The 575,710-nt window shown below is 41.2% G+C and overlaps 3 protein-coding genes and 1 pseudogene across 5 annotated transcripts; 2 read left to right on the forward strand and 2 right to left on the reverse strand.

The window, feature by feature from the left end:
• Positions 1-39,649: 39,649 nt before the first annotated feature.
• Positions 39,650-51,540, forward strand: LOC126249068 (neural Wiskott-Aldrich syndrome protein-like). The gene is made up of 3 exons (XM_049950720.1): positions 39,650-39,969; positions 44,492-44,794; positions 51,192-51,540. Exons 1-3 carry the CDS (start codon positions 39,650-39,652, stop codon positions 51,538-51,540), a joined length of 972 nt encoding a protein of 323 aa, XP_049806677.1.
• A 13,418-nt stretch (positions 51,541-64,958) lies between these two features.
• Positions 64,959-287,813, forward strand: LOC126248010 (dynamin-binding protein-like). Of its 2 annotated transcripts, none has more exons than XM_049948593.1 (22): positions 64,959-65,210; positions 76,623-76,800; positions 77,307-77,425; positions 82,474-82,610; positions 94,488-95,761; positions 102,236-102,370; positions 121,646-121,701; positions 123,857-124,004; positions 124,116-124,266; positions 139,936-140,104; positions 151,455-151,625; positions 181,960-182,109; positions 182,901-183,006; positions 184,208-184,338; positions 192,624-192,854; positions 205,592-205,744; positions 211,497-211,679; positions 212,740-212,931; positions 245,245-245,440; positions 245,659-245,930; positions 256,390-256,440; positions 285,274-287,813. In XM_049948593.1, exons 1-22 carry the CDS (start codon positions 65,121-65,123, stop codon positions 285,466-285,468), a joined length of 4,488 nt encoding a protein of 1,495 aa, XP_049804550.1. In that variant the 5' UTR covers positions 64,959-65,120; the 3' UTR covers positions 285,469-287,813. The 2 variants fall into 2 exon arrangements, with proteins under 2 accessions (XP_049804550.1, XP_049804549.1); XM_049948592.1 differs by having other exon boundaries at positions 256,387-256,440; positions 285,274-287,812.
• A 12,755-nt stretch (positions 287,814-300,568) lies between these two features.
• LOC126248011 (uncharacterized) lies at positions 300,569-380,392 on the reverse strand. Of its 2 annotated transcripts, none has more exons than XM_049948594.1 (8): positions 380,173-380,392; positions 379,660-380,031; positions 364,306-364,581; positions 341,332-341,420; positions 341,083-341,239; positions 324,875-324,942; positions 310,994-311,063; positions 300,569-301,022 (listed from the first exon to the last, which is right to left on the reverse strand). In XM_049948594.1, exons 1-8 carry the CDS (start codon positions 380,248-380,250, stop codon positions 300,954-300,956), a joined length of 1,179 nt encoding a protein of 392 aa, XP_049804551.1. In that variant the 5' UTR covers positions 380,251-380,392; the 3' UTR covers positions 300,569-300,953. The 2 variants fall into 2 exon arrangements, with proteins under 2 accessions (XP_049804551.1, XP_049804552.1); XM_049948595.1 differs by having other exon boundaries at positions 380,145-380,392.
• On the reverse strand, positions 340,669-340,785 carry LOC126250360 (5S ribosomal RNA; annotated as a pseudogene).
• Positions 380,393-575,710: the final 195,318 nt, after the last annotated feature.

A 575,710-nucleotide genomic window follows, 5' to 3' on the forward strand; every position in this document is an offset into this window, starting at 1 on the left:
GTTGGAACAGCAAGTTCCCTTGCCGGTCTAGGAATGGTAGAACGATGGGTTCGATGACGGTTTGGATGTACCGTGCACTATTCAGTGTCCCCTCGACGATCACCAGTGGTGTACGGCCAGTGTAGGAGATCGCTCCCCACACCATGATGCCGGGTGTTGGCCCTGTGTGCCTCGGTCGTATGCAGTCCTGATTGTGGCGCTCACCTGCACGGCGCCAAACACGCATACGACCATCATTGGCACCAAGGCAGAAGCGACTCTCATCGCTGAAGACGACAGTCTCCATTCGTCCCTCCATTCACGCAAGTCGCGACACCACCGACACCACTGGAGGCGGGCTGCACGATGTTGGGGCGTGAGCGGAAGACGGCCTAACGGTGTGCGGGACCGTAGCCCAGCTTCATGGAGACGGTTGCGAATGGTCCTCGCCGATACCCCAGGAGCAACAGTGTCCCTAATTTGCTGGGAAGTGGCGGTGCGGTCCCCTACGGCACTGCGTAGGATCCTACGGTCTTGGCGTGCATCCCTGCGTCGCTGCGGTCCGGTCCCAGGTCGACGGGCACGTGCACCTTCCGCCGACCACTGGCGACAACATCGATGTACTGTGGAGACCTCACGCCCCACGTGTTGAGCAATTCGGCGGTACGTCCACCCGGCCTCCCGCATGCCCACTATACGCCCTCGCTCAAAGTCCGTCAACTGCACATACGGTTGACGTCCACGCTGTCGCGGCATGCTACCAGTGTTAAAGACTGCGATGGAGCTCCGTATTCCACGGCAAACTGGCTGACAGTGACGGCGGCGGTGCACAAATGCTGCGCAGCTAGCGCCATTCGACGGCCAACACCGCGGTTCCTGGTGTGTCCGCTGTGCCGTGCGTGTGATCATTGCTTGTACAGCCCTCTCGCAGTGTCCGGAGCAAGTATGGTGGGTCTGACACACCGTTGTCAATGTGTTCTTTTTTCCATTTCCAGGAGTGTATTGCTGTAATATTTGCAATACTTGAGAAAGTGATGGATCAGAGTACTTTAAGATCTGTTCCCGTATTCTACTATCTGCGACACTGAATGTTATTGCATCAATAATCATTAAATCACTGTACACCAGTTCGTAGAGTTCGATAAAGCTTCCGGGTTAGGACGGTTTGGCTCACGGCTTCCCCTGGATGGGTGAATAGTGGCTCAAATGGCTCTGAGCACTATGGGACTCAACTGGTGAGGTCATTAGTCCCCTAGAACTTAGAACGAGTTAAACCTAACTAACCTAAGGACATCACAAACATCCATGCCCGAGGCAGGATTCGAACCTGCGACCGTAGCGGTCTTGCGGTTCCAGACTGCAGCGCCTTTAACCGCACGGCCACTTCGGCCGGCGGGTGAATAGTGAAGTAATATCCAGTTTGCGTTGAGTCGCCTTCGGGACCGAGTGTGTCGCGTGTGTACTCTGTGGAAATTTGAGAAGATTCAGTATAACGAGTGTTTGCGCTGGGAGTGTTAATAGCGTTCGAACTCCCAGCACTGAGGTCCTCCACGGCCGGCGGGCCTCTCTCTGGTTGACACGCTCTTCCGTGGCTGCGGTCCTGGGTCGCGTTTACAGCGGTAGTGTCCTCCGTTGGCGCTGTACTGCGGCACGGGTCCTGTGGGCATCCGGAAGCTGAGTATGTGGCATGTGAGAATGTTTTCAACAATCTCACTCATCCAGCCGTGAATGGAGCTTGTTTCTCAATATGGCGCAGTGGTATGTGTTCAAATGGCTCTGACCACTATGGGACTTAACTTCTGAGGTCATCAGTCCCCTACAACTTACAACTACTTAAACCTAACTAACCTAAGGACATCACACACATCCATGCCCGAGGCAGGACTCGAACCTACGACCGTAGCGGTCGCGGCGGTACCAGGTCGTAGCGCCTAGAACCGCTCGGCCAGGTATGTGTTCTTGTTACTATCCTATCACGCTCTAGACCCTTTCCGCCCTCCTTCTTCGTTCTGGTGTAGCTGAGGGAACCAGTCAACTTACGAATTCTATAGTACTTTTAAAAATGGATATACACTTAGCAGACCTGTAGTGGTCGGGGACGCTGTAACCGTGACGGTATAAATTTACGCCGAAATTTGAAATTCCGATTATAATATCTGGGCTCAAATAAAAGCATATGTTGTGGGCCGAAAGAAAACCTTTACGTTGCGAGACACAGAGGGGCTGGTAAATGAGGCTGTCACAAGAATAACACCAGAAAATTGGAAGAACGTCGTGAACTACGTGTGGTCAAACATAGAAGAAGGTGTAAGAGAAGAATCCATTCATAATATTGTAATTTCTTTATCAGACGATGAGGACAGAAGCAGCGAAGATATAACGAAGCGCTATAGTCTGGAGCCGAGCGACCGCTCCGGTCGCAGGTTCGAATCCTGCCTCGGGCATGGATGTGTGTGGTGTCCTTAGGTTAGTTAGGTTTAATTAGTTCTGAGTTCTAGGCGACTGGTGACCTCAGAAGTTAAGTCGCGTAGTGCTCAGAGCCGTTTGAACCAGATAACGAAGACTATGTGGTCGTGACGAGAGATGGCCAGTCAGATGACGATGATCTTGGGCTTTCCGTTCTCCCACACGAAAAATAAAGATTACGTCCTTATTTGATACTTTACACGTAACTTTTATGCAATTTGCTGCACCTGGTTAATGCAGAAAATCTGATTGTGTGTAATTTTTATTTCGGCTGGCACCATAGTCATGGTAATTTTTTTAAATGATGTTACCGCCGTTTGATGGTAACAATGTTTATGTTATTGTTATACGATCCAGAGTTCGGCCATAGGCCATTTTTAAGTACAGTAACTTATTTATATGTCAAAAAATATCAGACTGGTATGAAATACAGAGAAATCTGAACTGTATAACAATAAAATAAAAATTGTTGCAGTCAAATGGCTGCAACATCATTAAAGAAAATATTTGTGTGTGTGTTTGTGTATGGTGACAAACATTGGTAGCGCATGTGAAAAAATATTCCATCAAGGAACAAATCGGTCAGCAGAATGCTGCTCCTACAGGAATGCTGCAATGAATGACGCACCATTGTTAGGTTCTGATGGGGCCGAGTGTTGCCGCGGGCCGAAGGGTGGAACTGGAAGCTGTCATCCCGCTCCCCACGCCGATGGCTCGCTGACAGCTGTCAGAGCTCTTCTCTCAACGTATGTAGTATAGCCCTCGACACTCAACTAGAGAAGTTTACATCAGTGCCACCAGGTAGTAACACAATGCAGCGAACTTTTATCTCCGTTCGCTCGGCATAAATCCTGCTAGGTGATGGCACACTCCTCAGATATGCTAATTCACCCACTATATACCGTAGTAAAATTAGATCGGACGTCAGTATGTGTTAAAATCGTACTGACAGTAAACCTATTTTGTGTGTTTCTGAATGAGTTATAGAATATTAAGATATGAATTTTATCATACAGTAATCCATTTGAGGCGCTGAGAATCATAAGGGTCTGAAGCACATCACTATCGATTGTGAGATTCTAGCATTTATTCATGCTTCTGAAATCTGTTGATCTTAAGGTGGGTCAGATTTATCTGTGCTGTAGGCCCACACTGTATACAGGGTGGTCCATTGATAGTCACCGGACCAAATATCCACGAAATAAGCGTCAAACGGAAAAACTACAAAGAACGAAACTCGTCTAGCTTGAAGGGGGAAACCACATGGCGCTATGGTTGGCCCGCTAGATAGCGCTGCCATAGGTCAAACGGATATCAACTGCGTTTTTTAAAAAATAGGAACCCCCATTTTTTATTACATATTTGTGTAGTACGTAAAGAAATATGAATGTTTTAGTTGGACCACTTTTTTCGCTTTTTGGTAGATGGCGCTGTAATAGTCACAAGCGTATAAGTATGTGGTATCACGTAACATTCCGACAGTGCGGACGTTATTTGCTTCGTGATACATTACCCGTGTTAAAATGAACCGTTTACCAATTGCGGAAAAGGTCGATATCGTGTTGATGTATGGCTATTGTGATCAAAATCCCCAACGGGTGTTTGCTATGAATGCTGCTCGGTATCCTGGATGACATCATCCAAGTGTCCGGACCGTTCGCCGGATAGTTACGTTATTTAACCCTTTCAGACTCTCTGGCTACAATTGTGTACATCAACTTTTACAGTCTGTTAGCTGCAACAACAGTATTTATTCGCTACGCGAACCTGAGCTACGCACTTGTAAAAGTTCAACCTTTTCATCGAGCGCAAGTGCTGCCAACCGTTGGGCATCACTATAAAAATATCAGCAAGTCAATGTAGCAGTGCGCAGCAACTGGTGACCACCAGAATACACAGTTCGCTATATTTCAGTGTATAATTGAATATTGTTGTTGTTATTTTGCATGGAAATTATTGAATGATCATTTTACTATTTATTACAATAGCGAATATTTCATAATTTGTTGTTTTAGTCCTTAAGCTGAAGCCAAGTGTACAAAGTACGTTTTGGAAACGGGTACATATTTTTGTATAAATCTTGCTCCTAGAATCACTAAAAAATCACCCAAGACCAATACCACATAAAGAAAAATTTTTGTTGCTCCAGAAAAATTTTGGGTTTGAAACGGTTAAGGAAACAGGAAGTGTTCAGTCACATGTGAAACGGTAACCACGACCTGCAACAAATTATGATGCCCAAGTAGGTGTTTTAGCTGATGTCGCGGCTAATCCCCATATCAGTAGCAGACAAATTGCGCGATAATCGGGAATCTCAAAAACGTCAGTGTTGAGAATGCTACATCAACATCGATTGCACCCGTACCATATTTCTATGCACCAGGAATTGCATGGCAACGACTTTGAACGTCGTGTACAGTTCTGTCACTGGGCACAAGAGAAATTACGGGACGATTACAGATTTTTTGCACGCGTTCTATTTAGCGACTAAGCGTCAATCACCAACAGCGGTAACGTAAGCCGGCATAATATGCACTATTGGGCAACGAAAAATCCACGATGGCTGCGACAAGTGGAACATCAGCGACCTTGGCGGGTTAATGTATGGTGCGGTATTATGGGACGAAGGATAATTGGTCCCCATTTTATCGATGGCAATCTAAATGGTGCAATGTGTGATGATATCCTACGTAATGTTCTACCGTCGTTACTACAAGATGGTTGGTTGGTTGTGTTGGGGAAGGAGACCAGACAGCGAGGTCATCGGTCTCATCGGATTAGGGAAGGACAGGGAAGGAAGTCGGCCGTGCCCTTTGAAAGGAACCATCCCGGCATTTGCCTGCAGCGATTTAGGGAAATCACGGAAAACCTAAATCAGGATGGCCGGACGCGGGATTGAACCGTCGTCCTCCCGAATGCGAGTCTAGTGTCTAACCACTGCGCCACCTCGCTCCGTACTACAAGATGTTTCACTGCATGACAGAATGGCGATGTACTTCCAACATGATGGATGTCCGGCACATAGCTCGTGTGCAGTTGAAGCGGTATTGAATAGCATATTTCATGAGAGGTGGATTGGCCGCCGAAGCACCATACCATGTCCCGCACGTTCACCGGATCTGACGTCCCCGGATTTCTTTCTGTGGGGAAAGTTGAAGGATATTTGCTATCGTGATCCACCGACAACGCCTGACAACATGCGTCAGCGCATTGTCAATGCATGTGCGAACATTACGGAAGGCGAACTACTCGCTGTTGAGAAGAATGTCGTTACACGTATTGCCAAATCCATTGAGGTTGATGGACATCATTTTGAGCATTTATTGCATTAAATTGGTATTTACAGGTAATCACGCTGTAACAGCATGCGTTCTCAGAAATGATAAGTTCACGAAGGTACATGTATCACATTGGAACAACCGAAATAAAATGTTCAAACGTACCTACGTTCTGTATTTTAATTTAAAAAACCTACCTGTTACCAACTGTTCGTCTAAAATTGTGAGCCATATGTTTGTGACTATTACAGCGCCATCTATCACAAAGCGAAAAAAGTGGTCCAACTAAAACATTCATATTTCTTTACGTACTACACGAATATGTAATAAAAAATGGGAGTTCCTATTTTAAAAAAACGCAGTTGATATCCGTTTGACCTATGGCAGCGCCATCTAGCGGGCCAAGTATAGCGCCATCTGGTTTCCCCCTTCAAGCTAGACAAGTTTCGTTCTTTGTAGTTTTTTTCGTTTGACGCTTATTTCGTGAGATATTTGGCCCTGTCACGATCAGTGGACCACCCTGTATATGAAAATTCACGAAAAGCTGTATCACTGATTTCTCTTGTATTTACTTAAATGTGGGATCGACTGCAGTGTGCTTTAGGCCCTTATGAGTCTCAGCGTCTCATTTGTATTCTAGACAAACGGCCAATTTAGTAGACATTACTACTTGAGTTTAATCATTTTCAAAAACAGCACTTTCTGTTTGGAGTTGGTTGTTCACTGTGCAGGAATCGGCTTTCGTGTGCAGTGTAAACATGAACTATGTTGATTCTATTTTGAATGCTAACAGAAAAGTAAAGCTGTGAGGGTGGGTCCCGAGTTGTGCTTGGGTAGCTCAGTCGGTAGAGACTTGTCCGCGATGGGCAAAGGTTCCGAGTTAGAGTCTCGGTCCGGCACACAGCTTCAATTTGCTAGGAAGTTTTATATCTGTGCACACTCCGCTGCAGATTGAAAAGTAAATTACCAGGAAAAGTTCGCCGAAAAGGAACTAGGGCCTCCGAGAACAGCTCCTTTGATTGAGAGAGTGATGAAATCAAATAAGCGTGACTACAAGCAAACATTTAACAAGGAGAATCTGCGCCAAAAAAGGCGAAGACTATTCCTTCGGCGGGAAAGGTTATGGCGAGTGTCTTTTGGGATTCGCAAGGGATAACCCTGATCGACTATCTGGAAAAGGGTAAAACTATTACAGGGGCATATTATTCATCATTACTGGACCGTTGAAAACCGAGCTGCAAGAAAAACGCCGGCAACTGGACCACAAAAAAGTCCTTTTCCATCACGACAATGCACCAGCACACACCTCAGCAGCTTTGCTCGCAAAATTAATGGAAATAGGATTCCAACTCGTTTCACAGCCCCCCTATTCTCCAGACTTGGCTCCCTGGGACTACTATTTGTTCCCCAATTTGAAGAAATGGCTGGCGCGACAAAGATTTTATTCAATCGAGGAGGTGATTGGAGCAACTAATAGGTGTTTTGCAGACATGGACAATTCCTATTATTTGGAAGGGATCAACAAATTAGAACAGCGTATAAATCTAAAAGGAGACTATGTTGAGAAATAAAAGAGGTTTACCCCAAAAAGGTAAATAGTTTTTATTTTTGCACGGACTTTTCAAACGCCGCTCGTATGCTCCCCCACGGTATTTATTGCTAACTAACGCTCTGAGTTAACAAAGTTACTGAAAGAGGTTAAGTTGCATGAAATCTCGGAACTAATTCTGTGAAATCGGCACAGTAGCTTGACTGTGATGGTCACCGTGACAGTTTGTTTGCAACCAACACTCAAAGATCCTACGGAGCTGAGAAAGTGCTGATAAATGAGCCAGTGGCAGCTGTCTTACAACTGAACACTAATTGTATGTTAACTTGTATGTTAACCGGGGGCCTCGAAACGACAGAGCGGCTCCATCCCCGCCGTAGCCGCAGTGGCCCTCAACCCCATGACGACTGCCGCGCCCGCATCTCGTGGTCGTGCGGTAGCGTTCTCGCTTCCCACGCCCGGGTTCCCGGGTTCGATTCCCGGCGGGGTCAGGGATTTTCTCTGCCTGGTGATGGCTGGGTGTTGTGTGCTGTCCTTAGGTTAGTTAGGTTTAAGTAGTTCTAAGTTCTAGGGGACTTATGACCACAGCAGTTGAGTCCCATAGTGCTCAGAGCCATTTGAACCATTTTTTGAACGACTGCCGCAGTCCACTTCACCCCTCCGCCGCCCCACACCGCACCCAGGGTTATTGTGCGGTTCGGCCCCCGGTGGACCCCCCAGGGAACGTCTCACACCAGACGAGTGTAACCCCTATGTTTGCGTGGGAGAGTAATGGTGGTGTACGCGTACGTGGAGAACTTGTTTGCGCAGCAATCGCCGACATAGTGTTGCTGAGGCGGAATAAGGGGAACCAGCCCGCATTTGCCGAGGCAGATGGAAAACCGCCTAAAAGCCATCCACAGACTGGCCGGTTCACCGGACCTCGACACAAATCCGCCGGGTGGATTCGTGCCGGGGACCGGCGCTCCTTCCCGCCCGGAAAGCCGTGCGTTAGACCGCACGGCCAACCGGGCGGGCGAACACCAATACTTTCGAGTTCCCTAATACTCTGGAGGTGCAAGCGATGCTTATCATAATCTTCACTGGAATATGAGCAGAATGGAGACACAGCCACTCCAATAATTAGGAATGCAGCTGGAATTTACCCTCCTCGTCTCTCGTTCCACGTCATGGGCATGACTCTCCTCATACAATAACGACTATATGTTCAGTTGTTCCTATTATTGCTGATGTTTAAGAATATTACACCAAAAAAATAAACAAAAACCGAAAAAATTTGGACTCTGAAATTACAACGCAGGTAACCACTCAGACATGGAACAGAATACGGAACAGACATGGAATAGAATCCACAAAACATAGATAGGAAGTTGAAATAAATACATGCGCTATTTATTCACGCCAGCAATAATATATAGACTACCGTAGTTTTAAATGTACCTCGTTAATGATTCATTAAACCACAAGAAATTTCCTGTCTGATTGCTTCCCAGAATGTCCTATATTACTCAGATCCTGGTAAGATAAGACAGTTTATTCAAAACCTCACGTGTAAGAGAGAAATCTGAAATCTATCTGAACCTGAGACCCAGTGCTGAATTTGAGCTTGCGCAACGGGTTTACTAACGCTTTGATTGATTGGCCCTAGCAAAGAATCTGACAGTGCAGAGCTGACATAATATTATCATTTAAAGGAACTGGTTATGATAATGAACTCAAGACTTACATAACACTGTAGTTTATTAACAAAAACATATTAATATTTGCGGTATCGGCCGCCATGCGATCGGTCGCACTTTAAAATACGTGTCCCGCCAGTCACGCAGCCGCGTGGATGCGTTTGATTTCTTCGGATTAGACATACAGGACAATATGCATGCCATTGACACAAAAGTTTCCCGTACAGCAATGCCACAGCTCTGTGACAAGTATCAACATTTGTTCGACGGTACTCGGGGATGTGCAAAGATTGTCACGCCCAGATTACACTGAAAGCTAATGCGCAACCCAAATTTTACCGCGCACGCTCTGTGCCGCATGCATTACGCGACGACGTCACGACTGAAATTCGGATACTGGAATCTGTTGGTGTCTTAAAACCTATGGCAGAAAGTGAGTGGGCATCACACTTAGTCGTGATTCGTAAACCAAATGGTAAGATTCGTCATTATACGGATTTCAAGCGAACGGTAAATTCACAGTCATTGATTCGTTCCATCTCGCGCATCTTCAGGAAATTTTGGATTACCTAGCGGGAGGAGAGTTCTTCTCAAAAATTGATCATGCAGACGCCTATCTACTGGACCAAGACACAAAGAAAATTTTTGTTGTGAATACTCATGTTGGTTTTTTTGAATATCAACGCCAACCTTTCGGAAGTGCTTCCGCACCTGCGTTGATTCAAAAACGTCTCGAACAAGTAACGTCCAGTTTGCCTTTTTGTTTTAATTATAAAAAAAAATATTCAAATGTGTGTGAAATCTTATGGGACTTAACTGCTAAGGTCATCAGTCCCTAAGCTTACACACTACTTAACCTAAATTATCGTAAGGACAAACACACACACCCATGCCCGAGGAAGGACTCGAAACTCCGCCGGGACCAGCCGCCCAGTCCATGACTGCAGCGCCTAAGACCGCTCGGCTAATCCCGCGCGGCTTTTAATTATCTTGACGACATAATCGTCTCCTGGCAAACATCGTAACAACACCTTAAAAATTTGGACTGTCTTTTTCCGGTTTTCACTAAGGCGGACAACGAATGTAATTTGCAGAAATGTTCTTTTGTCATAACAACGAGTGAACACTTCGGACATATCGTCGACGCCAATGGCGTCCGTCCTCGACAAAACATTGCAAGCAATTCAGAACTTGACTTCTAAGAATTTACGTGAATTGCAAGCTGTTCTCAGAAAACTGACTTCTTACATAAAGCTCATTCCTAATGCGGCGCAAATTGTCTCGTCTCTGAAGACGTAAGAATGTTCTTTTCCATTGGACAAAAGACTGCGACCAAGCTTCTCAAAGACTGAAAAATGCATTGCTTCGTCAACCTTTGCCTTATGCGTCACGATCCTCTCGAACCACTTGTGCTTCCTGTAGATGCCTCGTCCCACGGCATCGGGACGGTTTTATCCCACAAAAGTGGAACTAGAATGCCCATCGCATTTTCTTCGGAAACTTTGAACAGACTCAGATTAATTATAGTCAGCTGGAGAATGAAGCCCTGGTTATAGTGAATGGTGTTACAAAATTTCATCGTTACCTCTATGGCAGAAAATTTTTCTTGGTCCCGACCGTAAGCCATTGACTGCCTCGTTTCATCCGTTGAAACAAGTTCCCGATCTCACTGCACAAAAGCTTCAACGTTTGTCGCTATTCTTGTTAATTCTCTGTGTGATATTCTGCATCGCCAGACGGCACAACACACTAACGCCGACACATTGTCTCGTTTACCTGTCAGCATAGATGCAGCATTCGACGCCTCGGTATCTTATTGTTTATACACTCCTGGAAATGGAAAAAAGAACACATTGACACCGGTGTGTCAGACCCACCATACTTGCTCCGGACACTGCGAGAGGGCTGTACAAGCAATGATCACACGCACGGCACAGCGGACACACCAGGAACCGCGGTGTTGGCCGTCGAATGGCGCTAGCTGCGCAGCATTTGTGCACCGCCGCCGTCAGTGTCAGCCAGTTTGCCGTGGCATACGGAGCTCCATCGCAGTCTTTAACACTGGTAGCATGCCGCGACAGCGTGGACGTGAACCGTATGTGCAGTTGACGGACTTTGAGCGAGGGCGTATAGTGGGCATGCGGGAGGCCGGGTGGACGTACCGCCGAATTGCTCGACACGTGGAGCGTGAGGTCTCCACAGTACATCGATGTTGTCGCCAGTGGTCGGCGGAAGGTGCACGTGCCCGTCGACCTGGGACCGGACCGCAGCGACGCAGGGATGCACGCCAAGACCGTAGGATCCTACGCAGTGCCGTAGGGGACCGCACCGCCACTTCCCAGCAAATTAGGGACACTGTTGCTCCTGGGGTATCGGCGAGGACCATTCGCAACCGTCTCCATGAAGCTGGGCTACGGTCCCGCACACCGTTAGGCCGTCTTCCGCTCACGCCCCAACATCGTGCAGCCCGCCTCCAGTGGTGTCGCGACAAGCGTGAATGGAGGGACGAATGGAGACGTGTCGTCTTCAGCGATGAGAGTCGCTTCTGCCTTGGTGCCAATGATGGTCGTATGCGTGTTTGGCGCCGTGCAGATGAGCGCCACAATCAGGACTGCATATGACCGAGGCACACAGGGCCAACACCCGGCATCATGGTGTGGGGAGCGATCTCCTACACTGGCCGTACACCACTGGTGATAGTCAAGGGGACACTGAATAGTGCACGGTACATCCAAACCGTCATCGAACCCATCGTTCTACCATTCCTAGACCGGCAAGGGAACTTGCTGTTCCAACAGGACAATGCACGTCCGCATGTATCCCGTGCCACCCAACGTGCTCTAGAAGGTGTAAGTCAACTACCCTGGCCAGCAAGATCTCCGGATCTGTCCCCCATTGAGCATGTTTGGGACTGGATGAAGCGTCGTCTCACGCGGTCTGCACGTCCAGCACGAACGCTGGTCCAACTGAGGCGCCAGGTGGAAATGGCATGGCAAGCCGTTCCACAGGACTACATCCAGCATCTCTACGATCGTCTCCATGGGAGAATAGCAGCCTGCATTGCTGCGAAAGGTGGATATACACTGTACTAGTGCCGACATTGTGCATGCTCTGTTGCCTGTGTCTATGTGCCTGTGGTTCTGTCAGTGTGATCATGTGATGTATCTGACCCCAGGAATGTGTCAATAAAGTTTCCCCTTCCTGGGACAATGAATTCACGGTGTTCTTATTTCAATTTCCAGGAGTGTATATTGATTCTTTTGATTCGCAGGGACTGGATTATTTGGCCACTGATTTACGGTGGATCGCACAAGCCATGGAGCACGATCATTCACTAAGATTGCTAAAAGGTTACGTTCGCAATGGTTGGCCGCGCTTTCAGAAATGTATTCCCGACCCTTTCGTGCGAAGATATTTTGCGCACCGCTACAGTTTATCTCTTCTGAATGATGTGATTCTGATTCACAAGCCTAACAAACAGATAAGTATGTTAATTCGCACCCCGTTGCAACAGCAGGTGTTAAGTCTTCTACATAAAGGTCATTGGGGAACAGTTCGCACTAAGCATCTGGCGCGCCAACATTGTACGTGACTTGGTTTAGATAAGCAAATAGAACGTGTGACGGCACACTGTCGCATATGTAAACACAATGAGGCCGCCTCGCGCCAAGAATTTTTCTCCTGGCCACATTCCATGGCAACGCCTCCATACTGAATTTGCTGACCCTTTTTGTCAGTCCCGTTGGTTGATTATCGTCGATGTCTATAGGAAATACCCTTTTCTTATTTCAATGTTTTCGGTGATTGCCACCAGCACTATCAAGACGCTCGATTATGTATTTTCTCTCAAAGGCGTGCCACAAACAATTGTTTCTCACAGTGAACCTCCTTTTTTTCAATCACAGTGAACCTCCTTTTTTTCAACGGAATCTGCACAATTTTGCAAACAAAGTGGAATATAGCATATCAGGACAGTACCACTCTCGCCAGAGTCTCACGGTGAGGCTGAACTGCACTGCACTATCACAACGAGCGAACCAAAGCCTGATCTCTAGAATTTCTGCTCCAAGGCTCTGAGCACTATGGGACTTAACTTCTAAGGTCATCAGTCCTCTAGAACTTAAAACTACTTAAACCTAACTAACCTAAGGATATCACACACATCCATGCCCGATGCAGGATTCTAACCTGCGACCGTAGCGGTCGCGCGGTTCCAGACTGAAGCGCCTAGAACCGCTCGGGCACCCCGGCCGGCTTCTGCTCCTTCTCTCTCTTGTTGTGGAGTGGGCCCTTTCTGTACAAAATTCTGGCTGGCTGTTGTTATGGTTATGGTAGTCTTTCAGTTTTCCCTCTGCGATGGGTGATTACAGAAATGATTTTCCTTTCTGGTAAACCATTGAAATGATTTCCTCTCCTGTGTGCTCTGTTCTTATTATGGCTCCTCTTATTATTGCAGCATAGTGGAGGTCCGCTGAAGTTTTTGTGCTCTTTCCTTCATCATCTCACCCTGTGCTCATGAACAGAAAACTCTAGTTCACCCACTGTGTTCTTGAATGCTTCAATGTCCTCATTGCAGCGACCTTCTAGTACCTGTTGGTAATTTGTCAGTAGCTTCATATAGCAACACCGAATAATTTTATCTAGGCTACAAGGAATGTCTAGGTATTGGTTCTTCCTAACCATCACTTCGAAAAATTTCACTGGACTCTTGCACCCTGATGCTATTAAATCCTTGCCTATTATCATCTTGTGCTTACCGCGTTCATTCATTTCTTGCGACCAGTAATTCATGAGGAAAGTGTCTCCAAATTCACGATATGAGGTAAAAGTCACAGCTGTTTGCTCATTCTTTCCGTTGTTGCTCCTGCAAGGTGTACACAGATAAACTCTAATTTATATGCCAAAGGTCAAGAAGGTGATAATAACAAATCAAACTGTACCATCCAAGTTTTAGGGTAAGGCGTATTCCCATTATCTTTATAGTTTTGGAACTTCCAAGGCTGATATGAAGCGTTTGTAATCAAATGCTTTTTCCTCTCTTCCACACAACTAAACAGCTATTACCAATGTTCTTCACATCTATTCTCATCGGGACTCTGCATGAAAGCTTTCACAGTTGCTGTGTCCTGAATTGGATTCACTACCTCTGACTGTGTGACCTGCTCAGTGGTATGCAGCTGTGGATTTCACTGGAGTCCATTTCTGTTGTTACTACTAGCGGTCCCATCCTTCAAAGTTTGCTGTGAACTTTATCTGCCTCCTCATTTTTCCTCTACTGTCGTTATCGTGTTACACTTGTTCTGGAACTCAAGAGGCCCCTGCACTTATCGGTGTTCTGCTAAAGATACTGGGTTAGTAACCTCTGAACCTATACACTCTTTTCGGTTTTCCTCGTCTACTATCTCATGCTTTTGAACTTCTAAGTGATGTGTGGCTTCTTCTATCTGCTTGTCGATCTGTCCTTCAGTCCCCTCCATCCACTCCTCGATCTTGTTTACTCACTTCTTTACTTTTTCCTGCCTCTCATGCAACTTTGTTTGATCTTGTTGCAGACCTATAACCTGACTGTGTACTTGCCCTTCATGTATGGTTCTATCGTTTAACTTTTCCATCTCTTCTCACAATTCAGTCGATTGTTTTCTCCTCTTGGTGATTGATTTTTTTGCTACTTTCTTGGCTTCTTGGGCCTCTTTCAGTGCTCATCCTGTCATTAACCTAGACTTCTCTGCTTCGTCCTTCAGTTCTTTCTTAGCTGATTGTATTTATACATTTACATCTAGAAGGATACTCCGCATATCATACTGAAGTGTCTGGCGGAGATTCATCGTACCACCTTCACAATAATTCTGGATTATTTTACTCTCGAACAGCGCGTGGAAAAAATGAACACCTATATCTTTCTGTGCGAGCTCTGATTTCCTTTACTTTATTATGATGATCGTTTCCCCCTTTGTAGGTCAGCGTCAACAAAATATTTTCTCATTCGGAGGAGAAAGTTGGTGAATGAAATTTCGTGAGAAGATGGAGAAAGTTGGTGAATGAAATTTCGTGAGAAGATTCTGCCACAACGAAAAACGCCTTTGTTTTAATGATTTCCACCCCAAATCCTGTATCAGTCAGTGAAACTTTCTCTCCTATTTCGCGATAATCCCAAACACGCTGCTTTTCTTTGAACTTTCCTGATCATATCTGGTGAGGATCCCAGACTGCACAGCAGTACTCCAAAAGAGAACGGACAAGTGTAGTGTAGGCAGTCTATTTAGTAGATCAGTTACATTTTCTAAGTGTTCTGCCAATAAGACACAGTCTTTGGTTTGCCTTCCACACAACATTTTCTTTGTTTTCTTTCCAATTTAAATTGTTCATAATTGTAATTCCTAGGTATTTAGTTGAGTTTATGGCACATAGATTTGACTGACTTATTGTGTAAGCGAAGTTTAACGGATTTCTTTTAGCCAGTGGTGGCTGCTGTATAAGAGCACAAAAGCATGTGAACACCCTACCTTTCGACACCTTACGGATTTATTGATTATTTTTCTTTGAATGTTGTTATATGTATCAACGACACAGCACTTAAATCTACCGAGCTACTTCTCCTCTAGATTCTGTGAAACATGGCATCAGTGTCGTGAGCACACCTTCAGTTGTGCACGTTTTAAGGAGTTTTTGCCCGTGGACAACTTGCGTGACATAATTGCATTACGGGCCAAATACATACGGATTTGATAAATAAAGTTCATGGTTCATGATATGCACAACTACACTCCGTACGGCAAGGGAAGAGCTCAGACAGTTGACGCGGCCTTGGCGCACGTGTTCCGCACATCCATGACGGCCAATAAGATCGTGAGCTTTTGCTTACATTACCGTGGCAACGCCCCAGGGTTGCCATAGTGTTGGGCGACCGGTGCCTTCAGTCAGTTGCACCACGTGCTACGTTCAGGTTTGTGCGTATACGTGTGTATTCCGCTACTTCTGTGAGTTTCCTGTCATGTGTATAAGTGGAAAAGTGTGCATAAGTGTGTATAAGGGGAAAATGGTTGCTGTAGTGCAGAGAAGAGGGCTTTTGGGAAAGAACCTACACTGAAATCCCAAGCACGCGAATTTATATACAGATTGCGTGTTTACTTTGAAAGGGAAAGGGGCAAAGGTGAGCCTTTGATATCAGTGAGTAAAGTGGTTGACAGAGTGGCAGAAGCATTGAACATCTCTACAGCGACAGTGAAGAGAGTCACAAACGATAAAACGGCTGCCAATTCAACTGCGAGCCCTGTTATTGTGACACCTGCAAAGCCAAGGAAGAGATCGTGTCATGTGATTGAAACAGACAACTTTGACGAAAGTGCTATACGAGTATTACAGCAGGAAGGAGTATCCGACACTTAAAAAGTTGATGGCATCACTGTCGGACAGTGGTTTGTTCACAGGCAGAATGACAAGCCTCTCCATTGTTTTGAGAAAAGTTGGCTTCCATTGGAAAAAGTTCTCAGGACGAAAGGTGTTAATGGATGCGGAGACATCATAGCATAGAGATATCGTTTCCTGCGTGAGTTGCTATCAGTGAATCCGGAAAATGTAATACGGATTGACGAAACATGGGTCAACGTGCGTCATGCACGTTCCATCGCATGGACAGACGACACACGCCACGGAACTATGAGCGTGCCAACTGGTAAGGGAGGGCGACTAATTATTGTTCATGTTGGCTCTATGAACGGGTTTGTGCCCAGTGCTATGATGATGTTTCAGTCAAAAACACTGTCGACTAACATGAGGAGATGAATGCAGATACATTCAAAGATTGGTTCGTTATTCGTTTGCTACCAAGCGTCAGTTCTGGTAGTGTTTTTGTAATGGCAATGCGCCGTACCATTCTGTACATTTAAATAAGGCACCAACAGCTGCTGCAAGGAGAGACGAATTAGTCAGCTGGCTGAAAGACAGTAAAACAGGCTTTCAACAGAATATGCGGTAAGTGGAACTTCTGGAATTAGTGAAACGATACAAGCCACAGAAGATGCATTATGTCATTGATATATTAGTAGAGAACCACAGCCACAAAGTCATACGTCTTCCATCGTACCACTACCATTACAACGCAGTTCCGACCGTGATGTCAAATAATAACTGGTTTGGATTATTTAACGAAATTTCTCGTCAAAAACTACTGTGCAGTGTCCATCATTTTTTATTTGAAGTATTTAAACTGTGTGAAGCAAATTGTTTAAACGCCATATTAACGATTTAATTAATATTTCCTGTGTCACATCTTCTGAAGCGCCATTGTGGCATCTTCAAGATGTGATATTCCTCACCAGATTTAATAACTCCTGAAGCAATTCGTAAAGTGCACCTTAAGAAAAGTGCACAGGAAGGCTGGGGCAGTTTAGAGTCCATGGCAGAATGAAATATCTCACGCTAGTTCCTATGTCATCTGCAGAGCAAACTACAGCTCTCTCTCCCTCTCTCTCTCTCTCTCTCTCTATCTCTCTCTCTCTCTATCTTTGTATGCAACGATCTTTTTTTAAAAGTGCATTTCGAGTCACCCAGCTACTACTTTTGTGAAATCGTCAATTTGTGTGTGTGAGATAGCTACCGCATCTGCCTTACATCCCTCGTTTGTGAGCAGGGTAAGTGAAGCCGCTATTCCTGCAGCAGCTAAGGGGTAGGAGGTAGGGGAACTCACGGTTGCGACGGCCTTGGCAGACGGAATGCGTCTAATGGAATTTCAGGCTGTTGCGGAGGAATTTGACCATCGCCTCGGACAAGGGTTACAAAGACTGACCTGGAGGCGGGTTGCGAGGTGGTGACCGACGCTGACCCGATCGGAGCTCCCCGACACCTGACCGAGACCACAGAAATATGTTCTCAGTCAGAGGGCGTGAAGACGGGGTGGCTATTGATTAACTTGCGGTCCTTCCTCGAAACAAGGGAGCGGAGAACACTTTGATGCCTAACAGGTTCGTATGGCTCGTGAGTAAGGGGGGAGAGGGGTTGGGACTGTCGGGAAGGATGAACGGGTGAGGGTTGTCCAGGTGCGGGTGTCACCCTTTACTAGAGGACGTGGCGACCTTCTGCGGCACAGACTGCACGCTGCGCTCATTTGGGAGCGACAGGCACGCATGTAGGGTGGCCTCTGGCACCGCCTCAGCAAGAGGGGGTGTCGCAGTGTGCATCCCTTCGTCTGACGCATGTAAGACGCAATTTTGGGACGCGGGGTGGCGTGCTCTTGCCACCAGCCAAGCGACCAACCACATCGCCATCCACGGCAAAGGCTTCCCACCTTTCTTCAAAATAGGCCGCCGAGGTTGCGATATCAGCCCCCATTCGGTAAAATACGCGCGCCGCCAGTCGTGCCGACGCGTTTCCTACAGCCGCTACCACAGCATCAGTGCCAGGCACGAACGATTACGCCGCTGCCAATGATATCCGAGCATCCATCCTCTCTCCGGGTCTACTTAAGCTCAAACATCGATGCAGAGGCCCATTTTGTGTGTTTGCCATTTCATAACATTTACAGACTTTCATAGCAGTCGTAGCTAGTCACCTAGGGGCATAGTCGTTGTATTGAAGACTGATTGAATTATAAATTATTGTCTGTATATATTTTATTGTAAAAGTAAGATAATTGGTAAATCCTATAATTAACCGGTGAACATAAGATTGACCATCGAGCAGACTGTGATGGTAAGTCTTAGCCTTCAGCAGTTTATTCTAGGATTTACCAATCATCTTACTTTTACTGTAACATAGACACTGAAGAGTCAAAGAAACTGGTACACCTCCCTCATATCGTGTAGGGCCCCCGGGAGATACCTTTGATTTGTTTGGGCTTGGGCCAGCCAGAGTGGCCGAGCGGTTCTAGGCGCTACAGTCTGGAACCGCGCGACCGCTACTGTCGCAGGTTCGAATCCTGCCTCGGGCATGGATGTGTGTAATGTCCTTAGGTTAGTTAGGTTTAAGTAGTTCTAAGTTCTAGGGGACTGATGATCTCAGAAGTTAAGTCCCATAGTGCTCAGAGCCATTTCTTTGTTTGGGCTTGGCATCCACGACATTGTACTTTCAGTGTCTGTTTTTGCACCAAAAGCGAGCGTCGCTAGCTTGTTCAAAGAATTTCCTGTACTGTTTTCAGAAGGAATGAGACAAGCTAATAACTTTGGTTCAAATGGCTCTGAGCACTATGGGACTCAACTGCTGTGGTCATCAGTCCCCTAGAACTTAGAACTACTTAAACCTAACTAACCTAAGGACATCACACACAGCCATGCCCGAGGCCGGATTCGAACCTGCGACCGTAGCAGTCGCACGGTTCCGGACTGCGCGCCTAGAACCGCGAGACCACCGCGGCCGGCCGCTAATAACTTTGTAGAGCATGTTACATTGAAAGACAATGCACAGTCCAAGTTTTTCCAGCCCCCCCCCCACCCCCAGTTCCAATTTATTTAAGAGATGAATTAGCCAGTGAATTGAAAGAATAGCAAGATAATGGTGTAATTGCTCCCATTCAAGCTAGTCAATGGCAAGTCTTCTCGTTTTGTTGCCTAAGCCTTCTGGCTGCATTCGCATTTGTGTTGACTTCAAGTCTACAGTCAACCCACAGACAATAGTTGGCACTTATCCGTTACTTCGCCCTGAGGAACTAATAGACTTTTCTAAAATAGGATTTCGCATGATACCTACTTGCAAATTCCATTGGATGAATAGTCCAGAGAGCGTTTGTTGTAAATACACACTTGGGAGGACTGTTCAAGTATTTGCGTTTCCGCATTCGCCATTTTTCTACGTTACTTGGAACAGCTGACTGCAAAAGTACCATTTTGTTTAAACTTCTTGACGATATTGTCGTCTCAGGTGGTACACAGAGGAACTCATTGCTAGTTTGTGTATTCTTTTTCGAGTGTTGTCAGAAGTAGGACTCAAGTGTAGTCTCGAAAAGTGTGACTTTTTTAACTTAGGTCATGTGGGTATGCACCCCCTCCAGTATCATTTGCTTGCAATCACATGTAGGGTAATCTGAACCATCAATTTGAATACTATTAAACTCATATATAACTGAGCCTGTTTTCGATGAATCCAGCCATCATCAATATTTATATTAATTTCAATATCTTTATTAGTTATATTCAAATTATTTATACTACTCTCATTTACTGAAAAAAATAGAATTAATAGCTCTCAAACTCGTTCAGTTATAAAGATTACAATTTATGAAGATTAACATAATTAATTCTAAATTATCTGCTATATCAGCACCATTAATACCTAACAAATTATAAATTAGGTTTAAAAGAAACAACAATATTAGTTTCTTGATGAAAATATTTATCTGTTCCTACAAACATTTCATCATCTGAATTAAAATGTATTTTTTAATGCAAGTGGTAAAATTTGTGGTACATTATTAGTAACAGATTTCTCCTTAACTTCTACAATATAGTCTTTTATATGCATTCTCCACAAAAACTTTAGTAAAATTTTCATGTTTTTAATATATATATTAGGTTTTTAGAATCAATAAATTTTTCTATACTTTTTAAATTACATTGACTAATAGGTATTATTTTTGTTTCTACATGACAGTATAATATTTTTTGAAGTAATATTTCATGTTAAAAAAATTATATAAAAACCAACTATTGCAACCATTCTGTAACTACCACATTACGGAAAAGTTTTTTTTAAACTGATGTATTATTTTTAATTGAAATAAGGATCTCACTTAATGCTGATAAGAAATATTTACTTGAACGAAAACTGATTGGGAACCAAAAATAACAATTCCAGAGAAGAAATCATCAAACAAGGATGGCAAGTTCTTGCCAAATTCTATTAAATGTTCTGTAATAGGACCAAGTGGATGTAGTGAAATAATTACAATGACTGATATTATATTTTAGCTTCAGAATGGCTAAATTAGAATAAAATTAATTATTTGTGTATTTATTCTAAAATTTTAGATTAAACAAAATTTCATAAAATTATGAAAGATGGTAAAAATACTTTATTCTCTTCATTGACAATAATGATGAAATTATACCATTAGATGAATGCAGAGCTAATTCAATTATTTAATTTCATAACTTTGTTTCTGAAAATATTCTTAAGTGATATGTTACTAGAATGTGTACACAAAAGAATAGATTGTTTTTATTTAACATAAAGATTTTCAAAAACACCACAACAATTACATAGGAGTAAGGTAAATTTTTCAACATTTTTGACAAGGTGAAATAAGTTTAAAACATGTATACTATGAGTTTTTGATGGCGCAGATTTGAAAATTGAGAATTTAAAGAAATGTGTAATAAATGCCAAAATAAAGATAAATTTGGGTTTATTACAATTAAGATGGCAATAAATATTAATGAAGGTAAATGTAGACTAAAATTAAAGATTTTTTAACAATAGGAAACGTAAAACGAACAAACATAACATCTAAACACAAAAAATGTAAAAACATAGTGTTAAAAAGTATATTATAAATATTTTTATCTTTTTTAAATATTTACACAATATGACCATGAAGTTGTTATAAAAGCTAGACAATAAACAAAGAGAAAAGAAGGATTAAATGTAGGATTTAAAAAATTTAGGAAGCAATGTAGAATAGTATATGAAAAATATAAAAAACATGATCAACCTGTTATTGATGCCCTACAAATAGATAAAGAAGGAATTCAAGCCTTAGGTGAAAATGTATTAACATCTATACAAAGGAAATAGGGAGCTTGAAAAACAAAGGGTTCCTTATATTCATCATAAATATTTAGAAGAAACTGGTGATATATCACTATTAAACAATATGATTATACATTAAGTAAATCAGCAATACAGGATGCATTGAATAAATGTGAAGCAGATGATAAAAAAGCAAAAAGTTAAAAGAGGAAGAACAAAATCTTAAAAAATAAACATAACTGGAATAATGCAGGAACTAATCAAACCATAGTGAAGTTCAAGTGTTTGGTTTAAGGCTTGTTGGTACACTTAAATTTTTGGGTAAATTATCAGTTAAATGTGATGAAGATAAATTAATACACTCCTGGAAATTGAAATAAGAACACCGTGAATTCATTGTCCCAGGAAGGGGAAACTTTATTGACACATTCCTGGGGTCAGATACATCACATGATCACACTGACAGAACCACAGGCACATAGACACAGGCAACAGAGCATGCACAATGTCGGCACTAGTACAGGGTATATCCACCTTTCGCAGCAATGCAGGCTGCTATTCTCCCATGGAGACAATCGTAGAGATGCTGGATGTAGTCCTGTGGAACGGCTTGCCATGCCATTTCCACCTGGCGCCTCAGTTGGACCAGCGTTCGTGCTGGACGTGCAGACCGCGTGAGACGACGCTTCATCCAGTCCCAAACATGCTCAATGGGGGACAGATCTGGAGATCTTGCTGGCCAGGGTAGTTGACTTACACCTTCTAGAGCACGTTGGGTGGCACGGGATACATGCGGACATGCATTGTCCTGTTGGAACAGCAAGTTCCCTTGCCGGTCTAGGAATGGTAGAACGATGGGTTCGATGACGGTTTGGATGTACCGTGCACTATTCAGTGTCCCCTCGACGATCACCAGTGGTGTATGGCCAGTGTAGGAGATCGCTCCCCACACCATGATGCCGGGTGTTGGCCCTGTGTGCCTCGGTCGTATGCAGTCCTGATTGTGGCGCTCACCTGCACGGCGCCAAACACGCATACGACCATCATTGGCACCAAGGCAGAAGCGACTCTCATCGTTGAAGACGACACGTCTCCATTCGTCCCTCCATTCACACCTGTCGCGACACCACTGGAGGCGGGCTGCACGATGTTGGGGCGTGAGCAGAAGACGGCCTAACGGTGTGCGGGACCGTAGCCCAGCTTCATGGAGACGGTTGCGAATGGTCCTCGCCGATACCCCAGGAGCAACAGTGTCCCTAATTTGCTGGGAAGTGGCGGTGCGGTCCCCTACGGCACTGCGTAGGATCCTACGGTCTTGGCGTGCATCCGTGCGTCGCTGCGGTCCGGTCCCAGGTCGACGGGCACGTGCACCTTCCGCCGACCACTGGCGACAACATCGATGTACTGTGGAGACCTCACGCCCCACGTGTTGAGCAATTCGGCGGTACGTCCACCCGGCCTCCCGCATGCCCACTATACGCCCTCGCTCAAAGTCCGTCAACTGCACATACGGGTCACGTCCACGCTGTCGCGGCATGCTACCAGTGTTAAAGACTGCGATGGAGCTCCGTATGCCACGGCAAACTGGCTGACACTGACGGCGGCGGTGCACAAATGCTGCGCAGCTAGCGCCATTCGACGGCCAACACCGCGGTTCCTGGTGTGTCCGCTGTGCCGTGCGTGTGATCATTGCTTGTACAGCCCTCTCGCAGTGTCCGGAGCAAGTATGGTGGGTCTGACACACCGGTGTCAATGTGTTCTTTTTTCCATTTCCAGGAGTGTAGTTAATGGAAAGGGGACAGAAGGTTTAATGAACTAAAAGGTAGATTACTATCCACATTATTGGTACAAAATTTATTACTACAAATTATCAAAACCTCCAGATATATTATTTCTTTTGGGAGCATTATACTCTGAAAAGAATACAAGTAAAATAAAATCAAGTAGAGGTATTAGATATAATAATTTGATAAGAGAAATTGTTGATGACTATTTCCCAAAATTATCAACAGAGTCACACTCGTGTGTAGATAAAAACACTGGTGAAAGAAAAATAAAATAAAATACAGGAAAATCAACTGAATGTACACTGAGGAGCCAATGAAACTGGTTTGCCTACCTAATATCATGCAGCGAGTACGCTGAATTACCGCAACACAATGTGCCATGCACTCAACTAATGTCTGAAGTCGTGCTTTAAGGAATTTACACCATGAATCCTGCAGGGCTGATCATAAATTCCTAAGAGTATGAGGGGTAGAACTTTCCTCTGAGCAGCACACTGCAAGGCATCACAGATATGCTCAATAATGTTCATGACTGGTGAGTTTTTGGGCCAGCAGAACTGTTTAAACTCAGAAGAGTGTTCCTGGAGCCACTCTGTAGCAATTCTGGATGTGTGGAGTGTCGCATTGTCCTGTCAGAATTGCTGAACTCCGCCAGAATGCACAATGGACATGAATGGATGCAGATGATAAGGCAGATCATTAACAGCTGCGCCAGACACTTGGTGTCTTATATAGGTGTTGCTGGTAGTATTCTGCCTGTTTACATATGTCTGTACTTGTATACGTATGCCTGTACATCTGTTTTTGGCGCTTCATTGTATATGAATGATTGAAGTTAAAATTTTAATTGATATATTAACTATTGTTTATTGAGAAAATTAGCTCAAAATGAAAATTATTGTAACGAAAAAGTTGAAATAACAAAAGTGTTAACAAAAAATTTAATGATTTTTATTATTAATAATTCAAAATGTATAACTTTTTAATAAGGTTTTTTAATACTTTACCTTATATATGGAAATCAGAAAAATGTGGAAAAGAATTAGCAACTTATTTATAGTAATTCTGCTCCAGGACAAAATTAGAAAGCAGACTGGCTAGGGATGATCAAGGAATAAATAAATTAGGTGAACCTTTTAAATACTTGATGTTCTTATAGGGACAATAAAGAATCAAAGCACGATATGATGCAGATAAAGAACGTCAAGAAATCTCAAAAAGAAATTATATATTCGAAATATTCGTCATCAGTTGAAAAATTAGCAGAAAAAAACATTATAGGGCTAATGTTTGGTAATAGGATATTATGTGTGGACCTCAATGAAAATGGTTGGTGGTTATAAATTTTTTAAATTAGATTACTTTATAATTTTTTTACAATTTTTAATTAATATACATTTTATTAAATCATTATAAATTTTTAATCTACATAAATACATAACATTAGTAACAAATATCCTTTGCTGCAAAAACTAAATCCAAAGCAATTAAAATTAAACTAAATAAGGAGCAATTAAATATTATTGATAATTTTTAACAGATGCTCAGAAGGAAAGAGAGAGAAAAAATTGGCAGAAATTTTCTTATGACAATAAGTATACGGTTTGTAAAAAAATTATTAAACATTTACTGAAAAGAATCATGAAGGACGATTTTTTCGTTGGCTGCATTAACATAGTTAGCTGCTGCTGGTTCATTAGCTGACAGTGCAGCTGCTGTTGAAAATACAATAATAAATAAGAAAAAAAGCTGGTACAGAATTGGGAAAAAAGACATAATTTAGCATTACAGAAGAAAGGATCTTCAGTAAAAAATGCGAACAAAAAATTTCCAAAAAATAATAAAAAGCATAGTAGGCCTTTATCAGACTTCGATATAGGATATCTTGCTAAGCAAATACAAATTAAACATTTTACAGGGTTTTTATTATTGCAAATTACCTAAGAAATAAAAAAATTGAATGTGGCACAAATAATTTAGATATTTCTTATACATACATTTCTTATACAATTTCCTAATTGCAAAATTAAAAGATATAAATAAAACAGTTCCAGTAGATGCAAAATAAATTTATCTGGTGAAATTTAATCTTATATGAATGGATAAACCTAATCATATAGTCTGTTGGTAAACTGTAGAGCGAGCTAGCGAGTCCCCGCTCTGCCTACCCTGCTACGTCACAGGGCGCTTCTACAGGCTGCAGTAGTGTTTTAAATCTGTGGCGACGCCATGTACAGATACGTCCCGGCTGCGTTTATTTTTAGACAAATGCGTTAAAACCATAATGAATACAAAAGACGATAGCTTCTTCGAAACAAAACATTATAGAGTAAATAATATTAACATAAGAACGGAAGTCAGGATTCTACTAACATAGAACCGAATGCCTACTCATGTTAATGTATGTTCCCCTATTCGTTAGATGAACCAGAAATAGTGCAATAAATCTGTAGAATTTGAGGCTTGTTCTTACTGTTTTTCTACTAAAAGGTAGAAGTTTTCTTTGAAGGGCTGCATTGAAACTTGCAGCACGAAGAGTGTTTAAAAAGTAACCAGAAGTTTATAATTTCATGTGTTGTATTAGTTCGATTTGCACTACTTCGTAAATATGTCTGAAAAGTATCTGTACAATGTTATGCATATTGGGTATTTACTCTGCTGTCAGCTGTCAATGTGTTTTGGTAGCATCAGCTATTATTTGTTTTGTATAAAAACAGATCAGAGGATCTGTAAGAAATTTTGTTATAAGAATGGAATAAAGTGTATCAAATTTTCAGAAATGTTAAATATTGCTTTTGGTGAGTCTCTTATGAGTAAACCAAGAGCATACAAATGGTATGAATCGGGAATTGGAAAAAGCACCAGCATGAGTGTATGGCATGTAATGGGAAATATTTTGAAGAGGATAACATTGTTGTAGATTAACAAGTAAAGTTCTTAGCAAAATATAAAAATTAATATGTGAACGCAACTCGTATGTCAAGCTTTTTACATAGAAGTCCACAATCGGTATATATGTTTCGAAACGAATTTCAGCAGTGTTTGGAATAGCTATTGCACGCATGTTTTAAGCAATATGTCTTAGAATCATGTGAATAGTAACCTAGATAGAGTTTTAGTGACAGAATACATTCAAATGCTGCTGTTCTATAAGCATCAAAGGTTTTACGTGATTGAATCATGTTCTACTAGCGAAAAGTTAATTGATTTTACCGTGAAATTCTCAAGTTATTCTTCATTTTGTACAACTAGTGATAAAGATGTTTATTGCTTTGGACCACGTTTGTATTTATCTTCGAAAACTGTTTAACACTTCTTCTACCATGTAGTACATTTCTACCAAAAGAAACTTTACAGTGAATGAGCAGAGTCAGGTTAGTTTTCATTCGCGGCGATTCCAGTAAACCATGTGCCCTATTGTGGCGAGGCTGACGTTTGCAGAAGCTGTAGCCCTTTGATTGGGACTGGAAATACTGACCAACAGTTCTTTTTGTGTCGCCTCCTTAACACACGCTGTAACAACGTTAGAGACGATCGAACGCTCGTTACTCTGCAAATACCTCCTCTTCTTCGTATTCTGCACATTTACTTGCAATGCAGGGCGATTATCCATCACTTCCGGATATTAAAGTATATCAGTGAGTACACAAAGTCAACTGACTGACACTGGCAACTAAGATCCCACGAACAGAAACGACGTATATCACTGCACGCTGATCTACACCGCTAGACAGGTAACGGGCAACTGATTTTGGGTGACCCTATAGGCCAGTGGCAGGGTTCTTCCGGAAAGGCCACTTCCCCCACCAAAAGCGCTGCTCGCTCTTGAGTTTACAGACAGACTATATCTGGTGTTTAAAATGTAACAAATTTACTGACTCACATCATCATAATAGAACAAGAACAAAAAATGGAAGACAAGGAACAGAAGGTATTTGCACATTTTGTAAAAGTAAAAAAGTAAATTTCTGAAAACCTTTTGTACCTGCTGGGATGGAGCCTGATAATAACTATCAAGAAATAGTTAATGAATTATATAAAACAATGAGAATAAGTTTTAAAAGAAGAAACATTATTTCTTTTGGTATAGATGATTTCTAGCAAGCAGATTTAGTACAAATGGATTCTGAAAATAAGTAATTGTTGAGAACATTTCTCTTGGAGAATAGTGGTTTTATTACTATTTAAAAACGAACATAAACACTCACAACAGCAAGAAACTTCTTCTTTATGTAGGGTAGTGTACCCGTCTGTTTTAGACATCATCAAACCTCACACAATGATGGTAGATGGTGGCTATCAACGGAGCAAGCACTAAGAATCCATGAATGCATACTGCAGCTGAAGATGGTCTAAAACAGACCAAAATCTGTAACCTCATAAAAAAGACGTTTCTTGTGGCTGAGACAGTTCACATTCATTTTTAAGGATTCTGGGAACTTGAAAGTTATCTCAAAAATAAAAGATGGATATAAATATTTGTTAATTATATTTGGTGCTTTTTTAAAATTTACTTGAGCTCTCCTGGTTAAAGATAAAAGTGGTAAAAATATTTCATAAGCTTTTAAAAACATTTTAAAACTAATATCCCGAACATACACTCCTGGAAATTGAAATAAGAACACCGTGAATTCATTGTCCCAGGAAGGGGAAACTTTATTGATACATTCCTGGGGTCAGATACATCACATGATCACACTGACAGAACCACAGGCACATAGACACAGGCAACAGAGCATGCACAATGTCGGCACTAGTACAGTGTATATCCACCTTTCGCAGCAATGCAGGCTGCTATTCTCCCATGGAGACGATCGTAGAGATGCTGGATGTAGTCCTGTGGAACGGCTTGCCATGCCATTTCCACCTGGCGCCTCAGTTGGACCAGCGTTCGTGCTGGACGTGCAGACCGCGTGAGACGACGCTTCATCCAGTCCCAAACATGCTCAATGGGGGACAGATCCGGAGATCTTGCTGGCCAGGGTAGTTGACTTACACCTTCTAGAGCACGTTGGGTGGCACGGGATACATGCTGACGTGCATTGTCCTGTTGGAACAGCAAGTTCCCTTGCCGGTCTAGGAATGGTAGAACGATGGGTTCGATGACGGTTTGGATGTACCGTGCACTATTCAGTGTCCCCTCGACGATCACCAGTGGTGTACGGCCAGTGTAGGAGATCGCTCCCCACACCATGATGCCGGGTGTTGGCCCTGTGCGCCTCGGTCGTATGCAGTCCTGATTGTGGCGCTCACCTGCACGGCGCCAAACACGCATACGACCATCATTGGCACCAAGGCAGAAGCGACTCTCATCGCTGAAGACGACACGTCTCCATTCGTCCCTCCATTCACACCTGTCGCGACACCACTGGAGGCGGGCTGCACGATGTTGGGGCGTGAGCGGAAGACGGCCTAACGGTGTGCGGGACCGTAGCCCAGCTTCATGGAGACGGTTGCGAATGGTCCTCGCCGATACCCCAGGAGCAACAGTGTCCCTAATTTGCTGGGAAGTGGCGGTGCGGTCCCCTACGGCACTGCGTAGGATCCTACGGTCTTGGCGTGCATCCGTGCGTCGCTGCGGTCCGGTCCCAGGTCGACGGGCACGTGCACCTTCCGCCGACCACTGGCGACAACATCGATGTACTGTGGAGACCTCACGCCCCACGTGTTGAGCAATTCGGCGGTACGTCCACCCGGCCTCCCGCATGCCCACTATACGCCCTCGCTCAAAGTCCGTCAACTGCACACACGGTTCACGTCCACGCTGTCGCGGCATGGTACCAGTGTTAAAGACTGCGATGGAGCTCCGTATGCCACGGCAAACTGGCTGACACTGACGGCGGCGGTGCACAAATGCTGCGCAGCTAGCGCCATTCGACGGCCAACACCGCGGTTCCTGGTGTGTCCGCTGTGCCGTGCGTGTGATCATTGCTTGTACAGCCCTCTCGCAGTGTCCGGAGCAAGTATGGTGGGTCTGACACACCGGTGTCAATGTGTTCTTTTTTCCATTTCCAGGAGTGTATTTATGAACAGATAATGGTAAAGAATTTTATAATAAAGAATTTCAAAACTCATTAAAAATATAAACTATTCATCACTAAACATTATTTGGAATTAAAGGCTTCAGTTGTTGAAAGTTTCAATAGAATATTTAAAGAAATAATTTGAAAAACTTGAACTTGAAGGTAATTATAAATGGGTTACTTTAGGTAAAAAAAGTAGTTGATGGATATAATTGTTATGTCTAGGAATCCTGCATACTCGTTTTGCTAGACAAACAGTAAAAAAATTCGTATTAATGAGGTTTATTACAATAAGACAAGATATAATTACTTAACTTTGATAGATGTGTCACAAGCAAAGCCCAACAAAGAAAATAATCAGTCTTTGTCAGAATAGACAAACACAAGACTGTTCTACATAGAGGTAGCTAAGTGGCTAACGTTGAAGCTGCTATCGAAGTGGACTGCCACCAGTTGGCACGGCGCTTATGTCGTCTTCACCTAGGGACCGCTGCTTTCGCATTGTCTTCCTGGAGGGAAGTCGGTCAGTATGCAATTGACTGACCTCTTCTCAAAGTTATCTCTTCTCTAATGCTCCCGACTGGAGAGCCGGCCAAGAATTTACGCCATCACATTCCTCCCCCCAAAGCGACAGATCATCGTCGTACATGGAGCATGACAACGGGTGGTGTGGTGGTGGGGGGGGGGGGCGGGGGGGGGGAGGGAAGGCAGGATTATGGACGCTCTGATAGACCGGATACTGTGGCTGCAGGGAACGTCATACTTCCAGTCATACCCCTTGATCTGACCTTCACTCAGGTGGAATCGTTCCCTGGAAAACACCAGAACGGTATGCATACACTGCCTGAGGCCCATACAGAGATGTAGATGGTGACGGCAGCTGCGGCGTGGACGGGTACAGCTCCATCGGTAGGACGAGAGGAGGCGGAGGAGGCGAAGGCTCCGTCTCCATGGGGTCGACTCACTGTGTGGTGATGTGGTAATGACACCCTCCGGCACCTGCTGTGGCAATACTGTCCTCGGTATCTGTGAATCTGGGGGAAGAGATACAGAAGGATCACCATGCACATGACAGTGGCGAATTTGACAGTGATGTCGGCGCTGCAATCCGTCTGAGCCTGAAATGAGATACATACATGCGCCAAGTCTACGAAAGATCTCGCCTCACGACCTCCGTCTGCTGAAACTAAAAACCCCGAAAAACACAATATCAAGGGGGGCGAAGCCATAGTTAATTGTTTGGCACCAGATGCTGAGGAGGGTGGAGCAGGTAGAGCAGTGTCCGATGGCGGCAGCCATGAAGCAACTCTGGGGTCATGGTAAATCTCGTGGATGCGAACGATAGGAGGTGAGAAACAGTTGCAATGCTTGATCTGTGGTGTGTGCGTTGCAAAGTTCGTTCATGCTGCTTGAAGGTTCTGACAAAACGTTCTGCAGACCACAGAAAAGATCAGTTTGGATTATAAAGAAATGTAGGAACACGTGAACCAGTACTGACCCTATGACGTATCTTAGAAAATAGGTTACATTTATAGCATTTGTAGACTTAGAGAAAGCTTTTGACAGTGTTGACTGGAATACTCTCTTTGAACTTCTGAAAGTAGCAGGGGTAAAATACAAGGAGCAAAAGGCTGTTTACAACTTGTACAGAAACCAGACGGCAGTAATAAGAGTTGAGGAACATGAAAGGGAAGCAGTGGTTGAGAAGGGGTGAGACAGGATTGTAGCATATCAACAATGTTATTCAATTTGCACATTGAAGAAGCAGTAAAGCAAACCAAAGAATAATTTGGAGTAGGGAGAAAAAATAAAACTTTGAGGTTTGCTTTAATTCTGTCAGAGACAGCAAAGAACTTGGAAGAGCAGTTGAATGAAATGGAAAGTGTTTTGAAAACAGGATATAAGATGAACATCAACAAAAGCAAACAAGGACAATGGAATGTAGTCAAATTAAGTCAAGTGATGCTAAGCGAATGAGATTTGGAAACATGATATTTAAAGTACTAAATGAGTTTTTCTATTTGGGCAGGAAATAACTAATTATGCCCAAAGTAGAGAGGATATAAAATGTAGACCTGCAATGGCAAGGAAGGGATTTCTGAAGAAGAGAAATCTGCTAGCGTGGAATGTAGACTTAAGTGTTAGGAAGTCCTTTTTAAAGGTATTTCTCTTCAGTGTAGCCATGTATGGAAGCGAAACATTGACAATAAACGGTTTAGATAAAAAGAGAGTAGAAGCTTTCAAAATGTCGTGCTACAGAAGAATGCTGAAGATTAGAAGGGTCTATCATGTAAGTAATCAGGAAGTACTGAATAGGATTTGGGAGACAAAGAATTTGTGGCACAACTTGACGAAAAGAAGGGATTTATTGATAGGACACATTCTGAGACATCAAGGAACCACAATTTTAGCAGTTGAGGGGAGTGTCAGGGATAAAAGTCATAGAGGGAGACCAAAAGATGAATGCAGAAAGCAGACACAGAAAGATGTAGATTACAGTAGTTATTCAGAGATGAAGAAGCTCGGACAGAAAAGAGTAGCATGGAGAGCCACATCAAACCAGTCTTCAGACTGAAGGCACAACAATCAAAAACTTAGAAAGGTAGTCTGGAATTTTTAAAATTTTTCATTTGTACCTTTTTGGAATTTGAAGAATGTTTATCAAGGCTTGACACCATAAATTTTAATGTATCAAAAAATTTGTTGTTTTTTTCTAGAACTAATATATCTATTTTGATTTTTTGCTATTAAGTCTATCTCTTTTTCTCATAATGCACTTCTTTTATAAATAAATGGGACTCATATCCTGTTAGGTTTTGTTAAGAAAGTGGCACAAAGGTTAGTTTCTTTAATTGCAAATTATAATCATTACACAATGGATATATAATTTTTCCTGTTAAATGGTCGTGATGAACAATTTTTTTTATTATTTTTTGTATAATGTTTTCTACACAAAGGACAAATTTTTTGATGTATTATCTCTTGACTGTTCTTCAGAGTTAAAGGGTTCAGGTCTTTCTTCCGAATAAATGTTTCCTATTTCTTCAACTTCTTCATCCACACGTTCAACAATTTTTCCGGAAATTTGATCGTATATACACCACAGGATTTGCTGTAGTGTAAATTTATATATTTTATGTAATTACAAACACTGCTTGATTCACGTTTTTGATATTTTATAGTACAAGGTTGATTATTTAATTTGAATTCAGTTTGATTTATTTTTTCATAGTTAAGTTTATATAAATTTTTGTCCACAGATACCATTAAATAATTCATTATTTTTTCTGGTAGTTCAATGTGAGATGAATCTCTTAATGAAACAAATCTATCAATTGTTAACTGTATTCCAACAACTCTACTTAATTGCCATCGCAATCCACACATTTGAAAATTAGACAATTATGTTAAAATATTTTGTTTCCTTTTCTTAAATTTTTAGATATATTTTTTCATAGTAATCTTATAATTTTGAGTCCTATGCTCAGTTTCCACAATTTCGTTACTGGGCTGCATTCTGTACTCACATTAACGTAAGAATTTATTTTTTAATAATCATTACAGAATTTTAAATTTTCTTTCACTATTTTAATAACTTTTGGTTTTGATGCATTTAAGATATGATTAGGCACAATTAAGTTTATATTATTTTACAAAGTTATAGTTTGTAAATTCTTTTTTAAATGCTTCATTAACTAAATAATGATTAACTGTTTTTCTATATTTTTGTTTTCACAAATATAAAGGGTGCGTCAAAAAAATGTATACACACTTTGAAGCGTCATAGAAAATTTATTTCCCGTTCCACAGTGTTAATTTTCTGGAAATGGAAAGCTTAAAGTCCAATTGGAAAAATAAATGTACTTTGCAAATGTGATTAATGTTCAAACTGGTGGCCTTCAGCATCAATACATTTCTGAGTATGAGCCACCACTGATTCCGTACGTCGTACCAAAGTATCCAGTGACATTTCTGCACACACCATCTGAATCTCATTCCAAAGTGTGTCGAGGTTACGTGGTTTACGTTTGTACACCTCATCTTTTACTGTGCCCCACAAGAAGAAATCCAGCAGTGTGAGGTCTGGAGAGCATGGAGGAAACTCGATTGGTCCCCTGCATCCTATCCACTGGCCTGGCACATTGTGATCCAGGTATGCTCGTACGTCCCTATGATAGTATGGTGGGGCGTCATTTTGTTGGAAATAAAATTCATCATTACTGTATAATGCACGAATGGCAGGAAATATAGAGTCAGCAAGCATTGTTAGGCACATTTCTCCAGTAACAGTACCTACAAAGCGGAAAGGCCCAATGAGTCCCCTTGCAGACAAACCACACCACACATTTACACCAGGCAAATTCACAGCCTTTTCAACTGAAATGTGAGGATTATCTTCAGCCCAGTACACACAATTGTGCCTATTGACAGTTCCATTGAGTCTGAATTGGGCTTCATCCGATCAAATTATGCTACCCATAAATCCTGGTTCACGTCACACCATCTCCTGAACCCATTCAAAAAATTCAAACCTTCGATCTGGATCGTCGTCACTTAGCTTTTGCACCAGCCTTTGAATGTACACACGAAACTTGCCTTTCTTCAGAATGCATAGCACACTACCAGCACTTCCATTACTCTCACGTGCCACTTGCCTTGAAGATTTTTGAGGCGAACGCTGAAACAGTTCCAAGAGCACAGTTGTGGAATCATCACTTGTAGCTGTACGAGGTCGTCCTTATCGACCTTTATGCACATCACACACTGTTCCATGACTTTCGAATTTGCCCCGTAGACGTGTAATTGTTAACCTTGAAGGTGGTTCTGTACCATACTCACTTCTCCACTGTCTTCAACCAGTACCACTTTATTATCTGTTTCTGTGCTTCAAAGCTCAAACACATGTCCGCCATGTTGCAGTTACTTCCTTGTCACTGCTGCCACCTGTTGAAGAAACATAACATTACTTTCTCACAGATATTTAACTTTGTAGAACGGGAAATGAATTGTCTATGACAGTTCAAAGTCTGTATACATTTTTTTATGCACCCTGTATATCAGTAGAAAAAGGAAGTATTTCTATTAATTGATTAGCGTCATCATTTTCAAAATTTTCATAACTATTTTCAATATTAGAATAAGTTAATTTTTTCCAATATCTTCTTTCGATTAGATTCTGATTGATGATGATATGTTTAATTGTAAAATTAAATAATTCATCTCTTCTTTATTAATAATATCCTCTTAAATTATTTCTTTGATGATAGTCACAAAGATGAACCCCCTGTGAAGCTGTTTAATTCCTCATGCATTTATAAGTAAAAATTAATAGATTTAGCCACTTTATCGAAGGTCAAAAGTATGTAGTGGTATCCCTCAGACGATAGGAGAGGGCCGGCCGTTGTGGCCGAGCGGTTCTAGGCGCTTCAGTCTGGAACTGCGCGACCGCTACGGTCGCAGGTTCGAGTCCTGCCTCGGGCATGGATGTGTGTGCTATGCTTAGGTTAGTTAGGTGTAAGTAGTTCTAAGTTCTAGGGGACTGATGACCCATAGTGCTCAGAGCCATTTGAACCATTTTTAGTAGGAGAGGGCCGAGAATGTTGAAATGGACGTGACGTGGTTGCCCTTTTGGTACCTCAAACTTGTCTCTTTTGGGATGGATATGTATGGCCAAAAACACCTTTCACCAAGGGACAGCCAGTACAATCGGGTGCAGGCAACCCACATGGAGATTACACATGTTGTCAGGGTAGTCGAGCCTAGTGGATGGTGAGGAACCACTGTAAGGTTCATAGCCATATCCTGTTGTAGTGCCTGTATTCCTGCATCCTCTGCCTGCAGTCAGTCTAACTCTTTGAAGTCCAAAGGAGAAGTAATCGCTGCCACTCTGGACAGGTAATCCACGATTGCATTGTCCACTCTCCTAATGTGTCATAAGTGCAGGATTGCTAATCGCATTCACCAGGGGTTTGTGGTCATTAAATATGGTGACTTCAGGACCCTTGATATCATCATATGAGTATTTAACTGCCTCATAAACTGTGAGCAGTTCGCAATCAATGTAGATCACTTTCACTGCAAATCTGACAGATACTTGGAAAAAAATTGTAATGGCAGATTGGAATCACCTACATGTTGCTGCAGGATTGTACCTATCAAAGAATCGCTCACATCCTTGGTGATGGAGATAGATGCACCCAGAATTGGGTGTTTGAATTTAAGTGTTAGCTAAGGCAACTTTCAATGCCTCTAATGACTGGATCGTGCTGTCTGATCTCTGCACCCAACATTTACCAGATGTTTCCTTCCCAGCCAATGCATCTGTGAGGGCGGCCTTGGGAAGAAGTTGCCAACAGTGCCGAGGAATCGGCATAATTCCAGAAAAGTGGACCGGCTAGCGAGGTTGCAAATAAAGTACACCCGATCTCCTGGTGGTTGAATGCCATTTGCGTCCACTGAATGCCCGAGAAAAGTGATGGACTCAGTTCAGTTGAGATTTGTCATGGTTGACCTACATACCATTGTTTAGTAACGCCATGTTGACTTGTTGCAGGTAGATTTCACGTTCCTTGATCAAAGAGGAAGATATTAAAATATCGTCTACGTAAGCATAGCAATTCGGCATCTTGAATAAGACTGAGTCGATGAATTGTTGCCTCGTCTGAGCCACATTTTTTAGGTCATATGGAGTGAAAGAAAACTCAAACAGGTCAAACAGAGTAATGAGTGCAGGCTTAGCAATGTCATCCGAGAACATAGGGATCTGCAGACATGCTGTAGGGTAATCAAGGACCTTGAAAACATGTGCACAATTAAGAAGTTGTGCAAAATCATGAATGTGGGTTCAAAAATGGTTCAAATGGCTCTGAGCACTATGGGACTTAACATCTGAGGTCATCAGTCCCCTAGAACTTAGAACTACTTAAACCTAACTAACCTAAGGACATCACACACATCCATGCCCGAGGCAGGATTCGAACCTGCGACCGTTGCGGTCGCGCGGTTCCAGACTGAAGGGCCTAGAACCGCTCGGCCACACTGGCCGGCCATGAATGTGGGGGATTGGGCAGTTGTCAACGATAGTGTGAGTGTTAAGGCACCTGCAGTCACCACACAGCTGAAAATCACTATCTTCCTTAAATATCAAGTGTACTGGGAAGACGAGTCTGAAGAGCATTCGATGCCATCCTGAAAGAGCTCTTGGACCACAGTTTCCACATGATAAAGGGTTTATGGTTGGCTCAAAATGGTTCAAATGGCTCTGAGCACTATGGGACTCAACTTCTGAGGTCATTAGTCCCCTAGAACTTAGAACTAGTTAAACCTAACTAACCTAAGGACATCACAAACATCCATGCCCGAGGCAGGATTCGAACCTGCGACCGTAGCTATCTTGTGGTTCCAGACTGCAGCGCCTTTAACCGCACGGCCACTTCGGCCGGCAAAGGGTTTATGGGGTTGCAGACAATGTGCCTTGTGACAAGATCCTATGGCACCTTCCATTCGTTATTGTGTCTACTTTATCGTCACATAACAGTAGGGGTGGGGGATGGGGTAGCTTTCCTGAAGATAACGCCGCCACGAGTCACTAACCTGAGATATTGAGAGCTGCAGGTCGGGCTGGTGTGGAACAGTTGCCAAGGTAAGTTCCACATTGGATGATGGCTGTGAAGATTTGAGGTGATGGAGTACGTGTGTACCAGTTCTTCTGAAGCAGCATCTATTAAGTGTTGTCTCTCCATTCCACACGTGGTGGGTATCAGCCTTGGAGTGTTCAGCAGTGAGGTCGACAGGCGAGGAGGCCAGGTTTGCGAATACACAGGTTCACTCAGAGAGAGTCGGTCGGTGTAGCCAGCACATGCAAGTCAAGTGTTCGTGTATGGTGAAATAAATACATTGTTCACAGTTTGGGGTAAAGGCTGAAAAATCATAGGAAGTTAGTACCGAGGACAGGGTCATCAATGTCGATAACGTGTCAGGTCCATTTAAAACCCGCCAGGAACCAGTTTGATTCGTTGTTCGACTGTGTCGTGTATTGGGATGTTAGTCTTGTTCACTGGACATAAGGCGAGTTTTGCTGGTAAGGTGTATGCGGTGGTGATGGACATTGGTATGATGCTTGTCCACTAAAACCTGGTGCTGGGATGAGGTGTCCTTTACAAATAATCATCCAAGTGAGAATGTAGAGCATTGTGTGGCGCCCAGCTTTGTCTTGTTGTGTCTGAACTGGCCCGCGTGAGTCATTTGGGTATGTGGAGGGTGGTCTGCAGTTCCTCGCCACGTATCTAGATGTGCAGTGAAACCAGGAAAGCGGGTTGGCTGGGTGTGGCGTGCGTTGAGTGCTGGCTACACCAGCTGCTGTAGCCCGTTGAAGTTGCACAGAGCGGTCGAGTGATGCATCAGGGAAAGGCGGAAGGGCTTAGGTAATGGGTGGAGAGAGATATTGGCATTTCCCACGAGGTGGCTGCAGGTCACGTGGGCAAGTTGCACCTACTCTGGCCCAACCTCTGCCACTCAGTGGCGGAAGAAAGGAATCACTGTTGCCACCCTGAAAATCTTCGGCGCAATCATTGTTGGAATCATATGATGATGTAAGATAATGTTGTATGCCTCGTCAGCCAGCCATAATTTAACATTCAAGGCGTCAGCTGCATGCGATAAAAGTTCTGATTGTAGCTCCTGTAGCAGCTTCACCGACCAAAGTGTGTAAAGGCAAGGTCCAGCATGTACTCGGGTCCCACCAGTGCACGCAGAAGACACCACAGTTTTAATGGAGATCTGTTTTTCAAATGTTCATCATGGATTATGTGGTGAATGGCATCTACAATCTGCAAGGGGGGAGGGGGGGGGCATCAGAGGCGTTCAATGATGATGGCTGTGGCAGTGTAGTATTTACAAAATGTTGGTGGACACATGAGAAGATCCCTAATTAAGGTCTGTGTAGTCCTTTAAGTGACTAATCATGCATATGAATTGCACGTCATCATCTGTGATTCCAAGGACATCCAAAATGCTGTTCACAAGTACAAATCATGTTATCGACCTATCTTTCTGTAGATGGGCAATTTTGGGAACTGGTCAGCTCATTTATGTTGTGGGATGATTGGTAGAAGTGAAGAATGGGTCGATGTGAGACGAGGAGAAGGGGCTTCCAATGCAGTGAAGGCAAAATTTCGATTGAGATAGCTCGATGTAGTGCTGTCCTGCTGTGGAACGTTGTCTGAGTTCCGTGTAGAGGCGACGAAACGATCCCACGACACGTTATCTGTGTGTGGGCGATTGGCATAGAAGGTACGACCATGGTCGCTGAGCCGCGATGCGGAACTAGTTTGAGAAACGAAAAGGACTGTTGCGAAACCCCATGTGGCACTAACAGGGGTACATTTTCAGTTTGATACTGGTAGTATGGATCCGCCGTGTTAGTGTGAGAAACATTCATGAAACGTTGAGGTGAAGGCTCGAATTTTGTGAACGGAATGACGTTGTTTGGAGCAGCTGACATGGTTCTATACACGGTGTGCTTGGGTATGCTCGTATGTGTCATCTTGTATGGTTCCCACCACTGCGGCCATGGGAGGTTATGTCGACTGCATGTTGTACACAACTGACCGGATGAACTGAATCACTTGCGAACGTATCATTAGACGTAATCAGCTGTTGTGCTTCTCAATCGAAATGTTTGGAGGCTAATGAAGACACTGGGTTGACTGCACAAAATGTTCCATGCTGACTGTCCAGGGTCAGTGTTGACCTATTGTGGTATCGATAGCTACGATGCCACGACGTAAATACAAGTTCTAAAGTTGGCACTACGACAGACACCGACGCCAGCGCACTCTAGCCGGGGCGGGAGAGCTCTACGAGATCCGCTCCAGATTCTGCCCATTTGATCAAGGGCTAACGGCCGGGATACTTCGCTTCAGCTTCGCACCTACGTACTAAGTTATGTGTACCTCTGTAAATATTCGTGCACCAGTAAACCACTTTTACTCACTCGCAGTACCTTTTCCTGCTCCTACTCACTTCCTTCATTCGGCCAACCTTTCAGTTTTCTGGAGCAGACCCACGCCTCGCCTTCCAGGCGGGATACAAAAAGTGGCGACGATCAGGTATTTAAAAAATTTTTTTCCTCTCCTATCATTTGCGTTTTTGCTCGGTACTGCTTTCTTTTCGTGCTAGCCTCAGTATAAGACTTTTATTTGTGTAAACCATGGCTTCGCCACAGGAACAGGCTTCGCTGTCCGCTCTTGTACGTTTTCAGGCTCACCAAATGACGCAGCTGCTTGCTGCCATAAATGGACTGGTCACACCACAAACTGCAACTACTTCGGCGCCTCCGACGCCACCACCTGTACCGACGCCGTCGCCGACGGCGCCGCCATTTCGTGCCTTCAATCCTGACGTTGAACGCTGGCCAGAATACATCGCACAGCTCGAGGCACACTTTGCAGCATACAACATACCAGGTACAGAGCGGCTTGCCTTTTTCATTGCCAACGCGGGTGTTGTGTTGTACCGTGTGCTCGTCAAGTTGTTTCCCACCACCCGCCCAGAAACTAAAACTTACGAAGTGATTGATGCTTTGAACTCCCACTTCCGTGACAGTATAAATGTGGTAGCTGCACGATACAAATTCTTTCGCCTCCGGAGTGGCCCTACTCACAAGGGAACCTCTCCATCGCACCCCCCTCAGATTTAGTTATAAGTTGGCACAGTGGACAGGCCTTGAAAAACTAAACACAGATCAATCGAGAAAACAGGAAGAAGTTTTGTGGAACTATGAAAAAATAAAAAGCAAAATATACTGAGTAGTCCATGTGCAAGACGCGTGAGCAGCTGCCGAACGAGAGGTCCTTGGTTCAAGTCTTCCCTCCAGTGAAAAGTTCAATTTTTTATTTTCAGACAATTATTATCTGTCCGTCCGATGGGATCACTTTTTTTTGGGGTGTGATTATCACATCCACAACAAAACCTAAATCGGGCAAGGTAGAAGAATTTTTTCACCCATTCGCCAAGTGCACAAGTTAGGTGGGTCGACAACATATTCCTGTTATGTGACGCACATGCCGTCACCAGTGTCGAATAGAATACATCAGACGTGTTTTCCTGTGGAGGAATCTGTTGACCTATGACCTTGTGATCAAATGTTTTCGGTTCCCATTGGAGGGGCACGTCCTTTCGTCTACTAATCGCACGGTTTTGCGGTGCGGTCGCAAAACACACTAAACTTATTACAGTGAACAGACGTCAATGAACGAACGGACAGATCATAACTTTGCGAAAATAAAAAAAAAGTAAACTTTTCACTCGAGGGAAGACTTGAACCAAGGACCTCTCGTTCCACAGCTGCTCACGCTAACCACGGGACCACGGCGCTCCTGAGCTCACATTAGCCTTGATGTTGCCTATCTTTCACATGGACTACTCAGTTTGTATATTTTGCTTATCTTTTTCATAGTTCCACACAACTTCTTCCTGTTTTCTCGATTGATCTGCGTTCAGTTTTTCAAGATCTACCCACTGTGCCAACTTATAACTAAATCTGGGGGGGGGGGGTGCGATGGGGAGGTTCCCTTGTTGGTTAGCGGACCTTCAGGGGCTCACTTCGTATTGTGACTTTAATTGCTCGTGTGGACGCTCATATGTGTATATAATGATTAGACGCTAATGCGTAGAATGTGGCGGATCACCGCATCCGCGAGCAAATCTTCAGATTTAAAAACCCGTCTTTGCAGGAAGCAGTGGACTTGCTAGACAGACAAAGGCGCGGCACAACACGTGCCCTGCCACCCAGCCCCAGCACGGCCAGCCACGCCGCACCGCTCGCGCGCACATAAACACATTTCAAGTCAAGCACCTACTCTGAAACTGAAATCATGTCCGAACTGCTTTCGTGCCCACCCATGGGACAGTTGCCCATCCTGTCAAGCACAGTGTTATTTTTGTAATAAGAAAGGACATGTGCAAGCTGTGTGTAGTAAGCGAAACTCTAATTCACAACATGTCTCCCGTTCGCCTGACTCGCGTGGGCGTCACCGCAACGGCGACCTCCATGCTCATGTTTCACATCAGGCTATGGACGTTAATGCCATTTATTCAAAGCCTTCTGCTTCACGTGCTTCTACAGCTCGTCGTGTGCATCAAGTTTTGCCAGACACTTCCTCACGCATTCAGCGCGATGCGAGAAAAGTTTTTGTGACTTTGCACATTTGTGGACGTTAGTTTCGCATGCAGCTGGACACTGGTGCGTCCGTTTCTTTACTGAACAAATCTACGTATGACTTGCTTGGTTCCCCCCCGCTTCGTCGTTCACATTCCACACTGACTGCATTTACTGCACAGGAAATCTCAGTGCTCGGCGTGTGTAGTTTTTCAGGCCACGTATGGTGCAACGACCCGTACAGTGTCTTTCCATGTGCTCCACTCGAGTGATGTTACGAACATTTTTGGCTTGGACGCATTTGAACTTTTTGGCCTCGCAATTCAAGACAATGTACTTTGCATCAACGCTAGTGACCGTGCAGACAGTGTTGCCGCACTATGCGATGATTTTGCTGAACTGTTTTTCTGATGGCCTTTGTTGTGCCGTAGACTTTGCAGCGTATGTTGTAGTTAAAGACAATGGCATGCCTATTTTCCGGCGCGCACGCCTGGTACCGCACGCATTGCGCGACGCCGTGGCTGCTGAACTTGCGCATTCGCAGGACGGTGGTGTCATTGACGCTGTTTCTGCTTCGTCAGGAGCTTTGCCTATTGTGTGTGTGAAGAAACCAAACGGTCGTCTCCGTATTTGTGCTGACTTTAAATCTACAGTAAATCCCCAGACAGTAGTAGCCACATTTCCCTTACCGCGTCCTGAAGATATTTTTGATAAGCTTGGTGCGAGAAAATTCTTCTCCACGATTGACTTACGGGACGCATACTTTCAGATTCCGCTCGACGAACAGTCGCAGCGCTATTTTGTGATCAACACCCACCTTGGATTGTTCAAGTTTCGCCGCCTTCCGTTCGGTTGTGCTTCGGCTCCTGTTATTTTTGTCTTATTTGCAGCAGTTGTGTGCCACTGTCCCCGGTTGTTCCAATTATCTGGACGATATAGTTGTATCAGGTAGCACACCTGACGAACATTTGCAGAATTTGCGTGCTTTATTTACTGTACTTTTGCAGGCAGGACTAAAGTGTAACAGAGACAAGTGCAAATTTTTCAAACTGAGTCAGTATTTAGGACATATGATTAACGGACAGGGTATCCACCCCTCGCCGTCACATCTCAGTGCGATCAGAGACCTGCCAGCGCCCAGGAACTTGAAAGAACTTCACTCTGTGTTGGGCAAAATCACTTATATTAGATTTATACCAAATGCAGCGCAGATTGCAGCGCCTTTGCATCGCCTTCAGCGTAAGAACGTTTCTTTTGTTTGGTCTTCGGAATGTGACGCTTCTTCCCACAAGCTCAAATCTGCTTTCCTGAGTGATCGCTGTTTGATTCCTTTCGATCCCCCCAAACCAGTGGTTTTGGCTGTCGATGCATCTTCTCACGGAATCGGAGCGGATCTCTCGCACCGCTTTCATTCTGTCGATCGCCCGATCACTTTTGCGTCTAAGTTGCTCAATTCTGCCCAGCAGAACTATTCTCAAATCGAGAAAGAAGCCTTAGCTATTGTCTATGGAGTGACAAAGTTTCATGATTGGTCGCAAGTTCTATTTGGTAACCGACCATAAGCCTTGACGTCTTTGTTCCACCAGTCAAAGCCAGTTCCAGCCCGTACTGCACAAAAGTTGCAACGTTGGTCTTTGTTTTTGTCTAACTACAATTACGAAATCTTGTTTCGGCCTACGGCTCAGCATGGCAATGCTGATGCTTTGTATCGGCTGCCAATCGATCCTGACGAAATGTTTGATTCTTCCGAATTGTCATGCATGTTCATTGATTTGCAGGATAAGGAATTAGCTGATGGTGTTCCAGTGCATTTCCTCGACAGCTGCCGATGCTTCTTTGCAGATTCTTTTGCGGTATCTTCATACTCAATGGCCTCAATCTCGTACCCAGATTTGTGATCCACTTGTTCGTCATTTTGCGCAACGTCACAACTTGTCTGTACACCACGGTGTTATCTTGTTACGAACTGACAATGATCAGTCTTGTGTGGTTGTACCTCGTTCGTTGCAGTCGGAAATGCTCCAATTACTGCACGCTGGTCATTGGGGTATGGTGTTGACGAAGCAATTAGTGCGTAGTCACTGCACTTGGGTCGGCATCGATAAACATATTGAGAATTTGCTTGCTAACTGTCGTCCTTCCGCGGAGCATCAATCTGCTCCCCGCCAACGCTTCTTTGCCTGGCCAACTCCTACTGCACCTTGGCAGCGCGTTCATATTGATTACGTGGGTCCTTTCTGGGACACCCGCTGGTTGATAGTTATTGATGCGTACAGCAACTTCCCTTTTGTTGTCCCTATGTCTTCTGCTACATCTACCAGCACTATTCGGGCTTTGACGTCTATTTTTTGCCTTGAGGGCCTTCTTGAAGTTATTGTCTCTGACAATGGCCCCCAATTCGTGTCCTCAGAGTTTGCAGCGTTCTGTACTGCTAATGGCATTCGCCATCTGACCTCAGCCCCGTTCCACCCCAGTCAAACGGTGAGGCTGAATGCTTTGTGCGTACATTTAAGTCGCAGATGAGCAAGTTGTGCGCCACGCACTCTCGCGAGCGCGCGCTATGGACCTTCCTTGCTTCATATCGCTCCCAGCCGCGCGGCACCCGTTCCCCAGCGGAATAGTTACATGGCCGCGACCATCGGTCGCTCCGGCAGCTTTTGCACCTGCCGCCGCGCGCTGCTGCTGCTTCGCATCGTTCTGGCTTGGCGCCGCACGATTTGGTGTTCTATCGCGTTTTCTCTGGCAGGCAGCGCTGGGAGCAGGGGCGCATTCTTCGCCGGCTTGGCGGCGCCTTATTTCTCATTTCTGGTCCCTCCGGCACTGTCATGCGACACTGGAACCAGATTCGTTTGCGCCGTCCTCTGTTTTCTGCCGCTGGTTGTTTTCCGGCAGAATTGGAGGCTTCGCGGCTTCCGTCGCCTCAGCCCACGACTCCACCGACGGCGACCCGCCGAGAGCGCGCCTGCCGTCGCCGCCGCCGATCCAGTCCCCTGCACCTGACGGACGCCTCTCGCCGCCGCCACAGCCCCACCTACGGCCGCTGCTACCGCCGCCGCCGCCGCCGCGTTCCTCCGCGGTGCCGGAACCGATGGACGCTGAGGCTGCCTTCACGCCGCCGCCACCACCGCCATCGCCCATGGAGATCGTTGGTCCGCCTCCTCATCCGAGCATACCCAGTGGCGATGCGCGGCTTGGGCAGGTTTTCCACGGGACGTTTTCCTCGCAGCTCGCGAGCAATTCGGGGTCGCGGGTGAACAGCGCGCCCCGACAGTTCCGCTGCCCACCCCCTCAGCTGCGCCGCCCCTAAGTCCCTCCACCCGCCGTCGGAAGCCATACTCAACGACGGTGCGTTGTTTCAGGGGGGATGGATGTGGTATCGATAGCTACGATGCCACGACGTGAATACAAGTTCTAAAGTTGCCACTACGACGGTCAACGACGACAGTACACTCTAGCCGGAGTGGGAGAGCTCTACGAGCACCGTTCCAGATTCTGCCCATTTGATAAAGGGCAGACGGCCGGGATACTTCGCTTCAGCTTCGCACCTACATACTAAGTTATGTATGCCTCTGTAAATATTCGTGCACCAATAAACCACTTTTACTCACTCGCAGTACCAACGTGTATTACCTCTTCCTGCTCCTACTCACTTCCTTCGTTCAACCTTTCAGCCCACACCTCGTGGTCGTGCGGTAGCGTTTTCGCTTCCCACGCCCGGGTTCCCGGGTTCGATTCCCGGCGGGGTCAGGGATTTTCTCTGCCTCGTGATGGCTGGGTGTTGTGTGACGTCCTTAGGTTAGTTAGGTTTAAGTAGTTCTAAGTTCTAGGGGACTGATGACCATAGCTGTTAAGTCCCATAGTGCTCAGAGCCATTTGAACCAACCTTTCAGCTTTCAGGAGCAAACCCACGCACCGCCTTCCAGGTGGGATACAAAACCTATGTTGCACGATAACCACACATAGTGTAAATACGTGCAATAAACTTGACTCAGGGTCTTCACTGTGGAAATTCACTATCCTAACAGTAAAAGAACAGGAATACTCCAACACTTGATTACAACCGACTTAATTCACCGAACTACAGGGTGCACATAAAGTCCAGGACACTTACAATTACTTATTGCATAAGAACTACACATTGTACAGGTGTCATACATATTGCATTTTGAAGAGAAACTCTGAAAGTTTTTTTTTTACAAACATTCGATATGCGAACCATGAGTGGCCCAGCAGACGTCAATATGGTAATCGAATTCTTGCCATACCCATCCCAGCATGGCATTGTCGACTGTGGCAGTCGTTTCCTGTATTCTCTCCCGGAGATCTGCTACATCATGTTGTAGAGGCGGTACATACACCAGATCTTTAATGTGGCCCCACAGAAAAATGTCACACGGAGTGAGATCTGGTGATTGGGGAGGCCATTTCATGAAACAGCTGTCCCCTTCTGTAGCACGGCCGATCCATCGATGCGGCAGCTCCGTGTTCAGGTACCCACGAACTTCAAGATGAAAATGGGGTGGAGCCCAATCCTGCTGAATGATGGAGAGTTAGATTGCATTTGAGGCATCAGCCATTGCTGCAACATGCCCAAGTAGGAATATCCAGTGACAGTGCTCTCGGCGAAGTGCACTCGCACCGGAACTCTCCATGTTTGCGACTAGTGCTGACTATTGGCAGATTAACAAACTACGCTGTGGCGGTATACATGACAAAACTCTTTCAGGGTTTCTCTTCAAAATGACATGTATATCTGTACAATGTTTGGGTCTTGTGCAATAAATAATTGAAAGTGTTCCCGTACTTTATGTACACCCTATATGTCGTTAACACCAGGAAACATCAGGCACGTTGTTCATGTAGACTAGATCAACACAGTTCACCAATCGACCATCACTTCGTTGCTATCGATAGTAGCCACACGTGTTTGGTAACCATGGCTTCATACTAAGCTAAAGTATGTCCTCATATTCTAGCTAAACTGCTAAACTCCAGCAGCTATTGGAGCTATAACAAAAATTTGAGTGCCATTTATGCTTAAGCCAGGGAGCACTATTACAGTATTGGAAACTGTAATTATAGTATCTAAAATACTGAGATTGCCCTGCATTCAGGTTAAATCATACATTAATCTACATTAAACTATATTTAACAGGAAAGGACATTATCAAAAAACAGTAACCTCCTCAATTGCTAGATATTGTACCAACAAGCACGAGCTTGTATTAAATGGAATCACATTCAGAGAGGTACATTAAAAATGGGAAGAACAAATGCAATCAATTCCTTGGCAACAGCAAATTTAATTTTAAACATAGATCTAAAATTAACAAAGTATCAGTTTGCCAGAACAGTAGGCAGAAACATGTCATTAAGTTCGTAGATATGTTAGGCTTATCAGAAATCGTCCTGTCAGGTGTCCTGCCCATCAGAAGAGCTAAAATATTCGGCAACTTCTTGTCCAATTTCTGTACATTTCTTGGAAGATTTTCGTGGCCCAGGCCTCAAAGGCAGAAATGATTTGTTCTGGTTGCCTTGCTGCCAGTATCAGAAACCAAATTTCCATGTTCATTCTCTTCATGCAGTATTTCCCTTGTGTGTACAGGTATCTCAAACATTGGTTTCGATGTAGTAAATTGTGCAGATATGTGCATGCTTGCACAACAGCTACACATTTGTCAACATTACGTAACATTCGCTTTCGTGAGAATCCGGAAATCAGAAGACGTGATGCCAAATGTATTTACGGCTACCGCCCTCCCTCTGCTCAGCCTGCAGTTGACTACGTGTTCATTCCAACGCTGTGCAGGGTCACAGAACAAGGGAATTATCCAATCTGACATGTCGAAACCTGTCTTTAATTTTTTTATATGGGATGAATGCATTGAAAGAAACATAATATAAAAATTTAGCTTCTACGACTCACTGCAAGCATTATTTAAAAAAAAATGTTGAAAATTGCCAAATTCGTAGCTCGAGAGGCACCTAGAAGAATGTATACTCTGGCCGCAGCTGCCGACAGTCAGTGTACGAGTATGCACAATACGGCAGGTGCATAGCCTTGGCTGACAGAAAATTGATAAACAGAGAAAACGCCACTACGGGATCGTAATTTGTAAAGTAAACTTTAGTTTCTGTTGATAGTTTCTCTGACACAGTCTTTCGCAGATACTTTTCGCTTAAATTTTCAACTCATTTAATATCCATAATCGCTAGCAGTTGCCTTTGCGATACAGCTAAGTGTTAAAATGGAGATAAAACTGAATTAATTTTCTTTGTGTTCTCTTCGTATATGCTGGCTAACAGCATTTGCCTTTGCGCAGATTCCACAGTTGCGCCCTAACGTGGAGTCCAGTTAATGTTTTCAACCTTGCAAAGATGAAATATCAAGAAAGCGGTAAGCAGTCGAAATCATCTTTTTATTCTGAAGACCTACATTTGATTATTTATTAGTTAATTTCTTGGACGTTCATTCTAATGTTGACATTTAGTTAGATGTTGTGGAAACATTAGAAGCAATAGGAAATAACTGACGATTCTATGACCTGTTGTTCGAATGATGATTGTTGTGCTAATTAAGGTCCCGAACACAAACACAGTACCTTCCTAGCCCGAAGAAAATATGTACGGTAATAACTTTCAGTGTCGAAGAAAAACCTGTTAATTTTTTGGTTAAATGAAGGAGGGAGGAAACACTTGAGGTTAAGCAATGTGCAAAGCCGGTTCCATTTCTTAAACTCTGAGATTGAATTTATAAATGGAACAAAGATTTACACAAAGTACGAAACATATGCCAAAATGAAACTCGCAAAACTTTGAAAGAAAAACCACTCGAAATCTTTAGGACTGCTCGTGAGAGTCGCCATATCGTTATCCATGGAGATCTAGGTGACTGTGCCCTCTGAATTGTGAGTGAGATTAACATTACAGATTTCCACGTTTATTCGACCTAGTTAAAAAGATTCGGGAAATTACACAGAAAAGTAAGTCGGAAAATAACGAAGTTTATTTCAAGTAAACTTGTAAATGAAAGGTTATTAACACGTAACACTACAGAAAAATCCGTAGCTGTGGTGAACACGAAGCTTCTTGTTATCCCCTAAACTGCTGTGTATGAAGCCAATCAGTCAGGTTTCGTGCAAGAACTGCATGCAAAGCGCTTTCTATCATTTCGGGCATAAGAAAGACAAAGCCGCTTGTGCAGTTAGTGAATGCCAGGACACGTTTGTATATGACAATACTAGTGAGAAGTTATCAGTGGATTACTGTTTCCTCAGCTCTATACCTGTCTTCAGGGACCTCAAAGGAAATTATAGCCAAAAATGAAAACAAGGACTGTTTAGCTGCAAAATCTTGTAATCGACATAGCAAAACCTCGGAAAATGTGAGAGAATAATTTGCAATATTACATCCAAAACGTCTTCTTACCTGTTACAGCAAATAATTAACTTCATTTTTTGGACTCTTGGTCTGGGCTTAACATCATGTCTGTTTTTAGGAGGACGAGGAAAAAGTACAGCCTCTCGATGAAGAAATTTTTCGACACTATGAAACATTTTTCAGAAGATTGTTGGTGAATATGATTTCTGGTAGCTCTTTGTCGTTTTAGGTTTACCACCGGAATTGTATTGTTAAACTTCAGTCGTTTGTGCAATGTCAGTTTGCATCACCATATTTTACGAAATTGATCTTATATGCCTAGTACGCAACACTACGTGCAGACCAACAGCCACAGTCATTTCTTACTCCATCCCAATTCTGTCTAAATAAAACTATTACTTATTGGGACGTGCCTAAACGCTTTAATTATTCTTTTATCACCTGTGCCGGGTGTAAACAAAATGTTTGTTTTCGTCATCCACAGACACTTCGAATTTTTGTGATGAGTACTGGAAATAATCAACGAACTGTTTCATTGTTAGTAAGATACGCATTATACAAAAATTATCATAAGAAGTGTGATACAGAAATTATAATAAAATATTTCATGTCAACATATTACGGTAGAAGTCGTCTGTATTGTAGCATCATATACTGCCTTGCTTTTCTTTCCTCTGCTCGTCACTTGTGTAACAGTTACATCTACAACACTTTATCTGACGATATGAACTGCAAGATGTTCAAAAAGCTAAGGGGCTGAGACATTTTTGATATCATTCTTGAGTTTCTCCCGGCGTATTTGATAATCAAAATGTCCACGGGTGTACTGCCGGTCTACAGTGTCCAACGGGCACAATATTTCGGCGATCATACATGTCGCCATCATCAGGTGAACTGACGGACTGAGCTCCTGTGAACGTGCCGGCACGGAGATCCGTACACTATGGCTGCTCAGGTGGAACTGGGTTCGGTCGCGGCGGCGGCGGATTTAAATACCCTCCGCCCGCGGCGCGCTCACTCCGCCGTCCGCGCCCCGCGCCACGGTCGCGCGGTGTAACAGATTGCGACGGCGTCTGAGATGACGTCGGTGTAATGGCTCCGTCCGCCGTGGTCGTCACAACTATACATTTGCTCGATTTACTCTTGATTAACCCAATCGCTGGTTCCCAAGCCTTGCTAAGATTATAGCCACAGTCACGATTTATGAGGTCGTCATTGGTGCGAATTTCGATGGCCTCTCTAACAACGCTGTCCCAGTATCTCGACGTCTGTACCAGAATCCTCGTGCGTTCATACTCCATAGCGTGATTTTCCGACAAACAATGTTCAGCGACCGCCGACTTGCTCGGATACATCAGTCGAGTGTGCCTCTGGTGTTCACGGCATCGATCCTCGACGGTACGCATCGTCTGACCAATACACGACTTGCCACATTGACACGGAATCTGGTACACGCCGGCCTTCCTCAAACCGAGGTCATCTTTGGCGCTCCCCACCAGTGCACGAGTTTTATTCGGAGGACAAAACACCGTTCCGACCCGGTGTTTCTTCAAAATGCGGGCGATCTTTCCAGAGAGTGCGCCTGTATATGGGATAAACGCAGTGCCTACCTCCTCCCTCGTGATTTCATCCATATCCACAGGTTGTGCTGTAGTGGTTGGGCGGAGAGCACGTTGAATCTGCCACTCTGAGTACCCATTTTTTCGAAATACAGTTCTCAGATGTTCCAATTCCTGGAGTAGACTCTCTGCGTCAGAGATAGTGCGCGCCCTATGTACTAGAGTTTTAAGTACCCCATTCCTCTGTGAAGGGTGGTGGCAGCTGTCTGCGTGCAAATACAGATCAGTGTGCGTTGTCTTCCGAAACACCCCATGACCTAGGGTGCCGTCAGGCCTTCTCTTGACCAAGACGTCAAGGGTTAATCAAGAGTAAATCGAGCAAATGTATAGTTGTAACGACCACGGCGGACGGAGCCATCACACCGACGTCATCTCAGACGCCGTCGCAATCTGTTACACCGCGCGACCGTGGCGCGGGGCGCGGACGGCGGAGTGAGCGCGCCGCGGGCGGAGGGTATTTAAATCCGCCGCCGCCGCGACCGAACGCTGCAAAGTGTGCAGTGCTACAGGTGCCAACAGTTGGGGCATGTGGCGGGTGTCTGCCGGAATGCAGTCGCGTGTTTAAAATGCGCGGCGGCACACGACACCCGCAGCTGCCCCAAACCACGTGGAGCGGCCAGCAGATGCGCGAACTGCGGCGGTCCACACGCCGCCAACTCGCGCAGCTGCAGCTACCGCCGGCAGCACACCACAGCAAGCTCTGAGGTGCCTGCTGCCAAGTCGGCCGCACTGCCTCCCCGCTCCGGCGAGGGACGCGCGCCTTGCCGCGTCGAAGCGGCAACCGACCAAGCGCTGGCCGACCTACATGCAGCCATCGCGGCCGAAAGGGCCGCAACAAGGGACGAGTTGGTGGCTGTCCACCGACAGCTTCAACAGCTGCGGGAGGAGCTGCGGCTTCTCAAGAAGGCGCCGCCTGTGCCAGCTCCCCCCGCCCCTGTGTAGCAGCCATCGCGGGTGGATGCCGCCACCCAGACGTCCACCCCGACGTCCACCGACTCGCCTCCTGCAGCAATGCAGGCGGCGTCTCGCATGGAAGTGGACGTCGGGACGCCTGCACCGTCTTCTAGCCTGGAGACGGATGCAGAAGAAGAACAAACTGATGACGACTTGCCGCCCGCTTCTTCGCACGATGAAGAAGAAGCGGCAACCGACGAAGGACTGCCCCTCCCGCTCCCTGACGAGCGGAGCGTGCAGCCCTTCCTGAAGAAGATCGTGGCGTCGCTGAAGGACGGGACGTACCCTCACGGGGACAACCCGTACCCCTTCACGCCGACGCACACGAAGCCACCTCTTCCGCACGCACCGTGCGACCTTCGCCACTCGCGTGGCATATTGCGCGGGGCGATAACACGGAAGGAGATCGTACTGCTGAACAGCCGACCCATCTTCACCCCTTCGGACTGGGACCACATCGTTGAAGCGACCGACAAGTGGGTGAGGGAGGAGTTTCGCTCCGGCAGGCGCCAGCCTGCCCCAGAAGACCAAGCAGCAGCCGACTACTTCGCTAGACTACAGTCAGCGAGGTAGCCAGAGGCCCATTCAAACGAGAGGCCACCCTTACACCACCAGAGCAGACAACGGAGGAATAGCAGCACTGCTGCTTAGCCTCCCCCTACTCCAGACAGAGGATGTCTGAGATTTAGCGAGTTCGAGTTCGAGACCGAACCCAGTTCCATTTGAGCAGCCATAGTGTACGGATCTCCGTGCCGGCACGTTCACAGGAGCTCAGTCCGTCAGTTCACCTGATGATGGCGACATGTATGATCGCCGAAATATTGTGCCCGTTGGACACTGTAGACCGGCAGTACACCCGTGGATATTTTGATTTTTGATATCGTTTAAGTGTTTAAAGTTTGCGTGTGTGCACCTTAGACTTCGCGAAACGGGGCGCTACGTTTTCTAATTATTCGCCTATCTCGGGCCATAGAGGATGGACTGTACAAACCGCTCTTATAAGCGGTTCTTCGTGTGGCAAAAAATGAGCATCTTTAACATTAAAAAAATACTTGCAGCTAAAATGTTGACAGTGCATTACTTTCGGCGTATTCTTAGCGCATAAAAAATTTCAGGTTACATTTCTACATGTCGAATTGGACCATACCCTTGTTACTCCAGCCACATTTACACCTAGAATCGTTGCAAACCTGGGGGAGAGACAAATCAATAAGTTTACATATTTTGCACATTTTCAATCAATAATCTCATATAGAATAATGTTCTCAGGTTATCACCTTCAAGAAAGAAAGACTTCATTGCTCAAACATGTTCTGTAAGAATAATATGTGGTACTCACACACGATCACTGCTTCACAGTATACTTATTCCCTCATGAAGTTTGTTGAAAATAATCCACAGCAGTTCAAAAGGAACAATGATGTACATAATTACAATACCAGAGGGTAAAAAGGAATTCATTATTCCATATTAATGTTGCCTTTAGCACAGAAAGGGGTATTGTATTGTATGGAACTGGGGACCTAGAAATGACGGAGAGGTTTCGTCCCCGCCGTAGCCCACAGTGGTTCACAACCCTACAACAGGCTACGCAGTCCACTCACCACGCCGCCGCCCCACACCGAACCCAGGGTTATTGTGCGGTTCGGCCCCCAATGGACTCCCCCGATAACGTCTCACACCAGCCGAGTGTAACCCCAATGTTTGCGTGATAGAGTAGTTATGGTGTACGCGTACGTGGAGAAAGTGTTTGCAAAGCAATCGCCAACATAGTTTAACTGAGGCGGAATAAGGGGAATCAACCCGCATTTGCGGAGGTAGATGGAAAACCGCCTTAAAAACCATACTCAGACTGGCTGGCTGCTTTACCATTCGTTTAAAACGCGTGCGGCAGGACGGTCTTGTAGTTGCCCCGGCCTGACTTGCTTCTTGTGACGTAGCTGGGTCGGGAGAGTGAGGACTTGCCTTCTCACTCTTCAGTTAACCAACAGTTGTCAGACAGTGTGGTCGAAAACAGTCTGAAATGCTTGTTTATTTGTTTATTTATATAATTTTTTTGCATAGAGTCAACAAAAATGATGACTATTGCAAACGTCAGTGTTGTTTACATAATTATGAAGATGTTAAAATACAAACAAAACAAATAGTTGATATAAATTAGCAAGTCTATAAAACAAGCATGCAATGGGAATGTGGTGTCACAGAAGTAGGTATTCAACTAAAATATTTCTAATTTCTAATACAAAGTATAAGATCACGTGTTTTCAGCTTAGAATTCAGACAGAGAGTACAAACATTTCTTTGCCATCATAGGCTCATAAGTCTTTTGGAAATTTGTTAAACCAAATTTGACCACTGATGTATGGGCTGCAATCTGTTATTTTCAACTAATTTAGGAAAGGATATATTGTTCCATAGTAAACAGTTTGAATAGTAGAGTTTGTAACTATTTTTGCAAGATGACTGAGTAGATATAATCCGCTACTAATCTTTCCACACACAAAGTCAATATGCTTTGACCACCGCAAGTATTTGTCTAAGTATAGGCCCAAGAATTTGCAGCTATTAGGGTCTGCTGCCTCAATTCCATATATATTATTTATAGAGGTATGATGAGAGTTAACAGTCTTGAATGATAATAATTGTGATTTATTAACATTGACCTTTAGCTCTTGTTCTTGAAAATACTTAATTATAGTTATTACTCCATCTGTTGCAGAAGATGTACGTTCACAGGTATTTTTGCCAAGAAACAACATAGATGTGTCATCTGCTTAGCTCACTATTATGGAGTTTTGTGGCTGGGTGACATCATTCACATAGACTAAAACGAGAAAGGGACCAAGAATAGATCCCTGGGGGACTCCTTGTTTGAAGGTTTCATTAGAAGACTGGGCGATTGCAACTCGGTCATTAATTTGGTATGTTAGCTTTGTGCACTGCTTCTGGTTTGTCAAGTAGTAAGTTAGCAGCAGTATTGCTGAATCTTTTAAGCCATATGCCTGGAGTTTCTTTATTAATAGATTATGTTTAACTGAACCAAATGCCTTGATAAGATCAAGGAATATGGCTGTTGTCAAATTTCCTTCATCTAGTGCACTATATATATAATGTAAAAATTCAGAGATTGCTGTGATGGTGCTGTGGTTTTTCCTGAAATCATGTTGTCTTTCAGTGAGTAGGTTATTTGTTGTGAAGTAGTCACCGAGTTGTGAAAGCAAATCATATTCAAAGATTTTATTAAATGTGGGGATTAATGATATTGGTCTAAAGTTTTCAACATGTTTTTTAGATCCTTTCTTATATACTGGTTTTACTACACTCATTTTAATGAGTAAGGGTAGGTGTTTTCCTTAATACAGCAGTTAATGAGATTCGTAATAGGTTTAACTAATTCTTTGTGGCACTTTTTAACTAGGGAACTAGATATCTCATCCCATCCAGCTGGGTCTTTGATGTGCAGATTCTTCGATTTATTTCATGTTCACTCACAGTTCTGACTTCAAAGTTTGTACGTAGGAGCAGTGTGCGATTTGTGCTTTTACCAGTGGGGGGATGTCTTATGGGGTTAGTATAATTATATATGTTACTAGCTTGGACCGTGGCGCTACCCATGGTTAAACAGTTATTTATAAATAGATGTTAATGCCGAAACTCACTATTCACGCTTATGCACTATCAGAAAAGCCATCCGTTGTTATATCTTTAAAAGTACATTATAGGTAAAGCTTATTTACAAAATCATCTACATACAGATATACGAGGGGAATTCAAAAAGTAAAGGCACATTTGTGAAAAGCTGTACTTATTCTGATGATAGAAAACTGAAACATGCGTTATTTTTCTACGTAATCTCCCTGCAGTTCAATGGAGTTTTCCCGACGTTTTACGAGTTTTTTTTATTTAATCAGAAAATACGTTTATCGGTTGCATCTGTAACCAGTTTTGCACCGCAGCAATGACGTCTTCATCAATTTCAAATCTTCTTCCCTGTAGTGCTTCCGTTAAGGGTCCAAACATGTGAAAATCGCTTGCAGCCAGGTCTGGACTGTATGGTGGATGTTCCAGAACCTTGAATCTCAACTCCTTTATTGCGTCGGCTGTCCGTTTGGCAGAATGTGGGCGAGCGTTATCTTGTTGCAGGATGACACCTCTTCACAGTTTTCCACGACGTTTGGATCTGATTGCAGGTTTTAGTTTCGTACACAACACATCACATCCACCATACAATACAGACCTGGCTCTAAAGCCTCGTTTACGCTGGGGTGACGTCTTGCAACATTGTGGCATGCTACGGAAATATGGCGAGCGTCGTCTTGTCATTTAGTTCTAAATGTTTTGAACTGCTTAATTACTACATAACACTTTTTCAAAATTAATAAGCAAACATATTAACAGTATTAATAGTAAACTTTCAGTGTTCAGCTACACAAATTTAAATTATATCTAAAGTTTTACTGCAGTGCTTGGTAAATAAACATCCCAGGTTGGGATGCATAAACTAAAACCAGAGAAGGGGATGGTCTGATGCAGAGGGGGGGAAGTCCCCCCCCCCCCCCCTGCAAATCGCACACTGCATAGGGGTGAGCAAATGTTTATCTTGCTGTTTTGGTCAACAGGTTGAGTTGGAATGCTACATGGAGTGATAAAATATTTATTAAAAAGGTCACAGGTTGTTCTTGGATCTTCTATTAATTTTCTCTCATGCAATAAGCTTATTTCTTTTGTATTCACATTTGATGTCGCTTTCAGGTATTGACTGACGAGCTTCCAAGATGCTTTACTCACATTGTCAGATTAAATGACTGTATCACTGTGCACCTTTTTCCTGAAATTCGAAAGCTCTGCCTTAAACATATTCTTGGCTTTACAATACTTTTCCTTAAGGATGATATCCTCTTTTGATTTATAAAGAAAGAAGAGGTCATGAACATCCAGCTTAAGTTTAATCAAACTACTTGGTAGTTTCAGCTTTGGTTTCTTTCTATGTATTAGAGTCCTTTTTACACCATTAAATGAGCAACATGTCTCAAAATCGTTTTATAGAATTGATCCCATTTCTTGTTTGAGCCTTTTACCTTATAAACACAGTTCCATTCCTCCTGGGCTAGTTAATGTTTAAGGCGATTTACATTGTGATTGTTCAAGATTCGTTTCTGTTCAGTGACATTTGTTGCTTCTGCTGTGTTTACACCTGTGTACTCAACAGACTGTCAATAGTGGTCAGAGTAGTGAACTTCTATATCTCTGTGACTAACACTGTTAGTAGCAAGTTTACTGATTATTACATAATGTATCTTGCTGGAAGTGTAGTTTGTCAGTCTTGTATCAGTGTCTATTATGTTTACAAGGTTATACAGGGTGTTACAAAAAGGTACGGCCAAACTTTCAGGAAACATCCCTCACACGAAAGAAAGAAAATATGTTATGTGGACATGTGTCCAGAAACGCTTACTTTCCATGTTAGAGCTCATTTTATTACTTCTCTTCAAATCACATTACTCATAGAATGGAAACACACAGCAACAGAACGTACCAGCGTGACTTCAAACACTTTGTTACAGGAAATGTTCAAAATGTCCTCCGTTAGCGAGGATACATGCATCCACCCTCCGTCGCATGGAATCCCTGATGCGCTGATGCAGCCCTGGAGAATGGCGTATTGTATCACAGCCGTCCACAATACGAGCACGAAGAGTCTCTACATTGGGTACCGGGGTTGCGTAGACAAGAGCTTTCAAATGCCCCCATAAACGAAAGTCAAGAGGGTTGAGGTCAGGAGAGCGTGGAGGCCATGGAATTAGTCCGCCTCTACCAATCCATCGGTCACCGAATCTGTTGTCGAGCAGCGTACGAACACTTCGACTGAAATGTGCAGGAGCTCCATCGTGCATGAACCACATGTTGTGTCGTACTTGTAAAGGAACATGTTCTAGCAGCACAGGTAGAGTATCCCGTATGAAATCATGGCGGTGAATCGAGGAAGTACAGTACATACTGACGAAATTAAAATGAGCTCTAATATGGAAATTAAGCATTTCCGGACACATGTCCACATAACATCTTTTCTTTATTTGTGTGTGAGGAATGTTTCCTGAAAGTTTGGCCGTACCTTTTTGTAACACCCTGTATAAATTCAGTATATCTGTTAGCCTCAAGCTAGGCATGTCGTGAGAGTTTGCATTAATATTCAAATCCCCAAGTATAGTAAGATTACCTGGGCCACTTAAACTAATTACTGGTCTGAAACTATTAAACAAGTGAGACACATCTGCATTTGGCGGGTGACAAATTCCTATTACTTTGTGCTTTGTATAATTACTACCCTCTCCCTTCAATTTAAGAGTAATTCCAGTAATTTCTGAATTTCTTTTACTACTGGGCTTATCCAGGAATGACATTTTACTAGTAATTAGTGGTTCTTGGACAACCTTTATGTAGATGTCTACAGTAGCTGTTAGCGAGAATATAACCCTCTAATTTACAAAATTTTAATTCCTCAGCTTTAAGACCACATTTAGCAATCACAATGACATGGGGGCCATGTTCTGTCACAAAAACTTGTAGAACGTCTAGTTTATTTCTGGGGTACTGAATATTGATGTGTATTAGTTTCAGGGCGTTTCCTATCTGCTACACTACTATATTGTTCCGTCCAGCTTCGCTCTCGCGAAAAACCTTGTCTTCAGTAACAAGCACATTATTCCTTTCGTTCCATACTAGTTCTTTGGCTGGGGCGTGAGACTGAGGGCTAATTTGTTCATTTACTAGGTGTGCTAATTTCGATCTTCCCTTTTTGTCCATGTGAAGACCGTGGGTTGTACCTACCAAACATGCTTACAGCAACTAATTTAACATTAGAGAACTTTGTACAAAATCTTTTTAAATCGTGTCTCTTGCTATAATTAATTACAGTAACATTTGTGCTGATTAGAAGAAGTAATAGTCTTAGATAATTCTTTAACATTGTGATTGCATTATTGCAGTGTATGTCGTTAGATCCAGCACAAATCACAACTGAATCATTTCCAACGTGTTTATTACTTACAAAAGGTTCAAAAATGGTTCAAATGGCTATGAGCACTATGTCCCCTAGAACTTAGAACTATTTAATCCTAACTAACCTAAGGACATCACACACATCCATGCCCGAGGCAGGATTCGAACCTGCGACCGCAGCGGTCGCGCGGTTCCAGACTGTAGCGCTTAGAACCGCTCGGCCATCCCGGCCGGCGACAGGTCCAGTAACGTCCTTGAAATGTGCACCAGGTTTTACGATGCCCGTGCTGCACTAGTGTCAGTCGAGGGAAAGGGAAATTTTATCAAAATTCAATGAAGGCGCGGTTGAGCGATGAAATCTGGGGCCGCTGGCAGAGTGCGGTTAACAGTCGACAGCCAGCGGGCCAGGCAAGGTAAACATGGCACTCGCGGGCGCAGAGCTGCGACGGCGGTATTGCATGCACGATTTGTTTTGAGTGGAGCAACAATGCGGCAGGAAACTGCAGCGTTGCTTTAAGTTATTGCGATGTATGAGGCACTAGGCCAGAGCCAAGAGTGGCGATTTGTAAGTGGCTGACGTGTGGAAATTTATCCCTGCCATAGTTTCTGTCTCTCTCTGACACTACGTCAGAAGCGAGGGAGAAACCAATAAATAGACGGGCAATTTTAGCTTGAGACAGAGTGTGCCAGGTCAGTTGAGCATTGGGACACACCTGTGCTGGTCTATGCTTATAGGGGCCAGTCTGGCAGCAATGTTATAAGTATTGTGCAAAAACTTGTACTTTGTTTCTATGTACTTGTTCGGGCTATATTCCGCCTCCGGGGACACAACACCGGGGCAGGACGGAATGGCAGCCTGGAACTTGGAGATTGCACGGAGGACAGTAACAGCGGTCTGCAGCGGGTCCAGCAGGGGCTCGGTTCCACTCGAGTCTACGGGTCACGTTCGCTTTCCACCTGGCGTACCGGGCTCCGGGCGAGTTCGTACCCTGCGGAAGGCGCAGTAGCGCAGCGACAGTGACGGTGGCGGGTGTTGCCATCTGGCAAGCACTACTATCGGCAATTTGCGGCACCGCGTCCAGGAAGGTTCGGGTTCGAGTCCTGTCCTATCCTAGGAGCAGCGGCGGCCCGAAGGCCACGCGTGACCAGTACACCCACCTTCGTCCCACGGTCGGACAGAGCAGGCTAAATGGGGTGGAGGGTGGCGAGGTCCAGGGACTGTATGTAGCAGTCTTCAGAATCGCAGGCAGCAGAGCGGCGCCAGTCGCAACGCCCGGCGACCGGGAGAGGGCGGCCGACGTCCATTGGCGGGCGACGTTGATGATGGCAGCAGCAGCGTTGGCATACCAGGAGTTGATGAGCCGGCTGGACTCGCGTGACAGCACACGGCGGCACACCGACATTATGCTTCACCCATCGAGTACTGTAAATCAGGTCAATAAACGAATGTTACCGAATACCGCTGTATCACTCTGCACTACCCCTCGACGCTCTTGAACTCATGACAAAATACGGCGCGTTGGTCCCTGCTTCAGCTCTGCCAACTCGGGTTCGACTCACTGACCCCGCAACACCCATTACATTGTGTGTCGGATTTATTTTCTGTAATTCTTGGGCTAGTCCCTTACTGTGGCTATCACCAAAGATTTCTATTTTACTTCTGATCACTTTATTTAATTTACAATCACTAATTACACTAGGCACTTCACTTACGTTTCTTAAACGAGAATGTGCATGTGGCTTGGGAGCAATTTGGTTATTTGCAAAGTGAGTTTGTTTGCCATTTTGGGCGTAGTTATTAAATAGGTCGGCGAATTTGTTCATGTGCACTGGCATTGAGGAGGAAGCACCGGTTTTCACATCTTTTCACATTGTCTTACCTCGCCATTGCTGCGCAGACCATTCAGAAGTACCGATACTGTTAGAGAGGCCTAAATTTTCTGCTTTCACAATACAAGGATTTATTTCGTATTTCGCGTGCAGTTTTTTCACTTCATCCTGCAAGAGTCCAATAGTTGCAACATACGAAAGGTTTTCCTTTTTGATGCCTTCGATCGTCCTTGCTGGCTCAAAAGTTCACGTTTCTTGAGCATTAACGGATGCTGCTGTTTGTTTACAGTCTACACAGTTCCACGTGGTCGCGTAGTTATCGTCACTTCTCACTGAGGGGTCAATCTTTCCGCAGCGAAAATGAAATTTTAATTACACTGAAGACCGACGAAGCCACTTTTCACAATTTTCGCGCACTTTTTGCAATATTGACACGTCATAACATTATTTTCGAGGACCTCTACATTCAGAACTTCCGCAGCTGACGCCATCTTGAATGGGTGCTTGGTTTCCCAAAGCCGAACAAGAGAGCGATACACAAATTGGGCGTGGACGGCAATAAGGATCGAACCTGAACCAAAAGCTGAGTAGTTTCGTGCGCTGTCATTCTCGCTGAGACAACAACTGATACTAATTATATCTACCTGGCCGCTTGAATTTGCACGCTTGTCTGACTTCAATGCTACACTACTGGCCATTAAAATTGCTACACCAAGAAGAAACGCAGATGATGAATGGGTATTCATTGGACAAATATATTATACTACAACTGACATGTCATTACATTTTCACGCAATTTGCGTGCATAGATCCTGAGAAATCTGTACCCAGAACAACCGCCTCTGGCCGTAATAACGGCCTTGATACGCCTGGGCATTGAGTCAACAGAGCTTGGATGGCGTGTACAGGTACAGCTGCCCATGCAGGTTCAACACGATACCACAGTTCTTCAAGAGTAGTGACTGGCGTATTGTGACAAGTCAGTTGCTCGGCCACCATTGACCAGACGTTTTCAATTGGTGAGAGATCTGGAGACTGTGCTGGCCAGGGCAGCAGTCGAACATTTTCTATATCCAGAAAGGCCCATACAGGACCTGCAACATGCGGTCGTGCATTATCCTGCTGAAATGTAGGGTTTCAGAGGGATCGAATGAAACGTAGAGCCACGGGTCGTAACACATCTGAAATGTAACGTCCACTGTTCAACGTGTCGTCAATGCGAACAAGAGGTGACCGAGACGTGTAACCAATGGCATCCCATACCATCACGCCGGGTGATACCCCAGTATGACGATGACGAATACATGCTTCCAATGTGCGTTCACCGCGATGTCGCCAAACACGGATGCGACCATCATGATGCTGTAAACAGAACCTGGATTCATCCGAAAAAATGACGTTTTGCCATTCGTGCACCCAGGTTCGTTGTTGAGTACACCATCGCAGGCTCTCCTGTCTGTGATGCAGCGTCAAGGGTAACCGCAGCCATGGTCTCCGAGCTGGTAGTCCATGCTGCTGCAAACGTCGTCGAACTGTTCGTGCAGATGGTTGTTGTCTTGCAGACGTCCCCATGGGTTGACTCAGGGATCGAGACGTGCTGCACGATCCGTTACAGCCATGCGGATAAGATGCCTGTCATCTCGACTGATAGTGATACGAGGCCGTTGGGATCCAGCACGGCGTTCCGTATTACCCTCCTGAACCCACCGATTCCATATTCTGCTAACAGTCATTGGATCTCGACCAACGCGAGCAGCAATGTCGCGATACGTTAAACCGCAATCGCGATAGGCTACAATCCGACCTTTATCAAAGTCGGAAACGTGATGGTACGCATTTCTCCTCCTTACACGAGGCATCGCAACAACGTTTCACCAGGCAACGCCGGTCAATTGCTGTTTGTGTATGAGAAATCTGTTGGAAACTTTCCTCATGTCAGCACGTTGTAGGTGTCGCCACCGGCGCCCACCTTGTGTGAATGCTCTGAAAAGCTAATCATTTGCATATCACAGCATCTTCTCCCTGTCGGTTAAATTTCGCGTCTGTAGCACGTCATCTTCGTGGTGCAGCAATTTTAATGGCCAGTAGTGAATTAACTCGGAAACTACGCAGCGTGTCGAATTTTTTTCGTGACAATTACTTCCCAGCACAACCTAACCTGCAACACCCTTACAAGGCTTTCAGACTGTTTTTGAGCACCATATGCAGTTCCGGCCACGATACTAAACTTTGATGTTCAGAAAGGATTATTTTACATGGCGAGCGTGCAGTTTTTGGCGAAGTAAGCAAAATGGAATAGGAAAGTGAGAATTTGAATGTCCCAACTTGTACTTAAACGTGAAACGCGTGAAAGTAGTGCACTTAATACTGAATTACAGCTCCAGCTTTCCTTGCAGCATTAGTCCAAAACTTTTCGTTGGCTTCTACTTTAATGAAAAAGAAAATTTAAACGGAGAACATTATGTACTGATGACCTACATAATCTGAAGAAAGGATAGTATTTACACTCAAGTTACTAGAAACCGGAGAGTTTGTATTTACTTTAGTGATTATTTCGCGTCTCAGCAGCTGCTATATATCAGACAGTTACTAATTTCTGTAGTGATATATGTTAAGCTCTTCATGAATTTTGTTTAAGTATATAAAGGAAGATGTCAATAAAATATGATTACTGAAATACGTTCGACATGTCAAATAGACTAATTGCTAAAATCTGCTATATAGTTCATTAGAGGAGAGAGAGCGTGATCCCAAGCCATTCTTGTTTATTATAGAAAATCTCTGACAACAGTGGTACATCGGCCATATAATTGCAGATACCATGTACGTAAGCAACGATAATGATCAAGTCTTTCGTATATATTTAATTTTAATGAGCGTAATGAATACATATTCGCACTTGTATAATTTCAAGGAAATTAACTGTGCTTTTCCTTTTTAACAAAAAAATTACAAAGCTTGTGTTTATTCACTTCGCTCCCACCTGACGCAAGCATCTAATAAATTTATTGTCTTCCTCGCGCGCCCAGTACGACCTTCGATTGCTTCGGCAGTTTTATAATAATCATATTTCTTTTCGTTCGGCATTTGTGCTGTGGTTCATTTGAATCCCAGAAGCAAATATGATGTCTATAATACCGCTCATCTTTCGGAACTTTACATTCACTTCGGACCACTCCGCCGCTCACGCAAGTCGTGTCACCGACGAACGTAGACAAAATAGTAAACGAAATCCTTCCGTTCTACGCGCAGAGAACGCGAGTTTCCTTTCGTGGTTCGCTAAACTCACACGTATCAGTCATTTTAGAATTCGGTGTGCACGCAAAGACGTCAAATACCACACTGAACAAATTGCGTGAGTCAGAGTTGTAATGATTTTCAGTCTACACGCTACGAATTGTCTGTGTCCACAGATTCGAACAACGTTGCCCAAACCACTAGTTCCAACTTCCACGTTTGCGCACATCTTACATCTACCCAAGTTTCCGGTCCAGTTGCAAGTTAGTCCATATGCTACAATCTGCGTAGATGTAATGTGCTCAGACAGATCGTTACATATGGATCGGTCTTTAATCAGGCCCTGCACGTGAACTACAATAAATCAACAAACACTGTCCTAGAATAACTATATATTTCCTTTAAGTAAAAAAAAATATTGTCCTAGAAAAATTATTTATTCAGTCTAATAACGCTTCATGAGGAGAAGAGTCGGATCGTTAAACTGATTATGTGAGGCAGGCACTACGTCGAATCTTCGAAGGGATTGTGTAGGGCACTACACTACAAAATTATTTTTTTCTGTATTTCCTTCGTATCTGCGAGGAGGCTACTATACATTGAACATAGCCTTCGACTGTGCTAGTAGCAAATCGATCGTTTTAGTTAATAACAATGTTTTCGAATATGTAAAACATTAAGGAAACTGCAATAAGCAATTAAACGTTCCTTATTCGTTACGGAGTAATTCAGCAAAGATGCAGTCAAGAACAAGTATGTTATGAAATAAAGATTTGCAACAACAATTCTTAATGTAACCTGCAAATATGGAATATAATCTCTTAACATCATAGTAGAATGCACGCTATAGGGAGAAGTTAAAATTCGTATTCCATTTGTAGTTAGCGCGCTGTGTTCAGGAGTTTGCGCTATTTAATCACTACCCATAAAATGGGCAGAATGGTCCTAGCTTCAATGTACACAATTATCAACTATCGTGAATGTTCATTAGAGCATAAAGAGATATATCTCTCTCTCTTTGTTAGTGCGGTTAAAAGTTGAATTCTGTGACTGCATGTTCTAGACGGGAGACAGGTGCCTGCTTCAAGCAAGGTTCTTTACATCCGAGATCACTGGTTACATCTTGCTATTAAAACTGATGAACTCAAAGCCAGAAAATATATAAATAGCTTGTTTCAATCCATAGCAGGAGAAAATAAAGCAGAAATATCTTTTCGATTTTATAGAAATAGAAAGCATCGTACCACTGTTTTCGCGTTGCAATAAACGTCAATTTTTGACAATTTTGCTCATCGTCGTAATGTTGGCATTATGACAGTCCTAAATAGCAAATGAAAACAACAAGCAATGGTTGAGGTGTGAGGTTATGCAATGTGATTATATACTTCGCGTGACGGTGGTGTTGATGGATAGTTTTGACAGCATTGTCAGTGCCCAAAGTTTATAGGGATTTGTTGTCTACGCTAGCAGAGTGGCATACTGTTTTGAAATGAGCTGACAACATGGAAAAGGGGACAGTCGCAAAGGTGATAAATGACTTTCTCACGACGACTGCAGGAGAACTTTCACTGTGTAAAGGAGACATTGTGCAGGTAATTATAGGTCACAGACAGATGTACTTTACGAACTTCGCCACTTTTAGCAGAGGCGACTGCTTTGGCAGATCAAAAGTGTTCATAATTATAGACTGTTTCTGAATGTTAATAATGTTTTTCGTTTAAAGTTAACCATGGAAGACTATAGTGAGACAGAACAGCATGCACTGGCTTCATTTATGGGCTGTGTTAGACTTTTACAAACAAATGATTTCATTCACAGATGTATATTATTAACTTTTGTACATATGACAGAAGCATAAAAGCCTCATGCTGGGAGCAAGGAAATTGAGATTCTTTATTGATTGTAAAATATATATAGTATATGAATGCAATATTGAAATTTGAACTGTCATACTAAAATTAATACTGTAAAATAAAATAATACGGGGGTCAGTACTAGAACAAATTGCTATTAATAAGTCAACCTTGTTCACTGGCCACGGTCAGACAGATTGCATCACATCATAGAGACTATATATCAAAACCACTTCTAAAACTAAGAGAACAGACAAGACGCATTACACAGCACTGACATTCTAAACAGTGGTTATAAACAATTTTTAAATGATGGGAGCGGCAATGACCATGCAAGCTTGCATGGTCATTGCTGCTCCCATCATTTAAAAAAAATTTACAAAAGATTTTTAAATTTCAACTACCGCTCTCACCAGATGACTGTGTATTGGATGTGAATGGTGGGGAGTGGCTACAGGGCAATGTTCAACGTTACCATGTTATAAATAGCATGTATTGCCTGAGGATGCACCGATATGTGGTGTGGAACCGGACGCAGATTTAATAAAAATCATTGATACAGCCAGTGCGGAATTTTCTTAGGAAAAATTATTGATTTGGTTTTTATTTGGTGCTGTTGACAGAACAAATGGAAGTCATCACTTAAAAATGTATCAACTGCATTGTGTGGTTATGATTGGTAGAGCAGGCATGATTGCTTTGAGCCTGTAGGCCATTTTTTGCAGGCGGACGTGGTAGAATCTTGTATCCACCACTGTGGTTCATAGTGATTGGTTGTTTAACGATTTCATTCACCTGTCATTCTGTACTCTTGATTGTAAGTGGCTTCTTAACAAGCATGCAGAGCTTTGGGAACTGTATGGCCTTGCCACATTAATTTTGACATTTATAACCCACTAATTTGTACAGTATCTGAATCATATGTGATACATATGCTGTCTTGGGTACATATTAAAATATCTTCCCCTTACTGTCCCACCATGTCATGCTATGAACATCACTGCCATGAGTGATATTGAGAATCATGCTTTATTATGACTGTGACTCCCCACCGACTTGTCGATATTGTCTAATAAAAAGTAAAGTTAAAATTAGGCTTGTTTGTTGTAGTCTCCCTCCGCCCACGCCCCATAAAATCTCAGTTATGGTGACAGACTGATCTGTAGTATAGCACAATGTCTAGGATAGATTGGAAGGTAACAGTTTGGTAGTAAGTTGTGATAGCTAACAAATGGGGGCATTACAGAAGTGTTGTATTCCATTCATCTGCTTTGACCCATGACATCATCAAGATGACTACTTCCAGCATGTACAATATGGTGACCATTATGTCACTACATCCACAGGCAAACAAATATAAAAATGATGACAGAATATTTCACTGCAGCAATAAAATGAAACTAATGGGACAACTGCGGGAAGTAGGGTCTTTAAGATGGGGACAGACTATACACATGACAATATGAAAAACAGCACCATCCCAAAACAAATATTTCCCACAAAACAAACACACAAAATTCTCAACATATGGCATAACATGACAAACATGAAAAGACTGCCTATTGGCTTCTGTCTCGGGTTCTTCGGCCGACGTTCATCTAATGATTTTTCTGACGTTTCGCCAGCACGAGTGGCTGGCATTGTCAAAGCTTCACCCTCCATTGCCGGTGGTGAACTGGGCACCGGCAATGGAGGGTGAAGCTTTGACAATGCCAGCCACTCGTGCTGGCGAAACGTCAGAAAAATCATTAGATGAACGTCGGCCGAAGAACCCGAGACAGAAGCCAATAGGCAGTTTGTCAACAAGTGGCCACGAAAGCCTCAACAATTTTGTAAACATGAAAAGCACAGGAATTTTACATTTCACGTGACATATATAGCTCAAACACAACCTTTGATATCAAGAAACCGACACATGCAAGTCCAATATGTGGTATCGAGAAATTCTCGTAATCTATATAGCTCAAACAAAGCCAACGTCCAAACAACCCCAACCTCTTAACCCCGCTTTTAACCAACCCCAACCCACCTAATACCACTCCTAAACACAACACACGCAAAGAAATTAAAAGAACAAAAGAAAATGAATCCTCAAAGATGTAAAGATGAACAATAACAAGAATAATATGTAAGTAAAACAATCTTCCCGGTGGCCAACCAAGTTCTCTTGAACGAGGTCCCTGTCGGATAGATCACTAAATATTTTCATGGCTACACAGCCACATATATAGGTCCCCGGTCCAAGAAGATGGGACTAATCAACTTCATGCTTTCATTACACGCGACATTTCACATAATTGGCAATCAAGCTGAACTACTGTAAAAACCTTATGGTTGTTGTCATGTCATTGCCTATCACAACCCTAAATGAATAACTATTAAATTTTTCTATCATATCGATCTCTAACAAAAAAACAAGAAAAAACTATTACATTTTGGTCTGTAAAAAACATACAGCACTAATCATACTGTCACAAACACATATGCACAAACCCCCATAACAGTAGGCCTAAATCATCTAACTCGTTAGTGACACAGCTCGCTTTTCCAACTACAGAAATACAGAAGCGTCCGATCCCGCCCGTCTGCTTTGACCAATGACGTCACAAATATGGCGGAAACGACCATAAACCACAATTCCAATATGGCGCATATAAAGTCGTTACGTACACATTATGAGGACGAAAATACATTGGAAAACAAACACACACACGTTCCACAAAAAGCCTAATGACGCTAACGGGACAAGCGCGGGAAATAGGTGGTTTTTGGGTGGGGACAAACTAAATATAAACAAATTTAGACACCCACCCCCATACAAAACCACGAAAAAAACAGGCATTACAAAACTCCCCAAATACCCCTAAACACAATATCATCTGGAATCGGATACTTCCTTTGGCCTATATAGCTCAAGAGCAGCTCCCGATCCCATAAATTGGGATCGAACACTTCCCTTTACCGCGCCATCGTGACGTCACATACCACAACAGCCTTACGTAACGGGTCAAAGCCAACGGGTGGGATCGGACGCTTCGGTCGACCCCCAACTACTTCACAGAATGATTACACAAAGTCAAATGACCCAATAACACAAACATCTTCAAATGTGAACATCCACCATGGGGCCACACCACCAAATACGACAATGCTCCATCTGAAAACGTGACCCGACTTGGAAACAGTGTGCCACAGTGGCACAACACAACACACTTACGTCGGGGGTTAAAGCAGATGGGTGGAATCTGATGCTTCCTTTGACCCCAAATGTTAATGTGGGATAAGGATTTTAACTGATGGACCTATGCTAAGTCTGAAGATATGCATTCACTCTGTATTTAATGTGGTTTTTTCTATCAATAACAAACTGCAAGATAATTTCAGAAAAGCTGTATTATACAGCAAACAAATATTATATGAGTAAGGTGGTGTATATAATGTAAATATATAGCATATCAACTACAAAATACACAGAGTGTGGGGCAGTGTGTAACTCTTACAAAAATTATAATCAATAGAGCACCTCAGCCTCTCTTTTGCCTCCTCCTGTCACGCACTGACGCCCAGTGAGCTATTGTCCCATCTGATGTTATTTGTCAACCTGATAATGATTTAGGATCAGAACTACACTCCTGGAAATTGAAATAAGAACACCGTGAATTCATTGTCCCAGGAAGGGGAAACTTTATTGACACATTCCTGGGGTCAGATACATCACATGATCACACTGACAGAACCACAGGCACATAGACACAGGCAACAGAGCATGCACAATGTCGGCACTAGTACAGTGTATATCCACCTTTCGCAGCAATGCAGGCTGCTATTCTCCCATGGGGACGATCGTAGAGATGCTGGATGTAGTCCTGTGGAACGGCTTGCCATGCCATTTCCACCTGGCGCCTCAGTTGGACCAGCGTTCGTGCTGGACGTGCAGACCGCGTGAGACGACGCTTCATCCAGTCCCAAACATGCTCAATGGGGGACAGATCCGGAGATCTTGCTGGCCAGGGTAGTTGACTTACACCTTCTAGAGCACATTGGGTGGCACGGGATACATGCGGACGTGCATTGTCCTGTTGGAACAGCAAGTTCCCTTGCCGGTCTAGGAATGGTAGAACGATGGGTTCGATGACGGTTTGGATGTACCGTGCACTATTCAGTGTCCCCTCGACGATCACCAGTGGTGTATGGCCAGTGTAGGAGATCGCTCCCCACACCATGATGCCGGGTGTTGGCCCTGTGTGCCTCGGTCGTATGCAGTCCTGATTGTGGCGCTCACCTGCACGGCGCCAAACACGCATACGACCATCATTGGCACCAAGGCAGAAGCGACTCTCATCGCTGAAGACGACACGTCTCCATTCGTCCCTCCATTCACGCCTGTCGCGACACCACTGGAGGCGGGCTGCACGATGTTGGGGCGTGAGCGGAAGACGGCCTAACGGGGTGCGGGACCGTAGCCCAGCTTCATGGAGACGGTTGCGAATGGTCCTCGCCGATACCCCAGGAGCAACAGTGTCCCTAATTTGCTGGGAAGTGGCGGTGCGGTCCCCTACGGCACTGCGTAGGATCCTACGGTCTTGGCGTGCATCCGTGCGTCGCTGCGGTCCGGTCCCAGGTCGACGGGCACGTGCACCTTCCGCCGACCACTGGCGACAACATCGATGTACTGTGGAGACCTCACGCCCCACGTGTTGAGCAATTCGGCGGTACGTCCACCCGGCCTCCCGCATGCCCACTATACGCCCTCGCTCAAAGTCCGTCAACTGCACATACGGTTCACGTCCACGCTGTCGCGGCATGCTACCAGTGTTAAAGACTGCGATGGAGCTCCGTATGCCACGGCAAACTAGCTGACACTGACGGCGGCGGTGCACAAATGCTGCGCAGCTAGCGCCATTTGACGGCCAACACCGCAGTTCCTGGTGTGTCCGCTGTGCCGTGCGTGTGATCATTGCTTGTACAGCCCTCTCGCAGTGTCCGGAGCAAGTATGGTGGGTCTGACACACCGGTGTCAATGTGTTCTTTTTTCCATTTCCAGGAGTGTATTTGAAAATAATAAAAATTATTAATATAACTGCTTTTAGGGGTCTTAAGACATCTTTTCGGAACCCATTTTGTAAAATGAAGAAATCGCATGACATTTGCCTAATCCACAATCTTTTATTTTGTACATGATTGGTTTCAGAACACTTAAAATTCCATTATCTGGTATATAAAATAAAATCACTTGACCATCTGAGGTCAGCATCATCCCATTATTGTCATAGAACAAAGAAACCATGTCAAAAGGACCACAGATTTCTTAAAAATGGTTCCCCCGTCCTGTGCTGTGCAACCGGGAACACAAACATAACACTGTGTAATGATTATGTAGTTTTCCTGGTTGCACAGCACGGTAGAATAGTTTTTATGGAATTTGTGATCCTTTTATCCCTTTGATGAAAAATCTTTGTTCCATGACAACAGTGGGGTGAGGATGACCGCAGATGGTTAAGTGATTTTATTTTTTACACAAGATGGTGGAATCTTAAATTTCCAATACTGGTTGTGTACACAATAAAAGATTGTGGCTTAAGCACCTGATGTGCAGGTTCACCATATTACAAAATGGACTTATGCAGTTGTTGCTGCCCCATAAGAACAACTTTTTTTTCTGAATCATTTAAGAGCTGTGGAACACTGCCTGCAGAAAATGTTTTGAGCACTTGCTTTTAATTACTAAACTAAAACTTGATGTAGAAAATTAATTTTAAAGTAAGTTGATGTAAGTTTGTTGCCAGCTGGAGGCAACCATAAAGTCCAGTTAGATGCCATATGAGCAACAACTTGTAATTTGCAGCTTTTATAAAAGCAATATCTTACACTGTAGAGCCTGCGGAAACAGTAAGACAAAACAAAAAGTTCCTCCTGTCCCCGTTCTTGTAATGCCTACAGTTGAACAGTAACACATTCACACATTCCCTGCAAACATCTAGTTGTATTTATTCGTATGACTAGAATCTCAGCCCCCCCCCCCCCTCTCTCTCTCTCTCTCTCTCTCTCTCTCTCTCTCTCTCTCTCTCTCTCTACTTCTGCAGGCCTTGTATGTACACAAAATATTTAAATATTTGTGACTCAGTATCAATGAAGCTTCTCCTCCTCAACATAATTCACAATAAACATTTAAGAATACTTTACTGGTGCAATTGCATGAATATAACCCAAAGAAATCCTGATCATTTGTAAAGGTGTTAGTGGCACAAAGTTAGTGTCCAGTCACTCATGGGTGAGTCAGGAATTGAAACTGAGACTAGCAAAGCTAAAGCAGAAATGCTTAACTCTATTTTCAAATGTTCCTTTACTGCAGAAAATCCAGGAGTATTGCCACAATTTAATTCTTGTACCACTGAAAAGATGAGTGAAATAGATATTAGTGTCAATGGAATTGAGAACAGGTGAAATTGTTAAAATTGAACAAAGTCCCAGGGCATCATGGAATCTCTATAAGACTGTATACTGAATTCGTGGCGGAGTTAGCCCCTCTGCTAACTATAATGTATCCTAGATCCCTCGAACATAAAAACTGTGCCTAATAGCTGGAAGAAAGCAAAGGTTATACCTGTCTACAACAAGGGAAACAGATGTGTCCACAAAACTATTTTCCAGTATCCTTGGTTCTGTCTGCAGCTCGTGGTCTTGTGGTAGCGTTCTCGCTTTCTGCGCACGGCGTCCCGCGTTCGAATCCCAGCAGGGTCAGAGATTTTTTGTGCCTCGAGATGACTGGGTGTTGTTGTGTCATCATCATCATCATCATCATCGATCCCCGTTATGATCGGAGGAAGGCAATGGCAAACCACCTCCACTAGGACCTTGCCTAGAACAGTGGTGTGTGTCTCCTGCATCGTCCCCTACACTCCTCGGAGTATGGGTCCTCATCATCATCATCATCATCATCATCATCATCATCCTTATCCTTGGTATTGATTTGTTGTAGAGAACATTTTTGTAGCTCAAACATAATAAGGTATCATGAACAGTAAGACTTCCTCCATGCCAACCAGCATGAATTTCAAAAACAAAGATAATTTGAAACCCAACTCACACTGTTCTCACATGACATTTTGAAAGCCATGGATCAAGGCTATTAGGAAGATGCAGTATTTCTTGATGTGTGAAGAGCATTTGAGTCATTAGCACACTTAAGCTTATTATCAAAAGTATGATCATATAGTATAAGACATAATATCTGAATGGATTGAGAATTTTGTGTTAGGGAGAATGCAGTATGTTAGCTCAGATGATGAGTCATCGACAGATGTAGAAGTAACTTCAGGTGTGCCCCAGTGAAGTATGTTGGGTCCCTTGCTGTTGTATATTAATGATCTTGCAGACAATATTAATAGTAACCTCAGACTTTTAAGAGATGATGCAGTTATCTACAAAGAAGTATAGTCTGAACGACCTTGACAAGATTTCAAAGCTGTGCAATGATTGGCAACTTGCTTCAAATGATCAAAAACATAAAATTGTGCTCTTCACAAAAAAAAAAAAAAAAAAAAAAAAAAAAAAAAAAAAAAAAAAAAAAAAAAACTGCGTAGCATCCTATGAATATAATATTAGTCAGTCACAGTTGAGATCTGTAAACTCACACAAATACTTGGGTGTAACACTTAGTGGCGATGAAGAGGAATGATCACATAGGCTCAGTCATGGGTAAACCAAGAAGCAGACTTCAGTTTCCTTGTAGAATACTAGGGAAATGCAATCAATTTACAAAGGAGATTGCTTATAAATCACTCATGTGACTCATCCTAGAATATTGCTCAAGTACTTGGGACCCATGCCAAATAGGACTAGCAGGGGTATTGAACCATATACAGAGAAGGGCAGCATGAATGGTCACAGGTTTGTTTGACCTGTGGGAGAGTGTCACTGAGATGTTGAAAGAACTGAATTGGCAGACTCTTGAAGATAGAAGAAAACTATCCCAAGAAAGTCTGTTGACAAAATTTCAAGAACTAGCCTCAAATGATGACTCTAAGAATGTAATGCAACCCCATGCATGTCACTCCCACAGGGATCGTGAGGAGAAGATCATATTAATTACAGCACACACAGAGGCACTTAAACAATCATTTTTCCCATGCTCCATACATGAATAGAACGCGGAAAAGCTCCAATGACTGGTACAGTGGAACATACCCTCTGTCAAGCACTTCACAAGTGTAGCTGGAGATATATCAAAGCCAGAAAAACAAAGGAGAGGCCTTTGTCTTGACAAACCAAAGCATGTACTGTAAGCGATTGATGATGTTACTTAGGTGGAGAGAATTCTGAGCAATATACTCTTGAGCTCGAATCAAATATATTTCTGAATGTATGTTCCATCTCTAATTACGTCATGGTCTTCCTTTTTATTTCTGTAAGTTTCTTGTGTCCCGTATAATTTTTTGATGAGTATCCACTATTTATTGGTTAAACTCATATAGAGTTCTTCCAGGAAATAAATCATCCACATCTACAATTAATTTATGTATTCTGTCGTAACTGGGTTTGAGGTTGAAGCCTCATTATGAATATGGGGCAACATATGGTATGATTTCATCAAAAATATGTAATTTTGGTATTCCTTTCCAATTTTTGTGGACTGTTTACAATTGTTAAGGCTATGTTATTATTATTATTATTATTATTTCTTTACTTTCTCAGACGTTAAGTCTGGTTGAGAATGGAATATGACGCGGACCTTGATCAAGCGTCACTTCCTATTAACTGTACGGTATGTGTTATATTGCATTTAGGAACTTTCGGGTAATTGAACATGTATCAATAATTACGGATTTCTGTAGTTGTATATATGTGTTTGGATGTAGCTGTATTGCATTGATGTACTGGTGGATATTGTGTGGTATGACTCCTGTAGTTGATACTATAATTGGTATGATGTCAACTTTATCCTGATGCCACATGTCTTTGACTTCCTCAGCCAGTTGGATGTATTTTTCAATTTTTTCTCCTGTTTTCTTTTGTATATTTGTTGTATTGGGTATGGATATTTCGATTAGTTGTGTCAATTTCTTCTTTTTATTGGTGAGTATGATGTCAGGTTTGTTATGTGGCATTGTTTTATCTGTTATAATGGTTCTGTTCCAGTATAATTTGTATTCATCATTCTCCAGTACATTTTGTGGTGCATACTTGTATGTAGGGACTTGTTGTTTTAAGAGTTTATGTTGTAAGGCAAGCTGTTGATGTATTATTTTTGCGACATTGTCATGTCTTCTGGGGTATTCTGTATTTGCTAGTATTGTACATCCGCTTGTGATGTGATCTACTGTTTCTATTTGTTGTTTACAAAGTCTGCATTTATCTGTTGTGGTATTGGGATCTTTAATAATATGCTTGCTGTAATACCTGGTGTTTATTGTTTGATCCTGTATTGCAATCATGAACCCTTCTGTCTCACTGTATATATTGCCTTTTCTTAGCCATGTGTTGGATGCGTCTTGATCGATGTGTGGCTGTGTTAGATGATACGGGTGCTTGCCATGAAGTGTTTTCTTTTTCCAATTTACTTTCTTCGTATCTGTTGATGTTATGTGGTCTAAAGGGTTGTAGAGGTGGTTATGAAATTGTAGTGGTGTAGCCGATGTATTTATATGAGTGATTGCTTTGTGTATTTTGCTAGTTTCTGCTCGTTCTATAAAGAATTTTCTTAAATTGTCTACCTGTCCATAATGTAGGTTTTTTATATCGATAAATCCCCTTCCTCCTTCCTTTCTGCTTAATGTGAATCTTTCTGTTGCTGAATGTATGTGATGTATTCTATATTTGTGGCATTGTGATCGTGTAAGTGTATTGAGTGCTTCTAGGTCTGTGTTACTCCATTTCACTACTCCAAATGAGTAGGTCAGTATTGGTATGGCATAAGTATTTATAGCTTTGGTCTTGTTTCTTGCTGTCAATTCTGTTTTCAGTATTTTTGTTAGTCTTTGTCTATATTTTTCTTTTAGTTCTTCTTTAATATTTGTATTATCTATTCCTATTTTTTGTCTGTATCCTAGATATTTATAGGCATCCGTTTTTTCCATCGCTTCTATGCAGTCGCTGTGGTTATCCAACATGTAGTCTTCTTGTTTAGTGTGTTTTCCCTTGACTATGCTATTTTTCTTACATTTGTCTGTTCCAAAAGCCATACTTATATCATTGCTGAATACTTCTGTTATCTTTAGTAATTGGTTGAGTTGTTGATTTGTTGCTGCCAGTAGTTTTAGATCATCCATGTATAGCAAATGTGTGATTTTGTGTGGGTATGTTCCAGTAATATTGTATCCATAATTTGTATTATTTAGCATGTTGGATAGTGGGTTCAGAGCAAGGCAGAACCAGAAAGGACTTAATGAGTCTCCTTGGTATATTCCATGCTTAATCTGTATTGGCTGTGATGTGATATTATCTGAATTTGTTTGGATATTAAGTGTGGTTTTCCAGTTTTTCATTACTATGTTTAGGAACTGTATCAATTTAAGATCTACTTTGTATATTTCCAATATTTGTAGTAACCATGAGTGGGGTACACTACCAAAAGCTTTTTGGTAATCAATGTATGCGTAGTGTAGCGACCTTTGTTTAGTTTTAGCTTGATATGTCACCTCTGCATCTATTATAAGTTGCTCTTTACATCCTCGTGCTCCTTTGCAACAGCCTTTTTGTTATTATTATTATTATTATTATTATTATTCTGAGGAGGCTATAGCTTTGAAGTTCATCATGACAGAATAAATGAATAAAGAATTTAACTGTGGCTGTGGACGCTTTGTTTTGTAAAATAATATCATCAGTGGCAAAGATGTCTGCAGTCTGAAGAACCTGAGCTTGTGTTTAGCTGCCACTTGACAGTGAAATCTTAAACTTTTTTTTCCCAGATAGCAGTGGAACTGTTACTTTAGTGGCTATGAATCTTCACATAAAATACGCCACATAAAATAATGGAGATCATGAAAAATTCAATCTGATTGTGTGAGATCATTATATTTACAGTGTCTCCATTCTTTGTTGTTCTGTTATGTAGTCCCCCCCCCCCCCCCCCTCTCCATCACATTTGTGTTTTGGTATACACTTCAGTGTGCAATAAATGCATTTGAATGTAGCTTATGTAATTTACAGATTCTGGAGAAAATAGATCGTCACTGGTGTAGTGGTATTGTTAATGGTGCATGTGGAAAAGTACCATTGAACTACTTGATAGAAGTGGACCCACCTGATCTGCAAAATGATTATGAACTCTTTGCCACAATTGCTGATTTTCCTGGACAACAACCTGGTGATCTTTCATTCAGGAAAGGTTGGTTCATTTTCATTCTAGAGAAAGTGATTTATATTTTCTATGTATGTGTGTCACATTCTGAGTAATATGAAAACAAATCACTTTGTGTTGCATCTGTGTTTAATTTATGTAATAAACTAATGCTAAATAATCTTCCCTTCTCTCACTACTCTGTGCCTGCCCCCCCCCCCCCCTCTCTCTCTCTCTTTTCCTCTTCCTTTCTTTTCTTTTTCTTTTTTTAAAAAAATCAGTGTCCAGTCCACCTATATGCAATAATGTAAATCTTTCATTCAATTCAGAACGTGCTGACTGACAATGGAAAAAAAGCAATAGATTGATACTAGTATCAGTTTTACTTGTTGAATTCTGTTCCGTTCCTGGTCTTAATATTTTTGAAGGTAACTTTGTTACGATTTTTGTGAAATAATTGTGTCTAAGATTTTAATAAAACATTCAGCATATTCAGTGGATATTGTAAACAAAGAGGGAAAATTGAGGAGAAATGTGGTTTTTTAATTTTTCAGGTGAGCTGATTATTGGCATAAAAAAGATTGATGATAATTGGTGGGAGGGAAGTATTGGAAGTAGGAAGGGTATGTTCCCTACAACATACACATGGAAGCTGGACTCATCTTACATAAAGGTATTTCTACTATTGATTCCACACAGAATTTAATTAAAATACTACTTACTTAGTTTACAGTTATTAGTCTACCCTTAAAAGTATGGTATATTGTTGGGGAAAGAGAGAAAAAGTAGCAGAAGTGAAAGATATTATGTTCCTTTATCGCTGGAGTCATGAAAGATGGCGGTAGAGTTTATGCTTGTTCTGCACACCCATATATCGCACATTCTCCAACACCCAATGAATGTTCAGCAGTGCTCCGAGTTCTCTGCTGTTAATATTGTAGCCAATGTGAGCATTAAACATAATCATAACAAATTATTTAGTGAATTTTTATTCCGTTTGTTGAGAGTTGTCACCTCTGAATGTGATGGTACACAACACATTCCATTTCTTCAAGCACAAAACACGTGTATGTGTGTACTGCAACTGTCACTTGGAGGAACTCTGCAGTACCCATCCGTGCTTCGACCTGAAAGAACTGCCATTGTTCGTGAATCAGACTATGATAGTGCTACTTTGATTTTTAGACTTTTGCTTAAGCGAATGATATCGTAAATTTCAATACTTCTAGCCCATATGTATTATGTTTCACTGAAATTAACTAGGTCTCTTAAGACAAAAAATTGTAGCATTCTGGTTGGAGTGAAATTTTGAATTTAATTAGTTAAGATATTTTTATTTCTGTATCAGTATTAAATTAATGCTAATGTTTATTTTATATGAGTTCTTCATAAGACCTGACTTAGGTTTGAAACTTACACCCTTCTAGAGGACACAGTCAGAATTGGCATGAGGAATCCAGAATTCAGGATTGGGGGCTGATAATGGCCACCAGCGCCCCATTACTGTAGAACCTGTGTTCACTACAGTAACCACCATTAAGTGTGATGCATTAAAAATATGGTAGTCCTGGCTTAACCATGTGCATTGTGGATGGACCACTTTTATAAACTAAGACCTATATGAACAAGATAGTGTAGGTGGCAAGTTGTCCTTGTGAAGTTTCATCTAAACAGAAATTGTAAGCAGTATCTACACCTATGTACACTATCTTATCAAAAGTATCTAGACACCTATTAGTGAACATTAATATGGGGTGTGTCCACCCTTCACCCTTATTACAGCTTGAACTCTGCTGAGGACACTTCCAGTGAGGTGTCTGAATATCTGTGGATGCCATCTTGTAGGATTGACTACAGAAATGTTTGGCGTGTGAGGAGCTGCTTTACCGTTCAATACTCCATGCCTCCTTTCATACTGATGGATCTGCCTGTCATGATACTTACTGCTCAGTTCTGTATTACATAGGGGCACCGCAATACTTTTGATCAGATAGTGTATACACTCCAAAAACCACTGTAAAGAGCATAGCAGAGGGTACATTGTACCATTGTCATCAGATTTCCCCCCCCCCCTTTTTCTGATTGCATAATGAGCAAAAGAAAATGACTGTCTATATGCTTCTGGATGCACTGTGATTTCTCTTATGTTATTCCTATCGAGTTCACTAAATTTACTCAACAAGGATTCATGAGACCTAAGTAGTCTTCCTTCCAAAGATTCCCATTTCACATCAATGGCTCTGAGCACTATGGGACTTAACTGCTGTGGTCATCAGTCCATTTCACATCCTTGGACATTTTTGTTGCAACTGAAGTATACTATACAGACCTGGCACAGTACTAATCTCTGAATTTTCTCGATGTGTGTTGCCCTTCCTACTTGACAAGGATTCCAAACAGTGGCACAGTACTATAGATTTGGCCACACTAACTGTGTTTACAATTCCTTCTTCACATAAATTTCATTTTTCCAATACCATTTGAACAAATATAAGCCTTCCAGTTGCCTTCCCTAATACTTATTTTACATGATTGTGCCATTTCATATCACTTCTTGGTATTGACCCTAAAATTAATATTGATCCCAAAATTAGTGGTGAACATCTGGAGTATGTCACATTTATGAGTACAATACATACTCGATATGTTCGCCTCTAATTTAGTAATCTAATACTATGGGATTCATTCTGTGTTATAGGCATTGTCTTACATTTAGCCAAATTTAATAGAGGTATCATTCATTACACCAAATGGAAATTTTGTACAAGCCTTCCCCTACATTCATCCAGTGACAGCAGTCTCCTTTAGATAACAGCATCAACAGTGAACAATATCGTTTATATATGGTGATAACATTGGAGACCCTACTACTCTTCCTTGGGGTCCACATGGTGATACTTCTGTTTCAGTCCAGCATTTCCTGTGTAATGTACTGGGTTATATTAGTCAAATATTGCTCCATCCTATTACACATGTGCAAAGATACTCTTTATGATCATATCTTGGTTTGTAGATAACAGTGTAGTAGAGTGTCAAAAGTTAGTCAGAAATCTGGGAAGGTGGAATCAACCTGTTCACCTTCGTCTCGTTTTTGCAATCTGTCATGTATCAGTAAAGCAAGCTGTGTTTCACACAAGTGGCTTTTCCTGAATCCATCTTGATTTTTAAGGGAATTTTATTTTTGCTCCAAGAATGCAAAAATGTTGACCCCATCTGGAACCTATAAGTGCTCAGTGACCCTACTTATTTACATTGGTGAAAGAGGCCACAGCATTTAGTTGCAGTGTGTATGTATTGTAGCAGATTTAGATTTTGATCCTTGAGTGTGAGTGACTGTCTTAAATGCAGCAGATAAAGTTAATACATTTCAGCTGTTATTTGGCATAGTCCTTCTTCTGCTAAACATGTCAAGAATTCAGACAGTCAGTTTATCTGCTGCATTGAAGGTGGTCACTCAGTGATTGAATTCTAGATCTGCTACAAAAAATGTAAGATGTGACTGACTGCTGTGCCTTCTTCCATCAGTCAATATTGGCCTGAAATTCTGTGCCTGTGATCTTTTCCCCTTTTTGTAAATGACAGTGACCTGCACTCTTTTTCCAGTCGCACAGGAATATTTGCAGCACAACAGAGTCCCAATAAATGTGAGCAATGAAGAAGTCAGTTATGCAGCTTGTTCTGAAAAATCTATGTTAAGCTTGTTCTGGAAAATCTAATTGGAATTCAGTCAAGGCCTGCTACCTTGTTTGGTTCGAGTAGTCTTAATTATTTTTCAGTAGTGGGGGTGGTAACATCAGTCTGTCTCATTTGTGACTTTTTTGGTGGTCAAATGTCGGTATGGTAGTATCCTCTTGCATGAACACATTTTCAAATTAAAAATTCATATTTGTGCTTCTGGGGAGATTTGGACAGATTCATTGACTTTACGTATGACCAGAACTTCCTAGAATTTTCAGATAGATCTATTACCAGGCTCAAAAATTATTGTTGACTTTATACAGTGCCTGTCTTACAGATACGAATTGTTGTTAACTTTTTTCTGTAGATTCCCTGGAGTTGCTGTAGTAGCTAGAGCGTAGTAACCTCTTTTTTTAGTAAACTTTCTTTTTTTCTCAGAATGGTATTGATAGTGACTATCAGTTTGACCAAATACTAATACTCTCATAGCTTTATTGATGATTCCTTTGATGACCACTGTTCTTGTAAAGCATCATGGTCTCTGATGCCTCTCTCATTGGTGACATTCTTGAAGAGATCGGGTCTGATTTTAGCTAGGAGATGTAGAATTTGTCTTTTGCACATAGATTGTCAGACTAATTGTTTAAGGCAACATTTTTCAGTATTAACTTGTAAGACTTTCTTAACTTCAGATAATGTTTGCATAGTTTTCCTAGTTGATAGTGGGCAACTTAGTCACCACCTACTTCTACCATGTGCTTGTTTGTTGTATTTCTGTGCTATTTAGTTTGGGCTATCTTTGAATAACTCTTGTAACTGATATGTCTGAATCTCATGGTCAACAGAAGCATCCAGTTACTAACCAAAGCCTGGTGATCTTGCCTAATTTTGTCCCCGTCAGTTTGCAGTCAGATTAATTCTGGACCGTGCTAGACCTAATGCTTCTGCTCATCACTATAAACTCTCCTTCTCCTGGAAAGTCACACCTGTCTTTCTGATATATGTTCCACATTTGCTTTCTAGGAGAGACTTGAGCTCTGTGACTGTACTGCAAATAACAGGTAACAATTCATGTATGAAAATGTGTCCTGGTTATCAGATGGTAGGAAGGTAGATGTGAAGATTTTCCTTCTATTATATTTAAAAACCTTTAGAACAAATTGTTGGATTTACAAAAACCCATAAATCTCTATGAAATGTCACGTTTTTGGAGGAAAACTTACAATCTACCAAGTAGGTATTACTCTGAACTCAAAAGCTCTTATATATTGAGGTGTGATAATGAACCACACAGTTCACTCACTTTTAACAAGACAATTTTATCCTGCCATGACCTAATACTCTTAAGCACACTGAGATCGCCAAAACAATGGGCAAAAGAAGGAATAACTGAGGTCAAAAGAATTGTGCACAGTCTTTGTGATAAACTATGACAACTTCTTCCTTTATGTTCACTTTCAATCTCAACAAGCATAGTAAGGCTGGCTTAACCTGTCTTAAGGTGGAATCTTGGTTACATCTCAGTTCTTACTTCATGCTTTAAGTTTCATAAGTGTGACCAGGTGGCTGCGGGGGGGGGGGGGGGGGGAGGGGGGGGGACTCCAGTGGGTGGAGCAATTGACTCCAGCCCTGGAGGTCTCAGGTTCAAACCTGGATAGTATGAGACATTTTCCTTGTTCCAGTCTCTGCAGGGCAGCCCCAGGTCCAGTCAGCCTGCTGTCAAATGAGTAGCAGGGATCTTTCCCTGGGAAAAAAGGCAACCAAGGCAATACACCCACAACCCTCCCCCTACTAGTGCCATGGCAAAAAAAGCCTGTACTCTACCTACAGTCAGGTCAATAGCTGGGTTACGGGCTTGCACAGTGTAAAGTGAATTAAAGAGCTGAAATGTGTGTGTGTGTGTGTGTGTGTGTGTGTGTGTGTGTGTGTGTGTGTGTGAGCGTGCGCGCACGTGTGTGTGTGTGTGTGCATCAGGTAAAACATATCCATATTTTATATAAGTTGTTGTTATGAATATTTCAGAAGCTGTCACTTTTTTTCTAGGTGAAATGCAAACCTAAAGTTTTAAATATGACAGCAAAAGTGAAGATGAGTATGAAAGCTCAGCTAGAGGAGGAGATAGATTTGTACGAAGGAGAAATATTGACCGTTACTGAAGTTATTGATAAGGATTGGTATAGGTAAGTATAAAATTAAAATACTCAGTAATTCCCAGATGAGAATATATCACACTGTTTAGTGTAATTATGGTAGAAATGAGAATATGGAGCCATGTTCTTGGTTTTCCATGATGTGTCCAAACCTCTAAAGGGAAAATGTTAATATACCTTTACAGCTAAGCTGGTACATAGTCAATTTGCAACCTTGCCACCTCTTTGCCAAGGTATTATTTTCCTGAATACTCGATTCAAAACTGAACACACACAGAGGGAAATAAAATAATGTAGATTAGGAAAGAGCGATTGAATATATTTATGGCATAGATAAATCATATGTTTTGTAGAACAAAATGTAACAGCATAGAAATATTCATCTTTACAATATTGAGACTTAACAGATTAGTGGGACTCGAAAACCCATGTGGAACTGTAGCATCCACAGTTTTTAAAAGTTTCCACTTTGGGAGAAAGCAAGAAGTAGGAAATTAAAAAAAAAAGGGGGGGGGGGGGCTTGGAGCATATGTGCCAGGTAAAAGGAAAAGAAATCACAAGGCACAACTGGAAGCTCTAAATCGGTGGAAAAAATGAGTCTGTAGAATTGTGAAAATATATGGGAGTAAGAAGGAAAGAGTTAGTCTGTTTTTGGATCAGTGGGATAGGAAGGTATTTGCTAGAATGAATGTCTCATTAATGTCTTCTTGCAAACCTATGGCTGCTCTCGCTGAGTCATGCTGGGTTGTATGTGAGAGGCCTCGGTGGTTGTTAGTAGGGGGCTTCAGTTCCCCCTGGATAGTTGGCGGTGTCGGAGAGATCTATGTCTGGGACAGGTGCTGCCAAAGGATAACCTGTAATAGTTCACCACTGTTGTAAACAGGTTCTGCAGTAGTTATCACCCTACCTTCAGTTTTTATAGTTGGGGATGTGGCTGTGAGCACTCACTGGTGTGCTGACATGGCAGCAACTGTTTCTGTTGCCAAATCAGTTGATTTCCCACAGCCTTGACCATGAGGACTTTCTGATCTGGCCTTTGCTTCCAAAGCTGGCATACTGGATGTCTATAACTTTGTCCCTGCCTTGAAACATGGCTACATGGCTAGAGGTTTGTGTGTGTGTGTGTGTGTGTGTGTGTGTGTGTGTCATGATGCTGAAGTAGGATGCTGCTTGCCATTCCAGTTGCAGAACTCTGATAATGTGATGGACCTAAGTGTGGCTTGTTGATAACCACACTGCAAGGACTATAGAATACATTTTTGTTAGGGCTCTGATTACAGTTGTGGCTGTTGTTAATACCATATAGACCACAAAAGGGAAATTAGATAAGACATCTACAACTGTAAGCCAGTTATTTCCCAGAAATGGTCTAGTGGTGCCACTAACCTGCCTGGATAGTCATGTTAGCATACTGCTTTTGGGATTCAGGGAGACGCACTGACTCCTGATCGAATTTGCGCAGCAGATTAACAATGAGGGCTGTTGTCCTGGCCAGCCTAGATTTGGTTTTGAGGCAGTTTCCCACACCTGACTAGATGAAGACAGGGCTGGTATTCACATCCCACCTTAGTTATACGATTCACAGACATTTAGCAAACATAATCACAATTTCGTAGTGGATAACATTAGATACAGACACATGGGGTTCAAAAATTCTGTCCCTTGGAGGGGGGAGGAGAAGGGGAAGGGGTGGAGGAAGGAAGGACATCTGGCCACCCTCTACCAGTAACATTGCCAAATCCAAAGATAACATGCCAACCCCCTTGAGGGCATGGGACAAGGCCAGGAAGAAGAAGAAGGAGAAGATCTAATGACATAACTGTGTAGCTGTTCCAATGCTTGTTGCTGCTTCATTCTAAGAGGAAAATACACTCCTGGAAATTGAAATAAGAACACCGTGAATTCATTGTCCCAGGAAGGGGAAACTTTATTGACACATTCCTGGGGTCAGATACATCACATGATCACACTGACAGAACCACAGGCACATAGACACAGGCAACAGAGCATGCACAATGTCGGCACTAGTACAGTGTATATCCACCTTTCGCAGCAATGCAGGCTGCTATTCTCCCATGGAGACGATCGTAGAGATGCTGGATGTAGTCCTGTGGAACGGCTTGCCATGCCATTTCCACCTGGCGCCTCAGTTGGACCAGCGTTCGTGCTGGACGTGCAGACCGCGTGAGACGACGCTTCATCCAGTCCCAAACATGCTCAATGGGGGACAGATCCGGAGATCTTGCTGGCCAGGGTAGTTGACTTACACCTTCTAGAGCACATTGGGTGGCACGGGATACATGCGGACGTGCATTGTCCTGTTGGAACAGCAAGTTCCCTTGCCGGTCTAGGAATGGTAGAACGATGGGTTCGATGACGGTTTGGATGTACCGTGCACTATTCAGTGTCCCCTCGACGATCACCAGTGGTGTACGGCCAGTGTAGGAGATCGCTCCCCACACCATGATGCCGGGTGTTGGCCCTGTGTGCCTCGGTCGTATGCAGTCCTGATTGTGGCGCTCACCTGCACGGCGCCAAACACGCATACGACCATCATTGGCACCAAGGCAGAAGCGACTCTCATCGCTGAAGACGACACGTCTCCATTCGTCCCTCCATTCACGCCTGTCGCGACACCACTGGAGGCGGGCTGCACGATGTTGGGGCGTGAGCGGAAGACGGCCTAACGGGGTGCGGGACCGTAGCCCAGCTTCATGGAGACGGTTGCGAATGGTCCTCGCCGATACCCCAGGAGCAATAGTGTCCCTAATTTGCTGGGAAGTGGCGGTGCGGTCCCCTACGGCACTGCGTAGGATCCTACGGTCTTGGCGTGCATCCGTGCGTCGCTGCGGTCCGGTCCCAGGTCGACGGGCACGTGCACCTTCCGCCGACCACTGGCGACAACATCGATGTACTGTGGAGACCTCACGCCCCACGTGTTGAGCAATTCGGCGGTACGTCCACCCGGCCTCCCGCATGCCCACTATACGCCCTCGCTCAAAGTCCGTCAACTGCACATACGGGTCACGTCCACGCTGTCGCGGCATGCTACCAGTGTTAAAGACTGCGATGGAGCTCCGTATGCCACGGCAAACTGGCTGACACTGACGGCGGCGGTGCACAAATGCTGCGCAGCTAGCGCCATTCGACGGCCAACACCGCGGTTCCTGGTGTGTCCGCTGTGCCGTGCGTGTGATCATTGCTTGTACAGCCCTCTCGCAGTGTCCGGAGCAAGTATGGTGGGTCTGACACACCGGTGTCAATGTGTTCTTTTTTCCATTTCCAGGAGTGTAATTGGAGTGGGGCTTCAATTGTAAATGTAAGATGATCCCTATGTTAATCTATTACACAATATAAAAGCTTTGACGTCAGCAGTGAGATTTTTACGTGTGAATGTAAGGTGACACTCTATATTTTGAATGAGGAATTTGGGGAAAAATCTCATCTTTTTATCGGGTAAAATGGTGTGTTGTCCATTATGTGTGATGCTAATACTAGGAAAGTTATAATCTTCCTCACTTCCATTTATGTTGCTGTTAGGACTATGTACCTGGGAATTTCTTATTGGCATAATTAACTACCTTCTATGAGCTGGAAGCATAGGTGGAGAGTCTAGTTGAAAATACTTCCGATGTTGTTGAGAGAAACAGATGCACCAGCGACCAGATTAAAACTTACTGTTATATAAGATGTTACTAAAGAATAAACTGCAACCAGACACACTTTTTGAATGAATGATTTATTTCATTGCTCTAAAATGGCTGTACCAAAGCATTAGATGGTACAGTAGTGGTATATTTCTACAGCTGTGATATATGTACTGCTGTTTTTGTCCGTGCGTCAGTTTTGAAATTCTTAAACGCCACATGATTAATAACAACAACATGATGATAATTTAAACCCTCCAATCCCCCATAAGCAGCCTTCCAATCAAAATCAATATTCATGCAAAGTATGATTCATGTCCAGCTGGTATGGAGGCTTGAGTCTCACAATTTACTAGCCACTGCACAGTGTGGATTTCAAATGTGCCATTCTGCAGTTGGCCAGCTCATAACTTTGTCCACCCGTGTCATGAATGGTTTCCTGTGGAAATACCAGACTGTGGCCATGTTTTTCGATAGGAGGAAGCCTACGACACCTGCTGGAGGACTAGTATCCTCTGTACTCTCTACATGTGAGGTTTCCGTGGCCGCATGCCCCATTTCCTTCAGGAATTTTTAAAAGATCGAGTTTTCAAGGTACGTGTGGGTTCTGCCTTGTCGGACACTTTTATTCAGGAAAATGGCGAGCCTCAGGGTTCCATTGTGAGCGTCATCCTATTTGTTATCACCATTAACCCTATAATGGCCTGTATCTCACCGGGCATCTTCGGCTCCCTTTTCGTTAACGATTTTGCGACCTATTGCAGTTGTTCATGGATTTGTCTCCTTCAGCAGCATCTTCAGCAATGTCTCGTTCATTTTTACTCAAGGAGCATTGACAATGGCTTTCGCTTTTCCACTGACAAAACCATTTGTATGAATTTCTGGTGGTGCAATTCGTTTCTTCTGCCATGTTTACATCTTGGGCCTACTGCTCTTCTGTCTGTTGAAACTACAGAATTCCTGTGGCTCATACTCAATTTGAAACTTTCTCGGTCTTCCCATGTGCTTTACCTGGCCGCCTGCTGTAAGCGGGCCCTCAGTGGTACTTCCAGGGGAGCAGATTGGACCACCCTTCTCCATTTGTATCAGTCCCTTGTCCATTCGAAACTAGACTGAGGAAGTTCCGTTTATGCGTCTGTATCTCCGCCCCTCTTACGCCATCTCAATGCTATCCTCTATTGTGGCATCTGTTTGGCCACTGGCGCCTTTTACACTAGCTCAGTTGATAGTCTGTATGCAGAACCTGCCGAACTATCACTGTGTCACCACTGTGACTTTCTCCTCGGCAAATACATATGCCATTTGTCTGCTATGCCTGGCCACTCGTCCTACGCCCCCTTCTTCGATGACTCATTTGATCACCAGTATGGGGCACATCCCTCTTCTGTTACCTCCTGGCGGCTGAACTTCGTGCTGCCTGCCTTTTCCTACATCTACATAGATACTCCACAAGCCACCAAAAGGTGTGTGACGGAGGGTACCCTGTATCACTACTTGTCATTTCCCCTCCTGTTCCACTCGCAAATAGAGCGAGGGAAAAATGACTGTCTCTATGCCTCTGTATGAGCGGTAATTTCTTGTATCTTATCTTCGCGGTCCTCAAGTGTGATGTATGTTGGCGGCAGTAGAATCGTTCGACAGTCAGTTTCAAATGCCAGTTCTCTAAATTTTCTTAATAGTGTTTCCCAAAAAGAACACCGCCTTCCGTCCAGGAATTCCCATTTGAGTTCCCAAAGCATCTCTCATAACACGTACATGTTGTTCGAACCTACCAGTAACGAGTCTAGCCTCTGAATTGCTTCGATGTCTTCCTTCAATCCCACCTGTTACTGGTCCCGTACACTCAAGCAGTACTCGAGAATAGATTGCTCCAGCATCCTATATGCAGTCTCCTTCACAGGTGAACCACTCTTTCCTAAAATTCTACCAATAAACCAGAGTTGACATTATCCTTCCCTACCACAATTTTCACATGCTCGTTTCACCTCATATCGCTGTGCAGCGTTATGCCTAGATATGTAAATGACTTGACTGTGTCAAGCTGAACACTAGTAATACTGTATCCAAACATTACAGGTTTGTTATTCCTACTCATCTGCATTTCCACATTTAGGGCTAGCTGCCATTCATCACACCAACTGGAAATTTTGTCGAAGTCGTCTTGTATCTTCCAACAGTTACTCAACTTCGACATCTTACTGTACACCATGGCATCATCAGCAGACAACTGCCCATCCTGTCTGCCAAATCATTCATGTATATAGAGAACAACAATGGTCCAATCACACTTTCCTTGTTCACACCTGATGATACCCTTGTCTGATGAACACTTGCTGTTGAAAACACCACACTGGGTTTTATTATTTAAGAAGTGTTCGAGCCACTCACATAGCTGAGGACTTATTTCATATGCTTGTATCTTTGTCAACAGCCTGCAAGTGGGCACCATGTTAAATGCTTTCCAGAAATCTGGAAATATGGGATATGCCTGTTGCCCTGCACCCATAGTTCTCAGTATATATGTGAGAAAAGGGCAAGCTGAGTTTCATATGAACAATGCTTTCTAAAGCTACGCTGATTCATGGACAGAAGCTGCTTAGCCTCAAGAAAGTTTATTATATTTGAACTCAGAATGTGTTCAAGGATTCTGCAGCAAACAGAAGTTACGGATATTGGTCTGTAATTTTGTGTCCATTTTTTTTACCTTTCTTATATACTGGAGTCACGTGCACTTTTTTCCAGTCACTTGGGACTTTATGCTGGGTGAGAAATTCATGATAAATGCAAGGTACCTAAAGGGCCAGTGTTGTAGAGTACTCTTTGTAAAATCGAACTGGGATTCCATCCGGACCTGTTGATTTATTTGTTTTCAAATCTCTAAGTTGCTTTTCTATGCCAGGTAGGCTTATTTCTATGTCGTCCATATGGGGGTCTGGCCAATGGTCAAATGGCAGTATGTTTGTATGTTTCTCCTGTGTGAACGATTTCTTGAATGTAAAATTTAAAACTTATCTTTCATTTTGCTATCTTCAACTGCCACACCAGACTGGTCAGCAAGGGACTGAATGGAAGCCTTCGACCCACTTAGCGATTTTACATATGACCAGAATTGTCTTGCGTTCTCTGCCAGACCTTTGGCTAAAGTGTGACGGTGGTAGTTACTGCATGCTTCATGTGTAGATGTTTTCACAGATGGACGAATCTCTGTTTGCTTGTCATCATTTGCGAATCCCCTTTTGAACTTCGAGCGCAACAGCCTCTGCTTCCTCAGCATCTTACAAATTTCGTTATTAAACCATGGTAGGTCTTTCCTATCCTCTAGCCACTAACTAGGCACGTAACTCTCCAGACCATGATTTACAGTCTCCTTAAACTTTGCCCATAATTCCTCTACATACTAAGTGATGCCAATTAACTGTCTAAGTAAGATGTTAATAACTGCTTATCTGCTCTGTCTAGCAGAAACAGTCTCCTAGCCTTCTTGAGTGATTTATTAAGTTTCGTAATCATAGTTGCTATGATGACATCATGATCGCTAATCCCCATTTCTACACTGATTGTTGTCGATAAGGTCCAGCCTATTTGTAGCTACAAGGTCTAAGATATTTCAGCTGCGTGGGGGCTGCCGAGTTAGCTGCTCAAGGCAATTTTCAGAAGACATTTTCAAAAGTATTTCGCATGACTGTCTGCCTGTACCCCCTTGCAATGAATCCATAGACATCCCAGTCTATACTTGGTAGGTTGAAGTTACCTCCAACTAGTATTGCATGATCTGAGTATTTATACACTATTTACCATAGACTTTCTTTGAATGACTCTAGAACTGCCACAGCAGAATCGGGTGGCCGGTAAAAACATCCACCAATTAATTTAGTTTCACATACACCTGTTATATGCGACCAAACGACTTCACTGTTACACTCAACTTCGACCTCAGTAGAGAGAATATTTTTGTCAACTGCAATGAACACTCCCCCTCCTATGGCCTCTAATCTGTCTTCCCGATATACGTTCCAAGACTCGCTAAATATCTCAGAGCTTTCCACATTGGGTTTTAGCCAGCTATCAGTCCCAAGGGTAATTTGAGCATGAGAACTTTCCAGGAGGGCAGCAAATTCGGCAACTTTATTACGAATACTTGGACAGTTTACTTATAAAATTGTGACAGTTGAAGAGTATTTATTCTGAATGCTGTTTGACTTCCCTTGCTGTGAATTGACTGGCAAGTATTCAGCAGAGCACCTCAAACTACTGCCTAGTGTGAAAAACCCTCATGTGCACTCCACAAGTACTTTGCTACCCGAGTAGCTGCTTCCTTTGTGTAGTGCACCCCTGACCTATCAAGGCAAGTCCTGCAAACTTCCACATGATAACGCAGGTCAGAAATCTGCAGCCAAGACCATCACAGGGTTGGTGAAGCATTTGGTTGAGACTCTCCACTCGGCTTCAAACCAAAAGACCTGATCAACTCTGGGAATGATGATGCAGATTGCGAGCTTTGCTTGTATCCTGCGGGTGAGGCCAGCAGCCTTTACTACTACCTCCGCCAGCCCCCTGTAAGAACTGAGGATTGCCTCAGAACCCATGCAACAGGCATCATTGGTGCTGACATGAGCCACAACTTGCAGACAATTGCACCATGCACACTTGGTAGTTGCCGGCAATGCCGCCTTCACATCTCGGATGAGGCCCCCTGATCGACATAACTAATGCACTTTGGCTTTCTTTCCAGCCCTAAATGCTATCTGCCTAAGGGGCTCCATAATGCGCCTAACATTGGAGCTCCCAACAACCATTAAACCCCTTGCCCTGTGCGCCTGCTCGTACCCTGCTGAAGGAGCGGCCACCTGTCCACTCACAAGGTGAATGGGCGAGCCCAGGTGGGCAGTCTCCACCATTGGCCCTCCACCTCGAGCGACATGAAAACCTGAACATGCCTCACTCACCCTGCTGTGAGAGCTGATCCACCGCATCGGGTGCACTAGGAGGTGCCTCAAAAGCAGAGCCTGTGGGCAAAACATGTGGCACCTGCGGTGTGTCCCATGTGACACACCAGGTTCACCACCACTGCTACACGCCGAGGCAGCAGCCTGAAGGTGACTGACTATAGCCACCGGCACAGCCAGCTCCTCATGAACTGCAGCCAGCTCCTCCTGCATCTGCACACAGCATGTTCATGTACTACCTATCCTAGCCAGACTAACTGAAAAAGTGAACTATAAAAGCAGACAATCCTTGCGTCATGCTACTCTTCTGACGTGTCACCAATGGATGCTGATGCATTAAAGAGCTATGTCGCTGGCTGTTAAGTGAGCAGCAATTGCGCTAAAGACTGAATGAATTTACATTTACAAAAACACAAGATTAACCCTCTTAAACAGAGAAACACACACAAAATTTAAGAAATATACTATGTGGAAAACACAGAAAAGGATAAAGACTTAACCTGCCACTCTGTAGATGCACTCGTATCACAGCCAAGAGCGGGAGCCTTCTGATGGGTATGAACACTTCACCACCTTGGTTTTGTTCTGTGGCCTGTGTTCACATTGACCTTCATTTGCTTTCTAAGCACACTACTCCATCCTCTCTGACTGACCATAGTGTCCGGTGCACCTTCGTCATTGGCACTGACGTTTTTCAGCATCAGCTTTTGGAACACTGCTCAGTATTTGCAGCAGGCCTATACACCCTGTATCCGGCCACGCAATACATCTGGCGACACAGGCTTTTCAATTGTGTCATCTGCTCTGACACTCTGTGCCCTTCAGAGCCTCCGTGTGCTGTACACCATCCATCCCTTAGTGCAACGAGTCCAGGAAAGTTGTCACTTGCACACTCTTGTTGGAGCTACTGTGATGTTTATGTGGGTTCCTGGTCACATCAGTCTGACAGGAAATGAGGCCATTGACGCTGCTGCCAAGGCTGCAGTCCTCGTACTTCAGCCCGCTAGTTCTTCCATTCCCTCTGATGATCTCTGTGTTGCCTTCTGTCAGCAGGTGTTGTCTCTTTGGCATCACCACTGGTCCTCCCTTCATGGGAACAAGCTCTGGGTTATTGAGCCTCTCCCAGCGGCTTGGACAACCTCCTCTCGGCCCTCTCACCGTAAGATCATTTTAGCTAGGTTGCTTATCAGACACTGTCTTTTTAGCCATCGTCGTTTGTTAAGTGGTGCTCCCTCACCACTTTGTGCTCAACCTTTGATGGTCTGCCATTTACTGATGGAATTCCCTTTTTCTAACCTCTTATATTCTTGTTTGTATTTGCTGTCGTAAGTTATGAGCCGTTTTAGTGAATGACGTGCGGGCTGTCAACCACGTTTTACTTTAGATCCGCCGTAGCAATATGGCGAAGGACATTTAATCCTTAGTTCAGGACCTCCATTTCTCTGTTGTGTATTTTATGGACCTTTCTTCAGGTCCTTGTTTTTAGCTGTCTTTCCTTCCATCGGTCAGGCTTAACGTGTAGTCATTTTTAACTTCTTTTTTTCCTTCATGTTCTAAGGTTCTGGCATGGGCATGTATGGCACTAGTTGTTCTTGCACCCTAAAAACAAAAACAAACCTAAATAATGAATCTTCTTTCCCTCCTCTATGTGTTCTTTAATAATATCTGATGGAATGGCAACATCCCTTTCCACCATGAGTTTTAACACCATGGCCCCTTGACTGTTACCAGAAACAACAAAAGCAAAAATCCAAACCCAACTGCAAGTTTACCAGCATGATATTTAGTCTGATCAAAACAAGACTAATCAACTTCTGCAATCACCCCCCAGAATCGTGCCCCTATTATTACTGCAATTACAGCACTACAAACCTCCACACAAAAAGAAAACCAGTCATTTACAGACTTGGTACTGACACTCAAGTCATGAGATGTAAACCATAAACTCTGCAGTAAACAAAATGAATAACACAAATATAAAATTTTATCAAACAATGTACCTTTTCTAATTGATCATCACAAGTGATTGCACTGGCAATGCCTTACGGCAGGTCCTGTCGTGGGAGAAGCCTCGTCAGAGAGGTCCACCACGTGGGTGTCTAGGGAAGTTATTCCAGTGGTGGTTTCCTGTTTCCTTCCACTTGTGATGATGAAATGATAATGAGGACAACACAACACCCAGTCCCTGAGCGGAGAAAATCTCCGACCCAGCCAGGAATTGAACCCGGGCCCCTTGGCGTGACAGACTACCGTGCTGACCACTCAGCTATCAGGGCGGACAATGCCACATAAACACATCCCTAGTTATAGTGGTGGTCACAGGTGATAGTCCATTAAATAGCTGCATTTACCTCGCCTCGCCTTTCCCCAATGAGCCTATGTCATTTCAAAAGAATATATTAATTGTCTTTTGTTACTACATAAATTCAACAGAGAAACAATATTAATTGAGATTAGAACCCAACATTTTCCTCTTTCTCTGAATGTGTTTATGAGGTAGGGGAACAGGCATGACAAACTCCACCAATAATAGGAACAGTCTCCACAATGACAGTAATTCCTAACAAATACCATATGCCAATATATACAAAACTAACACATATGACAAATCAGATATCAACTAACCACAAAAATCAGACACCTCCACTGTGGCACGTACTAGAACTAGATATAATGTAAACAAACACCACAATGACAGTTATAACTGAAAGAAACAGACAGAAACATCATGCATGCTGTCTGTGAGACATATGGTGTCACACTTGAGGTAATGTACTAATTTCTCATGACATTTAGTAGACCAAAATTTTGAAATGCTCTAGCACAAACAAAATAAACAAAAGCTCATCAGAAAGAAGAGGTCACTTATAACACACAAATTGCAACACTTAATCATGAGTAATCAGTATGACATATTTCTTCTTTGTGTTTAATACAAAAGAAACTTCAGAGGGAAAAAGAACAAGTAATTCATAACTATCAGTCTGGGATAGAAACACTGAGCAGATTGGAAACAAAAATGTAAATGGGGCACGGTCTATAATTACATCTTGCTATTCTGTGTTTTTGCGTTTAGTTGAATTAAAAGTTTCTCTCAATTATTGTAGTGCAAACCCTCATCTTTCCTTTTAATGTCTATGAGCTTTTATGAAAATAATGTTTGGTTCTGAAAGACAAACATTCATTGTTTATTAGTAAATGTTTCTGTTATCCTATTACAGTTTTCTGATGATACTGTTGTCATTTTACCTGTAAGATTTGAAGTCTCAAAGATTTTATTCATTCATACTATGTATTTTTTTATTTCATTTTAGGGGTTGCTGCGGGGACAGAATTGGAATTTTTCCCGCAGCTTACGTCACTTTACTACAAGACTCCACTGATGTGATGGATGGTGAACATACAAACATTCAGAACCAATCCCTTATTGTTAATAGTGCCACATTTAACTGCACGGATATTAGAAAACCAGCTGTTAACACTCTTGGAGGGCAATCATCAAATGAAGGATCACAGAATGAATATGTAACTAGCACAGAACGTGTCAAAGCAGACCTAGACAACTTGGATGTGATGAACATTTTAGATGACGATTACTTTAGGAAAAATATGCCATCTGTCTTTACCAGCAACAGTGCTCCAGTTACTCATATGTATAGTTCAGAGGTGTCATCAACACGTGATGTTCAACACATGGAAGTTGATATTTGTCCTTATGGTGTAACACTGTACCCCTTTTATGCCCAATTTGACAATGAACTAAGTTTTCATGAAGGTGAAATAGTGAGTCTTGTCAGACATGTGAGCAAAGATTGGATAGAAGGAAAAATTGATGGTAGAAAGGGGATATTTCCATCCAGTTATGTGAATATCATTGTAGATTGTCAGCCCCAGTCTGAATTTTCAGTGAGTAATGACAGAAGTGTACTTCATGACGTTGAAAATGTGGAAGTGAGGAAGAAACATGACATACTTCCACCAAATTCATTTGCTGTGGTATTGTTTAATTTTGATGCACAGATGGATAGTGATCTGACTGTAAAGCAAGGTGAAGTTGTTTGTGTTCTTCAGCAACCTAATCAAGACTGGTGTGAAGTAAAAAATTGTTATGGAAGTTCAGGCCTTTGCCCACGTACTTATTTAGCGTCATACACAGTGCCAAATAAATTCACAGATGGCAGTAATCGTAGATTGTCAGTTGCAGGTGATGCTGGCTTCAGAAAAAACTTAACTGATGTGCCATTTCCTGACAAAACAGACTTAAATAAGAGAAGAACACTTGAAAGTTTTGGTTATCATGATAAGTGGAAGAATAACAGCATTGATGATCTAATTTCCAAAAATCTGGAAACTCTTCAAAATTCATACACATGGAGTTCAAAAATGAATTATAGTAATAGAAGTGTTGCAGATTCTGAGTGCCCTATAACTGAGAATATTGCAGTAGCTCAGGATGAGGCCGTAAGGCACAGTCCAGTGTATTTAGCTGAAGAACCATCAGAAACGCAAACTACCTTGCTCCAAGAGCAAAGTGATTCTCGATTTGATGCAAGAAGAAGAGAAGTTACTTGGAACACGTACAATGATGGTGAGTTCTGATAATGTTTGTTACATTATTTATATTTACTGGTTGTGGCATTATGCAGTACTAACATAATTTATGTGAAAAAGTTGCACAAAATTGCCCTTTAAAACGATCTTGCAGTGTTACTCAAATTGGCTTTTCCCTGAAGTTAACTAGATGCAATGAGAATGTCTTTCTGAATATTATGTTTTTAGACAAGTGATTTATTATGAAACATTCAAAAACCTTTGCCTACAGTGTGCTTACCAATATTTTTGATTATACGGAAAAGGGCACTAACATTTGCCTTTGGTTTCTCAATATAAGTAAAAGATAAAAGGGGTAACATGTTTTCAGAACCCATAAATCATGTGAACAGATAAAGCCATAGATCTGGCTGAGAGCTCAGCATCAGCAACAAAAATTACTTCAGCAAAAATTTGCATATGATGTATATAAACTCCCAAATGAAAAATTATTGATTATTAGAGAGAGCACTTCACAACGACACAATCAGTTATGTTTATTTGGTTGATAATGTGGTAAAAGACCAGCTTTGACAAATACTGTCTGTAATATTATGTAAAATCTAGATTTCAAAGTAGCTAAAGTAACAACCCAAAAGAAGACGTATGTGTTTATTTCATTAATAAAAAGGAAGGAAGAGTATAGTTTAATGCCCCATGGTCATTAGATACAGAGCACAAGCTCAGGTTATGAAAGGATGGGGAAGGGAATCGGCCCACCACTCTTAAAGTTACCATCCTGGCATTTGCGTGGAGTGGTAAAGTTTATGATTATTTGTGTAACTATTTCTTGTTTTCTGGAGGTGTATTTGTATGTAGTAATAAGGTTTGGTTGTACACCTTGCACCTGTAGTAAACCAGAGTCAAAGCTCACTCCAGTGTGTTCATTCTTTCCTTGACTGACTTTGGTACCACCAAAAGCGACCGTCAGTCTTCACACATTCTTTCACAGAATGATGCTATTAGATGAACCATTAGAGATAACGATGAACCTTTTGTAATACAAATGGTCACCCATAAATACTTATGGTTCAGAAAAAGACCATAGTCATGAGGTAAGTGTAACCTCTGTGATTGAGTAGGCAACAGTTAAGCAAACAGTTGATTAACCAGAAGTGTATTTTTAAAATCAGTTCATCATGGATCATGGTGACCATTTGCCATCTGCCCAACCTGTACCTAGAAGCTAAACAGCTTGTAGTGAAAAATATTTGTCACTTGTCGGTGGTCAGTCTTTGTGCATCAGCAGTATCCTTTAGGTAGCCACCACTAGACCCTTCAAAAAAGAGCAGTTTCAACCGCTGCCCATCTGTAATAGAGCTGCTGATCAGTATACACAAGCAAATGTGGAGGTGATGCTACTGAAATGAAATGATCATATGGCATTGATGGCCTGGAGTCCCCACCAGGAAAGTTTGGCTGCCGAGTGGCAAGTCTTTTCAATTGATGCCAGTTGGCCAACTTGTGTGTAAATGATGATGAAATTATGATGACAACTTAACGCCGGCCGCAGTGGCCGAGCAGTTCTAGGCACTTCAGTCCAGAACTGCGTGACTGCTACGGTCGCAGGCTTGAATCCTGCCTCGGGCATGGATGTGTGTGATGTCCTTAGGTTAGTTAGGTTTAAGTAGTTCTAAGTTCTAGGGGACTGATGACCTCAGATGTTAAGTCCCATAGTGCTCAGAGCCATTTGAACCATTTGACAACTTAACTGTGAGCAGAGAAAATCTCTCACCCAGCTGGGAATCGAACCCAGGCCTGCTGCATGGCAGTCGGATACACTGACCATTTAGCTAAGGGGACAGATAGTGATACTAGTGAAGCAGACCCACAGAGTTTACAAACCCAGGGTCAGAGTGGGCTAGATCTACACAATGCTGAGCCAAGGTTACCCCAGATTCTCAACTCATTCCAATTCATATCAGGAAATGGCTAGCCCACAGAAAACTTTAGGGATTAACACTGTGCAGTCAGTCCATCGAGCTGCATGAAAATTTAATGATGCTTATCTTGACAGAATGTTTTGATGTAGACATGAAATACTAATGCTCCATACTTTCAAAATACAACCAGAGTTGTCAATGCAGGCAGAACAGATGACCAACATTTAAGGTTTAATTTGTTTGAGGGACAAACTATGCATACAGATCAGGTCATTGCATAGAGATTTATTGAGAAGTGGTTACATGACAATCATCTTGGTGTAGAATGTTGAACTGCATGTGTACATAAAGGTTCCAAATAATAATCTGCTCTTGTTGATATACAAGTCTTGTTACTGATAAAGCTTCATTGAGTATTGACAGAAGGATTTATATACTCCACTTTCTTCATTAAGGTTATTGACAATCGCACAGGATTTAAAATACATCAAAAACAATGTCTTCTTTACTGACTGGCAACGTTGAAGGAATGGTAAGTTTGGTTGTGTAGAATCTTGCCCAGTATGTATTTAATTTAACAATATGTGATGATGCAACTGTAGTTAATGATAGTCAAATAATGATGTATAAATAGTATAATCACGACTGGTTTTAAACAGTTATAAGCCAATCTCCAGGTGTACAAGAATAGTGAGGCATGTGGCGACTGCACAGTTTGAACAATAGGCTGGGGGCAGGTGAACGCTGCACATGAAGGCAAGATACGGAATTCATGTATCTCTGCTTTATGTGTGCTGCCCGCAGCCTAGTGTTATCAGTGTGTGGCAGCCACACACCTCATGGTTCTTGTACATCTGAAGATGAGCTTACAATTGCCTGAAACCTGTTGTGACTCTGAACCAGCGAAACTATTTACAACTGAATCGGTTGGTGAAGTTCAGTTGTGGCTTTCCTCCTAACCAAAGCTTATACACTATGTGATCAAAGGTATCCGGACACCCCCAAAAACATACATTTTTCGTATTAGGTGCATTGCGCTGCCACCTATTGCCAGGTACTCCATATCAGCAACCTCAGAAGTCATTAGACATTGTGAGAGAGCAGAATGGGGCGCTCTGCGGAACTCGTGAACTTCGAACGTGATCTGGTAATTGGGTGTCACATGTCTGTACATGAGATTTCCACACTCCTAAACATTCCTAGGTCCATTGTTTCCAATGTGACAGTGAAGTGGAAATTTGAAGGGACACGTACAGCACAAAATTGTGCGGGCTGACCTTGTCTGTTGACTGACAGAGAACGCTGACAGTTGAAGAGGGTCATAGTGTGTAACAGGCAGACATCTATACAGACCATCACACAGGAATTCCAAAATGCATCAGGATCCACTGCAAGTACTATGACAGTTAGGTGGGATGTGAGAAAACTTGGATTTTATGGTCGAGCGGCTGCTCGTAAGCCACACGTCACGCCGGTAAATGCCAAACGACACCTCTCTTTGGTTTAGGAGCGTAAAGATTCGATGATTGAACAGTGGATAAATGTTGTGTGGAGTGATGAATCACAGTACACAATGTGGCAATACGATGGCAGGGTGTTGGTATGGTGAATGCTCGGTGAACGTCATCTGCCAGCGTGTGTAGTGCCAACAGTAAAATTTGGAGGCGGTGGTGCTATGGTGAGTTCATTGTTTTTCATGAAGGGGGCTAGCACCCCTTGTTGTTTTGCATAGCACTATCACAGCACCAGCCTACATTGATGTTTGAAGCTGCTCCTTGCTTCCCACTGTTGAAGAGGAATTTGGGGATGGTGATTGCATCTTTTAACATGATCAAGCACCTGTTCATAATGTACGGCCTGTGGCAGAGTGGTTACACAACAATAGCATCCCTGTAATGGACTGGCCTGCACAGAGTCAGGACCTGAATCCTATAGAACACCTTTCGGATGTTTTGGAATGCTGACTTCGTGCCAGGCCTCACCGACCAGCATTGATACCTCTCCTCAGTACAGCACTCCATGAAGAATGGGTTGCCATTCCCCAAGAAACCTTCCAGCACCTGATTGAACAAATGCCTGCAAGAGTGGGAGCTGTCATTAAGGCTAAAGGTGGGCCAACACTATATTGAATTCCAGCATTACCGATGGAGGGCACCACATACTTGTAAGTCATTTTCAGCCAGGTGTCCGGACACTTTTGATCACATAGTGTATAATTAATGTGTTCCATGTATGCAAGTACTGAGCCAAGTGAACTCGTGTGTACTCTCTGAAAACTTATTGTGATTGATAGCAGTGGTGATATATCTAAGAAGTTCTTATTAATTGATAATCTTAGTAAGAGGAGTCCACAATACAAAAGTGTAGGTGTTTGTAGCACAAATACCAACCAATTCTTCATTTAATAACGTTTTGTTTATCTCTTTCATTCTTTTTAGTTTTCAAAGGAGGACATTTCAGTACAAAATGTGGTGAGTTAAAAAAAAGGTGTAGCCTTTCTTTTTATTCTTGGTGTATCATGGTGTCAATTTCGGTTCTATTTTTGTTTATAATTTTACAGTTGCACCCTTATGGTTTCTCTCTATTTTTCACTGTTTCTTAATTCACTTCATTTGCTAATGCTGCTCTTTAATACATCTTTTTTTATTCCCTTTTACTTTCTGTGGTGTTTTTTTTCCCTTCATAAAATCTTTTACAGTTTCTCACATTCCTGTCTTTATTTTCTAATTGCTCCCCCATGTTTCTTGTTATTTGCAGTCCAGTTGGTATAAATTTTTTCACTTTGTTTTCAGTTTTACTTATTTGTTAATTTCATTTTATTAATCACAATTCCAATCTTCTTCTTCTTCTTCTTCTTCTTCTTCAGTGCTTTAGTGTTTCATTTGCGTAGCATATTGTGAGATCTGTTTTATCTCTGGCTGAACTGAACTACCTGGGCCAGTTCTCAGATCTCGTGTTATTTTGCAGTACCACATGCTGTTTAGAATTTTATTGTCTTATGTTTCATATCCAAGTCTTAATACCAATTACTTTTATCTGAAAGATATAAACAAGTCATGTACAATACTGGCCCTGCACTGTCTTAGAAAGGTGCACAGTTGTAAACATCACTCCCCTGCAGTAGAAGGGCCTCACAACAGTCCTAAGATTGAAGCATTGATTTCATGACCCTTATTTTTATATTATTCATGAAATTTGAGTATGTGTTGTTCTTTTTCATGTGTTGTTCTTTGTCTTGTGTTTCTTTCTGTTTATGGCCAAATGCAGCAATAATGACATCTCTAATTTTGTGTGTGTGTTTCTAAAATCAGTATTCCAACTTTCACCCCTTATTTCACATCAACATTTTTGATGGATTCTCTGATGTGGGAGCAGTGGTAACAAAGCATTTATTGTGTATAGTTTTCAGTCTAGATTGCAAGCAATTAATATTTTACAACCCCAGGGATCAGGCTTGACCCTTTCTGTCGGTGGTTTTGAGACCTTTAAACACAGGGGTACAATATGGACTTTATTGGGTGTCAGGGTGACCAACTTACTGCTTTCACTGTACTGTACATAGTCCACACGACCACTATCAGAAATACGATCTTGTATCAGTTGGGCAGGTTGCCATTTGGAAGTGTGGAAAATGGTAAGGTGTTTACAATATTAAATCACCTGTTCTTATGGTCATTTTGTTTTCGTTTAGCTATTCTTTCTTTATAGGTATGGAACTTCATTTGAACCTGGGGTGGAGTTAGAGCTTTCTTTGGTTTCCTAACAGAAATTTGTGTGAATGCCAAGAGAACAATGTTGTTTTCAGTAGCTTGTAAGATGTTGAAGTTCATAAGTTTTTGACCAGCTTTTCTACCTGAAGGCTTCTGCTCTTATTACCTGATCAACTAAGCACCATTTTGTGCTAAGTCGAAAAGAGGCAAATTATTATTTAATTATTTATTTACATCAGCAAGACAATGTTAATTTTAGAGTTTGTTACCAACTTTCTTATATGACAATGTGATTTTCTTCAGGAAAAATATTTATTCATCTCACTACAGAAAATATGTAAAATGGATATAAAATCTCAACATAGTTAAAGGGCGACCGTAAATCAGATAAGACACTAGTCTGTAACTTGAAGTATTTTTCTGTTGTACCACGTTAGGTTAACACTTTATTTGATATAATCTGTTGTAGACGAAACTGCAGTATCCAGAAGGAGCTGTCACTTTGCAGCAGAGTGTGCACTGATTTGAAACTTTCTGGTAGATTAAAACTGTGCCAGATCAGGACTCAAACCTGGGACCTTTGCCTTTTATTGGCAAGTGCTCTGTAGACTGAGCTATCCGAGTGTGACTCGTGACCCAGTGGTTTGCGGTTTGTGCTCCGATAGCTAAGTCTGTAAAGCACTTACCCACAAAAGGCAAAGGTTCCAGGTTCAAGTACTGGTCTGGCAAACAGTTTTAATCGTACAGGAAGTTTTAAAACTACAGTCCTTTGTAATGTGTATATAATTTTGCATGTTCTTTCATTAGGACAGTATCTTTTTTTTGTTCCTTACTGATTTCTAAATCTCAATTCTAATATTTGCTATTTGTATTAAACAGTAAACAATGAGTGCCATGTATCACCTGTGCTGAAGAGGCAAGCTTCTGACAGAGTGCCCCACAGGCCAGCTCCACCAGTGCCACTGCCTGGCCACAAACCTGTCCATCGTTCAATAAGAAAACCAAACAAGAAAAGTAAGACACCTTTTCAATATCGTATTTAATTTCTTTGACTGGAAGTTCACTATTAACAGAAATGTGCAGCGACTTGGTTATATGCTGCCTGACAAACAAGTGAAGCACTCTGAAGAACTGATTGGATGTCAGTATGGCTTTGTGTACACACACACACACACACACACACACACACACACACACACACACACACACACACACACACACACACCATTGGAGGGTATGTAAATAATTAGAGGTTAAATTCTCTGTTACAGACTGAATGGTCACCAGAGGGCATTAGTGTTGTGTCTTGAGTGTCATTACCAGGCCTGATAGGGTATATAAGGGGGTGTGAACAGCATCAGATGTTGAGTGATCACTGTGAAGGATATGGAGATGCCATGTACTCACGTGAGATGGCATTACCAGCACTTGACAAAGTTTGAATGGGGCGTCAGTATATGTCACCATTTACTCAGCTGGTAGAATTGTGCAATATCCAGATTTGTGATGGATTTGGACATGACAGTGGCCCAGTGTTGGACTGCATGGGAGTGTGATGGCAGGCATACTCGTCATCAAGGTCCCAGTCGACTGTGTCTGACCGCCACTAGGAAAGAACACCGTATTGTGCACTGAGAACATTGTAAACACTTCACATCTGTGCCTTCCATATGTTATCTCACACCATTGATTGGAGACTAGCAGCAGCCAGACTGTGGAATTATTGTCCTGTGTGTAGGCTACCGTTAACTTATATGCCTGTGTTTGGATTGGTGCCGTGACTGGGAAGCATATACTAATGATGAGTGGTATTGTGTTCAGCACTGAATTGTGTATCTATATTACCCCGGGTGAGCATCATTGGTGAGAATGGCAGTGACCCGGGGAGAGATCCCGTGCTTCCAATGTTTTGTAGACACACAGTGTGAGGAACCATCGGGTATGACTTCAGGTTGTGGCTGGTGGTGATTGAGGGAACTCTGATGGCACAACAGTACACTGTGGACATCTTGTGTCCTTGTGTGTTACCTCTGTGGCTAGCAAGATGCCCAGAACTGTTTCCAGTAGAAGATATGTGGGATCAGCTGGGTGTCAACTCTGTCCCAGTGCCAGTATCCAGGTAATTGAGGACCAGTTGCAACAGTTGTTGACCAGCTTGCCTCAGGAAGGCTACAACAGCATTATGACACCCTTCCCAAATGAATCATTGCATGCATCCAGGCCAGAGGGCATGCAACGTCATATTGATAAGTGTGGTCACACTGCCAACTTCTTTTTAAATTTTACTCAGTTTTGTAATAAGTGAAATAACATTACATACTCTCTCAAACCATTCCATGAAATTTCATTTCGTTTCTTCCTTGCCTTCTGGGTGCTTCACATTTTTGTCGGGCAGTTCATAACATCTCGATATTGATTGCTTTTGTTCAGGATGACAATTATTGAACTATATAAAGAAAATGTAAATTAGTTACAAACTATCATATGCACACACTTTATTCAACATGTAAACATCACTACAGATATTCTGATTTGGGTACAACACGTTCAATATGTCTGCCATTATTGGCGATGATGTAGTGCAGACAAATAGCGAAATTCTGCATGACGGGCTGAATGTCAGAAGACTGATGCTGTCGATATTTTCACGATTGGCTGTTTTCAGCTCAGTGATGGTTTTGGGGTTATTACTGTACACCTTGTCTTCAACATAGCCCCCTAAAAAGGAGTTGCGTGTGTTCAGATCCGGAGAATATGGTGGCTAATCGAGGCCCATGCTCGTGGCCTCTTGGTACCCCAGAGCCATAATGGGGCCCCCAAAGTGCTCCTCCAGGACGTCAAACATTCTCCTGCTTTGATGGGATCAAGCTCCGTCGTGCACGAACCACATCTTGTCGAAATCAGTGTCACTTTGGATAATGGGAATGAAATCATCTTCCAAAACCTTCACGTACCATTCGGTAGTCACTGTGCCATCAAGAAATATCACGCCAATTATTCTGTGAGTGGACATTGCACACCACACAGTCACCCGTTGAGGGTGAAGAGAATTCTCAATCACAAAATGTGGATTCTCAGTCCCCCAAATGTGCCAGTTTTGCTTATTGATGAACCCATCCAAATGAAAGTGGGCTTTGTTGCTAAACCAAACAGTACATGCACATACTAATTCCCATCATGCCCCATGGCCAACCGTGCAGTTTTAATGTTCTAACTCAAACTGTTCAGAAGCTATGATTTTATTTCATATTGTTCAATAATTGTCACCCTGTATGAATACCTGTAAGGATCACAGTACACTATGAAAAAAAGTCCCTTATTTGAGTCATTACTTATAAATTTGGTCTGTACAGTTTGTTCCCTTCAATTTTTTGTAAATTACTCATTGTAGTCTCAGGTTGCCTCCTTCGTAATGAAACTGAATTTTGTAAGTTATGTTTTAGTCTAATGTAGCTATTGTACAAATGTGTTATCAGAATGGAATTTGTGCTGTATGGAGTGTACACTGTTATGAAAATTATTGACAATTTAAAGTGTGTGCTTTTGTGAAGTTTGTAAGATCAGAGAAAAGTTCTGTCACATAGAAACTATGAGACAGATCACAATTTGCATCTGGATTGCTCATTTGGTAAGAATGTTGTCTGCAAATAGGCAAGGATGCAGTTTCAAGTCCAAAACAGGCACTCGCTTTTGATTTCCAAACATTTGTTGTTGCATGACAAATGTGCTTGTGTTGTTGTACCTAATTGTTGTAACACAGACTAGGGGCTTGAGAGGTATTCTGTTTATCAAAAAAAAAAAAAAATTGTCACCACCTAGATTCATCTCTGCTGTTCTCAGACTGTTTTTAACATTTCATAGATGGTGTTTTCATAATACACTTTTTGTAGAGCTGCAGATTTATATGGATGAAAAATATATTGTGTGGTATGGAAGAGCACCTTTATTGCTCAAGGTAGAAATGAATGTCGACTCAAAGTCCAGGAGACAATAGGAACCACACATATGCTAGATAAATCTAGGAGAAGCACACAACTGAGTCATTTGATCAGGTGAATATGCTGTAGATCATCCAGAAATTTGTCTCTCTTGACTATCAAAAAGTCATTTGGTAGGTTTCAGAACAGTCAGCATTGTAAAAAAGCAAATTTTATTATGCTGGTATAAGCAAGTAACTTTCTCTAACCTGCAAATGGTAGTGAACTGAGTGAAAAAAAATTGCCTGGGTGGTGTTAAATACTGAACATCTCTGGGATCTGTCTTCACTGGCTGAGTTTGGTGACTCCGAGGTTCCCAATCTGAGGACTGGGTAGAACCACCTGTCCTCTATAACTGTAAACCATGGAATTATTTCCAGTTGAGTCCCGTAGTGCTCAGAGCCATGGAATTATTTCAGTGACTGTTAAAATGTTGTGTGTTACAGAAAATTTAGAATCTTAAATTAACTTTCCAGGTCACAAAGATTATTCAAACTCCATAAAAACAAAACAAAAAAGGCTTCATTACCATAAGCTATACTATATTGCTGAGGGAGTGGATGTTGGTTGTGGAAAAACAGTTTGTATGAGCTGCCAGAGAAGACCACCACCCACAAAGTTAAGAGGACTGGATCTAGCTTTAAAGTCCCTAAAAGAAAAATTGAGTAACAGAACACATGGTGTGATACAGAATATGTTCATCCTCATAAACAGAGTGGAAGACAGTTTGAGGAATTGTCCATTTTATATGTGATACAATTTTAAACATTGCATGTCATGACACACAAGAAGTTTACATTATTGTGTTAAAAGAAGAATGGCATGGTGAAAATGTGATCAATGTGCGTGACATAATCAAGCTTGTGAATGTAATACTAGAGAAGATTGCTTTATGTTTTTGAGTTGTGCAGTGTACCCCTTGATAATGTCCACATGGATGAAATTGCAATAGTGAGTTATACAAATAAAATAATTTACTGTGGAAGGCAACTGTGATATCATTTGCAAAATTTTACATAACTATGAACCTCACGTACGAAAAGTTAATGAAATTTTACAGTTTCAGTTATCAAAGGACTTAGTCATTTCATAATTGAATGCATTGCTTCATCCTTAGCTGTTTTAAGCACTGATTAAAACTGTATTTTATTGCCATGTGTTTTGCTGTAAGTAATGCTCTGACTTTCTCTCTCCTTTAGTTCAAATAATAATCATAATTAATCATTCCTATAGAAAGGAGATGTGCATCTTGTAGGATTAGTAGCATACATGCACTCATTCTCATCAGACTACAGAATCACCCTAATTTTTCCTGTGTCTGACAGTGTGTGTTGTCTGCTCATACTGGGGCAGGGCCAGAAGGATATGGTGTGACAGTCTTTGTAACTAATAGAAACGCCCCTTCTGGTGCTCCTTTGTTACAGATTTTGAAGCATTGTTCCTACAGTCCACATTCCATACAGGAAAATTGTATTCTCTTTCTGTGTACAGTACCACTGCAAGAGACTTTATACTATTTTTCCCATATTGCTATTATAACACTTGCTCTGTCCATTCCTCTTCCTTGATGATGCAGATGTACAAAGTGTGCTATGAGGTTCATCATTGACCTACTCCAGGGGCCATGCAGTAGAGAGCCTTATGATGCTTCAGGAGCCGTGTCCCTCAACACTGAGTCACATCCATCTCAGTATTGTTACAGGGTCATCCTCAACCATAGACTCCAGCCTTTGCCATTCTGCTTGGTTGTAAGTTGCTAAGGACCTTCATTCCAGTGATCACTTCCTGTCCTATATCCCTCTACCAGATGGTGTAGTATATGAAAGAAAGATTGACAATCAGGAAAGTGGTCTGGACTTTGTATTGCCAGCTTGCTGTTCTTGAACATACAGATAACTTCCAGGACTGGGTGGACACATCGAAGTGTGATGCACCATGCTGCAGATTGATTCATCTCAGAGTCCTCAGGTCACTTATGAGGCAGCATATTCCTTGCTAGAACTAAAGAGTGCTGCTCCACAAGCTAGTTCAGTTGTGTGACTCGGAGACAGTTTAAATGCTGACCCACTGGAGGAAACCTTGCAACCTTTTGAACTGCGAAGGCAAAAAGCACAGTGAATGATCAAAGAGAGCAGCGAAAAGTTCTGTTGCGTGTTCCTTGACTCTATCAGCTGTTCAATTTATTTTTTTACAAGTATAAAAAAACAATCAAGTGCATTTCTGGTAAATATAATCAGCCATGTATAACAGCCGTACTGATAGATTGGTATCTCCAAACATCATCTGGAGAAAGGTAAGTTACATTTAAGACCCAACAATGCGAGTCCTACAACTGCCCCTTCTCCTAGTGGGCACTGGATTCAGCAACATCTAGGGCTTGTGATACTGCATCTATACCTCAAACCAGGGAAGAATCAAACAAGCCCTAGTAGTTTCAGAAGGATGATCATAACAAGCTGTGTAGAAAAAGCCACGAATGGTCCACCACCTAGTGTGGTTATTATAGACAAGGAAACTTCCCAGGCGATCTCAGTGCAGGTTCTCTAGGTAGTGATACCCTGTTGACAATCTGATGCTGCTCAGGGCCCTATACAAGAGGCTCTCCCACAGAAATTACGTTATATATAAAAAGGCCTGTGATGCTACTGGGGTCCACAGTGTTCTAGGACCTGTGAAGGCACTGCTAATTGTAAGTGTTATTTTTTTCTCTTCTTTTCACTTTATACATATCTTTATTTTTTATTTTTTGGGTATGCAATAATTTTAATTTTATGAAAAACTGTGTATTTAAAAATGTAATGTGTAAAAGGAAACAGCAATAAGAACAGGGAGATTGAGAGCCATATCAGTACTGAGAGACTTCAATAGTGAAAGACAGTGCGGGTGTGAGTGCTCATGTATGCAGTAACAGGTCAGGTTCCTATTGGATAGAAACATATGCCAGATACTGCTAAACATTTATGTTCTAAAAATGGCATGGTCATAATATTGACATACGCATTGTGAAAAGATAGTATTAAACGGTTTTGCATAGTACGAATCTTGTGCAGTACTGTAAACTGAATTGACAATGCACATTTGAGTGAGCAGTAATTTTTGTCTGTTGGACTGAATTGGTGTCTGTGGCGTGACTTGCAGAAACTAATGTGTTCAAAGATTTTTTTGTTTGCAACTTAATGAGGTTTCACACACATTAAATCATTAACAGTTCCTATAAAAACAGCTAAGAATGTCCCCACACTTGAAAGTTATTTGTCACACTGTGAATTTGCGAATATGGCACATGTGGCAATGCGGAAAAACTGTAACTAGGTGATCTGTGAGCTGAGCTCAATATTGCACTCTTTCAAAACCAATGTATTTAACTGTGAAAATGTATATTTACATATAAAACCTTCAATTTGCATAGTAACATTTGCTTGTGACCAGCCTGCGCCCAAATGAATGCGACAGAGGAATAATATAACTGCCAAGTGGATCGTGCGCCAGATGACAGACTGTAAGCGTTGCATTTTACCACAGATGGGCCTACTATGATTTTGTTGCTGGCACCACCTAGCTACTGACAACATTGCACTTCACTTCTCTCACACATGTAAGCAACATACACTGCCAAAAACATCTCTCTCCATAGATACTTGGAAAGCAGTGTAATCATCTTAATGTAATTTCATTTATGATGAACTTCATGAAATGAGTGTTTCTTTGAGTAGACATAGTTTTATAGTGTGTGGATTCAGAGTTTCATGTTGTCATTTGCTGCCATACTATTATTTCCCTACCACTACTGTTTGCTTACTTTGCCTCTTTTTTTATATTTTGGTTGCTATGGTATGTGTCTTCACATTTATCTTTTGGGGGATGTGCTTAGATGTATGTCTGGGTGAGCAGTGACTCTTTTATGTTGTATTTGGTAAAATGTGTTAGCTGTCGCATCTACCATTAGTTTACAACCTCCAACCAGTCAGGATAAGGCAGATTATATCTCATTGAGCAAGCTATAAATACAGTGGAAATTTGAAATTTTGCAGCTGTACAATGACAGGAACCTATATTTACATTCTGGAACTCTGAGTTTGGTTTACTAAATTCTTCCAGGTCTAAAATCATTAAATTTTATTTCTTTACATTTGTGAGAGAAATATTTAGGCACATTTGTGGTCAAAATTTGATAGTTAAATCTTTTCAGAGTTGGCTCTGTTACATATGGTGACCATAACAGGACAGTAGTCTATTCAGTGCTGGCTTGTTGAAATCTTGCATTGTTTTGGTTCTAATTTTGTACTTTAGTGGGTGGTATACTTTATTTTTGTCTGTTTTGGATCAGAAATATCACAACTACAGAGGATGAACATGCGGCAAGTTTCCAAAAATGGGGAAGAAAACAACTGCGAGAAAAAGAAATGGACCCTATTATGAGAACTATGCAAAAAGGGCTAGTTATTAAATCAGAAGTAGGTATTAAAAAAGAAATAGTCCAAAAAGGGGAGCAGAAGGTATGTTTGAATTACTATTAATGAAATGGAGTGAGGGGAGAAGAAAGCAGCAAAAACTGTTAGAGAATCACAAAAAGAAGTGGGCAGAAAGATAGAACAAAAATGGAAAGAATTTAAACAGGACGGGGGAACTGAGTTAGAAAAATATCTGAGATGAAGTTGGAGGTAAATAAAGATTTTTGGAAATTAATAAACAAAGTTTCTCAAATAGTCAAAGAAGTTAAACTTGAAATACCTGTAAAACAAGGAAAATTATAGAAATGCCATAAATAAAAAGGTAGGGTGCTTGGATAAAAACATTAAAGCCCAAGCTGTTGAGTGTAAGCCGGCCGAAGTGGCCGTGCGGTTCTGGCGCTGCAGTCTGGAACCGCGAGACCGCTACGGCCGCAGGTTCGAATCCTGCCTCGGGCATGGATGTGTGTGATGTCCTTAGGTTAGTTAGGTTTAACTAGTTCTAAGTTCTAGGGGACTAATGACCTCAGCAGTTGAGTCCCATAGTGCTCAGAGCCATTTGAACCATTTTGTTGAGTGTAAACAGGGAAAGCTGAAATAAACAGTTATTGTGCTCAGTTTTTCCAGGAATGAAGTTTCAAGAATGAGGCAGAAGTGGAAGAAATTAAAGAAACCACTTCTGAGACTGAGAAAAGGGTGAATGACTTAGAAAAGACAATTCAACATAAAAATTTTATACAGCACCACCTTTGTTAGTTCAAGTAAGAGATGCTGTAGCTTTAGTAATTTACATTGCCGGAAAAAAATGCAATTGTAAGATAGATCAAAATCATGGAACAGAATTTTAAAACACAACAGTTTGTTTTAACTGTAATCAGGGGTGGTGGAAGCATTGTAAATAAAATTTATTTCGAGTTCATTACCACCACTGGTTATTTCCTCTGAACAATATTGTAACTATGTAATTGACTAAAGAAAAGTTGTAAAACTGAAAATATATTAATAAGCAGAAGACACCAAATCAACCACTTTCTGAGCATCAACCACAATAACATATGAAATTAAATAGCTTCAACTAACAAAAGTATAAAATTACAACAGCAATGCATGATGCTTCTCATTGCATTTACATGTCTTATAAATAAATAATAAATCATTTACAATAAACACCTCAAGGGTGATTCCTTGAACCCAAATTTATGTGATTGCAAAACCAAGATAATTAAGTTCAGTTAAACTCATCAGAAAGATTGTAAAAATAAGTCATGACAATAAAACAGTATCAAATGAACAAATAAAAGCAACAGTTAATGGTAAGCACAGTAACGAAAGTAAGCTTTTCAATAGGCAAATGCAAAATAGTAGTTTAATTAAAGAAAGCAATCCTAGGTGAGATTACAAAATTACAGTCAATGACTGCAGAGAAATAGAAGTCATCATTAACTTTTACATTTCACATCACAATCCACTGTAACTTGACCAAGGCACGTGATCAGCTGGGATGGCTGTACACATCCTACTACATAACTTGCATGTGAAACAGCTGAATATAGTCTAGCTCTAGTATCAGAACAGCAAGCAGTGCGGAAGTCACTGCGAGAACAATTATGTTAAGTAAAATAGTGGGCCAGTGGAATGCTGTAAAATAGGTGGCAACGCTGTCTAGTGGTATGTTGCTGCTCCTGTGTCATAACCTAATCTGAGAACTTGAACAATTCATTGTTGTTACTGTCAGGAAGAACTGGTAGGATGTATACTGAGAGGGAACTTAAATTCTGGACTCAATAACAGGAATGGTTCAATAGTAGCATTCAGAGTTTCTTTCAGTTGCATGTAGAACCAAAGTTCAGGTCCCAGGATGTCACAATGGGATGTATCGAATAGAAGTCTGCTATTAGGTTGGGGCATAATTTTGTAGCATTTTTCCGCAAGTTTAATAAACACAACAGATACATGTAACAGAGACTTTAGTCCTCAGTAATATATTCTCCTTCACTATTTTCTGCAGTCTGCCAATGCTGGGGTAACATTACGGTTATGCGGCTGTAGAAATTTTGTGGTTTTGAGGCAAAGAGTCATGTTTTGGAGCACATTTTCATCTGAAAAGAAAATTCCTTGAAGATTCGCTAGAGAGTTGAAAAGATGAAAATCTCTGGGTGCAAGATCAGGTGATTAAGGTGGGTGTGGAATGACTTCTCAATCCAGCTCCTGTATAGAGTTTTCTGTCAGTCTAGTAGAATGGCGGCAGACATTATTGTGGAGTAGCATCACTTCACGCATTCTTCCCAGTCGTTCACGGATTGCGTCTGCAAGGTGTCTCAGGTGTTAACATTAAATGTCAGCAGTGATTGTTACACTGCAGGGAAGCAATTCATACTACGCCACACCGTGCTGTTCCACCAGATGCATAACATTATCTGTTGTGGAAGTGCACAGGGTCTTTGTACAGGGAGTTGCTGCATTGTTTGGGCTCAATCATCCCTTTCTTTTCCTTATGTTAGCATAAAGACACCATTCCTTATCACCAGTAAAGATACATGATAAGAAGGGGTGGTGTTGTTCATGACCCAATTGATGACCACCAAGAGAGTTCATCACGTTTACCAGTTCTCAATTACACTGACATCGATCATTGCGGATTAATGCATTTGAACGATCTTCATTAAATCTCAAAGGTCTTCCAGAACATGGAGAGTCACTAATGTCAAAATGTTCCTCCTTAAGATGCGAAAAGCATTTTCTTCTTGTGCTCTGCTCAATGTCATACATGACACAAATGTTTTTGGCTGCCTCCACAGCTGCCAATGGCTCAATATAATGGCTCAAAATACAACTGACAGCGACGTTGCTAGCATCACACAACAACAACAAGATAAAAGTTAGTGCAAAATCCAGATAAGCAAAGACTGATAAACTTGTAAGAATTTTTTCAGTTTTAACTTGTCACTCTCTCAGTTTTCTGTCCAGACGAGAGGAGTTCCCTTCTTCAGTAATTTTGTGAAAGGTTTCAGGGTGGCTCCATAGTTCTCTATGAAACAACGATAGTAATTTCTTAAACTGGGAAATGATCTGCAATTTTTAATGTTCCTCAGTGCTGGAAAATTGTACACGGTGTCCTATAATCACGAGTCTGTAGTGCACCTGCAGTTGCGCTATACTGCAAATTTCTAATTTCAAATTTAGATTAGCACCACTTACACAAGTTAGTATGTGTCTTAGTCATGTTGCATACTTTCTCATCATACTTGCAAAGATAATTATGTCATCTTGGTGTACTAGACACATGTTTGGCTTTAAACTTTGTAAAAGTAAATCCGAAAATGTTGAAATGTAGCAGGAGTGTTCAGGAGGCCAAAGGACATCTGTAGGTATTTATAATGCCCAGAGGGCTGTCTTTTCCTGATCTTTGGTAACAATAAGAATTTGATAGCAGCTGAAAAGAATATCTTAAAATGGTGACGAATTTGCGTTTGCCGAGGTGATCCAAAGTGTCATCAGTCTTTTGAAGGGGATAAGTACCTGTTTCTGAGACCTTATTTACTGCTCTCATATTTACACAATTGTGATAAGCCTTTTTTCCATTACTGGTTTTCTTGGGGACTAACATTGTGGGTGAAGCCCAGGGACTGAAAGAATGTTGAATAACAAAAAACAGAACATATGCAAGTACTCAGAACTAAAGTGCACAATAGCACTTAACAGTTTACAGAGACAAGTTCAAGTCTGATGATTAGTTCTGGTAAGTGGAATGGCTTTACAGTTGTAATGAAATACCTGTGGATGTAAATGAAAGAATATCTGATGGCTCCAGATGTGTATATACCCTCAGAGAGATGTTTTCTAGAACCAAGTCACATTATGCAAATATGTCGATTGTTATACACCTCATTGTCCTCTACGGTTCAGAAAGCTGGACACCCGCTAAAAGGAAGGCACAAGAGTACCTAACATTTGAAAGGAAGACAGTGAGAAGATAATATTTTTGAAATTTTTGAAAACATAGTTAGCGGTCTTAAAATTTGTTAAAATTAAAATTTAAAACAGTCTTGATTGCAATCTTGTTAAAATATTTTTTTATTAGAGTGAGTGACTGCTGTTGACTCTTTCATAGAGTCATCTTCAGACTCTGTAAAGATATATTGCCAAAGTAGTGTAGACATTATAATAAGCATATAAAAATATATATCAAATATACGAAAAAGCTAAACAGTAACAAATTATACCCAGAGCGGTGGATGGACGCTACCAGATGAGTTTCGTCGACACTTGTGTAACTGCTGACTGTGCATGGAGGGAACGGGTATTAATAGGGCTGGACACACCCACCGTTCTGAGTATAACGTCATAAGTAGCCAATCAGAAAACATGTTCATGATTAGATAACTTAATACATAACTATGAAGGAACAGTTACAGTTGGAATACATCATAATGTCAATTATTGATCATTATTCATTAATGAATACAAATTATACTATTAAAATGGTTCATTGGTATGAAATAAGGCTTAGAGTATGCTACCCTCTAAACTCAGAACTACAGTCTGCACCAAAGATTGTCATTGCCCCAGCGTTTACATGGATAATTGAGGGTTATGATGGAAATGGCGTCCTGTTCCACTGTGGACGTTAGTAGTGCTGTCAAAGATTGTACTAGGGGGAGATATGTCGTATGTTACAGTTATGTGCCACAGAAATTTGGTTAATTTTGCTCTCTTTTGATGTCAGCACAATGAAAATAACTGTACTATGGTGGAACCACACTAATATTTCTGTAATAACAGCGGAACGATGTTACTAATGTGCATCGATAGTTGCCGTAGAAACGGCATCCTAGCCCGGTGAGGCAGGCATCAGATGATCAGAGATTATTGTGCACTGCGAAAGATATCTCGAGGGTTGACACTTCAACCACGAAAACAGTGTTTGGATAGATATATCAGCAGTTGTTATAGAAATAGCATCTTATTCTCACTGTGACAATCTACAGTGTTACAGCACCATAGATTGTTGCAGTGAGAATAACCGTAACATACGATGTATCTCCCCATAGTACAATCTTTGACAGCACCACTAATGTCCACAGCGGAACCTGATGCCATTCCCATGGTAACCCTCTATTATCCACGTAAACGCTGGGGCAACGACAATCTTTGGTGGAGATCTATAGTTCTGAGTTTAGAGGGCAGCATACTCTAAGCCTTATTTCATACCAATGAACCATTTTAATAGTATTATATTCATTGGCGAATAATGATCAATAATTGACATTATGATGTATTCCAACTGTAACTGTTCCTTTATAGTTATGTATTAAGTTATCTAATCGTGAACATGTTTTCCGATTGGCTACTTATGATGTCATACTCAGAACGGTGGGTGTGTCCAGCCCTATTAATACCCGTTCCCTCCATGCACAGTCAGCAGTTACACGAGTGTCAAGGGTCGACGAAACTCGTCTGGCAGTGTCCATCCACTGCTCTGGGTATAATTTGTTACTATTTATCTGATTTTTATATATTTGTTATATATATTTTTTACATGCTTATTATAATGTCTACACTACTTTGGCAATGGATCTTTACAGTCTGAAGATGACTCTATGAAAGAGTCGAAACCGGTCACTCACTCCAATAAAAAAATATTTTAACAAGATTGCGATCAAGACTGTTTTAAATTTTAATTTTAACAGTGAGAAGAATCTGGGGCCCGGTAAGAGGTGGAAATAAGTGGAGAGCAAGAGAGAATAATGAAATCTATGAGAGATCATGCACCAGCCCAACATTTTACAATATCAAAAGAGCAAACGACACCAATGAGCAGCTTATTTAATCGATATGCCAGAGACCTGACTGTCTCAGCAAGCTGTCATTGCCTGCATTACAACAAAAATACCCCTGGACAGGCTAAGAAACAAATGGCAAGATGATGTATACAATTTGGAGAAAACAGCAAAAGACAGAATGCAGTGCAGACCACGTGTTGATGCAGCGCATGGTCTACAGGGTTGGTGACTGGATATGTAAGAAAGATTGGTAACCTATTTGATTAGCCGAGCGATGCCGTAAAGATGGAAAATTAGTGCTCTCATGTCTAATCTTTTGAAGTAGGCATGTGCAGGTGCCAAATACTCAGGGGCATTGTGACATGAGCATTTCCAGCAAATGCAGTGCTCTTTGGCAGTGACTGCACACCTATTGGAGTTTACCCTGGTGGAAGACTGGATGAATGCATGGCCTCTCTTAGTGTGGTTTGCAAAGCACACTTCCCCTCAACACCCACCTCTGGTGGATCTGTCCTGTGAACAAATATACACAGGGAGCTTTTCCTTCTCTGATTAGTACTTCATTCCTTACATTACACCGAGCGAGGTGGCGCAGTGGTTAGCACACTGGACACGCATTCGGGAGGATGGCAGTTCAATCCTGCGTCCGGCCATGCCGATTTAGGTTTTCCACGATTTCCCTAGATCACTTTGGCAAATGCTGGGATGGTTCCTTTGAAAGGGCACGGCCAATTTCATTCCCCATCCTTCCCTAATCCGAGCTTGTGTTCCGTCTCTAAGGACCTCGTAGTTGATGGGTTTAAACACTAATCTCCTCCTCCTCCTCACATTACTTCCCCTAGTACATGTGTAAGACATGAAACAGTTCTTATTCAATCAGTAAAGTGCTCTAAATCCTCTCTGCAATTTTGGCATATGGTGAAAAGTTTGTCCCTATAGTAGCTAATGCTATGCTTTATCTCCAGATCTATCCACTATCCTTTTTGCAAGGATGTCAAATGCCACGGTATTTCTCAGCCCTTCCACAGAATTTACACAAGCACAAGCCTTTCCTTGCAACTTCAGGTTGGCAACTTCTGTCAAATCTTCGTCACCCAATGCGGACAGTTTCCTTGCTCCCATTAAAATTTATATGTAAGTGTGGATTCTTTCATGTGTTTTATCCACAAAAGTGGGAACCAGTGAATCCGCTAGAACAGCAATCACAGGCCTGGACAGAATTGTGTATGGAAATCCCAGAAATACGGAAGCAAATCTAACTGCAGGTACAGTGCCGTTTTCCGGTTGAATTTGCAAATGCCCGTTTATGGCGTCTTCGGAGGTCTTCGTACTCTACCTGGAGTTGCTCCAGCCTCGCTTGCATTTCTCGATCCATCTCCAGATTTTCCTGTGACCTGGTGGTCGGCATCCCTTTAAGGTACACACATCGAAACAAACAAAAAGTCTTCAGCAGCAGCTCTCAGTGATATCTCTACCAGCATCAAACTCCAGCGGTGTCTTCTCCCAAACGACCAAACTGACATCTTGCATCTGTCAGTTGACGAACAGCACGGAACTGTCGAGCTGTGGTGTGGTGGCACACAGTGTCAGGATGGCAGTGAGTTATTGTACCCACGAGCTGGCTTGTGCAGAGGCAGTAGAGGAGATGGTCGAGGTCACGAGGTGTCGCGCAGCAGCAGCACCGATGGCTGCAGCTCTGGGTAGACTGCAATGGCCAGCTCGGATGGACTGTGCTGAGCACTTGGCCATTACATCACAGTACAAAGCTGAACGATAGTTTCACACATTCCCTCACGGCTTAGTAATTTGTATGCGGCGCATCAAAGCTGAAAACAAAACAAATTCAGCATCCCGATTCTGAAACCAGTTTGTACTCTCCTTCAGGGATGAAGCCAGGAATGTAAAGCAGTGTGGGCTTGTAATTAATATAAGGTACTAAAGTTTACTCATGAGGAGTACACGGTGGGGGTTGCCAGGGGGACAAGAAGGTAACTCCGATAACCCTAGACCCACCTCGGAGGACGAGGGAAAATGTAAAGGTAAAGAAACTGAGCCATTTAGTGTCTGCTGTAGGAGGCAACTGGAAACAGAAGAGAGAGACGTTTTTGATCCTGCAGTGTGGTTCGATTGCCAGGGCAGCTTTGGTGATGACGATTTGCCCTGTTCTGGTGTGAGCTTGTCGATTGTTGTCGTATCATCTGGAAGGTGACGGATGAAAAGGCAACCTCTTTGTAAAGTTTAAATAATAAAGATTACTCGTGTCTGGGGCCTGGTTGTGCCTCCAAGGTACAGTGCTTAATATGTACAAATTTTGATATGCTAACTTTTCATTGATTGTATTTTATACTTAGGAAAGAGAACACACACTAGTTCATCTCCTGATCTGCCCTCAATTGTAGCAGAGAATTAAACAAATGTTGTACAATGATTAAGAATCTGTGAAATGTCCGAGCAGCTCCCCAAATTATAAGGGAGGAGTTTTTAATGTCTGGTGAAGGTTGCTGGCTCATGTGGCTGTAAGTGACGAAGCAGCCAAACGTTCTTAAGTCATTTTAGCATTAATTCTTCTTTCTGTCCTCATTTCAAGATGATTTTAGAATAATGACTGTTTGTGAGACCTGAGACCTGGCATCATATGTTGAAGGAGCTGAAGTGATCTAGATTTCCTTTTTTTCCTAAAGCCAACAAAGTTATCATTCATTTTTGTGTGCCTGCCAGTGCCTTAACACTTCTGCTGTTTGGTGAGTGTTCTTCATTGCTTATAAAGTACTTACATTCTGCCAGAAATTTCCATACCACAGTACATAAAGTAAGCTGCAATGACTATGACTGGTATTACGTTAGCCAGAAAGGATGCTCTTTTTTAACGCAATTTAGGGAGCACACATCTTCCCAGAATAAGACAGCTTTGGGGGTGCATGTCACTGCAGAAAAGCATTCTTTACAACAGATAAACAACAATATGGAAGTATTGCACACAACACTGAAGGATAGGTTGCCTCATGAATTCTCCCAAGCTAATACTCAAAGAGAGTTCAAGCAGAACTGTTACTGTAGTATGTTTGATCTACTTTAAGTAGTGCAAATTTAGTGTTTTAATATCATTAACATGCCGATAGACAATAAAATCCCTATCTTGAAATTCTACACGGGAGACGGTCAACACAGACTGACCATCTTCTTTCCCCATAGCCTACTGCAAACGTGCTTCATCATCAGCTGTGCTAAGCACAGCTGCATACATGTGGTGCCTTAGCCACGGTGGATGACTTTTGGCATTTATCACTAATTTTAATGTTAGATTCAGGCACTGTCCCTATCAGTTTACATTTATACAAAATATAGATATTGCATTTCTTGATTTACCCTTTGTTTTAAATAGCTACAGCCTGATAACGAGTTCTGTTCTTATGTAATCTTGACACAGTTTTTGTGAATTTTATATTTATATTGGGATTACCAGTTTTATGTATGTTTTTATACTGGTTTTCATAACTTTATAAGTGTCATCAAAATGTTAGTTCCTTCTGTCTCTGCTTCTCAGAATTGTAACTGTGTGTCCTTGTGTGGTACCTGTCAGCTATAACTGGCAAATTGTGGTGGTGGTGTGTAAGAACACACAGTGATTAAACTCCTACGGGTTTTGTATGCTAACATTCATGCTCCGACAAACTTTTGGTAATTGACAAGTTACTCCAAGTAACAATGTTACGGTGGTTAACACTTTATTTAGGTACCAGTTACAGTGTAAGCAAGGTAGGTTTTTACTGTTTTCAATGTTTTAATGCTTTATAAAAATTACATTTTTTTTAAAGTTGAAAGGAGTTTTACACATTAACTGAAAGTCCATTTTTTTGTTTGTTTCTATAGACTTTGTGGTGGATGCTAATCAACCAAAACCAATTATTATCTAGTTATTATTGTTTTATATTATGATCGAGACCATTAAAATTTATAATAAATAGTCAACAATGTAGGAAAAGACAGACTGATACTTACCATAAAGGAGACACATCAATTTGCAGACTGCCACAATTAAAGACACTTACATAAAGCTTTCGGCCACCGCTTTCAGCAGTAAAAGAGAGACACACCATTCGCACACACAAGAAAGCACACCTCGTGCACACACAACCACCAACTCCAGCATCTTGAGCCCAGGTATCCTAGTCCCTGCACATTCCACCAGACAGCGTTCATCTCCCTCTCCACCCGTACACCACCCCTTCCCCTTCCCTGATGTGACATTCTGGCCCAAGATGCTGGAGTTGGTAGCTGTGTGTGCATGAGGTGTGCTTGCTTGTGTGTGTGAATGGTGTGTGTCTCTCTTTTACTGCTGAAGGTGGTGGTCAAAAGCTTTATGTAAGTGTCTTTTAATTGTGCCTGTCTCCTTTATGGTAAGTGGCAATCTGTCTTTTCCTACATTTTTGAGATATTCCTACTGCAGTTTCCATTGTTTGATGATAAATAGTCGCTGTGTTTAAAATTGCTACAGCTTACGGAATAGTGCGAATTCACAACACACACACACACACACACACACACACACACACACACACACACACAGAGAGAGAGAGAGAGAGAGAGAGAGAGAGAGAGAGAGTTAGATTGGGATAGAGTAAGTGAAATTTTACCTGAGTTAATATTTTATGCCTTTTTAGTTTTATACATTTTAACCACATTCATCTTGGACTGTTTTAATGAGGACACCAAGAGTCATGCCACTGAGTGCTCAACACTCTCTCTCTCTCTCTCTCTCTCTCTCTCTCTCACACACACACACACACCTGCACCTGCTGGAGATGCAACACATTATTGAAATGAATGAGACTAATCATAGGGCATAATTACATGTCTCAGTAAATTCTCAAACTGGAATAGTTACATTTATTTGGACTGGGATTCAAACCTGGTATCTTTGCCTTTAGTAAGCTCTACCAACTGAGCTCTCCAAGCATGACTCCTGACCCTCCCTCACAGCTTTACTTCCATCAGTACCTCATCTCCTACGTTCCAAGGCAAAGGTCCCAGGTTTGAGTTTTCCTTGAGACATGATTATTCTTATATCATCTATTCCTTCCCTATAATTTGTCAGGTAAAAGAGCCCCTTGATTTAAAACCTTCCTTCAGCTTTAGTTCATGTGTACTAATGTGCTACTAACACAGTTTGAAATTGGAATGTAGGTACATTCCAAAATTTAGGCCCAATGTCTAATTACTGTGACTCCTTGCTTAGAATTTGTGAGTCTGGTGAACTGATTAATGTCACTTGTATCTTTATGTTGTCTTTTCCTGCCAGCTTTTGATGCTTCTTAATTCTCTGTGTTATTGTAAAAATAAGCACACTGACCATTCAGTGGTCTTGCTTTGTCAGGGGTAAAATGTTTTTCTTCTTTTCTCAGTCTTGATTTGTGGTTGGTTTTTCAGCACTTTGTAGTATGTTTCTGTTGCTACTGACATACATGATCTAATCACATTGTATTTGTTTATTGCTCTTCACTGTATTTAGTTAAATACTTGGTAGTATTTCCTTTTACATCTACCACTTCCTCAGTTGTGAGAATCAATTTGCCTTTTATGCAAATCCTGTTTCGGTGATGAATAAGACAGTTATGTTAGCCATGTGTTTTACATAATGTATTTTATGCATAATCAGCATTAACTTCGTGTGACCCTTTGACATGCCTGTGCTGCATTGAATTCTTTTTATATACTACGGGCTGTTTTTGGTGAATTTACATTCACATTTTAATTTTACAGCTGTATGTGTTGTAAGAGTGCTCCAACAACAGCCTGTGGGATAATAAACCAGGAACAGATCCAATGCAACACAGTTGTGAGAGAAGTTCACAATAAATAAATAAATAAATGCCACTGTGAATCCTTCGGGTCTTTGGGTTGAGGGGTGTGGGGTGGGGTGGGGGTGGGGTGGTTCTCTAGCTAAATTTAAGTCTTTTATATAAATCATAGAGATGGACAGTACATAGAAGTAAAAGCTCAGTCAGTGATATCCAGAATGTATGAGAACAGTGTAATATTTCTTGCAAATATCTTTTAAATGCATATTTATTTGTTTTTCAGGTGTCCATCTTGGTAAACTGGGATCTCTCATCAGTGCAAAAGAAAAACAATTACATGTAAGGATAAACTATACTGTATCAGTAAATGCAAAAGTTTTTCGTAGATTTCAATTTGTTGCTTTCATGAAGGTGTGCGCCACTGATATTTTCTATGTATTCTTACATGGTTTGTATAATGCCTATTGCTGACATAGTGATTTTGAGTTTAATGTATGATTTAAAAGGTTGATAAGTGTAAAAAGTTTAAGTAACTGAGTCACAGAATTTTCATTAATTGTACCTGTGTTAATTGAATTGTTTTGTGGTTTAAGATTAACTCTATTATGCTGTCTGGTTTAGTGTCCTCATCATTGCATTTAATTTTAGTGATGGTGGTGTGTTTGCATATACACAGATCATGCAGGTTTGCAGTGTATGAAGCACCTTTTGATGCTCATTTTGTTGATATGTGGTCTAATACAAAGTCCACTTCCTTTCAATGAGTCTAACTTACTGGGCAACGGGAAAAGCCAAAGTAGAACACCAAGAATTGATATAGAGCACAAGAGATGTGTGAGGCTGGTGATTCCAATTGATGATACCACTGTTGAGCCATGGACACTGTTAACAGCCTGTAGATTCTGATGTGGACTCTAAATTGAATATCAAAGGGAGCAGCTTTGTCGTGTATACATGCATTTGGTGACAGTGGCAGTGCTGCTTCTGTCACGTGTGTTAGTGAGAATCAGAGTTTCCACAGCTCACATCAGTTTGTTATATTTCTGGATGTCAAGCTAACTGAATTTTCTGGAAGAACTTCATTAACACTATAGTGATTAGAAGATGAAGTAGTGGGAAATAGATCATTCATGTTAAAGACAATATGGCACCTAGCTCTTGTTTCCATTGATAGTCAAGGGAAAACTGTCATTTTTTTTCCATATCTACAGATGAAACTACATTCTGTCTACCAGTTTTTATTGCAGGTGCAGCTCATATTTTACACTTTTTGTAAAAAAAAATATTATAACTTTTCTAAGACTAGCCTCTGCTTTGTTTCCATTCTGTATACAAATGAAATTGTGAAAACTGGACTCGGTAGGATAAGGGAAGGAGTGCCCTTGCGCCCTCAAAATTGGCAAATCCATAAAAATGAAACCATCAACTTTGCAAAATATTACTTCTGCATGACAAATTCACTCATTACCCAATGTAGGCAGTTCTTTTACTTCAGTCTCCTTAACTGAATGCATTCCCATGTTGCAGATCAGTAGGGTGACATGACAGATCATGATCCCGAGGTAGGTGGAGGGGGGCATGGTGAGCTGAGCTGTTCCCATTTAGAACACAAGCTGGACCACCCCAATAGTCTCATTTTTATGAGAAGTTAACAGTTGTAGTCAGGAAAGGCATTCATCATCAACTTGTTTATGGAAGAAATTTATGGACTCTGGTATCACTCCCGTGAACCAACTGGAAGCAAACTGCACTGTACCAAATAAACATTACAGGCTTTCTTCTACAATTTGTGGGTGTGTAAATTGTTTGACAAAGTGCCACACTATCTGCACAAGAAGTAATGATTTATTTGGAAAAAGCATGAGGTCCGACACGATAGCTGGGAACTGCCTACCAAAATTAGAAGTTTCATGTCAGTAATGAAGGTAACTACAAGAACACTGCTTCTTGCCCATCCTGTAATCAAGATGGAAAAATAAAAAGTTCAACCAGCCTATTTGCTGCATTCCTCACTTGCTCATGTCATCATTTGCTAACTGAGTGCTTAGTAATTTGTATCTAATCTTCTACAGACAGAACATTTGGCATAATAAGCCAAAATTGTGTTGATTGAATTAATTTTCGTATGTCAACTGACAGATTCAAACATCATTGAGTGAGGTGTAAGTTTATCCATCATGTATGTAAGCCAGGTCTTCAGAAGAAGGGTAACTACCTTTGTTGCAGTTTACATGTTTATAAATGGAATTTTCATAAATTATTGAATATGTTAGCTGATTCAATTTTTTTATGTACTTTGTGGGAGGTTTCAGATGAAGTATATTATTAAATGTGGATTAATTATGTTATGTTAGGTTGAGTAACATTTTAGGCAGCAAGTTGTTTACTGCCACTTTATCATATTTTAGTGTAGTATTCTATTTTATTGTGCTTTCAGTTTACTTAGGAGTCACTGAAGTCTTACATTAAGCAATTTGATCTTTCTTCTTCTTAGGAAATAAAGAAAGAAAAAAAGGAAATTGAAAACAAGCTCAGCAACAATCCACACGAGAATGAAGACAGTGTGCAAGAAATGAAATACAGGATAAGAGAGTGTGAAGAAAAGATTCTCTTCATTGAAGCTGATTTAAATCGTATACAAGGTGAAGTAGTTACTGTGTGGTGGTGCGAAACTTATAAATGCTCTTTGCATAAACTTCCATACACTCTGAGATTAAAACAGCACAATATTTCTGTACTTCTATTTTTTGCAGGAAATGTGTCACAAAATAGTGTGGATGATTTGAGCAAACAAGACTGTGTGCTGCAGCAGAAACCACCTAGTGATGTAAACTCCAGTGGCCAGGAAATTAATACTAACCTTGAAGTTATGCAGACTACTACTGTTACAGAAGAGGACCTAAGGTTACATTCAGAAACTTTTGTTTTTTTAAAGTAGTTCTTCTGATTGACAGTTTCCTGCCCAGTGTAAAAGGAGTATTGCTAATACAGTTTGACATTTCTCATACAACATTGTATTTCATTTAAGGCGGTCAGGTACCTTCACAAAATTGCTTTTTCAAAATTATTTTTTTCTTATGCTCCAAATGATAGAAATATTTTGCTCAAAAAATTATTACAATAGCTCTAATAGTTTCAGAGTTATCAATTAAATACTAAAGCAATACCCTCTGATCTGTTCCTTGAAAGCCATGCTCCCTGAGAGTAACTTTTAATTTTCCCTGAGACTAATGTAGCATTTTGCAATATTTATCATATTGTTTATATACAGTTTCAAAATTAAATTTGTCATACTTGTAATGATCAGTCCAGAAGTTAAATTTCTCCTGATTGCAGTCATCTTTTGTGAAGTAAATTAAACATTTGATTGTGATTTTTAAACAGATCATGTGTTAACTTTATTCTAAGCATTTTATGAATGATCATGGGGAAGAAGAAAGTATGCTATAAGGTGAAGAAATTGCCTTTAAATGGGAATCAATATAAGAATATACACTCAGCCAAAGAAATCTATGAAAATAACAACAATGTAAGGGTTTCAAAACAAATAACTTCAACAAGTGACAGTTCTAACAGACATGCGTCGGACATTACTGATGCTCCAGGCAATGTTATTGTCTGCATAAACATAATGTCTGCTGAAATTACAGATGCCTCCACTGCATATTTGGTGGACATATAAATTTTAATACAAAAAATGTGTCAGGGCTAGGTTGCAAAATTGTTATAACATGTGCTAACTGTGCAATGTAAGCTCATTTTATAACTGCCCAATGTCAGAGAAAACTATAAATGTCTACACTATTAATAGAAGGGCGGAGTATGGAATGAAATGTGTAGGACGGGTCTGACAAATCTCAAAATATTTTGTGGTACAATGAATATGAGACCCAAAGTTAGGAAAACTACATATAACCTTATCAGTAGTTAAATCAACATTGTGTCAAAGAGTATGAAGAAATTAATGTGCCAGTAAAGCTGCAGCAGAATAAATTAGATTCTACAAAAGCACCAAGTTAGGTTTCATGTGGTGATACGTGGCTTGCAAGGGGACATTCATCATTATATGGGGTATCCACAGTAGTAGCAAGGAAATCGTGGAATGTTTTGAATACCAAAGTGTCCATTTCTTATTGTAAGGATAGCAAAGGGTGGAAATATAATAAAAAGAATATGACTCATTGACTCATGCAGAATGGAGGGAAAGTTGTGATCCAAATGGTTCAGTTAATCCTAGGGGTACAGCAGGTACTATGGGAATTGAAGGACGAAGAAAACTTTTCTGCAATCAGAGATTAGACTTGTATTGTATTTGTTGTGACTCGCTGATCATTCAAAGCGCCGCCATGCAATTACGCGCGTCCTCTACGCGCGGCGCTGTCTGCCAGCCATGCAGCAGCTGCGCCACCTAAGCGGCCAGCCGAGCAGCGGCCGCTAGACTGGGACTCAGTGCTCATTCGAATGCTAACGTGTACACATGTCTTGCTTGTCAACTTACTCTGTGACTTATGTGTGTTGTGTCGTTCTGAAATATATTTGTTAAACTTGACGTTATAACAATTGGCAACGAGGTAGTGGATTTTTCCTTTTCACCGTTGACCCACAGGGTTCCATGGCTACTGTCGAGCAACTATTGCAAAATCTCCTTGAACAGCAAACGCTTCTAACAGCGGTGATTTGCGATTTCGTCGCGGCGTCAAATGCGGGGCGTTTCTCGTCGTTTGCTGTACCTCCTTTTCCTCCTTACGGCGAGACGGCGGAAGTCTGGTCTGATTATGAAAAACGTCTTCGACAGCACTTCTTGGCATTTCATGTCACGGACGAACAACAACCATGTAAGTCTCTGTTCATTTCCGGGATTTCACCTCAAATGTATCGGTTGTTGTCGCAGTTGGCTCCTTTGAAGGATCCTGCATCTTTGTCCTTTGCTGAAATGTGCTCACTTCTGTCTGTCTGTTTTCAAAAGCAAATGCATGTGGTAGCCTCTCGTGTTGCCTTTTATCGTCGTCAAAAACAGCCGCATCAATCCTATCATGCTTGGGCTGCTGAACTTCACGGCCTCAGACGAAAGTGTCAATTTGTTACTGACGTTCACAAAGAATCCTATGCCGATTCCACGGTACGGGATGCTATTATCCGGTCGGCGCCCGACAAAGAAGTTCGGCAACGTGCCCTTCAGTTGGCGAATCCGACTCTAGATGAAGTTCTCTCCATTGCGTAGTCTTTTGAAATTTCTTGCGCCGCTGGGGCGCAAATAGAGGCATGGGGTGATGTCGGGGAAATACAACCTCTGTGCGCTGTTGATGACGCGTGCGGCGCGTCCCCGCCGGCCGACGTGGCCGCAGTGCGCTCCCACACGCAGACTCGGCCTAGCCGTAAACAACCCGCTAAGAAACTGTAGCAAAACCCCCGGCAACTTCCTTCATGTCCGCGGTGTTTTACGAAACATTCACGTGAGGATTGTCCCCAACGTTGGGCTGTGTGTCACAATTGCAAAAAGAAAGGTCATGTGTTTTCCGTTTGCAAATCCGACCACATACATGATGTTCATGAACATGACGCTGATTCTGATTCTGTGTTGTCTGTCAATTGCACTTCTTCCCTTTCAGGGAAGTTATTCCTCACTGTCCAAATTCTTGGTCGAGATGTTCGCATGCAAGTGGATACCGGTTATGATGCCACTATAATTAATTCTCAGACGTATCTTCAGTTGGGTTCTCCACTCCTGTCACCTGTCACTCGGCAATTACGGACGTACAATAAACAGAAGATTTCTCTCTTGGGACAGTTTAATGCTGAGGTATCTTAAAAATCTGTCGTTCGCACTGTTCCCATATTTGTGGTCGACCAGAGCAACGCAGAAAATCTTTTTGGTTTCGATGCCTTTCGCGTTTTTGGGTTCTCCATAGATGACTCTGTCAATATTGTCTCTGATGCTATTAAGTATGCTCAACTGGATTCCTTGTTGACGACATTTTCGTCCCTTTTTTTCTCCTGGGTTAGGCCGTGCAAACGACTTTGAAGCTCATATCACGCTCAAACCCACTGCTTGGTCTAAGTTTTTTCTGGCTCGGCCCATTCCTGTGGCCCTTCGTGATCGGGTAAAACGAGAGTTGGATCGTCTCACTACTTCAGGGGTCTTGCTTCCTGTCACTTCCAGTGAGTGGTCCTCTCCTGTCGTTGTCATTGCTAAGCCAAATGGTGATATTCGTCTCTGTGGCGGTTTCAAGGCCACTGTAAATGCTCAATGCCTCATCGACACTTACCCTATGCCCCGTCCTGAAGAACTGTTCACTAACTTGCTGGAGGCCAGTATTTTTCTAAAATTGACCTGTCAAAAGCTTATCATCAACTTCCTCTCGACACTGCTTCCCGGCAGTTTCTGGTCCTTAACACATCTTTCGGCCTCTATCAATACAAACGCTTGCCATTTGGAGTTGCTAGTGCCCCTGCTCTCTTTCAGCGATTCTTGGAACAATTATTGCTCCCTGTCCCTGGGTGTATCAATTACATGGACGGCATTGTTGTCACTGGCTCCACCACTGAAGAACATCTTCAAAATCTCCACACACTTTTTCATGTCTTACAGACTGCCGGTCTTAAGTGTAATCTTCAGAAATCACAATTTTTTTAAGCATCTATCACGTACTTGGGGTTTCAACTCTCTCGGGATGGTATTCGTCCACTTCAGCAAACTGTCGCTGCGATCGATGCCCTTCCTCGCCCTACATCTGTTAAGGAACCGCAGGCCTTCTTGGGGAAAATAGCATACTATCACAAGTTTTACCGTCTGCGGGTTCGGTGGCTCAGCCGTTGCATCGCCTGTTGCATAAAAATGTGCCTTTTCACTGGTCCGCGTCATGCGATGCAGCTTTCCAGAAATTGAAGACTATGCTGAAACAGGCCCCGTGCCTGGCTACTTATCGACCTGGCCAACATCTTGTTCTTGCCACAGACACCTCTCATTACGGAGTCGGTACAGTCCTTGCGCACCATTTTTCTGACTGTTCGGAACAACCCATTGCTTATGCCTCCAAAACGCTCATGGATGCCCAACAAAAGTATTCTCAGATTGAAAAAGAAGGTTTGGCCATTATTTATGCTCTTCATAAGTTTGGTGTTTTTCTCTATGGCTCAAAATTTCATCTCGTTACGGATCACAAACCACTTGTTTCCTTGTTTCATCCATCAACGTCACTTCCCGACAAGGCTGCACACCGCCTCCAGCGTTGGGCTCTTTACTTGTCTCGTTTCAATTATGAGATTCATTTCCGGCCAACGGCTCAACATGCAAATGCTGATGCTCTGTCTCACCTTCCCATGGGTCCTGATCAGGCATTCGATAGGGACGAACTTTTGTGTTTCCATCTGGATGTTGCCGAGCAGCGGGTTGTGGACGGGTTCCCCATCACTGGGGACAGGCTGGCGGCTGCTACGAGTTCTGACCCTACCCTCTCCCGGGTTTTATGCTGTATTCAGAAGGGTGGGCCAGATCGCCCGTCCGCTAAGACTTCTGATCCGTTGCGAAACTACTACGCTTTGCACTACCGCCTCACGGCTAGGGATGGTGTTATCCTCCTCTCCACTGACAATCCTTTGCCGTGTGTTGTGGTACCTGCGTCTTTGCGTGCTTCGGTCTTGCGCCTCCTTCACCAAGGGCACTGGGGTGTGTCTCGCACAAAATCTCTGGCGCGCCGTCATGTGTACTGGCCTGGCATCGACTCTGAAATAGCACACATGGTCGCTGCCTGCGGCCCTTGTGCATCACAGGCCGCTGCCTCGAAGTCATCTTTGTCACCGTGGCCTTCACCTGAGAAGCCCTGGTAGCGCATTCGTGCTGACTTTGCGGAACCCTTTTTAGGTACTTATTGGCTCCTCGTAATTGACGCCTACTCTAACTTTCCTTTCATTGTCCGTTGCACGTCGCCTACCACCGCGGCAACCACCAGTGCTCTCGCCTGCATTTTTTCTTTGGACGGCCTCCCCTCTACTTTTGTTACTGATAATGGTCCGCAATTTGCCTCTTCCGAATTTGCGGATTTTTGTGCTCGTCACGGCGTTATGCATGTCACGGCCCTGCCGTTCCATCCACAATCCAGCGGTGAGGCTGAACGACTTGTCCGCACATTTAAGGCTCAGATGCGGAAACTTCTGACTTCTTCTGCTGCTGGTGATGCGCTTCTCCAGTTTCTGGCATCTTACCGTTTCACCCCCATGGGCGACCACAGCCCGGCTGAGCTCTTACATGGCCGACAGCCCCGCATGCTACTTCATCTTCTGCAGCCTCCCACCTCACGGCCACGGGTGCCTTCCCTTGGCTGGTTCGCCGCCGCCGACCTCGTCTGGGTATGGGGATATGGCAGGCGGCCAAAATGGAGCCCGGGCCACATCTTAAGACACCGTGGCAGACGCCTGTATGAAATCCAGATAGACATGGGTGTTGCAGTGCGTCATTTGGACCAGCTTTGGCCTCGTGTGCCAGCAACGCCTGTTCCGAATGCCGTTACACCACTTTTGGACCTACCTGACGCTCGGGATCTTGGCATCTCTCAATACTCACAACGCAGCCCTCTCACCATCATCGCGATGCCAGCACCAGAACGGACGCCACCAGGAGACGTGCCCATGCAGGAACCGGATGACCATCCTCTGTCAGAGCAAATCTACTTGCCTCCTCCTCCAACGGATGCCGACACATCTCCTGTCATATCAACTGGACTTGCCGCAACAGGCAGATTGGTGCATGGGGCCCCAGCAGATTCAACCCCTACGTCTCCTGTCATCTCGACCCGTTATCATTGGGGACACTTCCGTCCGTACGGGAAGCCTCCTCCTCGAGACTTTACGGCGAGTCAAACAACGCCTATGGACGTTAGCCATCTACAGGACACCTCCATTAAGACCAGTGCAACAATTTCGAAGGGGGGAAAAGTGTTGTGACTCGCCGATCATTCAAAGCGCCGCCGCGCAATTATGCGCGTCCTCTACGTGCGGCGCTGTCTGCCAGCCATGCAGCAGCTGCGCCACCTAAGCGGCTGCTAGACTGGGACTCAGTGCTCATTCGAATGCTAACGTGTACCCATGTCTTGCTTGTCAACTTACTCTGTGACTTATATGTGTTGTGTCGTTCTGAAATATATTTGTTAAACTTGACGTTATAACAGTATTGTATGGTATGGATCTGGGGACCTAGAGACGACGGAGAGGCTTCATCGCCATCATAGCCCTCAGTGGTTCACAATCCCACAACAGGCTACAGTAGTCCACTCACGCCACTGCCGCGCCACACCGAACCCAGGGTTATTGTGCAGTTGGACCCCCTCCCCCTCCGGGAACATCTCGCTCCAGATGAGTGTAGCCCCAGAAGTTTGGGTGGTAGAGTAATTATGGTGTACGCGTACGTGGAGACACCATTTGCGCAGTAATCACCAACATAGTGTAACTGTTGCGGAATAAGGGGAACCAGCCTGCATTCACTGAGGCAGATGGAAAACCGCCTTAAAAACCATCCACAGACTGGCCGGCACACCGACCCTTGACACTAATTGGCCGGGCGCATACGACCCGGGGACCGGCACACCTATCTGCCCGGAAAGCAGTGCGTTAGACCGCATGGCTAACCGGCTGGGCGAGATTAGACTTAGTGCACAGTATGTTAATTACATTGGTGATGGTGATCTGGTAAGATCCTTCAAGGCTGTTTCAGAATTAAAGCCATATGAACTTAATAACCCTATCACTAAATCTCTGTATGGTAAAAAGAGATTGACAAATGCTGCCATAAATACAGTAACCTCCTATTATGGAAATGCAATTAGAGAAACTTCTTTGTTATTAACATAACAGCAGCTATATGGTATCGCAAATGCTCTTCTGATTCCAACCTGATGCATAATTTTTGCCCCAAGGGAAATGAATCATGTTATCCATACCAATGTGCAGTCTCTGAAGAAACAGTTAATAGATGTAGGCACAAAAAATACTTTACCATCTGTTTAAAAACTTGGTTGCCAAAGAACTCTTAAAAGATGTGTTGAATCTAATACATGAAATATTAATGAATCACGGAACAGCAAAACTTGGAAAGTTTGTCACAATACTTGATTTTGCGGAAAAATTATTATTAAAATTGCAGCAAATGATACAGTACTTACATTCAATGAAGGCATGAAAGGTAGGCTGGAAGTAATTAAGCAATTAGGAATTGAGCCTAGAAATGGTTCAAATGGCTCTGAGCACTATGGGACTTAACATCTGAGGTCATCAGTCCCCTAGAACTTAGAACTACTTAGACCTAACTAACCTAAGGACATCACACACATCCATGCCCGAGGCAGGATTCGAACCTGTGACCGTAGCAGAAGCGCCTAGAATTGCATGGCCACCGCGGCTGGCTGTGCCCAGAAAGTTTTATAAATTTGCACTGGATGATATGGGTATAGTGCAAGTAAAGTCAACAGAGAAAGAAAGCTACAAACGAGTAAAGAAGCAGTAAAAAGAAAGAGCAAGCTCAGATTAGAGAAGACAGGCCACCAGTCATCATTAGAAAACAAACGTTCGAAAAATGCATTAGCAACATTGAACACTCACTTCCCACATTTCATGTTTTCTTGATCATTTTCACTCATAACTCAAAAACTAAATAACATAAAGCTTTGACTAAAGCTTTTTGACTATATGTAGCCCTATAATATCGACATGATGAAGCAAAATCAGGTCAGTGTATTGAATAGCTCCTCCATTAAACATATATTACTATGTTCAAAAAGTTTAAAAAAGTGAAGTCATAATTTGAAACCTAATTAAAACTGTTATTTATTGTGGTGTGTAACTAAAATATCTCTGTTTTGTAAATATGTATTTTGCCAATAAAGTAAACTAAACACAACATTAAAGAGCTTAAAACTACTCCAGATATGAGGGAAATGCTGTAGTATTACTGTTGAACAGCTGCCATTTTGAAACAATTTAAAAGGTAGTAAAAATAGTTTCTTTATGATAGATTATTTTTATTTTCATCCTGTGTAAGAAGACGAGTTGTTTGAATGTGTCTACTTTTATTCTTGTAAGTTTACTGTTGTAGGAGAAGAAAATTGTTGAATGATGTCAAATTTTTGCTGTTATAAGCTGTATCTGCCCCCCTTAGTATAGTTCTTGTGTTTTTCTCATATCATTTGTGCTTCAATATTACATAGTTTACTCATGCATATGATGTTCAGGATTTTTTGTGGGATCTCTGTGGCTGTTTTTTCTTGTAAGGGAAGTATTGCGGCAGAGAGTCCCAGAGTGACATAAACGGTGTGTAATGAAGAGAAATCAGAAAAGATTTGCAGAGAAAATGGGAAGAGACAAGTAAATAAAAACTTATAAGGAAAAGATCAAAAAATAAAATTACCTTGTATGAAAATCTGTATGGTAACAAAGGCAGAGGAAGTTTTAAGGTGCTCTAATGTTGTTTCTTGGTGGAGGGGTGGGCAAGGTGGTCCTCTTAAGATTCTTATCTCATTTCCTGGCCATCTTCTAGACATGTCTTTCAATTTAATTTATTGTTAAGCTGTATGATGTTCAGAAGACCAGATATTGTGGAGACTTTATGGGAAGACCACTATGAAAGTCTTAAGAAAGTAATGCAAATTCTTTAAGTTATTAAAAATTATCTTTAAATCTTTTTCATGTGTGAAGCAATGCAGCCTCTCAAAGCTCTTTGTGAAAATCTTGAAGATTTTTCATGAATACTTCTTATGAATACAGCTGCTAATAAGGACCCAGAATAATGCTTAGCGAAAGTCTCTTTCCAGTGCATTAAACTTTCACATTAACCCAGATTTAGACTCAAGTATGAGTGAAAAAATATCTGGACTTTGGGCTCCTCAAGAAATGCTTGTATTCTGACTGAATAGTTGGTACAGTGGCACAAGAGTCCTTGCAGACTTTCCTGTGGTCATCTCATTTTGATGCTTTCAAGATGCAAAGGAAGGTGTGATATAGCATAGCAGTCTGCAATCACTCATCTACCTTTTTTTAATCAAGTGTGATTATTAATCTGTGTCCACACTGACTATTTGTTCTAGTTCAGAATAAGTGCACAATTTGATTCATTTTTGAGCATTGTAGATGTGATCCTTACAAAATACCAAGTCCTTTGTGCTTACTCAGGACTGATGTTTATAAGTCAATACAGCCTCTTCTGGGGACCCAAATGATGATGCAGATAGTTTCATTTGCTTTAAAGAAATTGCATGGTGGCCCCATTCGGGTTAATTGAAGCACCAAGGTAATGGTAAATAATACACAAATCCCAAACTTAAATTTTTGTAGGTGCCAATTCACTCCAAAATTGACTTGTAAATTGAATAATAATAATAATAATAATAATAATAATAATAATAATAATAATTATTATTATTATTATTATTATTATTATTATTATTTGAATAATAATAATAATAATAATAATAATAATAATAATAATAATTATTATTATTATTATTATTATTATTTGGTGGTCTATGCAAGAATGGTCTAATGTCTGTATTTGTGTCTTTGTATTCTATATATGTTAGCTGAAATTTTTCTTCTATATCTAACATCTGTGTCACTTCGTGTTCTATTTGTGCTTGTTCTGGTGGCTGTCTTAAGATTTCGTTTTCCTCTGATTGTTTAATTGGTGTGTGTTGTTCTTTGTTTGTTTGCTCTGGGATGTTTGAGTCGATTACTGTATTTTCTTCTTCTTCTGATTGCACATTATTTTGTTCCAGTATTTGTTGTACTTGTTGTTTGATGTTTTCTAATTCTGACTGGGGTATCCTGTTATTTTTGATTATTACACGGATCTGATCAGCTAGTTGTTGTTCTGTTAAAAATTTTAATTCTGGGTATCTGGTAATAAATGTTGTGTATACTTGTGATCTGTATCCAGTTGTGTTGGTTCCTAGGTTTGTTGCTTGGTAATAACAGAACATGAGGTGTCGATCAACTTCATCTGACCATCTCATCCTCTGTCTTTGTTTTCCTTCTAGGGTGGTTGCAGGAAGCATATCCTGCAAAACACCTCTATTTGGATTTAAATCATTTTCCAGTTGGCTAGCAGTGTCGTTACCATTGTGGGCGGGCATAGGGTTCAAGCGTCGTCCCCGACCATGACGGCGCTTGTCCGAGGCTTCTTTAGTTCTGTCCTGAACCAACTAATCACACTAAAAGGGGGGTTAGACCTATCAGTGGTTTGTTCTTTTCATCGCCTTTTACGACTGGCAGAACATACCGGAGGCCTATTCTTTTCCCGGGCCTCCACGGGGAAATAACCCACAAGTCGAAACAACAATAAAAACTATCAACACAATCATACACAACCAAATAAATGAAAACACAACTATGGAAGAGTTACAACTACTGGTTTATATAGGAGCACTCACTACACTAAATATACACACTAGTCAGAGATCAGAACCAACCAACACACAGAAGAAACCCACAAAACCAGCATGGCAACACAGGCTACAGATCAAAATAGAAAAACTGAGAAAAGACATCGGACAGCTAACACAATTTATAAGAAATGAAATCTCGGAAAAAAAAAGGAAAAAGGTTAGGTAAAATCTCACAACAAGAAGCGACAGAGCAATTAGACGAAAAGAAGCAGAAATTACAAGCATTAGCCAAACGACTCAGAAGATACAAAAAAAGTGAAAATAGAAGGAAACAAAACCAAACATTCAACACAAACCAAAAGAAATTTTACCAGACAATAGATGACACACACATTAAAATAAACAATCCACCAAACATAACAGACATGGAACACTTCTGGAGCAACATATGGTCAAACCCGGTACAACAGAACAGGCATGCACGGTGGATACAAGCAGAAACAGACACATACAAGATGATACCACAAATGCCTGAAGTGATAATTTTGCAACATGAAGTCACCCAAGCAATTAATTCTACTCACAATTGGAAAGCCCCTGGAAATGATAAAATAGCAAATTTCTGGTTAAAGAAGTTCACCTCAACACATTCACATCTAACTAAATTATTTAACAGTTACATTGCAGACCCATACACATTCCCTGATACACTTACACATGGAATAACTTATCTGAAACCTAAAGATCAAGCAGACACAGCAAACCCAGCTAAATATCGCCCCATAACATGCCTACCAACAATATACAAAATATTAACTTCAGTCATTAAACAGAAATTAATGACACATACAACACAGAACAAAATTATAAATGAAGAACAAAAAGGCTGTTGCAAAGGAGCACGAGGATGTAAAGAGCAACTGATAATAGATGCAGAGGTGACATATCAAGCTAAAACTAAACAAAGGTCGCTACACTACGCATACACTGATTACCAAAAAGCTTTTGATAGTGTACCCCACTCATGGTTACTACAAATATTGGAAATATACAAAGTAGATCCTAAATTGATACAGTTCTTAAACATAGTAATGAAAAATTGGAAAACCACACTTAATATCCAAACAAATTCAAATAATATCACATCACAGCCAATACAGATTAAGCGTGGAATATACCAAGGAGACTCATTAAGTCCTTTCTGGTTCTGCCTTGCTCTGAACCCACTATCCAACATGCTAAATAATACAAATTATGGATACAATATTACTGGAACATACCCACACAAAATCACACATTTGCTATACATGGATGATCTAAAACTACTGGCAGCAACAACTCGACCAATTACTAAAGATAACAGAAGTATTCAGCAATGATATAAGTATGGCTTTTGGAACAGACAAATGTAAGAAAAATAGCATAGTCAAGGGAAAACACACTAAACAAGAAGATTACATATTGGATAACCACAGCGACTGCATAGAAGCGATGGAAAAAACGGATGCCTATAAATATCTAGGATACAGACAAAAAATAGGAATAGATAATACAAATATTAAAGAAGAACTAAAAGAAAAATATAGACAAAGACTAACAAAAATACTGAAAACAGAATTGACAGTAAGAAACAAGACAAAAGCTATAAATACTTATGCCATACCAATATTGACCTACTCATTTGGAGTAGTGAAATGGAGTAACACAGACCTAGAAGCACTCAATACACTTACACAATCACAATGCCACAAATATAGACTACATCACATACATTCAGCAACAGAAAGATTCACATTAAGCAGAAAGGAAGGAGGAAGGGGATTTATCGACATAAAAAACCTACATTATGGACAGGTAGACAATTTAAGAAAATTCTTTCTAGAACGAGCAGAAACTAGCAAAATACACAAGGCAATCACTCATATAAATACATCGGCTACACCACTGCAATTTCATAACCACTTCTACAACCCTTTAGATCACATAACATCAACAGATACGAAGAAAGTAAATTGGAAAAAGAAAACACTTCATGGCAAGCATCCGTATCATCTAACACAGCCACACATCGATCAAGACGCATCCAACACATGGCTAAGAAAAGGCAATATATACAGTGAGACAGAAGGATTCATGATTGCAATACAGGATCAAACAATAAACACCAGGTATTACAGCAAGCATATTATTAAAGATCCCAATACCACAACAGATAAATGCAGAATTTGTAAACAACAAATAGAAACAGTAGATCACATCACAAGCGGATGTACAATACTAGCAAATACAGAATACCCCAGAAGACATGACAATGTCGCAAAAATAATACATCAACAGCTTGCCTTACAACATTAACTTTTAAAACAACAAGTTCCTACATACAAGTATGCACCACAATATGTACTGGAGAATGATGAATACAAATTATACTGGAACAGAACCATTATAACAGATAAAACAACGCCACATAACAAACCTGACATCATACTCACCAATAAAAAGAAGAAATTAACACAACTAATCGAAATATCCATACCCAATACAACAAATATACAAAAGAAAACAGGAGAAAAAATTGAAAAATACATCCAACTGGCTGAGGAAGTCAAGGACATGTGGCATCAGGATAAAGTTGACATTATACCAATTATACTATCAACTACAGAAGTCATACCACACAATATCCACCAGTACTTCAATGCAATACAGCTACATCCAAACATATATATACAACTACAGAAATCCATAATTATTGATACATGTTCAATTACCCGAAAGTTCCTAAATGCAATATAACACATACCGTACAGTTAATAGGAAGTGACGCTTGATCAAGGTCCGCGTCACTTTCCATTCTTAACCAGACTTAACGTCTGAGAAAGTAAAGAAATAATAATAATAATAACAGGCATGAGGCACAGGGATAGAATGACTCATTATTATTGAAAGTAGTGCAAGAATGATGACAAAGTAAAACACTTTGAAGAAAGAGAGAAAATCTTGAAACTGACTGCTTAGCTTTTGTTGTTTTAGCAGTCTTAGCAAAGAAACAGGAAATGCATCGAAAAAGACAAAACTGTATCGAAGCAGTAGGGGGGGGGGGGGGGGGGAACTGAAATACAAATTTAGTATGAAAAAACTGTATAGATGACTAGTATTAAAGATGCCCCCAAATAGGTGGAATCAAAATATGGAAAAATAAAGCAAGTTTCAGAATTCAAATACTTGAGAGAAATAATCCAGGCAATGCTCTGGACAAAGCAACCAACATAAAGAGAGCCACAAACAATCATAATGTTATTCCACTTAACAAAGAATGTATACAAAAAATTCTTATCTATTAATACAAGACTGAGGCATTCCCATGTGGTGATTAAAACCAGGTATCTGTACACCCCAGGATGCCTCACCATAAAGAGAGCCAAACAGTTAAATAATGTAGAGAAGAAATAAAGATAGAAAGAAAGAAGAATAGTTAGAAAATTTTTGGATTCCAAAGTCTGTTGCTTTCCAGTGTTGTGCCTGATCGTGACAGAATATTATGTGGAACACTATAGTGGAAACCTTTTCAGTACTACCAGTACTTACCAATTCTCTGAAGCTGCAACATTTTTTGTATTTGAAAATGGTATTGCATATTTGTCTTGCAACAGAAATGGAAACTAGTGATTTTCAAAACTTTCCGAATGACTTGCATAAAAGCCTTTACTGTATAACCTATGATTCACAGTAGATGAATTTTGGCAGAAGTAGACAGCATATATTTTAAGAGTTTTTTTTAAAATCATGATGCTCATTTAGTGGGCCCAAATCACATGCACATATTTGAATTACAGGTGTGATGTTTGAATTTGTCACTACACTGATTGCTACAAAGCTCCAGCTAAGTATATTGTAAGACGAAACAGCATTCAGATTATTTTTGAAATATTGCAAGAGAATTTAGAAGCAAGCACTGATGGACATTACTTGTGGGGTTACAAAACTTGAACAAGTGCAGCTTACTAGCCTTTAGCCTGCATGTTGAAATCAGGGGTTACAAAAGTACTGCTGACTATTTGCTTGACAAGATCTGCCATTGTTGAATTGGTATCAGAACAATAATGACAGATGAAGTTTACTTATGTATTACTGAATAGTTGTTTGGGAAACAGTGCCAGTCTGACTGGGCATGTCTTCTCTAGTTTCCTAAACATTCTACAAATGAGAATGAACCACTAATTTGTGGTGCCATTCCATAAGAAAATGAGATTATGAATTCGCTGCTGGGAGTTACAACCGTTCAGAATGTACACATTCATGCTATCTATGTAAGGTTCACATGATCATACCTCATTCTAACTGGTTAGACACATCAGAAGCACGGTGCTTTTCACGTTACCTGTTGTTGTCAGAACCACACATGGAGGTTATTGAATATGATTAGTCATATATAAACCAGAAAGCATTATAAACTGTCTGTTACAGAAATATGGACTAATTATTTGCAGGATTATAGGTTGTGAAACTTGACAATATTCTATTGTTTGTGTCATTTATTATGAATTCGCTGCTGGGAGTTACAACCGTTCAGAATGTACAAATTCATGCTATCTATGTAAGGTTCACATGATCATACCTCATTCTAACTGGTTAGACACATCAGAAGCACGGTGCTTTTCACGTTACCTGTTGTTGTCAGAACCACACATGGAGGTTATTGAATATGATTAGTCATATATAAACCAGAAAGCATTATAAACTGTCTGTTACAGAAATATGGACTAATTATTTGCAGGATTATAGGTTGTGAAACTTGACAATATTCTATTGTTTGTGTCATTTAGTATTTTAGTGTTTGTAATTGTTACTGTTCTCTGTAGACTTGTATTTTTTATGTTAGGGGACATTAAAATTGACTATTGATAAATGAATAGTTTCTACTTTCCCTTTATTTAGCAGATGTCTCGTGTCTTTTGTTTATAAATGACCATTTCACTGCACTTATATAGTATTATTTGTTGTAAGGTCACTTAACAAACTGATACTACAAAAAGTAAAGTTAAAGATCTAAGAATTTTAATTGAAAATGCACAGTTCTACTGTAGTGTGAAAGTGAAAAAATTTAAACAGTCTGATTGCATGCCATGAACACTAACTATCTAATACAGCTTTAGGCCCTACCTTGCATGTTCAGTCGTCAATGAAATTTAATTTTGAATTCTAGGAAGAAGAAACAGGAACAGAGACAAAATGTAATATCAGAACTTGTCTTCACAGAGAAAGAATTTGTCCGTGACCTGAAAATTACCTATGAAACTTTCAATCTGCACAACCCAGAATTTCTTGAGAACAGGGGCATTAATGTTGAAATTGTTTTTGGGAACATACTGGATGTAAGTAACTTCTCGGTTCTGTGTAACATAAAACCTACACTTTTATAAGATGAATTTTGAATATTGCCAGCCATCTATTACTTAACCGTGTGTGGCTATATTTTATTTTGTTGTGCTCACAGTGTATTGTGTTAGCTTTATATCATATATAACTCTAGGAAAGGCCAAAAATTAATTAAAAAATGAAAAAGAATTGAAAGTTTCCCAAACTACTTTTGTATTGAGCAAACCGTGGATAATTGTTTCTTTTGCATTCAATGGATAGTCAAAAAACTGTGTTGAACAAATCAGCAAAATTGAGTACTCCTGTTACCTGTAGGTAATGAATGGAATTGCTTTTGGTAAGATAAATAGTGTTAATCCTTCTAGGTATATGCCACTGCTGATGATGGGGTTAATTCTTACAACAGTTGGTCAAGTTGACATCGAGTCTAAAATTGAGAAACGTAGAAAATCATCAGATTCTAAAACTGCATTAAAGCTACATAGATGGGGGGGGGGGGGGCGAAGTATGTATATTTGTATGTAGGTATTTGTAGCAATGAGAGAGGATATGAAATGATTGTGGGGAAAATACCAAGCCAAAACGGTAGGGGAACCTAACATGAGTAGGAGCTGATGAATTGAGAATGTCAGATGCAGGCAGCTGTATTGGAGTGGAAGAGTAACTTGAAGCTCTGTATCTAATCTGTCATTGAATTTAATGCAGTTAAAATGTGCGTAACTTTTTATCCTGTTGGGGGAACTCCATTAACAGAATGAGTAAAATTGCTACTCTTATTTTTCCACCTTCATTATGGTTGACCAGATAACTTCATGCACGTAAAAGCCAGTTGTAACAAGACTGGGATAGCACTGAGACAGGTAGCACTTAATGAAGGCATGGTAAATACTAAAAGTGCACCAAAAGTAATATTGTGGCTTGTAAAGGTGTTTAGAACACTATGTGCAGTTACGTAAAAGAGAAAAAGTTGTAGGCAACTGAGAGAAAATAATGGTGAGAGTCAACTTTGATCTAATTATATTGCTTTGGTAATGCTCTTCTGGAGTTGTGTTTTTCATTTTGTAAGCTATTTTCAAATCATGTGCTGAAACCACCATTTCACCCACCAGTCCAGTAATATGTACAAGGCGTATTTTTTAAGTACCATTTTGAAATTAAAAAAAGATGTGCTAAGATATCTCAATAATTTTATTTTTACATGAAAGCCTGTACCTTAATTACGCACTGACGCCATTATAGTCTGATTCTTCCTTGTTTACGTTGTGTACTGAGTGTTTAAGATGCCTCTGATAATCGTGAGTCCCGCCGACTGTGAAGTACAGACTGTTATAAGATTTCATAGTGCTAAAGGACTAAAAGTAATCGATATTCATCATGAGATCTGTGCAGTTTACGAAGAAAACATTATGAGTGATGGAATGGTAAGAAAGTGGGTGAGATCATTTAAAAGATGGCCACACAAATGTGCTTGATGAACAAAGGAGTGGGCACCTTCGGTCGTTAATGAAGGTTTGGTGCAGAAAGTGGACAATAAGGTGAGAGAAAACAGATGCTTTAAGATTTACTCCTTGTGGGATGACTTTCCTAATGTTTCTCGTAGTGTTTTGTATGGGGTTGTGACGGAGCACTTGAATTACCAAAAATTGTGCGCAAGTTCGGTACTGAAAATGTTGATGGATGTGCACAAATCCACACGTTTAGACAGTGCATCAACTTTCCTTGAGCGGTACCACAATGACTGTGACGATTTCTTAAGCCAAATTGTTATGGGCAATGGCCGGCCGCGGTGGTCTCGCGGTTCTAGGCGCGCAGTCCAGAACCGTGCAACTGCTACGGTCGCAGGTTCGAATCCTGCCTCGGGCATGGATGTGTGTGATGTCCTTAGGTTAGTTAGGTTTAAGTATTTCTAAGTTCTAGGGGACTGATGACCACAGCAGTTGAGTCCCATAGTGCTCAGAGCCATTTGAACCATTTGTTATGGGCAATGAAACATGGGTGGCCTACATCACACCAGAATCAAAGCAACAGTCCATGGAAGTTGAGCAAGGGCATCGTTTTGCTGCAAGACCATGCCCGTCCGCATGTGGCGAATCAGACCAAAGATCTCCACATCTCTTCGATCGGAAACTCTAGATCATCCTCCATACAGCCATACAGCCCTGATCTTGCGCCCAGTGACTACAATCTCTTCCTGCCCTTTAAGAAACACCTGGGCGGTCAGCGTCTTCAAGACGACGACGAAGTCAAAACAGTGGTGATGCAGTGGTTAGCAAGTCAGGCGGCAGACTTCTACGAAGAGGGTATTCAAAACCAGGTACAACGTTATGACAAGTGCCTCAATATTGATGGAAATTATGTAGAAAACTAGATTAAGATAGAGGCTTTCATGTAAAAATAAAATTGTTGAGATATCTTAGCACATCTTTTTTTAATTTCAAAATGGTACTTACTTAAAAAACACGCCTTGTAAGACACTTGATGGCGTAATAGCTGTTGGGGTTACTAAAAGGAGCTTAGATCACTTGATGCACAAAATGTTGCATGGTATGTCAGTCATGATGAACAGAAGTGAAGAGTTCCAGTGCCAAAGATACTTTTCTCATTTTATTTAGAATAATGAATTTGATTGTGTGTGAAAATGTAATGAAAGATGGAGATAGTAAATGTTTTCCCTATGGTGTAAATGTTTTGTGTTATCAATTTTATTCTGTTTTGTTGAGTCATAATAAGCCTAATTATCCAAAATAATTTCATTCAAGATGTGTTACTGTTGTTGTTGGAGATTTTATCTCTTGTTGTTCACGAGAGCATGTGGGTCAACAAGATTTTTAATAACCCACCTCAACATTTTTTCCCATGAACAGGTAAACAATAAATACTGCCATAATTTAATTGGAAGGGGAGGTCATGTCCCATGGCCAGCACCATTGCTGGATTTCACCCTGTGTATTTTATCTTGTGCAATTATACGAAGTCAGTGGTGTCTGCCGTATAAGCTTGCTGATAGTGTTGTAGATGTCTGTCTCTTTGTAAAACAGACAGCCGGGATATTTGAGAGAGTATGGCAAACTTTCATGTCCATTGTAATACTTGCATTAAGAATAACTACCATCACTTTGAACAGCTAATATAGGCTTAAGTTTTTGTACAAAAAAGGGGGCAGAGAGAGAGAGAGAGAGAGAGAGAGAGAGAGAGAGAGAGAGAGAGAGAGAGTTTTTTTTATACAATGTTCTTTTAAAGCCAAGTTGAAAAACCACCATGCAAAACTTCAGTGCCCTTTAGCTGACTTTATTAGACAATGAAGAAAATGCAGAAAGTGACCAAAAATGTGGACATACTGAAAACCCAACGCATTACCCTACATAATGTGATATAGGAAAACTGTTGACATTCTCATCTTGGAATGTATAAATGGATAAGTACATATCCTGTTTGGTTTTCAGGGAAAATTTATACCATTCTTCCTGCAAAATAGTGTCAAGTGGAGGCAGATAGTGATCATGCACCCTTCTCTCCAAAGTAAGCCACAAAGCCTCAATAATACTGAGATCTGGTGACTGTGGTGGCCAGGGGAGATGCAAAAATGTATCCCCGTGCTGACATGCTCATAAAACCAGTCCCGGAACATACTAGCTTTGTGCACTGGGGCCCTGTCTTCTTGGAACACACCACTACCACCATTCGGAACAAACATTGTATCATAGGTGGACTTTGTCAGCCAAAAGGTCACATAATCAATGGTAGTAATGTGACCTTGCAGAGTAACCATGGAATACTCGATATGGCTGCTCGTATCATCACTAAACCTGTGCCGTGTTCCCCCCTTGGGATGTGAACTCACCCAGAGCTTGGAAACTGTATGGAACAAGGCTCATCTGACCAAATGACATTCTTCTTTTGCTCTGTAATCCAGGTTTTATGGCTTTGGCACCACATTTTTGTGTTATTGGCTTGCCTTGCAGTTCCTTGCTTGAGGAACTCACTTCATGTTGTTTTGGTACTGACAGGATTTGCAAGAGTGACATCAGTTCTACTGTGACTTTTGCAGCTGTTGTCCTCCTATTTTTCATCACAGTTCTCTTCTGTGATTGTCTGTCTGTGACTCTGCACACACTTTTACCTACGTTGTGACTTAACAAATGATATTTTTCTGCTTCCTCTGTATGTGATATAAATCTTCAGCATTTTACCTCTTGGAACACCAAACACTTCAACTTCTTTGGCTACAGGAGCACCCACCATATGGGGACCAACCGTTTGCCCATGTTCTAATTCACTTAGTTCCGATGTCATACACTCACAGCTACATGGAACACAGTTCTGACCATGACTGAAACTTGCAATGTATTGAGGGCACTGCACAGGTTCCCTTTGTGGTCAAATATAATAGCACAACCTGCAGGCTTGACTAACATTTGCCTTTATGTTCAAGCATGCATTTTCGCAGTGTTCACGTATTTTTGTCCCACCCATGTATTCTGTCCAGGTATTGCGAAATAAAGATGGCACCACAACATGCAAGATGTTCATTTTAACTGAATACATTGAGGTATCTCAAAAACTACACATTGGATAAAAAAAAAAGTTATACAGTGAAACGCCGCTTTTACACTTTTCAAGGGACTTCAAAATAATGGTGTAAAAGGGGGGGGGGGGGGGGAATGTAAAATGTGGGAAATAACGTGTTAAGCTGTAAAAGTTACATATAGGATACCCCCTTTCATTTTCGCAATTTATGTATGATGTATGAATATAACAGGCATCAAAAGGCTTCTCAGGGACTTGTTTATTTTCTGATAAAGGTCTATTATCTAATAAAAACCACTGATGTAACTGGAACTGATAATTATCTGGGAAGTCGGAACGTTTGACTCAATTTCATACATCATAATTGATGTTTTTGAAAGCCTGCACTGTCATTCATTATTTAAATAATTAAATACTACACTAGTTATGTACTTTTTCATGCTTAGCATAGTGCATTTTGAGAATTTTTTCTCATTGTCGAGTGCAAATATATGCATTAGTATTTTGCGTGTGAATGTGTGTTGTTCTGCGTCTCTTGCACTCTAGTCATCTTTTTGAAGTTATCAGGTACTGTGCCTCCTCAGTCATGTGTAAAACCACACACATGCAAACTATCACTCACATTGTTTGTTTGTGTAAAATCACAAAAAATACATATGTAAATACTGCACTTGACAACGAGAATAAATTCTCGAAACAAGTTTTGCACAGCTTGAAGGGGGAGGGGGGTGGGGGGAGTAAATGGCACCGTTTTTAAACTAAAAACATTTGAGCAATGCAACGTGAATGATGGTGTCGACTAGCACTACAGATGGCCTAACGCTGAAACATGCTAAATCTGGTTCAATAAAGGTGTCACAATGATCACAGCAATTACGAAACTGCATTTGTGCAGTAGAGAGAGTTGGCAAATGGTTGTGATTGGTCATGGTAACTTTATTCGAATGAGCCTAGTTACTCCCATCAGCCACCATGCCAATTAGAGCTTGGCAGAAGCGGGAATACGGCACGAACTGTTCCAACTTTTACACTTTACCGGTTTAGATCCTCTGAGTAGAGTGCCCTGGTATCAAGAAACTTAACCACATACTATTTGTATAATATTTGTAAACACTACTGGATGGCCAACATCATTTCTGTGTCATTTTTTTCTCCACAAACATTTTTTTGTAATGCGTGAATCGCAGGAAAATATTAAATGTGTTGACGCAAAATCGGGTGCAAATTAACACTATGGACATAGGAAATTTGATGGAAATGATAAAAAAAAGTCGTAAACAGTGGGAAAACATAAAAGTGGGGTTATACTGTAATTCCAATTTGTTTGTCTCTGGGGGACAACCAACGATAGCATACTCAACCTCCCACCCCACCCTGTGCATGGGTGGCATGCGGGGGGCAGAGGGGAGGAACTTTGAAATCTTCAATGGTAACCCCCCTTTTTTTATTGCAGATTTTTTTCGCCACTGATTGGAGGAATAGAAATGGGTACTTAATCATAATTTACGACATGCTACTCAGTGGCCCAGGAATATCCAATGCCACATGGGATCCCACCTCCATGCTGCGAGGATAGGACAGGCTAATATTTCACAACTTCTAACTGGAAACTGCATTCGCAATGTTGTAGTCCTCCGACATATCGAACAGGGGACTACTTGACGTGCACTGTGGCCGTGTAGCAAACTGAGACATATCAAACAGGTAGTACACTGTGTTATGAGCTCATGTACCGTGCAGACATAGAACAGATAGAATCTCTAAACAATGCAATACTTGCACAGTGTTTATCTCCTTCACACCTTCATACCATTCTGAGAACAGATGTGCATGTGGGTGATGAATGTTGCAACCACAGAAGAAAAAAATGAAATGATACTGATTTATGGAGAATGTAGGAGAAATGTCAAGGCCTTGTATGCCGAGCATTCTCCAGAGAAAGATCACTCCCATTCGTTCTTTTACAAGGTTGTGAACGCCTTTATATCTGATGGCCACGTACAGACCGGCAAAAGAAATTGAGCAAATGTGTTACAGGAGAAGCTAATGAAATGCTGTACTAGCAGCAGTGCACTACAACCCATGGATAAGCACCTGGCAACCAAGCCACGAGTCCAGTATGTCCGTAGATAGTATTGTTACAATACCGCATTGTCATAAGCATCATTCATACCACGTGTCACTGCATCAAGAAGTTCATGGCACTGATTTCCATAACCGGATAGTGTTTTGTGTGTAGGCACATCAACAAATGCAAACGACCCACATGTTCTTTGCCAAGGTACTATTTTCTGATGAATCTACATTCACAAACCATGGCAGAGTTAACTGATATAACATGCAGTACTGGAATGTAGACAATCCCCACGGGTTACAGCAAGTTGACCATCAGTGTCCTTGGTCGGTTAACATATAGTGTGGCATCACTGGGGAACAAACTCATTGGTCTGTATTTTGTTGACGGCACATTAAATGTATGCAAATATTAAACATTTTTTGAACAGGAACTACTGGTACTAATGCAGGATGTCAACAATGTATGTGGTTTCAGAATGACGGTTGCCCAACACATTATGCAGTTGTGATTAAAGCAGTTTTCTTGTGGCGTATAATGTAACTTTTCTACTTGGGACCACATGTAACAAAATCACTGGTAAAGTTGAATGGATAACTCTGGGTATAAAAATTTCTAGTGCTAGGAAGAGGCAACTACATAATGAACTGAAATATAATGAAATATACTGAATATGTTAGACGTTATAAAGCTACCTTCAAAAAAGTTGGGAAAGCAGCCAAACAAATGGAAAACAATAAGTTCATTTCACAACATAAAGTAAAACAAAGGCAGTGTGATCTGTTGTCAAATGAGAGTTAGGTGTTAGAATTAATAGAAATGGAAATATCTAGGATTAAAGTAAATGATAGCTTTATTGTAAACCCAGCTCAAATATTGGAGTGTTTAAATGAATTCTTCATAAATGTGGCAAAGTCAGATGTTGATATAGTAGAGTATCAGAGTAAAGTTAACCCCTTTGAACTCCAACAAGGAGCTGAGTATCTCACAGATTTTAAAAAAATCACAATAAAGCATGTGGAAAATATTATATTATCATTAAAAAATAAAAACTCAGCTGGGTGGGACAGGATACTGACTAAAGTGCTTAAAGCAGTCTATCACATAATAGCACCTCCACTAATTAAAATAATTAATAATTTTTTTGAACAGGGATGCTTTCCTGATGTGCTGAAGTATGGTGAAGTCAGACCTCTGTTCAAGAAAGGGTCGAGGGAAGACATGGGAAACTATCATCCTATTTCTATTCTTCCAATCTTGTCGAAAGTGTTTGAAAAAGTAGCTGCAATTCTATTGTAAAAAATGATATTATTATAAATAATCAATTGGCATTCCAACCAGGAAAAACACCCTGGATGTAGTAAATAACTTTATTGAAAAGATATGCAAAGCACTGGACCAGAGGAGTATAGTTGCTGGTTTTTTCGACTCTGTAAACCATCCCTTGCTTATCTACAAATTAGATAAATATGGGATTAAGGGCAATACTCTCAAACGACTTACATTGTACCTGCAGAACAGGAAACAAAGGATAACTATCACTTCAAATGTGGTGAATTATTTTTCGAAGTGGAGTACTGTATCACAAGGTGTTCCTCAAGGCTCCATTTTGGGGCCAATCTTGTTCCTATTCTATGTAAATGACTTACCTACAAATATCAATTCCCCATCAGTTCTGTTTGCAGACGATACTTCTGTTTTAATTGAAGATGGTGATGCAGAAAAAATTCCAAGCTTCATTGTGAGCACACTGGATACCCTAGAAAACTGGATTCAGTTAAATGGGTTGAAACTGAACATTGCAAAAACCCATATGGTAAATTTCCAAACCAAACACTCAAAATGTGCAGAGCTTAAAATATGACATGATTATCAACTTATTGTGATGACTGGGTGTTGTGTGCTCTCCTTAGGTTAGTTAGGTTTAAGTAGTTCTAAGTTCTAGGGGACTGATGACCATAGATGTTAAGTCCCATAGTGCTCAGAGCCATTTGCACCATTTGATAATCAACTTATGGAAGAAGTTGACACTGTCAAATTCCTAGGACTAAATGTGGACAAGAACTTGAAATGGAACAAACATATTGACTCCTTATCTAATAAACTAAGCAGTTTTGCATTTGCAATGCAAATACTTGAAAATTCTACCGACATGAGAACACGAAAAAGAGCATCCAATAGTTATTTTCCATCTGTCATTAGGTATGGTATAATTTTCTGGGGAAGTTCAAGTAGAGTATGTCTTATAATGAAACTTCAGAAAAAACTTATCAGATACATGTGTACTGCACAGAAAACAGAATCTTGTTGCCCATTATTTCGACAACTGCAAATCCTAACTGTACCCTCCATATACATTTATGAAATTATTATATTCCTACACAGCAGGCAAAAATTATCTGAGGAAAATAATTTTAACCACATATACAAAACAAGAAATAAAAATAATTTTATGCTTCCCACACACAAATTGAAATTATATGAACGAGCACAACAGTATATGGGGATGACAATATATAACAAATTAATGGGCAAAAATATATTTAATGTTAAGCCAGAAATCCTAAAAATAAGGCTACGTCAGATACTGGGGGAGAAATGATACTTCTTGATAGAAGAATTTTTAGAAGATGACATAATTTGAACTAGGGTAATTTAGTATTAGATTTTTAGATACTACTATTATTATTATTGTTGTTATTATTGTCTCTGCCTTTTGTGTATATAACACAAAATTGTATTATTATTATTATTATTATTATTATTATTATTATGCTGTATGTAAACATCAGCTTTCTATGTTTACAGTAAATTTTACCAAACTTTTGACGTGTTCCCTGTTCCTGAATCAAATTATTTTGATTATGTATGTTATGAAACCAATAAACCACAATTCACAATTTAAAAAAAATTGAAACATAAGAGGTATTAGACCATTTTACACTTGTTGGTGAATCACCAGAACTGGCCCTATTAATTGGCCTGTGGGGTATTTAAAAGAAAAGGTGGACCAGCAAGTGCCAACAGGCCATTAAGACATGGTCGACTGCATCAGAAAGGCCTGTGCTGACATCCCCGCAGATATGCTTCTGTCCTGTGTATGGTCATTTGGAAAGCGAGTCACTAAGGGTATTGAAGTTGGTGGTACTACATTTGAACACTTACCCTAATTGGAAATGTAGAGTAGCGTTTACCTCGAGCCGTGCCCACAGTGGTACTGTTGTGACTGACAATTTGCAATTTTTCACAAACACTACTTTTATTCATGTAAGTTCACAAGGTCGATGACTGAACATACCAACAAAAGGTAATAATAATGAAAAAAATCTCCTGATTGAGTCAAACAAAAGCTCACTTCTAATTTTCCACAAAGGTTCGTGGTAAACCAACCCCCCCCCCCCCCCCCCACACACACACACACACACTAGTAAAGTCCAATTCCGAGACGAAGATGTAATCTTAAACGGTCGCAGTACATGAGGTCAACATCCGGTGTGAACTGAACTTCAGGCCTGGTTCTAGGCCCTAAATAGCTGTCTCCAGCGAATCAGGTTTTGGTGTAGTGATACTTCCTGTAGGCCGTGGCTCGGTCTCCCCCTGCAGGAAGTAGTGCTCTGAATTTCTGTTTCAATTATCTTTTTTTTACCATGGTGCTTTTGGGTACGCTTTAGGCATAGACAACCTCATCCTCTGTGGTGTTATGTGGGTTGCAGGCCCTCAGGGGCTACTTTGACTCCGGTATAACAAGTAGGTTAAGTCATCCATGTTCAATATGTCAGGAATACAACCTTGCGAATGGGATTTCCAATTAGAAGTTAAGAAATAATGGCCTGCCCTACCCTCACAGCGTGGAGGTGAGGGTCTCATGTGCCACTGGATATTCAAGGACCATAGAGTAGCATAATTTAAATTACAATTGTGTATCCATTTCTGTTCCTCTGATTACAGCGCAACCTGTGGTGAAGAAAATGCTTTAGACAAAACATATGTAGGTTTTGCAATAGAATCATAATCTGCAATAAAAAGTGGGAGTTCCCATTGAAGATTTCAAAGTTTCCTCCACCACTCATGCACGGGGTGGAGTGGGGGGGGGGGAGGGGGGGGGCGGCGCAACTATGATATCATTGGGTTTCCTCACTTTGAGACCTAAAAATTAGAATAACAACTTTTTTTGATCCAGTGTGTAGTTTTTGAAGTATTTCAATGCCTTCAGCTAAAATGAACACTCTGAAGACAAGAAAAGTTTCAGTGGTAATATACGCAAGGACACACTTTTCCTTGGGATTGAAAGCAGTCTTTTATACCAGTATTCATATTTGTATCCTACAACCAATTCTAATGGTCACATTTGCAAAGATCATAGCATTTATATTATAGTGTGCTTCTAATGTTTTAAGATGGTTATGGTGATGAACAGATGTGGGTTATAATGATTAAGGGCAACAGAGGAGAAGAGCCCCTTGTTCAATGGATTATTTTGTTTGACTTGTTGCCTTCTTATGTTTTTTAAATACAATATCATGTATGCTTTATTGAGTATTAAGCTGCTGCTTCAATCATTCCAGCATCTTTCTTGTTATTTATTCTTTTATTCTTTCTTTGTTTCTGTGTTTTCCCCCCCACCAGTTGTTAGCTGATAGAAATGATTTTGTGGCCTTGTTTATTTAATTACTCTAATATTTCCTAGCATACATTTGTTAACATTGTGGGATAAATAAGTGTGTTTTTATTCAACAACTGTGTAGGTAATGCATCTGGCTGAAGACTTGCTGGACAAACTTCAGCTGGCAATGAAGGGTAAAAATGATGATGAGCAGTGTGTTGGCCCATGCTTTTTAGAGCTCGCTGAAAGAATGAAGACAGTGTATGGTCAGTACTGCATGAACCATGATGAAGCCCTTCTGTTACTAGAAAAGGTGAGCAGTTTATGTTTGTTGTATTTAAAACAAAATTTTTTTACTGTTGTCATGGAAACTATCTCCTAGAAGAGCACTGTGGAAATATATCAGTTTGTCATATTAGTAGAATCTGAATGATCAGTTACTTTCTGTTAAGTCTTGTTAATGCAGAACTGATTAAAATATACCTTACCTCCAATAAAGATGATAATGGATAGAGTTGGGTTATGCCTGTACGTTGATGTTTTGTAAGTATTTTTGTTTCCATTTAGACAAATTCTGATATTTTTCCAGTTACATCTGGTACATGTACATCACAATTATGGATAAATACACTGAGAAATAATTTTATCACCAACAGATAGGACCCATTTCTTCTCATTATTAAGTTTCATCTACTGTTAAAGAAATATCACATACACATCCAGAGAGCTAGTTGTTTGCTGCAAACAGGACAAATGATTTAGAAATCATAGTGCATCCAGAACATTTTATCACCACGTGAATAGTAGAAGAAAGAGAGGAATTTTTTTTGCCTCCCTCACAAATAGTTTCAGATTGATAAGGCAGTACAGAAATTTGCATTGTCATGTGTAGTAGTAGAAGTCCCTTAGGAACATTCGGTTTGTAAAAGTGTGAATAGGACTTAACATTCTCATTATGTGAATTTAGTCTGATATTGATTTGTTTTATTGCCAGGTTTATAAAGCTGTGTGAGTGTTAATTCCCCACACTTAACACTTTAGTGACCAAGCCCGAGTGTATCACAGGCAACAGCATTGTGTTCAAAATACCACACTCGAGTATAGTGGTATGGAATAATCTTCTGGGCAGTTCACCACTGTTGAAAACAGTCTTTGCAAGTCAGAAAAAGGTTGTCTGAATTTTGTGTGGAGTGTCTCCAAGAACCTATGTCATAATTTGTTTAAGCAAATAGGGATAGTAACCACTCCATCACATCTGTTTTCAATCATGACATTCATGCTTCACAATCCTTCTCAATATGAAACAAATGAATCAAACCATCATTACAACACAAGAAGGGAACACGACACACTGTGACCTTAAAAAATTGTCTCTGGTTCAAAAAGGCATAAAATTCACATGTACAAAAATCTGCAACGGATTTCCAATTAATATTAAGTGTCTACAACATAATAATATACTATTTAAAGCTAAGCTAAAGGAATTCTTGCTTGAAAAAAGTTTCTATTCTCTAGATGAATACTTTAGCAGAGGTGGAAAAGATTATTTCCCATGTGTTTCTGTGTATTCAGGCATTACTGTATCTTGCTGCTATAATTACATTAATTTGTTTTCTCAGCCACAGCCTTCATCAGTAAAAGAGAGACACACCATTCACACACAAGCAAGCACACCTTACGCACACACAGCAGCCAACTCCAGCATCTCGAGCTGGCATGTAACATCATGTGGGATGCAAGCAGCAATCTGTAGGGGGCGGGGAAGGTGAAGGGATGGTGTACGAGTGGGCAGAGAGACAAACACTGTCTGGTGGAGTGTGCAGGTATTAGAATGCGAAAAGGTGCAGTGTCAGGAGGTTGTGGGGCAGGTAGGTGAGGGAAAAAGGAGCAAAACAGGATAGAAGGAGGGATAGATGTGCGGATGCATTGGCAGAGGGCTGGACATAAACAACAGGGTGGGAGGTGAAAATGAGGAGGAGATGATAGTACAGAGAGGGTGTAAACTGTTGGGTGGAGAGTGTGGGGACAGTATGTTACTGTAGGTTGAAGCCGGGATAATTACGGGAGCGGAGACTGTGTTGAGAGGATAGCTTCCACCTGCGCAGTTCAGAAAAGCTGATGGTGGAGGAGAGGATCCAGATGGCTCAGGTAGTGAACCAGCCATTGAAATCAAGTTTGTTGTGGTCAGCTGCATGTTGTGCCACAGGGTGGGCTTCTTTGCTCTTGGATTGAGTTTGGCAGTGACCCTTCATGCTGGTGGACAGCTGGTTGGTAGACATACCAATATAAAAAGCTGTGAAATGATTGCAGCAGATCTGGTAAATGACATATTTGGTTTCACAGGTGGCCCGGCCTCTGATGGAGCACAATAAACCTGTGACAGGACAGTAATAGGAAGTGCTGGGTGGGTGGATTGGGCATGTTTTGCACCTGGGTCTTCCACAAGGATATTGTCGCAGAAGAAGCTGAGTAGCACAATCACCATGGTGCCATGCCTGGACCCAAGGATCTTGTAGTGGAATGTATACCACTGCATACCACTGAAGAGTAACTTGGTCATCCCAGCCTCTGTCGTCTCATTTAAGAATGGATTCGATGAATTGTGGATAGTTAACTATTGCCGAGAACCGCAGATCCTTCCGAGATGCATGTGCGTAGCAAATGCTGAGCTGTTAATTGCCAGACAGCTGAGCGTAATAGAAACCTCCCATGCCGAGTCTGTGGGCGATATTGGCACTACCACTACGAGACGAGATCTTCTAGCTCGATTATCACCAGAGCTCACTAAGAAACAACAGAAGCAGCTACTTGCCTTCTTCAAGAGTTCTCTGATTGCTTCAACCCACAGGTGAAGAGCAAATTAGAGAAATTGACGGTGAAGCACCGGATTAGCACTGCAGACCATCAACCAATAAGCCAGAGAGCATACCTTGTGTTAGCAATGGAACGTCAAATAATTCGCGACTAGGTAGAGAAAATGATGAAGAATGACATCATTCAGCCTTCGCAGAGCCCACGGTCGTCACCTGTGGTTCTCGTCAGGAAGAAGAATGGCAGTTGGCGCTTTTGTGTTGATACAGGAAGCTTAATAAGATAACTAAAAAGGATGTTAACCCCCTTCCACAAATTGATAATACACTAGATTGTCTGAAGGGGGCTAAGTTTTTCTCAACCATGGACATGTACTAAGGATACTGGCAAATCGAAGTAGATGAGGCTGATCGTGAGAAAACTGCATTCATCACGCCTGAGGGCCTGTATGAGTTTAAGGTAATGCTGTTTGGTTTGTGTAATGCACCAGCAACTTTTGAACGGATGATGGATAATCTTCTAAGTCACCTAAAGTGGACGATGTGTCTTTGTTATTTAGATGACATTATAGTGTTCTCAGAGACATTTGATGAACATGTAAAAAGACTGAGGGCTGTTCTTAAGCATCTCCAACAAGGTGGACTGAAACTTAATCCAAGAAAGCACCTCTTTGGAGCAAAGGAAATCAAAATACTTGGACACCTCATGTCAAACGAAGGTGTGTGGCCAGACCCAGAAAATGTGAGATCTATAATGGAATTTCGTATTCCTAAAAGTATTAGAGATGTGAGGAGCTCCCTCAGATTATGTTCTTATTACCGTCGTTTAATCAAAGACTTTTGTATCAAAGCCAGGCCACTCCAAAGGTTGTTAAAAGCCGATGCTAATTTTATCTGGGGTGGTGCTCAACAAGATTCTTTCGACGTACTGCAAAAGGCTCAGACGACTGACCCTGTACTTGGTCTGTATGATGAGAGAGCACCTATAGAACTACACACAGATGCCAGTGGGTATGGGATCGGTGCTGCTCTGGTGGAAATTTCAGATGGAAAAGAGAAGGTTATAGCCTATGCTTCTAGGACACTTACAAAAGCCGAGAGAAACTACTCAACTACAGAAAGAGAATGTCTTGCTGTGATCTGGGCCATGTGCAAATTTCGACAGTATCTCTAAGGAAGGCTATTCAAAGTTGTTACAGACAATCATTCAATTTGTTGGTTGACAGGTCTTAAGGATCCAACAGGACAACTCACCAGGTGTGCACTACATCTTCATGAGTATGAAATTACCATAATGTACAAAAGTGGAAGAAAACACCAAGATGCCCCCTGTCTCTCAAGAAACCTTGTGCAAGACCATCAAGACTTTGATGAAGATAGTGACTGTCTCGCTGCACTCCAGGATCCCTCTGCTGAGCAGGAGGAGGACGCCAAGATATCTCAAATTATGCTTGCCTTAAATCGGTCAGAGGATGTGAAAGGACAATTTAAGGTAGTTAATGGATTACTGTGCAAGAAAAACTTTGATCCTTTTGGAAAGACGTGGCTACCCGTGATTCCTAAACACATGCGCTTAAATGTTCATCAGAAATTCCATGACACATCTGAGAATTTATTAAGATGTACGGTAGGATCCACAAGAGATTTTTCTGGCCAGGTTTATTTAGGACTGTCCGTCACTGTATGTCGCACTGTTGAGAGTGCCAGAGGAGAAAGGCAGTTCCTCAGAAATCACCTGGCCGACTCATACCAATTCCACCATCTGAAACGCCTTTCCAGCGTGTTGGGTTGACCTCCTCGGACGATTTCCAATGTCTGCTAGTGGTAATAGATGGATTATTGTTTGCACTGATTTTCTGACACGCTATGTCATTACAAAAACCATGAAAACAGCCAAAGCATTCGAGGTCATCAAATTCATCGTGGAGGACATTGTATTAAAACACCGTGCCCCAAGGTCATTAATTATGGATCAAGGGAAAGTTTTTCATTTGAATCTTGTGACAGAGGTAAACCGTCGATGCAGCATTACTCAATTACTCATCACATGAAGACTGCCTACCATCCACAAACTAACGGGCTTACTGAATGCCTCAATAAGACCTTGGCCGACATGCTATCAGTGTTCGTCAGTGTTGAGCAGAGCAACTGGGATGAGGTGCTACCCTTCGTGACGTTTGCCTACAGCACAGGCCAAACAAGACATCACGGGATTTACCCCATTTTTCCTGGTGCATTGATGTGAGGCGACTAAGACGATGGACACTGCTTTTCCATTACATCCTGATGACATGAACGATGACTACATCGGCCAGGTGTTAACCAGAGCTGAGGAAGCTCGGCATTTAGATCAACTCCACACGCTGCAGGCTCAAGAAAACGATGCCGTAGTGGCATGTTTTTTTTCTGTAAGTATTCTATGAGTGACACAGTCGAAGGCCTTAGAGAGGTTACAAAATATGCCAGCAGGCCATGTTTTCTTGTCAGGGCATTCCAGAACATTATTGATAAATGAAAATATAGCTTTGGTTGTGCAGATACTTTCCTCTGAATCCAAACTGGTTTTTACTAATTCTTGCAAAGTTGGCAGTGACAGTCCTGGCTCATATTAATTTTTTTAGGACTTCTTTAGAAATTGTAGTAGTAGTAGTAGTAGTAGTAGTAGTAGTAGTAGTAGTAGTAGTAGAAGAAGAAGGGGGGGGGAGGAGAGAAAGAGAGAGAGAGAGAGAGAGAGAGGGGAGGGGGGGGGAATAGTTTGTAACATTCGAGGCATCATTTTTGTTGTTGAGGATCTTTAAAATGGCATATTTCATCCTGTTGGGGAAGATACCGTGTTTGAGAGAGCCATTGAATATATGAGCTAGGACTTTACTGAACTGATTACTTCAAGCTTTTAGCAATTTGCTGGAAATATTGTCGGTACCAGTCAAATTTTTACTTCTTAAAGAAGTTATGTTTTTTCTTACTTCCTGTACTGTTATACCTATCTCCTCTAAAGAATTTGGGGAATTATCTTTCAGTGTTCTTATGACATGTTATAAGGAGGCATTATGTTGTGTTTTTTTCAGCAGCACTTACAGTGCTCATTAAAATGTTTTGCCACATTCTTGTTCTTGTACCTGTCTACCTCCATTGTTGCGAACAATGTTTTGGGTCATATTGGGGCAGTTGCACCTCTAATCACTTCCCATACAGTTTTGATTTTTTTACTAGATTTATTAATTTTGGAGCTTAGATATAAACTTTTTGACTTTTGAATAACTTCACTTAATATTTTGCAATGTTTTTGTAGTGAATTAATTGGTTGGGATTGTCTGAATTTTTTGATGCAATTTACAGTTCTCATTTCTTTTCACATGAAATCTTAATACCAGTGGTTATCCAGGGATTTTTGGTGAGTTTCTGGGCTTTGGTCTTACATATCCTTTTTGGGAAGCTACTTACAAACGTTAGTGTCACTTCATTACTGAAAAGATTGTACTTGGAACTGACATTATCTAAATTATACACAGATCTCTGGTCTAAGTCTTGGAGATGTGATGTAAAAATTTGGATAGTTTCATCATTAATTATCCTAGCTATTTTCCAGTGGGGCCACTTTCATTCTTGTGGCTATATGCATTGTTAATAGTGAGTCTTTGTTCATCATGGTCAGAGAGACCATTCAGGACTTGTCTGGTAGTTGTATCACCTATTATGGTCTGATTTATGAATATATTATCAATTAGTGTGCTTGTAAATGATGTTATTCTAGTAGAGAAACTAACTACAGAAGCAAGATTATATTTGGACATCAAATTTTCTAGGTCTTCTCTGTCTCTGGAACGTGTTAAGTTTGGTCTGAAATTCCCAAGCACTGCCACATGTCTTCTCTATTCGAATATGTATATTAGGAGAGCATTTAACTGCTTGAAAAAGAGACTAGAGTTCACTGAAGGTGCTGTGTATGCTGCTACTACTGATGTATGAGAATTATTTAAAGGCAATTCCGTCTCGCACACTTCCTGATGTCATTTTAAACAATAATTCTGCACATCAATTGCTCTACATATGACATTGTTTTTAACATAGATGGCAACACCACCTTTTTCTTTATGTTTTGTTCAGAATTATATTGCTAAGTAATAATTATTTATCACAAGTTTCTCTATACTAAAATTACTATCGTGCTAACTGAAGCACAGAACATGGGCATAGTCTACACTTTGTGGCTCATGGACATTGACTATAATTTCATTGATCTTACTGCAGATGTGTCTAATGTTTTGGTGATAAATTTCAAGTTTTTGTTATGCAGAAGCAGTTATACAGTTTGCCCTAAAAAATAAGTTTGAGTTGAAGGTATGGGCAAGGTATTATTCACCACCCATTTTTCCAAGTTGGTCTGTTTCCACACACTGAAAGATTGCGAAGAAGCAATTTTATCTTGATATTTTTTTCCATCAGCAAATTGTCCAGTGCAGTCTGTCTACACTCATTCCTCGAGTTTTGTTGTGTTATGGTGCACAAATATGATTGTCCTGAGCTCTCGTTGTTCCTTGTATTTGTAATGATGTCACAAAATACTGTATCCCCCACAGACAATGCCTGAATTTGTTTTTACATAATTATATCAAAAAGTTGTTAATGTGGCACTAATATGCCATTTTGAGTATGTTCCAACATTCTTTCAGAAATGATCATGATTCCCTTTCTGCACCATGCAACACGTTGCTTCCATAAATAACCCCCTGGTCTTCGTCCCTGCATGTCTTACATTGACAAAGTGATTTATGGAGCAACTTTGAATTACATTCTAACTTTAAACAGGTGTATTAGTAAATTTCATATACTCAAAACACATTATGCAGTTCTCCTTAGTATTTACATTCTATTTTCCTCCCTGATCTGAAGATGTCCATACAAGGATGGAACCAGTCTCGTTTTATTAAAATTTCATAAGATGATCAATGTTGAGAATAAAATAGTTTTTACATATTGTTTTAGATGATGAAACAAAAAAGACAATTAAGTGAGCTCACTACACATGTAATTTATGTCTTTGCACAACTACACTCCTGGAAATTGAAATAAGAACACCGTGAATTCATTGTCCCAGGAAGGGGAAACTTTATTGACACATTCCTGGGGTCAGATACATCACATGATCACACTGACAGAACCACAGGCACATAGACACAGGCAACAGAGCATGCACAATGTCGGCACTAGTACAGTGTATATCCACCTTTCGCAGCAATGCAGGCTGCTATTCTCCCATGGAGACGATTGTAGAGATGCTGGATGTAGTCCTGTGGAACGGCTTGCCATGCCATTTCCACCTGGCGCCTCAGTTGGACCAGCGTTCGTGCTGGACGTGCAGACCGCGTGAGACGACGCTTCATCCAGTCCCAAACATGCTCAATGGGGGACAGATCCGGAGATCTTGCTGGCCAGGGTAGTTGACTTACACCTTCTAGAGCACGTTGGGTGGCACGGGATACATGCGGACGTGCATTGTCCTGTTGGAACAGCAAGTTCCCTTGCCGGTCTAGGAATGGTAGACCGATGGGTTCGATGACGGTTTGGATGTACCGTGCACTATTCAGTGTCCCCTCGACGATCACCAGTGGTGTACGGCCAGTGTAGGAGATCGCTCCCCACACCATGATGCCGGGTGTTGGCCCTGTGTGCCTCGGTCGTGTGCAGTCCTGATTGTGGCGCTCACCTGCACGGCACCAAACACGCATACGACCATCATTGGCACCAAGGCAGAAGCGACTCTCATCGCTGAAGACGACACGTCTCCATTCGTCCCTCCATTCACGCCTGTCGCGACACCACTGGAGGCGGGCTGCACGATGTTGGGGTGTGAGCGGAAGACGGCCTAACGGTGTGCGGGACCGTTGCCCAGCTTCATGGAGACGGTTGCGAATGGTCCTCGCCGATACTCCAGGAGCAACAGTGTCCCTAATTTGCTGGGAAGTGGCGGTGCGGTCCCCTACGGCACTGCGTAGGATCCTATGGTCTTGGCGTGCATCGGTGCGTCGCTGCGGTCCGGTCCCAGGTCGACGGGCACGTGCACCTTCCGCCGACCACTGGCGACAACATCGATGTACTGTGGAGACCTCACGCCCCACGTGTTGAGCAATTCGGCGGTACGTCCACCCGGCCTCCCGCATGCCCACTATACACCCTCGCTCAAAGTCCGTCAACTGCACATACGGTTCACGTCCACGCTGTCGCGGCATGCTACCAGTGTTAAAGACTGCGATGGAGCTCCGTATGCCACGGCAAACTGGCTGACACTGACGGCGGCGGTGCACAAATGCTGCGCAGCTAGCGCCATTCGACGGCCAACACCGCGGTTCCTGGTGTGTCCGCTGTGCCGTGCGTGTGATTATTGCTTGTACAGCCCTCTCGCAGTGTCCGGAGCAAGTATGGTGGGTCTGACACACCGGTGTCAATGTGTTCTTTTTTCCATTTCCAGGAGTGTATTTATGTACAGTAATTCCTGATATTAGTCATAATATATAGACACAAAAATCCAGTGAGGGAGTTTAATTTATAATATGTTGATTTATGTCATTTTTGTAAGCTAGCATACAACTCCAAGACTTGAGTCATACCAGGCCTGAGGCGACTGAAAAAGTTTTGCAGGGTTCTTAACATTTAAAACCTTCCTTCACATCAATGTAGTGTGGACTGATGCATTGTGCATTGTGATGGATACAAGCATTGTCCATTTCTGGGTGGACACAAACGTTTTTTTGTTTTGATTGTACAGCTACCTGGACATAGAAAGCTATGTTTACTGTTTGTCTGCTCTGAACAGACTCGGTTAATGAGTTCAGCATAGTAAAAAAAAAAGTTTTTTTACTTTTGATTTGTTCATTCACTTCTGTTGAGTTGCAGCAGAACTGGAGTGTGTCTCTCAGAACTCTGCCTTCCCTCATTTCAGTTTTTATCATCAATTTTTACTAACTGAAGAAAATTGTGTTTGTTTATGTAATGTGTGTTCAGTTTGCATGAAAACTCAGATATGCATGTTCTTCTAGTTAGTAGTTGAAACTTTGGAAAAAAGCATTTCACAATTATTTTTCAGGTGCAGATGTTCAGATATAATGCAACACACAATAGTCACAGGCAGTTCAACAGTAGTAACAATCGTCCTCAAATTGATCAAATTACACTTCTTTTACTTGTCATATTCATAGGACCAATGTCTATTTTGAGATGTATGCAGACTGTTGTTAGTCTTCAATTTGTTTTCATCTATTCTTGAAGACATTATACCAGTGCAAAACTAGAGCAAATGGGAGATCTTACTTTTTTCAGGGCTTGGTATAACATTTCATATGTTTATGTGGCAATTATTCCAAATTACATGTAAGACATCAAGTAACACCGGTAAATAGTGCATTGCAATTTCACACTGAAATAGCCCATTATTTAAATAGCGATCTTCACTGTGAGAAAACTTTGAGATTACTCTAGTTTCACAGCATGCTTCACATCCCTCAGCACTTGTCCAAACCAATAAATTTGTCCACCAAATTCCTGGTGATCAAAATAAAATACATTGTCATTGCTTGTTTAACACATGGCGTGTCTCATTGTATGTTGTCCTCCCAAAGATTTTTGAGAAGACTTATGACAATATTGCTATTAACTTCTCATTTAATATTGCTCAGCCTTTCTTTGTTTGCAGGAAAGATGGTACATGCATGCAAAGATTCAGCTTATTGCCCTTCAGAAAAATCATGTCCCAAGGTTATTTATTTATGACAATACAGATAGAGGTGTCTCATACTGTGGGTGTGGGCAGCCTGTGGGACATGATTTTCAGCATCCACTGTGCATTGAATGTCTGAAAGTCAAAAGTCATTCTTTAAAGTATTCCTTTAAGATGAGGAAAAAGAAATAATTGGCAAGGGCAAGGTTTAGTGAATAGAAACTGATACACAGTTATGATTGTATGGGTCATTATCATGCAACAGACACAAAGATCCATTTGCCAATAGTGTGGGTCCACATGTCTGATTTTCAGGAGGTGATAAAATGTGTTAACGTAGATGACTGCATACAGTGGTTTGCATTTTGGTAGTTATTGTTTATGAATGATCGCTTCAGCATGAAAGAAGGTAATCAACAGTGTCTTGTATTTCTGGGTTTAGGTGACTCTTACTCTGCACTTCTATACGGAACCTCTTCCATTCTGTAATGTACCTCAGGCACCACAACTTGTTGCTCACAACGATTTTTACAAGGAAGATAGGGCCATTATCCACTGTGTGAGGAAAGGTTCTGCACATCCAGCATTCGAATGTCAGTTGCAGATCTGCACTAAATGTCATGGATGGAAGCTTTTGTGTCACTGATTCACTTTGTGCAACCCCCCCTCCCGCTGCACACACACATTGCAGTATGTAATATTTCTGTCTCATTTTCCCTGGTTTGAGGCACAATTTCATGTTCCTAGAGTGTTACATTTCAACCTTAACACTAACAGAGTTGCAGTACATCTTACTTCCAAAAATCAGAAACTGAAACTATATTGTACATCTAGATGACCATATGGCCTTACAAAGGATGACTGACTGACTGTGACTGACTGACTGACTGACTGACCTGGAACCTGTTATGCACTGAAGGGACAAATAAACTGGTATAGACATATGTATTCAAATACAGAGATACGTAAACAGGCAGAATACAGTGCTGCAGTCAGCAACGCCTATATAAGACAACAAGTGTCTTGCACAGTTTGTTCGATCGGTTACTGCTGCTACAATGGCAGGTTATCCAGATTTAAGTGAGTTTGAATGTGGTGTTGTAGTTGGCGCATAAGTGGTGGGACACAGCGTTTCTGAGGTAGCGATGAAGTGGGGATTTTCCTGATTGACCATTTCATGAGTGTACCGTGAATATCAGGAATCCGGTAAAACATCAAATCTCAGACATTGCTGCGGCCAGGAAAAGATCCTGCAAGAATGCAACCAATGATGACTGAAGAGAATTGTTTGACGTGGCAGAAGTGCAACCCTTCCACAAATTGCTGAACATTTCAATGCTGGCCCATCAACAAGTGTCAGTGTGCGAACCATTCAATGAAACCTCATTGATATTGGCTTTCGGAGCCGAAGGCCCATTTGTGTAACCTTGATGACTGTAAGACACAAAGCTTTACGCCTCGCCCAGACCTGTCAACACCGACATTGGACTGTTGTTGACTGGAAACATGTTGCCTGATCGGACGCATCTTGTTTCAGATTGTATTAAGCGGATGGACATGTACAGGTATGGAGACAACCTAATTATCCATGAACCCTGCATGTCAGAAGGGTACTGTTCAAGCTGGTGGAGGCTCTGTAATGGTGTGGGACACCGCTGCTGTCACATTGTTGTCCTTGAGGGACGTCGGTCAGTGTGCGATTGGCTGACCTCCTTTCACAGCTTTCTCTTCTCTGTCGTTTGTGACTGGCATGCCAGCACTGACTTTGTGCCATAACATTCCTCCCCCCCCCCCCTCCTCCCCCAAAGTGATGGACTGTCGTCGTGTATGAGCACAACAACAGGGGAGGAAGGCAGGAGTGTGGATGCTCTGATAGACCGGAAGCCGTGGCTGCAGGGGACGTCAGACTTCCAGTCATACGCCGCCATGTGGACTTCACTCTGGTGTAAACATCCAGCAGAAAATGCCCAGAAGGGTATGCATTCACATCCTGAGGCACATACCGAGATGTAGAAGCCATGGCCGCTGTGGTGTGGCTGGGTCCAGCTCCATCGGTAGGATGAGAGGATACAGAGGAAGCGAAGACTCCGTCTCCATGTTATCATCCCATGGCATCATGATGACACCCTCTGGTGGCTGCTTTGGCCACGCTGTCCTCAGGATCCGTGAATCTGGGGGAAGAGATAGAGAAGGATCACTGTGCACATGACAGTGACAAATTTGATTGTGATCTCGGCGCTGCAATCCGTCTGGGCCTGAAATGAGATACATGCATGTGCCAAGTTGACGAAGGATCTCGCCTTGCGCCCACCATCTGCTGCCACTAAAAACCCTGAAAAACACAATATCATGTGGCGCAAAGCGATACTTGTGGCCTTTCTTCGTCGCTGGATGTGGAGGAGAATGGAGCAGGTGGAGCAGTGTCCTAAGGCGGCGGTGGTAAAGCAATGCGGTTGGCAATAGTCCATCTCATGGATGCGAACAATATGAAGTGACAAACAGGTGCAATGCTTGATCCCTGGTGTGTGCAATGTGAAGTTTGGCCATCTGCTGCTTGAAGGTTCTGACAAAACGTTCTGCTTTGCCATTTGACTGGGGATGGAACGGAGCACAAGTTAGGTGCTGTATGCCATTGCACTCACAGATTGTTTCAGATTCATTTGACATGAACTGAGGGCCGTTGTCTGACATTATGACTTCAGGTAAACCTTTGAGGCAAAAAAACAGAGGACAACACCTGAACTGTGCTAAGTGGCGTTGTCGAGTTCATTGGCACAGCAAAAGGAAACGTGCCGTAAGAGTCTACCACAATTAACCAACAAATGTTCCAAAAAGGACCCACAAAGTCTGTGCACATGTTGCCATGGTGATTGCGACTTAGGCCAAGCAGAGAATTTCTGTGGCGGAATGGACTGATTTTCCACTCATGCATGACAGTGTGACATCATCTGTTCTATTTGGGTGTCCATGCCCTACCAGTTACAGTGTTGGCGCGCTAACGGTTTTATACTAACAATCCCCAAGTGTCCTTGGTGAAGTAAGTGCAACACTACTTTTTGCAAAGCTTTGGGGATCAACACACGTGACTGTCCACTGTCATTTTGAACAAGAATCACACCTTGCTGTATAGCGAGGCTATGCCAATGTGCAAAGTATCAGTGCACTACAGAGTTCTTCATGCTAAGCAATGAGTAAGTCCAAGATGTGCGAAAGTATTTTAGCAAAATGTTTAGATCTGAATCAGCTTCTGTGGCCTGTGGGATTTTCCTATAGTTCAGAGGAAAGGATTGAAGCAATTCAGAATCGTGAGCATCAATGTGACAAGAAGTCTGTATCAGGGCCAGTCAGAAGATGTGAAAGTGCGTTCACATTACCATATTGAGCTGTCAGACGATATACAATCTCGTATTGGTATTGAGACAACAGCAAAGCCCATCTTTGCAATTTTTGGGCAGTTCGTACAGGAATCGTCTTCATCGACTGAAACGAGGACTGCAATGGCTTGTGAACCATTACTAAATAGAATTTTCTGCCATGCAAATAGTGGTGGAATTTGGTGACACCATACTTAATAGCCAATGCCTCTTTCTCTATTTGTGAATAGTTACACTGAGCTTTGGACAACACTTTTGATGTGGAAGCAGTAGGGCTGTCTTTATCACCAAATCTGTGCAAAAGCACTGCACTGATTCCGAAAGAGGTAGCGTCAACTTGCAACACAACTGGTTTGTCATGATCAAAGTGAACCAAGCATTGGTTCAATGCATCTGTAAGTATTTGAAAAGCTTCTTGGCACTCATCTACCCAAACAAAGGGAACGTTCTTGCGACACAAGTGATGCAATGGAGCTGCAATTTGTGCAGCATTTGGTATGAGTATAATAGTTCATTTTTCCATAAGACCGACTGCAATTCTGTGACATTGCAAGGAACTGGCAGGTCACATATGGCTAGTAAATGTGGCTGAAGAGGATGTACATCTTGACTATTTATGACATGACCAAGATACTCCAACTCAGGTTTAAGAAAATCACCCTTGTCCAAACTACACTTTAGTACTGCATTAGATAACACACAAAACAAAGCACACAAATTTGAAATGTGTTCTTCAGGTGTACGACCTGCTATGACAATATCGTCCAAATAATCTGAACAGTTCGGTACTTGAGCAGTCAGCTGTTCCAAATACCATCAGAAAATGGCAGGTGCAGAAGCACTGCTGAAAGGCAAGCACAAATGTTTAAACAAGCCCAAATCAGTGTTCACAACACACACAGTTTGAGATTCTTCATCTAATGGTATTTGAAGATATGTGTCGCACAAACCAGTTTTTGAAAAGTAGTGACTAGTGCCTAATCTGTCCATGAGATCCTCTGGGCTTGGCAATGGATAAGTATAAATCACAGTTTGTGGGTTGATTGTAGATTTAGTCAACACAGAGGCGAATGCGACCTGAAGGTTTGGGGAGCAAAACCAGTGGACTTAACCGTTGACTAGCTAGTATGGGCACAATAGCTCCACTATCTTTCAATTCTTTATGTTCAGCAGCTACTTTGTCCCATAATGCAATGGGAACAGTTCTGGCCCGGCAAAATTTTGTTTGAGCATTGTCTTTCAGCATAAGATGTGCAACAAAATTTTTAGCCTTGCTTAAACCTTCAGAAAAGAGTTTAGGGAATTCTTTCAGCAAGCTAGCTACACTCTCTTTGGCACTGAATGCAGTCACTAACAACAAATTGTGCTGAATTTGAAAGCCAGACAAATAAAATGAATCAAATATGTTCTACAGTCACGGATTGTAGCATGGTGAAAGTCACAGTTCGCATATGTGAGCGATATATGGCAGGCAAAATACATTTTCCAAGAACAGGAATGTCTTGGCCATTATAGCCATCAGGTGCTTGCTAGTTTTAGACAGGCATGGGGAGCCTAACAGTTCATATGTGTTACTATTCAGCAGTGTAACAATGGCAACTGAGATTTCACACGTCTTCCAGCTAGATGCAAATGAACAAAAGTTTGTCAGACTGGCATAGCACTGAGGAAACATTTTGCTTGCTAGTTTTGCTAATGCCTGCAGCGGGCTTTGAATACACTGCATTGATTACATGGGCCTTGTGACTAGATTTTTGTGAGTGGTCAGAATTGTTATGTTTGTTCCGTTGCAAACATACGGATTGTACGTGACTGTTCTTGCCACAAGCGTGACACTGTGCTTGTCTGGACGGGCAGTCTTGGCGTTAATGCCGTGAATAACACCTAGGACATGACTTAATTGTATTCACTGATGGAGGTGCCTGTTTAGAGAACTGTTTATGTGGCTTTGGGCGTGCGTGCTGTTGCTGCTTACTGGGCCAGTTGTGAGCAAAGGATGACTCAACCTGACAAATTGGTGGCTCCTCAAATTTATTGGCCATACAGCATCTGAATCATACGGATTTAGAATTTGCACTACATGATAAAATGATGAATCTGACTGTTTCAAAATCTGTTCTCTAAGTTTGACATCAGTTACATTGTACACAATCACATCACACAACATACCTTCTGAATATAAAGAACCGCAAGCACATTTGAATTTGCATTATGTCATCATACCACTCAAATCTGTTACCCACTCATAATAAGTTTGTTCTGACCTTCTCTTCCAATGAAAGAATTGGTACCTAGCTGCCACCATATTCACTTGTTGGTCATAATAGTTAGTTAGAGAACCTACAACCAGAACATAGGAAAGTTCACTCAGAGTGGCATTTGGGAACAATTTCTGAATGAGACAGAAGATTGCGCTTCCTACTGTTGACAAAAAGTAATGTAGTTTCACAGTAACTGATACTTTGTGAGCAATGATGTGGGCTTCGGACTGTTGCAACCACTCAAGCCATTCCTCTTCTTTTTTGCTAAACTGGCGAAAAGGTGGTATGGCACTTGGAGTTACAGTTGTTGCATGTTGGTCGGGTGGTCGCATTGCATTTGTTGCTTGGTTGTCCAATAACTGCTATACTGTGTTTAGAAGGGTTGCAATCTTCTGCGTCTGAAACTGAAACATCTGTGTTAGCTGCACTGCATCTATCACTTGCAGTTCAGGTGCCTGAGCAGCGTGTGTGAGAGGTGGGTTGCACATTTTGGAGTAGACAATACAAGCAATATAAGAGACACTGTTAAAACATGTAAACACACCCTTGCAAAGAAAAGACAAGGTTGAATTAAGGTGCCAGCAAAACACACAAGCCCATGACAAAACAAAACAGAGACAATCTGTGGCCACTGTTTCTCTGGGTTCGAAACTTTCATAACAGGTTGTTGCTATGTTATTCCTCCTGTATCGTCAATGTCATGTTATTTGTACATCTCGTTGCCATGTTGTTGTGGCTAGGAATCCTGCATACTCAGTTCGCTGGACAATCAATCAAACAACTCATATTAATGAGTTTTATTACAACAAGACAAGTACAAATACTTAACTTAGATCTGAGAATTCTTCTTGTCCTTTATACATGATCATCAACAAGTGAAATTACACAGATGTGCCAGAAGCAAGAGTCTGTCAACTGAACTGCAGTGACTGCTGATCTCTAACTGTGCTACAGAGAGAATGCTAATGAAGTGGCTACGATGCGTTGCCTAATGAAGGGGCTAACGTTGAAGCTGCTATTGAAGTGGCTACCACCAGGCGGGCGTTGCGCTTATGTTGTCTTCACCTAGGGTCCGCTGCTGTCACGTTGTCGTCCTGGAGGGAGGTCAGTCAGCATGCGCATGGCTGACCTCTTTTCATGGCCTTCTCTTCTCTGTCATTCCCAGCTGGCATTCTGGCGCTGACTTTACACTGTAACATCAAGAATGAGAAAAAGAATAACACAGACTGAAAATGAGGTAAGAGGTGGTATGCCATGAGTTACAGTCACAAATACGAATAAATAACACCACCTTTTCAGAACATAAAGCTTAAAATTGCTCATCAGATCAACAATTTCATTCCAAAGTGGTTCCCTAAAATAACAGAAAACCACATATAGAGTGGTACAAAATAGGTTTTAGAAATTATTTGTGTACTGTGGTTTAATTGTAGGCCATAAATGATTCTCCTCATGATATAGTTGTATTGCAGCTCTGAAAATTCTATAGCTCACTCACCAATATCTCAGTTCACATTTTAGACTGGAATTAGTAACATTGGAATAGTGCGTGTTGTTCGTAGAGGCATTTTACACAAATCCTGACTGCATCAGTGTGGTGAGACATGCATTCAAGAGCACACTGCGCCAAGAACAGCCCCACCCGAAATGACCACTGCTCAGTGAGATTACAGTAGAGAATGGAAGTAAAATTGTGATGAAAAAATTTAAGCGTCCTCCAATACAGATTTTGTATAATGTTTTCCCTGTTTTTTTTTTTTTTTTTTTTTTTTTTTTTAACAGGTTGATAAATTGTTTTGAAAAGACCAGACCCCCACATTATTCCAGGAATGGTCATTCAGGATGACCATCCTCGGTTTTAGCACTGGGGGATGTGGAACTAGTGCAAACCTTATTCAATGAGGAGCCCACTGCATCAACAAGACATGCAGTCCAGCAACTCAAGTTTTCACAACAGTCTCTCCAGAGGATAATGAAAAGGAAACTTTATCTTTTCCCTAACAAAATTCAATGGTACCAATCTTTGAAGGACAGGGATATGGAGCTTTGATACTCTTTCGGAAATGAGATGATTCAGGCCTTTGAAAATGGGACAGTTGATACAGGTCAGATCTGTTGTAGTGGTGAGGAATGCTTCCATCTCCATGGGTACATCAACAAATAGAACTGGCACCACTGGGCTGTTGCAAGCCACATCTTCAAACTGCTACTCTATATCATCAACAAAAAGCCACTATTTGGTGCACAACCAGTACACAGTGTATTATTGTGTCCATTTTTATTGATGGACCTGTCACAGAAGACAAATACAGACAGGTATTGGAACATAAATTTGTACCAGCTGCACAACACAACCAAATGCTCCAAAACTAATGGTTTATGCAGGATGGAACACAGCCAAGCTGTAAAGCAGATGTGTCAGATTTCTTGTAGAGTCAAGGATCAGATCATTGTCCAGGACACCTTAGCATTCACTAGAGTGGCCCCCTTATAGTCCTGATCTCAACTTATGTAAATATTTTTAATGGGGTTACATGAATGACAATCTTCAAAGATGCAGCTGCAACACTCAGAGATATTGGTTCTGCAGTGTCAAAAAAGATTGATTGCAGTCTAAAATAATGTTCTTCAGTGAGTCATCACAGAATTTAGTTCGAGGCTCTACTCACACATTGCTGCAGAAGGAAAGCCCTTTGAAGACCTTCTGTATTGAATTTCAGATTGTCTGCTATAGCATAAATACAATAATAAAAATCTGTCACCCCATGTTTTGTTATAGTAGAGAAAAACTTACTGAGACCTATTTTATGCCCCTTGTATGCACCAGAAAGCAGGAATTAAGCAGTTATGTACAGCACACATGGCAGGAGATATGGGGGACAAATTAAGAGAAGATGGAACATCGGATATAAAAAGCCCACAAGAGCATGGAAATATTTTGCCAAGGCAACTAGGAACTGATGACAGGAAATGTAGGCATGGAAAGCATAATGATGTACATCTAGAAACAGTTTTTCACCTCTTTGCACTCCAAGAAAATTATCATATTTGTAAGAGGGAAACAAAACAGAAACAGTAAATGTTAAGAAGTGTATGGCAGACAATATATTTTCAAAATTATTAGAGCATACAGTATAACATCAAATGTAATGCTGGAGTGTACTCTTCTGTCCTGCATTCATCCTCTCTTTCTTTCCTCTCCCATGCCAAACCTCTTATTTTTCCTATCTCATAACCCATTACGGAGAAAATTCTTCACCAATTGCTTTGAATTTTGACACAACATTGCATTCAAATAACAATGTGTGTTTTTTTATACAGGGTGGTCCATTGATCATGACTGGGCTAAATATCTCACGAAATAAGCGTCAAAAGAAAAAACTACAAAGAATGAAACTTGTCTAGCTTTAAGGGGGAAACTAGATGGCGCTATGCTTGGCCCACTAGATGGCACTGCCATAGGTCAAATGGATATCAACTGTGTTTTTTTTAAATAGGAACCCCCATTTTTTATTACACATTCATGTAGTACGTAAATAAATATGAATGTTTTAGTTGGACCACTTTTTTCGCTTCGTGATAGATGGCGCTGTAATAGTCACAAACATATGGTTCACAATTTTAGACGAACAGTTGGTAACAAGTAGGTTTTTTAAATTAAAATACAGAACATAGGTATGTTTGAACATTTTATTTCGGTTGTTCCAATGTGATACATTTACCTTTGTGAACTTATCATTTCTGAGAACGCATGCTGTTACAGCGTGATTACCTGTAAATACCACATTAATGTCCGTCAACCTCAATGCATTTGGCAATACATGCAACGACATTCCTCTCAACAGCGAGTAGTTCGCCTTTCGTAGTGTTCGCACATGTATTGACCATGCGCTGACGCATGTTGTCAGGCATTGTCGGTGGATCACGATAGCAAATATCCTTCAACTTTACCCACAGAAAGAAATCTGGGGACGTCAGATCCGGTGAACGTGCGGGCCATGGTATGGTGCTTCAACGACCAATTCACGTGTCATGAAATATGCTGTTCAATACCACTTCAACCACACGCGAGCTATGTGCAGGACAGCCATCATGTTGGAAGTACATCGCCATTCTGTCATGCAGTGAAACATCTTGTAGTAACATTGGTAGAACGTTACGTAGGAAATCAGCATACATTGCACCATTTAGATTGCCGTCGATAAAATGGGGGCCAATTATCCTTCCTCCCATAATGCCTCACCATACATTAACCCGCCAAGGTAATTGATGTTCCACTTGTTGCAACCATCGTGGATTTTCCGTTGCCCAATAGTCCATATTATGCCGGTTTATGTTACCGCTGTTGGTGAATGACGCTTCATCGCTAGATATAACCCATGCAAAAAATCTGTCATCATCCCATAATTTTTCTTGCGCCCAGTGACAGAACTGTACACGACATTCAAAGTCGTCGCCATGCAATTCCTGGTGGATAGAAATATGGTACAGGTGCAATCGATGCTTATGTAGCATTTTCAACACCGACGTTTTTGAGATTCCCGATTCTCGCGCAATTTGTCTGCTACTGATGTGCGGATTAGCCACAACAGCAGCTAAAACACCTACTTGGGCATCATCATTTGTTGGAGGTTGTGGTTGACATTTCACATGTGGCTGAACACTTCCTGTTTCCTTAAATAACGTAACTATCCGGCGAATGGTCCAAACACTTGGATGATGTCATCCAGAATACAGAGCAGCAAACATAGCACACGCCCGTTGGGCATTTTGATCACAATAGCCATACATCAACACGATATCGACCTTTTCTGCAATTGGTAAATGGTCCATTTTAACACGGGTAATGTATCACGAAGCAAATACCATCTGCACTGGCGGAATGTTACGTGATGACCATGTACTTATACGTTTGTGACTATTACAGTGCCATCTATCACAAAGCAAAAAAAGCGGTTCAACTAAAACATTCATATTTCTTTATGTGCTACACGAATATGTAATAAAAATGGGGGTTCCTATTTAAAAAAAAAAAACTCATTTGATATCCGTTTGACCTATGGCAGCGCCATCTAGCGGGCCAACCATAGTGCCATCTGGTTTCCCCCTTCAAGCTAGACTAATTTTGTTCTTTGCAGTTTTTTCGTTTGATGCTTATTTCTTGAGATATTTGGCCCGGTCAGTATCAATGGACCACCCTGTATACTTACTATATACACACAAATCATGTTTTTGTGTGATACTCTAAAGAATATTCATATGGATACAGGTTATATATTTTTTAAACAACAATGTATGGGTTTTCTGTTAAAACCTTGCAAGAAAGAGGCTACTGTGCTTTTCAGTGGTTTGAATTAGTGTGGTTTTGTTTTCTTTCTCACAACTCTGATTGTTGGGTATTTAAACCATTAGAAAAATTGTTTCTCCCATACATATTCTTCCTCATTAAATATATTTTTAAACAGAAACTGTGTATACAGCAATGTGCCATTTTGTTTTCTTCATTGCAGTCTGTTTTCACAGAAAACAGAAAATTTGTATTTGTGGCTTATCAGCTTATGATTACAATACTGCTACAGAGTCTGAATTGGCAATAATAATAAACAAGGCTCAAGATCAGAGGGAGGGCGAGGAGTAGATAAACAGAGAGGGGGGAGGGAGGAAATGGACATAGAGAGGGGGGAAGGAGGAGATGAACAGAGATTTAATTACAGTAAATTTTTTTGTCATAAATGTGTATCTGATAAGAAATGAAAATCTAATTTGAAGACTCTCCTGGTGTTACACATGTCAGATACATGCTATACAAACATTTAGAAGAAACATTCTCAAACTTGAACATGATGTTTACTGTAGACACAGACAGATGTGGTATCTGAGTTCCATCCTGGCAGGAGAGGTGGTGTCAAGAAGGTCATACAACCGCCAGTTACCACTTATATTCCCACAACTCATATAATAATGCTGATACCATAGAGAAATGGGAAAAAATGAAGAAACCTTAGTGTAACAGTGTCCCCCCCCCCCCCCCCCCCTCCCAGCAGATGAAGTTACACACACTTAAATTATATGTCTAACACCAGGAGATGTTACAAATAAGATTTTCATTTCTTATCAATTATGACAAAAAATTTACATGAATTACATAATGCAGTGTTACCAACATCCTTGATATGTGAAATCATATGCTTCCCAAAGATAGTGCACTGCATGCCATTTGTGATGTGTTCTCTGTACCCTAGGACTGAAGCAATTATGTCAGCCATACTACTTACACATTCAAAGAATGTTGTGCAGAACAAGCATCATCACATACAAAGAAATTGCTCATATCAGCAAATTGTCTCGAGAATTCTAGATAGATGAAAACTGACTGTTTACTTACCTCTGTGATTTGCAAAATATATCTTGCAAAGGCTTTGAGCTGTATTTTCACATAAATAATGACTTCTAAAGCCACCTGTATTTTTGGGGAGATTTTCTTTGTCAGGGCTCATCATGTCTGAACGTGTGGTTTGTTTCTGGACCCTGAGAGAGATATTGCTCTACAATGTTCTATATATGTTATTTATTCTGTCTTATTACTGGAACTGACTTGTGTTCTTTCGTGCTATCTTGGTACTGGAAGATTCATGATGAATGCAGACTGATAATGAGGAGTATCCTCATTTGCAATTGATTTAGGTTCCTAAATTACTAAAAGTACTTATCTGCCTGTATTATTACTCTACAGCATGACCCTAACTGAAAGATCTATTGAACAGTTTCAATAACTTTAAGCTTTGCAAAGTCACTTTAATCATGAAAGTATTTTTTTGCTGGTACATATTGGCAAAAACATCATGTTTCATGCATTACCTATTCTCTATTGATATTGTTTCCTCTCACTCATCACAACCTAAGATAATGTGCATTGTGTTCTTCACTCACGCTTAAGCAAATTATCAGTACCAATAACTATTAATGCAATTAGTTATTACAAATATTTTTCTTCCCATTGATCTGTCATTAATTTGCTATTGTTTCCCTCTGTTGTTGACTGTTGACCTGGGAGTCTTTTCCCTTACTGATTGCTGTATGTGCACAGTTCAGTTGTGTTGACCTGTAACAGAACTCTGAAAACTTGTTGTTTCCCATTGCCAATGCCAGAAGTTGTATAGTGATTGATTGATTGAATTGAAATGAGGGAAAATTTTGGGTACTATTTATAAAAATGTTCAGTATGGCCAAAATCAGAAGCAATATTTTTAAAACTACTGCTGTACCAAGACACTCTGTAAGCACACCATAAGGAAATCTACGTCTACATCTACATCCATACTCCGCAAGCCACCTGACGGTGTGTGGCGGAGGGTACTTTGAGTACCTCTATCGGTTCCCCCTTCTATTCCAGTCTTGTATTGTTCGTAGAAAGAAAGATTGTCGGTATGCCTCTGTGTGGGCTATAATCTCTCTGATTTTATCCTCATGGTCTCTTCGCGAGATATACGTAGGAGGGAGCAATATACTGCTTGACTCCTCGGTGAAGGTATGGTCTCGAAACTTCAACAAAAGCCCGTACCGAGCTACTGAGCGTCTCTCCTGCAGAGTCTTCCACTGGAGTTTATCTATCATCTCCGTAACGCTTTCATGATTACTAAATGATCCTGTAACGAAGTGCACTGCTCTTCATTGGATCTTCTCTCTCTCTTCAATCAACCCTATCTGGTACGGATCCCACACTAGTGAGCAATATTCAAGCAGTGGGCGAACAAGTGTCCTTTAACCTAGTTCCTTTGTTTTCAGATTGCATTTCCTTAGGATTCTTCCAATGAATCTCAGTCTGGCATCTGCTTTACCGACGATCAACTTTGTATGATCATTCCATTTTAAATCACTTCTAATGCGTACTCCCAGATAATTTATGGAATTAACTGCTTCCAGTTGCTGACCTGCTACATTGTAGCTAAATGATAAAGGATCTTTCTTTCTATGTATTCGCAGCACATTACACTTGTCTACATTGAGATTCAATTGCCATTCCCTGCACCAAGCATCAATTTGTTGCAGATCCTCCTGCATTTCCATTGTTACAACCTCTCGATATACTACAGCATCATCCGCAAAAAACCTCAGTGAACTTCCGATGTCATCCACAAGGTCATTTATGTATATTGTGAATAGCAACGGTCCCACGACACTCCCCTGTGGCACACCCGAAATCACTCTTACTTCGGAATACTTCTTTCCATTGAGAATGACATGCTGCATTATGTTATCTAGGAACTCTTCAATCCAATCACACAGTTTGTCTGATAGTCCATATGCTCTTACTTTGTTCATTAAATGACTGTGGGGAACTGTATCGAATGCCTTGCAGAAGTCAAGAAACACGGCATCTACCTGGGAACCCGTGTCTATGGCCCTCTGTGTCTCGTGGACGAATAGCACGAGCTGAGTTTCACACGATCGTCTTTTTCGAAACCCATGCTGATTCCTACAGAGTAGATTTATAGTCTCCAGAAAAGTCATTATACTCGAACATAATACGTGTTCCAAAATTCTACAACTGATTGACATTTGAGATATAGGCCTATAGCGCTGCACATCTGTTCGACGTTCCTTCTTGAAAACGGGGATGACCTGTGCCCTTTTCCAATCCTTTGGAATGCTACGCTCTTCTAGAGACCTACAGTACACCGCTGCAGGAAGGGGGGCAAGTTCCTTCGCATACTCTGTGTAAAATCGAACTGGTATCCCATCAGGTCCAGCGGCCTTTTAATTGTTTCTATATCCCTCTGTCGTCTATTTCGATATCTACCATTTTGTCATCTGTGCGACAATCTAGAGAAGGAACTACAGTGCAGTCTTCCTCTGTGAAATAGCTTTGGAAAAACACATTTAGTATTTTGGCCTTTAGTTTGTCATCCTCTGTCGGTCTGGTGAAAATACTTCCATCAGTTACCCCACAGGTACTTCCTTCAAGCATTTTATGGGCATGGGGAATCCAGTTTAAAGTCAAGACTACTAATGCTAATGCCATTCGTGCTAATCATTTAAGGCTTTTTGGATGTATTACTGACCAATAAAAAAAATCATGCCTCTCAATGAAATCCATGTAAGACATTTCTACCTCTAAATTACATTTTCAAAGAAGCATATGTGGTGGTTATGTCGTGCCATTTGCATGGCTGCCAATTATTACAGATTGTCCATTATTGTTATGGATTTATCACCCTACTTAGAAAGTTGTGGGATGTTACTAAAAATTATGGAAACAAACATTTTTTTAAAAAAAGTTGGAGAAGGTGCTGTGTACATTTTGCTAATCATGTACTAGTACTACTACTACTACTATTAAAATGTTGTAAAGGTTTCCTTCATGAGTACGTAGGAAGCCTGTCTATGAATAATTTTGTCACCACGACTTACTAAGATAGGTGACACCAAAAAAATTTTGTTCCCTGTGTCAGGTTAAAGGGTAGGAATGAAACTGCTTTCATACCAGGCTACGTCACAAGCTTCAAGGCATTCGTCTATCAGCTGGTGTGGCTTTTGTAACCAGGTAATATTTTTAATCTCTTGAGTGAAGAGCTTCTAAGAAAAGGAATTCCCTGGAAAAACTGCATTTCATTTGCATGTGATGATGCAAATACACTGGGGGCCATATAAAAGGAGTTGCTGCTTTTCCCCCCCCCCCCCCCCAGAAAGTTCAACTGCACATAAGAATACAAACTTATTTCTGCCACTTGCTTCATTTAGCTGAACAAAGAGGTGTGAAAAGCCTCAAATATTTTGGTACTGAAGATTTTGTAATCGATTTTCATTACATTCTCCTAAAAGTTGAAACAGACAGTCTACTTTTAAGCTTTGTCAAAATACACTCCTGGAAATTGAAATAAGAACACCGTGAATTCATTGTCCCAGGAAGGGGAAACTTTATTGACACATTCCTGGGGTCAGATACATCACATGATCACACTGACAGAACCACAGGCACATAGACACAGGCAACAGAGCATGCACAATGTCGGCACTAGTACAGTGTATATCCACCTTTCGCAGCAATGCAGGCTGCTATTCTCCCATGGAGACGATCGTAGAGATGCTGGATGTAGTCCTGTGGAACGGCTTGCCATGCCATTTCCACCTGGCACCTCAGTTGGACCAGCGTTCGTGCCGGACGTGCAGACCGCGTGAGACGACGCTTCATCCAGTCCCAAACATGCTCAATGGGGGACAGATCCGGAGATCTTGCTGGCCAGGGTAGTTGACTTACACCTTCTAGAGCACGTTGGGTGGCACGGGATACATGCGGACGTGCATTGTCCTGTTGGAACAGCAAGTTCCCTTGCCGGTCTAGGAATGGTAGAATGATGGGTTCGATGACGGTTTGGATGTACCGTGCACTATTCAGTGTCCCCTCGACGATCACCAGTGGTGTACGGCCAGTGTAGGAGATCGCTCCCCGCACCATGATGCCGGGTGTTGGCCCTGTGTGCCTCGGTCGTATGCAGTCCTGATTGTGGCGCTCACCTGCACGGCACCAAACACGCATACGACCATCATTGGCACCAAGGCAGAAGCGACTCTCATCGCTGAAGACGACACGTCTCCATTCGTCCCTCCATTCACGCCTGTCGCGACACCACTGGAGGCGGGCTGCACGATGTTCGGGCGTGAGCGGAAGACGGCCTAACGGTGTACGGGACCGTAGCCCAGCTTCATGGAGACGGTTGCGAATGGTCCTCGCCGATACCCCAGGAGCAACAGTGTCCCTAATTTGCTGGGAAGTGGCGGTGCGGTCCCCTACGGCACTGCGTAGGATCCTATGGTCTTGGCGTGCATCCGTGCGTCGCTGCGGTCCGGTCCCAGGTCGACGGGCACGTGCACCTTCCGCCGACCACTGGCGACAACATCGATGTACTGTGGAGACCTCACGCCCCACATGTTGAGCAATTGGGCGGTACGTCCACCCGGCCTCCCACATGCCCACTATACGCCCTCGCTCAAAGTCCGTCAACTGCACATACGGTTCACGTCCACGCTGTCGCGGCATGCTACCAGTGTTAAAGACTGCGATGGAGCTCCGTATGCCACGGCAAACTGGCTGACACTGACGGCGGCGGTGCACAAATGCTGCGCAGCTAGCGCCATTCGACGGCCAACACCGCGGTTCCTGGTGTGTCCGCTGTGCCGTGCGTGTGATCATTGCTTGTACAGCCCTCTCGCAGTGTCCGGAGCAAGTATGGTGGGTCTGACACACCGGTGTCAATGTGTTCTTTTTTCCATTTCCAGGAGTGTGTAAATGTCCCTAAACCCCATAAAGTACTGAAGTACATCTGCACAAGATGGCTCTCTTTGCTCCAATCAATACAAAGAATAATTGAACAGTGGGAACCTTAGGCAAAATCTTTCAGTGATGAAGCTTCAAAAAATATAAACAACCCTCTGTTAAGTTGAATACACTGTATTCTGAATGATCCAGTTGTGAATCTATATCTTCTTTTTTGCATAATACGCTTTTGTTACTTACCAAAGCAGATGTATTCCTTCAGAAACAAGCGCCAGTAACTCATAAATTTCGTAGCATCCTAAATACCTTATTTACAGAATTGATTGTAAGATTGATCAAACCGGCTGTCTGCAAGAATTGAAACGCATATACACACTCACACAAAGGAGATGAAGATATTGTCATTGGTGTCGACATTAGAAGCTACATTCATCATGTGAGGTTTGAAAAAATCTTTTGCTATAACATTTTATGAAGATATCAGAAGTTTTTTGTCAACTCATGTAGTTACATGAGAGAAAAGTTTCCATTCAATGATGATTTCTTAAAAATATTAGTAAAGTTGAATGAGCCATTTTCTGACGTCCTGAGTGGATATGAAAAAAACACAGTAGAACTTCAATTTTTCAAGATACCAGTTTGGTGTTTTTTCCACTTTTAACCTGATTTTTTTTTTCTCATTTACAATTGTAGGGTGTCTGAAATATAGAATTTAAAGGCCCAAATCAATCTTCTAACTTCTAAAATTTCTGGCAAAGTCCCTTCCCAAAACCTGCTTCCATGTTTGCCATGTGATTACCAACAGACTGGTCTGAAAGTTGGCAGCCATGCATTTGTTACATGTGAAAATGGAAAAGAATAATTTTATACAATCATAGAGTTGTTTGCTAGTTTTAACTGCTTTGAAGCACAAACATTTCTGCAGGACAAATTGTAAATACTGAGACATTCAGTCATTGTGTACTTATGTTTGTAGCCTAACTATTTTGCTAAGAACTTACAGGAACACCTTCTTTTAAAGCTTTCTTAAAAATACAAGGCAAACATTTTATCTTTTTGAAACAATTGTATAATGAAAACTGTGTTTTCACATAAGAGAAGAGGATGTTACCTTATCACTACTAAGAAAAGTTAATGTTTCATTGTGAATAATTGTTGCATACTGAATAATTAACATGGGGTTCACTCCTTTAAGAAAAACAGGCAAAAAATTGTTGATTTATTGTGAACACTTTATTTGGAAATATAGTCACATACTATATGTTGAAACCTCCTGCAGTTGCAGAAAAAAAAATCCTTGAAATTCAGCTGATTCCTACTTATGAATGTGTTACACGATAAATTCAGTAGTGCCAATAATGTAAAGGAGGACCATATATTGGGCATCAAAATAGGGAGACAGACAACATTGAAAGTAAAATCTCTAGGTTGTTATGTCGTGTCATGTTCCTCTTCAATTATGTCTACACAATTAAATTTTTGAGCACTCTTCTGAGATTTTCTGATGTTCATGTTTAGCTGAGTGCTGTCAAAAACCAATGACATGTTCACGTATAAAAGGGAGCTTTCCTCCACATATTCTAAAGAATTATTCGGTAAAACTCTTCCAGTAACTACTGGCAGGCCATTTTCATTGGATAGAAATATGTGTTAATCTATAGAAGATCTGACAACACTTTTGTATAGAAAGTATACAAACACAAATGGGTATCTAAATTCCCTTGTGCACCACCACCCATCCCAGAAGCAAGCAGTGCCCAACACACTGTCTTCATGTGGCTTTCACATTGGTGAATCAGAGATGGATTTCATAAAAAAGACAAGACTATGTGGCTTATCCATAGAAAAATTTTTCAGACAAAATATTATTAGTTATGCTAAAAAGGACAACAAGGAATCATCATCTCACGCTGTTATGGAACCTAACAATACGAGAGAAGGAAAGTTGCTACTCACCATATAGCAGAGATGTTGAGTCGCAATAGGCACAATAAAAATATTCACACAATCATAGCTTTCAGCCATTCGCACGCACTCCTGTGTGTGTATGTGCGTCTAGTGCTGACAAAGGCCTTAATGGCTGAAAGCTATGATTGTGTGAATATTTTTATTGTGCCTATTGCGACTCAACATCTCCGCTATATGGTGAGTAGCAACTTTCCTTCTCTCGTATTGTTACATTCCATCCTGGATTTTCCATTGTCTGTTAGGCAACCATTAGTTTCTAGAGTTACTGAGTGTATTAGCAAAATTCTAGGGAAAAATGGCATACAGACAACATTTTTCAATCAGAACAAAATAAAAGACTTTTTCTGAAACAAAGTGACTGCACCTGATTACCTCCGCACTGTGGGAGTCTATGAAACCACGTGTCGCTGTGACGTAGTATGTATAGGTAAAATGGGAAGGACAGGAAAACCACCTCACATGCCGTTGGAAGTATGAAATCTGCAGAAGCAGAACATCGTGAACTGTGGGCAAGACATTGATGTCAACAACTTGTGTGTGCTGGCCAAGAAAACCAACATTTATTGAAAGAAAGTCTGAGAAGCAGTTGATATTTCCTAGAAAAAAGGTAACTTCAATAGAGAAGGCAGCCATAGGCTTCCAGCTTCATAGCTTCCTGCCATGAAAGAAGTAAATACACCACCACCATCATGATGAGCACAAACAAACAGGAAGCTGCCTCTGCAGCACAATAATAATACTTTGATAAACATGTCTCCTCTCTTGCTCTGATTGTTTCACTTTCTTTCCAATGACGATAGCTTACCAATAGTAGCCCGAAGAATTTTACCCAATAACTCCACTTCTTCAGAATAAGTGTGGGAAAACTCCTTTCTATAAGTGAACAGGACACTATTTTTTGACAGGGTTTAGTTAAACCTAAGCACCAGAAGATCCTGAAGAAGATCACAGCAGAGGGGTCCAAGTGTCAGTCATGTAGAAAAAATTGAAGAGTACCAAGATGCAGCCTAACAACCTAGAAGATCCTACCTTCAATGACAATGGCCATGAAAATCTGCAGTTTTGCAATTGTGATAAGATCCAAGGGTGTCACAGATATTTTGCATAAAAAAGATAACATGAAGTTCTTCTTGATTAGTTGCTACTGCAGTCACAATCTATTCTTTATGTGATGCATTTAGTTTCAGTTTATAATTATTGTTCGGTATTCTTTTGTTAATTTGAAATTCTTGTTCATATTTACAGTATGAATCAGATGAAGGTATACAGAAGATCTTTAACAAAGGCTTGGAGACACTACGATACCAAATTGCATGTTTTGATATGGGATCAATTCTGATCAAGCCTGTTCAGAGGATATTGAAGTATCCTCTTATTCTCAATGAACTTATAAAGGTAATATGGTTATTTTGAAACTTATCTTCAAAAGTTGTTAACATGATTTTTCATAATAATGTGGAGATTTTCCAAATTTCTTATTTTAATAAAATACTGACATAGTTGTTAATTGTTTTTAGTGATATTAATAAATTTTCATATATTCAAGTGTAGCAGTGTTTACTTAGCTTATCATAAACTTTCAGTGCATTTTCATTAATTTTTCTAGTGACAATCTGTTACATCTTATTTGTAGCATTTGTGAGCAGCAGCAACAATAATAATACTTACAGGCTTAAGTTATGTTAGTACTGAGGGTGATAATATTCCACAATACAACTTTCAATGGCCATTAATTTTTAAAATAGTGTAAAAGATGAGATGCTCCAGCTTCTCAAATGGGTGAAAAGATGAATAGATAATTATATTCATAATGGACTTATTTACAATCTGTGTGCAGAGAGGTGGAGAGCAGCTCATGCTTAGTCTTAAAAAGAACACTCCTCCCCCCACCCCCACCCTCTTTCCCACACCACCTGCATCCACTAAGATTCAGTGCAAATGTAAAAAGGAGTTCTTTCCTGATGTTTAAGTAATTAATTCACCAAATCATGAAACTATAATAAGAGACATGCAAAATCTACTGTAATTCAGAACATGGTAATACTGTTATTTTAAATGTTGTTTAATATTATATAATGCCATCTAATCAAACTTTTTGCCAGCTCGTGAAATTTTTATATATATTATTTTGCTTTCTGAAGTGAGATCTGTGTAGTGTAATTCTGGCATTTGTAAGTTATTTCCAGTGCACAGAGGATGATCACAAGGACAAACCTGCTCTCCTGGATGCTGTAAGAACAATAACAGATGTGGCAACATACATCAATGAATACAAGAGGAGGAAAGATATTGGTAAAGTTGTGCCACCTCACAATAATAAATAAATATACGTAATGGATGATTCACTCATTTTCATCATCTGATCACTCATTGCCTTAATATTTATGTTGGAATATTTATACATGAAAAGTGAAAGAAAACTGATATAAGGACAATTTGTACCCATTTACAACTACTTAAATATTACAGCCTATGTTTATGAAAATGTGCAAAAATTCATGATTTTCACAATGTGTAACAAAAATACATATAACAGTCAATTTAACTTTCTAGAGAAAAACCCAAGTTGCAGAAGGAGAAATGATTTACACTAACCATCATTCAGTTTTAGTCTGGAACAAAGGAAGCGAGATAGCTATTCAGCCATAAAAATCTTTGACCTCCTCCACAGTGTTGTGAGGAATTAAATAGCTAACAAAATTAACTGTAAACACAAATTTAAGTCCTATCTGCTTGATAGCTTTTTTTCGTATCCCTCCTTTTACAGCCTGTAGTATTCCTGTCCCAAGAGAAGAATTACAAAAGAATAAGGAACAAAGTTGCTCACATTATACAGCATTTCAAGTAGTTCCTCAGTGCACCATTGCCCTCTCAGGCAGCCACATTACTCGGTCATGGTATAATGCCATATATATAATAAAAAAGTAGCACTATTAATACCAAACATTATCAAATATCATACTTTGGTGCCTTGAAATTAGTGGACAATCTCTATTGATGTAACCACATATGAAAATTTGTTGCACAGAACTTAGAATCTTATGATTCTTTATGAAATTTGCCATTCTTTCTTTGTTGATGATTTCAGCAGTTCTATGCAGTAGCTTACCTTTATGTTTAGGAACTGCTTTACTTCATTTCTCTAGTACAAAATTCATAAAAAAATTTAACATGTTTTGTTACATAGCTACAAAGGTACTTTATTTCAGAAATTTTGTATTTTAGCGGTAAATTTATTTTCATGACTTCTAAATAAAAATTGAGCAAAGAGATGTGAAACATATATTGCAATTTGAAAAACAAATGGGAGATTGAATTGAAGGTGAACATTGATAAAATGTGAAGAATGTGTCAAAAGTGATTATCTTGGTTTTTCAATAATGAGATGAATGAAGGCACATCTCTTTGCTCTTACAGTCTGTCATTGATAACATAATATAAATCAGTTGTTCCCTTTTTAACTTTTCATTATGTACGTTTCAAATTCCATTAGTGCTGAAATATCTGGAAGATGGCAATTCTACCATATCACAAAAGATGGCCAGATTATCTTTACATTCAGTAGCAAAGAAGTCTTCACGATTGGGAGCAATGTTTACATCAAGCTTAGGACTCAGCTCTGCGGTAAGAAATGTTTCTACATTCCTCTCCAAAGTACTTTTGTCTAGATGAGGCTATTACTGTTGGAAGAAGTTAACTACATACACTGCCTGACAAAGAAAGTGAATCACCTAAAAGGGGAGAGAAAACAAAATCAAACTTCAAGGGTTAAGGGGATGTGTGATGTCATATTTCAGTGCTTATGATTCCGAGTCAAATTTACAAAGAACTTGGCCCATTTGTTAGTGTGAGACTACACCCTCTTTGGTCTGGATGCTTGCACAGATTTTTTTTAGCAAGGGTGTCATAAAGCTATTCTATCCTCTTCCAAGGAAAGCTGGCTCACAACTGTTGTAATTGTTCCTTTATATCGTGGATACAGGCACTGAGGTGGAGTTGATGTCCAAACCGGTACTACATATGTTCTTTCAGGGATAGATCTGGGGATCTTTCAAGCTGTGGGAGTACCTCAACATCATGCAGACAGTTCATAGAGACATGTTTCCTGTTGAAAAATGACACCACAATTCTGTGGTTTGAGAGGTAATGCTTGAGGATGCTGGATGTCCCTGATGTACTATTGTGCATCAGAGCTCCCTCAGTCACTACCAGCCATAAACTGAAGTCATACATGATGGATACCTGCACAGTGATATGAGGAGTAACACCTATGTGCCCCTTCAAAACATTGGAAGCAAGGGACCTCTCCCCATATCGCCACCATGCTCGCCAGTGCTGGTGATCTGGGGTAGTGCAGAACTCGGGTTCATCACTAAACACGATGTGATGCCATTCATTGGCAGTCCCAACTTCTCAGTCACGGAACCACTACAGATGCAGCCATTTGTGATATGGTGTTAACAGCAGCGTATGCACAAGTGATAATTCCCAAGTCCAGCTGCTGCTAGTCTCCAACCAGTGGTGCAGGCTGACACACAATGTTGCAGGGCATCTATTACTTGTTCTCAAATAGCAGGCAGAGATGTGAATGGATTACGATGTACTTGGTGGAAAATATGGTGATGCTCCCATGTGGTGGTCAGATGTGATCAATTATAATATTTACAATGAGTATTCCTGAAATATAATACAAGTCACTGTTTTCAATTAACAGACTGAGTGAGTCACATTTACACTATGTGATCAAAAGTATCCGGACACAACCCAAAACATAAGTTTTTCATATAGGGTGCATTGTGCTGCCACCTGCTGCCATGTACTCCATATCAGTGACCTCAGTAGTCATTAGACATCATGAGAGAGCAGAATGGGGCACTCCGTGGAACTCATGTACTTCGAACATGGTCAGGTGACTGGATGTCTCTTGTATCATACGTCAGTATGCGAGATTTCTGCACTCCTAAACATCCCTAGGTCCACTGTTTCCAATGTGATAGTGAAGTGGAAACATAAAGGGACTCGTACAGCACAAAAGCGTACAGGCCGACCTCGTCTGTTGACTGACAGAGACCGCCGACTGTTGAAGAGGGTCATAATGTGTAATAGGCAGACATCTATTCAGACCATCACACAGAAATTCCAAATTGCATCAGGATCCACTGTGAGTACTAGGACAGTTAGGCGGGAGGTGAGAAAACTTGAATTTCATGGTCGAGTGGCTGCTCATAAGCAACACATCACGCCAGTAAATGCCAAACAATGCTTCGCTTGGTTTCAAGAGTGTAAACATTGAATGATTGAACAGTGGGAAAACGTTGGGTGGAGTGACGAATCACGATACACAATGTGGCAATCCAATGGCAGGGTGTGGGTCTGGTGAATGGCCGGTGAACGTCATCTGCCAGCGGGCATAGTGCCAACAGTAAAATTCGTAGGCAGTGGTGTTATTGTGTGGTCGTGTTTTTCATGGAGGGGGTCGCTGCACCCCTTGTTGTTTTGCGTGGCACTATCACAGCACAGGACTACATTGATGTTTTAAGCGCTTTCTTGCTTCCCACTGCTGAAGAGCAGTTCAAGGATGGCGATTGCATCTTTCAACATGATCAAGCACATGTTCGTAATGCACAGCCTGTGGTGAAGTGGTTGCATGACAATAACATCCTTGTAATGGACTGGCCTGCACAGAGTCCTGACCTGAATCCTATAGAACACCTTTGGGATGTTTTGGAATGTCGACTCCATGCCAGGCCTCACTGACTGACATTGATATCTCTCCTGCTTGAGGACGCTGGATGTCGCTGATGTACTATTGTGCATCAGAGCTCCCTCAGTCACTACCAGCCATAAACTGAAGTCATACCTGATGGATACCCACACAATGATATGGGGAGTAACACTCTGTGATGAATGGGCTGCCATTCCCCAAGAAATCTTCCAGCAACTGACTGAACGTATGCCTACGAGAGTGGAAGCTGTCATCAAGGCTAAGGGTGGGTCAACACCATATTGAATTCCAGCATTACCAAAGGAGGGTGCCATGAACTTGTAAGTCATTTTCAGCCAGGTGTCTGAATACTTTTGATCACATAGTCTATATGTAGACTGCACAAACGTTTGTTTACATTTTAAACTGACGTTTAATATGTGGGATTATCAATTAAGTCAGTGTACAATACTCAGTATTTACATTTATTAGTGTCATTTAGAATTGATACATTGAAGATAGCAATTTTTATAGTTTTATTAGGTCATTTTCACGTGTACGTAAATGTTTGCTTATATTATAAATATGAGGGATAATCAGTAGGTGTAGCTTACTGTAGGTTACTGTTTAATTCTTTAATAATTTCACTAGATAACCTCTAGCAGATTGCTGTAGGTCACTGTTTTTATCTTCTTTAGTATTCACTAGATAGCCCCTAGCTGGAAAATAAGTGCCAGATCTAGCTTCCAACATACATTTTTATTGTTTTTCATTGTGGGTGGCGGACTGTGTCGAGGTCTCGAGCCTCAAGGCAAAGGTTGCATGGGGGACGCAGGTTCCTGCCAAATCCCATGCACTTTGCTAATAGATTCAGTGTGTAATCTGTTCAGGGGGTGGGGCTGAGGCTGAGCTGGTTGAGAATGCACCTTCTGCCAGGATAGTGGCCACTCCTTTAGCAAGTTCGGGACAGGTATGTGGGATAGGGATTTGTTAGTTATTGGGAGCTCCAATGTTAGGCAGGTCATGGAGCCCCTCAGGAACATAATGGCTAGGGTGGGGAAGAAGTCCAAAGTTCACTTGGTGTGCTTGCTGGGGGGCCTTGTCCAGGATGTGGAAAAGGCTCTTCCAGTGGCTATCGAGTGTGCAGGTTGCAGCCAGCTGCAGATTGTTGCACATGTTGGCACCAACGATGCCAATCATCAGGGTTCCGAGGAAATCCTTGGGTCCTTTCGACAGCTGGCTAAATTGGCATAGACGGCCTCCATCTCTCGAGGGGTGGAAGCCAAGCTGACGACTTACAGCATCGTAGCCAGGGTGGACCGGGGTCCTCTGGTTTGGAGTCTAGTGGAGAATCTAAACCAGAGGCCATGTCGACTGTGACGAAAATGGTTGTAGAGTCCTCAACTTACACTATGGGGTTGTAGGATGCCCCTTGATAGATCAGTGGTGGACTACATATAGGAAGCAGCTACAAGGGTAGCACAGTAATTGTGGCATGCACATAGGTTTTTTTTAGATTAGGTTCCTCCCCATGGGAAACAAACCATTAGCCTGAAAAAATTACCAGTTCGTGACAATGATGTGGGTGTGCCAACTGTAAAAATTCTTAGTTCGCCTTAACAGGTCATTCCAAAGAATTTAAATATGCTTAATCTCATGTTAGTAAATTGTCGAAGTGTCTGTAGCAAGTTACCTGAGTTGCTCTCCGAAATAAACAGTAGTAATGCCAATATTGTATTAGGTACTGAAAGCCGGTGGAAACCAGACATAGATAGCAGTGTAATTTTGAACTCAGATTGGACAATGTTTTAGGAAGGATAGAACTGATGCTATGGGAAGTGGTGTGTTCATTGCAGTTAAAAGCTGTTTAAACGCAGTTGAGATCAATACTGGACCGGACTGTGAAATAGTCTGGATAAAGCTGTCAATTAGAGGAGGAGTGTCCATTGTATTAGGATGTTTTTATAGACCACCAGCATCTGCAACAAATGTCGCAGAATGTTTCAGAGAAAGTCTTGAGTACATAGGAAATAAATATACAAATTATCCATTAGTTATAGGTGGAGAGTTTAATCTGGTATCCATTGACTGGGAAAATTACACATTTATCACAGGGGGCAGAAGCTAAGACTCGTGTGAAGTTATTCTAGGAGCGCTCTCAACATACAACCTTGAGCAATTGGTTAGAAAACCAACTCGAGATGGCAACATATTAGATATCTTGGCGACAAACAGACCTGAGCTTTTTGAGGAAGTTAATCTAGAAGAAGGTATTAGCGACCATAATGTCACTGTGGTTTCTATGCCCGTGGGGGGAAAAAAAAAGCGTACAGTTTTCTTGTTTGGGAAAGCAAATAAAAGTGTCATTAATGAATATCTTCATAGTCAGCTCCAAGTATTCACTACGGCACACAAAGGTACTGAGCATCTTTGGTTGGAATTTAAAGGTATTGTCCACCACATTCTGGAGAATATAGGGGAGGGAAAGGATCCTCCTTGATTCAACAAACATATTAGGAAGTTACTGAGAAAGCAGAGAATTTTGCAAAGTCGTTTTAAACGTAGTCACTGCCCTGCTGACAAACAGAAATTATGCGAAATGAAAGCATCTGTCAAAAGGTCAATGAGAGATTCTTTTAATAAATTTGAAAGCAATATTTTATCTGCAGATTCTAAAAACAACCCCAAAAAATGTTGGTCGTACGTAAAATCTATGAATGCTACAAATAATTCAATACCTTCGCTTGCTGACAGTACGGGCCGAAATTCTAAACCTAGCTTTCAAAAACTCATTTACAGTAGAGGACTGCAGCACCATTCCCTATTTCAATTATTGAACAAATGCAAGGATGGCTGACATAGTGTTTAGTGTATCTGGGACTGTAAAACTGTAAAGGCAGGGGTCATAGATTTGTGGATGCTATACCAACATTGACCTACTCATTTGGAGTAGTGAAATGGAGTAACACAGACCTAAAAGCACTCAATACACTTACACAATCACAATGCCACGAATATAGACTACATCACATACATTCAGCAACAGAAAGATTCACATTAAGCAGAAAGGAAGGAGGAAGGGGATTTATCGACATAAAAAACCTACATTATGGAGAAGTAGACAATTTAAGAAAATTCTTTATAGAACGAGCAGAAACTAGCAAAATACACAAAGCAATCACTCATATAAATACATCGGCTACACCATTGCAATTTCATAACCACTTCTACAACCCTTTAGATCACATAACATCAACAGATACGAAGAAAGTAAATTGGAAAAAGAAAACACTACATGGCAAGCACCCGTATCATCTAACACAGCCACACATCGATCAAGACGCATCCAACACATGGCTAAGAAAAGGCAATATATACAGTGAGATGGAAGGATTCATGATTGCAGTACAGGATCAAACAATAAACACCAGATATTACAGCAAGCATATTATTAAAGATCCCAATACCACAACAGATAAATGCAGACTTTTCAAACAACAAATAGAAACAGTAGATCACATCACAAGCGGACGTACAATACTAGCAAATACAGAATACACCAGAAGAAATGACAATGTAGCAAAAATAAATCAGCAACTTGCCATACAACATTAACTAAAAAAACAACACGTTCCCACATACAAGTATGCACCACAAAATGTACTGGATAATGATGAAAGCAAATTATACTGGAACAGAACCATTATAACAGATAAAACAACACCACATAACAAACCTGACATCATACTCACCAATAAAAAGAAGAAATTAACACAACTAATCGAAATATCCATACCCAATACAACAAATATACAAAAGAAAACAGGAGAAAAAATTGAAAAATACATCCAACTGGCTGAGGAAGTCAAGGACATGTGGCATCAGGATAAAGTTGACATTATACCAATTATACTATCAACTACAGGAGTCATACCACACAATATCCACCAGTAAATCAACAAAATACAGCTACATCCAAACTTATATATACAACTACAGAAATCTGTAATTATTGACACTTGTTCAATTACCCGAAAGTTCCTAAATGCAATGTAACATATACCGTACAGTTAAAAGGAAGTCATGCTTGATCAAGGTCCGTGTCACCTTCCATTTTTAACCAGACATAACGTCTGAGACAAGAAAGAAATAATAATAATAATAAAAGATGGGTGGGGGATGTATGTTACCAGAAGTTAAACCCAGGATTCTGGTCGGATGCAGGAACATGTTAGAAAGCAAGTTCTCCTCTCTGTAGTTCAGGAAAACAATTACTCAGGTAGGAAGATCCAAATACCCATGGGTGTAGCAGGCACACAGGTCCCTCAGACTCAAGGGACCTAATTGCCAGCTACATCACTTGGGATATTTGGTGCTGACAGGATTGTCTGGGCACACAATATAGAGGTCTTTTGCACCCAGGTTTTCGGATTGTGGCAGTTGTTCACAGACATTTAAACATTTACAGTATGTTTTACAACTTATTTGGAATTTCATAGCAATAAACCTAGTTTCCTTGGCTTTTAATAGAGCTAATCAAATGCCAGGATGTCATACTTTAAAACTTTTCTTTACATCATGATGCACTGTGCTGATTTTGTTTTTCTGTAAGGCGGTGTAGCAGCTTTGCTGCCATGTAGTTTTTCAGAGTGTAAAGGATTTCAGGTACAGGCAGTGTAATGGATTTCAGATACTGGCAGTGGAATGGATTTCAGGTACAAGCAGCCCCAAAGAATTATCTGCCTTACAGTATGACACACACTGGTCATCGTCTACACTAGCTTCTGAACTTTAAAGTAATTCAGTGGCTGTCCCTCTGAAAAATTGTATTTCTTAACTGTTCACTGCTCTTCTTTATTTCAATTGGATGATCATGTGATCTTAAGTGATCAACATCACTTGATAACAGTGTAGTTATCGGCAAGATTAAACAAGCACAGGAGGAGGTTGTGACTTTTCATGTGGAGTCCCATCTATTAAAACATTTTCATTACTTCTAGTAACCCTTCCGGGATGTAAGGTCGTGGTCCATGAAACTCTTCAGCTCCTAACGTTTCGTCCAGAGCTGCGCTGGACATCTTCAGAGGGGTGTTTCTCCTCCGGTGAGTCTTGCCGACTGAGGAGTTCTCACTGGAGGAGAAACACCCCTCTGAAGATGTCCAGTGCAGCTCTGGACGAAACGTTAGGAGCTGAAGAGTTTCATGGACCACGACCTTACATCCCGGAAGGTTTACCAGAAGATATGTCATCCAGTCGTGAAAGCCTTCATACTATGATTTTCATTACTCCTTGTACAATGGCTGTAGGTTTTCAGTAGCTTTGGATTTTCAGTGTCAAGTTTACCATATACATTGACAACTGAACTTGACTAGTTTTGTAAATTACCCACTTATTGGGAAGCGATGTAGTCAGGATTTAAAAACAGAGTGGGCTTACAAATAACATACACATGTTCAGTAAAAGAAACAGTATCTCTTTATTTTCTTATTACCATGTTAAGGACCGCCGGCGGGCGGGGGGATGTAACTCTTGTACCTGCAGACCCATAGACCCATCTTGGAGGAGAAGGGAAGTGAAAAGGTAAAGAAGACTAAGCCATTTAGTGTGTGCTCATGGTGGCGACTCACAACACAAGAGAGCTCCATTTTGTGGCCATGGTTCCAAGAGCCCTCCATCTCAGAAGTACAGTGAACCTGTGGCATGATGATTTAATTAGCAGAGTAGCTTTGCTGATGATGATTTAGCCTAGTCTGGTGTGAATCAAAGGGCATATTGTCAACAGTTCATGTTTCAGGGAAACAAACAACCTCTGCTGAAGTGATAATTTTACTTGACAAGTAAATCACAATGAATTATACTTGAACAATATAGGAATATATTTTAAAGAGAAATTTTAGATAATTGTTAGACTGGCTAGATGACCAGGACAGGGATAACAACATTGGTTTTTAATGTAGTAAATAAACTGTATCTGAATATAATAGATTCTTAGCAACATTTGTGCCATATATTCAAGGTGAGACTAGGAGAACACAGAATAGCTCAGAAGCCTGAAAAGGTTTTGAAACAGTTTGTTACTTATGTACAACTTTATCTGGTACGTACTAGCCTTCTTGCTTACTGCCTCATGTTCTGTGCTGCAGTAAATTTTCTCACTTCACCCATCTTTGTTCCATGCCTGACATTATTAATTTTCTTTTCACAGACAAAAGATCCTATTTTTCAAGAATATGAAACACAATTCCATCTACTGGAAAAAACTATTCGACTGTTTATGAAAAATGTAGAGATTTTTATGAATCATATTCATGAAATGGTAACAGCCCATAGCAATTTGGGTGAATCAGTAAGTTACTTCTATCAAGAAAGACATTCAGAAGTTGAAGACTTCAGCCGAATTCAAAGGCTTATAAGTCGGCAGTTCTGGAAGGAGTTTGTGAGTATTATTATTTCTCTAAGTTGTTACATTTTATTTGTGCTGTTTAAAACCATTATGTGTGTAGGTGTGTGTGTGTGTGTGTGTGTGTGTGTGTGTGTGTGTGTGTGTGTGTGTGTTCAATCTCATTTTAAAATGTTATGTAAAAGTGGAGTTTTAGTAGTTGGATTAAGCTATTGTAAATAATATAGTAGACATGTTTGCGCAGATATTGGTATGACCCTCAAATCCATGAGATGGAAACATATAAATGTGCATGACTTACAAACCAAAATCATACTCAAACAAAATCTTGAAATATGTCTGCACATGAGGGGATGTTAGGTGCAAAAGCACATATAAGTGTCTGCTGCATTAAAATAACATTTTTAATCAATGAATGCCTTCTCTGTGCGATAGCAATGGAGATACTATCAAAGACAGTGCTGCCAAAGCAGAGTTCCTAAACATAGCCTTCTGAAATGTCTTCACAAAAGAAGACGAAGTAAATTATCGGAGTAGTGAAGCAACTTAAATCACTTAATAAAAGCAAGTCTCCTAGTCCACACTGTATACCAGTTAGGTTCCTTTTAGAGTATGCTGATGCAATAACTCCATACTTAACAATCATATACAACCATTTGCTCGACAAAAGATCTGTACCGAAAGACTGGAAATTGCACAGGTCACACCAATATTCAAGAAAGGTAGTAGGAGCAATCCACCAAATTACATGCCCATATTATTAACACTAATATGCAGCAGGATTTTGTAACATATATTGTGTTTGAAAATTATGAATTACCTCGAAGAAACGGTGTATTGACACACAGTCAGCACGGATGTAGAAAACATCGTTCTTGTTAAAGACAACTAGCTTTTTACTCACATGAAGCATTGAGTACTACTGACAAGGGATTTCACATTGATTCCATATTTCTGGATTTCCAGAAGGCTTTTGACACAATACCACACAAGCGGCTTGTAGTGAAATTCCGTGCTTATGGACTATTGTCTCAGTTATGTTACTGGATTCGTGAGTTACTGTCAGAGAGGTCACAGTTCATAGTAATTGACGGAAAGTCATCGAGTAAAACAGAAGTGATTTCTGGTGTTCCTCAAGGTAGTGTTGTAGGCCCTTTGCTGTTCCTTATCTATATAAACTATTTTGGAGACAATCTGAAGAGGCGTCTTAGGTTGTTTGCAGATAACGCTGCCATTTATCGACTAATAAAGTCATTGGAACATCAAAACAAATTGCAAAACGAAACTTCCTGGCAGATTAAAACTATGTGCCGGACCGAGACTCGAACTCAGGACCTTTGTCTTTTGTGAGCAAGTGCTCTAACACAGTTTTAATCTGCCAGGAAGTTTCATACCAGTGCACACTTCGCTGCAGAGTGAAAATTTCATTCTGGAAATTGTAAAATGGTTTGAAAAGATATCCGTATGGTGCAAAAGTTGCCAATTGACCCTAAATAACGAAAAGTGTGAGGTCATTCACATGAGTGCTAAAAGGAATCCGTTCAACTTTGGTCACACAATAAATCAGTCAAATCTAAAGGCTGTAAATTCAACTAAATAACTAGGAATTACAATTACGAACAACTTAAATTGGAAGGAACACACAGAAAATGTTTTGGGGAAGGCTAACCAAAGACTGCATTTTAGTGGCAGGACACTTAGGAAATGTAACAGATCTACTAAGGAGACTGCCTACATTACACTTGACCGTCCTCTTTTAGAATACTGCTGCATGGTGTGGGACCCTTACCAGATAGGATTGATGGAGTACATCAAAAAAGTTCAAAGAAAGGTAGCACATTTTGTATTATCACGAAATAGGAGACAGAGTATCACTGAAATGGTACAGGATCTGGGGTGGACATCATTAAAACAAAGGCATTTTTTGTTGTGGCAGAATCTTCTCACGAAATTTCAATTACCAACTTTCTCCTCCAAATGTGAAAATATTTTATTAAATGTAACAAGTAGTTTACTTTTACCAGTCACTGTTTATTTATCACCACAACACGTTTCAAAAAATTTAAATCTCCATCACCAGGTGGATTTGCATTTGTTAGTATGACATTTGTGTGTGTTGTGTTAAGATTTTTTTGAGGAACTTGTGGCACTGTCTCCAGTGGTCACAACTTTCTTTCACTGTCGTAACACAACACATGTACACTGTCATATTCTGTAAACAATTTTACAAAATAGCTTGAGTATTTTGCAAATGGGCATCACTATGGGGTGGCTGTATGTGGGGATCCAAGCTATATTCAGGACCCTCAATTGGTCCAGAGATTGCTGAAGCTGCTGCCTGCATTGAGGTTAGGAAAACGATTGAAGTGCTACCCCAATTTGTCTGGCAAACAGGTTTCAGTCACTGTCTATGGCTGATAATGATCCTGAGCTGGCTGATAATGATCCTGAGCCATCTGTCATTGTGTGCCCTGTTTCAGCCTGCAGGGTCCAGGTATTCACAGAGGGTGCAATTGTTATTGGTCGGGAGCTCCATTGTTAGGCAAGTGATGCAGCCCATTATGGATATGGCTGACAAGTGTGATAAAAACTGAGTGAGTGTGCACTTTATGTGCCTCTTGGAGGGGGGGGGGGGGGGGCATCACAGAAGATGTGGAATGGGTCCTTCCGGATGACATGAAGAGCACAGGGTGCAGCCAACTGCAGGTGGTGGCTCGTGGCACCAAGGATGTGTTTCATTTCAGATCAGACTAGATTCTTTCTCCTTTCTGGCAGCTATCAGAGGTGGTGGTAAAGACAGACAGTCTTGCCTGCAAGATAAAGGCAGAGCTTACAATCTGCAGCATTGTTGATAGGATCAAATGTGAATCTTTGCTACAGAGTTGAGTGGAGGTCTGAATCAGAGTCTCAGCTGATTCTTCAACTTTGTGAGGATGCTTTGTTTTGTTTCATAGAGTGTAGAGATTTTGGGATTGACTTAATTGACCGGTAGTCCATTACACTTAGAAGGTGGCTACATGGGCTGTGGAGTGGTGTGTGTGTGTGTGTGTGTGTGTGTGCGCACATGCATAATTTGGGGCTTGTGGGTGTGTGCACATGTGCGTCTGTGTGCTTGTGTGTGCACAAGTGTGGAGGGAGGGGGAGGGGGGGGGCTGTGTGTGTGTGTGTGTGTGTGTGTGTGTGTGTGTGTGTGTGTGTGTGTGAATTTGGAGTTAGTTAACATTGAAGTTAGCCAACAAGACCATTGCGAGTGCAAATTCAAGTGTGCCGCCAGAGACAGTGTCACCAAACATGTTCTTCATTTCGTTTTCTAATGGATAAAGCTATAGGAGAACTTGGAGTGGAAGTCGTAGCCCAGGACTGCAATGAGGCCACATCCAGAAAGCAGCATGATCAGCTCCTGTATCATCAGGCCACAAGGCGTGGACATCAGCCACAGCCGGCCATTGCCCATGCCTGATCAGCACCACTCAGCAGCAGCAGCAGCAGCAGCAGCAGCAGCAGCAAGACTTCTGTGACAACATTACAGGTGTCAGTGCCCTGGTACCAGTCTTCAAGCCACTCAGGCTTGGCTTATTTCCATGTCATTGATGCGTACTGCTGATTATGCCAGCCCCATCCATTGCCCTATTCCAAATGGTTCTGAGTGACAACAAAACATTGCCCCTCTTAACCCATGGAAGGGGATGCTCAGTTTGTGTCCTCCTGCACCATTGTAACACTGCCTCCACTGGGCAGTGATGGAGAGACCCCTGCCTATCTACCTTGCCTGGGCAGCCAGCAACACTCCAGCTGCCGCCGTCTCAGGATCACTCATCCTCGCCAGAGTCCAGGCAGCAGTTTGCAGTAAGGTTCTGAGCAGCAATGTGATCTTCCACAAGACTGGCCAACATCACCCATTGCCTGCTCTGCACCGCAGCCGAGCCACGTGCAGTGTCCACACCATTTCGAAATTAGTACGCCGTGTGAATGCTCCATTGTGTAAACACACACCTGTCTGCACCTCTGGCTGTTACCTTGCCAGCCACTGCAGTGCTGAAGATTATGTGAAGAAGAAAATGCACTTCACTGACTGTACTAACAGGATGGAATAATTAAAGACTTGTTGCGTTCCTTCTCATGCCTGCCCATGGACACTTCTGACCAGTAACATGGTGAAATCCAAACAGTGTGAACTTTTAAAGAAGCTGTAAAGATGTATTTTATCCTCACATGGATCCACCTCTGCTGCTGTCAACATCTCTTATCTTCAGAAGAGAACCCAGCCCACAAACAACCTAAAACTGAACAAGAAAGCAGTACAAAAAATTGGATTTGGGATGGTTGTGATGATTGAAGCCAAGCCAAAGGCTGGGCAGTCTCATGTGCTATCATCTGTGCTGTAAGAACAACTGACACCATTTGTATCTGGTGGGCTGCTTAAATTTGTGCATGCAATGACCTGATTGGTTAACCTCAATGCTGATTAACTCGGAAATGCCACAACATATCAAGTTTATACTAAACACTCTTACAATCTTTCCAGACTGTTTATGACCATCATATATATAAATCAGAGTGAATGTACGAGGTGTGGCTAGAAAAAAACCGGACTAGTACTGGTGAAACAATAAAACGAATGCAATAAGGCTGAATGTTGCGTGGACTGTCACGTGACTCTCGCTCCGCCTACTGCTCGAGTTTCATCTGCCTCCTGCACTCAGTCTGCCCGTGGCATCTGTTTTAAGTAGTTGACGTTTTGTCTGTGCGTCGGAAAATGTTGAGTGTACAGAAAGAACAGCGTGTTAACATCAAATTTTGTTTCAAACTAGGAAAATCTGCAAGTGAAACGTTTGTAATGTTACAACAAGTGTACGGCGATGATTGTTTATCGCGAACACAAGTGTTTGAGTGGTTTAAATGATTTAAAGATGGCCGCGAAGACACCAGTGATGACACTCGCACTGGCAGACCATTGTCAGCAAAAACTGATGCAAACATTGAAAAAATCGGTAAACTTGTTCGACAAGATCGCCGTTTAACAATCAGAGCAGTGTCTGAGTTAACAGGAGTTGACAAGGAAAGTGTTAGGCAGATTCTTCATGAAAGTTTCAACATGAACAAAGTGTGTTCAAAAATGGTTCCAAAGTGTCTCACAACTGAACAGAAGGAACGTTGAAGAATGATTTGTTCTGACATCCTGGAAAACATTGAAAGTGATCCCACCTTCTTACAAAATGTTATTACTTGCGATGAATCGTGGTTTTTTACTTATGATCCCGAAACTAAACGCCAATCGATGCATTGGAAAACTCCTGGTTCTCCACGACAAAAAAAAGCACGAATGTCAAAATCGAAATTCAAGGCAATGATGATTGTTTTTTTTGACATCAAAGGGATTGTGCACATTGATTGGGTACCAGAGGGACAAACAGTGAATCAGCATTACTACATTAGCGTCCTAGCTACCCTACGTGAGCGAGTACGGAGAAAACGGAACGATTTGTGGAGAAAAAAGTCATGGATCCTTCACCAAGACAATGCCCCAGCTCACAGTGCGTTGTCAGTGAAGACGTTTTTGGCAAAACACAACATTCCGATCTTAGATCATCCACTCTACTCACCTGATTTGGCCCCCTGTGACTTTTTTCTTTTCCCTAAAGTCAAGTCAGCTTTGAAAGGAACTAGATTTGAGACTGTTGAAGCAGTAAAAGAAAAAGCGACGGAAGTAATGTATGGACTTACCGAAAATGATCTGCAGCATTGCTATGAACAGTGGAAAATTCGTATGGAGCGGTGTAGAGACCGAGGAGGAGAGTACATTGAAGGAGATAACATGAAATTGTAAATAAATGTTTTTTCCAGCATCAGTCTGGTTTTTTCTAGCCGCATCTCGTATGTATGTCCAGGATCTCCTCCAAAAGCTCCTGATTGATTTCAACAAAATTTGGCACAGAAACAGCAGGCCTCTCAAGTATCAATCTTTTAGCTCCAATAGGAACAGAGATATGGGCAAAAATGTATTTCTTCTGGCCCCTGCCATATAGGCTGCCTTGCGCAACAGGCAGATTGTATGGGGGTAGAATTGGTTGCCTTACTGCCCTGCTTTGCAAGACATCCTGCATGTCAGGGGCAAGAAATGTTATTCCAACCTCTGACTTGCAGGCTGCCATGTGAGTTAGGTATATTGTATTGTCATATCAACCTGCCTTCCCGACTTGCTATGCAGGAGAGCCTACACAACAGAGGCAAAAAGCTGAGAGGGGAATGAAGAGATAAGAAGGGTGGGTTGGGGAGGATAGATGTAGGAAGAAGAGGCAGGAGTAGATTGATAGGGGAGGGGGCCAACGGGAGATAGAGATTGAGGCAGGAGGAGATTGACAGAGAGAGAAAGAGAAAGAGAGAGAGAGAGAGAGAGATGGACAGGGAGAAGAAGGAGTAAGGAGTGATGCAGGGGGCAGGGATGTAGAGAGGTAGGGGGCAGATGGAAAAGGAAGAGAGGGAGGAGGTGATGGACAGAGAGAGTGGTTTAGGATATGAACAGGAGGAGGGGTAGGACAATATGTTCCAAGAGAGAGGAAGGAGAAGGAGGACCTAAAGATGGGGAGGAGGAGTGGACAGACAGAGTGGGGAGAAGGAGATGGACAGATAGAGGTGGGAGGATGCGGTGGACTGAGAGATGGGGGGAGGAAGAGGTGGATACAGAGATGGGAGAGGAGGAGGTATATATAAAGCAAAGTGTATGCCTATATTGTCCAGGACCTGCTCCCTAACCCCTGGATCGATTTCAACCAGCTTTGGTAAAAAGAAAGCGGGCCTCACAAGTATCAGTGCTGTGGGATTTGTAAGCTCCTAGCTACAATAGGACAGAAGATACAGACAAAAACCTGTTTTTTTTCCAGCCCCTGGCATATAGGTTGCCATGCATGACAGGAATGTTGTGTGGGAACACTATTGGCCTGCCAGATCAACCTATTTTGCAGGGCAACTGTTGTGGCGTAGTAAGACAACCACGCCACTTGGAAGTAGCCGAAAGGCACGCGTTAACTCACGCAGGCTAGTAGATAGGTCTGAAACAGGATACGTAATGAATGCTATAAAGAAAAGTACGTAGCTCCTGTAATACTTAACTTTAATCCATCCTTGTGGTACATCGCTCTTGATGAGACATGCTTCATACGATAACTATCAATTGCTATGTAATGCTAATGGCGCCTTGCTAGGTCGTAGCCATTGACTTAGCTGAAGGCCATTCTATCGGCTCTGCAAATGAGCGAGGCTTCGTCAGTGTGCATCGCTAGCTAAGTCGTCCGTACAACTGGGGCGAGTGCTAGTAAGTCTAGCGAGACCTGCCGTGTGGTGGCGCTCGGTCTGCGATCACTGTCAGTGGCGACACGCGGGTCCGACATGTACTAACGGACCGCGGCCGATTTAAAGCTACCACCTAGCAAGTGTGGTGTCTGGCAGTGACACCACAGCAACCTACATGTCAGCAGCAGAAACAATTTTGCAACCCCTGACATGTAGGCTGCCCTGCAAGACATGTGCCAATAAGTATGACTGAAATCTGGCTAAAGCTGAAGCTAACTTCAACTGAAGTTCTTAACAAGATCTAGTGGTGTTTAGAAGTGATAGATGAAATTTAGTTGGTGGTGGTATGTTTGTTGCTGTTGGAAGTGGTTTGTCGTTCAGTGAGATTGAAGTAGATGTTGTTGTGAGCTACTATTAGAAGTACATTATTAACTGGTTCTCTCTCTCTCTCTCTCTCTCTCTCTCTCTCTCTCTCTCTCTCTCTCTCTCTGCCGCCCCCCACCCCTCTCTCTCCTCCCACCGTTCTCCCCCTTCTCCCTTTAACTTAGATGAGATAGTTGCTGAAAGGGTCAAGGGCAACTGGAGTCTCCTAATGAATAGGTACCCAACTCATAGTTGATTATGATGTCAATCTATCCTCAAAATGATAAGGAAAATAAATGTTCATATTTTGTGGTAGGCATAAAACTTTGTCCAAAATTGTAGTAAATGCTTTCTGTGAAAATTATTTTGATCAGTTAGTTCAGGAGCACATGAAGTTTTAGCAACAAATAATTCTGAACAAATAGTGTGTCTCATGATGGCTACAATAAGTAGTGACTTCAAATTTGCTATAGCAAGATTGAATACCTAATATCTGCATCTATTTAAAATAAATGCTAAAATGTATCTATTTAAAAAGGCAGATAGAAATTCACTTCACACCTGTAAGAAACAATCTCCACTCTTTGCATACCAACTATATAAGCATCGAAAAAAAGGTGGCTCAGATCAAAAGAAACAATGTTGACAGCAGTTCAGAGGTTTATACCAAGTACATTAATATGAGATGAAACAGATGGTACTCACAACAGGTTAGGACAACGTTGCAGAAGCAGTGCAAAAAGCCTACCAGATTTTAAAAAAATGAAAAATTTGGACTGTTTACAGAAGCTGAAAACTTGGTTCGAACTCCAATGCGAGGTACTCTTAATAGTTTCCACAGTAAAAACTCTTTTTTAAAATGTGACAGAAAAGCCAAAGAGGTTTTGATGCTATGTAAAATAATCTAGTGTCTAGATACAATCAGTACCTTCAATGCATATCAGGGACAACAGTGCTAGTAAACACTATTTTGTTGAAAATTGACATTTTGAGAACTGTGGCTGTAGTACTATAAGGTTTATAATGGAAACAGCAACTGGCCGTGAGTATGGTTTCAGTGAATTGAACAGCAGTCGCATAGTGCACGTCCACAAATATTTTGATTTTAAAATTCACAACATAAACAGAGGGTGATTTTGTCACAAAGAATCATACAGCACGTTCATCACGTTGCAGGTTTTAATGACTTTCAAACCTTTTCATAAATGCTTTGGTAGAGGTCATAAAAACTAAATCACTTCTAAACTTTACTAGACAGTGAACAAAAAAACTTTGTCTATCCTAGTGCAGGAAACCCATAATGAATACAAACAAGTCCAGCAAGAAAACAACGAAATATGTAACAACCATGTGCAGATGAATTTGTAGGAAGTCTGAAATTGGTCATGGTTTATTCAAATAAACCTTATTAAACTGTACTTCTGGCTGGTTACTGTTTCAATTATAAACCTCTTAGTGTTACTAAAAGCCAAGTCACTAAACACAGAATTACAAAACATGATTTTCTGTAATTCTTTCACCAAAGAAGATGCAGTAAATGTTCCATAATTTGAATCAAGAAGAGTAACCTGGAGGTAGATACCATAGGTACCCTAAGTGTAGTGAAGCAACTTATGCCACTTAATAAAGGCAAGTCTTCTGGTCCAGATTGTATGTCAATCATGTTCCTTTGGGAAATAATTCCATTTTCATCAATCATATACAACCAAAGGAAGATCAATACCTAAAGACTCAAAAGTTGCACATGTCACATCAGTGTGAAAGAAAGGAAGTAAAACTGATTTGCCAAGTTATAGACCCATATCATATTGGTTTTAATACAGAGGGGTCCAAAAAAAATGTATCCACTGTTTAAAAGTCCATAACTGGCAAACTAATTGACGGAGTTGTCTCATCTTTGGTAGTGTAATAGTTGTAGTTCCGGCAATCACCACACAAGCGTTGTATTGTGTTGTTTTGTCAGATGACAGTCGCCAGATAGTCAGTGTTTTGTTCTTAGTTGCACCTAGTTACTCGAGTAAACATGGCTGGCGCAAGGCTTACATTCGATGAAAGGAAGTCAGTTTTGAAATCGTATTTTAAGTATGAAAACATTAATGAGGTTCAACAGCAATGGCAAAATGAGTATCAAACAGACCCACCAACATGTTTAACAATTTGTTGCATTCGAGACAAATTTGAAGCTGAAGACTGTGTTAAAGATGTACATGAACAACGATCTGGGCGACCTGTAACAGTAACAAGTCCAGCTAACTCCCGTCGTGTGTTACAACAATTCACTCGCTCACAACAGACGTCTGTGAGACAGTGTGCCCATGAAACTGGAGTGATTCGCTCAAGTGTTCAGCGAATTTTGAAGACAGCACAGTGGAAGTGCTACATCCCATGATTGCTACACGCAATGAACAAGGACGATCCAGTACTGCGAATGGTTTACTAACATGGTGCGCAACGATGAAGAGTTTGCAGAGATGATTGTGTGGTCTGATGAGGCACAGTTCAAACTCAATGGTACAGTAAATCACCATAATTTCATCTACTGGGTCACCAAAAATCTGAACGTCCATGTAGACAAAGCCGTGAATTTGCCAGGAGTACATGTGTGGTGTGGGTTATCTTACTGGGGCTTAATTGGCCATTCTTCTTGGATGGCACAGTTACCGATTGGGTGTACCTTCAGAAGCTTCAGACACCCATTTTACCTGCCATCTGAGACTTGTATGGAGACGGAAAAGTTTACTTCCAAAAATATGGTGCCCCAGCCCACTACCAAAATCGTGTTAGGGCGTATCTCGACGAAAATCTACCAGGAAGATGCCGTAGAGCTGCTGTGGAGTATCCACCACGTTCCCCAGACCTAACTCCTCTGGACTTTTACCTGTGGGGAACACTAAAGGATGTCGTTTATCGACAAAAGCCATGCACATTGGATGAACTTCGAGAATCCATCATACATTCATGTGAAAATAGCCAACTGAACACATTGCAGTCAGTAGTTCGTGCTGCAGTTCGGTGGCATCGTTTGTGTGTTGATGTTAATGGTGACCATTTCGAACACCTACAGTGATATCTTTAAGTTGGACTTTAAGCTACACTTTCACCAAAAATGAGTAGAATTTTGGAACATGTACTGTGCCCCAACATAGTGAAATACCCAAAAGAAAACAATCTGTTGACACACAACCACCATGGATTTGGAAAATATTGTTCTTATGATATACAGCTGTCTCTTTATTCAAAATAATGAGTGGTATCAACAGGGGACCTCAAGTTAGATTTTCAATTGGCTTTTGACACCATTCCTCACAAGTGGCTTCTATTTAGAAGCTTCCTGGCCAATTAAAACTGTGTGCTGGACCAGGACTTGAACCTGGGACCTCTGCTTTTCATGGGAAAGTGCTCTAATAACTCAGCTATACAAGCACAACTCAAGACCCCACCCTTTTAACTTTACTTGCACCAGTACTTCATCTTCTGCCATCCAAATTTCATGGAAGTTCTCATGCGTAGTTTATGGGAGTAGCACTCCTGAAGGAAAGGACACTGTGGGGATATGGTTATTATCCTTTCTTTCAGGATTGCTAGATCTGTAAGATATGCAAGAGAACTTGTGGGGAGTTTTGAAGATAAAAGATGATGTACTGGTGGAAGTAGATCTATGAGGACAAATTTTGAGTCATACTTGGCTAGCTCGGTCATTTTAGCACTTGCTCACAAAAGGCTGTGGACCCAGTTTTGAGTCCCGGTTTGGCCCTCTGTTTTAATCTTCCAAGAAGTTTAAAGTCAGTGTATACTCTCCTGCAGAGAGAAAATTCTTTCTGGCTTCTAATCAGATTGCAGACCCATGGAGTATTGTCTCAGCTGTGTGACTTGATTCTTTATATTCTATCAGAAAGGTACAGTTCATAGTAACTAATGAGAAGTCATCTACTGAAACCAAAAGTTTACCTGGGTCCTCATGGAAGCATTATAGGCTCTCTGCTGTTCGTGATGTAAATAAATGGTTAGAGGATGATCTCATGATGCCCCTTAGATTGTGTGAAAGCAATGCTCTTGTTTACAAAATGATGCTTGGTGCAAAAAGTGGTAGTTGACCCTGTACAATAAAAAGTGTGTGGTCCTCCATATAAGTACTAAAAAAATCCATTAAAGTTGTCGATTAAACTATATATTTAGAATTACAAACAACTTAAATTGTAACCATCACATATAAAATGTTCGGAGGACAGCAAACCAAAAACAGTATTTTATTGGCAGAACACTTAGAAGGTGCATAAAATCTACTAAAGAGACTGTCTACACTACACTTGTCTGTCCTCTTCTGGAATATTATTTTACAGTATTGGATCCTTACCAAATAGTATTGACAGAGAACAATGAAATGTTCAAAGCAGGGCAGCTCATTTTGTATTACTACAAAATAAGAGAGAGAGCGTCATGATTATAATGATCAGTTTGGTGTGGCAATCATTAAAACAAAGGCTTTTTGATTGTGATGAGATCTTTTCAATAAATGTCAATCACCATCTTCCTCTTACAGATGTTGAAATATTTTGTTGATTCAAACCTCATAGAGAGAAATGACCATTGTGATAAAATAAAAAAAATCAGTGCTCGTAAGGAAAGATTTAGGTGTTCATTTTTCCCCACAGGCTATTCAAGAGTGGAATGGTTGAGAAGTAGGACTAACATCTAAATGTGAGTTGCCGAGAAATCATGTAGATCTAGAGTGAATGTAGGTGTAGAGAGTGCCTCATATAAATTGTATTAATTATCCAATACCTTTATCATTGTCATTTAAATATTTAAATGGTTATAAATGATTGATTCATAACATACTTTCATATGTCCATCACATGGCCAAAGGGTACTTTATGTATCTGAAGTTATTATTGATATAAACACCATCACACGTTTCAGTTGCCATAATATGTGGTAAGAACAGCTATCTGAAAAAGGCATATTTTAATCAGCACAAATAATTTATGTTTGTATTGAAAGGTAATTGTTTAAGAGCTTTTTGTATTAGCTAGTAACAAACACTATCTGAGTTGACAATATGAGAAGACAGTAGTTATAGGTGTATATTATTATAAAGTTTTTGTTTCGTTTATTTCCAGGAAAGTATGATACAAAGGCAAACATTTATGCCCCTCAGTTCACTCTTGGAATTATTTGAAGGACCATCAATATTGATACAGAAGTGCAATGATAAGTTTCTTGACTATGCAGCATGTTCTGCAAAGGCTGAAAAATATAAAGACTCACGATTGGTAAGTATAAAACAGAAATATGGAGTTGTATTTATGAAGAAATTTAAAATTAAATTCTCAAACAAAGGTCTTGAAGATACTTTATTTCATTTTAATAGCCATCTCAAAGTAGATGTGTTTTGTAATTATACATTTCTCTTAAGATGTTTTAAGATTGTGATTTCTTATCTGAGACTTCCCCCCCCCCCCCCCCCTCTCTCTCTCTCTCTCTCTCTCTCTCTCTCTCTCTCTCTCTCTCTCTCTCTCTCCCTCCCTCCCTCCCTCCCTCTCTCCCCCCCCTCTCCCCCCCTCCCTTATCTGTATTATTTCTGAATGTAAGTGAGGACAGTACAGGTCTCATGCTGAGTTCGGTCAAATATATGCCTGATTTCTACATCAGGCCATGTGCTGATGTTGCTAAGCTCAAAATTACTACTCCTTTCCTGGCATTCAGTTGACATGATGACTCTATTACATTCCAAATAAACATTATACTCTGTCCAAAATAGCTTTAGGATTGACACTTCAACAGGAGCACGTGGAGGCGAGGAGCAGAGTTATCACATACCACATGGGACACAGACAATGTCTTACATTTTGTTTAACTCTCTCAAACTCCACTATTCAGTGTGCAAAGATTGAACTGGCATAATTGTGTTCTGGAAGAGCTGTAGTGTGTTTTTATTTTAATTTTATTTAATATAAAAAATGACTATATACAGAAAGCATGTGAAACCACATTTCCTAATGGCATCACTGAATTTTTGACATGTGGGAAACTTACTGAATTTAGGTGAACATGTCACACAGAGTAAATCTTAAGAATTAATCCAATTTTAATCTGTTCAAAGCTGGAACTCTGTTAGAGGTGTGTAACACACGATGATTTAACTTAAATGAGACATCTAATGCTCTGCTTCCATGTCAACAGCTAAGCTATTATCGATTTGATTTCATTATGAGATATAGATTGCTAGGTTTATAATTAACCTATTATTATATTTTCTGATCAGCCTGCACATTTCTATCATAACAAAGGAAAATTAAAATTATGCATGTTAATTAGTGTGAGAAAACTTATCTTAAATAAGCCTGGCAGTACAGGGAGGAAGACGACTTGATATGAAATTAAACTACCTCAGTATTGAAGCAATAATACTGCACACAGTGATGATTATTTCTTTTGTTGGGTAAGATCAAGATTTCTGAGGTGAACTTCATGTGGTCTCGGTTGCTGACAATAGCCTTCCTATTAAAATGTCAAAACTTGTTAAATTATAAATATGCTAGTCAGCTACTTACCATTGTAAACATCACACTTCAAATATCCAGCAGACATCACTATTGTATCATTTCTGCAGTGACAGTGAAAAATTCCTCTGACATGACCCTTGTCACTATCTCAGGTGCTTGAAATGCCACTGTCACTATCATTATTAATTAAATGATAAGTTTCCCCACTTAATTTTTGGAAATCTTCATTCTGCCATGATTTTGTATCTGGGGAACTGTGGGTCACGTAGAGAGATTAGTGCTGTAAGCTGTACCTTGTTAAGATTACCACTTATTTTAATGATGTAAAGCTGAATGCAATCAGTTATCACCTCCTTTTGCTATGCCAGAGTAGGCACCTTCTCAACAATAACAGAATGAGAGTATTATCGAAAACAATTGACAGTTTTCCCATATTTGGTATTAAAGAGCCTATGGACCACTTAGTAAATGTATCGTGATTCATTTATTTATGACTATCTCCTGTATTTGTTGATTTAAAAAGCAAGAGTCAATTTGAATAAAACCTGCTGTTGTGCCAGCATTCAAAAGGGTAAGTCTGCTGGAAGACATTACCATTGATCCTGTAGTTGTGTCGTCATATAGCTATATTTTCTCTCCCGATCAACAACTTATGGCCACAGAAATGTCCATACTGACAGCCCAGGTTATGAGAACCATGAATAATGTTATGTGATGGCCTCAAAACAGCATTGCTATCTTAAAGGTGACCTCCAAATTCCTACTGTCACATGTTCCTTCTGTAATAATAACTGTAATTGTGGGGTATTTGAGCAAAATCTTTTTCTCTGGATTTTCCAACTTTATTTGGTGAACAAAATGGTTTATATATCATTTTTATTCAACTGTAATAACTGGTGTCAACCAGATTAGGCCATCGTCAGGTGGAGATGCCATCTCCGGAAACAGATGCTGCATACGGGGCCTGAAGATGGTGTATTGAATTGCCAAAACTGGTAGATAAAATAAAATAAAATAAAATAAAATGACTTCTTAATCTGCACAGCTCTTTGGCAAATTTCTTTGTTAAATGTTTAAAACGTGTCTGCTGTACACGAATGTCATTCTCTGGTCAGAAAACTATTGTCAGCCGATAGTGCATTGGAGTGCGATTAACTCTGTGTATTGCCATGGAAGGTGGCCTATAGATGCAAAGAAGTTTTCCACATAGTCGTGGTGAGTGATGTCATTGTCATATGCTCTCACTCTCGTCAACAAGCAGAAGTGTTTTTATACCTCGCTACTAGTCTGTTCATATACATTTGGTGAAATGGAAGACAAAATAACACCACCAAATTTTTTGAAGTATGAGATGGATATACATCTTGAATTAGTCTGTGTGAATGCATCAGTTCTTGAAAATAAAAGAACTGACAGCTGCAGTATAAAAGAAGAAATGTACAGTGTTTCTTTCTGGTCACTATTTTTTTCCATTTTTTTCTGTTCAGTTTAAGTACCTACATAACTTCAACATAAATTTCATTAAATATATGCTAATTAACACATTCAATTGTCATTTTTACGAAAAATGCATGTTGTCTTATTATTTACAGTATACTGCATGCAAAAATTCAATTTTCATTGCAAACAAAAATTCGTAGTTACTGATCTTTTTATGAATGATTGTTAATGAAGATTGTCTAGTTAAAAAATTACAAATTAAATTTTTTTTCATGTTATTGTATTTTCTGTCTCATGAAAGCTCATTGAACATGTGCCTTTGATTAAAAATTTGAACCCACCAGAAACTGAACCCATCCCCCCCCCACCCCCCGACACACACACACACACACACACACACACACACACACACACACACACACACACACACACACACACAGTGAGCTAGCGAGCATGCTCACATGGCCACACTGCCTATGTTAGTACATTAAATGTGGTCAGAAAACTTAGAAATTGATTTTCTCAAGAATTTTTGAGAGTTGCATCGAACTGATTTGGAAGAGGTATATTTGAGTTTTGAACTTCGTGTACAATAAATATAAAAAATTACAAAAATCAGATTGTCATGTAGTCTCCTTGACAGAGAAAAACAGGCAATATGGTCATATGTGGAGGCACACTCCTGGTAAGTTTCATTCATAAATTAATACACTTTCTGGTCTCATTTCATGTATAGGGTATGAAATATGATGCCTTGAGCCTGTCTCAGGCCATCAAAATGCATCGCCATCTTAATACTGTATGCTTATAAAACTGTAGTCATCCCGCAAAAACTGGGCTTGAGCTACAGTCAACGTCCTCATTTAACGTTGATCAGTGTTGGTGCACCAGAATTTTATGCAGAATGGAGTTAAGTTCTGATTTTACCACAGTTAACTTTTAATTGAGTTTGGTGCAATTGGCCTTATGTCAGGAGATGTACAGACACCTATGTCACACACGAAAGACTGTGGGTAGGACAATTAATATATAGGATGTACACATTTGAAAATGTGCATATGACTTCACCTATCCAGGTCAGTGATTGGGCTCAAAATGACTCTCCTGGATCCCTAAGTATCTGGAAAAATTTTAAATTCTTGTGTCACAGTGATGACACAGTTCCACTTGTGGTAATTCAAACTGAAAAACAAAAACATTTTGTCAAAAGCCAATGCAGGAGGGTTCATTAACAAAGCTAAATTTTTCATACATTTTCGAGTGTAGCTGGGGTGAAACAAATGATCTCCATGCATATAAATGCTGTTCATAGTTATCCTTGATTTGTGAGGGTAGCCTTTTAAGTTTTACCAAGAAGTACGAGATGGTGCTGATGAGATGTGACAACATTACTGTTGCTTTTCATTTGTTGTTCGTTTTGCTAAAATAATGTCAGCTCAGGAACTGGCCATGTAGTTTGCTTACAGTGAGCATTTAAGCAAACAGTGTCTCGAAAATATGGAAATTTCATGCAAGTTTTCATTGGATGGTTTTTTTTATTTTCATAATGGCCCATCTCGACAATCGTACCTCGAGCACTTTGTTCAGCTTTTGGTCATCTACCACTATTACAAAAGGCTGTTTGCAATTGTTTTGCAGAATTTCATTGTGGTTGTGCATCTGTCAGGGATCAATTTCATGAACATCAACCAAGATCAATTGTTGTTAAAAAAAAAAAAAGACACCATTATTCTCTGCACACTGAGACTGAAGAGGTTGGGCATGTGACTGACCGCGAGGCAGAGGCAACCTTGAGCATATCAAAGAATGCATGAATATTTAACTAAAGAGATCTGTTCCTGATGGTTTCCCTGAAGCTAAGAAACAGGCTTGTGTCAATTGATGTATGGAAATTCTAAAAACATTCGGCTAATGAAATGTAAAATCCATATTCATAATCATAAAAGGAGCTGAAAAGTTTGTACAAGTTCAAATTTGAGTGGCACTCTGCATTGAAGTAGATCGATAAGGTTACGACCAGAAGTCACAAAGAATGACAAATGTACCAACGTGGGAGGAAATACAGGATCCTCACATCATCTTCCTCTGGTTTCCAAAACTTTTCTACACTTTCTGGTTTGCCTTTATATTCTGAGTTCAGTTTTTCATCTGTGAAATTGGTTCCTTGTAATACAATCATTTTAATTTGCTGTGAATGAAGTGTTTCTCTTAGATTGGGTTTGCCAATTTTTATCATTTTATACTTTGTTTCAAGTCAGTACATTCATTTGAGTTTGGATTTTAAGGTTTGGTGTATGAGCTGCTCCCACTTGTCACTGAGTGTATGTTTAGGCTTCCCAGAATGCAAAGACCCATGTGTGTTACTTGTTGTGACAACAGTTTCACCTTGTAGTTTACTACATAGGGTACTACTACCTTCTCGAAGAGACACTGTTTCATTTGTTTCAAGTGTAAAGATTATTGGGAAGACACTGGTATAACTTCAACGGTTAGAACCAAGTTTCATAACCCCCGAACTTCTTATTCACACACCACTAAGAGATGGTACAGACCCTATTAAACTCGGTCACTGAAATGAAATACAAATGTGATCTGCGATTGTCAGTTTTGATTTATCCAAAATATTTTATTTCCTCACTACCCACCACACATGATGAGGATTCCCCTATCTGTTTCTTACCTGGACAGGTGTCTTAACTGGAGACTGGCATGAATTGTAATTTGTTTTGTTTTTGTTACTATTTGGTATTTTAAGTTTCTAAAGTGTCATTACCTGTACCTTGCTTAGGAATGAAATAATTTTTTGGCGAGATTCTAAAAGCATGTGTCATTTGCGCAGAAAGCAAATGCCATGTGTTTCCTTTGACAAGGCTGCAGCTGCGTACTTTTTCCAATCCAAGCTTGTGTTCCATCCCTAGTGCTTTACTATTGATGGAATGTAAAGCTCAACTCTTTGGTTTGTGTTTTGTAATTGGATTCTTTCTCATGGGAGGAAAACAACATTAATTGTGTCATTCAGAAATTTTCAAGACTTATGATACTTTGTAACAAATTTTGTGAAGCCGTTATTGGGTTTCAGGTGCAAGAAGAACTGTTGGCAGCAAAAAACAATTATGAAGCATTAAACTCACATCTACTTGATGAACTCCCAACCTTAATTAGGACTGCTTTAGATCTCTTTCTGGAATGCTTAACAGCATTTGTAACAGCAAGAAAGTTGTTTTCAGGAAAGATTACAAAACAGTACCTTTCTTTGATGGATGTAAGTAAATCTCTGTATATTTGCATTGTAAGTGAAATGGGTTGTGAGCAGATAGTGTGTGATTTTCATGGTTCTCTGTCTGTAATAAGATCACTGCGAGAATATTAACTGTAAGAATAATTCTTGTCTATTTGTGATTCCATTTATTTAAGTCTTCTCTTTGTAGATAATTTTAACTAAAGTGGCTGCACAAAATTCCACGGTTGATGTCTATAATTTTCATGCACAATTTTAACCTAAGTATCGGCTTATTGCCTGTGATTATAGTATGTAAAATGTTTACCCTTGTCCCTGCACATTTCTTTTATTTACATGCATCTGAAGTTACGGCGTTCAGAAAGAATGTCCCAAATTTGTAAAAAATGTAGAAAGCTCTATTAGCAATAGGTGATTCATGCTGCTGAAAAATGGCATTACACATAAGCCAGTGAACATTACAAATCTCGCACTAAGTAAGAATCCTGATGAAACTGAACATATTAATTCCCTGGAAGATAATCAGCATGTAATATGTCCTAAAATAGTGCAGATGGAAGCACCAAAAAAATTCACAAAATTGATGTTGGATGTACTGAACAGTCTACTGATTTCTCAATCACGTATCATATACAGGTCTATAATCCAAATTGTTTGTGTATGGTGGTGTCTCTAGTTTTTATGAAATGCATTTCAGTCACATCTATCCTTTTTGCTGTTATGATTTCCACAAGTAGTGTACACTGCTTAACTCTGGATAAATATATTGTGGCAACGTATTTTCAATTCTTTAGTCATTCTTGTATCATAATATGAGAGTAGCTTATTAATGTTTGTGACCTATCCCATTTGCTATACAGACTTCGGTTAAGTATCAGAAGGAAAAGTCGTACAGTAAGTTATGGTTAGTTTTTGATTCCACCCATCAGCAATTATTGAGTGGTATCTGGGATTGCATTACTGTTCATTGAAGAATGACAGAAGTCTGCTGTAGTCTTCTGACTTATTTCTGAATTATCTTCAGAAAAGATTATAAAAGAATATCTCTCAAGACTTTACAGCAATGTAAAATCTTGTTTTACAGCTTCCTCTAATGCAGTCTGCTCAAGCTGATGCTTTGGAAAACTTTGCTGTTAAACATAGCCTTGTCCTAAATCAACTGGCACGTTTAACATGTCTCATGAAGAATACAAGACTGGATGTAACTGTGAAAAAGCCTGCAAAATCATCTCCTACACCATCACCAAGAGTGTCCCATGTGGAAGCATCTGATCAGGTATGGACTGCAGTGAAATACAAAGTGATGTATTTTGACAAGCTTGCTGCTCATTATACTGTTACACAAGGTCTGACTTATTGCATGAGAGATCTTGAGTAGAACACATCTACACTAATTGAATGGCTTTTATGTCCTCAAAATTGCCGTCTGTTGATGGATAGTATGAGTGTTGTCTCTGGAGTGTAACTTTTCATAGGCAATGATTTTGTTGAATGTTTGTAGAGTGTAACGATGTAAATTCATTCATATTATTGAGGAAAAGACCTTTTTTTACAAATCACCTAGCATCCAGCATACGTTGGTCTATCGATTACTCGTATGATTTTGAATGCATCCCTGTTGGTTTTTGAACATTCTTTAACAAATTCTAATTTGATTTTTGAGTGAATCATAAGTTGATTTTTGAATACGTGCATAGTGTATGTGATGTCTCTGCCAGGGGAATCCCCGTCGCATCTAGAAATAAACTTTCCTGCAGACGTCCAGACAAAAGGGGACGGGTCTATATGAGCTGATCGGAATAAAGCTGAACGGTTGAATGCCAATCGTTGTTTATGTGGTTGACTGGGTTTGCAAATGATCAGCATTGCTATAATTACTAGCGAATTCCACAGATTTAGACTACCAGAGTGGAAATAAACGACTAACGGGAATAACAGGCAACAAAGAGTACGTATTGTCTTCTCCGTGTATCCAAGAAAATGAAATTTTGACAGAAAATTTTTGGCCAGACCGCTACACTACTAAGGGCCAGTTACACAGCCCCCAGCTAGCAGCCACTAAAGTTCTATTCTGGGCATAGTGCAGAAAACGTGTTGTACGAACAGGTAATAACGCCTAACCAGTGAATAAATGCGGGATAACTAAACCAGTGCTTGTGGCAGGGTTAGTTAAGTTAACCAGAGAATAAGTTTTGACACTGGCAGGAATAGTTACAGAATTAGTGATGACAAGATTGTTTGTTTGAACGAGAAAGGAGAAGAAACGCGGACTCACACAAATTACGGAAGATTATGATGATTCCAAATTTGTATAAAAATTTTGTACTACTACTTTTTGATCTCATGCTTCAGAAGCTACAGAGTATGAATGAAACATGAAACTATTTCCTAACATAAAACTTTTTGCTGTTAGTAGGCCTATTAGGCATTTGATATTGGTACTTCGTGAAATATATTCTGCCGTGTTATAAAAATGACCATTTGTGCCAAAACAGTCTCGTTTATTTGGTGTGTGTAACAATTGCTGCAATATTAGGCAGGCCTATTTCGTTTTATCTTGCAGACAGTGACAAAATACACGTAATCAGATCGAGAAACCACACCAGTCTTGGGTACTGTTTGTATTTGTTGTGTCTTGTTCATACAGCATAGACACAATGAGGTAGCTAGGTGCACGCTAAACTAACGCAGACGGGCTTGAAGTTCTGGAACATGAGACTTATTAATGAATAAGAAGAAAAGTACGTTGCGTTTTAATACTTATCTTTAATTCTCTTGTTGGAATACATCTCTCTTGAATATTAGTAAGCTATAAGCACTGATACAAATGGCACCTTGCTAGGTAGTAGCTATGGACTAAGCTGAAGGCTATTCAATCTGTCTCTCGGCAAATGAGAGGAAGACTTGGTACGTCTGGTCGCAAGCAATGTCGTCCGTACAACTGGGGCGAGGTCTATTCCGTGTCTTGTGACCTGCCATGTGGTGGCGCTAGGTTTGCGATCACACAGTGGCGACACGCGGGTCCGACATGTACTACAGGACCGCGGCCGATTTAAGTTACCACCTAGCAAGTGTGGTGTCTAGCGGTGACACCACATTCCTCCCCCGCAAATCGGCGAACGGTCGTGAGATAAGGCTTCCGCCCGCCGTGGGGAGGACCCCATGTTGACGTATGCGATGAGGTGGGGAGCCTAACAACAGGCGAGGCTGTGCCACCCGCACCCGGCCATTCGGTCCGAGGGGAGCTAGGAAACGCCTGCAAACCTAGTCCAGGGTGCACGTCAACATGGGGTGTATGCGCACGTAATGAGACAGGAGGGGCCGAAGGGTCGACCTCCATGTGGTCGGAGCACCCGACGGGCGAAGACGACATCTGGTCCGGAGCGGGCAAGAGGTCCATGGCGGAGGACGGCTGGTCACGGGAAGCGAGCGGCGGCGCGTGACCCAGGGAGGCGCCAGGCGGCTGCAGCGAAGCGTCCGCTGCGGGCGGCGCCGGCGGCGGCTGCGGCGGCGGCGGCGCGACGCCATGGGGCAAAATGGAAGGCAGCGTCGGTAACACCTGGGGATGAGGCGAGCCAGTAGATGGGTCCCCAGGGCGCTGACCTGACGGCACCGTCGCTGAAAGCAGACGGGGAGCGGCAGAACCCAGGCGACGACAGAGGCGCAGCTGATTGAGATGCCGACGCACCTCACCAGAGGCCCCCAAAACCAAATACATCGCGCGGCCGAGGCAGCGAAGAATGCGCCCTGCGAGCCAACGCCGTGAACCGCGATAGGTGCGATAATAGACAACGTCGCCAGGAGCAAAAGCAGAAGTCTGCCGCTGCACAGGAACCTGATGTGGCGGATGCAGCAAAGACATCAAGGTGCGATGAGAACGACCATGGAGCAACTCAGCCGGCGAGCGACCATCGCGGGGCTGAGAGCGATACGAAGACAAAAAGAGCAATAATGCGTCCTCCCGAGAATGCGACTCTTTCAATTTCAACATCTGGGACTTGAAAGTCCGGACCAATCGTTCAGCGGCACCGTTTGACTGAGGCGAAAATGGCGCGGAAGTCAGATGTTGAATACCATTGGCTTTGCAGAATGACTGAAATTCTGCGGACATGAATTGTGGGCCATTGTCGGAAACAATAGTCTGCGGAAGACCCTCAATGCAAAAGATAGCAGACAAGGCTTGGATTGTGGCAGAAGACGTCGTGGAAGACATCCGGACAACAAAAGGAAAATTACTGAAAGCATCGACCACAACCAACCATCGAGCATTCCAGAATGGACCAGCAAAATCGATATGCAATCGTTGCCAAGGGGAAGTGGCTTTCGGCCATGCAAAGAATTTCCGCGGCGGTGCGGATTGTTGTTCGGCACACGCCACGCAAGAGGAGCACATATTCGTAATCGCAGCATCGATTCCGAACCAAGTACAGTGCTGACGAGCAAGTTGTTTCATGCGCACTATACCCCAATGTCCTTGGTGAAGAAGCCGTAAGACAGAGGACTGTAACGAACGTGGGACCACGACACGGGACTGATCATTATCGGAACGCAACAACAAAACACCACGTCGTACAAAAAGTCTCTCCTTGTGAGCAAAACAACGGCGAACCAAAGGATCCGCGATCCGTGACTTTGACAAGGGCCATTGCGCAGCAACAAAACGCAAAACAGCAGCAAGGACAGGGTCAGCAGCTGTGGCTGTAGCTACACGACGAAAATCAATCGGAAACGATTCGACCACGTCATCGGTTTCCGAATCAATGAACATGCAAGCAAGTTCGGAAGAATCGAATGCTTTATCCTCAGCAACAGGCAAACGGGACAACGCATCAGCGTTTCCGTGCTTAGCAGTGGACCGATACAAGATATCGTAGCGGTACTGCGAGAGAAAAAGTGACCAGCGAATGAATTTCTGCGCTGTACGTGGAGGTACAGGCTTGTTCGGATGAAAAAGCGATGTCAAAGGCTTGTGGTCCGTGATGATGGTAAAGTGACGACCATACAAGAAGTCATGGAACTTGGTAACACCAAACACGAGAGCTAAAGCTTCTTTCTCTATCTGTGAATAATTTCTTTGCGCAGATGAGAGCAATTTGGACGCAAAGGCAATAGGGCGATCATGCGAGCCATCTTTGTGCGCAAGCACAGCACCGATCCCAAAATCCGATGCATCTACCATCAACAAAAGGGGTTTCTGGGGATCGAATGGCGTAAGGCAAGTATTTGAAAGTAACGCCGATTTCAACTGGCGAAAGGCGCGTTCGCATTCCGTCGTCCAGACGAACGGAACACCTTTACGGCGTAAGCGATGAAGCGGAGCTGAAATGGAAGAAGCATTGCGCACAAACTTTGCATAATAATTAATTTTACCCAGCACACACTGTAGCTGTTTCAAATCTTGCGGAGCAGGTAAGTCCTGTATGGCACGGAGGTGCTCTGGACTCGGATGTATACCTTGGGCATTTATGACATGCCCCAGGTAGGGTAAGTCCCGAGCAAAAAACACACATTTGTCCTTCCTCAAGCGAAGACCATTTTGATGCAAGACCTGAAATAATGTTCGGAGATTTTGCAAATGTTCGGCTTCTGTCTTTCCTGAGATCACAATATCGTCCAGATAGTTCGCAGCAGTAGGGACCGACGCACACACAGTTTGTAAATATTGCTGAAACAAAGCAGGGGCGGATGCACACCCGAACGGCAGTCTTTTGAAGCGATACAAGCCAAGATGCGTATTTACCACTAAGACGCGCTGGGATTCTTCATCCACAGGTATTTGCAAGTACGCATTGGCGAGGTCCAATTTTGAAAAATATTTTCCCGGGCACAGTTTGTCAAAAAGATCTTCCGGGCGGGGCAAAGGAAAAGTAGCAGTCACAAGTTGTGGATTCACAGTTGCCTTGAAGTCCACACAAAGTCTCAGTTTTCCGGAAGGTTTTGGCAAAATTACTAAGGGTGAGGCCCAGAGAGAAGCCTGCACACGTTCAATTACACCTTGAGATTCTAAACCGTGCAATGTTCTTGCGACCTCATCACGCAATGCGTGGGGAACATTGCGCGCTCTGAAAAATTTCGGTTGCGCGGTGTCTTTCAATTCCAAATGTGCAGCATAGTTCTTAGCGCAACCAAGGCCCGGTGCAAAAATGTCTGCAAATTCTTCACAAAGGCTAGAAACACTGGCGGAAGGCACAGTCTGATTCACTGATAGGACCTGATTTACTATAGACAAATTAAACAATTGAAACAAATCTAAACCAAACAAGTTCACTGCACTAGAAGAACGAAGAACGTAAAATGACACAAGTTTAGTTTGTCCCTTGTATGTTGCAATAAGGCTGCACTGTCCTAACACAGGGATCGGCTGTCCTGAGTAACTAGTTAACGTAACCTTTGCGGCACGCAATGGCGGTTGGCCCAGTTGTATGTACGTGTCGTGATTGAGCAATGAAACTGCAGCTCCGGTATCGAGCTGGAATGGTATCACTTTGCCTTCAAAGTCTAAGTCAACAAAAAGTTTATTGCCCTGTTGACGACAAGAGCGACTGTCACGTGCAATTTGAACTGATACAGGTACAGAAGCACTTGCGACTGTACGGGATTTTCGGCGACGTCGACGCACACTTTGGGTGGGACGAACACAGTCACTGTTAGCTAAAGTATCACTGGACGGGTGGGAATGAACCACATGAATGTCCATGGGTGAAGGTCCACGAGCCGGATTGTCTTGGGTTCGATTCCGGCGCGAAGCAAAGGGCCTGGAATTATTGTGATTGTCTGATCTAAGCTTTTTCTGGCAAACACTTTGAACATGTCCTTTCTTTCGACAGTAAAAGCAAATAGCTTGGCGTGACGGGCAATTTTCACGCGAATGTCTAGTTGCACACCGCGGGCATGATTTCACTGCAGTTGCTTGCTTACGCGGCGCACGTGTTTGCAAGCTAGGCTGCCGCTGCTGTGCGGACGGGCGCGAGGGCCGTGTAGCGTCCCGTGCAGCGGGCCCGGCGGGCCGGTGAATGTGACACACTGCTGGCGAAGTTTCAAAAGATGCCCGAGCAAAGTCAAGTGTGTCTTGCCTATCCAATATGTCTATCACTTGTTGAAGGGAGGGATTTACTAGTTTCAAAATCTGTTCCCGTATGCGAACATCAGAAACGTTCTGTGCTATTGCATCACGCACCATAGTGTCTGAATAAGGAAGTCCACAGTCACATTCAAATGCACACTCCCTAGTAAGTCCTTGCAAAGTTGCTACCCACTCCCTATTAGTCTGACCGGCCGTACGTTTTGTACGAAAGAACGTATACCGTTTTGCAACTACATTTACTGTTTCTTTGAAATAGGCATCTAAAGCAGACAAAATTTCTTCGTAGGACAGAGTTGCTACGTCGCGTCGGGGAAACAATTTCACAATCACACGGTAGGTAGCCACACCGACACAAGAAAGCAAAAATGGCTGCCGCTCTTTACCTTGAATTCTGTAGGCTGCTAGATGAAAGTTGAACTGGCGAGACCACTCGTGCCAGGTCTCATCGGCCGCCACGTATGGCCGAAAGGGAGGTGCAACAGCGTTTTGTGGCAGCGGTAGCGAAGAAGCGGCGGCTGCCGCATCGTTTTGCAGCGCACGTTGACCCTGGACTAGCTGTCCAAGGGCTTCCAGTAACGCCTGCGTCTGCTGATTCTGCAAGCGAAAAAATTCGGACAGTACATCTGGAGATTGTGGCGAAGCCATGACACAAGCGAATTAATACAAACTCTTTTGCTCGTCGCCAAATAATGTTGTGTCTTGTTCATACAGCATAGACACAATGAGGTAGCTAGGTGCACGCTAAACTAACGCAGACGGGCTTGAAGTTCTGGAACATGAGACTTATTAATGAATAAGAAGAAAAGTACGTTGCGTTTTAATACTTATCTTTAATTCTCTTGTTGGAATACATCTCTCTTGAATATTAGTAAGCTATAAGCACTGATACAAATGGCACCTTGCTAGGTAGTAGCTATGGACTAAGCTGAAGGCTATTCAATCTGTCTCTCGGCAAATGAGAGGAAGACTTGGTACGTCTGGTCGCAAGCAATGTCGTCCGTACAACTGGGGCGAGGTCTATTCCGTGTCTTGTGACCTGCCATGTGGTGGCGCTAGGTTTGCGATCACACAGTGGCGACACGCGGGTCCGACATGTACTAATGGACCGCGGCCGATTTAAGTTACCACCTAGCAAGTGTGGTGTCTAGCGGTGACACCACAGTATTAACAGCTTTTCTAGTATTAGACAACGACATTTCGTTTTTTCATGTAGCAAAACGTTGATGAACTTTGATGAGGTAATAGATTCTTTCCCAGAAAGGAAAGTATGCCATATAACGCTTGTGGCAAGATTAGAGAGGAAAAAAAAGACAGGACTTACGGATTGAAGAAACAAGTACTGTCTTGCTTGTCTCTTGTCTTTACTCGTTTTATGTATCCCTTGTTTAATTTTATGTCACACAAAACAGCAAGTTATTAGCTAATAGGCAGTAAATACTGTAAATTTTCTGAAGGGTTCTTGTTCTGCCGGTTACAAATAATCCCATCCAGTATTAATTGCGAGATTTTTTTAAAGAGAGACAGGATGTCAAACCACCCGATTGGGAGCAGGAGAGGCACCACAGGAGATTTTAATTTTCACTGGCCTGAATATAGTTTGATGGCACCCATTACAATTACACGTTTGAGTTCCACAGAGCGAAATACAGAGACGTGCGGTGGAAGAATGGTGTGTGAAGAGGCGTGGCACTGCACTTTGGCACACTTAAGACCAAATAACATGTCTTTCATTGCCTCGTACATATATGTTTTATGTGTCAGACTCTTAAGAAAGATGTGTGCTACAAAATGAATATATTTTTGAAACGTCAATTTTTTTTAAATTTTTGGCATCCTACCTCAAACGCTCAAGGGAGGGGGAGTGCCACTATCTAATATTGCCGCAGTTCGGAAATATCATAGATCCAGACGTGAAGCGCAGAGCATTCTGAGTTGTAGTGGGGAGGTGGTAGTCTCCACATGACCCATGTTTACATTAAGTGATTTTGCTGTTTCCTCTTTATTTGTTGCTCTCACGTCAAATGAAAACAAAACTGATTTCTGTGGCTGGGAGCTACCAAGTGAATTAAAATACATTCACATAATTACGGAAGGGTCTCCCGCATTGTCCCCTACTCTCTTCGAAGTATGGGACCTCATCATCATCATCATCATCATCATCAAAATATGTTATGAGTTTCAGATTTTATTTTGTTTCCATCTTTCTGACAATCAAGCGTTAATCACCTTGCAGAACAATGAAGTTATTTTTGTCAGTTTTTTAAAGAAATTTGACTATTATTAATCTTTTATGCTGAGGCAGTTAATTTATTTTTAAAAAAAGTGTTTAATTCCACACTATTGGCTAGTGTTGACTGTTCGCTGTATTTCAAGTTCACGTTTTCATCTGTCTGGCATTATTCCGGAATAAAGAACCAAACATGGAGATAATACAGTACTGGTACTCCAAGAAAATTTACATCTTAATCTGGACATAGAATGTGCACTTTAAGCCGAATTATGCATTTTAGTATGCCTCACAAAATTCCCATGCTCTTGGAGTATCCTCTAATGTCTTGTTCCTTTTATGACATAATGTAAGTTCTTTTAATGTTTTACACATACGAAGATATGGGCTTCCTGCGTGATCGTAGCTGCACAAGCACGGCGACGCCTGTTCTCTGGCGCTCTCTAGCAACTGCTGAAACGAATCTATTTCTAACAGGTCGCGGGAAAATATTCCAAATGGTTGTTTGAAAAGCGTTACTTTCTAAGTAAATTTCCTTTTACACAAGATGAACTCTGTGCATGAATGTCTGATGAATTACTTAAATCACAGAGTGTTTGACTCTCATTCAAAAATCAAATCTTTGAGGACTACCATTTAGAATATTTTCGAGCCCAGAAGATCAGACATTTATGTCGTTGTTAAAAATTTTACTGGCACATTTGTGTGTTAAAGTGTGACACGTGCAAAAAAATCAACACTATATGTGAAAGCTTAGCTTGTCTTGCAGCTTATTAATCTTAGAGACCAATAATATACAGGAAAGCTTTTCTTTTCTTTTCTTGTAGCAACACTATGTATATTAATTTAAACCATTACCTTTCCCTATGTGTGTGTTCGTGCTACATGACAGTGATGTTGCTATTGGCTGACTACATCACGTGTCCTATGATCTGAATATCTGCTGTCATGAGCTAGCAAGATTGCTTGACATGAGCTACGACTGGCTTACTAAAGCGCATCGCAATCTCGATTTCAATCTGTCGGAAAGTAGCATGCGGTGTTTGGTGGAATTCAAATTTATACTTTCATAATATGAAACTATCCAGTGTACATGTTGCTGCACATCAGACATCTTTCCAAAACATGTTTTTTCCCCTGAGTTTCGTTTTCTAAAGTGCTGGGAAATTCTACGCCGGTGTATAAAACCACAACCATGAAATGATTGATAAGTTTTACAGTTCCGAGGAAAAATATACTTTTACTTAACACAGAAAAAGTGTGTTTTCATCCAGGAGAAAGGATTGATAAGTTTTACAGTTTCGAGGAAAAGTATACTGTTACTTAACATAGAAGAAGTGTATTTTCATCTGGGAGAAAGTGTATTTTTAACCGGGAAATCCGGGAATTTTTTTTTTTCCTCGTCCATGTATAAACCCTGCATAGGGTTAGTATTGCCTTGTGTGTTCCAATCTTTCTCCAGAATGCAAACTGATCCTTCCCAAGGTTGGCTTCTACCAGTTTTTCCATTCTCCTATAAATAATTTGTCAGTATTCACCAACCAAGATTTATTAAACTGATAATTCAGTACTATTCACACCTATCAGCACCTGCCTTCTTTGGGATTGGAATTACAACATTCTTCTTAAAGTCTGAGATATTTCCCACATCTCGTGCATCTAGCACACCAGGTGAAATAGCTTACACATGGCTGGCTCTCCCAAGGATATTAGCAGTCCTGAGGGGATGTCGTCTACTCCAGGGGCCTTCTTTGTGTAATGCTTCTGAATTCTTAATGTGAAAAGTCTTAAAGCTTTTTAAGTAAAACATATGTTATTTGCATTCTACATCTTTATTCTTCATTTCTACATACTTGTTTCTCAATTATTTCTCAATGTAGTCACCCTGACAACAAATATATTTCTCCCAAGAGACCAAATTGTTGATACTGTCACTGCAGAGTGTTTGGCTTTATTGATGGAGCCACAGCCTCATCTCTGCGTGAAAAGTTTTGGCAACAGATGAAACTTGTATGGGGTCAATCTTGGACTGTATGGAGCATGATCGATGACAGTGAACCCAAGACATTGGATAGTTGCAGAGGTTGCAGAACTCGTGTTCTGGCATTGTTGTGCTGAAGGAGGGGTGCTCCATGTATGTACAAACTCTTTGAATTTGAAACTCAATTACAGCACACTGTTTATCATGTACTGACATAGTTATAATTCACAGTGCTGTGTTCCACACAATTCGGAGCCTTGAGTGGCAGAGGGCTGCAAATATGTAGACATGAAGAATAAAGATGCAGAATGTTAATGGCATTTGTTTTATTTAAAAAGCTTTAAGAGTTTTCATGTAAAAAATTTGTAGGCATTACTTTTCACCATGATTTCATATTTTCCCTTCCCTGTTTGTAATATTTCCTTCAAGTTCATTTCCCTTGTATAGCCCCTCTGTACATTCCTTCCACCTCACCTTTCCCTTCTTTGCTTAAAACTGGTTTTCCATCCGCACTCTTGATAATCATATAGCTGGTTCACTTTTCTCCAAAGGCATCTCTAACATTCCTGTATGCAGTATCTACCTGTCCCCTAATTATATGCACTTCTAGAGACCTGCGTTTGTCCTCAAGCTGCTCATGCTTAGCCTTTTTGCACTTCGTGTCAATCTCATTTTTTAGACATCTGCATTCCCATGCACCTGCTTCATGTGCTACACTTTTATATTTCCTCCTTTCATCAATTAAGTTCAGTATCTCTTGTGATATCCAAGGATTTCTGCTAGGCCTTGTCTTTTGACCTATTTGATCATCTGCTGCCTTCACTGTCTCATCTCTCAAAGCTACCCATTCGTCTTCAACTCTATTCCTTTCCCAAGTTTCCATGAATCATTGCCTAATGCTCCCATTGAAACATGCAACCAGCTCTGGTCCTTTCAACTTAGCCAGGTCCCATCTCCGTAATTTCTTATCTTTTGCAATTTTTTTAGTTTTAATCTACACCTCATAACTAATAAATTATGATCCTGTCCTAGAAATGTCTTAAAGTGTAAAATCTTGTTCCTGAATCTCTGAATTACCATTACATAACAGTCTGAAACCTTTCATTGTCTCCAGGTTTCTTCCACATATACAACCTTCTTTCAAGATTCTTAAACAAAGTGTTAGTGACGATTTAAGTTATGCACTGTGCAAAATTCTACCAAGTGGCTTCCTCTTTTATTTATTTACCCCAGTCCATGTCCTCCTACCATTTTTTCCTTCTTTTCCTCTTCCTACTAATGAATTCCAGTCACCCATTATAGTAAAGTTTTCCTCTCCCTTAGTTATCTGAATAATTTCTTTTATCTCATCATACATTCTTTCAATCTCTTCATCTGCAGAGCTAGTTGGCATATAAACTTGTACTATTGCAATGGGTGTTGCATTTGTGTCTATCTTGGCTATGGTAATGCATTCACTATGTTGCCCATAGTAGCTTACTTGCATTCCTAGTTTCGTATTCATTATTAGACCTACTCCTATATCTATATTTGATTTTATATTTATAACCATGTAGTCACCTGACCCGAAATTCTGCTCATCCTGCTGTCAAACTTCACTCATTCCCACTAAATCCGACTTCAACCGATCCATTTCCCTTTTCAAATTTTCTAATCTACCCACCTAATTAAGGGATCTTACATTCAATGCATGATCACAGAATGCCAATTTTGTTTTCCTGATAACATCTCCTGAGTAGTCACCACCCAGAGACCTTGCATGGGACTCTATTTTACCTTGAGAATATATACCCAAGAAGATGCCATCATTATTTAACCATACAGTAGAGTTGCATGTCCTTGAGAAAAGTAATTGCTGTAGTTTACCCTTGGCTTCAGCTGTTTGCAAAACCAGTACAGCAAGTACTTGGCTAATGTTATAAGGCCAGATCATCAATCATCTATACTGTTGCCCGTGCAACTAGTGAAAAGGCTGCAGACCACCTTCAGGAACCACATGTTTGTCTGTTCTATCCAATTTCACTTCAGCAGTGTAAAAAATGTGAATTACTCAGTTGATTTGAATGTCAGTGACCATCCCCTTCAGCAAAATTGAAAACTTGCTTCATTTACCCATGAATCGGGGAAAGAAATGCAACAGGCACCCCGTCTCCTTATGTACGTACTTTGTTAGAGCACATCATATGGCATATTCTGTGATATACAGAACATAGTACAGGTATCATAATGATCTGACTTGAGAGTGTATATTTTGATAGACTAAATAAATAGAAAAATATATACAATATGAACATAATGACACTAAGCAGAGCAGAGGAATCTGATATGAGAAGGTAACCAAAAATTCTATGAATGAAACATTCCAGATAATGGTGTACACTGATGTTGATTTTGCACTATCCTTTTAACAACTGCTGTCTACTATCATGGACACAAAGCACACATGAATTTAATTCTTTGACTGAAATTTCTGTATTCTCTGCAATATATTTGAGTATTTGTAGCTACAACAAAATACTTCTCTTATCAAAAGGGTGAAGCTGAGGACAAGAACATTAAAGTTTCTGCAGTTTATGTCAAACAAACCGAAGTGATTTAGAATGTCAAACCTCTTACGCTAGACAGATAAAAATTCTAATTTCCAAATATCAACTGTCAGTTACACCAAGGAAATCTTTAAAAAGGCAAAATAATGTGCACTGCAGTGAAGACTGAACTCATTCAGAAGTTAGCGAGGAATTTTTTGCTTTGGATAGTTATTACCATAACTCAACTGATAAAAAAATGTATATCACTGAAGAATGTTCTCTTCTATTTTACTGATGCTTTGCCAATTACAGAATGATGTATGTAATTTCACAAGTTGTTCATATGCACCATTGAACCTGCTAGTTCATTTTCTGTAGCCCCTTATGTTCACAACATATATAGTACTATCATTGTAAACCTCACAAGGAAAGGATCGAAGAGTAAAGTACAGAAACAGTAGTACGTCTGCATTGTTAAGTACTGCATAAGAGATAGCTATTGTGGCAAGTATTCATGAATATTTCATAAGCTCTTTGATATGACTTTTTCCTTGTTATTAATGAGTGTGCTTTGATCAAACCTTTTATTAACAACAGCATTTCCTAGCGATATACAGAATGTTCAGGAATCAAAACATGCAAAACAAGGACTCATACATTTGACACAGCTTTGTTGCTGTGTCGGATTTTCTTTTTTCCTAATGTCAGTTCTAAAACACCTTCTAACATTGTCCGATGACCAATCTCTCTGACACACTGTTGTCTCAATGATCTTTTCTTAAATCTCTTGATCTCATTACTTTTACAATTCCCTCTTTCCAAACCTTCCTTAGTCTTCCACATTTTCTGTCATACAAATGTATCCACAGCATAGTCTCCTTGGGCAACCTGGATTCATCTATCCATTGGCCATTATCATGCCATATTAACTGTTTCCATTTGATATCAGTTGTTACACCCATTTGTAATTGAACCTCTTCATTATGTGTTTTCTATCTTCTGCTTATTCCCAATGACTGTCAGAACATATCTGTTTCAGTCGTGTCGAACTTTCTCTTTTTGTTCTCTGTAACTCTCTGTCTCTCTACCATATACAACAAGGAACCTTTAATTAATTTCATAGATAATGTATTTCAGTTTCCTTTCTATTTCGCTACCCCAATGGATTCCATTTTAAAAAAAAGAAGTCAATCTTCTAGTCTGAGGTATTTGTTTTGTAATTTCTTGATCATCTTTATATGATTTTATTCCTAGATATGTGTAACTACTGCAAGCTGCAATTTCCTCCATATCATGATGGATGCTTGATAGTTCTGTTCCTGTTGTAACATATTTTGTTTTCTGGGTGTTAAGTTCTAAATCTCACCATTTATACTCTTCTTGTAGTAGTGCCATAAGAGGTGTGATAAAAAAGTAATGGCAATTTTTGTTTTTCTTGAAGACTGTTTTTTTATTCCTCAACATCAACTTTTTCCCATGCATAGTAATCCCCCCAGATATAATACATCTGTGCCAGCACTTTTTCCAGTCGTGGAAGCACTTCTGGAACTCATTTTTCATTATGGTGTTCAGCTCCTTCAACAGTTCTGTTTTATCTCCTCACTGGTGACAGAACATCATCCTGTCATGGTTATCTTCAGCTTCAGGAGTGGAAAGTTGTTGTAGGGGGCCATGTCCAGTGAATATGGTGGCTGAGCCAACATCACAGTTTTGTTTTTTGCCTAAACAATCATCAACAAGCGTTGAGGTGTGAGCATGAGCATTATCATGATGCAGTTTCCATGAGTTGTTTTGCCACAATTCTGATTGTTTTCTTCCAATTGCTTCATGCAAACAGGACATAACTTCCAGATAGTTTCCATATTGACAGTATATGACCATAAGTCAGGAACTTGTGGTGTATTATCACATTGTAATCAAGAAAACAGTGAGAAGAACCTTCATGTGTGATTGAACGTGTCAATTTTTTTGTCTTGGCTCTTTAGGCAGTTTGCATTGGGATTATTGGGCCTTGGTTGTGACGTCATACCCATATACCCATGTTTTGTCACCAATTATAACCTTCTTTAGAAGTTCCTCAGTGATGCCTACACGATCTCGTTTTTGATCGAAATTAAACGCTTTTGGAACAAACTTTGCTGCTACATGTTCCTGCCAACACATCTGAAAAAATTGCTTGGCGTGAGCCACATGATATGCCGACATTATTAGCAACCTTTCTGATGGTGATTGTGATTTTCCAGAACCATGTTCTTTACTTCTTCCACATTATCATCAGTAATTGATGTGCTAGGACATCCAGTGTGGCTGTCGCCTTCATCATCTTTTCAACACTCTTTGAAATGTTTATACCACTTATAAACTCATATCTTACTCATTATAGATTATCCAGAAGCCACAGTCAACATTTTGAATGCAGTGCTGCACTTAATTCCATTTTCAACCAAAATTTAATGCAAATTCTTTGGTCTATCTTTTCCAAAAATATAAATTTGCCAAGTGCTCAAAAACACACATAACCTTTTCAACTCTCAGTAATAAACTAAACATTCAAAACAGCTGAAAATGCAAACATACATCAGGAACATGCATACTGACAAGATAAAAAAATTGAAAATTGGATGTATAAAGCTTGCAAAATTAAAAAATTTCTATTACTTTTTGATGACACCTCTTACATTCCAGATCATCTTTTTTCTTGGCAAGCAGGACCTAATTGTGTACATGTTGCAGTGTATACGAGTAGGCCTAACCCATGTCTACACCAATTCCTCTGCATTTCTGTTTTCATTGATTTACAGCTTTTGCTATGTATGTTTTAAACAGGGTAGGTGATATACACCAGTCTTGACGCAAATCTTTTTTGACAGAAAACCTTCGAGGTAGTCTATTACCAAGTTTTATTCTTGATGTTGGACCATTATACAAATTTTGGAGAGTCATTGTTAAAGTTTAATTGATGTTTGAATCCTACAATACTTTCCACAGCCTTTGTACAGTATCGTATGCCTCATGAAGATCTACAAACATAAGATGGATTTCTTGGTGTTTGACCTTTTCTCTATTACTTGTTTCTAATAAAACACATTGTCAGTACAAGTTCTACTAACTCTGAACCCTGATAGCTCTTCTTCCTCTGCATTCTGATTCCACAAGATCTGTGAAATGGTATTGGAATTTACGTACCGTATTTACTCGAATCCAAGCCGCACTTTTTTTCCTGTTTTTGTAATGCAAAAAATCACCTGCGGCTTAGAATCGAGTGCAAAGTAAGCGGAAGTTCTGAAAAATGTTGGTAGGTGCTGCCACAACTAACTTCTGCCGTCGAATATATGTAGCGCTACACAGGCATGCTTTGCAGGCACAAAGATAAATACTGGCACCAAAACCTCTGCGGTAAATAAATTAAAAAAAAAAAGGGGGGGGGGGTGGAAGACGAGCTTTTTTCCCTCCGCCCCGAGTTTTGATCACTGCATTTTCATACATTATCCATCGAAGTAAATACAAATTCCGTATTATTCATCTTCGAATGTTGCAGCCTTTCAATGTACTACGAAAATCCGACTGGCAAGACTGTTAGGGATATTTGTCAATATGGCCAACTCTACGTTCTGAATTTTTTCCTACCTGTGAGAAGAGATGGTTGCTAATAGGAACTTTTATGAATTGTGAATCACATGCAGTATTCTCTTCACCATAAGAATAATACGAATATAAACATTTTGCCACGTATTCTTTTGCGTTTGCTGATATCTCGTTTAAATTCTGTCTGCCTAATAAACTACGAAACTAGAGTGAGACAACAGCAAACACGGAAGAATATACATATCATGTCATGTTTATATTCGTATTATTCTTATGCGTAATAGTGATACAGTCATAAATGAAGCACGGCAATTGACTAGATTTTTAAATCTAAGATGACTCTAATTTCTGTGCAGAATGTAATGTACTAAAGAGGCGTCTGCAAAGATCTTCAAACGGAGAAAAATTTTCGTGAAACTCTCATTCAGAATATCTTATATCATACGCAGTCTATTATTTGGTTCTTGTTGATCATTATCAAAGAAAGCAGCAGTGTAAGTAACAACAAATAGCAGTCTCCTGCCATTGTTTCACTTATGAGACAATTCCTCTTTTTTAATTGCGGTAGCACGCACAAAAGCAAGCGATGCCGCGAGTGGCGACAGGCCATAAACACTCATCATCAGAATGCGACAAACAATGCACGACACAGTACAGTAATGAATCTTCAGCTAAGAATGATGTAAATACCTATAACAAAGAGAATGGCACTTATCAGATCAAAGAAAAATAAGCAATCAATTCAAACCAGACGAAGCACGTGAAAAGGGAAGGGTACCCATATAAATACGGACGGACACATAGCAATGGCTACCTGGTAAAGCTTAACTGCTAAGCTTACGTCTCGAACCAAACTACTATAGCTGTATCGTCATTCATTCGGCCTAAATTGTGTCTCATATTACAATGGACCAACTTTGTTTCGATTTGGAGGTGCGGCCTAAAACTTTTCTCTCCCCTTGAATTTCAAGTCTCAAATTTCAGGTGCGGCTTAGATTCAAGTGCGGCTTAGATTCAAGTAAATACGGTAATTGAAAAGAGGAACATTAAAGTTTTGGTATTGAATGTCATTGATACAGTGTACTCATATTTGTGAAAGAATAACAAGAAAGATAGCAGTTATTTCTAGCTGAGTAGGAGCAGATGGAGAGCAAAAATATTTTCCACCGAAAACAAGTTTTGTGGATATCGTGACTTGCCAAAATTAAGTTACTGTTCAACTGAATATGCCAAAATCTACCATTCATGCAGTTGTACAAAATGTGTGGTTCTATGGGGGTACAAAGAACAACTGTTTCGTGTGGAGGGGAAAAGAGGCATGGAGGTGGGGGGGGGGGGGATGTGTGGTGTGGCCCTTACGCTATTTTATGTTTGTGGCAATAGAATCGTTCCACAGTCTGCTTCAAATGCCAGTTCCCTAAATTTTCTCAGTACTGTTCCTGGAAAAGAACGTCACTTTCCTCCCAGGCATTCCCATTTGAGTTCCCAAAGCATCACCATAATAATTGCATGTTGTTTGAACCTACCTGTAACAAATCAAGCAGCCTGCTTCTGAAATGCTTCAGTGTCTTCCTTTAATCCACCTGGTACGGATCCCAAACACTAGAGCAGTACTCGAGAATAGGTCACACTAGTGTCCTGTATGTGGTCTCCTTTACAGGTGAACCAGTTTCCCAAAAGTCTGCCAATAGATTGAAGTTGGCCATTCACCATCTTGACTACAGTCCTCACGTGCTCATTCCATTTCATATTGCTTTGCAGTGTTATGTCCAGATACTTAAATGAGGTGATCGTGTCAAGTAGGACACTACTAATGCTGTATATGGACATTACAGGTTTGTTGTTCCTTGTCATCCACATTAACTTACATTTTTTTAACATTTAGAGCTAGATGTCATTCCTCACACCAACTAGAAATTTGTATCCTCGTACAGTCACTCGACTTTGACACCTTCCTGTACACCGTAGCATCGTCAGCAAATAACCACAGATTGCTACCTCTCTGCTGCCTGATCATTTATGTATATAGAAAATGACAGCTGTCCTATCACACTTCCCTGGGGCACTCCTGATGATACCCTTGCCGAACTCTCACTATCGAGGACAGCGTACTGGATTCTATTACTTAAGAAGTCTTCGAGCCGCTGACATAGCCTGGAACCTATACCGTGTGCTCGGATCTTAATTAACAGTGTGCAGTATGGCACCGTGTCAAATGCTTTTTGGAAATCTAGAAATATGGAACCTGCCTGTCACCCTTCGTCCATAGTTCACAGTATATCAAGGGAGGAAAGGCAAGCAGAGTTTCAGATGAGCAATGCTTTTTAAAACTGTGCCGATTCGTGGACTTCAGCTTGTTGGCCGCGAGGAAGTTTATTTTATTCGAAGTCAGAATATCTTTGAGAACTCTGGAGCAAATCGATATATTGGTCTGTAAATTTGCAAGTCCGTTCTTTAACCCTTCTCAGATACAGAATTCACTTGTGTTTTTTCCAGTCACTTGGGATTTGGTGCTGGGTGAGAGATTTGTGATGTGTGCAAGCTAAGTAAGGGGCCAGTGCTGTAGAGTTCTCTTTGTAAAACTGAATTGGGATTCCATCCAAATGTGCAGACTTACATGTTTTAATTTCTTTCAGTTGTTTCTCTGTGCCAGGGATGCTTGTTACTATGTCATCCTTATGGGACTCTGTGCGATGGTCCAATGACAGTACGATTGTTTGATTCTCCTCCGTGACCCATTTCTTAAACACAAAATTTAAAACCTCAGCTTTTGTTTTCTATCTTAATGCCACACCAGACTGGTCAAAGAGTGACTGGGTGAAGGCCTTAGACCCACTTAGCAATTTTACGTAGGACCAGAATTTTCTTGGGATCTTGGCCAGACCTTTTGCTAAGGTACAGCGATGCTAGTTGTTGTGATGGAAGATGTATATTTTCTGAACGTATTTCAAACCATGAGTTTGTTCTCAACCATTGACTTTTCTGTCTGTTTGCCTATTCTCATATATTGCTGGTGGAAAGTGGCTATGATGCAATATCTGGATGCACTTTCCTGATAGAAGAGACATGAAAAGAAAACCAGCTTAATGGATGATAAGCAAAGAGACATTTTAGAGCCAGAAACCTTGATTTGAATATTGAGACAGCATCTGGGACTTGGTAAATCAAATTACAAGCATAATTCGTTGTGCTGCTAAAGAATTTGGAATATCTTAAGTTGATGCTTGCTCCCTTGTGTAAAGCTAAATGGGTCTATGCAATCAGGGACAGTGGGAGAGCATGGCAAATGTGCAAGTCCAGACCATTGGAGGAGAATATAGAAGTCTTTTGGATTGTGATGGCAAAAGGAGGGTGTGGCATGCATTTTTGAATTCTGTCAATTATTCCACATCAACCACAAAAATTCTGAGTCAATCAGAGAGATCTCAGGTAAGAACAAATGAGCACTTATCCATGTTATAATGAAAAACGGGACCTTTTTTTTTTTTTTTCATTCCTCCACTTGACGAAGGACAAACAGTGACCGTAATTTTAATAAAATTGTGGTGTCACCGCCAGACACCACACTTGCTAGGTGGTAGCTTAAATCGGCTGCGGTCCATTAGTACATGTCGGACCCGCGTGTCGCCACTGTCAGGATCGCAGACCAAGCGCCACCACAATGCAGGTCTCAAGAGACGTACGAGCACTCGCCCCAGTTGTACGGACGACATTGCTAGCGACTACACGTACGAAGCCTTTCTCTCATTTGCCGAGAGACAGTTAGAATAGCCTTCAGCTAAGTCCATGGCTACGACCTAGCAAGGCGCCATTAACTATATCTGGAGAGAGTCTCACTTGTATTATCAAGAGCAATGTACAACAAGAAATTAAAGTTAAGTATACGAGAAGCTCCGTTCTTTTCTTTATAGCTTTCATCACGTATCCTGTTTCAGACTAAACGCAAGACGGCTTGAGTTGACGCATGCCCTTTCGGCTACTTCTCAGTGTGGCGTAGCTAGCTTGTTACGCCACAACAAAAATAATATCGAATGGCAGCTACAACCATATGTGTGTAGGTTGGAAAGAGGTTTTACAAATGAGACTGTTGGATTTTAGTTGAAACAGTGGAGAAAAAAATATAACTACCACTTTTTCAATGTGAATATTGTACACAATCAAGTCAGATTACAGTGAATACCTGCCAGAATTGTGAATAAGCACCATTTGCAGTGTGGACATGCAGGAAGAGAGTCAGTGAGTTTCTGGAAGGTACCGACAGGGATGTGGGGCCATGCCGACTCCAGTGCTGTGGTCGGCTGCACTAGGTTCCATGGTTGAGTGTCCATGGCACGAATAGCCCAATCGAGATGGTCCACAAATTCTCAATTCTGTTTAAATCCAGGGAGTTTGGTGGCCAGGGAAGTATAGTTAACTCATCATAGTGCTCTTTGAACCACGCACGTACACTTTGAGCTGTGCGACACATTGCATTGTCCTGCTGGCCAATGCCATCATGCCAAGGAAAAACAAACTGCATGTAGGAGTGGACGTGGTCCCCAAGGATAGATGCATACTTGTATTGATCGATTGTGTCATCCAGAATGATGAGATCACCCAGGGAATGCCACAGAAACATTCTCCTCTGGCTTGGGTGCTTCCAACAATTGTTACTGGGTGTTTGTTTTCAGACAATTCATGCCAATGAGCATAAAACAACATTCATCTACAAAAGCCACCTGTCACTATTCAGTGGACATCCAGTTGTGGTATTGGCATGCAAATTCCAGCCTCCGTTGCCAACGAACAGTGGTCAGCATGGGTGCACGAACCAGGCACCTGTTGCAGAGCCCCATACACAGCAACATTTACTGGATGGGAGCAGAGACATTGTTGGTAGCCCCTTGGTTCATCTGGACAGTAAATTGCTCACCCATGTCATCTATGGCCCATGGTGCACCACAGTTGCCTCGCCACCAGTGCAACGGTGCTGAGTAACTGTGATGAAACCAGAACAAGACATAAACCAGTTCTTGCTTATCAAGATGTGCTAGAGTCTTCCTTGGGTGTTGTAGGGTTGGTATGTGGGGAATCAAAAAGCCAGGGGTGATCATAAAACAGTTCTTTATTGATTTATTTAACTTAGTCTTCTGAGAGTGCCTTGTTCTCTGGTATGGTCGAGTGTTCTCTCATTATACACTCCTGGAAATTGAAATAAGAACACCGTGAATTCATTGTCCCAGGAAGGGGAAACTTTATTGACACATTCCTGGGGTCAGATACATCACATGATCACACTGACAGAACCACAGGCACATAGACACAGGCAACAGAGCATGCACAATGTCGGCACTAGTACAGTGTATATCCACCTTTCGCAGCAATGCAGGCTGCTATTCTCCCATGGAGACGATCGTAGAGATGCTGGGTGTAGTCCTGTGGAACGGCTTGCCATGCCATTTCCACCTGGCGCCTCAGTTGGACCAGCGTTCGTGCCGGACGTGCAGACCGCGTGAGACGACGCTTCATCCAGTCCCAAACATGCTCAATGGGGGACAGATCCGGAGATCTTGCTGGCCAGGGTAGTTGACTTACACCTTCTAGAGCACGTTGGGTGGCACGGGATACATGCGGACGTGCATTGTCCTGTTGGAACAGCAAGTTCCCTTGCCGGTCTAGGAATGGTAGAACAATGGGTTCGATGACGGTTTGGATGTACCGTGCACTATTCAGTGTCCCCTCGACGATCACCAGTGGTGTACGGCCAGTGTAGGAGATCGCTCCCCACACCATGATGCCGGGTGTTGGCCCTGTGTGCCTCGGTCGTATGCAGTCCTGATTGTGGCGCTCACCTGCACGGCGCCAAACATGCATACGACCATCATTGGCACCAAGGCAGAAGCGACTCTCATCGCTGAAGACGACACGTCTCCATTCGTCCCTCCATTCACGCCTGTCGCGACACCACTGGAGGCGGGCTGCACGATGTTGGGGCGTGAGCGGAAGACGGCCTAACGGTGTGCGGGACCGTAGCCCAGCTTCATGGAGACGGTTGCGAATGGTCCTCGCCGATACCCCAGGAGCAACAGTGTCCCTAATTTGCTGGGAAGTGGCGGTGCGGTCCCCTACGGCACTGCGTAGGATCCTACAGTCTTGGCGTGCATCCGTGCGTCGCTGCGGTCCGGTCCCAGGTCGACGGGCACGTGCACCTTCCGCCGACCACTGGCGACAACATCGATGTACTGTGGAGACCTCACGCCCCACGTGTTGAGCAATTCGGCGGTACGTCCACCCGGCCTCCCGCATGCCCACTATATGCCCTCGCTCAAAGTCCGTCAACTGCACATACGGTTCACGTCCACGCTGTCGCGGCATGCTACCAGTGTTAAAGACTGCGATGGAGCTCCGTATGCCACGGCAAACTGGCTGACACTGACGGCGGCGGTGCACAAATGCTGCGCAGCTAGCGCCATTCGACGGCCAACACCACGGTTCCTGGTGTGTCCGCTGTGCCGTGCGTGTGATCATTGCTTGTACAGCCCTCTTGCAGTGTCCGGAGCAAGTATGGTGGGTCTGACACACCGGTGTCAATGTGTTCTTTTTCCATTTCCAGGAGTGTATTCTGGTGTTGTATGCGTGGGCAATATGTGCTGCTTGGACAGTGGTGTACTCACTAGGCATCACAAGCACTCCAGGACTGAGTTATCAGCGATGTGTGTAGCACTGCACTCGGCTCAACTGTACCACAGCACGGCAAGGGCAGCCAGCAGCATCTTCTGGCCACAGCCGATCTCAATACTGCCCAGAGTCTTAACTCTGAACAATGTCTGGATAGTGGGAGTGGTTGGCCGGTGCATTCCGGCAATGGCCGACAGCCATGTAGAAGCGGCAGCAGTGTGTTGGGCACCAGGTTCTGGACAGTCGGGCACTGGATCTTATATTGCAGCCCCACGGTACCAGTGACGACAGTGATGTAGTTACAGTGAAAATTCCAAGGCTGTGGCTGACATAGGCTGGGCACAGCTATGTTGCCCAGCCGGTAACACACAGGGGGTTGGCTACATACAGGTTTAAATGGAGCCACTCTACACTGACTATGCAGAAGTGCGGTATTTGTATGTCACTACTGAAAGTTCTGGAACAGCGTTGGCAACAAGCATCCATCTGTTGTCAAGCAGCAGTGTCTCAAACTGCAGAAGTTTCCTGATCACCAAATCATTGACATGCAGAAGTGGCGGAACACAAGCAGTCACACGGCGATAGGTGCCTCTGTCAGCAGAATGTTGACTGCGGCTGTAGGTGCTCCAGATACAGCACTGGCACTGGCTGTGGCTTAGGCTGTTAAAACTCCTCTCTCCTAAAAATATCCACCCTCAGATTTCAGTTGAAAATTTTGTTGTGACATAGACACTAATTTATTTACAGGTATTTATTCTGTATCTTTTTGGCTTCACTCATGCTAACACTAGGTCCTTTACATTATTTACACTTCTTTCCCTTTCAACCACACTAGCCCTTATCTCACTAGTATGTTCTCATTTACTCTCTCTTCTCTTCAAATCACTTTTTTCCTTTGAAAGGGCACGGCCGATTTCCTTCCCAATCCTTCCCTAACCCGAGCTTGCGCTCCGTCTCTAATGACCTCGTTGTCGATGGGACGTTAAACACTAACAACCACCAACCAAATCACTTTTAGCCCTGCTAGCTGCTACAGCATTTCATTTTGTGGGGAAGGAGTGGTGTGCAGGCAGGTACCCTATCGGCTAGTCTTTCCATTTAATATTTACATGCTAAAATGTTCATCTCCTACATCACCCCATTACATGCACCAAATATGTCTAGTAACTACAAGAAAAACTTCAAAGATTGTCATACATCACATTAAGATATGTCCTATGTCAACACAAACGATACCTTTCTCTTTCTGGTGCTGATACAAAAAAAAAAAAAAAAAGGGCAATCCCTTGATCTGTATAACTCGTTTACATTGATGCATATTCATACTATCCTGTTGCCTTATCATTATGATCTAAACAAATAGTGAAAACTATTTGCAAAGGGAAGGACTCATGGGTAACATTTCCATTGTCATGTTATTAATTGTATTGACCAAGAAGGACTCTTTACGATGAACACAATTCACAGATTTCATCATCACAATACACATGTAACACTTACTCGTCATATTCCTCGTGTGTCTTCATAATGAACCTCCTATCTCGACACACAGATATCTCTCATTCCGAGAGAGTACAAGTAGTTCACTGGCCTCCACTTTGAGCTCTCCGATACCACCAGATCTACTTCCTGTGTCACAGTCGCTTTCCAGCTGCCCTACTATCATCTAATTCTTTCTTACCTCTTTACCCAGAGAGACTATTTCCTGGGCTACCCTCCTGACCATAATAAACCTCAGAAAAATATATAAAACTTTCTTGTCATGCTCTCCCATAATAATGAATTTATACAGACACCATTGGCAGATTTACTTCCGTGGTTTATGTGATGTCCTGATGTCTAACAATCATTTTGCATCTATGTGATATCTCAGCATATTGCTGCTTTGTGCTATTCATGTACAATGTAAAGACATGAAATCTGAACCATTTGATTCCAGTGTGGCTATTGGATCATGCTCTAGTTGGTCAGTGCTGATCTACCTCTGGTTATGTCTCTTATCATTAAACATGCTAGGTTCCAAATTCGAATATTCCACATAATTTAAGGCTACCCTAAAATCTCCTCCAACCTGTCACCTAACCTTTAACTATTTACACTTCTCATTCTGCTGTACAAAATTTGTATTTGCAAGAAAAACTTGTGGCTGCTTTGGCCTTTTCCTGAGTCCTCTCAGCACCCATGATTTCCTATTTTTAAGCTAGGTGCACTCACATCAGTGGCTTGTGTAATGACCGTCTGGCAAACACAACAAACCTGTTCATCTGACTTGGTGCATAGGGCTGAATGCCTTTGGAAATTATGTTGTGTTGACATCACTGACATTAGGGATTCGACCCTCAGGCCTTTGTCAAATGTGACTCGAGTTATGCTGTTCGTACTGAATAACACAGAAATGAGATACAGGGCTTCAAGGATACAAAGATAACGGAATATACAGATCCCACGAGTAAAAATAAAAGTCTGTGCCACTACTCTCATATGTTGCCATCCCAGTTGAATCACCACTTGCAGTCTTCTGTCATCAGAACTATGTGTACCTTCTTTGCTGTCATTGATCCATCAGTCTCAAACCATCCTGTCCCTGTCAGCAAAATGTGATGGTGCAGAAGAAGCAAGATTTTCAGGTGGCTGTGGAGAAACAAGAGTGACAAGTAGACCAGTTCTTGTTCGTCAGGATGCACTCGAATCCACCTTGGGTGTTGTAGGGATCGTAGATAGTTTGGGAGACAGTTGTGACATGTGGGGAAGTTTCAGATAAACCAGCAGTGATCATAAAACAATTATTTGTGAATTTATTCAACTTACACAGTCTTTGGAGTGTGCCCTCCTCTTCGGTGCAGTATGGAATTCTCTCATAATATTTCGGAGTTGTAGCAGCAGGCAAGGAAGGCACGGTACATGGACATTCTGCACTGCTCGGGTGGTGGCGTATAACTTGGTGTCGTGGGCACTCTGGAGCTGGGTTGACAGTGGCATCCATAGTACTGCACACGACTGTGGTGCAGCGCAGCATGGGGCGTCCAGCAGCACCTTCTGCCGTTGTGGTAGGTTTCATTGCTGCCCAGAGTCAAACTCTGAACAATTGGCTGGCAGTGGGTGGCTGGGGGACTCCGGAGACGGCGAGAGGCTCTGTAGTGGTTGTGGTAAGGTATCGGGTGCCAAGTCCCGGGCAGTCGAGCACCATGCCCGGCAGTGGCAGAGAGCGACACGGTTACGGCAAAAACTCCAAGGCTGTGGCTGACACAGTTTGGGTGCAGCTACATTGCCCAGCGGGTCACACATATTGGGCTGCCTACGTACAGGTTTAAATGCAGCCACTTGACACTAACTTCACACAAATGTGGTGTTTGTGTGTCACCGTGAAAAGGCCTGGAGTTGGATCGGTGAATGGCATCTGTCTGTTGTCAGGCAGCACTGTATCAAACTGCAGAAGCTTCCTGATGTTCCTGTTCATTGACATGTGAAAGTTGCGGTATGGAAGCAGGCACATGTGGTGGTATGGAAGTAGGCACACGGGGAGGGATGCTTTTGTCTATAGGATGTTGACTGTGGCTTCTGGCAGTCCAGATATGATATTGCTGGTGGCTGTGGCTTAGGCTATTAGAATAAGCATAAATTACAATGCATTACAAACAAACACTACGTAGACAGTATAGTGTACACTTATGGTTCCAAGCTAGCAGACTTAGTTGACTATTCTCTTGTCTTCAGATGCAATGTGCTGATAATCCACCTACGGCTGAAGTAAACATCTTTGGTTTTTTTCCTATCCTAACGTCTCTAAACCAGATGAGATACATCAATGCAGTTACTTTCCTCAGCTGTTAACTCGTAGATTGCTCTGCAGATGATCAGGAGAATGTGTCCAGTAGAGATGCATGTCCAGGACATCCTACTCTGTCTTCAAATACAGAGTGAAGTAATGAAATTATGTTGTATACTGAGGCATATCAGAATCCATATCAAAAACTATAGGAGTAACCAAATAAGTTTTCTGAAGAAAGCACAGTGACATTGTGCAACAATCCCATGGAGTCAGTGATGTAATTGGTGAGAAAGACAGTTACAGTTATATGGGGAAGGGATTGGCTGGATAGGAATGAAAATAAACTCTGAATGATTCAACTGACCATTTGTAGTCATGTGAAACACAATGAGGTTATTTTAGCTTGTCTTTGTCTAGGGAATTGCTCTTTAACCAGTGTTTCCCTACTGCATTATTAACATCTAGCGTGTGACGCACATGGATTACCATAACAGAGCACCATATTTTACCAGAATGTTGTTTGTATGTGGCATTGAGTGGCTTGGCTAGATGCAATCTCTATTGTAGGTGACAATTAAATTAGCGTAATGTAACTTCTAAATGACTGACTAGTTCTTCTCCCTTTTTTATAACAGTAATTGTGCAGCCATATGAATCTGATGAACTGTTTTTAAGTTATTTTTGCATATTTATTTGATAAAAAAATTTCAAATGATTATCACTATGATTTCATCAGTTTCAATGCAATTCTTTGTATAAATTCTAAGTTTGCTTGTGGAATAAGCGGAATGATGATAACCACAGTGTTGGATGCCCTAAAACTGATCAAGTGGCTGTTTTGTGGTTTTCTATCAGATGATCCCCCAATGGAAAAAGGTTGCTGCTATGTTCCAAAAATTACTTGCGTATTATAACCTTTTCCGACATAGCCATGTATCATATATGTGGTAAAAATAAGCAGGCATAGTTGAAGACTTGGGGAGACTGAAAAGTTGCACAACATGATCTTTAAATTTGTATTATTGTGGAGATGGCCACATACTTGAAGGAATTCAGAAATATTTTATTGCAAATTTTGGGCTGGAAATTTTTCTCTCTCCAGCCAAGATTTGTTTTGTGGCGAAGGAACTGCTCTCGTGGCTCACTCTCCATAACCAGCCCATGTTTATGGGCAAGCATAGTTCACACCATTGAGGACTCCTGATGAGAGACTCCTTGCGAACATCACGTACAGCCCTTGGTGATTAGAAAATGTGGGAAAATGGTTACATGGGGTCACGGTAGATGAGAGCAGAATGGTGGGTCCAGAAGAGACTTGCTCTTTGTGACATTTACCCAAACTGACAATACACCTTCTCCCTGCACTCTCCTGTTCCACTCCATAATGTAGACATAATGGCCCCTTCAATCAATTGGAAGTTTCCCCAGGTTGACCTTGTGTAACCTGAACATGAAATGTAGTTGAGATTCTATTTAACAGAGCTCTGTTCTTAATGCAAACACTCCCCTCAGATGTCCTTCCTTTGCTCCTACCCTCACCACCTGTTTGTTGTTTAAAGGAGTCTTTTTAGTACTCATATGGAGGACCTTACACTTTTTACTGTTCAGGGTCAGTTGCCACTTTTTGCACCACACAGATATTTTTCTAACATATTGATCTCCTGATGATGACTTTACTATATGGTATCAGTAAGCAAGCTAAGAGGGCTGTTCACATTGTCGTCCAAATGGTTTATATAGATTAGAAAGAGTGGAGAACCTGTAACACTTCCTTGGGAAATGTCAGACATCATTTCAGTTTTGCTTGATGACTTCCCATTAGTTACTAAGAATTGTGTCCTTTCTGACAGGAAACCATGAATCCAATTACACAACTGAGATGTTACTCCATAGACACACAATTTGATTAGTAACTGGTTGTGAGGAATAGTGTCAAAAGCCTTCTGGAAATCCAGAAATATGGAATCAGCTTGAGATCTCCTGTCTATACCACTCATTACTTTGAGTGAACAAAGTGTCAGTTGCGTTTCACAAGAGTGATATTTTCTGAATCCATTCTGACAGTGTGTCAATGGATCATTTTCTCCAGTGTTTCATAACATTCAAATGCAGTATATGCTCCAAAATCATACTGAAAATTCTTGTCAGTGATATTGGTCTGTAATTCCATGAATTACTTCGATTTACTTCCTTGTGTATTAGTGTGACTGTGCAACTTTCCAGTCCTTAGGTATGGATATTTTGTCAAGTGAGTAATTATATATGATCATTAAATATGGAGTTATTACATCAACATACTCTGAAAGGAATCTAATTGGTATACAGTCTGGACCAGAAGACTTGGCTCTATCAAGTAACAAGTTGCTTTGATTCACCGAAGGTATCTACTTCTAAGTTACTCATGTTGGCTATCTTTGGATTTTCAGTCAGAGTATCACTGTAGAAACTATGAAAAACATCTCACATTAAAGTCCATGCTAAATTTCAAGTTTCTTTAAAACATTGCCAATCTTGGAGGTGGTGTATTTTTTTTTAAATCTGGCACACTTCTTTTGTTGTATTTGCAGTAGTATCCTGACCTGTTTTGTGTATGATGAGGGATGTGTTCCATTTTGGTTTGCCTCTCTGTTGCCCACAATACTATTTCTACGAATTTAAGCTACATTTGGTTTTCACGTACATAGTTAGTTTGGAAGAAATGGTGATTGTCTCTCAGAAAATCATGAAGTGAATTTTTATCTGCTTTTGTAAGTAGATATATTCTGCATTTATTTTTGGTGGCTTTGGGTGTTATGGTATTCAGTCTCGCTACAACCACCTCATGGTATCAATCATGATGCTCTCTGTTTGCTCAGGATGGTTTGTTGTAAGAGGTGTAGTATGTTATCGCAACCAATTCATGATGGTATCCATCACGATGCTCTCTATTTGCTCAGGATGGTTTGTTGTAAGAGGTGTAGTATGTTATCGCAACCATTTACAATTTGTGTGGGCTCCGGAACTAATTTTCAGGGAGTGCATTTAGTACAGTTTCAAATGGTGTTTTCTGCCTGCCACTGACTTTAAAAATGTCAATGGCAGAGTGAAGTTACCTATAACTAGAACTGTGTGAGTCAAGTACCTATTTGAAATGACTCAGTTTTTCCTTCAACCCACAGCAACTATATCATCTGAATGGGAGTGTTGATAAAAGGAGCCAGTTATTAATTTATTCACTTTGTTGAGTATAACCTCTGCCCACATTAACTTGCAGTGTCACTGCAGACACACACTCCATAGATGTTCAGGTTAATGGGAATGATTTTTCTGCTGTAGAAGATATAACATCTGCCTCAATGAAGGTAGTGTTGGTGGTTAGTGGGTTTGATATGGATGGAACCATTAGAAAGCTGGAGTATTGGCCCTGGGTCTAGATAATGAAGATATCATCTATGAATATGAACCAGGCAAGGCGTTTGGGAGGCTAGAAATGTTTCCTGTATATGATCCATAAACAGGTTGGCTTAGGAGGGTGCCATACGGGTGCCCATGACTGTGCCATAGGTTTTTTTATATGTCTTCCCCTCAAAGAAGTAGTATTTGTGTGTGAGGCTGCCATTGGTAAGCAGTATAAGTCATGAGGTTGTGGGTTTGGAGTCAGAACAACATTGGCATGAGGGATGCTGGTGTAAGGGAGGTGTTATCAACAGTGATGCATAGGGATTCAGATGGTAATGGGGTGGGGATGTTCACAATTCGGAAAAGGAACTGATTTGTATTTTTCATATGACAGACTAAGCTGTAGGCAACTGGTTGAAGGTATTGGTCGACAAGAGCTGAGATTCTTTCAGTTGGAGCATGGTAACCAGCCACAATGAAGGATCCAGGAGTGTTGGGTTCATGGATTATGGGAAACATGTAGAAGGTGAATGGTTGATGGTACATTGGTGTGAGGAGGGAGATAGATTCTAGGATAGGCCTAAATATGTGAGTAGTGATTGCAAGTTATGTTGGATTTCTGGGATTGGATCACTATGGTAGAGCTTGTAGGAGGGGGTGAAAACAGTTGGCAGAAGCATTCTGTTAGATAGAACAGTTCATCAAGGCGGTGGTGGACCCTTTGTCTGGAGAGAGGATGATTAAATCAGGGTCTGTCTTGAGGTTGTGAATGGCTGTTCTTTCTTCTGTTTAGACATTTGTGTGCTTGGGAAGGCGCGTGGGCAAGGATGATGAGGCCAATTGGCGGTTAAGGAATTCCTGTGGAAGGCAACCAGTTGGTAGTTAGGTGGGAGGGGGAGGAGGATTCCTGTTGGATATTGGTTTAAACTGGGATGGGCAAGGTTCACTGTTGGGATTAAGTTAACTTGAGTTGGAGGGATTGGTAGGAAAGAAGTGTTCCCTCTGTAAGGCTCCCAAGAGAAAGAGTAGGTCTCTGACAAGCCCATCGTGGTTGACCTTGAATGTGGTGCTGAAGGTGAGACCTTTCAATGGGACTGAAACTTCTATAAAATTGAGTTTTTTGGTGGATGGGCTGACAACAGTGTTTTGGGTTTGTTAAGGTTCTGGGTTTCATGAAAGTTGGGAGGAAGTCTTAGAGGCTATGGCAAACAAAAAAGATCAGCACGGCAGGGTCTGGGTGCTATGGTGGATTGATGAGGGGGTTTGCTGGGGAAAGATAGTGTAAATGGATAGTAGTGTGATGAGGTTGGAGTAGGATATCAATAAGTCAGATAATAATTTATGGAGGTGGTGCCTGGATTGCTCTTATAGATGTTGCAGGCCAGGATTTCAGTTTGTGAGGTGTTGAATGTGTAATACTACTCCATGAATTCTGACGTCATTGCACTTTTCATCATCATCATCAGATTTCTATGACCTGTACCTCTCAACCAGATATGCTGGAAGATAATGTCCTTTGTGATTCCAGTCTCTATTGACAACTATCCTTTTGCAGGGTGTGTCCCTGCACATTACACCAGCATAGTGCACACCTTTTGTGATGAGACATTTCCTGATTGTTTGATTGAGTGAGTGGATCTGTGACATAGTCACTACGCTTGCTGGACTATATCCCATTACATTTCACTCTGTAAGTGATTTGTAAAGAAAGTATCACTGTTCTTTTCTTTTTTATTGCTTATTTGGTGCTGAGTAACAATGTTATTAGTAAGTGCTGTTTTTGAACATGCACTCCAAGCGTCAATCTCATAGAGGTCTAGTGAAACTCTGCAAGCCCCTCTCCTGATCTCTGTGAACACTGGTGTTATAAAAGACTGTGACTTCAGAGATAACAGATCCTATCTTCTTCAATTCATTGTCGAAAATCCTTTAGAAAGCATGGTGGAGGCTTGTAGACCTGCCTTTCTTACAGTGCTTTTGTGATAAAATATACTGGGGATGATCATGTTCCTCTGGTACTCAAACAGTTGTAACACCAAGCGATACTGAGAAATTCTACAAGGACTCTTCGGGGCATCAAGTGAAGTTACAAAATTTCAAAGTTATTGTATTGTAATAATTGTATTTACTAAAGACATAGAAAATAATTAGCTCATTTTGACAGTTAGTTTCATAGCAATTACAGCTTTATTTTTTCACTTAAAATCACATGTTTAATAGTTTGTCATGTGTATCATAAGAGTCTCCTAATGGTTTTTTTTGGTTGGTTGGGATTATTGTGTATTTTCTATTTTGAATAAGCTTAAGCTCTATATGTAAGAATTTTAAAAACATTTGCAAATATATGTATGTATATGTGATTATGTTCCCATGCTTTCAGGTTGCATTGACTCAGAGTGACAGTCAGAAGACATATCTGAAAAATCGTTATGGAGTTGATACACTATTTTATACTACCAAATCATACACAAGTAAACAGCCATTAGAATTGTCAGTTTCCACTGGGCATTTAGTAGCAGTTATAAAGAAACAAAATCCCATGGGAGATAGTTCAGTGTGGTTTGTAGATGATGGAGGTAAGTTACATTTTTTTCGCATTTGTAATAGTCTTATTTTAAATTACAGTAAAGAAATTTGTATAGAAATTGTACAAATTTGGCTAACCATTTTTGAAGGATAGTAGGTAAAGCGACAGAATAAAAAATTAGGGTTGCGTGTCGTCAGGCAGTAATGTTTTAAGACCATTTAAAAAGTTCATATTTCCGTTATTTAACAACTTTGCATTCTGTTGCAGCCAATCAAGGTTTTCTTCCAAGTAGCATCTTAATTCCAAACAGAGGTGAATCGCCAGTTATGGACACAGAACAAGGTACAAAATCAAAACGAAGTCAGCAACAAGACATCACTGATTCAACTAAACAGTTTCCGTCTCCACCATCATATGATGATGCCCTGGCTACATCCATACAGATCCCTAATCAGTCTGATATTACAAACAGTCAGACTCCTGTCCTAGAAGCTGAAGATCTCAAAGAAGACAACTATGAAGAAATTTATGATCAGAGTGTAAGAGCAGCTTAATTTTAAATAACTTTTATATGACTGATAATTTAACAAATGCATAAATCAGTCCTGTTTATAATGAGCCAAGTAGCAGGCTTTTTATAGTTACAGAGACATTTATGCTGTCATGTGATGATTTTATTTTTGAGATAGGTGTAAAAAGGGGATAATGTAGACTTAAATTTTTTACCTAAGAATACACTCTAGTTTGACTTTGCAGATTATCTGCTGGTGTTATTTTAGTGTTGTGAGTTAGTTAACCACCATAAATAATAAGAGCTCAAATAACTGAGCAAGAATGCAGTTTATTTGCATAGTATTTTTGTTACACTTCAGAGCTTTGTAAAGCCCAGAATAAGGAGGTTGTACTGGCAAGTGGGCAACGTCTGTTCTCAGCATAATGTACACACACTTCTTCAAATCCTTAAGAATGAAAATGTTTGTGTTTCCATGGTGGGATACTGGTGTAGGGAAAAGCATTTAAAATTGTCTGTTGTTACATTAGGAATGGTGATTTGTGTGTGGGTAGGGACTGTTGTGATATGGAAAACTCTGATGGAAATTGCAGTGCTGTCCAGGCCATGTCACAGAAAATAGGTACGGCTTTGAGTGTCATGTGCCAGCACTCTACCATCCCATTGCTACGTGGGTGGTAACTAGTGGTGTTTAGTGAGTTCAAGAAGTAGAGCAAATTTGAACTGGTGCCTTCAGTATGTTGCGACATGTACTGAGCAGCCAAACTAGTCAGTTCTTGCTGTGAGGAATGTCCTGTTTGTTGTTTCTGCAGAAAAGTATATGATAGGACTAGCTTCTGGTGTACTTCTCAGTGCTGTAAGATTATATTTCAGTCCTCCAGATGGAGGCAATGGACCTACCAGGTCATTGTGGATGTTTGAGAAATAATGTGTCATTTCAGAAAATTGGTGTGTTATTTTAAAAAACTGGCCTTTTGGTTTCTGGGTCAGACACTTGCTTGTGAAAAACAGCAGGTATGAATGGCTTAAAGAGCATGCTTAGAGACATAGTGCAACAGTGGATTTTTTAAAAAATCACACAAGAGGCACTTTTTTAAGCTGCATATCCTTGTCTTGCACAAGTTTTTGTAGCTGTGTATCAGCTACTTGTGTTGCAGTGAATTTATCAAAATCAGTCGTATGTGAAATTGTGTTTAGCCTCAGAAAATAGTCTGAAACAGTGTTACCTGTCCCTTTTACATGTCTTAGATCTGTAGTAAAGTAACTGATAAAATCTATTTGCTGTGGGGAAACATTTACTTAAATTTTTTTAAGGCAAAAGCGATGAGTTTGTGGTCCGTGTATATTGCAAACACCCCCGTGCTTCCACGTACAAGTGGAAGTGCTGGATAGCCTCATATATTGCAAGCAACTTATGATCATAAACACTCCACCTGGTCTGAAGCATAAGCCAGGAAAAAAATCCAGGGGTGCCATACACCGTTAACTTATTGCTGGAGTGCCATGCTAATTGCCAGCTGACTAGCATCCACACTTACAGCAAGGCTGACCTTTACCTGGAATGAAATTTTCACTCTGCAGCGGAGTGTGCGCTGATATGAAACTTCCTGGCAGATTAAAACTGTGTGCCCGACCGAGACTCGAACTCGGGACCTTTGCCTTTCGCGGGCAAGTGCTCTACCAACTGAGCTACCGAAGCACGACTCACGCCCGGTACTCACAGCTTTACTTCTGCCAGTACCTCGTCTCCTACCTTCGCAGGAGAGCTTCTGTAACGTTTGGAAGGTAGGAGACGAGGTACTGGCAGAAGTAAAGCTGTGAGTACCGGGCGTGAGTCGTGCTTCGGTAGCTCAGTTGGTAGAGCACTTGCCCGCGAAAGGCAAAGGTCCCGAGTTTGAGTCTCGGTCGGGCACACAGTTGTAATCTGCCAGGAAGTTTTCTGACCTTTACCTGTTTGAAGGTGCACTGCATTTCCATGGTCCAAATCAGTGGGTGGCAACCAGCGGTGTTGTGGCCCGCCAAAGCTACTGTCAGGGGTGCCTGCATTGCAGCTGTTCTTGGCATGTGTCATCGATAAAAACTGACCATTCCTAAAAATATTTGCAGCTTAAGGGAACAGATGCCTACTGCAGAAACTGTGACCTAAGAATTGCACTTGTTATTTCCAGAGCACAAACTTGTTGTTGTCATTCAATATCAAACCGTTGTCTGCTAGCCTATTAAATACAATTTGTAAATGGTTATCATGTTCAGCTGATGTTCATACGTGTAGTACATCATTAAGGTAGATGATACAGAAAAGTAGTTCATGCAGCACTTTATCTGCAAATTGTCTCCAGGACTGTGCAGCATGTTTCAGCCAAAAAGGCACTTGTAGATATTCAAACAGACTGAAAGACTTTATTGCAGTCTTCAGAACATCCTGTTGTGCCACCAGAATTTGGTTGTAAGCATTTCTGAAGTCTATAACACTGAATATGGTTGCTCCAGGTAGTGCACTTTTAAAGTCTTTAATATGGGGAATAAGGTAGCAGTCTGGTAAGGTGCAAACATTTAGTGCATGGTAATCCTGCACAGCCTCCATGTTACATCTTTCATTTTATTGAGATGCAGTAGAAACGTCCAGGATCTGTTCGATCTGCAGATTATTCCTGCTTGAAGCAGTTCTTTGATTGCTGTTTTTGTTGTGGCATATTTTACTGGAGCTAATCATCACAGTTTCTGGCCAATTGGTAGACAAGGTGTGATCCCAGTGTGGTGCAATATTTTGTGCTTCACATCTTGCAAATGTGTGCTCAGTCTAGAGTGTGAGTTTGTGTGGAAAATGCTACTATTTCTGGAAGCCTTGCCTAATTTCTGTGTAACCATTTCTGTCACCATTTGAAGCCATGTTGCGCGTAGGGTGATTTCCAAGCTGTAACAGTGTAGGAAACTGGCACTTAACATAAACTCAGATACATCAGCCAGCACAGAATTCCATTCCACCATAGTTTTGAATTCATTTTAAGTCAAAACAGGTTAATTATTAGCTTCAGTAAGCTGTACACGTGTGTGAGACTTTCTCTTTAGATGCAGCATTGCCATTAGGGTGCTCATGTCAGACTCAGAGTCCACCAGATATGTATGAGACTATTGCTTGTCTGTTATGTACATTCATTAGTATTCATTAAAAACATTTGCCTGGTCTGTATGGGTTGGTGGCCACAATGCCATTGTTTCTAGTTGTTTGATAGTAGCCACTTGTCAAGAAACTGTCATGTGGGTGCCACTTTGTTTTGGCAGCTGGTGCAGAGGTATGTTGGTGTGTGGCGAATTTGGCAGTGTTGTGTTCATTGACAGACAGATGCTTATAAATGTTCTTGCAGCCTGATGCACCTAATAATAGGTCACTGTTTGCTTTTGGATAAATGCAAGGTGCAATGTACTTCGTATCCTGTGCACGTGAAGTGGTGTGAAACCAGCATTCGGGTGAGCATTGCTTCACTTACCGTTCTTTTTTTTTATCATTGCAAGGTATGGAGCAGTGGAATTGTAGAATGGTAATGTCTGCTTGTTTAGCACAGAGTTGTCTCATCTTGCTTCTCAGCAATCTGTTATTTGAGTGTGTCCAGGATGTGTTGGAAAGCTCAGCATCATTTGTTTTGCTATGACATGGTTTTAATAACATCTGACACTAGAAGCAATTTCTGAGAGTTGAAGACTGTCAGTATAAATTGCAATTCATCACTTTAAACACCATATGCAGCACATAAAATCTCCAGCATACAAAACAATAATTATGGTTGCTGTGGTAAATATCATGGAATTTCCTTTTCACTTCACAGCATAGTTGGAACATTGCAGCGATAGGTAGAATGTTTGTCACTGCTATGGGAAATCCAAAACTTTGCAGAAATTGGGCCTTCACCATTAGAAGTTGCTTTAAATGTTACCTGAAGTGGTGTTACTTTAAATGTTGCCTGCGTCAGTCATTGGAGGCATTGTTGGTTCACTTTTAATTTCTTGTTATTTAGTGTCAATTTTTATTCTCTGTGTCATCAGTGTGTCTTGAAGTTAACCACAATAAATAATATTAACTCACAATTGCTAAGTAAGGACTCAATTTATTTACATCTTCCAAATAATTACACAGCATTGATGTGCCTATATAACATGAGTGATTCAAGTAGTACCAGAGAGGAACTAAACAACAATCTGCTTTATCGACCAAAGAGAACATACTATACTCAAACAGTTGTCACACTTCTACTCCCACAGTGCTATTAAGTGTTGAATGGTTGTTATATCTACCCAAGAAGCTGAACACTCATTCTAATCCACTGTATGCAGTAAATGTTAAAGTGGGTTCATGTTTGATCAATTCTTTGATGTATAAGATTTGCTTTATGGCTATCATGGTTTTACCATGACGAAACCATCAATAAAAACTTACTGTCTATACAATGTGCCATTGGAACATATACAGAAAGTAAGATCATGTATAACATAACACTAAGAGAAATTAAAAATATGTTACCCATTTTTCACTTACTTACTGACCTGCCCAAATCCAACAAACCACAATTTAAAAAAAGATAAAAATAGTATATTTGTATGAAAAGTGATGACATTATAACTGAGTAAAGGGAGTGTTTTGTTAAAATCTCAAATGAAGAATGTTGGTCACAAAATGTAAGTAAGTGTCAGTTGTGAAAGATGCAGTGGTGTGTCATAACTTTGATTACAATATTTTCCAAGAAATTGACATGCACAGTGCTGCTGTTGAATGACAAGAACACCACCCATACCATCACCTTGTGCCTGCCATTCAGCAGTAGCACCATATGTGTCAGTTCGCTGGAAAATACTGTGAGAAGGACACCACTGTTGTTTCTTACAGAATGCAAGATATGCATATTATAAAACAATTATCAAATGAGAACTCTGCAGGCATACATCTCACATGTGGTCTGGCTGAGGACAGTACTAAAAAAGCAAATCATCTTTATAGTTAGTCATATAGGATGCTCTTAAATGCCAAGAATATTTATGCTATTGGTAGCTGCTCAAGAGAAGCATCATACTTTGCACCATGTTGCAAAAATGCCATTTGAGCCAAGTAATTTTAGGAATGAGTAACAGTGCAAATGCTGTTTTGTGGCAGGTGGGCTGGTTGTGGTGGGGTAGTGTCGGGTGGGGTGGGTGAGGGAGGTGGGAGGCACAGAGAGGGACTGCAGACGATGGCTAGCCGCTCAAAGGGTAGCTGGTTTGCTGGCTAGGAATGCAGGAGGGAGGGATAGCAGATATAATTGTAGCAGCTGGTGGGAACTGGCACATACTGAAGGTGACATGGAGACATGAATTGGGAGGTGGTGACAGGGCAGAGGAATATGAAACCATTTGGGTGGAGAAAGAAGAGAGAGTGGGTTACCTGATGTCGAGGCCAGGACAATTATGGGAGAGGAAGATGTCTCGTAAGGATAACGCCCATATGTGTAGTTCAGAGAAGTTGGTAGTGGAGGGGAGGATCCAGATGACTCAGTTCATGAAGCAGCCATTGAAATTGAGCATGTTATGCTCAGCCGCATGTTGTGCCACTGGATGGTTAATTTTGTTCTTGACAACAGGTGGTTGGTAGTCATACCAACATAAAAGTTTGTGCAATGTTTGCCACAGAGTTGGTATATGACACTCTGATGGGGTAGGCTAAGCTGTGGGTGGATTGGGCAGGCCTTGCAACTGGGTCTTCCATAGAGATATGGTCCCTGTCGAAAGGGTTTGGGGTTAGGATTGGGAGTGGCATGGGGGTGGACTAGGATGTTGTGGAAGTTGACTAGGCAACAGAACACTGAATTAGGAGGCGTGGGAAGGGTCTTGGGAAGGATGTCCCTCATTTCAAGACACGATGATGGGTAATCAAAGTCCTGACGAAGAATGTGGTTCAATTATTCCAATCGAGGGTAGTATCGGTTGATGAAGGGGCACTCTTTTGTAGCTGATTTTTTGGGGTGGCGGGAGGATTGGGATGTGTGTGGGAAATGGTGCAAGAGATATGTTTGCGATGTAGGTCTGCGGAATAGTGCCTGTGTGTGAAGGCCTTGGTGACACCATCAGCATACTGGGCCAGGGGCTTCTTGTCACTGCAGATATGGCATACCCAGATGGCCAATCGGTATAGGAGGGATTTTTTGGTGTGAAAGGACTGACAGCTGTCGAAATGTAGGTACTGTTGGCGGTTGGTGGTTTTAATGTGGACAGAGGTAAAGATGGAGCTATCAGGGACTAGGAGGTCAACATCCAGGAAGGCAGCCTGCTGGGTTGAGGAGAACCAGGTGAAGTGGATGGGAGAGAAGGTTTGATGTTGTAAATTAACTAGGATAAACTGTCTTTGCCCTGAGTCCACCTCATGGAGATATCAACAAATCTAAACCAGACTAGGGGTTTGGGGGTTTTGGAAGGCTAGAAATGTTTTCTCTAGATGGCTCATAAACAGTTTGGCATAGGAGAGTGCTGTGCCAGTGCCTATGGCTCTGCCCTGGATTTGTTTGTATACCTTCCCTTCAAAAAAAATGGTTCAAATGGCTCTGAGCACTATGGGACTTAACATCTGAGGTCATCAGTCCCCTAGAACTTAGAACTAATTAAACCTAACTAACCTAAGGACATCAGACACATCCATTCCCGAGGCAGGATTCGAACCTGCGACCGTAGCGGTCGCGCGGTTCCAGACTGTAGCGCCTAGAACCGCTCGGCCACCCAGGCCGGCCTTCCCTTCAAAGGAGAAGTAGTTGCATGTCAGGATAAAGTTAGTGAGGTGCATGATGAATGAGGTAGTGGGTTTAAAGTGTGAAGCACATTGGGAAAGATAATGTTCAATAGCAGCAAGACCATGGGCACGAGGGATGTTGGTGTTTCAAGGATCTGGCATCAACAGTGATGAGTAGGGTTCATGAGGTAAAGGGGTGGCGATGGTGGAGATTCGATGTACGATGTGGTTGGTATCATAGTGGGAAGTTAGGTTTTCGGCAATTGGTTGGAGATGTTGGTCACTGGCAGCTGAAATTCTTTCAGTGGTGGCACAATAGCCAGCTTCAATGGTGTATCCAGGATTGCTGGGTTTGTAGATTTTGGGGAGCATGTAGCAGGTAGGGTATGGTGTGTCATAGGGGTGAGAAAGGAAATATTTTCAGGGGGGGGACGTTCTGCCAAGGGCCAAAGGCTTTAAGCTGGGATTGGGGGTCATGTTGGGCTTCTGGAATGGGATCACTCTGGCTGAGTTCATAGGTGGAGAAGTCAGATAATTGGCAGAGGCCTTTTGCCAGGTAGTCACTGCGATTCATAAAATAAGCGGTGAAATTTTTATCTGCAGGTAGAATGATCAGGTCAGAATTTGTTTTGATGTTGTCTATGGCTGTTCTTCCTTATACTGAAAGGTTGATGGTATTAGTAAGAGACCTAGGGGAGGATGGTGTGGCCAAGATGGAGGTAAGGGATTCCTGGAAGGTAACTGGGGGGGGGGGGGAGGAATGGGGGAGGACGGGCACATGATTAGATGGTGGTGTGAACTGGGAGAGGAAGCTCTCAATTTTGGGATTAGGTTAGCTTTGGTTGGAGGTATTGGTGGCAAAGAAATGTTTCCATTGCAGGAATTGGGAGAAGGAGAGTAGATCTTTGCCAAGTTAAACATAGTTAAATTTGGGTGTAGGGCTAAAGATGAGGCCTTTGGTTTTGGTGGAGATGTTAACAACAGTGTTCTGGGAATCTTTCGGCTCTGGATTTAGTGGAGTGTTGTAGGGAGTTTTTGGGAATGTGGTAGGCTGAAAAGGTCAGGTAGGCAGGGTCTGGGTGCTATGAGGTTGACGTCAGCAGGTTGGATAACGTATGGAGGTGGTGTCTGGGATGCTCTTCTAGGTGCTAGAGAGCAAGGGATTCAATTTCAAAGATGTGATGTGTGTAATAGAGATTTTACAGTAGCAGTTTCTTGCAGAGGGAGCAGAGGTGGTTCTTACGTATTTGTGCATGTTTTTGCATGTCTGTACATATTTGTACATGTCTTTTCTGTTATCCAGCTCCCCTCTCAACCATCTAACACCTTCATTTGCCCATTTCCACATAATTTCCGTTTTCCAAACGCCATCCATGTCACAGTGGACTCCTGCTCCATCTTTCTGCACCGGTTCAGTATCCCTTTCCCTGGTTAAAACTCTCAGTCCCACTTCCTGTTCTTAAATATTATCTGAACCATTAAATCCCCCCTCCCCCCCCCCCAAAAAAAAACTGTCTAACCATAAAAATTCCTTTCTCTGAGTCACATCTCTCCTTTCACAATGACCTTCACCTTTACAGATTCCACAAGTCCCTGGCCCTTAGAAACCTGGTACTGCAACCTCTGCTCCTTCCACAAGATACTGCTACTGTGCAATCCCTACTACTTATAACACCTCTCTGAAATTGAATCCCTTCCTCTCTAGCATCTGGAGGAGCATTCCAGCGACCAGCTACATAAGTTATCCTATGTGCTGATATCCTACTGCTCCCTTGGGGAACCACTATCCAACTTATTCCATCCACCGACTCCCCTTGCTCTGATTCCTGCAATGAAAACACTTCTGTGCTATCAATCCCTCCAACCAAAGCGAACCTAATCCCAACATTGAATGCTGCCTCTCCCAGTTCAGTTCATACCACCATCCAACAGTGATCCTCACCCTTCTCCCATCTAATCACCCCCTGGTTACCTTCCAGGATTCCTCAAGTCCAACTTGACCTCACCATCCTCCCCAGGTCCCTTCCTAAGAACATCAACCTTTCAGTAGATAAGGACAGCCATAAACCACCTCAAAACAAATCCTGACCTGATTATCCTACCTGCAGACAAAGGTTTCACCACTTTGTTATGAATTGCAGTGACTACCGAGCAGAAGGCCTCTGCCAATTATGTGACTCCTCCACCTAGAAACTCTGCCAGAATGATCCCATCCCAGAAGTCCAACATAACCTCAAATCACTGCTTAAAACCTCAGGCCTTTCCCAGAACTTCTCACCGAGCGAGGTGGCGCAGTGGTTAGACACTGGACTCGCATTCAGGAGGATGACGGTTCAATCCCGCGTCCGGCCATCCTGATTTAGGTTTTGCGTGATTTCCCTAAATCACTCCAGGCAAATGCCGGGATGGTTCCTTTCAAAGGGCACGGCCGACTTCCTTCCAAGTCCTTCCCTAATCCAATGAGACCGATGACCTCGCTGTCTGATCTCCTTCCCCAAAACAACCAACCAACCAACCAGAACTTCTCACCTGAATCCATGTGCCTCCTCAGTCCTATGACACCTTGCACACCAACGTTCTACATGCGCTCCAAAAACCACAAAATCTGGACATCTCATTGTAGCTGGTTATTGGGCCACCACTGGTAGAATTTCAGCTCTCATTTACCAATACCTCTAACCAATTGCCCAGAATCTAGCCTCCCATGTCAATGATATCAACTACTTCTTTTACTGACTCTCCGCCATCTCCACCCCTTTACGTCCTGGATCCCTACTCATCACTGTTGCTGCCACATGCTTATACATCATCATCTCTCATGCCCATGGTCTTTTCCAACTGACTAACTTTATTCTAACATACAACTACTTCTTCTTTGAAAGAAAGGTATACAAACGAAGCCGCAGCACAGCCATAGGCACTTACATGGAACCTTCCTATGTCAAACTGTTTATGGGCCATCTAGAGGAAACATTCCTTGCGGCCCAAAACCTCAAACCCGTGATATGATTCAGGTTCATTGATAATATCTTCATGATCTGGACTCAGGCCAAGACTCCCTCTCGCCATTCCATCACAATCTTGACACCTTCTCTCCCATCTGCTTCACCTGGTCCTTCTCAATCAAGCAAGCCACCATCCTGGATGTTGACCCCCTCCTTTCTGAAGGCTCCAATGACACCTCTGACCACATTAAACTCATCAGCCACCAACAGTACCTGCATTTCGACAGCTACCATCCCTTCCATCGAAAAAAATCCCTCCCATACAGTATGGCCACCCAGGGACAGTGTGTCTGTAGTGCCTTGCCCAGTATGCTGAAGGTCGTCTCACCATCGTATTCACAGCCAGACACTATTCCCCAACCTAGTCCCCAAACAGATCTTCTTTTCCATTTCCCCACATGCCCCAGTCCTCTCACCGCCCCATACTGGAACAAGTGAACCACATCCTTCATCAGGTCTTTCATTACCTATCATATGGCTTGAAATCAGGGACATCCTATGATACAGTATGAAAATCCTTTTATCCAGTAAAGCAAGGTTTATACTCAAGGGATAGCACCTGACCAGAATGTGTCAGCAACGTGATTCAGTCTTCAGATTAAGTGTATTTAGAATTCCTCTGGAGTATAGTTGATTTAAGAATGTTGCATGAATACATAGTTTTCTTCTTTAATAATTTAAATTCCTTTTAATAATTTTTTCCAGTTGTAATAAAGCTGTTTTGTTTTTCACAGCAGCAGCATCTGTATTCAGAGCTTGTATTTGAGCCAGACCAGAGAACAAGAGAGGTAAGAACACACTTTAGGGGGAAAAAAAATACAAACAAACCAGTGACATATTTTGTGTGTGTGTGTGTGTGTGTGTGTGTGTGTGTGTGTGTTTTCATGATTATTATGCTTCTATTAAACTCTCCTTTATTTTTGTGCAAAAGTTATGGCATTATGTTGACTATGGCATCATCTGAAGAACTGTAAATTGTAACATGCGTGAAAAGCATTTGAAATGTAAGAATTACTCTTCTGTGGATGCTCCGAGTCCTGAGAGTAGTGGGCATCGTGGTGGACTTTAAGAACTTTGTGGTACCATAAACAATAAGAATTAGTATTGTCACATCTAGTAAAAAGGTTAAGGAGAAACATTTTACCAAGCTGGAAACCAAAATGTAGATGTAGTAACAAAATGTCATAAAGCCATTGTGTCCTCTCCTGAGGTAAGTTGGCTCGCAACTGTTGTGACTGGTCCTTGATATCATGGACACTGACACTGGGACAGGGTTGACATCTGGGTAGTTCCCATACATGTTCTATCAGGAATATATCTGCAGAGCTTGCTGGCCATGGGTGTACGTCAGCAACATGCAGACAATTCATAGACACACATGCTGTTCATGGACAAGTATTATCCTGTTGAAAAGTGACACCATGGTACTGTCACATGAAGTAATGCAAGAGGATGCAAAACATGTGTGACATATCATTGTGCCATCATAGTTCCTGCCGTCACTACCAGCCGTGTCTTGAAGTCATACCCGATGGCTCCCCACACCATGAACCAGCAGTAACACCACTGTTGCCTCTCTGAAACATCAGAAGAATGTCATCTCTTCCCAAACCACCACCATACTCATCAATGGTGGTCATCTGGGGTAATACAGAACTGTGATTCATTCAATGAACACAGCACCATACCAAACACAGATGTTTCTGTTGTTAACAGCAGCCTATCAGGGGACAGTAATTTCATAGTCCAGCTACAGCTAGTCTCCAAGTAAGGGTGTAAGGTATCATAGAATGTTACGGAGTGTCCACTACTTGTTCTCGGATGACACGCACCATTGCAAATGCGTTACGATGTGCTCAACCGGAAACTTGACGGTGAGTATGTCTGCCTTCATGTTCACACCCAGTTCTACATTGGGCCACTGTCGCATCTGAATGCCTCAAAAATGTGGATATTACACAGTTTGACCAGCTGGCCAAATGCAGACCTGTAATAAAGCCCCTTTCAAAGTCTGTCTTGTGCTGATAAAGCTGTCTCACATGAGTATGCAGCACCTCTGTGTCCTTCCCAGTGATCACTCAATATCTGATGCTGTCCATGCCTGTTTTATAACCTAGTAGGCCTGATAACAACGTGAAACATGAGCAGCCCTAATACACTCTGATGATCATTGTACCTGTCACAGAGAATTGCTACTCTTTATAATCATTTAGAGACCCACCAATTGTGTGTACGTGTACAAAGTTACATTAACATCTGATAATATCTCTTGGGTGCTTCCATTTTTTGGTATGGCAGTGTACTTTCATTCATTACTCCATAGAAATTCATGCTTTTAGCAGTCGCTGAACGCAGTTTATGGTGCCTTGTGCTTAAGAGAAGCTGTAAACATATTTTGCCATGTATATAATAGTTTTACTTGTTCATGTGTGAATATTGATTCATAATCAAAAGAATAGGTGCTTTTCATAATTTTTCCCCAAGTAAAATAAGAATTATTGATACATCTAATTATATAGTTTTATTCCTTACATTTTTGTCTGTAAGGAATTGTCTTTTTGTTCACATTGGATGCTCCCTGTAACCGCTGCACCAGGTGGAATGACCTCATGCAGCCGGTACACCAGCCATCGGTCAGAATTCACAAAGCCCTCCTATTGGACCTGTAACAAAGTAATTTGGCATAACTCATTTTAAATATATTTTCTGTCAGCACATATAAGATAATTGGAAAATATTGTGTTCTAACAAAATGGTAATGTGTTTAAAAAAGACTTTGTTTTTGCCCAAAAAGTTGAAACAAAAATGTGCACTGAAAATATACTTTTGAGGATATCACAAAATGGCCACATGCGGATAGAGAATTCAGTTAGAATGCAGACATCAAATTCCAATAAAATCATATTTACCATCCTAAAGTTATGTTTCACACCAGTTTGAAAAATACTGTTTCAAGAAAAACACATTTCGATCCCTGGACCGTACAGCAATCCTTCAGATTCAAAAGGTGGTGGTCCTCCTCCATCTTCTTCTTGGCCATGGTGGTCCTGTGGGCCTCTGTAGTAGTTTGTCATCCATTGCTCTGCTCGCTCTGCACACTTTTTGCGTACTTTTGTGCAGAAGTTGTGACAGGTTGGTCCAATCTCAAATTGATGCACTTTCAAAATTTCCGTAATGCATTTTAGGCAGTCATTGAAATTGCGTGGTGCTACATTGGCCATTATGTTGACACTCTTTTTTTCCACACCGTGAATAGTTTTTGGAGACACTTTTTCACAAATCACTTAGTAACTTGATAAAGGAGTTTCTGGAAAACTTGGGATGAATACCACAATGAAGTAGACACCCCAGAGAACATTTTAAACAAAAAAATCATTTTTTTGAAATTTTCCAAGAGGACCTACTTCTGATGTAGTCCCGCTCCCTCCCCCTCCCCCCCCGCCCCTCCCACACCCCACCAAAAAATGCCTCAAACGTAATGGAATACAAGGTAGAAGTTCCAGTATGTAATCAGTAATCAAATTTACAAAGTAAGTAATTGTTTTAGTTAACATCAAAAATAAATTCTTATTGTTAGACTGGAGTCTCGCTAATGCAGAATTAACAATTTACTCATCTAACCTTCACTGTTCTTTGTCAATAACAGTAGAAAATAATTCACTTAATAATATTCAGCACAAGAGCATTTACATCTCTCATGGACTACATAACTACACATCACCTTAACATATGGTAATGGAGGCATGGTCTTCAGAAAATACTGTATTCCAACTAAACATATATTTCTCTATAATGTTCAGAGCTGCTTCTTGCTTTGGAGGCTCAGTATTAGCTTCTGATGTGGCTCAGGTAGCAATCAGCACAACTTTTTCTGCCATACAAGCAGTACTCTGACTCATCATGTGGCAACTTCGACTCTTACCTACAGCAATCTCAGTACACATCAAATAATTAACCTTCTACCAGATACAGTATAAGTGCAAGCATTCAGTTCACCAGTTACAATATTCCTCATAATGAAAAGGAAGGTATGAGGAAAATGAAGGAAAGGGGAGTGGGTAAAAAGTAAGTCCTTTTGTTCTGCTATCCAGCATAACGCACAGCATCCTAGCGGTTTCAGCAACACAAGTGATTATAGTGTAAATACAACTCTGTATGCAATTGTGGCCTAAAGTTGCTTAGTCCCACAAGTAACCTGATAAACACTACCAAGATTATCAGAATCCAGTTGGGTTTTGAATCTGTGTCTGGTCGTGCAGTAACAACTTTCTACCATCAAGCCTTATGGTTTGTCTCTTTCTGTGGTGCACCAATGTAGATGCAGTTTTTTTGCGTAAAAGAGGTTTGCACGGTCTCTAAAGCTCTTACGCCTGGTAACATCAAGGTGCCCACAACGCAGCACACTAATTCCATCGACTGTAGGGAGTGTTGATAGGAAAGATGAAAGAAGTAGCATGTATCACGACATAAAAATGAAACAGAAAGAAATGTCATGAAGAGCTATGAGCAGAAAACTCTACCCTGGAGTTATCTTAGCACATAACATTCAGAAATATACATCTACAAACTTCTCATCATATTTCCATATGTCAACCGTCAACTAAATATGAAAAGTGGACATCAGAAATCAACATAAATGTAATACTCCAACAACAATGATGCTTAAAACTGTGATAAGAAACTCACTGCAGCACACTGTTTAAATGGAAGTATTTGTGTAAATCACACATGCATTAATCGTCACACCAATATACGTCTGAAGTGCTTATCTGGAAACAAATATGCATTCATCATACCTCATTGTAACTACACTGAAACAAAAGTTTAAATTTTGAATCATTCCACTAAGTAAAAACACCTCCAAACACAGATGTAATAACCGAGTAACATGGAAAATTTAACACTAAACAATATGATTGTCCATTTAAAACTATAATTTCAGGGTCTGAGAGTCCCTTTTCATTCTAAACATTACAGTGCCCTAGTACATAGCAATACTTACCATACCTCTGATGCGCAGAGGGCAGTGGTAGGTGGGTGTGGCTGTGGGCCGTACACACACGGTACTCGTGTGGTAGCTGCACAGGCGGTGGGGACGGCTGGCTGCACGATGACAAAGATGGAGCCACCGGTGTCTAAGATAGACCTCAAGCTGTGCAGATGGGCTGCTTCAATGACTGGGTAGCCAGGCCACGTGGACACAGAAAGTAGCAGAACAGTGCTGCTGATGTGAGGGCGACACAATGCTGATCTTTATGGGGGCCACAGCATAACCGACGGTGAACAGCCTGGCACACAGTTCTGGCAGCTTGGCTGACAGATCCAGCTGTGGCGCGATGTGGCTCCAGCGATGCTCTCAGGCAGGGCTGGCAGGCAGCACAGTGGGAAGGCAGTGTGGCCAGCGATGTGCCACTCCGCTGATGGGCAATGCCTTTGGGCAGCAGCAGCAGCAGCAGCAGCAGCAGCAGCAGCGGCAGGTGAGCCGCACCAACCGTAGATTGCGTCTGTGTGCTTGGCGAGGCCTCAGGAGTGGCTCAAATGCACTGTGTGTTTTTGCACGCTCCATGCGTGTGGATGGCTTGGTGACAGCACAGCGCACAGTTTTGCAGCAGTCAAATGCACCTGACATGGTGCAAGCTGGAGCACCTCCTGCATGTGGCTGCACTGGCTGGCAAAAAGGCTGTGAGCAGCATGCTACACTTTGCTCCAGGAATGGTGGGAATGTGCTGACGTGACTCACTTTGGATTACTCTGCAGTGCCCGGGTCACGACGAAATAACAGTGGTGAATATTTCTGATGGGCCACACAACAACCAAGCGAGGTGGCGCAGTGGTTAGCACATTGGACTCGCATTCGTGAGGACGGCAGTTCAAACCTGCATCCTGCCATCCTGATTTAGGTTTTGCGTGATTTCCCTAAATTGCTTCAGGCAAATGCTGGGATGATTCCTTTGAAAGGACACAGTCGACGTCCTTTCCCATCCTTCCCTAATCTGATGGGGCTGATGACCTCGCTGTTTGGTCCCCTCCCCTAAATCACACCACCCACCCCACCACACAACATTTAACATGAACTGGAAATTTTACAACCTCCTTTCAGACCAAAATGTGGGTTAGGATGCCACTTCTGACACCAATTTGTACAGGGTACAGAGTGGAATAGGTGGGTGTTGAGAGATTTGGCAAATTAAGAGTTACTTAAAGAAAACTATGAATATATGGTCAGTGACAGTATACAGAAAGGGGCTTGCTGTGGGGGCAGAGATCAGAGGGTGATTGCCAGTTTATGAGTTGGGCCTAACTACTTGGAGAAAGGGAGCAAAAGAGGTGTTGATTCACATTCATGAGGTTGGTTGCTGGTCCTGGTGAACAGAGCCAGGGGTAGATGGCAGGAGCCATCTGCCCTGTACGGAGACTTGAGCAGAAGAGAGTTTGCTCTGTTCAACCACAGGAACTGAAGAGTAAGTCACAACTGTCCTCTGTGCTGCGGGACCCTCTAGCAACCACACAAGTGATCCATCTCCCACGGTCCGTGTTGGCTAAATGGTGGCACGGAATCTCCAGTTCATTCAGCAGAGATGCCGGAAAAGTGATGTGATGTCCAGTTCGACAACTTATTCTGGATTCAATCAGTCCTTTCCTGAAAGGGGGGCAGGGACTGACTGAAGCTGTATTGGGAGAGTGTTTGTAAAGACTTGGTTGAGGCCTTTGAAATAACTTTTTTTCACTAAATTCCCAAATATTCTTAGACCGACTAGCCTCTCTGCACACGTGCATCAGGTTCATTCACAAGGATGTCATCAAACGTGCTATACACAAACTAAAGTTTGATGTATTTACAACTATTTAAGTACTCTTTGAGTTTGTGATTCAGTTGTGAATATGTGGTTCAGCAGTCAATTGTCATTGGCATTTACTGACAGACAAGCAAATTTTAAGGCAGCAAGTGCACAGGATAGGAAAGTGACTGCAGTAGGATAAGCTGGGTGGCTACATAGACGTCTTGCATCTTGGTCTTCCACAGGGACATGACCCATGTGACAAGAGGATTGGAAATAGATGTGACGTAATGATGGAACACTATAGTTCATATATTGGATGGGCACTGGAGTGAGGTGGGAAGGATGTTTCTCATTTCTAAGTGCAATAATAAATAGTCAAAGCACTGTTGAAGGATACACTTGATTTATTTCTGTTCAGGATGGTATTGCGTGATAAGGAGGGTGCTCCTTTGCAGCTTGTTCCTGAGGGTGGTTGGAGGATTAGGGATGTGTGTGAGGATATGGCACAGGAATTCTGTTTCCAGACTAGATTTTGAGGGTTAAGCCTGTCGGTGAATGTGTTAGTTACCTCTTCAGCATACAGAGCAAAGGATTCCTCATTCCTGTAGATGTGCCATCCTCAGGTTGCCAGATTGTATGGGAGAGACTTATTGGCATGGCATGAATGTACGGGTGGTAATTACTGGGCTTCATTTTTTTTCTCCTCCTCCTCCTCCTCCTCCTCCTCCTCCTCATCCTCATCCTCAGGAAAATCCTGCATGGGTCTTAGCTGCTTCAAAAAATTTCCTCCATCCCCCCCCCCCCCCTCCAGTGCAGCTCTGCAACATCCTCTAAGAGATTTTATATCCTCTTTCACATTATTTGTCCACCACTTTGTGGGGCTTCCTCATTGTTTTGTCTCAGCTGGCCTCCATTCATAAAAAAATTTGTTGTTCTTTCAGCACTCTTCCCAATAAAATGTCCAAGCCAGGCCATTTTCCAGTGTTTTATTGTGTCAGCTTCTTGTATTAACATTTGTTCAAGACCTGCATGTACTGTTATTGATCTGAACTGCTCCATGGATCTTGCATGGCACCTTGTGTTCAAATATTCTGAGCTGCTGCTCATCAGTACTTTTTTGTGTGTTGTGTCTGTTTTTTCGGTCATGTCCAAAAGAACAGATACATTTTGATTCTATGGTAATTGTGAATCAACACAGAAAGGAATTATTAACATTAGCTGCTGGTGGGCATTGATTTAAATCAATGAGGAAAGTTGAAAATTTGTGCCGGACCGGGATTCGAACCCGGGTTTCCTGCTTATTAGATGATGCACTGATCACTGCACCACCTGGACATGGTGGTCATTGCAGCTGCAAAGACTACCTAGCACACCTCCCATCAGACCCAAATTCTCAGCTTATCCACATACTTCAGATGTAGTGCCCCTTATGCATTATCCTCATTACTCACAGCATGCTACGGTAGTTCGTGCAGTTGCGATGACCACTGTATCCAGAAGGCTCAGTGGTCAGCGCATCTACCTAGTCAGCAGGAGACCTGGGTTCGAATCCCTATCCGGCACAAATTTTCAACTTTCCCCACTTATTTAAATCAGTGCCCACATGCAGCTAACATCATTAATTCCTTTGTGTCTGGATTCATAATGGCTGCAGTATCAAAATTTGTCTGTTCTATCATATATGTCGAAAAGGGCTGATACCACATATACACTATGTGATGAAAAGTATCCGGACACCTGGCTGAAAATGACTTATAAGTTCGTGGCACCCTCCATTGGTAATGCTGGAATTCAATATGGTGTTGGACCACCCTTAAACTTGATGACAGCTTCCACTTTTGCAGGCATATGTTCAATCAGGTGCTGGAAGGTTTCCTGGGGAAGGGCAGCCCATTCTTCACGGAGTGCTGCACTGAGGAGAGTATCAATATCAGATGGTGAGGCCTGGCACAAAGTCTGTGTTCCAAAACATCCCAAAGGTGTTCTATAGGATTCATGTCAGGTCAGTCCATTACAGGGATGTTATTGTCGTGTCACCACTCCGCTACAGGTCGTGCATTATGAACTGGTGCTCGATCGTCTTGAAAGTTACAATTGCCATCTCCGAATTGCTCTTCAACAGTGGGAAGCAAGAAGGTGCTTAAAACATCAATGTAGGCATATGCTGTGATAGTGCCACGCAAAACAACAAGGGGGTGCTAGCCCCCTCCATGAAAAACACGACCACACCTAACACCACCACCTCTGAATTTTACTGTTGGCACTAAACACACTGGCAGATGATGTTCACCAGGCATTCGCCAAACCCACAGTCTGCCATCGGATCGCCACATTGTGTACCGTGATTCGTCACTCCACACAACGTTTTACCACTGTTCAATCGTCCAATCTTTACACTCCTTACACAAAGAGAGGTGTCGTTTGGCATTTACCGGTGTGATGTGTGGCTTATGAGCAGCTGCTCAACTATGAAATCCAAGTTTTCTGACCTCCCGCCTAACTGTCATAGTACTTGCAGTGGATCCTGATGCAGTTTGGAATTCCTGTGTGATGGTCTGGGTAGATGTCTGCCTATTACACATTACGACCCTCTTCAACTGTCAGCAATGTGTGTCATCAAGAGACGAGGTTGGCCTGTACGCTTTTGAGCTGTACATGTCCCTGCTTGTTTCCACTTCACTATCACATTAGAAACAGTGGACCTAGGGATGTTTAGGAGTGTAGAAATCTCACGTACAGACATATGGCACAAGAACACCCAATCACCTGGCCATGTTCTAAGTCTGTGAATTCCGTCGAGTGCCCCATTCTGTTCTCTCATGATGTCTAATGAGTACTGAGGTCACTGATATGGAGTATCTGGCAGTAGTGGCAGCACAGTACACATAATATGAAAAACTTATGTTTTTGGGGTGTCCGGATACTTTTGATCACATTGTGTTTAATTAAGGTGAGGATCACCAATTGATCACTTCAGTGCAGATGTACACATCACTTGAACTCTTGTGGGAAACAGCAGAATGTCATAATTAATGAGGATAATTGGCAAGGAGCACTACATCTATAGTACATGGATAAGTTGATAATTTGGTTCTGGGGGGATGTGTGCTAGGGTAGTCTTTGCATTTTGCAATGACCACCGTGTCCAGATGTCAGAGTGGTCAGCGCATCTGCATATTCAGCAGGAGACCAGGGTTCGAAGCCTGGGCCAGCACAAATTTTCAACTTTCCTCGTTGCTTTAAATCAGTGTCAACTAATTTAAATCAGTGCCCACTATCAGCTCATGTCATTAATTCCACTGTGACTTTTTTGTGTACATATTTCACATTTATAGGTTCTGACTGACTTGATCATGACCTTGTATACCTGTCGTTTAATCTGTCTGTGTAATATCCTGGAGGCCAATAACTTCTTAAACATGTGGAAACTTCTATTACTACTTAAGATGCAACATTTTATTTCAGTTGCCATGAATTAATCTTATTAATATTAGATCCCAGACATTCAAAGTTCTGTACATGTTCAATCCTGAAGCATGCTGCTGATAACTTATTCAGATTGTCATTTTCCTTCATGGTGAACATTATGTACTTGGTCTTCATTTCATGATTACAAAGCCCCCTAGTTGTAAGGATCCCTTCAGCTCATCCATTGTTCTCTCTGATGAGCCTCTTCTATTAATAATCGCCACATCACAGGTGCATGGTAATATCTGAGTAGGCTTTGTAACTTTATAATTAGATATTTGGAGTTCCCAAATAGCTGCCTCCAGTGTCAGGTTGAAAATAATGGTAGAAAGGGTGTCCTCCAACCTTACTCTGGTACTGATGCCAAACCAAGTATTTCATTCAGCATCCAGTTGCACTGCCACCATGGAACCAGCCAGGGTTGCTTGAATGAGTGAGACATACTTAAATGCTATGTACTCAGTAATAACATATCATTTGGCATTTTTGTCATGTTAAGACCATCAAAAGTTTACTTACAGTCTACATAAAGTTTATGAAGTTCATTATTACATTCATATGCCATTTCATGTATTTGCCTCAGGGGAATATCCGATCTGTTGGTGACCTATTAGGTAAGAAGCCATTCTCTCAAAATCTCTTTTGCATATAGAGTGGCCTATTGTAGATAATATTAGACAAAGTGTTATGGGGTACATTCAACAGGGTAAGTCCTCAGTAATACAAACAGCAAGGCTTGCCCAATTCGTTATGTATTGATTAAATCATGCCTAGTGTACGTTCTTGTGGGATTCTTTCTTCGCTTCCATGTCAACTTGATAAATTCCAGAAAGAGATTTTCACTCTGCAGCGGAGTGTGCGCTGATATGAAACTTCCTGGCAGATTAAAACTGTGTGCCCGACCGAGACTCGAACTCGGGACCTTTGCCTTTCGCGGGCAAGTGCTCTACCAACTGAGCTACCGAAGCACGACTCATGCCCGGTACTCACAGCTTTACTTCCGCCAGTTTCATATCAGCGCACACTCCGCTGCAGAGTGAAAATCTCATTCTGGAAACATCCCCCAGGCTGTGGCTAAGCCATGTCTCCGCAATATCCTTTCTTTCAGGAGTGCTAGTTCTGCAAGGTTCGCAGGAGAGCTTCTGTAAAGTTTGGAAGGTAGGAGACGAGGTACTGGCGGAAGTAAAGCTGTGAGTACCGGGCGTGAGTCGTGCTTCGGTAGCTCAGTTGGTAGAGCACTTGCCCGCGAAAGGCAAAGGTCCCGAGTTCGAGTCTCGGTCGGGCACACAGTTTTAATCTGCCAGGAAGTTTCATATCAGCGCACACTCCGCTGCAGAGTGAAAATCTCATTCTGGAAACATCCCCCAGGCTGTGGCTAAGCCATGTCTCCGCAATATCCTTTCTTTCAGGAGTGCTAGTTCTGCAAGGTTCGCAGGAGAGCTTCTGTAAAGTTTGGAAGGTAGGAGACGAGGTACTGGCGGAAGTAAAGCTGTGAGTACCGGGCGTGAGTCGTGCTTCGGTAGCTCAGTTGATAGAGCACTTGCCCGCGAAAGGCAAAGGTCCCGAGTTCGAGTCTCGGTCGGGCACACAGTTTTAATCTGCCAGGAAGTTTCATATCAGCGCACACTCCGCTGCAGAGTGAAAATCTCATTCTGGAAAAATCCCCCAGGCTGTGGCTAAGCCATGTCTCCGCAATATCCTTTCTTTCAGGAATGCTAGTTCTGCAAGGTTCGCAGGAGAGCTTCTGTAAAGTTTGGAAGGTAGGAGACGAGGTACTGGCGGAAGTAAAGCTGTGAGTACCGGGCGTGAGTCGTGCTTCGGTAGCTCAGTTGGTAGAGCACTTGCCCGCAAAGGCAAAGGTCCCGAGTTCGAGTCTCGGTCGGGCACACAGTTTTAATCTGCCAGAAAGTTTCAACTTGATAAATTAATGGATTCACTTAACAAGATTGACTGCCCCCCCCCCCTCCTTTTTAAAAATACAATTCTGCAGTTGTTCCATCAGTTGCTGGTGCTTTTTAGCTTTTTAGGCCATTCTGTAATTTCAGTACTGCTGCTAAGATGGCCTCTTCTATCTTCGGGTTTGCAGGATACAGGACATAGTCAAAGTTTTAATTATCACCTTGAATAAACCTAGCAGCGACCATGAAACTTTGTGATGGTGTTGGGTCCTTCTCTACATAATCATCCTTCAGTGAGACACATTTTCCAATTATATATGACCTGGCAGAGACCTCATTTGGAAACATATGCATTGTGACTGTTCAGGAAATGTTCCACTTCAAAAGTCTCTTCATTGTCATGCTGTAAATGCCTGTTATGCAGTGGTTTTACTGTCTGAGGAAAGAGGAAGAATCATTGGGTGCTATGTCAGGAGAATAAATGTAGAGAGGCAAATTTTGATAACCCAAAGAAGCAACATGTGTGATTGAGCCCTGTGATGAATAATATGGACCATCCCCCTTGGGCAACTTCCTGTAACACTTTGTTTGCAATGCCTCCTGTTGCTTTGTCAAGAGAGTTCAGTTGCATGATCCTGTGATAGTTTGCCCATTATGAGCATAATCTGTTGGCACCACACCAGCACCATCTTGCCCAGTGGTCGTGAAACTCACTTTTCCACTGCTCAATTTGTTCCTTTGTGTCGGTGTCACAGTGATGCACACAGCACTCATCCATGGTGACAAGATGGCTAAAGAAGTTATCTGGATTGGTTTGACACAATTGCAACATTTCAACTACTCTATCGATTTGGTAGGCTTTTTGAGTGGGCGTGAGCACTAACAGAAGCCAGTGGCCAGCAACCTTTTCAGTCTTCAAAATGTCCTACAAGATATTGAAACCTGATCTGTGACTAATTTTCACTTTTTCCACTGTCACTATTGGATTGTGGTGTGAGGATGTTACCAGCACTGCAGACACATTCCTGCAAACAAACAAAATAGTTATTACATAACTTTATTTTTCCTAAATGAGAAAAAAAACTGAGATACGTCTCATAGTATGGTAGCTGCTCACTTGTAGTATGACTGTCTTCCAAAATTCCATTAAAATAATCTCCCTCTGTCAAGAACATCTTGGTTATTGTCAGCAAATCTCCCTCTTTATCCATATACAATGTTATGTAGGTCTGTATTCCAGAGTTCCTTCTTTGATTTTGTTATAAAATTACCTGCTTCCATTTTTATCATAATGTTTGTCCATCTCCTGTATCTTTCTCCTCATAGCCTCCTTTTTTCTCTTCCTCCAAACTCATGAGGCCTTTAACTTGTTATTGTATGTTGTGTGATAAGATCTTGTTTGTTGTAAGCATTTCAGTTTTCTTCCTTTTTCTGTTTAAGTGTCTGTCTTTATTGGTCATTCTACCATTCTTCATTTATGTCTTTTCAGTTCCGCCATTATTTCATGTGCCATTATAAGAACAGTATTTTTAGTGAAGTAATATTTTCTTTCTATGTAGTCTGTGTCTCAGTCTGCTCCGATGCTCTCGGACTATAGATCTGGCTTTCAGGTGTGTTATGTTACATTTCTTTGCTCTAGGATTATTTCCTTTGGTGGCCATGGTAAGTTTCCTCCTCATGATTGCAAGCCCTTCCCTTTTCCTAAAAATACATAATAATCATTATTAGCTCCTGTAACTTCCCCTTTTATATTGATTAATTGTTAATCAATCTAGGCTCCAGCTAGCTCGCGGTAGAAGGTTTGTGAGGAAAGTCACAAAAAGAATTGTCTTGCTGCACTGTATTTACACCGAGTGCGTGTTGGTTGTACCGGCTTACTCAGATGAATTTTTGCTCCCCAACGTGTACGAGCCTAGTTACACATAAATGCATACAAACTGAGATTATTGCCCTAATCATGATTACAGCCTATATACACCCACACTTTATCTGTGAAAGTTTACAATTCGCATGAGCTAAATAGTCTGAATCAGTACGATAACTTTCTAGAGCGCCAAAGAATATCTGTGAATGCTGTGCTCTGTTGATAATCTATGTTGTCGCACAGATAAATGTTTCATGAACACGTAATATTAAATTGGTTGAAAGAAATGTCAAACACTGTAAATTCACTTTATGTTGGTTTATTCTAGTCTATGCACATCCTGTAATTGTCTTAAAGAAGTAACCTTTCTTTCTGATGGGTGGAATTAGTTGTGTGAATTCAGCCAAAGAGTTTACAGTAATATCCAGATCACACTATTTACTTTAACGCAGTTTGGGTATGTTCCTCACAGTTTGCACTGTTAATCACTTCCTATCAGTTGAACTATTAATTGTCTATTGCATTGTTGTATTCAGTCTTTTGTTGATAAAAATCAAATTAAGACAATATATTCAGTTATTTTCCAAGCTTGAATTACTTCAAAGATATTTTCAAAGTTGCTGATTTACCTCTTTCAGTTTAATACTCCGTGATCTACAAGTCTGCTACTTTGCGATCTACTATTATTTTATCTTGAAACGAATGCATTCTGTTTCTTTTTTATTCTTTTTCAAAATATTAAGTTACTTTGCTACCAAGATTCCTTTCTATTTCTTTTTATATTACTTTCTTTTCAGTCTACTTGCTACTAGTCATGCAGTGTTAGTACAGAGGGACTTTGTTTTTCTTTTTATGAAATTTGGATCTTGGGCTTGGGGCTGGGGAATAGATTTATATTTTTCATTTTTGCGTCCAAAGGGTAGCGGCGTTACACTCCTCTGAAAGTGCGCACATTTTCCATACTAGATGCCCATCTTTTGATTCCAACACATGATCTATTTGGTTTGTTTAATTCATGTCTGGTCTCTATGTAGATTTTTTTTTTTTTTTTTTTTTTTTTTTTCTGATGAAGCGGGTACTTGCTGCCCTTTTAAGTTGTTCACTGAAGCATACTGGGAAACCCTCAGAGCATTATTACTGGTTTAATCGTGCAGACTTTCCTCTCAGAACACACTTCTAAAAGCCTCTTCCTTCCTCAGTTTGGTATTACAGACACCAAAGAGTGCTTTGAGGTCATATCTAGGTATTTTATCACAAACGTCCTGCTGTCAATCATGAAAACAATCTTCCACATCATCATATGAATCTTCTGTTGAGGCATATGTATCCATGAAGGTTACATTATGAAGTTTCCCTTTGATACATACAATACATCATTCTCCATTATATGGAGTAAAAGTTACAACAGATCTAAAACTGTCTTTGTACACTATAAACCCAATCCCAAACTCTCTTTTCCTGGGTAATACAGAGAGAATTTCTATGTATGTATCTCTGTACTTCCTTTCCAACTAAATTCTCAAAGTGCAACAACTCCCATTCCATACCCAAGTGTCTCTTCAGCAACACTGTTCGTGACTCCTATCTACAATAATCATCCACATATTCCAAATTTAGGTATGGTTATATTCACATCCATGTTTCTTGGCATAGTTTCTCTTCTTAAGGGCTGTTTGTGATGATAGGCTTTTACAAGCCAGGGATATTAACAATGTGCTCAACTCCCAACCTGCAAGACAAGGCTTCCATTCAGGGTTAGCTGCACCCATGAAATTGATGACAAAGTCTGTATTGTGGGCCACACTGAAGGCAGTATGAACTAGTCATCAGCTACCCTACTGCAGGCATTGTCCCCAGCTTCTTTGGAGCATACAAGCGTATGTGTAATGTGTTAGCTATGGAGGACAACTCGTCCAAAAGCTCAGTTATGTTTTCAGTCTTGTTTATGCACATATCAACCATTCGACACATCAGCTATTTGACAAGTGTGATTTTTCATTACCATATTTACATTGTTTATGGTATAATCCTTAACTTAGCAGTATCTGCATTAAGGTATTGATAACTAGACCCATATGTGTGGCTATCTGGTGATAACTAAAACCAGTTTGTTGTGTCCCAACAATCTTCCATGGGTAATGCACTTTCTGTCTTTGTGACTCATGGGGTGGCAAATTCCTGTTCTTGCAACACGATGGCTCACCACTTATTACTTGTACAGTCTCCATTGAGCTGGTATTTTTACTTCAATAAGTACAGTTTGCAAGTCATTGTTCCAAACTATGTGACTCATGAAATTGTCAGTTATACATCCAGAGACAGCCATGTTACATACCTGCTGTGAAATTTGACTCAACCAGTTTATCATTTTCTGCTGTTTATTTGTGTAGCATTAATTTTATTTGTGTTTATCATCTTCAAATAGGTGTGCTTGTTGAAATTATGTGCTCTCCTTCTCCTCTTCTTCTCTCTTTCTCTGAAAATGTTGTGGTTTCTTTAAATACTACATATTTTTCTACAACTAAATTGTGTTATTTCTTTTAGGTAATTATTCATTGTCAAAATTCTTAGTAATCAGGTGTAACATTAGTAAACATTGTCTTCTATTTCCAGTTTTAATCTCTCTGACATTATTCCTGTTGCTCTTCTTATAACATTTACAAATTCAAAAAATCACTTTCAGGGGCTGTAGTTTAGAGCCTTGCATCTGCATCTACATCTACATATGTACTCCACAAGCTACCATTATGGTGCATGGTGGAGGGTACCGTGTACCACTACTAGTCATTTCCTTTTCTGTTCTACTCACAAAAAGAGCGAGGGAAAAAATGACTTTCTGTATGCCTTAGTAAAGGGCTTAGTCTCTCTGATCTTATCTTCATGGTTCTTTTTCTTTGAACAGTACTGCATTAGTCTTCTTGCAGCTACAGACTGTTCAGTGGAGCCACAAAATACTGATAGCTTTCTGTGACCTTTTAAAAGTGGTACAGATTTTTAATAAAAATGATTTTGTATACATTTGTGTGAAAGTGAATGCTATTTCATATTTGAACCAATGTTTTCATAATAAGATAGGAACTCATAGTTTCATTTGGGGAGTCATGAGCAAGTTTTCAACTATATTAGTGAAGTAATAAACCAGTCAATTCATTCTTAGCACTGTACTGGTGGGCATGACTCACTGTAGTTGACATTTTCACCAACTTTTGTCCAAGTCATTTAATGCCTATTTTTTGTCACACATGCAATCACTCATTTGAACTTTTTATATGCCCACACATTAGTCTGCTTCCCCCCCCCCCCCCCAAAAAAAAAAAAAGAGAGTGAGTGGAGAAAGATAGATTAAATTGGACATAGAAACCTATTTACATTTCAGCTGTAGAGATCTGTCTGGTTACTATTTACTTACTTCTTCCTGTTCCAGATGACACAAACATTAAGCCAAGATGAAAAAGTTCATGTCTTGACATGGACTACTGTATTTATTTTAAGTAGCAAATGCACATATATTTTGACATTGTTCTCCTCTTTTTCAGTGTAATTTAGGCAACCTGTTCCTAGTCAATAGACTGTATCACAGAAGTTCAGATATTGAAGGTCTGTAAAATATTCATGTATAGCTGTTGTAACCTCTTCGCCATAAAAGTCTGAAATTAAAAAAAAAAATCTGATGAAGCAGATGGATGCTCCAACAAGTCACACACAAAAGCCCTAGTCTTCACACTGTCAAAGCACCTTTGCAAGCATGTAAATTTTCTTCATGGAACTTGATTTTTACTTTTGTCAGGCAATTGATTCAGTAGATTTGCATAGTATTAACCATGTATATAACTTTAATCAAGAAGAAGAACCACTGCATCCCAGGAAATATTGACCATAAAATTTCTGGCAAATGGCATCTACTTCATCCCACTGCTCCGATTGCTGTTTTGTTTTGGACGTGCATGTTTTTCCAGCCTTTGTTCCTCCATCTTCCGAGCTTTTTGCACCTATTACCTTCTCCCAGTCTTTTTAAAACAGCGCAGTAGAACTGCCCTGTGACTGTCTGACCATATGGAAGAAATTCCTTATGGACAATTCCATGAATGTAGTAGTAGTAGCAGTAGTAATAGCATTGACTGGCTTGTGTGAACTTGCTTTTTTGGACTGTGGAGTTGTTGGAGTCTTCCATTTTTAGTACTGCTGTTTTGTTTCCATGCCATAATTGTACATCCACGATTCATACGCAGTTATGACCTTGGACAGAAAATTTGTGTCATCTTTAACTGTTGTTTGAAGTTCAGTGCCCACCTCAACCTGTCTCTGGCTGGCATTAAAAAGACAAGGAACAAACCGTGCTGCAATTTCTCTCATTCAGTTCATCGACTAGAATGCATTTTCACAAAATTCCAACAATTTCACAAACATCAAAGATTGTCTGCCTTTTGTCCTTGGGGATCACTTCATGCACCTTCACAATTGTTTCTGTAATTGTGCATGTTGATCCTCAGCTTGAGTATTTTTCACCCTCCACAGACTCCTGGTCATCTTTCAGTTGCTTAAACCAGTCAAATATTTTATGCTTGGCTCAAAGCATGCTTACCAAAAGCTTGATCGTCAAGTGGTGGGTTTCAGGTTTCGTTTCATCGAGCTTAAAACTTACAGCAGATCCATTGTGCTTCAAGTCAGCCATTTCAAAATTTGCAGACACAGTAGAACACTATGTGAAGAAATCAACAACAGTGTTTACACATGGCACTGCCAATGATATCACATTGCAGACTGACAGTTGAAACACACAACTGGAGGTACCTAGTGGCAGAAGTTTGTTTGGGTACAGTATTGAAATTCTCAGAAATTTTTGATCGCTCCTCATATCATGCATATTAACAAACTGACACACACAATCAGTTGAAGTCTGTTAAAACTGAGTGAGATGGTGCAGTAGTTAGCACACTGGACACATATTCGGGAGGACAACAGTTCAAACCCACGTCTGGCCGTCCTGATTTAGGTTTTCTGCGATTTCCCTAAGTCGCTTCAGGCAAATGCCAGGATGGTTCCTTTGAAAGGGCACGGCAGACTTCCTTCCCGAAACCAATGGGACCGATGATCTCACTGTTTGGTCCCCTCCCCCAAATGAACCAACCAACTGAATTCTGTTAAAGCAATCCCAAGATCGCTCTTAAATTAATTTTCACTTTTGACTTTGTCAGCAATCAAGAAATGCTGTACTTGCTTTCATAGTCTTAATTATTCATTTAAAATAGATCATACCCTTCTCTATGTGATTCTGTAACTTTTTCTGACATATTGAATATTCCATCATCTGACTCTATGTGATTCTTGAAGTTTTTCCAGTGTACTGAATATTCTATGAGGTTTCAGAATTGCAGCGAGATCATGTTGACTTTTTGCCACAATATTTTGGCTGGCAACTATCCAGCCATCTTCAGATGAGTGTCCACCACTGGAGACTGCAAGTTCCTGGCGTTGGATTTATAGCAAAAATTGGCAAGGAAATGCAAGCATGCACATTGGCAGCCATCACAGGAGCATCCTCTATCGAAATCCATGGCCTCTGCAAATACTGTTCTATCTGCTGAGTGCAGACACATGTGTAAAGGTGTAACTACATGTCCGCCCTCTGTCGGAATGCGTGCTCGTGTCACCAAACCCAGATGTCAGATTTCGCCAGATGTGTCATTATGAACAAACTGTTTTCTCTCAGAAGAAATTAGAAAAATCACCGGGTCCCAAGCCTTGTCCAGTTGAAAGCCCCCATCAGGATTTATAATATTTTGTGCTAGACATATTTCCACAGATTTTTAATTACTGAATCCCAAAAAGTTCTCACTGGAGCCAAGATTTTTGTGGCATAATAATCCATAGGGTGTCCTGTGGAAATACAATGCTCAGCTATGGACAACTTACTGGGCTGTGAAAGGCAAGTGTGGTGCTCATGTTGTATACATCTTTTGTGTACTGTGTGTATCATCTGATCTATGTAAGCTTTGACACACTAGTAAGGAATTTTGTAAATCCTGGCCTCCCGCAGACCCAGATCGTCTTTTACCGAACTAAGAAGGGCACTAATCTTTGCCAGTAGCCGGAAGATTACTTTAACTTGGTGTTTCCTTAGAATCCTGCCTACTTTAGACGAAAGGTTGCCAACGTATGGAAGGAACATCCTGGACTTGAACAGCTCCTTATCTTCTTGATGTGGTGGCTGGTCATGTTTCTTCTGCCTTAGCACTGTGCTAATCTGATGTGGAGAGTAACCATTATCTTTGAACACTGACTGTTGATGTTCTAGCTCCTTTGTAAGACTGTCTCCATCAGAAACAACATGAGCCTGGTGAACCAACATTCTAAGGATGCCGGTAGTTTGTGAAGGGTGATGGCAGCTTGACGCTTGGAGATGAGGGTCAATATGTGTGGGCTTATGGTAGACAGAATGCTCTAATGACCCATCCACTTTCCTAGTAACCAATATGTCCAAAAACGGAAGCAACCATCCTTCTGTATTTCTGTCATAAATTGGATATTCTTGCGGACTGAGTTCAGATGTTGCAAGAAGCCTGACAGTTCTCCTTTGCCATGGGGCAACACTACAAAAGTGTCATCTACATATCACCAGAGGACTCTTGGTTTAAGTTCTGCTGAATCAAGAGCCCTTTCCTCAAAGTCTTCCATTAAAAATTTGTTACCAATGGGAAGAGAGGACTGCCCAAGGCAACACAATCAGTCTGCTCAAAATATTATTTGTTAGATAAAAAGTAGATCGGGGAAAGGACATGATGAAAAAGTGATGATATATCAGCCGTGAATTTATTGCTGATGAGTGACAAAATGTGTCCATAAGAGGAACCTTAGTGAAAAGTGAGATGACATCGAAGTTCCCTAGTAAGTCAGTTTCACTGAGTTGAAGTGACTTCAGTCTATTGATAAAGACAGCTGAGTTGCAAACATGATGTGTGCACTTCCCCACAAAAGGTCTCAGTACATGAGGGGCATCTATATTACTGACAATCAGCCATAACAGAACCTCCTTTTAATGAATCTTCAGAAGACCATATAACCTGGTGGGTGGCACAGACCTATGAGGTCTCAGTCTTTTGACCACTTCTTGCAGAATAGAAGAAGAATTCAGCAGTGCTGATGTTTTCCTATCCACGTTCCCCTTTGGGCTATTTGTCAATCTTCCAGTACATTGGTTCACTCAGCAATTTATAAATCTTGCGTTCATAAACCTCAAGTGGCAACAGCACAGTGGTGTTTCCCTTGTCCACTGGTAAGACCACCGTGGGAGGATCTTCTCATAGCTTTCGTAGTGCGGCCCTTTCCATTGCAGAAATGTTGCTATTCCGAGGTGGAGCTTATTTCTTCTGCAGCATCACTAGGAAGAGGCCTAACAGCTTTGTTAACAGTGCTAATAAAATCAGTCAAAGGCAGGGTTCTCAGCGTAGGGGCGAAGTTCAACCCTTTCCCAAGCACAGACAGTGTTATGTTGTCCAAAACCTTATCCGTTAAATTGACCATGTAGCGTCGAAAAGTATCTTCATGCAGTAACGTTGCAAACAGCCAGCGAACTTCGAAAACTGTCTACTTGTAGACTCCTTATGGACCCAGTCAGATTTTGCCCAGGTCATGCTGTCAACCCATGCCCATGAAAGTGATGGCAGGCTGAATGCAATCTCCATATGCAGATGAAACAGCTGTTTCGATATAGCATCCAGTTCACGATCAGTACAATGGATCCTCTCCTCCTCTAGTGCTAGGCTTGCCTTTCGTCTAATGAATTTTGCAGCAGCCCTCTGGATGAAATGTCTCACTCTGGAAAACTTCGGAATAAGGCCATTGTCCTGATACTTCAGTAAAAAACACAGACAGCTTAACTATTTCCCTCACTTAGTTCATAGCTTGTCCAACCTCTGGATTTGTAATGCCATCGCCTCCCCAAGGAGGTATCTGATGTGATTCTTGAAGTTTTCCCGGAGTACTGAATATTCCATGAGGTTTCGGGAAATCTCGCCTAGGCACACAAGTACAATTGATCTTTCCTTTGAAATAGAGAGAGCGCTAAATTACTAATAGTACCAGAAAACTCAGTGTAGTTAATATAGCCATTTGTAAAAATGATTACTTCCAAAAACTGTGCAGAATTAATGAATATAAATCAAATACACTAACTGTGGAGGCTTCTGATGAGTAAACGTTGCTCTTAAGGACAGCTTCAATATGTACACAACAGTACTTTTCTTTCAATATAATGAGAGCATCATCATTTCACTGACAAGGATACATAATACTCAACCATAGTTTGTGCCTTTGGGAACCAAATTGAAATATAAGGAAGACCAGAGATGATGTAAGAATTACAATCATAAGACAAGGGAATAAGAAAAGAGCTAGACATAATTTATGAAATACAGCCAGAGGAGACTGAACACTTAACAACAAGAGCACTCAAATCACAAGTGAGACATACTTTGGTGGCTAGAGCAAAAGTAATAGATGTAAATATCATTTGATCAAATTGTATGAGAGTCCTGAATGAAGATAAGGACAATATCTGGAAGTGATCAGAGGATTAAAATATCTTTATCAAAAAAGGGGGAGAAGGCTGGAAGAGTAGGCTTCACTGTTCTGGTGTGTACAAGGTCATGAGATGGAAAACGAGCTTTGACGGGGTAAGGAAATTAGCTGTGTCAGTTTCAGAGAAACCCTCCTCTTATTTGACTTAATTTATTTAAAGAAACCATTGAAAACCTAAATCAGGGTGGTCAGAAGAGTGTTTGCATCGCCATCCTCTTCAATCGAAGTCCAGTGTCTTACTATTTCTACGCCGTGATTGGTCCCATTATTTACAGGAATGAATAAAAATGGGACATAGCATTAGGTATTAAAATGAGAATTTGTGGGTGGTGGATAAATACAGTGTTGAATAATCTGTGAAATTGCAGTGTAAATTAAGAGCAAGTGAAGGGAAACACGAGATGAAGAGCATTTGCTGGTGATCAAGTTTCCACCTCAAAAGTACTGAATCTATCGAGATAGGTGGCTTTGTGTGGACAAATAAGGAAATTGTTGAAACATGTTCACTGCATAAAAAAAGTTTTGGCCCACTCTCATGATTTGCATAATTTGTGTTATGTAATGCAAACCTCTCTCAAACTTTTTTGACGACAGGAAATTGCTGTGAATAGCTTCTGGTATAATAGAGGTGTAAGGAAACCATCATTATCAGTGCAGTTTAGTAATGTTTGCCTTGTCTCCAGAATAGGACAGTGATCAGAGTCATTTCAAGCTTGCTTGTATTGTGACTAAGGCAAGAAGGGTCATCAACATGGGAAGTTGCCTGGGAACTGACATACACCACAGTGATATCATTTGAACAAATAGCCACTATTGTGAGAAACATAATGGTGACGATATGCCTCAGAGTGGTCACTTAACAGCACCAGCTGATGAACACTACATACAAATTATGGCTTGTAGGTACCCTGAGAATAATGCAAAAGAAATGCATAATGCTTTCAAGGAGGCAATTGGGAAGGCTCTGTCAATGCAGACAGTAGTAACTGTCTTCACACAATCAATTTGGCCTCTAGGCTTCCATTACACACCCCATAGCACCATGGTGTATGCAGGAGGTGGGCAAGGGAACACTTGGAGTGTAACCTGGATCAGTGGCATCAAGTTCTCTTTCCAAGTGCAGGATTTCCATCCATCCATCTTCCAATAGATTGTGGGATGACAGCTGTTGCTATATCTTTGTGTAGTAATCATGTCACCTTCAGCGGTTATTGTAGATCGTATTGCATTTAAAATTGATTTCAGTGTTACATTACACCATCTCGAGTTACCCACCTGGATACCTGCATGTGTTCGTGCCACTTCTGGGACAGGGAGTTGTGCCAGCCCCAGATTGAATCTACATGGTGGATTAACGTTGAGGATAGGTGTGTCGACCAGCCTGGATGTGGTTTTTGGGCAGTTCTACATCTACATCTACATCCATACTCCGCAAGCCACCTGACGGTGTGTGGCGGAGGGTACCTTGAGTACCTCTATCGGTTCTCCCTTCTATTCCAGTCTCGTATTGTTCGTGGAAAGAAGGATTGTCGGTATGCCTCTGTGTAGGCTCTAATCTCTCTGATTTTATCCTCATGGTCTCTTCGCGAGATATACGCAGGAGGGAGCAATATTGCTTGACTCCTCGGTGAAGGTATGTTCTCGAAACTTCAACAAAAGCCTGTACCGAGCTACTGAGCGTCTCTCCTGCAGAGTCTTCCACTGGAGTTTATCTATCATCTCCGTAACACTTTTGCGATTACTAAATGATCCTGTAACGAAGTGCGCTGCTTTCCGTTGGATCTTCTCTATCTCTTCTATCAACCCTATCTGGTACGCATCCCACACTGCTGAGCAGTATTCAAGCACTGGGCGAACAAGCGTACTGTAACCTACTTCCTTTGATTTCAGATTGCATTTCCTTAGGATTCTTCCAATGAATCTCAGTCTGGCATCTGCTTTACCGACGATCAACTTTATATGAACATTCCATTTTAAATCGCTCCTAATGCGTACTCCCAGATAATTTATGGAATTAAATGCTTCCAGTTGCTGACCTGCTATATTGTAGCTAAATGATAAGGGAACTGAGAATGACATGCTGCCTAATGTTATCTAGGAACTCTTCAATACAATCACACAATTGGTCTGATAGTGCATATGCTCTTACTTTGTTCATCAAACGACTGTGGGGAACTGTATCGAACGCCTTGTGGAAGTCAAGAAACACGGCATCTACCTGGGAACCCGTGTCTATGGCCCTCTGTGTCTCGTGGGCGAATAGCGCGAGCTGAGTTTCACACGATCGTCTTTTTCGAAACCCATGCTGATTCCTACAGAGTAGATTTCTAGTCTCTAGAAAAGTCATTATACTCTAACATAATACGTGTTCCAAAATTCTACAACTGATCGACGTTTGAGACATAGGCCTATAGCTCTGCACATCTGTTCGACGTCCCTTCTTGAAAACGGGGATGACCTGTGCCCTTTTCCAATCCTTTGGAACGCTACGCTCTTCTAGAGACCTACAGTACACCGCTGCCAGAAGGGGGGCAAGTTCCTTCGCGTGCTCTGTGTAAAATAGAACCGGTATCCCATCAGGTCCAGCGGCCTTTCCTCTTTTGAGCGATTTTAATTGTTTCTCTATCCCTCTGTCGTCTATTTCGATATCTACCATTTTGTCATCTGTGCCACAATCTAGAGAAGGAACTACAGTGCAGTCTTCCTCTGTGAAAGAGCTTTGGAAAAAGACATGTAGTATTTAGGCCTTTAGTCTGTCATCCTCTGTTTCAGTACCATTTTGGTCACAGAGTGTCTGGACATTTTGTTTTGATCCACCTACCACTTTGACATAAGATCAAAATTTCTTAGGATTTTCTGCCAAGTCAGTACATAGAACTTTACTTTCGAATTAATTGAACGCCTCTCACATAGCCCTCCTCACACTACATTTCGCTTCGCGTAATTTTTGTTTGTCTGCAAGGCTTTGGCTATGTTTATGTTTGCTGTGAAGTTCCCTTTGCTTCCGCAGCAGTTTTCTAACTCAGTTGTTGTACCACGGTGGCTCTTTTCCATCTCTTACAATCTTGCTTGGCACATAGTCATCTAACACACATTGTATATATGACGACAGTAACTGTTATCGAAAGAACAGAATACTGTTGATGACCATGCAGCTTTTCCCTGGAATAAATGATGACTAACTGAAACCCCCAGCTGCTGACAGGTGTTGTCGATATAACTCGACGTGGACAGCTGAAAATGTGTGCCCCGACCGGGACTCGAACCCGGGATCTCCTGCTTACATGGCAGCTAATCTGAAAATCACATTTAAGTGCCTGGCAGAGGGTTCACCAAACAAAGTACATTAGTAGATTTTGAGGTTTGTTATTACCAACCGTTTAGGATTTGAAAACAACATGAATAATGAGGTTGACAGCTTGCCTCTGGCAAAGAAAGGAGCAAATAATGCAGTCATAAAAATCCAGGGTTACCACCAGACCTGGAAATCAGGGAATTTCAAACATATAAGGGAAATTTGAATAAAAAAACAATAGAAAAATCTCGTTTTTTTCTCATTAGATTAAATGGTTTGTTTACTGAGATGTAATGCTTCGTCACTGGCTGGTTACAGCTGAGTACGTGTGCCACTTCCCTACTCCCTCATCTTACTGCTTATCCCCTTCCTACCATTCCCCTCGGTTTGCCATCAGTGCTGCCACTAGCTAGCAGCTGCCGATGAGAGGCAGGGAGGCGTGAGGAGTGGTTTGTTTGGATCTGATTCTCAGAGATTGTTGACTCAGCAGCCAGAGACTGTGGTCACGAGTGCACGAGTTGTGTCTGAGTAACTGTGTGAATGTTTGTATGCTCTTATTTTCTGACAAAAGCTATGGCCGAAAATTGTTGTGAGAGTGCGATTGTCTTTTCTACGTGCCTGTCCGCAGCTCGCCGATCACCTTTACAGTGAGTTCCTACCTGTCCTCATTAGTATTAGATTCTCAGAGTATTTGCGCAAGTTATCCATTTTGATCACCACGGTCTCATTTCATCGACACGGTGTCTGTGAGATGCGGAAGCTGGCCACACGAGTGGACTTCCACAAAGGGCCAAAGCCAGAGGCCATTTCTGCAGGTATTTCTGACGGATCGGGCTTGCCGATCTGAAGCCCATTGTTTCCCACTAACGTGCGAGCTCTATCCCGTCGGATCTAGTCTCACCGATCTGCCTGCAGGTCGGGTCTGTTTGTGTGTGTGGCATAATGTGGTGGATTTTCACGGTTCGTGCACGGACTCGGGACTGCAGTGCTCCTTGGCAGGCCTGAGGCCACGAGTGATGGATTTCACATACTGTGACTGTCTCACCGCAAGTATGTTGTACAGTGTGGCATTTTATGGACATTTTATTTATTCTAGTACATTTTGACACTTCAAAAATAATTTATATATTAGAAAGTATTGACAATAAGAAGAAGAAAATTGTGGCGGTCACTGGCAGTTCGTATATTATGTACTCGTATATTTCCTGAAATAAAAATCACACAATACTTGTTAACTAATAGACATAAGGTAGTCTTCAATAACGAACATTGTAGAACCAACATTTTATTGGTGGTCACCTACAGTGTTGGTTTACACAACTCTTCCCTGCCTTATACACTTCTTTCAAAAGGCCTACTTTTTTCTAGGGTTATTTCTGAAATCAGTGAAGGTATTGTAAATCTGTCTTGCGACTCCAAGGAAATGGGCATTTTTGTCACCAAATGTGTTTTGCTTTATTGAAATAAAACAACAAGTGATCCTAATGAAACACATACCATTTGGCTTGCTTTCTCCATCTAAAAACAGTTCATTACAAAAGATGATGATAGTACTTAAGATTTCGCTCACACAGGGGAGAAATACAGAAGTCCTTACTTCTTTTTGTCAACTTATGTCTTTACTTACCCTTGAGATCTCAAATTTTGTCAGGGAAAAATGTTAAAACTTGTCTGAAATCAGGGAATTTCACCCAGGGAAACTTATGGCGATCCTGAAATCTTGTATTATATTCCTAATTAATTAAGGGGGGTAGGACATCAAACGGGACGACTTAAAGCAGGAGAGACACCACAAGAATTTTTAACATCCACTGCCTGTACTTTTACAAATAAATTCATAAAACTTTGTCAGAATGACCAGAAAGGATTCAGGATTTACACTTATAGTGGTGGAAGTTCAAAAATATAAGAAAATAATTTATTTTTTTACATTTTTTTCACCTTTTTTACCATTGGCTGCATTTGTTGCTATAGGTGCACTTTTCTTCATAAGTAAGGGAGATTCTTCGATTAATTTTGCACAGCATACAAACCATACTTACAGTTGTATGAAACTCAAGAATTCTCCAAATATATTAAAAACTGTGGTAAAAATTGAGATAATTAACTATAATATTTGAGTTTTTTCTAAACATAAAGTTTAAAATGTAACAGCACATTCATTTTTTCATAAATTAAATAATTTCTAGAGTTTCATACACCTGTAAGTATGGTTTGTATGCTGTGCAAAATTCATTGAAGAATCTCTCTTACTTATGAAGAAACGTGTACCTATAGCAACAAACGCAGCCAATAGTAGTGAAAAAATGATGACCTTTCACATGTACAATTTTTTTTTCTTTTTTCCTTTTTTTAACTTCCACTGATATAATTGTGAATCCTGAATCCTTCCTGGTCATGCTGACAAAGTTTTATGAATTTATTCGTAAAAGTATAGACAGTGGAAATTGAAATGTCCTGTGGTGTCTCTCCTGCTCCAAGACGTCCTACCCGCCTCAATGGTGCTGGATATATCACTTGAGGCTGATTATTCATTTGAACCAAATTAGAAAGAACTGTATAGGTTAGAGAGTACCTCCAAAGTAAATTATAACATGCTCCCCCTTCCTGATCCAGAACTCCATGCTGACTTCTTCCCATCCTACCAGCTATAGACCCAAGAGCCTCTACTCTCTCTCTTTACATTCCAACTCCTCTCTGTTCCAGCTCCAACATCACTCCATCCCACCTATTTTGTCCACTCCTTCCCCCACCATCACTCTCTGCAGACGCAATGCAGCAACACCATCTGTTTTCTATGGAAATGTTATCAGTAGAAATTATCATTTATTATTATTAAACTCTATTCTATCAATTTAAAATTCTAAAACACTACTCACATCTTAAGTCATATTAGGCTGAGAACAGAAATAAACTAATATTGCCACCTAAGCAGCTTTATTAAACTCACCTCCCTAGTTGCTTTCCAATGGCATATTAACTATGCCAACGTCTTAGAAAATGTATAATTAACCTATCCCGTTAACAGGTTTTGCTATTGACTTTTCCCCCTTGTGTATTCCCTATTATATCTCTTCATTTCATATGTTATGTCTGTGTTTAATTTTAACAATATTTTTGAAGTGTACCACATTCCAAATGTTTTGTCTCCTCTCCCTCCCATCCATGATTTACCTAAATCATTGTATGAAGTGTTGTATACCTTTACACACACAAAAATTAGCAGTGTTATTAATGTGAAAAACATAACAGTTATTAATTTATGTTTCCTGCCACAGTTGCATACATATTCCTTACTAGAGACTAGTTTTGAACAAGTTCTTTGATTTTCAAACCATTGCTTGTGTCTTTATTATGTGATTGTAAAATAATTCCAATGAAATTTATAAAAGTTTTAGTCTGTCATTGGCAAATTGACTTCCTAGCGTTAGGTCAGCTTAGCAAAAATGTAGTATATGGAAGTTAGTTGTGCCAAGGACAGACAGTTCAAAGGTATAAATACTTTAAGAACCGACCAACACTTTTACATGCAACACTGGAATTATTTTACAATCAAATGATGAAGATATAGGCAATGGTTTGAAAATGAGTGGACTCATTCAAAACTAGCCATCATTAAGGAATGTGTATGCTAATGGGATAAGAAACTGAATCAGTAAAACATATATATAGTTGCTGTTCCTTTATGCCATCACATTCTGTAATTGGCTATAGTGGTATTGTTTGTTTACTTGCAGTTCTACTATGCTGTTTACAGCTTTGAAGGCCAGGGACCTACTACATTGGCTATAAAGGCTGGGCAAGTTGTTAATGTTCTCCAACATGAAGATGCCCAAGGAAATTCCGAATGGTGGCTAGTAGTTGACAGGTTTGGGAACAAAGGATATGTACCAGCAAATTACCTTGCTAAATACGATGATTACAGTAATTAAATTTTGTATGATGACAGCAGTCAGTTTCTTTCTGTATACTGTATTCATTTTGTTAATTATGTGCAGACTGTAGTCTGTGTGAAACACTGCAACTGTTTTTGTAAGTGCCAAAGCCAAACAGACTATGTGCAGCTAAGAACCACATATCATTTCATTATTGTATGCATTTAACTGACCAGAATATTCAGTTATTAATAATTTTAACTGCTCATTTTGTGTGCTTCTGTGGTTTCAGCTATATCACAATGCTCTGTTTTTGTAATAATGTTGTATTTTAATGCTCTGAATGCATGTAATGTTTTTTGGAGGAAAACCTAATTATTTTACTTTATTTGAATAGCATCTGTTTGGGCATATGCTATAAACTCTTAGTTGTTTTCTCCCATGCAAATGAAGTCGTATCTGTGATATTCTGCCTGCTATGTAGTTTGGTGCTAACTAAGAGTGAAAGGAAAATGTTTCCATTTAAGAGTCACAAGATTTTCTGGGCTGTAAGTCTGCCAACAAAGCTGTTAATCATTCATCTGTATAAAGTGCATAGAGAGAGAGAGAGAGAGAGAGAGAGAGAGAGAGAGAGAGAGAGAGAGAGAGAGAGAATATGAATGCATGCCATTACATCAATGTTTTGCCAGACTTTACAAGTGTAAGATATGAAATATTTGTTCCTGTACTGATGGCAGCTTAATATTTTTGTAAGTGGTAAGAATACTAGTGTGTGCAATGTCTGGAAAAGAAGTGGAAAAAAGGTCCACTCACCAATAAGACTCAGTAAGGGAAAAAAACTGTTTTTGGGCCTCAGATCCTTGTGTAATCTGCTGATAGGCACTCTAGGGGAAAGGGAAACATACGGGACCGAGAATACCATAATTATATAGCAGTGGCAACATAATACAAGGAAATATGAACAAATTGGTGCAGAAAAGGAACAGACTATCAAGATTACAAACTTCCCAAGAGAGAAATATTGTGTGTTGTGGGACTTAAACCAGACCATTGCTTTTCAAGGGTGATGCTCTTACACACAGCCATCCATCCAAGAATGAATCATTTCTGATCTTCACAGCTTTAATTATGTAACACAAGAGAGTAGCATTCCCTGCTGCCCTAGTAGAGAACTTGAGAAGGGGAACTGCTGCTGCTGCTGCTGCTGCTGATGATGATGATGATGATGCTGTGTTCATTTTTGATCAGTTCATGATAAAATTTCAAATGCCGATCTGATACCTGCACAGGAATGTTTACTGACAAATTGGAACACTTCTGGCTGAGATGAAGACCAGCTGGTCCCAACATGTGAGTCAGCAGTAACTCTAAGGTACTGAATTTGAGCAACTTAAAAGGGCAAAAGATAAATTATTTTTGAAGTTATATGCCATCCAGTCCTTTGTATTTTTCAGGATGGGTGGGGGTGGCACTGCATTACAAAATGACCAAAGTTTTAGTCTGACCTGCAGTGTTTTGGAAAGTGGTTATATCCAATGAATGACAGTTCTTGTACTTTTGAAATGGGAACAGAAAATACAAAGTACCTTGCTAACAGTCAAATAAGTTGATTCAATAACATATTTGGACATGTAACAAATATTAACTTTCAAAACATATAATAAAGACCTTTGTTGTTGTATTTCAGTGGATTAGCCCCATATTTTGTTTCATTTCACAACACTGAGGAAACGAATTTGCACCTCTCAGAAATTTTATATTAAAATTTCTGGTGCAAGGCAGCTGGGTTTGTTATACAATCATCTCCAGTCTCTTATAGGCTGCATTTGCAGCACATGCAGTGCTTTTAAAAATTGCATTATGATTTTGCTACCTAGACATTTATAGGTCACTTGAGAATCCTTGTGATGCATAGTAGCTACCATGGGTTGAAGATCTGATTAATTAATTAAAGAATTAAATGCTGTTAGTATTCATTCCCTCCTCTTCCCTAAACAAAAATTATGGATGCCAAGTCAATTAAATGTTTCTTCTTTCTTGCAAACACAAAAAATACTGGCGTGGAGCAATATTTATTAACATCAGTATTTTCTGTAGAAATTGTATATTGTTTGTTCTGACAAATTAACTTATTCTAGCAGTAATTCAGTTCCTTATGTAATCTTCATTAGAATGATTTGCATTTTAAATGTGATCTTACTTTCGTTATTTTAAACATACTGTACAGAAATTATATTTGTTGTGGAGTAATATGTTGTATATATTTTGTTGTATGTGAACAAATTTACCCACATTTTAATAAAAATGTTCTGAACATTACTGTAGTCTTGCTTGTATTGTGTGTGTGTGTGTGTGTGTGTGTGTGTGTGTGTGTGTGTGTGTGAGAGAGAGAGAGAGAGAGAGAGAGAGAGGGGGGGGGGGATATTGGATTGAATACATTATGTGGTTAAACATATTGGCAAGGTCATTGTACATAGAGAAATAGTTCAACTGAAGGAGAATGGCATCTAAGAGCATGTAGCCTGCTGAAGAACAGTGAATTCCGTTTTATAAGTAGAACGATATGCAATAAATAAAATATATTGAACAGATTGTTTGCCTGAGCTTTCTAAACTCTGCAGCTGGAGAACCTTTGTAACTCAAAACAGTTTGACAATACTTTTGTTGGATATACATTTTTTATTATTATTTTTGCCTTCCATTGTATAATTAACTATTTTCAATTTTCTACTCTGTAATTTCAGGCATGGAAGTGTTATCTTAGTTATTTAAATCACTAAAACGCAAAATTATATGGTATTTACATCCCTCAGAGATAATTGAGTTTAACTTGAATTTCTGTAATGTTGACCTAAAACTAGATTTATGATAGCCAGACACTGCTTCATTTGTGGAAGAAGGTTCCAGTCTTGCTCCAGCCCATGGCTGATCTAGGCTGTGTCATATGAATATGCACCCTTTTAACACTGCATGGGCAGGGGAATGACTGCTGCCTTTGTTTGATAAGTGAAGCTGTGTGTGAAGATTACAAATATGGTCTTAAGTTGAAATTGCGATAACTGGACTTTTATGTCTTTACAGTGTTGTTGAAGTTTTTGTGGCCACTCGATGTATTGCCTGTTGGCTTCCATTTCTGGATATTTTGTAAACACAAGTGACTGACATTCGCAAAATTTCTCTCTGGTCTGCCACTAGCAATGCAGGGTAAACCTGAGAATGGTGGCGAATCATCATAAAAATCAGTAAACAAATGTTGCCCAAAGATCCTGAGACAAACCAACAGGCATTACACACGTATCTCTCAGGTATGTATTTGTATGCTGAAAATCATTTAAAATGAGGAATACTTCTGCACTAGTGCTCTTCTTTTTTCAGATAAGTGGAAAGGCAAAAATAGCATGAATTCAGTTCTGCAAAAGTGAAGAGTTAAGTGCAATTTCCTACTCCAAAATGGATAGTACTGTATTGAGCACTTAATGTTTATGAAGTCTGCCTACTAATTATCCCAAGTAATTTAAACTGAGCAACGTGGCACAGTGGTTAATACACTCGCATTTGGAAGAACTGTTTTCTGTTGTTTCCTTAGATCACGTGAGGCAAAAAATACTGAGATGTTTTTCTTTAACGAGAGAAAGCCTATTCCTTTGCTTATGCTTCGCAAATCAGAGTTTGTGCTCAGATACTTATGACATGGTCTACTGCAAGTTAAACCTTAATGTTTCTAGATTCCATCGAAATAATTAAAAGTGACACTGTTTTAAAACCATCAACTTCTTTATGTAATATCCTATGTTAGACAAACAAGGATTGATCACGTGGGGGTATGAGTACAGTATTTTACAATTGCACAACCTTAAAAGTCGAGAGGGTAAATAAAGTTAGTTTCTTGCATACCTCATTCCTTAAAAATACATATATTCCAGAAACAGTTCTAAATGAACATCTCATTTGTGTTATATATATCTCAGAACAGGCTCCAAATAAAGTAAAAAGGTGTGCAGCTAATATCCTCAGTTACTGGGCACAAAACTTTTTACCTTCAGACCATGTATTTATCTTGAGTGAAACCAATGAGGAAAGAATATTTTATAATCAATCTGCACATTATTTACTTCATCAGTTCAAAAATGGTTCAAATGGCTCTGAGCACTATGCGACTTAACTTCTGAGGTCATCAGTCGCCTAGAACTTAGAACTAATTAAACCTAACTAACCTAAGGACATCACACACATCTATGCCCGAGGCAGGATTCGAACCTGCGACTGTACTTCATGAGTAAACACGTTAAGGTGAAAAGAGGAACATGAAGGATGTGAAGATCTAGAGAAAATCTGAGAGAGGCATTCAATAACTGGAATTTCTTATGCTGAAAATTAGTAGAACAATTTATCTGGAACAAGTTGGGATGAAAGTTCTAGTTCAAGGAGAATCATTCTACACAGTGGAAAATAATACATTGAAGAGTATAGTAAAATGTTTAATATCAGTGGCATGCATTCAGATAACATAGTGGAAGGGATTTCTGTTAAGAAAAGAAGATAGTGAATGTTTATTCCACTTTTTAAGAAGCATTAAGATACTAACTAGAGAGATTGTGTGTCTTCAGGTTTTTACAGATACATAATTGATTCTGGGACTAGACGTGAAGCAGTAAACTAACGTGCACTAACACTTGAGAGTCCCCCTGCTTTAATTGTGCTTATAATATGAACATTTGTATAATATCTAAGCAATATAGTCACATATAGTATGCAATACGAAACAGTGATGGGATGGCGAGGCGCGGCGACTAGAGCGCACCGAGAATTCCTGGAGCCCCTAGTTCTCAAGCAATTCTCGAGAAACGGCTCGGCGGCGTGTGCCGCTGCGCGCCAGTTGACTGCGACTACATACGCCGCGCCGCTGTTGTTTTATGAATTGAATGCCGCCGCTAGACAAACACGCTCGCTCGCTGCTCGCTGTGCTCGTAACTAGTGTGTCTCAGGTTTCATTCGAGTAAAGTTGTTATTCAAATCAATATAGACACTCGAAAACGAACATCATGGTGCTGGCAATACTTTACGGAGGATTCAGATAACGTTACTTGCAACATTTGTCGTAAAAATGTCTGTAATGTATCAAAAAATACAACGGGCATGATTAGACATCTTAAACTGCACAATTTACCGAGCAGTAAAATAGCGACGTCTGCGGATACAGAGGCTCATTCTTCCAATAGTGCGAGGCAGACAAAATATCCAGGTACGTATGGTACAAAAGGTGTATTCCGTGCAAAAGTTCGGAGTGTGTCCGAAGCGGTCCGGCACGCTTAAAAAAACATTGATTTTTTTAATCGTACTCCGATAACATACAACATACCCCAAAATCAAACCTATACTATCCTATCTTTTGCACGATACGATATGAAATTTTATTGGGCTGGTTGTCGAGCATAATGTATCCCCTTGCTGGAGCTCTGATCTAAATCTTACGTTTCTCTTCATAGAGGGAAGTAAACGGCAACAACAGCTAGATGAAGCGCTAGTGGCCATGATAACGGACGATTTTCAACCGTCGAGGACACTGGTTTTCGACATTTTGTTTCACGTTTGGACCCACAATACTCGATACCAAATCGAAAAAAGTTGCGCCTCATGACTGAGGACGATTACCATAAACAGAAAGAGGCTGTAAACTTGGCAGTGGTCGACTCTACTTGGGTTTCTTTAACGACCGATATTTGGACCTCACTCAATAGTGAGGCATATATTGCTGCAACTGGTCATTTCATTAACACTAATTGGTGCCTGAAAGCTTTAGCTCTCGAGACATTCCGTTTCCCGGAGAGGCATACAGCGGTAAATATTAGTGAGGCGTTAGATAATGTGATTTCAAAATGGAACATTGAAAACAATGTTGTAAGCATCACAACTGACAACGCCATTAACATGACGGCAGCCGTACAACTTATTCACAGTGGCAACATAGAAATGCAACATGTGCCTTGTTTAGCACACACCATCAATTTAGTTGTGAAAAATTCTTTGAACAGCAACGGTGAGCTCTGCATAATGCGGGAAAAGGCCAGAAAAATTGTTAGCTATTTTAAATCAAGTTGCAATGTTAATGAAAAACTCCATGACATCCAGGATCTAATGAAAAAACCTATTCATAAATTGATTCAGGAAACCGAAACCCGATGGAACAGTACGTTTTATATGCTACAACGTCTAGTGGAGCAAAAGGGATGCATTGCAGCCTGTTTATCATCCTTGTATCCAGGTGTAGAGAACCTCACAGCTGACTAGTGGCGAATTTTGAGCGAATGTTTGTGTGTACTGGAGCGATTTGAAGTGGTAACAAGTGAAATCTCAACTGAAAACTATACCTCTCTTTCGAAAGCTATTCCAATAATCAGACAGCTAATCCTAACCGTATGCAATGGGAAGTGGACTACCACGACAGCGCAAGAGCTACAGCAACCTCTGCACAACTCACTAATAGCCCGGCTAGGATTAATAGAAACAAACAAAGTACATGCCGTTGCCACAGTTGTCGACCCAAGATTCAAAACGTTACCATTTACGAATTCCATTCATTCAAAACATGCCGTTGCAAGCCTAATTGCAGAGTGCACAAACGTGGTAGAGACCGTACGATCTACTCATTCGGCTGCTAACGACACTAACCACGAGTACCATTTCGTACAAAACGCCAGTAGTTCCTTATGGGCTTCTTTCGATGAAGAGGTTTCCAATAAAAATCTAATGAAAAGCGGTTGTGATAGCATAGACCTGGAAGTACAACGATATTTGAAAGAACCGTACCTACAACGCACGGATAATCCTTTACACTACTGGAAAAAAAGTGAAAACAGTTACCCAGGTCTAGCTGTCGTGGCAAAAAAAAAAAAAAAATCTTGCAATACCTGCAACTTCTGTTCCCAGTGAAAGAATATTTTCGAAAACAGGACTACTTATAAACAAACAAACAAAGAAGCCGACTAAAAGGCCAATTGGTTAATAAAATCATATTTCTAAACAAAAATCGACGGCAGTGCAGCAACGGGATGTAAAAATGCCTTCTGCTGAACAACTTTTGTTGCCTTTCTTTCTTCAGTAAGTAAACGCATGTACGCAGTTTCTGTACATAAAAGGTAATTTATTTTGTAAGAATAAAGCTTCTGTTTCATGCGAATTCTGTGCTTTTAAAAAAAATAGTGAACAATCTATTAACATTGGAAATTCAATTAAGTCCAGGCAAATACACACCTTTTCATCGTATTACTGCTCAGATGTAATATGTACAAAATTATACGAAAAGTTTTTTTTAAAAAAAGGGGAAAAAAGAATATGAGTTGGATCTGATCCAACCATTCACCTATTACAGAGCTTTAACACTAACCATATTACCTCTGCCATCTCTAGCTTAGGGTTGCAATGCGCCAGTACATCACTGACACGTAAAACGTCTCTTGCAATTTTCTCGAAATTCTCTAAGCAGTATGCCTTACTACTTGCACATTGTTTTTCTTAAGAACTATTAAAAGTTTGCAGAGGTAAATCCATTATCCAAACATCGTGGCCACCCCTTGTTAAACAAAATTACCAGTTGGTGTGATGAATGGCAGCTAACTCTAAACATTAAAAAAATGCAGATGCGTACCAAAAACAGTCCCATAATGTTTGAATACAGTTTTCGTATTGTGCAACTTGACCAAGTCAGGTCGATTAACCCTTGATCAGGCATGCCTATGTATAAATTGTGGAAAACTGTTTCCCACCATTCCATTGTTTTCACACAACTGCGAGCCCATACCTATTCCTTCATTATTGCTTCCACTAACACAGCAATAAATTGTGTTGTCATACACCCAACTAAGCAGTAGTAATTGAAATAGACAGTGAGCTAGGTCAGAAAAAAATTATGATCCATGCAAGAAAGTGACCCACATTATGAACTAGAAGCACAATCCCACAATGAGGCAGTTATCTACGAGATAATGAGTATTGAATATGGAGTTGGCTAGGGTCTGATGCTACTGCGCTGTTTGATGCTTTGAGTGGGTCATTACTATGGGGTAACATCTGTCTGTGGAAACAGAATAGTGTAATGAAAGTTTATTTCATTGTTGTTTTATTAAACAGGGCTTTAGCTCATTATGTAAGTTTATTTTATCATTGTTTCATTAAACTATGATTTTGCTCTTACATGTTTATCTTGGTAACAAAGACAGCTATTCTTTACACATGTACAAAGTATGCCATGCATCCACTCACGTTATGACAATCGGCGCATCCGCTCAAGGGTTAAATATCCATGCGTAACACTAAAAAGCAATCTGAAATGGAACAAGCATGTAAGGATTATAGAGTGGAAGACAATGGTCTACTTTGGTTTAATGAGATAACTCTAGGGGTTGGGGTTGGGTTGTTTGGGGAAGACCAGACAGCGAGGTCATCGGTCTCATCGGATTGGGGAAGGACGGCGAAGGAAGTCGGCCGTGCCCTTTCAAAGGAACCATTCCGCCATTTGCCTGGAGCGTTTTAGGGAAATCACGGAAAACCTAAATCAGGATGGCCAGACGCGATAACTTTAGCAAAGTGTGGTCCATCTATAACGAGAGTACATCTAGAATACAAATGTGCCTATTCTCAAGTATTGCTCGAGTGTTTGGGATCCCCATCAGGTCAGATTAAAGGAAGGCATCTAAGCAATTCAGATTCGGGCTGCTAGATTTGTTACTGGTAGGTTTGGTCAATATGCATCTATTAGAGAGATGTTTTGGGAAGCCAAATGGGAATCTCCAGAGGGGAGATGGTGTTCTTTTGAAGGAACGCGCGCGCGCGTGCGTGCGTGTAATATGCTACTTATTGTCTTTTATTATACTATCAGCTGTCACTGTGACACTACAAATAATTGTTCGGCGAGGGAATCCAGCAGGCTTGAAAGAATAAATGTTTAATTCTTACAGAAGATAAATAAATAAGGCAGTGAACTGGGTCATAACTTGGCAACAGAAGCAGATTATTGCAATATTCAGCAATGACATAAAAATTTTATGCGACTTATGTATTTACATAATAGTTCAGTTCATAAATGCAACACAAAATTTAAAAAAATATTTTCTGTTGTACATACTTGAAATCACAAACATAACTTCCCTATCTTTTCTAATAAGTCCAGTGAAATGTAGAAACTTATCTTACTGCGCCACATATTTAAGTAAAAGTGCAAATGACACATTCATATTGATATTTCATACTAACAATGTGCATAGTTAGAACAAATGCATTCCAGTAGGAAATGCCTACATAACACAGGGTGATATGTCTTCTACATCTACATTCATAAGTACACTGCAAGCCACCGTATGTTGTACAACTACCATTTCACTTCCTGTTCCACTCACAAATAGAGCGGGGGAAAAACGATTGCCTCCATACAAGCCATGATCTCTTTTATCCTTGGGGAATACACGCCTTGGGGCGCACACGAAAACTCCAAGAGATTTTATTGATTTTGTAGTCTGAGATATACGAAACAACAAGAATCTTGAACAAATACTGAAGTGATAATGCACTCTCCAGACTTCAATACTCTGGCACGCATATCTTTCATTGGCTACAGCATTGGCAACCTGTCTTCAAGAAAGACAGAGCCGCACCTGAAAACAAACTCGAAATCAAGTGAAAAAAAAAATTCTCCAATCTAAGCCGCACCTGAAATTTGAGACTCGAAATTCAAGGGGAGACGGAAGTTTTTTTTAGGTCGCTCCTCCAAATCGAAACAAAGTTGGTCCATTGTAACATGAGACACATTATAGGTCGAATGGATGAAGATACAGCTACAGTAGTTTGGTTAGAGTCGTACGCTCAGCAGTTAAGCTTTACCAGGTAGCCACTGCTATGCGTCAGGCGCTCCGCCTGTATTTATAAGGGTACTCTTCCTTTTTCGCGCGCTTTCTAGTTTGAATCGATTGCTTATTTTGCTTTGATAAGTGCCGTCCTGTTTCTTATAGGTGTTTACACCACTCTAGGCTGAAAATGCAGTATTGTATTGTGTCATGCATTGTTTGTGGCATTGTGATAATGACAGTTTACAACCTGTCTGACGCCGCTCGCGGCATGGCTTGCTTTTGTGCGCGCTACCGCCGCTTACAATAATAAAAAAAGAGAGGAATTGTGTCATTAGCGAAACAATGACAAGAGACTGCTATTTGTTGCTACTTACACTGCTGCTTTCTTTGATAATCAACAAGAACCAAATAATAGACTGCGTATGATGGAAGATGTTCTGAACGAGAGTTTAGCGAAATTTTTTTTCTCCGTTTCAATATCTTTGCAGACGCCTCTTTAGTACATCACATTGTGCACAGAAATTAGTCATCTTAGATTTAAAAATCTAGTCAGTTGCCGTGCATTTCTGACTGTATCACTATTCAGCATAAGAATAATACGAATATAAACATGACATGATATGTATATTCTTCCGCGTTTGCTGTTGTCTCACTCTAGTTTCATAGTTTATTAGGCTAGACAGGATTTAAATGAGATAATAGCAAACAGGAAAGAATACATGACATAATGTTTACATTCGTATTATTCTTATGGTGAAGAAAATCGTGAATCACATGCAGTATTAGCAACCATCTCTTGTCACAGGTAGGGAAAAATTCAGAACTTAGAGTTGGCCATATTGACATAAATCCCAAACAGTCTTGCCAGTCGGATTTTCGTAGCAGATTTTTAGTGATGAGTTCAAATGCTGAGTGTGTTGTTGTTGTTGTTGTTGTTGTTGTTGTCCGTAGACTGGTTTGATGCAGCTCTCCACGCTTTTCTATCCTGTGCAGATTGCAACACTTATAAGAATGAAAATAACTTAGAAATTAAACGCTGAAATTTAAAACAAAATTTTATTAGGTTTATAATACATCTTATACGAAATGTTTAAAATGTCAGTCATGATTCTGAATCACAATCACTCTATTCTTTGTTGCTCATTTCTTCATATAGAGCGTACAATCTAGTGCATTGGATATCGAACATTTTTTAAATGCTTGTTGCCCAGTCTGATTTGGAACACACTTCTATGCATCATAAATCCATTGTCACACTTGGGCATTTTACACGTCCTGTTGGTGTCAGTTGTGTGTCGCTTTTCGAAAGCCAGTCTGTGTCCATGCGTTTAAGCTTGTCCTTAAATGGTTTTTTCAGACAGACTTCAAGTGGTTGCAGAATTGACGTCATCCCGCCTGGAATTACTGCCAAGTCCGTTATGCTTTCCTCTAATTTTCGTTTTACTGCAGGTGTTGTATGGCCTGCGTACGCATCTAATACCAACAGACTGCGAAAAACCAAGCATTGCGTCAGGACGACGATTCCGCACACACCCAATCCATTCCAGCACCAAGTCCTCCGAAAACCACCCAGTTTCGTTTGCTCGTACAATTACAATTTTTAGAAACACTTCCGATTTCGGTAAAGTCTTTCGCTTGAAAACTATGAACGGCGGTAATTTATGTCCATCTGCTGTGCAAGCAAGCATGACGGGCATCCGCTGTTTTTCACCCACTGATGTAAGAACACTTATGTCTTTCTTTCCTTTGGCGTCAACCGCATAATTTGACGGCATGTCAAAATATACGGGAGTTTGGTCAGCATTTCCTATCTGACCAAGAAGATATTACTTTTCTGTGCGCCGCCTAATTATGAAACGCTGAAATTCCTCAAGTTTTTCGGCAGCTTCTGTGCAACTTAAATTCGCCTCCAAAATGAAAAACTCCAGCGCTTCACAAACAGATCAGCCCAGCTGCGACTAGCCTTAAAATTTTCGATTTTTTTTTTATCTCTAGCAATTTCGTGTGCCTTAATTTTTAAAATTTCGGCGTTCACAGGCAGGAATTTCTGACGCTGTTCCTTAATAAATTCATTTAAAATCACTTCTTGTACCATGATATCGGCCACACTTTGGCCCACTAAATGCTTTCCTGCCATCGCCTGACGTTGCTCTCATCAATCCCGTATCGCAAACCTGGAGCACGATTAGAACTTTGTTCCGCGAAAGAAATAACTCCCCTCTTGAATTTGGCACTATAATGAAAGTTCTTCACAAAATTTTCACGAAGCAATAGGTGTCGCTACGTGAAATCTTAATGAGCCCCAGCGTATCAAGTCGTGCAACAATCCTAAAGCCTTGTGCATCGGTGGTATTTTTGTGTAAAGAAATTTATTTTTGTTGCTACGAATATTTGAAACGCTGCTACACTCTAAAATGTAGAATACCGAATTTCTATTTACTTCGTTGGATATGTATGAAAATGCAGTAGGCGAAACTCGGGGCGGAGAAAAAAAAGCTCGTCTTCTAGCCTTTTTTTTTAAATTTATTTACTGACGCAGAGGTTTTGGCGCCAGTATTTATCTTTGTACCTACACACACACACACACAAAATCAACATTCTTCCAGAATCTCAACACTCTCTCTCCCAACTGTATCACCTGTCCTCTCCTGATCTACAGCCACCTTCCTGGATGTTGACCATCACCGTGCTGATGGCTCTGTAAGAACTGCTTTTCACACTGGACCTATTCATTGCCAACAATACCACTGCTTCGACAGCTGCCACCCATTCCACACCAGAAACTTCCTTCAGTTTTGCATCTTGCTAAAGCCTTCATAGTCTAAACTATCTCCCATCTCTTATTTCCAGATATATCCAACTTTCTTAGCCATCTTGCTGACCAGCCACAATGGGGTGCCCATTTTATTGCATGGAATCATCTAGAACTGGAACAACTGAATCACATTCTGTCAGGGCTCGACTATTCCTAGTCGTGCTCTCAAAGGATTATATGCCATCCCACCATCCAACCTGGTGGCCCCTCTGTTCTCAGTAAACCAGCACCCTCTCCAGTGAGCCATTTCCCTGAAGAAGACTGACCTGAAAGACAGGTCGCACACATCTGCTCACAACCTCCTATTCCAACCCTTTGACTGGTATTCCTTACATCAGTGCAGCACCACTTGTGAAGCAACCAATCATATATGAACTTCACTGCAACCACTACACAACATTCTACATGGACAATAACTTTCACTTAATTATCTGCCAGGATGATGGCTACTGTCTGAGGACAGATCCAACTGTACCACCTGTTACAGAGTGTGCTTCTTAAACACACTGTGGTTGATTACTACTACTACTTACTAATACTACTTCCCAAATCAATTACAGTTTTCTCTCCCCCCCCCCCCCTTTACAAATATCTGAGTTTTCTTAATGATACAAATTCTCCCTGCAAGCTGTTTTGAGACTGTACCTCCCATTACATTTTCCACAAGTCCCTGTCTTCTACTTCCTATCCTGATCCCACACCATTCCACAGCCTGTTACATTTCTGCATGACCCTAACTTGCTTGGATCTTTATTTCCTTCTGCCTTTCTAAAGCTCCCAATCCTCCACCTTTTCCCTGTGCTATTCTATCTCTATTCTCTATCCTGCCTGTCATCACCAATACATACAGTTTCACATCCCACTCTAGTACTGTCTTCTCCCCATCAACAGAAACCAAAACTGCAACTTCCTCAGTCAAAACAGTTCCAAACAGTGACTGCCTTAATTAACGTGTTACTTTTCTTGTTTAGAGGGGCAGAGCCATCAATCAATTCTTGTGACAGCATCAGTGATTTACATTGGTTGCAACAACTAACCTTGTTCATGGAAAGATGCAATATCAAAAACAGGATTGCAGGGCTTGCAAGGTCTGGAAATTCAGCACATGAAGCTGCAAACATTTCTATTACACCACCTGAAACAGCATACGAATGAATTGAATGATTGTGGAAAATGGGGCTGCCGGAGTGAATTTCAGATAGTGGCTTGCAGGAAACCTGAGAGTGACTTATTTCCCTAGATCACGTAACACTCTTGAGTGACAACTACCTACCTTCAAGACGAGCCTCTTCATATGACCACACAGTATACTATCATACTTTTGCCATACCAAATGAAAACTGTGACTGGAGACATGTAACATTTAGTGACAAACCTAGACGGCTCGTGTATAGACCTTTGGAGAGCTCGTGAGCCATTTTACACGCCAACGTTTGCGAGAGATGCCATTTCTGTCCCTGCAGGGGAGGTCGATAACATTCTGAAAGTATTTGCAATGTCTATCTGTGTTCTCATACAATGGAAGATGTAATGTTACCCAGTGTGGGATACAATACTCATTAAGTGTGGTCCAATTTCAGCAGGATGCTCCCCAGTCCACATCAGTAATTGAGGCATACTCTGATTTTCTGAGCAGGCTGAAATCTGAACATTTCTTTGGTCCGCAAAGGCACACATCTTCAATTCATTAGATACGAGTAGGCATACGTTAAGTCACAGAGGCTATATGGAACTGTGTATTCTGGGAGGTGTCAGTTGCTAACTTCAATGTCATCAGTGGTAAAACACGTACAATTATTGTGGCTGGATCAAATAGTAGCCCACGGCCCAAGTCATCCTTTTTGATGGTTTATAATACTAACTAAAGCACAGCACAGCAGAACTGTTATTATATAAGATACAGATCTCACTTGCACAGAAAAAGATACACCAATAGAATGAAGCAAACTTTTAGATATGGTCTCAGCATCCTCTACTGCATTAGGAAAGGTGTGTGTGTGTGTGTGTGTGTGTGTGTGTGTGTGTGTGTGTGTGTGTGTGTGTGTGTGTGTGTAAGTAAATTGTATTTATCATTTATAATCAAAATGGCAAATGAGAGAGAAATCTACTTTAATAACAGTACACATTATCTAATGTTTTAGTGAATGTGTGTGTTCGAGGGAGCAAAACAGTCATGTTGGGGATTTACAAGAAATTTTCTTTTCCCAATTTCTTTGCTTCTGGGCATCCCACATCCCTTAAACATTCGAATGTAGCTTCTGCATTTCTTTGAGAGTTTACTTATTTACACTGAGTGAATTCAGTTTAGCTGCAACTGACACTGAACATAGTTTACAAGAGAGCAAATGTGGAATACTTCCAAAATTGTGTACTACAGAATGAAAAATCTTTCATGGAACTTGAGCAATTCATAATTCGAGGTTTACAATACAAAAAAACATCACATTGATGAATAATGACAGCAGATACAAGGAGAAAGGATTACACACAAAACTCAAAAAGCTTGCAAATGAGCCATATATTTTCACAAACTTAATATGAAATTTTGAACAAGACATCTGTCTGTGCTATTAATAATGAAACAAAACTTTTATATTTTGTTTAATAAATAAGTTGTCACATGCCTCGTTCAACAGGCATTCAAATTATGACGGTGATAAATGCTTGGACTTCATTCCATTTGAGGAGGACATGAAAGTGTGGCAAACATTTATAGAACCATAATCTGTAACAACACACAATGGAGCATGTAGAAACTGACAATTTATAATTTGTATCACAGCTAGCTCATATGTACACATTTGTCTAACAACTCATCACAAAATGCACAAAATGCTGGTGTCTTGAAGACTGCGTGCAGCTGATTACTCATATGAAACTAGTTACGTTCAGCTGTTTGCTGCCAAGGGTGATGGATTCTGAATATTAGCAGGACAAATGTCCTCATCTGGCATTACCTGGAAAATACAATGGGGAGAATGTTACTGCAAAGGTATCACTGTCTTTAATATTTACAGTATAAAGAAAGAGTGAATTACAAAAAGTTGGCACATTTAACAAATAATTATGAAAATATTGTTAAAATGATTGTGAAATTTGTGCCAGATTTAGTAAAGAGGTAGTGCAAGATTGGAGAAGTGAAGATGTGTAAATAATAAAGTGAGACACCAGTTTTAGTATATCCAGGACCAAGTTTATAAATATTGGGTTGGTGCATAAGTTCATACAGTTTTTCCGCAAGTTTAATAAACACAACAGATACACATAACAGATACTTTAGTCATCAATAATATATTTTCATTCACAACTTAAAACAGTCGTCAATGGTAGAGTAACCTCTTGATTCCGTGACATGGTTTTGAGGTGAGAAACTTCTCGAGTCATGTTTGGAGTCATTTTCATCTGGAAAGGAAGTTCCTTGAATGTTGTTCGATAGAGCGTGCAAAAGGTGAAAACCTAATCATTCAAGATCAGGTGAATAAGGTGGGTGTGGAATGACTTCCCAACTAAACTCCTGTATAGTGTTTTTTGAAAGTCTAGCAGAATGGGGGTGGGTGCAGTAACGTCACTTCACGCAGTCTTTCTGGTCACTGTTCTTGGATTGCATCTACAAGCTGTCGACCAACAAATGTCAGCAGTGATTTTTACATCTTGGGGAAGCAATTCATATTACACCACATCATCGCTGTTCCACCAGATGCATAACATTATCTTCTGTGGATGTGTGCAGGTCTCTGTACGAGGAATTGCTGCTTTGATTGGGCTCAACAATTTCCTTCTTTTCCTTGTTGCTGTTGTAGTCTTCAGTCCTGAGACTGGTTTGATGCAGCTCTTCATGCTGCTCTATCCTGTGCAAGTTTCTTCATTTCCCAGTACCTACTGCAACCTACATCCTTCTGAATCTGCTTGGTGTATTCATCTCTTGGTCTCCCTCTACGCTGCACTCCAATACTAAATTGGCGATCCCTTGACGCCTCAGAACATGTCCTACCACCCGATCCCTTCTTCTAGTCAAGTTGTGCCACAAACTTCTCTTCTCCCCAATCCTATTCAACACCTCCTCATTAGTTATGTGATCTACCCATCTAATCTTCAGCATTCTTCTGTAGCACCACATTTCGAAAGATTCTATTCTCTTCTTGTCCAAACTATTTATCGTCCATGTTTCACTTCCATACATGGCTACACTCCATACAAATACTTTCAGAAAAGACTTCCTGACACTTAAATCTATACTCGATGTTAACAAATTTCTCTTCTTCAGAAACGCTTTCCTTGCCATTGCCAGTCTACATTTTATATCCTCTCTACTTCGTCCATCATCAGTTATTTTACTCCCTAAATAGCAAAACTCCTTTACTACTTTAAGTGTCTCATTTCCTAATCTAATTCCCTCAGCATCACCCGATTTAATTTGACTACATTCCATTATCCTCGTTTTGCTTTTGTTGATGTTCATCTTATATCCTCCTTTCAAGACACCACCCATTCCGTTCAACTGCTCTTCCAAGTCCTTTGCCATCTCTGACTGAATTACAATGTCATCGGCGAACCTCAAAGTTTTTATTTCTTCTCCATGGATTTTAATACCTACTCCGTATTTTTCTTTTGTTTCCTTCACTGCTTGCTCAATATACAGATTGAATAACATCGGGGAGAGGCTACAACCCTGTCTCACGCCCTTCCCAACCACTGCTTCCCTTTCATGCCTCTCACAACTGCCATTTGTTTTCTATACAAATTGTAAATAGCCTTTCGCTCCCTGTATTTTACCCATGCCACCTTCAGAATTTGAGAGAGAGTATTCCAGTCAACATTGTCAAAAGCTTTCTCTAAGTCTACAAATGGTAGAAAAATCTAGCTTCTAAGATAAGTCATAGGGTCAGTATTGCCGCACGTGTTCCAATATTTCTACGGAATCCAAACTGATCTTCCCCTAGGTCGGCTTCTACTAGTTTTTCCATTAGTCTGTAAAGAATTCACGTTAGTATTTTGCAGCCATGACTTATTAAACTGATAGTTTGGTAATTTTCACATCTGTCAACACCTGCTCTCTTTGGGATTGGAATTATTATATTCTTCTTGAAGTCTGAGGGTATTTCACCTGTCTCATACATCTTGCTCACCAGATGGTAGAGTTTTGTCATGACTGGCTCTCCCAAGGCCATCAGTAGCTCTAATGGAATGTTGTCTACTCCCGGGGCCTTGTTTTGACTCAGGTCTTTCAGTGATCTGTCAAACTTGTCACGCAGTATTGTATCTCCCATTTCATCTTCATCTACTTCCTCTTCCCTTTCTATAACATTCCCCTCAAGTACATCGCCTTGTATACTCCCTCTATATACTCCTTCCACCTTTCTGCTTTCCATTGTTTGCTTAGAACTGGGTTTCCATCTGAGCTCTTGATATTCATACAAGTGGTTCTCTTTTCTCCAAAGGTCTCTTTAATTTTCCTGTAGGCAGTATCTATCTTACCCCTAGTGAGATAAGCCTCTACATCCTTACATTTGTCCTCTAGCCATGCCTGCTTAGCCATTTTGCACTTCCTGTCGATCTCCTTTTTGAGACATTTGTATTCCTTTTTGCCTGCTTCATTTACTGCATTTTTATATTTTCTCCTTTCATCAATTAAATTCAATATTTCTTCTGTTACCCAAGGATTTCTACTAGCCCTCGTCTTTTTACCTACTTGATCCTCTGATGCCTTCACTACTTCATCCCTCAAAGCTACCCATTCTTCTTCTACTGTATTTCTTTCCCCCATTCCTGCCATTTGTTCCCTTACGCTCTCCCTGAAACTCTGTACAACCTCTGGTTTAGTCAGTTTATTCAGGTCCCCATCTCCTTAAATTCCCACCTTTTTGCAGTTTCTTCAGATTTAATCTACAGTTCATAACCAATAGATTGTGGTCAGAGTCCACATCTGCCCCTGGAAATGTCTTACAATTTAAAACCTGGTTCCTAAATCTCTGTCTTACCATTATATAATCTATCTGAAATCTGTCAGTATCTCCAGGCTTCTTCCATGTATACAACCTTCTTTCATGATTCTTGAACCAAGTGTTAGCTATGATTAAGTTGTGCTCTGTACAAAATTCTACCAGGCAGCTTCCTCTTTCATTTCTTAGCCCCAATCCGTATTCACCTACTACGTTTCCTTCTCTCCCTTTTCTTACAACCGAATTCCAGTCAACCATGACTATTAAATTTTCGGCTCCCTTCACTATCTGAATAATTTCTTTTATTTTGTCATACATTTCATCAATTTCTTCATCATTTGCAGAGCTAGTTGACATATAAACTTTTACTACTGTAGTAGGCGTGGGCTTCGTGTCTATCTTGGCCACAATAATGCGTTCACTATGCTGTTTGTAGTAGCTAACCCGCACTCCTATTTTTTTTATTCATTATTAAACCTATTCCTGCATTACCCCTATTTGATTTTGTATTTATAACCCTGTAATCACCTGACCAAAAGTCTTGTTCCTCCTGCCACCGAAATTCACTAATTCCCACTATATCTAACTTTAACCTATCCATTTCCCTTTTTAAATTTTCTAACCTACCTGCCCGATTAAGGGATCTGACATTCCACGCTCCGATCCGTAGAATGCCAGTTTTATTTCTCCTGATGACGACGTCCTCTTGAGTAGTCCCCACCCGGAAATCCGAATGGGGGACTATTTTACCTCCGGAATATTTTACCCAAGAGGACGCCATCATCATTAACCATACAGTAAAGCTGCATACCCTCGGGAAAAATAACGGCTGTAGTTTCCCCTTGCTTTCAACCATTTGCAGTACCAGCACAGTGAGGCTGTTTTGGTTAGTGTTACAAGGCCAGATTAGTCAATCATCCAGACTGTTGCCCCTGCAACTACTGAAAAAGCTGCTGCCCCTCTTCAGGAACCACACGTTTGTCTGGCCTCTCAACAGATACCCCTCTGTTGTGGTTGCACCTACAGTACGGCTATCTGTATCGCTGAGGCACGCAAGCCTCCCCACCAATGACAAGGTCCATGGTTCATTTTCCTTATGTTAGCATAAAGACACCATTTCTCATCACCAGTAATGATACAGGATAGGAATGGTCAGTGTTGTTCACAAGCGAATTAATGATTAGCAAGCAGAGATGCACATTTGGCTGCCTGCAGAGTTTTGTGATTTTGGCTTAGAGCATGCAGTACCCATACAGCCAATTTTTGAACCTTCCCCACCGCACTCAAATGTTGCACAATGGTGGAACGATCACAGTTCAATACACTTGCCAGTTCTCGAGTACAGTGACATGGATCATTGTGGATTAATGCATTTAACCAATCTCCATCAAACCCTGAAGATCTTCCTGAGCATGAAGAGTCACTAACCTTAAAACTATCCTATCCTCCTTAAAATAAGAAAACCATTTTCTTGCCATGCTCCGTTCTATGGTGTTATCCCCATACACAACTCAAATGTCTGTGGTTGTCTCCGCTGCTGTCACCACTCTGTTGCACTCAGACAGAGGAATAACTCCGAAATGTTCCGATTTCTCCACTTCGTATTCCATTTTCTAGTGTCCACAGCGCCCCTCACTATCTTCAAATGACAAAATTACAATTTGTGAACTCAAACAGCAACAGTGAACTACAAATAAAAATGACAGTTGATAAATAAACCCACAGCAACCAGAACACTAACATTCAAAACAAAAATGCAACAAACTTATGCACCAACCAAATAATTTAACATTCTACATCCCACTTACATGTTCATTTCACAGGTTTCTACATGTATAGAAATTCTAACATTTGCATTCCACTTCCTTGGAGACATTTCAGCCTAATGTAACTAAGATGATTTCATTTTTTTGTTTGTAAAATGGACACAAATAATACTAAGATTTAAAAAAAAACAGTAACAAACCAGAAATGTGCCTCATCCCCTCTCCCTCACCACTATTTCACTGAAGACTCACTCTATTTGCCTCCTCAAAGATTTATGCCTGATAGTATTCTTACAAAAAAAAAAAAAGAAAAAAAAAATTAGCTGCATGACATTTCCTGTTTCGTATGATATGAAGGGCTTTAAAAGCGGTTCATGTTAGATACTTAACCTAGTCTGTCAGTCCTTTCACAACTTTATCAATAAGGCAGAGAGAAACATTTTAACTAGTAATTTGACAATCAAATAATTATTTTAGAAGGTTAGCCCGAATGAGTGCCAATCCTGAATGTGTTGTGTATATGTAGTGAGGAGGAGTATCAGTTTATGAAAATAATACCAACATCACGATCAACTGACACTGAATATACCCAAATGAATTTAAAAAGAAACAAGTGTATGTTTATTTCCCATATCTTGGTAACAGAACTTCTTTCCAAAATAATCACATTAACAAACACACAGAACAAAGAGATATTGTTCCAACTTCATTCTCAATAATTCCTAATATCAATACAGAAGCAATTGGCACTTCAATCTGCCACTTCTGTACGGTGATCAGATATGGTCACCAACCAAAATGCAAACACTTTAAGTGCCAGAGAAAGCTACAGAGGAGCTTACTGTATGTTTGACAGAGAATCTCAGTGACACATACATGTGTGTCTCCTCTATATGGTGAGTAGCAATGTACCCTTTTCATAATATTATTGTTATTCCATCCTGGACTTTCCATTGTTTGAACAACAGAACATACATCCAAGGAGGAAACAACACAAACATTTGTAGCTGGATAGTAAATAAGGCTAAAATGGATGTAAGTATTGACTGAATGGTGCCCAAGAAATAAAAAGTTGAACACAGAATGACCTCAAACCAGGTGGTCAAGACAGACATCTTAGGCAGGCTGTGGGATCACTACGGATCAGAGAAGCAAAATAAATGTCACTGGAGAAAAATGTATAGGTCCTTACAAGGTACATTTCTTATAGTTATTGTGTCAGAGATATCTTCTTTCAGTTAATTACTGAGACGTATGACAGATTGCCAACAACAGACACAGAAGTTTTAGGAATAAGGAAGGTGAATCATATTCTTGTCTACTTAAATGTATAATAAAGTGATGAACTAATTAATACATGTGACTGTTTAAACTTAATTTGAGGTTAAGAACACAAATGAGATATGTACAGTATTACAAATTAAAATCCTGCTAGTCCAGAAACACAATGGAGAAAGAAGTTGTCATGTATGTGGCAGAGACCCATGTCACTATGTGTAGCAAACATGTAGAGAAAACCCTTATTTAATTTTCTTATTTTGTATAATTTGTGGTGCTATACAATGCTACATCTTAATTACTCGCTATTCTGTTCAAAATCTTTTACGTGGTATGGCATTCATATCTGTAGTGAAGAGAAGTTGGTGCACACTGCAATTTCCTCCACCAAAAACTAACGAACGTTTCAAAGGGGCAAAATTTGCATAAAAATTCATCCATCCATTCCAGTGCTCTACATACAGCTATTGCCAGGCCGAGCCTGATATTATACTTCTTCAGTTCTGTGGAGAACCATTATTACGATGGTGTCACCACTCTCAAAGGAGGCTAGTTACTGCTACACCCCTCCCCCCCCCCCCCCCCCCCGAGGATTCATTGTACCCCTTCTGTCTGCATCTAGTGCATATCGCATGGTCAAATATGACTTTTTCTGAAGTGTTTTTAACACCAATTTAAAAGAATGAAGTAGTGGACAAGCAACAAGAAATGAGTTAATATTTGAAATCAAAACCTGCTTTCCATCTTATCTAGAGGGTACATCACAGTATTTTGTCTCCAAGCTGTTTGTATCCACTTTGGCTCTCACAGTCGCTCTGAGACAATTGTATACAGTTGCTTGGTTCTACAATGTTCTGATTTAATTTGCCTACAAAATGCACATACTGATTAATCATTATTATAATTGTGACCAACATTTTCATTTTCCCTCTTTCGCCTTCAGCTATTTCCTTCATGATGGACCATATCGTTTGAACTAAAATGTCTACCAAAATGTGAAGCATACAGAAGGGGAAATGAAAATTCATGTGTTGAGAGTCTATGTGATAATATTTCAGTGGTTACAACATCGAGTCAAATTTACTTGGCAGAATGAGCCCACTTATCGGTGAAGTATTGCATCCTCTCTGTCCTGGATGCATGCACTGATTTGTTGTATGCTCTCCTGAAGTAAGCTGGTCCACAACTGCTGTAACTGGTCCTTGATATTCCAGATACTGGCATGCGGATGGAGTTGACACCCTCAGCATGTTCCACACACTTTATCAGGGACCGATTGGGCGTCCTACTGGCTAAAGGATTAACTCACTATCACACTGACAGCTAAAACACACACATGCCACGAGCATATGAGCATTGTCCTGTTGAAAAGTGCCATGAGGATACTGTCACATGAGAGGTAACACATGAGGACACAAGTTGTACTGTTGTGCCATCAAAGTTCCCCCAATCACTACCTCTCATGATGAAACTGTAGCTGACAGATCTTCACATCATGACACCAGGAGTAATACCACTGTGTTTCTCCAAAACACTGTAAGGATGGGACCTATGCACAGGTCACCACCATACTCACCAACAATGGTCACCAGGGTAAATGCAGAACTGAGATTCATCGCCAAACAAAATGTACATCCATTCGTGAGCAGTCCATGCTTCCTGGTCAAAGCACCACTCCAAATGCAGCTGTCTGTGGTGTTGTGTTAATGGCAACTTACGCACGAAATGGCAATTCCCTAGTTCAACAGCCACTTCTCTGACCAATGGAGCAGGATGACACACAATGTTGCAGGGAATCCATGAAATGTTCTCAAATTGCATGAACAGGTGTGAAGAGGTAACAATGTTCTTAGTGCACAATATGCTGATCCTCCCTTGTGGCGATGAGACGTGACCAACTGGAACCTTGACACCAAGTACAACTGCTCCAATTCCCATGCAGTCCAACATCATACCACTGTCACATCTGAATGCCCCACAAATCTGGATATCGCAGGATTCGACCCGCTGGCCAAATGGTGACTCACAATGTGGCCTACTCCAGGCTGTATCAGGTGCTGATGATGGTCCCACACAAGTACACAGCACCTCCATGTCCTTCACTATGATCACTCACCATCAGACAGTGATCATGCCCTTTACACTCCCTACCAGTACTGGTAATAACACTAAACATGAACAACCACTGCGCGGATTGGCCGCGTGGTTTGAGGTGCTAAGTCACGAATTGCGCAGCCCCTCCCTCCGGAGGTTCGAGTGCTCCCTCGGGCATGGCTGGTGTGCTCTTAGCTTAAATTAGTTTAATTCATGTGTAAGACAAGGGAGCAATGACCTCAGCAGTTTGGTCCCTTAGGAATTCACACACACATTTGAACAACCCTAATGCACTCTGGTGACTGTTCTCTCTGTCAGAGAGAATGGTAATTCTAATTGTCTAGTTCAAATGGTATGGTTCATCACGAAGGAAACAAAGCTACATTGACATCTGATCATGTCTTCCGGCTACTTCATTTTTTTTAGGCAGTGTATGTTCCAATTTACTTCTTTTGTCACACACACACACACACACACACACACACACACACACACACACACACACACACACCTTTTTCATTGTACATTTTAACGATTTTTTTTACAAAGTTCTTATTTTTTATAACCCAATAAAGCTCCTGTTTCTTTCAACCCAATACCTTTATGTTGTTATGCACACATAGATCCTTTTTAGTAACACGTGATCTAATTGTTGGTCTTCTGGGTCGAGAGTTGTATTTCCATCCCGACATCTAGCACAGTGGTGGACTGAGGCATGAACTGCATTAAGTGACTAGTCAACAATGGAAATAAAATCAAGGGCTGTGTTGGTTCACTGTACTATGATCGAGAATAACAGAAGCTGTGCCAGATGATATAAATGCGTAAAACTTTTCAAAAGAAACAACTGAAGATTACAGTTTAAAATTCCATCAACAAAGTTATCAATGTATGAACAGATGCTTGTGTTGGACAAAAATGGGAAAAAAGCCATATTCTTTTCCAAGGAACCATCTGCCTAAACTCATTTATGGAAACCAACATAAATGTTAGTTGGTGTGACCAGATGTGTATTTGAACTGCTTTCCAAATTAAGGATCCAGTGTCTTGGCCAATGCATCATCCTGACTGGTACACGTGATTTCAATATTGAATTGACTCAGCACTTTTATATCACAACTTTTAGATGAAATCTTATATCTTCTTCAGACAGATGCATCTGCCTTCTGCAAGGTATTCTTTGAGACTAAGAAAGCTAACCTCCATCCTGAAAAGAAAACACATTAATTCATCTTCATGTAAGTGAGGCTTCAATGAGCAGGGTATGTTTAGTCAAGACATACCAGCAAATTGATAATTTTCTCCATCTTGCAATATAACAGATCACAATGGTCATCCGGCACAAAGACACTAAAGTAATACATACAAAATGCACTCGTACCCAAGCAGTGAGTTGATTTCATCTGAATGGATGAACAACAAGGTCAAATGCCTGACACTTGAGTGAGGGTGATCTGGTGATGATGCAGTTTACCAACACACACACACACACACACACACACACACACACACACACACACACACACACACAAAATCAATAAAGTAAGGTGTATTTTTATCCTGAAAAGAGTCCCATTTTTGTCAAGTTTACAATCAATTTGTTTAAGTTTTAGCAAACTAACAAAATATATAATGATCAATTTGTTAAAACACTTCAAACTATATTTAGTGTGAGCTACATGAATACATTGTGAATAAATTTTTGTAGGAAACCTATGATCACACCTTTTCATGCTGTTCTAGTTTTCTCCTCTTCTATAGCATGCTACACAATTTAATGTTGCTAGTTACCAGACGAGATAGTAATCACAAAAGTTGTTGATAAACAACACTAGACTACTTTGTACATACCTTATCAACAATATGTTTTATTACTCTTCCATCCTCACCAATACAATAAATGGAAAACCCATCATACCACCTAAAAAGGAATCATTAATTATTGAACTACCCATACTACAGTTGATTACAATTTTACAATCAAAAGAGTATCATGCTATGAGCATAACTACAGAATGGAAACTGGTAATATATTTCAAAACATTATCACTACTTATCTGCCATTAAAAGCTCATGCGACTGGAAATGGGAGAATAAAACACAAACTGAAACCCAACAGGAAATGTTAATTTCAACATACAACAGCATGAGAAGTTATACAGTCTGCCCCAGAAAAGCACTGGTTAACAACAGCTAAAAGTGTGTAAAATAGTTCAAATCAAAATCTATAAAAATGTCATGAATAAATTTTGTTACAGTTCCTAACTGCTAAAACAATGACACACGCATTGTCATAAGAAGTTTGTGGAATGAATGTAGCAGTTTCTAGAATAGTAAATCATTGTTGTATATAGTGACATTTTTACATCTAGTTGTACAGCATTCAAAAGTGGCAAAATAGGTTGTCCACCACTGTAGGCATCCTTTCTGTGATCATTCCTTACCTACACAGTTTTAGTGTTCCATGTGTAGAAGCTAAGTGGTAGGAAATCAAAATTTTTCTGAACAGTTGCATAACCATTTTGCCCGACAGCACAAAATACCAAGCTTAGATGTTCATTCTAACAGTTCTATACAATCATATCAATGATGCCTGTGAAGAAAATCATGTAGCCATAAGATACATTCAAAAGAGATTGAATCACATGTAAAGAATAAATGCTCTGCCATCAAAGCAAAAGAGAACCATCACTTGTAACTTCCTTTTTAGCAACTGACACAAATAAAACAGTCAAAATTCATTAACGTAGATTAAACTGTCCATGGCAGGGCATGATGTCACTCGCATGACTACAGATATCATCACTGCATTATTGCTTGGGGGGCAAGAGATTTTTCATCAGTCCCTTACAACATGCACATTTTATTTGCTTCTAAGTGTAGCCTAACAAAATCCCTACAAAGATAAACTGAACTGCCCATCCAATTATGGACTCAATGCCAAAGGCCAGCAAATACACACAGTGTGGTCAGCTATTTCAGTACTCAAGAACAAATTAAATATATTTATTTTATGTTTCCAGGAACATCATGGAAATTAAACTGTCCTAATTAAGTGATGATGAGGTCACCAGAGATGGAGCATGAGCTTGGAAGGGGAAGTAATCAGCTACATCCTTTTGAAAGGGACCATCCTGGCATTTGTTTCAAGTGATTTAGGTGAACTACAGAAAAACAATTTGGGAATTGATTTTAAGCACTGTCCTGATTATGAGTCCAGTGTCTTACTCCTGTACTATTGGGCTTGATAAACACAGGAGATCGAAGCACATTGCCCAAACTGTGTAATGTTAATGAAACTAATATTATATTAGAGTTTCTAATTTTGATAAACACACAATCAGCATTTGCTCTAATACTACACCAAAGTTTTCCTATTCATTAAAATTATTCACACCTCTTGAATAATTTTTAAATTGCAAGGGAAGTGGGGACAATTTACCTTATTTGTCTTAAAAGTTTATGAGCACCTGGCACTATCAAGTTTAGAGTTTTAACAGAAATGATTAATACTCCTACATGCATAAATCATATCACTCACAAATGTGTACCCAAAATCTAACATACCAACCTATTCTACAAATCCCACTACAAACTGCAAAACAATGCTACTTTCTCCCATGATGACATTCTACAATATCTAGAACTTCACTGCACTTTTGTATATTTTACACTGACCTGATCCCCTATTTCTTCTGCAAGTCATTAACTTCTTTGTTGTTGGAGTTATGAATGCAATAAGACCATAACTGCAAGCAACTACAAAGGGCCTTTTAGTACCAACATTTTCATGGAGATTTTACAAAGGATAATCCATGTCTAGAAAGGATGGACTGAAAATGAGAGTGCATATCTCAGGATGTTCAAACCTTCTCTATACATTTCTCATAATACAGTAGAGGGAGTTGCCTTGAACTCCTCTTTTCTCTGTGATTGCATGAGGAGCCACATAAATGACTGCATTGTTGTTTTCAGCTCAAACTGATGCACCCAGGTTTCTTCAATTGTAACAGTCTCTGATAGAAATGCGTCTCCACTGGCCTCATACTGCTCTAACATTTCAGATCAAATGTCTTTTCTTTGAATGTTGTGGTCTGCCGTAAGTATTTGTGGAACCCATCTTCAGTACACAGCCCAAGAGTCTCAATTACTGCACATGCAGGTGCAATGCTCACTGATAGCTGTAGAGCCAATTGTTGAGTTGCAATGTGCTTGTCTGCATAAATAATGGCACTCATACAATTCACCATGTTGGGAGCAGTGTCTGTAACAGGATGACACAAATCGGCCAATCATGGAGCTCAGTTTCTGCATGTACTGATGCTTTGACTCTCGTTACCCACTGCCCAACAACACTCTTATCAACTACATCAGTACCACATACTCCACACAAACGTTAATGGATGTTCACCACAGTTTCGTTTTCCTCAACGAAGAATTCAATTACAGTGTTGCCTGTAACGAGAGCCTTATGTAGACAACTTTTACAGTTCATTACAGCTCTGGCAGCTGTCAGAATTGTTCGAAATTTTGGACACGTGGACGAGAAACATAAAACTTGAGGCACCAGAAGGATGTTTTCCTATGTACATTAATGGCTGTAAAAAAGCATTTAGGGCATTATTTATTGAATGGTCCTTGTAGGTTACCAGTGCAAGTACAACAAATAATGACAGTATTTCATTTTCTTCAGTTGAAGGTTTTTTTTTTTTTTTTTTTTTAAATGTATGCAACCTTTTGCTTAATTCACCTTAAATACGGTATAGTACTCACTAGACTGGTTTTCCTTGCAATATTCTTATGTAATTATTTCTGATATGGTTATAATAGAGGGAAACATTCCACGTAGGAAAAATATATCTAAAAACAAAGATGATGTGACTTACCAAATGAAAGTGCTGGCAGGTCGACAGACACACAAACGAACACAAACATACACACAAAATTCAAGCTTTCGCAACAAACTGTTGCCTCATCAGGAAAGAGGGAAGGAGAGGGAAAGACGAAAGGATGTGGGTTTTAAGGGAGAAGGCAAGGAGTCATTCCAATCCCGGGAGCGGAAAGACTTACCTTAGGGGGAAATAAGGACGGGTATACACTCGCACACACACACATATCCATCCACACATATACAGACACAAGCAGACACAAGCAGATGTCTGCTTGTGTCTGTATATGTGTGGATGGATATGTGTGTGTGTGCGCGAGTGTATACCCATCCTTATTTCCCCCTAAGGTAAGTCTTTCCGCTCCCGGGATTGGAATGACTCCTTGCCTTCTCCCTTAAAACCCACATCCTTTCGTCTTTCCCTCTCCTTCCCTCTTTCCTGATGAGGCAACAGTTTGTTGCGAAAGCTTGAATTTTGTGTGTATGTTTGTGTTCGTTTGTGTGTCTGTCGACCTGCCAGCACTTTCATTTGGTAAGTCACATCATCTTTGTTTTTAGATATATGTAATTATTTCCTTATTTACCTACCTCTGCTATAACTTCATGTACATTAAATGACAAATGAATTTAAGAGACCAGTCCCTGTGTTAACAACAACACACACACTGCAGAATATAGATTATGTAGTAGTAAAACCTCGTTTTTATGTTCCCGCATTTTATGTTTTCCCACTTTTTGCAGTCGTTTTTATCAGTACCAACAGAAGTCCTGTTCTCTCAATACAATACTTTCCTGTCATTAACAATTCCACGTTAAAACATTTCCCGCATTATAAGTTTCCTTTAATATTAGCAAGACCTTTAACATTGATTTTCATACTGATTTCTGCAGAAAGTGCATCAGATTCCTAGTCAAAGTCAACCTTGGAACAAAGCAAAAAAATGCAGACATTACGCAATGTTATTGATCATGTAACACAGCGTTAGTGTTGTAAGCAAGGCTTTCATTGTTGATATGTTGGTTCATGGCCACCTGTATTATAGGTTCACAGTGAAAGGGTGGGAAAGTATGCTGAGTCACTGCCTTAATGATAATCATTATCTAGCAACAGTGACTAGTAGCAACCTTCTTACTGCTCATTGCACTGTATTAAAACAGTTTTAATTCTATTTCAGTGTCACTCATAGAAATAAACATCAATTTTGAAGACAGCCATTTCTACAATGGGCTTTAATGAATTATTGTTACTTCCGTGCGAAATACACAAATCTGTACTAGGCGTACAGTTTTATGTTGGTCTGCCCTGACGTCAGATGTAAACAGTCCTTCTCAAGATGCTATGTAACATGACAATAATATCCCAATTTCCACTTTCCACTTTCTCTCTCTGCCTCTCTCACCCAGGACGTCCTTGAACAGAGCAACTTATTGTTGGAAATAAACTAAATAATGCCTATTATTCTCATTTTCAAAGACTGCCAACTTAAGTGTTTAAACCAATATTGTGTTACAACTTTTATTTACTATAATTTTACTGTGATTATCAATTATAAGTCTCACATTAGAACATGAATATCTCTTCAGTGTGGTTTCATGAAAGACTAAATCCACACGTGTGTTCATGTGTCAGCACTTGACCACAGCCTTTGTGATTGATGGTTTGTATATTGTGGAGAGAGAAATCAAGCCAACTCCTGGTAGAGAGAAACAAAAACAATTAATTATTTTACAAGGTGTACACCTTTGCTTCCACCATTTTCTCCACAACATTTGAGACTTTAATGAAACAAGTTGGTTGCACATGTATCATTCAACATATTTTCCATCGCTGGCCACTACTTTCTCCCATCTTTCAGGCAGTGTACAAATCCCGCGTCAAAAAAATTTTTCATCTTTTGAAGCAATCCACAAATCGATCCAATTTGTGACTACTTCATGAGATCGGAAGTGTTGGTCAGCCAGGCCATGCGCCACTGATCTAAACAGGTGATAGTCAGAGGAGCAATGTCTGGAGAATATGGTGGCTGGGGTAGGACTTCCCATTTTAACGTTTCCAAGTACGTTTTGACCTCTTTTGCAAAGTGGGGTCAAGTGTTGTCATGCTGCAAAATCACTTTATCGTGCCTCTTGCTGTATTGCGGCCATTTGTCTTTTAATGCTCTGCTCAAACACATTAATTGCATTCAATAATGAGCACCTGTGATGGTTGGTTGGTTGGTTGGTTGGTTGGTTTGTGGGGGTTGAAGGGACCAGACTACAAAGGCCATCAGAGTCCCTTGTTCCACGATCATGAAAACCCACAAGGAATAAAAACAAACAACGGAGGTAACAAGGGACAACACAGAACAAGACACAGACAAAGACCAGAAAACAAGGAATTAAAAGCACACACAGTTGTACAGTAGTTGGCCGACCATTGAAACAAAAAAAGGAAAAGCCAACCCCCAAGAGACACACTAAAAAACCCAATCTAAAACCATAGGCCACAGGTCAGACGCAACACACAAAAGGGACAAACCCTCAGATTGAGCCATAAAAGCCCCCTGCTCGAATAAAACTCAAAACTAAGCCTATCATTGCAGCGTCATCCTTTAAAAGTGCAGTGAGCGTATCAGGCAGTGCAAACGTCTGCCTGAGTGCAGTTAAAAGCGGACAGTCCAACAAAATGTGGACCACTGTCAACACTAAACCACAGCGACAGATACGTGGGTCCTTGCGGCGCAATAAATAACGTGCATCAGCCAGGTGTGGCCAATGCGTAGCCGGCAGAGTACAACGGAGTCCTTGCGAGAGGCCTGCAAGGAGGAGCGCCACACACTGGTAATCTCCTTGATGACCTGAAGTTTGTTGTGTGAAGGCAGGGTGGGCCATTCATCACTCCAGGTACCAAGGACCTTCTGCCGCAAAACTGACTGGAGATCACACTCCGAAAGGCCAATCTCCAGGGCCAGTGCATCAACAGTCTGTTTGGCCAGCATGTCAACCCATTCATTACTTGGGATGCCGACATGACCCATGTCCACACAAAGACGACGGAGCGGCCGGAACGGTCAAGAGTATGGAGGGACTCCTGGATAGCCATGACCAGACGAGAGAGAGGAAAACACTGGTCGATAGCTCATAACCCGCTCAGGGAGTCACTAAAGATAACGAAGGACTCACCTGAGCAGGAGCGGATATACCCTAGGGCGTGAAGGATGGCGACGAGCTCTGCAGTGAAAACACTGCAGCCATCCGGCAATGAGCGTTGTTCAGATTGTTCCCCAAGAGTAAAAACATACCCAACTCTACCAGCAACCATCGAACCGTTGGTATACTCTACAGCAGAGCCGGGAAACACGGCAAGGATGGAAAGAAAGCATCATCGGCAGAGGGACTCAGGAAGGACTGAGTCTTTCGGGCCTTGTGCCAAATCCAGCTGAAGGCAAGGGCGGGGCACACACCATGAGGGTAGGCATAGATAGACCCGGCAAAGAGGTGGGAGAGGGGAAACTCAAGCCCAGAGAGAAGAGCCCGGATGCGAACCGCAATTGTACACCCTAACTGGGGCCGCCGTTCTGGTAAATGGACGACCGAGTTGGGGAACAAGAGAAGGTAATTTGGATGCCCGAGCAAGTTACAAACGTGTAGTGGACTGACAAGGCAGCCAGTCCACAGAGACGGGTAGCCGAAAGGGCACACGTACACACACGCCGAATGGTGCGAAGTCTGGAACAGGATTCGTAATGAATGTGATAAAGAAAAGAACGTAGCTACTAGAACACTTAACTTTTATATCGTCCTTTGGTATACAGCAATCTTGATGAGACAAGTGAGACTATCTTGAGATACATGCAATGGTACAAATGGCGCCTTGCTAGGTCGTAGCCATTAACTTAGCTGAAGGCTATTCTAACTGTCTCTCGGCAAATGAGAGAAAGGCTTCGTCAGTGTAGTCGCTAGCAACGTCGTCGTACAACTGGGGCGAGTGCTAGTACGTCTCTCGAGACCTGCCTTGTGGTGGCGCTCGGTCTGCGATCCTGACAGTGGCGACACGCGGGTCCGACATGTACTAACGGACCGCGGCCGATTTAAGCTACCACCTAGCAAGTGTGGTGTCTAGCAGTGACACCACAAAACGTGTCCAGCATAACTGGCTAGTAGTCGTTGGCATCGGATCTGCAATGGAGGGACACCAAGCTCCACAAGGACGCTGTTTATAGGGCTTGTACGGAAAGCGCCAGTTGCGAGTCAGATCCCACAGTGAAGTATGGGGTCAAGCAACCGCAACGCGGAAAGCGATGCCGAGCCGTAAGCCAGGCTCCCATAATTGAGACGGGACTGAATCAACGTCTGATAAAGTTGTAAAGGGTGAACAGTGCGACACCAGCAGAAATGCACGACAAGTCTGGGCGGCCAGAAACTGGAAGCTGCACGATATGGCCCAAGACTGTGCCTTGCGGATAGGGCCCTGCAGCTGCCATTCAGCAACCACAATGCCAGTGGAACTATAGTACAGATACAAGTCACCAGCATACAAAGAAGCCAATACGGACGTTCCCACAGCTGCAGCAAGCCCATTCATAGCAACTAAAAAGAGGCTGACACTCAAGACAGAGCCTTGCCGGACCCCATTCTCCTGGACTTGAGAGGAACTATGGGAGGGACCAACTTGCATGCGGAAGGAATGGAGCAACAGAAAATTTTGAATAAAAATTGTAAGCCGGCCCCTAAGACCCCACTCACGAAGTGTGGTGAGGATACGATGTCGCCATGTTGTATCGTATGCCTTCCGCATGTCAAAAAAGATGGCAACCAGATGCTGACGGTGGGCAAAGGCCGTACGGATGGCAGACTCCAGGCACACCAGACTATTGGTGACAGAGCGGCCCTTAAGGAACCCACCCTGGGACGAGACTTAAGTAGCCAACTCAATCTCTGGCTCACCATGCATTCGAGCAACTTGCAGTGATCTCTGGTGACCACCAAGGCACAGTCCTCCGACGAGGGGACCCACAAGAATGGGGAATTTCAGATTCCGCTGCAAAAACGATGCCAGTGGTGACTGTGTGAACCACCACATCAATGGTGGCATGAGAAAGAGGCTCAATAGTGACAATGGAGGTGAACGAGTCCCAATCAGCCTTATTCGAAGCCCATCTGGGGAGGCACCTAGAAGAGTGACACCGTCGCAGTGACAGAAAGATCGGAAAGTGGTCACTACCACACAAGTCATCATGCACATGCCAGTGGACGGATGGTAGAATGCCAGGGCTGCAGACCGAAAGGTCGATGGCTGAGTGTGCCATGCGCCAAACTGAAATGTGTGGAGGCACCGTTATTTAAGAGAGAAAGGTCGAGCTGTGCCAGCACTTGCTCAACAACAGTGTCTCGGCCTGTTGCCACCAGTCCACCCCACAAAGGGTTATGGGCATTGAAGACGCCCAGTAACAGAAAAGGTGGCAGCAGTTGGGCTATCAGTACAGCCAATACATGTTGTGGGACATCCCATCTGGTGGAAGATAGAGGCTGCAGGCAGTAACGGCCCGAGGCATCCACACCCTAACAGTGACAGCCTCTAAAGGTGTTTGAAGAGGGACACACACGCTGTAAAAAAGAGTTAAGAATGTAGACGCAGACTCCACCAGATACCCTCTCATAAGCTGCCTGATTCATATAACAACCCCGATATCCACGGAGGGCGGGGGTTCACATCGCCAGAAACCAAGTTTCCTGGAGAGCAATGCAGAAGAAAGGGTGAAGGCTGATAATTTGTCGGAGCTCAGCAAGGTGGTGGAAAAAACTACAATTCCACTGGAGAATAATAGGACCGTGGGGCTGTGAAGGCACTGAACATTCAATGAGACAGTTTATGCCTCAAGGTCACCTGCTGCCACCGACTTATTGCCTGAGCAGTTTCTATCTGTTGCGTCTGAGGGTCCGGTGAGATCTAGGTCCTCGGTGGACACCAGAATCTCCACCTCATCCACAGACACAGAGCTTGTAGGTAGCAGTGATGTGGGTGCCACCAGTGCCTCGGCTCTTGGGGGTCTTTTGCATTTTTTGTTTCTCTCATTGCCCCTTAGGTTTGTCCCGCTGAGAGGGCTTCACTGATTCAGTCTCAGGGACTGAGGAGGACTGTGAAGCCCTACGACCAGCTACCGGTGGTTGCTTCAGTCACTGGTGGGTGCCAGCTGTACCACTTGGAAGAACCTGGGAAGGGAGTGACCCAAGGGACCCCCCGGACCCCCTTCCCAGTGAGAGGAGCCGAAGAAGTAGTACGCTTCTCGGGCTCAGAAGTGGGATGGTTGGTGGGGGGGGTTTGCTCCCGAAGTAGGTGGTGCGGGAGCAACAGGGAGGGTAGTGCCCCCACGGTAAGAGGAAGTCATTCACACAGGACGGAGTCGTTCAAATTTCCTCTTAGCCTCAGTGTAGGTCAGTCGGTCCTGGGTCTTGTACTCCATGACTTTTCTTTCTTTCTGTAAAATCCTGCAGTTTGGCGAGCAAGGTGAATGATGCTCTCCACAGATGATACAGATGGGAGGCAGGGCACATGGAGTATTGGGATGTGATGGGCATCTGCAATCTCGACATGTGAGGCTGGAAATACAGCGAGAAGAAATATGGCCAAACTTAAAGCACTGCATTGGGAGAGGGATATAGGGCTTGATGTCACAGCCTTGACCTTCTCAGGCAATGTATCACCATCAGAGGCCAAGATGAAGGCACCGGTAGCAACCGGATTATCCCTTGGACCCCGATGAACGCGCCAGACGAAATGAACACCTCGCCGCTCCAAATTGGCACGCAGCTCTTCATCAGACTGCAAAAGAAGGTCCCCCTGGACAATATTTAAGCTCTTATGGGGTGTGATGGTAACAGAAACATCCCCCAACCTGTCACAAGAGAGTAATGCCCGTGACTGCGAGGAGGCGGCTGTTTTTATCAAAACTGCCCCAGAGAACATTTTGGACAAGCCATCCACCTCCCCAAACTTTTCCTCTAAATGCTTCACAAAGAACTGAGGCTTCATTGTCGTGAAAGACTCCCCATCAGCTCTCATATAAACCAGGTACCAGGGTGAGTAAGTCTCGCTGTCATCCTTAGCCTTTCGCTCCTCCCATGGTGTGGCCAGGGAGGGGGACGATTTGGGGTTGTACTTCTGTGTGTTGAATTGAGCCCTGGAACACTTAGAGACTGCTGGTGGCTGGCCACCAGCAAGAGATGATGTGCCACACTTCATTGCAGGTCATCCGCCCTGATTCCACCCACTTCGATCAAGAGCCCTCCACACAGGTGCCGCCCAGCCTCAGCAAGGACCACGTAGCAGGATGGCCATTGCCAGGAATCCCGAAGTCCCAGGGAGATAGGCCTCTATTTCTTGGCATATGTGGGGAGTACAACCAACAGGGTACATGGTGGCCCCACCACAACAGACTGGCTATTGTGCTGGATGTCAGGTGTAAAGAAGTGAATGGTCGTCGTCGGTGCAGAAAGCGACACTGCACAGCGCATGGGGGGAAACCGCAGTCAGGAAGGTATCCCCACTCAAGAGATGGAGAATGAGCAGGGCTGCAATGCGACGATGAGAAAGGGGGCTAAAGATCTCAACGCACTATAGACACTATGCACCATGTAAGGCACCCTTCCCCAGTTGGTTCCCTCTTCAGAAAAAATTTTGAAGAATGGAGGTCAAACCCTACAGGGGACCAACACATAAAGGACGAAACATGTGAGACTCCTTTTAGTCACCTCTTACGACAGGCAGGAATACCGCAGACCTATTCTAACCCGTGGACCCGCAGGGGGGGGGGGGGGGGGGGACTTGTGATTGTTTCACTTGGTTTTAACACCTCATAGTATATGACGCCAAGCTGGTCCCACCAAATGCAGAGTATGAGCTTGGAGCCATGAATATTCGGTTTGGCCGTCGAAGTGGAAGCATGGCCTGGATATCCCCATGATTTTTTGCGTTTAGGGTTATCATAATGAACCCATTTTTCATCCCCGGTCACAATGTGATGCAGAAATCCCTTTCGTTTTTGCCTCTGAAGCAACTGTTCACATACACACAAACGCTGTTCAACATCTCTTGGTTTCAGCTCACACAGGATCCAAGTTCCTTCTTTCAGAATCATGCCCATAGCCTTGAGATGTTTCGAAATGGCTTGCTGTGTCACTCCCACTAATTGTGCCAATTCGTCTCGAGTCTGACACGAGTCTTCACTCAGCAATGTCTCCAGTTCTGCAGCTTCGAAAACATTCTCTCTTCCACCACTATGCCAGCTACGACATTAAAATCACCATTCCTGAAGCGTTGAAACCACTCACAACATGTTCTTTCACTAATAGTGTCCTTACCATACATACTTGAGAGCATTCGATGAGACTCAGCCGCTGTTTCCTTCATATTGAAACAAAACAGTAACACCTCCTGCAAATGACAAGAATTAGGCTCATAAACCGACAATTTCAATCAAGAACAACTTTATGATGCAGACACAAATCGACTAATGTTTGAATGATGTTATGTTGATCGAGGTCCAAGCTAACTGCCTGACGTCTGCGATCTGTTTCTTTCGACTGCTACTTACCACTGTCGCCACTTATTGGCAAATGGCGGAAGCAAAGTTGTACATGTTGTAGATTTTATTGAATAGGGAAAATTTAAATTATTTTAATTTCATGTTCTGAACAATACAAAGAGAATGACAGTAAGTGTTACTTATTTATTTTGGCTTCTTGTGTTTCCTATGCTTTCCCGTATTTTACACTTTCCTGCATTTGACACTTTTTTGGGGTCAGTCTGCTGTGGAGAGTAGTTGGTATATACTTACGTGATTCAACCCATCTCCCTAGTGCATCTCAGCCATGCTCTATGGGATTCAAATTGGGAGAGCGAGCAAGCCATGCCATATGTGCAATGCCTTCTGTTTCCAAGAAAATATCAACCACCCGTGCTCTATGATGTCTAGCATTACTGTCCATCAGTACAAAGTCTGGGCCCACAGCACCTCGCAACAGCCTCACACAAGGTCCAAAGATCTGGTCATGATACCTGACAGTAGTTAAAACTTGGCGATCCACCCATACAATCTCACGAAGAGGTGTTCGAGTGTTCAATATAATCCCTGTCCACACCATTAGGGATCCACCTAGATACTGGTCTCTTTCAAAAATGTTTGGGTCCCGAAATCTTGTTACACATTCCCACCAGATATGAATCTGAATCTGTTGAGAATCACTCTCCCGACCAAATCAGGACTTGTCTGTGAAAAGAACATTGGGCCATTGTTTGACCGGCTTGGTGGCTGTGGCTTGGTGACTGCATCTAGAAACTCAAAAAAGTGTTCTGCAGTTTGCCAAAGGTTGTTTGGGGATAAATTACTATGAAAATAGTAACACACCAAGATTTCTTCCATTATCTTTAAATGAAGAGTACAACTTCAACATCTCAAGTTATTCTACAGCAGCCTTGCACTGTTCAAATACACTGTAATAATCCTAATGGACTGTGTAGAGCCCTTTCAATTCTTCCTAGACATTGAATTGACATTCTGTTACAGAAATCCGCCATTTCTTCCCCACTCACCACCACATTTATATTGCACAAGTGTACTTACTACCAACGGAAACAAAATTTAAAGTCTGGGAATGCCATGAAGTACTTTTTGACAATGACTGTGTACATAAGGACAATAACCATGGCCTACACACATTTAACTTCCCACTAATAATCACTTCAAATAACTGAATAAACCTTAACAAGGGGTACACCCCTTGTATATTTGTAATACTCCATGATGGTCCAAGTTCACATTGTTCAAGAACCTTCAACATGTATGCAATCCCAACTGGTTTAGTTAATGGGATGTTCAGTTTACCAATGTTCAATGACATAACTTGCATTTTGTTTGTTTATTCCTTCACTACTACTCAATGATGCATTCTTTTACATGTACTATTTTCCTACATAATGTTCGTCATGTTTGGTCTTACACTGGGATAAAAGCTGTTGTCCTGTGTTCACAGACACCTAGCCCCCCCCCCCCCCACCAATTTTAAAAACAAAGTAATTTTAACATTTTCTCAATTTAAAGAAATTCATTGAAATGGAATGAACAAATGAAGTCAATTAGGGTGCAATCGATGAACCTGAAATGAATAAATTGTGACAAATAATATTGACCAGCGTAAGAGCTTCTGGGTTCAAACCCACGTCTTGTACAAATTTTTGTGTTATGAAATATTCAGAATATTTCCCCATTCAAATGAGCAGGCTCCTCTAGCCCCATCAAACTGAGGTAAGTTTTCCTCTGTGGCTAAATAAAGGGCCAATCTTTGTACGAAATTCAAAAGTGAAATATAATGATGATGTAAACAGTAGAGAAAATAAGTTAAAAATAAAGCAGTGTGTCTTGGGGCTGACAGTTGTCTTTGGGCTGATCATTGTCACCAAAGTAGTATTTTAAACATTACATAAGAAGTACTATTTCAACATGTCATTATTCAGGACTCGCTGTATCATTTTGTTACTGATTTTCCCATTGATAGTTTCATCTTAATGTTTGTGTCTGACCCCTAGATAATTCATGGTATGAGCTAATTTCTAGGTGTATATATACTGATTTTGAGGAACAATATTCTTGTAAAACAAAAAGCTTCATTGTGCCCAAAAGACAAGAAATATGCCCAACTTTTCACTTGAGAATATGTGCAATGTGATATCACTGTTCTACATAACACATGAAAGGCAGTTCATTTCCCAATGTTTCTTTTATGTCTTATTTATTAATTTTTTAAGTAAAATATTTTCTTTGCATTGTCCTGGAAGAAGTACATATAAAGTTATTGTTGTCACTTACGTTTCTTGGAACTCCTCCATAACACCATCCATATTCCATATTTTGTACTTCCAAAAATACAAAAACACCTGAAAAACAACATAAGCTCTTATTACTAGAAACAAAATATTAAAAAATTCTGTAAAACATAATACAGAACAACTTATCACATGCAATAAATACACGTTGTAGAATATATGAACACTGCACAGGGAGGAAAGCAATGGCATACCATCATTTTACTTTTATTCATCTATCTTCATACAAGGACCATCTCACAATTATATAGGATTTGTCTAGGTAATACAATGCAAATAATAGATCAAAATATACAACACACAGCAAACGTAACATGCTTTAGGAGAATAGGACAGGCAGTCTCACTATCAAAAAGGTAAGTTACATTATGCACAACTGTCACACAACTCTTCTCCATACTATCTAATCAATCCAAAATCCAGGGTTCAAATACATCATCATTTGGTCACCTCATAATAATTGCTACATTCACTGGATGTATATATTAGTTATGTTCTCCAGATGATGATATACTGATAATCCCACATAGCAAACAAATTAAGTTTCCTTTATCAGTCAGCACTCCGAAGCCACCGTGCAAATCCTGTCACATATGATTCCTTGCACAATTTAGATTGAGCCAGGCCTGATGAAGGTAAATACAAAGGTGGTTCAGTAAATCCTTAGAAAATCAAAGGGGTGACGTTCGTAGTATCAAAACAGTTTGCTGGTAGTAAACATCATCTGTCGCTAGAGGGCAGGAAAAGTTGCAGCTGTATCCATAACATGGTTTAATTGCTCCAGTTGATTGAAGCAACAAGCTTACGTTTATTTCATAGCATCAAAAACAGTGTGTTTTGAGTAGCAATTAAAAAAACATCTGTTCAAAAGGGGGGGAGGGGGGGAGGGGGAGGGAGGGGGAGGGGGAGGGGGAGGGAGAGAGAGAGAGAGAGAGAGAGAGAGAGAGAGAGAGAGAGAGAGAAGAAAGAGGATGGCACCATGAAGGAATTATGTCAATGGGACAGAAATTGGTAGATGTGATGTATGTGTACAAACAAATTACAACACTTTCAAAAAACAATTGGGTGATTTGGTGTTAAACCAAAACAGATCCAAGCCGAGCTGAATGAAGTTCACAGTACATCTGCTCCTGTGTTTGCAACTGTTTACATTTGGATAAATGAGTTTAAACGTGGCTGTACATCGACAAAAGATGAATAGCATTCAGGACGTCTGGTGGAGGTGACCACCCGTAGAACGTTTGATAAAATCCGCCGTATGGTTTTGAGTGATCAACAAATTAAAGTGCACCAAATACACTATACGTAGAGGGCGGAGGAGGGTGGGGGAAGAGGATGGCACCACGAAGGAATTATGTCAATGTGACAGAAATCGGTAGATGTGATGTATGGGTACAAACAAATTATTACACTTTCAAAAAACAATTGGGTGATTTATTCACGAGAAAGAACTTCACAAATTGAGCAAGTCAGTAATTTGTTGGTCCATCTCTGGCCCTTACGTAAGCAGTTATCAAACTTGGGATTGATAGGAAGAGTTGTTGGGTGTCCTCCCAAGGGATAACATGCCAATTTCTGTCCAACTTACGTGTTAGATTGTCTAAATCCGCAGCTGGTTGGAGGGCCCTGCCCTTAATGCTCCAAACGTTCTCAGATGGGGAGAGATGGTTGGCTGGTTGATCAGTTGAGGGGAGAGGGACCACACAGTGAGGTCATTGGTCCTATGATCTAAGGTGGCAGAAACCAAGGGAGGAACACCACAAACACAGTCCAGGTGGGGGTGGGAGGTTAAATGGGCAAACAAACAGGTAAAAGGAACGTTGGGGCAGCAAGAAGAGGAAAGAACAGGAGAAGGTGAGGGGAGGGGGGGGGGGGAGAGAGCTGGGATGCCCCAGAGATGCTAGATGTGTTGGAGCACCAGCAATGCTGCCAATCACAAAACGATACGGTCAACACCAGGGGAAGGATGTGGGGAAAAAAACTGCACAAGAGACAAGACAAAATGTACGGTACAAGGGAAGGGAGAACCTGGCCAGTGTGGAGGCAAGGCCAAGGCCTCCATAACCAACGCCAACATTAACTAAGGGACTCCAATTCCAGAGGGAAATGCAAAGACTTAAGCCTGGGAGGACAAACGAAGAAAGCAGAGGACAGACGTAACCACGTGATGGTTGTGCGTTATCACCTGGGACAAGGAAGATGGGAGGGCGTATTTATTGGTATGGGACAAAAGATGGGGGCAGTCCATCAAAATATGGATCACCATGAAGGAGCCCCCACAACTGCAAAAAAGGGGGTGGGGCCGCAGCTCAGTGTGGAGTAAAAAAGACGAGTCAAAATAGTATGGTCGACACAAAGACAGACGAGGATAGTAGTCCCGCCAGGAGAGGCACAGAGAAGAACACCACCTGGTGAGAGTCTCCTTGATTGTGCAAAGTTTATTACACGAGGATAGCCTTTAAGCAGTAAACACCCCACACCCCCACAACTGGCAGGCAAGAGATTTTGTTCCATGCCAAAAGAAGACATGAAGGTGTACACCAAGTGATTGACGGATTTACAGTCTTTGGTCCAAAAAACAATGGCGTCCTGAAACTCCTGTAAAAGTGTTCAGAACAAACAATGGAACACCACTGCATCAATGTGGGTTTTCGGACCCCGGAAGACATCCATCTGAATTCGGGCCAAAGAACTAACAAGGAGGGGTGGTCAGGAGAGAACATGGGGCAGAGGACAAGGAGGAGAGATGGAAATCACCACGGAGAGAAGTGAGGTGAAACCCTACCAGTAAAACCACTCGAAGGCAGGAAGCGGGTTGGTGATGTTCTAAAGCCTTGAAAAGAATAGACTAAGAGGTGTAAGGAAAAAGCAGGTAATGATGGCGTAGGAAACCAGGAGCTGGGACCACCAAACCAAAGAGGTGGCATCCAGACACTTAACAGGACCAGTGTGAAAGGCACCAATGGCTAAACGGATACCATGATAGTGAACCGGGTCCATGAGGAGCGGTGTAGAAGGGGCAGCTGATCCATAAACTTGACAAACATAGTCCAGATGAGACAGAACTAATGCCCAATAACGGTGGAGAAGGGTCAAGCAATCTGTGCCCCAAGAGGTGGGAGCAAGGAAGCGGAGGACATTGAGTTTATGAAAAAAGTCAACCTTCAGATGACGGAATGGGGCAACCAAGTAAGCTTGTTGTCAAAAAGAAGACCCACAAATGAAACTGGGGGATCTTTGTCAGGCATTGAGCATCAAGGTAGAGTTCTGGATCAGGATAAACCACAGTAAGGCAACAGAAATGCACCACCCTCAATGCCTTACGAGAGTGTCCACGCAGAAGCATGCAGGATGGCACCCTGGAGCTGCTGCTCTGCAGTGGCCAGCGAGTGGGAGTAGCCCAAATACTGAAATCATCCACATGCAGAGCAAGAGCGACCAACAGCTTGACAGAGGCCATTAACAGTGATGAGACAAAGGAAGACAATTAATACAGAGACCTGTGGAATGCCACTCTCCTGTGTCTGCAGAGAGTTGAGAACAGTGCCAACCCGAACTCTGAATGATCAGTGGAACAGGAACTGACAGATAAAAATCAGGAGGGGGCCTTGAAGACCCTACTTACAAGGCATAAGTAGGATGTGATGGCACCAAGCTGTGTCATACGCCTTACCAAGATTGAAGAAAACTGCGAAAAGATAGCAACACTGAGATAAGACCAGCTTAACTGCAGTTTCCAATTGAAGCAGATGATCTATCGGAGACCATCCATCCTGAAATCCACACAGGTATGAAGATAAAATATCCTGAGAGTCGAGGACCCAACTGTACCGACAAGCAACCATATGTTCAAGTAACTTGCAGGGGACACTGGTCACGCTGACTAGCTGGCGACTATCAAGAGACGATAGACCCTTGCTGGCTTAAGAACAGGAACCACAATCCTGTCTCTCCATTGAGGGGGGAAAATGCTTTGGAGCCAAATATGGTTAAACATGTGGAGGAGATGCTGTCATTGTGGAGGACTAAGATTTTGAAGCAATTAGTTATGGATGGAATCAGGACCAGGGGCTGAATCATAGGAAGAAGAGAGGGTCAGCAGAAGCTCCCTTCCAATACAAGTTTCACTGTAGGAGTCTGCCTGATAAGAGGTAAAACAGAAATGGGAAGCTTCAGCCTGCTGTTTCTAAAGCAGGAAGGTAGCTGGATAGGACGCTGATGTCGACACCATCGCAAAATGAGTCATGAGGTATTCCACTAGAACTGATGGACCTGTACAGAGGCCATGTGGAAGGGCAAGGTCTAGAATGGAAGACTGATGCTGACAAAAATGGAAAGTGCGAAGCATAGCCCACACCCATGATGAAGGGACAAAAGAACCAAGGGAGGAGACAAAGTGACTAAGTGACGAAGCAATCTGGGATATTTTTACTTCCCCTCTTGTTTTACCATCTGCCTCCTTAAATTCATTTTTTCACTTTTAACTAACTACCATTAACATGTTGTTGTTGTTGTGGTCTTCAGTCCTGAGACTGGTTTGATGCAGCTCTCCATGCTACTCTATCCTGTGCAAGCTTCTTCATCTCCCAGTACCTACTGCAACCTACATCCTTCTGAATCTGCTTAGTGTATGCATCTCTTGGTCTCCCCCTACGATTTTTACCCTCCACGCTGCCCTCCAATACTAAATTGGTGATCCCTTGATGCCTCAGAACATGTCCTACCAACCGATCCCTTCTTCTGGTCAAGTTGTGCCACAAACTCCTCTTCTCCCCAATCCTATTCAGTACCTCCTCATTAGTTATGTGATCTACCCATCTAATCTTCAGCATTCTTCTGTAGCACCACATTTCGAAAGATTCTATTCTCTTCTTGTCCAAACTATTTATCGTCCATGTTTCACTTCCATACATGGCTACACTCCATACAAATACTTTCAGAAAAGACTTCCTGACACTTAAATCTATACTCGATGTTAACAAATTTCTCTTCTTCAGAAACGCTTTCCTTGCCATTGCCAGTCTACATTTTATATCCTCTCTACTTCGTCCATCATCAGTTATTTTGCTCCCCAAATAGCAAAACTCCTTTACTACTTTAAGTGTCTCATTTCCTAATCTAATACCTTCAACATCACCCGACTTAATTCGACTACATTCCATTATCCTCGTTTTGCTTTTGTTGATGTTCATCTTATACCCTCCTTTCAAGACACTGTCCATTCCGTTCAACTGCTCTTCCAAGTCCTTTGCTGTCTCTGACAGAATTACAATGTCATCGGCGAACCTCAAAGTTTTTATTTCTTCTCCATGGATTTTAATACCTACTCCGAATTTTTCTTTTGTTTCCTTTACTGCTTGCTCAATATACAGATTGAATAACATCGGGGAGAGGCTACAACCCTGTCTTACTCCCTTCCCAACCACTGCTTCCCTTTCATGCCCCTCGACTCTTATAACCGCCATCTGGTTTCTGTACAAATTGTAAATAGCCTTTCGCTCCCTGTATTTTACCCCTGCCACCTTTAGAATTTGAAAGAGAGTATTCCAGTCAACATTGTCAAAAGCTTTCTCTAAGTCTACAAATGCTAGAAACGTAGGTTTGCCTTTCCTTAATCTTTCTTCTAAGATAAGTCGTAAGGTCAGTATTGCCTCACGTGTTCCAGTATTTCTACGGAATCCAAACTGATCTTCCCCGAGGTCGGCTTCTACTAGTTTTTCCATTCGTCTGTAAAGAATTCGTGTTAGTATTTTGCAGCTGTGGTTTATTAAACTGATTGTCCGGTAATTCTCACATCTGTCAACACCTGCTTTCTTTGGAATTGGAATTATTATATTCTTCTTGAAGTCTGAGGGTATTTCGCCTGTTTCATACATCTTGCTTACCAGATGGTAGAGTTTCGTCAGGGCTGGCTCTCCCAAAGCCGTCAGTAGTTCCAATGGAATGTTGTCTACTCCGGGGGCCTTGTTTCGACTCAGGTCTTTCAGTGCTCTGTCAAATTCTTCACGCAGTATCGTATCTCCCATTTCATCTTCATCTACATCCTCTTCCATTTCCATAATATTGTCCTCAAGTACATGGCCCTTGTATAGACCCTCTATATACTCCTTCCACCTTTCTGCTTTCCCTTCTTTGCTTAGAACTGGGTTTCCATCTGAGCTCTTGATGTTCATACAAGTGGTTCTCTTATCTCCAAAGGTCTCTTTAATTTTCCTGTAGGCAGTATCTATCTTACCCCTAGTGAGATAAGCCTCTACATCCTTACATTTGTCCTCTAGCCATCCCTGCTTAGCCATTTTGCACTTCCTGTCGATCTCATTTTTGAGACGTTTGTATTCCTTTTTGCCTGCTTCATTTACTGCATTTTTATATTTTCTCCTTTCATCAATTAAATTCAATATTTCTTCTGTTACCCAAGGATTTCTACTAGCCCTCGTCTTTTTACCTACTTGATCCTCTGCTGCCTTCACTACTTCATCCCTCAAAGCTACCCATTCTTCTTCTACTGTATTTCTTTCCCCCATTCCCGTCAATTGTTCCCTTATGCTCTCCCTGAAACTCTGTACAACCTCTGGTTCTTTCAGTTTATCCAGGTCCCATCTCCTTAAATTCCCACCTTTTTGCAGTTTCTTCAGTTTTAATCTACAGGTCATAACCAATAGATTGTGGTCAGAGTCCACATCTGCCCCTGGAAATGTCTTACAATTTAAAACCTGGTTCCTAAATCTCTGTCTTACCATTATATAATCTATCTGATACCTTTTAGTATCTCCAGGGTTCATCCATGTATACAACCTTCTATCATGATTCTTAAACCAAGTATTAGCTATGATTAAGTTGTGCTCTGTGCAAAATTCTACCAGGCGGCTTCCTCTTTCATTTCTTAGCCCCAATCCATATTCACCTACTACGTTTCCTTCTCTCCCTTTCCCTACACTCGAATTCCAGTCACCCATGACTATTAAATTTTCGTCTCCCTTCACTATCTGAATAATTTCTTTTATTTCATCATACATTTCTTCAATTTCTTCGTCATCTGCAGAGCTAGTTGGCATATAAACTTGTACTACTGTAGTAGGTGTGGGCTTCGTATCTATCTTGGCCACAATAATGCGTTCACTAAGCTGTTTGTAGTAGCTTACCCGCGTTCCTATTTTCCTATTCATTATTAAACCTACTCCTGCATTACCCCTATTTGACTTTGTGTTTATAACCCTGTAATCACCTGACCAGAAGTCTTGTTCCTCCTGCCACCGAACTTCACTAATTCCCACTATATCTAACTTTAACCTATCCATTTCCCTTTTCAAATTTTCTAACCTACCTGCCCGATTAAGGGACCTGACATTCCACGCTCCGATCCGTAGAACGCCAGTTTTCTTTCTCCTGATAACGACATCCTCTTGAGTAGTCCCCGCCCGGAGATCCGAATGGGGGACTATTTTACCTCCGGAATATTTTACCCAAGAGGATGCCATCATCATTTAATCATACAGTAAAGCTGCATGCCCTCGGGAAAAATTACGGCCGTAGTTTCCCCTTGCTTTCAGCCGTTCGCAGTACCAGCACAGCAAGGCTGTTTTGGTTATTGTTACAAGGCCAGATCAGTCAATCATCCAGACTGTTGCCCTTGCAACTACTGAAAAGGCTGCTGCCCCTCTTCAGGAACCACACGTTTGTCTGGCCTCTCAACAGATACCCCTCCGTTGTGGTTGTACCTACGGTACGGCTATCTGTATCGCTGAGGCACGCAAGCCTCCCCACCAACGGCAAGGTCCATGGTTCATGGGGGGGACCATTAACATATGTGAGCATAATTCCCATTTTCATTAAAGAGAAAGGTTAGGCCTCAGTTTTAAAGAACATGCCACCAGATCTAATTTTGTGCTTAGTTTTATGTATGTAATTGATTTTCTAAATTATTTAGACTATTCCTAGTTAGTATGTTTTGTTATAGTGTGAAATCAATAATTGTTTTGTAACTTAAATTCTATAGTTGACTTATAAACAAATAAAAATTCTGTAATAACTGTAAACTTTTGGAAGACGAAATGCTAGTAATCTTAAAGTATCTATTTGGCTCTTTTCGAAAACATGCTAGCAAAGCCAGCCTTTAATTAATTCCAAAGTAATTAACAGTTTTGTCAAAAGTATTGTTTACATAACTATATTTATTAATTTAATGGTTTAAACAAATTATTCGGCTTAACCCTTGTTGTAGAAGAAACTGTTAAAGAGAACAAATTTTTCAATGTATTTAGTTAAATTAATGAGTTAAGTTTTAATTGTAATTTCTCTACATTTAACTTCGAACAATGTGTAGTTTCAGCACCTATTATTGTGACGATATATAAGGGCCCGATTTTTTGTCGCGGGATAGTCAGTTCACGGCACAGCTTCAGACAAGGAAGCTGTGTTGATTAGAACAACAACAATGCTTCAACTTGACTGTGGAATAAGTGTTAAAGAATTAAGCCATGTGTAAAAACCACGACAATGTCTGTTCCATATGTACCTGATTATTCTTCAAGAACTGTGAACTTCGTGGTTAGGTTTTACTGCTCGTAGATATTCAACAGGAAACTATTGTAGCAGTATGTGGGGGTTTGCCTGCAAGCTATTAATGAGACTTATCGAAAGTTTAACTATAGTGCACTGGCCATATAGAACTGTGTATTATTGGGGGGTTGTGAAAAGTGAAATTGACTGAGAAACACAACTGAGCATCTGTCGGCTACATCATTTAAAGTAGTCCTTGTTTGACTTCCACAGCCAATTTTTCAGCCAGTACATCGACTCCGAAGACAACAAATGAAGAAAATAAAAGTAGGCGAACCGCTACATGTATGGACCACTGAATTACAAGTTTTTAAAACTCAAGACTGCTTCTTCAGATGGGAGAAAGTTAGGAGGAAGGATAGAAAGGTGCAGGCAATATGTTAAATGCAAACAGATGTAACAGATGAGATGTGAATTTCATAGCTTATAGTAATGAGTTTCACAGGAATTACTCCAGACACACACTTGAGGACTAGCCACAAGTGTAAATATGTGTAACAAAAGGAAGGAAACAGCAGACCAACAAAATGAAAGAGAAAAAAATAAAAGATGTACCACAAAAAGAAAGCTTCGCTCCTTTTGACGACAGACATTAGTTAGTCTTTCAAATAATGATATACGTACTTTCCTTCGCAGGAGGCAAAATGTTAAGTAATGCCAATACACATACATTCAGAACTATTTGTTGCTTCCTCAGGGAGGAAAGATTAATTTTGAAAATTAGTATAGTGTGTGTCATTTTGTTTCGCGACTATTGGCAGCACTGAATTTTTGCCTCATTGTGCTAAGCACTGACATGCAATTCTGTCTCAGTGTTCTTATAATTTTCTCATGTATATTTTCCATTTGATATAATTTCATAAGGTTTTCAATCCTGAAACAGACTATGCATGAGAACAATTAGTTGCGGAATGTACTTTCAAGCATCAGCAGGTGAACTACAGTTCACACAGAGACCACATGTCAGTAGCTTCTCGTTTCATGTGTAGATAATCGCCTTTTCATTTCTTTTTTCAATTCAGTACAAAGAATGTAAGAAGTACTCCTTTTTAGCTTTTCTGAGGCCCAGTGGCAACACTTACTCTCATTAAAACTGTAGAGCCACCTCAAGTCACATGCAACCCTTCCCCTATTTTACACATCTCAATCTTAAGGTCGTGAGTTCATTCTGGAGCACCACATGTAGCAGTTCACCTACTTTTATTTTCTTCGTTTGTTGTCCTCAGTGCCAATGTACTGGCTGAAAAATGGGGTGTGGAAGTCAAATACGGACCACTTTAAATGATGTAGCTGACAGATGCTCAGTTGCGTTTCACAGTCTTAATTTCACTTTTCACAACCCCCCCACAATAATACACAGTTATATATGGCCAGTGCACTATTGTTAAACTTTGGATAAGCCTCATTAATAGCTTGCAGGCAAACCTCCACATACTGCTACAATAGTTTTCTGTTGAACACCTACGAGCAGTAAAACCTAACCACGAAGTTCACAGTTCTTGAAGAATAATCAGGTACATTTGAAGCAGACACTGTCACTGTTTGTACACACGGCCTAATTGTTTAACACTTATTCCACGGTTAAGTTGAAGCATTATTGTTGTTCTAATCAACATAGGTTCCTCATCTGAAACTCTGCCATGGACTGACTGACTGACTTGTGACCAAAAATCAGGCCCTTATATATCATAACAATAATAGGTGCTGAAACTACACATTGTTCGAAGTTAAATGTACAGATATTACAATTAAAACTTGATTCATTAATTTAACTAAATACATCAAAACATTTGTTCTCTGTAACAGTTTCTTCTGCAACAAGGATTAAGCCGAATTATTTGTTTAAATCATAAAATTAACAAATATAGTTACATAAACAATACTATACAGAATTTATATTTGTTTATAAGACAACAACAGAATTTAAGTTACGAAACAATTATTGATTTCACACTATAACAAAAGATATTAAGTAGAAATAGTCTAAATAAATTAGAAAATCAATTACATACATAAAACTAAGCACAAAATTAGATCTGTTGTTATGTTCTTTAAAACTGAAGGCCAACCTTTCTCTTTTATGAAAATGTGAATTATCCTCATGTATGTTAATGGTGCTTAGTTAAAAGAGAAAAAATGAATTTAAGGAGGCAGATGGCAAAACAAGAGAAGTAAAAATATCCCAGCTTGCTTCATCACAAGTACACATACTTGCTCTGTTTTATTAAGCAGTGGGCTTTGGCATGAAGATGTTTCAATTGAAAGTAATAAGACCGGTGGAGGACGGGTGCCACCTTAGACATTGCAAGGGGCAACAATGATCACAGACATCTGTGACAATGACTGTGCTTCAGCACTGAACTGGCTGAAGGCAAACAGGGCCCTTCAAGTGGGGAATGGCAATGTCAGCAGCATGAATTATCTTATTGGACATATCATGAATGACTTCATCAATAAAACCTAATAAAGAAGGTGTAAACACAACCTGGCTGGTATATAGAGGCCAATCAGCATGACAGAAAGCCCAGCGGGGTTACCTGGCCATCGGGAGGCAGGAAGGGCATGAGAGGATCAATGGAAAGTGGTTACTATCACATGGGATATTGTGTGATGAACAGTGTAAGGAAGGAGGAAGGTGAGTGGGAGTGAGCAAAGTATCAATGGCACAGAAAGTGCCATATGCAGCACTAAAATGAGTAGGGGAACCATTATTAAGAAGGCACAGGTCATGGTCCACAAGAAATTGGTCAATTGGTCAACTCCACTGGAAGCCCTCTAAGGGCCAACCCAGTTCCAACAGAAGGCACTGAACCAACGAAGGTTAAATGACATTCTTGGAGAAATACACACCATTACTGTTCCATTGCATTCATCAACGACAAGGATGGGGTGACATCCACAAATAACAAGTGAGACTCAGGTTGTGAAAGCAGTGTAAGCACTTCTGGGGGCACCGGAGGGTCCTTGTGCTGGGATTTATGTTTCTTCTTCTTCTCTTTCATAGGTCAAGGATGGCAGGGCGTGGAGGGAGAGCAGGCTTCTGCAAGATCCGGAACTGAAAGAGGCACCTTAGGGCCCAAATACTGTGTGTGTGTGTGTGTGTGTGTGTGTGTGTGTGTGTGTGTGTGTGTGTGTGTGTCTCGCAGACAAGTTGTGGTAAGGAGGAGGGGGGAAAAAAACGTAACAGAGGCGAAGTTAGAAATCTTCGACACAGGGTGAAGTCCGTCATATTTCAAATGAGCCCCACAGTAGGATAAATGATTAAGGGACTTTCGAGTGTAAGTCCCTTGTATTTTCTTTTCCTTCTTATAAACTGGGCAATCTGGTGAGTGAGAGAGTGACAGTCATGACAATTAACACACACAGGCGCTCCCATCATGGAGTGGGTGTCCACGTTCATCCCACAGATATTCCGCTGTACAGTGTCCGGCATGGACGCACCAAACATCTCATGGGTGGCGGGATGTACGGTTTTACATCACACTGATTACACATAACCTTGACCTCCTCTGAGAGGGTATCTTTATCAAATGCCAGAATAAATGTGTCAGTATCCGTGTGATTGTACTTACGACATTTCTGAACACACCAAACAAAATGAACACCCTCGTATTTCAGAATGGCCCAGAGTTCCTCTTCAGTTTGAAGGACGAGGTCCCAATGAAAAATGACCCCCTGAACCATATTCAAAGACTGGTACACAGACATGTAGCCAAGGTGGTCATAAACACAAAGGGCTGCAGACTGGATGGCAGAAATTTTGATCAACAGGGAACCCGACTGCATCTTATTGTGTGACACCACTTCACCAAATTTGTCTTTTTTATCTTCCACAAAAGATAATGACTTGATAGTGGTTAACATGTCCTCATCAGTCTGAGTGCAGACCAAGTAGTGGGGAAAGTGTATTACCAGAAGCCAGTGAGCCTGGTTCTCCTTCCAGGGTGTAGCCAGGGAATGGATGGTTACAGGATCAAAAGAAGCAGCATTAAATTATTTAAAGACATAGAACAGCCAGTTTTTTGCAGCTTGATACATTTCATACACAAAGAATCTGCTCTGATATCACCCACTACAATCACAGGCTCTCCCATGGGCATCACCCAGCCACAGCAATGGAAGTTTGGCACGGCAGTCGTTGCCAGAAGTCCCAATGCACCAGAAAGACAAGCAACCATTCCTTGGCATACATGGTGGAGGGGAGGGGGGGGGGGGGGCAGCTCAGGTATTAGAAGTATGATCCCTGTGTTGTTGGGGCTCAGCCAGATGGGTACATAAAAGCCTAACCACACAGACTGGGTACATGTGCTGGTGACCCAGCAGGGTGGAGTGGGTCTACAGTGGGAAAGGAAGAGCGGAAGGAGAAGTACCCATGCCGTAGATGCTAGGGAGGGAGTTGTTACTCAAATATCTCACACTATGAAGATAAAATTTAGAAGAGGTCAGACACCAAAGGAGGACCAAAAGTGCCAAATAGGAAGGACGAAAACGGGAACAAAAACTGGAAGGAATACGAAAACTCAGGTGGAAAGCCAGGTCAACATAAGTAAGAACACACAGGGGTGAAGGAACAAGGACAGGGAGGCAGGGGCACTGGAAACGAAATGCAGCCTGGGAAGGAAGATTGGGCCAAATTACCTCGAGGCACCATGTGGGGGGTTGTCAAGTGAGGACAAATCTGGCAACCTTTCTGCCCACATAGGGTTTGGCAAGCATTACAAGCTTTCTCTCTGTGCATGCAGGCATCATTATGTTGAAATGTAAGCCCAACATGGCTTGCCATGAAGGACAACAAAACGGGGCATAGAATATCGACAATGTTCCACTGTGCTGTAAGGGTGACATGGATGACAACCAAAGGAGTCATCTCCTATGAAATGAAATGGTGTCCCTGGCAGGCGACAGTCAGGTTCCACCATTGTCTGAGGCATTTCCAGACATGTCTCCACTAGTCATTGAGGCTCATTTCGAAGCAGGAATCATGACTGAAGACAGTTCTACTCCAGTCAATGATATTTCAAACTGAATGTGCCTGACGCCACTGCGAATGGGGTTTCTGGTGTACAGAGGTAAATGGTAGTCATACAAGGGGTGCCGTGAGCTCAGCCCCCTTTCTGCGAGGTGCCTATTAATGGTTCTTGTGGTCACTGAAGCACCAGCTGCATATTGGACCAATGATAATGATGAATCTGAGGCTCCAAGTGCCTCTGTGATGATTGCTCAGTCCTAACCTGTTGTGTCTCTAGGTCAACCACTTCCTTCCTGATGCTGTTCCACAGTCAGCCACTTCTGCCAACATCATCAGATAGTGGCATTGCTCCTGTTCAACTCTCAAGCAATTCGCCGATTACTCCAACCAGCTTCTTTGAGCCCAGTCTTCTTTCAGATGCTGACATTTGCATATATTGTTCAAGCTTCTGTCTGTGAGACATAGTTACTGTCCAACTGAGTACACAGAATGAAATTCACAAAAGTTTTATGCCCTGGTATCGACATATCCCATGTTTACTAACCTTGTCAGCTACATGTTGAAACTGTGCTGCAGCATCACACATTTATCTGTTGGCCGTCACAAATTTACAATTTTGCATTTTCCATCAATACCTGTATAAATATCAATATGGGACAAATCTGCCCTTTGTGGTGCATCCTTTTTTGTCTGAGTGTGAGTGAGGCTGCAGGCTTGTCATAAGGTACAGTGTTTTCAATTCTGCATTGAAAATTGGGTGTGGGTAAAAAAATCAAAGCAATATGGGTGCTGAATTTGCTCTCAGTGAGAAATAGCAACCATGTGGTTGACACTCAGGCAATTTTGGCACTTTCTGCCGAAATCCTGTTGGGTTTCTGAACCAATACATAAATGTGGATGAAACATGGATACACTGTTACACTCCAGAGACATGTGAACAACCAAAACAGTGTGTTTTTGAAGGCAAACAGGCTCCGAAGGAGGCAAAGGTGGTGAAATCTGCCAGAAAGCTGATGGCCACTGGTTTTTGGAATACATGCAGAATCATCTATGTTGATCACATGAAAAAGGGGCAAACAACTGGAGACTGTTATGCATTGTCACTAAACCAGTTGATTGAAGAAATCAAGCAAAAATCTTCATCTGAATAATAAAAAGGTCCACTTCCATCACGACAATGCACAGGTGCAAACCTGTGCAGTTTCAATGGCCAAAATTATGGAATTAAAGACTGAATTACTGCAACATCCGTCATATTCACTGGATTTGGCACCCAGTGATTTTTATTTCCAATCTTGAAAAAATTGTTTAACAAATGACGGCTCAAACTGAATGAGTACGTCATCACCGAAACAAATGCCTACTTTGCATAACTTCAGAAATCCTAGTTTTTATATAGCTCAAAAGAGTTAGAGCAACATTTGGAGAAGTCCACAGAGTTAACAGGGAATTATGTTGATTTTTTTGGGGGGGGGGGGGGGGGGACTGAAATAATTTGTTTTTCTATCTTTTTCTAATGACTTACTGAATGATCCTCATTATAAGGTAACAAATTTCTTTTCAGATATGCATTTTTCTCAGAAAAGTGCATCAAGCTACTATAGTATAAGAATGTGTGTTCTGTTTCAAATTTTCTGTATCTGAAGCACAAATATTACAGACTTCTTCAAATCAAACAGAAACCACTGTGAAACAATCTTGTCATGTAGACATCTGCCACTTTTTGCCTTGTGGGATGCTCACCATATGAAGATCACAGAACTCTTTGCAAATAAACACTACTTCCCCAAGGCAAACACAAAAGCAAATGATCAGTTGCAGCTAAGTGACAAAGATGTGCCAGTGGCAGTACAAATGAAGCCATGTGAAACCTGCCAATAATAGGCACCTGTTCGGTAGTCCCTGCATATTATGCTGACACCTTGACAGCAGCTGTGGCAGAAATGATATTGTGGAAGCAGTGTGGGCTTAAAGTCAGATTAACACAAAGGCTTCTCATTGGCAATTACAAATGAAGATTAACACAAAAACTGAAACTAAACTCTGCCCGAGCAGGCCACGAAGGCCCAACACTACCAACTGGCCGCCATGTCATCCTCAGCCCACAGGCATCACCAGATGCAGATATGGAGGGGCACTTTGTCAGCACACCGCTCTCCTGGCCGTATGGCAATTTCCGAGACCAGAGCCACTACTTCTCAATCAAATAGCTCCTCAGTTTGCCTCACAAGGGCTGAGTGCACCCCACTTGCCAACAGCGCTCGGCAGACCGGATGGTCACCCATCCAAGTGCTAGCCAGCCCGACAATGCTTAACTTCAGTGATCTGACAGGAACTGGTGTTACCATTGTGGCAAGGCTGTTGGCCCAAGATGAAGGCAAGGAGAACTGATTTTTCTCCTTCCAGCTGTCAGTCTCACTGATCCTGAGAGCAGTGCCTGTCTGTGTATGAATACCTCTGCCAACTCTACAGAAGACTGTTAGATTTTTCTGATCACACGCCTTTCACTTGATGTTCTTAGACTTTGGTTTACCTCTAGCTATCACCTTCCCCTTCTGTGGTCTTCAGAGGCGGAGGGGTGGGGAGGATATGGGTAGCCGGTAATATATGAAATTTCTAATTTGAGAACTACAATTTTTTTTATCAAATCTTGAGTCACTTACCTTCGACCCAGAAATTCCTCTAATCCTCCAGCGAACTTTTACCATTTTTTCTTTAACGTGGAGTGTTATCTTCAACACATCCATTTTAACGAATGCAAATTTGAGGTGCCCAACTACTCTTACAGCAGCTATCTGACAAACATATGGCACAATCCCTCTGAAAATTCATAAAGTTGTACTCATGATCTGACAAATAAAATAACTTAATAAAATACTTTTGGCCAATGTGAAATTTGAGCAGTTACTCACTGAGTTATTGTTCCTCTTATGTTGTTTTCGAAGATTATCTCTGGATGGTAAATACTATAGTCCATTGGCTGAACAAACAGTTTTGGGAGCTGCAATTCAGGTAGAATTAACTTGTGCAGAAGCATATAAAAACAATGTAAATAAAAATTATTACACAAGCCTTTCATTGTTTAAAACACTATAGAAATACGACAACTATGACACTGAGACAAGCAAGAAGAAAGAAAGCATAAAGCTCTATTACACACACACACACACACACACACACACACACACACACACACACACACACACACACACCAGCAGAAAATGTAAATGGTTTTACTAGAACTTGGGAGTAATTTGGAAAAAGCCTTCATAAAGTATTGCAGTAACAACCATTGGTCAGTAAGTGCAGTGTGGTGACACTTGGGTCAGTAATCATGTACGCAAAAGTAGTTATGACGAGCTACTAGCCATACTCTGTAGAAAACTGCACCATGTAGCAGTAATATCTGGAGTGAGCAGGATGGTGCCCCCCACATCAGGGAAAGACTCTTGTAATGAGCTATGTGATTGGGTACAGGGTTTTAGAGTAGCAAGTGCACACCAGAGTCATACAAATAGAGGATTTGGATCAATCCAAATGAAGTTGTCCAATAAAAGTTAAGTTGGTTGCTTCACCATTTTTAAATATTTTAATTTTTTTATATGTGATTACCCTCTAATTGAGAAGTTCAAACTAGTTTTTATTAAAAAAAATTATCTTTCACCTTTATTGAATGGTGGCCATTTTCATTTGTAAGTTCACGACGATGTTTCAGTTTAGAGACGTTAGCAAAAATTTGAATACCTCTGCACTGTGTTAAGTTACAAAATTGCAATTGACATGATTGTTTTTACAAAAGTGTCCTCTACAACATAGTCTATTAGACAAAATACCTTGAATTCAAAAGTAACCAGTCAAAATGACCTCCAAAGATTGGTATCCAAATTTTCAAAACTCCACTTTTTAGGCCCAAAAATAACAAACTAGGAGTGATTTATCAGAGTATTTTTTACCTATAGTTATTAAAAAAATTGATAAGAAGAACCAAATGAATATAAGTAGGTGGCCATCAAAGCCCTACTGGCGGAGCCGTCCAAGAATATTGTGCCTCCAAGTAGTGTCATAAACCTGAGTGGTGGTGTTGTGGTCTTCAGTCCTGAGACTGGTTTGATGCAGCTCTCCATGCTACTCTATCCTGTGCAAGCTGCTTCATTTCCCAGTACCTACTGCAGCCTACATCCTTCTGAATCTGCTTAGTGTACTCATCTCTTGGTCTCCCTCTACAATTTTTACCCTCCACGCTGCCCTCCAATACTAAATTGGTGATCCCTCGATGTCTCATAACATCTCCTACCAACCGATCCCTTCTTCTAGTCAAGTTGTGCCACAAGCTCCTCTTCTCCCCAATTCTATTAAATACCTCCTCATTAGTTATGTGATCTACCCATCTAATCTTCAGCATTCTTCTGTAGTACCACATTTCAAAAGCTTCTATTCTCTTCTTGTCCAAACTATTTATCGCCCACATTTCACTTCCATACAAGGCTACACTCCAGACAAATACCTACAGAAACAACTTCCTGACATTTAAATCTATACTCGATGTTAATAAATTTCTTTTCTTCAGAAATGCTTTCCTTGCTATTACCAGTCTACATTTTATATCTTCTCTACTTCGACCATCATCATCAGTTATTTTGTTTTGCTCCCCAAATAGCAAAACTCATTTACTACTTTAAGTGTCTCATTTCCTACTCTAATTCCCTCAGCATCACCGACTTAATTCGACTACATTTCATTAATCCTCGTTTTGCTTTTGTTGATGTTCATCTTATATCCTCCTTTCAAGACACTCTCCGTTCTGTTCAACTGCTCTTCCAAGTCCTTTGCTGTCTCTTGACAGAATTGAGTAATATATATATAAAAATCCCAATACAACGATGTTTACAGAGGAAAGCCTGTTGTATAGCCGTTTCTAGCTGGTTAAGTGTGTCAAAAGTGGATCAATATCTCCAGAGTCCACACTGAGAGCAGCTATAGAACTGCCTAGTCTAAACACCCAGACCATTCAAGGGTTGACCATTCACTACAAGGTTCCCTCACAGCTCGTTACAGTGACATTCCAGCCATTGCTGGGACGTGTTCAATCCCTTTCTGGTTTGAGGAGAGGTATCAAAACTGCCTACTCCCCAAGTTGGGAAATTGTACTGTTCACCATATTCAATTAAAACAATCTAAGAGGAATCCCTTGGATATTGTTTGCAAGTTTCACAGTATGCATAGTAGCTGCAGACAGTGCCCAATACAGGTCCCACATGGAGAAAGGGCAATTGTAAGACTCAGAATTGTTGGATCTGAAGTCCAACTTATCCTTCTCCGTGGACACACAATAGCAGTGGAATGCTGGACCCTGGCTGCCAATGGCAGTAATCATCGCAAAGTACTCTATCATCGAGTGATGTCTCCAAGCGTTGTTCGGAGGCACCCCTGCCTCCGCACTGTTAGGATAGGTAAATGACTGCATTTACCAGAAATCATCATGATGGCTTCCCTTACTTTCATAGAACAAGTGGCACAATTGATAAAGTTTGGGAATGAGTGTCATGACCTTTTCTTGCTCTCCTTGATTATGCGTCAAGCTCTGACTCTCACTACTTCATAGACAGCTTGGTTTGCTGCAGTTGGGCATTACTTAAACCGTCGCAGAGCCATACACCTGACTTGGATTTGGTGAGTGGCATTCCTCAGTCTACTGAAAGTGTCTAAGATGACCTGAGGACTTCGGGATTGTTAAGTCAGTAGCATGTTCGGTCACCTATTCCTGAATGCTACCTTGGTGTTCAAAAACTGCCAGCTGGCTGAAGAGCATCCTCTACACTGCTTCCCTTCAAGATTGATCCAGAGTGAGAAGTGGTTATTGGAATGAAGGTCACCAGTAACCTCCCACTGAGCAAAGTCTGTGAGGGCTGCAGAGTAGAAAAGAGGTCTATGGCTGAGAATGACCCAGCAGTACTAGTGAAATGAGTGGGAGAGCCCGTGCTGAGGAATCGCAGATCCTGCTACAACACGACTTTCTAAAACTCTACCACCGGGGCAAAAAGAGTGGGAGCCCTATAATACATTACAGGTACTGAAGTCTCCCAGTGGGAGAAATTATTGGGAAGTTGATCAAGAAGATCTGTGAGAGCCCCAGAATCTATTGCATCTTGAGGAGGTGAATACAGTGAGCATATAGTGATCCTCTGACTCACATGAACTCCAAATGCTTGCAGGTTGATAACTAAGTATAGAGCACGGCAGTTGCCTGTGTTAGGGACAAACACGAGCCATCCATGTTCCCCCTCAGATCATCCTTGCTGTAGAGGGTATAGCCTCAAAGCACAGGGGCATCAGTAAGTTTAAAATGTGTATCTTGTAAACAGAATCACACGAGATACTTGTGCGTTAGGAGTTCCAGTTTCTTCACATTTTTCCTGAACCCACTGATGATGCACTGCAGTATGGGAGACATTTTTTAGGTGAGGTTTTCCTTTCACTGTGTGTCTCCACTGGATGGAAATCCTGCACTGGATGGAGGCTTAGTCTGGGGGCTAGATGGTTGCCTCAGGCAGACATTGTAGTTCACTGTCTCCAAAGCAGAATCATTAGAATTGTCAGATAGAATGACATCTAGATGGTATGACAGCTTATGACTTTTCTTCCAATACCGGCACTTCCCTTTAGGCTTGGCTGTCAGAGGAAAATATGGAGCAACAGTATTGTCAGTGGCAGCAACAGTGCCAGTCTGTTTACTAGAGTGTGCCTGTTGAACTGCTGGAAGCTCTGCAATGTGAGCTACTGTGGCTTTTCCTGAATTTCTGACACAGGGAGGGGTGGTGGCGTAGGCTGCATACTAACACCACCATTGCAACTGCACTTGCAAACACAGGGATTAGTGCTAACACTATTAACCTTCATTTGTGTAGAGGCACCAGCTTCTGAACAGGCTTTCTGAGAGTGGAAGCAAATGAAGTAGTGAAAGCTGGAGGTTGCATTGCTTTATACATTTTTTTGCCTCACCGTATAAAATATGCCAATTCCTTTTGAGCTCCTGTACCGTCTTTATTTAAGGTAGACAGTGCAGTTTCTATTCCAGACAGAGTGATCCCAAAACATACTTTGGTGGGGAAGAACAAATGACTCCTCGTAGGTGGCCTTACCAAACTTGCTGCAAGTGGTTCTTACCTTACATGCTTCAGTGGTATTTCCAAAGCACTGGCCTTTAAAACAGGCATCTATAAACTGTAGCTGGTTCACTGAAGGATACACTATAAAGGTTCATCATAGTACAGCTAAAATGAGCTGGAAAATGGAAATATGGTGAGAAAATGCAGCTTATACAGACTAGAGTTAATTAGCTTAAGCAGTTGGATAAATAAAATATATACATAAAAGTTTAAAAAGGTACAATAGTGGAGGAGGAGGGGGGGGGGAGTAACCTAAAGCCACTCTGGGCACATTCTGCAGCAAGGGGTAGTCTCTCCACTACCATAACAGACATCGAACGTGGAGGTGCATTACATTTTGTTATAAAATCTGCTTTCCCTCTGGAAACATCAGACTTTGGTAGCTGCTAACCCTCTGTCTGCAAGTATCTGAGGTAGTGAGATAGACAGGTTGACTGCTTATCTCAGAGCAGCCAGCATTGCATATACACTACGAGAATATGGATGATCGTGAGGGGACTACCAAAGCTGCACTGAGGGGAATCCTCTTGATGCAAAAGGAACTCACAGATAAGTCTGGTGTAGCCGATATGCAGTCAGCACAGTATGATTGCTTTTTTATGAGAAGCATGGAGAGAAGAATAATTTCAATAATTTTAGAAGACCCAACACACCCACTGTACCCTGAAAATGGAGTAAACAAACTGCTATCTTATGAAACTCAGCTCGTTCTAATGTTCCAGAAGACTGAAACGTAGCAAGCTGGAATCTCATCCATCTGTTATGTTTTCTGCTCCCAAGAATAACTAATTTTTTTTCACTTTCTCATTCTATTTCCTATACATTTGCATATCTAACCAGCAAACCCGGCAATGCTTCGCAATTGCTAGTCACCACCTCTTCAAACAATATGGAAAGTAAAGCAATCCTCAGAGCACACTGACTAGGTGGCTTCTCCATTTCTCCATTTTTTGGCAAATGCTAATACAACACAGTATACCTAACAAAGAACATAAATCTTGTTTAACACAACTCTCATTGCATGTTAACTGGTGGGCGTATGACAAGATTGGGGAGTACATCTATCAAGCTAACTGTCCTGGTCCAGGTGTCAGGCTGCAACCTACTTTTTCTCTCTTCATCCTACCAGCTTGGTGCACTATATAAGAGTGCAGCCGAAGCAATTGCAGCCACAGAGCAGCTGTTTTGCCAGGCTCATTATATAATTTTAAATTTATCTTACTAATTACTAGTAAATGTTCCACTTGTATGTGTCAACTTCCTCCACAATGGTGTTAGCAGCTATCAATTTCTCACACCCTTCTGCACTACATACCTTCCAAACAACTAGGTTTGTATAAAACCTACATTAACAGTTCCTGTTTCACTTTTGGTCTGTTGATAATTTTAATGATAAATCGCAACACAACAAATCACTTTATACTCGACAAAGTTATGAGCACGAAGAGGAACAGGTGAATCAGAGGTAGGCACAGCAGACGATTCCAATGCCGATGGATGTCCCGGACAGCTCTGATATGAGGTGTTCGGAGGCAAGCTGCCGGCCAAGACATCTGTTATGAAAACATGTCTGGATGGAACATGTCTGGTGAGAATGAGAAGCAAATAATGACTGTACGTGGTGAGGAAACATTAAATATCTTATGCAAATATTAAAGAGCAGGTGGTCTCAAGCATTGGAATGGTGTGTTTAATCATGCATGCCATTTACCAGTAAACCATGGGTATATACAGTAAAACTACTTAAATGTTAGGAAACTGTTCTACAGACTGCTGCCACCTACTGTGTTGGCCACTTGTGTGGATTGCTGGGATTAATAAACCTACCAGTTTACTGCAGAGTTGGTGATAGCCTACAATTACACACTGTGGCAACTGACTTGTGTTCAGGTTAGGTCAAAAATTGTACTACAATTTCTGAAGTTAAATGCTTTGATGTGTTGGACACAAATGAACTACAGGTCACTTCAAGTGGCCAGGGTGATGAAACTAAAGACAACTTGGAAACGCAATGGCCGCATCATCTCTCGTTAGAAGAGAGATATTCAGTGATTCTGATGCAGTGTTCCTAACTTCTGGAAATTAGGGGGAGAATATATACCTGGTGACGTAAGACCTTTTCTTCCTCATAGTTCAAATGCCTCACTTTAATAATAATACAAACTTAAAAATGTGTGGATACGAGAAAGAAGACATGGCCGAAGTGAAAGGATGATGAAGTTTTGGGAATATAAAAACAAGAAAGCAGTGCTAAGTAACAGCTTCATGTGCTCCTTACAGGGCAAAGCAAAAATATTTGAAACGAAATATTGTAAGAAAGTGTTGAAGTTGAAATAGCTATCTATTACCAATACAACAAAATCTTTTATAAAAGATTCAGAGTTGTAATAAAGCAGTCACTCAACATAACATTCTCTTATTTAGAGTTGGTGATACATATTTCAATGAAAGGATCAACAGTAAACAATTTTAATAACAGTTAGCAATCACAACAGAATATTATGATGTGATCAGTAACAAATTTCTCAAACAAATATACCCTACAGCTCATGGGCAATATGCAAACAACATTTTATGTCCACTTGGCCAGTACTGTGGAATACCAGTAACTATGAATGAGGTGCTGATGCAGAATGGTTAATGGTAGCACTCCCACACAGCATAAAGCTTGGCTATTAATCTGGTTCTGTAAACACCCTTGGCAACATAACTTCCCCTCCTGGTAGATGGCATTCATATTGAAAACATACCAGACAAAATACTAGTCACCACCAGGAGACTTCTTGCTAAAACCAGACAACACTACCTCTCATCTTAATAATAGTCTCAACTTGATTCATGGCATGATCATGGGCTCATCCACATACAAGACTCCTTTCTCGCATCTGATCACGTCTCCAAGCCCACTCATAACGGCACTGATCACCTACAAATGATTGGCACATACACATCACTACATTGCCATTGCCTGGCACCAGTTCTAATCCATCTACAGCACTGTAAAGAAACCAGTGTGACCTTTTAAGAGGGTAACTAAAATTTTGTCCAGAGGAGTTACTTTAACATTAAAGGTCATGCTGGTCCAGAAATCCTAAGCTTATAATTAGGGCTAGGATTTTTATGACAAATTGAATAACATCGAGGATAGGCTACAACCCTGTCTCAGTTCCTTCTCAACCACTGCTTCCCTGTCATGCCCCTCAACTCTTATAGCTGCCATCTGGTTTCTGTACAAATTGTTAATAGCCTTTCCTTCCCTGTATTTACACCTGCCACCTTCACAATTTAAAAAAAGAGTATTCCAGTCAACATTCAAAAGCTTTCTCTACATCTACAAATGCTCAAACGTAATTTTGCCTTTCCTTAACTACCTTCTAAGATTAGTTGTAGGGTCATTATTGCCTCACGTGTTCCAACATTTCTATGGATTCCAACTGATCTTCCCCGAGGTCGGCTTCTACCAGTTTATCCATTTGTCTGTAAAGAATGTGCGTTAGTATTTTGCAACCGTGACTTATTAAACTGATAGTTTGGTAATTTTCAGACTTGTCCGCACCTGCGTTCTTTGGAATTGGAATAATTATAGTATTCTGGAAGTCAGAGTATTTTTGCCTGTCTCATACATCTTTTTCACCTGACAGAAGATTTTTGTCATGGCTGGCTCTCCCAAGGCTACCAGTAGTTGTAATGGAATGTTGTCTACTCTAGGGGCCTTGTTTTGACTTAGGTCTTTCAGCATTCTGTCATTCTTCACACAGTATCATATCTCCAATTTCATCTTCATCTACGTCCTCTTCCATTTCCATAACATTGTCATCAAGTACGTCGCCCTTGTATAGACCCTCAACATACTCCTTCCACCTTTCTGTTTTCCCTGCTTTGCTTAAGGCTAGTTTTCTATCTGAGTTCTTGATAGTCATATCAAGGTGTGTCTAATGTTACTCCTACTGATGCATGCTTCTACATCCTTACATTTCTTCTCTAGCCATTCCTGCTTAGCCATTTTGCACTTCCTGTCAATCTCATTTTTGAGACATTCGTATTCCTTTTCACCTGCTTCATTTACTGCATTTTTATATTTTCTCCATTCATCAATTAATTTCAATATCTCATGTGTGACCCAAGAATTTCTACTAGCCCTTGTCATTTTACCTACTTGATCATCTGATGTCTTCAATATTTCATCTCTCAAAGCTACTCATTCTTCTTCTGCTGTATTTCTTTCCGTTGTTCTTGTCAATCGTTCGCCAATGTTCCCTCTGAAACTCTCTACAACCTCTACTTCTTTCAGAATGAGATTTTCACTCTGCAGCGGAGTGTGCGCTGATATGAAACTTCCTGGCAGATTAAAACTGTGTGCCCGACCGAGACTCGAACTCGGGACCTTTGCCTCTCGCGGGCAAGTGCTAGTTCTGCAAGGTTCGCAGGAGAGCTTCTGTAAAGTTTGGAAGGTAGGAGACGAGGTACTGGCAGAAGTAAGGCTGTGAGTACCGGGCGTGAGTCGTGCTTCGGTAGCTCAGTTGGTAGAGCACTTGCCCGCGAAAGGCAAAGGTCCCGAGTTCGAGTCTCTGTCGGGCACACAGTTTTAATCTGCTAGGAAGTTTCTACTTCTTTCAGTTTATCCAGGTTGGTTTGGGGTATAAAGGGACCAAACTACAGAATCATCAGTGCCTTTTTCCTGATGCAAGCATGGCTCAAGGTACAAAACAGCCAAAATAGTTTGAAAAAGTAAAAGGGGAAAAAGGAGTGGGGAACCACACCTAAATAGAAAATTAATGGAATGAACAAAAATAGGGAAAACATACACCACAAGCAAAAGTAGAAGAAGGTATTAAAACCTTAGAGCAGATGGTCTGGGCTGGCTGATCACTACAATAAAAGAAGATGATCCAGCCACTCTGCAACACATTAAAATGTCCACCCCAAGAAGACAAGGCGAGATGAACACATGTAGGGAAAAGATGATCACCAATGCAAACAAATGCAAAGAAAGTGCAACAGAGTTAAAATGGAGGGAGGGTGGTGGCCTCAGAGAGAAAGCTAAATACCCACTTTTAGATGGTACGATAAAAAACCCTTCGGAAATAAAATGTAAAATTAAATCTGCTGTTAAGGCATTGTTGCCCAACACTGGAGGTAGGGTGCTGGGAAGGTTAAAAGTCCACCACAGAGGGGATAAAAGTGGACAATCCAGCAAGATGTGGATGACAGTCATGTGAGCCACAGTGACACCGAGGTGGATCCTCACGACAGAGGAGGTAGCCATGTGTTAGCCACGTATGGTCAATGCGGAGCCAGCAGAGAACCACAGAGTCCCTGCGAGAGGCCCACATGGAGGACTTCCACACATTCGTAGTCTCCTTAATGGCAGGCAGTTTGTTGTGCGTACTGAGATTATGCCATTCCATCTTCCAAAGCTGAAAAACCTTGCGGAATAATAATGATCGCAGGTCAGTTACGGGTATGTCAATCTCCAGAAGTGGTTTCCACGCAGCCTGTCAGCAAGTTCATTTCCTGTGATCCCAACGAGGTCTGGGGTCCACACAAACACCCCAGGGCACAGATGGAACCAAAGGATGGCAGGGGCAGTACTGGTTGATAGATTGTAAGCTGCTCAAGGAGTCAGATGAAACGACTTGCAAGGGCATGAGCGGATGCGCTCATGAGCACAAGAGATGGCCACCAGCTCTGCAGTGAAAACACTGCAGCCATCTGGCAAGGAGTGCTGTTCAATATGTACTCCATGTACAAACGCGAAGCCAATGTGACCATCAGCCATCGAGCGGTCGGTGTAAACCACTTCATGGTACCGGTACACGTCAGGAATCTAGAGGAAGTGACAGCAGAGAGCTTTGGGGTTAACTGAGTCCTTAGCACCTTATGAAAGGTCCAGGCAAAGCTTCGGCCTAGGTGTACACCATGGAGGTGTACATGAATGGACCTCAAGTATAGGTGGTAAAGGCAAGGACTCTACTTCAGACCGAAGAGATCGGACACGAACCGCAATCGTAAGCCCTGACCTGGTCCTCCGATGTGGAGATTAACCACCGTGGGTGGGAAAAGGAGATGGTAATTCGGATGCTCAGGAGAACTACGAATGTGGGTAACATAACTGGTGAGCAATTTTGTCTAACCTTCAAGGGAGGGACTCCGGCCTCCACCAGAACACTGGTCACTGGACTCGTCCTGAAAGTTCCCATGGCCAGTCAAACGCTACAGTGGTGCACTGGGTCAAGTAAATGCAACGCCAAGGGTGCCGCCAAACCATAAACTGGGCGCCCATAGTCAAGGCAGGATTGAACCGTGCTGCCAGCACTTCCGCTTCAGCTGATGAAGATGAGAAAGCCGCATCAATCAATCAGATGTTAAAAACCAGTCCTAAGAATTGCTATGTCTCCACTACAGAAAGTGGATCATCATTAATGTAAAGTACTGGTTGCAGATGAATGGTACGACACCGACAGAAGTGCACGACACACGACTTCGCAGTTGAAAATTGGAAGCCGTGGGCTAGAGCCCATGACTGCACCTTGTGGATGGCTCCCTGTAGGCGCCACACAGCAACACCAGTACTGGAGGAGCAGTACAAAATGCAGAAGTCATCTGCACACAGTGAAGGTGAGATGGACGGCCTGACAGCTGCTGCTAGACCATTAATGGCCACTAAAAATAGAAATACACTCAATACAGAGCCCTGCAGGACCCCATTTTCATGGATATGAGGGGGAACTATGGGAGGCACCAACGTGGACACAGAAAGTACGGAGTAACAGGAAATTTTTGATAAAAATCAGGAGCGTGTCCCGGAGACCCCAACCATATAATGTGGCATGAATATGGTATCGCCAGGTCATGTCGTAAGCTTTTCGTAAGTCAAAGAACATGGCAACCAGGTGTTGGTGCCTAGAAAAGGCTGTTCAGATGACAGACTTGAGGGACACAAGATTATCAGTGGTAGAGCAAACCTGGCGGAAGCCACCCTGACATGGAGCCAGTAGGCCATGTGGCTCCAGGAGCAAACAACCGCCTACTTGCCATACGTTCTCTCAACTTACAAAGATCACTGGTGAGGCTGATGTGCCGATAACTATCCACATCAAGCAGGTACTTGCTGGGTCCAAGCACTGGAATGATGGTGCTCTCTCACCATTGCGATCGAAAGATGCCATCGCACCCAATTCGGTTGAAGATGATGAGGAAATGTCGCTTCTAGTTGGACGAGAGATATTTGATCTTCTGACTGTGGATCCGATCTAGCCCAGGAGCTGTGTCGGGGCAATGTGCAAGGATGCTGAGGAGCTCCCACTCTAAATGGAGCATTATAGGGTTCACTGTAACATTCAGTGAACGAGAGGGCTTTCCTTCCCATCTGCCGTTTGAGGGTGCAAAATGCTGGGAGATAATTCTGCGACATGGAGGCTCGAACATAGAGGTCAGCAAAGTGATTGGCAATTGTGTTTGCATTGGTAGATAACACACCATTGACGTTAATACCAGGGACACCTGTCTGGGTCTGGTACCCACAAACACATCTGACCTTCGTGAAAACTTGGGAAGGTGATGTATGGCACCCAATGGTCAAGACTTAACTCTCCCAACACTCCTGTTTCCGTCTTTTTATAACCTGGCGAATGCGGGCACAGAGACATTTAAAAGCTATTAGGTGCTCTAGGGAATGGTTCCGCTTACGTTGCTATAGAGCTCAACGATGCTCTTTAATGGCCTCAGCGATTTCCAGCGACCACCAACGTACTGACTTTCGCCGGGGGCACCCTAAAGAACAAGGGATAGTGTTTTCCGACATAGAAATGATCGTTCTACTGATCTGCTCAACTACCACATTGATGGTACCATGTGGGGGGGATTCAACGGTGACAGCAGACGCATAAGCTTCCCAGTCTGCCTTGTTTAAATCCCATTTTGGTAGACGTCCAGGGGAATGGCACTGTGGGAGTGACAGGAAAATGGGAAAGTGGTCACTGTCACACAAGTCATCGTGGGCTCTCCAGTGGACAGATGGGAAAGTCCTGGGCTGCAGAGGGATAAATCAATGGCCGAGTAAGTGCCATGAGCCACACCGAAATGTGGGGGCCCCAGTATTTAACAGGCAGAGGTCGAGTTGAGACAGGAAAGTTTCGACATCTCTACCTCGGCCAGTAATCACGGTGTCACCCCACAATGGGTTATTGGCGTTAAAATCTCCCGAAAGTAGGAAAGGTTTAGGGAATTGATGAATAAGTGCAGCCAATGCGTTCAGGGGTACAGCACCATCTGGAGGAAGATATACGTTGTGGACAGTTATTTCCTGCATCATCCTTATCCTGACAGCCACAGCTTCAAGAGGGGTTTGTTGGGGCACAGGTTCACTGCATACTGAGTTCAGGACATACACAAAAACTCCACCTGACACTATTATAGTCGTTACAGTTCTTGTAATATCCCCTATAGCCGCGGAGGGCAGTGGTCTGCATTGCCGGGAGGGGGTGGGGGGTGGGGAGATCACACAGCTTGCAATACAATATTTTACTGTAAGTCGATAATACTTTCCCACCCTGCTGAGACATGAACTGTTATATGAGGGCAATTCAAATGAAAACCTTAAAAGAGCTACAGTACTTTTAATTGTAACAATGAACAAAAAACTTACATGTCATTTTTCGATGTCACCACCCCGATGCTCAGAGCAGGTTTCCACTGCTTCAGAAGTAAATATGTACCTCGATGAAAGAATTCTTTTGGTTGTGTGTGTAGCCAGTCGTGCACTGCGGTTTTCATCTCTCCATCACTTCTGAAACTTCTGCCTCCCATTGCTCCTATGTGTGCACCTAACAGATGAAAATCACGAGGAGTGAGGTCTGGTGAATAAGTTTCCTGAATAGTCCCAACAGTCTTACGGGCTGTACGCAGTCAGGCACTGACATGCTGTAGCAATACTCCTTAAATCAGAAGACTCATTTACTCCTGACTGCAGAGTGAAGTTAATTTTTCAGCATTTCTGAATTAGAAGTACTGGTTACCATCACTCCATTATCCATATAGTGCTCCAAAATTAATTCATTTGCATCCCAGAAAAGAATGAGCAGAACCTTTCCACCAGATAGTTGAGTGCAGAATTCTTTTTTGTTTCAGTGATGAGCTGTGGTGTCATTCCTTGTATGACCTTTTTGTTTCTGGTTGGTGACAATGAAACCACGTCTCATCGCCTGCAACAATTTTTTTCCAGAAATGCATCACCTTCGATGTGGAAACTATGCAAAAGTCCTTCGTCGACATTGATGACACAGTTTTTCAATTTGGCAGTCAACTGATGTGCAGCCCGCATCGCAGACACCTTACTGAACTGCAGTATATTGTGTACAATACTCTACACTGAATCAATACTAATATTCAAACTTACAATTATTTCATTAAAAGTTACACGTCTGTTGTCCTTCACATGCTCCTCCACTAACACAATGTTCCGATCTGTCATTACGCAGTGAGCCTTCCCTGGTCTTAGGGCATCCTCCACATACAGTTATACCACTTTTAAACTTCCTACACCACTCGTACACTTGCTGAAATGACAAACACAAATCACCATACTGCACTGTCACTCTGAGACGAATTTCGATTGGTTCGACACCTTCACTACACAAAAAACGCATTACAGATCCTCGCTCAATTGTGGTGCACATTAACAGCAGGGCAGACATCTTGTTGTGGATGCAGCTGCCTTCCTCTGTGTTATAGCATCACTCTGCCTGTCACTTCTTGAACCTCAAGGAACACTAATGCCACCTACCCACTCAATCACACACTTTTCAAAATTTTAGGGAACCTTTAAGGTTTTCATTTGAATCACTCTTGCAAATTTTACTTTAGGCCTTTTTACTGGACTCTACTACTCTTACTTTGGACTTCAACAAGATTGAACAACACATTGAGAGACTTGTCTGCAGTCCAGAGTCCAGAATGCTCATAGACTACCAACTCCATATTGTTTAGTCAAACAAAATGTGGGAGGAAGGTAGATATTTGCTATTTTCCAGGAAACAAAGGGAGAAATGCAATTCTGCAAAATGTAACATGGAAGAAAGAAATTTCATAAGAAAAGTTCTTTAGTGAGCACAAATATTACGAATATGACCATTTACTTACTAAAATATGTTGTCAGCAACAAATGGCCATATATACAGAAATATGGCTTAAAATATTACAGTAATCGATCTAGTTTCATTCATAACAGGCACTCTTAAGAATTTCAGGAATATGTCAGTCTTACAGAAGTAAGACACAATGTCCATGAGCATGTCACACTGCACATTCTTCCTACCATGAATGTTATGTTACTGATTGCATTGAAAAACCTGGTAAGTTGAACACTTCCTTTGACACATTTCTGTTCAAAACCATATAACAGTGAAACTTATCAGGTTGGAACCTGAAAAGTTGGCAAGCTGGAAATGGGTCAGTGTCTCTGGATGTGTGTTAGCACACCACCTGCACGACAGCCTACCTTCAGATGGACAGCAGCTGCCTGTTGAGTGGTGGAGAGCAACGTCACCAATAGGACAGGTGGCTATGCATTGTCATAGCATTTTTTCGTGTTTTTTGTGACCTGTATGATTTAAGTGCTCCTTGATTATGTTGTACTAAAATCTTTAATACACTGAAATTAATATTAAACCCTGGTGTAAATCATTCTGCCACTGAAAGTGATGTGTGTCTGTTGCATGTGAGGCATCTCAACATTGGAGAACGAGTGGGTACATTACAAGTGGTGCACTGGTTGGGAAATTTGCTCGATTGAATAAATCACTTAGAGAAGGAGCTTGACACTCGTATAAAAATAAAAATGGACAGTGAGCAGAGTCAGCACTCGACCACTCTAGAAGATCCAGTATGATGGTGAACAAACTGGAAGACGCTGGTTGTTAAGAAGAAGATTTTGGAGGGGGGACTGACAGCTATCCCACAGTGAGGTGCATTCACAGCATGGTGACATTTTCTGGCAGACTGCCGGGAGGCCCCAAATTGAGCAATTCAGATCAGCAATTCATTGGGCAGTTTGCACACTGTTCACACACCCGCACCAGCAGGTAGCAGACCTGCAGCAGATGGCCATTGTGTACTGCACCAGAGGCAACTTGCTAGCTGAAGTGGAACAGTTGTTTTGGCTGCAGGTCAGACACCGCTGCCACTACAATGCAATGACATCACTATTCCACACCACACTGTGCAGTATCAATTAGCAAAGATAGGTGTTTCTTCCTGCTGCTGCTTGGCATAGCTGTAAGAAAATAGATGCCACACTATGCAGCACCATCAGCCAAGCTAGGTATTTCTTCCTGCAGCTGCTTGATACAGCTGCAAGAAAACAGCTGGCAAGGGCAGATAAAGCAATCCAGTAGGCCCAACCTCCAGCTGTTAAAGTGAATGAAGAGCAAGTTTCAGAATTACAGAAAAAATTTGTGAACTGAGGTACTGAATAAGATGGTCATACATAATTGACTAATATTGCTGGGGAGGAAATAACCTCAAAAAATTAGAAAGCATTGGTTCTGAAGACTGATCAAACTGTTGCTGTAAGCCACTAATGGGCTGTCATATTCTGAATCTAAAGTGTCAGTGTCAGTATCTAGTTCAGAGATAAATGTCTGATACATGCAGTGATATTATTGTTGTGAAAGAATAGGTAACTAAACAAGTATAAATTTTTGATACACTTTTGAGATCAAAAGTTGCCAGTCTCAACTCAAGATTTGATAGGAAATTAGATGCCTACCAGGAATGTGTGACTCTTAAGCAAGAAGTACAGGGAAAGTAACAAAAGAGCTGGAAATTTATAACAGCTCCTTCCAAAATTGTTCCTCTGCTGCCTACGCTCGGCTGTTACAGCACAAAGCTCCTGACTCAGACCAGCTTCTAAAGGCGCAGGATGCAATTATGTAGGAGCAAGGAGTTTTGACGAGTAATTAGCAAGAAATGAACTGTGTCACTGTGGGGGAGTGAGAAACCCCCAAAAAATGTTTTAATGACAATATTAAAGAGTTCTCATCCTGTAGATAGTGCATAATGCATCAGCAGCAGCTCCTTTCATCAGACACAAAAAGTTTAATCAATTTGAAACTCTGGGGTACAGCTCATCCAGAGGCTCTCATATACAAGAATTTGCTGATGTATTACTTGTAACTTGAAACCACAAGGAACAAATTTCATTTATTATAAGTCATTTAATAGGTGGTGCAGTCAGGTGGGTACTTTCACACTGCTGATTCTTGTAGCACTGTTCAGGGTTTCCCATACAAATATCTTTGTGAATACAGATCAAAAGATGTGTAAAAAAGATACTTGTGATTCTGGAGTGGGTATAAGTATGAATCCAAGTGAGGCTCTCATGAGTTTTTGGGAGTACTGGTGGACTAAGTTAAATTACTTTGACACAATGCTGAAGTAACTGTAATGAGTCTGGTATTCTGTTAGAAGGTCATAAACGGGACAACGATCTGAAAAGCAGTAATAGACATCAAGATGATAAGCGTTTAAACTAAATCTTGCCTTAGCTAGGGATCAAGTGATGACTAATCAATACAGTCCTACAGTTACCCAATCACAACTTTATTGATTTAACACCTGACAAACCCAAGGTAGGAGGCACTATGTGTAATAACACCACAATGTGTAGGGTTGACGTAATAGCAAGTTTAGTCATCCAGTCATAATAAGTGACCTGCTAGAAGACGATGAGGTGACTAGGAAAGACTGCTCACACCTTAATAGTTATTCAAACTGGCATCATCAAAGGCACATGCTTTGGCAGATAATGCGGCCAAAATTTCAGCTACTGTACAAACATTTTTCAAATCACTACCAGAAGGAAGCAAAATAGTTAAAATCCCATTATGGGAACAAACCGTTTGGGCTAATAAACTATCAACAATAGTGATATCAAGCATTGTTTACCTTAAGAACTGCAAATACAAGAATTTGAACATCGCTTTCTTATTTATGAACATGTTAATAAGTGTTGACTTTTTAATCAGATATAAACATAGACTCAATTGTTACAGCCAATAGTCAGAGTTAAGGAAATATTGGTGTTGTATAGCCAGTTTGGCAGCAATAATGGATCTGATTTACTGGATGTGGGAGTGTGACATGTGAATCTACAAGTATATGGACTTAGTGCGAAAATAAATCACAAAAATTTGTATTCTGCTAGTGAAGTTACTGCAGAGTGCATAAAGGTGCAGAATGAAACCCATCACACTGTAGCATCTCTAACTAAAGGGAAAAAAATAATAATGAATTTACTAGTGATTATCTTTCTACATCTACATTTACACAGATAGACCACAAGCCACTGTACATTGCGTGGCAGAGGATAACCTCTATTACTACTTGTCATTTCCCCTCCTGATCCAATCGCAAATAGAGCGAGGGAAAAATGAGCTGTTCACTTCCATATGAGCCCTAATTTCTTGTATCTTATCTCTTGGTCCTTACGCAAGATGTATGGTGGGGGCAGTAGAATCGTTTGGCAGTCAGCTTCAAATGCCAGTTCTCTAAATTTTCTCAATATTATTTCTCGAAAAGAATGTCGCCTTCTACCCAGGGATTCCCATTTGAGTCCCTGAAGCATCTCCATAACACTTAGGTGGTGTTTGAACCTACCGGTAACAAATCTGGCAGCCCGCCTCTGAACTGCTTCAATGTCTTCCTCCAATCCGACCTGGTACAGGTCCCAAACACTTTAGCAGTACTCAAGAATAGATTGGAACTGCATCCTATATGCAATCTCCTTTACAGGTGAACCACTCTATCTTAAAATTCTACCAATACACCAAAGTTGACCATTTGGCTTCCCTACCACAGTTCTCACATGCTCCTTCCACCTCATATCACTTTGCAACATTACGCCCCAATATTTAAATGACTTGACTGTGTCAAGCTGGACGCTAGTAATACTGTATCTGAACATTACAGCTGGTTCTTCCTAATCACCCGCATTAACTTACATTTTTACACATTTAGGGTTAGCTGTCATTCATCACAACAACCGGAAATTTTGTCAAAGTCATCTTGTATCTTCCTGCAGTCAATCAACTTTGACACCTCACTGTGCACCACATCATCAGCAAACAACTGCAGACTGCTGCCCACCCTGCCCAGCAAATCATTTATGTATATAGAGAACAACAGAGCTCCTGATTATACCCTTGTCTACTGATGAACACTCGCCATTGAGGACAACATACTGGGCTCTTCAACCCACTCACCTATTTGTGAACTTATTTCACATGCTTTTACCTCAGTTAACAGCCTGCAATGGGGCGCAGGGTCAAATGCTTTCCAGGACTCTAGAAATATGGAACCAGCCTGTTACCCTTCGTCCATAGTTCTCAGTATACCATGTGAGGAAAGGGCAAGCCGAGTTTCGCACGAACAATGCTTTCTAAATCCATGCTGATTCATGGACAGAAGCTGCTTAGTCTCAATAGAGTTTATTGTATTTGAACTCAGAATATGTTGAAGGATTCTGCAGCAAACAGAAGTTAGGAATATTGGTCTGTAATTTTGCGGATCCTTTCTTTTACCTTTCTTATATACTCGAGTCACCTGCATTTTTTTCCAGTTGTTTGGGACTTTATGCTGGGTGACAGATTCTCGACAAATGCAAGCTAGGTAAGGGGCCAATGCTGTAGGTTACTCTTTGTGAAATTGAATTGGGATTCCATACAGACCTGGTGATTTATTTGTTTTCAAATCTTTCAGTTGTTTCTCTTTGCCAGGGATGCTTATTACTATGTCATCCACACTGGAGTCTGTCCAGTGATCAAATGACAGTACGTTTTTACAGTTCTCCTGTGAGAACGATTTCTTGAACATGAAATTTAAAACTTTGGCTTTTGTTTTGCTATCTTCAACTGCCACACCCAACTGGTGAAGAATGGACTGAATGGAAGCCTTAGACCTGCTTAGCAATTTTACATATGACCAGAATTTTCTCAGGTTCTCAGCCAAATCTTTCGTTAAGGTGTGACAGTGGTAATAGTTGTATGCTTCGCGCATAGATCTTTTCACAGATGCACAGATCTCTATTAACCTTTGCTTGTCATCATTTATGCGTCCCCTTTGGAACCTAGAACACAACAGCCTCTGCTTCCTCAGCATCTGCCGAATTTTGTTGTTAAACCATGGTGGTTCTTTTCCATCCTTTATCCCACTTACTGGACACACAACTCTCCAGACCATGAGTGACAATCTGCTTCAACTTTGCCCATAATTCCTCTACGTCCATGTTACTGGAACTAAGTGATGCCAATTCACTGTCTAAGTGAGATGCTAGTAACTGCTTATCTGCTCTAGCTAGCAGAAACACTGTCCTAACCTTCTTGACTGATTTATTAACTTTCATAATCATAGTTGCTATAATGACATGATCGTTAAACCCTGTTTCTACACTGACACTGTTAATAAGGTCTGGCCTATCTGTAGCTACAAGGTATCAGATATTTCCATTGTGTGTGGGCTACTGAGCTAGCTGCTCAATACAATTTTCTGAAAGTGTGTTCAAAAGTATTTTGCATGACTGTCTGTACACCCCAGCAATGAATCCATAGACATCCAAGTCTATACTCGACAGGCTCAAGTCGCCTCCAACTCGTAGTCTATGATCTTGGTATTTACGTGCTACTGATTGTAGACGTTCCTTGAATGACTCCAGAGCTGTCACAGCAAATTGGGTGGCCAGTAAAAGTGTGTAAAAACAGCCAACAATTCACTTAGTTTCACCTACACCTGTTATACATGACCAGATGACTTCACTATCACACACAACTTCGACCTCAATAGAGACAATATTTTTTGTCAATTGCAATGAACACTCCTCCTATGGCCTCTAATCTGTCTTTCCAATATATGTTCCATGACTCGCTAAATATCTCAGAGCTTTCCACTTTGGGCTTCAGTCAGCTCTCAGTCCCAAGAATAATTTGAGCACAAAGAACTTCCCTGGAGGGCAGTAAATTCGGGAACTTTATTACAAATACTTTGACAGTTTACTGATAAAATTGTGACAAAGTGTCTTTATTCTGAACACCATTTGACTTGACATGTGAATAATCGGGTCTACTGCCGAATGTTTGTGTCGCTCTGGCACAATATTTCGGCCACGTAACTCTTTGCCTTCTTCACGTGCTACCTGAGACTGCCATATTGGAGGATCTTGTCCAGATGCCAAGAGGGGGATGTAGTTCATGTGTTCGCCTGAGGATGCTGAGTTCACTCAGTTTCCTTCTGAGATGCCGAGAGGGGAATGTAGTTCCTGTCTTCGCACTGGACAAGATCCTCCAATACAGCAGTCTCAGGTAGCACCTGAAGAAGGCATCGAGTTATGTGGCCGAAATATTGTGCCAGAGCGACACAAACATCCGGCAGTAGACCCGATTATTCCACATGTCAAGATCTCGCCGGGAAAGCCTGAAGAGTTACACCATTTGACTTCTTTTGCTGTGAACCAACTGGTGAGTGTTCATTAGAGCACCTCGCCTAACCTACGAAACCCTCGTGTGCACTATACAAGTACTCTGCTACCTGAGTAGCTGTTCCCTTTGTGTAGTGCACCCCTGACCTATCAAGGGGAGTCCTACAAGTCCACACATGGTAAAGCAGGTCTAGAAATCTGCAGGCAAGACTGTCACACAGCCAATGAAGCATTTGGCTGAGACCCTCCACTAGGCTCTAAACCAAAGGACCCCGATCAACACTGGGAACGATGCAGCAAATTGTGATCTCTGCTTGCACCCCGTGTGTGAGGCCAGCTGCCTGTACAAATTGAGGACCACCCAGAACCCATGTGACAAGCATGGTTGGTGCTGACGTGAGCCACAACATGCAGACAACTGTCCTCTGCATGCTCAATAGCCACAGACAAGGCGGCCTCCACATCTCGACATACCGAGTGCACATTTGCTTTCTTCCCAGCCCTGAACACTATCTGCCTAAGGTGCTCCATAATGCACCTGACACTGGAGCTACCAATAACCAGCAAACCCCTCTCCCCATGTACCTGCTCAGAGCCTGTTGAAGGAGCAGCCACCTGTGCATTCACAGGGTGAATGGGAGGCCAGGCAGTTAGTCTCCACATTGGCCCTCTGCCTCGAGCGACGTGAACGCATTACCACTCACCACTCGCCCTGCTGCGAGGGCGGATCCACTGCACAGGAGGCACCTCGGAAGCAGAGCCCATGAATAAAACAAGTGACACCTCAGGTGTCCCTTGCGATGTGCCCGATTCTCTGCCCCTCCTACACCCTGAGGTAGCAGCCTGAAGGTGACTGACTGTAGCTAACAGCATGTTCAGCTGTTTGTGAACTGCAGACAGCTCCTCCTGCATCTGCACACAGCATGTGCACATCCTATCCAGCCTAGTAAGACTAACTGAAGAAGTTAACCATAAAAGGATACAATCCTAGATATGTGACTTGTTACCCTCCTGATGTGTCACCAAAGGACGGTGATGCATTAAAGAGCTATGTAGCTGGCTGTTCTGTGAGCAACAATTGCACTAACAACTGCATGAATTTACTTACAAAAATGCGAGATTAACTCTCTTGGACAGAGAAACATGCATGAAATTTAATAAATATATTACGTGGAAAACATAGCAAAGGATACACACTTAACTTGCTGCTCTCCAGACGTACTCTCATCACAGCTGAGAGCTGGAGCTTGACTGACAGTCAGTACAGTACACTGGTACTTCAATTTTATGTTCTCTGATTTCAAGTTTTTGGTGTTTCTACACGATAAATTTATAGCCCCATGAAGTGAAACTGCAGCACCTAAGCGTTCTTTTGAATTTACATGTTACATAGTATACAGAAATTCACTGAGTTGACTTTTAATAGTTTTTAACATCAATTGGTGAAGTAAATTCATTTTTTCACTTCCATTTCTATCATCACGAGAAGGAAACACATACCCAAGATGTTACATTCAAACACCTTTCACCACACTTCACAGTTTTCAATTCAACTCACAAAGTTTATCAATTTTTGCATTTTTCTGGGTGAGTACAAAGGAAATATCTCTCAAAAACTTTTGATTTGTAATTTGTGGTTGTAACAGGTCAGAAAATAGCTTGATGACCTTGTACCCAGGTACCAACTTACATTTTTTAACGAGTTTTTTTTTACTCGCTGTTATACATGCATGATTTTTTAAGAACTGATGAAATTCATAACCACTAATTATTGTATAAACATTGTATAGCACATTTAATTTTCTTCACTTATACAGAGTTTCTACAATGTAATGGAGAGGACTACTATTTTTAATTGTATATGCCAATTACATATGTTGGGGGGAGGGGGGGGGGCTGAAAGCAGGACACATGGCTGGCTCCTTGGCTACACTGTAGATTATAGGAAGTGGAAGAAAAACTATGCAAGAAACAGTCCAATAGAAAAGTGCTCCAGGATAATATAGTAGCACAGCAGTAGAATGGAGAAAGAAGGAACAATGGAAGAATAGTTTACGCACAGGTAGATAATATGATTCAGAAATTCATGCAAGAGCCACTAACCACCTGTGAAATTCTTGTATACCTGCTGTTGGTAGGGAGATTGCAATGAAATATGGAAAAAGCCAGTACTCACAATATTAAACCAACACACAAAAATAATACTTCAGTATGATGAAATAAATGTTTTACATAGTTACACTAGTGCTTACTGTATTTTTCAGTGTCTCATAAACATGCTGCTGCTGCTCTTTTGTAGGTTTCTCTTCTGTTGGCTTTTCTGAGTCTGTGGTAGGTTGGTCAACAGATCTTAGAATGCTTTCAGGAATTAAGGTAGCATGAGCATAATTGTCACTTTGTAACATTACTAATTCATTTTCAAGTTTTTCACCATTATTCTTGTATGAAAAATTCCCACTTTCTTCATTAGGTGTTTGTGGCTCAACCACACTCAATACTGATGAACAAGTAACTTCTGTTGCTAGCGGCTGAAAAAGATCATAACTGGGTAACAAGGCAGTGTGTAACATCAAATTTTAATGAAATTTACAGTTTATAGAGTTTTATATTATCTGAACTTTCGAGTCGTCATGAAAACAAAATAAATACATAAATACAATAATCACCAAACTAAAATAAATAATGTTTCTAAATATTAAGTTAGCAGCAAGCAAATACTGCCCATCTATTAATATCAAATACATAAGAAATAATCTTTATTTGAGTATTCCATTTCAGCCTTTGACTGGAATGAGTTGGGCAATTCATGTGGAGGAAAAACACGCAATTGCTGAACCAGGTAAAAACTGGAGTCCTCATTATGAAACAATAAAACCTAAATTCTACTCACCATAGTAGCAATCACAGTTAAATACGTATTTGGTACACCTTCTGAAAAAAAATGAGTTTAACAGCAGAGAAGCTTTAACTTTAGGTTGAAAGCATGCAGTTTATCAACTAAGAACCATTTATTCTTGCAGACATGTGTTAAACAAAGTATAACATCAAAGAATGAAAGTATATTCAGTTAACCAGATTAATTATCACTTTGGCCGACTGTTCTGATCATGAACGTGCCCCCTCGCCCCCTTTTTTCATTTCTGCTGGTGGTCATGAATATGCGCCTCTGAAGGGATCTACCAATGTATCTTCAGAACGATAAAATGGTATTTTTAATCATGTCTGTTCAGGAGCTTACATTATTTGAAAGTAGTTGCTTAATGTAATTTAATTTAAAACAATTTGTAAGGAAAGCCCTCACAAAATTTACATGAAATAGGTTATGTAATATGGACAATTAACATGATTTCTGCTTCGTAATAGGAAAGGGAGTCAGAAGGAGGGAGGTTTATAACTCACTGGCTGATGTAACAGAAGGTAACATACTTCACATTTATATAACAGCCACTTAGAGCAATTCATAAAATGTTCGCTTTGCTGTAAAAATTCTTGAGGGTAATACAAGAAGTTTCAATAAGTAATGCAACACATTTTTTCTCAGCCAATTTCAACTGAAAAAATGTGGAATTTGTTGTGGGACACTGTTGGAAATTTCCACTTCAGTCCCTATAGTTTCTTGAAGTTCTGATGGAAGTGGTTCCAAGCAGATATTCATCGGTGCTTGCAGAATGTCTACAGAGACCTGGCAGTGAACAAAAGCATGGTGTGTCATTGGGCAAGGTATGTATCATCATTGCAACCAGATCACACAAACCCGTCCGATCTCCCACATACCAGACGGCTGCACACAGTTGTGACCTCAGCAATGTTGGAACATGGGGACACACACATTTGAAGTTAATCAAACACCTCAATGCACAACTGGAAGTCTCTGCTGGTAATGCAGACACATTCGTCCATCATTTAGGGTACTCAAAGGTGTGCACCCGCTGGGTTCCTCACCACCTAACAGACCACAAAGAGTAACAAAGGACCATCAGCATGGAATTGGCTGATTGTTACAAGGCTGACAATTTTTTTGTTTAACATCATTACAGGAAATGAAACATGGGTTCATCACTTCGCACCTGAAACAAAACTGCAATTCATGGGGTGGTGCCACGCCACCTCCCTTCCGAAGAAAAAGCTCAAAGCCATACTCTTAGCCAGTAAGGTCATGGCAACCGTCTTCCAGGACTCTGAAGGGGTTATTCTGTTTGATGTCCTCCCTCATGGTGCAATAACCAACTCTGGAGTTTATAGTGCTAAAGTCAGGAAATTGAAGAAACTAATTCAACATGTTCATCACCAGAAAAATGCAATCTTCTCCTTCACCATGACACTGCAAGGCCTCACTCAAGTCTGCATAATGAAGAGCAGCTCACAAGATTTCATTGGACTAGTCTTCCTCATCCACCCTACAGCCTGGATCTCGCACTTTCTGACTTCCATCTGTCTGGCCCAATGGAGGAAGCACTGCATGGGAAGCAATACTTGATGGGGAGGTTACTGATGCAGCAAGACGATGGCTCAGACACATCAGCCAGTAGAGTGGTACCATATGGCACACAGGCCCTATCAGTATGGTGGCACAAGTCGGTTGCACTGAATGAAGATAACATAAAAATTTTGTAACCAAAAGAATGGGGAATAATATGATGCATTGGAATTCTGAATGAAGCTATCTTTTAGGAAAAAAAGTGTTTAATTACTTACTGAATGTCCCCCTTAAAGCTACCATAACAATGCAATCAATATTCTCAAAAATTACTATGTATCATGTCACAGTCTTCAACACTTAAGAATAATTCACTGAAATCATTTCTGCCCATTAATTACCACTGCACACATACAGATGACATTTCTGCCCTGGACAAGGTCCCATCGGGGACTCTTCCTCCATAAAAAGTCCAGAACCTTTTGTTGATGACACCCAGAAAAAGCTGCAGTTCATGCAAAGTACAACTAAATGGTTCAAATGGCTCTGAGCACTATGGGACTTAACATCTATGGTCATCAGTCCCCTAGAACTTAGAACTACTTAAACCTAACTAACCTAAGGATATCACACAACACCCAGCCATCACGAGGCAGAGAAAATCCCTGACCCCGCCGGGAATCGAACCCGGGAACCCGGGCGTGGGAAGCGAGAACGCTACCATACGACCACGAGATGCGGGCTGCAAAGTACAACTGTCTACAACATTTTAGAAGTGAGCAGCTGTGGCAATCACTGGTCCAAGTATCGCAAACAGCACCCTTACAAGCCTCTTAACAACAAAAGTCCATATTTCATACAAGGGAGTAATGAATACTTCTACAGCTTTCCTTTTGCTGGCAAAATAAGAATTAAAGATAAAGACTGCTACTAAAATAAATGTCAATTATCAGTGGCCTTGTTAAAATAATCAGAGGCACAGGCAGCTACAAGTTCTAAAACTTAAGATTTCAAAGACAGAATTAACTTGAATAATTTTCTCTCACCCATTTACATTCTACCCTACTTTTGAATTCAACCAAAAAAATTAATGTTAACTGAATATTCTGTCGCTTCTTGGTAGAACAATATCAAAATACACTAAAAGTACTAGTTTGCTTTTTTTCTGCAGTACTAATTTATTGTGTTAATCGGTTTTCGGCTTACAAGGCCTTCATCTCACATAGCACTTTTCATTCATCATCAAAAATTTAAATTAGTTTATCAGTCTCTTTTTAAAACATAAAATAAAACAAAGTTAGTCTCAAATAATAGATCAAGATGGTCAGTGAGTAATGCAGCCTGTCGTAAATACTTTTAAAATGCTTTTACTTCAGAACCATAACCAGTTTCAGGCATTCATACCCATCATCAGTTGACAAACATTTCCAGTTACATTAATGTTAGCAATCCGAAGATGGGCATGAATGCCCAAAACCAGTTATGGCTCAGAAATAGAAGCAATTTAAAAGTATTTGTGGTTACCTGTATTATTCAATAACAATCACTGATGGCTGCAGAGTTTCCAAAATCCAGCATGGATGAAATAACATAAATCAAGATACTATAGCTGGCAGACCACTCATCAAATGAACCAGACACCAAAGAACATTCATTAGAATATATTTCCTTAATCAGAAGAGGGTTCAAACAATAAATAATAGTGTAAAATGTACACACTCACTCAAGGAATAGAGAACAGACCAGCTGGTAATCTGGCAGCTGCCCCTGTCAAATGCTAAAATAAGTCCACTAAAATGTGCAACAAAAGGAATCCATTTATCAGCATACACCATCTCATTTTAGACCAGGCTGAGTCACTTCAAGCCACTGCAGGATGATGACACCCCTCACATGTAAAGAAAATAGGATACGTGGGATGGTAAAGAAATTTTTGAATGGCAATTGCTTAGGAGACCAAGAGCTGGTACTGTCGAATCTGAAGAGGGAAGATACCCACTTGAGCAAAGGAGACTGTCTACTACAAGACTAGTCCGAAAGGCACCGGAGGGCCAGACATGCCATGATGGTTGACTGGGTTTAACTGTTTTAAAGCTGAAGGAGCTGCCAAGCCATATACCTGGCAATCATAGTCCAGATGGAACAAAACCACACCCTAGTAAATATGGATAAGAGTAGCACAATCTGCACCAAAGATGTGTTAGCAAGGTAGCAGAGAGCATTAAGTTTCTGCATGCAGGTAGTCTTCGGGTGGCAAATATGGGACAGCCAGGTCAGTTTTTAATCAAAAAGGGGCCCAAACATGTGACCGTTTTACAATCTACAGGTGCTGTGTACCTAAGTGTAATTCTGGGTCTGGATGGACTGTGGTATGACAGCAGAAATGCATGACTCAGATGTTTGTAAGAGAGAACTGGAAACCGTGAGAAAGAGCCAATGCAAAGGCCCACCACATATCATCTGGGAGCTAGAATTCAGCTGAGGCAACCGAGTGGATGCTGCAGAAAATACAAAAATCATCAACATACAATGTGGGTGTGACCAGTAGGCCAACAAAGATCACTAGCTCATTGATGGTTATGAGGAGGAGTGTGACACAATACAGAGCCCTGTGGGATGCCATTCTCTTGGTCAAGTGGGGAGCTGAGCGAAGTGCCGACTAACCCAGAACAATTGGTCGGATAAAAACTGGTGAATAAAAATCAGTACAACAAGGCTTCAAAAACCCCAGTCATGGATGGTGATTAGCAAATGATCACGCCAAGTGGTGGCATTTAGAAAAAGCCTGTCAGACTGCTGTTTCCAATTTTTGAAGGTGGTCAGCTGTGGATCTTCCCTCCCAAAACCACACTGACAGTGGGGAAAGAATGGCCCAAGATTCAAGAACCCAGTATAATCAGCGGGCAACCATCCTTTCCTGCAGCATACAGGGTAGATTGGTCAGGCTAATTGGCTGGTCACTATCAAGAAGCGTTGGGTTCTTGTCTGGCATAAGGATTGGGACAATTACGTTATCTCACCACTGCGAGGGGAAGGCACCTTGGAGCAAAAGATGATTGAAGACTAAGGATATGTTGCATTTGGGGAACATTCAGTTGTTGGTTCATTTGACTGAATTGAATCGAGGCCTGGAGCTGTGTCATGGGACAGGACAAGAGCCTCAAGTAGTTCCCAGTCAGTGAAAAGTTCATTACAGGATTCAGATTGGAGGGGAGGGGGCGGGGGGGGGGGGTGAACCAAAAGGGAATGTCTTCTACCTGTCGTCTCTGCAGCAGAAAGGGAGCCGGGGAGGAAGAGGATGCCGATGCTGTTTCAAAATGGGTCACATAGTGTTCTGCAAGAACTGATGAATCACTACCAAGACCACCCTATAAGACAAGACCTTGAACAGCTGTTGAATGTTGGCAGCTCATAAGACCATGGAGCTTTGCTCACCTCCGAGATGAAGAGACATACATCCCCAGGGAGGAGACAGTGTTTTCACCATTCCTTGTTACAGCATTTGATTAGATGGTGAGCATTAGCATGAAGTCACTTAAAAGTGATAAATATGTCATTTGAATCACTGCAGAGATCATCAGTGATCCTGAATAACTACTGAAATGTGTTTGGCCTGCCATGGCACCGGTCAAGGGGGGGGGGGGGCTGTAAAAAGGGGAAAAGCAGTTCCAGAGGCATGGATGATCATGTTTGGGACCCACTGCACAACCTCATCAACAGAATCTGACAGCGATGGCAAATGTTACAGCAGAAGCATATAAAAGTCAGTTGGCTCTGTGATGTGCTCAATGTGCTGGTGGTGGCAAGGAAATGACAGGATCACTGGGTATAGGTGTCTGGCACTAAATGTAGCAAAGCCACTAGATTGGGGAAAGAGATTGTTAGATTGATACCTGAAAAGGTAGCATGGGAGGCACTGGAGCGAGTGAATCTGTGCACATGAGACTGGAGTGATCATTGTGTTAAGAGTGGTAGGGGAAGAGGCATGGCGTTGTAGTGGAAACAGACAAATCTCAGTCTGGAAAAAGGAAGTTTGGTAGAGGTGGATCTCATGTAGGTGTATGGGTGTGAGTGGCTATTGTGTTGGCGGGCGGGGCAGCGGGAGGAGGGGTCAGATGATGTTTTTGGGTGATTGAGAATAGAACTAAATGGTTATTAATGGGTTTGACTGAGGAGTATTAATATTTAGTTGCAAATCACAGTATTCAGTTTAAGGATTATAGTACAGAAGAGTGTACAAACACACAGGGTGTGTGTGTGTGTGTGTGTGTGTGTGTAGTTGATCCAACACACAGTTTCAGGGAAGTGGAAAGGGTGCTCTCCCATCTTGCAGTCTCATCTAGATGAGTACTGCTAGCAGAAGGTAACACCCTGGATAATTTTTGTGTATTTTGTTGTTTTCTGAGGACAGCAGGGCAAATGTATAGGTCAAAGATTGTCAGTTGAACAGGTTGTGCAGGGGGGGGGGGGGTTGCTCATGTGGTTAATGGAGGATGGGGTAGGTTTTGGGTGGGGCTGGTTGGTTGTGTGGGGGGTTTGGGAGATATTTGTTTGATTTTTTAGGTGTGTGTGTGTGTGTGTGTGTGTGTGTGTGTGTGTGTGTGTGTGTGTGTGTGTGTGTGTGGTAGGCTGGGGGGGGGGGGGCTAGTTTTATATGGTGCTGGTTTAAGTTGGTATATTTTTCTTGTTTTATTCATATTTTATCGCAGTATGTATTGTGCATGTGTTTACATTTATAGTTGTTTGTGCATATTGTAATTGGTCATGGTGCAAGTTTTATACGTTAACTTGGAAGCAGGGAGACCCAGTTCCTAAGCGCCACAGGGGCCCCGCCCCACCAGAAATTATGTGATATAATTTTATTTGGTGTCTTTACCTAGTGTTATAAAACAGTCAGAGTACATCATGACTTTGATGTAGTATGAGTGACAGACCAGAGGTAATCAGGACCAGTTCCCACTGCCCCGTTACAGAGACATGACATAATCTTGAGCTGTCGCTAGCCAGGCCATTCGACCAGTGCCAGGGGCCCATTCTCCCTCTACACCCTCAACTCATAGAACTACAGTCACACTGATGTGACCATGCAGTTCCCCTTTCTCTACTTTGTCCTCCTGTAGCATAGCGTAGGCCATCTTGGGTGGGGTTGCTGGACAGACCAGCTCACGCATACCCCCTTTCCTACAGTGAAGTAGATAGTTTGCTAAAAATGCTCTTTAATTTATTCGGTATTGAAGAGCAGCTAGAAATGAAGCAGTTAGGCGCACATCAACCACCTATAATATTACACACACACACACACACACACACAAAGTTCACTTCTGTATATACTTTATTACTATCTACAGTATTTTTTGGATTAGGCCTATATTTATAACTGTATAATTAGAATATTTACTTTTTTCTAGTGGCTTTTAAGCAGTCTGACAAATTAAGGTTATATAACAACCACTGTGCCAATGTGGCTTAGTGATTAAAGCACCTGCATAATAAGCAAGAGGCCTGGGTTCAATTCTCTGCATTGGTACAAATTTTCATACGCTGTTTCAGTCTATATACATAAAACCATATCAGTATGAGACCAGTAAAGTCTTTGAAATGGTGTAATTAAATTGTAATTCAGAGCAATTTTGCTATAAAGTTTACTGACTCTTCTAAGCCCTAGAAATGAATATGAGCAATAGTCACAACTGCTTGGTAGTGTTTTCTGGTATTCATTTCTGAATGTATAGTGAATATCGGTACAGCATCATTGAGATCAAGTCACATTTAGGTACGAGGTTATTGAGTTAGGTGTGGGGTTTTTTGGTTGGCCTCATTTGAGCTATACAGGTCAAGTGAAATATATGATTCCCATTGTTTTTGTCTTTGTAATGTTGTGTGGAATGTTGAGGATTTTTTGTGCTTTATTTTGTGGATTATAATTGTTTTCACATGGTCCCATTACTTGTACTGTCTTACACTTAGCACTCCCCAACACACCAAACCCTCTGCTTCCCGTTAGTTTCATTTTATTCCTGGAGTTAAATATTTAATATCTTTATCACATATAAATTTATTCAGATTATTATTGAGATATTGTATATGCTTGGAATAGTAGTGTCCGCCTTCTAGCGATGTCATGGGTCACAGCGGAAGGGTGGAATCAGAACTTCTGGTACCGACAATTTTAAGTGATTCAACCACCCTTATTTAATTCAGTGTAGCAAGTGGCTAACAATTTGTTAGCATTTTCCAATGAATCTGTGGTTTTGTAATGACTTGTCTGAAAGGACACTGTAGCTATATGGCTCATTCCATGTCAGTTCAACCAGGGGCTCCAGCTCATAGTCTCAGATTGGAATGAAATTCAGTACACTAATTCTATCATGTGTGGAACACTTGTGTACAAAGTATTAGTTTCCCCTGCCAATTCGTTCCAGAATTATGACTTGTGAAAGAAGGTGGTGTGACCTGGAAATTGCAACCCGCATCTGGCAATCTATCTTCAGAGCCAACTTCAGGTCTTAATAACTTTGGAACTATTCCACACAGCCCAGTGAAATTTTTACAACCCAGTAACATCCATTTAGAGAGCACACTCTATGAATCAAAACACCAACAACATATTTCAGTGGGAAAATAAAAAATTCCAAAATGTGATTAAAAATGTTATACGTTAAAAGGGGCATTTGTAGGTGCCCTCTATGCCAAATATAATTCACTCAAAAGGGGTAAAAAAATTTTGTGGTAAGCTTAATGTGGCCTAAACACACACAGAACTCATAATGCCCATATCAGTCGCAAAAACTGAGTTACATGCACACGAAAATACAAAAAATTGAAAAATTTCTGGAAAAAACATGGATTTTCTAAGTGTGGTAGCACAAAAGGGACAAGTGGTATCCAAGCCAAATTTCACACACTGCATAAGTAGACCATAATGATATATATCCCAAAATTTCAGCATGTTATTGAAAGACATTTGTGTACAATGGAAGTTGACAGATGTATTTGGTGATGTGGCCATTGTTCCACAACACAATTTTGTAAAAACATATCGTAAACTGTTCTGCCTCTTCTTATCCTCTCCCACAACTGTTTAGTCACTAAGCAACAACATATAGACAGATTAACACAACCTATCATTAATGTTCACTGCACCTTAACTGCTAAAAACCAGTCAATTGTGCTTCGAACAGAAGTTCTCCCACACTTTAGCTACTGTACTCTGCACATTGAGTGGCAAATTGTACTGTCTTCCTGACACTGTGGTAGGAACTGGAACTGTCATAAGAATATGTTCAAAAGGAATCCAACACCTGTCTGCCAAATGTGGCCAACAAAATGATCTTGCTGGTCCTGCTGGTGCCATGAAGTTCACAAATGCATCACCTTCTGCTTCACAGCACTCTGCAACACATCCTAAGTACCATTTGTCATCATAAACAGCAATAACATAGCAACCTGGTTGTATGTTGCTGCTTTTGCTTCTGAATCCTGAGTCAGACACACTGTGAAGACACATGTTGTGCGTGAACCTATAGTTATAACCGGACAGTCTGCTCATCTGCACATTGTCAGAGTCCGCTGGAGAGAAGTGATGATGGCTCCTAGTGCCTGCAACAGTTTTAATGTGTTCTAGTCTGCTTTTTTAGCAACTCTTCGACTGATTTCACCTCATCTTTCGAAACATAGAATGATTGTACGCCAGAGATATTTTTCTGTACCCAGGTAAATAATTGAAGGTGTGTTAGAATGTGACCTTCTGTAGGGCGCTGCAGACTAGCTCGTGATGCCATGTGCTTAATGGTAGCACCAATACCATCACATACATTTTTACCATGACTTGTTGCGAAAAAAATTCCATTCTGCATTAATCTGAAAATCATGGTAATGCATGCATAAATTTTTGAAATTTTTACAGTTTTTGTACTGACTAGCTGCCCCATCACTGAAGTATTTCGCAAAATGTATGTGAGGCAGCTTGTTCTTCACATATGCCATGACAGTGCGAATGTGGGCATGAACTGCAATGGCATCATGAATTAGAAACAGTCACTAAAAATGCACAGGTTCATGACAGACACATCACCTGATTCACCTGTATAGTAAATTGCAAATGGCTGGAGAGTTGCTTAGCTGTTGTCCCAATATTATCCTTGGATGGCATCTTGAACTATAAATGCATAATTTTCAGAAAAGTCTAGTATTACTATAATTTCATCTTGTTTCAAATTATCCTTAAAAAACTGGAGATAAGCCCATTGTGCTGTTGCTGTAAAGCTGTGTGTGGTCAGTTTGTCCGTTTTTTGACAACACATTTCAACAAAATCTTCCACTGTACTTTGCTTTGTTTCAAGACTTGTGTGATCCATGTGTGTGCATTGTTTATAACAAACAAGTTTATCGTCATCTATAAGGAGTTCACCATACAGTTTGTTATTCATGTGTTCTGCAAGATTTGCCTTACCAGGACACTTTTCACACCTGTGTATCATGCACTGGTAGGAACTGATGTCACCCACTAGCAGCTTCATTGCACCTTTGTAATCCAGACCAGAATCCTTTATAGCAGCAAACATCAGCTTAGCATTTTGATGGGTCTCACATACATTGTGTGTGCCCCCTTGCACTTACAGGCACAACCCATTTTGACCGAAGATTGAAAAAAGATGATAAACCTACTTTGGTATTGGGATACTTTTCCTTTAATTCTACATATAGTTCTGATATGTTGCATAGCAACAGTCTTTTTTGCATCTGTACATGTACATTTCCCATTTTCACTGTTACATAATCTTTTTTTCCAGGCATTATTTGGCTTTAGTCATTATTTTCATAAAACTCCGACACTAGCACCTCAATTTCCTAGCCTGAGTCTGCTGAAGTTGTGGAAGCACTCCTTGGGTGGCTTTTATTTTCCTAGCTTGCTTTACCATATATCTAGAAACATTGAATTCCTTTGCAGTGTAGTCAATAGACCAGCTGGAAGGTGCAAGGATAAGAATAGCTACTTTTTACTGGCGTATGGATATGGCACATTTTTCTTTCAAACCGTGCACAATTTTGTCTAAATCAGAGCATTTGTGGCATGATTTCTGTTCCTTTGGAGCAAATAGTTCTTCCTCTTCCACCATTAGTGTGTCAGTTATTTTGTGTTTTAATTCCATTTGAGCTTCTTGTAGTTTTCTTCTACCATAGCTGGGCCTGTCTCTTTTCCCAACTTTGTGTGTCTTCATAGGAGACAAACCAAGAGCAGTCACTGAAGTATTTAATTGCTCATCCGCTGTGGTTGTAGGTGGCCGATACTCTTCGTCACTGTCATGTAAATTATCAGAATATTCTTCATTTTTTAGCAGTGTAACACACCTGGAACGTAACTTTTGTCCTGGTTTCATGATAAGTCCCATGCACTGATTCACTTTCAATACTGATTTTATATCAGTTTCTCTGAGGCTACACTTCACTGTCTTCTTATGAATCCGAAATCGACCAAAACAACTTCTTTGTAGGAAAGAATAATTATCCAGAAACACCTTCATACGATGATAAACACTAAAGTTTCCTGGAACTGTACTTCTTGTGCCCACAGGGTGTATCCCCGATCTCCATAGCAACAAATCTTGGTACAATTCATCCAGATCATACAATGCAAAGCGAATGCCCCATTTTGTTCCGTATGTTGTTTTATGACATTCAGATGCTAGTGATCTACCAATACTGCAACTTGTTTGAACAAAAGCACTACTAGTACACTCTTCTGCCTCCATACTGACTTTCCACAACAGTACTGACCCGTCTGAACTAGAATCTTAAAAACATGAGTAACCTGTAATGGTTGCTTGTTTCCTTTGTTGTTCCTGCCTAACAAAAACTCATTCTGTCCCTGAAAACTACCATTGTTTAACATTCTGTTGCCTAATGGCTCCAACAATTGCTGCAGCTTTATCTGAAACAAGCTGTCTGCATCATCACTATTCCTTGCTAAATCGTGTTAAAAGAAACGTAACCAAATACATCTCTGTCAACTTTTATTGTACACAACTGTCTTGCAATAACAAGTTGAAATTTTGCCACATATTATATTATGGTCTACTTATGCAGTGTTTGAAATTTGGCTTGGATATCACTTGTCCCTTTTGTGCTACCACACTTCGAAAATCCATGTTTTTCAGGTAATTTTTCAAATTTTTGTATTTTCGTGTGCATGTAACTGTTTGTGTGAATGATATGGGCAAGATGCGTTCTGTGTGTGTTTAGGCCACATTAAGCTTACCACAAAAAAATTTATATCCTTTTTGAGTGAATTATATTTGGCATAGAGGGCACCTACAATATGTACCTTTTAACGTATCTTCTTTCACAAACCATAATTCTGGAACTAATTGGCAGGGGAACTTAAAATTTTGTGCATGAGTGTTCCACGATTGGTAGCATTGGTGTGTTAATTTCAGCCAAACCTAAGACTATCAGCTGGAACATTTTCTCAAATTGGTTGAATTGACATGGAATGACCCATATCAATCTTTTAAACAAACAAAAATCTGCTCTCAATTGTATAAACTGTACAGCAAGACATATGTTTTTAGTACACAAACTTAGCAAGGAACAAACCCTTCTTCACACTGGGGGAAAATAAAAGTTTCAAAGTCAAGCACAACCTTTAAACACAGGTTAATCCTCACAAGAAGTATACAGTGATTCTCACAAAAAGTATACAGCGATGATTTAACCTTTCTTTTCAAAAACAGGCAGTACTAGTAATATGTCTGTAATAAACAGCAATATAACTAGTGCTTTTTTTTACTGTATTTTTGCTCTGACATCCTCGCCAAGTCAGATTTTGACAAAATATAAACACTTAAACCAAGCAGATTTTTGACATTTTCTACACTATTTGTAACTTGGAGTTTATTAAAAGCTGTCAAATTATCAATACGTTTTACTGGGTCACGCAACATCATTTGATGAGTGATGTGTTGACGCATTCTAACAAACATTACAGCTCATTAGTAGCCATACATACACATAACAAGATGTTTACAGTAAATGTATGTAAAATATATGTTAAAATTAAGAGTAGCCTACTCTGAAGTAGTTGTAAAACCTTTGACCTTTTCAGTAGCATAAAGCATCATTCTGAAAAACCTATTGTAGGGTAGGAGCAGATAACACAACACTGAGTGTAACCTGCCACAGACAATCTTGAACTAAATTGTTTTTCTTATGTATTTTAATCGTTTGTAGGTATTCTTTGAAAGTTCCTAATTCTGACAATAGCAAAGCCATTTAATACAAATATAATCAAAATATTTCACAGCACCTATATATAAATGTTTTCCCGTGTAGCTTAAATGATACTGATCATCATAACTTTCGAAATTAACTATTCAAATCATAAAACATAAGAAGTATCCTGCTCTATCCTTAACTAATGCTATCCTACTTTGTATATGTTTTCTCTCTATGTAGCCTATATATTATTTTTGTAATATGTCTGGTATGTCCTATACTGTTCCGCTGAATGACCTAAATATGAATCAACTTTGTAACTACATCCTCAAAATGATGTTGTTGTGGTCTTCAGTCCTGAGACTGGTTTGATGCAGCTCTCCATGCTATTCTATCTTGTGCAAGCTTCATCTCCCAGTACCTACTGCAGCCTACATCCTTCTGAATCTGCTTAGTGTATTCATCTCTTGGTCTCCCTCTACGATTTTTACCCTCCACGCTGCCCTCCAATACTAACTTGGTGATCCCTCAATGTCTCAGAACATGTCCTACCAACCGATCCCTTCCTCTAGTCAAGTTGTGCCACAAGCTCCTCTTCTCCCCAATTCTATTCAATACCTCCTCATTAGTTATGTGATCTACCCATCTAATCTTCAGCATTCTTCTGTAGCACCACACTTCGAAAGCTTCTATTCTCTTTTTGTCTAAACTATTTATCGTCCACGTTTCACTTCCATACATGGCTACACTCCATACAAATACTTTCAGAAACGACTTCCTGACACTTAAATCTACACTCGATGTTAACAAATTTTTCTTCTTCAGAAATGCTTTCCTTGCCATTGCCCGTCTACATTTTATATCCTCTCTACTTCGACCATCATTAGTTATTTTGCTTCCCAAATAGCAAAACTCATTTACTACTTTAAGTGTCTCATTTCCTAATCTAATTCCCTCAGCATAACCCGACTTAATTCGACTACATTCCATTATCCTCGCTTTGCTTTTGTTGATGTTCATCTTATACCCTCCTTTCAAGACACTGTCTATTCCGTTCAACTGCTCTTCCAAGTCCTTTGCAGTCTCTGACAGAATAACAATGTCATCGGCGAACCTCAAAGTTTTTATTTCTTCTCCATGGATTTTAATTCCTACTCCAAACTGTTCTTTTGTTTCCTTTATTGCTTCCTCAATATACAGATTGAATAACATCGGGGAGAGGCTACAACCCTGTCTTACTCCCTTCCCATCCACTGCTTCCCTTTCATGTCCCTCGACTCATAACTGCCATCTGCTTTCTGTACAAATTGTGAATAGCATTTCGCTCCCTGTATTTTACCCCTGCCACCTTCAGAATTTGAAAGAGTATTCCAATCAACATTGTCAAAAGCTTTCTCTAAGTCTACAAATGCTAGAAACGTAGGTTTGCCTTTTCTTAATCTTTCTTCCAAGATAAGTCGTAAGGTCAGTATTGCCTCACGTGTTCCAACATTCCTACGGAATCCAAACTGATCTTCCCCGAGGTCAGCTTCTACCAGTTTTTCCATTCGTCTGTAAAGAATTCGCGTCAGTATTTTGCAGCTGTGACTTATTAAACTGATAGTTCGGTAATTTTCACACCTGTCAACACCTGCTTTCTTTGGGATTGGAATTATTATATTAATCTACGTTCTTGTGCACATTTCCATATCTTCATGCATAAAATACTTTAGGCATTAGGACCTACATGATTTTTCGTGAGAATAAAATTTACAGTTTGCGAAAACTGGATGTACTACAATAATAATAAATAGTAACAAATAATCCAACTGGACACAGTAATACTGCACTGGTGTTAGATATTTACATAAGTTATGATGCAGTGTATGACTCCTACGAACATATTTGCTTCTAGTTTGATAAAAAAAATAGTGACAATTCTGAAATGTCCATAACACCTTGACACACAAATCTAAGAATATAATTCTATACTCACTGCTCGTGCCACAGCACTACTCATACTGCGTTTCAAAATCATAATCCCTAGGCCATCACTGGAAAATAACTCAAGTTTCTTCGTAAAATTTCTAACACTCCTCGCAATTTTAAATTCATCATTGGCAGTACACCATGGCACATCGTTACGATTTCTCATCTTGTCATTTTCTTCTAAATGCGATCTGACCCATGGAGATCTGTGAGTAATACTAGTCTCGCAAAGCAAGCAGTAATTTTTCTCAAATTGTGGTACAACACGTTCCTTTAACTGCAACGCTCGCTTAACATGTCTAACAAAATCAGAGACGGGCTCATACACGACTACTTGACCACTAGCAACAGCGCTTGTACTGCACCGGGTCCACATCACCTGCAACAGACGGCTAAATTGTTTACCAACACAACTATTACCTACAGAACAACGTTTTTATATGCTATGACTATTTAATAAAGAGTAAGTTATAAACAGAGACTCCACTGTACCAGCTTCATGCACAAATTTCAAACGAACCTCTCCAAATCGTGATCCCGACAAGAGCGTCATTAGCCTTTTCGCAAATGCCGCAGAAGTGATTTGCTTCTGCGACATTGTTATTGCATACCTTATAACAAGGGCTCTTTACAAAGAACAATCACACTCATAAAATCTACGTACATCACGTTAACCTACAGCAAACAAACTTAATCGTCCATTCTCACCGCCTCAAGCAGACTACTGCTCAGATCGCTTCTACAACCAAAGATCTCCACTTGAAAGACAAGTTGGTTTACTACTTGTTTGGGCGTGGGTACACCTACGCAGACTATTATTTGAAGAGAACATTCTATGAAATCAAAAATTCGTTAAGAATTAGTTAATTAATGTAATGCGTTACATAAATATAAACTGCATGATCTCAGGAATACTAAGATTTCTATTAAAATTGTTACTAAATTTGGAACATAATGTCAGAATTTAGAGGTAAATGTTTAAAGTATAAAAAAGGAAATTTGTGCGTGGTGAGTATCTTACATTGTAAAACTCTATTATGTAGTAGATGTAACTGACGCTGCGCTGGAGACATGTGTCAAATATATAATTTGCAGTCTTACAGGGCTGTTATGGTGGAAAAAAAAACATTTTAATAGGCAGAAACTCTAAAATAAGTTTTGACGAACTGGAAGGTGTTCAGAGTAGACAAAGGTATCTCTGAAAGTATGCAGAGATTCATATCTATTATTATTATTATTAATTGGTTTTCTGCCTCTTCGTCATATAACCCAAATCCATGTACATTTTTAAAGAAAACATGCCCTGACAATAACAGTATTACTTATGCTGTTTAACATGCCATGCAATAACAGTGGGGGTCCAGATTCAAACATAACGATAGTAAAAGAATTAGTATTGGCAACATGTCATGTTACACCATATGCAGAGCTAAGAGGTTGACAGTGTCAAATTTCTGGGATTACAACACGATAATACATTCAGTTGCACAGGGCATACCACAGAATTTCTGAAGCGCCTAAACAAGTCTGTATTTGCAGTGAGAATGATGTCAGATGTAGATGACATAAATATAAAAAAAGCTTGCATACTTTGCTAACTTCCATTCTATTACGTCATCTTGCATCATATTCTGGGGTAACTCATCAAACCGAGAAAAAGTTTTTAGTGTGCAAAAGCGTGTAACAAGAATCATTTGTGATTTAAATTCAAGAACATCACATAGAAACCTGTTGAAGGAACTATGAATTCTAACCACTGCTTTTCAGTGTATTTATTCCTTAATGAAATTTGTTGTAAGTAATACATCTCTATTTCCAACCAATAGCTCAATACATATTATCACTACTAGGAATAAGAACAATCTATGTAAAGACCTAAATTACTTACCTTGGTCCAAAAAGTGGTCCAATATTCAGGAACACACATTTTCAATAAATTGCCAGCAACCATTAAATACTTGGTTTTGAATAAAGCACAGTTTATCAGAGTCTGAAAGACTTTTTGATAGGCAACTCTTTTTACTCTATAGATTAATATCTTAACACGGACTGTCAGACCAGCTTAAGTAAAAATGTCTGTTATATTTCAGTTTTGAAAGCAATTTGTCACAACAGTCAGGATTAGGTGTGTTGTGTATGACAAATTTATTAAAAGTGTATAACAGCGTTTCATTCTGACAGTGTATTAATTCTGTAAGTGTAGTGTTATAAGCCCTTTGCTGTTCCTTATCTATATAAACGATTTGGAAGACAATCTGAGCAGCCATCTTAGGTCGTTTCCAGATGACGCTGTCGTTTATCGTCTAGTATAGTCGTCAGAAGATCAAAACAAACTGCAAAACGATTTAGAAAAGATATATGTATGGTGCGAAAATTGGCAATTGACACTAAATAACGAAAAGTGTGAGGTCATTCACATGAGTGTTAAAAGGAATCCATTAAACTTTGGTTACACAATAAATCAGTCCAATATAAAGGCTGTAAATTCAACTACCTAGGAATTACAATTGTGAACAACTTAAATTGGAAGGAACACATAGTAAGTGTTGTGGGTAAGGCTAACCAAATACTCCGTTTTATTGGCAGGACACTTAGAAAAAGTAACAGATCTACTAAGGAGACTGCCTACACAATGCTTGTACATCCTCTTTTAGAATACTGCTGTGGAGTGTGGGATCATTACCAGATAGGATTGACGAAGTTCATCGAAAAACTTCAAAGGAGGACAGCACGTTCTGTATTATCGCGAAATAGGGGAGAGAGTGTCACTGAAATGATACAGGATTTGGGATGGACATCATTAAAACAAACGCGTTTTTCGTTGTTGAGGAATCTTGTGACGAAATTCCAATCATCAGCTTTCTCCTCCGAATGTGAACTTATTTTATTGGTACCGACCTAAAAAAATGGTTCAAATGGCTCTAAGCACTATGGGACTTAACATCTGAGGTCATCAGTCCCCTAGACTTAGAACTACTTAAACCTAACTAACCTAAGGTCATCACACACATCCATGCCTGAGGTAGGATTCGAACCTGCGACCGTAGCAGCCACTCGGTTCTGGACTGTAGTGCCTCGAATCGTTCGGCCACAAAGCCAGTGATGCCGATCTACATAGGGAGATACGATCACCATGATAAAATAAGGGAAATCAGAGATTGTACGGAAAGATATAGGTGTTAATTCTTTCTGCGGGATATATGAGATTGGAATAATGAGAATTGTGAAGGTGGTTCAGTAAACCCTCTGCCAGGTACTTAAATGCAATTTTCAGAGTATCCATGTAGATGTAGAGGTAAATGTTAGCAGTTATAGTTTACTGTAACATATTCACCTATTCTGTCAATCTCCTGACAAATGCTCAGGGTAATAAGTACTGTATTCAAATGTTTTATGTTTTTTATGTTATTCTTTCTGCCATTTTCACCCACGAGAATCATCTCATTTTTGGGTCTATGGAACGAAAACTGAATCTAATCTAATCATATAGACTACAACCTAATTTTCCATTCATTGAATTTACACTGTATTCTTTGCATGTATAAAGGTGCTGATCTTATTTCAAATGTGAACTAAATATGAAAAACTTTTTTAGACATTTCATTAAAATGTCATGAATGACAGCTACTCCTGATCCCAAGAGCGTGTTACTGGACAAAAGGAGAGGCACACCAGTCTACATTATCAAATGTATCTCTAATTTTACAAATGCTATAAATGTCGACTTTCCTTCCTTCAACCCATCTTCTAGGTAAGTCGCAGGGTCTGTATTGCCTCATGTGTTTCTATATTTCTCCAGAACACTAATTGATTTTCCCTGATGTCAATTTCTACCAGTTTTTCCGTTCCTCTGTAAATAGTTCATGTCAGTATTTTGCAACCATAGCTTATTAAACAGACAGTTTGGTAACATTCACACCTGCCCTCACCTGCCTTGATTGGAATTGGAATCATTAAATTCTTCTTGAGTCTAGGATTATTACAGTTAAATCATACACTTGAATACCATCTGGAGTTTCATAGCTGGCTCATGTAAATATCAATAATTCTAGGAGAATGTTATCTACTCCATGGCCCTTTTCTCGACTTTGGTCTTTCATAGCTTTGTCACATTCTTCTAGCAGTATCATATTTCCCATCTCATCTTCATCTACATCCTCTTCCCTTTCTACAATATTGTCTTCAAGTTCATTTCCTTTATATAGCTATTATATGTTTTCCTTCTGCCTTTCAGCTTTCCGCCGGCCGAAGTGGCCGTGCGGTTAAAGGCGCTGCAGTCTGGAACCGCAAGACCGCTACGGTCGCAGGTTCGAATCCTGCCTCGGGCATGGATGTTTGTGATGTCCTTAGGTTAGTTAGGTTTAACTAGTTCTAAGTTCTAGGGGACTAATGACCTCAGCAGTTGAGTCCCATAGTGCTCAGAGCCATTTGAACCATTTTTCAGCTTTCCATTTTTGCTTAGTGCTGGTACTGGTTTTTCTCCAATGTTCTCTCTAATTTTCCTATGGGTGTATTTTCCCTAGTTATACATGCTTATACAACCTTGTATTTGTCCTCTAGCCATTCCTCCTCAGACATTTTGCACTTTCGTCAATCTCGTTTTATAGACATGTGTGTTGTGTTTCACCTGATTCATTCACTGCATTTTTATAGTTTCCTCTTTTGTCAACTAAATTAGATATCTTCAGTGTTATCCAAGAATTTCTAATATTCCTAATCCTTTCATCTATTTGAGCCTCGGCTGCCTTCCCAATATAATCTCTCAACGCTACCTATTTGTCTTCTGTTATATTCCTTTCCCCTTTCCAGTAATTCGTTGCCTAATGCTCCCCCTGAAACTGCTGACAATCTCTGGTTCTTTCTATTAAATCATGTTCCATCTCCTAAGTTGCATACCCCTTTGCAATTTCTTGAGGTTTAATCTGCAGTTTACAATCAATAAATTATGGTCAAAGTTCACATCTGACCTTGGAAATGCCCTACAGTTTAAAACGTGGCTTCGAAATCTTTGTCTTACCGCTAAAACATTCTAATGTCTCTAGAGCATCCACATATACAACCATCTTACACAGTTCTTTAACCAAATACTAGCAATGATTAAATTAATCTCTGTGCAGAATTCTGCTAAGCAGCTTCATCTTTCATTCCTTTCCTCCAGTCCATTTTCTCATACTACTTTCCCTTCTCTTTCATTTATTACTACCGAATTCTGGTCGACAATTACATTTTCGTCTTCCTTAACAATATGAATTATTTCTTTTATTTCATCATACATTATTCCAATCTCTTCATCTTCTGCAGAGCTAGTAGGCTTATAAACTTGTACTACTGACATGAGTGTTGGCTTTATGTCTGTCTTGACTATAATGATACTTTCACCATGCTATTAATAGTAGGTTACTGGCACTTCTATTTTATCAGTCATTATTAGCTATACCTCTGCATATCCCTATTCGATTTTTTATTTATGACCCTATAATCACCAGATCTTAAGCTGTTCTTCCTGCCACCATGCTTCACCAACTGCCCGTATTTCTAACTTTACACTAAACATTTCCCATTTTAAATTTTCAATCCTAACTTTCCATTTAAAGGATCTAAAATTTCATGCTCCAACCTGTAATAACAATAATAATAACAAATAGTAATACACAGATCTCCTCTTCATATAAATAAATCCACAAAAAATACACTTCTATAACATTTATATATATTAATAAAAACATTTCCTTCCTGAGACAAATTATCCGAACGATAATTATATATGTAAATAGAGGAAGTCTAAAACATCTTTCATATAATGGTAATCATGTATTAGTAATAACTGAAGGAAAAAAACTATCTTTGCTCGAAAGGTTAAGATGTTGGAGGAATGTAATATCAAGCTATTTTGAAAAATATAGATGTGAATGGTGTGTGTATGTGTTTGTGTGTGTATGTAAACAAATAGAGTCAACTAATAACAACGATTACCGATAAAGAGAATAAGCCATGTAGCTAAGATATTGGAAAGGCAATTTTGAGATCATGTTAAGCAAAAGTATTGTAAAAGATAAGAAATTTCAATAGAACCATTACAGTGCTATCTGAAAACATGAATAAATTGAATCTAATTGCATTAATTTCCTAATCATAATATAAATAAAAATGATAATAACAACAAATTTAATAAATAATGTAATATTTTTAAGATACCATCGAATAATATAAATGTAGTCATACAATGATTATTGATTGAAAGAGTAATACATATAGCTTACACACTGGAATTAGATACTTTTAGATACTGCTATTTTTTTTTCCTTTATTGTTATTTTGAAACCTGTTTACAGGCAGGCCTGCAGCAGCATACTACGCCACTGTTTGGCCGCAGAGAAACACAAAGATACAAATTAAGACAATTAGAGAAAAAAAGATGGTGGACATATAAACAGAGACAAACACTTTTTAAAATACAAGGTGCCGTTCACGGGCGTAGAGTCCAAGATAAAATTGTTCAGACACTTGGACACAGACAGAGACGAAAATTGTCACACGCGAACGTAGGTGCACAAAATGAATAACACTGAACCACTTAAGCACAAACGACGGCACACACAGAACACGAAGTGTTGATCTCTGGTGCGCGAATGTTCACTAACGGTGTACGAGTCCGGGGACCAGCCAAGAGAGGAGGAGGGGGATGGGAGAGGGAGAGGGGAGAGTAGATGCGATGGGCAGGGGAGATGGGGGGAAAGGAGGAGGAGGAAGGGGGAGGGGAAGCCCGGGGGAAGAGGGGTGGAGGGAGGGGACGGGGGAAAAGCAAAGAGAAGGGAGGGAGGGTGCCTAAAGGAAAGGACACAGGAAGTGTGGGGGGAGGATCAAAGTTGATAGGAGGGGTAGATGGAGGGTAGAAGGACATCATCAGGGAGGGGGAGCTGGCGGAAGCCAACATGGGAGAGGGTAGGGAGGGTGGAGAGATGGAGACTGGGTGGGACATGGGAATACAGGCGCGGCAGCAGGGGGATGGGAGAGGATGGGTGAGATAAGCGGATGAGGAGGATCGAGTTTGCGGGAGGTGTACAGGATCCGTATCCTTTCAAGGAAAAGGAGGAGGTGGGAGAAGGGGATGAGATCGTACAGGATCTGCACGTGGGAGGGGAGACGGATGCGATAGGCGAGGCGGAGAGCATGGCGTTCAAGGATTTGGAGGGATTTATAAAAGGTAGGGGGGGCGGAGATCCAGGCTGGATGGGCATAACAAAGGATAGGGCAGATGAGGGATTTATAGGTGTGGAGGATGGTGGAGGTGTCCAGACCCCACGTACGGCCGAAAAGGAGCTTGAGGAGACGGAGTCGGGAGTGTGCCTTGGCTTGGATTGTCCGGAGATGGGGAGTCTAGGAGAGGCGATGGTCGAGGGTGACGCCAAGGTACTTAAGGGTGGGAGTGAGGGCGATAGGACGGTCATAGATGGTGAGATAGAAATCAAGGAGGCGGAAGGAAGGGGTGGTTTTGCCTACAATGATCGCCTGGGTTTTGGAGGGATTGACCTTGAGCAACCACTGGTTGCACCAAGCGGTGAACCGGTCAAGGTGGAATTGGAGAAGGTGTTGGGTGGGGGCAAGGGCAAGGAAGGCGGTGTCATCGGCAAACTGGAGAAGGTGGACGGGGGGTGACGGCGGCGGCATCTCCGCCGTATACAAAAGGTACAGAAGGGGGGAGAGGACGAAGCCTTGGGGCACACTGGTGGAGGGGAAAAGGTGTAGGAGTCTGTGTTATGGATGGTGACGTAGGAAGGACGGTGGGAGAGAAAGGAGCCGATCAGACAGACGTAGTTAATGGGAAGGGCGAAGGTTTGGAGCTTGAAGAGGAGACCGGAATGCCATACGCGGTCATAAGCTCGTTCGAGGTCCAGGGAGAGGAAGATTGCGGAGCGACGGGAATTAAGCTGGTCGGAAAGGAGATGAGTGAGGTGAAGGAGAAGGTCGTCGGAAGAGAAGGACAGCCGAAAGCCACACTGGGTAACGGGTAGGAGGCGGTGCTGGCGGAGATGCTGGTGGATGCATCGGGTGAGGATAGATCCCAGGACCTTGCTGAAGACCGAGGTAGGGCTGATGGGACGGTAGGGGGAGACGGCGGACGGCGGTTTGCCAGGTTTAAGGAACATCAGGATACAAGAGGTTTTCCACAGGTCGGGGTAGTAACTGGTGGACAGGACTACATTGTAGAGCCTGGCCAGGGTGGAGAGGAAAGAGACAGGAGCTTCACGAAGGTGGCGGTAGGTGACACGATCGTGACCAGGAGCGGTGTTGCGTTTTGTGCGGAGTGTAGCAATGAGATCCTGTGTAGTGATAGGGGCATTGAGTTCCGTGTGTGCAATGTTGTCCAAGTACTGGAAACCAGGTGCGAGGGGAGGGACAGAGATGTCAGTTCGATCGCGGACATCTGGGAAGAGGGAGTAATCGAACTGGGAATCATCGGGGATGGAAAATACATTGGAGAGGTAGGAGGCAAAGTGATTGGCCTTACTAAGGGTGTCAGGGAAGGGGTAGATAATGCTAGAGATAAACGCCATATATATATATATATATATATATATATATATATATTATGTGGACATGTGTTTAAGATCACATTAAACAAAAATATTGCAAAGGATAGGGAATTCCAATAAAACCATATCAGTACCATCTGTAGAGGACAAGGGGTTATTTTTAGGAAATATGGTGCGAAATTGTGATTTAGTGTGTTTCAGAGCGCAATGCACCAGCCACACAGCAGATGGTGGACGAAGGCTGGCCGGCGCCTTATGCAGGTGACACAGTTTTGCAACGAGCGTCGGTATGTGTGTACGTGCGCGGCAACCGTCAACAGCCAGAACGCAGCATTAGCAGAATTACGCAGGCGCGCGCCGCGTGTGGCGCGGTTGCGTTAGCCAACTCATCGAGAACATTCTAATAAACACGGCGCCGCGTAACCGGCGGATTCAGCAGCAGTCTGCACTATTTAAGGGCATCAGAGATGGGCGTCGGCATCGGTTCGACCGATTGGGCGTTCGGTCGCTGTTACGTCGTCTTCATCAGTGACGCTGTCCCGAGGGCCATCGGGTGGAAGGCGTTGCCATTGACCGAGCATGGCGTCGCGTTCCCCGGGCTGCGCACATCAGCACGTCTCCACCACGACACGAGCGGTGGGACTGAGCTACCAACAATAAAGAGGAAGATTGCTAAAAACAGCCACCTTCTTCTACCCAGCCACGCCCTACAACCTCGACCATGTCATCCACTCCGGTCATCCTATTACACATCTAAAAATATGAATAAAGTGAATCTAATTTTATTAACTTCCTGATCATAATGTAAATAATAATAATAAAAGTAATAAATAATGAAATATACATTACTGGCCATTAAAATTGCTACACCAAGAATAAATGCAGATGATAAACGGGTATTCATTGGACAAATACACGGTGTTACAAAAAGGTATGGCCAAACTTTCAGGAAACATTCCTTACACACAAAGAAAGAAAATGTGTTATGTGGAGATGTGTCCGGAAACGCTTACTTTCCATGTTAGAGCTCATTTTATTACTTCTCTTTAAATCACATTAATCATGGAATGGAAACACACAGCAACAGAACGTACCAGCGTGAAAAAAATGGCTCTGAGCACTATGGGACTCAACATCTTAGGTCATAAGTCCCCTAGAACTTAGAACTACTTAAACCTAACTAACCTAAGGACATCACACACACCCATGCCCGAGGCAGGATTCGAACCTGCGACCGTAGCAGTCCCGCGGTTCCGGACTGCAGCGCCAGAACCGCTAGACCACCGCGGCCGGCGTACCAGCGTGACTTCAAACACTTTGTTACAGGAAATGTTCAAAATGTCCTCCGGTAGCGAGGATACATGCATACACCCTCCGTCGCATGGAATCCTTGATGCGCTGATGTAGCCCTGGAGAATGGCGTATTGTATCACAGCCGTCCACAATACGAGTACGAAGAGTCTCTACATTTGGTACCGGGGTTGCGTAGACAAGAGCTTTCAAATACCCCTATAAATGAAAGTCAAGAGGGTTGAGGTCAGGAGAGCGTGGAGGCCATGGAATTGGTCCGCCTCAACCAATCCATCGCTCACCGAATCTGTTGTTGAGAAGCTTACGAACATTTCGACTGAAATGTGCAGAAGCTCCATCGTGCATGAACCACATGTTATGTCGTACTTGTAAAGGCACATGTTCTAGCAGCACAGGTAGAGTATCCTGTATGAAACCATGATAACGTGCTCCATTGAGCCTAGGTGGTAGAACATGGGGCCCAATCAAGAAATCGCCAACAATACCTGAACAAACGTTCACAGAAAATCTGTGTTGATGACGTGATTGCACAATTGCGTGCGGATTCTCGTCAGCCCACACATGTTGATTGTGAAAATTTACAATTTGATCACGTTGGAATGAAGCCTCATCTGTAAAGAGAACATTTGCACTGAAATGAGGATTGACACATTGTTGGATGAACCATTCGCAGAAGTGTACCCGTGGAGGCCAATCAGCTGCTGATAGTGCCTGCACACACTGTACATGGTACGGAAACAAATGGTTCTCCCGTAGCACTCTCCATACAGTGACGTGGTCAATGTTACCTTGTACAACAGCAACTTCTCTGACGCTGACATTAGGGTTATCGTCAACTGCACGAAGAATTACCTCGTCCATTGCAGGTGTCCTCGTCGTTCTAGGTCTTCCCCAGTCGCGAGTCATAGGCTGGAATGTTCCGTGCTCCCTAAGACGCCGATCAATTGCTTCGAACGTCTTCCTGTCGGGACACCTTCGTTCTGGAAATCTGTCTCGATACAAACGTACCGCGCCACGGCTATTGCCCCGTGCTAATCCATACATCAAATGGGCATCTGCCAACTCCGCATTTGTAAACATTGCACTGACTGCAAAATCACGTTCTTGATCAACACTAACCTGTTGATGCTACGTACTGATGTGCTTGATGCTAGTACTGTAGAGCAATGAGTCGCATGTCAACACAAGCACCGAAGTCAACATTACCTTCCTTCAATTGGGCCAACTGGCGGTGAATCGAGGAAGTACAGTACATACTGACAAAACTAAAATGAGGTCTAACATGGAAATTAAGCGTTTCCAGACACATGTCCACATAACATCTTTTCTTTATTTGTGTGTGAGGAATGTTTCCTGAAAGTTTGGCCGTACCTTTTTGTAACACCCTGTATAAGTAATGAAGGAGAAGCTATGACACTGAGCGAGATATTGCAGTGGTTAGCACACTGGACTCGCATTTGGGAGGATGATGGTTTAAACCTGTGTCCAGACATCCCAGTTTAGGTTTTCTCTGATTTCCCTAAATTGCTTCAGGCAAATGCTGGGATGGTTCCTTTGAAAAGGCAGGACCGTCTTCCTTTCCCATCCTTTCCTAATCCGATGGGATTGATGAACTCACTGTTTGGTGCCCTCCCCCAAATCAACCAAGAAATACGAAAACTGTTTGATGTACTTATTGCATGCTTTGACAAATTCAGAAGAAAAGACAGTGTTATTTATGGCTTAGTTTAATGTATGATACATTCAGAATAGCTTGTGCAACCTCTTCATACGTAACTGAGTTCCCATGCATTCATCAAACTAGTTTTGTTTTCGAATTGTGTCGAGAGAATTCACGTCCAAATACAGTTACCATAAAGTAGTGTTATGCTTTGCGTCATGTACTTTTATTTGGAGCTCACTATTTAACAACTCGCCCATCTTTGAGATGGAACAGATCTTCAAACAATCCATTTCACGATGCTTAAACATACAGTTTGTAACAAAAAAGTATGTCGAAACATTTAGGAAACATTACTCACACATAGAGGAAGAAACTATAACATATGGTCATTGGTCTCGAGGCTCTCTATTTCCACGTTAAAGCTCATTTTCTTCTTCTCTTCCTAATCAGATTAATCATGGAAAACGCACAGAAACAGTATTTACCAGCATTACATGAAATGTTTTCGTACATAAAAGTTCAAATTACCTTCTTGGTTATGTTTGGTTAGGATGTTCAGTAAGTTGTAATTCTTAGGTTCACCACCAGCTTTTACGGCGTAAAGTCAGCACCGGTATGCCACTCGGGAACAATAGAGCAGAGAAGGCTGTGACAAGAGGTCAGGCAATCACACGCTGATTGACCTCTTTCCAGGAGGACAACACGGTAGCAGCGGCACCTACGTGAAGACGACTTAAGCACTGCACCCGACTGGTGGTAGCCACTTCGATAGCAGCTTCAACGTTATCCACTTCATTAGCTGACACATCACCGTCCCTTCATTAGCAGTCTCTACGTAGCACAGTCACTGCTGTTCAGTTGACAGACTTTTGTTAGTAGCGGTCGCTAGGAGCAGAAGTGTTACTTGTGTTTGTCTATTCTGAAGAAGACTGATTATATTATATGTCATCCTCTGCTTGCGACACATCTGTGTAATTGCACATGTGGATGGTCATGTATAAAGGATTAGAAGAATTCTCAAATCAAAGTTAAGTAGTTGTACCTGTCTCGTTGTAATAAAACTCATTAATACAAGTTGTTTGCTTGCTTGTCTAGCGAACTGAGTACGCAGGATTCGTAGACACAACACCAGCCTTCCTCCCGCCAGTTCAGAAGTAGGGGCAGGGGATGCCGGGAAGTGGGGGCAGGTGCGGGTGGCTGTAGGACAGTTTCAAACACGCTCTGGTGGCGGTATTGTGGACTAGAGCAGCCTGTCTTCAAACTTCGACTTGAACATAGATAGTCCCTGCAGTCGCACTATCCTTTGTGCCCTCAGTGGCTCAGATGGATAGAGCGTCTGCCATGTAAGCAGGAGATCGTGGGTTCGAGTCCCGGTCGGGGCACACATTTTCACCTGTCCCCGTTGATATATGTTAACGCCCATTGGCAGCTGACGGTATTAATATGATTCTAATTTCGTTCTAGGTGGCTGCAGGTTATATCCATATAAATATAGTGTCAAAGACTGTCAAGAAAGTCCTGCTGTTGTATGTCGCACTGCAAACCGTCATTTTAAACCGCGAAATGTGAGTAAATGAATGCCCCAAAAGAAGGGGTGGTATCATTAACGCCCTTTATGCCACCTCCTGAGGCCTTTTCGTGTCGTTTCTAAGTGGCAGTGTGTCTGAAATGTTTTCCTCAGTCACTCATACGAAAACAGCGCGTTATCAATGCTGAGTATCGCAGTTTTACATCCATCGCAGAGGCGTCAAAAGAAGGGGCGTGCCCACACGTATCCACGGCTGATTCGACTACACTGCAGAAGTTTCGCTGGGAAAACCTTACACATCTTCTACACAGTCCCAATCACTCCCGATGCTATATCCATATTATTGGTCCCCTGATGAAATACATTCGCGACCATCGGTCTGCGGGTACAATCATGGTTTCATAGTCTAACCTCACATTGTTCACTTGTCGTAACAAAACTTTAGATATGAAAACAATATCGTGTCTTGTCGTCTATCCTTAAGTATCAACATGTGTACAAAGTGAAGAAGTATTAGCTATATTAATTGCACTTACCTTGTTGAAGTAGAAATGTTGACGATAATCTCCCACGTTGTTTCTTCTTTTGCAAGCTTCTAAAAATATGTTCTGGCAGGAGGTTTATATTTCATTTTTCTCTTTAATATGTAGTCTTATCCATGATGTCATTTGAACAGACGAATTAATCTCCAATTTCGATACACTTTCACATTCACAGCTGATATAAATTCTCAAATCCAGTTACGACGTGTAATAGTAAACAGAGTGGGTTTAAAGCACGTCTGCTTCGGAGCATACATGACAATGAACCGAATCGTCTACTTCGAGCAGCCAAAGGTCTTGCAAAATCTTGAAGTTCAGCCTGGAGTTATTATTCAAGTTTTTGTTTACCCATATTTGAAACAGCTTAATACCATTATAAAAAATACTACAATACAAAATACATAGGCTGCAAATAAAGCTTATAGTCGCAATTGGTACTCATTTATGAGTATATAAATTTCTGTGTTGTGTTGACAATGGTATCCTTAGTTTTACTAAGGCTGTGTTTTTCAGTCTGTTTGTCACACTAGTGCTTTATAGTTTCGTATGTTCCAAGATTAAGTTGCATACATTTTGTGTTCAATATTAGGAATAACAAATTACCGAGGAATTTTGATGTGAATAGTTTCGTGAATTAAATATTTTTCTGAATCGAAAATTATGACGAATTTTCCCTATTTCAGATTTGGATATTGTCTATTTGAATCTGATTTGGTGAAAACTAGAAAGTGTGTCATTGTCTCTGTCTCGCAAGCTTTTTGATCTGATATAAAGTTCCAAATGGTAGTTTAGTTTATACTATGATATAATTGCATAATTTGTAACTTTCGTCTTTTGGTTTGTTGTTGGAAAGAAAATGGCTTTTTCTGTGTTCTTAACAGTCAAAGACTTGGGTACATGTAACATTATTTGGCCTGTTTCATAATTTATGTTTTCTGGATAGCTGAGTATTTGCAAATTTACTTGTAAGTATGCATTGATGACAGTCTTCGATAACCACTGAAATCTTTTTTAACTGGTATTGTATTTCTTTAATGTAGTCATTGTGAAGTGCTGACCAATGTTATCTACGAAAATATCAAATGAATAGCTGAAGTGGCAAGATCTATAGCCATATGAAATAGTGAAGTTGGATTATAAATCTTTGATGAATCTGTTGTTACAGAAGGAAACTGCTAACATTTTTTCATGAAGGCATTGACCACTTTCCCTCACAGTGGGATAAATATATTAACAGTTATGGCTATTACGTTTCAAATAATAAACAGTTTACTTACTTTTTTCCCACCTGTCTCGTTTTCATTTGACAGCCACATATAGACTGCATATATTGCGAATCTATTGCCCAGGGAAAAGTCTCAGGTGAGTAAAAAAAAGCACAAGAGTCTCCTGTATGTAAAAGGGGTGAAAGAACAGACCAACATAATCACAGATCAATATCCTTAAGTATTTTCCTGTGGCCTAGATGTGTCGGCAGGCTAGTTCAGCTTGTTCGCAATCTAAAAAAAAAAAAACCTCAGTGAAGTATTCAAAGATGAAGTTGAAGGGGGTGTCCTGTGACGTCCGCCCAGATCAAATAACGAGAACAAAATCGGACAAAATGAAGAAGGAAAAAAAGGGTTGCGTCTTTGACTAGTAACCAAAACGTCCTTGTTTCTTGGTTAGATCCCCACCACTGCCTAAATTTGGCATAAAAATCATCAGTAACGGCGCCGAAAACTTTCGGCGTAAGAAGTCACCCTCATTCTGTCAAAGGCCTTGTCAACGAGGGTAGGCGAGCGGACAGAGGTTCAGGCCACTCTGGGGAACTGCCCCTAAAAGGCGGAAGAATCAGCAATGATCAACGGTATGAGGAGGCAGAAGGCAATGGAAACCACTGCATTAAAGACACATAATGTGGCCTGGAATTGAAAAAAGTGTTATCATGACATCTCCATTACCAACAGATTCCGAACAAGTCCACCATTTGGATCTCTGGGAGGCGACTGCTAAGGAGAAGGTGACTATATGAGAAAAAGATTGAACCAAGAAAGGAATAACGTTCCACGAGTCGGAGCGTGGAATGTCAGAAGTCCGAACGTATTAAGGAAGCTTGAAAATCTGAAAAGGGAAATGCAGAGGTTCAATCTAGATATAGTGGTGGTCAGTGAAGTGAACTGGAAAGAAGACAAGCATTTCTGGCCGGATGAATATACACTCCTGGAAAATGAAATAAGAACACCGAGAATTCATTGTCCCAGGAAGGGGAAACTTTATTGACACATTCCGGGGGTCAGATACATCACATGTTCACACTGACAGAACCACAGGCACATAGACACAGGCAACAGAGCATGCACAATGTCGGCACTAGTACAGTGTATATCCACCTTTCGCAGCAATGCAGGCTGCTATTCTCCCATGGAGACGATCGTAGAGATGCTGGATGTAGTCCTGTGGAACGGCTTGCCATGCCATTTCCACCTGGCGCCTCAGTTGGACCAGCGTTCGTGCTGGACGTGCAGACCGCGTGAGACGACACTTCATCCAATCCCAAACATGCTCAATGGGGGACAGATCCGGAGATCTTGCTGGCCAGGGTAGTTGACTTACAACTTCTAGAGCACGTTGGGTGGCACGGGATACATGCGGACGTGCATTGTCCTGTTGGAACAGCAAGTTCCCTTGCCGGTCTAGGAATGGTAGAACGATGGGTTCGATGACGGTTTGGATGTACCGTGCACTATTCAGTGTCCCCTCGACGATCACCAGTGGTGTACGGCCAGTGTAGGAGATCGCTCCCCACACCATGATGCCGGGTGTTGGCCCTGTGTGCCTCGGTCGTATGCAGTCCTGATTGTGGCGCTCACCTGCACGGCGTCAAACACGCATACGACCATCATTGGCACCAAGGCAGAAGCGACTCTCATCGCTGAAGACGACACGTCTCCATTCGTCCCTCCATTCACGCCTGTCGCGACACCACTGGAGGCGGGCTGCACGATGTTGGGGCGTGAGCGGAAGACGGCCTAACGGTGTGCGGGACCGTAGCCCAGCTTCATGGAGACGGTTGCGAATGGTCCTCGCCGATACCCCAGGAGCAACAGTGTCCCTAATTTGCTGGGAAGTGGCGGTGCTGTCCCCTACGGCACTGCGTAGGATCCTACGGTCTTGGCGTGCATCCGTGCGTCGCTGCGGTCCGGTCCCAGGTCGACGGGCACGTGCACCTTCCGCCGACCACTGGCGACAACATCAATGTACTGTGGAGACCTCACGCTCCACGTGTTGAGCAATTCGGCGGTACGTCCACCCGGCCTCCCGCATGCCCACTATACGCCCTCGCTCAAAGTCCGTCAACTGCACATACGGTTCACGTCCACGCTGTCGCGGCATGCTACCAGTGTTAAAGACTGCGATGGAGCTCCGTATGCCACGGCAAACTGGCTGACACTGACGGCGGCGGTGCACAAATGCTGCGCAGCTAGCGCCATTCGACGGCCAACACCGCGGTTCCTGGTGTGTGCGCTGTGCCGTGCGTGTGATCATTGCTTGTACAGCCCTCTCGCAGTGTCCGGAGCAAGTATGGTGGGTCTGACACACCGGTGTCAATGTGTTCTTTTTTCCATTTCCAGGAGTGTAGAATACTATCAATAGTAGCGGAAAATGGTGTAACAGGAATAGGATTCATTATGAATAGGAAGGTAGGGCAGAGAGTGAGTTACTGTGAACAGTTCAGTGAAGGGTTCTTCTCATCACAATTGACAGCCAACCGACACCAACAACAATAGTTCAGGCATACATGCAGATGTGTCAACCAGAATATGATAAGACAGAGAATCTATATGAAGATATTGAATGGGTAATTCAGTATGTAAAGGGAGATGGAAATTTAATAATAATGTGGAACTGTAATGCAATTGTATGGGAAAGAGTAGAATAAAAGGTTACTGGAGAATATGGGCTTGGTAGTAGGAATGAGAAAGGAGAAAAACTAATTAAGTTCTACAATAAATTTGAGCTGTTAATAGCAAATACTCTGTACAAGAAGCAAAAGTGGAAGAGGTATACTTGGAAATGGCAGGGAGGTACAGGAAGGTATTAATTAGATTATGTCATGATTAGGTAGAGATTTCCAGATGAGATACTGGATTGTAAGACATACCCAGGAGCAGATATAGCCTCAGATCATAATTCAACAGTGATGAAGTCAGGATGTATATAGACAGCATTGCTCATGGAAAACTTAGCTTACCTTTTTGTCACATGATATTGTGTGAACCATGGATAAAGGGCAACAGGCATATTTCATATTCCTCGATTTCTGGGAAGCGTTTGACACAGTGTCCCACTGCAGGCTGTTAACTAAGGTTCAATCATACGGAATAGGTTCCCAAATATGTGAGTGGCTTGAAAATTTTTTATTACGATAAGGGTGTGCTGAAAAGCAAAGCCTCAGAATTTTTTGTGTAAAAATTCTTAAAGATTTTTAAGTAAAAGAAACTTTAGTAACATTCTACATCTTTACTCTTCATTCAGACCGCTCCCTTAGCTGAGTGCTCAGTGTTTTTGACTGCCATGCAACAGGCCCAGGTATGATTCCCGGCCATGTCGGAGATTTTCTCCACTTTGGGACTGGGTGTTGTGTTGTCATCAACATCATTTCATCACGCAAGCCACCCAATGTGACCAACTGAAGAGACTTCCAAAGCGACGGCCAAACTTCCCCAGGTGGGGACTCCCGGTGATCAGTGCCATATGACCATTTCATTTTGCTCTTCATTCTTATTTCTCAACCTAGTCATCCTGGTGATGAACGTATTTCGCCCAACGAGTTTGTTGATACTGTGTCTGTAGAATGTTTGACTTTGTTGATGGAGCCACAACCTCACCTCTGCGTGCACCACTTCATCACTATCAAAGTGAAGCCATCAAAGGTGTTCCCTAAGTTTTGGAAACAGATGAATATCGGATGGGACCAAGTTGAGGTTAGCACCACCATTTCCTTCATTACGAGCACTAGCAACCCAATGTCACACATTACTGATGTTGATACAGTCATCGTCACACTTAGCATTCCTTCTTCTAGGGATTTCAGTTTGAGGCACATTTGCTGCAGATAGAATTGCGACTGCAGCACACTGTTTCTCACCCACCAACGTAGTTATTTTACACACTACCATGGTACACATTAGAGTTCAGAGCCATCTGGCTGCAGTTGGTTGCAACTTGCGTCAATGGGAAAGTTGACCAAGTAATATGCATGACATGTAATACCTATGTCGATATTGAGAACAGGGTAAAAAATTCGGACGCATTACTTTTCAGCATGTCCTCGTAAGTTAAAGCAGGTGAGTAAGAAAAATAATTCTGTAATGTTCGAATACAGTATTAGTGGTCTTCTGCTTGACACTATCACGTTGATCAAATATCTATGGCTAACGGTGCAAAGCAATATGAAATAGAATGTGCATGTAAGGTCAGTTTACTGGGAAAATTGTGGGAAACTGTAAGTCAAATACAGGGTGATTCAAACTGAATGGTACAAAAGGAAACCATTCCTGTGACTAGAATAATGACTTAATTTCAGAAATACACATATAAACTGAAAAGTTAACTCTCACAGTTCAGGTTTGCAACAATGAAACACTAGAAAGTCGTCATTGGGGTTAATAGCTGGCATTAGTACTGCATCCACGGTTGTTCAAAGGCATTTTGGGAGCAATTCGGTGAAGTGGTACCACACTGTCACAACACTACTAGATGGACAAAGCAGTTCAAGGAGACAGGACGCACAGATTAGATTAGATTAGATTAATACTAGTTCCATGGATCATGAATACGATATTTCGTAATGATGTGGGACAAGTCAAATCTTCCAATACATGACATATGTTGTTGTTGTGGTCTTCAGTCCTGAGACTGGTTTGATGCAGTTCTCCATGCTACTCTATCCTGTGCAAGCTTCTTCATCTCCCAGTACCTACTGCAACCTACATCCTTCTGAATCTGCTTAGTGTATTCATCTCTTGGTCTCCCTCTACGATTTTTACCCTCCACGCTGCCCTCCAATACTAAATTGGTGATCCCTCGATGTCTCAGAACATGTCCTACCAACCGATCCCTTCTGCTAGTCAAGTTGTGCCACAAACTTCTCTTCTCCCCAATCCTATTCAATACCTCCTCATTAGTTATGTGATCTACCCACCTTATCTTCAGCATTCTTCTGTAGCACCACATTTCGAAAGCTTCTATTCTCTTCTTGTCCACACTAGTTATCGTCCATGTTTCACTTCCATACATGGCTACACTCCATACAAATACTTTCAGAAACGACTTCCTGACATTTAAATCTATACTCAATGTTAACAAATTTCTCTTCTTCAGAAACGATTTCCTTGCCATTGCCAGTCTACATTTTATATCCTTTCTACTTCGACCATCATCAGTTATTTTACTCCCTAAATAGCAAAACTCCTTTACTACTTTAAGTGTCTCATTTCCTAATCTTATAATCTAAACCCCTCAGCATCACCCGATTCAATTTGACTACATTCCATTATGCTCGTTTTGCTTTTGTTGATGTTCATCTTATATCCTCCTTTCAAGACACTGTCCATTCCGTTCAACTGCTCTTCCAAGTCTTTTGCTGTCTCTGACAGAATTACAATGTCATCGGCGAACCTCAAAGTTTTTACTTCTTCTCCATGAATTGTAATGCCTACTTCGAATTTTTCTTTTGTTTCCTTTACTGCTTGCTCAATATACAGATTGAATAACATCGGGGAGAGGCTACAACCCTGTCTCACTCCTTTCCCAACCACTGCTTCCATTTCATGCCGCTCGACTCTTACAACTGCCATGTGGTTTCTGTACAAATTGTAAATAGCCTTTCGCTCCCTGTATTTTACCCCTGCCACCTTCAGAATTTGAAAGAAAGTATGCCAGTTAACATTGTCAAAAGCTTTCTCTAAGTCTACAAATGCTAGAAACGTAGGTTTGCCTTTTCTTAATCTTTCTTCTAAGATAAGTCGTAAGGTTAGTATTGCCTCACGTGTTCCAACATTTCTACGGAATCCAAACTGATCTTCCCCGAGGTCCGCTTCTACCAGTTTTCCCATTCGTCTGTAAAGATTTCGCGTTAGAATTTTGCAGCTGTGACTTATTAAACTGATAGTTCGGTAATTTTCACATCTGTCAACACCTGCTTTCTTTGGGATTGGAATTATTATATTATTCTTGAAGTCTGAGGGTATTTCGCCTGTCTCATACATCTTGCTCACCAGATGGTAGAGTTTTGTCAGGACTGGCTCTCCCAAGGCTGTCAGTAGTTCTAATGGAATGTTGTCTACTCCCGGGGCCTTGTTTCGACTCAGGTCTTTCAGTGCTGTGTCAAACTCTTCACGCAGTATCATATCTCCCATTTCATCTTCATCTACATCCTCTTCCCTTTCCATAATATTGTCCTCAAGTACTTCGCCCTTGTATAAACCCTCTATATACTCCTTCCACCTTTCTGCCTTCCCTTCTTTGCTTAGAACGGGGTTGCCATCTGAGCTCTTGATATTCATACAAGTGGTTCTCTTCTCTCCAAAGGTCTCTTTAATTTTCCTGTAGGCAGTATCTATCTTACCCCTAGTGAGACAAGCCTCTACATCCTTACATTTGTCCTCTAGCCATCCCTGCTTAGCCATTTTGCACTTCCTGTCGATTACATTTTTGAGACGTTTGTATTCCTTTTTGCCTGCTTCATTTACTGCATTTTTATATTTTCTCCTTTCATCAATTAAATTCAATATTTCTTCTGTTACCCAAGGATTTCTATTAGCCCGCGTCTTTTTACCTACTTGATCCTCTGCTGCCTTCAATACTTCATCCCTCAGAGCTACCCATTCTTCTTCTACTCTATTTCTTTCCCCCATTCCTGTCAATTGTTCCCTTATGCTCTCCCTGAAACTCTCTACAACCTCTGGTTCTTTCAGTTTATCCAGGTCCCATCTCCTTAAATTCCCACCTTTTTGCAGTTTCTTCAGTTTCAATCTGCAGTTCATAACCAATAGATTGTAGTCAGAATCCACATCTGCCCCTGGAAATGTCTTACAATTTAAAACCTGGTTCCTAAATCTCTGTCTTACCATTATATAATCTATCTGAAATCTGTCAGTATCTCCAGGCTTCTTCCATGTATACAACCTTCTTTCATGATTCTTGAACCAAGTGTTAGCTATGATTAGGTTATGCTCTGTGCAAAATTCTACAAGGCGGCTTCCTCTTTCATTTCTTCCCCCCAATCCATATTCACCTACTATGTTTCCTTCTCTCCCTTTTCCTACTGACGAATTCCAGTCACCCATGACTATTAAATTTTCGTCTCCCTTCACTACCTGAATAATTTCTTTTATCTCGTCATACATTTCATCCATTTCTTCATCATCTGCAGAGCTAGTTGGCATATAAACTTGTACTACTGTAGTAGGCATGGGCTTTGTGTCTATCTTGGCCACAATAATGCGTTCACTATGCTGTTTGTAGTAGCTAACCCGCACTCCTATTCTTTTTATTCATTATGAAACCTACTCCTGCATTACCCCTATTTGATTTTGTATTTATAACCCTGTAATCACCTGACCAAAAGTCTTGTTCCTCCTGCCACCGAACTTCACTAATTCCCACTATATCTAACTTTAACCTATACTTTTCCTTTTTAAATTTTCTAACCTACCTGCCCGATTAAGGGATCTTACATTCCACGCTCCAATCCGTAGAACGCCAGTTTTCTTTCTCCTGATGACGACGTCCTCTTGAGTAGCCCCCGCCCAGAGATCAGAATGGGGGACTATTTTACCTCCGGAATATTTTACCCAAGAGGACGCCATCATCATTTAATCATACAGTAAAGCTGCATGTCCTCGGGAAAAATTACGGCTGTAGTTTCCCCTTGTTTTCAGCCGTTCGCAGTACCAGCACAGCAAGGCCATTTTGGTTAATGTTACAAGGCCAGATCAGTCAATCATCCAGATTGTTGCCCCTGCAACTACTGAAAATGATGCTGCCCCTCTTCAGGAACCACATGTTTGTCTGGCCTCTCAACAGATACCCCTCCGTTGTGGTTGCACCTACGGTACGGCCATCTGTATCGCTAAGGCACGCAAGCCTCCCCACCAACGGCAAGGTCCATGGTTCTTGGGGGGGACATGACATAATAATTAAGTTAATTTAACAACATAATTTAACAACAAGTTAATATAACAACTTTTTTATTTTTTGCTTTTTTTTAATTTTTTAATAATTCTTTTGTTTGGTGTTTTTTCTTTTTTTCTTAACGTATATCTAAAAATTTCTCTATGGAGTAGAAGGAGTTGGCATTCAGAAATTCTTTTAATTTCTTCTTAAATACTTGTTGGTTATCTATCAGACTTTTGATACTATTTGGTAAGTGACCAAAGACTTTAGTGGCAGTATAATTCACCCCTTTCTGTGCCAAAGTTAGATTTAATCATGAATAGTGAAGATCATCCTTTCTCCTAGTAGTGTAGTTATGCACACTGCTATTACTTTTGAATTGGGTTTGGTTGTTAATAACAAATTTCATAAGAGAGTATATATACTGAGAAGCTACTGTGAATATCCCTAGATCCTTAAATAAATGTCTGCAAGATGATCTTGGGTGGACTCCAGCTATTATTCTGATTACACGCTTTTGTGCCATAAATACTTTATTCCTCAGTGATGAATTACCCCAAAATATGATGCCATATGCAAGCAATGAGTGAAAGTAGGCGTAGGAAGCTAATTTACTAAGATGTTTATCACGAAAATTTGCAATGACCCTTATTGCATAAGTAGCTGAACTCAAATGTTTCAGCAGATCATCAATATGTTTCTTCCAATTTAATCTCTCATCAATGGACACACCTAAAAATTTTGAATATTCTACCTTAGCTATCTGCTTCTGATTAAGGTCTATATTTATTAATGGCGTCATACCATTTGCTGTATGGAACTGTATGCACTGTGTCTTATCAAAATTCAGTGAGAGTCCGTTTACAAGGAACCATTAGTAATTTTCTGAAAGACATTATTCACAATTTCATCAGTTAATTCTTGTTTGTTAGGTGTGATTACTATACTTGTATCATCAGCAAAGAGAACTAACTTTGCCTCTTCATGAATATAGAATGGTAAGTCATTAATATATATTAAGAACAACAAAGGACCCAAGACTGACCCTTGTGGAACCCCATTCACATGAAAGAAGAAAACCAAAGAACAGCCATCCATTGAGAATGAGGTGTTGATTGCACAACCCCCATCCTCTGATTGAACTTCTCCTGTCTGATCTGACCGGTATAATTCCAGTAGCAGGTCTCTCCTAAGAATCCAGTGGCATTTGATGACGTGACACAACTGATTTTTGACTAACGTGTCACGTGTAAGAGACACTGTATCCTGTGTGAAGTATATTTGAATCTTCTGGAGCTCTTCATACGACTTGAGATTTACTAGCTATGAAAGTGAAGTCATAGAATACAATAATCAGAATTTATTTCATAAACAACGTTGAAGCTTGGAAAGGATTGGAGATTCATTATTTTACAATCTCATTTCCTATAATCTATAACAGTTCACATTAACAATTATCATAATTTGTTGGGAAGATCCGGAGCTGAGTATAGATATCAGTCAGTAGTAGGGCAAGGAGAGCACCACCCCACATTTCATTGTTGCCAAGTTTATTTAAGATGACGGATCCAAGATGGTGGCGATAGATGTGGCAACGTACCCAAATGGTCATGGTGTGAAAATAGGTCACTTGGGCTACCTCCAATAACCTAAGTCATCCAACCACCACCTCTGCTTTGGAATTGGCGGGAAAAGGACTCAGCCTGTGCTGGGCTGCTGGACAGGATGGACATAAGCCTTTATTTTGCATGCATTGTTTATGTAAACAATTTGAGTTGTCATACGCAGTGGCTCCAGACAGGGTGTTCACTATGAGGCCCGGAGTCCAAATGACCTATTACAAAGTACGATCACCAGAGGACGCTGTCGTCCCTCCCACGACGTAATTCAAGATGGCGGCCTGGGGAAAAATGGGAAAAAGACTCAGTCTGTGTCCAACTGCTGGAGAGGAGGCAGTGTATTTTTTTTTTCAGTGGGAAGCTGGAACAGTTTATTTAGGGATGGATATCACATAGTTTATTTATTATGCTGATACAAAACACTCGCCATGACATGCTTGTGGTCACAGTAAATAGACTTCAGACCTGCAAACTACTCGTAAATTACCGGAATAACGCAGTACACTGATGTACAGCCACGCAAACAACTCGTAAATTGTCAAAATAATGCATGTAAACTACCTTCCAAACACGCTCACTAATTGTAAACCGCCAAAATAATGCACTGCACAAGCCTACATCTACTTGATTACTCTGCTACTCACAATAAAGTGCCTGGCAGACAGCTCAACGAACCACTATCAAGCTGTCTCTCTACTGTTCCACTCTCGAATGGCGTGTGGGAAAAACGAGCACTTGAATTTTTATGTGGTAGCCCTGATTTCTCTTATTTTATCGTCACGATCATTTCTGCACGTGTAGGTGGTAGTCAACAGAATGTTTTCGCAATCGGAGGAGATAACTGGTTATTGAAATTTCATGAGAAGATCCCCTCACAACGAAAAACGCCTTTATTTTAATGATTACCACTCCAATTCACGTATCATGTCTGTGGCACTATCTCCCCTATTTCAGGATGATACAAAACGAGCTGCCCTTCTTTGAACTTTTTCGATGTCATGCGTCAGTGTGGTGTAAGCAGTATCTCTAGTAGACCTGTTGTACCTTCTAAGCGTTCTGCCAATGAAAAGCAGTCTTTGGTTTCCTCTACCCACAACATTATCTATGTGATCGTTCCAGTTTAGGTTATTTGTAATTGTAATCCTTAAGTATTTAATTGAATTTACAGCCTTCAGATTTACGTGACTTATCGCGTAATCGAAATTTAGCGGATTTCTTTTAGTACTCATGTGAATAACTTCACACTTTTCTTTAATCCGGGTCTATTGTTACTTTTCGCACCATACAGATATCTTATCTAAATAATTTTGCAATTCGTTTTGGTCATATGATGACTTTACAAGACGGTAAATGGCAGCATCATCTGCAAACAATCAGGAACAATAGTGGGCCTATAACACTTCCTTGGGGAACGACGAATATTACTTCTGTTTAACTTGATGACTTTCCGTCTGTTACTACGAACTGTGACCTTTCTGACAGGAAATCACGAATCCAGTCGCACAACTGAGGCGATATTCCATAGGCACGCAGTTTGGTTAGAAAACACTTGTGAGGAACCGTGTGGAAAGCCTTCTGGAAATCTAAAAATATCGAATAAATTTGACATCCCCTGTCGATAGTACTCATTACTTCCTGAGTATAAAGAGCTAGTAGTGTTTCACAAGAACGATATTTTCTGAATCCGTGCTAACTATGTGTCAATAAATCGTTTTCTTCGAGGTACTTCATGATGTTCGAAGAGAGTATATGTTCCAAAACCCTACTGCAAATCAACGTTAGTAATATGGGCCTGTAATTCAGCGGATTACTTCTACTTCCCTTTTTGGGTATTGGTGTGACTTGAGTAATTTTCCAGTCTTTAGGTACGAAACTTTCTGTGAGTGAGCGATTGTGTGTAATTGCTATATATAGAGCTATTGTATCGGCATTCTCTGAAAGGAACTTCACTGGTATACAATCTGGACCGGAGGCCTTGCTTTTATTAAGTGAATTAAGCTGCTTTGTTACATCGAGGATATCTACTTCTATGTTTCTCATCTTGGCAGTTGTCTTGAATGGAATTCAAGACTATTTACTTCGTCTTCTTTGGTGAAGGAGTTTCTGAAAAACCGTGTTTAATAACTCTGCTTTAGTGGCACTGTCGTCAGTGACTTCACCATTGTTATCGCACAGTGAAGGTATTGATTGCGTCTTGCCACTGCTGTGCTCTATGTATGACCAGAATCTCGTTGGGTTTTCTGCCAGATTCCGAGACAGAGTTTCGTTGTGGAAATTATTAAAAGCATCTCGCATTGAAGTACGCGCTATATTTCGAACTTCTGCAAAACTTTGCCAATCTTGGGGATTTTAAGTTCTTTTAAATTTGGCATGCTTTTTCCGGTGCTTCTGCAACAGCTATGTGACCCGTATTGTGTATATGGGGTATCAGTACCATCACTTATTAATTTATGTGGTATATATCTCTCAACATTTTAAAGAACATAGTTCATATATAGGAAAACAGCGATCTGTAATTATTATAAATAAACTGGAAGCAGTCTTGATCGCATAACTTTTTTAATATGGTGACCGGTTTCGATCTTTTTATACGATTATCTTCAGACCTACAATAAACAGGAATTGATATAAACATATAAAGGACGAAATAATATATTCGTAAAGCAGAAAATAACGCTGATATACCATGGAAGACTGCCGGAGGCGGTGGCGCATGGCAACCCTCTTTCTTGTGAGTGGTGGTGTACTGCAACGTGAAGAATCTTGGGGATTTTAAGTTCTTTTAAATTTGGCATGCTTTTTCCGGTGCTTCTGCAACAGCTATGTGACCCGTATTGTGTATATGGGGTATCAGTACCATCACTTATTAATTTATGTGGTATATATCTCTCAACATTTTAAAGAACATAGTTCTTATATAGGAAAACAGCGATCTGTAATTATTATAAATAAACTGGAAGCAGTCTTGATCGCATAACTTTTTTAATATGGTGACCGGTTTCGATCTTTTTATACGATTATCTTCAGACCTAAAATAACCAGGAATTGATATAAACATATAAAGGACGAAATAATATATTCGTAAAGCAGTAAATAACGCTGATATACCATGGATGACTGCCGGAGGCGGTGGCGCATGGCAACCCTCTTTCTTGTGAGTGGTGGTGTACTGCAACGTGAAGAATCTTGGGGATTTTAAGTTCTTTTAAATTTGGCATGCTTTTTCCGGTGCTTCTGCAACAGCTATGTGACCCGTATTGTGTATATGGGGTATCAGTACCATCACTTATTAATTTATGTGGTATATATCTCTCAACATTTTAAAGAACATAGTTCTTATATAGGAAAACAGCGATCTGTAATTATTATAAATAAACTGGAAGCAGTCTTGATCGCATAACTTTTTTAATATGGTGACCGGTTTCGATCTTTTTGTACGATTATCTTCAGACCTACAATAAACAGGAATTGATATAAACATATAAAGGACGAAATAATACAGTATATTCGTAAAGCAGTAAATAACGCTGATATACCATGGATGACTGCCGGAGGCGGTGGCGCATGGCAACCCTCTTTCTTGTGACTGGTGGTGTACTGCAACGTGAAGAACACCAGCCGCTAATTAAATACATGAAGCCCCGCCCACCATCTCAGGCATAACGTCATGGATAGCCAATCACGTAAGTTGCATTTCTGCCCTAGTAAAACGAGTAGGTATCCATGGTTACTACAGTGGCGTCCTCGCCATCATCTTCGCTTTGGTCGATAACAGTACATGATAGAGGGCTACACTGTTTAAGTCGCAGTAATTAACTTTTTACACTATATTTTATAAACTATAAGATTTTAACGTGTTTTGCAAATCCTATAGGTGGTAATAATGACTTACAGTAACTACCACGTTACTTTCTTAAGCGGCAGCTTACGTGATTGGTTATCCATGACTAATTAGCGGCTGGTGTTCCTCACGTTGTAGTACACCACCAGCCACAAGCAAGAGAGTTACCAAGCGCCACCGCCTTCGGCAGATATTCATCGTATATCAGCGGTATTTACTGCTTTATGAATATATGATTTCGTCCTTTATATGTTTATATCAATTCCTGTTTATTGTAGGTCTGAAGATGATCTCATAAAAAGATCGAAACCGGTCACCATATTAAAAAAGTCATGCGATCAAGACTTCTTCCAGTTTTTTATATATACATCTCTCAATTGCAGTCGATACTACCTCTTTGAAATCATTCCACATCTTTTCTACGATTACATGATCAGATCGGTAGGTGTGAATACTGTCTCAAAAAAGACGTTAAGAGCATTTTTATCAGCTTTTTATTTATGATGTACTTTGAGTTTCTTTTTTATGATTGTGGGTGTTACGGTATTCCGCTTAGAAGCAACTGCCTTGTGGTAGCTAATCCTTGTACTCGTCACTATTTGTCCAGTATTATTTGTTGCTAAGAGGTCAAGTATGCTTTCGCAACCATTTACGCTTCGAGTGCGCTCTTGAACTTATTGTTCAAAATAATTTTCGAGGAAGCATTCAGCAATTTCGGATGACGTATTATGCCTGCCGACGGCTTTGAACGTATAATTTTTCCAGCATATCGAGGGTAGAATGAAGGCACGACTGACTATGATTGTATGAGTGGGGTACCAATTTGAAATGAGACTCAAGTTTTCTTTGGACTGTTCAGTAACTGTATGTTCTGATTGTGGGCGTCGGTAAAACGATCCAATTAATAGTTTAGTTCGATTGTCAAGTATAACCTCTACCCATACTATTTCGCAGGAACTATCTACTTCAATTTCACCACTAGGTAAACTGCTTCTGATAGCAATAAATACTCCACCACCAGTTGTATTACACCTATCCTTTCTGAACACTAATAGATCGTTTTAAAAATTTCGGTTAAACTTATTTCTGGCTTTAGTTATCTTTCTGTCCGCATAACTATTTGAGCTTCAGTGATTTGTATTAGGACTTGGAGCACTGATTCTTTCCCAACACAGCTACGACAATTTACAACTGCAATAACGATCGTTTCTACAACTACATTACTGTGTTTTACTTGCCAGATATAAGACGGACTATTTTGCACAGTTCGACATATCGCACTGACAGTTAAACCTTGAAAAAGTTGTCGACAGATAATGAAATATGGAAAGACATTTCTCAGTTACACAACTCTGCTACTGTCGATGAAAGCTTGAATATTTCAACACGAAGCCAATCTCCAACCCGGCTGTATCACCACATACCATATCGGTGTAGTAAACCCACATTCGTTACCTGCACCATACAAAATCACCACTTCTGCGTCCTGCATGTAGCCATCGGCCACCAGACACTCGTACATATACAATGAAGATCGATAGCATAAGCACATGCAACGTATATACTACTCCCAGCATTAGATATTTCCCGCGAGGTCAGACTGTCATCCACCGCAGCCGACGGTCAAAAGTCATCTGCCCCCCCCCTCCCCCCCCCCCCCCCCCCACACACACAGATATTGGCCCAACGCGTCACCAGAGCACCCTCAGCGGACCGAGGTCACTCTCCAAACTGTTGCACAAAGGCTGGATCGGTTCCCATCGGCACATAGTGTGGGGCGGCTGGTTGGAATTGTTATGGTGGTTTATATAAATATGTTTGAATGTTGAAACACTGCATTTCCCGGCCGATTAACCATATGTGCGGCGGCGGGTGGAATTATTGTTGTTCAAATTTTGTTCCTATTATTTAGAATGTTATTTATGCTGTCTTTCGCCGTTCTCAACACTGGCTCTCTAACTACAATATTGGCAACCAGAAAGTGATTAGCAAAACGTGAAGCCTGTAATTAGAATTCCTAGTGCCCACTTCATCTGAGAATACACTTATAGTTACAACTTATAGCTCTGAGGAATTAGAAGATTGTCTGGGATTTATAATCAAAAACAGTCGTGAAAAAACGTCCTGTATTCTGAAAGTCACAGATGAAAACAAAAGAATCCACACAATCTAACTAACAGAGCAGTTCAGAGTCTAATTCGCTGATGCCACTATAACTGTCCAAATTAAATATTTAACTGAATGCTCGCCATAATTTGATGATAATGTTTCATCAAACGCCACGCTAAATAATTGGTAGAATGTCTGTCCTGCGGCGGCACGTGAAAATACGACAATACGCAAACTGAAGATCGATAATTAAAGTCAACCCAGAATTAATACTTCACTCGAAAATGATTTCATGGTTACACGTATCTCGAGTAACTTAATACGGCATCCGAGGCTGTTTGTAGCAATGATACCGACGCGACGCGACTCCCGACCCAGATGGCGTGCTATTCAGCGTCTGGAGAGAACTGGGGCCTTCCTTCCTCGCGCAGCGTTCTTATATATATAGCCGCGGTGCGGACGGCTAAGGGAACGCCTGATCAAATCGGCTCTCCCGACTAGCCGCTGGACTAGTAATGCACCACTTAAGGTTACCGAATAAATCATAGCTTCTTTTGCTGATGGCCGATGAAGCTCTTAATTTAAATGTGCATTCAGCACACAGGAAAGTAATCATAATAAAAGTTTGACGTGGCTAAGTTAATTATTTTGGGCGAGAGAATTAATTTAATTACACTGCACGCAGTAGACGAGCTCTGAACTGGCCCTTTGGAGATACGCTATCGCTATAGTTTTATAGTTATTCAAATGAAACTTCTCACATCTTTATGGTTATAGCGGATCTCCATTCTACTTAAATATAAACATCCTAGCCTTATTTATTAGCCTACTTAATCTATCTTGCTTCCTTAAATTTTAAGACAAAAACCAGAAAATCATGAATTTCCACTAAAATTTTAATTTGTGAAATCCAAAGTACTGTTTTTATTAAATTATTATGAAAGATGAATCTAAATATAAATTTTTAACTTTCTAGCTCTTTTCTGTTGCGCCATTGATTTTTACAGAAAAACGTCCAAATTTCGAAAATGGTTAAAGTTATCGAACTGATATTCAACACATATTAATTTAGTATTACTCCTGACATGCTACAAACATTTCAGGTTATTTATTTGATTTTTAAAGTATTGCGCAGCATTTATGACGTCAGAGCTAGTTACAGCGGACTGGCTGGCACACAATGGAAAGACTGATGTGAATTTACTACAGCGTGAGTAGGCTGCTTCCCTACATCACCCTCTACTTAATTTTTTTGTTTTTGAATCTTAATGAACGAAAAAAAAATTTAATTACAAAAAGGGAAGCAAGAGTAAGGCTTAACTTCCTATGAAAATTAAAATTGAAATGTAAACATGTGGAAACATTAAAAGAAAACTGATTACCTATATTAATTATTTAAATTGCGGGCATGTTCACTGCCTCTTAAGCAACATTATTACTCAAAATTTAAGCAAAGTCAATGAAACACTTTGGCATACGTATTGCCTTAGACAAACAAACACATAAAAATATGTAAAATTATGAAAATCTTAAATCCATTAAGTACATTTTTACATACACAAATTCAAAGAAATAAAAGTTATTCAAGATACATAAACAGATGATTATATCTTAGCAGTCTTTTCTAAACCTGAAAGAAATTTTCACAAATCGTTTTTACACATGTGGTTGTAGCCACTTTGGCTGGCGTTCTACACTTCCATTCACAAGGGTAGAGGAGGGGAAGTTGCTATGGTGTGCGTCCTTCACATTCACTCTAAATTACATGGGGAAAGGGGAGGGGTCACTGTGAGTTGTGTCCAAGTCACTCCACGCTTTCACGCAGCTACCTGGCTGCCATTATCTGGTTTGTCCTGTAGAACAAACAAAAAGAGTGCATCAGACTCTCTTCACTTAACATTTAAGGGTGAGTCACAATGAAATGGGGATATATACACTCCTGGAAATGGAAAAAAGAACACATTGACACCGGTGTGTCAGACCCACCATACTTGCTCCGGACACTGCGAGAGGGCTGTACAAGCAATGATCACACGCACGGCACAGCGCACACACCAGGAACCGCGGTGTTGGCCGTCGAATGGCGCTAGCTGCGCAGCATTTGTGCACCGCCGCCGTCAGTGTCAGCCAGTTTGCCGTGGCATACGGAGCTCCATCGCAGTCTTTAACACTGGTAGCATGCCGCGACAGCGTGGACGTGAACCGTATGTGCAGTTGACGGACTTTGAGCGAGGGCGTATAGTGGGCATGCGGGAGGCCGGGTGGACGTACCGCCGAATTGCTCAACACGTGGAGCGTGAGGTCTCCACAGTACATCGATGTTGTCGCCAGTGGTCGGCGGAAGGTGCACGTGCCCGTCGACCTGGGACCGGACCGCAGCGACGCACGGATGCACGCCAAGACCGTAGGATCCTACGCAGTGCCGTAGGGGACAGCACCGCCACTTCCCAGCAAATTAGGGACACTGTTGCTCCTGGGGTATCGGCGAGGACCATTCGCAACCGTCTCCATGAAGCTGGGCTACGGTCCCGCACACCGTTAGGCCGTCTTCCGCTCACGCCCCAACATCGTGCAGCCCGCCTCCAGTGGTGTCGCGACAGGCGTGAATGGAGGGACGAATGGAGACGTGTCGTCTTCAGCGATGAGAGTCGCTTCTGCCTTGGTGCCAATGATGGTCGTATGCGTGTTTGACGCCGTGCAGGTGAGCGCCACAATCAGGACTGCATACGACCGAGGCACACAGGGCCAACACCCGGCATCATGGTGTGGGGAGCGATCTCCTACACTGGCCGTACACCACTGGTGATCGTCGAGGGGACACTGAATAGTGCACGGTACATCCAAACCGTCATCGAACCCATCGTTCTACCATTCCTAGACCGGCAGGGGAACTTGCTGTTCCAACAGGACAATGCACGTCCGCATGTATCCCGTGCCACCCAACGTGCTCTAGAAGGTGTAAGTCAACTACCCTGGCCAGCAAGATCTCCGGATCTGTCCCCCATTGAGCATGTTTGGGACTGGATGAAGCGTCGTCTCACGCGGTCTGCACGTCCAGCACGAACGCTGGTCCAACTGAGGCGCCAGGTGGAAATGGCATGGCAAGCCGTTCCACAGGACTACATCCAGCATCTCTACGATCGTCTCCATGGGAGAATAGCAGCCTGCATTGCTGCGAAAGGTGGATATACACTGTACTAGTGCCGACATTGTGCATGCTCTGTTGCCTGTGTCTATGTGCCCGTGGTTCTGTCAGTGTGATCATGTGATGTATCTGACCCCAGGAATGTGTCAATAAAGTTTCCCCTTCCCGGGACAATGAATTCACGGTGTTCTTATTTCAATTTCCAGGAGTGTACATTTTATCCTTCAATATGTTGCTGGAACAAAGTTAACAGAACCTTTTTAATTTTACTCTCACGTTTACTTAACTGTCATAAAATCGGTAAACAAATGGCTCAAAACGCCGTTAATGACGTACTAGAGAAAATTTATGCCCAAGGCATACAATCATGAATCCTATTTAACATCAATTTATTATTTCTGTGCCAGAACACTGAACCAATGCTCGGTACATTGCTGACAATTCTGTATTTTATTCACTTAGCTGACTCATCTTTGATTACCTTATTCTTAGAGATAGTATGAGTATATTTGATTAGTAGTTGTTTTCTCAGCTTCTTGGTACATGTGAGTAACTTGTGGTAATAGTACAGTTCTGAGTGTTCAAAACACACTACGTTTAGTTGACTACAAAATCCACTTATTGGTCCTCTGCTGTTGTGTCAGTTCCACATCTGCAATTATGTACTTACTTACTTTGAAGTGTATTTATGCTGAGCTATCAATAATGTTTCACGTCTGTCATTATATACTTACTTACTTTGCTAGTGTATGAACTTATTTAACACTCACTCTATTAATATTTAAAGCATAGGATAGCACATTTACTTCATATTCATAGTGTATTGCAGCTGATCAGTTTGCTCACGTGGCAATCCATTTCCACTCAATCGGACGCTGAAACCACAGGTAGTCTCTCTCGATCTACCACTAAAGTGCATCAAGTAATTATGGACGAGCGTAATGCTAAATTCCTTAAACCTATAGGACACCATGAGCTGCTCTGTCTCATCTAACATAAGGGTACCCATGGTCGCATTCACGCCTCCAACTCATAACCTCAATACATGTAGGTGTGTCCTGTCACACACTACACCAAATCACGGCCAGCTCCAACCTTATAAATATTTCAGGGACGTGTCCTTCACGTCTCAACCACAAACACTGCTCAATTCTATTACACTGCCATTCCTTGCTACACAAGGTGAGTTTATTCTTACAACTTGTCTGCATATTTTTCATAACACTAAGCACTCTCTCTTACTATTTAGTAGTTAGCTCTAATGCATACAATAGGTTTCACTGCCACTTCAGATCCTGCTTGAACACGAATTTGTACATCTTTTTAAAATATTATTGTGGGACCATTTCCAATAAAACAACAACTTTGTACTTATAATATTACCAGGGTTCTATACATAATTGTTACTCAAATACATGTGTATCTTAATTACGTCGTACTTCTTTATTGTTTATGTCACTGTTAGGTTTGTCACATTAGGTATTTTTCTTCACTAATCGGCAGATAGAATGGTTACAGAACACATGGCTTGATAGCCATGACGGAAAGTTTTTGTATTGCAAAGTAGGAGTCGAAACTTTAGTGGATAGGAAAGATGAGGAATGAGTGAGACCTGAAATGGAAAGAAGATCTCACACAGCTGGGACTGCACAGCTGCCACACTGTGTAGAGGTTACAGAACAACCTCCTCCCTACAGCATTCATTAGTTTCAGAAAATTTTCATATTGGAAAGAAGGGGTCGAAATTTTTGTGGACAGGAAAGATGAAGAGTGAGTGAGACCTGAAAGGGAAAGAAGATCTCACACAGCTGGGACTGCACAGCTGCCACACTGTGTAGAGGTTACAGAACAACCTCCTCCCTACAGCATTCATTGGTAACCTTTGACCACGCCACGTCGATCTGAAAATACTTTATGATGCCTTTTTAGAACCTGTCTCAGTTCTTCCTTCTGATTAGCGGAAATTTTATCGAATTCCTGCAATTTAGCTTTTATTTTGTCCAAAATAATTGCTTCTTCTTCTTCTGTGTTCAGCTTATTTTTACTAAGATTAACACCTTCGTCCCTATATCTCCTATTTTTCAGAACTCGTATAGGCAGCTCCCAAGTTTCATCATTAGTTACTACATGTTTATCACTAAAAGGTACTGTAATTACTCCGGTTATTGGCAAGACCATTTTTAACTGGCTTCTTTCAAAGTCAACAACACTCTGATATTTTGACAGGAAATCTATGCCAATTAAAACCTCAATACTGAGATTGTTTACAATTAAACATGGATGATCAATTAAATTACCATTAATGTTAAAAGGCAGCAAAGCTTCTTGCTTTACCGTTTTTGACACTTTGACATTAGCACCAATTATTCTTAGTCCTGATACCCTCATTACTGTAAGCTTGTCTTTACCAGGTAATGCATCAAAGAAGGACTGAGATATTGCACTCACCTCTCTTCCACTGTCTAAGAGACAACGTACATTGATACCCAACATATTCACTATTATCATAGGGTGGCTTATTCTAGTTTGTACAGGTGGTTCCTCAAACTCATCCAATAGTTCCTTTTGGATTTGTCTCCAACTAAAGTGATCGACATCTGTCTTCATTACATTTAGGTCACAGTGTGTAGGGGTTTCCTGAATTACATTTTCAGCTGCCTTTTCCAGTCGGTCTATTAATTTCAAATCGAAACACCGCACGACTTCATTACATTTAGTTTGCTGAACATGACCGAAATTACTGTAGTCTGAGCGATTCTGCGCCTCCAGACCGGGCATAACACTAGTTACAGCTAAACCACTTTCACCATTATCGTCGGGTTCTTTCTCAAGTGACAACTGGTCACAGCTACTGGGTTCATCGACCCCCAACAGGCTACCCTCTACATTCTCACTTACCTCCTGTCCTAAATTTATTAGTACAGTATCAGCTTCCTGCACAGGCACTTTAGATAAGAGAACATCATCCTCATCGTAAATATAAGCATGAATTTATTCTGCTTCTTCACCTGACAATTCAGTATTTTGTAGCTCTTCCCCATCGTTACACTGCTGCGCCTTCTCTTCCCACTTAGAAAGCGTCTCTAACACGGTATCTATCAAATACTGTGAGTGATCTTATATTTCTGTTGTATTCTTAGGTGCTACCGACACTTCATCCACATGTTCAGTTTCAGTATTCTGATCTGTCTTACCAATTATTGTAATTACTGGCTTAGGAAAAGTAACCACCTGGTGAGCGCCAGTGTCCTCATAGACGGGAACTAGTTTTCCTGCCTTGGCCTACTACTGTTTCCTTTATTTCCAGTATAGTTAACTGGCACAGCACTGCTTCCTGCACTGTTGCTTACCTGCATAATTTTGTTTGGAACAAAATTACTATCATTTGGATGCCATTGTTGGTTCTGATAATTATTTCTCCAATTCTTAGCTCTCTTAGGATGGCGAACATCTACTGTTCTGATGTTTACATTGCCATTCTGCTCCTGCCTAAAATTACTGCTATTGTTATTAGCATTTCTGTTATTACGTGCTTGCCCCTCATTGGCAGCAACCCGTTCTACACGTTCCAAATATTCAATGAAACGATCCAGATTGTCTCTAGGGGCAGATATAATTCTAGTTTGCCAATACCATGGCAGTTTGGCTTCAAGACCTAGTATTATCATTTCAGATTTTAATTTTTCGGCCAAATGTGACAACCGTGAGATCCATGACCTAGCAAACTCTTTAATAGATTCCTTGCCTGCATTGAAGCGTTTTCCACTCCAAAATTCTCTCAACACTTCATTTTGCTTATTACTAGACCAATACTCATTAATGAAAGCTGTTTTAAACTCCGCTAATGTTTTACACTTCAACATAACATCAGCTGACCAACGCATGGCGTCACCTGCTAAATGGCTTCTAATAAATGAGATTTTCTCTCGTTCAGACCAAGTTGGTGGAATCACATCTTCAAAATCGTTCCAGAAATCTAGCGGGTGGATATTTTTATCTGGATCGAACCGCAAGAACTGCCGACACCCGATAAAAGCGGCGTTTGCAGCTACAGTTTGTTGCATACTACCATTACCAGAAGTTACTGAAGCTACTTTACTCTCAAGGTTAGCAATGTTAGTACTAATATTTTCTACTCTTATTTCAACATTATCTACTCTTTGCACAACATGAGTAGTATCAGTTTGGATTGCATCTACTTCTGCTTGACATATGTTTACTTTTATATTAACATCTTTAAATCTATCTGAGCACAGTTCAGATTCTGCCTCGATCTTTTCTGTTAACTTGTGCTCCAGCTTCGCATCTTCCATTTGGAAATCCTTGCAAACCGCAGCAACTTCGGATTTTACTGTTTTATACATTTCAGAAAATTGTTGAGCAACCTTTTTCTTAATATCCTCATGATTGTAATCAATTTTATAATTCAAACTGTCTAGATCCTCTTTCAACTTATTGCAACCAGCCTTGAAGGTATCGTCCATTACCTCCAATCGTTTATTAAAATTGGTTTGACTGGCCACAATCCTGTTATTTACCTCAATTATATTAGATTTTAATTCAGCATTACTGGCTGACAATTTTGCATTACTGGCAGCTATTGCTTGTAATATAACATTTAAATCATTGGCCCCAGTATCTTTGGGTTGCTCACTAGCTGGCTTTTTATCACACTCAGGTGACAAAAAACTAGCTCCAACACCAGAATCATCAAAACTAACTGAAACTTCTGATTGATCAGTCATATCTAACTTATCCTTTTTAAACTCTACCACTTCTGATGGCGGTTTCGTTTTAAACTCATCAGATAAACTATTATCCAATAAATTAACAATTTCTAATTTCTGCTTTACTACAGGGGTCTCTATTATTGAAACATTGCCTCTTTCCACACTACTGTCAGGAGACAATACTTCATATTCCACTTTAACATTACTACTTTCATGCATATTTACACTTGAACCGTTGTCTGGATTTACAGTTCCTTCAACAGACATAGGTTCTGATATAAGTTTAACCTCAGTTTCATTTGGCGCTTCCATCGCCGACAGTCTTTTAGTGCAGGTTAGTAAAATTTTTAACAGCTTTTCACTTAACTTAGTTCCTTCTGCACGACGTATGGCGTTGCTGGCGCGGTGTACCAGGATTACTGACGCGACGCAGCGCGCTGAACTGCAGACGGCACTCCGACGGCTGTTGTGTGTTTGCGTGGCCCGCAACTGCAGGCGCGGCTCCGGCTGCTCCAGCGGACGACTGCGGTGAGGCAAAACTGGCTTCTCGCGATGCCGGCAGCGCCGCTAGACTCAGTGCCGGCTCCGTCAATCCAGATGCGTTGTTAATCCAATTGCGTCGTCCACATGCACACGTCACTATCACTGTTTTATTACTCAGTTGCGTGTCGCATTTCACTCGCGAATCCCAATATTTAAAAATCACTTTCACTTTACTCAGTGTTTTTCCCGGCCGATGCACCATATGTGGGGCAGCTGGTTGGAATTGTTATGGTGGTTTATATAAATATGTTTGAATGTTGAAACACTGCATTTCCCGGCCGATTAACCATATGTGCGGCGGCGGGTGGAATTATTGTTGTTAAAAATGTTCCTATTATTTAGAATGTTATTTATGCTGTCTTTCGCCGTTCTCAACACTGGCTCTCTAACTACAATATTGGCAACCAGAAAGTGATTAGCAAAACGTGAAGCCTGTAATTAGAATTCCTAGTGCCCACTTCATCTGAGAATACACTTATAGTTGCAGCTTATAGCTCTGAGGAATTAGGAGATTGTCTGGGATTTATAATCAAAAACAGTCGTGAAAAAACGTCCTGTATTCTGAAAGTCACAGATGAAAACTGATATTCAACACATATTAATTTACTATTGCTCCTGACATGCTAGAAACATTTCAGGTTATTTATTTGATTTTTAAGGTATTGCGCAACATTTATGACGTCAGAGCTAGTTACAGCGGACTGGCTGGCACACAGTGGAAAGACTGATGTGAATTTACTACAGCGTGAGTAGGCTGCTTCCCTACAATAGGCATTACTGTTTCTGACCACGACTTGCTTTCTTGCTTTCTACACTCATCTCCAGACTCTGGAATTACAAGATCATATGTATTTTCACATGGTTTACCAGAATATCGTACCATTTATGCAATACTTCTCGATATCAAGCACATTGCAATATCGCTTGCAGAGCAATATCGCTTGCACAGTATATTTCTGAAAATATAGACTAGAAATTACTATATAAAGGATTCCAAATCATCCTTATAATTTACAAAGTCAGCTGAGGTGTTTCTCATATCTAGATAACCAGCAAACGTGTCTTCCACCCGTCTTTCATCTGGTAGATGCACACAACACACACCACAATCGATGTTCTCTCAAACAAATAAAGATGAGAAATGTGCAGAAGCAGTCAACTCGACAATTTACGTTGGAGGGAATAATGCCCCAATGCAAATACACGTCCATATTGAATATTCTCAAATTTCTATGGAGAAAACACGCGATCTCGAACACTGTCCAACGTATACTGAGTATCAGTTCGCTATTCAGTCATCTAGAGGGCAACACGGTTAAGTCAACTATATTCCTGTACCCCAACTGGCCTTTCCTTTCAGACGGCTCCAGCCGTAAGCCAGAAACATGCGTCGTTCCCACCACAGGCCACCGCTGCCGTGCGCCACGCTCCCCCACACAGAATCGTCCTAGTAAAACGGCCAAATATATATTTGACCGCTGTACTTACAATTAAATACTACGATTGCAGCCTCAATCACACGACATTCGACAATGGGTGAAGTATTGGAAATACCCCCTCCTCACGACTGTAATTTTCCAAGTAAAAGGAATCTTTCATTCCATTTTCGGCTATCGCAGTTTTCCACGTCAAACCCATATCTTCCCTTATGACAGGACATATTCATTTTCTTTATACATGTCGGAACACACACACACACACATACTTTATAAGCCTGATGCTCAAGTCGAATCCATCACACATCCCCTACTACTAAGTATAATACTTCGCCAATAACTGAATGCTGGTGATACGAAACAATACTGAGCAAATGGCGGACATGTCTCACAAGTTTTTCTTATGAATGGTACCACTGTGTCTTAGAAAAAGAAAAGCAATCGTCTTACAAACCGCCAGATGTTAAAAACAGGATCGCATCGACTATGTTACTGTCACAATTGGTCTTGGTTCTACAGGTTTCACAAGTATCGCTAATGATATCCATGTTAAAAACTATACAAGCCTTATAAATCGAGGTATGGCATTACCTCCGAATGAAGTGGTTGTGGTTTTTCCACACATACTGCAACACTGAATGTAGACAGTGATCGCCAGAGTGTGTATTAACAGACCGAAAATGCACTTTCACGTCGCTGACTGCGTAAGCTCGTAATAAAATCACTGAATCTAGAAAGTGATTCAGCTACTAAGAAACGTGGTATGAAGCCGGTATTTGCAACTCCCTCATATCGCCGCTAGATGTTTCTCCAATATTTGTAATGCACTCTGTCTCGATCTCACATCAGAGGTTCTGCGATATATCCACTGGGTTATAGGTGATGGTTGTTTGAGAATGATCACATACAGTAGATGGTGTGCTAATTGAGGTCATAAGAAATGTGCACAGGCTTTTCAGATCTCTAGTGTTACGCTTTCCAGTAGAAATGCTGTCTGCGATTTGGAGTAAAGTCTTTCCATTCAGCCACATACTTCACATACCTGCATTAGATCTTACGGAGAAGTCTTTTAATGATTACAGCCACTAGTGAATCACATTAGTGGCACTCTCATATCTCGGAACGAGTCGCCTTTTTCGAACGTGGTTTTAGACGGTCTCTATGCATCTTTAAACTGCTCTTCACATTCTGCCCTGCCAGCCCTGCAGCTTTTCTAAGGTGATAGTTCCATTTTAACTCATAACTGAGTAGAAGTCGGAGAGATCTATATCTACCACATTCTGCAACCCATGTAAAAACTGGCTAAGTTGAGTTAGTAGGACGGGGCCGTGTTTAGACGATTCGGCGGAAATGTGTTGTCATAGCTCCGCCAACTGCATATGAAGTGTAATGTCAACACCAAATGTAGCCTGCTCCTGCAACACAATGGAGTATAAAAAACAGTATGAAAAGTTACGGTGGTGTTGCTTATCGAGAAAATTAGGAAGACTCAACATCATATAGCCACTGTAATCCAAAGCAGACCCACGACCCCCAGGGTCCATTCACGTCTATCACCCCAACATTCTATCATCGTTATTCAGTACCATCCAACAGAGAAAAATTACGAACTATGAAAGCTCCATTAATTTCAGCCGATAGAGAACTAGATAAGATTTTTGTGACATCTCTCTCTTCCAATATATCGAAAATAAATACGGTATGCATGCTGGGATCGAGCATATGCGGCGATCCTATTAAATATACAGGTACTAACCCATTTCACATACCAGTGTAAGGTGTCGACACCCGTACTGTAGGAGGAGGAGGACCATACCTTACATACTATTAGTCGCAAGAGAGGCTCCCTGTGACCCTGTGTCGTTGTTTGAAACATTGTTTTTTTCTGCTGTAACATGCTTTGTACTCTGCCATTCATTTCGTGTTTTTTCGCCATGACTTCGAGGTCTGTGTCAGGTTTAGATCCATTGCGTCTCACAGTAAACTAGACATGGCACAGTGTAAATCATATTGTTGTTGCTGCTCCCACAACACACACACACACACACACACACACACACACACACACACACACACTGGATGATTTTAAATAAAAGACAGTCACAACACAAGGAAACTGGAATAGTTTTTGGGCGTTATGGAGCGTCTCCAAACTGCTGTCCGAAAGTGATTGACAGCTCCTACAATTAAACTCATCTGTCAGAGTGACAGGATAGTTGATGGCTCGGTGTTCTGTTTCGATAGAACCCTCATATTGCAGTCATGTATGCGATCACTGTTTCGGTGCTAGCCATCCCCAGAAGCTGTTGCGCCTCCACCAAGACTCTTTCTCCATCTCAAACAAGCAATGTCAGTCTATCATTATGTGGTAATCAACAGTGTACTGGTGGACAGGTGCGATGGAAAATTGGTCGTCGATGGACTGTAATAATAAGCATCAAAGTTGATAGGGTGAACAATTTTAGCAATTTTACCGTAAGTTCAACACCAACGAATGACGAGGCAATATGCATCCCAGATTCTGTAGCATTGCTAAACCGCCCCTCCTCTACTTTGCGAGTACCATTGCGAATGTAGGTAGATGACTGTGCAGTACGTCCATTCATTGTTAATTCTCGAACATATAGTGCGTAATTTACGGTTTTTGTCTATATGGATGGAAGTCACATGGCATTCTCGCATTCTTAGGATAATGTTAGAGATTGAAAAATCTCCTTTCATTGTCTTTGACCAACCCGCCCTGCAGCAACGTCGCCGATTTCTTCGGCACCTGACCAGAAGTAGAGCACTACATTCCGTGTTTTGTGAAGGAATGGAGCGAGCCGAGTCCATAACTGCTATTCTGCACCCATCCAAATGCACAAGATTTCGCCAGATGCGCGCATGTCGAGGAGGTTAGCACCCCTTATCGGTGTATAGTAGTAGATGTGGAACTGTTGTGATGTAATAGCAGACGGTTAAGAAGAACAAGAAATGGTTGGTTGTTATGCACAATGGAGCTTCACACGGATGGAGGTCGAGGCATTTTACGTATATCAACTACGCTATCAATTCTAAAGTATTATTCTAGTGACTGAGATCAATACCAAGAAGGAATTGGTAAGAGAGTACATAAACACATGCACTCCTAAGGCTACACAGTTCTGCACTTAAAGTAGACTATAATGTTAAATAGTTGCAGTTTCTGACCTATTAGTCGCGTGGAATGCAACACTGTTAATATTCCAATGCAAGAAATATATTTCCAGCGCACTGCAGTTTTCTCTACGATAAGCTATGGTGGCAAACTGTAAAATGAAAAACCTACTTCCTTAACACGTTCGCTGCAACTACAAATGGCCTTGCGTTACCACGTAACCAATTACTTTTTTAAGCATCTGGAACTGCATTCCTAAAGGTAATATAATATGTATTTATTTTACAAGTAAAACATAAAATTTACACCCGTGAATCATATTTTTTTGGGCGCACTAAGGCGTCAGTGGCATATCAGGCCACATTCTCTAGCGGGTGCTCATGGATGCGCTAGTGCGTCTCGTTTATTTTGCCTGAAAATTGTGACAGTTTAGAGAGCTACATTTTTATTTTATATACAAAAATAAAACGAAACAACCTACTGACAAACGACATATTTATTGAACAAAAAATATAGTAGAAATAGCATTCAAAAAGAAACACAACAACTTGAAGAAACTTCTGAAATACAATGTATGTCAAATCTCATAAAAGTTACAATCAAGAACTTCACCGATTACACTCAAACAAGTAAAATAAATACAAAATTCTAGAATAGAACCACACATAACTGTCGAAGAACGAAAGAACAACGAAAGTGCTATCTGTCTTTAGAGGTGGTGAATAACACAACAATTCAAACAATACCCTGCTTTATTTGGGCAATCTGGGCACTCGTAAATCGTGTCTGTTCGTTGTCCTAGGCTGGCGCATGATCTACACATTTTTCTCGGTGATTTTGATTTTCCAGTCGATTCTCGTTTTACCACAGCATCTTGGGAATTTGTGACTGGCTGATCTACCTGCATTTGTGGCAATAGTACTCTTATAATACTGAGTCTCAATTCTTGGAGGAGCAGTTTTATGCCAGAATATTTACTGTGTAGGGCATGTGCGTTTGTCAGCATCATTTCCATAACGTGGATAAAAAGTATCTTGCACCAGCGTATGGTTCTTGGTTCCGAGAGGTAATATGATAACATCTCATCGTGCCGACCTACTTCGACAACAATTTATCTTAGATTACAATGTCCAAGGGCTTAGATTTCTTCTCCTTTCTTTAGTTTTCAACCTCAACCATTTCATTTTTAAATGCATTAGAAATGTAGCAAACCTCTGTCTTATCACGCCACTTACCTATCACTACTCCTTCCGCAAATCTGGTAACGGCTTCACCTTATCATAATTTTACCTTCTGTATTTCCTTGGCTGTATCCTTCCTATTCGCGCTCAGAGTTCCCGTGAAGAAAGTCTTCTTATTCAGGAGCAACTTAGCCAAGGCAAAGCTATTATAGGAATTTTCCATGTACACGTGGTGACCAGCATTCAACTTTTCATACAGTAAATGAAGAACAATTTTTTGCGCATGGCCTCTTCCTCCTAAATCGTCCAGCATGCCAGTGTATACCGCGAATTTTAAGACCATTTTAGTGGGAGTTGTCTATATAGCTTTATACCATATTTGTGCTTTTTATTTTTGATGTATTGGCGGAAAAGTAATCTTCCACGCCAAAGGATCATTGACGCGTCCAGTGACAGTTCCTGTCCAGAGTAGTACATTTGGCACATCGTTTCATTGAAAAAATTTATAACTGGACGTATTTTATACAACCTGTCGGATGGTTTTGGTTCGCCCTGTTTTGGATTATCATTAAAATGCAATGCACTTAGTATTAGAAGAAAACTATTTCGTGAAATACTGTCGGTAATTCCTTTCACGTGAAATAAAGGGTCCTTTTTCCAATAGTCCTGCAACTTCCTCATCTTTACATTTCCCATGTGCAGGAAAATTCCGAAGAACACTAACAATTCGCCACCCGTCACATCTTTCCAACAATTTATTCGTGATTGTTCTTTGGTTTCCACAGAAAGGAATAATTCATTGGCGTTTCGATTTGTTCCTTCTACAATTTTCAATAGAAATTCGTCCTTCAGCAAAAGACGAAAATAATCTAAGGGAGTGTTTCCTGTTGGTTGAATTAACAGTCCCTCATTTTTTTATAAACGGGCAATCTACCATTCCAACTGGCTCGCTTTCCCGTGCAACACTTGTATCAGCTACGTTACAACTTATTACCACCCCTTCTGCCGTTTCCCTGTCGCTTGGATTCACAGCCATTTCTACAGTCTCATCTACAGCAAACTCGGCTCCGTCACACTCTTGACTGGATTCCCACCCGTCCCCTCCCCCACTGGCTAATCCGTTTCCGAATCGCTTTCTTGTAATATTCGCAATAATTCCGCATCCGTTAGTTTTTGTACGTTTATTGTGTCCCGTATTTTACGTTCGTTAGGTTCTGAAGGGCCCGCCATGTCACGATTGTTTTCCATTTTCAGTCCCACAACAGAGAAAAACTGTAGCGAAAAAACGCCAACCGCACCCGTAAAAATCGAGAACAGTATGTTCGGAGTGGCTGCGCAATAAACCACATGGAATGCCTGTGCCCGACTGAACCGTGGTGCATCGCAACAGCTGAGTCTCTCATTGTACAGGCACGTTCACGCCATGTGCACCAGTATCGGTCGGGCGCGCTGGTGCGCCGATGGCAGCGAACGTGTTAAAACTTCGATTCTGTGTCATACATGCACAATATAGCTTTCCAGAGGTGTATAGCGTCCACAGTTCACATCCGATCACGGTTCAGAAATTATACTGTGCTTGAATCAATCCTATAAAATGATCGTTAATAATGGAGAATACCTCTTAGAAGGAAACAGATAAACGCATAGCAGCGGCGTTTGACATGTGAAATTACACATCATGCCGCCAGTAACTCTGTAAACAGGACATCTGTCAAGCACATGTATATATGGGGATCGCAGTGTTTCACAAACACCTGTCGCTAACTTAGAATCACCTTTATTATTAAACTGAAGCCTCGATTTTATATCCAAGTTGCGACAGAGGAATGGAGTAAGTCGCATGAATCTTTGTTTGTTTAGAGGAATCGGTCGAAACAGGATGGTCACGTTTCATCACACATGAGATGGATGTCCTCTGATGACCGAGAGGTTTACTGCTAACGATTGTAAGTAGCCACTGCTCTGAGACCCACACACAACACGCTGTTGTATTTGAGTCCAACACAGCCTATGTCACACAGCTGAGAGAACATCAGAAAAAATGGTCAAATGACCTGCAGCAACATCTCCCTCTCTCTCCCTCTAGAATGTATCATCAGTCTACCATTAAATTGTACATCGTTACAACTCCATCTCAACCAACCACACCATCCACTCTCTGTCATCATTTAACGTAGATGCAAGTAAGTTTAGAGGGAGACAATTTTCTGTTTTTGCAGGAAAGCATCAAAGACAGCAGTCAACTCGTGTGTATCACTATTACCTCAATAGATATACAGTCGAATTTTGCCTCGACGAAAAAATTGACTGTTTCCCTGGTTGCCGGTGCTTCCATGTCAACAGATATTTCTATTTCCAGAGCCATAGTCATGAGGAGGGGGTATTTCCGATACTTCACCCATTGTCGAATGTCGTCCGATTCAGGCTGCAATCGTAATATTTAATTGTAAGTACAGAGGTCAAATATATATTTGGCCGTTTTACTAGGACGATTCTGTGTGGGGGAGCGTGGCGCACGGCAGCGGTAGCCTGTGGTGGGAACGATGCATGTTTCTGGCTTACGGCTGGAGCCGTCTGAATGGAAAGGCCAGTTGAGGTACAGGAATATAATTGACCTAACCGTGTTGCCCTCTAGATGGCTGAATAGCGAACTGATACTCAGTCTGGGTTTGACAGCGTTCGTGATCGCGTGTTTTCTCCATGGAAATTCGAGAATATTCAATGCGGACGTGCATTTTCATTGGAGTATTATTCCCTCCAATGTAAATTGTCGAGTTGACTGCTTCTGCACATTTCTCATCTTTATTTGTTTGACGGAACATCGATTGTGGTGAGTGTTGTGTGCATCTACCAGGTGAAAGACGGGTGGAAGACACGTTTGCTGGTTCTCTAGATATGAGAAAGGCCTCAGTTGACTTTGTAAATTATAAGGATGATTTGGAATCCTTTATATCACCGACATCGGTATTCGCGAGAGGAATTATCAGTTTCCTCCATTTTTTTCGAGTTTTCTCGTAAAGTTCTTAGCAGACGAGATAAGTTTCTTGCTCTCCGTGGTTTACAGCACGATCCACCTCGCTAAAGTTTCGGGTTTATAGAGAAGTAATTTCCAGTCTGTATTTTCAGAAATATACTGTGCAAGCGGTATTGCAATGTACTTGATATCGAGAAGTATTGCGTAAATGGTACGATATTCTGGTAAACCATGTGAAAATACATATGTTCTTGTAATTCCAGAGTCTGGAGATGGGTGTAGAAAGCAAGCAAGCAAGTCGGGGTCAGAAACAGTAATACCTTTGTGCCGATGGGAACCGATCCAGCCTTTATGCAACAGTTTGGAGAGTGACCTCGGTACGCTGAGGGTGCTCTGGTGACGCGTTGGGCCAATATGTGTGGGTGGGGGGGGGGGAGGGGAGGGGGCGGCAGATGACTTGTGACCGTCGGCTGCGGTGGATGACAGTCTGACCTCGCGGGAAATATCTAGTGCTGGAAGTAGTATATACGTTGCATGTGCTTATGCTATCGGTCTTCGTTGTATATGTACGAGTGTCTGGTGGTCGATGGTTATATGCAGGACGCAGAAGTGGTGATTTTGTATGGCGCAGGTAACGAATGTGGGTTTACTACATCGATATGGTATGTGGTGATACAGCCAGGTTGGAGATCGGCTTCATCTTGAAATATTCAAGCTTTCATCGACAGTAGCAGTGCATTGTAAGTGTGGAAGTGTCTTTCCATATTTCATGACCTGTAGACCTAGTTTTCAAGGTTTAACTGTCAGTGAGATATGCCGATCTGGGCAAATTAGTTTTGTCGCTGAAAGCCTTGCCTGCAGAAAATGGCGGACAGTGCTCCCCCAACAGCAGCAGTAGTTTGACGGGATTCACAACCAAAAATTCAAGCTTTGCTCAACAATAGCAGAGCAGTGTTATTAAGGAAGGGTTTTTCAATATTTGATGATCTGTATACCACTTTTGCACTGTCAGTGCAGTATGGCGATCTGTACAAAATAGTTTTGCCTCTGAAAGTCTCGTCTGCAGAAAAAAATTTCGGACATTGCTCCCACAGCAGCAGCAGTTTGACAGGTAAATTCAGTAAGAGCTCCATTCATTCACAAGACATCCTTTGTGCTGGGCATAGGAGCCTCTATAGACTGGTTCGAACAAGATGGGGGTGAGGTATCTATGGAAAGTTCTGATGTCTTCTTTGTTCAAGTGTTCAAAGACATTCCGTATCTGGCGGGATGCTGTCTCTCATCTGCCATTGTTGCATTAGGACATCTCCAGATCAGTAGCTGTAAGACACCAAAAATTCCAGCCATTTTTCCCTGCTGTAGGACAGTGCTTCGAATTCTGTTTGCGTAATTGTTCTGATTTTCCTGTCTGTGCTTAGACAGCTGCAACTGCAAGGGTGGGGCGTTAGGCAAACATCTCGCTTGGTAATTATGCCGGCACTAGACCCGCAGGTACAAAGGCACCAGCTACAGTGACCAGAGCAACACGTGCATGCCCAGAGCTGTGTCACGTGTGGGACAGGATGGACAGGCATGTGTGCGCCCACCCAGCGTGCACGCATTGGACCTCTGTAGGGAAAAGATTGCTGATACGTTATGTTCATATTTCTTTGCAATAGTTCGAAAGTGTTTTTACGAGCAATGAGTGTTTGTGCGCTGCGTTATTTCGACTGTTTAAGCGTTGTGAGCGTGTTTGCAGAGCGCTATACATGCATTATTTTGAAAATTTTATGCATAGTGTTCTGTACATCTGTGTACGGAATTATTGTGTACTGTAGGCTGTGCAATGCATTATTTCAACAGTTTACATTTAGTCAGCGTGTTTGCAAAACATTTAACATGTATTATTTTGAAAATTTGCGAGTTGTTTGGGTGTCTGTACATCAGTGTACTGCATTATTTCGGTAATTTACGAGTAGTTCGCAGGTCTGTAGCTATTTATTGTAACCCCAAGTACATCAGGGCGAGTGTTTTGTATCAGCATTATAAATAAACTATGTGAAATCTATGCCTAAATAAACTATTCCTTCTTCCCACTGAAGATAAATAAAGTACACTCCTTCCTCTCCAGCAGCTGGACACAGACTGAGTCCTTTTCCCGCCATTTTACCCAGACCGCCATCTTGGATTATATCATGAGACAGACGACAGCGCTATCTGGTTGTTGTACTATCTACTAGACCAGTTGGACTCCGGACATCATGGTGAACACACAGGATGGAGCGACTGCCTATGACAGCTCAAAATGTTTAAATAAACAATGCATGCAAAATAAAGACTTTAGTCCAGCCTATCGAGCAGCCCAGCACAGACTGAGTCCTTTTCCCACCAATTCCAAACAAGTGGTGGTGGTTGGATGACTTAGGTTAGTAGAGGTAGCCAAAGTGACCTATTTTCCCCCCAAAATTTTTCCGCCATTTTTTATCTTAGTGGAGGTAGCCTCAGCGACCTCTTTTCACGCCATATTCTGAGACAGAGACTGGAGGGGGGAGGGCAGGGGTTAGGTTAGTGGAGGTAGCCCAATTGACCTATTTTCCTGCCGAAATTTGAACCTCCCTCCATGATGTCTTTGCAACGTTGCACATCCATCGCCGCCATCCTGGATCCGCCATCTTGAATAAATTTGGCAGCAGTTCAACGTGAGGTGGTGTTCTCTTTGCCCTACTACTTCAGTCAGGTTATGCCATGTCCCTCTCGCAGAAGTGTGAAGTCATACAGTATGTAGCAATGATTACAGGGCAAGGAACTGAAAGCGACCATTATGGAGGATGCGTCTTCCATCCAAACAAACAAATTATTGTGCCTATCTCACACTAGCTGCTGATGCAACAATGTAATCTTACTGTGAGCTGTGCTGGTTTGCATCAATCCCTAGCAACTCAAGGTGGACCTATATCACTGCCAGTCATATGTGTGTTCCATTGTCACTGTCCAAATCCCCAATCTTCCTTAGTCGCTGACCAATTCCGAAAATCTGTCTTACTTACTCGACTGCCTGAATCAGAATGTAGAAAAAGCGCACTCCTCCCCATCTGGCAACTGATTTTTTTGTGCTTCAAACTTGCTAACCAATGTTTGCAGAGCGCTATACATGCTTTGCCACCAACATTGGCCAATGATGCAATCCTACAAAGTTTCTCCTACTCCCTTCGTCAGCTTCATAAAATCTCCTGTCACAGTCGATTGCTTTACAGCCCATCTTTGCTCAAAATGTGGAACTCGGGATGGACGTCACAGCCCGCCTACTAATGACAGGGTGAGTTCTTCCCATTGTTGTGATTCTGCCACTATGGGAAAACGAAAGGAGAAAATAGATTCTGCTCCCTTAGCAATAACTGGGAGAGTCACCAGCCTTGCTGCAATAAAGGTGCAGACATCGTGGTTTTTCTCTTGTGTGCTTTCTAAATATGTTATCTGCATCTGGTGGAACTTCTACTCCTACATGCCAAGAATAGAGTTTCTCTGAATATCTTCACACTATCGGCGAGTGTTTCTCATCCACCTGCGTATGCTTTGCATTGTCCGCATACTGGGCTAGAGGAATCGAGGGGAGGGGGGATGCATTTTTGCCACCGTTGCTGCCTCTTACCACATTGTCTTATGCTGGAAAGGTACAAGGTCTAGTGCCTGACTATCCGCTCACACAAAACCGATTCTGCCATTTTCTTCCTGTCATGCATTCACTGCACAGCTATGAAAAGCCACTGCTGCCTGCATCCCAAGGGGCTCACTGCCTCGTTCTCGTCTACCCCAGACGGCCCAGCATCCTTCTTTTACGCCTACAGATATACACTGATCAGCCAGAACATTATAACCACCGACCAACTGTCGACATAAGCCAGTCCAGGTGACAGCAGCGTCACCTGGCGAGGATGACTGCTAGTCAGACACACGCTCAATGTATGTAGTATCAGTGAGTGTGCTGTCTGTGTGAAGAGGGGAAGGGCGAGCGATCTATCTGAGACTGACTGAGGACAGATTCTGATGAACCGGAGGCTCGCCATGAGCATTTCAGTAATTTTACACCTTGCTGGGTGTTTGAGGAGTGCTGTAGTGACTGTGTTCAACACATGGTGACACCAAGGTGAAACCATGCCCAGATGTCATGGGACTAGGCGGCCACCCGACATTACATATGTCAGGCATCATAGACTGGGCAGACTGGTGAAACAGGACACCAAGGTGAAACCACGTCCAGATGTCGTGGGGCTAGGCGGCCACCCCACATTACAGATGTCAGGCATCATAGACTGGGCAGACTGGTAAAAAAGGACAAGCAGAGAACTTTGGGGAACTCACATCAGACTTTAATACGAGTACAAGTGCATCTGAACACTCAGTCCACTGAACACTCCTAATGATTGGCATCCACAGCTGATGACCTGTGCATGTGCCAATGTCAACACCATGACTTTGGCAGCTACGACTGAAATGGGCACGTGACTATTTGCATTTGATGTTGGTGTAGAGCCAGAGCATTGCATGGTCAGATGGATCTCGGTACCTTCTTCATCATGCTGATGGGAGGGCACGAATCCGTTGTCTTCCATGGGAAAGACTCCTTGACATCTGTACTGTGGGATGGAGACAATCTGCCAGTGGCTCCATTATGCTCTGGGGAACATTCACTTTGGCATCCATAAGTCTGGTGGAGTTGGTACAAGTCATCATGATTGTCAAGAACTATCATACACATTTTCTCTGCCTTGTGATGACTGGGTGTTGTGTGCTGTCCTTATGTTAGTTAGGTTTAAGTAGTTCTAAGTTCTAGGGGACTGATGACCATAGATGTTAAGTCCCATAGTGCTCAGAACCAATTATCATACACTGGTTGCAGACCTCATACAGCCCTTCATGACAGTCACAGTGGCAGTGGCAGTGGCAGTGGCATTTTTCAACAAGATAATGCCCCATGTTACAAAGCCAGGAGTGTGATGGAGTGGTTCAAGGAACACAATGGCAAGTCCAGTTGATAAGCTGGTGCCTCAACTTGCCAGATCTGATCCCGACCGACACATCTGGGATGTGATTGAATGTGGCATCAGAGCTTGTCGCCCCCTCCCTGAAATTAGATGACTTGTGAGTGCAGATTTGGTGCCAAATCCCTCCAGCGACCTACCAAGACCTCAAATTTTGCAAGTGTTATAACCAGTCGATAAACCAAAACACGGACAATTATCTACATATACACCTACATAGATACTCCGCAAGCCACCGTACGGTGCGTGGCTGAGGGTATCCTGTACTACTACTTGTCATTTCCTCGGCAACGCCCTTATAAGACAACAAGCAGTTGTTAGATCGGTTATTGCTGCTTCAATGCCAGGTTATCAAGATTTAGGTGAGAATGAACGTGGTGTATTGTAGTTGGGGCATGAGTGATGGGACACAGCATTTCTGAGGTAGCGATGAAGTGGGGATTTACCTGTATGACCATTTCATGAGTGTGCTGTGAATATCAGGAAACCAGTAAAACATCAAATCACCGACATCGCTGCAGTTGGAAAAAGATTCTGCAAGAACAGGACCAAAGACGACTGAAGAGAATCGTACAACATGGCAGAAGTGCAACCCTTCCGCAAATTGCTGCGGACTTCAACACTGGGTCATTAACAAGTGTCAGTGTGCGAACCATTCAACAAAACATCATCGATATGGGCTTTTGGAGCCAAAGGCCCGCTCATGTACCCTTGATGACTGCACAGTATAAGGCTTTATGCCTCACCTGGGCCTGTCAACACCGACATTGGACTGTTAATGACTGAAAACAAGTTGCCTGGTCAGACGAGTCTCATTTCAAATTATGTCAAGTCGATGGACGTGTATGGGTATGGAGACAACCTCATGAATCCATGGACCCTGCATGTCAGCAGCGGACTGTTCAAGCTGGTGGAGGCTCTGCAATGGTGTGGGGCATGTGCAGTTGGAGTGACATGGGGCCTCTCACAAGTCTAGATACAACTCTGACAGGTGACACGTACATAGCCATCCTGTCTGATCACCTGCATCCATTCATGTCCATTGTGCATTCCGATGGACTTAGACAATTCCAGCAGGACAATGTGACACTCAACACGTTCAGAAAAGTTACAAGCTGGATCCAGATACACTCTTCTGAGTTTAAACATTTCCTCTGGCATTATTGAGTATATCTGGGAACTATTGGGGCAAGGCATCTTCTACCCCAATGTACCGTCATCCAAGATGGCGGCGATGATGTCAACCAAGATGACGGCCGCGATGTCATCTGATGACATCATTCAAGATGGCGTATTTTTGCGGGAAGTTTGAATTTTGGGGGGAATATAGGTCAATTGGGCTACCTCTACTAACCTAACCCCCCTCCACTCCCGCAGGAAAATTGTAGGAGGTTCAAATTCCATCAGGATAATGCAACCTCTACTAAATTAAGAAAATGGAGGGGAAGGGGCAGTTGGGCCACCTCCATTAACCTAAGTCATCCAACTGCTACCTCATCCTAGGGATTGGCGTGAAGTTTGAATTTTGGCGTTAAGAAAGACACTTCGGCTATCTCTGCTAACCTAAGAAAATGGCAGAAAAGAAAGGGCAATTCCACTAACCCAAGTCACCCGACCGCCACCTCCTCCTATTGACTGGCGAGCATAGGACTAGACCTGTGCTGGACATAAGTCTTTATTTTTCAATTTTTATTTAAACAATTTGATGCAATACACCCATCCAGTGTGTTCGCCATGAGGTCCGGACTCCAACTGACCTAGTACACAGTACTGCCGCCAGAGGGCGCTCTCATCTGTGACGTAATCCAAGATGGCCTCTGTGACGTCAGCTGATGACGCGAGTGATATTATCAAATATGACGGGAAACAGTGTCTTCACCACAAGGTGTGGACCTAATATGCAGTACCACCACTAGAGTGTGCTATCATCCCTCTCATCTGTTCGACCGCATTCTCTCTCCCGCATGCATACTGACATCACAGCGTCTAGCCTGCGCATGCATACTGATGTCACAGACTGTGTTCTAGAAATATGCTAGCGATTCTATCGGAACACATGTGACGTATAGCTGATGCATCGCACATGTAAAAATAAGAAGCAAGTCGAATTCTCGGGAATTCTATAGTGTCCCACAAATACTTAACGTCTGGTTTCTCAGTCATCATTCATTCATGACATAGCACCACCCACATCCACCCCTAGAATGCAGCGATGCTATTGGCTACTGCATCAGTGACATGATTCGACGTCATACAAGCTATAGGAGTCAAGAAGCATCCAAACTCGCCCTTATTCTGCTCCTGTGCTTCTCAGAGTTTCTCAGAGTTCCGCAGCTTGTTCTTTGTAGGTCTATAGATTGTACTTAAGTCAACATGAAGCATACCAGCAGCAGCAACAGCAGTGACAGCAGCAGCAGTGGCAAGCGCCTCCGAGGAGATGAAGATAAATTACCTGGTAAGTACTTTTTCTGCATTCAACTATCCATTGGGACCACAGTCCCCAGACTGTTGTGTCCTCAACGGATTGTGTCTGTGTTATGTGTTGTGCCAAATTTTCTTTGTGTTCAAATATCAGTTTGGACCACATTCCACACAATGTTGTGTCCTTGAATGGAGTGTGTCTGTGTGTTCAATTCCTGTGTGCTATAGAAATTTTATTCCATACTTGATATTATAGTCAGTCTTTTCCGTCATTGTAGAATTCATCCCTCACATGCTGGCAGAGCTAGCCTATCAGCTAGAGGTTGAGAAGGCTGAAACACTTCGAGAATGTAAGTACATTTGTAATATATAGTTGTTAGATAAAATAATTTCGTGTAATATAAAGGAGTGTTCTAAGTGCATACACTGAGTTGTGTGAGACATTTTCTTTTCTTTCTAGATGATTCTATGGATAGGGAGGGAGTCGCTGAGGGTGCTATGCATTCAGACCAAGGCGGGGGTGAAATCCCTGATGGGGTTCATCAGATGGCGGCCGCTGCGGAGGAAGAAGAATCCGAAGGGCGTGACCATCTGACTCTTTTAGATGAGGTAGAGGAGATACTGGAGTGGGTGGGAGACCTGAGTGAATGTGCTGTTGAGTTGCTCAAGCCATGGGGCCAGAGTGGAGAAGGTGAATATTTCCGAACTCTGTCATTACAACAAATAATTAAGATCATTTATTCTTATTATTTATTTTTTATCTAGATCATTAAACTTAATTTTTTGTATGTTACAGGGGTGTCACACGAAGTATACCAAATATCTAGAGCAGTGGTTGCGGGGGCGGGAATTGGCCACACTCCCCAGAGACGCACAGCGCCATGTATAGCACTGCTCACAGAAGTTCAAGAAGCGGCAGCTGTGACTGCAGCACCCGCCAAAACACCGCCACAAGCCCTCTGTCGCACATGGGCAACTCAGCAAGCAGAAGAAGAAGAAGGGCATCTGTCTCCCACCTCCCAGGTTGGTAATGGGAACATCAGACCCTGGGAACCATCGCCACAGCCCAGTTGTTCCCACCAGCCATCACCGCCTCCACCTCCTTAGACAGTTCGCCCCCGCTGTCAGCGAAAGGTATCTGCACCTTGTTGCATACTCCTCCCTGCAGCAGACACACCCTGACCAGCCATGTCATCAATGGGGTGGACCCCTGGTTGTAGAATTAGTAATAGTAACATTGATTATTCTATGGCTAGCATTGGTGCTCTTCCCCATCCTATTGATAGTGAAGGACATTAGAATAACGGTATAATGAACCCTCTAGAATACTTAGCGGTTGACAGGGTTTTTGAGGAGCGCATCTCATTCACAAGGATTGAGAATCCGGGAGGGAGGTATCGCGACCCTGTCGGGGTTTTTAGAAGCGTGCCTGCCTGTCTTGGAGACAGAGCTCCTCAGAGTCCTAGAAGATCCGAGATTTAATGCCATTGAATGCAGTGCAGTACTCTGCTGCGAGCTGAATCATCCACCTAAACATCCTGGTGATGCAGAGGCTACAGCTCCGCACAATATATGGGGTGATAATGGCATTATTTCTCAGAGCACATGCATTGCTGAGTGGTATCATGAGTCCACCTTGAGTGCTATTATGGCCAGATTTTCCGAGATGGAGGTTCGAGGGTTCGCTAAAGCGCTCAGCCATATACCACACCTTAACATCCATATACATGCCCGTGATCCGGTAAATGAACGGTCCAGTTATATCAAGCTCCCTGAGGCTATTAAGAAGAAGCATGCATGTGCTAATGTCGAAAATCGATATGATAATGTTTGTTTTGTGTGGTCAAGCCAGGCTTGCAAAAGAAAGTAGAATTACAGAGATCATCCTGAACAAACGAAGTTACAAAGTCCATGATATTAAGACATATTATAACTTTGATGGTATAGAGTTCCCCATCAAGATTCAAGACATACCTAAATTTGAGGTGCAGAATACCGGCACATTGGTTCACGTTTATGGCCTGGAGAAGAAAAGCAAGTCAGATGAGCAAGAGAAGCATATGGTAGTTGGGCCCCTCCTTTTCTCAAAATTTGCAGGTGAGCGTGAGCTGCATGTAAACCTGCTGCTCTTCTCTGAAGGTGACAATTATTACTATGATTGGATCAAAGACATGTCCCGACTCCTTTCCTCCCAACTATCAATTGATTCTCATGTAAATCATGTTTGCTTAAGGTGTCTGAATTATTTTTCATCAGAAGAGTTATCAGCGATACATCTGCTAGACTGTACTTCCAAGGACCCAGTATGTGTTATTGTGCCCACAGAGGAAAATAACTTCATTATATTTCAAAATACTCACCATCAGCAGCGATGTCCTTTTGTAGTCTGTGCCGAATTTGAATGCCTGCTGGCTCCTATTACTCTCTGTGAAGGGAACACCTTAGCTTCACATACAACCTTCACACAAAAACACGTACCTTATGCGGCAGCATTCCAAGTTGTATGTAGATATGATTCTAAACTTAACCGTGGGGGATGGGATAATCCTGCGGTTTGGCTTCTCACTGAGCTTGAACAACTTTCATGGGAAGTTGATAAGCTCTACAGCACCAACATTCGCATGACCAAATCATAGGAAGATGAAGAATTGTATGAAAAGGCTGTTAATTGGCATATTTGTGGGCTGCTGTTAGATAGAAAAGCGGAAACACCCCATAGAGATCATTTCCATCTTACGGGAAAGTTCCGTGGTGCAGCTCATAACACATGCAATTTGATGTATAAGTTACCATGGCACATACCTGTATTTTTTCATAATTCGAGTACGTATGAGGCTCATTTTCTAGTTGAACACTTGGCTAATTTCGGTATGAAGAATGATCAGGTCAGTGTCCTGCCTGAAAGTGTTGAGAAATACATTTCATTCTCAAAACGAATGACGCCAAAAATTACGCTCCGCTTCCTTGACTCTTTACACTTTATGCAGACTTCAGTCCAGAAAATCGTTGAAACTGTACCTCAGAATGATATGCATATCACTCGATCTGCATTTCCTGAAGAGGAAAAGTTCCAACTTGTGACAAGGAAAGGAGTTTTCCCATACGAGTATGTTGATAGTATGGCAAAACTCGATGATTCAGTCTTCCTGACATATCTGCATTTACCAGTACTCTCACAAGCGATACCGTAACTACAGCAGATTATGAGCATACTGTGAATGTCTGGCGGGAATTCAACATCCCCAATTTGGGAGAATATGCAAGATGTGGAATTAGACGTGCGTTTGCTTGCAGATGTTTTCGACAAGACCGGAGTGTATGTATGGCCTCATACTCTCTGGACCCTGCCTTTTATTACAAGGAACCTGGGTTGTCCTGGGATACAATGTTCATAAAAATGAGGCACAGCATCGAACTTATGACTGACGCTGCAATGCTTCTATTTTTTGTGCGTGAGATCCGTGGGGGACTTAGCCAATGCTTCCACAGGCATGCCAAGGCAAATAACCCGCGGATGGGTGTCAGGTTTAATGCATCTCTTGATTAGATACACATTATGTACCTAGATGTGAGCAACTTATATGGGCACGCCATGATGCAGCCACTGCCGGTTGGTGGGTTTCGATGGCTGCCCTAAGACGAATTGAAGGGTTTAGGTGGGAAAATAATGGGTCTTGCAGCCGATTCTGATGTAGGGTATGTGGTAGAGGCAGACATCACACATCCTAATAATTTGCATGGAGAGACAAGTGACTTGCCGTTATGTCCAGAGCAATAAAGTCCATGAGGAAGCACGATCCCTAAACTGTTGGCTACTGTTGGAGATAAGCAGAGGTATATTATTATCATAATCTCCAGCAGTGCCTCAGCTTAGGGATGACGTTTGTTAGAATGACCGGGTCTATCTCCTTCAAGCAATCCCCATGGTTGAAGGAGTATATTGAACTAAATACTGGAAAGAGGGTGGTCGCGTGTAATGATTTTGAAAAAGATTTTTATAAATTAATGAAAAATTCCATTTTCGGGAAAACTATACTACTATGGCGCGAGAAACTGTATCGCCAAGTCAAATTTTAAGCATGCCACCATCTTCAATGAAAACTTTGTTGCTATGGAGATGTCGAAGACTGCAGTAGAGTTTATGAAGCCTATTTATTTGGGCATGTGCATACTGAATGTCTCCAAATTCTACATGTACCGCTTCCACTACGAGTTTGCGAGACCTCATTTCGTAGAACCAAAGTTGCTTTATATGGATAGTGTTTTGGTTGGCAGGAGAGCCAACACCGCGCCACCAGAGGAGGCCGAAAGGCACGCGCTTCAGCTCACGCAGGCTGGCGTGAGGTCTGGAACAGGACAAGGAAATCAGAATTCAGAAAAACGGACGTAGCTGGTGGAATACTTAACTTTAATCTGTTAATGAAGAACGTAGGTCTTGACGGTACATGTTTTACAATATCAATAGTAACTGACAATGGTGCCTTGCTAGGTCGTAGCAAATGACGTAGCTGAAGGCTATGTTAAACGATCGTCTCGGCAAATGAGAGCGTATTTTGTCAGTGAACCATCGCTAGCAAAGTCGGTTGTACAACTGGGCGAGTGCTAGGAAGTCTCTCTAGACCTGCCGTGTGGCGGCGCTCGGTCTGCAATCACTGATAGTGGCGACACGCGGGTCCGACGTATACTAACGGACCGCGGCCGATTTAAATGCTACCACCTAGCAAGTGTGGTGTCTGGCGGTGACACCACAGATACAGACAGCTTTATATACTGGATCAAGAACTGCGATCCATATGAAGTAATTGGGTGCCATGGTAAAGAATTAGACATGTCTTCTTATGAGATCGATAATCCTTACAGTATTGATCCTAAGAACAAGAAGATTATCGGTTTTATGAAGGACAAGGCAAATTGTTTACAGATTATAGTTTGTGGGATTCAGGTCCAAAACGTATACATATCATACAATAGATGGGGGCACCCAGAGGTGGGCAAAGGGAGTTCGACGTGTGGCATCTCGTGCCGTCATAGTGGAAGGCTACTTGCAGTGCCTGCATCGTAGCAGCGTTCAAGGCACTCCTCCGCACATCATTCGGGCAAAATAGTATTCGATCGTGCCATCACAAGGTGCACATTGTACTGCAATCTTAAGTCAGATTGTCTCCTCATGACGATACGGGTTATTTGTTAAGATAGGGTGGAAACCCTCCCATACTCGCCGGCCTGAGTGGCCAGATGGTTTTAGGCGCTTCAGTCTGGAACATCACGACCGCTACGGTCGCAGGTTCGAATCCCGCCTCAGGCATGGATGTGTGTAACGTCTTTAGGTTAGTTAGGTTTAAGTAGTTCTAATTTCTAGGGGACTGATGACCTCAGCTGTTAAGTCCCATAGTGCTCAGAGCCAGCCCTCCCATACTCACACTGCTTACTTGAAGCGACAGTAGGGGTGGGGGACTCTGAGAGATAGAGACAGAATGAGTGAGTGAATGGGATGGGGGTTTATGTGTCAAATAGAATGCCTCCTTCATCATTGTGTAACTATTGTTTGTGTGTGTGTGTGTGTGTGTGTGTGTGTGTGTGTGTGAGTGTAAAATTATGTATGACAGAGTGTGCGTATGTGTGAGTATAAAAATATGAATGACTGTGTGTGCGTGTGTGTGTGTAAAATATAAATGAATGTGTGTCTAAATACGTGTATTTTATATAAGAACCATTTGCTGAAAAAATAAATAGAAAAATTATTTCCATATATATAAGCACAATGTGATTCAAAAAATGAAAATAATAGTCTAAGGAGTTTGTTTGTGTTGCTACCCCCAGATGATAATTACATGAAATAGTTGTCAGGATTTGTAAGTGGTGAGTCCTTGAGGTACAGCAATACGTGAACACTGAGAAGTACGTTTAAACAGTTTTATTAACAAAAGGCTGATTATAAAACACGCACGCGACGTGCACCCATCATCACTGCGTCTGACATCCTAACAGTGGCTAATTACAGTCGTATTGAAAGGCTCCATGGTGAGCTAAGAAAAGAGACATATTCGCGCCTGAGGTCGCACTAGTTATCGCACACTGCAGATGGCGGCCAGTTGCTGACCACCTGCATCGCACTGCAGCCAGACGCATGTGTACTGACCAAGCAAATTGTCAGCGTTCCAGATAGGTCAGCCGGCGAGTGCGTGTTGCTTACCGTATGGCTGCGTGCAACCCATAGACCCTTACACCACACTCCCCAGAGAATAAGAGTAACCATAGGTGGCTCAAAACGACCGCCTGCGCGTTATGAATCTATTCCGCCATTTGTGGCATCAGAAGTCATTGCAACATGTATTTCATTTGCAGACACAGTAACGTTCGGTGCAGAGAAACGTCCCTTCAGGATAATAATTTCATACATGCCAAATGCTGTTGACAAGACAAATTAATAAAAGCAATAAAAACACAATACTGACAAGTACACATTAACATTACTGGATGAAACGAAGAACGAAATCCCATTTGCTGCTTCAATGAAGTTTAACTCATTATTGGAAGAAATTGCATTTTCATGGATATCCGTAATTAAATTATTGTCTTTAGAAATTTTGATAAGGAATGCTTTCCATATGTTAAAATGAATGAATCATTGTAATAAACAGATAAGTCTCGTTAATGGCAAATGTCCAGTTACATGAAATGTAGTTGGCAATACACAAGGCATATCAAATAGTTCACATGATAAATCACAATGTGTGGCATTCAAGATTAATCCACTATTATTCAATTTGAGTGTAAAGAGTAGCTCAGGTGTATCATAATTTTTACATGTAAATGTGACATCAAGGGTGGAGTTAAATGAGAAAATTATACCTTCAGAACATCATTTAAGAAACGGATGATAAAGACGAATTAAAATTGTAGGGCAATCATCTCTTGGGGGATGATTCATTAACAATTCTTTCTCACAGCTGTACATTCTACTATCTAAGAATACTGCCGATTCAGGGCAAATTAACTTAAGACTACGTATACACATATGCAAATCATTTTCATTTAGGGACACAAAATATCTTCGATCCTTGCTGATCAGTAGATACTCATTCAGTACATACTTTAAATGAATACCTGCCAGTCTTCATTTCACAGGGTAAGTGTAAATCTTATACATTTCAAAATTATGCTTTGATCTAGTAATGGGTATAGAAACAATAAGTTAATTCTTCTTCAATCATTAAGGAGCATGTGGTGATTAACTTAACAGTAATCGTATAAATTGTAAGAGTTAACTGGGTAAATCATAGTATAGCTTGCATCTAGCTTTCGCTCAATTGATAGTTGGATCTGTAAAAACTGTCCTGGATGTAGCAGTACGCTGGTCAAACAATCATTTGAACTACTTTCTAAGGTTGTTCTTAAGTTAAGGGCATCAATTCTAGCATTTGATAAACTATCAGTAAACCTTCAAAAAGTGTTTAAATCTAAGTGTGCACTCGCAGCACTTAATCCTTGGAATAGTTCTTGGATATTTGCGTTCGTTTCATTACGAATTACATGGAAATGTGAGATAAATTGCATTACAATCTGTTCAATGAAAACTGTGTGGTTAGTCGTGGTTCTTTTCATATTCTTTAATACGATAATTTCATTAGAGGGGTTAGGTGAATCTGTACTGGATTGTTGTTCAAGAGCTAATATTATGCCTTTAACTTCCAGTAGATCTCGACTAGTTAAAGTACAAAATACAGCACGAAGGATACTCCCTCCAAAATCAAATCAGGCACGTTTACACCTAATTAAAGTTTTGCGTGGCAAAAGATTTAAATAACAGTAAATCTCTTGTCCATAATTAGCAAATGTAGACTCTACGTGCATTTTGGCTGTGATCCAGTTATTATACCAAGATGTACTCATTTCCAAAATTGTATCATTACCCTTAACAGAACGAATTAGATCAATTATCGTCTTCGCAGAATTGAACTGTTGCTGGATTTCACTCAGATTGTACTCGAGTAAAAGTTTTGCAATACTTGTTGAAACTACCATGTCTGATCGCAGTTCAAACAAAACACCTGCACTCTGTGGTACTATTACTACAGCATTAGTAGAATATGCTATCATGGCAAGCATTAGAATAAAAATGAACATTGTTATTTAGTTCTAAATACTAGAGTTAACAATGAACATAAAGTAAATGAGTTTCTTGGGGTAATCTGTGGAATAAAAGGTTTAGTTTCACTTGTGCACACATGCAGTAGCTTCAGTACTAAATTTTCACAACACATTCACATAAGCACATGGCTGAAATAAACACACACATTGCACTCTGACACGCTACACACGTTTACGCAGATTGTAGGGGTGTCTGGAACAGGATCGCTCAGAACGTGGTGATGCCTCGGCCTCGAAGTCTGAACTGCGGCCTCGCGATTCTCGCTTCCTAGGTTTGAGAACAGCAGGTCTGCGTCTCGGTCGGTCGTCGTTGTCTTGCGATACTACAGAAAATCCACCCAGAAATGGCTTTACACGACTGACATGAACGACAATTGAACGAAAGGGGCTTAAGAGTGACTGGGGACAACACCTCTAAGATTGGATATGGTACTTTCAAAAACTTCTTAATCTTTTTGACTTGACTCTTCTTTAACACCACGTTGCTCCGATTCACAAGATCTCCAACTCGATACTGTGGCACTGCCGTTTGGCGGTCGTGTTGTCTTGCTTGCTGAAGAAAGGATTGATGATTTTGCTGTTTCACTCCTCTCCATGCTTCCTTTAGTTTGCGTACTATATCCCTTACGTGTTCATTGCTGATTCCGGCAGTCATTCGTGCAAAGTCCAAGAGTAAATGCATTATTCTTCCGTAGACGATCTCTTATGGACTTAGGCCAGTTGAGCTGTGCATTTTGGCATAGTAACAACTTACCAAGTACGGTAAAAAGACATCCAAATTGTCGTGTTTGCTGCTCACATAACAGCTAACCATTTTACTAATTGTTCTGTGAACTCGCTCGGCTCTACCATTTCCTTCAGGGTGTGCTGGTGTAGTCCTTAGCTGCGTTAATTGCATGATCTTACAAGTCTGTTTAAGTAATTCAGTCATAAAATTCGTTCCTTGATCACTAATTATACTTAATGGTAGTCCAAACGTAAGAATCCATTGTTTTACAAAAACTTTAGCTATAGTCTCAGCGCTCTGATCAGGTATTGGTATCATGAGAAGGTATCTAAAGAAATGATCTAACATTATCAATATGAATTTGTTCCCCTCTTTAGTCTTAGGCAATGGTCCTACAGTATCTAGTCCTACTCTTTCAAATGGTTAACTTGTCCCTGGCAGTTCTTGCAATGGTGCTCTACTTTTTCCTACATTATTCTGTCTGTTACATGAAACAAACTCGAAAACGTCAGCTCTGCAACTCGGCCACCAAAACATTTGAGCTCTTTTAATGTTTGTTGGCTTTTGCCACTATGTCCCGATCATAAAGAATCAGGTTGTTCTCTCATGATTTGCTTTCTGGAATAACTAGGCAGTTTCCTTTACAAGTGATTTTGTACAATAATCCATCTATTTCGGCAAAACGTTGATCATTTTTCCATAATTTGCATTGTGGATCGTCTTCTTGAGTTGCCTTTAACACTTCTTCTCGACTTATTGTAACACAAACATTGACTTTTCGACTCATTGCATCACCATTCACATGTTGTTTACAAGGTCGGTGAATAACCTTAAATTGGTACTCACTCAGTCTTAATGCCCATCTTGTTAATCTGGAACTTGGATCCTTTAAGCCCAATAACCATTTAAGTGTGGTGTGATCTGTAATAACAGTAAATTCACTTCCTGTTAAGAAACATCTGTTATGTGTTATACCAAAAACCAAAGCACAAAGCTCCTTCTCAGTAGTAGTATAATTACATTATGCTTTGTTTAATTGTCTGGAAGCAAATGAGATTGGATGTTCATCACCATCAACTTCTTGAGACACGATTGCACCTATGGCAAAATTGGATGCATCTGTTGAAAGAATAAAAGGTTTACTGGTATCTGGGTAGGCTAACACTGGGGCTGTCGTTAGAGCAGTTTTAAGTTCTTCCATTGCCTTTTTGCACTCTGTTGACCAATTATATGTGGCTCCTTTCTTCAGTAGCTGTGTCATTGGACATGCTATCTTCGCATAAACGGCTATATATCGTCTATAGAAATTTGTCAATACCAAGAATGATTGTAGTCCTTTCAAATTCTGTGGTTCAGAAAATTCTTTACATCAATTAATTTTGGATCAGGTCGAACACCTTCACGAGTTTTAACGTGACCAAGATAGTTAACTTGACTTTGTGCAAAATGACATTTATCTATTAATAAAGAAAGGTTTGGGCTTATTATACGCTCAAAAACAGCTTTTAGTCTCTCAGTATGCTGTTTTCACCAAAAAGTTTTACGTCATGAAGGTAAACAAGTGCTTGTGTTGGAGTGAGCCCTCGTAGAACTGAATCCATAAGGCGTTTAAATGTAGCTGGAGCATTACAAAGTCCAAATGGCATACGAAGATACTTGTATACTCCTGTTGCTGTTACAAATGAATTTTTTGCTTGATCATCTGGATGCACTGTTAACTGGTGATAACCACTTGTTAAATCACATACTGAAAAAATTCATCTGCACAAGTAATCCAAGGTTTCTACTAAACTTGGTAAGGGATAAATGTCGGATGTGGTCACAGAATTCAAAGATCGGTAATCAATACAAAAACGGAACTGTGGATCTCCAGAAATTGATTTCTTCTTTGCGATTACAACAGGCGAACACCACAGTGGGTCTGAAGGATCTCTTGGTTTTGTAATTCAGGCTTCTAATTGTTCTTTAACTATGTCTTCTACCAACTCTATTTGACTGAATGGTATTCGGTAAGGTTTCTATGTGATTGGGGCCGCATTCCCTGTATGAATACGACGCGGAACTAAATGAGTGACAGGTAAATTTGCACGTTCTCGGAATAAATCTGCGTACTCAAAGAAAACAGGCGCTAAAATCTTCTGTTCATCAGCTGTCAAATGTTCTACCTTCTTCCAAATCTTGCGCTTCAGTTCATTATTAACTTCGTCTCCTCGTTGCAATTTTGCGGCACTGTTACCAAAACCTGTGTTTATAACTGCAGCGTCTGTTACTTCATCTGGAATCGGTATTACGTCACTGCTACTTATGCTTGACACTTCAGAAACTTTTGTTCCTCGTGGCAAAACATCCTCATTGCTCCTATTCGTTATTGTAACCGTGACTTTTGCGACATTCTGTCTCATCATTGTAGCGACACCTACACTTCTAGCAACATAAACATGCATTGTATCCAGTAACTCACTTCTCTCGGATCTCTCAATTAATAACAAAGTTCCTTCCTTGCATCAGGGTGACTTAACTTCAACGTAGATTGTCTTTCCTCCTCCCTTGGGAATTTGCTGAGGCTGATCAATTTGAACATCGAATCGGACGGTTTGAACTGATGCATCGTTTGGGCGGTCCATTCCCACGACATCAGTATTGCTGTTCCTTTGAGTACGATCTGAAGAACGATTTCCTAGGTTGTAGTTGCTACGGCCTAGTCTGATCTTTCTTTCTGCGACAAATATGTCTGCCTCGTTAGCAGACAAGAAATCAAACCCAAGTACACCATCTAACGCGTTTCGTTATTTGAAACCACTTGCACCCTTGCTGTGTATTTATCTTTAGTTTCACCATCTTGGCCTTGGCCAAGAATTAATTCTACGTCAACTTCTCCATAGTTACGTAGCTTTCCTCCGTTTAGCCCTCACACTTTTAGTAGCAGCGGTTTCAATTTATCCGGTTTATCTATGCCACACCACATTAATGACGTCTGTGCTCCTGTGTCAATAAGTAATTTAATGTTTCTACCACGATGTACAGCACCTATCACGAAGTCATTTTCGGTCTGATTTTCAGTGGAACTAACAGGAATCACTGTCTCTGGCAAGGGGCGGGCGGAGTGGTGGCCCCTACGCTCCCGTACTTGCTTAAAGATCTGGCAGATTGTCTGTTGTTCGCATTACCTTTCTTCTTGTTGCGACAGTCTCTCGAAACATGACCGTGCATCCTGCAATGACAGCAGATTCGATTCTCTTTGCAATTCTTAAGCTTGTGACCCAGCTTATTGCATCTGTAACATTGTACCATTGTGTTGAAAACTCTGCGTTCTTGTTTCTGCATCCCATTCGGTCGTCTTAGTGCTTCAACGAAACCAACAGCTGATTCTACTGCTTCCTGAAACGTTTTACACAGCGCCAATCTAACAGCTTTGCTTACTTTCTCTCTGTGCAACCCATGAAAGACTGTGTCCAAGGTTCTCTGGTCGGCTTCGAACAACTGAATGCGGTTTTCATTTTCATCTTCTACTAACTCGTACGTTTGAGCGGTGATGTTTCGAATTCTGTTGGCAAACTGCTTGATAGATTCGTCTTGTCGCATTCGCAAACTGTAAAGCTGCTCTCTGTAAAATCTGATCGCGTTTTTACATTTAAATCTCTGAACAACAATCGTACTAAACTCATTGTAATCTGCTGTTTTCACGCAAGTAGGCTCCGCACTAATGAAATGTTGTGCTGCTTCCTGAATTCTTAATTTGGCAACCACTAGCTTATAGGAATCTGTCCATGATCCTAACAGGGCGGCACCTTCAAGTTTACGAAAAAACAGCTTCACATCATCTTCGGGTTTCCCGCTAAACACTGGTACTGATGGCAATAATGAAAAATTCTTTATTGTAGTTGTACTTGTACTGCATGAACTATCATTTGACAAGCCTTTCGGAATTTTATGCCCGCTTCTTTCTGCTTTTAACTGCCGAATATCTTCTTGCAGTTCATTAATAGCAGTTTGTAGATAGACAACGTTACTCTGACTGTATTGCGACATTTCGTCTAATTTAACGCCAATGATTCCCTCAACTGTAAAATAAAAATCCATTACAGCCTTTCGTATTCTAGCCAAACTGGAGTAGACCAACCTGAATTCCAGCGTTCGATGTCCCCGCATAGTCGGAAGATGTTTATGCAACTGTTGGTACTCAAAGTTCACATTGTGCTGCACCTCTTAAGGACTAGATTTTCCATATTATCCCACTTCTGACACCACTTCTCTAAGGAGTATTTTTTGTGTTGTTACCCCCGGATGATAATTGCACGAAATATTTGTCAGGATTTGTAGGTGGTGGGTTCTTGAGGTACAGCAATACGCGAACACCAAGAAGTATGTTTAAACAGTTTTATTAACAAAAGGCTGATTATAAAACACGCACCCATCATCACTGCGTCTGACATCCTAACAGCGGCTAATTACGATCGTATCGAAAGGTTCCATAGTGAGCTAAGAAAAGAGATATTCGCGCCTGAGGTCGCTCTAGTTATCGCGTGCTGCGGACGGCGGCCAGTCGCTTACTCCCTGCGTTGCACTGCGGCTGAACGCACGTGTACTGACCAATCAAATTGTCAGCATTCCAGATAGGTCGGCTGGCGAGCGCGTGTTGCATACCGTATGGCTGCGTACAACCCGTAGACCCTTACATTAGTCTCTCTCTATCGTGATTCGTGTGTGTGTGTGTGTGTGTGTGTGTGTGTGCATAAGGGAGTGGTAAGGAGATCGCACACATCCAGTGGACTGCAGGTATAGGTGGAGACAGGTATAGTATCATGGTTAAGCTTACATGATAGGGATGTAGGTCTCAAAAAAGTATACACGGATTGTTAGGAAAAAATTCATTTATTTCTCATCCAAATTAAAATTAATTTTACATTTTCATAAGCAGATAGAGCAAAACTTTTTTTGATACATGTTCTTGAGTCGATGGAGAGGACACCCATAGAATTCCAGGTCTTGAATAGAAGCAAAACTTAAAGATTCAAAGCATCCATGAGATCTTCTCCTTCCCCTTCACATAGCCAATGGTATCCGTGTGACTGAATAATTTAAGCGCCGTCACCATATCATTATAGGGTATGCCAGGATCATCCCAGTGAATTCCATGGTAGAAATGCGTTAACTTCTTTGCACTCTTCCGTGTCCTAGCACACCTCACATACAGACCTTGGTGATGCAATGTTTGCTGAGAATGTCTCTATTATTCCAGCATCTTGTGTGTATGCTACAAACACATCTGTGCTCACCACCATAGAAATCCTGAGCGTCTGCAGTGATGTTCACACCTTGAGATGCCATTGTGAAATGCTCTAGGTATGGTGCATCACCTATTTATCTATACAGCTCGTTGCACATCACCGGTGAGTGGGCAGTAGTTGATTACACGGTCATGTAGAACTAGACCATACGTGGCACTGTGTTCTGGGAAATCTGTCGATGATTCAAATTCAATTCGCACATCTATAGGTCCAGACTTAATTATCTCATTCTGTTTCGAGCAGTCTATTACGATGATCGGTGAAAGCTCCTTGAACTTACATGGACTGAGTAGACACTCTCCTCCCTCTCCTTCGGCTGTTTCATAGTAAGAAGCACGAAACCTCGCGTACATGTCATAAGCTAGACTGCACACATTTTGATTCCAATGCAGATGTAAATTGTCATATGGGTAGAATTCTGAATTGAGTTAGACTTTGGCATTAGTTAACTTGCATTAGTTAAGTATGATGAATCTAAGTGTCTCTAGATGGGAGGAAGTTTTGATAGCCCATGTTTGTCTGCTCGCAGTCGGTAACACTGCGTACCCGAAAACCTCCCATGAGCGAAATGTCAGTGACAGAAATGTACCCGAATTCAGGGCTTTTAAAAGCTTCAAACGTTCCTCGTCTGATACGCTGGTGTCAGGCATTTACCATATTATCTTGCTGATTGTGATCATATTCGCCTCTTGAGCTAGTTGAATGTGTCAGTTACTCTCTGTCGCACTCCGCACCTGAATGAGTTCCTATTTAGCAGTCATAATAATCTGTCTCATGTCCTCAAAGTATCCCACAAACATTTTTAGAGGTATGCAGGCTGTAAATAGCTTGTACTTTGCAACTGTTCTATCCTCTGGATCGTCTATGAACCATCCCACATTTTCTAAACTATGCAAATCTGCAGGTGATGCAGAGACGTATGTTTCAAGGGTTGATGTTATGCTGACATTGCGTGTATGGTCGAGCTCAGTTCATAGTGTATCTCTTGGAAGAGGAATGCTAAAGCATCACGTGTAAGCTTGGATCCACTGTATCACTGCTGTCGGTTTTCTTGAATGACCCCTCTAGATATATGAAACTCTTGCCTTGAAGCGTGAGTGCGTCTTGGTGCTGGATGACAATCCTGATATAATCGTTCTTATTAAATGTGGCTGAAGCGTAAGGTTTATGAGAGAAGTATTCCTGACGTATAATTCTCTCATCATACTATTCTGGACTGGTTATATTGAGTGAGGACGTCATTGCGAGGTTTCAGGCCAACTGATTTAAGAAACGTGTAGTTCGCACATGTTATCACTTTGCTGTTCGGTAGCGAAGTGGCATGCTGTGGATTACGTGTACTTGTTTTATATCGTACGCCCATCCTGCATTAGATATTATTGTACAATGATTTCCTCACGACGAAAGTCAACAAGTTGGTTATTCTGGTCCGCAATACGCAGCTCCAAATAGTAAAATGTCTGACTGTCAGCGGAAGGTATATTGCATTGGCAGGGGTCTCAACAATGTTATGCCCCGTTGCAACTGAGGGGAAGAATCCGTAAATAGTGTGAATCAGACTGTCGTTGAGATGGGAGTTCGTTGCAATGTTACACTCGACTCGGATTGTGCTGACGGGAAGTATGTCTACAGTCTGATCTGACTGGTGAAATTTACTTAGATCCTTCTTCAAAACCTGCCCTATGGAACCTTTCTGGTTAAAATCAATCGTTGCATTTACAGCCCTTATTTCAGATTTAAAAGTATTGATGTTTGCATGTAGTTCAATACCTTTTCCAAACTGTTTTAAGACTTCGTTTAAATCGTCGATATCGTATGCACCCGGTTCTATTTCCACAATATCTTTTTCACCATTAATATCCAGATGCAGTTTGTTGTTAGTCTCAGTGATATTTGGGATGCTGTTGTACGTCTCCAATAAATGCAATACTCCATTCACCAACGATCAAATCAATTGGCGGGTATAATTTGCACGCAATACAGATGATTGTTCCTTTAACGTCAAAGTGTACGACATTGCATCTGAATCTCAACTGATGAAGAAATGTTTAAAGCTCCTCCTTATTAGCATGCTGCTTCTTCTCCTTTGTGAACGTCAAGAGAAACATGATGCATATATGTCCACAGAGGTGTGTATTAAAGTCCTGATTGCGTCGATAATTGCAGAGCACACGTCTTCTGTGAGTGAAGCATCGTTGTAATTCTTTTAGGGGTTGCCGGTCACCAAATGAGTCGAAGTGGTAGACGGTATCCGCATTTTTCATAACATATGATACACAGTGGGTGCCGGGGCCTCCAGCTGCATGTAAATTCACAATGCCGCATTCACCAGTTTTCCTCATAGTCTTTGGTAATGTATCTTGCATAATTACACCATGGAATCTTGGTATCTCGAATTTGTCTCTAACAAACTTAAGAAGACCTGTATTTGTGAGTGGTCAATCTTATAGGACAACCAATGGGCTTTTTTTTAATTTGTGAATAGACGAAGCCCTTTCCTGTACGTTTTCAAGTATAGTCCTTTCCAGATGGCTGCGGCTTCCATCATATGGTTATGTCTTCTTGCCTCTTCTGTGCTTGAGGGTTTTGCGCGTTCTTGTCTGTTCGAGCGATAGCTGCAACACCACCAGCGAGGGAACCTGCCGCCGAGAGGACGGACAGGGTCGGGATGAGAAATGGAATAAAACCGCAAGATGTCTCGGGCATTGGTAGAACTCTAGGTGCTTTAATGGGTCCTCCTCTTCTTCTTCTTCCCGCATCTTTCTGCTTCAGTGCGTTTTTAGCTGCATACATCACTGGCAGAAAACAGTTCTCGAAAGAGCTCTGCTTCCCGCCCTTGTCCTTCTTCTTGTTTAGTGCACAACGTGCAGCATTCATAACTCGCTTGAAATTCATCACTCCTAAATCCAACTTAATTTTTCCATACATAGTTTTATCAACTGCAAATGCTGCGATGCGTTGACCTATACCAATATCCTTATGTACAATAACCTGAATTTTCGCATCCATGTACAGGCGAATGTTCTCTCTGTGTACACCCATTCTCTCGGATTGAGAGCTAGACATACGCGCGAATTTGTCCATGGTGCGGCGTATACTGATGTACTAACCTCTCTTACGTGCCCTGTATGCAAAAACTCTTGAAATTTTCGCCTGTACCTACCATCACTCAGTTTTCTTGTTTTATCAGTTCCGAGAAACCCATACTGTGAATGATTCCAGCAATCAGCACATATCTTTACAAAATCATTGAAATGTGCCTGGTAAATGTGTTTTAAATTCAGATCATCTTGTTTGAAGGCCATAATTAGGTTTGTATTAACTCTAACCAACTGTTTAGGGACTCTGGAAGATGTTTGGATAAGGTAAAATACAGTAGCACCCACGTGACGACCGAAACAGAAATATTTTCGAATTTGGTCTTGGTTTTCGACAGCAACATCGTCAGATATGAAGACAGTGTTTGGCTTTGCTTTTTTAGGTGGAGAGATATCACCGCTTTCACTAAATGTCGTGCACTTAACACCATCTACACCGCGCAATATATCTCATGCAGTAGCTGATACTTGAATTGAAACAGTGTTTTTGAGAATACACAAACATGTTCAGATCGGACTCCATCTACATGTGTTAGCAGCGTCATCAGGACATTAGTCTTCCCACAATTGGATGGACTTACAATAATTGCTCGTATATTATCAGGAAGGAGGATTCTGTTCTTGTTCTTCTTCAGGTCTTTTTTCGCATCTTCGCAGGACCAGTCACCAATAACAAAGTCCTAGTGACGTGGATGTTTCACCCAGTCTGCTGTGATGCTAACTATGCCAGGTGCTGACAAGTGGTTGACATATATAGAAAGATACATTGGAAAGGATAATAATGTTATGTGTAGACACTAAAATTCCATCACTTAACCGACTGAGCTATACTGACTACACAGTGAAAACAGCTATATATTTTACCCATGAAGAGTAACTTGATCAATCATTATCTCAATAACTGGTATAGCATTGAAAAAAATATTAATAATTGTAATACTTTGGCTATAGTGAGAGAGTTATGAAATAAAACACAAACACGGTTTGAGATTACATGTATGTAAATAATTTATTTATTTAAATATCATTCATTGGGTGTAGTGTTTCAGGAATATTACAATCTGTATGTATCTTCTTCGCACCTGTACAGTATTTGCCAAATAAAGCTTTTTGACATGCAATAAATTCAATGTGTATCTCACTCAAGCCAATAGATGCCTCACAGTACTCAGGTTTTCCACACACACATTTAATCTGTTTCTCTTTAGGTTCAGCGTTCATGTGCAAACTAAGGCGCTGCTTCAGATCATCAACATGTACACTATGCAACGTAGGGAGTTTACATCATTGTATGCAGAGTCTAAGCTGGGCAGCCAACGATTCAGTGTCTCCAATGCAAGACATAGCACAGTATCCATATTGTATAATTTCATAACTGAGGCATGCCTTAGGTAAACACCGTTGTCATCCAATTTCACACATAATGCACAGTCATCATACATAGTTGTAATAGAAAGTGTCACACCAGTAAGGCAAATGTCTGGGGAGAACGAGTTGTATAACACTCAGTAGTCATCTGCTGATTGATGTAGCGTTCTACACGACATATTTTATCCCAGTCGAAGTCAGGAATTGGCACTTTAACACCCCTTGATACATTTTCAATTTACATTCTCGCATGCAAGCCCCAGACATGATGTGCTTCCACACCAACATTTACACGTTTCGTTCCGTTGGGAGCTAAATTGTATGAGGAAGTGAAAAGCACAGGTGCACTCGATGCCTTCTTATCCACAGTATCTGCACTCTGTGGTTGCACTATCTCAGGGATGTTCTGCTGGGATGGGTCATAGGTCAGTGACCAGTATTGACCTCCATCTTGATGTTGTTTAGGACCACCACCACCAGCATTTGATGTGTCAGGGGCAGATCGCATGTCCTCATCACAGAAATTGTTGCGTGGGATGGACAATAGCAGCTCCTTGTCCTGCTCCAGCAAGTGGGCTATGTGCGTGACAGGATCCCACGTGGCTGCTACAGGTTCAGAAGTGCTGGAGGTTGTTGCCACCACAGGTCTAGAGGTCATTGCAGGTCTTGACAGGATGGCAGCTGAGGTAGCTACAGGTTCGGACATGGCAGAGATTGGCATGTTGGCGCCAGACCCTGGTGGCTTGGATGTGTCAACAGCTACTGCTGGACATAGACGAGGACGCATTAGACATGGACCAATATGAGGAAACAATAAATAATAATAATAATAATAATAATAATAATAATAATAAACCCCGTGGAGGCCCGGGAAAAGAATAGGCCTTCGGTATGTTCTACCAGTCGTAAAAGGCGACGAAAAGAACAAACCACTAATAGGGCTAACCCCCCCCCCTCCCCCTGTTAGTGTGATTAGTTGGTTCAGGACAGAACTAATGAAGCCTCGGACAAGCGCTGTCATGGTCGGGGACGACGCTTGAACCCTATGCCCGTCCACAATGGTAACGACACTGCTAGTCGCACGGAAAATGATTTAAATCCAAATAGAGCTGTTTTGCAGGATATGCTTCCTGCAACCACTCTAGAAGGAAAACAAAGACAGAGGATGAGATGGTCAGATGAAGTTAACCGACACCTCATGTTCTGATATTACCAAGCAACAAACCTAGGAACCAACACAACAGAATACAGATCACAAGTAAACACAAAATTTATTACCAGATACCCAGAACTAAAATTTCTAACAGAACAACGACTAGCTGATCACATCCATGTAATAATCAAAAACAACAGGATACCCCAGTCAGAATTAGAAAACATCAAACAACAAGTACAACAAATACTGGAACAAAATAATGTGCAATCAGAAGAAGAAGAAATTACAGTAATGGCCTCAAACATCCCAGAGCAAACAAACAAAGAACACCACGCATCAATTAAACAATCAGAAGAAAACGAAATCTTGAGACAGCCACCAGAACAAGCACAAATAGAACACGAAGTGACACACATGTTAGATATAGAAGAAAAATTTCAGCTGACATATATAGAATACAAAGACACAAATACAGACATTAGCCCATTCTTGCATAGACCACCAAATAACCCACAAGTCGAAACAACAATAAAAACTATCAACACAATTATACACAACAAAATAAATGAAAATACAACTATGGAAGAGTTACAACTACTGGTTTATATAGGAGTACTCACTACACTAAATATACACACTAGGCAAAGATCAGAACAAACCAACACACAGAAGAAACCCACAAAACCAGCATGGCAACACAGGCTACAGATCAGAATAGAAAAACTGAGAAAAGACATCGGAGAGCTAACACAGTTTATAAGAAATGAAATATCAGACAAAAAACGAAAAAGGTTAGGTAAAATCTCACAACAAGAAGCGGTAGAGCAATTAGATGAAAAGAAGCAGAAATTACAAGCATTGGCCAAACGACTTAGAAGATACAAAAAAAGTGAAAATAGAAGGAAACAAAACCAAACATTCAACACAATCCAAAGGAAATTTTACTAGACAATAGATAACACACACATTAAAATAGACAATCCACCAAACCTAACAGACATGGAACACTTCTGGAGCAACATATGGTCAAACCCGGTACAACATAACAGACATGCACGGTGGATACAAGCAGAAACAGACTCATACAAGATGATACCACAAATGCCCAAAGTGATAATTTTGCAACATGAAGTCACCCGAGCAATTAATTCTATGCACAATTGGAAAGCCCCTGGAAAAGCTAAAATAGCAAATTTCTGGCTAAAGAAGTTTACCCCAACAGATTCACATCTAACTAAATTATTTAACAGTTACATTGCAGACCCACACACAGTCCCTGATACACTTACACAAGGAATAACGTATCTGAAACCTAAAGATCAGGCAGACACAGCAAACCCAGCAAAATATTGCCCCATAACATGCCTACCAACAATCTAAAAATATTAACTTCAGTCATTACACAGAAATTAATGACATGTACAACACAGAACAAAATTATAAATGAAGAACCAAAAGGCTGCTGCAAAGGAGCACGAGGATGTAAAGAGCAACTGATAATAGATGCAGAGGTGACATATCAAGCTAAAACTAAACAAAGGTCGCTACACTACGCATACATTGATTACCAAAAAGCTTTTGATAGTGTACCCCACTCATGGTTACTACAGATATTGGAAATATACAATATAGATCCTAAATTGATACAGTTCCTAAACATAATAATGAAAAACTGGAAAACCGCACTTAATATCCAAACAAATTCAAATAATATCACATCACAGCCAATACAGATTAAGCGTGGAATATACCAAGGAGACTCATTAAGTCCTTTCTGGTTCTGCCTTGCTCTGAACCCACTATCCAACATGCTAAATAACACAAATTATGGACACAATATTAATGGAACATACCCACACAAAATCACACATGTGCTATACATGGGTGATCTAAAACTACTGGCAGCAACAAATCAACAACTCAACCAATTACTAAAGATAACAGAAGTATTCAGCAATGATATAAATATGGCTTTTGGAACAGACAAATGTAAGAAAAATAGCATAGTCAAGGGAAAACACACTATACAAGAAGATTACATATTGGATAACCACAGCGACTGCATAGAAGCGATGGAAAAAAACAGATGCCTATAAATATCTAGGATACAGAAATATAGGAATAGATAATACAAATATTAAAGAAGAACTAAAAGAAAAATACAGACAAAGACTAACAAAAATACTGAAAACAGAATTGACAGCAAGAAACAAGACAAAGGCTGTAAATACCTATGCTATAACAATATTGACCTACTCATTTGGAGTAGTGAAATGGAGTAACACAGACCTAGAAGCACTCAATACACTTACACGACCACAATGCCACAAGTATAGAATACATCACATACATTCAGCAACAGAAAGATTCACATTAAGGAGAGAGGAAGGAGGAAGGGGATTTATCGACATAAAAAACCTACATTATGGACAGGTAGACAATTTAAGAAAATTCTTTCTAGAACGAGCAGAAACTAGCAAAATACACAAAGCAATTACTCATATAAATACATCGGCTACACCATTGAAATTTCATAACCACTTCTACAACCCTTTAGATCACATAACATGAACAGATACGAAGAAAGTAAATTGGAAAAAGAAAACACTACATGCCAAGCACCCGTATCATCTAACACAGCCACACATCGATCAAGACGCATCCAACACATGGATAAGAAAAGGCAATATATACAGTGAGACGGAAGGATTCATGATTGCAATACCGGTTCAAACAATAAACACCAGATATTACAGCAAGCATATCATTAAAGATCCCAATACCACAACAGATAAATGCAGACTTTGCAAACAATAAACAGAAACAGTAGATCACATCACAAGCGGATGTACAATACTAGCAAATACAGAATACCCCAGAAGACATGACAATGTAGCAAAAATAATACATCAACAACTTGCCATACAAAATAAACTAATAAAACAACACGTTCCCACATACAAGTATGCACCACAAAATGTACTGGAGAGTGATGAATACAAATTATACTGGAACAGAACCATTATAACAGGTAAAACAACACCACATAACAAACCTGACATCATACTAACCAATAAAAAGAAGAAATTAACACAACTAATCGAAATATCCATACCCAATACAACAAATATACAGAAGAAAACAGGAGAAAAAATTGAAAAATACATTCAACTAGCTGAGGAAGTCAAAGATATGTGGCATCAGGATAAAGTTGACATCATACCAATTATACTATCAACTACAGAAGTCATACCACACAATATCCACCAGTACACCAATGCAATACAGCTACATCCAAACATATGTATACAACTACAGAAATCTGTAATTATTGATACGTGTTCAATTACCCAAAAGTTCCTAAATGCAATGTAACATATACCGTACAGTTCAAAGGAAATCACGCTTGATCAAGGTCCGCGTCACTTTCCAATTTTAACCAGACATAACGTCTGAGACAAGAAAGAGAAATAATAATAATAACAATAATAATAATAATAATAATAATGCTAACCACAGAGAGAGAGATGTGATATGGGATACTTACTTTTCCGTTTCCTCCTGTTCTGCAGGGCTGTGTTGGATTACGACTGCTGTTGACACTTCATGGTTCTCCTTCTTCTTCTTCTTCTTCTGCTGCTGCTGCTGCTGACTGACCGAGCAAGAGTGAGGTCCGAGAGCTGCTGAGTCTCCCCTGTACCCCCACCAATGACGTCATCAGGTACTGCTATCCTACTGGCTGAAGTCTAACATGTGACTGGGTTAAGGGCTTCTATTGGTTCCCGCCATTTTCCCCCACCCCAGACAACACCTTGGATTACATCACGGAACGGACGACAGCGCTCTCTGGTGGTGGTACTGTGTACTAGTTCCAGACCTCGTGGTGAAGACAGTTTCCCACCATCTTGGATAACAGTACTCGCATCATCAGCTGATGTCACAGTGGCCATCTTGGATTACATCACAGATGAGAGCGCCCTCTGGCGGCAGTACTGTGTACTAAGTCAGTTGGAATCCAGATCTCATGGCGAACACACTGGATGGGTGTATTGCATCAAATTGTTTAAATAAAAACAGGATATAACGACTTATGTCCGGCACAGTTCGAGTCCTATGCCTGTCAATCCGTAGAGGAGGTGGCAGTTGGGTGACTTAGGTTAGTGGAGGTAGCCCAACTGCCCCTTTCCTGCCCTTTTCTTAGGTTAGTAGAGGTTGCATTATCCTGATGGAATTTGAACTTCCCGCCATTTTCTGGGGGAGGGGAGGGGGGTTACGTTAGTAAAGGTAGCCCAATTGACCTACATTTCTGCCAAAATTCAAACTTCCCACAGAAATCCGCCATCTTGGAATGTGTGATCAGATGACGTCATGGCTGCCATCTTGGATGACGTCATCGCCCCATCTTGGATAACGGTACTTTGTGGTAGAAACTGCCATGCCCCAATACTCTGGGATGCCTTGCAATGTGCTGTTCAGAAGAGATCTCCACCCTCTCATACTCTTACAGATTTGTGGATAGCCCTGCAGGATTGATAGTGTAAATTCCGTCCAGCACTACTTCAGACATTGAGTCCATGTAACGTCATGTAGCGGCATTTATGAGTGCTCTTAGGGGCCCTACACGATATTAGGCAGGTGTGCCAGTTTCTTTGGCTCTTCAGTGTATTATGCATTGATTTTCAGACATGGATGGACGTGGATGGTTTCACAGACAGATTTGTGTTCTCTGACAAAGCAAAGTCAACAAGTATCTACATCTGTATGATTGGGCTGCATTCACAGTTAAGTGCCTAGCAGAGGGTTCATTGAACCACCTTCAAGCTATTTCTCTACCGTTATAGTTTCGACGGTGAGGGGGAAAAGAGAGCACTTAAATCTTTCTGTGTGAGCTCTTTTTTCTCTTATTTTATGATGATGATCGTTTCTGCCTACGTGGGCGGGCGCCAATACAATATTTTCGCAATCGGAAGAGAAAGTTTAAGATTGAAATGCCACGAGAAGATCCTGCCACAACGAAAAACGCCTTTGTGTTAATGACTGCCACCCCAATTCACGTATCATGTCTGTGGCACTCTCTCCCATGTTTCGCCATGATACAAGACGAGGTGCCCTTCTTCGAACCTTTCCGATGCCTTCCATCAGTCCCATCTTATGTGGATCCCCCACCGCACAGCAGTACTCCAGAAGAGGGCGGACAAGCGTCGTACATATGAGCAGTCTCTTTAGTAGACCTGCTGCATTTTCTAAGCATTCTGCCAATAAATCGCAGTCCTTGGTCTACTTTCCTCACAGTATAGTTGCAATTTGAGTTATTCATAAGTGTAAAACCCAAGTATTTCATTGAATTTATAGCCTTTAGATTTGTGTGATTTATCGTGCAACCGAAATTTAGCAGGTTTCTTTTAGCACTCATGTAGATGACTTTAGACTTTTCGTTATACAGAGTCAATTGCCACTTTTCGCACCATACAGATATCTTGCCTAAATCATTGTGCAAATAGTCTTAATCATCTGATGACATTACAAAACGGTAAATGACAGCCTCATCTGCAAGCAATCTCAGAGGGCTGCTCAGATTGTCTCCTATCTCGGTTATGAAGATTAGGAAGACCACAGGGCCTATAGAAGTTCCTTGGAGAAAGCCAGATATTACTTCTGTTTTACTTAATGACTTTCCGTAAATTACTACGAATTATGACGTTTCTGACAGGAACTCACGAATCTGATTGCACAGCTGAGGCGCTACTCCATAGTCACGAAGAATCTTGTGAGGAATGGTGCGAAAAACCTTTTGTAAATCTAAAAATATGGAACAAGTTTGACATCCCCTGTCGGTAGTACTTATTGCTAAGTAAGAATAAAGAGGTAGCTGTGTTTCACAAGAACGATATCTTCTGAATCGTGCTAAATATTTGTCAATAAACTGTTTTCTTCGAGGTAATTTATAATGTTCGAACATAGTATATGTTCCAGAATCATACTTCAGATCGACGTTAGTGATATGGTTCTGTAATTCAACGGATTACTACTATTTCCTTTCTTGGTTATTAGTGTAACTTGTGCAACTTTCCAGTCTTTAGGTACGGATCTTGCGACGAGCGAACGGTTGTATATGATTGCTATATACGGAACTACTGTATCAACATACTCTGAAACGAACCAGAGTGGTGTATAATCGGGAACGAAGGCTTTGCCTTTATTAAGTGATTTAAGCTGCTTCGCTACACTGAAGTATCTACTTCTAAGTTACTCATGTTGACATTGTTCTTGATTCGAATTCTGGAATAGTTACTTCGTCTTCTTTGGTGAGGAAGTTTCGAAATTTGACAGTATAGGGTACACAAAACCTGCATGCTTATCTTGAACATGAATCTGGTTCTCCGAAACCTAATGGTTTCTGGACCGTAACCAACGGCAGAGTCTTTAATACTTTCTTCTTCGAAAAATATTCCATTACATGCAGAACCTATATTTATATGCATTTTCTCTAGCTGTTGTCCTAGTTGACAGAAGATGTATCCGACTGCAGGACAGAGCGCTACCACATTAGCATAGCCTCGTACATAGTCACCTCAATGAACATCTTCCACAGCACTGAATTGGTCATCCTGGGTCGAATGATGTGCCATTTATGTTACGTCTATCCTGGTTGCCTGACATTACACCAAGGAATTTTTTTATTTTGGGGAAGTGTGAAGGACATGGTTTACATACATCATTTCCACATGGCTTACAGCACATAACATGCCAGATAGTCGGTGTGGTTAACACCACTGATCAGGCTATGGTGGAACTGCCCTTGCTGGAAATGAAGTGCTGGATAGACATCTGCTGTGTCACAAATGGAACCTACGTATAATATCTGTGAATGTGCATATGAATTGCGAGAGTTAAACTTCCAGTCTACATGTGTGTTTCTGAATAAAGTCGTTACTGTAGTCACAAGGATACTTTCTTTTTGTCGTATTAATTTTTATACAACCTGCATAAAGGAAACTGTGGATAGAACACCAGTGCGACCCCTTCTTGAGTACTGCTGAAGCATTTGAGAACCCCACCAGATCTGACTGTCAGCTAGACCGTCAGTGGGAAAGCAACTCGAGTTCCTGCTGCTAATAAGGCGACTACACCATTCGTCTGTTACATATTTTTACGAGTTTCGAACAGGAGCGACCTCAGTAATGGATAGGAACTGTGTAAGCTGTGTACAGATGCAAACTGAGTTGGTGACCCTTCTCTCACAGCTCCAGGCTGCGTTGCCTTCCGTCACACAGCTTGAGGCTCCTTCCTGCCATGGGGCATCACTGTGGGGGGGTCTGACGTGGGTATGCGAGGGACATACATGCAGCATAAATCGATGCTACTTTTACCTCAATTTTCATTTCAGTGTATTTTTTTACAATCAAGGTATTGTCTCCGGTTACCTTGCACTCGTCGCAAAATTAATTGTTTTTGTTCTACATCGGCTGTTAATCGTCCATTGAAATCTTACATTAACTACGCTCCTCTTTCCGCTGTATCATATGTCGCCTTGAGATTTTCCGTAGCCTCTTTCACACGAAGGTAGGAACTGTTTGAGCCCCAAGAGAAAAGAACTTTATTTAAGAAATCTGAATCCATGTTTAACTTCTTCCACACGTCCAAACGTTTGACTGAAATGAACCCATTATTCCACAGCAGAGTAAAAATTTCATTCTGGAAACATCCTCCAGGCTGTGGCTAAGCCACATCTCCGCAGTATCCTTTTTTAGTGGAGTACTATTTCCACAGGTTTCGCAGGAGAGCTTCTGTGAAATCTGAAGGATAGGAGATGAGGTACCGGCGGAAGTAAAGCGGTGAGGAGGATTTGCGAGTCGTGCTTGGATAGCACACTCGGTAGAGGAGTTGTCCGTGGAAGACAGAGACCCCGAGTTCGAGACTCTGTCTGGCACACAGTTTTAATGAGCCAGGAAGTTTCATAACAGCGCACACTCCGACCCGGAGTGAAAATTTCAGTCAAGTACATTCATAGGCAGTAATAAACATCACGTAGTGACATGCGGCGACTTCTCGGTCACTGCGAGGTGGGCTACTCGTCTTTCAGTCTGAACAAAATAACAAGAGAAAAAAAAACTAGGGGGTTTGCCTGAAGAAACATGAAATTCGAAGCAATAAGGACCGCCCTCGTGTGTATGCTTCTCTTGGATGGAAAGTAGTTGAAACGTAGGAAGCCGAAAGAAAGACAACCCTCGTTTCTTATCTATTTGATCGGAAAGTGTTTAAATTTCAAGAATTTTTTGCAAAATGCTCGCTCCTTGTGGGGAAAATTCTTAACCTTTATGCACTTATTCCATCACATAGCTACGAACCGAATAAGTAGTCAAAACTTAGGTAGCTAAAAGCAAGGCAACTCTCGTTTCGTACGTATTTGACTCAACAAGTGCATAAAGTTTAAGGATTTTCCCGACAGCGAGGGTGTATTCCGTACAAGATTCTTAAACTTCAAGCACTATTCGATCAAACAGGCACGACATGAGGGTTACCTTGCTTTCGGCTGCCTAAGTTTCGACTGCTTTTCATCCAAGAGAACCATGTACACATGTAACATAAATAGGACCTTTCGGATGGAAAGGAGTCGAAACTTAGGTAGCTAAAAGTAAGCCAACCCTCGCTATGTACCTATTTCATCCAAAAGTGCTTGAAGTTTTCTGTAAAATGCTCCGTCCTTATAGAGAAAATTCTTAAGCTTCGTGCACTTGTCCAATCATAGAGATGGAAAACGAGCTTTGCCTTGCTTTCGGATATCTCTATTTCGACTGCTTTCCATCCAAAATGTTGTACTTACGATAGATGTGTACATGCTTCCCTTGGAAGGAAAGTAGTTGAAACTTAGGCAGCTGAAAACAAGGCCACCCTCGTTTCGTACCTACGTGAAACACATTTTAGAGAGATGAATGCGCATTTACTTTCGCCTTTTGAAATTTGTTTAACGTAGTAGGATATACAAATAAATATAAATATGCACGTAATTCTCTAGCAACCTCAGGCAGCGATGATGCATATGCATCATACATGTTGCATACTGAACCACAGCCCTGATAGAAATTCGAAGCAAGGGTTTCCGCTGTAGTGCTCTCATGTGTAAGCTTTGTACATGCATGCCAGACATTTCCAAAAACTCCATGTACGTATGGACACCATTGAATAGGCTCAAACACCGCACTCTGGAGGGCTGAACTAGCGCACGTTAAGTTTCTGAATGTAGATCCCTGAAAGTGAATGCACTGTGTGGTATTCTCGCTGCTGTATATTTTTACTGTTCTTGGGTATCACCCAACATATACACTGAGGTGACAAGTCATGGGATACCTCCTAATATCGTCTCCGACCTCCTTTTACCCGCTACTGTGCAGCACCTCGACGTGGCTTGGTCTCAAAAAGTTGCTGGAATTCCCTTGCAGGAATATTGAACGATGCCGCCTCTATAGCCGTCTACAATTGTGAAAGTGTTGCTGGTGGAGAATTTTGTACACGAACTGAGCTCTCGATTATGTCCAATCGAAGTCGGATGAGATTCATGTCAGGCGATCAGGGTGGCCAAATCAACGCTCGAATTGTCCAGAAGCTCTTTATACCAATCGCGAATAATCGTGGTCCGATGTGATGGCGCTTGTTATCCATAAAAATTTCATCGTTGTTTGGGAACATGAAGTCCATGAATGGCTGGAAACGATCTCCAAGTAGCCAAACTCAACCATTTGCTGTCAATGATCGGTGCAGTTGGAGCAGAGGATCCAGTCTATTCCGTGTAAACACTGTCCACATCATTCCGGAGCCACCACCAGCTTGACAACCTGGGCCAACAGCTTCGTGGGGTCTGCGCCACACTCGAACCCTACCATCAGCTCTTACTAACTGAAATCGGGACTCATCTGACCATGCCACGGCTTTCCAGTTGTTTAGGAGCCAGCCGATATGGTCACTGGCGCAAGAGATGCCTGCAGGCGTTGTGGTGCTGTTAGCAAAGGCACTCGCGTCGGTCGTCTGCTACCCAGCCCATTAACACCAAATTTCGTCGCACTGTCCTAAAGAACACGTTCGTTGTAGGTACTACATTGATTTCTGCTATTATTTCAAGCAGTTAGCACTGACAACTCTATGCAAACGCTGCTGCTCTCGGTCGTTAAGTGAAGGCCGTCGGCCACTGTGTTGTCCGTGGTTAGAGGTAATGCCTGATATTTGGTTTTCTCGGCACACTTTACCACTGTCGATCTCGGAATATTGGATTCCCCAACGATTTCTGAAATGGAATGTTCCATGCGTCTAACTCCAACTACCACTTCGAGTTCCAAGTCCGTTAATTTCCGTCGTGCGGCCATAATCACATCGGAAACCCTTTCACATGACTCACCCGAGTACAAATGGCAGCTTCGTCAATGCACTGCTCTTTTATAACTTGTGCACCTGATACTGTCGCCATCTGCATATGTGCATATCGCTATCCCATGACTTTTGGCACTCATTTTAGTAACACTGCAGGCGTTTGAGCTTTGAACATTGCAGTTCTTTTTGTTGAATTCTGACGTAACTGATAGCATTGTGTCATGTCTCTAAATCATTTACTTTTAAAAACTACAGTTACGTGTAACTCATGACCTGAGGGACTGCCTACAACTATGTATTTACTCTTACTCGCGTTCAGAGCGTGCCCCGCTTGACACCTGCCATCGGAGCTGCCGCCGTGGGGCTCCGGCAGCCTGACAGCGCGCAACAGGACTTCAACAGAGCTGCCACGCACTTCCTGCCACTCACCTGTACAGAGTTTTCTTCGAATTTGATGTGTGCACTACTGACAGTTTTGACATCGAATCTTTAGCTGCGTGATTCAGATAAGACCAGCAATTTGCAACACTTCATCTCAGAATTATTCTACCCGCGAAATGGAAAAAATTTTGGGAATGGTAAGCGTCATAAATAAAGCCTAGTCCGCAAACTATGCCCCTCCATGTTACAATGATGTTCAATCTACTTTTAGCAATGCACTTTGTTGTGGTTGGCAGGAGAGCGAACACCGTGTTACTAGAGGAGGCCGAAATGCACGCGTTTTAGCTCACGCAGGCTGGCGTGAGGTCTGGAACAGGACAAGGAAATTAGAATTTAGAAAAACGGACGTAGCTGGTGGAATACTTAACTTTAATCCATTAATGATGAACGTCGCTCATGACGGTACATGATTCGCAATATCAATAGTAACTGAGTATGGCGCCTTGCTAGGTAGTAGCAATTGACGTAGCTGAAGGCTATGCTAACTATCGTCTCGGCAAATGAGAGCGTATTTTGTCAGTGAACCATCGCTAGCAAAGTCGGTAGTACAACTGGGGCAAGTGCTAGGAAGTCTCTCTAGACCTGCCGTGTGGCGGCGCTCGGTCTGCAATCACTGATAGTGGCGACACGCGGGTCCGACGTATACTAACGGACCGCGGCCGATTTAAAGGCTACCACCAAGCAAGTGTGGTGTCTGGCGGTGACACCACACACTTTCCCGACAATTGACGGCTGGAAAACGTGGAAATTATCGTCTCTAAATTTCTTCACAGCCTGTTGCTGATGCTCCGTTCCAGTCATAACTTCACGACACAGACAAAGCACCTTGCTATCTGGGACATGGAAGCTTTCCTCAAACCCTTCTCCCAGACCAAAACAGCACAGCTACATCTATTGCTGCAGCAGGTGAAGCTAATGGATGCCTGACATCAGACATGGTTGAATTATTTTAAGAAATGATACATAAATAAAAGAGGCTGGCTTCCTACTTTTTGTCCAAAATATTTGTTTATTGTATTGAATTTGATTAAAGCACGTTAAAAAGTAAAACTAAAACACCAGTACTATCCATGCGTTACAGTCACAGATAGAATTGCAAACATCACTGTAAACAACAAACACTTTGCTACTGATTAGACAGCACTACATAGAAACAGATCAGAGGTTGAAACCATAATTCGGAATGGTCACTTCAGTTTTTTCAACAAATGGTTCAAATGGCTCTGAGCACTATGGGACTTAACATCTGAGGTCATCAGTCCCCTAGAACTTAGAACTACTTAAACCTAACTAACCTAAGGACATTACACACATCCATGCCCGAGGCAGGATTCGAACCTGCGACCGTAGCGGTCGGGGGGTCCAGACTGAAGCGCCTAGAACCGTTCGGTCACACCGGTCGGCCAACAAATGGTGCTTCAAAATATTTTCTTCCAGCGAGATGGCTTTAATTAAAATGGTGTTCATTTTGTATGAACGCATGGCCTCGCGGCGATATGAATTAAGAAACCAGTCATCATTAGAAGAGGCCGTTGCGAGTATTAAGAATCTCCTCCCTCAGGCGCCGAGACCACCTACGCTTTATGGGCTACCAAAGGCCCACAAAACTGGTTCTCCTCTTTGCCCCATTGTGAACACTATTGGGTCACCTAATTACAGACTGGAAAAACATCTGACCGTCCTCCTTACACCGCAATGGTTCGCTGTGTGCATCACATCAAGAACACCGACGATTTTATTAACCCAAGAAAACACCCGCGTCTTGGACAAGGTGATCTAACGGTCAGTTTTGATGTGGCCTCCCTATTTACGCGAGTTCCTGTCAAAGATTGCATAGATCTCCTCTCTCAGTTATTCAGTAGTACAATTGTGGGACTGTTTGCGCACACGTTGACATCATCTTTTCCCTATATGGAGGCAGTATTTCGACCTATTGGACCGCGTGGCGATGGGAAGTCCGTTAGCTCCATCCACAGCAAACCCTTTATTGGATAAATTTCAAGACATTGCTTTGGACACGGCTCCAGGTACGCCAAGCTGCTTTTATCGTTACGTCGACGGCACTTTTATAATCTGGCCCACAGATGTGAAAAACTAGGAGAATTCTTAGAACACCTGAACGGCATTCACGACCATATTAGGCTTACGAGGGATGTAGAGACAGATGGTGCATTGATCTGCCTTGACGTCCTCGTTCGCCAGAAAACCAAAGGACATCTCAGCCACATTGTGTCAAGGAAACCTACACGCACGAATCACTGTATATTTTTACGTGCTTAACAGAAAGAAAGAAATGGAATTTGTTAAATGCCCCAAACGATAGCTAAAGCTTCTAATTCGGTAACGGAATAATTTTTTTTTTCAGATTTTGTTAGCACTCGGCTAGCAAAAGCAATGGTTTTCTGGAGAGTAGTGTCATTTTCTATGGCTTCTTGAAATAAATGGGCACCGAGACCGACTTTAGAAGAATCCGTGCTAAGGCAGAAATCTTGTGACAGATGTGGATGAGCTAGTATTGGCGCGTTAAGTAGCGATTCTTTCAAAGAAATGAATTCCAACTGTGCTTGTTCGTCCCAGTTCCAAATACTATTTTTTCCAGTGAGAGAACAAAGCTTTGGTGTAACTAGAATTTGCATATTCAGAAAACGACGGTAAAAATTTACGAGATCTAGGAAACGGCGGACTTGTTTTTTCGTGGATGGAACTGGAATGGCTCTGATTGCTTCTAACTTTTCAGGATCCGGCTGAATGCCTTCAGAAGAAATAATGTGTCCCGAAAAACTTCACCTTTCTCCTACCGAATTCAGACTTTTCCAAGTTAACTGTAATTCCAGATTCTGCAAAAATACGTAACCAACTATTGAGGATGCGATTATGTTGTTCCCATGAGGCTTCTGCTATCAGAATATCGTCCACATATAAGATGATATGACGTTTTAAGAACTCAGGTAATATGGAATTTAGCCCACGAATGAATGCTGCCGAATAAATGTTCAAACCAAAAGGAAATTTCCGAAATTGATAACAAACGCCGAAACAAAGAAAAGCTGTGTATTTTCTACATTCTGGATGAAGTTCGATCTGATAAAAGCTGGATCTGAGATCAATAGAAGACAACACTTTTACACCATTAAAATTTTGAAGAAGTTCTTCCAACGTTTGCGGCCTGTCTGTTTCAGGAATGATAGTATTGATTTGTCTCGAATCTAAGACAACCCTGATCGATCCATTTTTCTTCTCAACAACATGAAATGGATTGTTGTATGAGCTTACTGCAAGCTCAATAATGCCCTCGTCCAGCATAGATTGTATTTCTGTTCTAACATGGTCCCTATAATGTGCCGGAATGACGTATAGTCTAACACAAAATTTAGTATGTTAACGAACACGAAACTGGAATTGAAATCCCTTGATTGTTCCTGATCTGTGAGGAAAAACTGTGGAATGTGCCTGTAAAATCTCAGAAAGGTGCTGCCTATCAGTGTCATTACAATTCTCAATTGTTTGAATTTTATTCTGAATTAACTCATTAGTATCAAATACGCCGTCGATATCATCCCCGTCAATACTTGCAGAGTGATTGTTAGTGTCAAGTTCCGTCGAAAATTCCGAACTGTTGTCTAACAGGAGGTACAGTCGATTAATTTCCTCGTCATGGTTTGAGAGCCAGTCTTCAAATTTCAAAGCTATTGACTTACCTTCTTTCCCTAAACTTATTTCAGCATCGTGAAAGTTTGAGATTGCTTTGTATTCATTCAAAAAGTCTACTCCCAATATAATTTTTGTCGACAATAATGGAACAATAAGAAAGTTCATAGAGAAGCTGTGGCTTTGACAAAAGAATTCTAAGTTGGTTTGTTTGCGTACATCTACACTTTTTCCAAAAACTGCACCTTGTAATTTAATCTTACGCAAAGGAAGTGTGGGGCAATCGTTCGATTTGTTGCATTTGCTAAAAGCTGTTTCATTAATTACTGAAATGGGACTGCCAGAGTCAAGTACTGCCGTAAATTTTACGTCATTTACTGTAATGTGAATTACAGGATATGCAATGTTGTTCTGTTCTACGTCGTATTCCTGGATTAAAATGTCCCTAATGTCTACCATTTTTACATAATTACTAGCCACGGCAGCTACGTCGTCAGCTTCATAAGTACGTTTTGTGGTTGTCAGCGGTGTGAGTCATTGTCTACTGTCTCTTTGTTGGCGCGCGTTGTTATTGGGTTTAGGAGACCTAACTTCTACAAATTCACCTTACCGAGAGGGCCCTGCCCTGTTTGAATCCCGCCAGTTCTGATGAAATTCAGGTCTGTCGTTATGTCGGTAGTTCCCATAGTTTATTTTTTGTCGGTCATGTGGTGGAGAATTTCTCCCGGAATCGTAACTGTGCAGTGGACCGTTGCGTCTGAAGTTATTCTGTCTCCCTTGATAATAATTATTTTGGTTCCCATACTGTCTGTTTCGCTGATTGTCTCTGTCATAGACATCACTGGGGAGAGGTGATCTTTCCCTGTAATTATTATTACTCTGCCAACGGTTGTCATACGGGTGGTGTCTGTTTTGGTCACGATTTGCGTTGTAATAATAGCCTTGTCGTGTCCAGTTATTATTTCTGTCATCGTGGAATTGTGACGGATGTGACCTGTAATCGTTGTGTTCCTGTTTTCGCGTACCGCGATTTTCAGTGTCAATTTCCAATTCTTGTAACATGCCCTTAAAAGCTTCAATGTCGTCTTTGCAACGTCTTGCCAAAATAATATGTCTTAATGTTCAGGCAACTTGATTAAGCAAATGCGGATGAGTTCTGAGGGGCTGTATGTGTTTGAAATGTACTGATTCTTATGCAACACGTCTTCAAAATATTTGACAAGACTGGAAAATTCAGATTGTTCGAAATTTTTCATCTTTATGATGCTATGTTTTACTCGGACTTTAGCAGCTTGAGACCAATATGCTGAGAGGAAGGCATGATAAAATTCTCCTTTTCTGTGACAATCGTGAATTACCGATCGCATTCTTACAGCTGGTTCATTCTCTAAGTAGCCACACATAAATTCTAATCTGTGCTCCAATGACCAGTTGGGGGGAAAATAACGAGAGAATTGATGAAGCCATGTTTGTGGATGAATATCGTTGCCGGAATTCTTAAATGTTTTGAATTTATGTGTAGTAATAAACAGCTTATAGTCAAAGTCATCACGACGGCGAGTCGCATATCGGTCGTGTCGGCGGTTCCATCTCAAAATTCGGTGCACCTTGCCAATTTCTTTCATAATTTCCGAAATGCCCTGTGTTATTATTTTGTGGCTTTTCCGTATTTCTATGTCCCTCTTCCCGTGTTGGAACGCGAATGTCCTTTGAAATATGTAATTCTTGTATTACCTGTGCAGATTGATCTTGTACTTCCCAGATCTCTCTTTTGTGTTGCGTATTAATTCGATTTTGATTTTGTTAAAATTTCTTAATTTGTTCATACTCTTCAGTGTCAGTGAAGGCTACAGGTCTTGTGTCATTCAGATCATCATCTACCTTTGTAGATAAGTTAGTGGGCTGATCCGAATGTTCGGCTACTTTCTCCGATAGTGAACTGATTTCCTCAGTGTGTTTTTCTGAACTAAGTTTCAGAGTGTACATTTGTGTTGAAAACGTATCTACTGTGTCCTTTAAGTTTTCTTGAGTTTTTGCAAGTTGCATAACCGAATCGGTAGATGCAACTGAGTCAGTTTTAGCTTGCAAGGTGTCGTGATTTTCATGAACAATAGTTTGCAGTTCTTTTATGGCTGCTTCGTGATTCTGTAATGCATTTTCATGACGCGAAAAAATAGGTTGAAAATGCTCACAAATTTGTGTTTTTACGTCATTACAGACTTTTTTACATTTATATTCGATTTTAAGTAACTCTGCAGTTAAACCTTCACGTGTTTGTTCAAGCGTTTGTTCCATTGAGTCTAACTTCTGAAGCTGTTGCTGTGCTTGTCTCTGATTTTGTTCCATTTGTTGCATTAATTGCAATAATAATGTACTAGTGTCTGGAATCCGTTCCTCTAGGCTTTTCGGCAGTGCATTTGCACCGGCAACATTCACATTTTGACAAGCAGAAAATGTGTCTTGACTTATTTGAGAAAACGGTAAGGACCCAAAACCTGAATCTACAGTATTTGCAAGATTGTGTCCTGTAATTTCGGATTCAAAAATGGTTCAAATGGCTCTGAGCACTATGCGACTCAACTTCTGAGGTCATCAGTCGCCTAGAACTTAGAACTAATTAAACCTAACTAACCTAAGGAGATCACACACATCCATGCCCGAGGCAGGATTCGAACCTGCGACCGTAGCGGTCACGCGGTTCCGGACTGAAGCGCCTTTAACCGCACGGCCACACCGGCCGGCCTTTCGGATTCCTGAGGCGAGCTGTTGCCGACCGATCGATCGATAATGCTTCCGTGTTCACTAATTGTTTCACTGTCTACACCATTATTTGCCTCCCACTCCATTTCCCTATGCACAATTACCGAATTACTACGTTGAATGTCTTTTTAATTCATTACACGGTGGTGCTGATAAGCTACAATCGTCGTCACTATAATTTCTCAATTTACTTTGGAGCCTAGTGTTACGTTTTTCACACGCCATAATTATCATGTATTTCACACGTTAGCAAGAAAAGCACAATTTGAAGAGCAAAAACAAGAAAACACATTAGCATAGCATTGAAAATAATATCTCGTTAATTGCAAGCGCAGCTGCGAAATACTTGGTGCAAATCTACATGCGTGCCACAACTATTTTACTGTACAACAATGAAAAGCTACAACTACAAAGGAAATTCTCTCTATGATTACGCGCTAGCAATAAACAATAGCTACACTATACTTGAAAAAAGAGACAGCATTGGTCGTATATTTTTTACTATTGCAAAATCGATTTTCTGTCACTGAGTGACCATCTTCATTGCTATATTGTATAACTTAAATTGGGATGCACTGTTGTCACTAAGCTTACGGCAATCACAACAGTGCATCCCAGTTTAAGTTATACAATATAGCACTGAAGATGGTTACTCAGTGACAGAAAATCGATTTTGCAATAGTAAAAAATATTCGACCAATGCTGTCTCTTTTTTCAAGTATACCTGTTATCTGGTCGTAGTGCACAAGACAACATGGAGTCGCCAATCAATAGCTACACTAATTACACAAACTACAAGAAAAAATCAGAAGATTCCAGTGAGGTATCCTCGGCTAAGGGTCGACATATGAAACATCCCATTTGAAAAATTAATGAATTACTGTGCTGATAAGCCTCTTACGTTATTTGATTTTCAAACAGCTGAGCAAAACTGAACGTACTCAGACAATTCTCTTTTTACTTATTCTGATCATCACTAAACTGACACACAATATTTTTTTTTAGCGCAACGCAATCTGACATTCAATAATCCCTACAAAAGAATGGCCCTGACTAACAATAACCTATACCTTTCGTGAATCACTTACCTCACAAAAATCTTCGTCACTCGAACTACTGCAATACAGCGAGCGCCAATACTGCCAGCTAAATAAAAGATTCTAACTACTGAAGGCGCTAACTACTGATAGGCATAGTTAGCAAATGAAATATTTTGATAGAGAACAAACAATGTATTTACCTTAATAATATATATATATATGTATATATATGATGACTTTTGAACATTATTAAGGTAAATACATTGTTTGTTATATATATATATATATATATATATATATATATATATATATATATATATATATATATATATAAAAGTTCATAATATCCAGTATTACAAATTTACTCTTTCTGATGGACACACGTCCAGATCGTCCGCTCTCAAAATTCTGCCAACACTCTCCCCACATCCACCACTGCTGGTGGCTCACCTCCAACTGCGCAACGCTACGCGCTGTTCACATGCAACTGCCCAACACTACAATAGCAAATATTCCAACAATGCAAACCAGCCACAGACTTCACACAGCACAGTAAGTGATTTTCATATAGAGCGCTACGTGGCGTTACCAACATAAAAACCTAAACAGCCTACTTACATCGTCGGCACACGTACCTTGCATCTGAACGTTGAGCGTGCCCAGTTTCTGACGTCATAGCGTGGAGTAGCACGTTGGGAAGTCTTTCCGAACGTGCACAGCAATATCTAGCATGTCAGGTATTCTGAAGGTGCGGTTGAACGCTGACCAATGAGATGGGAGAACGCCATCTGCGTCACATGCACGCTATCTCCCTTATATGCAGATTTGTGAGGCGCCATATTGGCTTCCAGTTGAAGCCCAGATGTGCATGAAACACAATGAACACTTTACAATTTATCCTCCTAACTGGCATTGGCAGTGAAGTGTGTTAAAATCGGTCCAAAACGCAATCTCTTACAACTTGGCTGGCCGACTGACATCGACACAGAACGTAAAATACGAAGAACCACTACACACATCGTGAAACCTCTGTGGAAACAGAAATTGCACATGATCCAACTATTTAACGTTACTCCTAACACAGGCCGAAGCGGGAGCGATCTCACCGTAATATTGCTGTTGCAGCGGCGGTCTCCGACGGCGACGGCGCGGCTGTGCGGTTGGCGTGTGGCGTCTCGGAAAGTACACTCCTACAATACTCAGATAACAGACCGCTGTCCGTAAACTTCTCTATTTGCAACAATCTTCCCGGCAGCAAATAGCTGGCGCGCCTAATGAGCTCTCATAGCGAAAGACAAAGACGGGAGACGACTTGGCTAACGTCCTCTCAGTACGAGAGCCCAGAACGGAAGACCTCCACTGAGAGTCGAGCAAGATCGCCCTTCACCTCCGTTTCCCCACCTCAACTTTTACCGAGCGAATCACATCACTAGAAGCTCTCAAAAAACCCGTTTGCCAGTGCCGACCAATGTACAGCCTGGAAATGGAACTCTTTTCTACAATTCTTCCCTTTCTACACAATTTCACAAGTAAACTCCGCCCACGCAAGCTGGGAGGAACCACAGCTGTGGGCAATAACACGTTTACTGGAATTTTTCTCCTAAGAGACCACTCGAGATTTTCCCGGCAAGATTCCCCATCGTATCGAACACAGACTCCTGCATTGAAAGTTTTGTTATTCGGAACTCCTGGCCTGCCCCACTTGAGTTACTCGAAGGCGTAAAATTAGTGGGACATAGGCGAGAGTATGCACAGGAAAGTTCGTCCAGTTATCCACCGCTCTGTTTTGGTAAACACTTGAACACATGCAGCCGCACATCCCTCAGAGGCTGGCGGCCGCTGTGGCTTCTCTAAACAGATTACAGAACTTCCCCAGTTCACCGTTGATGCCGTCAGGCTGTGGCCTTTGGCGGCTAACCGGGGAGGTAGCCGAGCTCTGTCTCACATACTGCATCTCCTCAAAATCTTATAGTTACAAAATCGCGTAATTCTCGCCCTATTACCTGGCCAGCGTGCCGGTGCGTTTCCATATAGATTTCCTACACCGTAATTTAGAGTATCACTCCAACAAACAACAACTACATATCTACAAAGCGATTGCGCGGCTGTCAGTCCTTTTTATTGACCTAAAGTGCTCGCAATGTGATTACAGTCACATTAAATGGACTCATGTAAGGTGCAAGACTGTTGCCACTTTACACTGGATATGGTAACAAACTAGATATGAGCTGAAACGACTTGTGGTCACAGCAGCACATGCAGTAGCGTCATCACTTCACAGTGAAATTTTAAAGTGTTGGTGATTCGCATCCCACTACACCATGATTTTTTGTTCTTCTAACCTTCGCTTTTTTAATAGGTTCTGATTCTTTCTTATTAGTTTAATATAAGTATATATTATCAGATTCGATGTTATGTAAATATAAGGGCGCTATTTTTGAGGGATGAGTTTGTTCCATTGGCTTCATCTACAGGGCACCTTGAACTACTTGCACTAAGATATTTTGCCCTTTTTTTTAGGTTTTGTAATTCAAATATAGAGATTCTGCTAGGGAGTAGGAACAGTGATCAAGTAAGAATGACCTTAGGGTATTACTAAAAAGAAAGAATGATGAAATAATTTTCATGTTTTGTGGAGAACTATTGTAAATCAGTATCGCACTATTTGTAATAGAACTTTTATACGCCAATGTCCTTACTGACTGGACAATGGTGCTTCCCTTTTTTCCTTATAATATTTGCACGGATATTGAAGTTTTTATTGATGTATACTACAGACAGAACAACCTCACTAGCATATGGACAAGGGAGAAAAGTACGTTTTAATAGAGCTAATATGGTAATTTTACGCCCATCCATTTCGTAAACAGTGTGATCTACGAGCCAGATACAGCCGACAACTGCTGCTGCAATGTGTTGCGATCGCGTATGCCACGTTGGGGCCCACATACCGTATGCTCAAATGATATCGTTTCTGAGCATTCAGCAGCTCGTTGAACTCGGAATGCTCAAAGTTGACGTTCGACAGAACGGTCCGTGTGCCGACGGCGGCGCAGCTCCGTGCGTGCACTTGTGTCGAGACTGTGGTAGGCAGCGAACGGCTTTGTGGACTTTGCACCGGGCGCAAAGGAATGTGAGGACATGGCAAGTCCCAAGCCGCACAACAATGTGGGATCATAGCTCGCACAGAATAAAAGTGGCTACTACGCAGCCGGCTGCGGTAGCCGAGCGCTTCTAGGCACTTCAGTCCGGAACTGCGAGACTGCCACGGTCGCAGGTTCGAATCCTGCCTCGGGCATGGATGTGTGTGATGTCCTTAAGTTAGTTAGGTTTAAGTAGTTCTAAGTTCTAGGGGACTGATGACCTCAGATGTTAAGTCCCATAGCGCTCAGAGCCATTTGAACCTACTACGCAATTTTGAATGTGAACTAAAATTTTGTCCCCACCCTTCGGACAGAACGTCGGATTAAATCTCGATTCTGACGCGAATTTGTACAGAGTGGGAGGGATTAGTTTCGGAAGGGGGCAGCAGTGTAAGAATGTTAATTAAAGAAAACTTGTGAAGCATTCTCAATGACGGAACACTGAATGAACTCGCCCTGGACGTGGGAGTAAAGACTGACAGCCAGCCTGGTAGTTTGAACAACAAGAAGGAATAGGGAATGGGAAAGTTGGTGATTCACATTTATGCAGCTGGTGGTCGTTCCTGGCGAGAAGAGGCAGACATGGATTGCACGTGACCATGCGCCATGCACAGGGCTACAACAGAAGAGAGCGCCTGGTGTCTTAAAGCTGGAAAACAAGTGGCCACAGCTACTGTGGTATGCACTCCAGGACCGTTCAGCGTGCCTCCCATGTTCACCATTAGTTTAAACAGTGGCATGGGTACGCCAGTCTATTCAACAGAAATGCCGGAAATGTGGTGTTAATGATGAACTCAGAAAATTATACTGGGTTGAAATGCCTCTGCTCTGAAAGGCAAGCTGGGATGATATGTAGGCACTGGTGAAGATATACTGAGATAGAACTTGGAATGCTCAATGGAAAATAAAGTTTTAAATAAAATTTTGCAAAAAATCCTAAATATCCCCAGATTGGCGGGAAACTATGTATTTCATGAAAATACAGGCCACCACATATTTTAAGGTGGCGCTCCTAATTTTCGCTACAGTCCACATATTAGCGTCATCTGTGAAAAGCTTTATGGAGTGTACATACAGTATTATCTACTGTAAACAGTGTAGCGAGCCCAGCGTGGATTAGGTATGGGTGGGGAAGTTCAAATGGTTCAAATAGCTCTGAGTACTATGGAACTTAACATCTGAGGTCATCAGTCCCCTAGAACTTAGAACTACTTAAACCTAACTAACCTAAGGACGTCACACACATCCATGTCCGAGGCAGGATTCGAACCTGCGACCGCAGCGTTCGCGCGGTTCCAGACTGAAGCGCCTAGAACCGCTAGGCCACACCGGCCGGCGGTGGGGAAGTGAATCGGTAATGTCCTTCTCTAGGGAGCCATCATAGCATGCAGTAATACTTTAAATGAGGACTGACAGTTATGGTGTAGGCGATCTGCTTTAGTACAGATTTGCTGCATATTCTATATATTCTGGCAATAAAACACAGTCTTTTGGCTCACCCTTCAATATGAATAGCACGTCTGTACAGGGTAATTACGTTATGTCATCCCATTTCTGCATATGTACAGATGCTATTTAGAAATGCATAGTTACTACTAACTTAAGGTTGACGAGAGGATATACTCTCAATGGAACACATAAAATCTGCGTTACACAGCTGATTCTGAGTATGGCCTTTTTATAGTCCATAGCATCATCTGGAAAGCTGTATCGAGCTTCCAGTGTCATAATATCAACATTTGTTTAGTTCCTGTTTGCCGCAAAATACACATTATAGGAATTCTTGCATGGCTGAGCAGTGTCAATTACACTAAAGTCGTACATGATTAAGAGCACAGCCATAAAATTACAGCATGTTTAAGTGGAAGACTATGGGCCACTTCATTCGTGCAGCGTTCATTTAGATGACGTCTCTGACGGTTGGCCTGGTGGCTCATCTGCTCCTACCATGTGGGTATGATTTAATTTGATTTTTAAACTGCTGGTCGCCAGCCACATTCCTCACGCCATCCATCGCGAACGCAGTGTGGTGGAGAACATAGCATCCGGTGTCTGTGATCTGCCAAGGGCACCAGTCTATGGAACAAGTGAGCACTAGGCAGTCTGTATCAGTACGCAGATAGTGTGTGCTGCAAGGGTTTTCCTCACTGGTTGCTATAATTGTGTCTAATAAATATGTAGTAATCGGTCCATTCCTTCCTGCTACACCTAAAGTACAGTGTGGCCTCATAAATAAACACCTGTGGTAACTGTTAATCATGGAAGCATGAGATATCAGTGTAATTTGTCGAAGCACCCCCACAGCGTAAATTAGCAGTGTCTTGTTTAATGTAATACTGCTACACACTTCTTCCCTACACCTCCCCTGGTCCTGATAATATTAACCTCACATCAACATCTTGGGTCAATAAAGCTAAAAAGTTATATAATATCAGTAGATGTTTTTAACAAGCAAGCTGTCACGCATTTTGTACTTGGCACAATGCTGCAGCATGTTTTCAACGCCCTGAGTAGCTATGTTCTGATAGTGTCAACCATATTGGGTTGTAAATTATAGTGATGATGATAATTGATGTAAATATAGAGGCAGCCATCTTGGTAATAATGAGAATAATTAACTGGGTCGTAAATTAAATCTTAAATAAATACCAACATCTGTTCTCCAATTAGTTAGTCAGCCATATTTGATAGTGACATCATACTGGGTCATAAATAACACTGAGTAAGATAAAGTTATCTCGAAGAAACATCCAGCAGCCTTATCGAGTCATAAATTATAGTCATAAGAATAATAAATCATAGCGATAAAGTTTAAATAAAAAGCATCTGCCTTCCAGGCAGTAGGATAACACACCATGGTCATAAACGTACCATTGCCCACAATGTCGTTAGAGACGGAACACAAACTCTGATCAGGGACGACTGAGGAAGGAAATGGCTGTGCCTTTTCAAAGGAACCATCCCGGCAATTACCTTAAGCTATTTGGGGACATCATGGGAAACGTAAATCTGGATGACCGGATGGAGATTTGAATCGCTGTCCTCCCAAATGCGAGTCCAGTGTGCCGCTTGACTTTTTGATTTTGGTTAATAATTTTGTGAAGTTTTGTTGGTAATGGTAGTAGTATTAATACAAGTAGTTGTTTTATTAGTAGACAGAGAATTTCGAGACCACTATTGGTACTTCTATAAATAGTACTACTGGTGTAACTGAACTTAAGTAATGTAGATGTATAGTTTTTTCAGTAACTGTAAAATTTTACCATGAGTGAAAAGTGTGGGGTCTGTCGTATATTTGTGAGTAGTGGGTTACAGTGTGGGATTTGTTCAAAGTATTTTCATTAGGAGGAATGGAGTGGGGAAGTCAGTGGGCATTCTAGCGAGATCCTCTCCTAGGAATGCAGAATCAGTAGTAGAAATAAGTTGATAGAGAAGCAGGAGCGTAAGATCTGCACCTCAATAGGTATGCGAAGAAGAAGCTGGAAAAGCTTATAGGTGGCAGTGTAGTCGGTGCTGGTGGGATCACGCATGGAAAAATTCCTGTAGTAGTTGGTGTTAGAGCTGCACCTTTTTTAGATTGAAGTCAGCTGATAGGTATACCTGCTTAAAGGAAGTCCCTCTAACTAAGGGCTCGCCGTCAGAGGACGTCATGTTTCCAAGTACAGAAGGAATTAGCATATTTCATCAAAATATAAGAGGTATTAGAGATAAAGTTAGTCAAGTGTTTGTAGATGTTGACTCTGAAATTATTGGCATATAAGAGTAGCACTTAAATAATTTGACAATTTAGAGGCTTCCTTTACGAGGATACAGATTAGCCAGCTGTTTTTCAAGAAGTTCCTTGTTGGGTGGGGGAGTGGCTATGTACATTACAAACAGTATTCCATTTGAGTCCATAGACGTATCATGCCACTGCACTGAACAGATATTAGAATGTTGTGCAGGGACAGTAGCATTTAGTGAAACTAAACTTCTAATTGTTATTGCTTATTGGTTCCCTAACTCTGACTTCAGACCATTTCTGCTCAAGCTAGAAAGGATTCTTGATTCACTTTGGAGGAAGTACTAGAAATTAGTTATATGTGGTGACTTGAATATAAATTTTGTATATGATGGTGCAAGAAAAAGGATGTTAGTAGATCTCCTAAATTCATATGATGTGATGCAGATTGTGTTTTTTCCAACTAGGGTGCAGGGGAACAGTAGCACAGCCATAGACAATATTTTTATTCATTCTTCATTACTATATGGGCATTCTTTTAGTAAAAGGGTGAATGGCCTTTCAGACCATGAAGCACAAATTTTAACACTAAAAGGCTTTTGTACTCAAACAAATGTCACATATAATTACAAACTATGTAGGAAAGTTAATCCAACAGAAATCGAGAGTTTTGTAAATCTTGTCAAGGAACAAGAGTGGTAGGATGTTAATAGTGCTGACAACATAGACGATAAATATAATGGTGTCCTTAACACATTTCTCAGGTTCTTTGAAATCTGCTTTCCGTTAGAACGTTCTAAACAGTGTACTAGCAGTAATAGGCAGCCTGGGTGGCTGACTAGTGGGATAAGAATATCATGTAGAACAAAGTGGGAATTATATCAAAATGTCAGAAGTCATCACAATGAAGCTACAGTAGCCCATTACAAACAGTATTGTAAGGTGCTTAAAATGTTATTAGGAAGGCAAAGAGTATGTGGTATGCAAACAGAATAGCTAATTCTACAGGGAATCATATAACTCTCTTGGCAAATGCCTTTCCGAGCTTTATGTCTGAAATACTCCTCTGTGAGACAGACAAGGGGGAGATTGAGTCAATAATTAAATCACTGAAGACTAAGGACTCTCATGGATATGATGGAATGCCTAGCAGAATATTAAAGTACTGTGCTTTTAATGTTCGCCCTGTATTTAGCCATATTTGTAATTTTTCCTTTAGAAATGCTCTGTTTCCTGAATGATTAAAGTACTCAGTAGTAAAGTCGCTTTATAAAAAGGGAGAAAAGGATAATGTAGACAATTTTAGACCTATTTCTATGTCATCAGTATTTGCTGAAGTTATTGAAAAGGCTGTGTATGAAAGGATAATTGATCATTTTATACCACACGATTTGCTATCAAATGTACCGTTAGGCTTTAGAACTAGTTTAACAATTGAAAATGCTATATTCTCTTTTCTCCGTGAGGTACTGGATGGGATAAACAAAAGGTTTCGAACGCTAGGCATATTTTTTTGATTTAACTAAGGCGTTTGATTGTGTCGAACACAAAATATTGCTCCAGAAGTTGGACCATTATGGAATACGAGGAATAGTGCACAGTTTTTTCACCTCTTCCTATGGCAACAGACAGCAAATGGTCATTATTCACAATGTTGAGAACAGCTGTGATGTGGGATCTGAGTGGAGTACAGTCAAGTTGGGGGGTGCCCCAGGGATCAGTGTTGGAGCCACTCCTTTTCCTTACTTATATAAATCACATGCCCTCTAGTATTACAGGTAACTCTATAAAGTATTTCTGTTTCCTGATGACACTAGCTTGGTAGTAAAGAATGTTGTGTGCAAAATTGGCTTGGTTTCAAATAGTGCAGTTCATGACATTAGTTCATAGCTTGTAGAGAATAAACTAACAGAGTAAGACTCAGTTTTTACAGTTCCTAACACACAATTCAACAAAACCTGACTTTTTAATTTCACAGAACGTGCATATAATTAATGAAACTGAACAGTTCAAATTTCTAAGTGTTCAGATAGATTGTAAACTGTCGTGGAAAGCCCATTCAGGATCTTGTTCAAAGACTTAATGCTACAATTTTTACTACTCGAACAGTCATCTGAAGTGAGTGATCGTTCAACACGAAAATTAGTTACTTTAGTTATTTTCATTCGCTTATGTCATATGGTGTTAAATATTTTGGGGTAACTCTTCCCATTTTAAAATATTTTTGGCTCAGAAATGGATGGTTAGGGCAATAGGTGGTGTAAGTTCACGAACCTCTTGTTGAGTCCTATTCATGAGTCTGGGTATTTTGACGTCGGCCTCTCAATATATATATATATATATATATATATATATATATATATATATATATATATTCCTTGCTGGCATTTCTTGTTAATATTAGGTTATTCGCAAGAATAAGCAGCTTTCACTCAGTTAATACATGGCAGAAATCAAACCTGCATTTGGATTGGACTTCCTTAACTTTTGTGCAGAAAGGTGTGCAGTATACTGCTGCATTTATTTTCAATAAGCTTAGCAGTAATCCACGCGCTTTCAAGTCAAAACTGAAGAGTTTCCTCATGGGTCACTCCTTCTATTCTGTCGAGGAGTTCCTTGAAAAATTAAGCTGATTCCTGTTGTATTGTGGATTGCGCTTATTTAACTTATGGATTGAATATTCGGGTTCATAAACGTTGTATTTTTATCTGTTATTACTTTTATGTTGTAATTTCATGTACTGATATGTTCCATAACCCTGGAGATTTGCTCCTCAAATTGGTCCTACGGATCTTGACGTGGAGATAAAATAAATAAAAACCACTGTGTCACAGTAATAGATTAGATCTTTAATAAACACAGAGTAACAGCCTAAATGGCCTACTGGTCACAAAATCTGCAACAGCACTAAGGCTGCATGCTCGCCCTTGCAGTACAGTTGTCCCTAAGATAGCCAAAAAGCACGACACTTTGCTCAGAACGGTACAGCTCCACTTCTAAATGTACATTCTTATACCTACAAAAAACATTAAAACGTCTACCTTCGCTCTCAACATTTGCAGTCGGTATCTGCTTTTCGAACGCTGTTTTATGATAAAATCAACACCACTACAACGACGTCTGCACGGAATTTTCCCGCTGTCCAAGTCTCTAAAAACTGTAATAAAATAAATTCCGACTTTGGCACATGAAAATAGCAGTAGGCGTCTGGCGCTGTTGGCGGGAGCATGAATGTGTAAGTTTTCGGTGCATATGGAAATCTAGTTAAGTAATTGCACCTTAAAATGGATGTCGTAGACGCGAGATCTCATCAGAATATTACAGGAACACCAAATATTCGCTGCTACTCGCAATTAATAACTGGAAACGATGTTGTGCTTACAAGAAAGCTGTCACCAGAAACTGAATGAATAGCAAGTTTTCCAGTAAGTGTCCTATCATGGGAACCGCTATTTCAATGTACGGCTCCGTACTGGCGACGCATTTCTCCACTCAGACGTAAAGTGTGGTATGCGTTGTCGTTTGGGATCGCTTGCGTAACAGACTGGCATTGCGATTCCTGGAAAGACTACGTTTGCAGTGCTCGTGAAAGTGCTTTGACAATGGTGTTGCGCTGCGATTCCTGGAAGCTAAAGTGTGTTGTGCATATTTTCTTACATACGTTGCTCGTGGGTGAGGGCGAGCTCGCCACGTTCACTCGTTGTGTGATATGAAGCGGCGGTGCTACTTCGAAGTGGAGTATTTCCAAACTTGTTACACACTTTTGCCTCTTTCACAACTAAAACTTGTACAGGTTTCGTTTCAGTGACACGACCTGATGAATTTGTAATCTAATCATTTTATGTATAAATTATATAAATATTCTCCAATTTGTATTTTGTGAAATCCATAAAGGTAGAACCCTAACAATTAGTATATGTTTCTCTAGAAGAAGTTGCAAAATTTTCCATTTCATATTGCGTTCGGTATACGTTATCTTATTTCTGTTCAAAATGGTTCAAATGGCTCTGAGCACTATGGGACTCAACTGCTGTGGTCATAAGTCCCCTAGAACGTAGAACTACTTAAACCTAACTAACCTAAGGACAGCACACAACACCCAGCCATCACGAGGCAGAGAAAATCCCTGACCCCGCCGGGAATCGAACCCGGGCGTGGGAAGCGAGAATGCTACCGCACGACCACGAGATGCGGGCACATCTTATTTCTGTCATAGGGCGGTGAACAGGTCGAGTCATAGACGAGGAAAAAAAGTTCGTACGTAGTGAGATAACTGAAATACGAACACAAACTTGTTTTTTTTTTTCGCATATTTCTAAGTCAAGGAATGGAAATAAAACTGAATTTCATAATAAGTCGCGAAATGTGAATGGAATTTTAAGTGTCTCTGTGCATCTGCTGAAGCCAGGAGGAAAGAACAGCAAGGCTGCATGATTGTCACATGTGCGATCAGGATCTCAATAGCGCGTATATCGCATATTCATACTATGACCCTCATTAACTTCTTCCTATAAGTCTTGCAAAAAATCGTCTTTTTATGGTACATATTACTCTCGTGTCGGTAACATAATGCCACGCCGGAAATGAAATTTTTGTTGGTGCTGTGAGAATTAACTTCTGTCCACATGTGCATATTATGAGATTCCGCTATACTCTGCCTCGCGAAATGGACTTTATCAATGAAAAAGATTAGAGCTGAGTATTGTGGTCTTCCGTTTGATGACTTGCAACGATTTTACAGAATTTCAGTCGGTGTTGCTAGTCTCCTGCCAGTAAAGCAGTGACAATTGAGTCTGTTTAGTAGTCACACTTTCGAGCTTTTTGACATTCCTATTGCAATCTGAGTGAATAAGTGCTTATTCTTCAATTATCACTTAAATTTTGCAAACCGTTTATCCTTCTCATTCACAATGTACGTCTGTACGTCGACAATTGTTCACAGCCACTTACCCTACAAATACACCATGTTCTCTCAACAAGACAAGTCTATCCCCTAAATAGAATATTTTTGCTGATGGCCCTTGTCTATGCTAACTTTATCTGGGCAAAATTTGCTCCTCTAATTCCAGCCCAGTAAATAATGTGCATGTTAGCCTAATCCATTTTGTGATAAAGTTGCCAGGGAAGCAGCACTTCTAAGCGATCATTGACAGCTGTTAAAATATAGTGCAGTGCGTTTTATCCACACCTAGAGCTAACATTGAACCGCTGTTGTGAATAGGACACGTCCTTCGAATTATGCCTTGAACCATGGGCCGCTTTTTCGTCTATGATTGCCTGTATGCTTCTATAGGAGCTTTTATGTCCCTTACCGTATCCTTACGGCCCTTTCGCGAGATGAACGCAGTAGAATAGTTCTGCAGTCTGTCTCAGTAATTTATCCATTTTACGGTTGTTGAGCTCCGTGGCTGTGGATTATGTTACTTCGAGAAATACAGCAACCGGTCATTTCTTTATGTATTTGTGCCAGTACGTGTTTCGGGCTTTCATCTCCAGTTGGCGTAATACATATTTAATCTTCATTTGGTACATCGCCAAAAACATAGATTTCAGTTTGGATGCTGCAGCTGCCCTGTGCAGATTAAAAATTTTTCTAACTACTACAAAGTAATACACAGTGTGTCCCAGTTCTGTTAAGACTGCTTGTGTGAAATTCCAAGCTGCAATGCTTTCAACAACAGCCGTGTAGAAGGTTTAAGTGTTAGCTTCACAGCAGCAGGTGACGTGGCCGTATACACAGATTGCACGACGCCGTCCGCTCCGTACAGGGGGCTACACAAAAGATAGTGTCTGCTGTGTGTCAAAGCTGGAACGCAAGAGAGCGAAGCTACTGCTCTCTGCGCTGCAAGACCCTCCAGCGACCACAAACGTGATGTGTTTCCCATGTTTCCCATTAGTTAAAACGGTGGCTTGGGGACGCCAGTCTATTCAACAGAAATGCCGGGAAAGTGGTGTTACGAAGAACTTAGCAAATTCTACTGGGTTGATATGGCTCTGCTCTGGAAGGCAGGCTGGGATGATGTGTAGGCACTGGTAAAGTTATACCGAGGAAGAACCTGAAATGCTCAATGGAAAATAAAGTTTGAAGCATAATTTTCCAAGAGCTCCTAAATATTCCCAGACTGTAGGTAAACTATGGAAATACTCAATAGAAAACAAAGTTTGAAATAAGATTGTGCAAGAAATCCTAAATATCCCCAGACTTGTGGGAAACTATGTACATGATGGAAGTACTCTCCACTACATATTGTAAGGTGGCTACAGTCCACATATTAGCGTCATCTATTAAAAGCTTTCCAATGAGGCAACGTCAAGTTTTTTGAGTCCTCCATCTTTTGTTGGCTAGAATTCGTCGAACTCGACCCGAGTAGCGAGATGCAGGTTCCTGGTCACTTCTCCACGACAGTGCCCCAGTCCACAAAAAGAAGGTTGTGGATCGCAGACTTGGATCATATGCGGTATTCGCCGGATTTGGATCCAGCCGACTTCTGGTTGTTCCCTGAATTGAAATTGGCAGGCCGGCCGGAGTGGCCGAGCGGTTCTAGGCGCTACAGTCTGGAACCGCGCTACCCCTACGGTTGCAGGTTCGAATCCTGCCTCGGGCATGGTTGTGTGTGATGTCCTTAGGTTAGTTAGGTTTAAGTAGTTCTAAGTTCTAGGGGACTGATGACCTCAGCAGCTAAGTCCCATAGTGCTCAGAGCCATTTGAACCATTTTTTAAATTGGCAGTGAAAGGACACAATTACCGTGCAGTAGAAGACATCCAAGAAAACTGTAGTACAGTACTAAATACAATTCTCAAAAAGGCCTATAGTGTCTGTTTCAAAACACTTTTAAAACGATTTTAGATGTGTATTGCTTTCAGGGGGAAACTACTGACTACTTTAAATAAATACAGAGATTTTTTTAACATAATCCGTTACTTTTTTCATAGCCACAGTCGTAACGTAACTGAGACACGCTGCGTATATCGTTAATATACAACTCGCGAAGAGCAGCTCTCCACATCTACATCTATGCTCCACAAACCAGCTTACGGTGTGGGCTTCATGTATCACTGTAACGTCCCCCCTTGGTGTTCCAATCGTGAAGGGCTCCCGGTAACAGTTACACTTTTCCCAAGTTTTCGCGTTGTCTCGAATATTCCTAATTTTCCTTCTTAGTCTTTCTGCGAGATATGCGTAGGAGGAAGAAATATTTTAACATTAAACCACAGCGTTGTGCAGAACGCCTCTCCTGCAACGTCTGCCACTGAATTGGCTCAGCATCTCCTTGACGCTTTCGAGCTTACTTTATGAATCTGCGACGAAACGCACTGCTCTTATTTGGATCTTCTCTGTTTCCTCTGTCAGTCTTATTTGGTGCGGACCCCAGATGACGAGCAATATCCAAGCATTGGTAGAACGAAGGTTTTGTAAGCTATCTCCTTTACTGATGGACTGTAGATTCTTCCAAGGAATCTCAGTATTGCATCTGTCTTACCTCCAACTAATTTTGTGCGGTCATTCCACTTTAAATCGCCCTGTACTCACACTCCTACATATTTTATGGATGTGACTGCTGCCAGTGATTGTTCCGCAGTAATGCCGTCGTACAATAATGGGTGTTTCAGTCCACATAAGTATTAGGACAATCTGTGTTCTGGCGCACTCTGTATTGTTGCTAGATGTATACAAGTTGGCGGCGATGACGTCATCCAAGATGGCGGCGTGAAGACTAGGCAACAGTAGGTGATGTCATCCAAGATGGCGGATGTAAAGTCATTCAAGATGGCGGATTTCGGCGGGAAGATAGGTCAGTTGGGCTACCTCCACTAACCTAACACCCCTCCCCTCCACTCCCCCAGAAAAATGGCAGGAAGTTCAAATTCCAACAGGATAATGCATCACACTATGGTTATCTCTACTAACCTAAAAAAATCGTGGGAAGATAGGTCACTTGGGCTACTCCCACTAACCTAAGTCATCCGACCGCCAACTCTTCCTAGGAACTAGCGCCAAGTCTGAATTTTGGTGGTAAAGAAAGGTCAATTCGCGTATCTCTACTATGCTAAGAAAATGGCGCGAAATAATGATTACCTCCACTAACCTAAGCCACCCGACCACCACCTCCCCCTAGGGATTCGTGGGAAAAGGACTCGACCAGTGCTGGAGATAAGTCTTTATTTTGCATGCACCAGTCTTTATTTAATCAATTTCATGCAGTACAGCCATCCAGTGTGTTCACCGCAAGGTCCGGACTCCAATTGACCTAGTACACACTACCACCAGCAGAGGGCGCTGTTGTCCAAGATGACAGACATGATGTCAGCTGATGACGTGAGTACCGTTATTCAAGATGGTGGGAAACAGTGTGTTCACCACGAGACCCAAGCAGTCTAGTACACAGTACCATCACCAGAGGGCGCTATCGTCCATTCCACGATGTAATCCAATATGATGGTCTCAGGTGGGGAGAAATGGTGGTACCCAATAGGAGCCCTTAATCCAGTCACATGTTCGACTTCTGCCAGTAGGATGGTAGTATTTGGTGATGCCATTGTAGGAGATATACCCAAGACTCAGCAGCTCAGGTACCTCAGCCTTTTCCAGTCAGCCAGCCCCAGCAGAAGAAGAAGCATCAACAGCAGTCACACTCCAGCACAGTCATGCAGAACAGGATTAAACACAAAAGTATGTAACCCACATTACATCTTTCTCTCTGATTAGCCTTAGTATTATTATTACTATTATTATTCAAAGTTTTCACGTCTTGGTCCATGTCTAATGCTTCCTCGTCTTTGTTCACCAAGGTCGAGGAGGTCAGTACTGGTCACCAACATATGACCCATCCCAGCAGAACAACCCTGTGATAGTGGAACCACAGAGTGCAGATACTGTGGATAAGAAGGCATCAAGTGCATCTACGCTTTTCACCTCCGCATACAATTTAACTCCCAGTGGATCGAAATGTGTGAACATTGCTATAGAAGAGCATCACGTCTGAGGGTTGCATGCGAGAATGGAAATTGAAAATGTATCCAAATGTGTTAAAGTGCCAATTTCCAAGTTCAATTATGATGAGATATGCCGTGCAGAGCGCTACATCAATCAGCAGATGACTACAGAGAATTATTCAACTTCCCCCCCCCCCTCCAAGACATTTACTGGTGTGATACTTTCTATTTCAAAAGTGTATGATGACTATGCATTATGTGTGAAATCAGGTGACAACTGTGTTTATCTAAGACATGCCTCAGTTATGAAGTTATACGATCTGGACACTGCCATATGTCAGACTGAACCACTGCTTGCCTAGCATAGACTGTGCATACAATGATGTTGTAAACTCCCTACGTGTGCACAGTGTACATGTTGATGATCTTAAGCAGCACCTGTGTTCGCACATAAATGCTAAACCTAAAGAGAAACAGATTAAATGTGTATGTAAAAAACCTGAGTACTCAGAGTCATCTATTGGCTTGAGTGAGATACATGCTGAATTTATTGCATGTCAAAAAGCTTTGTTTGGTAAATACTGTACAGGTGTGAAGAACAAGATACATACAGATTGTAATGATATTCCTGAAACACTACACACCACATATGATATTTAAATAAATAACTTATGTATATATAATCTCAAACCGTGTTTGTGTTTTATTTCATACCTCTCTCATTATAGTCAAAGTATTACAATTATTAATTTTTTTCAATGCTATACAAGTTATTGAGATGATGATTGGTCAAGTAACTCATCATTGGTAAAATATATAGCTGTTTTCTCGGTGTAGTTAACATAGCTCAGTCAGTTAAGTGATGGAGCTATAGTGGCTACACATATTGTTATTATCCTTTCCAATGTATTTTTCTATATGTATCAACGACCTGTCTGTACCTGGCGTAGGTATTATCATGACAGGGTGGGTGAAACATCTTCTTCACAAGGACTTTGTCATCGGGGACTGGTCCTGTGAAGATGCAAGAGAAGACCTGAAGAAGAACAAGAAGAACGGAATTCTCCTTCCTGATAATATATGAGTAATTATTGTAGGTCTATCAAATTGTGTGAAGACTAATGTCCTCATGACTCTGTTAACACATGCAGATGCAATCCGATTTGAACATGTTTGTGTATTCTCAAAAACATTGTTTCAACCCAAGTATCAGCTATTGCAGGAGATATTACGTGGTGTAGATGGTGTTAAATACACGACATTCAGTGAAAGCCGTGATATCCCTCCATCTGAAAAAGCAAAGTGAAACACCGTTTTCATATTTGACGATGTTGCTGTGGAAAACTGAGACCAAATTAGAAAATATTTCTGTTTCGGTCGTCATATGAGTGCAGATGTATTTTATCTAAGCCACTCCCTAAACAGTTGATTAGGGATAACGCAAACCTCATTATAATCTTCAAACAAGACAACCTGAATTTAAAACACATTTACCAGGCACATGTCGGAACTGATATGTCGTACAATGATTTTGTAAAGATATGTGCAGTTTGCTGGAATCATTCACAGTATGGGTTTCTCGGAATTGATAAAACAAGAAAACTGATTGATGGTGGGTATAGGCGAAACTTTCAAGAGATTTTGCATACATAGCACGGTGAGAGAGGTTAGTACATCAGTATACGCCACACCATGGACAAATTTGCACATATGTCTAGCTCTCAATCCGAGAGAATGGGTGTACACAGAGAGAACATTCGTCTGTACATGGATGCGAAAATTCACGCTATTGTACATAAAGTTGGAGGTATGAGCAGTGAACTAGAGACATATTACCAGACTCTTTTAAGAATGGTGAATGTGTTAAATGAGTTACTTAATGATGTCAGTAACAAAGTAGCCGAATTAACTGGAAAGGTATAGGCTATTGAAGTGAAAATAGATGTTGGGTTCCTTGTTGTTGAGAGGGGGGAGCAGGTACATAGTAAGAGGAAGAAGAAAATTACTGGATATATAAAGCCTCACGTTGCAGAGATGTCTGATTAATATATACCAAGGTGTCAACGAAGCAGAAAGTGATTCAAGTGCAGAAAGCAGTTCGTGAGAAATTATGGTTGCTGAGGTTAGGGGATACGGATCGACAGCAAACACTAAGAGAGACCTTTAAGCCGGTTACTGAATCTCTCTGACAGCTCTCAGCAAAAACAAAAACACACGATAAAGAGGGTGTTGCCATTGATGAATTCATTATCCGTCCCACACCAGGTAAGATAGATAGAACATTCGGCCATAGCAGGGGAAGACCGTACATGTTGGGTATGCATCCTATAACTGACACAATACAGATTGGTGATTGACGGTTTGAGATAACACCTGGCTTAATGAATCTCATTTTCCTAATATCTACAAAAAAACCATCAATGATTCAGTTAATGATAGGGAAACATACTGTGAAATACTGCACATGACTGATGTACACAAGATCACAAAAAGTCTGACCAACAAGAAATATAAAACCATTATAAAACGAATACTTGAAGGCAAAAACAACAACAGCAGCAACACCAGCGGTGATGGCATTGAGATTGAGCATAAAGCAGTGAACAATCGAATCCCGCCGTATATATATATTATGACGACACTAACGAGCTAATAGATCAACTACAGCTGCTCATGGCATCAGCTGTATCAGGTAAAACAGCTCATTCGAATGAGGTTGTTTCAATAATCTCTGAGCTTAGAGAGAGAGATGTCATCGAATATGTATGGAGACAGTAGTTCGAGAACTGCACAAACCAGCACGCAAAACATACCCTCGTAGGCATATTATGATTAAAGGATTCTATGACTTGTGGCAAGCCGATCTTGTAGCTATGAGGAAATAGTCACATGAGAATAATGGATTCCAAATTTGCCTGGATATTACCGATCAAAACAAAAACGGGTAGAAAAGTTGCAGATGTTCATGAGTGATTGCTATGGACAGGGACAAATCGATGCCCAGACAACCTCCAAACCAATCACAGTGGGGAGTTTTACAATAGGTATTTCAAGAGCGTGATGTAGCTATACGGAATACATCACTACTCAACATTCACTCACCTGAAGGCAAATATCGTGGAGCGCCTAAACAGAACAATAAAAGGTCGACTGTGGATACGTTTCAACCTTTGTGGCTCTTACAAATGGACAGATATCCTCCCAGAAATAATTGCTCAGTATAATCGAACCAATCATAGCACAATAAAAAGGAGACCAATGGATGTTCGTGATAATGGACTCATGGACATGGTGTACTATCGCATTAAGATGTTAGATTCATGCAAGCAGAAATTTAATAGTAGTAAGTGGATCACTTGAGAGCAGTTGCAAATAATTTAATGATGTTCTTTATTTTCATATAAACAGTTATTTCTTATAAACAGTTATTTTCTTATAAACAGCTAGGCTGCACACATAAGTCACTTACTTACTAAAGTGATAAAAAATAAATAAAATTTTAAACTTTCACTAAAATTCTGCAGTTACGCAAAAAACTCCAGATCATGAAATTCGTTATCGTAACTTTTAGTACCTTTCATTCCTTTATTCCTTTATATTTTAGTTTTATTTCACCATCTTTAAAAAATTGGAAGTCCCAGTTACCTATTATTTTATTGAACATTGCTGGCAAAATAATTTTAAATTTAAGATCAAGCTCAATAGAAATTTTATCACCATATCTAGTTTTTAAACGTTCAAAATCAGTAATGTAATAAAATTCATTTACCTAAGGGCTCACTAATCTTTTTAAACAGATTAGAATTGCTTCTTCAATAGAGTGTCCATTTACTTAGAACAAAATTTTAATAATCTTTTAAATTTTTAATCTTTATAGATATGACTAATGTATGGGATGAATTTCAGTTTCACATCTTTGTCAAAAGAAGTAATAATCCAAGAGAGAAACAAGTTGAGTGTAATACTTGCAAAGAATATTTTAAACCATCATTAACTATAGAACGCTTGCAAAGTCAGGATCATAGAAAATTCCGATTCTCTCTTTTCTATGATGGTAAAGCAAATAATGAATTCTAATTTGCCAATTAATAATTTACCAACAAAATTACATTAAAGCTTATTCGTTATTTTTAAAAGTTTATCACTCTATAACCAAAAAGTTAGACAATGTAGAATACAACAAAATGCAACTAATTTATTTATTCTATTTTTATAAGACATGTGGTATGAATTTTTTCTTTACATGAGAAGATATATTTAATTTTTAATATCCATAAGGCACTGTATCATGATTTTCTAGAACAACTCTTTTATCATACTGAAATGAAAATTATTTCTTAACCTCTTCGTTTACTAGATTTTTAGTATCAACATCTCTAGTTGTCTGATTGTATTCTAACTGTATCTTTTCTTGAACTTCATTTTCTATTAACTTTATCATCGATTCACCATTCAACTTTTGAATATTCTTCTAATTCAATGTGAATCCTATTACCTTCATTTCTGTTTTTCTCATAATAATAACTTTTGGGACCTGTTGAAGCCCAATCTGTAATCCAATTATTTCCTAATTCATTAGTCCATTCCCCTTACATACAACCTGTTTCCACAGTATTTTTAGCAACATCAATATATACTATAGAATCAGTATCAAAATATGCAAAAGATTCTCCTAGTTTATCTAACATATCATACAATCTAAGCTTTGCATTTGATGTAGTGAATGCAGCTATGAAAATATTAGTAGCTGCATTGATTTCCACGTGATAATCCCTGAAATTGAACCTCAACTGAACCATCTGTTCTGTCATCCAACAGTATCTCATAACATCGTTGCAAATCGGTTACATATTCTGTTTGACTCAACTTTTGCCTTTGTCCAAATTTGCCCCATAATGAATTAAGACATATCTTAGCAACAGCTCGTTTTCCAGGATTTTCCTTTGTTCTATCACAATCTAAGTCAATGTCCAATTTCTCTTTAACTGTTTTGATGTATTCTTCATCACTTTCAAAACTATATGAACTATTTTGTAATTTTATTTTAATAAAGTCTTTCACATAATTTTTAAACAGCATATTGCTTTTTTTTTAAAATCCCAAACTTCACACACATCTAAAACTGTATATCCTTTTTCTACAGCTTTCTTCACTTCATCAGTCGCCCAAGTTCCAATAAAACTTCTTTATTCATCACTGTGATTGCATTTACATATTTGTTCTTCTGCATATTTGACACACAAAGGAAACAATAGTTTTTCATTTTTATCGATTTGCATGCGTACAGGTAAAACAGGATGATACACTCCTCTAGGAGCCAATACTTTACATTTTATTAAACCATTCCAGTTTTTAGAATAATATCTTGGTCTATATATTTCTCTTGGATGTTGTTCAGGATAATAATCATAATATTGCACAGTAGGATAAAGACTACATACATCAATATATTTTATTTTTGAGCTAATACCATCTGCTTTAGCTCTTAATTTTATTGCATCTATTCGTCCACCATAAAAAGCACCTCTTGGATGCAATGGTTCAATAACTTCTGGTAACTGCTTTAATTTCTTAAACGTTTTATACTCTGTTGAGTTCAGGCAATCACATTCCCACATTTCCACTAAATTGTATCCAGTGTTTCTTATTTCTGCACTTCTTGTTAAAGTCTTTTGATGAAGATCATCCATCGTTTCCATATTTTTATTCTTAATTGTTTGACTTTTGAAACATTTTTTACATCCATGCTAATAACAACCATGGCATTGATAAATAGTATAAGTTCCTTTATCAAATCGATCTACTTTTGCTCCTGCAAATCTTATTTCTCCAACGTTAAGAGCATGTTGAATGTAGCTATTATTTAAACCCTCCAACCAAGCTATGGATTCTTAACTATAATTCTCTTTCTGTTCTTTATCCAATACTGCAATTGTATTTTTCGGTAAATATTTAGATCTGTAAATTGGCATACAAACGCCAGCAATAGTTAAATAACAGAATGGATCAATGTTAGCAATTTCCAGATTTTTTTTCTTAATTCCAAACAACTTCTTCTTAATATATCTACACCAGAATTACAGTATTCGCTAATTTCATTCTTCATATTGAACACATAATTTTTTTAAACTCTAGAGCTGTGCCATTTGAGAAATGTGTCTCTATTATTGGTTTCATAGTGTCAACACAGTAATATTCAGTATCAGGAATTGATCCTATGTAGTTTTCATTTTCTGGCTTATTGAATAAATGTGGAAAGTAGCCTTTCTTCAGTTCTTTCAAATCAAAAGCTTTTGGAAAACTACTAAGTGGACTTTGTACAAAATTACTGCTATCTATAATATTTATACCCAACTGCTTGATTTCCAACAACATCAGTTTAGTTCCCATTTTGATGCTATATATTCTTATTGTATTTACAACACAGTACTTCAAAATAAATTGGGAATTGTAACCTTTTGCATAGTGAGCTATGAATGTGTGATAACTGTTCTTTTCAGATATCATCCACGTACAGAATTCATCATTTGTCTTAAATTTATGAACAGTACCACCTTTAAAATTGTGGACAATTATAAGATTTGGAATGTGTGTTCCAGTTTCTTGAGTTGCTTCATAATCAAACCACATGTATCTTACAGTATAGGTACAGTTCACTTTCTTTGGAAAGCCTTTCTCACAGCATTTATACTCTTTACAACCAACTATTTTATTACATTCAAAGCACTGGCAAATATAAAGATCTTTGAATTCTCCATTAACATAGCAATCTTCTTTATTACAATTTGGGCAACCTTGCACTATAAATTCTTCACCAAATTTTCTTTCACAGATAACACCTTTTTGCAATACAGGTTGCATAGAACATTTATGATTTCCAATTTCCACTACTTATTTACAAATTCTACAAAGTTCAAACCCACATTTATGTTCTTTAGAACTTAAACAAATCTTTTTACATCCTTCACACTTGTAATATGTATCACAAACTTCTTGGTAATTTTTGAAGCACTCTTCATTATAACAGTATTTATTGCATTTCTCACAATGAATCTTACTTTCTTCACTTTCATGTTCTGGACTTTTGCATAATATGCACACTTTTCTGTCTATTTTCCATCTGTGAGCATCCTTGTTGTGATAAGCTTTCTTGCATTTATCACATAAATAGGAAGATCCCAAGGAAGCACTCATACTGTTAATTACATCAAAATAATTGTGATCTTTGTACAGATAAATCTTAATTTCTTTCCCAGCACCACTATAGATAACTACTTTGAAATTTATTTGAATATCCAACCATTCTTGTACATTTTTAATATCATCTAAAGTAAATCCTTCTTCATTGTATTCACCCAACTGATTACATAACATATCAGTCAACTCTTTCTGTAATTTGTATTTATCTCCTTCTCCGATTTTCTTAATTTTGTTTGTAGTTAGTTCTCTTCCCAAAATATTATTTGTCTGGTACGTCAAAGCTACAATTACAGCTCTATGACAGCACAGATTATCATCATTTTTAATTCTTGTGATGCATCTCTTAGTATTTTTGTGTACAGCTAGATTTATTATTTTTTTCCGCCCACTACCTCTAGGAATTGCTATCATCTGAATATTAAACGATGCTTCTGCTCTATCAACACTTTCACGTGATGTTAAGAAGTCCCTCATTTTATTACACAAAACTTTAACAGACATTCTAGTATTATTCGATGCATTATAACCTGTAGAAATTGGATAAAACATTTTTGGGTTATGGACTGTTTATTCAGCTTATCTCATTTTCTGAAATTAGCCCTCCTTTTAGCTACATTTACCATGGAATTCAGTGCTTTCGATATGTAATCTGTTTTCTCACTAACAGTATCGAGTTTGGCAATGTTAGCATCGTTAAAGACAATTTTATAGTCAATAGACAATGCCTTAAATGTTTCATTAAATCTAGAACTAATTTCTTTAATCTCAAATAAATGCTTTTCAGATGGCACGGCTTCCTTTTCTTTATCAAATATTTTACTTCTAAATGGGTAAATTTGTTCTAACCTTACTATTTTTTCCTCTCTTGGCAGACAAGGCTTTTCAATAATATCATCACAAATCTGCAAAAGTAATTTATATTCAGTACGCTCTTTGGTCTTAATTAGTTTTTTGAAATACATCTGGATGAAATTTAGACTCTTGTAATACAATGGCATTAATTAACTCTGATTTCTTCAATGTACGGTGTCCTTTAATACCAAGATTTTTAGCTCTAGCTTTAAGTTCACTTACTTTCAATTTTTCGAGAATTCTTGTGGGAAGAGGCAAATTATTTGAAATAATGAAGTTGATAAGATCATCCTTTTTAAATCCGCTATATCCTTGCAAATTATTCCTTCTGCAATAATCACAAAGTTGAGCAACTGTAAAATCTGTCAGAGAGACTTCCATTTTACTATCTTTTATTATAGAAAAATTTCCATTAGCTTTTGAAAAAATGGGCAGTGGTAAATTACTCGAAACAATTAATTAAATAAATCATTTTTTCGAAATCTGTTGTGTACTCATAAATTATTCCTTCTGCAATAATCACGAAGTTGATAAACTGTGAAATGTCTCAGAGGGACTTCCATTTGTTAAAGAACAAAAAATATTAGCTTTGCAGAAATGAAAATTTTCATTTTTAATGTGTCTGTTTGTCTGTAAATTTTTTTGAGATCACTTTTAACTATTTCTTTTCCACACTCACACACTAGTTTTCCTTTTTTGTCTATATTCTAGTTGACAAGTCTTACATTTATTTGCAAGCTTGTCCCTAGATGTAATACTTAGGTAAAAACAGCCAAGATCTTTAATTTCTTGACAACCAATACATTTTTTTAAATGTTTTAACTGCTTTGGTTGTTTGTAAAAAGAAAGAAAATCTTTCATACCAAAGGACTCTTATAATTAGATATAAACTGTACAAAATATACTTTTTTATTATTATATGCATTTTTGTAATCATTTTATGACATTCTTTACACATGTATGAAAGCTTATCCTTTGAGAATTTGTGTAAATAAAAGTTATCAATTGACTTCTCTACTTTACATTTTTTACGCTTCTTGTGCGATTCCATTTATTGAGATAAAATTTTCATTAATAATTAAAATTATTCCTTAATAAATGAATCATATTTCATGTTGCTGTGTGCTTGATAACTGTATATATAAAGTATTTATGCTCTTAATTTTTCTACTGTCACTAGGATTTTTACTGTGTGTTTTTTATTTCATTTATAATTTTTTAGTATAGCACACATTTCACGAAAAGGAAATTGTTATCTTTAATGACACACTATTAAAGAAATTGCAGATGCCCGAATAATTAAAAGACCATGACGCCTGCTGATAGTAAAATTTAAAGGTGAATGATTCGTTCAGCTTAAGAGGTAATGAAAAAGGTTAATTTACTAATGTATTTTCATTCTATATTAAATGGAAATATCTAATGCAGTTGTAGCTAGTTGAAAGTCAATGTTAAGTATTTTTGAATTCATGAATGAAAATAATTTAGCACATTCTGATGATCAAGTATTTTTGGAATTGTGGTTGTCTTTGAAGGATAAGAAGGAGATATTGATCATACCAAATTTACTTATATTTATGGGTTTTCTTGATGAAAATCGATGGTCGAAAAATCCGACTGTCAATTTTTCAAACAGAAAAAAATATTTTGTTGAATTTTTAAAAGAGAATGAAATAGATTACAAGCACATAGATTACAAAAATGAAAAAGTAAATAAATATCCATATATACAAGCAGACATAAAGAATACAACTTCAAATATCTCTAGAAAAAGAGGGTTACTTATGGTTATAGATAATTTTAAATGAGCAGTTATGTTGTTGAACAACCCTAAAGCCAAGGAAGTTAAAAAATATTATCTTAAAAAAGAAAAAATCTTTCTATCCTATGCTGACTGTCTAAAGGAATACAAGGCTAATCAAGCTCAACAACAAGCTACAGAATTAAAAGAACAAAACCAACAACTACAGCTACAATTGGAAGACAAAGAAAAAGAATGTCTACAATTAAAAGATGTAATATCTGATGTAGTGGCGATAAAGCAGTATGCCAATAAAAATTATTTTAAAATTGGTGGCGTATTATCTGAAAATCATCTTTCAAAAAGATTATCAGGCTATAATAGTGGAAGACCTAAAGGCGATAAAATATTTTATGTTCGAAAATTTAAATTAACTGATTACAAATTAATAGAGCTAATGCTTAATATTTATTTTGGTGTACACAGAGTAGATAAAAGAAAAGAAATATACAATATACACTTCAACACTATATCTTGCATCATTCAGAATTTATGTGACCAATCCAACGATATTGTTGATGAAGTAAATGAAGAGAGGAAAACTATTTCTTATGAAATTTTTACTGTCACTGCTGTAGAATTTTAATTTACTAATGTATTTTAATTCTATATAAATGGAGGCACTTATTGATCTAATCAATAATAAGGTCGCTTATAACAACCAAAATATTTTAGTAATTATTGATGAAAATAATGAACCATGGTTTAAAGCTAAACATGTTGGTGAAATATTAGACTATAAAAAAATGAATGATTTTTACAGACACCATAAAACAAGGCATTCGAAATATTGATATAAAACCTATATTTATTAATGAATCAGGATTATATTGCCTAATATTAAAATCAGAAACAAGAAGCAAAAGCATTCAGAAAATGGGTTACACATGAAGTTTTACCGTCAATTCGCGAACATGGTGAATATAAGATTAGAAATGTTTATAAATACCAAATAAAATATTTACATGAAATATGTGACTTGGATAAAAAAAATCGAAAATTTGAGGGAAACAGTTAATATGGCTTTTGTGGTAATAAACAAAAGAAACAGAGAAAAAGATACACTATTACCACATATTTTTCCTCAAACAAACAATGAAAATTTAAAAACCAGCCTTTATTGTTTTAAGATTATATAATTTTAATTATGAATACTATGTCATCCGAGCACAATTAAAAATGTACAAAGACAAATTGATATAATCTGAAATATGCACCAAAACAGCAAACAAATTTTAAAAATTGGTTATGTGCCAAATTCAATAAATTTATGTCAACGAATGAAAGAAAATTTGAGAATTGTTTGCCATCGAATTTATTTCAATCCTTTGGATAACTATATACAAGAAGAGTTAACTGATGATATAATGAATCTTTTTCATCAAACTGAATTAATGTAAGTCAGTGCTGGTTTTTAAAGTATTCATAAACAATGCAAATTTCATCTCCATTGAGATTATATAAATAATTCACAGTTTCATAAATTAATTAATTTATGAATGTAGAGATTGTATCTTCTGCATCACCATCACAATAACATACAGATAGACAGAATGAAAGTGTCAGTTTCCTCATTCGTACTATTTTGTACGTTTATATGTAAAATCTTTTAATAGATTTGTGGTCAACCATCTCCATTGAGATTATATAAATAATTCACTGTTTCATTAGTTAATTAATTTATGAATGTAGAGATTGTATCTTCTGCATCACCATCACAATAACATACAGATAGACAGAATGAAAGTGTCAGTTTCCTCATTCTTACTATTTGGTGCGTTTATATAGAAAAATCTTTTAATAGAGTTGTGGTCAACCAACTATTAGTTTATCTGTTGTGCGAATTTTCAAAACATAGCAATTTAACATATACTTTATCTCCTTTCTTTCTCAAAACTTTTTCAATGAGATACACATCTGGATATTTAATTTTTTGTAGTTCTTGTTCATAAAAATTTCCTTTCATATCTTGTAATTTATTTGTAATTCTTTAGAATAAATAACATTTTCAATTTCAAATATTTCTGGTGGCCAATTAGCTGTATATCCATTTTCAAGAAGACCTTTAAGTTTACTAATTCTAACTTCATCACCTTTATTAAATTTATCTCTTTCATTATGTACAATGTTACTTATTTTTAAATTTTTCAATAACTTCTATTGGTTTCATTTTTATAGTTCGATGAAGTGTGTTATTGTATTCACCAACTACTTTCGAAACTAGATTGATCGACTTGTAATTTCCTTGAAGATCAAATTACTTCCACATCATTTCTTTATATGTTCTGTTAATTTGTTTAACACAGATGCTTTTTATTCTGAAAAAGTTGAATAATGATTGATGCTGTATTTCGTCATCAATTCTTGAAAGTCTTTGTTATAGAATTCTTTACCATTGTCTGTTTGTAAATTTTTTGCTTTCTAGTGACTGCTAAAGCAGCGTTTAGACTGCATCTAACTATGAAAATTTTTTCGAATCCATCAGCCACATTCTTACCTGTCTTATTTTTAACTGGAACAGCCCAAGCAAATTTAAAAAAGACATAAATAACAGTCAATTTATATCCTTTGTTTATTTTTGAAATTCCTTCTAACTTGCCAGAATCCATTTCGACAAAGTCAGCTTGTCATAAATCAACTATACCGAGAGAAATTACATTTCTTCATGTAAAATTTTTTCTCATTGTCTTATGCAGCTCATTAATGATTTATTCACGAATAAAAAGGTTGCCATACCCTACAAATCTTTTTTGATGAATTTACTTTTCTCCTTTTTACAAACTGTAGAAAGACTTTCAATTAATTGTCTTACATTTTTTGTTTTTACTCTGTGTGAATTATGTGTATCAGTAAATTTTTTACACTTCAAGCAATAAATGTGATAATCATTTGAAGTATGATTTTCCATTTATATGGATACCAAATTTATTAAATTTTAATTTATGATTTATCTAACAATCTTATATCTTCTATTTCTTCTATATCTTCACCTTCTTTCTTATGTAAGTCTTTATTAATTTGTGATTCTAATGTTTTAAATTTACTTTCTAGTGAATTAAATATAGCTAACGTATCAAGGAGATGTCTTTTAAAATGGTTTATTTCTGTATTATAATGTGTCATAATATTATCTATAACACCATTTCTTTGCTTTAAATCTGAAATAAACTTGTTATAATCTTCTTTATTAACATGGTTATTAAATTGTGTTAAAATGCTTGTGTATTCAGGTTTTGTAACAAAATTTGATAGTCGCAGACTAAAGTCGGCTAACTCATTATCGAAATAATGTTTGTTCACTGCAACCTTTGTATCAATTGGATCATTTACATTAGCAAGTCCTCTACCTTTAAAGCCAATACAACCTCTAGTTACTTTAAAAATAGCATTAAATTCTTTCTGAAACTGTTTGATTGCATTGGCTATCTTTGAGTCTATTAATGATCGAAATACCTAAATCATATTTTCTAGATTGAACACAGTTGCACTAAGCCCTTCAGTTTGACCTATTTGATTTCCAAATATGTACATTTATTAAATCCAAAGTTTCATTAAACTTATAATTCTCACAAAACAATTTTAAAACAAATAACATAAATGACCACAAATTACTTCATTAAAATTTTGTATTCTTTCTGTATTGTAGTATAGTTCATTTTTCCTAAATAATTAACTAGTTGTTTTGATGTATTACCACCAAATGAGTCAAAAACAAATTTCAAATTTTTAGCTTTATAATACCAGATCCAGTGAGTACCAACATGATCAGATGTATCTAAATAAACTATTCCACATTCATATTCTCTTGGATGGTTTGGTAATTCATCAATCATGTATACACTATGAAAGTGATTAATTTTTAATTGTTTAGCAAGTTTTTCTATATCGTAAATACTTAATACATTAGGATATTTATCAATTACTTTTTCAAATTTTTTATTTTCTTTAGCCCAGTGCCAGCTTTCCTTTCCATTTCCGAATAATGTCTTTCTCTTCTTCTATTTCTTTATCGTCTTTTTTCTTGTGTATTACTGTACTTGCAATTGCTGCAGATCCTCCAGCTAATGAACTAATTGTTATGGTAGTGCAGCTAATAATAATGGAAGAAATTCACCTTTGTGTTGCGTTACTCCACCACCTTCTTTCTTTTTTGTTAAATATTCAATAATTTTGAATGACAAGTAATAAATAAAGTTCCACCAACTTTCTTTTTTTTCCTTTTTTGAATATCTGATAAAAATTGCTCGATTTCATTTAATTGTTCATTATTCAACTTTAATTTAATTGATTTTGGTTTAGTTTTGCCACTAGGCAACAAAACATAATCAAGTGTAAAGTTATTCATTTATATAATAAAAATTTAATAAAGACTAATATTTTTACACTTCCAATCCATTGTCATCCATGCCTAAGCTCATTCCTAATTTTCGTTTTCCGTACATTATTCTTCTAACTGCTGTTGCTGCAACTTTTTCACCTAATGAAGCGTGACTTGCATGCATTCTTTCTTTTGCAACTAACTGAAGTTCTTTATCGGCTTCATGTCTTTTTTCTAAATCTAAATTGACTAATCCTTTACCATGTTTTTCACTCTTCCAAAATGTATGAGGAAGATTATTCAAAATTATAATTAAGTATGGAATTCCTTTTGGATTGTTGATGACAAAATAACTAAATTTATTTGTCAACATTTGCAATATTCCAACTTTTTCATTGTGACAACTTTTATTTCCAGCTAGTTCTTCACCATGGATTACTGCTAATCTATCAATGAACTGTCTAACATCATTCATCCAAACAAATTCAATTAGTTTTTCTGTATATTTTTTAACTACACCTTCGCCTTTTTTCTCAGGTGAACTAGAATCTATAGTTAGTCTTCTCAAGTTTGGAAAATAGTGATCAACAATAGGTTTTATTATATATTTATATCTATTACCTTTATTTGATCTTATTTTATTCGGATTATTGTCAGAATACAATGCTCCTGAATTATATAATATATCTGCATATTTTGATAAAACTACCCCACCAAACGTTTCTACCATATTATTCATAGTAATTTGTTTTTCAGTTAAAAGAATCATTAATCCATCAGATCCTTCACATGTCTTTTCACCAATTTTTAATTTATCTCCTTCAAATGCTACTGGTAATCTGTCTATACATTTAAAGGTACCAACAGGTCGTAATCCAAAAGTACTAGCTTCACTATGGTTTACATATTTTCGCATTCTTTCACTTATATTTATTTTCTTAAAATCGCTATCCTTTACAGAAATTTTCTCTTTTTCATATTTATTCAATGCATCTTTAATTTCTGATTCACTTAGTGTGTAGTCATGTTTTCCTGGAATATCATCAGAGCAATCATGTAATTATTTAATTGGTGATAAATCTTCAAAATCTTCTATTTGATGGTATGAAATCATTTGTTATTCAACTTCTCTGTTTTCTTCAATAGCTTTCAGAACATTGTCACCTAATTCTTCAATTCCTTGTTTTACTTGTTCAATGGCATCGATAACTGCTTGATCTTCTTTTTAAAATTTTTCATACTCTGTTCTCGGTTGTGTTTTCTATTTTTTAAGTTCTTCTTTTGACTGTTCTTTACTCTCCTGTTCTGTCTAGCTTTCTTCCCAATTTCTCGATCGTATTTTGCAAACAATTATATAAGAATAAAAAAGATTAAGTAAAATATTTATGTTGTTATGAAATTTTGTATATTATTTCTAAACTTACCTTCATTTGGTTTTCTAGACATATCAATTTTAAAAAATCCAAAGTCATCATTCCAACATTTGCTACACATTTGTTTAAATTCATCAAACTTTAAATCTCCTGCAAGAAATTCATGGTAAATATAATTTGAATTTGTATCATCTTGTCTAAAGATATTTAAAAAATTTATGTTACCTCTTACTAGTTGTTTTGGTACCTTAGAGTAAGTCTGAGCTAAGTAAAAACAATCTATTCCTCTATGTCTTCGTCTAGTGAAATATTCTCTAACGATATCATGGTTTTCAAGAATGACGTCATCAAATACAAAAACTGAATTATCTAGGCAGTGATCTAATGGGACCATTTCTTCATTATTTCCAATGAATGTAGTTTTTTTCATTATGCTTACCTTCAACTATTTCACATCTTTTTATAAATTCTTGAATTTTGGCTGATCTAAACTTTTTGATTAAACATACAAATGATTAATTTTATACCAATTCAGCCATCCTAAAGCTAAAATGTAACTATCAATCTTACCACAAACACTTGGTCCAATTATAGCACATCTAATAGAATTTGGTAAAAAATTACCATGTCTGTTTTTCGACTTCTTTTCTGGCATTCTTACTTTTGGTTCCCAATCAGTTTTGTTCATTTATTAATAAAATTTTTTAATAGTAAATGAGTAGATTACATCAATTAAGTGATCATCTATTTTGAGAAAACGATTAACTGTTCCAATACGGTACAGTTTTAGTAGTGTTTCAATAGTTGGTTTTTATTCAACTTTCCTAAGTCCAAATATTACATCGAAAAATAATAAACTTTATTGTGATGGAGAAACAATAGAAAATCCTGTAGGTCAGTACAGTTTGAAAAATTTTAAAAAATTTACACATTCGAAGAATCCAAATATACACATTAAAGCAGATAAAATTTTAAACAGAATTGTTATTGAAAGTGATGTAATATTGTATATGGACATAAAAGACAGCATTGGAAGTGTGCTTCGATTTAGTAGCCAAATTGTAGAAGCTTAAGAAATGACTGTTGCTAAAGATGTTCCTAAAATTATTCCTTTTGAATTAATCAATATAATTTTTAATCTTAATGATGGAATCTTTGTGAAGCATACTGATCATTTTCATAGAGAAACTAATATTATTGTCTCATTCAAGCCTAATGCAGAATTTGGTGGACCATTAATTCATGAACCAAATTATCCTGCAAATATTCCGATTTTTGATCCAATTTAGGACTTAGAAGTTGTTATAACTGACGAAAATGATAATTTGTTTGATTTTAATGGTGCTTATGTAACAGTTATTTTAGAAATTTCTTAGTCTACTTTGCTGATGCTAATATCTTCTATTCTTAAATAAATCATGAACAAAGTCGAAAGTTAGCAGTTTTACTCATTCCCTGTGAATGAGAAGACCAAAAACTAATTTGTACATGAATTTCAGTATTATTGGAACTGATGGTACAGATTATCCAACTTATGACGGAAAATCCAATAAAAATTAATTGATAATTATGTAGCAAAACTGTTCAATGTTATCACCATAAAGAAAGGTAACAACATTTTGTCTAGAATGGAATTTCCATTTATTTCTTCATCAGCTCTTATTCGAATAACTTCGACTACAGTCAATGAGTTAACCATGGAAGGTCATATTCTTAATAATGGAAAGATAAAAAGTAAGAAAAATTAAGTACTTCATCCATTAGAATTATTTGGTCGATTTTTTAAAGATTATAAAGAAACAATTTGGGAAGGAGATTTAAAACTTATTTTTACATGGCCATTGAGTGCTGGAGATTCTATTTTTCGTAGGTCAGATAATAACCAAGCTGAAGTTAAAGATGTAACAACACTTCCAAAAGAGGGAAAATATGTTGTCGAATCAATGGAAATTTGTGTTCCTGTTGTTAAATTTGAACCAGAATATTAGTTTGAATTAGAACAAGATAGACTTAAAAATCCAAAAATTCGCATACCTTTGTTTGAGCCACAGACTGTAGAGAATGCTGGATTAGATAAAGGAAGAAACTATGATTTAGATATTACAAATTTCTATAACTCTACAGAATTTGATATGCCTTATTTCACTTCGTTGTTTTCCAGACAAAAAGGAAAAATAATCAGTTAACTGACTCTTCCTTATTCGATCGTGTTGAATTACAGAATATCTATATTAAAAATGAAAGAAACGAGTTTTTTCCTCAAGAAATGTGGAATCTAGATCTGCCAAAGTATTATTTAAAAGCTTATGACGCTTTCTTAGATTTTAAGAGAACTACACAATTGAATGGTGATGTCAATGTGAGTCCATTCAGCTTTATTGAAAATTATCCAGTCTATGTTATAAATATGTCTAGAAGAATGAATGTGTTAGCTACTCAGAAAACTACAATGAAGTTGCGTGCAAATTTTAATGATAAAATTCCGAAAGATACACCTATATATGTGGTAATGTATGGTAAAAACAATTTGGCGTATGATTCACAACACAGAATTTTAGTCGAAATTCTTTAATTTCTTTAATTTTTTATGGCTCGCATCCATTTATAAAAAAATTTGTGTGTGCAGCATAGCTGTTTATAACAAAATAATTGTTTATAAGAAATAACTGTTTACAAGAAATAACTGTTTATAAGAAAATAAAGAACACCATTGAAAAAGGTAGGAAGATTTTTTTGTTTAGCAAAAGTGACAAAAAGCAGATTACAGAGTACCTGACGGCTCAACACAAAAGTTTTCTCTCAAATAAAGATAGTGTTGAGGATCAGTGGACTAAGTTCAAAACCATCGTACAATATGCGTTAGATGAGTATGTGCCAAGCAAGATCGTAAGAGATAGAAAAGAACCACCGTGGTACAACAACCGAGTTAGAAAACTGCTGCGGAAGCAAAGGGAACTTCACAGCAAACATAAACATAGCCAAAGCCTTGCAGAGAAACAAAAATTACAAGAAGCGAAATGTAGTCTGAGGAGGGCTATGCGAGAGGCGTTCAATTAATTCGAAAGTAAAGTTCTATGTACTGACTTGGCAGAAATTCCTAAGAAATTTTGGTCTTATGTCAAAGTGATAAGTGGATCAAAACAAAATGTCCAGACACTCTGTGACCAAAATGGTACTGAAACAGAGGATGACAGACTAAAGGCCGAAATACTACATGTCCTTTTCCAAAGCTGTTTCACAGAGGAAGACTGCACTGTAGTTCCTTCTCTAGATTGTCACATAGATGACAAAATCGTAGATATCGAAATAGACGACAGAGGGATAGAGAAAAAATTAAAATCGCTCAAAAGAGGAAAGGGGATACCAGTTCGATTTTACACAGAGTATGAGAAGGAACATGCCCCCCTTCTTGCAGCGGTGTACCGTAGGTCTCTCGAAGAGCGTAGCGTTCCAAAGGATTGGAAAAGGGCACACGTCATCCCCGTTTTCAAGAAGGGACGTCGAACAGATGTGCAGAACTATATACCTATATCTCTAACGTCGATCAGTTGTAGAATTTTGGAACACATATTATTTCTAGTATAATGACTTTTCTGGAGACTAGAAATCTACTCTATTGGAATCAGCATTGGTTTCGAAAAAGTCGATCGTGTGAAACTCAGCTCGCGCTATTCGTCCACGAGACTCAGAGGGCCATAGGCACGGTTTCCCAGGTAGATGCCGTGTTTCTTGACTTTCGCAAGGCGTTCGATACAGTTCCCCACAGTCGTTTAATGAACAAAGTAAGAGCATATGGACTATCAGACAAATTGTGTGATTGGATTGAACAGTTCCTAGATAACAGAACGCAGCATGTCATTCTCAATGGAGAGAAGTCTTCTGGAGTGAGAGCGATTTCAGGTGTGCCGTAGGGGAGTGTCGTAGGACCGTTGCTATTCACAATATACATAAATGACGTTGTGGATGACATCAGAAGTTCACTGAGGCTTTTTGCGGATGATGCTCTGGTATATTGAGAGGTTGTAACAAAGGAAAGTTGTACTGAAATGCAGGAGGATCTGCAGCGAATTGACGCATGGTGCAGGGAATGGCAATTGAATCTCAATGTAGACAAGTGTAATGTGCTAGGAATACATAGAAAGATAGTTCCCTTATCATTTAGCTACAATATAGCAGGCCAGCAACTGGAAACAGCTAATTCCATAAATTACCTTGGAGAAGGCATTAGGAGTGATTTAAAATGGAATGACCATATAAAGTTGATCGTTAGTAAAGCAGATGCCAGTATGAGATTCATTGGAAGAATCCTAAGGAAATGCAATCCAAAAACAAAGGAAGTAGGTTACAATACGCTTGTTGGCCCACTGCTTGAATACTGCTTAGCAGTGTGGGATCCATACCAGATAGGGTGGATAGAAGAGATAGAGAAGATCCAACAGAGAGCAGCGCGCTTCGTTACAGGATCATTTACTAATCACGAAAGCGTTACGGAGATGATAGATAAACTCCAGTGGAAGACTCTGCAGGAGAGACGCTCAGTAGCTCGGTACGGGCTTTTGTTGAAGTTTCGAGAACATACTTTCACCAAGGAGTCAAGCAGTATATTGCTCCCTCCTATGAATATCTCGTGAAGAGACCATGAGGATAACATCAGAGAGATTAGAGCCCACACAGATGCATACCGACAATCCTTCTTTCCATGAACAATACGAGACTGGAATAAAAGGGAGAATCGATACTGGTACTCAAGGTACCCTCCGCCACACACCGTCAGGTGGCTTGCGGAGTATGGATGTAGATGTAGATGTAGATCTGCAACTGCGCTCAAGTGACCCACTTAATACTTTTAATGTAGGTGATTTGGTGCGTATTCAAAACACAAGACGGCATTTGAGAAATCATACCTACCGAACTGGTCAACTGAGATATTCATAGTTTCAAAGGTTCAACGAACGAATCCTAGAACTTACATGTTGAAGGATAGTAAAGGTGAGGAAACTGTAGACTGCTTCTACAGCAAGGAGTTGCAGAAAAGTTCAGAACCGGATGTTTATCTCATGGAGAGAGTCATAAGACTTTGGGGAAATAAAGCTCTAGTCAAATGGCTTGGGTTCCCTTCTACACAAAACAGCTGGATTGACGCTGATGATTAGCTATATAATGGAGTCGCATAGTCCACAACCACCACAGTAGCATAACATGCGTGCTAGGAGAAGCATTAGAGGAGGTGGTGGTATTCTAGAGAAACTGCCAGTGGAATTACACATCCCTGGGTATAACTACGGTGGACCTGGGACAAAGCTTCAGAAACGCTTGGCTCGAGGTGATAAGGGGGTTAATCTGCGCGATGAAGCGTGTATGGAACACGACACTGCATACGCTGCAAATAAAGATTCGTCACATTGCAGACAGGATTTTAGTTGATAAGGCTAAGGCGATACGGAGAAGAAAGGATATTGGTATAGGTCAACGCATCGCAGCATTTGCAGTTGATAAAACTATGTATGGAAAAATTAAGTTGGGTTTAGGAGTGATGAATTTTAAGCGAGTTATGAATGCTGCACGCTGTGCACTAAACAAGAAGAAGGACAAGGGCGGGAAGCAGAGCTCTTTCGAGAACTGTTTTCTGCCAGCGATGTATGCAGCTAAAAACGCACTGAAGCAGAAAGATGCGGGAAGAAGAAGAAGAAGAGGACCCATTAAAGCACCTAGAGTTCTACCAATACCCGACACATCTGGCGGTTTTATTCCATTTCTCATCCCAGCCCTCTCCACGCTCTCAGCGGTAGGTTCCCTCGCTGGTGGTGCTGCAGCTACTGCTCGAACGGTCAAGAACGCGCAAAACTCCTAAGCACAGTTAGAAGAGGCAAGAAGACACAACCGCTTGATGGAAGCCGCAGCAATAGGGAAAGGACTATACTTGAAACCTTACAGGAAAGGTATTGGTTTTTTTCATAAATAAAAAAAATGCCCATTAGCGGTTCTACCAGGTCGACCACTCACAAACACAGATCTTAAGTTTGTTAGAGACAAATTCAAGATATCAAGATTCCGTGGTGTGTTTTGCGTGATACATTACCGAAGACTGTGAGGAAAACTGGTGAATGTGGCATTGTGAATTTTGATGTAGCTGTAGACCCCGGCACCCACTAGGTATCATATGTTATGAGAAATGCGGATACCGTCTACTACTTCGACTCATTTGGTGACCGGCAACCCCTAAAAGAATTACAACGATGCTTCACTCACAGAAGACGTGTGCTCTGCAATTATCGACGCAATCAGGACTTTAATACACACCTCTGTGGACATATATGCATCATGTTTCTCTTGACGTTCACAAAGAAGAAGAGGAAGCAGCTTGCTAATAAACAGGAGCTTTAAACATTCCTTCATCAGTTGAGGTTCAGATGCAATGTCGTACACTTTGACGTTAAAGGAACAATCATCTGTATTGCGTGCAAATTATACCCGCCAATTGATTTGAGCGTTGGTGAATGGAGTATTGCATTTATTGGAGACGTACAACAGTATCCCAAATATCACTGAGACTAACAACAAACTGCATCTGGATATTAATGGTGAAAACGATATTGTGGAAATAGAACCGGTTGCTTACGATATCGACGATTTAAATAAAGTCTTAAAACAGGCTGGAAAAGGTATTCAGCTACATGCAAACATCCATACACTTAAATCTGAAATAAGGGCTGTAAATGCAACGATTGATTTTAACCAGAAAGGTTCCATAGGACAGGTTTTGAAGAAGGATAGAAGTAAATTTTACAAGTCAGATCAGACTGTAGACATAGTTCCCGTCAGCACAATCCGAGTCGAGTGTAACATTGCAACGAACTCCTATCTCAACGACAGTCTGATTCACACTATTTACGGATTCTTCCCCTCAGTTGTAACGGGGCAGAACATTGTTGAGACCCCTGCCAATGCAATATACCTTCCGCTGACAGTCAGACATTGTACTGAGGGAATATGGTATAGTTGAAGGTAAACAACTAGAATTCTCTCATATACGGATTTATTCACACTTAGTTTCTACACAGATACAAGTCCGGAGGCTCACTCCATTAGCGTCCAACATCCTGCCCCAAAGCCCTCTCCTCAAAGATAGCTCACTTGCGCACAGAACAAATATCGATATTTATGGCGCTCTATGCCACATAGCCCCCCCCCGCACAGTATGGAGTACGTCTCTGTGAATGGGGGGGGGGGGGGTGAGAAGTTAGGAAGGTAACGCACAGTTCTTCTGCGTCAGGCGGAAGCGGTCGACTGGTAGGAGACCGGGGGGTGAAACCCGGTACGTCGACGGTGAAGTCAGCAAGCGACGCCGGCGGCTGAAGACGACGTCCCGTCCTGGAGTGGAGGTGTAGCACTTCGTCATCCGGCAGGCAGAGAATCACCTTGCGAGAAGGCCTAACAAAGGCACGCAAATTGCCACACGCAGCACTTCTGCTCAATTTAAAGCGGCGCACAACACGAGATTGTGCACTTCCTCCCTCAGTATTGTCACATGCGAGTACCACACACACCGTATCTCCATCTATGACAACAGATAATTTATGTGTGTTATCAGGGTGGACATGTGTTGTGAATTCTTGGATGGCACCTGTACGAGCAATGGTAGGGAGGCAGGGAGGTGTGGGAAAGCCATGGCAGGGGGAAGCATCTGCTAAGAGGGGGGTGGCAGGTGCACTGGACTGCGCAGGAGACAACCTCAGGCGATCAACTGACAGACGAAGGAGCGTGACCGAAGGCAACGAGGAGCCAGCGTGGATTGAACGGCGTGACAAAGAGCTGTCACACGAAGATGGTAACACAATGGTAGAATCCGAGTGGTTGGCAGTTCGACTGCGAGGGCTGTGAGGAGTGAAACCCCGAAAAGATTGGCCACTCGAATTAGATGAACGCGGAGAAGGAACAGTGCTCGGCAGAGAAGCACGCTGTGGAGAATCGATACCCAAATGCATGGTGTGGGAAGATGGATGGCCGCTCGAAGCAGGAGTGGGAGAAATAGGGACAGAATCAGGGAGGTTCACCTGAGGCTCAATGAAAGCTGGTTTCACTCGGTTGAGTGAGACTGTGGTTACAGAGTCTTTTATGAGGAGATCCATGTTATTCTCAGAGCGTTTGACGACCTTGTAAGGACCTGTGTAGGGCGGCTGAAGCGGGGCTTTGACTGAGTCGTCTCTGAGAAACATGTACTCACAAGAGTCTAGCGTGCGCGGTGCGTACACGGGCGGAGGTGTATGAGCAGCCGGAGGTGGCGGCTGAATTTTGCTGCAGTGCAAGCGCAGCTGATCGAGAAGTGAAGGGAGTTCAGAGGGCCGTGGAAGTGGGGTCGGAGTGACTAATTCTCCAGGCAAAACCAGAGGTTGGCCATACACAAACTCGGCTACGGAACCCTTGAGGTCTTCCTTGAAAGTCGCATAAAGGCCAAGAAGCACGAAGGGCAGTGCCTCTGTCCATAGTGAGTCATGGCAACGCAGGGCAGACTTTAAGGTGCGATGCCATCGCTCGACAAGCCCATTGCTTTGGGGGTGGTATGCAGAAGTATGAATTTTGACAATACCACACATTTTACATAAGTCAGAGAAAACTGAAGACTCGAATTGTCGCCCCTGGTCAGTGGTGAGGTAAACAGGTGAGCCAAATCTAGAGATCCACGAATCTAAGAATGCTCGACTTACTGTCTCAGAGGTAATGTTCGGAATAGGCACAGCCTCAGCCCACCGAGTCATCCTGTCAATAGCTGTAAACAAGTAACAGAAACCCTCAGAGGGGGCAAAGGGCCTACGAGGTCGACATGAACACGGTGAAACCGTCATGGCGGTTGGGCAAAGCAGCCAAGGGGTGGACAAGTGTGCCTGGAAACTTTGTTCTGTTGACACACCATGCATGCCCTTGCCGAAGACTGACAGTCACGGCGCATGTCTCTCCAGACAAACCGTTCGGCTACCAGACGGGTGGAAGCTTTGACACCGGGGTGTGCTAATGTGTGAAGTTTGTCAAAGACCTGGCGTTGAAGGGGCTTAGGAATGAATGGCCGCAACGTACCAGTCGATTCATCACACCACACTAAGTCAGTTATGCCAGGGAAAGTAGACCGTACTGGTTGGAGAGAGGAGCTGTGGTCTGAAATTAACTGCATGGTATCGGGGTCTGCCGATTGCAGCCGAGGTAGGTCCGTTAAGTCAATTAAGGTTGTGACATCACCAACACGTGAGAGAAAATCAGCGACCACATTGTCCGCTTCTCAGATGTAGCGAATGTCATTTGCAAATTGCAAGATGTAATCGATGTGACGAAAGCGTCATGGGGGCGGATCAGCCGCAGGATGTTTTATGGCAGGAACCAACGGCTTGTGATCAGTGAGCACATAGAAATCTCGTCCCTCAACATCAGTTCTGAAGTGTCCTATGGCCTCGTAAACTGCAAGTAATTCTCTGTCGAATGCTGAGTATTTCTTCTGCGCGTTGTTTAGCTTTTTTGAGAAAAACTGCAGGGGGGTCGTAACATCGTTGTATGTCTGACTCAGTACTGCGCCGATAGCATTGTCACTAGCGTCAGTAGTGATAAACATTGTGGTGTCCGCCCGTGGGTGAGCAATAGTGACAGCGGAGGCCAACAGCTGTTTGAGTTCATTAAATGCCTTGTCCATGTCTGGTGTCCATGGTACCTGGCGGGAGCCAGAAGTTTGTGGGCCAGCGAGAGCATCTGTGAGAGGAGCCTGCACCGCAGAAGCGGCTGGCAAATGTTTCCGGTAATAATTAACTGTTCCGATGAACCTGCGTAATTCCCTAAAGGTCTGAGGGCGTAGCATCTCGAGAAAAGGCTTGATCTTGTCCTGTGGTGGTGTCAGACCGTCCGATGACACAACATAACTTAGGAATGTGACGGATGACTGGTGCAATTGAGCCTTTTTATTGTTCAGTTCAATACCAACGGCCGCTAAAATATCTGTCACGACTTGAACACGCTCCTCACTCTGTTCCAAAGTAGAAGCAAAAACCAATATGTCGTCCATGTATACGAAACAAAAGTCTAGATGGGATAAAGTTTGACTGATGAAATGCTGCCACTTTTGGGGGGCGTTTTTCAACCCAAACGGCATAAATTTTTATTGGAACAGCCCGAAGGGAGTGGTTATAGCAGTCTTCTCAATGTCCTCTGGAGCCATAGGAATCTGATGAAATGCGTGCTTACAGTCCAAAACAGAGAAGTACTTTGCGCCTGCGAGCGCATGATTGAAGTCTGCGATGTGTGGGACCGGATATTTATCAATGATGTTGCGGGCATTTAAACACCTATAGTCTCCGACCATACGCCAAGTACCGTCTTTCTTTTGGTCAAACAGGATAGGACTAGCCCAGCAACCGGAAGAAGGTTCAATTATTCCCTTTTGTAACAGATTGTCCAATTCTTCTTTTGCAATTTTCATAAATTCCGGCTTGAGGCGGCATGGATGTTGCGATATGGGCGGCCCATCGGTTAGACGTAACCGATGAACTGTGCCGTTAGTGACTACTGCAATACGTGGCGCGGCACGACAGTCAGATGTCCGTGAAGCGGAGCAGGCAGTGGCGGACGGGCCAAGCTGTGGCGCTGAGGGCACGGAAGTACAGGTGTGCCACCCGCTCGTAGGCTGCGTAAAGGCCGCACACGTGTTAACATGGGCGAGGTTGGTACACTGGTTCTTGGTAGCGGGCCGTGCTGCTACGAGCGCTGTATGCACGAGTGGGCGTGACCAGACAGCAGATGGCCGTAGTTCATTGCCACGAGCTTGGCAAGTTAATTGTCCATTCGGAACGCAAGGAGCATGATCATTACAAAAGGGGGTGCCGACACAGTTTACAGAGTTCACAATATTGTCGTTAACGTGCGCGGGTACGGGAACACCAGATTGGCACGGACTGACCTTGTCTGTAGCCGACGAGTCGTCTGCTCGTAGTGCCGCGAGGCGTTGTTGTGTGGAGGCCAACTCGTGGTGTACGTCGCGGAGATGCAGCAGCATTTCCATACGTTCCATCCGCAACTTTGAAGACTTGGCGCACTCCACTAGCCACTTGTTTGTCCAAGATTGCAGCTCCAAGGATAGGTTTAAACGCTTCTTAGCACAGCACACATGTTTGGTGTTAGCCGACCTGTCACTCGGCGAAGCGAAAGGAATATATTTGTTAAGGGCGGGGTAAAACACAGTATTTTGCACAAAATCTAGTGACAACTGATAGTGCTTGAGGAAATCAATTCCGAGAATAGGTTCTTCAATTGTTGACACTAGAAACGTCCACTCCAGCTTGCACTCGGGCGAAAGTTCCACTGTATACAAAGTGGAACCCGAACACTGTAGGGTAGACAAGTTCACTGCACAAAGTACTGCTTTGTGTGGTTGCACTTTATTGGTTGCTAGGCGAACCGGCAGCAAAGAGACGTCTGCGCCAGTGTCTACCAGAAAACATACACATGATCGTAAATCGCGAACATAGACTCGACCACACTTACTGTTATTGTCCGAAACGGAGTGCAACATGGGATGGTGCCCGTCGTTTCCATCGCAGGAGGTGGCACCGTAGCCTACCTGCGGTTGGAGTTTGGGTAAGAACACGGTGACTGGCATTTGCGAGCATGCTCCCCGAATCTCGCGTGGAAGAAACAGTAAGGTTGGGCAGGCCTGTGCTCCTGTGGGTAGTTGCTAGGTGACGGAGTATGTGCCCCAGAGTCTTCCACAGAGGCCGATGCACTGTCTTTGCGAGGAGCTGAAGGTGCAGGCCGGGCAGCTAGTTTAACAAACTTGTTATTAGCAGCACCAGACAAGGGCGTGGCGTCAGAAAGTGTCTTAGTGCGGTCACGTCCAGAATGCAGTGCACGGAGCTCACGTTGCCTGGAGGAGTATGCTCTGTCGGCGGCGCGTAAACGTTCATTTACTGGCCTATCTTCATACGCAGAGATTGCAGTCTGGACAGGCAAAGGCAGCTTTTCAGTCCAGATTTCTGCGAGCGTGTCATCAGGCATAACTTGCTCATCGACGAGAAGACGGATGCACCGCCACAGCTGGGACGGAGACCTGTCGCCAAGACGCTCTTCGTAGATGAGCTGTCGTACATTTTCTCTCCTGGTTTTAGAGACGCGCTCCCGTATCGTCTGTTTCGCAACAGCATACTTCCCTGCTATGGGGGGTGCTTTGACCAGATCGTAAATTAAATCGACGCGGTCGTGAAGATGGTTCATGAGGCAGGCGAAGCGTGCGTCGTCGTCCAAAGCACAGACATTGAATGTTTGCTCAACCAGGTTAAACCAGAACTCCGGGTGAACGGGTTTGAAGTCTGGTAATTTCGGCAGATTCGACACTGCAGTCACTGCGGAGGTGCGTCTGTTACTTCGGACGGAAGTAGAGCATGCAGAAGATTGCGAGTCTGAATTATTGGCGTCCCATAATGCGGGAATCGCGAAATTCACTTGACGCCGGGGGGGCGGCTGAGAAGTGGCGGACGCTCGAACGGTGTGAGGATCGTAGTCAAAATGTGCATTCTCATTGACGTGATAGCTCGGAGAGAAGCCACAAGTGCTTAAGTACGCCGGTGAATGTCCGTTATGCACACAGTATTCACTCGACTGTGGGTGGTGGGGCTGGTTGTAGATGTCGGAGTAATTACTGTCCAGCACAGTATTGTTGACTTGATTAGAAGCAACACAAGGGTCCCACACACGTCCACTAGGATGCACACTCGGTGTGATATTTGCTGTTTGGCGAGCATTGAACACCTGTTGACTAGCTGGCGCGGAAGGATACATACGTGGCGGGAACTGATTCGAGTTTGAATTTACTACTGGATTTTCCAAAGTAGCAAAACCTCGCTCGACGCCACGAACTGTATTGAAATTGTGTGTTCGACACAGAAGTAGGAATGTTCCGGCCAACACGCTGTGGAGAACACGTGGGAAGGTCCATGCTAACAAAGCCAGAGTCCACGACCGTTGGTGGTTGGAAGATACTGGCGGCACTCGATGAATTCCACTGCATGTTCTGGCTGAAGGATTCTGAAGATTCTTGCGGCATGTCCACTACGACGGCAGGAGTGCTGGAGAGATGTTGCTGGAATCCGGGCGGCGGTGAATGCTGAAAGGCCATTGTCTGGAGCTGAACAAAGGCCCTCGCGATCGCGGAGAAACCCGACGCGGTAGGCGCGTAAATAACCTTTGGGCGGTAACTCGGACGCGTATTACACAAAAACGGGGTCACCAGTGAGGGAATATGGTATAGTTGTAGGTAAAAAACTAGAATTCTCCCATATACGGATTTATTCACACTTAGTTTCTACACAGATACAAGTCCGGAGGCTCACTCCATTAGCGTCCAACATCCTGCCCCAAAGCCCTCTCCTCAAAGATAGCACACTTGCGCACAGAACAAATATCGATATTTATGGCGCTCTACGCCACAGTACTATTTGGAGCTGCGTATTGCGGACCAGAATAACCAATTTTTTGACTTTCGTGGTGAGGAAATCATTGTACAATAACATCTAAGGCAGGATGGGCGTACGATATAAAACAAGTGCACGCAATCCACAGCATGCCACTTCGCTACAGAACCGCAAAGTGATAACACGTGCAAACTACGAGTTTCTTAAATCAGTTGGCTTGAAACCTCGCAAAGATGTCCTCATTCAGTATAACAAGTCCAGTTGAGTATGATGAGAAAGTTATACATCAGGAATACTTCTCTCATAAACCTTACGCTTCAACCACATTTAATAAGAACGATTATATCAGGATTGTCATCCAGCACCAAGACGCACTCACGCTTCAAGGCAAGAGTTTCATATATCTAGAGGGGTCATTCAAGAAAACCGACAGCAGTGATACAGTGGATCCAAGCTTACACGTGATGCTTTAGCATTCCTCTTCCAAGAGATACACTATGAACTGATATTGACCGTACACGCAATATCGGCATAACATGAACCCTTAAAACATACATCTCTGTATCACCTGCAGATTTGCATAGTTTAGAAAATGCGGGATGGTTCATAGACGATCCAGATGATAGAACAGTTGCAGAGTACAGGCGATTTACTGCCTGCATACCTCTAAAAATGTTTATGGGATACTTTGAGGACATGAGATAGATTATTATGAATGCTAAACAGGAACTCATTCTGGTGCGGGGTGCGACAGAGAGTAACTCACACATTCAACTAGCTCAAAAGGCGATTGTGATCACAATCAGCAAGATAATATGGAAAATGCCTCACATTAGTGTATCAGACGAGGAACGTTTGAAGCTTTTAAAAGCTCTGAATTCAGGTACATTTCTGTCACTGACATTTTGCTCATGGGAGGTTTTCGAGTACGTAGTGTTACCGACTGCGAGCAGACAAATATGGGCTATTAAAACCTCCTCCCATGTAGAGACACCTAGATTCACCATACTAGCGTTTCAGACTGATAGGAGAGATAATATAGCAAATGTTTCCATCGTGTTTGACAACTGCAAGTTAACTAGTGCCAAAATCCAACTCAATTCAGAATTGTACCCATATGACAATTTACATCTGCAGTGGAATAAAAATGTATGCAGTCTAGCTGATGACAGGTATGCAAGGTTTCGTGCCTCTTACTATGAAATACCCAAAGGAGATGGAGGAGAGCCGGCCGAAGTGGCCGTGCGGTTCTGGGCGCTGCAGTCTGGAACCGAGCGACCGCTACGGTCGCAGGTTCGAATCCTGCCTCGGGCATGGATGTGTGTGATGTCCTTAGGTTAGTTAGGTTTAATTAGTTCTAAGTTCTAGGCGACTGATGACCTCAGAAGTTAAGTCGCATAGTGCTCAGAGCCATTTGAACCAGATGGAGGAGAGTGTCTACTCAGTCCACGTAAGTTCAAGGAGCTTTCACCAATCATCATAATAGACTGCTCGAAACAGAACGGGATAATTAATTCTGGACCTATAAATGTGCGAACTGAATTTGAACTATCGACAAATTTCGCAGAACACACTGCCGTGTATGGGCTAGTTCTACATGACCGTGTAATCAACTACTGCCCGCTCTCCGGTGTTGTGCAACGAGCTGTATAAATGAATAGGTGCTGCACCATACCTAGAGCACTTCACAATGGCGTCTCAAGGTGCGAACATCACTGCAGACCCTCAAAGTTTTTACGATGGCGAGCACAGCTGTTGCGTTTGTAGCATACACACAACATGCTGGAATAATAGAGACATTCTCAGCAAACTCTGCATCACCAAGGTCTTTCAAGCATGTGAGATGTGCTAAGACACAGAAGAGTGCAAAGTGGTTAACACATTTCTACCATGGAATTCACTGGGATGATCCTGGTATATCCTATAATGATATGGTGACTGTGCTTAAATTATTCGATCACGCGGATACCATCGTCTACGTGAAGGGGAAGGAGAAAGATCTCATGGATGCGTCTATTCTTTAAATTTGCTCTTATTCAAGACCCGGAATTCTATGGATGTCCTTCTATCCATCGACTCAAGAACATGTATCGAAAATGCGCTACTGCATCTGCTTATGAAAATGTGAAATTACTTTTAAGTTGGATGAGAAATAAATGAATTTTTTCTCCTAACAATCCTTGTATACTTTTTTTTTATACCTACGTCCTTATCATGTAAGTTTATCCTTGATACTATACCTGCTTCCATCTATACCTGCATTCCACTGGAACTGTCCAACCCACTTATCACAGCCTTAGCGCGCTGTCACCGGGTGAGTAGCGGTACCTGTGTTATTAATAGGCGCGCTTTCACCTCGCCTGTAGTGAATTCTTTGAAATTGTGTGTTAAAGGGGCTACGTCTTGTAAACTTGTGGGTGCAATGGAAATGTAACTGCAGAATATTCAAACATATATTTTAGCAAAAACATAATAATTAGGTTTTTGTTTAGATAAAATCAGTGATGTAGGGTAATTTTTTTTCCTTTATTCAGTTCAATTCAGTTCTTGAGTTTACAATTTAGTTTGTGTTGTGCAGTATGTATATAAATCTTGAGATACGTTACAGTTCAATGCAGTGATACTCTTAACTTATTATTATCACTAGAATCCAACACATATTGGAGATTCCTCGAAGGGAATGTTGGTTATAGAGCAATACTTAAAACTAAAGCAGAGGTATAGACTAACTTACACACTAAATACTATCACTAATGAAATTCCATTCAAACAGACTATATTGAACCGAGCTGCTCTGTGAATTAATGTTCTCTTACTTAACTAGGTGGCTCTCATATTTTTTTAAGTAGGCATTTTCCGTGAAATAATTAATTAATTGAGTGGCTCCAACTTAACGAGACAAGTTCTATGTACATGTTTGAAATATACATATATCATTGAAATACTTTAGTAACAACATTTAATTGGATGGCCCCAACTTAACTGAGCAGCTCTAAATATTTTTTTGAACTGGGTAGCTCTAGACATTTTCCAACACAGACAGCTGAAATACCTTAATAATAAGAATTAACTGTGTGGCTCTAAAGCATCCAACCCAAACAGCTGTGCTACGGGAAAAATTATTTGGATGGAAATAAAACTACTTTGACTGGATGGCTAGCAGTAGGTGAAAGTTAAACACTACTCTATTTACACACACACACACACACACAAACACACACACACACACACACATGAATAACGAAAGAGGGACAATAATATTTTTCTTCAGCTCATCGTGCTTATATATAAATGAAGTCGTGATAATTTTTCTTTATTGTCCAGCACATAGTGCTTATATATATATATATATATATATATATATATATATATATATATATATATATATATATATAAGCACTATGTGCTGGACAATAAAGAAAATTATCGCGACTTATATATATATATATATATTATTCACGTTTGGGCCCTACTGGACCACGCGAAGTACAATCACGGGGCATTCAGTTATTTTCTTTTAGACTTTCTCTCTGCCCAAATTGTTTTCATTCTCTCGGAATGAGCTCTTTTCCTTTCATCAGACCATGTGGTTCCAGTTTTCTTTGGTTTTTCAGCTTGACCAACTACCCAGTCATGAATTTTTTGCCTAAATAATTTTCTGTCTTGAATTTCATCTTGTTTTATATCTGCCTCTTTCATGTCCTCTTTAATAGCAGCAATCCATTTTATTGTCTCATATTTAGCTTTACTTCGATTTTCGTAGAATTCCACTACTTGTTTAGTTAGTCTGGTAGCATCCATTCTTTTAATATGCCCATAAAATTTTAATCTGCGTTTTTTCATATCTGAATATATGCTGGTGTATTGTTGAATTTCACTATTTGCTCTTAGCCTGTATGTTCCTTCTTCAGTATATTTTGGACCTAGAATTTTTCTGATTACTTTTCTTTCTCTTTTTTGGATTTCTTGAATGTCCTTTTTTCTGTTTAAAATTAGCGTTTCAGCCCCATAAAGGCACTCTGGTTTTATGACCGTGTTGTAATGTCTCAATTTAGAGTACCTCGAGAGACATTTTTTGTTGTAGATGTCTTTTGTAAGTCTAAAGGCTGTCTCCATCTTTTGACAACGAATTTCATTTCCAATTTTTTCTAGACCAGTCTCTGAGATTGTTTCACCTAAATATTTGAATTGCGAAACTCTTTTGATTTTTCCATACTTAGTTTCCAAAAGTTTGGGTGCCAGTTTGTTGCTAGTCATATACTGTGTTTTTTCAAATGAGATTTGGAGACCTACTCTTTCTGCTGTTTCTTTAAGGATTTCTATTTGTTTCTGAGCAATTTGGATGTCCTGCGTTAGAATAACCAAGTCGTCTGCAAAGGCCAAACAGTCTATTCGAATATTTGTTCGTCCTAATTTCACTGGTTGGTCAATTTTGAACTCCAATTTTCGTTCGCGCCACTCTTGTATTACTTTTTCTAGAACGCAGTTAAATAGCAACGGAGAGAGTCCATCACCTTGCCTCACGCCTGTTTTTATTTCAAAGGATTCTGAAATTTCTCCTCTGAACTTTACTTTTGATTTTGTACCAGTTAGCGTGTCTCTGATAATTGCCGTGGTTTTAGGATCCAGGCCTTGTTCTTTCACAATTTGGAAAAGAGATTCACAATCCACTGGGTCATAAGCCTTTCTAAAATCTACAAAGGTACAAAGTAGTTTTTTATTGTAAATTTTTTGATGTCTGAGAATTAGTTTGAGGACTAAAATCTGTTCTGGGCAAGATCTATTTGGCCTGAAACCTGCTTGATATTCGCCAATTTTCCATTCAAGTTGCTGTTGTGCTCGGTTCAGAAAACATTGAGAGAGGATTTTGTATGTGACTGGAAGAAGAGAAATTCCTCTGTAATTATTAACATCAGTTTTGTCTCCCTTCTTATGAAGTGGGTGAATCAAGGCGGTTTTCCATTCAGCTGCCTTTAAAAGTTCTGCAACAATTCCATCTTCACCAGATGCTTTGTTGTTTTTCAACCTATGAATTTCTTTAATGATTTCCTCTTCATTTGGTGCAAGTGAAACTGGATTGCATTGTTGGGGAATTTTTGGTGGAAATCTTTCTGTGGGCTCGGGGCAATTTAGAAGATTCTTAAAATATTTAGAAAGTTCTTTGCAATTTTCTTGGTTGTTAAGAGCCAACTGTCCATTTTCCTTCTTGAAGCAAAGATTCTGGGGTTGGTACCCCTTTATTTTGGTTTTAAAAGTTTTATAAAAATTTCTGGTATTGTATTTCTGAAAATCTTCTTCAATTTCTAAGAGTTGACTATTCTCATATTGTCTTTTTGTTTGTCTAATTAGTTTTGAAGTGTCTTTTCTAGTTGCCATGAATGTATCATATGTGTCTTCTGTCTTGTTGCTATTCCATGCTTTAAATGCCTCTTGTCTGGCTTTAATTGCATGATCACAGTTTTCATTCCACCAAGCATGTTTCTTGTGTTTTCGTAAAGGAATTTGATCTTGAGCTGTTTTGATAATCTTGTGTTTGAGTTGTTCCCAATTTTGTGCACTTGTTTTGTCAAATTCGTCTGCTAATAATGATGGTTGGATTTTACTGGTGTCAAATTTGGGGATTAATGGTGTCCTTTTGTTGAAATTTTGGGGTTTTAGCTTTAGTTTCACACGGGTTAAGTAATGGTCTGATATATATATATATATATATATATATATATATATATATATAAGGAAATAGTTTTTGTATTTAGTCATTTATTCAGCACATATATCTATATATATACACATTCACACATATTTTACACTCACACACATATGCACACACTTTCATACATATTTTTACACCCCCACATACGCACACACGCTCACACCACACATCACACACACACAACCAATAATTACACTATGATAAAAGAGCCACACTATTTGATACATAAACCCACCCCATTCACACACTCATTCTCTCTCTATCTCTCAATCAGAGCCCCCACCCCTACTTTTGCTTCAAGTAAATAGTGTGAGCATGGGAGGGTTTCCACCCCATTATCACAAATGACTCTTTTATCGTCATGAGGACACAATCCGACTTAAGATTGCAGTACAGTGTACACTTCGTGACCTTGTGATCGAATACTAGTTTGCCAAACAATGTGCGGAGGAGCACCTTGAACGCTGCGACCATACAGGCACTGCAAATAGTCTTCAACCGTGAGAGCACGAGATGCCACACGTCGAACACCCTTTGCCCACCTCTGGGTACCCCGTCTATTGTATGATATGTATACATTTTGAAACTCAATCCCACAAGCTCTCCAATCGGTAAACCATTCGCCTCATCTTTCATGAGATGGATAGCCTTCTTGTACTTAGGAACAATACCGTAAGGATTATCGACCTTATAAGAAGATGTGTCGAATTCTTTACCATAGCACCTAATTACTTCATATGGATCGCAGTTCTTGATCCAGTAGATAAAGCTGTCTCTATCCATATAAAACAACTTTGGTTCTATGAAATGAGGTCTCGCAAACTCGTAGTGGAAGCGGTACATGTAGAATCTGGAAATATCCAGTCTGCACATCCTCAAATAAATAGGCTTCATAAACTCTACTGCAGTCTTCGACATCTCCACAGCAACAAAGTTTTCACTGAAGATGGTGGCACACTTAAAATTTGGCCTCGCTATACACTTTCTCACGCCATAGCACCCTTCCATTACGTTTCTAATCAAAATATCACGTCCATTTCTTACATTCTGCATACTTTTCCCGAAAATGGAATTGTTCATTAATTTATAAAAATCTTTTTCAAAATCATTACTCGCGACCACCCTCATTTCGGTATTTAGTTCAATATACACTACTGGCCATTAAAATTGCTACACCACGAAGGTGACGTGTTACAGACGAGAAATTTAACTGACAGGAAGAAGATGCTTGATATGCAAATGATTAGCTTTTCAGAGCATTCACACGAGGCTGGCGCCGATGGCGACACCCACAACGTGCTGATATGAGAAAAGTTTCCAACCGATTTCTCATACACAAACAGCAGTTGACCGGCATTGCCTGGTGAAACGTTGTTGTGATGCCTCGTGTAAGGAGGAGAAATGCGTACCATCACGTTTCCGACTTTGATAAAGGTCGAATTTTAGCCTATCGCGATTGCGGTTTATCGTATCGCGACATTGCTGCTTGCGTTGGACGACATCCAATGACTGTTATTAGAATATAGAATCGGTGAGTTCAGGAGGGTAATACGGAATGCCGTGCTGGATCCCAACGGCCTCGTATTACTAGCAGTCGAAATGACAGGCATCTTATCAGCATGGCTGTAACGGATCGTGCAGCCACGTCTCGATCCGTGAGTCAACAGATGGGGACCTTTGCAGGACAACAACCATCTGCACGAACAGTTCGACGACGTTTACAGCAGCATGGACGATCAGATCGGAGACAATGGCTGCGGTTACCCTTGACGCTGTACCACAGACAGGAGTGCCTGCGATGGTGTACTCAACGACGAACCTGGGTGCACGAATGGCAAAACATCATTTTTTCGGATGAATCCAGGTTCTGTATACAGCATCATGATGGTCGCATGCGTGTTTGGCGACATCGCGGTGAACACACATTGGACGCGTGTATTCATCATCACCATACTGGCGTATCACCCAGCGTGAGGGTATGGGGTGCCATTGGTTACACATCTCGGTCACCTCTTGTTCGCATTGACGGCACTTTGAACAGTGGACGTTACATTTCAGATGTGTTACGACCCGTGGCTCTACCTTTCATTCGATCCCTGCGAAACCCTACATTTCAGCAGGATAATGCACGACCGCATGTTGCAGGTTCTGTATGGGCCTTTCTGGATACAGAAAATGTTCAACTGCTGCCCTGGCCAGCACATTCTCCAGATCTCCCACCAATTGAAAACGTCTGGTAAATAGTGACCGAGCAACTGGCTCGTCACAATACGCCAGTCACTACTCTTGATGAACTGTGGTATAGTTTTGAAGCTGCATGGGCAGCTGTACTTGTACACGCCATCCAAGCTCTGTTTGACCCAATGGCTAGGTGTATCAAGGCCGTTATTACGGCCAGAGCTGGTCGTTCTCGGTACTGATTTCTCAGGATCTATGCACCCAAACTGCATGAAAATGTAATCACATGTCAGTTCTAGTATAATATATTTGTCGAATGAATACCCGTTTATGATCTGCATTTCTTCTTGGTGTAGCAATTTTAATGGCCAGTAGTGTACTCCTTCAACCAGGGGGATTGCTTGAAGGAGATAGCCTGGGTGATTCTAACAAGCTTCAGCCCTAAGCTGAGGCATTGATGGAGATTACGACAATCAATAATATACCTTTGCTTATCTCCAACAGAAGCCCACAGTTTAGGAATGGTGCTTCCTCACGGAATTTTTTGCTCTGGACATAATGGCAATTCGCTTGTCTCTCAGTGGAAATTTTTAAGATATGTGATGTCTGCCTCTACCACATACCCTACACCAGAATCGGCTGCAAGACCCATAATTATGCCAGTTAATCCCTTCAATTCGTCTTCAGGCACCCATCGAAATCCACCAGCCGGCAGTGGCTGCATCATGGCGTGCCCATATAAGTTCTTCACAGCTAGGTACATAATGAAACTCGAATCAAGGGATGCATTAAACCCGACACCCATCCACAGGTTATTTGCCTTCGCATGCCTGTGGACGCATTGACAAAGTCCCCCATGGATCCCGTGCTCAAAAAATAGAAGCATTGCAGCATCAGTCAAAAGTTCGATGCTGCGCCCTGTTTCTTTGAGCATAGCGTCTCAGGACAACCCAGGTTCCGTGTAATAAAAGGTGGGGTCCAGAGAGTTTGTGGCCATACATACACTCCAGAACTTTTCGAAAACATCTGCAAGCAAACGCATGTCTGTGTCTATGCATAGTCTTGCATATCCTCCCAAATTGGGGATGTTAAAATTCCTGCCAGACATTCACAGCATGCTCATAATCTGCTGTAGTTACGGTATCGCCTGTGAGAGTACTGGTAAATGCAGATATGTCAGGAAGCCTGGTTTCATTGAGTTTTGCCATACAATCGACCTGCTTGTATGGGAAAACTCCTTTCCTAGTCCGCAAGTTGGAACTTTTCCTCATCAGGAAATGCAGATCAAGTGATATACATATCATTCTGAGGTAGAGTTTCAACGAGTTTCTGGACTGATGTCTACATAAAGTGTAAAGAGTCAAGGAAGCAGAGTGTAATTTTTGGCGTCATTCGTTTTGAGAAAGAAATGTACTTCTCAACACTTTTAGGCAGGACACTGACCTAATCATTTTTCATACCGAAATTAGCCAAGTGCTCAACGAGAAAATGAGCGTCATACCCACTCAAATTAAGGAAAAAAACGGGTGTGTGCCGTGGTAACTTATACATCAAATTCCATGCGTTATGAGCTGCACTGCAGAACTTTTCTATAAGATGGCAATGATCTCTACGGGGTGTTTCCACTTTTCTATCTAATGGTAGCCCCTTTTCATACAATTCATCATCTTCCTTTGATTTGGTTATGGGAATGTTGGTGCTGTCCTTGGAAGCACAGTCTAGTACATGTATCGCTAATAACTCTTTTGATGAAAAATAATTCAGACACCTTAAGCAAATATGTTTTACCCGAGAATCAGTTGATAGTTGGGAGGAAAGGAGTTGGGACATGTCTTTGATCCAAACATAGTGATAATTATCACCTTCAGAGAAGAGCGGCTCTCAGTTACCTGCAAATTTTGAGAAATGGTGGGGGCTGATGACGGTATGCTTGTGTTGCTCATCTGACTTGCTTTTCTTCTCCAGGCCATAAACGTGAACCGATATGCCGGTATTCTGCGCCTCAAATTTAGTTATGTCCTGAATCTTGATGGGGAATTCTATACTATCAAAGTTACATTATGTCTTAATATCACGGGCTTTGTAACTGTTTGGACACTGTGGATCTTTCTTGTAACTTCTCTCACAAGCCAGGATTGACCATGCAAAACAAGCATCATCATTTGTATTTGCGATATTAATGCATGCCTTCTTGTTTGCTGTATCTTTAGGGAGCTTAATGTAACTGGACCCTCCATTTACCAGGTGTGGTATATGGCTGAGCGCTTTAGCAGATCCGTGAACGTCCATCTTGGAAAACTGGGCTATAATAGTGCTCAAGGTGGATTCGTGATACCACTCAGCAATGGACAGGGAGTCACGCTTCTAAAAACCCGACAGGGTCGCAATACCTCCCTCCCGGATTTTCATACCTTGTGAATGAACCCTAAAACTGCTGAGTATTCTAGAGGGGTCATTATACCGTTATTCTGATGTCCTTCACTATCAATAGGACAGGGGAGAGCACTACCGCTAGCCACAGAATAATCAATATTACTATTACTACTACTGCAACTAGAAGTCCATCCCATCGAAGACGGGGCTGGTAAGGGTGCGTCAGCTGTAGGGAGGGGTACGCGCCATGGTACACACACCTTTCGCTGACAGCGGAGGTGAACTGTCTGAGGAGGCAGAGGCGGTGATGGTCGGTGGGAACAATCGGGCTGCGGCGATGATTCCCAGGGTGCCGGCCGGAGTGGCCGTGCGGTTCTAGACGCTGCAGTCTGGAACCGAGCGATCGCTACGGTCGCAGGTTCGAATCCTGCCTCGGGCATGGATGTGTGTGATGTCCTTAGGTTAGTTAGTCCTAAGTTCTAGGCGACTGATGACCTCAGAAGTTGAGTCGCATAGTGCTCAGAGCCATTCCCTGGGTCTGGTGTCCCCATTACCGACCGGTGAGGGGGAGACAGATGCCCTTCTTTGTCATCAGCTGGGCTTGCGGTGGTCGGGGGCAGGTGCTGGTGCCGCCTCTCGAGCAGTTGTGATCAGTGCGATACATGACGCTGCGTGTCTCTGTGGTGTGTGGCCAATTCCTGCCCCTCAACCATCGCTCTAGATACACGATGTACTTCATATGACTCGCCTGTAACATAAATAAAAAGAAATAAGTTTAATGATCTAGATTAAAAACAATAAATAATAAGACTAAATAATGGCAATTATTTGCTGTAATGATAAAGTTCAAAACTATTCACCTCCACTCTGGCTCCATGGCTTGAGCAACTCATCAGCACATTCAGTGAGGTCTCCCACCCACACCGGTATCTCCTCCACCTCATCTAAAAGGGTCATACACTTGCGCCTTTCAGATTCTTCTCCATCCACAGCGGCCGCCGTCTCATGAACCCAATCAGGGATTTCATCCCCACCTTGCTCTGCTTGCATGACACTCTCAGTGACTTCCTCCTTATGCATAGAATCATCTAGAAAGAAAAGAAAAGAATATGTCTCAGACAGCTCAATCTAGGCACTTAGAAAACCAATACATATTACACGAAATTATTTTATCTAAAACAACGTTTTACAAATGTACTTACATTCGCGCTGTGTTCCAGCCCTCTCGGCCTCTAGCTGATGGGCTAGCGCAGCCAACATGCGAGTGATGAATTCTAGAATTCCAGTATGGAAGAAAATCTCTGTAGCACACACACACACACAATCTGTTAAAAGGCGCAGCAGTCTGTCGACTGTGGCCCAAACAGATATTTGACAAACACAGAAAACACATAACACAGACACAGAATCTGTTAAAGGGCGCAGCAGTTTGTCGACTGTGGCTGAAACAGATATTTGACAAACAAACATTGAACACAGTCACAGAATCTGTTAAAGGGCGCAGCAGTTTGTCGACTGTGGCTGAAACAGATATTTCACAAACAAACATTGAACACAGATACAGAATCCGTTAAAGGGTGCAGCAGTTTGTGGACTGTGGTCGAAACAGATATAACACAGAGACATTGATCACACACACACAATCTGTTAAAGGACGCAGCAGTCTGTGGTGACTGCGGTCCAAAACAGATATAACACAGAACATAGAACACAGAGACAATCGGTTAAAGGACGTAGCAGTCTGTGTTGACTGTGGTCCAAACCAGATATGACACAGAAAACACATAACACACACACAATCCGTTAAAGAACACAACAGTCGGTGTTGAATTTGACCAAAACAGATAGAACACACACACAGAATCTGTTAAAGGGCGCAGCAGTTTGTCGACTGTGGCCGAAACAGATATTTGACAAACAAACATTAAACACAGTCACAGAATCTGTTAGAGGGCGCAGCAGTTTGTGGACTGTGGCCGAAACAGATATAACACAGAACATAGAACACAGACACAGAATCCGTTAAAGAGCGCAGCAGTCTGTGGACTGTGGCTCAAACAGATATTGGAACACCGATAAAGTACTTACCGGGTAATTGATCTTCATCTCCTCGGCGGCACTTTCCGCTGCAGCTGTTGTCGCTGCTGGCTCTGAGCACTATGGGACTCAACTGCTGAGGTCATTAGTCCCCTAGAACTTAGAACTAGTTAAACCTAACTAACCTAAGGACATCACAAACATCCATGCCCGAGGCAGGATTCGAACCTGCGACCGTAGCGGTCTCGCGGTTCCAGACTGCAGCGCCTTTAACCGCACGGCCACTTCGGCCGGGTTGTCGCTGCTGCTGCTATTAATATGCTTCGTGATGATAATGAAGGTACAAATGATTTACCTCTGAGAAACTTGTAGAAGTACAGAAGCAGAATGATGGCGAGTTCGGTTGTGGCTTGGCTTATATAGCTTCTATGATGTCGAATCACGTCACTGATGCAGTAGTCAATAGGAGCGCAGCATTCTAGGGGGGGGGGGGGGTGCTATGTCATGAATGAATGACTGACTGTGCTCCTCGTGGGAAAACCTCGAACTTCTCATTTGATCACTGAATCTCCAAGTGATACATTCAGTTATCGAATATCATTAAAATTGGATTGGAATTAAGTACTTAGGTAATTCATACATTAGATGTGCGATGTGTCACATGTGTTCTGTTAGAATCGCTAGCATATTTCTAGAAGACGATGTCAGCATTCACGCACTCGCAGGCTATACACGTCGTGCATGCCCCGTTAGAATCGTGTGAGAGAGAAAGCATTGCAGCATATATCTCTCTGCGCTTGACTGCAGGTAGAGAGGGGGTAACGGGACTTTCACATACTGCGAACGACGATCTTGGATTAATTAATGGGAGCGCACTCTAGTGACTTCACTGTGTACTAGGTCATTTGGAGTCTGGACCTCATGGTGAACACACGGGATGGCTGTACTACATGAAATTGTTTTAATAAAGACTGGTGCATGAAAAATAAAGACTTATGTCCAGCACTGGTCGAGTCCAAATCTTTAGGAGGAGGTGGCGGTCGGGTGGCTTAGGTTAGTGGAGGTAATCTTTCTTTCGCGTCATTTTCTTAGCTTAGTAGAGATATGCGAATTGACCTTTCTTTACCATCAAAATTCAAACTTGGCGCCAGTTCCTAGGAAGAGGTGGCAGTCGGATGACTTGCGTTAGTGGGGGTAGCCCAAGTAACCTATCTTCCCGCGATATTTTAGGTTAGTAGAGATAACCGTGGTGTGATGCATTATTCTGTTGGAATTTGAACTTCCCGCCATTTTTCTGGTGGAGTGGAGGGGAGGGGGGTTAGGTTAGTGGAGGTAGCACAATTGACCTATCTTCCCGCCAAAATCCGCCACCTTGGATGACGTCATGCACTGTTGCCAAGTGTACACACCGCCATATTGGATGACGTCATCGCTGCCATCTTGGATACGTCTGGCAACAATTCAGAGTAGTGTGCCAGAACACAGGTTGTCCCAATACTCATGTACACGCAATACGTTACATTTGTTTACGTTGAGGGTCACTCCTTGCACCAAGTATCGATCCTCTGTAGGTCTATGGACATAAGCTTCTCAGTCTCAAGAAAGTATATTATATCTGAACTGAGAATATGTTCAAGGATTCTGCAGCAAACAGAAGTTAGGGATACTGGACTGTAATTTTGCAGGTCGGTAATTTTACCTTTCTTATATACTGCAGTCACCTGTGCTTTTTCCAGTCGCTTGGGACTTTTTGGTGGGTGAGAGATTCGCGATCAATGCGAGCTAGGTAAGGGGCCAATGCTGTAGGTTACTCTTTGTAAAATCGAACTTGGATTACATCTGGACCTGGTGGTTTATTTGCTTTCAAATCTGTCAGTCGTTTCTCTACGCCAGGTATGCTCATTACTATGTCATCCATACAGGAGTTTCCCAGATGGTCAAATGACGGTACATATGTAGGATTCTCCTGTGTGAACGATTTCTTGAACGTGAAATTTAAAACTTCGGCTTTCGTTTTGCTGTCTTCAACTGCCACACCAGATTGGTGAACAAGGGACTGAATGGAAGCCTTAGACCCGCTTAGCGATTTTAGATGCGACAAGAATTTTCTCGGGTTCTCTGCCAGATCTTTCGCTAAGGTGTGACAGTGGTAGTTGTACGTTTCGTGCATAGACCCACGAATCTCTATTGACCTTTTCTTGTCGTAATTTATGCGTTCCCTTTTGAACCGAGAGTGCAAGAGGCCCTGATTCCTTAGCATCCGCCGAATTTCGTTATTAAACAGTGTTGGATCTTTTCCATCCTTTATCCTCTTACTCGGCAAATAACATTCCAGACCATGACTTACGATCTGCTTAAACTTTGCCCATAATTTCCCTACAGCCGTCTTTCTGGAACTAAGTGATACCAATTCATTGTCTAAGTGAGATGCTAATAACTGCTTATCTGCTCTATCTAGCAGAAACACTCTGCTAGCCTTCTTGACTGATTTATTAACTTACGTAATCATAGTTGCTACAATGACATCGTGGTCGCTAAACTCCGTTTCTACACCGACATTGTCAATAAGGTCCGGGCTATTTGTAGCTACAAGGTCTTAAGATATTTCCATTGGGCGTGGGCTGCCGAGCTACCTGCTCAAGACAATTTTCAAAAAAAATCTTCAAAAATATTTAGCATGACTGTTTGTCTGTACCCCCTGCAATGAATCCATACACATCGCAGTCTATACTCGGCAGGATAAAGTCTCCTCCAACTAGTATTGCATAATCTGGACATTTACGCGCTATTAGACGTAGACTTTCTTTGAATGACTCTAGAACTGTCATATCAAAATCGGATGTCCGGTAAAAACATCCAACAATTAACTTGGTTTGATCTACACCTGTTGAAGGCGACCAGATGACTTCACTGTCACACGCAACTTCGACCTCAATGGAGACAATATATTTGTCAACTGGAATGAACACTCCCCCTCCTATGGCCTCTAATCTCTCTTTCCGGTTACGTACCAAGGGTTTCAGCCACCTCTTCGTCCCAAGAATTATCTGAGTGCGGAACTTTCCTGGAGGGCAGTAAATTTGGGAACTTTATTACCAATACTTCCATAGTTTACTGATAAAATTGTGACAATCGAAGCGTCTTTATTCTGAAGGCCGTTTGAGTTCCCTTTCTGCATATCGACTGGCATCAGAGCACCTCAAACTACTGCCTAGCCTAAAAAACCCTCATGTGCATTCCACAAATACTCTGCTATCCGAGTAGCTGGTTCCTTTGTGAAGTGCACCATTGGCCTATCAAGGAGGGTCATTCGACCAGCGTCCGTGGGTGAAAGACTACATTCATTTGAACACTGAAGAGAGTGCTCTCTTGATGTGTTATTTTGAAAAATATTTTCACAAACTTATGAATAATTCAGTTTTCGGTAAAACGACGGAGAATGTTAGAGAATACGCGAAATTCATTTAGTTTGCCGATGGGCTGGGCGTTATGAGGCAAGAGAGGACAACGCTACGCCAAATTTCAAATGGGCCACTGTCTTCAAGGAAGTACTAGTCACTGTGGAAATGGCCAAGATTTCAGTGCAGTTCAGGAAACCTGAACATATCGGTATGTACGTTCTGGACCTCTCCAAACTTCACACGTACCACTTTGCTTCACCGATCTCGAGTTACTTCATATGAATACAAGTAGTCTCATCCCCTAAGTGAAAGGGTGCAATCCATATGATGTAATTAGGTGCAATCACGAATAATTTGACATGTCTAGATATACGGCCAATAATCCTATTGCAATAACACCTCAAAACAGAAAGGTTATTGGCCTGATGACCGTGCGGTTAAAGGCGCTGCAGTCTGGAACCGCAAGACCGCTACGGTCGCAGGTTCGAATCCTGCCTCGGGCATGGATGTTTGTGATGTCCTTATGTTAGTTAGGTTTAACTAGTTCTAAGTTCTAGGGGACTAATGACCTCAGCAGTTGAGTCCCATAGTGCTCAGAGCCATTTGAACCATTTTTTTGGCCTGATGAAAGACGAGATGAATGGTTCACAGATTATGGAGTTATGGGTCTCAGATCGAAGATGTACGCACACTGCATAGATGCAAGTGCCACCAAAGGCTAGCTAAGGATGTGCACCGTGTGGTCTCAAATTCTCTCAAGGTCGAGGACTACAAGACGTATGTGCTTGAGGGCATTGGCACCGCTCCATATATGGTACGCCAGGTAATGTTTCAATCGAGAGGTCATGAGGTACCGCACTGCAGAGAAAGTAAGGTTGTCTGCTCATTACGATAAACGTTTCATCTGTGGGGACAGGATCAAGACCCTCTGTTTCTCACACTGTTCACTGGAGTGAATGCATGTGCCGTTTCCTTTTAATTTGTAAACAGTTGATGTGTTTGTGTAAATGTGTGTGGAGTAGTTTGATGAACTGTTCGTCGTAGTTGTGTGTGTATGAGTATGAATCCCTCGTTGCACACTACACTACATGATGAAAAGTATATGGACACCCCAAAAACATACGTTTTTCGTGTTAGGTGCATTGTGCTGCCACATACTGCCAGGTATTCCATATCAGCGACCTCAGTAGTCATTAAACATCGTGAGAGAAGAGAGAACAGAATGGGGCGCTCCGCGGGACTCATGGACTTCGAAAGTGGTCAAGTGATTGGGTGTCACTTGTGTCATACGTCTGTGCGTGGGATTTCTACACTCCTAAACATCCCTAGGTCCACTGTCTCCAATGTGATAGTGAAGCAGCAACGTGAAGGGACACGTACAGCACAAACGCGTACAGGCCGACCTCGTCTGTTGACTGGCAGAGACCGCTGACAGTTGAAGAGGATTGTAATGTGTAATAGACAGACATCTATCCAGACCATCATACGGGAATTCCAAACTGCATCAGGATCCACTGCAAGTACTATGACAAGCGGGAGGTGAGAAAACTTGGATTTCATGGCCGAGCAGCTGCTCATAAGCCACACATCACGCCAGTAAATGCCAAACGACGCCTCCCTTGGTGTAAGGAGCGCAAACATTCTACAACTGAACAGTGAAAAAACGTTGTGTGGAGTGACGAATCACGATACATAATGTAGCGATCCGATGGCAGGGTGCGGGTATGGCGAATGCCCGGTGAACATCATCTGCTAGCGTGTGTAGTCTCAACAGTAAAATTCGGAAGCGGTGATGTTATGGTGTGGTCGTGTTTTTCATGGAGTGGGCTTGCACCCCTTGTTGTTTTCCGCAGCACTATCACAGCACCGGCCTACATTGATGTTTTAAGCAACTTCTTGCTTCCCACTGTTGAAGAGCAATTCGGGGATGGCGATTGCATCTTTCAACACGGTCGAGCACCTGTGCATAATGCACAGCCTGGGGCGGAGTGGTTACGCGACAATAACATCCCTGTAATGGACTGGCCTACACAGAGTCCTGACCTGAATCCTGCAGAACATCTTTGGGATGTTTTGGAACGCCGAATTCGTGCCAGGCCTCACCGACCGACATCGATACCTCTCCTCAGTGCAGCACTCCGTGAAGAATGGGCTGCGATTCCCCAAGGAACCTTCCAGCACCTGACTGAACGTATGACGTATGGAAACTGTCATCAACGCTAAGGGAAGGCCAACACAATATTGAATTCATTACCGATGGAGGGCGCCACGAACTTGTAAGTCATTTTCAGCCAGGTGTCCGGATACTTTTGATCACATAGTGTATTTTCGATGATGGCATGTCACTGACAGGTCAGAGATACTTTGACATTTCAACATGCACTTGAGAGAGGCTACAAAGCAGAAATCATGACTGTGTAAAATAAATAAACAGTTAAAAGTCAGATTGTGGAAATTTATTTCAAAAAATTTTTTGTTTGACTGTTGTTCGCCACGAAGGAAAGAACATTAAAATAAGTCGCTACTTATGAGAAACTTTGTCATCTCACAAACGAAGTGGTGTATTTGTTCTTTGATGCGCTGCTGCAGTAACGGAAGATACCATTCAACTCTCCAGGACGGTGCGGAAGCAAATCGCGAGTATCTCTGACACATTCAAAGCCAACTCACTGCTTGGTCCATCTATCCCAACGCCCTAAACACACAAGTTATTAAATTTAATGCTGTCAAAACCCCCAAAAGGACACTCGTGAACAAAATTCTACAGACTATGACACACTAAATATGCATACATAAGAATATATCACACAAAAACTTATAGCAAAGTACAAATAAAGCCTTATGGTCAAGAAGCTTCCAATCTTAACTAAATGTCCTAATGCTCTTCTTACAGAATACATACAAGGAAAGAAAAACAAAAGTCTTCTTCCATAACTCAACTATTTCATTACTTCCGTTGGCCCTGACATTCCGTTACCTTGTCGTCCTTTGCCGTCTAACTGCCTCGGTTTCGGACCGTGTCAGTTTACTTCTTTATTATGGCTTCGATTACACTCGCCGTTCTCTCACGTGTTTCCATTTACTTGCTCATTACCACATGAGTTTCAGCGTTGGTGCCTGTCGAAAGCAACACCCTCACTCTTCTCTTCTCTCTCAATCTCATCCAGACCTGCTGTTATCAATCTGAAAGCCTCCAGCTCTTTTTTTCCACGCAAATGAGGGTTCTTTTATGCTCCTTCGGCATGGTATTAACAAACAACTGGATTAGTTCATCGCTATTATATGGATTATGCAAATGCTGGTCTCTCTTCAGATTTCGTCGAAATACACTAATACGACTACAACCGTGTTGCTGCTAGTGGTGGAGCTTTAATTATACTCAAGTGCATCCTTTTTTGCTCAGGAGCAAATCAAATAGTTTAATGATTTTGGTTTCGAAATCTGCGATTGTTGCTCGGTTTCTGATTATTGGTAACGCCTTCACAATAGCTTCACCTTAAATAGCCACACATGAATTGTATGAAGGACGTTCAATAAGTAATGCAACACATTTTTTACTGAAAGCAAGTTAGTTTTACATAGTATTCCAATACACCATATTATTCCCCACTCTTTTGGCAACAAATTCTGTTTTTTAACATAATCTCCGTGCACTGCGACTGTCTTAGCCACCTTACTGGGAGGGCCTGTATGCTCGCATGGTCTCACTCTACTCTTGTCGACATCGGAGTCAAATTCTTCCTGCATCAATAACCTCTCTATCAAATGGTCCAAATGGCTCTGAGCACTATGGGACTCAACTTGTAAGGTCATCAGTCCCCTAGAACTTAGAACTACTTAAACCTAACTAACCTAAGGACATCACACACATCCATGCTCGAGGTAGGATTCGAATCTGCGACCGTAGCGGTCGCGCGGTTCCAGACTGTAGCGCCTAGAACCGCTCGGTCACTTCGGCCGGCTAACCTCTCTATCATCCACGTACCGATTCCTGCGGAGTGCATCCTTCATTGGGCCAAACAGATGGAAGTCGGAAGGTGCGAGATATGGGCTGTAGGGTGGATGAGGACTAACATTCCGATGAAGATTTGTGAGCTCCTCTCAGGTGCGCAGACTTGTTTGAGGCCTTGCTTTGCCATAGAGAAGGAGAAGTTCTTTTGTATTTTTGTGATGGCGAATCGGCTACAGTCATTTCTTCAATTTCCTGAGGGAAGTACAGTACACTGTACTGTCTTTAGGTAGCAAGGAACCCAGTGGGCACAAACCCTCGAGTATCCCAACTGATGGTCGAGTGTGTCAACACTGTCAACAGAGATGTTCAGTTGAGCTGAGAGGCGTCTGATTGTGGTCCATCGATCACCTCGAATGAGACTGTCCGCACGTTCCAACATTGCAGGAATCACAGCTGCGTGCGGCTGGCTGGCACGCGGGAGATTGGGCGGGTTTGCGTGACCTTGTTGCGGAGATGACAGACGCCACGCCCAACGACTCACCGTGCTTTTATTCACTGCCAGGTCTCCGTCGACATTCTGCAAGCGCCTATAAATGTCTGTGACGCCCTGGTTTTCCATCTGGAAGCGGCATATGTCTGCTTGGAACGTACCTTCGCTACAGATGCCATTTTGAAGGCTATGCATCGCGCCGCTACCTATCGGAACTTCATGAAACTATAGGGACTGAAGCGAGAATATTCCACAATGTCCCACAACAAACTCCGCATTTTTCAACCGAAGTTGGCCGAAAAAAGAAAGTTGCATTACTTATTGAACGCCCCTCGTAATTTCATGTGTACCGGCCATGATTTCGGTAGGCCATCTCCAAACTGACTCATCCATGTGTATGTCCCCGCACATCGTGTAAGTTTGGAATTTTCTAAGAGAGCAAAAGCGCTTTCCGTCAAACATTCTATAAATTTAGGACTCAGGCCAAGACGTTGCACTCGTTTCTCTAAACACAAATCTTTCTGAAACGGATGAGGGCGTGCTATTAGTCCGCGAACTTTCGCCTCCATTGCTCTCATATTCGTTCCTCAACCTTCTATCGGATACAAACAATAGCTGCATCGCCATTCTCGGTCGCTCCCTCTCTTTGTTCAATGTATCTACTTCGTTTTTGATCGATACGAACTCTTTTGTCTGTAAATTGTACCGATCAGTGCTGTCTGATACTGATCGGTCCTCCAAATTCTGTACTCTTTGCGGAAGAGATTTCTTAACACCTACAGCCTTCTACATCATTTGTAAAAGAGAGGTATTGGTTTCCCCTACCTCCTCCAGATTAGCTTCGACCTCTGCCAGCCTTGATACACGGGTTTTCATCGTTTCCGAAATTTCTTCTAACTTATCGTCAATCGATTCGAATATAGACTTTACCTTTCTTTCTAAATCTTCCATTTTTGACCAGAATTGCTATCTTTCCTTCCTCGCATCTTTCCTCTCGTCTTTAGCTTTTCTGTCTCTTTCCTCAGCTTTCAAATGGTTCAAATGGCCCTGAGCACAATGGGACTTAACATCTGAAGTCATCAGTCCTCTAGAACCTAGCACTACTTAAACCTAACTAACCTAAGGACATGACACACATCCATGCCCGAGGCAGGATTCGAACCTGCGACCGTAGCGGTCGCGCGATTCCAGACTGAAGCGCCTAGAACCGCTCGGCCACACCGGCCAGCTTTCCTCAGCTTTCCTTACTGTTTTTTGCGCTCCTTTCGTATCTTGTTAGTCTTTCTGTCTCTATCCTCAGCTTCTTTCCTATCTTGTTCGACTTCTTTCCTATCTTGTCCGACTTTTGTCTCTTTCTTCAGCTTTTCTTGTTTCTATCCTGCATAGCTTTCCCATCTTGTTCGGTTTTTGCCAGTCTTGTTCAGCTTGCCTTAACATTTGTTTTGGCCTGAGTGGAAGGTCACCTGGTCACCCATATTTCCTATACTCGATCTGCTCTACATTTCGTTTAGTTCTGTTTCGCAAGCAATTCTATTTTGACTCTGGTCTGATATCTGTGTGGTGTCATCCGAAGTATGAGGTCTCATGTCAACATTGGTACCTCACGACGGAACCACATGTAAGGACAGTCGCTGCCTGATACAGCAACGAATGAAAGACGATGGCGTAGACGCGCCCCCAGCACGTTCCGTACGTCGCCGATGCTGGAAAGGTTCCCACTACAGCGCGGCAACGCGGCATGCGGCAATGGCAGCGACAAGCGTTTTCCGCTTTGACGCGGCGGTTCGTGGAATTGGCGTTCCCATCTGGAAGCGGCAGACGCTTGCGGTAGCTTCAAATGGCTCCAAGCACTACGGGACTTAACATCTGAGGTCATCAGACTTAGAACCACTTAAACCTAACTAACCTAAAGGCATCACACACATCCATGCCCGAGGCATGGACTCCTTGTTGTGCTATCTGTCAGACAGGGGGAAGCAAATTATTGTTTGTGGGGACTTCAATGTAGATTCTCTGAAAGAAGGTAATAGGAAAAATGACCTTGAAGTATTACTCGGTTCTTTCAATTTGACACCCTTTATTGATTTTCCTACTCGGGTGGTAAAGGATAGCAGCTCACTGATAGATAACTTCTTTATAGACCAAGTTACGTTTAACCAGATAAATGCTCAGCCTGTTGAGAATGGTCTTTCTGATCATAGTGCACAGCTAGTTACAATATATGACATAGCTCCATTCAGCAGTACTAAACAGTCCTCCAAAGTAGTACGTTCAGTCAACGATTTAACAATTGCAAATTTCAGGGAAAGCCTACAGCAGTTAGGCTGGGATGAGATGTACCGTGAACCTGATGCCAATTTAAAATATAATTTATTTCATGACACTTTTGTAAATGCATTTGAAAACTGCTTCCCCAAGAAAATAGTTAAATATACTCGTAAGAAACCATGTAACAAGCCATGGCTTACTAAAGGTATAAAAATGTCTTGTAACCGGAAAAGGAATATGTATCTGACAGCAAGAAAGAGTAGTGACCCAGAAACTACCAAACATTATAAAAAATACTGTGCTATATTAAGAAAAGTTATTAAAAAATCCAGAAGTATGTGTATCATGTCTGAAATCAGCAACTCTGATAATAAAATTAAAACAATTTGGAATATTATTAAAAGAGAAACAGGTCAACCAAGAGCACAGAAAGACAGTATTACCATCAAATTGAATGAAAACTTTACGAACAAAAAGTCAGAAGTGGAAAATATTTTTAATGAGCATTTTCTAAATGTTGTGGATATAGTAGGATCCAGGTGTTCATTAGAATATGCTAGGCAGTTAATGGAAGAAGCCATACCTATGGAATTTGATACAATTGAAATCTCACCCACTTCTCCCTCTGAAATTAGGAAAATAATAAACTTGCTTAAAAGCAAAAACTCACATGTTATTGATGGCATTTCCAGCAAAATACCAATCAAATTTTGAATGATCTGAATAACCGAACACCACCCATTGGGATTTTTTGTGATCTCTCAAAGGCTTTTGATTGTGTAAATCATGAAATTCTGCTAGACAAGCTCAAGTATTGTGGCATGAGTGGGATAGTGCACAAATGGTTTAATTCGTACGTAACTGGAAGAGTGCAGAAAGTTGAAATAAGCAGTTCTCATAATATGCAAAGATCAGCACATTCCTCAAACTGGAGAACTATCAAGAATGGGGTTCCACAAGGGTCGGTCTTGGGTCCTTTGTTGTTCTTAATATATATTAATGACTTGCCATTCTATATTCATGAAGAGGCAAAGTTAGTTCTCTTTGCTGATAATACAAGAATAGTAATCACACCTGACAAACAAGAATTAAGTTATGAAATTTTCAATAATGTCTTTCAGAAAATTACTAAGTGGTTCCCTGTAAATGGACTCTCACTGAATTTTGATAAGACACAGTACATACAGTCCCATACAGTGAATGGTATGACGCCATTAATAAATATAGACCTTAATCAGAAGCATATAGCTAAGGTAGAATATTCAAAATTTTTAGGTGTGTCCATTGATGAGAGATTAAATTGGAAGAAACACATTGATGATCTGCTGAAACGTTTGAGTTCACCTACTTATGCAATAATGGTCATTGCAAATTTTGGTGATAAACATCTTAGTAAATTAGCTTACTACGACTACTTTCACTCATTGCTTGCATATGGTATCATATTTTGGGGTAATTCATCACTGAGGAATAAAGTATTTATTGAACAAAAGCGTGTAGTCAGAATAATAGCTGGAGTCCACCCAAGATCATCCTGCAGACATTCATTTAAGGATCTAGGGATATGCACAGTAGCTTCTCAGTATATATATTCTCTTATGAAATTTGTTATTAAGAACCAAACCCAATTCAAAAGTAATAGCAGTGTGCATAACTACAATACTGGGAGAAAGGATGATCTCCACTATTCAAGATTAAATCTAACTTTGGCACAGAAAGGGGTGAATTATACTGCCACTAAAGTCTTTGGTCACTTACTAAATAGTATCAAAAGTCTGACAGATAACCAACAAGTATTTAAGAAGAAATTAAAAGAATTTCTGAATGACAACTCCTTCTACTCCATAGAGGAATTTTTAGATATAAATTAAGAAAAAAATTATTAAAAAAATAAAAAAGTAAAAAGTAGTTATATTAACTTAATTATGTTGTTAAATTAGCTTAATTATGTCATGTATTGGAAAATTTGACTCGTTCCACATCATTACGAAATATTGTATTCATGATCCATGGAACTAGTATTAATCTAATCTAATCTAAGGCAGGATTCGAACCTGCGACCTTAGCAGCAGCGCGGTTCCAGACTGAAGCGCCTAGAACCGCTCGACCACAAAGGCCGGCGCTTGCGGTAGCCAATGACGGACAGCCACTGAGGTACAGGGCGGGACCCACTGAAAGGAAAGACGAAGTTGGGTGAAGACATACCAATTTTTCATTTTCTGTACAATGTGCTATTTCACATATTTCATTATTCATGTTTTCTCATTTCACCATAAACAGATTTCATGACTACCGTTCATGATTGTTCACTATCTCCTGACACATTGAAACAATGTACGATAAAAGAGATTATTCAGATATTTAAGCGAGACAAAAATTTAAAATTTAATACGGTAGCAGGTACAGGAAAACAGTAAGAACACAAAGGCTTGGTGCAAGGGATGAAAGTGGAAGCCACCTGATATAATGTCGCACAGAGCATAATGTAATCGTCGCCAACGCCTTACTTAAGAATCATGAAAGAATAATACATATTTGGAACTGAGTTTTTGAAACCAGATTTTAAATTGTAAGACATTTCCCGGTGCAGACGGAAACCGACAATAATTTATTGGTTACGAGCTGCAGTTTACAACTAAAGAGACTGTAAATGGTAGCAAATTAAGGAGATGGAACTTGAATAAGTCAAGACCCACAGTTTTTCGATAATCTTAAAGTTGCCGTAATGCAACGACTGACTGAAACAGAGGAAGGAATCCACTACAATACGAATGGATATCTTCGAGAGACAAAGTGGTGAATGCAGCAGAGCATGTGAGCGGGAAAAAAGCACAGTAGAAATCGTTGGATAAAACGTGATATATTGAATTTAATTGACAAGAGGAAGAAATATAATAATGCAGCAAATAAAGTAGGCCATCGGAAATAGAAATGTCTAAACATGACGTTGACAGAGAGCCCAAAATGGCAACGCAATTTCGCACTTGAAAAACATAGGAGAATTAAAATGAGAAAGAAGAAAGAAAACTTTGCTCAAAGGAGAAGCAATTGCCAGTAACTCATTTGGCAAGCCAGGACTAAGCAAATACGAGAAGGCTAGAAAGTCGAGGGAATATGTAGAGAGGAGAGGGGGAGGGGTTATACAAACTAACATAAGCACAATGTCAGATTGCGACGAAATGTCTGAACACGCAAGGCAAGTGATCCTACCACTTAGCTAAGTAGACAGACTGAAGAACTGCAAAACTGTGTTTGTAGCATTTGCATGTTTAGAGAAAGGTTTGACAATCTTAATTGAAAACCATTCTTTGAAGCTCTGGAAATGCCATCGATAAAACACAGGGACACAAGATTATCTGCAACTTGTACAGAAACCAAACTGCATTTATCTATATATGACGGTAGTATCTGTTCCCGAAAGAACAGTTACCGTGGATGACCATGCAGCTTTGCTAGAAATGAAATGATAATTAAATAGACACCCTAGCTGCATACAGGCGTTGATGTGAGATCCACATTCCCAACATGTCCGCACCACTACATTCGTAGTGCGCCTAATAGATGTTTGCCCATCATACTCATTACACGGGGAGCGTGCAAGGGATAAGTCCCTGCAGACGCACTATCCTCTGTGCCCGCGGTGGCTCAGATGAGTAGAGCGTCTGCCATGTAAGCAGGAGATCCCGGGTTCGAGTCCCGGTCGGGGCACACATTTTCAACATGTCCCCAATGAAGTACATCAACGCCTGTATGCAGCTAGGGTGTCTATTTAATTATCATTTCAAACTGCATTTCTAAGACTTCAATCACTTGAAAGGCAAGCAGTAATTGAGAAGGCGGAGGTAGAGAGGATATACGTAAAATGAAGACTGTCAATAGCAAGAAAAGCGTTCTGAAAAATAAAATTTGTTCGCATCGAATATAAATTTTAATGATTGGGTACTATTTTATAAAGGTATTTGTCTGGAGTCTAGCCTTGTACGTAAGTGAAACGTGGACGATGAACAGTTCTGTCAAGAAGACAACGGACGCTTTCAAAACGTGGTGATAAATAAGAATGCTTAAGATTGGATACGAGGATCATGTAACTAAAGAAGAGGTACTGAATTAAATAGACGAGGAAGAGGAAGTTATGGCACAACTTGACTACAAGAGGAGTTAGTCGACAGGACATATTATGAGGCATCAAAGAATCGTCAGTTTGGTAATGGAGGCTAAATGGTAGAGTGAGACCAAGACTTACCAACGGTAAGTGGATTAGAATGGATGTAGGATGCAGTAATTATGTAGAGATGAAGAGGCCTGCAGAGGATAGACTACTGTGGAACACTGTATCAACACACAGACAAATTGTATTTCTTGTTAATGCAGCCTGACAGCAAATAACATCACTTTTCATTAAGGTAAGTCAGTTGCGTATTTATTGCCAGAATATTTGTTTAATGTAGCCTCTAGCACATATATTTATGATGTATTTGTGTATACAACTCTATTAGTCTCTGCAAACAGCCTTATGTTAGGGAAAAGTTACAACTTTAATGCAGTTTTCTTATGGCGTCTATTAGCAAATGATGGAAATGGAAATAAGCGTTTGGCGTCATTGGCCGGGAGGCCCCTTACGGGGCAGGTCCTGCCGCCTTGGTGCAGGTCTTATTACATTCGACGCCATATTGGACGACCTGCGCGCCGGATGATGATGAAGACAACACAACACCCAGTCCCTGACCAGAGAAAATCCCTGATCCAGCCGGGAATCGAACCCGGGCCCATTAGTACGGCGGTCTGCCACGCTGACCATTCTGCTATCGGGGAGGACTCACCAAATGATGAAGTTTAATTACTGTTATGGCCACTCTGCCATCTGCAGCATTTTCCATAAGAAATTGCATGTGAATGTAATATATGCCAGAGTGTAGTTGAAAGTTTTTGTGTTCAGCTGATTCGAGCTGTCTGACAACTACATTCACTTTCAACTTTCTACAACTATCACTGGCTAGTCACACACGCATACAAATATAAGGAGAACAGAAATAAGAAAACGTTAGTTTTCAGCATATAATTCTTTACGTTGGCAAAGTGCACATAAAGAAACCAAACAGCAAGGGACATGGAGTGAACACACTGTAGTTACGACTTTAAATCAGAGTTTTCGGTAAAATGTCTACAGCTAGTGACAGAAGAAAAAAGAGTGAACATGAAAATGTGCTTATGTTCCATAAGCTAAGTTTTAGTTCAACTTCCAGCATGTGACCAGGTGAGGGGAAACTCAGATGTCCGCAAAAAACTCAATTAACTGTAAGTAATCAGTTATTCACGTAAAAAAATAGATGTGACCCGTTGTATAATTTTCGAGTATCACACTCAATATATATATATATATATATATATATATATATATATATATATATATATATATATATATATATATATATATATATATTGGATTTTTATCATGCAACGAAATACATGACTTCTTACAAGTTATCATTTGCAAAAAAACTCGTTTTGATTTCTTGAACTGTTTACGAAAATTTCAGTTGATACAACCACATGGTTTACGACGAGCAGGACAAAGTATTGGTCGCATCGTCAGCAACCCACGTGCAGCCACCGCACATTCCGTCCGCTAACATATCGTTCAATGTCTCGAGACCGGTGATAGTTATCGTTCTTCTCTCAGCTTACAAACAATTTCGATATGTTGATTAAATTTCATACGCAATAATGTGTTACCTAAAATGAACTGTACGCAAAGTCCACGAAATGCGTTTTTACCTCTGCACACTCATTAAAATTTCGTGTAATGGTTTATGTAAATGCGATACAGCAAGTAACCACGACGAATAACGAAAAGAAATGCGGTCCTTAATCGAGAGAAGATATCAGGCTGTAACATGCACAAGAATCAAATTATCTACCGAATTTTTTCCTTGAAATCGGATGATAGGTATTTCATAGCTTCCACCGCGTCAGCAGTTCGGCGAAAGTTCGTGGGGTCCAGGGTTCCGTACCTGACGTCACGCTCAGCGCGTTCTATGATTGGCAGTGCGGACCTGCAGCGCGGCACGCGGCAGCGATTCGACATGAGCAAACCGCGACGCAGAGGCTGCTGTGCCGTGCAGCTAACGGCGTTTCCCTGGCAACCACGGACCTTACACGCTGTTTTGCTGCACGGCAGCCCTCGTGGGAACCGGCCTAAAAGTCGGAGTGCGGTGTCGGTGCCATTCAGTGCCACTCTGAGGTCATCGTTTACGACGACAGCATTGTCTTACTTCAGATCCAGCAGCATGTGTTTTATTAGAAGCCAGAACTCTATCATAGTTTACTGTCAATTGTGCCCTGAGATGAGACTATTGTTCTGTACCGTATCAGGTGATAAGTTATAGAGTACAGTGACAGTAATAAACACACTGGTATCCAAAATTAAAGCAACAAAGTGCTGTTTCCCCGTCATGTGTCTAATTCACGACCCGATCATACAAACTGTCAACAGATGTCCATACGATGGAGTTCTGTACAGAAGATGGCATTCCAGTCAATGGACAACCACATCAATGAGGCCAGTATTACACTATCAAATTTCTTTGTCAAATATCTTTGTATTTATGAAGGTATCTGTTCCTTTGGACATATCCGAAAGAACAGATACCATCTTCATATATATATTGGATATTTATCATGCAATGAAATACATGACTTCTTACAAGTTATCATTTGCAAAAAAAAACACGTTTTGATTTCTTGAACCGTTTACAAAATTTGCAGTTGATACAACCACATGGTTTACGACAAGCAGGATGAAGTATCGGTCGCATCGGGAGCAACCCACTAGCAGCCACCACACAGCCCGTTCGCCAACATATCTACATCTACATCTACATCCATACTCCGCAAGCCACCTGACGGTGTGTGGCGGAGGGTACCTTGAGTACCTCTATCGGTTCTCCCTTCTATTCCAGTCTTGTATTGTTCATGGAAAGAAGGCTTGTCGGTATGCCTCTGTGTGGGCTCTAATCTCTCTGATTTTAACCTCATGGTCTCTTCGCGAGATATTCATAGGAGGGAGCAATATACTGCTTGAATCTTCGGTGAAGGTATGTTCTCGAAACTTCAACAAAAGCCCGTACCGAGCTACTGAACGTCTCTCCTGCAGAGTCTTCCACTGGAGTTTATCTATCATCTCCGTAACACTTTTGCGATTACTAAATGATCCTGTAACGAAGCACGCTGCTCTCCATTGGATCTTCTCTATCTCTTCTATCCACCCTATCTGGTACGGATCCCACACTGCTGAGCAGTATTCAAGCAGTGGGTGAACAAGCGTACTGTAACCTACTTCCTTTGTTTTCGGATTGCATTTCCTTAGGATTCTTCCAATGAATCTCAGTCGGGCATCTGCTTTACCAACAATCAACTTTATATGATCATTCCATTTTAAATCACTCCTAATGCGTACTCCCAGATAATTTATGGAATTAACTGCTTCCAGTTGCTGGCCTGCTATATTGTAGCTAAATGATAAGGGAACTATCTTTCTATGTATTCCCAGCACATTACACTTGTCTACATTGAGATTCAATTGCCATTCCCTGCACCATGCGTCAATTCGCTGCAGATCCTCCTGCATTTCAGTACAACTTTCCTTTGTTACAACCTCTCAATATACCAGAGCATCATCCGCAAAAAGCCTCAGTGAACTTCTGATGTCATCCACAACGTCATTTATGTATATTGTGAATAGCAACGGTCCTACGACACTCCCCGACGGCACATCTGAAATCGCTCTCACTCCAGAAGACTTCTCTCCATTGAGAATGACATGCTGCATTCTGTTATCTAGGAACTGTTCAATCCAATCACACAATTTGTCTGATAGTCCATATGCTCTTACTTTGTTCATTAAACGACTGTGGGGAACTGTATCGAACGCCTTGCGAAAGTCAAGAAACACGGCATCTACCTGGGAAACCGTGCCTATGGCCCTCTGAGTCTCGTGGACGAATAGCGCGAGCTGGGTTTCACACGATCGACTTTTTCGAAACCAATGCTGATTCCAATAGAGTAGATTTCTAGTCTCCAGAAAAGTCATTATACTCGAAAATAATATGTGTTCCAAAATTCTACAACTGATCGACGTTAGAGATATAGGTCTACAGTTCTGCACATCTGTTCGACGTCCCTTCTTGAAAACGGGGATGACCTGTGCCCTTTTCCAATCCTTTGGAACGCTACGCTCTTCGAGAGACCTACGGTACACCGCTGCAAGAAGGGGGGCATGTTCCTTCTCATACTCTGTGTAAAATCGAACTGGTATCCCCTTTCCTCTTTTGAGCGATTTTAATTGTTTCTCTATCCCTCTGTCGTCTATTTCGATATCTACCATTTTGTCATCTGTGCGACAATCTAGAGAAGGAACTACAGTGCAGTCTTCCTCTGTGAAACAGCTTTGGAAAAGGACATGTAGTATTTCGGCCTTTAGTCTGTCATCCTCTGTTTCAGTACCATTTTGGTCACAGAGTGTCTGGACGTTTTGTTTTGATCCAGCTACCGCTTTGACATAAGACCAAAATTTCTTAGGATTTTCTGCCAAGTCAGTACATAGAACTTTACTTTCGAATTAAATGAACGCCTCTCGCATAGCCCTCCTCACACTACATTTCGCTTCGCGTAATTTTTGTTTGTCTGCAAGGCTTTGGTTATGTTTATGTTTGCTGTGAAGTTCCCTTTGCTTCCGCAGCAGTTTTCTAACTCGGTTGTTGTACCACGGTGGCTCTTTTCCATCTCTTACGATCTTGCTTGGCACATACTCATCTAACGCATATTGTACGATGGTTTTGAACTTTGTCCACTGATCCTCAACACTATCTGTATTTGAGACAAAACTTTTGTGTTGAGCCGTCAGGTACTCTGTAATCTGCTTTTTGTCACTTTTGATAAACAGAAAAATCTTCCCACCTTTTTTAATATTTCTATTTACGGCTGAAATCATCGATGCAGTAACCGCTTTACGATCGCTGATTCCCTGTTCTGCGTTAACTGTTTCAAATAGTTCGGGTCTGTTTGTCACCAGAAGGTCTAATATGTTATCGTCACGAGTCGGTTCTCTGTTTAACTGCTCAAGGTAGTTTTCAGATAAAGCACTTAAAAACATTTCACTGGATTCTTTGTCCCTGCCACTCGTTATGAACGTTTGAGTCTCCCAGTCTATATCCGGCAAATTAAAATCTCCACCCAGAACTATAACATGGTGGGGAAATCTACGCGAAATATTTTCCAAATTATCCTTCAGGTGCTCAGCCACAAGAGGTGCTGAGCCAGGGGGCCTATAGAGACATCCAATTACCATGTCTGAGCCTGCTTTAACCGTGACCTTCACCCAAATTATTTCACATTTCGGATCTCCGTCAATTTCCTTCGATACTATTGCACTTCTTATCGCTATAAACACGACTCCCCCTTCACTGTCCAGCCTGTCTCTGCGGTATACATTCCAATCTGAGTTTAGGACTTCATTACTGTTTACGTCTGGTTTCAGCCAACTTTCTGTCCCTAGTACTATGTGGGCATTGTGACCATTTATTAATGAGAGCAGTTCTGGGACCTTTCTATAGACGCTCCTGCAGTTTACTATTAGCACATTAATATTGTTATTCCCTGTTGCATTTTGCCTACTCCTACCTTGCCACGTCTCAGGAGGCGTCTTGTCGGGCCTAGAGAGGGAATTCTCTAACCTAAAAAACCCACATGTGCACTCCACACATACTCCGCTACCTTTGTAGCCGCTTCCTGCGTGTAGTGCACGCCTGACCTATTCAGGGGGACCCTAAATTTCTCCACCTGATAGCGGAGGTCGAGAAATTTGCACCCCAGATCTCCGCAGAATCGCCTGAGCCTCTGGTTTAAGCCTTCTTCTCGACTCCAAACCAGAGGACCGCGATCGGTTCTGGGAACGATACTAAAAATAGTTAGCTCAGATTCCACCCCACGAGCGAGGCTTTCCGCCTTCACCAACTCCGCCAACCGCCTGTACGAACTGAGGATGACCTCTGAACCCAGACAACAGGAGTCATTGGTGCCGACATGAGCAACAATTTGAAGTCGGGTGCACCCAGCGCTCTATCGCCGCCGGCAGGGCCTCCTCCACATTTCAGATGAAACTCCCCGGCAAGCAGACAGAGTGAACACTGGCCTTCTTCCCCGACCTTTCCGCTATTTCCCTAAGGGCTCCATCACCCACCTAACGTTGGAGCTCCCAGTAACTAATAAACCCCTCCCCCCATGTGACTGCTCAGACCTTGCCGAAGGAGTGGCCACATGTCCACTCACAGGCAGAGCAGGCGATGCCACACGGCCAGCTTCCACATTGGCCCTCCACCTCGTGCGCCGCGAACGCCGCTGAACCTGCGACTCCTCTTGGGGAGAGGGTGGCCCAACCGTGCCCGGTACCTGCGAAGATGTCTCGACAGCAGGGACAGTGGGTGAAGCATGTAACACCTGCGGTGTACCCTGCGACGCACCAGACTCCCCACTGCCGTTACACTCCGAGGCAGCAGCCTGAAGACGGCTGACTGCGGCCATCAACACATTCAGCTGTTCACGAACAGTGGCCAGCTCCTCCTGCGTCCGTACACAGCAGTCACACATCCTATCCATCCTAAGAAATCAATTTACTGTAGAGAGTTAATCAATTTTTAAATAGACTGCTAATTCACTAAAGGCAGCTCATAGTTGACTAAAATTGTGGTTACTAGACACTTCTTGTAGAAATCATTCAATGTCAGTGTCCAAAATTAAAGCAACAAAGCGCTGTTACCCCATCATGTGTCTCATTCACGACACAATCATACAAACTGTCAACAGATGTCCGTATGATATATACACACACACACACACACACACACATATATATACATATATATAGTTAAGGCTCACCTGCCATTTGACCATCTTCTTCTGTGCAGATGCACAAACAGTGCCCAAACTCTTATGGGAATCGGCAGTAAAGCCGCGAGTAATGAGTATAATGGGCAGAAGCACTATGAATATAGTGCTGGACAATAAGTTGCAAATGTAGGTCTCACGGGAGGTGTGCCAGAGATAAATCCCTGCAGTCACATTACTGTCTGTGTCCTCGGTGGCTCAGATGGATGGAGCATCTGCCATGTAAGCAGGAGATCCCGGGTTCGAGTCCCAGTTGGGGCACACATTTTCGACTGTCCCCGTTGACTTATATCAACGCCTTTATGCAGCTAAGGGTATTCATTTCATTGTAAATATCTTTGTCAAAGAAATTTGATAGCATAATAGGGAACTTTGTCAAATCTCGTCTGTCGCCAAAAAAATTTGATCAAATCTAGGGCCTCGCTGTAGGTTTGCTCAAAGAAGTCGCTTGTCTTCTGTTCACTGCGATGTGATATGTTACTAAGTGGAGCGCTAGTATCGCTGCAGTGTTCTGTCATGTGTAGCATTTTTATAAACATTGCCGGTAAATACAATTGGTGTGCACAGACAACTAAAAATTAATGGAGATATATGAAGCTGATGAGGTGCTTTACAACGTGAGGCACCCTGAATACAAAAATAGATTAAGAAGATTGGAGACCTATCCTAACCTAACTCTGTTCTGCAGCAAGGAATCGGAGTGTTACAGTGAGCCTGTCTTCTGCAGATATAGCGGTTCTTAAGTGAATATTGTGCTTTGTGATATGAGGATACACTTCGCTGAGCACATGCAGAAATGTATGCTCATTCATTCTTAAGTAACTAACGTATGGCTTGACGTCCTCTACCATAAGCTCACATAACAAGTTTTGTTGAATGCTTTTATAGTGTCATCGTAAAACCCACGGCTTCTCCCATGTACGTTTCCTTTTTTTTTCCCCACTTCTCATCTGCATGTGCACACAGTGCAATTGTGGTACATGCAACTGCTGCGGTTAATAACTAGTTGTTGTTGTCAGCCATCTTGAACTTTGACGAAAAATATGATGACGGTGTAATACCCTTTTTAGCGCTATGTCAAAGATCTTTGTCAAATATATTTGACGAATATTTGATCACATCTTTGATCAAATCTTTTACAAAGAAATTTGATAGTGTAATACCGGCCTGATAACGTCAGGGCACCTATCAAATGGAGTAATGTTTGCCGAGTAGTCTCACAATCACAATCGCTGTGTGTACAGTCACAGACAGTGCAGTATGGCACAGAGAAGAGCCCTACCAGACACACTGCAGTGGAGGGCAGTAGGGAGAATGGACGCAGGACAGTCGCAAACTGATGTGGCCCGATGGCTTAATGTGAATCTTTCTGTGGTTTCTCGAATGTCGTGACAGTTTATAGAGACCAAAACTATATCCCGAAGACCAGGGCAAGATCGATCACGTGTTACATTGGAAAGAGAGGACCGTTGTTTGGCTGTAAGGGCACAACGACACCTCTTTAGTGCTGCATGGTAACTAGCACCTGACCTCGCAGAACCCACTGGACGTGTTGTATCGAGGCAAATGGTGTACAGAAGGCTTCAGCACGATAGCCTCTATTATTGGAGGTACCTCTGACGCGTCTCCACAGAAAGGAACGTCTAGAGTGGAGTCTTCAACATGGCACTTGGATGGTCGAAAAGAGGGCCAATGTTCTTTTCACAAATGAGTCCCGATTTGGTCTGGAGAGTGATTCTCGACGGATTCACATCTGGAGAGAAAATGGAACACGATTTCGGGACCCAACATAGTGGAAAAATGCCGATATCGACGAGGATCCTTAATAGTATGGGCAGGGATTAAGTTGAACACTCCAACACCTCTTCATGAAATTGTACGGATGAATCGACAAGGTATAACTGCTGCCAGGCATCGTGCCGAGATCTTGTGACTTCATGAACGGTTGTTTCGAGATGCTCTGGGCTCATACATCGTACTGAAGGACGATAAAGCTCGACCTCATAAAGCAAGGGTGGTTGATATTTTCTTGGAAACGGGAAATATTGCACGCCTGGCGTCGCCTGCTCGCTCTCCCGATTTAAGTCCTATGGAGAATGTCTGGGATGGACTAGGGAGTCAGGCTGCATCACGCCAGCGTCCACCAACCACTCTGCAAGACTTCCGAGCAGCTCTGCAAGAAGAATGGGCCGTATTGCCTCAACATGAGATTGATGACATCATTCACAGCATGCCCCCTAGTTGGCAGGCTTGTATTGCTGCCAGAGGTGCCACAATCCATACTGAGCACATTAACCAGTTGTGGGAATATGTGTGCAAACCCGTTAAATTGGAAGAAACGAAGAACATTTTTGTCTACCGTTATGCATGTTGCAGTTGTTTAAGCTCTGTATTCATTACATTGTTTCTACTTTACTATCACCTGTTTATAGTGTTATGTGGCAAAATGAAAGCAATCTCTCAAAATTTCCGTTGTTGCTTTAATTTTGGACACCAGTGTACATAAGTGACACTTCAGTGAACATGGATTGTTCACAAGTTACGTATTTCATAGTGTACAAGTTTTAATTGAGTGATCTAATATTTTGTGTATGTTATACTATCTGCTGGATCTTCTCCAGAGGTAAATCTAGGCTTACTAGGACCCACTACATTGCCGACGCAAATGTCTCGAGTGCGTTTTTTCCCCCTTTTTTTCTCGTCTGCGCGTTTTCCTGGGTCCCTGGCGAAGAGATTGCTGCTGGCGGTTCTCGCTGGGAAAGCTCTGCATCGAAATCCTTTGTATCTGCTGAACTATTATCTTTGTTGATATTTCCAGCTTTTGTAGAACGCGCTCGATCCGCTCTGGCCATTGTAATTAACACAAAAGCGAAAGCCTGCTGTTGGGAGATCACAAATACGAATCGAATTTGTGCAAATAAATGCCCTAAACTCACGAGAAATATCACACGCAAAATAAATCCAATTCACACACAACATATAATAAACAAAAGACGCCCCCGAAAGTACAATAGACATAAAACACTTTGCGCAAGGTAGTCTGCAGCTGCTGAGCAATGAGCAGGCGAGGAAGACGGACTGGAAATTAGTGTTGGGCTAAACTGCGATTTTCCGATATCAGTGATTTCTGTGAATGCTACTTTTCAGTATTTGTTATTCTTAACTGTGATTTGTCGCAGTTAAAGCCCGGTCCACACGCAACGATCTGTCTGCGCAGATGTGATGTGCGCAGACATTTGCACAGACAGATCGTTGCGTGTGGACGGGCCTTAAGAGTCGCAGTTAAGGAACATAGGTCGTGTATCCCTCCGCCACTGCTATTTCTGCTACTTCCGCGATTTCTGCTACTTCTGCGACTTCTGTGACTTCTGCGACTTACCACCGTATGAAGAAGTTACATCTGTCAACACAGAAAATTGCATCTCAACAAACCTGTCATTGGCAAGTATGTTTTACGTTTTTTCTTCCGTTGGCTTTAATTTTGTATTAAAGAAACAACTGTGAAAATATTAATAGTGTAATTAATATGTAAGTAGCCGTACAGTACCGTAATAGTTCGTGTTTAGAAAATGAATTCTAACATATTGTTACGTTCACAGGTACCTGAACTACATTTCAGTCACTCAGTAAAGTGATAACTCAAAATATCATTGTCAACAGATCTGAAGAAATTGCCACTGCGTCTTTAGACCGTTTTTGTCAGACGAGAGATTAGTTTCTAAGCGTTTCGATGGACTTAATTACTTCAGTGAGATCGTTCTTGCAACTGTGATATTCCTTATAGCAAATATTAGCAATCTACTCCGACAATTATATTGCTAGTAATTAGTGACAGCAAAAATTGTTTAATAATCCTTGTGTTTTTGCAGACGCAGTTCTGACTCTGATTACTGGTTGCTGTACGTATCTATCCACATCAAGGCAGTTGAGAGAGACTCGTGAAGATTCAAGACAGCTCTTAGAGGATTTGCAGTTTAAAAGTGAAATAAGTGTGTGAATGATTAAACTGTGTTTTATTGAAGTTGTTGTGCGATTTTAAAGGAATAATATATGTTAAATACAGTGAGTGAATAATAAAAATCTCATTTTCCACATGTCAAGCCATCCAATACCCATAATTTTCCGCCACTTACTTATTGATAAACACTTGTTGGAGAGTTACATGCCGCCACCCCCTCCCCCCCCCCCCCCCTTTCTCCACAATCTTGGTGTGACACTGACCTGTAACATATCCCGAAGTCTACAATATGCATTTTGAGGCTGTTGATATGAAAGTGGGAAGTACAGATCTTCCAGTTAAATCAGAAATAGCTTAAGTGCATTACTTGAAAGTAACACAGGAAAAGCGTACTTATGTAGGTGGTAGTAGTGTCGGCAAAAAGTTCTTGTGTGTAAAGTTGCCACGTAGAACACCAGGTGTAAAACTTTTCTCTCGAGTCTTGAACTGTGTTGGAACAAAAGTGAGGCATTCATATGACTGTTTTCATTTCACTACACTTATACAGATGTCTAAGTTCTGCTGTGTTAACATTGCAAAGTCCTGTAGGCACGTGGAGTAGTAACCAAAACTGTCATATTGGAAGCAGAATCAAACACAGTTGTTACGTTACTTGATATTTTCAGGAGAAAAAGGCAATGTTGCTTCTTATTAATATAATACATTCAGAGTCACAGCAGTATTTGACCAATCATAACTGATGCTGAATGTGCATGTCGTCATATAATATGAAGGGCTTATTTCAATAGCGGTACAAGTCCATTACCTCCACTTTTCTGTCTATAATGCTTCTGAAATTAATGATCCAAACAAACATAAATAAAGGTTCATCTCTAGCAAGAAGCCATGTGCTTGAATATTTCTGGTATCTCAACTGCAGATTTTTCAGCGCTCATTTAACTCTGTATCTCAAAATGAACAAAAATGGACTTGTACCACTATTGAAATTAGCCCTTCATATGCACACACAGCACATCGATCTCGTGAGGCACAAGGCTCTCATAACAAAGTACGTACGTCGGTCAACAGATGGCACTAGGAAAAGTATGTTAACTGCGCTGTTTAGTTGCTACTTGCGACTCTTAGTTGCGATTTGTCACAGAAATCGCAGTTTGACTCGGTAGCGAATAGCGTAGTATGAACTTTGCTCAACAGATGGCAGCGCTAACTACGCTTTTTAGTTGCTACTTGCAACTCTTAGTTGCGACTTGTCACAGAAATCGCTGTTGGACTCGATAGCGTGTCACAGAGATGAGCGTAGTACGAACTTTGGCCAACAGATGGCACTGTTAACCGCGCTTTTTAGTTGCTACTTGCGACTTCTAGCCGCGACTTGTCACTGAAATCGCAGAAAGGAGTATGGAATTCGGCCCACAGATGGCTCACGGCGTTGAATGTGAAATGCTAACTGTGACTGAAATCGCAGTTAGATTTTGTAAAGTTGTTATTGTGATATCTGTGACTTCTCAATCACTGTGATTTCTAACACGCGATTTCCTGCCCACCACTATTGGAAATGGTGGCTACAACAAATCTTTGGACTTTAAGGTGTGTCTTACCATGCCGTTCTAATTGCGAAACGTAAGACAGTTCCAATAGTAAGTATCAGGGTCGACATGAAATTCGCTGCTTGTAGCTGTTGTTGCTGATCAGGGTCCCAATGAAACGTAACGCGAAGACATGCTGTGGCTCGGCAATGGCATGTGCTGTCTGCCTACCAAACCCACGACTTCAACATCAAAATGCTATACGAAGGGGTGCACTGCTCACTATACATCGATTAAATGTTAACAATGGTCTCAGAAACGTGGGAACCTGTACAGCAATGGAAATACCGTCACAGTGAGACAACAAATTAGATATGCAAATAACTGACTATATTTGGTAGTTAAGGGTCGCCTAGTCAGGATGAGTTGTCAGTCAGTCAGGGCTCTAATAGGAGAGCTGTACAATATTGATATTTCGATCAAAGATCTAAATGAATCAATTAAAATGACTGTACGCAGTTACTATCGTGCAAACGCCAGTTCTCTGAACATTAGCAGCTTAACTACATGTGAATGCAGCTCTAACACATTAGCGGATACCTTAAATCTAATTGGAAAACTGCTTGGGAATATCTACAATCTTTCGTAATCTGCACAGTTCAGAAATGCAAAGTAATGAAGTGCAAGACTCGCAAAATAAGCAACCCAAGCTGAGCAGTAAATACTGCAGATAATGAGCTGCTCCAATAATGGACAGTGCTATATTACAAAATTTGAAACATACTTCAAACTCAGCGATTGTGCGGCACTACGCACAAGTCAACGCTGAATGCAAGTAGCAGAAATAGCGACAGAGAAAAACTGTCACTGACACCTGGAGAGGACCAGACAAGATCACCGCAGCAAGTGCCGAAAAGGAATCTTCTCTCAATCTCTCCCTCTTCTTTAAAAATTCAGCCTGGAGATGAGGACCTTCAGCCATTGCCTCTGGGATGAGCGAAAACTACATTTTCTTTTCCAGTATACAAGGAAACCCTGCACACATTTCTCATTCTTGGCTCACCGAATGCCTTTTAGTATGCATCAGGTTGGTTTGACTCCTAGCCAAGTTCCACTCATTGGTCGAACCCTCTGCGCCAAATAACGTTGTAGGAAAAGATTAACATGATTCAAGATTCACATTATTGAATAACCAGATTCTGAAGGAAAGACAACGAGTTATCACAAGGTGGGAAAGCGATGTCATGCCATCCTCTTCTACAATCTGCGTACAGGAAGGTGAATTCGTCACACAGCTAACGTCTGGGGGCTTTTCGGCGCCTGCTTTCAAACAGGAAAAGGCAATAGTAACTGAAACGGGTGGCCAGAGGCTTCTGTGAAAAGTAGTGCCCACAAGGCCTGTCTCCTTTCATCAAAGACTTTGTGGCAGACCTTCTGTGGTCAAGCCAGAACCACTAGTCGACCACTTCAAACACTCGCTTCCCATCAGGAAAAACTGAAACCTTTCTCCAGAGCTAGCTAGGCTTGTGCTAACCTCAAACCTAGCCTAAAATGAGCAAATAAAATGATTAAAGATCGATAGCGATATGTGGCTGTAATATCACAATAGCTGGATATATTTACACGCTTAAGTAAGAACGTAGTTTAGTGTCTACATCTGGCATGACTGATTCATGCGGATCACCATGTATTGATGCACAGCGAACGTTATAGGGTTGAGTGATGAGTTCTTCCAAAGCGATTCCATTGAACTTGACAGCAATTTGCTTTGGAGCATCCACAGATAATATGTCTTTTGTATCACTACATCGAGGATTTTTGAAAAACACTGCTGGATACATCTCATGAGCCAACATCATTTCTACACTAACAAGTTTACTATCAGTGTAAATTAAGCTATATGTTGCATTATGCAGCATTATTTTCATGTCACATAGCTTTGATGGCATTGCCTCATTTGCGAGAAAAATTACCAATAATTAGTTCCACATGCATTTCTAACTACACTGAAGAGAAAAAGAAACTGGTATACCTGCCTAATATCGTGTAGGGCCCCACAGTATTACAGAGATTCCACCAGCTTGAACAACCCCCTGTTGACATGCACGGTCCGTGGGTTCATTAGGTTGTCTTTACACCCGTACATGTCCGTCTGCTCGATACAATTTGAAAAAAAGACTTGTTTCCAGTCATCAACAGTCCAATGTCGGTGTTGACGGGCATAGGCAAGGAAAAAGATTTGTGTTGTGCAGCCATCAATGATATACAAGCAGGGCCTTCACCTCTGAAAGCCCATATTGATGATATTTCATTGGATGGTTCACACACTGACCCTTGTTGATGGCCCAGCATTGAAATCTGCAGACATTTGCAGAAGGGTTGCACTTCTGTCATGTTTCACAATTCTGTTCGGTCATCGTTGGTCCCGTTCTTGCAGGATCTTTTTCCACCTGCAGCAATGTCAGAGATTTGATGTTTAACTGGCTTCCTGGTACTCACGGTACACTTGTGAAATGGTCGCACCCTGCGAGGGATAGCCGCACTGTCTGAGGCATCTTGTCATGGTTCATGCGGCTCCCCCCGTTGGAGGTTAGAGTCGTCCTGCGGGCATGGGTGTGTGTGTGTTGTCCGTAGCGTAAGTTAGTTTAAGTTAGATTAAGTAGTGCGTAAGCTTAGGGAACAATGACTGCAGCAGTTTGGTCCCATAAGATCTACCACAATCTTCCAAAAAACTTCCAAATGTTCGTGTGGGAAAATCCCCACTTCATCAATACCTCAGAGATGCTGTGTCCCATTACTTATGCGCTGACTATATGACCACATAAAAAACTTACTTAAATCTTGATAACCTGTCATTGTAGCACCAGTAACCGATCTAACAACTACCCAGACACTTGTTGTCTTACATAGGAGTTGCTAACCGAAGCATCATATTCTGGATGTTTACATATCTCTGTATTTGAATACACACGCCTATACTAGGTTCGTTGCTGCTTCAGAGTACATTCTGTTACCACCATCACTAATATTTACATGATGGCTGCACTGTGGTGAAGAGGACTTGCGCTACTGCTGCACCTTTTGACACGTTCATCCTTTCAGAGCTCCAATGTGATCATAAAATGCTTTTTCAACCGCAGTTAAAGTAAAACATTTTCAGCAGCTTATGGAAATTAAGCATGGAAAAAATATATATCATCTTTGCTTTCAGATATAAAAGAAGCGTGCACAGCAAGTCCATCGGTACGACCTACTCTCTCAATCTCTCTCTCTCTCTCTCTCTCGAAAAAATCAATAAGATTGAATAAGGTTGTGGTACTTGATTCTAAATGCAAAGCAATAGTATTAGTTGTTAATTTAAGTTATCGTGGCAATTGTACACTGCAAGATCTGAACACTGCAGCTTCATTAAGGACTTTGAAACTATCCATTAGCTTGTTGGTGAAAAATAATGATGACTGCACGAAGCTGGTGCTTTCAAGAAATCTAGTAAGCTGAAATACCCTAAATATTCTGAAACATGTTATCCCCAAATACCTTGTGATGCTGCAACAGATGACAATGGATTTGATGAGATGGAAGAAGAGTGTGTTAATGATCATTAGATGTTCAAGTGGTGTAAATCCAAAAATGTGTGTATGCTGCTCCTTGATATTTATAAAAAAAACTTGCAGAGAAGTGTTGTAATTGGAACGCAATATTGATTAGTATTTGTCTCCTAAAGACCTGATACCATTGTTTTGTTTCAGTGGTTACCTCAAGTGTTTCAGAGCGATGCTCTTATTTATTTATAAGTATGAACACTCTTACAGGCATTATATGTTGAATGCACGATGTCAGACTGATGGCCCTACTAATATTAAACTGAACTGTGAAGACTGGAAAAAGGAGCAAGCAAAATAATTTTTTTTGGATCAGGATAAAGAGGGAAGCAGCACACATTGTGGGGAGCCTACATAAGGGGCAAGTGTACATTCAGGGGCAAACCTATTCTTCTCCATTGATAGACAGGTCCTTAACCTAACAACTTCTGGTAGACAAGGCAATGTGTGGAATTTGTCTATTTAAATTTTTTTGGGATACAAGGTGGTGTTTGAAATGTAGTCTATTCATTTATTTAAACAACTTGTTGGGAAATTGATTGCACTGTATGGAATACTGTTTGCTTAAACAATTTACAGGATACAAGGTGGGGTATAGAATATAGTTTATTTAAAGAATTTGTAAGGAAATTGATTGAAGTGTGTGGAATATTTAAACAATTGGGATGCTTTTCATTCCATTCGCATAAGGGAACAGGTTATTACACTGTCACAGATTGCGTAAACATATCTCAGAAGGTTGCTTGTGTGTGGCCACGCATGCAGACTGCCTGGAGTCAGGGCATGCCGGAAGGACTTTTAAAACGCCAGTGGGCTCACCATACCGCTGTCAGCTGTTGGGTTGGGTTGTTTGGGGTAAGAGACGAAACATCAAGGTCATCGGTCTCATCAGATTAGGGAAGGAAGTCGGCCCTTTCAAAGGAACCACCCCGACATTTGCCTGGAGCGATTTAGGGAAATCATGGAAAACCTAAAGCAGGATGGCTGGACGCGGGATTCAACTGTCGTCCTCCCAAATGCAAGTCCAGTGTGCTAACCACTGCGCCACCTCGCTCGGTGTCAGCTGTTAGCGTCTCCACAGTTGTATGAAGCACTATGCTAATCACTGAACAAAAGCGTCAGATAGCGGCAAACATTTGATATTGATACCTGAGAAATTCCTGTCAAAACACATGCTCTCTCTCAAATACCCATGCCATGTCGCAAGCCACTGCCTGGCCTGCACGCACCATTAGTTGTGCACAGACCGAACTGCAAACAAATCAGTTTTTACCTGGTAAACCCTGAGCTGTGAATTTCCCGGAAATATTTTGTCAGTCTATCAGACTGATTGGCTAATTAATTAAATTGATATCCTTTAGTGTGGGACAGTTTCTGCGTGGTTCCCATTGGTGGATACTAGGATTGGAATATTTGATGGGATTCGATCCTGCAACCACCCAGGTTCCAAACCCTACTGGATTTGTTTTCCCTTGCCTCTTATCAGTGCATACTGACACAGTTAGGTCATTTGGTAGGAAGTTCATTGCATTGGAGATAGTTGAAAATTTCAAATTTCTGCTCAGCTTCATGCTATGCCTGTAAAGAATCTGTGGAGTGTTGGACTGGTGTATATGCTTGCAATACCATTATCAGGAATGATGAATTAATCAGACAGGAATTTGATGTTGCAATTTGGTTTCTAAAGCACTATATAACCCCTAAGCTAGTTCTCTCCATTACTTTCAAAAGGAGGAGGAGATGGAGGAAGGGTCTACTGCTTGGTACAATAAACACGACAACAACAAGTACCTTTACAAGACAGAGTCAACTGTGATGTATTGAGAAGCACTAAAACCACGATCCAATCGGTAGCAGTACTTGTCATGGCTAGATGTCAGAGATCACTGAAAACCTCACCCATCCCACACGCACATGCAGCCTGCCAATCCTCTCATATGCCACCGGCGGCAATGCTCACAGGTTGATGAAAGCTATTGGCACGGCCGCAGCTGCAGTCGTGGATGAGCATGTATGCCACAGCGCACCACCCCCTGCCACGAAGGACGTCCAGGGATGATCGGAGTGGTAGGAATTCGGAAGTTATCAAGCCGTCCAGCACAGATACCCATAATTTGGAATCTTCTCTCAGCAAACATACCTGTCCGCTTCTGCTGCTGCGCATCAAGCACACTGGTAACTTCACCAGCCCTGGGCACCAGGGGCGAGATAAGACAGGTTGACGCATTCTTTGTACCTAACTGTCTGTCAAAGGCTGAGCTAATCCGTTACTTTTGATTGCTCATTCCTTGGGACCACTGCTACAGCCAGCCATAGTGCACTGCAAAACAAGCTGCAGCAGCTCGGATGGATACAGTAGTTCTAACCAATTTCACCAAGACACAGACCCCCTGTTTAAAGAACGTACTTTACCCAATCTGAGGCAGCGATGTTGTTGTCCATACCCCAGTTCAGTTTGTTGTCCATACCCCAGTTCAGTATAGAAATCTTAAACACTATCTTTCTCTTGGAAGGAAAATATAAAATATACATAGAGTCTTAAAATTCAATCAATCAGATTGGTTGAAGAAATCTATATAGATTTAGATACAGATATGAGAATTCAAGCCAAAAATGATTTTGAAAAAGATTTCTACAAATTATTGAATAATTCAGTGTTTGGAAAAATAATAAAAAAAAAAAAATAAGAAACAAAGTGGATATAAAATTAGTGTCATATGGAAATAAATCTGATGAACTTATCGCTAAACAAACTTTAAAGAAAGACCTATATTTAATGAAAATCTTGTTGCTATTCATATGAATAAAACAAAAATTATGTTCAATAAAAACATCTATGTTGGTATGAGTATACTTGATTTATCTAAAGAACTGATGTATGATTTTCACTATAGAATAATGAAACCAAAGTAAGGAGAAAATATTGAGTTTGTTATCAAGATATGGACAGTTACACGTAGAGTATAAAAACTGAAGATTTTCATGAAGACATGAAAACAATGATTGATAAATTTCATACTAGTGATTGTCCTCAAAATAATATTTATGGTATTCCACACGTAAACTACAAAGTTATAGGAAAAATGAAAGATGAATGCAGTGGAAAAATAATGGAAAAATTTTGTGGTCTGAGAGCAAAAATGTATGCTTATAAAGTTGGTGATAAAATAGAGAAAAAATTTAAAGGAGTTAAGAAATGTATTGTCAAAAACAGAATAAGCTTAGAAGGTTATAAAGATTGTTTGTTTAACAATAGAGAACAGTACAGAAGAATTAATATGATTCAAAGTGAAAAGCCTGAAATATACACAGTTGAAATAAACAAGAAAGTATTGAGTCCTCATGATGACAAAAGATATGTTTTGAAAAATGAAGTAGATACATTCAAATTATAAAATTTTCTTACATTCACCATAATTCATTTTATTTATTTTCTTATGTACGCATTTTATAAAACAATATTAAAATTCATTTTCTTACATTCACCTTTTGTAGTGAAAACAATAATTATTTTTTAAAATATTAATTGTTATTAATTTTTCTAAGTAATTTAAATCAAATTAAGTGAGTTTGACCTGAAGAGTGGATTATAGTAGATCCATTTAGTAGGTTCTGGATAAGTTTTCATTTTCTAGTGAGCCTCCTAAATGGATCTACTTGTGAGGTCATCCATATGAGTGCTAAAAGGAATCCGTTAAACTTCGGTTACAAAATAAATCAGTCAGATCTAAAGGCTGCAAAGTCAACTACATACCTAGGAATTACAATTACGAACAGCTTAAATTGGAAGGAACACACAGAAAATGTTGTGAGGAAGGTGAACCAAATACTGTGTTTTATTGGCAGAACATTTAGAAGATACAACAGATCTACATGGTGTGCATGGAGAAATTTAAAAGAAGAGCAGAACGTTTTGTATTATTGAGAAATGAGGCAGAGTGTGTCACTGACATGATAAAGGATTTGGGGTGGACATTATTAAAACAAAGGCATCCTCTTTGCTGTGGAATCTTCTCACGAAATTTCAATCACCAAATCTCCGCACCATCCTTGTGTAGTGCTGTGTCATGTAATGATGGCAGGGAGAGGTCTGAATGCAAATGTAGATGAGAAGCCAGGGAGCAGAATGACAGCCGATGGAATCTCCCTGTTTGCATCCCTGTATCAACACTGTGAGTGACCTCAAACACCAATTGACAATCTGGCCACAGGGTGCACGCCCACATCCAGTGAGACACTGTGGTCGAGCTGACAGCAAGAGGATCTTCTGGGATGGCATGGCAGCAGTCTGGGGGCAGCACCTTCATGGACATCAGCAGAGGCTACAGAACAGACTGACACAGACATTAGCTACAATACTAATGGTGGTGGCACTGCGATGTCGATCTCCATTGGTACCAGGCCGGACAGTGCCAGCCACGACTGGCAGAGAGTGAGAGATGACCACTGCAGTGGTGGTGTGTTGCGAACCTCAGTGGGCACTACTCTGGATGGTGCCAGCCACATAAATGACCGCTGTTGTGGATCACAGCAGTGTACTGGGTCTGTGGGCAAAAGTTCTGTGGCAGAATCACTGACATAAGAGCACCACAGCTGGTTCTGGTGATGTCAGTGCAGCCCAGCAGAACCTTGTACGACATAAGAAGAACATCCTATGGCAGCTGTTAAGACACTGCGTTCCCAACACTGTTTCTTGCCGAAAACTTTGAGAAAGACTGCATCCTATGGCTGAAATTTTGTCTGACCCAGTGTAATGAATTGTTTCCACACTGTTTGAAGAAGATGCAACAGAGTAAAGTGGAGACGACTGTGTAAAAATTCTGTCAACGACTTCTTGCCGTGTGGCATGGTGTGGTAGCAGGAAAGAAAAAAATTTAAGGTTTGCTCTCATGTGTGAGAAAAACAGAATTTCCCCATGAAACTGTTGAATGTTTGAACAAAACATTCAGCTTCACTGTTAGATTGAGAGTGAAAAGGGGCAGTAGTCACATTGGTGTGTGCCAGTTAGAGCACAAAACTGTTGAAAGTCAGGTGATGTGAACTGTGCTCCATTGTTTGATACAAGGGCCTCAGGAAAACCCTCAAGGTAAAAATTAGAAGGCAGAACTGATACCAATACATGCAGTAGTGGTGCACGTCATGGGGACAACAAATGGAAATTTACTGTATGCATCTACCACCAACAGTCATCACACGTGCCAGAATGGATCTAGATACACTGCCATGGTCTGGATGAACATGGCCACGTTCCGCAAAAACATTGTAACATGAGATCATTTGCTCTATCTGGGTGTCCATGCACTGCCAAATACAATGACTTTTGGCCAGTTTCTTTGGGCTGACTAGGCACCAGTGACCTTGATGCAACAAAGACACAACTTTCTTTTGGCAGGAGTGAGGAATGATAATCCGTGCATTGTTATTCTCCGGATGCAACAGCAGAACACCTGATCACACAGATAGCATGTGATGAAGCAAAACGCAGCAATGTCTCACTGAGTTGGTGTTGTAGTTGGCAGAAGAGCCAACACCGTGTTACTAGAGGAGGCCGAAATGCACGCGTTTTAGCTCACGCAGGCTGGCATGAGGAGGGAACTATACTGACGTGAGGTCGGAAACGTGACAAGGAATTAGAATTCAGAAAGCAGACAGAATTAGTTTGATACTTAACTTTAATCCATTAATGATGAACGTCGCTCTTGACGGTACATGATTCACAATATTATCTGTTCAGAATACATTCGTAGTAACCGAATATGGCGCCTTGCTAGGTCGTAGCAAATGACATAGCTGAAGGCTATGCTAAACTGTCATCTCTGCAAATGAGAGCGTATGTAGTCAGTGAACCATCGCTAGCAAAGTCGGCTGTACAAACGGGGCGAGTGCTAGTGAGTCTCTCTAGACTAGACCTGCCGTGTGGCGGCGCTCGGTCTGCAATCTGATAGTGGCGACACGCAGGTCCGACGTATACTAACGGACCACGGCCGACTGAAGGGCTACCACCTAGCAAGTGTGGTGTATGGCTGTGACACCACAGTTGGCAATTTATACGCACCCACATTTCAAAAGCATGTGAACAGCTGCGTCAGAAGCAGTTGCTCCAGCAATACCAAAAAAATCGAGAGGAAAATTTTGAAGAACTTCCAAATCCTGTGAGTCTATTTGATAACATGATGCCTCAGATGAATCAAACACTGTGTCTATACCAACTGGTAACTGAGACAACATGTCAGCGTTCAAATGTTAGGCAATGGGCCAATACAACAACTTGTACTGATAATGAGACAATATCAGAGGCCAACTTTGCAATCTTTGCCCTGTCTTTTGTGGAACAGGCTTGGAAGGATTGAACAACGTCATTAAACATTGATGATCTGTAATCAAATAGAACTCCTGACTGTACATATATTTGTGGCCTTTGGTAACACTACAAACACTGGTGAGAGCCTCTTTTTCAAGCTGACTGTAATTACACTGCACTTTGTTAAAGGTTTTTGAAGCAAATGAAGCAGACCTATCAGATAAACTAATTCTATGGGAGAGCACAGTTCTCGTCCCATAAGATGATGCATCCACAGCTAACACAACAGGTTTAGTTGGATCAAAATGAATCAAATGATGGCAACCAAATAATGTATCCTTTCATTGGTGAAATGCATCCTAGCATTCTTGGGACCACACAAAGGGAACACCTTTCTGGCACAGCGGTTTCAGTGGAGCAGCAATTTTCACAGCTTTTACAATTAATATTTAATGTAATATGTGACCTTGCTCATGGTAGCTTGGAGCTCCTTATTGTTAAGGGACACTGGCAGATCTTTAATCACAGATGAGTGCAAATTAGCTGGATTAATACCCTGTGCATTTGTAGCATGTCCTAAATATTCAAGTTCTTCATGGTAGAAGGGGCACTTTCACTTGATGTGGTTTAAGCCAACCACAGAAAGAACTTGAATCAAGCAGTCTAAATTTGCCAAATTTTCAGAAGGCATATGACCCATGACAACCATATCATCCAAATAGTTTGTACAAAAAGGTAATTTTGCTGGTAATTGTTCCAAGAACCATTGAAAAATAGCAGGAGCTAAAGCTCTTCCAAATGGTAGTCTCTGAAACTGTAATAGATCTAGGTGAGTACTGATCACAAAATATTGCTTGGACTGCTCATCCAGCAGCAACTATAACTCTGCCTCATGTAAGTCAGTCTTGGAAAAGAATTTGCCCTGTCCCAATCTGTCCAATAATTTCTACGGTTGTGGGAGAGGAAAGGAATAAATAACAGTTTGTGTGGTTTACTGTTGCTTTAAAATCAGCACACAGATGTAAAGCTTCTGATGGCTTTATGAGATTGACCAAAGGTGATGTCCACTGACTTCCAGAAACAGGGGGGATAAGCCGAATGTCTGTCCATCATTGCAATTCCTGAGAAACTTGCTCACTTACTGCATGTGGAACAGGCCTTGTGCGAAAAAATCGTGGCTGCACATTGTCTTTAACAGTAACGTGAACTTCAAAATCATTATCCCTTCCAAAACCTGGATCAAACAGTTCACTGTACTTATTACACAAGTCAGAAACAGCACTGCAAGGCACTAAAACAATTTGTAACACTGTCTCGTATGCACAGGCTGAACAAATCAAACAAGTCCAAGCCAAAAATGTTTGCACTGTTCCTAGAACTGAGTACATGAAACAAAACACATTTTTGTTGCTGGCAAACTGCACATGGCAAGTACTAGTATTTCATGTCCATTACATGCAGACAAAACAGAAGTACGCTTCTGTAGCTGTGGTCTACTGATCCTTTCATGTGTGCCCTTACTGATTAGGGAAACAGATGCACCTACATCTCACTGAAATTTGTCTTTTGAGCTGCTCTTAATTGGGCAAAAAGTTTGTTCACCTGTGCGTGTACTGGAGCAGAAGATTTCCGCAATGCAGATATGCAACCCTTTACCTGTGCTGGCTCTAATGGCAATGCTGACATGACATGCACTTGTTGATTGCTTCGCTGAAGCTGTGCACCTGCCCAGTGCCAGCCATGGCTGCCTTGTAAACACACTGTTTGAATATGACCTTGGCTAAGACACTGGAAACATTTTGAGTCACATCACAGACGAGTTTCTCATCATGTTGTGAAAAGAACTAAGGACAAGACTACCTCAATGTATTCTGTAGTACACCTTGTGTACCACAAGTCTGAAAGTTTTTACTTTTACATTTACTGTTCATCTGAGCCCGGTTTTTATTCACTTTAACTTGGTGTGAGCTTCTGACTGAGTGTCTTGTGTACTTTTATCAACAGAAATACATGGAGCCTCAATATCGAATTCAGTTGTGTCCACAAGAGTTGTAGATTCCACAGGAGACAGAACTATCTACAGATCAGGATTTGGCAATTTGAGAATACATGTGTCTGACACCTTTTGCATGAGTGCATCACGTAACATGACATCACTATAACAGAGCCTACATGAACATTTAAACCTGCAATGTCTTGTAAGCCCTGTAAGTTTGGGACTCCACTGTTTTAAAGTTTATGCAAGCTGCTTCTTGAGCTAGGAAAACTTAAACCATGCTGCAGCCACACACACTTGAATGTCATAATGTTCACTGAGCACCCAAAAAAGTTCACTATATCTAACAGTTTGTGGACAAGAACTGGGGCACAGTTTAACACAGACAGTACACTACTAACTATAAGTGCCTCTGTAATGTCTCAGAATGGAGGAAGACATGATCATACAACTCCCAACATGCCACATCTGCACTGTGGTGTTTAACATTATATTGATAATAAAATTATTAGTTTTGAGATGAATTCAATAGAGATCAGTAACAGTGATACTTCTGAAATCATTAAAAGTACATAAGGCCCAGAATTGCCATGGAATACTGTTTGACTTCCAAGAGAATTCCCAACTGAAACTGTGCCAGTGTTAAACAAAATCAGTCACAGATTCATGGAACCAGGGATCGAAAGTTAGTACAAGTCACACACAAAAGTTGGGCAAGGAAACAGTCACAGAACTTCCATTCTACACTGCTAGTCTCTCTTTCATTTTATTGGAAGTTTTTAAAACACATTACAAGTTAGAATATGACCGATCTTGAAGAAAATTGTATTGCTCATGGTAACTGGCAGAGAATATTATAGTCAGTTCTATAACACGCAAAAGTACTCTTCATTATAAAAGCTGCAGATCAATGCAATCAATTCCGTGCATTCTCTTTTTATAATGTTGTAAATTACTTTGAACTTATGCGACTGTATTGAGCATATGTTACACTATCTAATCAAAAGTATACAGACACTTGTATATAATGCAGAACTGACCACTAGATGTTACGAGAGGCAGACCTACCGGTATAAAAGGAGATGTGGAGTGTGTGAGTGTATTGAACCAGAGACCTAGAAACGATGGAGAGCGTTTTTCCTGCTGTAGCCCTCAGTGGTTCATACCACCACAACAGGCCACAGCAGTCCACCCACCTCACCACCACCCCCACACCAAATCCAGGGTGGTTGTGCAGTTCAGCCCCCTGTGGACAACTCCTCCCCCCCCCCTCCCCCTACTGCAGTGTATTCCAGTTTTTGATGCAAAAATATGTGTTGTATTGCATGATATTATATATGATGAATTGCTTGGCCATTAAATGGTATATGCTGATTCATTTTGCATACATCATTTGTTTCTTTCACATAAAAGCACACCATAATTATTCTCATCATCAGACATGTGCTTTACAAGTGGTATGATAGCAATTTTTGCAGAAAACACTACTGAAAAAGGCTTTGGAGTTGAAATATGGAAGTTGTGCACATCATTAAGTGCAAAAAATCTCTAACTTAGAATGCACTATATAAAATTTGTTCATGAATTAGAAACAACTTAGAAAGATAAAGATCAAACAGGTTCATTACAGTACATAACTAGGCATATATGAAACTTTATTCATCCATGGGAGGAATGAGAAGAAAGTTTAACAGTGTGGTAGCATAAAAAGTGAATACTGCCACCCTGATCAAAAAGACTTGTGGAACATAGGTGTTAAGATGAACACAGATGTAAACTCTTGTCAAAACCAGTTTTGAAGGTGTGCCACTTATAATCAGATTCCACCTTCAAATCCATGCAGAAAATTTCAATTTATTCTACTGATCAGTTTCCATGGCAGTGCCATGGACTCTTCATATCGTGTTAATGGTGTGTGAATACAACATTTGAAAATGGTTTTAACAGTGGGAGAAATTTACACTCACTGATACAATCTGTTATGTGTACCAACCTGTTGTTGAGTTACATTCACCGCAGGCCAACTTTGCATGATACAAAAATAAATAGATTAAATCAGGTTGACAACCTCTGTTTGTAGTAGTTATATAAAGGAACAGAACTTTACCAATAAAACATATTTATTTAAATTTGACTGGTCACCATATTTAATTGAGCCTTCATAGCTAAACAGTCATGGGGTTTCACTACATTGGCAAATTACATAGTTCTTGTCAATATTAAACACATTTCTACTGTTTCAATGATTATTTCACAATTTAGATTTAACACAGTATTAAGTTGTACTGTTCTCAAAAATTGTACTTCTGGAGAAAATTTTGCAGAACACAAAATTTCAAAAGCAGCACATGATCCATGAAGTTTATTTGAGTTTCTACAGAAGGAAACACAAAATGTCATACCTGCAAAGCCCTGGATATTTTTAAATATTAGATTTACTTTAGAGTCAAAGAGTAGTAATGCAGCCACAAAAATAATTTGTTTCTCAAAAGATGAACAAAGGAGATACTGGGTAGATGAGCCAACAGAAGGCAAACTGGAGGAAGTGATAATTTGTTAACTATAAACATAAAGCTATTTTTAAAAGGAGAACATCACTCAAGTCATCCGCATACTGGTGTGTGTGTGTGTGTGTGTGTGTGTGTGTGTGTGTGTGTGATGTACGGGGCTCTCCTTTTATTGCCTGAAAAATGTCACCTTCATTTTACAGTATTATAAAAATGTGCAAAGCTAAGTGTAACCCAGAAATATGTATACTTTTTTTTAATTTCCTGTTAATTAGTAAAATTTTGTTCGATATAGTGTAATGGATTAAATACGTACAGGAAAGTATAACAATGTAGCAAAGCTGTCGTATCACTGGGCAGCTGTTAGAAACTAGCAGGGGAATCAAGTATTTCTATAGTAGTTACAATGATAGTTCCAGATACCAAAACATGTGTTTTGATAATGAAATAAATGTGAATCATCCACATTTTTGTGCCTAGGTACTTATTGCACACAACACACAGGATGACATAGCAGTTTTGATTACTGCTTTTCTACAATTGTGGTTCATCCACATTTTTGTGCTTACGTAATTATTGCACACAACAGATACGATGACTTAGCAGTTTTGATTACTGCTTTGCTATGATTCTATTTCTCTGAATTATGGCAATCCACATACCCTTACTGTGTGATGTATGTCAGAGAGATGAAGTCCATTATTCATATTACATAAAGTTTACAAGTGTTATATACTACTGCATTCTGTTAACAACTGCTAACTAACAAATATGTGCATTATGCATGTCACCTTTTTAACCATTCTCCTAATAATCCACATCCCTGTTATCTCGTGTATTTCCTTCACTGTTGAATTTCAACAATCAAATATGTTGCTGGGTGCATGACTGATTTCAGAGATGGCTCTCCTACATTTCAAGGAATTCTTTTGGTTCCATATGAAATTGTCAACTATGGAAATATCCAGCAGTTATTATTAAGTTAATAAAACGTTAACTTCTAAATCTATACACCAAAAGCTTGTGTAGATGAAGGTACTTCATGCACCACTGTCACTCCCCCCTTTCTTGTCTCAGTCTCAAATGGAGTACAGGAAGAGTGACTCTCAATAAGCCTTTGTAAGTGCTCAAATCTCTCTGATTTTACCATCACGGTCTTTCCACAAGGTGGATGTAGGAGGAAGTAATATGTTGATTAACTCTTCCAGGAATGTACAGTCTTACTGTTTTAACAAGAAACCACACCTTGATGGACATCTCTCTTGTTATGTCAGGCACTGAAGTTGGAAGTATGTCTTCACGACACTTTTCCACTTACCAAACCAAAACATGATGAAGCACGGTCTAATTTCCGGTTTTGGCCGAAACCGATAGACGACAGCAGTCAATCAAATTATTTATTTATTTCATTTCCAGTGAATGCCAAGCTGTTCCAACACTGTGCCATAGGCCTAGGGCATCCCTCAGCTTGCTGATGAAGGCTACCTGTAAGGTGACCATATTGCACATGATCTCCACATGCCTGAACTGCTAGGGCAACCCTGCCTTTTGGCTCTTGGTCACGGGAGTATCATCATGTACACTACAATCCAACTGGCCGATTGCCCATATGTCTGCTGCTTGCGCATCCACCTATGCCTGTGGGTGCCCAACGGGTGTCCGTGAGTGAGCACTTGAGCTGGAACAACCTCTTGTATGCCTTCTTCAGGAGCTCATTCATTATAGTGGTGAAGAGAACAGCTTCTTGCTATAAACCTGGCTTTATTCCAATGCTCTCAGTGATTCTTGCAGGAGATTTTATTGGGTGGCTGCATTTATTTTCAAATTGATTTTAAGTCTAATTTATAACAGCACTGACTACTGTAATTCTTCCTCTTCCTGAGTACTGATGCCATCTTGAAGGTCAGTAAATCTATCCTAAGATTTTTTGGAGTTCACAATATTCCTGCAGTAACTGTTGCAGTCTAAACATTACACCATCAATTCCCTGTGTTCGAACTTGTTCCCCAAAGAGGCCAATTTCAGTGAAAGATTTTATTGTAATGCGCACGAGTTGAACCTTTGTCCCTTCATATTTTATGGAAAAAAAGAGGTCTTTTTTACTCTTTCATCCTGTAAACTGAGCATATTCCTGCCATATTTCACGTAAGATCATGTAAATTAATTATATGGAATGATTCTCATAGTTTCATTATTTTTTTGTACTTATTGAGTTGCTAGTTCCATACAGGTTTTCTCCTTTAGTGTTCTCCCAATCCCATTGTCCACTAGTTAATATTAAGTACATGTATTCACCTAGTTTCTTTTTATTCCTAGGTACATCACATCAATGTTCTGTGTCTCACAAACACATTCAGCAGTTTATCAAAATAATTCCTCCACAGTACTTTGGTTTTTGGACTGTTAATGTTTAGTATTCCCTCATTGGAATAAACATACCTTCACATAATCACATCTTTAACACGTTGACTGCCACGGGACCACTGGCGAATGCAGCAGGGGTTCACATCCGACGCCATGTGCCTGCCAGCTGCCACTCTCTCCATTCTGTTTACTGTACTGTAGTATATAGTGCAGTAGTGTAGATTCCATTGTATTTCTTAACTGAATTGATGCCAGAGTATAAGAAGTCATGTACAAGACCTTGATCAAAATCTTGAACTTTTTTTTGTTAAATCTTCTCTTCATCCAAACGTATAGTGTACTAAACAAAAGGAACACGTGGCTGCCAGCGGACACATGGCATCAGGCACACATCTACTGATTCCACTGGTGACCTCACAGCAGTCATCATTTTGATTTAAATATTTTTTCTCTCCTGCAATAAAATATTTTCAGTACTCAAAGTATTCCTTGCTGTGTTCTGCTTCACAGTTTACATATTTTGAAAGAGCACTATTTTGCTGAGCAAAACTTTTTGTTCATTGCACCAAGCCAGTCATCCAATTTCTTAAAACCTCTAACTTAGATGCATACATTACTTTTTAGTGTATTTAGGTTATTTTTACAATATTTATATTTTCACTGGTCTCCTACAGTCTTTAAATCAGTATGGCATACATTTTGTGAGATTTATCTTTGAATTCTTCAGCCTTGGCTCATGTTCTTTAGTTTGTCTTTGACCAGTATTATTCCTTTCAGTTTATTGAATCTGACCAGCTACACCATCATACATGAATGTATTATCATAGCTCATGGAGATAGTATGGTGATTTTCACATTCAGCCTTCTAGTATTGATCACTTATATGCAGAGGTCATTCTTTGCTTGAGTTCATGACAAAAGTAATCCGTAATTCCAAATTATTCCTCTAGTCATTCTTAATCAATTCATTGTGTTTTTCTGAGTCCAAACATATTTGCTTTTTATTTATTGACTACGAAAATGTAGTTTTTGACTTAATATTCAGTGTCACACTTAAGTGTGGCCATTCCAGCTGAAATCAAAAACTGTAATTCATTTTGTCAGTTTTAGCCTTTGAAGATACTTCAGGAAAAACGTCAAATCACACTAGTCGGAAAAAAAAAAATCAACTGATAGGATAATTAGCAAGTGTCTTTTCTAACACTGTTCCAGGGGAACAGCGTAGGATAACAGGTCATTAAAATTTAAAATTTGCTAATGAGGTGACCAGTTTTGATCATAGTACGATCCTCATCAGACCATTAAAACTCTGTCAACTTTGAAACATAATGACAGTGTACATCCATTTTTCTTTATAAGGTTGCATGGTCTTATGTTGCTTTTATATTTGTGTTTATGACATAGTAGACAATTCAGCTATAACCATTAGCAATAATACATAGCTACGTATGTTGGCGACACATTTCATGACCCTGTAACCTATTTGGTGACCAATGTCCAACCAACGCTGACTTCCTTGGTTTCACTGATTGAGATTGAAACCGTTCGATCATGCCTAAATGCCTTGACAACCAGTTGGCATTTCTATTATGCCAGAAATTTTATATTTGTACAAATACTTATGATGCTCTGTCAGTCTGTGAATGTTGTTGATCCTTTTTATTGTCCTGTAACCTAAACGGAGGGCCAATGTTTCTCAAAAGGGTAACTCCTGTGATTTTGTTGACTGAAAATGAAACAGTCTGACTATGCCTTGTTACCTAGATAAACATTTGGCATTCATATGATGCCACATTTTATATAGTCGTATAAATACATATGGATATTTCACTGTATATGCTTTGTCAATTGGCAAGAAGCAATACATCGATTCAGGTCTTGCTGCCTAAGTAACTGTTGATGTCTCAGTGATTCCAGTTATTGCCACTTTTTATAAAATGTCAAATATTCATGTATACTTCATTATACATATTTTACTTAATTAACAGAGGAATACGTAAGCTGCAATTCTGCTTATAACATTACAGATTACATTTAGCTTATGCAACTGTAGTTTCATTTTATGGTATATCACGTATTTTGATGTGCAATTTAAGCTTAATGTTTGTTATTACTAACAGCATACTGTCATAAATGATGGTGGTGAATTTTCCTGTTTATTTTAGGTTGTGTTGGGCCATCACTGACTTTATAACATCACTGATCGATAACAGTATGTCTAAATTCAGGTTTCATCTTCTAGGTAACCATTTGGCATCATGTCAACCGTCTCTGGACTACGTGTAGCTATTGAAACCTCCTACAGAAGACAGGTCACATTTCAATACACTATGTTACGGGATATCACCTCCTTTCAATTCTCTATCACTAATAAATTTCTTTTTCATTGTGTAATTGATGTATCATCTCATATTTATATTTTTGGTATTACATCTATAATAATTACACTTTATTGCAATCTTATTATGAAATTACTTAATAGTCGGTAACCACTGACTGCAAATGACATTATGCAGTAGACAGTGGGCATAGCTTCGGCTACTTTACCATAAACAGCCAAGTGTGGGTCAGCAGTGTTTATTGTTGCTAGTTAGTAGGCTGCTCCTCACCACTCCCTACAGCCATCATCATGGATACATATGGAATTGTATTTTAAATTATTTATATTTATACTTAAGTCTTGTCCTCCAAAAGTTTGTATTACTCTTTTCACATAGTTTTAATGGTCTGGTGACAAATATAC

Source organism: Schistocerca nitens, chromosome 3 (assembly GCF_023898315.1).
Source record: "Schistocerca nitens isolate TAMUIC-IGC-003100 chromosome 3, iqSchNite1.1, whole genome shotgun sequence".
Taxonomy (NCBI): Eukaryota; Metazoa; Arthropoda; class Insecta; order Orthoptera; family Acrididae; genus Schistocerca; species Schistocerca nitens.

What these genes read in the sequence shown, in the direction of transcription:
- LOC126249068 (XM_049950720.1), top strand. Translation starts at nt 39,650, where the DNA reads ATGGCTTCGCCACAGGAACAGGCTTCGCTGTCCGCTCTTGTACGTTTT. An exon ending in TTGTACCGTGTGCTCGTCAA is followed by an intron (nt 39,970 to 44,491) that starts GTTGTTTCCCAC and finishes GTTTTCCGGCAG; the next exon opens with AATTGGAGGCTTCGCGGCTT. An exon ending in AGTGGCGATGCGCGGCTTGG is followed by an intron (nt 44,795 to 51,191) that starts GCAGGTTTTCCA and finishes CGACACCCGCAG; the next exon opens with CTGCCCCAAACCACGTGGAG.
- LOC126248011 (XM_049948594.1), bottom strand. Translation starts at nt 380,250, where the DNA reads ATGTCGCAGAAGCAAATCACTTCTGCGGCATTTGCGAAAAGGCTAATG. An exon ending in CGGGATCACGATTTGGAGAG is followed by an intron (nt 380,032 to 380,172) that starts GTTCGTTTGAAA and finishes CGTCTGTTGCAG; the next exon opens with GTGATGTGGACCCGGTGCAG. An exon ending in ATAAGAGGAACAATAACTCA is followed by an intron (nt 341,240 to 341,331) that starts GTGAGTAACTGC and finishes ATGAATTTTCAG; the next exon opens with AGGGATTGTGCCATATGTTT.
- LOC126248010 (XM_049948592.1), top strand. Translation starts at nt 65,121, where the DNA reads ATGGAAAAGGGGACAGTCGCAAAGGTGATAAATGACTTTCTCACGACG. An exon ending in TGGACTCATCTTACATAAAG is followed by an intron (nt 77,426 to 82,473) that starts GTATTTCTACTA and finishes CTTTTTTTCTAG; the next exon opens with GTGAAATGCAAACCTAAAGT. An exon ending in CAAGAGGAGGAAAGATATTG is followed by an intron (nt 183,007 to 184,207) that starts GTAAAGTTGTGC and finishes AAATTCCATTAG; the next exon opens with TGCTGAAATATCTGGAAGAT.